Source organism: Bicyclus anynana, chromosome 19, assembly GCF_947172395.1.
Source record: "Bicyclus anynana chromosome 19, ilBicAnyn1.1, whole genome shotgun sequence".
In the NCBI taxonomy this organism is placed as follows: domain Eukaryota; kingdom Metazoa; phylum Arthropoda; class Insecta; order Lepidoptera; family Nymphalidae; genus Bicyclus; species Bicyclus anynana.
This window is the reverse complement of record NC_069101.1, coordinates 5,202,315-5,711,718: the sequence shown is the minus strand read 5'-3', so window position 1 is coordinate 5,711,718 and position 509,404 is coordinate 5,202,315. Positions and strand designations below refer to the sequence as shown.

Below are 509,404 nucleotides of genomic sequence, written 5' to 3'. Positions count from 1 at the left end.
AGTCTTCATGTATTTATCTACATACTAAAAGCATGCATGAGCAATACGCCCTGTCAGGGCATTGCTAGTATTAAAAGAACAAATTTCCCCCTTAAACTAAAGCTTGTTTATCATTATAGTAGTACAGTATCTAAATATGTGTTTTTCAATAATTCTAGTTTTGCTAGGGGAATGATATCTTAAAAAACTAAGATTTATGACAAAATATTACTTGATAATTAATAAAAATAGAAAATTATTATTATAGTCAATGCGTATATATATTATACATAATAAAATATACAAATCAACAAGGAGTAGGGAATAAATAACATCCCAAGGATTAGATATTAGAACTAGAACTCAATCCTCATATTAATCTTGAAGCTATAAATTCTCGTTATAACTACGAACTCCATTTTAGATGGCACGGTGTTTTAATGGAATTCGATATTGATTTTTAATAACAGGAAGCATTTTAATTATTGCTCCTTTTTAGATCATATTTATGGTCCATAATTTAATTTTAATTGAGAACTGTGATCAAATCGTTTGTAGTAAATTATTTTAAATTTGATTGTTCATAGAGCCAGCTAACCTTTTTGGGGACTATAAAAAGGGATCCGTTATCATTGTTATTATTCAGTTTTACTTCACTTCGCTTTTAATTATTATTAATTATTAATTTCTGTTTGAAGGAAACACCTTCATAATTATCTTATATGTGCAGTAAAGACTTTATCTAATCATCAGCATCATCTCCTTTCTTTTCTATGCGCTTCTATCATTTGCCATCCTCATCATAATCATCATCATCATCATCATCATCATCATCATCATCATCTATCATTTATCATTTAGTTATCAGCTACTTCCTTTTACACGTATGTCCTCTTTCACATATACAATCATCTCTTTTTTGTATTTCCTCTCCTCTTCTATCCTTCAATTTTATCTATATATCTAATATTCAGGTTAATGACCAAATCACTAACAATATTAAATACTTAATTATAATTTTCGGTTTATTTACTTGATATCTCAGAAGCTACTTAAATTCTGAACGTGCTACATTTTAGTAGGTCGTTTGATGACCTGCTGTAGATATAAAGGCAGTTCACCATATGGTAAATCCAAGATTATAATTATACGATACCTTTGTACCTCGAAGACGAATTCAAGCAGGGTTTATAATGGTGTAAGAGACACGGCCAGTATTTCAAGTAAAAGATAAACTTTAATCTTGAAGCATGAGCTAATTAACTTTTATTAAATAATGCACCTACCAATACATAATATATACACAAATATAACAAATACGTTTTGTACTTGGATGTTTGAGCGTCTTGCTGGACTCTTGTCTAATATAATACTGTACCTAATACTACCTCTATAAACCACTACACCACTAACTTACATAGTTACCTACCTACTTAGCTATGGTGAAGATGGGTTGACAAACAAAATTTTGGATGGTCTGGCAAGGCTCTAGGTCTGGAATGGATTATAAAATTCCGATTGTAGTGTGGGCCTCAGCCATTATTCTCAAGATTATAATAATTTTTTGAAGTCTGTCTACTAATATATTACTACTAAAATCACATTTTGAACAATACATCATGTTTAAAACAATAGACTGCTCGGTATTCGCATAATAGTTTCAACCATTATATTTTAAATAGGACGTCGAAAACAATTTATAGCCATTTAGCGAATCCAAACGCGTTCGAGATTATACTTATTCAAAATTAGCCAGCCTAACTTTGAATAATGAGCTTAGAGGGAACAAGTATACAAGCTTGCGTCATGCATGGCAAGTAATAAGAATACATTACAAAATTGCCCCTACCATTGTTATGTGTTCACGGAACACCGTTTCTTGGTGCATTCTCGTTCGACGAGTTCTATTGGAGCCGACGTCATTGTGCATCTCAACGTTCCCACACGGCGCAAAAATATAATGAAATCACGTAGGAAGTAGCGTTACTGAAAACGAACTATGCTTAGTGGCACCGTTGCAATACTTAGACGATTTACTGCAAAACCTCTCTTGACACTCTTTGATATCGTGTGCAATTTTGTGTCTTCAGCAACTCATTATCATCATTATAGCCCGCTTCAGGGCTATTCTTAGTTCCATTTTTAAAGGAAAAGACGCTAGGAAACACGCTGTTCTATTGCTGGCTTAGGATAATAATGTTAGACTCTAACGATCACTGTTAGTAGTTGATCATAATGATCGGCATCTTAAACATGATTTCCAAGTCACGTAAGCCCAACGTCGAGTTGTAGGTAAAAGGTAAGCAGAAAGAAAAATTTCATACCCGACCTTTTTTTTCTGATCGTGTAGGTGCCGTAGGCTCCTTAATGGGTACTCAGCGGCGTCACCGGGAGGTTTAGAGGAGCGCAGAAGCATCGCATGATGGGGCCCGAAGGCAAAAGCATAGTAGATGGGCGGAACGGCTCTCTAAGGGTTGACCGAGTTGATGATAATGATCGGCACCGATAGCTTTTAAAACGTTTTCCGAAGCACTACGAAGTACACCAACAAATGCCCAATTCAAGATATAACTAAGAAGAAAGAAATGCCCAATATTTCATAGTTTACCTAGAAATCAAACCCAAAGACCTCATGATCCGTAGCTAAATGGTTAGCTTACCATTGCACCAACGAAGCAGTTACCAATAAACTGCTCCAATAAACTAATATTTATTAAGGCTGCCTACCCCCAAATTGGGAATAATTTACCACGGTAATGCTCGCGTTGCGTACTTTAACTTTAACTAAGTCAATTATTCAGTAATTTTAACCTTGTTTGTCGGTTAAAGTAATTATTATCTGATACCGGTGGACCGTTAAGAACTAATTAAATGCATATTACATTTAGTATTTTAGGTTTGAATTATTTAAATTGCTAAGATGTCGTGCATGACACCTGATACTATCACATAATTTATAAGTACGTCCAAACACACTGCTTTGTTAAAAGCAATTTGTACGGTTAAGGTATTCAATTGAATTCTTTTCTGATGTATGGAATCACGTTCCAGAGTCATTAATTGATGTCCAGCGGTGACTGTAACGTTCTTTCGTTTCCAACTCTATTGATAAATACATTGTTTTGAAAATATTCAATAGATTTGGTTGAGGAAGTTTCTAATGTTTAAATTTAAAAAGGAATTCCGGAAAGAATTCGAAACGTGACCAATCCATATTTCTCATTTCTATTAATCAAGAACAAACGGAAAGCTTTCAATCTATCTCATACGTCACTAAAAGCTATCGAGAATTTTGTTAATAAGGTGAAACCTTTAGTTCTTAATATAAATCTGTATCGATTTATCTACGTTTGTTTAATATTCATGCAAATTATAGAGATCTAGATCATTATTCAAAGGCTTCTGCATTCCAATCCTATACTTAATAGGGAACTTTGTGTATTTGAATACTTATATGGAAAATCGAGATTCATTAGTGTGTTCCTGTGTAATATGCATTCTTATGCTAAAACATTGACTAACAAATGTCAATATTCCATTGAGAAATACGTGACTCCACACAACAACACAGAAAACTATTTATACTTATATATATAGTATACTAGTATTCTTAATTGTGTGCAGGTGTGCTTATGTATTCACTGAGTTCAATTGTCTTCAATAAATGTCGGAGGATCAAATTCAGTGGATCTGCTAGTATCTTCAATTTAATTCATCATTATCAACCCCTATTTGGCTCACTATATGGGCTTAGGCCAATAGTCCACCACGCTGGCTCAATGCGGATTGGCAGACTTCACACACGCAAAGAATTAAGAAAATTCTCTGGTATGCAGGTTTCCTCACGATGTTTTTCCTTCACCGTTTGAGACACGTGATATTTAATTTCTTAACACACAACTGAAAAGTTGGAGGTGCATGCTCCGGACCGGATTCGAACCCACACGCTCTGGAATCGAAGGCAGAGGTCATATCCACTGGGCTATCACGGCTCAATTTAGTTCGGGTAATCAGATTTAGTTGTACTAATACAAGCAATTAGCCGTTTACTGTGTTCATAATTGGAGTGAGCTCTTTCTTGACACGCGTTCAGGTTTATGGTTACCTTCGCTATGTATACAATAGGTGGGTGAAGAGAAAACTTCAAACACCTTTTAAAGCATTTTGCGTACACAGAAAAGTGTGTGTGTCATATTTACCACAGTTTTCACCAAGTTATATTTATTAATTTGTAGACACTATAGCTAATTATGATTAATATTAAAGTAAAGATAACTTTTAATGGATTTTACAATTTTCATTTTCTATTTAGGCTACAAATAAAAGTTTCCATTAACGTGTAAATTCCCAAATGTAACTATCTATAAATCTGTACATTTGCGTGGAAGATATAGGATAAATGAATGAAGATGCGTGTTTCTACGCTGCATTCAGTAATTCAGTGATATACTGCAGCTTTCATGTCGGCCGAATGTGTTATTACAGCTTATTTCCTAGAAGAATTATCACAAAAAATATATTCTATCTATAATTAGCCCCTGTACCTGCCACGCCCATAAGAAACAAAACAAAAAATAACCCCCAGCTCATAACGACGTAATGACATCGTGTCGTCCGCACAAAGCGAGCTAATTTGGTGGATGTCAATCTTCACCATATTCCCGACACATGTGGTCATGTCAACAGAATTCCAAACCTTATGTGTATAGGCATAAGAGCTAAACATTTTATATTTGTGCACGTGTTATAATGTTTAGAACTTGTTCCGGGAACCACGGTCACTGCATCAGCCAGCCTTGGTACAAAATTCCAGATCAGTTATAAAAAGTATGATAAAAGTGTATATTCATATTACAAGATTCATCTTCGGAGGTTCAAGGATTTCACTTTGTTTTTTTTAAATGAAGGATCAAAGTCAAGTGAGAGATACATTACCTAATTATCTAAAACGAATCATATTAGTTTATAATAATTGATGTACCTCCCACTTGAGTTTGATCCATTATTTACCTTAGATATATGACCTCTGCCTCCGATTCCGGAGGGCGTAGGTCCGAATCCGGTCCAGGGCATGCACCTCCAACTTTTCAGTTGTGTGCATTTTAAGAAATTAAAATCACGTGTCTCAAACGGTGACGGATAACATCGTGAGGAAACCTGCACACCAGAGAGTTTTCTTAATTCTCTTAATTCTCTGCGTGTGTGAAGTCTGCCAATCCGCATTGGGCCAGCGTGGTGGACTATTGGCCTAACCCTTCTCATTCTGAGAGGAGACTCGAGCTCAGCAGTGAGCTGAATATATGGTTGATAATGATGATGATGAACCCTTAGATATTCATACTGAGTATTGTAGATGTTCGCGTAAGGAGTGATAAAAGGGTCATTTTGATGTAAGCTGATCATTTTTTGACATTGCATATGATGAATAATCTCTTGAGGAAAATACTTCTACATACTACTACAATACACTACAGATATTAAATAGTATTAAATCTTCAGACAAATTGGCAGTTTGGTTAAAATGGTTGATTATTTTTTCGTACAAAACTAGCACTAACGTTTTCCTGGAAGTTTATTTTAACAATGCATTTAAGTAATCGCAGATTTCGCAAAATCATTGCAACATTAGCCAAGTTTGTCTCTGATACGTTCAGCTTGAATGAAAACAGGTTTGCTTGTTAAATGCGTTGTTATTATCTTGGAGAATTATATTATTGTAGAATATTTTAAGCTCAAGGTGAAGACCTTGTCCTTTTTATTAAAATTGATACAAACGTCCTCTGTGGGTTTGATTTGATAAAACAAACAAGATTAGCATTCACAAATGTAATGGAATAAAAGGATGATTAAGGGTCGGTTTCATCACCTTCGGATAAGTATTAAGTTCGTTGATGATACTCCCACGATATGCGGGAGACGGGGGGAAAGATTGCGGATGTAAAATCGTGCGTGCGGAGAAGTGAGGTGCATCAGTTGTGGGTTTTTCATTCATCGCTACACGCCTCCCAGCCCGCGCGGACCATCGGGAGTGTTATGAACGAAGTTGCCAAGCTATAGATAGTATCCGTAAGTTTTGTCACTTTCATACTTCATGTCAAATGACAAAGACAATACATATCTAAGGTTAAATCTTTATGATACTTATCAGCAGGCTAATTCACTATTTTTGACGTTTTCTAGTTGACATATCATACGAAATTGGGATTCTATGTAATAATGACATCCAGTGCTTACTGGTGGATATGATACAGTAGGTAAATGACATTGAGTCGATTGATTTGATGTTTATTTCATGTAATAGATTGACAATAAAGACCAAAATAGAGAATAGGCCAGCTGCAGAAAGTTGTGAAACAGGCTCCAAATCTTTTCCTGAATTGTAGAATATTTATTAATATTGCAACGTATCAGTAACAACTCATATTCGGCTCACTGCAAAGCTCGAATCTCCTCTCAGAGTGAGAGGAGATATCCACTGGGCTACCACGTAACGTATATCAGAGATATTTATTATAGTGAATAATTATAAAATTAATAAATTAAATCTGATATCTAAAAAAAAAATTAGAATAGCGGGTTTAATATACCATCGATTCTCCAGTGTAGAATCTACTCGATGAAAGAGTGTTCAAGTTCATACATTGTTTAGGGGAATCAGCGAAAATAGCATTTTCAATTTATTGGTAATTACACATTCGTTTTGAGCAGGGACATCACGTGCTTTACATTAAAATGTATTTTCTTGGCGGTTGTCCCAGCAGCCAAGTGCCTAAAATAAATCACTTTATTATTTTCATCAACATCACGTGAATTTTTCGTCTCTTAATATTGGTACCTTTCTAAAATCATACATCACAAAAAGCCAATCTGAAATTAAACAGCTATCTTTACACATTTGATGATTGAGGTTTTGTTAATTGGTCCAGGTCTGGCTGGTGGGAGGCTTCGGCCGTGGCTAGTTACATACCGACAAAGACGTACCGCCAAGCGATTTAGCGCTCCAGTACGATGTCGTGTAGAAACCGAAAGGGGTGTGGATATTCATCCTCCTCCTAACAAGTTAGCCCGCTTCCATCTTAGATTGCATCATGACTTAGCATCAGATGAGATTGTAGTCAAAGGCGAACTTGTAGTGAATAAAAATAAAAATAAATACTTCAATGCATCATATTATAATTACGAGTATTAACGTTTTGAAATGCTGACCACTCGCTCTTCCTACACGCAATTCGTCGACATCTCCATTTATCAACGCGTCTAATGTAAATTTATTTCTGCGATAAAAACTTTACGTAACGATTGAAGTGGCTGGTGGCACAATAGATGTTGCATGCTATATGCAGAATTAATTTCCCTATCAATAATTTTTGACACTTTCTAGTTCCAACACGAACAGAGCGTGGCCTACTTTTTAAACGAGTGTGTTAAAATTAGTATCAAATATCTGTGGCTATTTATGTATATTTCGATAAATAAAACATGTGGATTTAGGGTTCTTTGATACGGAGTTCCTTTTCTTTTTTTTTAAACAGCCTCAAAAGTTTTTACTCTGTCTAAATGCCATTATAATTAAAAACGTTTTTTTAAATATCTTTTAATATATATTGTCGTCATGTTTTTTGATAAAAACAGAACTATCAGATATACATACATAATACATTGTGTATTTCATCATTTCTAATTTTATTATTTACATCAATGTCATCATCATCATCATCATATCAGCCGATGGACGTCCACTGCAGGACATAGGCCTTTTGTAGGGACTTCCAAACATCACGATACTGAGCCACCTGCATCCAGCGAATCCCTGCGACTCGCTTGATGTCGTCAGTCCACCTGGTGGGGGGTCGGCCAACACTGCGCTTACTACATCAATGTACTAGTGCTTATTTTGGGTAAACGTTAAATAATACTGCTTCCTACTAATATTATAAACGCGAAAGTTTGCATGGATCCATACAACTATTTGTTATTCTTTCAAGCAAATAATACTGTATGTATTCGGCTAAAATTTACCATGGAGATAGATTAATACGGATTAATACAAAGACTACTTTTTATCGCGAAAAAATCTATAGTGCCCGCGTGATTAGTATAATTGATGATCAAAGAAGTTAAAAAATTAGTGACAAAATTAGGAAACTTTGACTAATTATAATTCTTAAATTACACGTTCAAATTCAATGAAAATTTAAATATACTGTGTCTATACAATGCCTGCTTGGGTACTAAAAATTCAAGCATCTGGGTTTATCTACACCGAAGCTATAGGGGTTCGAAAATGGAATTGAATTGCTTCGAGAAAAGTAAAAACATCGCTCTTCTCTTTTGCTCGACTTGGCGGGGGCACTACTTTGCCCCCAGAATCTGACGCGGACGAAGTGGCAGCCGTATTCTAGTACCAGTATGTCAATAATATACAGTAAATAAGTTGTTGAAAAACAAAGTTGCGTAAGTAGAAAGCAGGAAGCTTGTGACTTACCGTCAGTTTATATTTCTTGTTAGTGATTATCGAACTTAATCGCTTATTCATTTTCATTAGACTACTTTTAAATTAGCAACACAGTTACATGAATTAGCCGAAATTATTCAGAAATTCTACAATCAAGAAATCTATTTCATACGATTTTCTCTATTTTCGTTGTAACTTATCTATTATCATCAAAAAATAATTTAGACTTGCTATTTTTTTACTTTACTTTCAGATTATATAAATTAGAAACACAATTACATTAGCTTTTTTTATATAATTTCAGACAATAAGTAAAAAAAAAGAATAAGCTAACCTTTAAAAAGCTTGTTTCTAAATCTAGTGTCCCTAAACTTAATTCTAAGTATATATGTATTAATATATTTATATTGCTGTGATCCGAAAAAAACCGACGAACCCATGCGACAACGTCACCCAGGTCCGACGAAATACTCTCCACGTACGTTTCACCCCGAAACCGGAGCATCCTCAGGAGATGTTGACTCTACAACGTGCAATTGCAAATTGCGTTGTCTCATGGGTTCGTCGGCTTTTCGCGGATCATAGCAAAATATATAAATTAATATATACTTAGAATTAAGTTTAGGGACACTAGATTTATAAACAAGCTTTTTAAAGGTTAGCTTATCTTTTTTAAATTATTGTCTGAAATTATATAAAAAAGGCAAAATTATATAATGTAATGTGTTTCTATTCGTATGTTCATTATGTATTTATAATGAACTTCCGCAAAGTAACGCCTGCTTCTATCCAATATTTAATTCTAAGTCGTATTTACAGTTTTTTGATTATAGTGATGCTAATACACAATATAGCATAAATAACAAATATCTTGTCGCCCAATTATCATGTGACTTACCAACTTGTTTTCTTTTACAATATCCAATATAATTCGTTTTAAATTCACACTGACAGACTTATATTTACTGTCGGGGCATCGAGCCAATGTATCACGGGTTGACACAAATCCGCTCAAAATTTTTAACGGTATTGGATTTCAGTCTTAAGAGCTCATTCGGGTTTTGGGAGATAATTTACGCCCATCTTCGTAATAGGATTATTGCATAACTCTTTAAAACCATAAACGGTGACATTTTAAAAATGCATCTTTATGATCACGCTCACGCTTTAAAAAATATTATCACTATTAGTTGATATATTAACAACTAGCTGACAACCGCGTAGACGTGGCGTGCACTTCATAGATGCATAAACTCATTGCATACAGGATTCTTTACGAACCTATAATGGAGGAAGAATTTTCCATTTTGTACAGTTTGTGCGTATAGTGCCTACCCTAGTTAAAAACCTTGTGCACGTCACAGCGCGTAGTTCCCGTGTCCGTGAGAATACTGAGATTAATACCTATGACACTCACAAATAACGTGGCTTTCTAGAGCTAAAAGAATTTTCCAAAATCGGTTATGTAGATCCAGAGATTACCACCATACCACAAACTTTAACACTACGAGTATAATCGATGATGAAAAAAAGATTATGAAACGAAATCAGATTAGCTTTGAAAGCTTACGTTCGTCATACAATCCACCGATCCAATCGGGTATACAGTCACAATGAGGTCCATGTACATAATAATGTGTAAGTACCAATATTGCTGCAACATCAGACAGACCATCGGCCACGGCGGGTGACCCGAGGGCGTAGTCCCGAACCTCAATTAACAGCCCATACATCGATTACTACAAGGCGGTTACACATAACCATACACACTCTCAGACGAATTATACAGGGACCTGCCTCGCTAGACGTTACCCGTCTGACAAAGTATACGAGTAAGATCAACGATCTAACACGTTTGTAAAATTTTTTCTATAGAATTAATGTTTCATTGTTGTAATCATTTTCGACGAGTAGAGAGCTCCCTTTATATGTCGGTTTGTGTAGTTGAATATCATTAACAATTTCTAGTTTACTATAAGATGAAGTTAATGTTTTTTTTGTAAATATTTAATTCTAACTTCTATGTCAAATTTGTAATAAAAACGATATTTTACTTTGAAGAATTATTTATCTTTCAGCTGTAAAACAGCAAAACATCGCTCAAGTAATCTAATATTCTGTGCAACGAGCGTTTGTTAGTCTGTGTAAAAATTACACATGTATGTATTGCGAATCAAATATAAAGTTGTGTGTAGTGCGAGGACACGAAATATATTTATTGGTGTTATATAATTTCGATGTGTTAGCAAAAAAAGACAGACCCAACAAAATTTTGTTGGTGAATTGGGCGCGATGCATCTCCATAGCTAATTACTCTAAGTCAATACTACACACATAACCATCGTACACGTCACGAACCAAAGTCAACGTACTTTCTCCCTTGAACTTATTTAAAATCGTCTCCAACGCATGATTGACGCCCGCACCATTGTTAACCTAAACGTTACATAACTCGATTAGATGCCGTCACTCAAACTGAGCATTTTCAAAACATTTTGTTTTGTTAATGTGTAATGATGCGTATTCTATGCGCTTGCCATTTAATTGTTAAGCAATAGATGTGTCCGTTTAACCTATGTACCAATAGTTGCTAAAGATTGGATTAAAAGCTTTATTGAAAGATTTGATTTACTCTCTAGAATGATCGCAATCGGCATATCCTGGGGGCATTTGCCATTTTGTTTTTTATTATCTGATTTATGCTACAGCTATGATTCGTTTTAATTATTATCTATTGTATTTTATGTGTATGTGAATTGCGTAATTCTTCAATGATAAGACTAAGACTATATGCCTGTGAGAAAACTCAGGTGCAAAAGTTATAAAACTTGGTTTTTTTACACCCAAACCTAACTAGTATTAGCATAGTGTACTTCAACATGCTTCACAGTCTCAATTCTTTTCTTGATATTCTCAAATGGTTTCTTATTATATAAATGTCCTTGATTTACTCTATCATTAGTTTTTGATTTACGTTTCATCATTTTGTAAGAGGTTACATGCAAACAACAAACAATACAAGTACAAATAAGATCTCGTTCATTCATAACACGTACGTAATTCTAACCGGGGTTAAAAGTGGGTTGAATTAACATGTGCTTGCTGATAGCTCACTACGCCGCTGCGCTGTAAAGGTTCCCTTTGTGTGTGTGTGTAAAATTAACACTTAACAAAGCATAGAACATTTCTCTTGGCATCTATTTGAGCACAAGTGATGTTGGAATAAAGCACACCATTACAATAGAGATTACAGTCATTCTGTTATCAATTGTCGTGATTTTGAAACAACAATATTTCATTTAGACCTAATCAGTCACTTATACTTCACATAATGAGTAGAACCTCTTCTGTGTCTATTTTATCAATTACTTCTTTGTTATCTTTTATATTAGTTTTATGTTTTTTACTAAACCAAAATTGAGTGTTGCATCGCGAAAGTACGGCATAATCCTTGTACGTTTAAGTACTTTTTTATTTCATATTAATACGATCGGAAACGTAGGGTTCAGTAAGAGGGTCACTGACCCCGATCTCGACATGATACGGCCCGAATGCATTATTTGGATTCACCGTCCTACATCATTCTCAATCGAAAATTCCACGCTTGATGTCTTCTTCGGTTACAGCGTTGCTTTCTTTATGATTTATGATCGCCTTGCATCGTAATTACTCGAACCTTTTTTTTAATACTTGTTATTTATTTACATCTGCCACTGTTGTTTTATATTATTTTGTAGTAGTAAATTCCTGTGTACATCAACGTTGAACATATTAAAAACGTGTTCTTGAACTAATCACAAATATTATTAATATGTTGTCTTACATCATTGAATTTATAATATTTTTGAGCATTAATAAACTTTTTTAAGATTTACTAATTAGACGGGAATATTTGATTGCTTATTTTGTTACTACATTGTTACGGTTTTTTATATCTTCCAAGTTGTTAAACTCATGTATTAACTTTGTTTATTTATTTTATTCTTTACAAGTTAGCCCTTGACTACAATCATATGTTTTCTGTGCTACAATCTCACCTGATGCTAAGTGATGATGCAATCTAAGATGGAAGCGGGCTAACTTGTTAGGAGTAGGCTGAAAATCTACACCTCTTTGTATTTCGACATGACATCGTACCGCAACTCTAAATCACTTGGCGGCACGTCTTTGCCGGCATTGCGGTAACTAGCCACGGCCGAAGCCTCCCACCAGCCAGACCTGGACCAATTAAGAAAACCTCAATCGGCCCAGGGTCATAATGCAAGAAGGAGGTCCGTCTTTTAAATCCACCGCATACACCACTGCGCCACGGAGGTCACGATAGTTGATTGCAAGTTTTTCTTTAATATCTTCCAAGTTATTTAACTTATTCGAAACTCATGTATTAACTTTGTTCGATACCTTATTAGACAACAACGTTGTGGTATCAAAAATATAATCTTTCAAAGCGTTATGAGATAAATTCTGCATATAAAAAATACTATTATGATAGGGAAATCGTACAATTCTTGTTTTCACCAAAGATGAATTGGCAAGTTTACGGTTCAGTGAGTGAACAACAATAGCACAAATGTGTCGCGGTGACCCGTCGTGCAACCTTTCACAGTGTTGCTGTGATAACCCAAAAATTCCCACCACCCAAAATGTATTCTGCACTTTGACCTTTATTTGACACCATTGAATACAAACCTCTGAATCTGATTGTTGTTATTTTTCATTAACACAGGGATTTATGTGTTTGGTTTTATTGTTAAAGTCTTGTTACATAAATGTTTTGTTTTGTTTTATTTTCGTCAATGCTACAATAACAATCTTATCCCTTGAATCACTTTTTGAAACACAACCAAACGCTGCCCAGTTTCAAGTCTTATTTGTTCTATACTATCTATACTAATATTAAATAACTTTAAATAGTTTATTAAATTAAAAAAAAATCGCTTTTAACACGCATTAAAAATTACAAATATTGGTTTTAAGTCTAATAAAACCAATATTTGTAAAAAATAATTAATATTCTTGACATCAAACCCTTTGATTTCATATCCATGAGGGTGGATTTCAAATAGCCAGTCCTCCATCTTGGGGAGGCCGCCATATTGGATTTGTAATGACGTTTCTTAGCTAGGCATATATTATCATCAGAACTCAGAGCGTATGCAAAATTTAATCCTAATGAAAGACCGAGAAGTAGGTCAAAATTTGATTTTCTTACATAGGTACATAGTTACGAGTGTTAAAAAAAGGTAAAGTTTGTGGTGTTGTAGGGGGTAATCTCTGGATCTACTGAACCTATTTTGAAAATTCTTTTACCAATACAAAACTACGTTATCTGTGACTGTCGTATGCTATATTTTGTCCCCGTATTCTTTCGGAAACGGTAACTACACGGTTGAAACCGCGACGCGTCGACTAGTATTTTCTACTTTGTTTCCCAATCTCATACCAGAGTTATCTAAATTGCTAAATTCCATTGTAAGCTGGTTGTTCATACAGTCGCTAGCAATCTTACATTCCAGATGAATCACGCCCTAATTACCACTTTCTGCGAACCTGTACCACTTACAAAGTCACAACTCTGAATTACTTACCGTTAATAATAACCATCAAACAGTAAATTTACTTTAAGGAATTCGCAGGCAGTAATAATTTTACTATAATTAAGGCGAGTGCACGACCATTTATGGGCTTTTTGAAAAGCTTATCTGTAAGCCGTGGGGTTATCCATGACTTAAATTAACAGAATTGAGAACAGAAACTGGTTCAAAAAGAATTTAGTAAATTCAAATTTTCATTTTGCTCTCCATTTCTCCTGAACGTAGTTTAGTCAAACCGTAATCTATATTTAATACCAAATTTTCTACTATTGTATGTTATTTGAGCAAACCATGGCTATATGTAATAATATTATGTGAAGTCTGCCAATCCACGTTGTGCCAGCGTGGTGGACGATGTTCCGATGTTCCGCGCGGGCCGGGGGCGTGTAGCAATGAATGAAAAATCCACGACTGATGCACCTCACTTCCTCGCATGCACGATTTCATACCCGCGCAGTCTTTCCCCCCGTCACCCGCATATCATAGGAGTGTCATCAACGAACTTGCCAGATTATAACCCCTCTCATTCTGAGAGGAGACTCGAGCTCAGCAGTGAGCCGAATATGGGTTGATAATGATGATGTTACTCCAGCAAACCATGGCTATGTAATAGTATTATGTAAAATCTGCCAATCCGCATTGGGTCAGCGTTTTGGACTATTGGCCTAACCCTTCACATTCTGAGAGGAAACTCGAACTCAGCTGTGAGCCGAATAAGGGTTGCTAACGAATAATATTATCATCAGACACTTCCTTTGGGTTTGTTTTTGGCTGTTCCTACGTCCTTTAAACAGAGTGAATCTAACAAATCCCACAAATGGCAACACTCCTTTCGAATGTCCTTTCCAAACAATAATATCACAAATCGAAGAGTTAAAACCAGAGCAATTTAAAGTACCTCGTAAAATAAACTACAGTATTCTGAGCTCGTTCTCGTTTTTGAGTTATTAACCTTAAAACGATTCACAGTGAGGAGCATTTATGATGAATTGGGTACTTAAAATCTCATTATTGATTCGCATTGGCTATGACAAAGCAGCGTTACATAAAAGTGTAAACAGTGATTTCGCTTGAACACATAGTTACGTGAGGGGCCAGCACGTGTAGACTTTCAACTTCTTTCGGCAATAATTATGTCAACAATACCAAAAAAATCTACTATTACACTGGGAGACCGAGCGGAAAAATTTCTACGTATCTTACACATGAAAATAATACCTACCTAACTCTATTTACTTCGGTTCTAATAACAGTCTGTCATAAAGTTAAACTTTCTGAAATACTGATCAATAGATATTGTTTTGGTTCAAAAGTGTGTAGTCAAACTAGATTAGTTAACAATTTGTTTTAATTATTATTTATCGTGACTGTACGGAAACCGAACCGTACGAATAAATTTATTTTATTCACACGGTTACTGGATATTTTTAGTAGTCCGACAATTAATTCCTCCTAGACCGTTCATCTAGCATAAAGTCCGGTTACCGGACGAGTACCTTCAGCCATTATTTGTAGACTGTAAGCGGTTTGCTTACGTCTCTCTTACTCGTAGCTGATTTGTATACATACAGACAACACAACAACACAACACAAAAACACAACAGAAAAATACATAGTTATAAAAAATACGTTTAAAAAATATTAATAAATAACACTAATCTGAACTAATCGAATCTCGAAAATGACTTGATGATTCATAGTTCAAACAACAGTCAAAACTATTACTTATTCAAAACTCAATTTTTTTTTACAGTCTGCCAGGTTTAGCTATGCTAAGGGCGTGTAATTATGCATGTTACGTGTAAGAAAGTGAAAGGTACAGAGTTAGTCTTAGTAAATTATTATATTACCTACTCGACCGGCAAACCTTCGCAGTTTCCGATCAACAGTATCTCGTCACTCAGTACTTGTTGGTTCCAAGAAACTAAATAGTAGAAACTAATCCAGTTAAATTCTCCAAATTCCTTTTACGAAGAAGGCATTTACAACATTTTGTTATTATTACTAATACTGCATGTGTTTTTCCGTATACGACACGAGTCTAATGAATATTAAAATAAAAATAATGAGGTTGACATCCGATATCTACAGGTCGTTTAAAATAAATTAAATGTTGAATGAAAATTAACGAATGCAAACAACGTCTACATAATGTGCTAATTGAGTAATAAAATCACATTTCAATGTATTTTTATTATAAAACTGCATTTTCTATTATTTAAAATATTCGTCCAATTGACAATATTGTTACGTATTCTCGAACACGCACTACGTATGTGTGACTTCATGTGACCTTATTGTAACACGTAAGTTTACAATAAGGTAAGGTAAGGTAAATAATAAACTAAATTAAAAAACTTAAAATAATACATATTTTTATATAAAAAGGATAAAAATAAACTATCGTTGATACTTCCTAAACGCATAATAATTATTTAAATCTAAATTTAACGTTCAGTCACAACAAATACCAAAAAAAACCGCTTAAACAGATGAAAAATTCAGGAAAATATAACACACATCATAAGTAAATATAACATGAATGAAGTCGATGTACAGCACACCACATAACGAGAAATTCATTACATATTATAATTAAAAAAACCCTACTTCGAAAGTCGTTTAAATAGACTTTTTTCTCAAGTGTTTTATAACTTACTCGCACTAAGTAGGCTTAGGTGTGTCCGGTATAACGAGACACGTGACGGGCACAGATAAAGGTAATTTGTAAAAAGCAGACGGCCATAAAGCACGCGCACGTACAGTCACAACAAAATAATAACAAAAAAATCTGCATAAATCAGGAAAATATAAAACGAATCTTATGTAATGAGGTTGTACTTGCACAAACACCAAACAACGAGAAATACATACATATTAAAGATACATATTTGTTCGCGCTCGCGCTCTGTGTTGGTGTCATTCAAAATTCTCCGTCTAACTGACATTACATGTATTATGGGTCTGTGAAGTTGTGAAGTATTAATCTGTGCCTGCGCGATTCTGTCTTGTCACTTCGGTGCACGCGTCGTAATCCATTGTCAAATTTTTTCACCAAGATAAAGTCTGCCTTTACTTACCAAAAAATGTAATTAAATTATTACAATTGCTGCAAAAATCGAAGTTGCTTTTTAGTAATCAACGCTGCCATTCATCCACAAAGTCATTAACAATATTATAATAATACATACAAATTATAATAATAAATACATACATATTATAAAACACAACCCTACTTCGATAGTCGTTTAAATAGACTTTTTTCTCAAGTGTTTTATAACTTACTCGCACTAAGTAGGCTTAGGTGTGTCCGGTATAACGAGACACGTGACGGGCACAGATAAAACTAATTTGTAAAAAGCAGACGGCCATAAAGCACTGGCAGAGCACGCGCACGCTTTATCTGTATTTCGGGACAGCTGGCTCGTTATCTAAAAACTCAACGTTACCGTGTCCACTTACTCTGAAGTAAACATTTGACTTAGAAAGTGCAGTTTCATGTTGCGTCCACAGATAAAGTTTACGTGGTTATTTGTGCCCCGAAATCATGCCCCGAATATTTGGTAGGCACTTCCAAAGATTCAGATGTCGATTATCAGACAAACAAGTCGATACTAAAAAAAGAAATAGAACAAAGTGGTGTGTATTTCTTATCTAGAAATGTCCTTTTGTTTGCCAACTTAAGTCCTATCTTTAGAACCCTTAAAACAATAGACTTATCTCTTCAGCTTTTAACGTTTTATGAAACAAAAGCATTACGTTACGACTGTGGAATCTTGCTACATTTTCTAACAGTAACAAGAATTTTAATGATAAAAATGGTTGCAGTGCTACTGTTGTTTCTTATGTGAAACAAAACATTATTGTTCATAATATAAATTTACTTGAACCTCAATAGCTCAGAGGTAAATGGGACGGACTCATCACTGAAAGATGGTTGTTCGATCCCCGCCCCGCTGTCCTATTGTCGTACTCACTCCTAACACAGTCCGATTAATTGAAGGAGTTAGATAATATAAGTCATATTTAAAAGACATTCTTAACATGTCGTGTAGAAACTGAAAAGGAGTGTGGATTTTCATCCTCCTCACAAGTTAACCTGCTTCCATCTTAGACTGCATCATCACTTACCATCAGGTGAGATTGTAGTCAAGGACTGACTTGTAAAGAATAAAAAAAAACAATGAAATCAACCGAAACTTGTCACATAAAGTCACGAAACATCATCATATTGAAACAATTTAACTTCTATAAAACACAGAAAATCCTCCTCTTTGGAAGTCGGTTAAAAAGGATTTCATGTTAGCCTAAATCGATGCCGGAATCGATTGATGTTTAAAACCAAATTACTTATGTGTACCGAAAAAGGCGGTTGGCCCTAAATATGAACTAAAATCAACACATTCGGCCCACATCGATAAATAATGATCGTAGTAAAATAGTTATCAAAAAAACCAACATAGTTATCGTGTGTGTTGATAATCGCACCAAATTAGATCATGTAACGGGCTTGTCTGTTCGCATAAGACGAGAAACTTCGTGCTTGCAATGTAAGCGACAAGTTAAAGTGCCTCTAATCAACGTGACTACGAATTTTAACTTAATATCAATTAGTATAAGGTATTAAATAGGTGTAATCATGGCTAACGATAAACGGTAATAGTTAATGGTAATAACTTGCTCGTCATGTGGCGTTTTATCTTAGCAGGCACTAAATTGCGTAGATCCTAGCAGGACTTATTAAACTGTTTGTTTCTAAAGGTTTATTAAATGAGATCAGACGTTATTTTCCAGAACTTAATGACGATAAACAAGCTTTTTGTTATTTGCTGATAAAAAAAGGAGCAGGATCTTAATTATACGTGTATGTCTTTTATGTTTGTTATCTAAAACAACGAAAACCAATTTTGGAAATTCTTTTTTGTTTGAAAATCGAATTAGTAATTTTGTGTTGAGATCGAATTAACTGAAATACGTCTTTGAAGACGGTTCAATTTAAATGTTAAGAAGGATAAGGATGCGATAAATTACCAACTAGATAAGATGATTTTCATTCTTTCTTTCTTTCCACAGTCACAGAAGAAAATTTTCCTTGTTTTTTGTTATTTTGTTGCCCAAAGGAAATATTTATTGTCAAGTAAACATCATATCGGATCAAAATATATGAATACAAAATATATGAAGTTTACAAGTAACCTCTTGTCGGTACAGTAAATCACTATCACTGCTATTGCCTATGCCACTGTAAAACGATATTTCTACTATATATATATTTACTATTTCAGTAATAAAATACCAATCATAAAACTATAAGCTTACTTCTGGATATAATTGACCTTTCATTAGTAAAGACAATTTGCTAGTAGGTATACTTTATTGACCAGCAAATCTCTGTAGTCACTAATGCAAACCTAATTGTCTACGTTTACTTCAAAATTATCATAATAACAACAAATCAAAAGCGCTATTACGACGATGATAAGCGGAATTCTCGTCCGTTCTTAGAACGGTGTTCTGACGTCGGTAAACCCGTTGACTCGTTGATGTCTTTTATTACTCATAGGTCGACATCGGTGAATTCGCGACTGAATGGGCGACGTTTTGGTGAACTTATCTGCCGATAAATCTGTATTTTGTTTGCTTTTGTAAAGTATAAAACGTTTGATTTGTTGTTCTGGCATTCGATTTCAGTATAATAGATGAGTAAAGTTAGTCGAAAAAAAGATATTAGGTACACAAAATAAGGCGATATCTGCTAAGTTATTTGGTAGAAGTCGGAATAAAGATAGGCAACTGATTTATTATTGTAATATTATGACTAAGGCTTAGTTTTAAAGCTTAAGTTTGGCTTAGTTTTCTTAAGTACCTTAAGAAACGTGGTGTGGTTTACGTGGTGGTAGCATTTAGGCAACCTAGCAATTTTTTATTTGCGTCCGTACATTATGTGTGAATAGTACATGGTATGAGTGATCACTTACATGGATATTTCTCACATACTCAAGTATGTTGCATGTGTAAAAGAAATTGTGGGCGTGACTTTAATTAACTGAAATTATACGCTAACGGAGAATTAACTTGTATAGAGACTAAAAAACAGTACTCTTATGTTTACCTACAAACGCAATAAAAATCACTTGATTCTATACAAGATGAGAGTAAACTTCTTCAATGTGTTTCTATTTAAATAAATAAACGCCCTTCCAACTGGATAATTTAAAATTATAGTTGCATACAATGAGTCGTCTCACGGTCCTGAGTTATAAAGGCAAGGTCATACCAATGTGTTTGTTGCTTTGAAGCCTGCGTCTTGCGTGAAACCAATCAGAAAGATTTAAATTAAGTTGCAGCATACTATGATTATTGATTAGTGGTAAAACCAATAACGTAGTTCGGCTCCCTCAAAATTTGCCCATACATCGCTATGACGTCACGGATAGCAGCGACAGTGATTGTACCATTATTTTGTGTTAGAGGAAACACATCGAGCAGGTCCCAGGACTTGTGACTTTGGGAGTAGGCTTAAGGAATCCCTTTAGAATGCATAAACACTTACCTTCCCTGCTTAACATGCTCTCCATTCCCAGAATAAACGATTTATGATCAATACAAAACATTATAAATAATTACAACACAAAACATTATTGCACAAAATCACTAACAAGGCTGGCAGCGTGACGGTGTCCACGCTGCCTAACAAACAACTGAGCTCAAGTCATCAAATACACACACATAATTAATGAATGTTAATACCACCTGCAATCGAGGAACTTGTAACACTACGCTACTTCGTAACTTCGTAATACTAACGTATCAGTGTGGCCATGCCTTTAATACAGTAGTTTTGTAGCGGACACGCTCCGGCGAGCGTAGCATCGTGCACTCGGGAGCCTCCCTCAGGACGCCATTAGAATATAGATTACTATCGCCACCTCACAATACCACTCCCTAATGAACCATAAAGCCTAAACGGAAATTAAATTTCTTATATCCCTTATCAATATATCTGTTAGTTCGAATAGCCGGTATAATTTATTTTTCGATCGTAAGCCTTTATCAGTTTTATTCTCCTAAGGTACTACCACTTTGCGTTAGAAAGAGGCATTTAAAGCGGATAATAATAATTAAAGATTATTTATTATCAAATATAAGTTAGCTTTAGTTATTTCCGATGCACCGAGGATAGTATGAAATGCCTTGCTTTACAACCATGATAAGAGAAGCTGATATACTTATATTTAGGTTTTCTCTAAGTTCGAAATCCCCTTTCAGGAAATAAGCCTGAATCGGAAGTGTACCGTTGAAATAGGCTGCTGGGATTATGACGTAGTTATGATTAAAGTCTATGCCATAAACAACATATTGCAAAGGCATTTTTTACAAATTCAGCACAGCCTATAAACCTCTGTAAATTCTGAGGGCTTTAGATAAACTAAGTAATGCAAGAAATACTTGTAACTAATGATATAAAAGCGTTCCTCGATGGACCACGAGGCTTAACGAGTGCAAGAAAGTATATGTTTATGCTACATTTGCTTTACCTCTCTTGCCTCTTCTGCTCTCTGTTGTCTGCTGTTCTAGCAAAAAGGGTCACTAACCTCGCGTTGTGACGTCATACCGTGATCTAATTGCTATTTATTGGTTGTTGCAGATCGAGCGCCTAGCGCAGTACGAGCGGCTGGTGGGCGGCGGTTGCGGGCGGCGGCGCGCGGCGCGTCTGTCGGACCTGGAGCGCGTGCAGGACCTTTTCCCGCACGACTACCTCGCGCTGCACGACGCCGACGCGCCTTCGGCACTCGCCTCGCACCATGCGCAGGTAAGCACTTCGATGCCTTCAGGGAGATACCACACGGTGCGGTGCGGCGCCGCGCCGGAAACTTTTTGCCGCATCGCTGTACACACGCGGTATGCGGCCCCGCTGCGGCACCGCTCCGGCGCCGTATGACCTCTCCCTTAGGTTTTTTTTAAAAAAGAATATTTGCCATATCTTTTAAATTTGACTGATATTCCTGTTCCCCACCAACTAGTCGGAAAAGATTGTGTTAGAAGTTGGTACGACGATAGGTCAGCGAGCGGTGATCGAACTATCTTTCGGTGATGAGTCCGGCACTTTTGCCGTTGATCTATTGATACTCTTACGCTTATTTATCGATGCTACTGTAGGTTCTCACAAATCTAAATTAAAAAGATCGTGGAACTGATGATTCTGCATTCATTCTCGTGAATAACCTTACACTAATAATTAAAGTTCTGTACTTTTCCAAAATGAAAAGTACTCAATTATCTATCTTTGACACGAATTTCACCAAAATCTCCACGAAACTTCATTTTTATAGCCGGTATGCGGCATTTCTAAGTTTAAGGGATATAATATATCCCGTGGTAACTGTTTAGTTTTTCCGAATAAAACATGGCCTAATACTACTCCAGATGGCAGATTATAATCTACGTCAAATTTTATTAGAACGATTCATAATCAACTTTTATTAGAACGATTCATAATCTACAGTATACTACCGTACTTACGTAATGTTAAGAGCATATAATTATGATAACCTTTATGAAATCAAGAAGGTACACTAACATTTTTTTTAATTAGTTTTTTCTCTGATTTCAGAAATCGAAGAGTCTTCGAAAGCGGCCTAGTTTGGATATCGGGGGTACAGTCAGCGGCAACAGTTCCCTGTCACCGCGCACCTTCATCATGGAAGCGCCAGTCCAGCTGTGCCCTCTGGGGTCAACGTCCCCTCCACTGGACCGCCATTTCTTCCTCTTCAGTGACTTGCTATTGGTCGGCAAGTCTAGAGGCACCAATTGCTTTAAATTGAAAGAGAGCGTACGTCTGGCAGAGTTGTGGCTTTCCTTGCCGGAGGGAGATGATACCGGGTTCCTTGTCGGCTGGCCAGCTGTCACCGGCGTCATGAACTTCCTCGCTACTTACCCCACTCAAGCTGCCAGGGATACCTGGTATCGGTACGTATTCTTTATACATATAGCTTCGCGGTATCACCGGCCGTAGAAATATTCATAGCCAAGTTTACTACGAGATAAAATGTAAACCAATAACACGTTTCAACCCCTGTAGCCAAGTGGCACGTCGATTCTCTTTCTACGATCGCTAACGCTTCGAAAACTAAAAAGTATATGGGAATGACAGATCTTGATCATGTGACCTGTCATTCCCATACATTTTTCTAGTTTTCGAAGAGATAGCGATCGTAGAAAGAGAATCGACATATCACTTGGCTACAGGGGCAGTAATTTCCAAAAAAATAATAGCTTATACTATTCCTCATTTCGCAATGTTGTTCCACCTCCCACTAGGACCGAGGATCGAGGATATTAAGCTAATTCCTGGGAGTCGCTGGAGGCTGGCGGTTTGAGACCGTAATGTCGAGAGGCCGATATCCAATAGTGGCCGTCCATCGGTTGATAATGATGATAATAATGATTCCACATATTTCTGCTTTTCATGTACAAAAAGATTTATTTTAGATTCTAATTTGATCGATAGATTAGCGCAGTTATACAAACAACCTCTTCAACTTTATTATATGTTTGTTTATGTGTTTTCTCCAAAATAATCAAATCTTTTGTTTTGTTACAGAAAAATCCAAAATGCACTAAACGCGCAACTGGCAACGGAACCAAAGTCGACGAACATTCAGATTTTCTACAAGGATCTGACAAGCTCGATAGAATTCGTAAGTACAAAGTAAAAGTTCAACTCATTCCAACTCACGTAGTATTGCAATCGCATCCGTAGATATGTTGGGAATCTAAAATTGGCATTGCTCTCACTTTCACGGATATTCACGTATCCTGAGATAAACAATTGGTAGGCGAAACACGTAAAATGTGAACGTATTTGCGAAAGTGTAGCTTGAGTTTTATGATGTTATAGAAATCAAGTTATAGTCTTATATATAAAAAAATAGTGGTAAACAAAAAAAGTAACCTTGGCTGAGTTTGTTGTGGGCTCTTCTCGGACCAAGGCGCGTTTGGAACCCTCGTAACTTTAGTTTTAAGTTTTCGACTATTATTACCACCATAAAGTTAAATTATGACAACATCGACCTTTTAAAAGTGCTTGTAAACTAAGCCTAATTGAAATAAATGAATTTTGACTTTTGACTTTTGAGTTTTACGTGTATTTATATTTTTTCTATTTTAACAATGTTATCTATTTTCAATAAGTCACTATTAAACATAGTTATCTTAGAAATCCTAACAAACTTAGGGTTCCCTCAATGCGGGATCCTGGATTGCGGAACCTCTAATTCAATTATGATTGTTACTGTAAATTAACGTTTTCAAGATTCATAATTTTAAACCGTAACTTTAAAGTTACATACATTTATAAGGTCAATTATAAGGTCAAGAAAAATTCATTACACTCTTTATTGGTGTAAAACTATTATTAGGTTGAGGTCATGTTTACATCATTTTGTTTTTGTGATATTTTTTTGAAAAAAGTTTTCTACAGTTCGATGTATTCTAATGCTAATGTAGGTCGGCAAAATGGACTGATAAATGATTTATATAATTTCCAATGTAAGGTTATCTAAAAGCACCCATCGCGTTTATACATATAATAGTTTGTTTCATTTATATTTTTTTTTTAATTTCAGTGTAAGACAGTATCGATAAGCCCCGAAATGAGTGCCCGATGCGTAGTCCGCCAAGCGTTGCACGTCCTACAGACCGGGGGGGTGGGGGAGGAGCACGAAGGCGACCACGAGGGGGAGGAGGGGCGGTGGGGGGCCGCGGGGGACTTCACGCTCTGCGTGCGCGCAGGACGAGAGGCGGCCCCCCTCCCGCTGCAAGGCATCGAGCGACCCCACGCTGTTCAGGTGATTGATCGTGTGTTTTACCCATATTTTGGGTTATTGATGAAGTGACAGCAATTTATGAGAGGTTTTTGACTTGACGTGTGTGTGTATTCTTGGAATGTATCTGTATTTTATACATATACCATCTGACCTGATGAACTTCGTACCAGTGCGATTCAGATAAAATGGATTTAATGCCCAGTGGATATGATGACCTCTGCCTCCGATTCCGGAGGGTGTGGGTTGGAATCCGGTCCATGCGCCTCCAACTTTTCAGTTGAGTGCATTTTAAGAAATTAAATATCACGTGTCTCAAATGGTGAAGGAAAAACATCGTGAGGAAACCTTGGAAGAATAGAGAATTTTCTTAATTGTCTACGTGTGTAAAGTCTGCCGATCCGCATCGAGCCAGCGTTAGTGGACTATTGGCCTTACCCCTCTCTGAGAGAGACTCGAGCTCAGCAGTGCGCTGATTATGGGTTGATAATAATAAGTTATACATTAAAGATATATTCCATCGCGGACTGTTTTTAGATTGAACTTAAAAAATATCAACTTTAAAAATGGGGAGCAATTTTTTATGAAAGTATTTTTTTTTTTTGGAGGTCCTTGAAAGAAGAAATATTTACAAGCCTTTTGTAATATTAGAATTTTGGTTGTTAGATACAAAATAAAGTCTGTGACGGATAAAATATTTTTTTTTAATATTCAATATTATTTGTTTTCAGATGTCGCGTATAAGACAAACACTGTCGAACGAGGATGGCTTCGACTTAGAACACGTGAATGCTAAAAACAACCCCTGTGGATTAGTCTTTGAGTTGAGAAAGAAGAATCAAGGATTGAAAAGGTAATTAATAATGTAACAAGACGATTACAATCCTCATCATGAAAATGACAATATTCGGATTTAGGATAAGCTTGTAGTAAATAGCCAATCGATTGAGTTTTGTTTACTACAAGCTCGTTTAAAATAATACGTATTAACACTAACGCAAGAAATGTGTGGTAAGTTTGAGGCGTTTAAGATGTAGGTTTTTAGGCTGTTTTCAAAATATCATAGAGGGATCGCATTAGCAATGCGACTGTACTGCAAAGAATGGATAAGACAACAGAGGTTTTGCAGCGTATTTGAAGGAGGAAGCTCAAATATTTGGGCCATGTAATACGAAACTCTAAATAATATGACCTGCAAGGACAGTTTTAGGGTTAACTAATATAGACGAAACATAGGCCAATGTTAGTTGGGCTTAGAACAGTATGAGCATTGGCCTGGTACTCTAAGGTACTTATTAAGCCATTGGCCTAAGTTTCGGGCAGTAGTGAGCAAACTTAAATTGACCTTAGTGGTTGTTAACCTCCAATAATAGATGGCATTAACAGAAGAAGCAAGTTTTTACATAATCTATGTTTTCACAGTAACAGCACAACCCCAGGGCGCGGTCTGCGTCTGCTCCGGCGAGGCGGGAGGCTTTTCGGCGTCGCGCTAACAAGATTATGCAACGGCACTCCGCCACCTGCCCTCTTACAAGCCCTCCGTCGCCTGCGGGCCACCGCTCCACTTACACACGGAGTGTTCCGTAGAAGTGCCAACGCTAAAGCTCTGCGACTCCTTAGAGATAAGGTAAAATTCCACCTCCTTGTTACTTAATATCTAAAATATTACTATTAGTGGATGCCTGCGCCTGATAAACAATGATCAACTATATAATATGTTTAAATCTTCAACTAATATAACTATCTAATCTTACAAAACCGCATTAAAATCCGTTGCGTACCTAGTTTTAAAGATACTGACCGCATGAAGCGAAGCCCTCATCGCGTTTTTAAAACACGAAGTTTTAACTTTCGTTAAAAAAATCTCGTGCTATTAAGGGCTAAGTTAAAGTTTATAAAATCTTTCATAGTGAAGAATAGCCAGTAATGTAATTGTTAGATGATTGAGGACCTGATTTGTCGTACTATCTCGATAGAATATAAAAAAATGCTTTTTGTGCAAGGCACTCTACCTTTGTTACCAATAACCTCTTAACTTTCATAACTCCTATACTTACCTATGGTATGAGCATCATAATCAGCATAAATTTATAAGAAATAAAATTTATCTTGTATTTGTCAACAGTTGGACACGCTGGGCCCGTGGGCAGAAGGCTGCGCAGAACTGGACCGCGCGCCTGTTCTACTGCTGGCGGCACTCGTCAAAGAGTTCTTCCGAGCATTACCACAGCCCTTGCTCTCATCTGAATTATACCCCTCCTGGCTACAGATTTTAGGTAAGAATCAACTCATCATCATTATCATTACCAGGCGATGGACGTGCACTGCTAGACATGGGCATAGACTCTTGCATGGACTTCCAAACACAACGGTCTCAAGCCGCCAGCATCCGACGCTTTCCGGTGCGGGGTCACCATTCCAGACCACAAAGTCCATCGGCTCTTTGGACTATGGCCTGCCTGTTGCCACTTCAGCTTTGTGACTCAACTGCTTTCACTGGCAGTAGCCCTGTAGTTTCACCCGAATAGTTCCTGGTCCAGTGGGAATACGAGGATACCTTTAACAAATATGTGGTTTTCTATTGATGAAAGAATTTCCAAAATCCGGTGAAGTAGATTATCCACAACCTTATAAACTTGACCTCTATATAATATTTGTATAAATTTAATTTCTTTAAATCTTGGTAACAAGTTTTAATCTTAACTTTATTTTTGTTTTAGGTTTACCTCAAGCGGAGAAAGTTGCCGCCGTACGCTCCCTATTGTTAAAACTACCAAAATCTCACTACAACATGTTAACATACTTCGTTTGCCTCTTGCAAGCTATCGCTAAGAAGTCGAACATCAATCTCATGTGCCCTATGAATTTGGGCGTCTGTGTTGGGCCCAGTCTGCTATGGCCTAGCGTTCCCTGTGACAAAGCTCCCAAAGCAGTGCCAATGGTTGTCGAACTACTAATAGTTAAAGCTGAAGCTCTTTTTGGGCCGCAAATCGCTGGTCTTCTGGGTAATGGTAGTCCTGAATCCACTAACGCACTTCTAGATTCTGGCGCAGAAGAAAGCGATAGCCTCCATTCAGTTGGAATATCGCTCGATTCGATGGAATTATCGACGCCAAGAAAAGAAAAACTATCCCTTAGCAGAGATTCAGGGTTAACACTCTCCGAAGACGATTCAAACAGCAACGGAGGGAACAGCCCAGCTCCTAGAAATATCTTACATAGCCTTTCCGCCCCAACATGCAACCTGCAACAAGAGCAAAAGTTACTATCACGATACAACACTGATAACCATAATGTCAATGGTCTTCCTCAAATTGCACAACGTCAACAAAATATTTACTCCAATAAAGCTGAAATGTATAGTACTGTTAATGAGGAATTGTACACGATGCCATACATGGGAGAAAGATATGTACATAATACTATTAATATTGGTATTGCAAATGGTATAGATGAGAGAAATTACGTTTCGAAAGCCGCAGTCCAACGATCGACAGCGGATATCTATGGGCAGAGTCCAGCGAAGTATATAACAGGTTTAGAACCTCAGAAACCACCCAGGAGCAACGTCTCGAAAGCAGCTAGAACCTCAAAAGTGTATAGTATGTACTCAGAAAGTCAGGAAACAGATAAAGCTGTTCCAATCAAAAATTTCAGTAGAGCAAAAAGTTCCGACAATTTATTAGAATCCAAACAAGAAGCGATCGACAGTAAACGCGATATCGTATCAAGTCAAGAGAATATCGTATACAGCAACATTCACGATCTTGCCATGTTCACAGAAAATATTCAGCGTCAAAACCAATATCAGTCGCACGCGGACATTTTATCAAATAAAAACTATTCTCGCGTTTACACTGGATGGGAGAAAAAAAGTGCAAATTACAACAACCAAGTAAATAATTGTCAGAATGAGAAGATTTACGGCCATATGATTAAAACTCAAGGGGAGTCTTCGCAAAACAAATCAGATGGAAAAACCACACCGGCAGCCACCATTTTTACACGAAATGACTGGACTCGTCAAGCAGCGAGGACGAAAAGCTTAGAAGTAAGTGACGATGGACAAAGCAACGCTACGGACAAAGCTCGCAATGGCAGCTACGAAATTAACGTTGTTAACTGTTGCCGTAAAAGACGCTTCGATCCCGCTCATATGTGCACGAAAAATTGTATTACACTCTCGATGGTGAATAACCGAGACAAAGAGAAACAGGCGACAAACTCACAAGCCTACGCATACATCGATGATATTCACGGGAATTCGGATGACGCGAAAAATTGTAGAGGTCGTATTTACAATAACAACAAACTGAACCAGTCGAAATCGTTAGCCAATATTATTCTACAAAGCGATTCCAGCAGCAATGACACTCTTTACCAACCGCAAAACTCCTTCAACAGTCGCTCAACTGAATCGACGGCGAGCGAGAATTCCTTCGAGAACTGTTACACGACTCAGTACATCGAACCGCTTTACACATCCGTTTACAACAGAAGAAGGGACATTTTCCACGAAGAGAAGAACGCGTACCCATCAGACATTTACAAAGCAACGCCGACGTCAGTGCAACCTGATTATTCTTCTGAAAAGAATAACAACAGCAAAAAGCCGCCTCACATGCCTCCACCCGTACCGCCAAGGAAAATGGTCTACCAGAGAGTGCTGAAGAAATTTCAACCAGTTCATGTGAATAAAGACGAGAAAGCATCGCGATCCAAGTCTGTACCGCCATTATATAGAGACCCACCCAATGGTACAGACAAAAACGGACAAACTGTCGTGGCGTTAGATTGTTCAGAATCGGACACTGAATCGGAATCATACGTGTAAACGAAGGAATACAATATTAATTTTAACATACTTTAAGGTGCAATAGTAGTACTGTATAACAAGGAAGATGCTAGTCCTACGAAAATCGTATGAATTATACATAATAGGCTAGTTGATACTTTTTGAAAAGGGTCTTAAATTGTTCATTATCGTTGTAATAGATTCAAAAAAAATATCACATTTTTTTGAGACATGAATAACTACATAAAAAATTTAATTCAAAATTTTGACAATACGAGCCAAAACGCTATCGGCCATGATGGTCTATATTTTATCTGTTTCGTGACGCCATGTAAAAACTAAACCTTAACCAAACGGTTTAGTGTTTGACTAAATTATTAATTAATTTGACGTTTATTCCTTTAGTGTCATCAAGTAACATAGTGACGTTACAAAATTGACTACAGCGTTTTTGACATTTGGAAAAATAAAAAAAAATTTGATTTAAGTTTTCTATGAATTCCTTAACTTTTGTTAATTTATAACGATGTATTTCGGGCCTTATTTCATTTACTATACGAATTTTGTTTATATGAAATTTGATATGAGTCAAGTACCCTATTATTGAGAATTCTATGAATAAAAATAATTTGTACGGTTTACGTGTAAATAGCTACTTCCGTATAACAAACGAGTAGAGAGAGTATCATTTCATCATTATCATTCTAACAATGATCTAACGTAGAATCTTCAGTAATCATTTAGATATATCCTCTAAAAGTTATTATAGTACTTCTATTTAATTTTAGCGTTATCGTGTGAATCCCGCCTTAAATTTTCTAAATATGTGACCATAACCTGAGATGTTTTGGTGATGTAATTCCAAAGACGTATGAGTAAGAATAGTTTGCGAACTTAATTATTATATTGTGTACAGATGGTTTATTATAGAATTCTATTAGAGTTATTACTTTTATGTAGTTGAGTATTTTTAAACATATAACAGCAGCTACTTTTTAAAATTCAAACAATACTTATTTATAGTATAGTTGTTTTGTATTGGATTATACGTAATGTTAGAATCTATTGTGTCATGTATGTGTTACGAGTTTTGAAATAAATTATAATATAATATTATAAAAGAAATAGATTTGTATATAATGTATGATAGTGTACCTAAATGTACGTAAAACAATTATTGAAATACATATTATGATTTGTAATGATACATAATTTCTTTTATTTATTTTTCTTTTAAGAACAACCTAATTGATTTTTTTAGGGTTGTCAACAAGGAAGCCATAGTTTAGCCATATCTGTCTGTCTGTCCGTGGTTTAGCTACGTTAAAAAATTCAACAAAGTCTTGAAAAATATTTTTTAATATTTTTAGGGGGTATTTACCCTACATGTAGAGAATTTTTTTTTTGCCTCTAAATCTGTTTTTTTTTTAATTATATGTATCGTATCTTCGAACTAGAGCCGGACATAGTTCGAAGAGCCGATGGCCGTTGGTGTCCCAAGGTACTGGCATGGCGTCCCCGCCGCACCAGAAAACGCAGTGTTGGTCGACCTCCCACCAGGTGGACTAACGACATCAAGCGAGTCGCAGATATTCGCTGGATGCAGGCGGCTCAAGATCGTGTTGCTTGGAAATCCCTACAAAAGGCCTATGTCCTGCAGTGGACGTCCATCGGCTGATATGATGATGTATAGTATCATAATACAGGATGTTGCGGAGTGTTTCCCATAACTTCAAGGTGTTGACAAGTCAACTTATACGAGCTGAACTGCATAACTTTTTTTTTTACTAAAAAAATATTTTTATGTTTTCATACAAAGTAATTCAAATGATTCCGCCTATTAATGTAACACGCGTCTATATCTATCCTTGAATTTTAAAATACGTAACCGTAGTAGTAAGACTGTTGATATCGACGAGATATTGCAACTGACACTCCGCACTTCACTAGTAAGCTATTTATCCATTAATAAATTTGGTTAATAAGTTATATGAAGATGTGATAAGGGACCTATTTACAAAAGAAATATTTTGTACTCCGAAAAAAATCATTTTAGAACACAGTGTCATGTGCCTTACACATTTTAAATTAATTTCCGTCAAAGAACACTGGAGTTATGGGAAATACTCCCGATCATTCTGTATATAACCCCCAGAATATGTAGTTTAAGTAGACTCCGAAGTGGATTACAAAAATAAGAAAACCAATGACGAACAAAGGTTATAATTCACCACAGTGGTCAGAACCAGGGCCGGACCGTCCATACGGCGAACGGAGCGGTCGCTCCAGGCGCCAAATCGTAGGGGGCGCCGAAATGGTAAAGACAAGGCTTTAAATATAGACGATCGAAAAGAAATAAATTAAATCGATCGTCTATATTTAAAGCGAAGAGATGAACGCGACGTGCGCGAATTTACTTCTAATAGAGGCGTCTTTCTTTACCAATGGTGCAGGGAGTGCGTTGATTTTAACCCGGGTATATACATGTAATAGAGGGCGCTACGGTGATGATTGCACCCGGGCGCTTCGTGAGCTAGAGTCTTTACCTGTAGTGCATGGGGTGCCTTACACCCGCGTGCCGGAATCTCAGGGGCGCCCAAGCGCCACTCGCCGCGCGGGTTCTATAGGTACTAAGCGGCGCTATGGTGATGATTGCACCCGGGCACTACGTAATCGAGAGATGGTATTGTGCCTGATTTTCAATTGGTCTGAATATGGTCAAAATCTTCGTGTTCCATAAGTTTGTAGCCTAAGTAAACCAGGAAACTACAAAGCTATAATTTTTTAGTTAATTTATTTTTCAACTTTATTTAGAGCTCAATACACTTATTTTGTTGGCCTGGAAACATTTCTATACCAGCTATTTTTTTTCTTTAAACTCTTAGAAAATGCATAGACCACTTTCATAAAAATTTTGAACTCGATAAGTGCTTTTTCTAGCTTCGGAAATAGATAAAAGTCTGATGAAGACGAGACTACATCATATGAATATGGTGGTAAGGTAAGAATTCTAAATTATACTGATGAATTTCTGCTATGCTTTTAACAAACGTTTCACACGTTTGTTAAAAGCATAGCAGAAACTCGAAAATTATCCTGATGAAACAAAACTTTTCTTCTCAATGACCATGGCCATTTTTCTTTAATTTGTCCTCTGAAACATCGCAGCAGATTTCACTATTAAGCAGAGTTTATATTTACGCCTTTTTTTAGTAATCCACCGTAATTACATCCCGAAATTACAAATCTCAAAAAACTAAGACCATTACTTTTCCAACACGCAAAACAGCTTCTGCCTTTTTGGAACATTTTACCCAAGCGCAAAAAACCCTGCCATTTTACCCAAGCGCAAAAAAACCTTATTCTACACCGGCCTTCGGCCGGGGGTTTGTGATAGGGCTTCTGACTGTAACTAGGGCTGGGCATTTTACCCAAGCGCAAAAAACGCGCGAACTTTATTCTACACCGGCCTTTTTGCTAAACCTTTCTTCTTCAAGTTCTTCATTGCAGTGATTATGTTTATTATTAAGATTAAGATACTCGATTTTTTTTTATGTTACAAAATACGAGTACCTAGTCACGATTTGTTTGAAGGGATCGCGTGGGGAACGTAACGAATGCATAAAATTTTATTCTATTAATATAGCTATACATTGAATAATATAGCTTTAACATGAGGGTAATTAAAAAAAATAATAATAAAAAAGAACAACCGACCTTAAAATCATAAAAAAGTTTCCATTAAATTAAAAGCGAAACATAACATCGTATGTGCTACCTTCTGATCAGTTTGAAGGCGGTCAAGTTAGTGCTGTGTAAGCCGTATCTGAAAGAAGTATCTGAAAGTCCAGTTAAAATCTTTATGATTTTATGGGAGCGCGCGTGTGGTGTATGAATTAAACTCCCATAATTAATATAAAAAGGTATATTTAATATTTGTACACGGAATAGAACTAAAAATAGAATGTACAAACTAAATAACAAAGGTGAATCGAATGCGTATGCGACGCATTTATGACGTTGAAATGAGAGCCGCGATTTAGCCGTAAGCGTGGTAGCCGGTTAAGCCGTTTAACGTACTCTGGCCTAGTGGGGCCAAGATTAAGTATTTATAATACTTTACGAACAAAGGATTATTGTATCCCGAAATATAACGGCTCTCATTGGAGAATCGAACTGGCGCCTATACGTCGAAACTCCTGTCGGATTGTTATTGGATAAGTGTGAGCACTTAACAAGGGTTGACATTCCATCGGCGTTACGTAATTCTAACACAAAGGAATGTTGCGTGGTTTTTGTACAATGCAGCTTAAAGAGTTATAAATAACTTACAATTATTATATAACCTAAATATTAATGCATCGCCACATCAGCCCCCCGGGAGACCGTTAGGTCGTAAGCTTCGCTGAAAATTTTACGCGTCTGCCTGAGCGAGTAGTTATTGCCGTTGGCGTTGTGACAGGCGATGTAGGAACTGCGGGCACGAGAGATTCGTTAATGACGTATGCCGGTTTTAAACGATCGATTGAAACCGTAACAATTTTACCAGCGATATCGATTTTAAAAGTTTTCTCTGACCTTTCAACGATTTTATATGGGCCAGAGTATGGATGTTGGAGCGGTTTACGTACTGCATCTTGCCTTAGAAAAACAGCAACGGCGGACGATAGATCCTTACTAACGAATGTTTTCGAAACTCCGTGTCGAACGACCGGTGTAGGTTTTAAAGCGCGTATATGTTTGCGAAGTCGAGATAGAAAATCGTTGTAATCCGTGACTTCCGACGTGGAAGGTAGAAACAGATCACCAGGCAAACGTAAGCTTTCACCATACAATAGCTCAGCGGAGGTTGATGCTATATCTTCCTTCCAGGCGCAACGAATACCGAGTAAAACAAGAGGCAAAACTTCATACCAATTTTCATTGTTTTGGCACATGATAGCGGCCTTCAATTGTCGGTGAAATCGTTCGACTAAACCATTTGCAGCGGGATGATATGCGGTGGTAGTAAGGTGCTGTGCTCCCGTGAGCGTAGCAAGCTCTTTAAACAAATGTGACTCGAATTGACGACCACGATCGGTCGTAATCCGTTGCGGGCATCCAAAACGTGCGATCCATCCACTAATGAAAGCGCGCGCTACTCTTTCGGCGGTGATATCTTCGAGCGGTATCACTTCGGGCCAACGCGAAAAACGGTCCACCGCGGTTAAGCAATAGCGATAACCGTGTGATATCACTAGTGGTCCGATTATATCAACGTGAATATAAGAGAAACGTGCAGATGGAGGAGTAAAACTATGAATTGGAGCTCTAGTGTGTCGTGAAACTTTCGATCTTTGACAAGCGAGACAGGCTTTAGTCCAGGCTCTGCAATTTTTACGTATATTAGGCCAAACGTATCTCTCTGTCATCAGTCGAATGGTGGGCGTAGCACCAGGATGACTCAAACCATGGACTAAATCGAAAGCCTGTTTACGGAATTCAGGTGTGAGATAAATGCGCGGTCTCGGTCCTGAAATATCGCAAAAAACTTTACATTCGCTCGAATCAGAAATTTTAATTTTCTGTAAGTCCAACGAAGTAGGGTTGTGCAATAGATGTCGAAGTTCGGAGTCTGTCTCTTGGGCTATGGCGAGTTGTTGCAAATTAATGTCGTTAGAAATCGTTTCTATTCTTGACAGTGCATCAGCTACGATATTGTCGTCTCCGGATATGTGTCGTACGTCGGTCGTAAATTGCGAAACGAAATCGAAATACCGGAATTGACGTGGAGAACAGTTTTCCGATGCCTTGCGAAAAGCGGTGACAATTGGTTTGTGATCGGTCCAAATCGAAAACGTTTTAATTTCAATCATGAAGCGAAAGTATTTCACAGCTTCGTAAATTGCTAATAGCTCGCGGTCGAAAGGGCTGTACTTGCGTTGGGCAGTATTGAGTTTTTTGGAGAAAAAAGCAAGGGGTTGAATATTACCTTCAACTTTCTGTTGCAAAACGCTGCCTATCGCGACGTCGGAAGCATCACAAACTAACATTAGCTCTGCAGTCGGGTCGGGGTGAGCTAGCATGGTAGCGTCTACAAGACTCTGTTTACTTATATTGAACGCGTGCTTTAATTCATCTGTCCAGATTACGGGTGTGTTTGCCTTAACGTTTTGACCACTAAGAAGTCGATTCAATGGTGTTTGAGTTTTTGCAGCGTTAGGTAGGTACCTTCTGTAGAAGTTAATCATACCTAAAAATCTCCGAAGTTCTTTTAGAGTTTTCGGCTGCGTAAAGTTTTGAATAGCACTGACTTTATTAGGCGTAGGTCTCGTGCCATTCGCTGTAACCTGGTAACCCAAAAATTCTACTTCTGAAGCACCTAATACGCTTTTTGCAGAATTTATAACGGCGCCGTGTTCACGTAAGCGTTCTAATACAAGCGCGAGGTGACGTTCGTGTTCGTCGTGGTTCCGTGACGCGATCAAAATGTCGTCTATGTACGGAAAAGCAAAGTCGAGGTCTCTTAACATTTCGTCCATAAACCTTTGAAACGTTTGTGCGGCGTTTCGGAGGCCAAAAGATAAAAAAGGGAACTCAAATAAGCCAAAAACACTTGTAATCGCTGTTTTAGGTATATCAGCGGGGTTCACAGGAATTAAATGATAAGCACGCACTAAATCGATTTTGCTGAAGACAGTACACCCATGCAGGTTATGCGAGAAGTCCGCGATATGACGCACTGGATAACGGTCCGGTATTGTACGCGCATTCAAACCTCTATAATCTCCGCAAGGACGGTCCGTACCGTCTTTTTTTGGTACGAGATGCAGCGGAGCAGCCCACGGACTGTCAGATCTACGAGCGATTCCGGCTCTAACCATGACTTCGAACTCGCGTTTAGCGCGAAGCAAGCGGTCCGGCGCTAATCTGCGTGGTCGGCTGTATACGGGAGGACCGGGCGTAGTACGAATATAGTGTACCGTTTTATGTTTAACCTCTCGTATCGTAGGCTCGCCAGAAGGTCGCGTGACCTCAGGATACCGTTTTAATAACGTGTGGTAACGCGAGGTACCTGTAACCGTTTTAATTTCGCAAACGGGGTGGTTGACGGGCTGTGCATTTACAATTAAAGATGTATGCTTATCAACTAAACAGCGGTTTCTTACATCTACAAGCAAATTATAAAAACACAAAAAATCGATTCCTATAATAGGTTTGGTTACGTCGGCTATCACAAATCGCCAGTGAAAATCCCGACGCAACCCTAAATTAAGCGTTAAACTAATCGTACCGTACGTATTTATTTCGGTACCATTAGCGGCAAACAGTTTATAATCGCATTTCTTAACTAAAGACTTATTGTTATAACTTATTCTACTTAGCGGATAAACACACAAATCAGCACCAGTGTCTATTAAAAATTGAGCCTTAGTGTTCTTATCTGTAACAATAACGCGACTGGGTGAAACGGGACAGCCATTGTCAGTCGCATTCATTGACTGCCCGTTTCGTTTCCCGTAACACTATTACGCGAGAAGAAACACGGTTCGCGGCACTTAGTAGATTTTTCTCGAAACTTTTTATGGTACCAACAAAGTGTATCAGCTGCAGGGTTGTAGGCGGGGCTTCGGGAACGGTGGCGCCAGCCGTGTCGTTCGTTCGGGCGAGAACGGGCACGCGATAGCTGCGCGTGCGGAGGTGATGACAGGGCAGCCACTTGACGCGTCAACTTGTCGACAGCTCGCTTGAGTTCGCATACCTCGTTGTTTGCGGTAGGTGCGGCCAACTCGTGCACTTGCTGTGTTCCGATGACGTCACTTACGGTGTCCGCTAGCTTTGCGAGTTCCTCTAACGTGCTCTTTTGCTGCGAAGCGAGGATCACTTGAATGTGAGTCGGTAGGCGACTCGACCACAGGGAACGGACAAAGTCGTCGGGAACGTTAGGGCCTGCGAGATTTTGTAAATGTCTCAAAAATTGAGACGGTTTACGATCCCCGATGTCTTCGTGGGTCAGAAGTTGACGGACCCTTTTCTCTTGACTCACAGATAACCGAGCAATTAACTCCGCCTTCACTTTTTCGTACTTGTCAGCGACCGGCGGGTTTTTTATGATGTCCTTTATTTCAGTGATATATTTTATGTCCAAGTTCGCGATAACGTAATTATATTTGGTCGCGTCGACGGTTATGTTCGCGAGCGCAAATTGACCCTCGAGTTGTGCGAACCATAACGCCGGTTCGTCGGGCCAAAAGGGTGGCACTTTAACGCGCACAGCTTGAACCGATTGTTCTTCGCGTTCGGACATTGTCTATTTATTAATTACTGACTATTCGAAACCACTTTATGACTATGTTTGGGGTCACCACTTTATGACTGTTGTCGGGGTCACCACTTTATGACTGTTGTCGGGGTCACCACTTTATGGGAGCGCGCGTGTGGTGTATGAATTAAACTCCCATAATTAATATAAAAAGGTATATTTAATATTTGTACACGGAATAGAACTAAAAATAGAATGTACAAACTAAATAACAAAGGTGAATCGAATGCGTATGCGACGCATTTATGACGTTGAAATGAGAGCCGCGATTTAGCCGTAAGCGTGGTAGCCGGTTAAGCCGTTTAACGTACTCTGGCCTAGTGGGGCCAAGATTAAGTATTTATAATACTTTACGAACAAAGGATTATTGTATCCCGAAATATAACGGCTCTCATTGGAGAATCGAACTGGCGCCTATACGTCGAAACTCCTGTCGGATTGTTATTGGATAAGTGTGAGCACTTAACAAGGGTTGACATTCCATCGGCGTTACGTAATTCTAACACAAAGGAATGTTGCGTGGTTTTTGTACAATGCAGCTTAAAGAGTTATAAATAACTTACAATTATTATATAACCTAAATATTAATGCATCGCCACAATTTAAACGGCTTGAATCGAATCGAAATTGAAAGGTCGAATTGAGAAACCTCCTCCTTTTTTTGAAGTCGGTTAAAAATGTATGACATTCCGATATAAATTAGGCTACGAACTTTTCAAACGTCCCTAGTATATAATGTTAGGAGCAAACAGGAAAGGCGCCATAATTGGATCTCGCTCCATTTTAAAATTTACCTCGGTCCGGCGCTGGTCAGAACAACTTAATTAACAAATCAAACTGTAACCTACCCTACCCTAGAATCGCAGAGAATGACCTTGAGTGGAGTCACGCACTTGTGAACGTTGTGTGTAGGGTTAAAGACGTTTTTGATAGTTAACCAATACTCTCATTTTTTTCTACTCAAGTCAGCCTATCCTAAGTAATCTATAAAGAATTACACAACAAGTGATGTGGACGGCTCGAACGCCACGAGCACACTAAAGCTGACCGGACGTCCGGACGACAAGCGCCTTATATCGCAAGTCGTTCCCGCCAACTAATCGCTACCCCTCTCTAAATGCCTACCTACTCTTTACGAAATAAGTCGCGCCACCTAGCGTCGGCACGAGACAACACGAGATCGAGCGATGTCATATCCACCCCAGACTACTATTTCCAAAAGTAGAATAACTACAACATAGTGTTAGGGAACATAGAGGTAAGTAAGAGAACAGAAAATACATAAAATTCTGAATAATTTAATTAACATTAAATTTTATAATATTATAGTCAATCCATATTTACTCATAATAAATTCATCACAGTCATAATAATAATAATTAATTAGATACGTAGTTATTACCAATTTTCGCCACTAAAAATATAACATTTTTATAATAAAAACAAACGGTTAGAATTGCTATTCGAACACTTGAGGCGATTCTATTGAGTAGGTATTATTAATAGGATTTGGTAAATCCTGTAGATGTTATATTTTTATGTCCCATTACTACGAGTATAATACATACGAGATAGAGACAAATGTTTATTCTCTATTACATTTTTAATGCATTATTTATATAGGTTTAATGCATTTTTAATGCATTATTTATATAGGTAATATCAAAATATTCTTCATGTCTTCTTCATATTAACTACACCGTTTGCGCAAATTTCGTAAAAAATATAGACAATACCTACTGTCAGTTTTCGCTTCACGTTTTAATATATAGAAAATTCCAACATAATTATATTTAAGTGTATACATATTTCGAATTAGGCTAGATTCACACGGCATTGTCCTCCACATTTTTTATACATACATCTTAATAACGAATAAAGGTTCATTTACACGAGCGGCAACTTTACCGACGACCGCAGTCGACTGCAGTCAGCAACGTCTCTGCGGCAGCCAACGGCAGTCAACTTTATTATTCAAATCATTATAGTTAAGCAGTTGGCGATGGCGTCGCCGACTGCAGTCGACGGTAGCAGCTGCTGTAAATGAACATCATATATGCACTGTTCATAGAACCAGTCACACGATGTTAATACTGCAATAAAACGTCCACCGAAAATGATTTTAGACTACCTATAGTGTAAAAAATATGTGCTGGACATTACCGTGTGTATGTAGCCTTAGTTGGCAAATGCAAACCTTGTGACATTAACATAAAGATGTAAAAAATAAATCCTAGCAAGAAATCTAAAAGGCAAGTAGACGAACGCTTCTTCAAATGATGTACGCCAAAGACGGGGTTGTACAAAATTAAAAAAAAGGACCTAGGCCTAAGCTTACTTTACAAGCATCGAGTTTGTTTGTTTGTTTGTTCAGTCATTACTTTAGAACTAAAATGTGTCCGTTTTGGATCGAACTGCATCGAAAGGCACTACTCAAGCTAATGGCGTATATAAACGATCAAACACGTTTGACAAACTTCTTCTTTTAATAAAAAAACTTGCTTGTCAAACTTGACTTTTCATCAAGTAATATTTGACAAATGCTTCAACATTTGACTAAGAAAGACAACAAAGACTAAGAAATTGTTTGACAAACACGTGTGTCGAAAGTCTCGTTAAGTCAGCCATTGACGGTCAATTATTCAATTATTCTCACGTTTTTGCAGCGCAAAAGAAAGCGAAGACGTTTCATAAGTTAAGCGGTCATGCACGCAGTGACCAATACACGATCAGTTATAGTCGTTGGAGCTGCAGAAACGTGAGAATAATTGATCGTCAATGGCGTAAGTTATATTTTTAATTTGAATTGTAAAAAATGGATGTAATTTAATAAAAAGCCTTTTGTAGGTAAATGAAATATTGCTTAATTTGTATCTACTTTCAGCGACCAGATTCACTAACTAACATATAGGAAAGATTAGCTTTTCTTTTCCCATGTTGGCTTCAATATACCCGATAGAAATAACGAAGAAAAAGCAGACATATTGTCGATTATTTTTGAATAATATATTACAGTGTTATTGTAGCATAACAGACACAATAGTGTGATCTTAACTATACTAAAGCCAAACTCGATGTGAAATGTTTATAAACAAAAAAAAAATTAAAATGAGGGTGTAAATCGCTGGTCATTTTACCCCTAATAATAATTTTTATTTGATTGATAAGCTTTATACAAATTATACATGGTAATATCTTTTGAATAACACTTTATGTTAAAACAATATTACATAAATCCAAAGAAATCCATAATTTTAAATAAATTAGGTATAAAAATATGACATGCGTTTTCTACCTTGTTAGTTGATAAATATTCCACGAATTAAATTAAATACATATAGTTACAAACATGTCCAGATTATTTTTATATCAAATATTTTTAAATCGTATTACTACATAATATTCATGGCAACTATAAATCTCTGAGCTAATAATTTTCTGCAAAAAATAAGTACTTAATTTAACATAGACAATAAGTAAGTACCTGGTTATAAAATACAGAATGAGCATAATTTTTCAATCTCAGTTAAGCCTCTTTTCGAGTTACACCGTTTGTATTAGGTAGGTATTTTTTCCGAAATGAAGTCATAATATATTAAAAAAATTAACGCTTAAAGTTATTTTTTGTACAGCAAGAACCATTAATCTTAATAATTCTTTGTACCCATGGACTTCCATAAATAAGTCATTGATTTCATCCGCGCGCAAAAAACTTTACGTCATTACGAAGTACGCATCTACGTCTTGTTGGGAATGTTAATGGTCGTGTCCGTTGTTGTTGTTGTCGTTGTCGCTGTTGTTGTTGTGTTGTTGTCGTTGGCCCTCTTGTCTTCTTCTACTTCGACCGGGGCTATGTAGTTCCACTTCTGAGTCACTCCTGTGCCGAACAGTATGAAATACATCGCTGATGCGATGTACAGAGATGCGCCGGTCATGAAGACTGGCCGCCATTCAGCGAAGCCATTCTGTGAAATAAAGCAAATAATGATGTTATTATAGTAATAATTGACGAAACAAGAATGGCAACTGATGGTAGGTTAATGGAAATCCACCTATCAAGGAGACATCCATGAAGCACATCCTACAAAGTGCTGCCCTGTGTCTATCATATCGCTATAGAGTTATAGGTGCTATATGCCTTTGCCTCATGAGCCTTTATTACACTGTTAAAGTGCACGCAAAATGAGTTTACGCGTGGCTAAAATCCTGTCATCTTGTCGTTTATCTCTAGGCGGACATAAACGAGTAAAGTCAGCCATTGACGGATAATTATTCTCACGCTTCTGCAGCGAAGGCGTTTCATAAGTCGAGCCGTCATGTACACAGTGACCAATACACGATCAGTTATAGTGGGTGCTGCAGAAACGTGAGAATCGTCAATGACGTGCATAAAGCTGGTTACTAAGTTGCGTCGCCAGTCGCGTGCAGATTTATCTTGCCCTAACCATGCCCGGAACACAGCAATACTGTTTTAGCGTTTTGGTATAGAACAATTACTATTGATGATAAAAGCGGATTTATCCGAGCATTGCGGGGACCATAATGACCCACCCGCAGTAAAGATTTCAATGTTATTTACAAAGATATCTAGACAACGTTTATCTATATCATTGTTAATTTTACGTACTTACATATACTGTTAATTATGCACCTTGCTAAAATTTGTTACAGTTCTTGTAAAAAATACTACAACTTACATTGTAAAAAATACTAGAGCCTTTTTTTTAATTTTTACTTACTGACTGCTAGGTTAGTTTATGAAAAGATTGAGGCTTAAAGTTTTTTATTTTATCATACCTAGCTAAATCTGTTATATTGAGGAAAACAACCTTTAGAGTAATTTGTTGTTTGACGTAAATAAGAAATGATTAACTATCATAAATTACCTGATCTGTTAGTCAATAACTTCGATAAGTAGGTATTAGAATTTACATGGATTTTAAATCATAGCTACCAAATCGTAGTATAAAAATATAAGTAGGTACCTACCTACTTATAGTCATATACTCATATTTTGTTTTCCGGATCCTGGATTATTTATTATGTATTACCTTTTTATAATAATTGCTTACTAATTATTTTTAGGGAGACTACTAATTAAAAATTCACTGTTCTATTAATAGCCAAAAGTACGAAGAAAATTATTTATGACATCATGTCGGCAACACTGCAGGCATGTGGGTATATCGGACCGTGAATGGCTAGCTTAAGTAATTAAATACGTATCCAGTAGTACCTAATTAATTATTTTAACGAGACAATAAGTCATTATTAAATTACGTTAATGAGTAATTTAATAGATAAAAGTAGGTTTATGTCAAAACTTGTATTTACATAAACAACACATATTATTAATGAAAATTAATTAAGGAAAATGGATTCATAATATTATTTTTTTAAATACGCGTAACCTGACTAAGCCTTATGTCCACTTGACTTTCGTGATAATATCTTTTTTCAATAGGTAGGCAAAGGTATTATGTTAGATAATATATCACTAAATGTGAGATGTCTTAGTCATGGCGGCCTTCACAGAGTATTGCGAGTGTATATCTGATAAGATCGCAATCAAATTAAGTAGGAAGTTAAGGTAAACAAAATACAAAATATATAATATCTCTCTTACTTAGTGTAGTTACTGACGCAGATTTATAGTAATATCCCTGCGCAAGCATCAGTAGGGTTATTATGAATCTCGAAGTAGGTACCATTCAAATACTCGTAGTCAATACATCGTTTTTTATAATTTTTCGTTTTCGCAATCATCTAACTTTATATTTTCAACGAAATGACATAACTTTCGTCTTTTTACGAAATGTGGCAAAAATATACTCATTTGCCTGTAATAATACCGACCACCACGCTCTTCAGCACACAACACAGCATTGCTGATTAGCAGCAGAGAAAAGCATGGTGGTTGTATGATGACAGAGAATATTCTAGACTATTTTTTATTCTTTACAAGTTAGCCCTTGACTACAATCTCACCTGATGGTAAGTGATGATGCAATCTAAGATGGAAGTGGGCAAACTTGTTAGGAGGAGGATAAAAATCCACACCCCTTTCGGTTTCTACACGGCATCGTACCGGAACACTAAATCGCTTGGCGGTACGTCTTTGCCGGTAAAGTGGTAACTAGCCACGGCCGAAGCCTCCCACCAGCCAGACCTGGACCAATTAAGAAAACCTCAATCTGCCCAGCCGGGGATCGAACCCAGGACCTCCGTTTTGTAAATCCACCGCGCATACCACTGCGCCACGGAGGCCGCCAGAAAACTAAAGCCGTACTCGATGTGCACTGTTTACCAACATACAAATTGAAACACATTTTTATTAGGTGTGAAAAGACTAACTTAATTTCTAATTTGTTTGTTGGTTAACAGTGAACATTACTTATGGCTTTAGGTATTAAAGGTATAGCGTGTTTTATGTTCGTACCTAACTAGAATTTGTATTAATTTACGATGTTATCTTAAAGCTAGCCTTCTACACAGAAAACAATAGCTAATTTATCTCGTCTTTACTCTAGTACGTACAATGGGACGGTGAATTATTTTTCATTTATATTTATAAACGTCCGCGACTCCGTTCGTGTAAATTTCCTTTTTTTACTAATCCCATGTACACGTATTTTTCCGGGATAAAAAATAGTCGTATTATGCTCCAAGGTCTAATTTGTTTCTACTCGTATATCAAATTTCAACCAAATCGGTTAAGTGACTTACAGCTAGTTTCTTCATGTAAAGCTAAAGTAACAGTAAAAGTAGTAAGTAGTAAAGAAGACTTTATTTTTCAGTGAATAAGACCGATTTCACTTTTGATTTATGACGTTACTTTGACTGTTACTTGCGATGAAGAAACTGGACGTTAGACGCGAAAAAGTAACAGTCAGACAACTTAATTTCGTATTTACCTTATAAACCAGCGGACGCCCGCGACTTCGTCCGCGTGGAATTCAGAATTCACAAATCCCGTGGGAACCATGGCTTTTTCCGGGTTGAAAAGTAGCCTTTGTTAACCCAGAGTAAAATCTATATCTATTCCAAATTTCAGCCAAATCACTTCAGTACCCGCAGCGTAAAGCAGGATCAAACACACTTTCACACACACAAACTTTCGCCTTTATAATATTAGTATGATAAATTACGTGTCACGTGGTTTGTGTCACTCCAAAACTTTTTTTTATTTTTATTCTTTACAAGTTAGCCCTTGACTATAATCTCACCTGATGGTAAGTGATGATGTAATCTAAGATGGAAGCGGGCTAACTTATTAGGAGGAGGAATGAAAATCCACACTCCTTTCGGTTTCTACACGACATCGTACCGGAACGCTAAATCGCTTGGCGGTACGTCTTTGTCGGTAGGGTGGTAACTAGCCACGGCCGAAACCTCCCACCAGCTAGTCCTGGACCACTTAAGAAAACCTTAATCGGCCCAGCCGGGGATCGAACCCAGGACCTCCGTTAATAAATCCACCGCGCATACCACTGCGCCACGGAAGCCGTCAAAAATACGAACGTAAAAACTACTTCACTAATTTTAATCAAATTTGCACACAGTGTGCAGTTTAATCCAACTTGAATAAAAAAATGATAGCTTAGGGGTCGCATAAGGGTAGCGAAGGGTTAGGATAGTAGGGTAGGGTAATATTTGTATAGAAATATGAATAGTATGGATAATGGGTATACATAACATACATATAACACCATAATTAGATTAATTTACATTGAAAAAAGGTTCATCAAAATTATCAGTGTGTCTAGCGCGTAAGCCTTGTTATCTGAACGCAGGCTTACTGTACCTAACTGTTTCTAGAACTACAAAGGCATTTAGATATTTGTAACACATAATTTATTGCCACTGTTAAATACCTAACTGAATACACGTTCCGTGAGATATATTTTTTAATTTACGTATTTTTCCAATGAACTAGACTGATTTATAAAGCATAAAGGCATAAGTTTCATTATCTTCATGGAATAGAATTACATTCTTACGTAATGATTACAGTTGTATAATACATTTTCTTTACTAATATTATAAATGTAAGTTAGATAATAAATACGTCCTCTTTCGTACCCATATCATCATCATATCAGCCAATGGACGTCCACTGCAGGACATAGGCCTTTTGTAAGGACTTCCAAACATCACGATACTGAGCCACCTGCATCCAGCGAATCCCTGCGACTCGCTTGATGTCGTCAGTCCACCTGGTGGGGGGTCGGCCAACACTGCGCTTACTAGTGCGGGGTCGCCATTCCAGCACTTTGGGACCCCAACGTCCATCGGCTCTTCGAACTATGTGCCCCGCCCATTGCCACTTCAGCTTCGCAGCTCGTTGAGCTATGTCGGTGACTTTTAACGATTGAACAATAAATAATAAAGAAGAAATAACAGAAAAATTTTGGATACTTTCATTCAGAAAAATAATTCTCTGCCTTATAGTTAAGTATACTTTTGTTTTTCACCGTCAGTCTTTGTTAGTCTATTTCTACCTTCCTTTTAGAAAAGTCTGACCCACCCCACCACTCCAAAGTGGGTTGGTGGGCTCAGGATGATAATGTTTAATTCTGTAACGTTCATTATCAGATGTTGATTAAACAGTAACTCGTGCAAACGAGTTCTTCTTGACGTAAGTGTGTTGATAATTATGACTATCATCGACCTAGTAGTTGAATATTACAATCCTCACCCCATCCTTTGTAAAGTAGGCAGTCACCAACGGGGTCACAAATCCAGCAGTGTTCCCAATTCCATTAGCTATCCCATATAAAGTCCCAGCGTAGTTCGGCGCAAGATCCTGGTGGTTCACCAAATTGGTCAAGGTGGCTGCACCATTGGACCCCATGGAGAACGTGATGAGGGCCACAGAGAGGATGGGTGCACAGCCGGTGAACCCTAGACCAATGAGCAGCAGACCAGGTACGATGTGGGAGAATAGACAGAAGAACTTGCGCATGAATGTCGTGGAGACCACGTTTTGTTTGACGATTCTGAGGATTAAAGAGAAATTGTCTATTAGTTGAAAAAATGAAGATCGAAGATTACTTAGACTTATCATTTTTAGACTATTATTATGGCGCACTGCAGCTCAAAACCTCCCTTGTATAGGAGAGGGGAAATAGAGCTTAAACCACCTCGCTCTTGGTGATGAGAAACTATACATTTGAGCCCGTCACCGGACTTTCAGGACGCGATTAGTCTAAAAATTTCATAGACTTATATAAAGCTCAGTACTTTATAGACTAAACCAAAACTCAATCCCTCATAATCCGAATCCACATAAGCTAACTAAACAAACCTGGACAATTTAACTTGGATATACCTAAGTCAAATTGTTCTGAATAACAAGGGTACCCTTGCATTAACTGATGTTACCCTTTAGAAATTTTCGAATAATCAATTTTTTTTTAAATTTTTTTTTTTACTTGGCTAATTCGTTCGTAACACTCCCGATGGTCCGCGCGGTCCGGGAGGGGGGGTAGCGATGCCCTGCGTGTACAAGTTTCATACCCGCGCAGTCTGTCCCCACCCGTCGCCCGCATATCATGGCAGTGTCTTCAACAACAAGCCAAGCTATAGACAAATTACCTGTCGCCGATAGCGCCGAAAATCAGTGAGAATATCATCCTAGCCAAGTAGGGCAAGGAGGATAAAGTTCCAGTTGATGTTAAGTTGAAGCCGAGTGCACTGGAGACGAACTTCGGGGCAGCAGTCATCACGAAGTACAAGCCCCAGTTGCTGCCGTAATGGAGGATCACCATGGCTAAGAATGGCAGGGAGGTTAAGATGCTCTTGAATGGGGGCACGACCTGAAACGAATTCATTTGAATTTGAATAATGAATACATAATCCTTTTAACATAAAAATCCGTGGCGCAGTGGTATGCGCGGTGGATTTATAAGACGGAGGTCCTGGGTTCGATGGGCAGATTGAGATTTTCTTAATTTGTCCATGTCTGGCTGGTGGGAGGCTTCGGCTGTGGCTAGTTACGACCCTACCCGATTTAGCGTTCCGGTACGATGCCGTGTAGAAACCGAAAGGGGTGTGGATTTTCATCCTCCTCCTAACAAGTTGGCCCGCTTCCATCTTAGACTGCATCATCACTTACCATCAGGTGAGATAGTAGTCAAGGGCTAACTTGTAAAGAATAAAAAAAATGAGACCGACTTCAAAGACTTATTTCAGTTACTTTAATTAACTGATTAACAAAATTTCTGAACCGATTTGAATGAAAATGAAATGGAACCAATCTGTAAAGTATATTCTTTCAAACAAAAAAAGAATTTTCAAAATAGGTTAATAAATGAAGAAGTTATGAGGTAACAAACTGAAAAAAAAATATACCTGTCGAATTAAGAGACTCTTAAGAGCTCTGCCTTTTTGAAGTCGGTTTAAAGGCCATTATTTTAAGTAAGTTCATTATAAACTTATTTATGTATTTTCCTATTATCTGCAAAAAACCGACCAATCCAACCGACAACCTCAACCACATCCTTTACAAGGAAAGACGCAAAATCGTGAAGCGTTCCATATTTTTGAAAATTTTCAATCGGGTCTTGGTGACGTGGTCGTTTGGTTTCATCGGTTTTATGCGGATAAAATAAATAAATTAGTCGAATTAATCTGCTGGTTTGAATTTATTTGTTTAGATATTACATTTATGATAAAAAACGAAGGCTAATGGAATTAAGTAGTATTTTAATTTAAAACTAATTAAATGTGTTCCATTTATCTGTCACATACTGGTTTGAGTACTTCAAATGATGTAGAAGAACGTGGTCAGCATTTTGTGGTTCATGATGAGAAGATATTTTTATACTTCTTTATCAATGACTTTATGTATAGTCAATTTATTCCGGGAAGTCGTTTGGTTTTCTATGTAATGTAGTGTTAAAAGACAGATCAAGCGAGTATCTATACTAATATTATAAATGCGAAAGTAAGCCTGCCTGTCTGTCTGTCTTTCTGTTACCTTTTCACTAAACGGCTGAACCGATCAAGACAAATTTTAAAAGTCCCTACAAAAGACCTATGTCCTGTGGTGATGACGTTTCTTAAAAGAACGGTCTTTCAGTTTTACTCACCAACGCACTGTCTGTCAATTGTTTAGCGTCAAACGCTTGATTGTACAATCAAGCGTCATCATCATCATCATTATCAACCCATATTCGGCTCAATGCTGAGCTCGAGTCTCCTCTCAGAATGAGAGGGGTTAGGCCAATAGTCCACCACGCTGGCCCAATGCGGATTGACAGACTTCAGACACGCAGAGAATTAAGAAAATTCTCTGATATGCAGGTTTCCTCACGATGTTTTTCCTTCATCGTTTGAGATACGGTGATATTTAATTTCTTAAAATTCACACAACTGAAAAGTTTGAGGTGCATGCCCCGGACCGGATTCGGACCCACACTCTCCGGAATCGGAGGCAGAGGCCACTGTACTGTGCAGTAAAAGCTCCATATTCGCGGGTGATTCGCGTTATATAAATGTGCCGCGGATACAGAAGGAATAGTATTTTATATGGGAATTTAATTTGCCAAGCTATAGTGCAACTGCAACATTAATTTTTATTAATTAAAACTAACCTTAGTATCTTTCGAGCCCTGTTGAACTTTGTCACCAATAGCTTCTAGGATATATGCCTTTTCTTCAGCAGAAATTCTTGGATGCTTTACAGGTGAGTCATATACGAGCACCCACCATATTGCACACCAAACTACACCAATCGCTCCTGTAAATCACAAAAAGGTTCATTTACACGAGCAGCATCTCAGAGGCGTAGTTACCGCTGTATCAGTCGTATCAATGATATGAGGCCCCCAGATTACAGGGCGTTACGTGTCAAAGCAAACATTTTTAAAAAGTAATCTACAATATTACAATAGCACCGTGTCATATCAGGGAGACAGAATCAAGACCGGGAGCCGCAGCAGAGAAAGCTGAAACCGGTAAGTGGCTCAAGTATGCCTCTCTGACAGAGAGTTACATATTTGTACCTTTTGCCGTGAAGACCCTTGGGCCATGGAGTCGCAGTGCCAAAAAATTTTACCGTATCATTTCACCGTGGCATGTTGCCTCGACTGGTGACAGAAGGGCTGACTCATTTTTTGCGCAAAGGATCAGCGCGGAAATGCAGCCAGTATTCTTGCCACCATTCTGGGCATGATTTGTATAGTTATTAGGATAAGTTAGCTTAAGTTCCTTATTGTATTAATATTACTTAGTCTATATGGTACTTCTAAAAACTTCAGCTGCCGCTGTCAACGTGCTGCTCGTGTAAATAAACCTTTAAACGTATAGAATAAACCTTTAAACTATACGAAACCGTTAGACTACCTATTACTAGTTCGTGGCCTGGGTCGGGCTATCAAATGCTAATCTTTTTTTTACTTCTATGAATTCTAAGTTCTCTGCCTCAGGATTTGTTTTTTATTCTTTACAAGTTAACCCTTGACTACAATCTCACCTGATGGCAAGTGATTTTACAAGTAAGTATACTACCTTGAAGTGATAGGTACGTAGGTACTATTTTTATGCAGCGCGCGTAATTGTCACATGTTAGAAATCTGATGGTACCTAGATTCCATTCTTAGGTTCAAAAGAAAGTATACCTTCACATTGTTTATTATAGAAATTATAGAAGTTCGATATGATTATGCACAATGTCATGTATATATAGTCCAATCAATTGATATAGTTACCCTGGAATATTTTCGGTAAGTTTTGAAAAAGGGTATATTTATTCGAATTCACTTTTTGCCACCTCCAATTATAGATAAGATTATCTGGCATGTTTCTTATGACCAGTATTCTCTCCCCCATCCCAAAATAGTCGTAAAAACTAGAGTACTGTAAAGACTGGAGTATTGTAAATACTAGAGTATTGTAAATACTGGAGTATTGTAAAGACTGGAGTATTGTAAAGAGCGGGTACCTAAGTAAGACAATAGTCAAATGGAAAGGATCAAACCCAATGGGACTAAAGTTAAGCGCGACTTCCTCCAGTGCATGTCTATTCTTATAACTGTCAGGTATAGGGTTAGCTATCGAAGCATTACTTTTAACCCCTATCGCAAACAGAGGGGTGTTATAAGTTTTAGATTTTGAAGAATAGAAGAATAGAATTTGTTTAAGTTTGTTTTGTATTAAAAGTGCATATGTGCGAATTTTGTTAGACATGTTTGATTAAAATCGAATGGGTCGAATGTCTCAAATGAAAGCGATCGAGAGTGTAGTTATAGCTTGTAGTTATAACTTCGTTCGTAACACACCCGATGTTGCGCGCGGGGGGCGTGAAGCGATGAATGAAAAACCCACGACTGATGCATGCCACTTGCCCGCACGCACGATTTCACACCCACGCAGTCTTTCCCCCTGTCGCCCGCATATCATAGGACTGTTACGAACGAACTTGCCAAGCTATAATAATTTCATGACCTTGGGGGTTTTTCAAAATTTTTTATTATACAATAGCAACACCTGCAAGAAATCCAAATCGTTACCTGGTACATAGAACGCAGCGCCCCACCCAAACGTCTCGATGAGTGGTCCACTGAGGGACCACGTGACCACGGTGCCGATCGCGCCGCCGAGCAAGGCGCTCACGAACTTGCCCTTCTCGGCCGGTGGCGCCCAGTGAGCCACCAGAGCGTGCAGTGCCGGGAACAGAAAACCCTGTGGAAAATATACGTAATTGTAATCTATACTAATACTAGCGGACCCGCTCAAGCTTCGCTTTGACTTATTAATTTATTTGTTTGCACTTCTTTCCTATCCCTACCTTACACTACCCTACTCCTAAACCCTACCTCTACCCTACCTCTACTCTACCCCTACCCTATCCCTATACCATACCACTACCCTAACACTACCCTAGGATTTAGGGGTTTGACCGATACTCAGACCTACTGAATATGCACAAAAAATTTCATCAAAATCGGTCAAGCCGTTTCGGAGGAGTGAGAGAAGAGAGAAAACCGTGACACGAGAATTTTATATATTACATAGATATATAGATAGATAATAGATAGATATATTAGATATAAAGCTGAAGAGTTTGTTTGATTAAACGCGCTAATCTCAGGAACTACTGGTCCGATTGGAAAAATTCTTTCATTGTTAGATAGCCCATTTATCGAGGAAGGCTATAGGCATATATTATCCCCGTATTCCTACAGGAACGGGAACCACGCGGGTGAAACCGCGCGGCGTCAGCTAGTTATCTATATTTATTTTTTACTGAGAACGAATACAATAAGAAACTTTAATAACTATACACATCATGTTCACGTGGAATGGTGGAAGAATACTGGTTGCATTTTCGCGCTAGACAGCCAGGCTGATCCTTTGCGCAAAAAATTAACCAGACTTCTTTTACTTGACGAGATATCTAACCGCGGTGAAATAATTCGCAGAAATTTTTTGCCATTGCGATTCCATTGCCCAAGGGACAGTCCCTTGGGCAACGGAATCGCTCCACAGAAAAAGGAATAAATTAATTAATTTGTAAATAAATTATCATTTATTTTCTTTTTTCAATCTAATTTGGATTACCAATAGCTCATAGATATTTTAGACGTTTAGATGCACACAGAAAGCCTTAATTTTTTTAATGAAATGAACTATTTGAATAGCCCACTACAAGGACATTCCTCCTTATAGTAGAGGAGATTTAGAGCTTAGGCCCACGCCACGAAATGTTTGGACAAACGATCAGAAATGTTAATGATAATGATCAGGATAACATACTTTAAAAGCAGGAAAGTAAGACACTATTAACGGATTGCTATTGACAATATTATCATAAGGAAGAAAAGCTCATTTTTAATTGTTTGTTAACCCAGGACTCAAACCCTGGACGCCATGATACGAAGCCACCTGCTCGGTATTTTGTATTAAAAAACTAATTATGAAAAAAATTCAAGGCTATAAATTAGTTAGGTTTATTTGTGTATTGCGTAATAGCTATTTGCGAAACATAACTTGTTCCAGACTAGACGGCATTTAGTTATCACTTGATGTATACAAAACATTATACACTTAAACATTTTTTCACGTTTAGAAAATAAAATGTTTTCGTTTGTCGTGACATTTTTTCATGTTAGAAATCTATATAAATATTTACGACATCCTAAACTACTAAACGAAATCTATGTCACTTAAATACAGTACGACTGGAACTTAAGATTAAGTATATAACATAATTTTAGATAAGTTTGTAAAATGGTGGTAAAAAAAACTAAACTTTGGCTGAGTTAGTTGTGGGCTCTTCCCGGACCAATCCGCTTTGGAACACTCGTAACTAAATACCACCACTAATTTCAATTAAATTATGACATGACGTTTCAAAATTGCTTGTAAAGTAAGCCTAATTGAAATAAATTAATTTTGATTTTTATTGTTCGAAGAGCCATTGGACGTTGGGGTCCCAGGGTGCTGGAATGGCGACCCAGCACCGGAAAGCGCAGTGTTGGTCCGACCCTCCACTAGATGGACCGAGGAAATCAAGCGGGTTGCAGGGAGCCGCTGGATGCTGGCGGCTCGAGACCGTTTTATTTAGAAGTCCATGCAAGTGGCCCATGTCCAGCAGTGGACGTCCATCGGCTAACGATGATAATGAAAGTAAATATTTCTTTCTTCGTAATTAACTTACTGGAGTTTTTGCCCAGCAGAGCTGTGATAGCCCAGTGGATACGACCTCTGCCTCCGTTTCCGGAGGGTGTGGGTTCGAATCCGGTCCGGGGCATGTACCTCCAACTTTTCAGTTGTGTGCATTTTAAGAAATTAAATATCACGTGTCTCAATCGGTGAAGGAAAATATCGTGAGGAAACCTGCATACCAGAGAATTATCTTAATTCTCTGCGTTTGTGAAGTCTGCCAATCCGCATTGGGCCAGCGTGGTGGACTATTGGCCTAACCCCTCTCATTCTGAGAGGAGACTTGAGCTCAGCAGTGAGCCGAATATGGGTTGAGAATAATGATGACTTAAGCTGATTCACTATAGAATTGGTAAGTACGGGGTCATTGTTTTCCATATTATTCTAATGAAACGAGGATCAAGTATTTGAAGTTCCATCATCATTTTCATCACCAACTTCATCACTAGCCAACATCATCACTTTTAAGATACTTAGAAGTTGGTACTAAGTATTTAATCTTACTATCTTGAAATGGATGAATGGATCTCGTGTAATCTAAATTGACAAGTCTTTAATGCTACCTAACCTGTACCTGAGCCAATTTAGAAAACATAAAATCTTAAATGACCCGAGCTGGGAATGGAACCCAAGACCTCTCAGTTGGAAACAAAGGCCATCAACTAAGTCAGATGGGTTTTCAAAATTGAGTTCCAATGCGCGTTTGAAAGCTCACTATTTGGAAAACGTCAAAGTTAGGAAGGTAGGTCCTATACCTACCTACTCTAAGCAATTTCAAGGTACTTACTGCAGCGAGGCCAATCACCAATCGCACGACAACAAGCATCACATAATGCAGTCTAGCGGCCTGCGGCGTGAGTATCGTCAGCACAGCAGACAGAAGCATGGTGAAGAAGACCACCTTCCTCGGACCCCACAGCTCGGCTGCCGTTCCACTGAAGAGACAGGTGATGGCATAGCCCCAGAAGTAGCTCGATAAGACATAGGCTTGCTCTTGCGCTGTCCAGTTGAATGTAACCGTGCCTTCTGGCTGCAAAACAAAACATTTAGGAGTTACAGTTTCATTAAGTAAACTAAATTAAATTGTGTAATATTAACGAGCCGTGATAGCCCAGTGGATATGACCTCTGCCTCCGATTTCGGGGGTATGGGTTTGAATCCGGTCCGGGGCATGCACCTCCAACTTTTCAGTTGTGTGAATTTTAAGAAATTAAATATCACGTGTCTCAAACGGTGAAAGAAACCAGCATACCTGAGAATTTTCTTAATTCTCTGCGTGTGTGAAGTCTGTCAATTCGCATTGGGCCAGCGTGGTCGACATTGGCCTAACTCTCATTCTGAGAGGAGACTCGAGCTCAACAGTAAGTCGAATATGGGTTGATAATGATGATGATGATGAATATTATCGATATTCCTCTTCATTTTCGAACTAAAACCTGTGTTAAAGAGGGACACGACAATTGGTCTAGCGGACGGGAATAGCACCCACGACCTCTCGGCTATGCGTACGGCCTTTGTTCGTGGAGCTATACTAATCAGGCACCCCGACTTTCGAGTCCTAGGTATCACCCACCCAGGTGGTTAAAGATATAGTAAGTATCTACGAGAGCCGCCTTCTAGCAAACGCATGTCGAAACCTCCCCTTAAATACTGAAATGATTGTAAAGTCTATATACAGAAATATATTGCACTAGCAGCGCCGCGCGGTTTTACTCGCGTGGTTCCCGTTCCCGGAAGAATACGAGGATATATTATTATAGCCTATAGCACTCAGGGATAGTATACCTGTAGCTTCCCAACAGAGAAAAAAATTTTCAAATCGGTCTAGTATAGTTTCGGCTCAAAGCCTTATTCAATGCAAACAAACAAACAAATCTTTCCTAATATATAATATATATACCTAATATTAGTACCTATAGATTAGACTTGCATTAGGTATAATAAAGTCCTCAATGACACCAAATTTTGATGAATTTCAACAATATCAAAGAGTCAGCACAACACGTGTGAAACAGATTTTACAATACGCAATTAAACAAGGAATTTTTGGAATTTTTAGTATTTCATTATTTACGGAACACAATAATATGTATCTCCTGTGAAAAGAATTTGTTTATATCTCGTATTTTGATAGCATCATAAATATTCTAACGATTTGAATTCATTATCCGTGAAGGTTCTTTTTTTACGAATACGTAAGAAGCAGTTTGCGGTTCGTGGAACTATTCGTACGTACAAGGATTAGCGAGTAGCGACCGATCGTGACCTAGCGTCTTATTCTAGCATCATTACTTCATTAGGGTTCCGTAGACAAAGTGTATAACGGGACCCTATTATGGAAGGCATCCTCATATCCAACGCATCGTATCAAACGGATCGTAGTATTCTTTGTATAGAAAGTCATACAAGTGCATAACTTGACTTGAAAGAGGCGAAAGTTTGTATATGTAAGTATGTTTTTTACTTCTTTACTGCGAAGTTACCTATTTGGCTAAAATCTGGAATGGAGATAGAATGTATCCAGGATTAACACATAGGCTAATTTTTGTCCCAAAAAAAATGTTGGTTCAGCGGAATTCGTGGGCTAGTATTTTATTCATTCTAAGTTTTAATTTAATTATTATTGTGTCAGTTTAGATAATATTACTTGCGAATAAAGTTGTAAAGTTATTATCATACAAATATTTAAAATTATCAACCAAAACATGATTTTTTTTTGACGGCCTCCGTGGCGCAGTGGTATGCGCGGTGAATTTACAAAACGGAGGTCCTGGGTTCGATCCCCGGCTGGGCAGATTGAGATTTTCTTAATTAGTCTAGGTCTGGCTGGTGACAGGCTTCGGCCGTGGCAAGTTACCACTCTACCGGCAAAGACGTACCGCCAAGCGATTTAGCGTTCCGGTACGATGCCGTGTAGAAACCAAAAGGGGTGTGGATTTTCATCCTCCTCCTAACAAGTTGGCCCACTTCCATCTTAGACTGCATCATCACTTACCATCAGGTGAGATTGTAGTCAAGGGCTAACTTGTAAAGAATAAAAAAAAGAAAAAAAAAATGAGAACCTCCTCCCTCTTTCTTTGAAGTCACTTCAAAACACATTTAACTTTAACATACAATAAACGTGATTTTTTTGCCATTATAAATACGTAACCCTTTGCGCGCGAGATCGACTCGTACTTGACCGATTATTTCACTAGGTACTTATTAGCAACGTGATCAATATTTTTTTTGTAGTAAGGTACATATTATCAACGTGGCCATTTACTTTTTTATCAAAGATACATCTCCTGCATGATCTCAGCTGAAAATTAGCGCCGGGTATTGTATACAGCTCGTGCCGATTAACTTGACACCTGGCTCAAATGATACAAAATATACTCTATAATATTAATATAGATAAGACGAGAGAGACATGTGAACGTTAAATATCACTAAATGAATTTACTTTCTTTCTGGAGTAACTTAAGTAAAAATATGAGTTTATAGGCGATCTCTTTGCGAAACGGGGACAATTTTACCATAAGTAAGCATTCTTATGGCAAAATTGTTTTGATAATATCATCTCAATCAATAACATCATTGGTAATTCCAGTCAATATCGCAACAGAACAATGCTAGTCAATGTATAGAAGTTAAACTCACTTAATTTTACTGGGTTTTTTGTACTATTAAACAAATATTACCTTTTAACCCTTTATAACCAGGGGTATAAAAGTAAATCTAAGTTGAAGTTCGATTTTAAGGTTAAGTAGGTATGTGTAGTTTATAATGAAATAGATAGATATAAAGCGTCGTTATTGGTTTTAAGGGTTCCGAACATATATATGTAAATACACAGGCACATGCAATACTTTAAAACAACCTTGATTTTATTATTTTCAAATTACTCCGAGGTGTTTTGACAGTTTGACAGTGTTATGACAGTTTATTTTTACATTTTGATCAGACTTCGCAGCTCTGGATTTAAACTAAAGTGATTAAAATGTAATAAGTACGTATTTTAGCGATTCCAAGGTGGAAATAAGATTTTAAAAAAATAAGTAAACAATGTCTGTTAAGAGGAAATAACGTAATGGATTTAATTACTTTTTTGGCAAACTTTATTCCGGAGTTTAACAGTAAAATTGGTTTATTAAAAATTAATTTAAAAAATGGATATTATTAGTTCGTTACATTTTCCGCAAAATTCTGAGGTAGGACTGGGTCAGGATCTAGCATCCTCCTTTAATGATTGGATATTTATGATTTTAAACTTATTTCGTGGTTGTTCATTATGAATGTTATTTAAACGGGTACATACCACGATAAAACGACGAGATTTTTATTGTCGATATTTCGACCCAGTTGCATGGATCGTGGTCACGACGGGACTGAAGTTGCGAGATGAGAAGTGAAGTCAGCTGTTAGGGGCAAAATCGATCTACCCTCTTTCTTGTTCTTTTTCTTTTTTCAACGACCTCGCGTTTTTGGCTGCAACTTCAGTCCCGTCGTGACCACGATCCATGCAACTGGGTCGAAATATCGACAATAAAAATCTCGTCGTTTTATCGTGGTATGTACCCGTTTAAATAACATTCATAATTGGATATTTATTTTGTGAGTAACGCTAAATCTCTTGGCGCTATGTATACTGGCAATCAGCCAGTATATATATTTATCATCCCAGATAAATGAAGTAAATAATAATGTAGTTAGTAAAATATATTATCTAGCAGTGTTTTATTAAAATTTTGACGGCCTCCGTGGCGCAGTGGTATGCGCGGTGGATTTACAAGACGGAGGTCCTGGGTCCCCCGGCTGGGCAGATTGAGATTTTCTTAATTTGTCCAGGTCTGGCTGGTGGGAGGCTTCGGCCGTGGCTAGTTACAAGTTACAACCCTACCGGCAAAGACGTACCGCCAAGTGATTTAGCGTTCCGCTACGATGCCGTGTAGAAACCGAAAGGGGTGTGGATTTTCATCCTCCTCCTAACAAGTTAGCCCGCTTACATCTTAGACTGCATGATCACTTACCATCAGGTGAGATTGTAGTCAAGGGCTAACTTGTAAAGAATAAAAAAAAAAAAAAATCTATATAATATAGGAACATAACTCAATAAAAAATTTAAACACAGTAAAGTAGACGCTATATGGCTGCGATAATAATGCCTGGCACGAAGTATTATCATTATCAATAGTATGACAATTAAAGCAAGTCAATCAGTGTGGTAAATTGTTCAATTACTGCAATCAAGGTTCTCATAGCGTCACAATATCAGATAGGTAATACAGGAGAATAAAGATCTCACCTTGATTCGTAGATAATATAAAATTATATTTTATTTACAAGGAAAAAATAACTACGTTCAAATTACTTACTTAGGTATATAACCTGTATTTCTCTGCGTGATCGAATCAGAATTGAGGAGATCCGCAGACGAACCAAAATCACTGACATAGCTCAGCGAGTCGAGAAGCTAAAGTGGCAATGAGCAGGCCACATAGTTCGAAGAGCCCGTTGGGGTCCCAAAGGTGCTGGAATGGCGACCCCGCACCGGAAAGCGCAGTGTTTGTCGACCCCCTACTAGGTGGACCGAGGACATCAAGCGGATTGCAGGAAACCGCTGGCTCCTGCGGCTCGAGATCGTTATGTTTGGAGGTCCATGCAAGAGGCTTACGTCCATCGGCTGATAATGATGATGATGATGACAAGTCCAATAGAAGATAATTGCTCTGAGACTGATAATGATGAATTATTTTCGCTACGTTAACTGAAATTGGTGTAAATGAGACCAGACTCGTTACATACTACGTTGGTCGACCCCCCACTAGTTGGACCGAGGATATCAAACGGGTTGCAGGGAGCCGCTGGAAGCTGGCGGAGACCATTGTGCTTGGAGATCCATGCAAGAGGCCTATGTCCAGCAGTGGACGTCTATCAGCTGATAAGGTAAGTAAAGTAGCCAGCAGTATAGTACTGGTTCGGTAATATAAAAGGACGATTTAATAGAGAAACAGTGATTACCTGACGTATGTCCCGCCTGGTGACCACGGCTGTGGTATCATTGTACAATAGCCCGTCGTCATTTACTATGGCCTTGCATTCGCTTTTCACCCTGTGAACAAAAGAACAATGTAAATGCAGTGCACATATTAAATGGTTCTCATGCAAAATTATTTGGTCTGCTCATCAGATCTAATAGTTCCTCATGTTAGCTGCGCCCTATAATGCAATATTTTGTATAAATTACTTAATGCGATAGTGATAGCCCAGTGGATATGATTCCGGAGGGTGTGGGTTCAAATCCGGTCCGGGGCATGCTCCTCCAACTATTCAGTTAAGTATGTGCATTTAAGGAATTAAATATCACGTGTCTCAAATGGTGAAGGAAAACAGCGTGAGGAAACCTGCAAACCAGAGAATTTTCATAATTCTCTGCGTGTGTGAAGTCTGCCAATCCGCATTGGGTCAGCGTGGTGAACTATTGACCTAACCCTTCTTATTATGAGAGGTGACTCGAGCTCAGCAGTGAGCCGAATAAGGGTTGATAACTCGCACTAATTTATGTAAATTTAGAAAGTGAAATAAAGTGAGTATGTTCAAGTCAAGACTAAAGTACGTATCTTACGTAATTTACGTAAAGTACTTTTTTATCCTTTACGTAAAATAGGTAGTTAGTAAGTTATAAAAAAGTACTTTAAGTACTTTTTTATAACTCACTAACAACCTCACTAACTACCTGATCTAGCGGACAAGAAGTTTGATTCATACTATACCTAACTATATGAGTATGTTGGAGAAATAAGTTTCATCAACATCAAAACATTGTTGCTAATCCTCGGTTCTTATTTACGGTAAGCGAGGTCAACTGATTATACGTTTACCTTTACGTTGTAAAACCATTGGACGTGATTTCAATAAAATCGTTAATAAAAAATGTCTAATCCTAATAAAGCGGGATTTATATTTGTCTGACGTGACGTGTTGTGACGCATCAGAACAGAATCTGTTTCATACATTTTTCACGTCAGACAAATGTAAATTCGCTTTCAGTAAAGTTTGAAATATCGAATCAATATGACGCTATGAGGCGTCTAAATTTCCTACCACCTTAATTTGACCACCTTCAAAACAATAATAAAAATGCATTTTTAGATCCATTTTAGACCTCAACAGCTTTCCATCATTGATTGTATTCAAACAAAAGCCTAACCTAATAATATCTCAGAATACAAGTACATAAATAAAACTAATAATATAGATCCGAACATTTGGTATTTACTCGTAAGATGTTTCACACAAAAATTATTTAATGGATTTGGCTGAAAGAAGATGGCCCTCTCACCATTTATTGTTTGCCCCAAAAAAAAAAGTCAATGAAAATTAAGGTTTAAATCTTAATCCATGTTTATAAAGTTCATTCATTTAATGGCAGCCCCGATCTTATAAGTAAAATGATTTAAAAAGCCCCGATTTTTAATAAATAATTTTATTTTTACATTTTTCCGTCGATGGATTTCCGAAATTTCATTTTTATCTTATTTTTGAAGTAGTTGAAGAGTTTTGGTGACAGTTGATCTCATCACTTCGTATCAATATTGCGATCTAGATAAAATTATCTTAATGCATTTACCATATCAGTTATTATATCGTTCAAGTTACATTATCGTAACCAGAAACGTAAACATATTATGTAAACTGATAGGAAAATTGCGTAACATAGTGGAGGATTGTAAACAAACAATTTAAATTTCTTAATGCCAGAGTTTAGTTTTGTTTACCATATTCACAAGCGGTAAATGTATAATTTTATCGACGAAAAACCCAGCTTTTCATATCAAAGATAAATGTTAATGTATTACGACACACCTCTGACTAGTTTTTTTTTTTAAATTAAAGATTCTACTTGCTTATGCGCATCGTGTTTTTATTTAGTTTTCTTCTTGCGCAGTTTTTATATTTTTACGTTTATGTATGAATGAGGAATATTTACTTTGCAAAAAATGTGCAAGAATCTGCAAGCGACAACACCCAGATTGGACAGAAAATCTCTGTACGTTTCACTAAGAAACCGGAGCATCCTCTAGGGATGTTTTACCCGCGTGGTTCCCGTTCCTGTCCAGAGTACGGGGATAATATTTAGCCTATAGCCTTCCTGGATTAATTGGCTATCTAACACTGAAAGAATTTTTCAAATTAGATTAGTAGATCCTGAGATTAGCGCGTTCAAACAAACAAACTCTTCAGCTTTATAATATTAGTATAGATCTTAGCATCGATCGATGCGGGCGCCATGTCTCTTTCTCCGTTACTCCGGTTAAGCCCTGGACTTGTGATTGTAACCAATGGGGTTGTTAGTTAACTGCCAAGGGTCTTCTTGACTAACTAACTTAACTTAATTGTCAAGGATAGCCTTGACAGTTAACTAACACTTCCATCTCCGTTCGAGTTGTTTATATTTGTTGTTGTAATATTGTTTTTTATCCGAAGTTTTGTGAAAACGTAAACAAGTAATTTTATTTTTCAATTAAAATAATGTTATGCATATTTTTCGGTGGTTGCAATTGGCAAAATAGCAACTTTACACAGTTGAATATACATGTGACGAAATACGTGTGACGAATGACGGCTGACGAATCCATTCGATGCGAATAGTGTCGCCATCGTACAGTATATTTAGCGTCGACCATTTTCACTTGAGAATAGCTCTATTATGGACTTCGTATAAATAATGGTTTGAACAAATACGAGTAAATAATCATTTCATTCAATACAATAATTAAACAATAATACAAACATAATACAAACATATTTTTTTCCGATTTTGGAGTTTAATTTTCCTCAAGTACCTACTTATTTATTGCACGTTTGATTTGGTGGTAGACCTTCGCCAAAGACAGAATAAAATAAATAAAGAAGGCATCTTGCGATAGTGAACAAGACGTACCTCATTCTATAAAAATATGTAATACGCTAAGTAAGGCGCATTTGGAACCCTCGAAACATTTTATGTTTTCGATTTTACTTACCACCATTAAATCATGACATAACGTTTGAAAAGTGCTTGTAAAGTATTTTATACTTGTGAGGTTAAGGGTCTGGACTCTAGAGACCTGCTTTCTTCCAAAGGCACCACAATCCAAAGTCGACAATTGGTTACAGCCTACCTTAATTGGCTGTGGTAAGAGCATAGACTAACAAACCTTCAGCCTTTACCAGGCTCTTAGGGTGAGGGTCTTAGACTGAGGGTCTTAGTCCAAAAGGGAAGTTTGATATGCCCTTTTTTAACAAGTACGCTGATGTTTATTTAATAAACTATATTTGTTAAATACGTAAATTGTAAGTGCCGACCTCACTTTGATTTTCCTTGTGGTAATTTTACTGTTGAGATTATATATAATGGTTTAACACATAATTAGCTATTTTGATCAGATGAAAAATATCATTTACGCTAAAATTATCGGCTAAATTTCCATTTCAATCGCATGATAGTTGTAATTAAAACAGATACAGTCTGCAGTTCAAATCTAATATTTCATCATAATGCTGGTTATCCTTGACGAAGCTTGTTTATGATTTGATAGATGAAAATGGTATTTATCATAATTCATAATGCAAAGAAGAAAAAACTTAAAAGCGTTATTAAAATAATAAAGTTTAAAAAGTTAATTTTATTTTATTTATACATCATATGCTCACCAGGACATATATCAATACGAGAAAAGTCATTTTAATGCTGTCCGAGGTACATCATATGCTCACCACGACATATATCAATACGAGAAAAGTCATTTTTGACGGCCGCGTGGCGCAGTGGGTAGTGAGCCTGCTTTCTGCATCCACGGTCGTGGGATCGATTCCCACAACTGGAAAATATTTGTGTGATGATCATGGATATTTTCCAGTGTCTGTGTGTATTTATACATTATATAAGTATTTATATGTAGTATATAAATGTATATGAACATTACAATATCAACTATCTTAGTACCCATAACACAAGCTCCTCTGTATGCTTACTTTGGGGCTAGATAGTGATATGTATTGTTTAAGTATATTTATTTAAAAAAAAAAAATGTTGTCCATGGTACATCATATGCTCACCATGACATATATCAATACGAGAAAAGTAATTTTAATGTTGTCTAAGGTACATCATATGCTCACCACGACATATATCAATACGAGAAAAGTCATTTTAATGTTGTCCAAAGTACATCATAGGCACACCACTCACCACGATATATAACAAGACGAGAAAATTTATTGCTGCTCAAAGGCAGTGGAAACGAAAACATCGCTCTTTCGTCCCAGTACAACGTAAGAGAGAGCCAAATTTTCGATTGAATTGGATATATTAGTCAACATATTTTGTCTTTCTATTATCTCGACATATGTCGTGGCGTAGTGCGCATTTTAGACCTACTGTAATCAATTTCAAAAAACCCATCTGTATTCTTAAACCTACTGTTATCAATTAAGGTAAATGCAACTTCGTTTTCACACCTAATTATATTATAAAAAAAAACACGTAGGTACTACAATTTAGTTTTAAAAAAAAGTACATTAAGAAGCGATTAGGTTCGTGTACAGGTAGGTATAAGGACAGGTTTGGGGACTGTTTATGCGTAAGGCAAGATTAATTTAACTTATAATAAATTGAGTATACTGACGATGTGGCTTTGTGGTCGTCAGGAACCATAGCGATGATGTTGACACTCATGTTGACCCGCAGCATGTAGTTGACCCAGCACGCGAAGAACATCATCAGGGCTACGTTGAACCGCGCCGGTATCACATCTGAAATGATATTTATATCCTTTATTTTTCTAATAATGATTCTCGTTATTGAAACCGCACTCAATGCTGCGCTTCACGAATTTACTAGAAGAGCTAGTACGGGAGGAATGGCATTGGATCACAAAGCTTGCCTCCACTTCTAAGTGACGTAAGACCACGACCACTCTCGAGAATGTAGCGACGAAGAGGAAGAATAGATTCTCGAAAGTATACTTTACAGTTATAGTTATTTAAGTGCCTCTTACAAACTTACTTGCCTCCTTAGCCAAGTGGCACGTCGACTCTCTTTCTACGATCGCTGACGTTTCGAAAACTAGAAAGATGTTTGGGAATGACATTTGCTATCGACATTTCACGTGATCAAGATCTGTCATTCCCATACATTTTTCTAGTATTCGAAGCGTTAGCGATGGTAGAAAGAGAATCGACATGCCACTTAAAAATCGACCACGTGTGTTTCGGGTTTGTCTTTTACCCTCGTTTTCTATATTTATGTAAGACAACTTTATAGATTAACTTTGCCTACAATGACATCCCCTAAAAACTGCTGCCTTAGGCTCCAACGTACTTAGCCTGCTGGTAAATCTGGCACCACTTTTAAATTTTCTCAAATGATTTCAATGTATACTCTAAAATTTTGACGGCCTCCGTGGCGCAGTGGTATGCGCGGTGGATTTACAAGACGGAGGTCCTGGGTTCGATCCCCGGCTGGGCAGATTGAGATTTTCTTAATTTGTCCAGGTCTGGCTGGTGGGAGGCTTCGGCCGTGGCTAGTTACCACCCTACCGGCAAAGACGTACCGCCAAGCGATTTAGCGTTCCGGTACGATGCCGTGTAGAAACCGAAAGGGGTGTGGATTTTCATCCTCCTCCTAACAAGTTAGCCCGCTTCCATCTTAGATTGCATCATCACTTACCATCAGGTGAGATTGTAGTCAAGGGCTAACTTGTAAAGGGAAAAAAAAAATAAAAATAAAAATAAAATAAAATACAGCTATTTTTGCACACAACGCCTGGGCAAAACCAATGTGCAAACATATGCAAATCACACGATATACTTATACAGTTATTCTCAATTCAGATCACAAAGGTCACAGGCATATTCTTTGGGGGCCCCATCGCTTGCCAAATAAATATTCAATGTCAAATAGAATCAAGGAGGCATCGAGATGAGGCCGGAAATCTGTTTCAAGTAAAACGAACATAACATTAGCAATCAAATGCGACCTCGTAAGAACCTGAAAGCCAGTTCGCGGAAGATAACTTTCAAATGCAATGTCAATAACAGATGGACAGTGACAACAGCTTGACCACAGAACTGGTACGTTTGATTGTATTGAAACCAGTTTTTTGCCAGTTTCATAGACTACTTTCGTAGTTCGTAATCTAATTTTTTATAATCTCTGTGCTAATCTAAACTGTATCAGTTAGTGAAATTAAAAGTAGGCTTACCAATGCCTCTATGATCCAGTGGTTAGCCGATGTGGCTTCGGATGAAGAGGTCTTAAGTTCAATTTCTGAGTCAATCAATCAAGCTTTTTTCAAACAGGGAAAATTCTCAATTCGACGCGTATGTTTTTTTATGTTTGTTACCTCATAACTTCGCCATTTATTGACCAATTTTGAAATTTCTTTTTGTTTGAAGGAATCTTCCAAACTGGTTACATTTTATTTTCATACAAATTGGTTTAGTAATTTTGTGTTACAATCATAATAATTGAAATACGTCTTTGAAGTCGGTTCCATTTTTATGTTTAAAAGATTTTTGTTCCAAAGAATTCTCTGTAGCTCCCCGAAAAAGTTAAGTTTGGAAAATTATTAGTATTACACCCCGTCCATCCCAAATATCAGTAGGTAACAAGTATTAACTTGCGAGTCCAACATTAGCAGAAAACAAAGAGTGCAAAATTATTTATTGAAACAAGTGTCGATCGCGCCGAGGTTTCCACGAATACCGGAAATTCACGAACACTTATAAATGCCAATAGTAAAAGAAGAAATAAAATACAACAACAAACAAACAACAACAAATACAACGATAGACTTAAAAACCATCTGAACCACCTGGCTATCCAGTTAACAGTTACAGGCGATTCGAGGCTTGAAAAGACGACAAATTCTTGATTGAAAGTCTGATATAACATAATAAGTTTAGGGAACTTCTCCCACTGGGGAAGGAGGTTTCTAATCGTCAAATCTCCCTAAAACTCCTCTGCTCAAAGCTTGTTGACTGATCGCATGAGAACAACTGAACAATAGAACAAAAAAGTGTATTTAACGTCGGACAGCAGCCAAACATTAATAGCCCTAATTAGGTACCTACACCTAGATGACATTTCCTAGTTGACACTGTTATTTTTACTAACAATAGGTTTTTCTGAATACGAAAAATGCAGTTATTATTGATCTGATGTTAATTCTACTCGTATTAGATAGCTAACTTACGACAAGTTGAGTTAATTGATTATGAAACACAGCTAAAACTCACGTGATATTGGGTCGGAGTATGCCCGACTAGTTTTGAACCCATACGGGGCCCTTAGTCATGAGCTGGTTCTTGCAACGCGGCACGATCCAAACTGCGAAGCGGCGGCCGTGTTTCATAATCAATTAATATGAATAACACTCACGATAGTTTAAATTCTAAAAAAGTTGAGTTAAGTTAATGTAAGCTAAGTTACTGACAAGTTAAGTTAAGCTAAGATGAGTTAGTGAATTGACCAGCAGAATTGGCCGTTAAATTAGGTTCATAGAAGTGATTATAAAATGAACCATTGAAAGCTATTCACAATCAGTAGTTTAGTTTTACAAATATCTAAGAATCCTTGTGCAAGATATAAAACCCATGTATGATTAAAAAAACAAGTTACGTCTAACTGACCTTTAAAATATGAGTAGGTTGTTGTTTAGATATTGCAATTAAATTATAATATCGTGACATGTGTAGGAGAAAGTGGATGAATTGATTTAATCTAGTTTGGTTGAATAAACAAATAGGTTTGATAAATTAAATTAGTTTGACGAATAACTTGAATTTGAATTGAAGAAATTAGTATAAGATAATTGGTTACAAATAATCATAAGTGAAATTTCAAAAAGTTCTTGATGACACCAATGACACCAGATACTAGGGTTAAAAAGAAGTAAGTACAAAATCATTAACGAATTTTAAATTTTTGTGGAAAAGTATCTATGTAAAACGGATTATTTCTTAATTTTTCATCTGTAGGGGTTAAATGGAATTTGAAACTTTTATAAACTTAATCTTTTCATCTTATATTCACTGTTAATTGGTAGATATAGGATAAAAAAATAAATGACGCGGGTCTTCGCTAGTAAAATATAACTGCTTGTTGTTGACGTTTGGATTGTGGTCTTTCGTTAACCATGAATGAATATTTGTAGTAGATGCTAATACTGAGTTTTATACATACACTAATAGACGCCGCGCGGTTTCACCCGCGTGATTTCCGTTCTCGCAGGAATACGGGGATAAAATATAGACTTTAGCCTTCCTCGAAAATGGGCTATCTAACACTGAAATAATTTTTAAATCGGACCAGTACTTCCTGAGATTAGCGCGTTTAACCAAACAAACAAATAAGAAGATCTCATCGACAGACAAATTTTATTAAAGTTCCATCTACATTGGAAGATAAATTAGGTCAATGAGCAATATACAGGATACAGGAGGAAATGGAATAGTAGGGATCAAATTGCTTTCGAAAAATAGAGGCTTTTCTCTTTTTTAAGAAATGTGTTTTTAGGTTGGTAACAACCTATTACATAAGTTCGAAATCGGTACATTATTGTCCCATATAACTTAATTCAATTTGATAGCTACTGATTCCTACTATCACTCCTTAAAGGGATCGCTATACGTTTCCCACGACCCTGTGTATGAAATATATCTCGGAAAATCAATGGTTCCCATGGGATTTGCGAAAAACCGAATTTAACGCGAAAAAGGGCATTAGCATCCCCTAGTTATATAAGATTGTGATTAAATTCCACTAAAACTGTATGAAGGTTCAATTATAAAAATGATTTATGATTAGCATTCAAGGTGGACATTGTCTGCAATTCAATTCTTTCGCGTTCGCTTACTGTTGAGCAATGCTCGTTTTATTGTCCACTGTCGTCGCAACAAATACTTGCTAAACACGGTCTATTTTTCCTTGGCTAACTAAAATGTAAACAAAGTTTTTCTAGCCAACTAAAGATACTTTATTTACAAAACACTGTATAATATGTGACAATGACACAACATTTTTACACAACCGAGTGACGCTGAAAATTTTCTAGAATAAACATGCATTCGTTTTTTAAATTTTCGTATTTTGCTTTCTCATTTGAATGCCATATAGGTTATTTTGGTCCGAGCCTAGTTTAGAGTGTCACAGGGAAGTCCTCTAAGAAAGTTATTCCAACCATCTCTTCTTATTCTGATTTTGAGCCCCACCAAATCCCGGTGATTGGTAAAAGAATTGTCAAAATTGGTTTAGTGGATATAGAGATGACCAAATTAGATCCAGTGATAAAAAAATTCTTAGCCTTGAATTACGAAGTTGGTGTCCCTTGCATTAACTCTTAGAAACTACAACAGTGTTTTTACACACAGGTGACTTAGTTTTGTGTCTATAACTTTTTCGTTTTTAACGCAGCACCTTGAGATTTTAAGTCTACAGTAGCCCTAAAACACGCGGGGAAAAAGTTTTAAGCGAGCCTTTAAGGTTTAAACTGTCGGTCCAGGTCATTATTAACATTCGATATTGATACAAAATCAAATTTTATCACCCTTATTAAACCCGCACATCCGCATTATAGCGTAGTGGGCCTAAGCTCCATATATACTCTCCTATACGGCTAGAGACCAGCCCCTGTAGCCAAGTGGCACGTCGATTCTCTTTCTACGATCGCAAACGCTTCGAAAACCAGAAAAATGTATGAGAATGACAGATCTTGATCACGTGACCTGTCGATTGCAAATGTCAATGCCATTGTTCTAGTTTTCGTAGCGTGTAGTTTTGTAGGCCGTTAGAATTCGATGACAGTGATGACAAAATAATCCTACTTCATACTAATATTATAAACGCGAAAGTTTGTTTGGATGTTTGTTACTCTTTATCACCGCTACTACTGAAGCAATTTGGCTGAAATTTATAATGGCAATAGATTTTACTCTGGATTAACACATAGACTACTTTTCATATCTGAAAAATTTATGGTTACCGCGTGATTTGTAAAAAACTGAATTCCACGCGGACAAAATCGCGGGCGTCCGCTAGTGTAAACTAAAACTTAAATAATTGTGGCAGAAATTATTCTAGCCTCTACAAATTGTACACCCGTATGCGCATAAATAATCGCAGACATTTGCGTAATTATGTGTTGGTTAATGGCGTTGCTTAGCCTTGCTTTCTGGAAGAGTCCACGGTGCGGTGAAAGTGTAAGAATGCAGGGCTGGAGCCTGGCGCCGACGGCGAGGCGTCGAAGAGGCGCCTTACTCTAGGGTTGTTACATAAATACATCCTATCCTACAAAATCCTCATGAGAGGAGGCTCGAACTCAGCAGTGAGTCGAATATGGGTTGATAATCATGAATGATCCTACAAAATATATAAACGCGAAAGTTTGTATGGTTGTTTGATACTCTTTCACAAAAACTACATAATTTGGCTGGAAAAGAGATACTCTGAATTAACACAGGTACTTTTATATCGGAAAAATCTCCCGCGGTATTATTGAAAAATTATTTTAAAAATGCGAAAGAAAATTTGTTGTTTGCTTGTTACCCTTTAACCACGAAACCGCTTTCACCAGTTTGAAAGCTACATTATTAGCGAACACATTTTCATTTCCGACTATGAACACATCATAGTCACCAGTATACAGAACAAGTAGGCTAATTCACTGATTTTGACGTAATGTTAGTTCACATATGGAATTGAGATTCTATGTAACAAATGTCATCCGGTGCCTCTTGACAACCCTTCGTGGATATCATAGAGTAGGTAGATGTCCAAAAAAAGACCAAATTAGTGAATATGCCAGCAGGCAAACTAACAAAGAAGAAGCGCTAAAGCATAAAATAGCTTTTAAGTAAAACAAGTATTTTAATTAGAAGAATTAGGATTTAGGTTGCCAACATACAAAAGAAAATAAAAAAAGAAGAAAGGAAGAGACAACCCTACACAGCGCAATAACATTATCAATTTCTTTTACCACCTCGCCATTATTCCAATGGGACTGACATATGTCGAACAGCACTTTCATGGACTAAATTAATACTTACAAGTATTAACGGTGAGGCCTACTTGTTTGACGAAAAATATTTATACAAGTTGGAATTTTTCGCACATCAGTCCCAAATACGGTTTATTTACATAACAGGATGAGTGAACCGAATTGTTTTTTTGTATCGTTTACTTTATTATCAGTTATGCGTCAGATGATGCGAATCTTAATATATAAACGCGAAAGGCCTTCCATCATGAAATCTCGAAAACCGCTTGACGTACAAAGATGAAATTTGGCAGGGAAGTAGTCTATAGTTAAAAGGTGTCCGCTAAGAACGGATTTTGCAATAGGGCCGGATTAAAGAGGTCTAAGGGCGGTCGTCTGCTAGTTCATCATATATTTTAAGTGTTGGTCTACCCACTAGGTGGACCGAAAATATCAAGCGAGTTGAAGGAAGCCGCTGGATGCAGGCGGCTCGAAACTGTGATATTTGGAAGTCTAAGCAAGAGGCCTGTCCACGGCTACTAATTATGATGATGATGACAGATTCAGACTTCTCTCCTTTTATGATAGGGGGATGTGGGGCTTAGCCCAACAACGCTACTCTAATGTCTATTAGGTGTCGTATTATTAAGTATTAGGTGTATTATTGACGGCTATAAGGTGATAATGAGATGAGTTCGAGTGTCCAGTTCAAATTGCAAGTCTGTAGCACGGGCTACAGTAATTTTACTTACAATGTAAAAGTGCGACTCGCTTATACCTACTCGTACTTGTGAAATTTTGCAATGATACTTATAGAACTGGCCAATAAAGTTGAAGCGTTATTGAACCCACAGATCATAAAGTATATACTTAGCCCTCATTCGCACGAGAGTTTTTTTATCGGACGTTTAAAAAGCGTTTCAATATAGTATGGAGATCTATTTCCAACGCCCAATATTGAAAATGCAACACTGCTCGAAAAAAAGCGAAATGTATTATAAACGTGTGAATATATACTTAGGTACTTGAATGAATGCATTTGTTGAATTTAAACGCTTATTTAACGTCCGTTAAATAACTCTCGTGCGAATGAGGACTTATGCTGTGCATAAGCGGATTCACAGATAGTAAACGCTATAGCTATTATACAGTTTTTAACTATTAATTATTGTTATTAATTAGGTACAGCAGGTTAGATTTTCTTTTCAAGTAATATTTTAGAGTACTAGTAATTTTTATTTTAACCTATGTCTGACGTATAATAGAGGGGTGTTATTAGTTTGATGTGTCTGTCTATGTAGTTGTAGCTCCTAAACCAATAGACCGAATATAATGCGATTTTATTTGTTTAATAGCTAACATGATTGAGATGGTTCTTAACTCTACACAATGAAGATCAATATGCTAATAAAAATATATCGAAAGTTTTCAAATATGTGATTATTAAAGTCGATATTCTACTAAAACTTCAAAATTTGAAATTTTATCTTGTAGTATAGGAGTTTGTATTTGTATTTTATATTTAGTGAGACTGACGATTGCTACCTGCTCCACTCCATCAATGTCTAAATGTATTTTGTTTTTAATCTAAAGGATACAATTGGTTCTACTTAATGTTAAATAATACAACGTTGCAAAAACTCACAAAAAGCATCCGGTTTTTGATGCTTCGTATGTTGTTTATCTTTTTTTGTTCGATTGTGGCAGGATCGTTGAATCGTATCGCGTTTCCAGTTTCTGAGACACTGATCAATTATAAAATTACTAGCTGACGCGACGCGATTTTACCCGCATGGTTTCCGTTCCCGTAGGAATACGGAGATAATATATAGCCTATAGACTTCCTCGATAAATGGGCTATCTAACACTGAAAGAATCTTTCAAATCGGCTCAGTAGTTCCTGAGATTAGCGTATTCAATCAAACAAACTCTTCAGCTTTATAATATTAGTATAGATTAATTACACCTTCAACAGTCGATCTTTTAATCATTGAGCGATTTGGGTAGATGATCTGACGGCCTTCGTGGCGCAGTGGTATGCGCGGTGGATTTACAAAACGGAGGTCTTGGGTTCGATCCCCGGCTGGGCAGATTGAGACTTTCTTAATTAGTCCAGGTCTGGCTGGTGGGAGGCTTCGGCCGTGGCTAGTTACCACCCCCTACCGGCAAAGACGTACCGCCAAGCGATTTAGCGTTCCGGTACGATACCGTGTAGAAACCAAAAGGGGTGTGGATTTTCATCCTCCTCCTCCTAGTTAGCGCGCTTCCATCTTAGACTGCATCATCACTTACCATCATGTGAGATTGTAGTCAAGGGCTAACTTGTAAAGAATCAAAAAAAAAAACGTTCGCTAATAGTCAATATTCATATATTTCAATTAGAAATAAATGAAAATTCATTTATTAAATAAATGAAAATTCATTTATTTCAAAGAGAACCTACTATGTCAAAATCAAAGTTTAAATACATTTATTTCAATTAGGCCTAGTTTCCAAGTACTCTTTAAACGTCGGGTAATGTTATTAGATAATGGTGATAATTAGTCGAAAATTTAAAATTCAAGTTACGAGGATTTCAAACGCGACTTGGTCCGAGAAGAGCTCACAACAAACTCAGCTCAGTCCGTAGAAAATATCCAAAAATGAGTTTTATATGTCCAAGACATTGAGTGGACCCATAAAACCTGCTACATACCAAAGACACCACAGTCGAAACTTCATAATTGGCTACCGTATCTATTCACCCATGGTAGGAGAATACGCTGAAAAACTTTGAGCCTTCATAAAATGAGATATACAATACGCAGGTTCTTAAATAATATACCTTGGGTAATGGGTTGCTAGAAATCTATAACTTTGAATTACATGATTATAACTATGACCTATTATCTAATTAATCATTAATTTTTTTTGTACACTGCAACTAGGAAGACGATAGCTTTCCTTTACACCGATCAAAACTAATCGTTGATTTGCCGATGATTTTAATCACAGTTGTTGAAAATTATGAGTCTCGGCAGACCAAGTTCTGTATTATTTAGGACCGTAAAGGCATGACAATGAAATTTTGTAAATCATTAAAGGGTATTTGTATATAAATTTCAAGAACAAAATTTTCCTAATATGGTGAATCAAATTTATATTTTATCGAAAATATCAGATTTTTATAATAATCGTGATATTGCAGCTTTAGCATAAGCAATTAGCAAGTATAAATCAAGCATTATGTTAGGAACACGTGAGTTACAACGTCACTGCCAAAAATCAGGTTTCTCCATCTACGTTTGATACATAATGTGATCGTGAGCTCATCCTCTCGACCGCACATTTTCTTTTATAAACCTGAAGTTCCACTCTCAGTATAGCCGGTTTGAGCACTAACATTTTTGTATTCTCACAACCTTATTACGTACGTATAAATCCGACATTTTAATGCTTAAGCTACGTATTCATTAGCATACTTTTTGCATACAATGTTTAGAGTAGCTCCTAGGGAACTTGGAATGTAGCACGTCCTATCCAGGCTCAGACCAATTATAGAAGGACCTGTATCACATTCATAGTCACGAACAAAATTGTCTGTCATTTTCTGAGGAGGAGGAATTTTCTGATTTTCTGAGATTTGGTATATATCTTATACTAAACTAGAACTTTTTGGCCGTTTTTTAACCGACTTCCAAAAAGGAGGAGGTTCTACGTTTGGCCTTATGTATGTTTTTTTTTACACTATTCAATTACACAAAAAGGTATTTTTACGGAGCTCTTTAACCGACGAACACTATTACAACTATTTAACATCGATTCTATAGATAGGTACAGTTTTTATAATCGCATTAGATCGTTGATCATATACTTTGACAGAAAAGTAACGTCTAGCGAGGCAGATCCAATCGCTGTTTGAAGGGTGTGGTTTATGACAAAATTACAGCTACTTGAGGCATAACACCCTCATTTTGAGGGTAGGATAGCACTTTGTATTCCTAACATGACAGGCAAATGGTTGGTGTGGGCTATTTACCTGTTTCTTTAAATAAATATACAGGGTGCTGGGGAGTATCCATAACTTCAAGGTTTTGACGAGACCGCTTATATTTGATAAATATATTGCAATCTAATATTGTCTGAATTCTGAAGATGAAACAGTTTCGTATTTAAACGAGTAGTGTGGATGTTTTGTTAGATTAACATTTGTCTACTGTTTGCAAAATATATATATTCATTCTGTTTAGATTATGTACCTACTTCTACACAATGATCAATGATGTTACAAGAAAAAAAGAGGTAGATAGGTTACATAAACCACATTCGATGCTTACTGCGACTGAGCTTAGGTTTGCTAATTAGCATAGTTTTAACGTGCCACTTGCGGTTCGTGTATAACCTATCTACCTCTTTTATCTTCTAACATCATTGCTTCTACAGCTTGCCTGCTGTTGTTGTTCAGTTAAACTTAGAAACTTTTAAATCATAAGTTTCAAAACATCAATTTATTGTTTATATGTATGTGCCTTTACCAGAGCGTACCTAGCCATTTTGTCTTTTAATAGTTTTTATTATTTTTGTTACCCTGTCTCAAAGGTAATATAAAAGTAGGTATACCTAAATGTCTTGGAAGCTAAACATGAACCACTTCTAAGCTTGGGACTTTTGAGAAGTTATTATTATTATATTTACCTATTATAAGAAATTAAATGTCACGTGTCTCAAACGGTGAAGGAAAAACATCGTGAGAAAACCTGCATACCACAGAATTTTCTTAATTCTTTGCGTATGTGAAGTCTGCCAATCTGCATTGGGCCAGCGTGGTGGACAATTGGCCTTACCCCTCTCTTTCTGAGAGCTACTCGAGCTTAGCAGTGAGCTGAATATGGGTTGATAACAACAACCTATTATAAAAGAGTGGTAATATGTTTTACTGTCAGAGTGTTACTCATGTAACTAAACAGATAATAGGAATCACAATATTGAAATATTAATTTATGAAACAATACATAATAATATAATATTATTATTATTAGTGAAAACGGTTTTTTTTCCTCTTGCTTTTACACAATTTTCTGTAACGTCATGTAATGATAAACAGTGTTCGTGTTGTACGATGTAATTTATCGAATTTGAGTGTTTTCTTTATAGAGTTTAATTCTATATAAGGTTTTACAAACGATGAATAAAGTAAGTTCCAATTTAATATACCTATAGTAATAATAATAATAATGACACCTGCCATCCGTCGGGAATGACATGTTTTTTTTCACTCAACTAAATAAAATTTTACTAATTTAAAGAAAAACAATAAATAATCCAAATATAATATAAATTATTATCAGAAAACATGCGACATGGTGGTGGCAGAACGAGCGCACAAATCAAGAACAATGAATCGTCGTCATCGTCGCCGTCGTCGTCGGAGGGATTTAAAACCCCGAATTTAAATTTAGGAGGAAAAGTATTTTTCCTCCTCTTCCCTCCTACATCTTCGACCTATTGTTATGCGCAATTTTAGTAGAGTTTAGTATTTTTGTATGCAAGAAACGTTTGCCCGGTCAACTAGTACAATTTTACAATAATAGTACAGGTAGGTTTTAGTAGTAAGGATAAATGGTTATATATACGATTTTCACTTTCAGCGATGGGAAAAAAACTACAGATTTTAAAGACAATTTTTATTACTTCAGCTTACTGAAATCGTCAGAAAATATTAGCGATTATTCAGGAGATTATTTCATTTAAAAATAAAACAGAAGTTTAGGGGTCTGGTTGAGTATTTGTAAAGTTAGTTTATTTTTGGTTGTTCTAAACGTACCCCCCAATATTAAGGACTCATACTTGGTGGAGGTACTGAACAACGTGCAAGGTATACTACTATAAGTCCATCTGCCGCGTTCGAGTAACTGCAAAAATCCCCTCTTCGGCTCCTATAATAGTTTTTTAATAGTTTTAGTAACACTTTGGTTTTGTTTTGACATTAATAAAGTTGATCCCTCCATTGTTATAAAATCTCACTGATCTAACACTAATACGATAATTACCAAAAATTAGCGCTTTTAAATTACAACATTACGTTTATGTAAAATCTACCAACTGTAAATTATATTCAATTGTTTTCATATGCATAACACGATGTCAAAATGTGGTTTGTTATGTTCAACGTTAAGTAACATGGTGAAGTATTTTGTACAAATCGTACGTTTAGATAAAGAAGTAATTAATGGTCACGTAGTCACCTACCTGGAACATATTAGTTTTTGTAGCTTCCTTACTAATGGGTAAGTTCTCAAAACATACTTGTCTATAAATTATACAGGAAGAAATTTTTTTTGGTGCGGATATTTTTATATTTTGTACATAAACAAAATTTAATGATCACGTATTTTTTCTTTTTTTTTTAACTCAAAAATAACAAAATTATCGTTAGCTAAAGTTATTTACTTTTGAACAGAATTTTAGGGTCACCCTATTGTGCGTTTATTTTATTTTCGTTTGATACCTAAAGGACGTCACCAGATCACTTTTAAGCTGAATATATCTTGTTTAGTAATAATATGTACATTATTTTGTTATTTTAGAGACATAAATTAAAAAAAAAAATTACATAAAATGTATCGAACTGTTTGTAGATTTATATTCTATTATTGATACAGAACCACGAAAAAAAATATCCGCACTAAAGACCGAATCACCCTGTATTGTAGAATGTACATGCCTATGAAATTTCCCAATAACTTTTTCTTTTCGTTTATTAAAACAATATTAGCCTAATATTTTTAAATTACCGAGTATGTTTTTAAGATTTTAAGGGTAGGTAAATAATATAAAAAGACAGAAATTGAAGCCATAAATGAGGTTATTCGTCTATGTTATGGTTATGTGTCTGTCTATCTGTTAGTGTGTGTGTGTTTATCTGTCTTTCTCTGTCTCTGTTTGTCTTTATGTGTATTATTATATGTTAGACGGTTCGTCTGTCCGTTCATCATTTGTCTGAAATTCAGTCTGATATATTTGTTTGAATGGCCTGAATCTGCGTGACAGACTGTCTGACATTCCTTCCGCCTCTCCTTAGGTCTGTCTGTTTGTCTGTCGGTCTATCTGACAGTCATTATGTTTATTTATTTGAATGGCTATCCGCCTGACAGGCTATCTGACAGTCCTTCTTCCGTCTATTCCGTATATGTCTATCTGTAAAAACCTTTTTTCTCAACACTTGTCACATGAAGGGATCAAGTTAAATTAACCCTTTCGTAGCGCTGTAAAAATATATAGTTTCAAATTCATAGTGGTCAATAGCATATTTATCTCTTACTAATATAGGTAAAGTGAGTGATTACCCCAACAAGGTAATCTCTGAATTTACTGAACTGTTTTTGAAAATTCTTTTATCACTAGAAAGACGTTATGAGTGTCATGAACCATATTTTGTCTCTGTATTCCTAAGGGAACTGGAACTACGCGGGTGAAACCGCGGGGCGTCGACTATAGTCTGGCAAGTTGATAACACTCCTATGATATGCGGGCGACAGAGGGAAAGACTGGCGGGTATGAAATCTTGCGTGTGGGGAAATGACGTGCACCAGTCGTGGGCTTTTCATTCATCGCTGCACGGAACATCGGGAGTGTTACGAACGAAGTTGCCAAGCTGTACTCACTAGTGTCGCATAATTCAACGCAATCGCAGATAACGTTAGACTCGCCTGTATATGTAAAGTCACGCGTCATTGAGTCTGTGGAATGGCTGTTCATGCTCAGAGCAGTGGAAACACTGGTCTTACTTCTCAGGTATTCCCAGGATTATAGACTTTCTAGCCATAGTATAATAATCGCAAATTATGAAACTTCTCAGTTAGCTTATAATATCATCATCATTATGAACCCATATTCGGCACACTGCTGAGTTCGAGTCTTCCTTAGAATGAGAGGAGTTAGGACAATAGTCCTCCACGCTAGCCCAATGCGGATTGGCAGACATCACACATGCAAAGAATTAAGAAAATTATCTGCTTTGAAGGTTTCCTCGCGATTTTTTGTCCTTCACCGTTTGAGAAACAAGATATTTAATTTCTTAAGATGCACTGAACTGAAAAGTTGGAGGTGCACATGATTGTCCCGGAATCGGAGGCAGAGATCATATCCACCGGGCTATCACGGCTTTTAATAATGTATAGGTATAATATATCATGTATCTACTAAAAGAATGAAATGAACTGCAAACGCAAATGAATTTCTAATTAGGTACAAGGTTATTCATAATAATTCCCCCACTTATTGATAATTTTCCTGTATCATCTTACTGAGGAAAACCGTAAAAACTTTAATCACACTCTTTGATCTTAACAATTTTCATTCCTAACGGTAGTGGTCATGGTAAAGTTCTAGTATGTAACGAGTCTGGTCTCATTCACACCAATTTCAGTAAAGTCCAAGTATGTAATGAGTCTGGTCTCATTTACACCAATTTCAGTAAAGTCCTAGTATTCAACGAGTCTGGTCTCATTTACACCAATTTCAGTAAAGTCCTAGTATGTAAAGAGTCTGGTCTCATTTATATCAGTTTCAGTAAATAGTCTGGTCACCTTTACACTAATTTCAGTAAAGTCCTAGTATGTCTGGTCTCATTTACACCAATTTCAAATAACATAGCGAAAATTATTCATCATTTATCATTTCATCATTATCAGCCTCAGAGCAATTACCTTCTATTGGACTTGTATTGCAATCAAATTCACCAACAAAATTGTCTGTCGTATTTTTAGGCGGATGAGGTAAACTCAGACATCAAAAATATTTAACACTAATATATAAGTTCGGTGTCCTTACTCTATAATAATATATGCTCCCGACCGACTTTTCGGTCACGGCGGCTAATCTTATGGTGAGATTAACCATGTACGCAGGAGATATTATAGTGCACAAGTGTGTGCGCAAGCACAGGTGCACTCTCTCTTCCCTCACTCTCGAAATCCGATGGGACGGCAGACCGACACGACCGGTGAGAGATCAGGCGCAGGCTTTACGTGCTCTCTGAGGCTGAGTTACGTGTACTAACACCGCCAACTTCCAAACTCCAGGCTGCTATTAAGATTTTCCTTGTAAGAAAAATCCCAATAAGCTTTTTTGTTTTTGTTGGCCTGACCCGGGATTCGAACCCTGGACCTCATTGTACGTAGCTGAACCAGTTAACCACGGGACCAATGAGGTAGTTACACTATACACAACATCTCAATCAGTCACTATCTCAAAGAGAGGTCTCTAATACATCCCGGCTGTGCCATCGCCGTATCAATTTCGACTTTATAAATGTAATTGCAAATGCCTAGGCAGTTATTTTAGATTTGTTGTTGCATGTCCGATATTCGGGGCTCATGAATCATGATTATATTGTAACCCTCAAAGGATAAATCTGTATAATCCTAGCTGACATTGGCACGTAAAGCAAATACGAGCTCTGAATTTGGTGACCCCCAATCTATACCTATTTCTGAGAACCTAGACAACTATGTGTGTATCTATGTTTGTGGCTCTGACCTTGAAGTACGACTTGATGTAAACTCATTGAAAGGTCAGAGGAACTACGTATATTTGGAATTTGTTTTGTCAGAGAGAGACGAACATTTTAGCATTCCATGGATTCACCGTGCGGGTGCCGGGTCCATCGCGTGGTAGAGAGAAAAACACCAAGCAAAGTCCAGAACTTGTGACTACTGGATGTAGGGTTAAGGAATTCCTTGACGATCGATCAACACTCCTCCTTCTCTGCTCGTGTTGTTCTCCCTACCTATCAAAATTTGGTAAGATCCTATTAGAGCAGCTTTGGATACTCGTTCTAATATAGAACTAGCTGCACTTCTAGAGAGGCCTTTAAGCAAGTTATAGAAAGATTTTGCTGGTAATTTGCGTACAGACTAACTACACACAGTAATATAATAAATGCAAAAGTTTGTGTGTATGTTTTTTCTTCCTTTACGAATGAAAGTTTGTGTGTATGTTTATCATTAGTAATAATTAAGAGGAATTTTAAGCCCAGCTACTCGCAATTTAATTTTTAACATACTACTAAATACCTACTAGGTTTAAAACAATTTTCATCCAGTAAACTGATGGGTGACGGTCATTTCTAACTCGAATCTTAGAATATTTTATAAGATTAGATTAGAATGATTAATATTTAGACGTTTTTTCAAACTATCATGATTAAAATCATGAGGAAAATGTTGTTTTTACATAAATAACACAAAGATCGTTTTATGTTCGTTTTATGTGTAACAGAAGTCATTACTACTCGAAAAACATGTATTTTTGTCCTTGTCGGTTACGCACAGCTTCCCTATCTCGCTAATAAAAACCTTGCATTACTTTATTTGCCATAACTGTATTTCTAAGTATCGCATACTCGTTACCTTTTATAATAGACCTTCCCGTGGTTCAGGGATAAAAATACTCGTTGAATATGCAACTTTCTTTCAAATCCAAATTCAAAATTCATTTATTTCAATTAGGCTTACTTTACAAGCATTTTTGAGTTAAGTTATGTCATGATTTAATGGTGGTAATTTAAGTAGAATACTTAAAATTAAAGTTATGAGGGTTCCAAATGCGCCTCCGTCCGAGAAACAAACTCATGTAAGCTACTTAAAACATGATATTAAAGTATCTACTAAAAGTCACTATTTTCTAAACGAATGAAATAATTAAGATAAAGACTTTGTCCAATTCTATTCTAACGAATTATTAATGAATACAGTGATTTTTATATCGATGTTTTAATTAAATTCTTCAAAATTATGTTTCTACCGTGCATATTGAAATCATGAGACATAAAATTATTATGACCTGTACCTTCGATTCGGAGGGTGTAGGTTTAAATTCGGCCCGGGGCATGTACCTCCAACTTTTCAGTTGTGTGCATATAAAGAAATTAAATATCACGTGTCTCAAACGGTGAAGGAAAACACCGTGAGGAAACCTGCATTTGTAGAGGGGTTAGGCCAATAGTCCACCACGCTGGCCGAATGCGGATTGGTAGACTTTACACACGTAGATAATTAACAAAATTCTCTGTTATGCAGGTTCCCTCACAATGTTTTTTCTTCACAGTTTGAAACACGTGATATTTAATTTCTTTATATGCACACAACTGAAAAGTTGGAGGTGCATGCCCCAGACTGGATTCGAACCGACACTCTCCGGAATCGGAAGAAGAGCTCATATCCACTGGGCTATCACGGCTTATTTGCGTGTGTTGTCGTCTTATTTGAATACATTAGGTTACTACACCTAGGTTGAGTAACCTTAAAATGAAAAGAAAGCTCTGGTAATGTAACTATCACTTAGATTATAACATACTTAATTTGGTAAGTTACAGTAGTACCTAAATTGTAATAAGTTTTTTATAATGCATATCTGTTTTTAGAAGAAAAACTATTCTAAATACTTAACATTATAACACCTACAATAGGAAACCAATCTATTATAATTTGAAATATCCTCCATTAAAGGATGTAAAGACAATTAACTTGTCATGATATAAATTGGATCTTAATGATACGTATTAATTTAAATACACACAAAATTCAAATCTATAATTTAATAAATCATCTATTAATAAAAAAAAAAATATCTTACCAAACAACTTTATGTGCAACTTCATTTTAATTACAGATCTCACTTCTAGTAATCACAAGATATCACGTAACTGTTTGGAAAAGTCAAAAACACGGGAAAACGTACGCTGCGAGTTGCGCGCGCGCCTGGCTTCGTGCGACTGCGGCTTGCTGTACAAAGTACAAACGAAAGCCTGAAGCACTTCCCCGCGAGCCAACTGACTGATTGTCAATGGACGTTGCTACTTCAAAACAACAGAAAAACGATAACATCACTAGCTAGAGCCACCTAGAGCTGTAAGGATTAGGGCATAGCACACACGGCTATTAAACGCGTGCGGTTTAGTAATCATTGAAAATACGAAAATAACAGTCTATTATTGTATAATAAATAAAAATACATTATACACAGAATAAAGAATGTCCAGAATGAGTCTAGTCTTTACAAGCAGCATGGTGAAACCCATAAAAAAAAACGTCACGCGTCTCCGTGACATCCGCATACACAAACTTTTTTCATTATTTGTATTTCAAAATTCAACACTAACAATAATTACGTAAATTAATATAATAATCAACAATTACCAATAAAAAAAATACACAATGATATTTATTTAGTTTTTGAGAATAGTTTTCAAAATATTTAAAAACATATGATGCCATTTTTCTTGAATAATATTGAAAATTACTGATGCAAACCTTCGACTCGTACAGACTCGAGAATGTTTTCGTTTTTGTATTTGAAACGGCTACGACACTGTCGTGTTCCGTGCGTTATATCTGCCTATTATTCTTTAATCTGTGGCATCACACATTTTCGAGTTGTGGGAATCGAATTGATCGTGGATTCAGAAGACATGGTCGTTATCCACTGCGGCGTGTTGCAGGTGTGCCTGGTTTTGTGCGTCTGTGACTTGACAAATTATAAACGAAATAAAGCACTTTCTGACTTTTTCACGAGTTAATCGGCCAACCGTCAATGGACGTTGCAACTTCAAAATAACAGAAAAACCTAAGCCTCATTAAAACTTACATCTCTAGAGATGTGATTTTTCACAAGTGTGAGTTGTGAAAATCACAGAAAATCCAAAATAGTAAACGCGTCACTAAGTCTTCAAAGAACAGAATAGCTAGTGGGAGTTTTCAATGTTTTCATACTGTGACGAGCACGCAAACGTAAACGCGAATTTATATGGAATTTAAACAGTTGAGCAGTAGTGCCACTAGATGGTGCTGTTTCAATTCCTTAGAAATTCGCGTTTACGTTTACGCGATCGTCACAGTATCAAACTGCACTAGGTACACTAGTTTTACGTAAGGTGAGGAAACCAGGAGAACATTTTTATTTTTGACCACACATCTCTATTGCGGACCGACGGCCGGGTTAAGAAAAATTATGATTTTTACCACTCAGTTAATAATGTTCAGACTATACTGCACTGCGGCTTACTTTTTAATGGAATCGGAACATTTAAAAAAGATAATATGGCATTTTTTTTAAATCCAGACCGACGGTTAAACGCACGAGTTTTATCGCAGTGCGTATTATGCCTTAGTTAGATAAACACTAGGCACGAGAAATACGCACATTCAACTGTGTTTATGGCTTTATTAGAACAGGTGGTTGCTACCTTAAAGTAAATAAGCCCACATGTAGACAAATGTAGTCCATACACACAAATACATTATAATGGTGTCTCACTGATTGCTTGTTCAATGTATAATGCCGGTTCCACTAACTAAGCAGATTATTGCAATTACCATACCTTGCTATTTAGTTGTTAAGCTATTAAGTTGTTTACCGCACAAGCACACGCCTCGTGTTCAGAGCGGACTCGAAGGTTGGGGTAAAGTAGGAATACCTAGATTATTACCCGACTGCGGAAACAAATGTGGGAATCGAACCCACGGCCTTAGATGCAGAGGGCAGGGTCACTACTCGCTGCACCACGTGGCTGTTTAAGTACGAGTATTTATGATAGATGTGTGTAACTGTAGCATCTAAACTACTAAACCGGTTTTAATAAATATCATTTAATTTTAATCGATAGACTGCATTAGTAACTACCAGTTTTTTTTTAATTCGTATAATTATAAAAGCACAAAACTGTCATCTAGCGGTTAGTCCTGTAACAGGTAGCAACCATGGTTTAAGTTTAACACACCACGTGGACTGTCTTTCCATTCATCACGTAGTTTCACGAGGTTTAAATAGATGGCGCTACACAACATAGTTCAACTAATACGCAATAGATGGCATTACAATTATTAAAAATTTTAAATAATTGTCAAACGGTTTCGTATAATCAAAACAAAAACAATTAAATAACTTTAGTTTTACGAAAGCAAATACATTATAAATGCTGAATTAATGGAAGCATGGGGTCACCTGCATGTCCCCTAGAAATACTAGGAATATTTATTGTTAAGACTTACGAGTATGACCGACTTTATTTGGGCCTAGAGTGTTTACGCTGCAAACCATTGAAAAGTTGGAGGTGCATGCCCCGGACCAGATTCGAACCCACACCCATCGGAATGGGAGGCACAAGGCTATCACGGCTCTCGGTGGGTCCCTAATCTCTCTCAAATAGGGAAGTAGACCTGGCCCTGTAGTGGGACCGTTAAAATAAGCTGTTAATAAAAACGCTAATGTATAATAAGTAATTGCTAAACGGCTTTCACTAAAAAAGTTCCTATAGTCATCATTACATCCAAAATAACTATATATCAACAACAAGATGAAAATGACAGCTACAAAGTTTATTTTTTATTCTTTACAAGTTGACCCTTGACCACTATCTCACCTGATGGTAAGTGATGATACAATCTAAGATGGAAGCGGGCTAACTTTTTAGGAGTCGGATGAAAATCCACACCCCTTTCGGTTTCTACACGACATCGTACCGGAACATTAAATCGCTTGGCGGTCCGTCTTTATCGGTAGGGTGATAACTAGCCACGGCCGAAGCCTCCCACGCCAAAAAGTTCACGCAGTAAATTTTGAAATCCAAAATAAGTGGTTATTCTTCTGAGTTCTGCATCTCAGTACCACATAAGTGGCGCGCCTTGACTGGTCTCCTTATTAAAATCCTTTCAAATGACTCTCCCAGACCAGAATAACCTAGTACCATGGAGGAAAGCCACTGAAAAATCTTGTTAAACTTGCGGCGAGACAATAGAAACAGCAAGTCACTCGTAAGTTTGATGTAAGGTGCTCCCTACACTCGCACGGTGAATCCATCCAGCCCCTGTAGCCGAGTCTCTTTCTACAATCTCAAACGCTTCGAAAACTAGAAAAATGTATGGGAATGACATTTGCTATCGATAGATCACGTGTTCAAGATCTGTCATTCGCATGCATTTTTCTAGTTTTCGAAGCGTTTGCGATTGTAGAAAGAGAATTGACCTGTCACTTGGCTACAGGGGCTGGGTAGGTACCGAAAAATAGAAATTGAAAGTGAGTGAAGTCATTAGCAATGATGTTGATTACACTATGAATACTGGAGTCATGACTTTAATCATAGGTAATTAAATATTTTCCTTATAATTATAAGAATCAGAATAATATATTATCTAGCAGGTATCGTGACTAAAAATACTTACAATAGATCGCGAATGAGATCAGATTCACTAAACAACTCCGTGGCGCACTGGTTTGCGCGATTCATTTACAAGTCGGAGGGCCTGGGTTCTATCCCCGGTTGAGATTTTCTTAATTTGTCCATTTCTGGCTAGGTGGTAGGCACGCCTTCGCCGTGGCTACCACCCTACCGGCCAAGAAGTATCGCCAAACGATTTAGCGTTCCGGTGCGATGTCGTGTAGAAACCAAAAGGGGTGTGGACTTTTCTCTTCCAAACAAGTTAGCCCGCTTCCATCTTAGATTGCATCATCACTTACCATCAGGTGAGATTGTAGTCAGGGGCTAACTTGTAAAGAATAAAAAAACAACATAAATTGAAAACGTGTAAAGTGGTACTTGAAGCAAAACAGCTTACTGAAAATATTCATGGTTCTTATGGGATTTGTCATAAAAAGAATTTCCGGAATCGCAGAGTTGCGGGCGTCCGCTTAACAGTGGAATTCAGACGTTGTTGCAGGGGCACCCTTAGAGGGCCATTCACCCGCTGAGTGGCCCTCTAAGGGTGCCTTTTCAACTGTAAATTGGTGTATGAATGCGGTGGTACAAACAACGAGTTAGATACAGAATAAGTCTATACATAGCAGCACAGTGAGGTCGGTGAAACCCATAAAAAACCAAACGTCACACGTCTCCTTGACATCTACAAACATTTTCATAATTTTATTTCAAGAATACACTAACAAAAATTACGGAAATTGATATCATAATACAAATACCTACAAAAGACTCAATCTTATTTTTTTAGTTTTTTTTTAACAGTTTTGAACATATTTTAAAACATAAGACGACAAATATAATATTCATAATTATTAATATTGAAAATAATATGCGACGCCCCGTGTCATACTGACTAGTGAATGTATTCGTTTTTGAATTTGTATTTGGAATGGCTGTACCCTGCCGTGTTCCGTACACTCTATCTGCCTATTATTCTTTAATCTGTGTTTCTACCTATGAAAGTTTGCAAAAACGCTACCGGCGGACACGGGGTCAGCGATCAACTTTGCAGACATAAAATATTTATTATACACACAATATGATAGCATATAAAATACAATAATTAATTGGGTCACATAAAATATACGTACAATGTTATTTATTACCTCTAAAATATTAACGATGTCGTAAATGTTAAAAACATAATAAAAATCAAACTATTAAAAAAAATTTGGATTGCCAGATATAATTTTTGTTTACTTTTCAATTAGGTAATTTCTCTTTAAAATTTCCAGTTAGGTATTTTGTCTAAAACTAGATTTATTAACACAGAACAGATTTTTTTTAAACATATACGAAACGAAAATGCGAAAGAAAGTCTGTAGGCTATCTTTTTTTTTCAAGTTATAATCACGATATACGACGATACGACTATCGTTAGAATGTAAAATGTATAGAAGATTTAAAGAGAGGATGAACGCCACTTTTATCTACAAAAAGAATGACAGAATAGCAGGCATCTACAAATCCGCATCGTACGTGTCAGGCGCATCGCAACACATGGATTTTAGTATTCTTTGTATAGAAAGTCATACAAGTGCGTCCACTGATCCTCATCGTGTGGATCGCATCTAACGGATTTTATGTACAGTAAAATCAAAAATCCGTTTGATGCGATGCATCCGATACGTACGACGCAGATTTGTGGACGCTTGCCTTAAATGACACTATGTTATACCGAGGCTAACGAACATTGAAACTTTTTTTTATTCTATACAAGTTAGCCCTTCACTACAGTCTCACCTGTTGGTAAGTGATGATGCAATCTAAGATGGAAGCGGGCTGACATGATAAGAGGAGGATGAAAATCCACATCCTTTTCGGTTTCTACACGACATCGTACCGGAACGCTAAATCGCTTGGCGGCGTCTTGTAAATCCACCGCGAATGCCACTGCCCACTGCGCTACGGAGGTCGTCAAAAAAGTAAAAGTCCATACCTACCTACGAAAATCGAAAAAAAAATTAAGTTAAAATTGGTATTTCTCTCTGGTCTGGTGGCTTCGGTCGTGGCAATTATTTTAAGTAGGTCAACCATGGCATATTCATTTACGCGTGTATATTTGAATAAAAAAATATATTACATATATACATTATACAGCGTTTTAGACGTTTTTAAATTTTGAAAAAAATACATGATTCTTAAATTAAGTTAAATTACAAATCCTTAACTTTTATTAATTAACGAGCGGACGCCCGCGACTTCGTCCGCGTGAAACTCGATGTAAACATTCAACTTCCCCTAACCTACATCTAACTAACTTTTTATATAGTAAATATCTATATATTTCGGACCCTTATTCCACGAAATTATTATTGTTTATATCAAATTTGATAAGCGTTAACTATCCTATTGTGTTGCGTTATTAGACTTTTTGTTTATCCTTTTCGTAGCCGGTTCACTGTGTTTCAAAATGATTGACATTCACACCATTGTTTCCGATAATAGTCGCAGGTTGTTTTTGTCAAAGGCAACCCGGCGAAGGTCGCGCAAGATGAGGGTTTGCTGCGCGCGCACTCTCGGCGTTCAGTGACGCTCAGTCGATCATCGCAGTCGTGCGTCGTTACCGACTCAACAAATTTTTATAATCTCGCGAGCGGCGCGAGACACGCGTTCCAAATTCAAACCATATTTTTTTTAATTAAAATTTAAAAACCAGTCTTCCGCGCCCGTTCGAACGGACGATTTCGAAGATAAAAACTCTTTAGTGTCTCAGTGACCGTGAACAGCTGATTCTTTTCTGGTGTAAAATAGTGCAAATATTTGGTGAGTTGTCCCCAACGATTTGGTGTTGATTAATTTGTGTTAGGTAAACGTTTTGCGCATAGTTCACAAGAGATTCGAAAGTATTTCAAGGCGATCTTGGTTCTCGGCGTTCTGACTTTGAATGAAATTGATTTTTGTATATTTTTAACTGAACTACGTTTATTTAGGTGTATTATGGTCATCAATATTTTGTGAAGTTCAGAATTGATTGTGGTTACATAAATAATTTATTTATAATACCTATATGTAATCTGCCTAACCAGCTCAATTTTTATCATTAGTTTAATGAAATTTTAGCTACCATCTGTTTATTTCTTGATTTTATTTTGGCAGTTTATTATTCAAATTATTTTTAGAAGCAAGATTAAATTTGTTTTATAATATTTATAAATATTATAAAACAAAGTCGTTCGCCAGGCAGACAGACGTCTGTCTGTTGTTTAAGATATTTAAATTACAAAAAGTACTAAACGGATTTTCATGTGGTTCTCACCGCATATAATATATAAAATAATTCATAAGGTACTGTTATGTCAAGGTTCTGTGTAAAGAGGTTAAAAAAACATGATAATTGTCGGAAAATTCAAGGCGCCTGGGAGCTGTCATCAAAAACGCAGCATTATCCCTCGTAATAAAACAATGCATGGTTCCCACTACACATTATTCTTTTAAGATTACAAAAATTCAAGAAAAAACTTTTTGATCAATAAAAACTTTTACTTTTTTAGAGGTATAAATAACATTGTATGTATATTTTATGTGACCCAATTAATTACTGTATTTTATATGCTTTAATATCATATTTATGTAGGGTTACATTAAATAAACTTTGTGTGTATAATAAATATTTTAAATCTGCAAAGTTGATCGCTGACCCCGCGTCAGCCGGTAGCGTTTTTGCAAACTTTCATAGGTTTCACAGATTAAGGAACAATAAGCAGATAGAGTGTTCGGCACACGGCAATGAGGCAGTCATTCCAAATACAAATTCGAAAACGAATACATTCTCGAGTCAGTATGACATGAAGCGTCGCATATTATTTATTTTTCAATTTCAAAGCCTCAATAGCTTAATGGTAAGAGTGGTCGGACTCATCACCGAGGGGTGGTGGTTCGATCCCCGTCCCGTTGGTCTATTGTCGTACCCACTCCTAGCACAGTCTTTCCCGACTAGTTGGAGGGAAATGGGAATATTGGTCATATTATAAAAGATATGGCATATATTCTTTTTAAAAAAAAAAAAAAAAAATAATATATTTGTCGTCTTTTGTTTTTAAATATGTGAAAAACTATTAAATATGTGTAGTGTTAAATCTTGAAATACCTACAAATTATGAAAAAGTTTGTACATGCGGATGTCAAGGCGTCATCGATGCGTGACATTTGGTTTTTATGGGTTTCATCGGCCTCACCGTGCTGCTAATATGTATAGACTTATTCTGTATCTAACTCGTTATTTGTACCACCGCATTCATAACCCATTTCACAGTTGCATAATTACTTGCCATCATCAGGTGCGATTGTAGTCAAAGGCTAACTTGTAAAAAATAAAAAAGTCATCAGGGTACGCAGTGTTTATTTTCATCTATGGAGTGCACATCACTGCGTAAAACGCCTACCCTAGTCTTCATTGCACTTAACAACTCAGAACCTATCCAATAATAATCTAACCAATCCAATGATAATTAAAAATCTCGATGGTATTAATTGTACCTACTAAGATTTTGAAATAGAAAGCCCACTGTGAAAGTGAAATATAAAACTATTTATTATCACGAATTATATCATCGTTACATAATTGTAATTAATTAGTAGGAAATCAATATATCCACAAGTAGGCAAAAAAAAAAAGTGGAAATCAATTGCACGGTGGATGAGCAAACCGGTTTTACAATCTATGCTTCTATACTAATATTATAAAGAGGTAAAGTTTGTGCTACTGTAGGGGATAATCTCCGGATATACTAAACCGATTTTGAAAAGTCTTTTGCCACTAAAAAGCCATGCTGTTGATGAGTGTCATAGGCTATATTTTTGCCCGTATTTTCATGGAAACGGGAACTACGAAGGTAGGAGAATAGTATTATGACAGATAATAAAATAGGAGCGTAGTCTGACAAAGGGGAATGCTCACCGGCCCATACAACGTCGGACGCGGGAACCCAGGTTATACCCTGGTATATAAAAGTACAAAATGTCGCCGCGCGGTTTTACCCGCGTGGTTCTCGTTCCCGTAAGAATACGGGGATAAAATATAGCCTATAGCCTTGCTCGATAAATGGGCTATCTAACACTGAAATAATTTTTCAATTCGGACCAGTAGTTTCTGCGATTAGCACGTTCAATCAAACAAACAAACTCTTCAGCTTTATAATATTAGTATAGATTTATGGAGATGATAATTATGATGTATCAATTGGCTTAATAAAATTCTGTTTCTTGAAGAATAAAGCGCATTTTTATCACTCTTTTTGCTCAATAAGTTCACCGGTGTACCAATGCAGCAATTAGCATTTGAAGCTGTATTTTTTTTACCAACAGGCTTAACAAACATGAAAACGAATAAACAAACCAATCATAACACATAAGTCTTCAAATAATGTCGTTAAACTCAGGCTGTATGGTCAAAGATGGCCTTAAATGAAGTATGTCTGGCTACGCACGCCAGTCCATGACAAAAGTAAGTATTATGTACTAAAAGTAGTTACTACTACTGAACTAACTATGATTGAACTTAATTTATAACCTTGATGTAACTTTATCAGGTTAGAGGCCCTTTGAGTTGGCTAAAGGTTAACAACTTTTATAAATTCTACTTACGTAACCTACCCCTTATTCTTTTACCCCACTGTCCACACCGTAAAGTAGGTAAACTATGTATTTGTGCCCTCGTATAATTTGTGGTCCCAATGATCATCATTATCTTCATTATTATCACATTTTATATATTAATAATATGTATGTATGTAATCGTACTGCCACTGCCAATATATGTAATCGTCGATAAATATATATATGTATGTAAAATCTCTATAACTACCTACTTGTATATTGCTTATACATATATACTTTTGACGGCCTCCGTGGCGCAGTTGTAAGCGCGGTGGATTTACAAGACGGAGGTCCTGGGTTCGATCCCCAGCTAGGTCCATTGAGATTTTCGTAATTGGTCCAGGTCTGGCTGGTGGGTGGCTTCGGCCGTGGCTAGTTTCCACCCTGCCGACAAAGACGTACCGCCAAGCGATTTAGCGTTTCATTACGATGTCGTGTAGAAAAGGGGTGTGGATTTTTCATCCTCCTCCTAACAAGTTAGCCCGCTTCCATCTTAGACTGCATCATCACTTACCATCAGCTGAGAATGACAACACTGCTAAAAGTTGCTGAATATTGTAAATTTTAGCACATCTTTCTTGTTTGATAATTCTCATCTCATTTGTTAATTATATTAAGAAACCAGTTTTGCGAAAACATGTTGAAGGTAAATATAATACATGCGTAGGTAAAGGAAAAAATTCCATATAATATTTGGATTTACTACATCTCATTTCAACATTGGCTTTAAGTGTTTACTATCACTAGGCTGAGGCTTTTTATAATCAGGAGATCTTAAGTTTAGTTCAATTTTGGAATTGGATGTTTTCTTAAAATTTCAAACTTAAGATTTCAAAGTTTCGAGAAAGTAATGCTTTAGTTTAATTAATTTGATCAACAACAAAACTTATGAAAATAGATGCAGGCCTATATTATAGACAATTCTTTAATTATAAACTAATAGTACATTTTATGTAAGTAATTTAATACTGTAAATACAAATGCACAATTTAGTTATTAAATCTATGCAAAAACTGCATTGTGGAATAACTAATATTGTAAAGGAATAATTACAAAGATAAAATACCTAAAATACAACAATATAAAGAAAAGTTATTTTGATCTGATAAATACGTAATAAGCACATAAAGTAAAAATTATACTTAATAAAATACATTGTAAAGAGAATCTACATTTTGCAAAATTCAGCTAACATACAAGCACTAAATTACTCGAACCTATTTCTTCTTAGCGGCAAATTACATTTCTAATTCATGTCTGGGTCATCGTAAAACAACAGCTAGCATAGAAAGTGCTTTTAATATATTTTTTTAATTCTATTATTTTAGGCATTGAATAGAAACTATACTTTACGAAAGTTCATATTAATAGAGTAAGAGGCTTCCATAACTTAGAGATATTGAATAATTAATGTCCAACTTCTCTTGTATACATTTTTATTCCACCTTCACCATAGGTACAGTAATACTCGATATTGACAATATCATGAAATCTCGTAAACATTAATTGTCGTACATTTTCATTGACATTTCATTTACACTCAATGATTAGTAATTTAGTAATTAAATCGATAATGTAATTTCGTCGTCCACTATTTCATAACTCCCTCCTGCGTCACAATTTCTCCTTCTTTTTTTTGTATGCAAAAAGGCAAAGGCATTACACCGAACAGCCATAGAAAATCCTCAGGTAATGTTCCATCACATCGGATTTTTTGTCACATCTATGTGATATCGCATGGATTTGTTAGTTTTTCCGCTGGTAATAGCAAAAATAAATATAAAACAACTATTTATATTTTATGCTTTGTCGTTGTCGATATCAAAGTTAATAAGCATTATACTTAAGGTACGTGACATAAAAACATTTTTTGGAGATTGGAGGCTCAAAAATTATCAATAATTACCTATACCAGATAATTTAATGAGTGCCGCAAGGCGAGCAAGCTATCAATGAGTTACAAAATATCTGTTCGTTTATTTGCAACCGCAGCCATGGTTTGTGAAATTGTGCAACAAGTTACAATATGAACGGAATCTTCTGTAGGCCATTGCCAAAGTAATATATTTTGAATAACATTTTCTTAAAAGATAACAAAAGGCGTAGAGTGTTGATGCTTCTTTTGTTATAAGTAAAAGAGCGAGCTGAAATACGAAAGGCAGCAACCTGCGTTGAACTGTTGTAATCACACTCACTTCAAGCTTCTGTACCGCTACTATGTATTTCTATGTATCTCTCTATATCTGTAGTATTGCGTTAGACACAGAGAAATAGAGACAAAGGAAATGGTGCAAAATTGTATGGAGCCAAGGATCGGTCATTGTTGTTGTGTTGTAAGTAAAAGAAAATATTCATCTACGAATTTACTTTAATTCTTTCGAAATAATATTCATTATCTTCTAAGAAATGCAACATTAATATGAGTTGGGGAGAGACAATGGGGGATTGATGACGTTTTCAACGCAATAGTCGTTTTGACATTTGCTGTCAAATGTCATGTCATAGTTGCTATAGGGGCGCTATCTCGATATAACTCAAAAACTTGGGTTTTAATTTTGTTTCTTTCTTTTTATTTAGTTACTCACTTATCTATATTTTAACAAATACCCTGTATTTTTTAAATTTTAATGATACGGGGTACGAAAGTGGACCTGAAATGGACCATCTCCTTTGAAGCTCACCCTCAATTACTCCATAGTAAAGGGGCGGATTGAAATTCGAGAAGTCTAGTCTAAGTCTAGGGTTTCGATTCCCGTCCGTTTGATTATTGTCGTAACCTATCCAAATTCAATCGCTTAGTTAGCGAAGTAGAGGAATATTAAAAATACTAAAAACCAAAGCTTTATTTTTAAAAATAATAATAAGATTTTTTATCCTAAATGAAAAAAAATTTTAATAAAAAAAATTCAACCGACTTCCAACTCAAAAATTAACCTAAACTAAAAAGCAAAAAATAACATCTTACCTATGTGCTACCTTCTGATCAATTCGAAGGCGGTGCCAAGCCAGTGATGTTTTAATTCAAGCCGTTTAAATTACACAATTTCTGTGGTTCTTTCAGAAACAGCTTTAATTAAAACATGACACTGGATTGGCACCGCCTTCAAACTGATCAGAAGGTAGCACATAGGTAAGATGTTATTTTTTGCTTTTTAGTTTAGGTTAATTTTTGAGTTGGAAGTCGGTTGAATTTTTTTTATTAAAATTTTTATTTTTTAATTTTTAGTGTTAGCACACCTACTGAGTGTGAACTGACTGTCCTCCGTCTTCATCACCAGACCCCCTATGCAGTCACAATCCATATGGGTGGAAAGTTCTCATCAATATAAAATTTATCAAGTCCAAACACAAGGTAGCTACTGTGAACCGTCGAGGAGTTCCCTTAACTCTCCTTCATCTTCATCACCAGACCTCTAATACAGTCATAACCTATCCAGGTGGAAAGTTCTCATCAATACAAAATTATCAAGTCAAAACACAAGGTAGCTACTGTGAACCGTCGAGGAGTTCTCTTCACTGTCCTTCGTCTTCATCATCAGACCCTTAATACAGTCACAACCCATCTAGGTGGAAAGTTCTCATCAATACAAATTTATCAAGTCCAAACACAAGGTAGCTACTGTGAACCGTCGAGGAGTTCTCTTCACTGTCCTTCGTCTTCATCATCAGACCCTTAATACAGTCACAACCTATCTAGGTGGAAAGTTCTCATCAATACAAATAAATTAAGCCCAAACAAAAGGTACCTGCTGTAAATCGTTGACGAGTTCCATTGTCTGTGTATCGGCTCCATCATCAGACCAACTCCAGACCTTCATAAAATTGTAGTGGTTTAAAATACCTTATGGAAACACTAACAAACGCACTAGCCGTCTCTACGATTTTCAAAAGTTCCCCTCGATTTCTCCAGGATGCCATCATCATATCCTGACATGAAAAAAATGGGACCACCCTGGAATCAAACCCTTCACAACAAAAAAAGAATTTTCAAAATCGGTCCACAAATGACGGAATTATCGCTGGACATACATAAAAAAAAAAAAAAAAAAAAAAAACATACATACAGCCGCACGTAGAACCTCCTCCTTTTTGGAAGTCGGTTAAAAAAATCAAATTTATTAGGTTAAAGGAAGCAAATAATAATATAAATATTAGGTAAAATTTAGTACGTTATTTATTACCAGTGTGTATATTATGCTGAGTAAAAAGCCTCATGGCAAAATGATTTAACTTTAGAACGTACGAGTTAAGTACATATTCTATGTAAAAATTAACCCAATTTTTTTTCGTATTCTGGCATTGTAATGCCGGGAACATGCATGTAGTACTCATTACGGAGAAGCCGTTGTTCGATCCCAGTCCACTGAACTATCTCGTACTTTTTAACCGACTTCCAAAAAGGAGGAGGTTCTGCGTTCGGCTGTATGTATGTTTTTTGGTATATAAGAATTACAAAAAAAATTTAATTCAAGTATGAAGTCAAACAGTTAACTTCTTGGAAAATATAAATGAGGTACTCAATTAAAAACATTATAATTGTGTAAAAAGGATATAATAAATATTTGTAGTGGAGGGCAAATTGTATCACCCTGACATTTATATGGGTTACAAACATTTTCAACCTTGGAAAATCATTACTAAATTACGTAAGTGTTATTAGCGCAAGGGTAAATTATTTAATGGGCGCTGTCTCTTAAAAATGTATATAATATAAAATGTTTGTTTAATAAAGGTAATATTATAAAGGCGATAATGTGTGTGTACACACACACACACACACACATTATCGCCTTTATAAAATAAGTTTTACTCTAAATTAACATTTAACCTTTATAAAATAAATTTTACTCTTAATTAACATAGGCTACTTATCATCCCAGAAATATCCATGGTTTCCGCGGAATATGTGAAAACTGAACTCCTAGCGAAGTCGCGGGCGTCTACTCGTCATTAATATATACTAATATTATAAAGCTGAAGAGTTTTTTTGTTTGAACGCGCTAATCTCAGGAACTGCTGGTTCGATTTGAAAAATTCTTTCAGTGTTAGGTAGCTCATTTATCTAAAAGGGCTGTTATAGGCTGTATATTATCTCCGTATTCCTACGGGAACGGGAACCACGCGGGTGACACCGCGCGGCGTCAGTTAGTAATCTAATATTTAAAATTCTCGTGTGACAGTTTCCGTTGCCATACTCCTCCGAAACGGCTTGACCGATTTTGATGAATTTTTTTGTGCTTATCCGGTATCTATGAGAATAGGCCAACATGTACTTTTTATATGACACTCGCAAATAACGTAGCTTTCTATTGGTAAAACAATAATTTTCCAAGGTAGGATAGGGAAGTGGTAGGGTAGGCGTAGGATACGGGTGAGATAGGGGTACGGGTGAGATAGGGGTAGGGTAGGGGTAGTGTAGGGTTGGGGTAGGGTAGGGGTAGGGCAGGGGTAGGGCTAGGGTAGGGGTAGGGTAGGGTAGGGATTAGGGTAGGATAGGGTATGGTAGGGTAGGGTAGGGATTATGGTAGGATAGGGGTAGTTGAAAGTTTACATCGAGTTTCATCACGAAGTCGCGGGCGTCCTCTAGTTGCAATATAAATTCAACTTATTGCTAGCTTTAGGGGGCTCGCGTACTGTTCGGCCACGACAAAGACTAGTGTTCCTTCCAAGTTACTAACAATTTTTTACTTCAAAGACAAGTTAGTCCTTTACGCAGCCTCATCTGATGGTAAGTGATGATGTAGTTTAAAGTGGAAGCGGGCTTACTTGGCAGAGGTACAGGTTTATTTTACCCATAAGTAACTCTTTTTATCAAGAATAATTTTATATTATAGATTAGTTACGTTCCTACGAAATCACCGCAAAAAGTGATCCGAATTTAGCTACAGGCTCAGTAATCGTGATGTTTGGAAGTCCCTACAAAAGGCCTATGTCCTGCAGTGGACGTTCATCGGCTGATATGATGATGATAATGACGATGAAGCATTGTACAAAATCACTAACTAACATTTATATTTTTACACAATTTTAAAAACCAATTAATGTTCGATAAAATATTAATAAGAAATCATTTCAATACTTTCTTTTTTTATTCAATTTAATTAAGAGTATTTATCTTCAGTATCAAAACAGTTTCTTTCTATCACTTCGCTTTCATTAACGGATTTTAAAAATCACCTAGGTATTTAATTGTTCTACGGTAAACAAAACTTATTATAGCTATATTTTTTAGGCATATTTGTACAAAACGTAATGTTTATGTTTTATTATTACTAGATTGCGTTCGATATAAAATATCTCATTGCAGTGAATACATTGTCCGAGTGATTGTTTACAATATATTTAAGTACAGTTTCATAATAATTAATGGCAAAAAAATGTTTTTAACTTTAAATGAGATTGTATTTATTGATAGTTGTTAATGTCTTGAAAAATTTCCAATGTTATTTAAAATTCTTTCATAAGTAGTTTCGAGTCAAGGTGAATAATCCAGTTTGAAATTTAAAAATTCCGTTGAGCGTGAAAATATAATAACAAAATACCGGTATATCTTGGATATATCTAGAACAATATTTAAATTACATCAATATTTGAATATCCTTTTCATATAAAATTTGATAACTGTGATGCATAAGTGTATCGAGGCGATAAATTTCGTTTTATCGCCAATTTACTTACATCATGCGGGTGAAGACCAGGCCAATGGCGTCGGGTACCGAATATTACTCGAAATGCATCAATTTATTGGTGAAGGTCATGGTCGCAATGTGCCAGTGAACTGTTATGGGCGTTAGATAAAACGCTGCATTATATCTTCGGCTTGTCTTGAAACTTTTAGAGGTTGCTTTGAAATTTGCATTTTATAGGTACGATGACAGATGCCTGTATGACGTTCATAATACGTAGGTAGGTTATCGTGAATCGCGGTTTGCCGCGATTCACGATCAACTTATACTAATACTATCAAGAGTAAAACGGACGGTCACCGTACTCATGCTATTTGAAAAACATTTTAGTCACCTTGTCATTGGCGTAGGTAGGTATGTGACGGGAATTTAGCCAGTTCTTTTACAAATCCAAAATTGTTCAGTAATCTTTATACGACTACGGCAAAGCTCAGACTAAATACATAAGGACTAGTATCGCACCCAAATTCACGAACAAAATTTTCTGCATTTTCTAAGGAAAACGAGCTTAGATTTCATACATATCTTATACTAAACTAGTAGTTTTAGTTTGTTTTTTACAAATTTAAATACACAAAAAGGTATTTTTACGGAGGTTTTTAACCGACGGACACGGTTGTAAACTATGAAACATCGATTCTATAGAGACAGTGTTTATAATCGCATAACATCGTTGATCATATACTTTGACAGAAAAATAATGTCTTGTGAGGCAGGTCTTTATCTAATTAGTCTGAGACGGCAAAGTCAAAAGAAAGAGTTACTATTTTAAGTTTGTCGCCGATAGCGTCCGCTACTTATGTTATAATTTACGCAAGTGTGACAATATTTTTGCAGATTTGCTGGTATGTTCTGCTCAGACTAGGGACCATTGTCCGCTTAAAGGTCAATAAAGCGTAAAAAAAAATATGAGACATAATCGCACCTTGCCTACCACGAGCTCAATAAGAGACTGACCACTTGGTCCGGTTTGTCAATTGCTATCATAATCTATTTTTGCGTAATCTATATTAAGAAGTCAAAGACCTAGGTATTTAAAAATAGTTTGTTAAGTTTATAATCATGATTGCCACAACCTATTCAAATGGTGCCCTACATGGTCAAGTCTCCCATTACTTATAGACAGTATTAATTAAGCAAAAATCGACTCTTATCTATACTTAAATTATATGTTAAGATTTGATTGTTTGTTTTCATTGAATAGTTTCAACTACGAACCGATTCAAAAAATTCTTTCACTGTTCCGAAGCTACACTATCCTCAAGTGCTATAGGCTTTATGTTATCCCCGTATTCCTACGTGAACGGGCACCACGCGGGTGAAATCGCGCGGCGTCTGCTATTAGTTCGTCGTCGTCGTTATCAGCCCATATACGGCTCACTGCTGAGCTCAAGTCTCCTCTCAGAATGAGAGGGGTTAGGCCAATAGTCCACCACGCTGGCCCAACGCGGATTGGCAGACTTCACACACGCAGAGAATTAAGAAATTCTCTGGTATCCAGGTTTCCTCACGATGTTTTCCTTCACCGATTGAGACACGTGATGTTTAATTTCTTAAAATGCACACAACTGAAAAGTTGGAGGTGCATGCCCCGGACCGGATTCGAACCCACACCCTCCGAAATCGGAGGCAGAGGTAATATCCACTGGGCTATCACGGCTCGCTATTAGTTCATATATTTTTTATTAATATTTTTTTGTTCTCAAAGCCCAAGGACCAGTTTTGTTTAAATTAATATATTATAATCTAAAATACGTATAATATAGTAAGTATTACGAGTTGATATACTCGTAAAACTCACGTGCACTGTTATAAATGTTCGCGTCAGTTGAGCTTGCAGTAACGTGAGGCAACGCATCGGAAGGTCGAACGGCTCACGTCCAGATTGTACTCATACGTATTTGTATGAGATGAACAAACTAACGATTAGATTTTATATACATAGTAAATCTATTCCTAGAAGTCCATTTGGTTTTGGATGTGGAGAGATAGACCAAGCATGTTGCTTGAAGGAGATAGTTCCTTCAGTTTTAATTTAAAAGACCAACGCGATGTCATAATGTCTACTGCGAAATGCTTGTCTTACAGCCAGTTTCTTCATGTAAAGCTAAAGTAACAGTAAAAGTAGTAATTAGTAAAGAAGACTTTATTTTTCAGTGAATAAGACCGTCACTTTTGATTTATGACGTTACTTTGTCTGTTACTTGTGATAAAGAAATTGGCTCTTAAGGTAGCATTCGGTTCTTGTCGACCGCTACCTGCGATCGCGACCGGGTCGCACAACCCACTTCTAAGTAGGTATGAATTTATTATGGAGCACTAAACAAATCCCGAGACCGCGGTGCGCGCTAGGTTGGCGTGGAGCAGTGGGTCGTACGACCCGGTCGCAGTCGCAGGTCGCGATCGCCAAGAACCGAATGCTACCTTTACTTTACCAGTACATTCAAAACCAAATGGTCTTTCTTAACCCGGACCCACTGCTTAGTATGAATTTATTATGGAGTACTAAACAAATCCCGAGACCTTGTCGCGCGACCGCCTTTGTTTAGTGTTTTATATAAATTCATACTAAACAGTGGGTCGAACGACCCGGTCGCGGTCGCGGGTCGCGGTCGCCAAGAACCGAATTCTACCTTTAAGTAGACAAACTATATGTACTATGTTATTAGGTCACGTAGTGCTCAGGGAGCCTCAATAGCTCAACGGTAACAGCGGTCGGACTCATCACCGATGGGCGGTGGTTCGATCCGCGCCCCGTTGGTTTATCGTCGTACCCACTCCTACTACAGTCTTTCGCGGCTAGTTGGAGAGGAATGGGATTGGTCATGTTTAAAAGATATGGCAAATATTCTTTAAAAAAAAAGTTCAAGACATCTGCACATATTAGCGGATCCGACAAACGCTGTCACTGCCATAATTTTGACAAATCTTGAAAATGCAATTACGAAGGCATCTATTAGTTTCAGATGTAGGTTCTCATATTTTAAACAACCAGAGGTCAACTCAAGTATCAAGTCCGAATCAAAACGGTCCTTACAGGGACGAGTTAGGTGACAAACATACATACAGACATTGACATAGAAGTATACGTCATTATAGAAGAATTAATACGTCAATACATACACGAGTAGGTATAATAAAGATCTATACTAATATAATAAAGCTGAAGAGTTTGTTTGTTTGTTTGATTGAACGCGCTAATCTCAGGAACTACTGGTCCGATTTGAAAAATTGTTTCAGTGTTAGATAGCTCATTTATCGAGGAAGCTATAGGCTATATATCAGGGGTGGCCAACTTGATTAGACCCAAGATCTCCTGTTTACTATTGAAACCCTGTACGATCTACCAATTACATAATGTGAGTACTTATTGCGTCTTTTGTAGCCAATTCATAGATATCACTTTGATCAATGGAGTCATCAAACCGATGAATTGAACCAACTTCTCAAATCGCTAAAGCGAATTTCGAAGACTTCTACTACTGCTCTAATTTCTGTCGTTTACTTCTCAAAAATTAAGTTGTAGGTAGGTAGACGTTTTTTCATAAATGAACCTTGATATTTACAAGTTGTTGAAATTTTTTCTTCTCTATGTCAACTATCATATATTATAATTTTTATAAAAATTATACAAGATAATGCGTGAAGGAGTTGGTGATTACGTTGTGCAGTCTGGTCTACGTATTTATATTTTTTGCCTTGCAACGATCTACTGGACTAACAGTCGCGATCGACCGATCGATCGCGATCGACCTGTTGGCCATCCCTGCTATATATTATACCCGATTTCCTACGGGAATGGAAACCACGCGAGTGAAACCGCGCGGCGTTAGCTAGCAATATGATAAAATCGTGAAATGATAGTAATTGCAATCTTTTTATGCACTTCCTTGACACGGGTATTAATTAGTATCAAGAAAAGTTTGTGAAAAACAAGAAAAATAAAATCAAAAATAAATTTTCTAAAAAAAAAAAATTTTGATTGTATACCTATAAAACACCATACTTAACCTTGGCTAGCATCGTAGGCGCGGACCTTCGCCTAAATCCATGGTATATCAGTTTATAATTGATATACCATATAGCATAAACGTACCACGTGCATTTCTGTATCAAGCCGAGCGAGGCACCGCGCCGTGCGTAGTGTCGAAACACTTGGGAAGGCCGACTGGTTGCCGGTTCTTGACTCCCATCACTCGGCGACTATCATCTTAAAATCACATTATTTGTTAATTATCCCATACTTATGTTACCGTATGTCTTTGACCGCAAATCTTTTGTGCCTTATATTTAATTTTGTGGAGAATAGCTCGAGTTTATGTCGTTTGAAGCGTTGCGAGAATTTTAGAACTCCGATAGGCTCTCGATAGGCCTGTCGAAATATTGAATATGTACCTCCTTAATTTGTTAGCTTAGCACTAAGTATATTAAAATTAACTTTAATTCTATTTATAACATTTTAACATGCTTTGCTACACAGATGTAGGAGAAAGGAAATAATTTAAATTTTTTAAGCGTTTGTCTACAATAGCCTGACGGTAAGCAAAAATACAACCTACGTTGGTATACCTACATTCGCCCTGAAAATGCTTTTTCAGGGCGAAAAGAAAAACACTTCGCACAAGTCCAAGGCACATAAACTATGTAACTTAATGTTTAAAACAGGGGCGTAGCTAGTAAATATTGAAATAAAAACGTTATTAAAAATAAGGTGTAATTACGAACGAAAAAAAATAATGATATGATGAAAAACGTATATGCCATGTAATCTTTCATTGCTGCGATAATTTCTTATGATTATAATTACAGAAACGTGATGTGAAATTGAATTTGTAGAGGAAAGCCCCATAAAATTATGATTTCCATTCGCTATCTTGTGTAATTTAATTACTATGTTTATTTTACATTGCGTGACTACTTTTATCGTATATTTACTTCAATTTCTCAAGAATTTTTAAAGTACTTTTAATTGATTGATTATGAAACACGGCTAAAACTCACGTGATATTACGTCGGAGTATGCCCGACTAGTTTCGAACCCATACGGGGCCCTTAGTCATGAGCTGGTTCTTGCATCGCGGCACGATCCAAACTGCGAAGCGGCTGCGCGACGCGCTGCTGCACGCATTGCGCGCGCGGAGAGGGGTTGAGTGGTGGGGAGTGAAGGTTTCGTTACACTCTCCGACGGTTCATTAATGTCATCTTCATTAGACTTGTCTTCTTGTAAGCAAACCGAACTAATGCTATCTTGTTCCAAGTTTGTTGTATGTGACAATGAAAGAAATAGCGGTTTCCACGCTGTGGGCAGCAACCATCCATGATCCCGATTAAAATTCGGGTGACGACTAATTTCTATCGCTTCACGTATCTTACGAGGTACTAGAAACTTTTCCCTTGACAATACAGAAGCCTTATCAAAACGGATATAATGAGTCGTACCCGAAGCTAGAACATGCTCGGCTATTGCTGAACCGTCCGTGTCCACATTCTTCATGCTCCGTATGTGTTCTTTTACTCTTGTGGTGATGTTACGGCGAGTCTCACCGATGTATGACTTACCACAGTCACACGGAATCTTGTACACCCCGGGCACGTTCAGCGGATCCCTATCCTTAGGCGATCGCAGTATACTCTTCACCAATGCAGGTGGACGAAACCGCGTCACTATGTCAAATCTCCGTTGGAGATAGTGGCTGATTTTGTCCGTCACGCCCTTCACATATGTTAAGTACACTGGTGACCGGTTCACACAGGACAGTTTCCGCCTAGTTGTTGTTTGTGCCCATCTGGAACTCTGACGCCAACTATAGCCATTATTCTCCAGCGCCTGTCTCACTACTCTTAGTTCGCACTCAATATAGGGCGGGTCACAAAGACTTAGGGCTCGATTTATGAGGCTTCTTGGTACCGACGATATCTGCGATGGATGGTGGTGCGAACTCGCGTGACGCGGTTTCGTCCACCTGCATTGGTGAAGAGTATACTGCGATCGCCTAAGGATAGGGATCCGCTGAACGTGCCCGGGGTGTACAAGATTCCGTGTGACTGTGGTAAGTCATACATCGGTGAGACTCGCCGTAACATCACCACAAGAGTAAAAGAACACATACGGAGCATGAAGAATGTGGACACGGACGGTTCAGCAATAGCCGAGCATGTTCTAGCTTCGGGTACGACTCATTATATCCGTTTTGATAAGGCTTCTGTATTGTCAAGGGAAAAGTTTCTAGTACCTCGTAAGATACGTGAAGCGATAGAAATTAGTCGTCACCCGAATTTTAATCGGGATCATGGATGGTTGCTGCCCACAGCGTGGAAACCGCTATTTCTTTCATTGTCACATACAACAAACTTGGAACAAGATAGCATTAGTTCGGTTTGCTTACAAGAAGACGAGTCTAATGAAGATGACATTAATGAACCGTCGGAGAGTGTAACGAAACCTTCACTCCCCACCACTCAACCCCTCTCCGCGCGCGCAATGCGTGCAGCAGCGCGTCGCGCAGCCGCTTCGCAGTTTGGATCGTGCCGCGATGCAAGAACCAGCTCATGACTAAGGGCCCCGTATGGGTTCGAAACTAGTCGGGCATACTCCGACGTAATATCACGTGAGTTTTAGCCGTGTTTCATAATCAATTAATATGAATAACACTCACGATAGTTTAAATTCTAAAATACTTTTAATTGCCTTATACGAGTAGGTACCTACTCTTAGTTTAACTTTAGGTAATAAGCTAATAGCTTTTTAAATACTATTATGAGTAAGGGTTGGACTTTTAAAAATAAAAGTCTGTTTTTATGGTTAATCAGATTTAGCACTTTAAGTCAGCCATTGATGGTCAATTATTCTCACGTTTCTGCAGCGCAAAACGGCCGCGAAGACGATTCATAAGTCTAGCCGTCATGCACGCAGTGACCAATACACGATCAGTTATAGTCGTGAGTGCTGCAGAAACGTGAGAATAATTGATCGTCAATGGCGTGCATTAGGCGAGGATATCTAATAGTACATCTGCACTGTTCCTGACACTGTACGTTTTTCATAATCACCTTTACAGAATAGCTCTATCACACTAATATTATAAAAGCGAAAGTTTGTGTGTGTGTAAGTGTGAAAGTGTTGTAAATATGTTTGTTCCTCTTTTACGCTGCGGCTACTGAAGCGATTTGGCTGAAATATGGAATGAAAATAGATTTTACTCTGGATTAACAAATAGGCTACTTTCCATCCCGGAAAAATCCATAGTTCCCGTGGGATTTGAGAAAAACTGAATTCCACGCGGACGAAGTCGCGGGCGTTTGCTAGTATTAAATAATTTCGCCCGCGTGGTTCCCGTTCACGTAGGAATACGGAGATAAAATCTAGCATATAGCACTCAAGGATAGTGTAGCTTTCCTACAATGAAAAAAAAAATTTTTTCATTGTTGGGAAAAAAGGTTAAGTAGTTTCAAAGTTGGAAAAAAAGGTTTAGTAGTTTCAGAGCTTATAATTAGAGACAATGTCGTTATTTGCTTTTTAATGTACTTAATTATATATTGTGTTTTATTAAAAGGGACAACTCTCATTAAGTGCTTGTTGACCCAAAATTCATTTTACTACTGAATCCTTCTTTTCAATTAACAGCTTCTTGGTCTTCATCTTTTTTCGTCTCTTTATTTACATTTCTAAACTGCACTCGTATATATAGGAAGGTACCTTAATTTTGTAAAATTTTATAAAATTGAAATAAATATAACAGATTTAGATTATTTATATATATTTAGATTATTTATGTTTAGCTTGCCTGGATGAGATCACTATTAGTGATAAGGTCGCCTTTTGCCTAAAAATTCATGTGTTCTTTTGTTATTTTTTTTTTGTGCAATAAAGTTATTATAAATAAATAAATAAATAACAGTTCATGAAAATTAAAATAATAAGTACTTTATTTATTCAGAAAGCTTTTAACCCTGATTACATCAGCCCTTGTACGATTTTATTTTGTGCAATACAGATTTAAAATAAACAAATGAACTACCAAATCTCTTGATCTCTTAAATCAACGAAATTCATCTCATCTACATAATTTATTCTTTCATTTCAACTTATTTACATTTGTAATGTATAATGAACATCAAAATGTAAAGTATGGGTATATTACTCTTTTGTTGTTTCGTTATTATTGTTTTAATTTCAAGGTGAGAAATATAATCTCTATTGACCCGCGACCGTCGAACAGTTTGATTATAGAATAAAGCATGCGATAGCTAGACATTCCTCATTTCACAAAGGCTGAAAATTTGTTAGCCTTTACCCTTACCATAGCTCTAAGCCTACTTTAGTTATCATATTTTTTTATTTTTACAAGGTAGCTATTGATTACAATCCCACCTGATGTTAAGTGATGATGCAATCTAAGATGGAAGCGGGCTAAATAGTTAGGAAGAGGATGAAAATCCACGCCCCTTTCTGTTTCTACACAACATAGTTTCTACACAACCGGAACGCTAGATCGTTTGGCGGTACTTTTTTAACGGTAGGGTGGTAACTAAACACGGGCGAAGCCTCCTACCAGCAAGACCGGGATCAATTAAGGAACCCAGGGCCTCCGTCTTGTAAATCCACCGCGCATACTATTCCGCCACGTCACGGTTCGCGGCAACCCTCCGAAAAACTCCTATAAAGATCAAATTATAAGGGTCTTAATATTTAGCTAACGTTTTTAATTACAAGTACGTACTTATCGTGATAGCCCAGTGGATATGACCTCTGCCTTCGATTCGGAGGGTGTAGGTTCGATCCTGATCCGGGGCATGCACGCACGCAACTTTTCAACAACGGTGACGGAAAAACATCATAATTTTCTCAATTCTCGACGTGTGTGAAGTCGGCCAAAGCGCATTGGGCCAGCGTAATGGACTATTAGCCAAACCCCTCTCATTCTAAGACGAGACTGGTGCTCAAGAGTGAGCCGAATATGGATTGTTAATGATGATGACATACTTGGTAAGAGCATGGACTGACGAATTATCAACATTCAAAAAATGAGGTAAGTCAGGCAATCGCAAGTTCTTATTTTGCGAGTAATAGTTAGGTACTAATTAATGTTTGCATAACCCTGCCATATTGTTTCATATTTATCTGGTGGAGACCTTAGTAATTGATACTTAGTTCCTGCTAAGTACAAAAACCTAGACGAATGGTACATTGGTTTCCGCAGTTTATTTAGGCAACGAACATGTTTTAATTATTTGTAAATTAATATCTTTATTAAGTACAATTTCCTATTTCCTGTTTGCGATATGTATCTATTTACTTGGGAAATGTTTACACATTCTTTTCTTTATTAAGCAAAAAGTAAAAGTATTTTGTTTCCTAGGTATTATCCGAAAAATACGTTTCGAAGGTCTAAATTAAGTATTTATAATTTTTTTGCAGGATTTAATTTAAGTATGCTTAAATTAACTCTACCAATTGGTAATGCTAAGTTATTATTGACTGGAAATATGACATTTAAGTCATTATACGAGTAGTAAGTAAATAAAAAAATAAGTATTAACAAAAAGTCCCTGGAATTTCCTTATATATTATATATTTAAATGCCTTTCCGAAGGAGTTAGGAAGTTCTGAATTCAATTGCCATTGCCTTATGATATACTATCTAGGACTTACTATTTTGTTCCCGACGTGGGCTGTCCTATGGAACGAGCGGTCGACTATCGCATAGTAATAAATATTCATAGTAGTCATAGTTCGAAGAGCCGATGATGGACGTTGGGGTCTCAAGGTGCTGGAATGGCGACCCCGCACCGGAAAACACAGTGTTTGGTCGACCCCACTAGGTGGACCGAGGACATCAAGCGATTTGCAGGGAGCCGCTGGATGCGGGCACGCGAGACTGTTGGGTTTGGAAATCCATGCAAGAGCCCATGTCCAGCTAAGGACGTCCATAGGCTGATAATGATGATGATGATGATGATGATGATGATGATGATGATGATGATGATGATGATGATGATGATGAACTATGTCGGTGAGTTTGATAATCACGCGAAGATAACTCAAAGCTTATTCGTAGCTCGCTCTATGGCTCGCTATCCAATCAATAGCTATTGAAATCTTGTTTGCAATCATTTGTGATTCTAGCCAAACTGCAAACCACAACCTGTCATCGATACAAAAACGTGCATAAATTATAATGTTGTCACACAACGAGCGTAAGTACATTATACCTATAGGCACAATATTTGTATTAGTGTGTGTTTTGCTTCAATAAACAGTAGATTCTGGGTCATTGTCAACATCTATACGGGTATTAGTGATTCTAAAATAATCAATGTAAGCAAGTAAGTATATACCTACTTATTAGATGCTTATGTTTAGGCCAAGTTAAACATCAACTCTCTTTCTAAAAAACATAACGCTTCGATAACACAGAATAAAGATCAGAATGAGTCTTTACAAGCAGTGTGGTGAGGCCGGTGAAACTCATAAAAAACCCCGAACGTCACGCGTTTATTGACATCCGGATATACCTGCTAACATTTTTTATAATTTTGTATTTCAAAATTTAATTATAATTACCAATAAAAAATACTCCATCTTATTTCTTTAGTTTTTGTAAACAGTTTTAAAATATTGATAAACATAAGACGCCATTTTTCTTGAATACTATTGAAAGTTACTGATGCGATGCTTTGTGTCGTACTGACTCAAGAATGTATTCGTTTTTGAATTTTGTATTTGGAGCGGCTACGACACCGTCGTGTTCCGTACGCTCTATCTGCCTATTATTGATTAATCTTTATTCGAAAAGTAAAAAAATGTATTTGGGATTGACAGGTTAATCATGCGACCTATCGATAACGAATATCATCGATAGGAATAGTGGGAAAGAAGAATAAAAATATTTTTTTTGCGTCAAGTCGAGCCGTCATGCAAGCAGCGACCGACACACTATCAGTTCAAGCTGTTAACGCTGCAAGATGAGAATAATTGATGCTCAATGGCTGACATCATACATTTTCTTGGTTTAGGAAGCGTTAGCTTTTATAGAAAAAGCAACTTGGCTACAGGCGCAGTAAGACGTAAGGGTTATTTTTTATAGAACATGTCACAAGAAAGTACTGCTACACTACATGTGTGCCCAATATGCGGCAGTACCTCTGGCATATTTGGTAATGCTGCGGTTTCAAATAGAGAGGTTCTGGGTTCGATTATCGGGCTGACTCTGCGATTGTTGGTATGTGCTCTCCACACCAGACCATGTCCACCTTATTTGGAAGTGGGTTAAAAAATATTTAACTTTTATTTTGAATACGATTGAACACAAGGACGTATTTTGCAATATATTTTTATTAACTAGCCTCGGGTTAGTTCTCAGGTTCCAATTTCAATTTGCCTCTCTCCCAAATTTCTGTCAAATCAGTCTCAGACAGACCGCCTTGAACAAAGTAATTAAAGTACCTATCTACGTAATGCAACAAGTAATGTTATACGAACTTTTTATAAGTAAACTAGCGGACGCCCGCGACTTCGTCCGCGTGAAATTCGATGTAAACTTTCTACTACCCCTACCCTACCCTACCCTACCCTTACCCTATCCCTACCCTACATTACCCCTACCCTACCCTACCCGTACCCTACCCCTACCCTACCCTAACCCTTCCCCACCCCTATCATGCATAGCATGAGTAAAATAAATGCGTTTAAATGTAGTCGAAAAAAAACAAAAATTCTAAATGAAAAATGGTTCTTGTGCCTCACTCGACATATATAGGTAGTGTCGCGGACTTTTTTGTAGATATTTATAAGATCTACAATTAATTCGAACATTTTATGGTTTTATCTTTTATAGTTTAGGCAGCGTACGCAAAATAAGTAACTTTTCTGGTTGGAACCCTATTTTTTTCCAAAATAAAATTAAGCCTTTGTTACTTGTGGATAATGTAGCTTTCGAATGGTGAAAGAATTTTTAAAATCGGTCCGGTAGTTTTTGAGCCTATTCATTACAAACAAACAAACAAACAAACTTACAAACATACAAACAAAGATTTCCTCTTTATAATATTGGTATAGATATAATTTTAATCGATGCTACGACTTGGTACATTACGTACTTCATTTATTTCACGTACGACTTACCTAACTTAATTTACTTACATTGCAAACTACAATGTAAAACACCATGTAAAAAAAGTTTTACAAGGTGGCATGGCGCATCCCATGGCAAACCCTATGCGCGCCACTGATTATCATCAACATCTGATCCACAAAATTTTATATTATCACCTTAATAAACCTACCAACCGGCATTGGAGCAGCATAGAGCAGAACCTGTATGCTGCTTAAATACCGTCTTATGTAAGGAGGGAAGCCTGGCGTTATGGTAGGCCGGAGGTCCTGGGTTCGATCCAGCACTGGGCCGATTGAGGTTTTCTTTCAGACTGGTGGGAGGTTTCAGCCGTGTCTAGTTACCAGCCTAACGGCTGACGTATCGCCAAGCTTTGTGGTACGATATCGTATAGAAACCGAAAGTGGTGTGGATTTTCATCCTACTCGTAACAAGTTAGCCCGCTTCCATTTTACATTCCATTATAGCTAGCTAGCTAGCTAGCTAGCTAGCTTTGAGTAGTTATTTAGTTATTAACTAGGCATATACATGAAAATTACTAAATAGCTATTAGATGTGATTCTTAGGTCACATGATTCGATGTTAATTACATTTTCGATTTCAATTATATAACAAAGTTAGTGAATAGGCCAGCTGCTGAGAGTGCAGTCAAGGGTTAATTACAATTTGTAATTAAATAAAACTTTTATTACAATATCAGCTATTGCAACTGCAATGTAATGAAAGACTGAAATTAATTTCATTTCATTATATTAATTTGTGTAGGTATTAAGTAAATGCCTAGGTTTTTTAAAAATAGTAGTTATAATGCCGAGTTAGTTAAGAAAAGTATGAATTATTTATAATTATGAAAATATGCCAACCAGAAATAAAAATATGTAAACACAAAATTTCAAAAAGCAAGATTAAATCAGTTAACAAGCGTACTTGTAAGACTTCTAATAGTAGTTTTGTAACATTGGGTTTACAAGGCCAAACTTACGTACATATAAACTCAGCCAGGGTTTATTCCTTTTTGTTTATCACCATTTACAAAGGACATGTCCCAATTTTGTATGGATTAATGAAAAAAAATGTATTTTTTTCATTCGCTGACAACATTATTTTAACATGGCAACATGCTTGTAGCTTACACACTGACAGAATGTTTCTAAAGCAAACTAAGGTTATTTTTTTTGTTTCATGCTTCTCTGTCTACGATTTTGTTTCTTTTTAACTTGTGTCAAATTGACATAATAAAAATCTTTACATGACATTGACAGCTTACACCGGATATGAATTAAATTCCACTTTTTTATTGGCTGTTTTAAACAATTTATATATTGTCTATGTTTGATTTATTAAGACAAGGGAGTGAAACAAAAAAATATTTATTTAGTTTATGCTGGTTACAAAAATTCTGATAAGTGTTTTAAGCAACAATTTGTGTTTTGTATCTGTAAAAAATACTATCAACCCGCTTGTAAATAAAATATAAAAGGCCCCTTTTGGACTATGTCCTTTGTCTAGTGAGTACGTCGTATAGAATATTACAAATGAGGGGGAAATGAAATCACTCATATTCTGTAGAATGTGTGCCGACCGCATATGTTGGCATTAAAATGATAAGCCAAATTTTAAGCCAATGACTGCAGTGAAAGCAGAGAAAGCATAAAAAAGGACGGCACAAGAAATACCCAAATTACCGGTCAACGGCACTGGCTTCTAGATGAAACAGGTTTTAGGCATGCTATGCTTATTCTTTGAGTTTATGATTTTGGCGATTCATTATTTTGTAACATATGGATGATAACTGAATATTGTGAAAAGTATACGCTTGGTGGATATACGTTAACAACCTATTTAAAAAACTTCTAATCAACTGAGAAATATCATCTAGTCTACTGTATGATATCCACGAAGGGTTAGGCCTCGTATGACATTTGTTACAAAGAACCTCAGATTCGTGTAACATACGTCAAAGTTAGTGAATTAGCCTGTAGGTCAAGACCACACTAAACCGACGAATTTGTATGAAAGAATTGATGATTTTTATGATACTTTCGGGTAAATAAGGTCAATATTAACTAATTTATACATAAAAAGACAAAGATTGTCTGGATATTTGCGAAATAAATAAGATTATAAAATTTCAAAATCTATTAAAAATCTTTTATCCTAATTAGATGAAAATTCATACAGTTCTAGCTTGCTTACATTATCATGTGACATTTTTTAATGAATGAACTATAAACACAAACGCACAAATAACAAAGATATTAGTAATTTTGTTTGAACACCCATACAAATCTAACGATCATTATTAATTAGTACCATTTTGTATGGGGCGCTTTACAGGGATCCGTGGCAGTGCCGCAAAACTGACCAAAATTCAAATTCAAAATTCAAAATTCATTTATTTCAAGTAGGCTCAGTTTACAAGCACTTTTGACACGTCAGTTGACTATTTGTAAAGATTCTACCACCGGTTCGGAAGGCAGGTTCTGCTGAGAAGATACCGGCAAGAAACTCAACAGTTGCTCTTTTGAAAAAAGTCATACAGTATTACAATTTACATTTGATAACAATTAAATTACAATTTCTTATAGTTTTATTTCCTGTGTGAAGGTGGAAGCTGATCCAATGGCCTCCAAGCACCTTTGTCGTTAAGGAACTCATCAATAGTGTAGTAACCTCGACTAAGTAAATGTTTTTTAACACATTGCTTAAAGTTGTGCATTGGCAAGTCCATCACAGTCTTGGGGATCTTGTTATAGAAGAGTACACCCAAACCCACAAAAGATTTTTTAACTCTTTGGAGACGATATGCAGAAATAACTAACTTATGCCCGTGTCTAGTAAGACGTGGGTTTAGATCTCCTTTTCGTTTGTACAAATTAATATTTTGTCTTACATAAACTATACTGTTATATATATACTGACAGGCTACTGTTAAAATGCCTATTTCTTTAAACTTTTGACGAAGGGACTCGCGTGATTTTAGTTGATATATTGCTCGAATTGCTCTTTTTTGAAGTACAAATATAGAATGTATATCAGCAGCCTTGCCCCACAACAAAATACCGTAAGACATTACGCTGTGAAAGTACGCAAAATAAACAAGTCTAGCTGTATCAACATCAGTAAACTGTCTTATTTTTCTCACTGCAAAAGCAGCTGAGCTGAGTTTACCTGACAGTTTTTCTATATGAGCACCCCACTGAAGTTTAGAATCCAAGGTCACTCCCAGGAAAACTGTGGAATTCTCTATTTCTAGTGTTTCACCATTGATCATTATAGACTTATCTAATTTTATAACATTTGGTAATGAAAACTCAATACATTTAGTTTTCTTTGCATTTAAAAGTAAGTTGTTAACAGTGAACCAATGCGACACATGCGATATGGCACGGTTTACATCGTCGGAATTATCTTTACTTCTGTCACTCTTAAAAATTAGGGATGTGTCGTCAGCAAACAGTACTATCTCACAGATGCCGCTAACATGGTGTGGTAAATCGTTTATGTACACTAGGAATAGAAAAGGACCCAGAATTGAACCCTGTGGGACGCCCATTGTGTTAGAAAAACCGCGAGACTTTGAATCATTTATGCATACCTTTTGTGTTCTATCACTAAGATAAGAGGCGATGAGATCAAGTGCAACACTTTTTATGCCATAGTGGCTTAACTTAAGTAAAAGAATGTTATGGTCAACACAATCGAATGCTTTGGACAAATCACAAAATACACCAATAGCATTCTTAGCATTTTCCCATGCATCATATATATGTTTTAAAAGTTTAGCACCTGCATCAGTTGTACTGCGACCTTTAGTAAAACCATACTGTTCAGGGTGAAATAAATTATTTAAATTAAAATGACTTAAAAGTTGATTTAAAATGATTTTTTCAAAAACCTTACTAAGTGTTGGCAGTATTGTAATTGGTCTATAATTATTAACATCAGTTTTGTCACCTGATTTAAAAAGTGGTAACAGTTTGCCATGTTTCATTAGGTTCGGAAAGATACCCAAATCCACGCATTCATTAAAAATAATAGCTAAGTGGGGAGCAATTACATCAATTATATTAGATATTACTTTCACTGACATGCCCCACAGATCTCCGGTTCTTTTTAATTTTAACAAACCCTTCTAATCCCTGTAGCTCCGAAAGTAATGATCGCAGATACCCTGTTAATTTTACAAAATTGCTTTACTATTAGCATACTCTTAATTTATATACAATTTTAAAAAAAACTGTCATCATCCCTAGTTAACCTTAGAATAATAAAGCTTTAGATAGATATGTACTTACCTACTCGTACATATTTACAATTTTAATTTATAGCGTTAAATTAAAATGTAATTAAAATGTAAAACAAGTCTTACTACCTATGTTGTATGAATATTTAATTTTGTGTAGGTATATAAATAAAACACATGATAGATAGGCATCATTCTTTTTTATAATAGTGTTTAACTTATAATTTTAAACTTTAGCATTAACTCGATAAGATAACATTAATTTGCCTTCTAAATTAACTATTTTAGTATTTTTTTTCCAAATTACATTGATGAGAAATAGACAAACTTTAAGTTCAACTAATAGCGGTGCAACCGGAAGTACCGCTATCTCTTTCATTACGTTAGGACGAAAGAGATGGGACTGGGACGACTCCGCCGTCACTGTACGATATTTTCACTATTTCTCTACAAGTTGTAGCATGTTAGCGTCACTGTGTGCCCAACTTGCGACCAACGATATATCTCGTGCAAGCAAAATGACATATTGTCAACCAATAGCATCGAACCGCTACGAATTATTCCGGCTCAGCCGCCATTGTACGACTATGTATTTTTCTTTTCTATTATAAGATACAATACGAGTATCTTAGGTAATTATGGTAACGTGGGAGTTAAGTTTAAAATAAATGTATTGAGATTCATCATCATTCATCATTAACAAGCCATATTCGGCTCATTGTTGAGCATGAGTCTTCTCAGAATGCGAGAGCTTGATATTTAATTTTTTAAATTGCACAAAACTGAAAAGTTTGAGGTGCATGCCCTGGATCGGATTCGAATCATAAAAAAGATTTTGAGAATGAATTAAATAAAAAAGAACTTTATACCTACATAGGTAGCAGTGGCGAAGGATGCTCCCAAATAAAAGGAAATTTTTACCGCATGATACTAACTCCGGTTTCTCAGACTCATGACATACTTAAGAAATTAAAATAAATAAATATACTTAAACAATACACATCACTATCTAGCCCCAAAGTAAGCATACAGAGTAGCTTGTGTTATGGGTGCTAAGATAGTTGATATTATAATATTAATATACAATTATATACTACATATAAATACTTATATAATGTATAAATACATTACACACAGATACTGGGAAACACCCATGCTCATCACACAAATATTTTCCAGTTGTGGGACGAACCCACGGCCGTGGATGCAGAAACCAGGGTCACTACCCACTGCGCCACGCGGTCGTCAAATACACATGATATTATGATAATAAACACTAGTATGTGCTCGTATGTATAAGTTTTTAAAAGGTAACCTACGGAAATCCTGTATGGACACTGATAGGCAGGTATACACATACATTTAAAAAAAAATAAAAAAGCGTTTAAAACTGTACGGAAAGTTACATATTACATCATGTTTTAGAGTTCATCTTTGACATGGTTTTCCTGCCAGTTAATTTTTGATTTCCTAATGAATGTAGACCAAGCTATGGTTATGTTAATTCATAATCATAATTTATAGTTATTTTTATGCAATCGTGGCATATGATCGGATACCGACTTATGTAGTACAAGGTTGTTGTTATTATAATTTTTGATAACGATTCTCACATAAAATATAATTATAATTTTTGTAACGCTTAATAACATTGGCTTATTTAATAACAGACAGGTCTGATATAATCGAATGGGTTTCTTTATGGTAAGTTATTAGTTAATTTTTAATTAAGTTATTTTGAGGGTTCAAACTTTTTTGTATGGAAGCTATTTTTGCATAATCGACATACTCGTATTAAAGAGTTAGTTTAGTAGGCCGTGATTTTTAGCTATCATCCTGTATAGTATGTCGTAATATAAACGGGACATCCTGTATGTTCTTGGCCATTCTTTGTTTATCTATATGTCTATTACGCCCCCAACAGACGTTACGATCGCTGCAAAATCGTGGGAAGGAAGAATAAAAATATATTTTTTCCATCAAGTCGAGCCGTCATGCACGCAGCGACCAACACACGAGCAATTCTAACCGTTACCGCTGCAAGATCTTGAGAATAATTGATGGTCAGTGCGGCGAGATTTCGTAAAAATATGATAATGGCGGCGTGTATATGTTAGCTTCCATTCAAACCCTTTAACTAAATAATTTAAATAAAAAAATTGTTAAAAAATTATAACTAACCATATTTGTTCAAGAACAATTGTAACTTATACAATTATTTCTTTTCAGCGTAATGTTTATAGGTTCGCTTTTATAGGTTCCATAATTGTGGTTACATATATATTATTATTTACTATAAAATGAATAAATTATAAGTAGATATTATTATAAATTTTATTTATTTGGTTAACCTTACATTTCTTACAAGCTATATAATATTTTAATAACATAGTTAACAAGGCAAAATGTTTGGCCACTTATAGGTTAACACTACATGCTCTAAATAATAAGATTATCTTTATAATTATAATACTAATTAAAGTTAAACAGTTTTACAGCTAAACATAGGTAAAACAATATAGATACAAATTTAAAAGAAAAAAAACCGCATGCATTGAAATACGAGTACATTTAAATGAACAAAAAATATATTCACATAATAATTAGGAGTACTTATGATTTCTTATCTACAACTGACATTGTAGCCCTTAAAGCCTTGACCTAGTCAAGTGTTTTCCTCTACCGGACGCGGTTTAAGGTCTTGTGTTATCTACAAACTTGATACGGTACAATCAATGTTTTTTTTTATTATTTACAAGTTAGCCCTTGATTACAACCTCACCTGGTAAGTGATGATGCAATCTAAGATGGAAGCGGGCTAACTTGTTAGGAGGAGGATCAAAATCCACAACCTTTGATTGAGAAGTGATCCAGCGATTCGATTTAATGATATTAATGAAAGTACTAAAACGAATGAAACCATAAGAGTTGAGTATGCGTTACTAGCCGATGCCTGCGGTTTCACCCACATAGTTCCCGTTCCCGTAAAATATAGCCAATGACGCTCACAAATAACGTCGCTTTTAGTGGTAAAAGAATTTTCATAATCGGTTCCGTAGATCTAGGGATTAGTCCCTACAATACCACAAACTTTACCTCTTTATAATTAATTTATTTATTTATAATAACTTTATTGCACAAAAAAGAAAATAACAAAAGAAGACATAAATATTATTGGCAAAAGGCGACCTCATCACTATTGGTCTCTTCCAGGCAACCTAAACGTAAATAATAATCTAAATATCCTGTGAGAAGGGATATTGCAATACAATACAGTTTGGCTGGTGGGAGGCTTCGGCTAAGGCTAGTTACCACCGAAAAAGACGTACCGCCAAGCGATTTAGCGTTCCGGTACAATGTCGTGTAGAAACTGAAAGTAGTGTGGATTTCATCCTACTCCTAAGTTAGCCCGCTTCCATCTTAGATTGTATCATCACCTACCATCAAATGAGATTGTAGTCAAGGGCTAACCTGTAGAAAAAACAATAAATAAGTACTATTCACTACAAATAATGATAAATATACAGATATTTATTATTAGTAATTACTAATTACTTTATGTAGATTAGGCAAGATTTTGAGAAAATTGGAGGCTACTGGTTCTGGGAGAAAATAAGTATGACAAATCCTGGACTTTGACTGTTAATGAAAACGTGTTAAGATGTATAGATAAATTAAAATACGATTAGATAATATTTCATTACTGTGTTTTGTAACGGCTAACTGCCAATAGGTTAAAAATAATTTCAAAATTGTTTAGTAACTGAGTATTTATGAGTGGTAGACAAGACGCGAGGGTCCGAAATATGTCGTGTACAAAATGTGGATGTTGCGTACGCGCTGTCGCAAGCTGACCGGTATGCGATCCGTCTCTGTTGAGATATTGGAACGAATGTAGACTAGAACGTGCCAGTAACTTGTAGTTTAGCCCAGAGCATCACGCGGTTAGCGAGCAGTTTTTTGTATTAGATCGCGTAGTTCCCGTAATAATACCTAATGTAAAAAAAATCGGTCTAGTAGTTCTTGAGTTTATTCGTTACATACCAAATTACAAATATTTTCTCTAAATATTAGTAGAGATTTAGTATATATATAGTATAGATAACAATGCACCTAATAGAAAAACTCAATATGATTTTTGATTAAATAAAAATTCGAGATACTAGCTCGCGTTGTTCCCGTAATAATACTTAATGTAAAAAATAAAATAAATCGGTCCAGTAGTTCTTGAGTTTATTCGGTACATACAAAATTACAAATATTTCCTCTTTTTATAATATTAGTACAGATTTAGTTTATATATTTTTTGTTTTTTTTTTTTTATTCTTTACAAGTTAGCCCTTGACTACAATCTCACCTGATGGTAAGTGATCATGCAGTCTAAGATGGAGGCGGGCTAACTTGTTAGGAGGAGGATGAAAATCCACACCCCTTTCGGTTTCTACACGGCATCGTACCGGAACGCTAAATCGCTTGGCGGTACGTCTTAGCCGGTAGGGTGGTAACTAGCCACGGCCGAAGCCTCCCACCAGCCAAAATATATAGTATAGATAACAATGCACATATTAGATAAGCTCATCATTATTTTTAATTAAAAAAAATCGAGTCTATTCTTCCTTTCAGAGCTCTAACTAGGTATAAATCCAGGCCAACATTTAGACAAACAGACACAACGCATTAGATTTATACATTAAAAATTCAAAACACAAAATAGAACTGTATATAAATATTTGAGGACAAACTATATATAAATATATACCTAACAAATATCCTGCTAAGAAAACTATTCATATAGGTACTATGCTGAAGCAAACGTTATTATTTAATTAAAATTTCTTTCATACAAAATATGCGAGGCTCGACGGTGAAAAATACTTTATTATACCTACTGTGCCCCACAATTCCACCTACAGAACGGAAGCCCCACAGTAAGAAACGGGATCTGGTTCTTTTTTAGGAATATCGCCTATATATCATTTTATAATATAAATGTAGAAAAAAAGAGATTAAAAACAATCAATAAACGTGAATTAGAAACAACAAAATATTCCATGCAAATTTTCCATACAAAATTGATTGGATTGATTTCTCCATACAAATAGCTTTGTCCAATTACAATACACGCAATAGGTTTAATTGCAATAGGTTGTCTTACTAATACACATTACAGTAAACAGGAAGGTTGTATAGGTTTAACGTAGGTAAGTGTGTACTGTCGTAGCGTCCTTGAGCCTTCTATAGAACAATCGGTTGAACGCACTCCATACATCATACATCGATGATCGCTTGCCAATCACGGGTTGCGGAATGTTTTATTGTTGACTGGCGGACGCCCACGACTTCGTCCGCGTGGAATTCAGTTTTTCACAAATCCCGCGGGAACCATGGATTTTTCCGGGATGAAAAGTAGCCTATATGTTAATCCAGAGTAAAATCTATTTCCATTCTAAATTCCAGCCAAATCGCTTCAGTAGCCGCAGCGTAAAAGAGGAACAAACATACTTACACACTTACACACAAACTTTCGCCTTTATAATATTAGTCTGATTCATTTTGTGAGTAGTTTTGATGCAATCTTTCAAACCAAAACATCATCATCATCATTGTCAGCCGATGGACGTCCACTGCTGGACATAGGCCTCTTGCATGGACTTCCAAACAAAACGGTTTCGAGCCGCCAACATCCAGCGGCTCCCAGCAATCCGCTTGATATCTTCGGTCCACCTAGTGGGGGGTCGACCAACACTGCGCTTTCCGGTGTCGGGTCGCCATTCCAGTACCTTGGGACCCCAAGGTCCATCTAACTATGTGGTCCAAGGCTCTTCGAACTATGTGGCCTGCCCACTGCCACTTCAGCTTCGCGACTCGCTGAGCTATATCAGTGACTTTAGTTCGTCTGCGGATCTCCTCATTTCTGATTCGATCACGCAGAGAAACCCCAAGCATAGCACGCTCCATCGCCAAAAAACCAAAACAAATTAATGGTAAATACCTGCCATGAAATAAGAAGTCTACCTAGGATTAAAAGTTAGGTATACGTGTATTTTATCTTATTGTCCTTGAGCCTTCTATAAGACAATCGGTTGAACGCACTCCATACATCATCGATGATGGCATGCCAATCACGGGTCGTGGCATGTTTTATTGTTGATTCATTTTGTATATAATTTTGAAATTTTTAACACCTATATTACTTGTAAATTACAATAAACAGGAAATTTACGTACGTTTTAAGGTATGCGTGTAATATTGTCATTGCTTGAGTCACAGGACAATCGGTTGAACGCACTCCGTGCATCATACATCGATGATCGCCAATCATGATTCATTTTGTATTATTTCGATAACAATAATTTGCGTATTTTTTTAAATCTTACCTTCAATGACAATGGTAATAAACCAGTTATTTAACAATTCCAATTGCTTAGTACACAATATATTGATCGTGTGTTCACATACGATCAGTTTTATCGGCTGTAAAGAAGTTAGCGCTGCAGGCATGTGAGATTACTTGATTGTCAGTGGGTGACATAAGATCCTACACGGACTCTTTTACGCGACATATTGCTGCCGACATACCTACCTACCCATCACCCATCTCGGTAACATTGCAGTAATAATTGTTTACGTATCTAGATAGAATGTTGCGCATCTTAGAAATATGGACATAGTTTAGTATGTCTTGATCTACATTACATTGTATATAAAATGAAATGTCTTCCGCTGTATGTTCGCTTAGATCTTTTAAAATACTCAATGGATTTTAATGCAGTTTTTACCAATAGATTGAGTGATTCAAGAGAAAGATTTATATGTATAATAGGTACATACATACTTAGATATTATAGTACAGAAAATGTACAGAAATCGAAGGCCTAGCGTCTGAACGGTAAAGTCACGCAGTCAGTCAACGCGACAGACAGTCAGACTACCTATAGATAGGGTAGTGTTATATTAATTACGACAACCTCCGTGGCGCAGTGGTATGCGCGGTGGATTTACTTGACGGAGGTCCTGGGTTCGATCCCCGGCTGGGCAGATTGAGATTTTCTTAATTGGTCCACGTCTGGCTGGTGGGAGACTTCGGCCGTGACTAGTTACCACCCTACAGACAAAGACGAATCGCCAAGCGATTTAGCGTTCCGGTACAATGTCGTGTAGAAACCGAAAGGGGTGTGGATTTTCATGCCCCTCCTAACAAGTTAGCCCGCTTCCATCTTAGATTGCATCATCACTTACCATTAGGTGAGATTGTAGTCAAGGGCTAACTTGTAAAGAATAAAAAAATAAATACGATATTATTAGTACGAGTATCTACACAGCACCCATGCGAAGCCGGAGCGGGTCGCTAGTTCGTTATAAGTGCCAATCTGACTCCTGATTATTCTCAAAGTGTGTTTATTGGCTATATCATTAGTGAGTATAGTTAGCCAGTATAGTTATACATTAATGTTCTTAATCTAAACTAACATTAGAGTATGACTGTCGATTAGACTAATCGCTTGGTACATTCGTTATTTTGAAATCATAATAAGTAATCACATAATATTTCATACGTCATGGAGATTAAACGTGCCTGTCGCGGCAAATGTAGTAATAAATCATAAATGGACACAGGCGCAGTCTATTGGACTATTCAGATTGAGAGACAAAGACTCAATAGTTCAATGCAAACGTTGACTGATGTCTGAATAATGCACGACGTTGGAGGTGGGACTATTCTGTCAACACGAGCTTATACAGGATGCTCGGGAGTATTTCCCACAACTCTGGGGTTATATTCATTACTGAAAAAAAAATAAAAATGTTTAAGGAACATGTGTTCTGAAATTGATATTTTCGGAGTAAATAATATTTTTTTGTAGTTCTTAAAAATTTGCCTATAAACGCATCCTTATAATTATGACGTGGCCAAGCTTTACGTATTTTAAAATGCAAGGAGAGATAAAGGCGTGTGCTAAATGTTAGTCGGAATTATTTGAAATACTTTGTATGAAAACATAAAAAGTTTTTAGTTTTTTAGTTTAAAAGTGTTTTAGTGGACTCGTCAATACCTTGAAGTTATGGGAAATACTCCCGAGCAGCCTGTATATAACTTTGAAAAGGTAAGAAGATAAAAGGATGATATTATAGAGACGCGTTATGATTATAACGTTTGTATTTACGGATAGTGTATTCATTCGAAGGGCGTAGGTTCGAATCCGGTCCGGGGCATGTACCTTCAAATTTCCAGTTAGCAATCTAAGAAATTAAATATCACGTGTCTCAAACGGTGAAGGAAAATCATCGTGAGGAAACCTGAATACCTTAAGATGTTTCTGAATTATCTATGTGTGTGAAATCGGCCAATCCACATTAGGCCAGCGTGGTGGACTATTAGGCTAAACCCTCTCATTCTGAGAGGAGAGTCGTGCTCATCATTAAGCCGCATTTGGATTGCTTGTAATTGAGATATAAAAATAAAGGAAAGCGGGCTAAATTATTCGGAGAATTAAAATCCACAGCCCTTTCGGTTTCTACACGACATCGTGTCGCAACGCTAAATCACTTGGCGGTACGTCTTTGTCGGTACTACTAGTCCGTCGGGTCGTTACTAGCCACGGCAGAAGCCTCCCACCAGCCAGACCTGGACCAACCAAGGTAACCTCAATCCGCCAAGCCGGGGATCGAACCCACCCTCATGTAAATCCACCGCGCATACCACTGCGCCACGGAGGTCATCAAAACTGTCGCGTAAGACAGTGGTGTGATATTGTGCCGACCCCACATAAGGAAAATAGATAATGATGATGGCAGAAAGAGCCCAAGTTACTACTTTAAATAGTTAAATCCGTTAGATAGCAAAAGGTTAAAGTGGTTTCAAAAAAAAATTGTACAACTACAAATAGATACTTTAATCTTTATATATTTAATTAATCATATAAGACAACCGGTTAGTATATATTTTTTTTATTTTTTGTATCAGTGATTGGCAGCCAGTTCGGCTGTCAATTTAACTTTAACAACAATCAATTTGTTCAGTTGTTGGTACGCATTTATATTACACAATTATGCAAAAATGAGCACATTCTTAAATGGCTGATTTGACATTCAACTTACATGACATTACATTGAATTTAGTTATGCCTACACGTATATATACTTACTTACATTAAAAAAAATCAACTTTTTTGATTGCAAGAAAATCCGCTTAGTAGTTGTACAGAGAGATTTTTGACGACCTCCGTGGCGCAATGGTATGCGCGGTGGATATACATGACGGAGGTCCTGGGTTCGATCCCCAGCTGGAAGGCTTCGGCCGTGGCTAGTTACCAACCTACCGACAAAGATGTACTGCCAAGCGATTTGCTTTCCGGTACGATGTCGTGTAGAAACCGAAACGGGTGGGGGTTTTCATCCTCCTCCTAACAATTTAGCCCGCTTACATCTTCGATCGCATCATCACTTACCATCAGGTGATATTGTAGTCAAGGGTTAACTTGTAAAGAACAAAAAAAACAATAAAAATATTTAAACATTATCTTGTTCAATTATTGTTCAATTATAGCTTTGTTTTGAATTTCGTATCAATTGTTTCCCAATCACTTACCTAGAATGTTTTAATACAAAAGTTTCACAATGGTCACTACCATAAATCGGTCTTTTGAAACAATATGATCTTTATCTAGGGCCTAATTACATAACCTACGTAATTATATTATAAAATCTCTTACTACGACGCGGGATAAATTGAGGTTTTTATCATTGACCAATAGAACCTCCGCCGTATAACCCATGTAGGACGTATTTCTCATTGCCGTAGGAATATGGGAATAAAATAGAGCCTATGTTACTCGCTGATAATGCTTTCCATTAGTGAAAGGATTTTCAAATGCAGTGCTGTAGTTTTGGAGCCTATTCGTAACAAACAAACAAACAAACAAAAAATCTTATCGTTTCATAATATAAGCTTAACTTAATAAACTATACATCGGCTCTTATCTATACTAATATAATAAAGCTGAAGAGTTTGTTTGTTTCTTTGTTTGTTTGATTGAACGCGCTAATCTCAGGAACTACTGGTCCGATTTGAAAAATTCTTTCAGTGTTAGATATCCCATTTATCGAGGAAGGCTATAGGCTATATAATATTATCCCCATACTCCTACGAGAACGGGAACCACGCGGGTGAAACCGCGCGGCGTCAGCTAGTATCTAATAAGAGCCGATGTATAGTTTGTCGAACAAACATTAAAGGACGTTCGCCAGATATCATTAAAAATGGAGGGTTGTATGGACAACTCAACAATGGTGATGACATGCATGGCATGATTACCATCAGTCACCATTGTTCAGCCATGCATGCCATTCTGTGGGCGTTAATTATGGCGTGTTGTATAGAAGAGACATAATGTAAATAAGCGAAACATTGTAATCCTATCATAATAATCAAGTCTTTTGAATACGATTCTAATTATGTAAACACTTGATTTTTTAAACAACTTTTCCGAATAGTAATGTTTATTTTGTTCAACCTTTTATAAAGATTACTGGCCTTATAACAAGATCTTGTAAAAATATTTTAGTTATTATAACTGTTTGATTATAACCAATAATTATTTGTTATTTGTGAATGGCATAGACTATATTTTACCCCGTATTTTCTCGGTGAGCCGTGATAGCCCTGTAGATATGACCTCTGCCTCCCGTTCCGGAGGGTCTGTCTCTAACTTTTCAGTTGTGTGCATTTTAAGAAATTAAATATCACATGTTTCAAACGGTGAAGGAAAAACATTGTGAGGAAACCTGTATACCTGAGTTTTCTTAATTCTCTGCATGTGTGAAGTCTGCCGATCCGCGTTGGGCCAGCGTGGTCGACCATTGGCTTGACCCCTCTCATTCTGAGAGACTCGAGCTCAGCGGTGAGCCGAATATGGGTTCATAATGATGATTCCCACGCGAACGGGAACTATACGGGACATCTTATATAAAATCTACCCAACAATCTGTGACTCTGTTAGTCTCTTCTTAGAGACCAACAGAGTCACAGAGCAGAACTAATGAGAGATCCCGAGTTTATGGAAATGCCCTAATCACTTGAGTATGGACTACACTGTAAACTACAAGACAATGTTTGTTAAATGTAGTAATACCACTTGTAGGTACGACTTCACCTAGATTTAATAAGAAAATTTTCCTCGTAATTGTAAACAGCTCGGTGGATTACGCTCTGATTGTTTTGTGGATTCCGTACGCTGCAGACAAAACCTTTTATTTATATAGAAACAGACTTACTTAGCTAAAATTCAATATTATGGAGCAAACACAGAATAGAGAATTATACAGAATGAGTCTTTACAAGCCGCGCAGTGGAGCCATTTACCATATACAAATTTTTTTCATAATTTGTATTTCACTAACAACAATTACGTAAATTAATATTTTATTAAACTAATAAAATCACCTTTTTGATAAGCTGTAAAACAAACTAATCATCATCATCATCATTATCAGCCAACCACTGCTGGGCATAGGCTTCTTGCATGGACCTCCAAGCACAACGGTCTTGGGTCGCCAGCATCCAGCGGCTCCCTGCAACTCGCTTGATATCCTCGGTCCACCTAGTGGGGTGTCAACCAACACTGCGCTTTTCGGTGTGAGGTCGCCATGAACTATCAAACTAATACCTTCTATTAAAAAAATTTCATAGTACAGAACCCTCTCTAATTCATGCTGAGATGCACTTGGCCGTTTCTTATTAACAATTGAACTTATCAACACTTCAAAGAGTTTTTGGTTACAATAATTCAACAAAAAAGTAACTAAGTTAATTACTTCATTACATATGTACGAGTATGCTGTATAGTTAAGTATCAAAAATCTCAGCTAAGTATAATTCAATAATGTTAATTATTAACCAAGAGCCATGATAGCCCATTGGATATGACCTCTGAATCCGATTTTGGAGGGTCTGTGTTCGAATCCGGTCCGGGGCATGCACCTCCAACTTTTCAATTGTGTGCATTTTAAGAAATTAAATATCACGTGTCTCAATCGGTGAAGGAAAATATCGTGAGGAAACCTGCATACCAGAGAATTTCTTAATTCTCTGCGTGTGTGAAGTCTGCCAATCCACATTGGGCCAGCGTGGTGGACTATTGGCCTAACCCCTCTCATTCTGAGAGGAGACTCGAGCTCAGCAGTGAGCCGTATATGGGTTGATAACGACGAATTATAAACATCTTTTTACCGACTAAGTTTTCTACTTCTATCTTTCTGCAATTTAGTAGTTACTTTTATAAACTTTTTGCTAAATAATGTTTTTAACCCCTTACAAACCAACCAATTACAACCTCACAAACTTTATCTCTTTATAATATTAGTATAGACAGTGGTCGGTGCTAATGTACTGGTCGCTTATGTGCACAAAACCTTACTCCTTCATACATCAGGTTGATGTCGCAACCAGCCATCGGTCGGTGAACGCAACCGTATTGCGACAACTGCTCAGCGCTGGCTGTACCACCTGCCAAGGTCAATGCAATAAAAACAGCCTCTCCTATACAGCTATAATGCGAGCCAGTTATACGATTTATGAATAACTAGCGGACGCCCGCAACTTCGTTCGCGTAAAATCTGTTTTTTAGTCTTAGGATCTTTCTTAGTCCGTGGATTATTCCGGGTGGATTTAACTGCGGAACCCTCCACTGAGCATTGTCCGACACGCACTTAGATGTCTTTAAAACCTTTAAAAGATTATTATAAAAGCAAGAAAGGTAGATAAACTTAAAGATACCTACTATGTAATATAATATGTTCAACTTTATCTACCTATATATTTATAGAAACCGATAGGAAAAAATTGGAAATGATGACCCAGTTTTCGAAAGAACCTGATTTTTTTAATACCTACTAAATATACTAACAAAGATTATTTCTGTATTTTTTAGTTAATTTATCATTTCTAATAGAATATATATACATTTTTTTCATCTATTATATAGCAATTTAAGCGTATATTTTATTTTTCATTTACATGTTGAAGTTCAATTTCCAAATTTTCATTTTATCCAAAGATATTCGTATTTAGAGAGGAAGCAACAATTTTCCCACATTCTAGTTTAACATTTTGGTAATTTTCCTATCCTTTAACGTTATTCGTATAATGATACACAAAGTAATCGTTTATATTGATAATTTTTATGTAAACATTACTAATTATACTGAAGAAACATTAACGAAATATCTTGTGTAATATACCTACTGTATAATTAATGATAATATTATGATACAGTTTTTTACAATTCAGTAATTTTTCTTTCCACAATATACATAGATAATAACAGTTAAAAGCGTAAAGTTTTTCTTAGTTTCATTACTATTTATATTTCCTTTTTTTTATTCTTCACAAGTTATTCCTTTATTTTAACATTCGTAATTATTATTGCTATTATAAGGTAAATAGAAAATGTTACGCTGTTAGCAGAGCATAAATTTAATATAATTTATATAATATTTAATTTGTTAGCACTTCAATAAAGTTTTGTGCTTTTTATGTCTTTATGATCGCGATTTTATCAAACATTTTAGACGGTCAATTTAACCCTGTAATAAATTATATTTACTACTTTTTTAATGGCCGATAAAGCCAAGCGGACTCTAGAATAACGAAGACTCTTATAATCCCTAAAAACCTATCGGTTTTGAACATTTAAAATCTAAATAGATTTTCCGAATACGAATAGCTAGTTAGTTTATAGAGGAGCGCTCAGAAATTATAATATTATGATGTGAATCAATTATTACAACATATTCAAGGCTGTAGTGTTATCTAGATGATTCAAGTTTATATTTATTCTAGTAATATTTACATCCGGATGTTGTATTGAAACCGTTGAAGTCTGTTAGACTGTTGTGCACACGTAGCTCAGACTTAGAGGCAATTTAACATAACGTGTAACATAAACGGCAACGTAACATAACGTGTAACATTAACGGCAACGTAACATAACGTGTAACATAAACGGCTACGTAACATAACGTGTAACATTAACGGCTACGTAATATAACGTGTAACATTAACGGCAACGTAACATAACGTGTAACATTAACGGCAACGTAATATAACGTGTAAAGGACAGTAAATAGAGGGAATAAATATAATAAAAGGGATAAGGGAAAATAGATAAAACATTTTAAGATAAAAATGGAACCGACTTCGAAGACGTATCTCAGTTATTTTGCTTTTAACACAAAATTACTAAACCGATTTTCATGAAAACAAAATGAAACCAATCTGGATGTATACTCTTTCAAAAAAAAAATATTTTTAAAATTGGTTTAGATATGACGAAGTTATGAGGTAACAAACATGAAAATATAAATAAAAAAATACGCATTGAATTGAGAACCTCTTCCTTTTTTGAGGTCGGTTAAAAAAAGTATTCAAAGCAGTTATTTCTGTAGCATAAGATGATGATGAAAGAGAAACAAAAATAATTTTACTTAAGCTCTCTTTCTTATAAGAGCGTAGTTTGAAGAACTGTTTACCCATAATCCTGACGGTGTAATAACAACCATTACAGTCGTGAGTGGGAAAATAACCCTGTTTCTGCGCATGATGACTAACGGGTCTGGGATTGCTCGAGTTGGGTAATATGATATTATTATGCCTGCGGGCTGTTTAAAAGCGACAGGCAGTTGTACACCGGATACTAAGGCCAAAACGGTATGAGAATTTAATTTATGGAATAAATAAGAATTAGATTGCCAATGTAACGTGCCTTAAGATAAATATTGTAAAACATATAGGAAACTATGTGCACGCATTTTCATTCAAATTATTAGAACACCAAGAACGGAAGGACTTCAAGTTGTAAGCACAATAAACAATTTACTTTTTGGATACTTTTTATGAGCCTCGACCAAATCAGTAAATCTCGGCCGGCAAAATAATATCAACGCTCATTACAACGCTCTAAGGACGCCGGAGTATCTTAAGAGTGTGCAATATGTAATTTGGTGGTAACAAATGGTTCTGGATCTCAGATTCTGGAAAAGTTAAGAGCCTGATATTTCAAAGTGTTAGCTTCGTTATGACTATACAAAATACACAATTTGTAAAACTTTTCTCGATAGTTTATTTTTTTGAAAAATACATGTTTTGCTCACATTTTGCTTTCAATCTCAGTAAAGGAAACTTATTTTCTTAAATTTTTGTTTTGTATAGAAAATTAGGTATATATCTTGAGCATGACCATTTTGTTTTTCGTTATGTTGTTTAATTTACTTGCAATTAGGTAAAAATGCTTTTGGCGCTCACGTCATAAAATTTGCGTCGCGCGTCAATCGCTCCGTGCTTTTCACTCACGTGAAAGTCATAATTCGGCGTCTCGTTTGCGCTTCGAATTTTATCCATATCGTACCGACGCGCTGCGCGCTCTTAAGGCTTTGTTAACTTGTCAAATTGGCAATAACCTACTTACGACGTAAAATACAAAATTATTAGTGTCAGTATGAACAATAAATGATGTTTGTACACACTAGGGCTTAAAGTCTCCCTGTTTACAAATAGTACCTACGACTTAACGTCATGCTTTATTAGAGTTGGCAATTGATATTTTCTAGTATGTTTGCGTCAATGCTGCCATGTCTAAAAAAGCACTAGAGATTTCAATGTCGATAACGTCGTGATACTTCCGTGCACTTGATTACGATCAAGATTCAAAATATACGGATATTAGAGTATAATTTATTTTAATAAATTTCAATCTACGAAGCTGACTGCAATAAAATACTTATTTATTGTTTGTCTAGATCTCTGTCTATCTATTTCTCTGTTCTGTAGCGAATTTGCGGTTGGATCATTAGATATTACTAGCGGACCCGGTCAAGCTTCGCTTTGACTTATGCGCACTTCTTCTCTATCCCTACCCCTACCCTACCCCTTTCCTTCCCCTAACCCCCGATTTAATTTGTTGCAAAAAATGTAATAAATGAAGAACCGCTTGACCGATTTTGTGCAAACTTAAATCATCTACTAAATAGTCCGAACAAAGTCTAAACATTTGACTTGGATAGGTGAGCCCGTTCTTCAGTTATAAAATTACAATGAAAAGGGGCATTTTATTTATATACTATTTTTGTAAATCTCTGTCTATCTATTTCTGTGTTGACAATGTTAAACAAATGTCTACTTATCAATAATAAAATACGTGATACTATTGCATTTTAAATATAGATGCCTAATTATTGTTATTCTAATATTGAATTATGATAATGATTAGGAAAAATATTAAGAATTTTAACGGGTTTAGTCTCTATGGTATGTTTAGTAACAAATATAATTTATTACAAGTTAAATGCCAGAACGTTATAAAATTATGAAAATGGACATCTTAACTAATTTGATTACTACACCATTAATAATGACACGCATTATGCATAGCGTTATATGAAAAATATTATGAGATAACTTATTGGCTATATATTAACGTCATTTAGTTTAATGTAGAAATTCATCTTAACCTTTTTTATGTTTTCATATAATCAGGATTATATTCTATTCCCTTTAGAGAATCAGATTTTTAACTTTTAATTGTATCGTTTTCTATTGAAATATGGGTGATAACAGTTTCTTAAATTGTATATAAATTAAAAGTAGCACTATTAGCATTGGTAGCACCAATAAAGCAATTTTGTACAAATAACAGAAAAATGATGTCGTCGCTGAGAGAGATTGTAAAAGTCCTATACAAAAGGGAATGCCCAACCCCAGCCAAACAATATTAAAAATATCTCTTGTCATCTATACTAATATTATAAAGCAGAAGAGTTTGTTTGTTTGTTTTATTGAACGTGCTAATCTCAGAAACTACTAATCCGATTTTCCGATAAAATTCTTTCAGTGTCTAACACTGCTCATTTATCGAAGAAGCCTAATATAATATTATCCCCGTATAATTACGGGAACGGGAACTACTCGAGTGAAATCGCGCGGTGTCAGCTAGTTAATCATAAAATAGTGCGTCTATGTTTATACTTGAAATATTGAAAACTGTTGTAAGGAATGTATTGAATGTAAGGAAGCTAAAAAATTAATGATTTTTCATCATCTTTACGTGAAAACATTTATAAAATTGTTTTTGAAATTTTAATCTTATGTTCTAGTTAGTTAATAATTAAAAAACTGAGATTTACTGAATGATTATAAAACAAATAAGAACACCTGATATTTACCTAATTTCTTAAAAAATGCACATAACTGAAAAGATGGAGGTGCCTGCCCCGGACCGGATTCGAACCTAAAATCGAGGGCAGAGGTCATATCCACTGGGCTGTCACGTCACCCTCTCATTCTGAGAGGAGACTCGTGCTCCGCAGTGAGCCGAATATGGGTTGATAATGATATGAATGACTTTACAAACCTGAATGTTAAACTATTATTTGATTAGTCAAATTGTTGATGAAAAGTTATAATGCATTTCACGATTTATGGCAATTAGCGAATCTGCGGCTGGATAATAATTGATGCCTAAAGTGATATATTCTAATCGGTAGATATTTTGGGTTTTTCCTGTTAATTAAAGAATAATAATTGCAATTATTGTCGATTTATTAATATGAAATCTCAAAACAAACTTATCTGGTAATTACTTTATACTCGTAGTTCATGCGAGTATATTTCATCTCATAGTAGGATTAGATTCGAGAATATTATAGTCTTTAATTATGGAAGTTTACTTTATTGATGTCACTACTATTTGTTGTGATGATAATAAATTGTAACTAACTAGCGACCCGCCCCGGCTTCGCATGGGTAGTAGAGCATACTATGCCTACAATGTTTTGTCTTACGCAGGGTCACATCGGCTTGATGCGTCGAATATGTGAATTAAATATAAAAAGTCCATGTTATTTGAATTTGAACATATTATTATACAAAATAAAATAGGCAGCGCTACCAATGAAAGCACCAAGCGACTTTAACTTTTTCGACACTTCATTTATTAATGGACATTAATTAATAAATGAATATTAATATAATAATGTATTACTAATTTACACAAAATCTTTACAAATTAATCAAATTATATACCTACCTCCCTAAACCTTACGCATGAACCAGTTTTTAACATTTTGATGAAAAGTACATTCATTCGAATAATTACGCAGACAGATAACAAAAAATTGTTTTATAATTTATAGTTTATATTTACCTAAAAAGTAACCATTTTTTTAATTTTTTACAGATAAATGGTATCGTAATCTGAAGCTTTGATGGGCGAAGTAACCAAAGAAGATATACATCGACTAGCAAGTAATGCTCACTAGATAAGCTCACACAAATTATAATAAAAACTAATTAAAATGTCAACCGATGCGCAAGAGTACATGAATGGCATGAGGCCTGGACCATTGACAAGAGAAATACCAGAGTGTATGAGGGATAAATACACAATAGTACAGACTGTATTCGATGTGCTTGCGTTTTTAGTTGTTGCTATTGGGTATGTGATACAAGGGATTTATAGGTCGATAGTTGGACATCCAAAGAAGGATCTCAAAGGGAGCATAGCTCTTGTGACCGGCGGTGGAGGAGGATTAGGAAGTCTTATAGCCTTGAGACTAGCGAGGCTTGGCTGCATCGTCGTGTTATGGGATATAAACAAACAAGGTCAGTATAACCTAGATTTGGCATGCGGTGAATTAGTGGTAATTATTCAATGGCACGCCTGAATACAGTTTGGATTTGAATAATGTCTTCGGCACGATAGATACGGTTGAAAGACAAAGCATAGAGACAAAGTGCTATCGCATAATAATTGTCTTCTTAGAATTTGATCTCAGATCCTGTGTAGGTGTGGTGTGAATTACATTTGTGTGGAACTCCTAAACAACAAAACAGGCATATTAACCTTTATTGATTTTTTTTTTACAGAACATATGTAAGTTCATAAAAAAATATTTATTTTAGTATATAAACTTATTTTCAAATGGATTGTTGATATAGTTTTGGGTACCCCAAAATTTTTGGGGTACCAAGGAAACAATGAATCTGAGTCAAAATTCAAACTCAAATAAATTTTGTTCAATAAAACTCTGAAAGTTAATTTTAAATTGTCAACAAATAATTTTTTACAACACGGTAACGACCATAATACTCGTAAAAGTCGTCGATCACAAATTGTCACCAATAACACAATGATTTCCATCAACTTGCAATAAAATTTTACGGAAAAGAAAAAGCTCTTGTAATAAAAAGATAATTTACTATGTGGTAGGTCTTTTATTGTATCCATTAAGTATAGTAATTTGCAGTAAATGTGTTGATTAGACACGGGCATTCACTGTAAAGTCAGAAGCCTGAACAGTGAAATGAAAATTCATTCCGAATTGTTAGTGTTTGCAGTTTTAAGTGCTTTTCTATTATGCTAAGGCTTTTTCCATACTGAGAAAACTCAGATTTGTAAAACTCGCATCGAATACAAATGACGATTTAATGCATGTCAGACGTTGCAAACTAATGATCAAAATCGGAATTTGTATGCATATTTTTATTGACAACAGCTCAGCTCAATTGGGGGGACCAATGATAATTTTGATTTTAACCACTTTATTTACAATTTCATCTTGGTACAAACGAGAAAGATTGCATTTGCATTGGATTCGGATCAGCAGCATTTCGCACTTCAACCAAACCAATGTTTGAAAGTGACATTGGTTAGCGCCATTTAGTCACAAAAAACACTACATCGCTAAGCTTTCCATTGCTTTCACTAATTAGTATTTTTCCGGGAGTGGAAACTTAAATTTGACTACCCCCATGATTCAGCAAGCCGGCTTTGATGGGCTATCCTACTAATATTATAAACGCGAAAGTTTGTATGGATGTTTGTTACTCTTTAACGACGCAACTGCTGAAACGATTTGGCTGAAATTTAGAAAAGAAATAGATTTTACTTTGGATTAACATATAGGCTACTTACTTTTCATTCCGGATTCACGCCGACGAAGTCGCGGGCGTCCGCTCGCTCTATAAGTATACTTGCACAATACGTTTTAAATAATTTGTTAGTACTTAGTCAACTACCTATTAAAATCATAAAAAAATCACAAGAATTGTTTGCAAGTTTCTCTATATTTATTTTTTTAAATTATTCCATACAAATGTTACTATGGCTTCTTTCATAGGACGTACAATATACCATATTAAGAAACCTTATAGGTGCATGTGTGTTAAGGTACATCAGTCAATTTACCTACTCGCATATAAGTAACTAGCCGACGCCCGCGACTTCGTCCGCGTGAAACTCGATGTTAACTTTCAACTACTATCCCTATCCTACCCCTACCCTACTTTTCTGGTTGATTTTTTACACCTTGTGTCCGAAAAACCCAAATATCTTACGGAACCCTATTTTTTTCCTAAATAAAATTTAGCCTATGTTACTTGTGGATAATGTAGTTTTCGAATGGTGAAAGAATTTTTAAAACCGGTCCAGTAGTTTTTGAGCCTATTCATTACAATCAAACAAACAAACATACAAACAAAGTTTTCCTCTTTATAATAATATAGTATAGATAAAATATATGGTATTACTTACCTAAAGTATTAGTTATGTATTTAAAGTATTAGTTATGTATTGTATTTAATGTAGGAATAATAATCCTTTATTATGTACGCTTATCTATTATACTTCAATAACAAGGAAAACGTAAATGGCTCACTTCTGTTGATTGGAGTCTTTACATGCGGGCCATGTTAGATGTTACATTCGGAACTTCAAAATATAGCGCTAGCATAATATGTATTCTGTGGCGCAACGCAAATAACAATCAATACATGAAAAACCTAAACTTTTTTTATGTTTAGAAGTTCCTCTTTCCTCCTTTTGACACCTTTATAAGTTTACTCTCTGGTAGGTACAAAATTATTGCATCGTCAGTCGTCACTGAAGATTAATTAGCAAGTATACCAAATTGAAATCCAATCGAACGTCATTGATTTAGTTGTAATTTAGCTTCCACGTTTTATCACATCATACCTCAGACCAATTATAGAAGGACCTGTATCGCACTCATAGTCACGAACAAAATTGTCTGTCATTTTCTGATTATACTAAACTGGAAGTTTTTGCCCGTTTTTTACACAACTCAATTACACAAAAAGGTATTTATACGGAGCTCTTTAACCGACGAACACAATTACAACTATTTAACATCGATTCTACAGACACAGTTTTTACAATCGCATTAGATCGTTGATCATATAATTTGACAGAAAAGTAACGTCTAGCGAGGCAGGTCCTATGCAATAATTGGTCTGAGCATCATACTAACAAGGCAATTTAAAGAATAGATTGTATTTGTGTCCTTACAACCGAATATGGGCTATGGAAGTGAATCTCATTTTAAAACAAGAACGTAGTGGACTATTTATTAGGTATAAAATATGCAAAAATATGAATAGAACGGGGGTGAAATAGGGGTTGAAAGTTGCCATCGATTTCCACGCGGACGTAATCGCTAGTTTTTTTTTCTAATAAAGGCTTATTAGGAACGTAAACTGCGTAAACGTAAATATAAACTTGCTGAGTTAGTAATGACTGATCTGCGTCATTCTGCATACTGTCACACTGTGGTACATGTGTTTGGCCCTGTGACTTACTTTACATACGATATTTGTATTTGCTTGCAGTAAATGTAGGTTATCTCCTATTGTAGATTCTAATAAATATAAATAATTAATTACGATAATGGATTTTTTTACCTGTCACTATTAAGTATTCTGTGGTAAGTGAATCTCTTTGTATTTTCCCGTTTCTTATGTGCATATTTTTTTTTGGATTTAAACGACTATTTTAGTTAAATAATATTTAATTACTTAATTGTAATTTAATTACTTGATTCACTTTATTATATCTGAGATAAGACTTTATAATCTACTACCTATTTCAAGCCAAAATTAATAGGTATTTCGTAAAAACATACAATGACTTCCCTGCACTATGTAGTACCCGTGTTAAGCCTCAGCAGATTAAAATGTTTAAGTAAAACCAACCAATAATGTAGCTACTGACAAACGTAGAAGATAATTGATGTAGTATAAAGTTAGTTGCCAATACTAAATACAATTCCTTTCGTTGGCAATTACACTTACTATTACAACAAATATCTAAGTAAATAATGAAGAAGTATATAAGGTATAAGTCCCTTACTCTACAAACTCTACCAGTAGTGTAGCCATTGAAGTATCTCGGATTATTTCCTAGGGGGCGCCTGCCCCCCGGTGAACTGTTGATACTTGACATTTAAAATATTTTTTTTTCGTAAAACTATCAGTATTTTGCAAATTAGTAGCCCACAATCCTAGGGTTGACACAGGACCATTCAAGGGTAGGCACAGCACACCCGGCCCCCCTCTATATACGTCTATGAGTGTAGCACAAACTTATGAACTCTTATCCTAACATTTTTATAAACCCTGGGCCCTGTTATCGTGTTTCAGATATAACAAAGTATTTCTATGTTGTCTGATGAAGTAAATTAACACTGCGTTAATTAAAATCGCAATGTCTAAGACGTAATTGGTCACAGAATACTAATTATTTATTTATGTATACACAAACCTGTTATACAGTTTATACTGTCATGGCCAAAATCCGTCAGATTGCAATCTTCGTCACCAAATACCTATTCTACGAATATAATATTTTGCGAATATTAGGAAGCATGCCTCATATTTAAGTACTAGCAGATGGCGCGCGGTTTCACCCGCGTGGTTCCCGTAGGAATACGGAGATAGAATATAGCCTATAGTACTCGGGGATAGTGTAGCTTCTCAACAGTGAAAGAATTTTTCAAATCGATTCAGTACTTCCAGACCCTGTTCAAGACAAACAAACAATCAAATCCTTCATTCTAAGCAATTTTATCCCAAATAACAAATTGGTAGGTAGTTTATTATAAAATATTATTAAGTCCCTGCTGCCCGTGACTTTGTTTGCCCTTATACCTCTTTAATCCGTCCATTTCGTAAAATCCGTTCTTTGTGGACGTCTACTGACGCAAACTACCTCCCTGCTAACTTTCAGCTTTGTTAGGAATATTGCATACAATTATTAAAGGCACATAACATTAAATAAAGTCAAAGGATGCACTCACCTATAGTCAGATCGGGTAGGTATTTTAAACAATGTAAATAAACTAAAACATATGATTCAGGGGTGCTCAACATTTTACTAAAGCATTATTCACGAATATTGTCATGAAATAAAACTTCCTTTGATAGACAATTTTTTTTATATTTTATGTTCCTATAAACTGTTATTTATCGAACAGATAATGTTTCACTTATATTTAGGGTTCCGTGGTCAATAAAGAACCCTTATAGTTTTGTTTTTTTATTATGTATAAGCAAGCACCGCTTAGCTGTACGCTAGATTGTAAGCTATGAGGCAGCCTTTGGTAGAACGCGCTTGCCTAGAAGATGCCTATTCACTCTTGACTTGAAGATACCCATACCCATGTCCGTCTGTCCTTCTATCTGTAACTCAATTACTAATAGAAAACTGTAGCTTTACTATGAAAATTATGTACGCGATTATAGGCGTAAATTAAAAACAAGTAGTTTTTACTCGTTTTCTCGTAGTGTGGGTTATTGTTAGATATACGTTTTTATGTAGAAGTTGATGAGTTTGTTAAGACACTACTTTTTAATTTAGGCCTCTATTTGTAAAATATTAAGATTTAAAGTGCTAATTTAATTTCGTACTAAACTAAATAAAATTAAAAACAGTAAACGAACAACAAATAACAATAATAAACAATAACAACGAAACGAGAACAAAACGAAATAACAAAAATTATAAGGGAAGAAAATACGCACAACAAACTGGATTTAGTTAACGAATACTGTGAAGTAGGAGTATTAGTCACAGACAAAAAATAAAGTAGTGTGAACTGTGCTGTGAAGTGTGAACTGTCAAATCTCAAATCTTCTTTCACTTAATACAAAATCAAAAAATTAATCATAGTTTAAGGTAATTCTGCAATAAATGAAAATATTTTATTCATATTATAATAAAAGAAAACATCATTTGAATTACAACTTCTTTCTTCTTTTGATATGATAATACGATTTATAAAATTAATTAAAGCTCTTATTTAATTTTATAAATGCATATTAATACCCATAAAACTCAATCTTTGTTTTTCAAAATGGTTTGTGACTCATGTCTGCTTGGGGTATTTAAGGTTCTTTTTATGTCGTTTGTGTTGTATTTCTGCAAACTCTATTTAATTAACATAGAGGAATTAGACATGGAAATGCATCGCACCCAAATGCAAAATTGTCTGTCGTTTTTAGAGGGGGACGAGGTAAACTCACACATCGAAAAAATTTAACAAGAATAAATAATAATTATAATCTGTACACAGAATATTCAATTAATGGATCAATGTTTTGCTGTTCGTTCGTTCGTTAGAAGAATAGAATCGATTTTTCTTTTATATTGTTTTAATTTATTATTAATTATAATTATGTTTTTGACGACATCCGTGGCGCAGTGGTATGCGCGGTGGATTGACAAGACGGAGGTCCTGGGTTGGATTCCCGGCTGGGCCGATTGAGGTTTTCTTAATTGGTTCAGGTCTGGCTGGTAGAAGGCTTCGACCGCGAAGGCGTACCGACAAGCGATTTAACGTTCCGGTACAATGTCGTGTAGAAACTGAAAGGGGTGTGGATTTTCATCCTCCTCCTAACAAGTTAGCCCGCTTCGATCTTAGATTGCATCATCAGTTACTGACTGAACATCAGTTACTGAGTGAGACTGAAATCAAGGGCTACCATGTAAAGAATAACAAAAATAAAATAGAAATATTTTCAAATTAAACGTCACGTCATCTTTTAGTGAATTAGAAGTTGTTGACCGTTTTTCATGCCATTGACTGACTGACTACTTACTACACAAACCGGAATTATTAGGGAGCTTTTTAGACGACGAAAACGATTACAACAATGAAACATCGATACAATCGATAACGCGTTAGATCGTTGGTTGTTTGACAGAGAGGTAACGTCTTGCGGGGCAGGTCTTTCTATAATTGGTCCGTGATAATTAATTTGTTGTATGTGAATCCGGACTCAAAATGGCTAGAACCCAGAGCCGTAAAGCTTATTATTAAAAATAAAATGTATGTGAATCGAAACGAAAAGTGTCGCTTAAAAGAACCTTTTTGAGTAGTATTATTGTTGTGTAAAAAACCTAAAGTTGTGGACTATAGTGGTTTAAATAACAATGGAAGGTTATCTTTCATCTATTACTTGGTTAGATTTTATCTTTAAATTATTCTTGCAAAGATTTTATTTCACAAATGTGTACCTACCTACCTAAATCACATCTGTATTTTGCAAACAATATTTTCAGTCTACTAATATTAAATAATCATTTCCATTAAATTATTACTAATACTAGCCGTCGGCGCGCGGCTTCACCCGCGTGGTTCTCGTTCCCCTAGGAATACGGGGATAATATATAGCCTATAGCCTTCCTCGATAAATGGGATGAAAAACAAACATACAAACTTTTCAGCTTTATAATATTAGTAGGTATAGATTAAAATTTTCCAGACGTCAAAAACGCTGTCGTTAATTTTATGACGTCACAATGTTACTTGATGTCTAAACTACTTGACAAAACGTCAAACTAAGTAATTGTTAACTAATATTTTTGTCAAACGCTTTTTTAAGGGATTTGTTAACGTGACGTCATGAAAAAGTTAAAAATAAAATATAAACAATCATGGCCGACAAGTATTTGGCTCGTATTGTCAAAAACATACTTAAAACTAAAATTTTCATGTTATCACGTCTCGAAAAAAATATGAAAAAAATTTCAATCTAGTAGAACGATAATGAACTATTGAAGACCATTTAAAAAAGTGTCAGCCGTCTGCTAGTTAATTAGGTATATGTTACTCATACAGTGGCGTAGCTTGTCTTGGGGCCCTGTATCAAAGTTAGTTGAGGGGCCCAATACACGAGCGGTAAATCCCGAAAATTCGGGAATTTTTTTTCTTCGGAAATGACAACATTATGTGAGATTGTGGGTTAAATTTTACTATTTTTTACGTTCACACTTAATACACCCCTGTAGCCCGGAGGTCCCTTATCTAGGGTTGCCAAATTTTTTTCAGAAAAATATAGTATTTGTCATTTTTAAGTTGAAAAGGATATCACTTAAAGATAATATAGTATTTTTATGGAATAATTAAAAAATAGACTAGAATAGAAATTAAATTTTTTGCCTATTTATTTTTATGAAATTATTAATTTTTATAAAATAAATAGCATCTCTTTTCTTTCAAGAATTTTTTGTTTAAAATAAGAGTGCTACATGGCTCTTCATCCTTAATTTAAAAATTAATGAAAACCAACTTTAAATTAGACACGTTCGTATACTATAAAAACTATTGCTTCTGTCGAAAATTAATGTTGGAAAAAATATAGTATATTTGCGTCCTATATTTCTTCAACAGTACCTATATAGTACGCAGACCCAAAATATAGTACAATACTATATATTATAGTATGGTTGACAACCCTACCCTTATCATTGATACGGTTATAATAATAATAATTTATTTGCTAAAACATGGGTTATAACAGATACAATAAATACAATTCACAATTAGGTATTAATGTTCCAAACATGTTTGCCACAAATTGGGCGTGCAAATTGGTAAATCAAGTAATACAATATAAATGTTCAAATTATTAATATATGTTACATGTTGATTTGATTGATATACGGCGATAGCTACGCCCCTGTACTCGTATGTAAGTTATTGCGATGTTAATTATTATGTGTTCATGGAGCCTAGTAATACAGTGAGCTTGTAGTTACTTGGCCTAAAGAGATCAAGGATAACTCGTATAAATGTATAAGTACTCTTTAGTAACGTAAAGACCATATTATTAACTTTTAATTACTTTTTGACTTTATTAGGTTAATATTAGTACATTATCCATTGATAAAGAACTAGATTGTGTCCTAATATCCTACATATTTATTATCACTAGCACCCACGTTTAGTGGCTAATAGCCATTTTACTTTCTTAGCCCACCAACCTGCATTAGAGTAGCATGATGTATCTATTCTCCACATTTTCTATATGGAGGCAGGCACTCTTGTGAGCTGTTAAAATTGTTTGGACATTGGTGAACTATTTTACTTGCAATAAAATATACCCTCTATTGTATTATGTACATACCCCGGACTGGGTTCGAACCTACGCCTTCCAACTTTATGGATTGGATTTCCAACTTTTCAGTTATGTGCATTATATGAAATTAAATATCACACGTCTCAAGCAGTGAAGGAGTAACACCTCATTATTTCTTACACCTCATTAAAAATATAAAATAGTTTTAACATTTTCGTATTATCTTTATAATGAATTTCTCACGTCCTAAATTAAAAATGCATCTCGGCCCAAGACGCCTCGTGTTTTTAAATTCCAATACATAATATAACTCAGCCGTAAATCGCTTTATTTCCGGCCTTCACAGTTATACTACTCATAGTAATTAAAAAATGTGTGTATGGCCAAAAATGGCCACAACAGAACAGGTCACAAATGGCACATCACGAACAAAGTTGCCATGCCATAGAATATTCACAAGAATGATCATTTAAACACTATTCATTTTAGTATTTGCAAATTGAGAGAAAGCAAGCTCGTAAATACACAACTCTCTTTCTACACACACTGTTTATATGGAATATGGTGAAGTAGGTAACGTTTTGAATGCTCATAAAATTCGCATATTCTAATCTTGTTAGCCATAATAACGGACGATTTCTTAGTAGCAAAACGGTACTAGGGCAAGCCAACCTGTTACTGTATTTTGAGCATCATAATAATATCTAAAATTAAATTTAAAATTTCAAAACCACAGACTATCGCGGTAAGAGTGCTTAAGCCATACCATGTCCATGTTATGACACCGGGGTAGCAAGATGTAATGTCTATATTCTTGAATAATTATTAACATTATAATTTTATTGCCCATCGCAGGTCTAGGCCAGATTTGGGACAGACCCTCATATGAGAGTTGATCTAGAGGGAGCCATCGTGTGAGCCTCACTGCAGCAACCCCACTGTGTGGACCCCACAATAAGAGCCCCAATACCTACTCTAATACTGTTTAAACGTAAAGAACTACTCTACAGAAGGCATCCCATTGTATAAACTACACTGTAGTACTCCATTGTAGAACTCCACTGTAGGAATCATACTGTAGGAACTCCACCGTGGGAACCCCACTGTAGGAACCCTACATTAGGAATGCGCGAGGGGAACAAATTCGCAAGTTCCATCAAAAGTCGAATATTTCCGCGTTGCGCCGATAGCACTTTTGTGTTTCGATCCTAACATTAACACGTGTAAAAAAATTACATAACAGGTTAACCTTCCTGTTGTGTTATATTTATAAGTGGGTATGTTAATTTTGATTTTTTAGTTCAGGAACTATCAGAAATAAAATTACCTATATCATTATAATAATAGGTGTGTGTGAATTAATTTCGGTATATAATTTGCAACTATAAATCTTTTAGATAAAATTACCTATTATTCGTATAGTGAGTTGAGATTAAGACATTTACGAGTAATTGCGTATAAACTAAGAAATAATTTTAACATTTTAAAATATTAATAGCACCTATATTAACTACCTAAAATGATTATATAAGCCACTAGCGGACGCCCGCGACTCCATCCGCGTAGAATTCAGTTTTTCATAAATCCTGCGGCAACCAAGGATTTTTCCGGGATGAAAAGAAGCCTATGTGTTAATTCAGAGTAAAATCTATTTCTTTTCCTAATTTCAGCCAAATCGCTTCGGTAGTAGCGGCCTTAGAGTTACAAACATCCATACAATCTTTCGCGTTTATAATATTAGTAAGATAATGGGTATGATTATAAATATTTACGCAAACTACTACTCGTATCTACTCGTATCTTTAAAAGGTGGAATCACTGCAAATGTACTGTGTTTTTTACTCGTCTTTTATGTAAAATAAATATACCTATATACAGGAAGAAATGTTGGGTTCAACGCTCTTTGAAAAAAACCTTTTACAAAAAAATTTTGGCGTACCAAAAATGGTCTCGTAAATTAATATTGCCGCACAGAATTTAAATAAAAATTTGAATTTTATAATTTTGATAAATAGATGTAATTCCGTCTACATAATATTAGCTATACGGAAATACGCAAAAAAATATCAAGGTCGTTCACACCGATTCTTCTAAATATTGAATGAATTGCCTCTGGCTTTTTAAACCGAGTGTTTATAGTAAAATGTAGAGTTTTCGAAAGGTGAATAAACTAGGTTATGATTTTTTATACTTATGTACATCATAACGGCGTTTTTACAAAGTTCAACACTTCAAAATCAATGCGTAAAATTGACCATTTCAAACAGTCAATAAATGAAGTCATACAGTTAAACTAATATTAAATATGACCTACAAACTTACCTACATACTGGTATTGATATTATAACTCAAGTGTTAAAATATTCATATTTACCATATTGTCCTCGCTATTTGGCACTGCAAATATTGTCATAATGCACTTAATAATTTATTTTTAAGGCTATGAGTGCAATAATTGCACTGTACACTTTGTAATCTCATTAGCTGCACGCTTCACGGTCGGAATCTAATTCGAGCGGTATTGTATTTGATAGCGTTTATTTTTCCTATTTTTTTATTAACAATGTTAATAAAATCACTACATACTATAATATAAAGTCGTTTTTTCTGTCTACATATCTCTATATCCCTGTGCATGCTTAAATATTTAAAACTACGCAATTGATTTTGATTCGTTTTTTTTAAATAGATAGAGTGATTGAAGAGGAAGGTTTATATGTATAAAGCTAGCGACCCGCCACGGCTTCACACGGGTGCAATGCTGTTACTAACTACTTTACGGCCTCCGTGGCGCAGTGGTATGCGCGGTGGATTTACAAAACGGAGGTCCTGGGTTCGATCCCCGGCTGGGCAGATTGATTTTTATAGATTTTTTAATTTGTCCAGGTCTGGCTGGTGGGAGGCTTCGGCCGTGGCTAGTTACCACCCTACCGGCAAAGACGTACCGCCAAGCGAATTAGCGTTCCGGTACGATGCCGTGTAGAAACCGAAAGGGGTGTGGATTTTCATCCTCCTCCTAACAAGTTAGCCCGCTTCCATCTTAGACTGCATCATCACTTACCATCAGGTGAGATTGTAGTCAAGGGCTAACTTGTAAAGAATAAAAAAAAAAAACTAAATATACTAAAAACTGTAAACGTTATATATAAGACATAGCAGCCCGCTCCGGCTTCGCACAGGTATCACACTAATATTATGAAGGCGAAAGTTTGTGTGTGTGTGTGTGTGTGTATGTTTGTTCCTCCTTTACGCTGCGGCTACTGAAGCAATTTGGCTGAAATTTGGAATGGAAACAGATTTCACTCTGGATTAACCCATGCTTCCCGTGAGATTTTTACTCTGGCCCGGTGATCAGGGCTCTTGAGTGAGGAACCTCCACACAAAAATTATCATTGCCTTCTGTATCCAAGCTTTGATCCAGCTGTTAAGCGAATGCTTCTTAAGGTATTGGTCAAAGCTTTTCGCTATAAGACCATTGACTGAAACGACTATCGGAACAATAATAGTTGACTCAATATTCCACATGGCGGTTATTTCGTGAGCAAGGTCAACGTATTTTGATGCTTTTTCCTTTTCAGCTTTAATCAGATTATCGTCATGTGGAACAATGATATTGACCCATCGGCTAGCAATATATTAGCAGGATTACTGTGTAACTCGATGTATCATTCAAGTAATCAGTCACTACATCGTTTTTCATCTAATTTTCGTTTTTGCAATCATCTGTGTTTTCAACGAAATGACTTAATAACAGTCATTTTACATAAAGTAACATTAGTATCCCAGTCCCAGTAGAGCACTGTACTGCTATTTTCAATTATTATTAAGTTTAAATTTTTTTATTTACATTTGTTTATGATCATAATTTCATTTGAATCATAATAGAGTTTATAGGAATTTTAGCTGAGCTTCAACCAAAGAATTCTTAACTTAAAGTTCAAATTATAGTATTGTTAGCTACTTAATAAATAAAGCAAAAAATGCTTAGAATCGAAAAAAATAACACAAAAAAATACGAGGATTGCCTAGTTGAATGATTACTAACATGTTTTTTATGCCATATTATTCTGATTTTCAACGGACGAAAAACTAAGAAAAAGTTTACAATTCGACGTGTATATTTTCTTATGTATGAACACGTGTAACTTTTTACTGAGTATTAGAATAGCACGGCTAGGCGGTGAAATGCCCCTCAAGCTCTAATCGTTACCAAAAAATCGCGATCAAGCTGAACTTTTGAAAGCAAAAAAGAGCTGATGAATATTTTAACTTCACAAAAACTAACCAATTTAGATGGTATTGGGGCCCATTTTTTTATTTGCACCAGGGCCCTTGGTTACCTAGCTACGCCACTGATCGATTCATACTTTTAGCGTTTATATTATTAGAAGTACGAACGGATTGTAGATATAGTTGTGGATACTATTTATTTTATTTTTACTAACTTGTATAGTTTAATAAAATTAGCACTCCATTAGCACATCATGTTTTTCTAACCATTGTAGTCATACTCATTCCACTCATTATATCTAATTAACACCTTTTAAGTACCATAATAGCACATTTTATATAACTATATGACTATTACGACTTATATGTTGATGTATTATGAAGCAGTCATTTTGTATAACTCTGGCTATATTATATTTAATTATTATGAAGAAATTAAATATCACGTAACTCAAAACGGTGGAGGAAAAACATCGTAAGGAAACCTGCATACCTACCTGAGACTTTTCTTTAATTCTCTACGCGTCTAAATTCTGCCAATCCTTGGGTCAGCGTCGTGGACTATTAGCCTAACCCTCATTCTGAAAGGAGACTCGTGCTCAACAATGCAATGATTATGACATTGTTAACCGTACTCTCTGATGATCAGTTGATCACTAGGTTACTTCCTCTGGGTTGAACACTGTATCTGCTTAGTTACACGCACTAATGTAGCACCCAAGTGTCCCCTCTTGTCCGAGGCTTGTATTTTTATAGACTATCATTAACCCATATTCGGCTCACTGCTGAGTTCGAGTGTCCTCTCAGAATGAGAGGGGTTTACGCCAATAGTCCACCACGCTGGCCCAATGCGGATTGACAGACTTCACACGCACAGAGAATTAAGAAAATTCTCTGGTATGCACCTGCATACCAGAACTGTTTGCTGATGATGCTGTTTCGAGGAAACCTTTCCTCACGATGTTTTTCCTTCACCGTTTAAGACACGTGATATTTAATTTCTTAAAATGCACACAACTGAAAAGTTGGAGGTGCATGCCGGAGGCTGAGGATATATCCACTGGGCTATCACGGCTCACAATGATGGTTAAGAAGTTATTTTCACAACATTCATTAGTTATTGCGTATTGTTAATTACATTTTCACAAATTCTTTAACGATGTGTATTGTTTTTATGTGCTTGTGAAACAGTGCCCCAGAAGCAAATTGTAGTGGTCAGTCAAGGTGAACAGTATTCCGGCAACACGCAATGTGCAATCGGAGCAAGCACTCGCTTTCAAGTGTACTCGGTCAAGAGTAGGCAATTATAATACAGTCCTACAGGTATCATGTACAAGTCCTATTTATTACTTGACTAGCGGACGCCTGCGACTTCGTCCGCGTGAACATCTATATAAACTTTCAACCCCTATTTCATCCCCTCACAGGTCGAATAGAACAAATGTTTAATTATGTCTTATCAAGTGCTTAAATATAAAGTTTCATGGTTTTATCTTTTAAAATTAAGAAATCCCATACAAACTTTCAACCTCTATTTCAACTTCTTCATCCCTTTTTTTCGCAATGTTAGTTAGCCTATGACCTTTCTCAGGGTTTAAAGATTGTCTTTCGGTTGAGAGGTTTAAGCGGGAAAGCGTAACAGACAGACAGACAGACAGAGTTACTTTCGCATTTATAATATTAGTAGAGATAAAGTGGTTTTTAATTAGCTGTATTACTCAACAATATTTTATACTAGAGACTATCTGACGCCGGGCGGTTTCACCCGCGGCGATCTCGTTCCCCTAGGAATATATATAGGGTGTTCCGTGAATACAGAGTGATAGATGACAATCAATCAATTTATTTATTTGCAGATAAATGCATTATATATATATATAGGTACAGGTGGTCGGTAGATGTAGATGGTAATTGTATCTTTACAAACACCAAGGCCTACTAAAATAATGCAATATAATATGTTAGTCGAAATGGATTGGCTCGGGAACGCATGGTATATTTTGGGATAAAAGTAAATTTCGAGATATAGGATGGTTCCTGACATATCAGTATTTATGATTTCAAAATTACTTTTTTCTCAAGTGCTTATACATGATACTAAGACATAAACGAGATTTTTTTAAATTTGTGTCTGTCTCATTGTTTGTCCAGGATTTTAACACGTTCACTGCGTTATGAGGCCGAACAAACCACATGCGAGACTTCCCGTAAGTGCAGCAGCTAATGGGACATTCACTGGAAGTTAGAGGAAGTTATTGAGCAAAATAATAGGCTAAAATTTATCCCGGATAATCTATGGTTCCTACGTGATTAGTGAATATTTCACGCGGACAAAGTCGCGGACGTCCGTAGTATAAATGAATATATTCACAGAGTATTAAAACGCGTCAATAGTCAATCCATGACGTTCACAAGTAGATACTTACGTGAATATTTTAATTATTATCCTTATAAAGGACTTAACGGAGAGTCATTGTAAGTAAAAATAAGGAAGTAAATTGAAGAAGGTATCGAGGATGATTCGTCATAATATTATTGTAGGTTGATGACCTCTCGTCCATTGTGTCTGCTTTGTTTTAAAAGTGGAAGGTCCTGGATTCAATTTGAATTCTAATATAGAAAATTAATCATCGAAATATTTCATAATTAAGTACTTAAATGGCTTAAATGGCTTAAATGGCTCGTCAGTCCAGTGGTGGTCGAACCCAGGGTTTGAATCCTAACTCTAAGACTAAGAGATACAGAATTTTCTTTTTACTTAGAAATTTCAGTAAATTATCAGGCAGGGAAATTGGTGGTGTAATATCCCAGTGCATCGGAGAGCACGTTAAGCCATCCAAAGCATCAGACCATCGGTTCTAAGTTCGAGTCCCTACGTCGGTTTATTAAAAGTTAGATTTTTCTTTCTACCAAGAAATTCTCAATAGAAGCTCGAAGTTGGAACAGTGGTCTTATCACTTACAAAATATTACTTGTACCGTGGCTAAGTACTTAGCAAAGATGGCCAAGAGATTTGGTAAAGGATATGCAAGGCAATTTAGTTATATTTCTCGGAAATAAGAACAAATTAATTTCAAGAAAACCTTGGTCCTTTTGGATTATAACACTTATCATTGACTTGCTGATATAATTAATTAACAAATAAAAATAAACATTTTTATCAGAATTTATCAAGGATAGGTCACGAGGTTGAAATATTTAGGTCAGTAGGAAATCGCAGGGTACATAAATGTCAGTTCAAAATAAAATTATTTTTCTTTTAAAATCTTTTTATTATTTTGAGAAGTTGACTGCGAACTTGATAGTTAATGAATGTGCAAATAAGAATGGAAATCTGATGGTGTTTTCATTCATTTTTGTAAATGTTACTGATAGATACAATTAAATTTAAGTTAAAATTAATAGTTGAGTCTTATACTTACTTGGACTTTTTGTCAGAGTTTTCTTTCATCGTTAGATCGATAAGAAATAAGAATCGCCCTATAATAAGTTTTAAGGATATAAGCTATGATTATAAAAACAATACCTATCAGTGTATAAAGGTAAACTTATAACTAACCTTCGCTTTGGGCACAGTAAAGATACTGTGTTTTGGGGTTAAAACTTCAAAAAATTTAAATTCAGATTTAAAAACTTTATACAACAACCGATATACGGTAAGTCTCTAATGCCTGCAACTCCAGTCACCTAGGGGCTCCCCTGAAATTTATTTGTGAAATACAAAGAAGGTTGATTCAACATTCAACCCCTGTCTGAATGCTGGATTTTGGGGGACTATTTACTTCACGACTATAAATTGCACTGTAAAACTAATATATATGCTTCATCGTTATCAACCCATATTCGGCTCACTGCTGAGCTCGAGTCTCCTCACAGAAAGGGAGAGGTTAGGCCAATAGTCCACCACGCTGGCCCAACGCGGATTGGAAGACTTCACACACGCAGAGAATTAAGAAAATTCTCTGGTATGCAGGTTTCCTCACGATGTTATCCTTCACCGTTTGAGTTACGTGATATTTAATTTCTTAAAATGCACACAACTGGAAAGTTGGAGGTGCATGCCCGGATCGGATTCGAACCTACACCCTCCGGAATCGGAATTAATAGGTAGGCAGAGGTCATATCCGCTGGGCTATCACGCATATATATGCTTACTACTGAAAAATTAAGCTCTAAAAAGTATTAAATAATGAAATATTCTCAACTAAAATTGTTATGTACAAATTATTCAATGTTTATCGTCTGTTAAATGAACATATTGCAAGTAATTTATTTTAATGTATAAATAATAGTAGGTAGTGTATTTTATGGTACAGCTACGAGTATGACACCTATGTAAGAAATCATATTATTAAGCTTTACGCAAAGTGGTATATTACGACGGCTGTCATTTAAACCATAGGTTCTCAAAGTGATGATAACGCACGCCCCATTGTGGGCTTTTAATAATTAACGGCCCATTACTGAGTCAAGTCTTCTTCCTTAAAAGAGAGGGGATATAGAGCTCCCACTACATGTGGATTGGCGGGTGATAACGTTAAATTCATTACCAACTATATTATACTGGTAATAACCGGCACCGATGGCTTAATTTCCTCTTCGAAGCACAGGGGTGTGCACTGTGCACGCCAACAAATTCATCTCCGGGTAGATAAATTCAGCTGTAAATTTCTTAGAATAAACTCATAGTCCGGCCTAGGATTCGCACCCAGGACCTCATGATCCAAAACCATATACCACCACTGAACCAACTAGGTATAGTTACTTCGGGTGAATAAATATTCTCAATTGTGGGCAAAAAAGTTTGAGAAGCTGTGAACTACATTACAATATCTCGTAGTCGTAACCAGCGGACAATGACACTTACGACGCTATATTTGTTAAATTACGAATATGTTGATGAGTTTCAAGATTATATGGGAACAGAAGAACATACATGATTTAGTAGTAGTAAATCTGCTTGTAGAGTTCGACGAGAGAAGTTCCACCACCAAGCTTATTACTGCCGCTAAGCACTGTTGAGTGACTATCTAAAGGTATGACATTTGCTATGGATAGGTCACGTGATCAAGATTTGTCATTCCCATACATTTTTCTAGTTTTCGAAGCGTTTGCGATCGTGGAAAGAGAACCGACACGTCACTTGGCTACAGGGGCAGGTACATGAGGTTGAATTCCTACGCCTCAGGTTGACTTATACCGGGCAGCACTTTCTAGCACGTATTGTTTGCAGTGAAGTGAAGTGAAGTTTTTTATTTATAGGCGATGCTCAATCCCTTATCATTAGATAGACTATCTGCTTGTTCCGTCAATTATTATAAACTAGCGGACGCCCGCGACTTCGTCCGCCCTTAGACCTCTTTAATCCAGTCCTTACAGTAGTATCGCTGTAAAAATGGAGTAACTTCTCCCGTTTTCCCAACATTTCCCTTCACTGCTATGCTCCTATTGATCGTAGCGTGATGAAAAGTATACTATAACCTGCCCAGGAGTAATTGTGTTATCCGCACGAGTATAATAATTAAAAAAAAATAGAAAAGTCGACTGAATAACCTGCTCGCACCTATAATATGTAGGTATAGCGATTAATAAATAACGTACGTTTTCCTAATATGGCCATGATATACCATTTTGAAATCTTACCTACTCCAAAAAACCAACTCATGATGAGCCCTTGAATTTGATACCCATATCGCAATATTCGAAAAGAATTTTTTTTTCACCTCGAGTGTATCACCACCCTCACCTCATCACCTCGTCTCACAGTCGTCGAGTATACTATAGTAGTATATCTACTAAATCTTGTATGTTCATCTGTTCCCTTATAACCTTAAAACTCATTAACATACTTGTAATGTAACAAATATGGTGTCGCAAGTGTCATTGTCCGCTGGTTATGACTACGAGATATTGTAACGCTCATAGCTTTTCAAACTTTTTATGCCCACCATTGAGATCTATCCGAAGTAACTATACCCAGTTGGTTCAGTGGTGGAATATGGTTTTGGATCACGAGGTCCTGGGTGCGAATCCTAGGCTGGACTATAAGATACTGAGTTTTCTTTTTTTTATGAATTTCACCTATCTAAGAACACTTGGGCTATTATGAGAAATCTAACAATATCTTAAATACGTAAATCCGTTCAGCGGTTTGGAAGATATTAGGTAATAAAGAATATTAAATACATACATACTTATATACATGCATACAAGATACGCGCGAAAAACATAACCCTACTTGCAGTCGGGTAAAAAAGGGATAGTACTATCTACGAGTACCATCTATTTTACTATTTTGCTGATCACTCAGTAATGGAGATGCTGCAGTAATAAGCTGCACCGTTGCAGCATAATCATATCACGTGCTGCGAACGCTTTCGAGGAAAACTAAGTTATAATAGACTTTATGATTTATTGACTACGTGGAAAGCGACCTCTTGCTGTGGCCAAGTTCAACTCCCTGTGGACCCAATTCCAGGAATTAATAATTGTCTTTACTATGCTTCGAGAACCGTGACTGATTGTTTGATAAAATTTGTTTGACTCGTTTACATCATCAGCATACATATAGACTGATAGCTATTTTAATGGCCCATTAATGCTCTAAATGCGTAGTAAGCTTTATATTAGGTAACATACAAATACAACAAAGAAGTGGCGGTTCTTCTGGGAAATCTGCGCGCATTCTTGAGAATTTCCTCGGTGCCTCTCTGGAAACCGCAAAAATGGACCGACCGGAATAGTACGTTGTCAAACGTGAATGAATTCCCGCGAATTCACGCGCACAATGAAGCGAAATTCACACTTCCATTCCATTGCATTCCGCGGCGTGTAAATTGACCTTAGTTCACCATGTCTCCCTCCTTATAAGCTGAGGTGATTTGGACTACAGGTATACCTACCTACAACGCTACTTCAATTTAAGGTGGTGGGTTTAGAATGTTACCTAGGATCTTATGATCTCAACAAACACAGGCTAACCAACGGACAAACGAGGCATTTATAGCAGCATAACGTTTTTTTTTAATTCTTTACAATCTGACCTGATGGTAAGTGATGATGCAATCTAAGATGGAAGCGGGCTAACTTGTTAGGAGGATGTGGAAAATCCACTCCGCTTTCGGTTTCTACACGACATCGTACCGGAACGCTAAATCGTTGTCGTCGTCTTTGCCGGTAGGGTGGTAACTAGCCACGGTCTCCCACCAGCCAGAACTGGACCAATTAAAAAACCTCAATTGGGGATCGAACCCGGGACCTTCGTCTTGTAAATCCGCGTCACGGAGACCGTATGCAATAAATAGTAGGTACTTAGTGTATCGTTTTTCTTTGTACTGCCTTGCTAACATCTTTAGTGATTAGAATGCAACCGAGTTTACTAGTGTGATTAAGTGCAAATTAACACGGCAGCTATTTGTATACATAATTATTAACACCGTCATTGTAAATTGTACATTTATTATCTAGATTTTTATTACTACAGCGCGTATCTCATCTCTGTCTAGATAGATGTAGGTAATATCGCAACACAACAATTTTAGATTTTTTCTGAAAACAAAAAACTTGCATTTTTAATAGGATTGTTGTGTTTTTTACTGATATGCTATACTGCATTGTCGGTCCAAACAGGATCGTGAAGCATGGCTAAACTAATTTTCAAACCAATTCGAGCAAAATTTCGTCGTCATCAACCCATATTCGGCTCACTGCTGAGCTCGAGTCTCCTCTCAGAATGAGAGGGTTAAGGAAAATAGTCCACCACGCTGGCCCAATGCGGATTGGTAGACTTCACACACGCAGATAATTAAGATAATTCTCTGGTATGCAGGTTTCCTTACGATGTTTTCCTTCACCGATTGAGACATGTGATATTTAATTTTTTTTAAATGCACACAACTGTAAAATTGGAGGTGCATGCCCCGAACCAGATGCCAGTGAACTGTGATAGCCCAGTGGATATGACCTCTGCCTCCGATTCCGGAGGGTGTGGGTTCGAATCTGGAGCAAAATTTAAAACATCTGTTTTAGAGCGGATATCAAACTTTTCACATTCTAAATGGCTTAAGTTGGCAGGCCACACAGTTCGAAGAGCTGATGGACATTAGGCTCCCAAGGTGCTGGAATGGCGACCTGTTGGATGCTAGCGGCCCGTTGTGTTTAGAAGTCCATGCAAGAGGCCTAAGTCCAGCAGTGGACGTCTATCGGCTGATAATGATAATGATAATGAATGGCGCGATGTCACAAATGTCAAATGACAGCCAAAGAAGAATTACCAAGTCATAGACAAATACCATTTACCTAATACTTCTAAACTACGAACGAACAAAAGTTATTTATACGCCTTCGGAACATATTATATTATTAATTTTAATAAATGCAATTTATATTTTGTTCCAGGGCTAGAAGACACAGTGAAGTTAGTGAAAGGAGTGGGAGGAAAATGTTTTGGCTACGTAGTCGATCTCACTAAGCGAGACGACATCTACCGAGTCGGGAAGCAAGTCAACGAAGAAGTTGGCAGAGTAAGTACCTACAGGGTTATGTTAAGGGCCCTCTACACGACCAGGCTTCCCTTCTAACAGAAGAGGGAACTTAGAGTTTAGACGTATCAGGCTGTTCCAATGTCGGTGGTCGGTTTTGGGATCATCATTTTCATTATCAACCCATATTCGGCTCACTGCTGAGCTAGAGTCTCCTCTCAGAATGAAGGGTTAGTCCACCACGCTGGCCCAATGCAGAGAATTAAGAAAATTCTCTGGAATGCAGGTTTCCTCACGATGTTTTTCCTTCACCGTTTAAGACACCTGATATTTAATTTCTTAAAATGCACACAACTGAAAAGGAGGTGTATGCCCCGGATCAAGTTCGAACCCATACCCTCCGGAATCGGAGGCAGAGGTCAAATCTACAGGGCTAACACAGCTTATATAAATAATAATAATAAATTCTCTACCTGTACCTATCTATATCTATACAAATCTATACAAAGTAACAATTAAAGCAATAGGACACAAAAAATAAAATGGAATAAAAATTGTGTCTTTGTGTAGGTACATAATAATGTATATAAAACAAAATATGTATTGACTCTTTTGACTTTGACTATGTAATTCTTTGTCATATCACTTAACATCTTCTATTATCTACAAAAAAGACAAACAAAAACAAAACTCAAAACGAACATAGTATGCTAATTAAAAAAACATCTTCCTTCAATATGGGCCGTTAATGAAGTAAGTATATATTTTTTATGGTAGGTGTCAATCAATCATAAATACAAAACTATGAAGTTTTTACATACTAGCAAAAACAGCTCACGAGGCTTTGTGACTTTATAAATTGAGGGTCTGTGATAGTCAGATCTTGGTGATTTTATAAAGCTGAAAGTTTGTTAAATATACTTTGTAAATGGTAAACGTATCTTGCCTACTTGGCATGCAAATTATTTACTACTTACTATCTTTTTAAAATAATTCATATAATAATTTAGATACAACACAATATCTTCCACATGATCTTTGGTAGATAAATATCAGTGGCGTGCACAAAGATTTTAACGATGGCGTGCACTACACGTGCAAATCGTAAAGGGTTATAAAGAGTCCTTAGGGCAAGCAATGCATTATTGCATCTATAAAGTGCACGCCACTGGCAAATACGGTAGGCATATGAATACACACTCACTTAGCTTTGTGACAACTCTTCGAAAAACACCTTTATAGATAGCTTGGGTACGGTGACAGTCGCCTGTATGACGCTCATAGTCGTGAATGGCGGCAAACTTTCAAGAGTTAAACGAACTGTCTCCCGCACCATCCTACATGAAACGAACTGTAACGAAGTATTGTCACAGAAGTAATGATGTCTAGAAATAAATGAAATCCTCTAGAAATTATCAAAAAATTACGCTTTTACTTAGATAACTGATTACCTACCGTACAATATTTATAAAATAACGAAGTTCTGGCCATATCAGGCTGTTGGACTAATACACTTCCTAATTGATTCGATTTTATGCTTATAAATAAAAATATTGGAAAACAATAAAGCACAGATAAAAAAAATATATTATATACTAAACATATAAATCATATAAAGTTCGAGAACACGTGAACAAAAATATATTTCTTGCTTTTTTTCGTTTATAACTTTGAAAGGTTATTTTAGGTTTAATTATAGCGCATTTTGCAATTAATAAATACGCTTTAATTGATATAAAAAATACGCAATTATAATTATACAAATGTATAGTCAGCTAAATTACCGCTTGTTTGCACTACGATTTTGTAAGCCCTCATTCGCACGAGAGGTTTTTTAACGGTCGTTACAAATCACACGACAGCATTTAAAAAAAACGCGACGCTTTTTTTAAATTTTGGGCGTTAGAAAATCCTTCATTTAACTTCAGACTATATTGGAACGGTTTTTTAACGTTTAAATGGGGTTTTAGAGTCTGTAAAGATATTTTATGATGTGGGATTTTAGCTTTTGTTACACAGGTGTGTTTTTGTGTGATACTAAAAGAACATCGTTTACCAGAAGTCAAGAATATTCTAAAAGGCTCATAAGGGAACCCGATGTAGATCAAATAACTTCTGGGTTACAATTTGGTGAACTCTTTGGAGAAACCGAGGGTTTTGTCTGGGGTATTATGGACTAAGTAATCAAAAAAAGTAAGACTTCTTACCACTTCTGAAACTATATTGTGTAGGCAGATATTGTGAGACATTTTGAAAAAAAAGTTGGAATGTGCAGACATTAAAATATTTTTCTTGTATTGAAAATTCAGCACCTAATACATTATTGCCACTTTGTAACTACAAAGAGTATACACAAGTTTTATACCAATTTCCAAACCTCGATAAGTGTACAAGTTTTTAAAATGATGGTACACTTCAGCCCCATACATTTTTTCTAATATTATAGAATTATAGAATACTTTCGACTACTAACTAACATAAACATATATTGACCAACTTCAATATGTTATCTACCTACCCTCATTAACAAAGTGTACCCAAATTGGCACAGTGGTCAAGAATGGAACGGAACCATATACTGCGCGTGGCGCGCGCACTTAGCCGGATTTAATATTTACTTGAAAGTCCTGTTAATTGCTTAAATAAAACAAATACAAATTAAAATTCATATTTCTTTATTTTGTTCGTTTTGTTTAAAAAGCTTGGCTCATATATTTATTTCGAAGCAATTAGTTTTTATATACCTAATTTAATTATGTTAATTTAAATAGCCTATTAATTATGTAAAGTCTAACAGTTTGGAAAGATAACAATTTAGTATTCAAAATATTATAATTGTAAATTTCAAAACTAGAATAAATTAAATTAAATTTCAGTTTAGACATCTTAACCACAGTCTTATCTTAACTGTTATATGAATGACTAAATACCTATTAAACTTAATTAAAAAAAAAAAGAGCAACTGTTGAGTTTCTTGCCTTGATCTTCTCAGCAGAACCTGCCTTCCGAACCGGTGGTAGAATCTTTACAAATAGTCAACTGATGTGTCAAAAGTGCCTACTAAAATTGAGCCTAAAAATAAATTGAGCCTACTTGAAATAAATGAATTTTGATTTTGATAATTCTTATATTCCGAAAAACTTTAATAATGTTATCACACAAATCACACTAATATTATAATGTCGAAAGTTTGTGTGTAAGAATGTGTGTGTTCATCCTTTAAGTTGCTTTACGTTGCGGCTACTGAAAAGATTTAGCTGAATTTTGGAATAGAAATACATTTGACTCTGGATTAACACACAGGCTACTTTTCATCCCGCAAAAATCCATGGTTTCCGCGGGATTTGTGAAAAACTGAATGCCACGCGGACGAAGTCAAGGCGTCCGCTAGTTTCTAATAAATAAATATTGGTATTGAATTTATAGGTAGGTATAGGTATCCAAGTAATAACTGTGTTCCAACTATATACTTGCTCACAAAAGTTATTACTTTTATAGCCTGTGTTTATGTGTAGTTTATAGAACATCATTACGTTAGTAATAACATAGAGTTATGGATCTTTAAATAGTCATTGAAATCGCCGTATTTTATATCGAATGCCATTTTTAATACCATACCTATGCCACTACTGTTTTGGTATTTAAATGGGGATGATGACTAGGTTTGAATATATTGATTTTTATGATACATTCGGGTAAATAAGATCAATGTTCACTAATTTATACATAAAAAGCAAAGATTGTCCTGATATTTTCAAAATAAATAAGATTATAAAATTTCAAAATTTATTAAATTTTTTTATCGTAATTAGATAAAAATTCATACAGTTTTAGCTTCCTTACATTAAATGTAACATTTTTCAATAAATGAACTATAAACGTAAACGCACAAATAACAAAGATATTAGTAATTTTGTTTGAACGCCCATACACACCTAACGATCAGCGAGCCAAAGACGTCACTAAATCGTACCATTTTGATAGGAGCGTTTTTCAGGGATCCGCGGCAGCGCCGCAAATCTGGCCCTTTAAATCCCTGTAGCTCTGAAAGTAATGATCGCCGATACCCTGTTACTTTTACAAAATTGCTTTGCTATTAGTATACTCTTAATTTATATTCAATTTAAAAAACTGTCATCATCCCTATTCTATTAAATTATTAAAGTAACTATTTTAGGGAAAATTCTTATTTATGTATTTCGTTGTTCCTGTAAATTATGATTAACTTGGATAAGGACCTGTCCTTATTTAATTATTTTTGGATTCATTTTAGAGCAAATACATTTTTATCTATTCCTGTTGCCCAGTGGTTAATTGGTACATACGGGTCATAAAGTTCAAGGTTCGAGCCCTGGGTCAATGAAAACAATGTTTTCGACTTTAGGCGATAAAATATATTCGTAGCTACCGCCGTCTCAGCTGTATTAATGATACAGGGCCCCCTGGACTACAGGGGCCCCTTACGTATGAAAGCAATAATTGGTAAAATGTAATCAATAATGTCACCTAATCTGGTGCTTAGTTATATAAAAACTGCCTATAGAGTTACAAAATTCAAAAAAGCAATAATTTTTCCCGGGTTAAGCGTGTAGCCCAAAAATGGAAACTTTCTACATAGTCTTTCTTTCTAGTCACTGTCATATGTATTTTATGCATGCACTTATTATGGCGTGCACTTAATACGTGCATCAAAGTACTGCATACCTTAAGAGTTGTTTTTGTATGCTCATTAGATAAAGATTAGCCCAGTTTGGTTATTTTTTCTTACTATCGCATACCCCGATCGATAACCTTATGCACGCGTTTATTATAAAATGATTTTATGCAATCATTTTTGTTTCTTTACTCTGGGGCCCCCAACGAATTTGGATACAGGGCCCCTACAAAGCACGCTACACCACTGCTATGAAACCACTGAACCGATTTGAAAAAATCTTTCACTGTTAGGGTGATATAAAATATAGCCTATATTAATAAATTTAGCTAGTTTTAATAAATTTACCATTTTTCTGTGACAGGTGTCGATTCTAATAAACAACGCCGGCGTGGTATCCGGTCAATACTTGCTGGATACTCCAGACCATCTCATCCAGAGGACATTTGACGTTAACATTTTATCGCATTTTTGGGTAAGTCAGTATTAAAGGTACTTAATGTATATAAACTTGGTCGCTAACTGTGGCCATCATAAAAGGCTCAAAAACACGCAGCGGGCGATGGAGCGAGCTTTGAGTTCCTCTGCGTGATCAAATCAGAAATGAAGAGATCCGCAGAAGACTCAAAGTCACTGACGTAGCTCAGCGAGTCGCGAAGCTGAAGTGGCAACGGGCAGGGCTCATAGTTCAAAGAGCCGATGGACGTTGGAGTCCCATAGTGCTGGAATGGCGACCCCGCACTGCATAGCGCAGTGTTGGTCGACCCCCCCACTAGGTGGACCAAGGACATCAAGCGGGTTGCAGGGAGCCGCTGAATGCTGGCGGCTCAAGATCATTTTGTTTTGAAGACCTTGCAAGTGGCCTACTTGTATGTCCAGCAGTGAATGTCCCTTCTCTGATAATGATGATGATGGGTAATTTTAGGACATATTTTCCAAACATAATATTTTACTAAACTATTTTACACAAGGTTATAAAGATAATAGTCATTATCATATTTAGGCTAATCCGTGGATATTAATTGCAAATAATTTCATTGATTGCTATTACAAGCTTACATTGTTTTAAAAAACAATAGATTTCACGATATACTAGTAAAGTCAAAGAACAACCTTGCTTTATGACCTCTATAGATTTTTGAAAATTCAATCTATTTTTATCGCTTAGCTAAATTTCTTTCATATAAATATACTAAAATCGCAATTTAAAAGTAGGGGTAGGGGTAGGGGGTAAATACTTTGCGATTTATGTATACCTTTAATTATATACTTAAAGTTATTGCACATTCAATAATACGACCACAAATACCATGACACAAGATTCATGTACTCCTAAGTACTAGCGGACTTGGTCAAGCTTCGCTTTGACTTATGTGCACTTCTTTTCTATCCCTGCCTTATACTACTCTACTCCTACCCCTACCTTAACCCTACCCTACCCCTGTCTATCCCCTACCCTGTCCTACCCTACCCTACCCTACCATCGATAAATGGGCTATCTAACACTGAAAGAATTTTTCAAATCAGACCAGTAGTTCCTAAGATTAGGGTGTTCAAGCAAACAAACTTTTTAGGTTTATAATAAATATAGATAAAATATTGATGATGGATTTATTAATTTGTAATAGAGATTATTTGGTGGAATCAATTAAATACGCCATAATCCTTGGGTTTTTGATTGCAAGTAATTTCATTGACTTTTATTACATACCTACTTACCTAAATTGATTTTTAAACAATTTATTTCACAATGCGGTACGGTAAAAAACAATCATTGAGGTTATGACCTTTATGGATTTTTGAAAATTAAATTTGAGTAGGTAAAAACTTATTGATGCAGGAATAAAATGGTTTATATTTTATAATTTATGATGAAACATTATTCAATAGTTACTTACAAGGATGGTATAACATAAATAAACCATAATAATTTATTATACGAATTTACCTCCTCTTTCCTCTTCCTCAATAAAATGCATTTGTATGTATGTACATACAAACAGTAGGTAAGTAATTGTTGTTAGGGGTCAAATCTTTTGAAGAATATGCTATACTCATCATCATCATCATCATCATCATCGTCATCATCATCATCATCATCATCATCATCATCATCATCAGCCTATTTAAACGGCCCGACGAAGCTTGAAACATTGTGGGTCGGAGCTCTATAAATATCCCATTTTCTACATATAAGGACTTATGTGTAGAATAGGGGATATGAAGCTTTGATCACTTTATAATATTAGTATAGATTTTGAAGTCGGTGGAATTTTTCGAATATTTTCTCTTTTAAACAAAAAAAGAACTTTCAAAATTGATTGAGAAATGACGAAGTTATGAGGTAATAATAAACAAAATTAACATATTGAGCTCTCTTTTTTATGTTGTTTAATAAAAATCTCCTCCTTTTTTCAAGTCGTTTAATAAAAATCTCCTCATTTGCAGACAGTGAAAGCTTTCCTACCAGCGATGATAGATCACAACGAAGGCCACATAGTCACCATTGCCTCCATGGCAGGCCACGTGGGTGTAGCCAAGTTGGTGGACTATTGCTCCTCCAAGTCAGCGGCGTGCGGCTTCGACGAGTCCTTGCGGATGGAGTTAGAAGTCAAAGGTGTTAAGGGTGTCCACACATCGCTCATATGCCCGTACTTTATACGAGCTACTGGCATGTTTGAAGAAGTCAATTCAAGGTAAGGATTTTTTTTTTAATTCTTTACAAGTTAGCCCTTGACTAGAATGACCTGATGGTAAGTGATGATGCAATCTAAGATGGAAGCGGGCTAACTTGTTAGGAGTAGGATGAAAATTCACACCCCTTTCGGTTTCTACACGACATCGTACCGGAAAGCTAAATCGCTTGGCGTAAGGTTTTTGCCGGTAGGGTGGTATCTAGCCACAGCCGAAGCCTTCCACCAGCCAGACTTGGACCAATTAACAAAAACCTCAATCAGCCGATCCGGGGATCGAACCCAGGACCTCCGTTTTTTAAATTCACCGTGCATACCACTGCGCCACGGAGGCCGTTATAACCACATTATACCATCCATTATTTTTTTGTAATCTATTTGCAACCTGTACTCGTAAATGTCACTGGGGTTTATTGACCTAAAATACTCGGAAAAAAGAAACATAATTACATTCGCCTTCAGTTTTTTTAGGAGTTCTGCTTGATCAATTAATTATAATATTTAATTAACTAGCGGTCCGGTCAAGCTTCGCTTTGACTTATTCTATTCTACTCCCACTTTACAGCTACTCTACCTTACCCCTACCCACCACTACCCCCCCACCCTACCTTTTTTTATTCTATACAAGTTAGCCCTTGACTACAATCTCACCTGATGGTAAGTAATGATGCATTCGAAGATGAAAACGGGCTAACTTAAAACCTCTACCCTACCCCTACCCTACCCCTATTCAAACCTTACCCTACCCCTACTCTATCCATATCCTACCCCTACCCTAAGTATTACATGTCCGACTCCTGGTTCTAAACTACCAATTTTTCGCCAATTCGGTTCAGCCGTTCTTGAGTTGAGCGGCCACTACGCAAATATTTTCTAATACTTACATTTTAAACTTTTGATATCCTTCGAATGGATTATCCGAATTTAATAATTTTAAAAAATAAATAAAAGCATTGAAGTAGTCTTGAATCTGAAGTAATTTATTTTGATAAGAAATAAAACTAAGATACAAATAAACCCTTTTCTAACGGCGGCATTTCCATTATTCTTTTAAAATAAAAGAACGCTTATTGTGTCATGACTTTAATAATAATCAGGCATATATGCTGTCGCGACACTTTTTGTAAAAAATAATGTGTCAAAATTGTATATTCTAACATCAATAGTTTTAGCAGCACACGCGATGTAACGGTAATGTAAACATTTTAGGTAAAATTTTTATTCCTTGGGTTTACATGGAGTTTTAAGAAGGATCCCTAATTTTTTTGTAATTATAATATAGCCCTCAGAGCTAGTGTAGCTTCCCAACAGTGAAAAATTTATTAAAATCGGTTCTGCTGTTTCGGAGTTTATTATATATACAAACAAACAATCAAATCTTTCCTCTTTTTATTATTGGTATATAAATGGATCAAAACTCCAAAACCCTTTCTAACCCGGCTACTGTCCTGCAGTTTTTAACTGCACAGTTAAAATTAAAAAGTCGAACTGTTGAACATGTGTACAGTGACCGTCAGTTTTGATTGTACAGTTTTTCTAATGATTTTGATTGAAAATTCAATTAGATAAAACTGTACAATTAAAACTGCGCAGTTAAATAAATATTTACTAATAAAGAAGTACTTTTATAGTATTTAGCATCATATCTACAATATTATAGTAGGTATTTAGATTTGTATTAGAAGTTATAAATAGTAATGCTTTATAAGTTTATATGGTCACTGATTAGTACAAATTACTGTAATAAATTAATTTAATATTTAATAATTAACTTAAAAATTTTCAAAAAAAATTTAAATCGTTTACTCGTGGAACATTTTTTGTCATCAAATAGTTAAACTGACAATTATATCTTAATTATATTTAGGCTAGCTACAATAAAGGTCATAAAAATATATAAACTAAATTAAAATAAAATCAATTTCATTAGGACGCCCGCAACTTCTTCCGCGTAAAATGGTGTTTTTCACAAATCTTACGAAAACCATTGATTTTTAAGTTACCCAAATGTTGCTCAATAACCTCCTCTATCTTTTTTTGTTATTCTTTACAAGTTAGCCCTTGACTACAAATCTCACGTTATGGTAATTGAAGATGCAGTCTAAGATCGAAGTGGGCTAACTTGTTAGGAGGAGAAAGAAAATCCACACCCCTTTTCTACACGACATCGTACCGGAACGCTGAATCACTTGGCGGTACGTCTTTACCGGGTGATAACTAGCCACGACCAAAGCCTGGACGAGGACCTGGACCAATTAAGAAAGTCTCAATCGGCCTAGCTGGGATTCGGACCCAGAACTGCCGTTTTGTAAATGGAGGCCATGGAGGCCGACAAAAATGTTAAGGTATTTTCTATATCTCTGCGATAATTATTTTCCAGGTTGGTGCCAACGCTAAGTTCGAACGAGGTGGCGGACCGCGTAGTGCTGGCAATCCGCACCAACGAGCCGCTGGCTGTCATGCCTGCCTACTTCTGCCTCTTGCTGCCGTTCAAATGGTAAACTCATAGATTTAGGTTATTAGTCTAAGGGTGAACTGTCCATTATGTTGTTAGAGCTCTTTGAGATAGTCTTCATCTTCTTTCCATCTCCATATTTTTGTAATAACAAGCATCTGCTATTCATCATTTTCAGCCTAATTTAACGGTCCACAATAGTGACCAGGCCTCCCTCCCAGGAGAGGGGAGGGATCATTATTTTATAACCACTTATTGGTCTACTATCTTGTTTATAGGAGAAGGGAGCTATGAGGATTTGATAGCTGTTGTGATTATAGGCACATGAGGCTTAGGTTATGCCTCACTTATGCCTCAGGTTCATGCACACTGGGGTATTTTTATTGCAAGCTTTGCGAAGTGTTGTTGTATCATAAGGGATGGTTCATTAACATTAGGTGGGCTATCTATTCAGTTAACTATTACTAAAAAAGCTAGAGACTTTCTTATATACTCAATCTGTGGAACGACTTACCGATTTGTAAGTATGGAGTAAATAAGGCTTTGAGATCTGATGAAGAAAACATAGTAATGGATGGGAACGCGAACAGTAAATAATACATAGATTATCAAAATATGACGTAGGTGCTTAACTAATTCTTATAGAATGGAGTTTAAACATGATTGTATTTTAAATGGATCATAAGGAAAATATGCAATTTCTGGTTTTTACCTTTAATAATAATATTGGAATGATGTCTTTTTGGAAGACAAATATTGACAGTATAATATTAAGACTTTTAGAAATACATGAGTATGTATATGTATATAAAAACTAGACTTAACATTTGACCTAAGACTGCGAAGTTATCTAGAAGTCAAGGTCTGTGTATTGTTTGCTTGACCTAAGTAGTTTTTCGTGCGATTTTAAGATTCAAAATAAAATAATTTTATTTTGTAGAGTTTTGTAGTTAATAATTTTGTTGTTCTATTAATAGAGGACGGCAGCGAATACTTGAAAATCTGTCCTTTCAATATAAAATTATCTCAAGTAGCAATTTGAAATTTTTAAATGTTGTTCGGCGACAAACGTTTAGGTTTCTAGGACTATTTGCGAGAGACCATTAATTTTTATCTTTATGATTTTTTTCGAAGAATTAATACGAGGATAAGTGTTTGGCATCTAAAGACAATATGATTTCTTATAATATTATAAAATAACAAAAATTTTTTGACGATAGATGGTCTGGACTGTTGTTTCCTGTTACATCCCAAAACCACCATGGTCAAAACTCTACAATTGGCTACCGTACTTACGTGTGGCAGAAGTATGGAAACTTTTAGCTTTTGTGAAATGATACTATGGCCATCGCAGACATTTTTACATCAAAATCACAAAAAATACAATCAGCTGTAGGTATTATAACAATGTACTTCCTTGAACAGCCGTTTGTCTCGTTTTTGTCATTGTGAGCAGACAGACAGGGTCATCCAGTATTAATAATGATTTTGTATCCAGTATTAATAATGTCGTAGACAATGCATGTAAGCAGTAAAAAATTAAAGTTATGAACAAATCGTCTGAGATTTAACAATAATCATGCTGGTTTCTGAGACAAGTTCGTGAGAACTGAATTTTAAAACGAAACAAAGTTGGCATTGTACTGCTTTATACTTACATATTGTGTACTATACTATATACTAATGCCGGGTACAGACCTACAATTAAAACTGTGCAGTCGAACTGTTTAGTTAAATCGTCCGTGTGTAAGCAAAACTGAGAACTGTGCAGAACCCGAATATAAGACAAACACCAATCTGTTTACTGGATGAAAAGTTTTTTATATATCAAATTAAACATTGCTAAAGGATTGCCTAAAAAATCAACCCAGATTAACTTTTTTTTTACTTTTCACTGGTTTGGTTAATAGACAAATTCCATATAAATCGAACGAGCGAAAGTATGAAGCATATAGAATATGCAAATGTTAGCTTGACCAGCTTGACTATTCTTTTCCCGTCACGAGTATTCGATATGCCGGTGTAAACAGGTAATTCGACACTATTAACTAGCACTGATCTAGTTAGTGGTTAATGAATTAAAGTTAAGTTAAAATTTCATTACGTACATGGTGGTATAAGTATTTTGGCTGCGAAAAATCAGTCCTGCGTTCTGACCATCATCTAAAACAGGTCGGTGAAGATCGCCTTAAACACGGGATCTTAGACCATTTCGATTAGATAACACTGTACAGATAAAACTGCACAGTAAAAACTGAAGGTCTGTAGCTCGCATTACTGTAGTGCGAAATACAATATTTATTTCAACAAACATTGGGCGTGAGAGTCCGCTGTTATAGAAGACCATTGTTAACTGTTTATTGTAAGTACTGGTGAATGGAGTAATTACATCCATGCGTAAATGATGAACACCTGAAAATATTCAAGTCATTATTTTAGTTAATAATATTAATAAATTTATTTTGTAAAATAGGTAACCCATTGCTACGAGTAGACATGTTATCAGCAGAGAAAGCTCTGCTCAAATTATCTACTCTTTCTTTTTTTCGTTTCTGGCAATCGAGCAGAGATTTCTTACACTGCCTTTTATGTAGCAGAGTTTGAGTTCAATCAATGGTTTCCAATTTACACATTTATGCGTTTCTTTTTAGGAATTTATTTACGAGTATTACATACATTAGCTTTATGTTCTTTGGCTATCTTTACGTTAGCCCATTTCGGGCGAACGCAACGACCTAACGTCTATCATGCTAAGCTAATAAAATACTAAACTTTTCTTCCTTCCAAAAACTTCCCAGTAAACACTCTCAGGACGGATTTGGGAAGCTTCTCACAAATCCAGCGGGAACCATATATTTTTTTGAAAAAGTATTATATGTATTATGTTGCTCAATCTCAGAAAAATCGGTTCAGCCCATTCAATGATTATGAAAATGCGCCCGGACAAGGCAGACAGACAAAAGTTTTAAAAAGCTAGCTTGTGTTTTAGTATCATGTAAAGCATTTGAGATAATATTCTTATAGGTAAAGGAGGCTTAGCTGTGTTAAAAATAAGCTAATTGTGATTTGAAATTACATAATAGGGTGGTTAACTCATATCAAATTTAATATAAACAATATTCATTTCGTGTAGTACAGAGAATAAGGGTCCCAATATTACGATATTAATAAATAAAAGTTTTAAGGATTTCTTATATAAATTAATTTAAAAATCATGTTTTTTTAAATTTTCCAAACGTCAGAAACGTTGTCGTTCATTTTGTGACGTCACAATGTTCCTTGATATATTAAACATAAAACTAATAATAAATTGTTAACTAATATTTTTGTCAAACGCTCCATTTGCAAAGGGTTTGTAAACGTGACGTCATGAAACAGTTAAAATATAGACCGTCATGGGCGACAGGTGTTTTGGCTCGTATTGTCAAAAAAATATTAAAAAATTAAATTTTCATGTAATCACGTCTCAAGAAAATATGATATCTTTTTTTCAATCTAGTAGATCGAAAATGAGTAATTTAAGATTATTTAAGAAAAACATACATACAGCTGAACGTAGAACCTCCTCCTTTTTGGAAGTTGGTTAAAAAAGTGGCATTCTAGCCTATTATAATCATTGCTTGTTATTTCGTTGCAGGCTCGTGCCATGGCCGTGTATATCTGACCTGATACGCGGCTTAGTGCCGGACGCCGCGCCCGAATCCATGCGCATCACTCATCACCGGGTCAAACCGGAAGAGATCGGGGACGTGGGCAAGAAAGACTCCCGCCCCATGACCGTTGTACCTCCAGCCAGACACGAGAGAGAAGTTTGACCTGTTTCATACCTCTTTAGTTCGAACGATACGATAGGGCAATTGTGGTGTTTATAATAATGTTATAATTCCGGGTGTGTACGGTTTTTAGTTTCACAATATTATGTTTACTGTTTTTTTTTTTATTTAATAGTAATTTGTGGTTACAGAAGTATTCGATCATAAATGTACTAGTTATTTTGTATTCTGGAAATGATAGGAAAAATAATTTTAAAATGAATTAATACAAAATATTTGGAAGTTATTAGGTTTATATTTTGAGAAAGTGTGAAGGCGTGAAACAATGAATTCTATAGCTTTTTTGTAATATATTTAAGAGTTTAATGTGTAAGGTTAGCCAAGGACCATTGAAGTTGCCTTATTCACAATGCCTTATTAAATATAAATAGGAAGTAATCGAATTTGAATGATATAATATATAATTGTTGTACGATTATTGGTAAACATATATCGATTGCCTGTAAAATATTGTTAAAAAAATGCTGAATGGAATTAATTTTCATATATTTAATATGCCGTGGTAGTGGGGTAAATATTCCATAATGAGAAAAAAACCGTTACATTACAATTAAATAGCTTAATAAATCGTTCAAATGTACTTGGTTTCGTTTCTGCTTCGTAAATCTATAATTAAAATTTTATGTTTTGGAATGCCTTATTTATGAATACCACCGTATTCAAAACCGCGGTTTTCAAAGAGAATTCACGAAAAATTAAGTACTTACCTACTTTCAAAATGAATTTCATCCGTGCTACAGACGCAGTTAAATCGTACGTGCTTACTATCAATCAGTTTCGACTGTACAGTTTTTCTAATGATATTACGATTAGATTAAACTGTACACTTAAAACTGCACAGTAAAAACTTGACACGGGTTACGCTCAGTACTTAGGAGTATACAATTTTAATCTTATTTTAAGTCGTAATGTTGTATGTATTTTTTTATAAATGACAACGTATTACTTAGTCAAAATATCGTGTCACAAACATCTTAGGCGTGTATTTGCTTGAGGGGTGTCTATTAATAGATTGACTCTATTTGATGGGAGATGTTCATGAGAGTAGGAGGTATCGAGTTTAATCGAGTAATATATAATTTTATCTCTTTAAAAACAATGTAGGTAAAGTTGCAATAGTAAAGTTTAAAAAATGAATAAAAAAAATTATAAATCTAACTTACAAAACAACAAATTTTGAAAATCTCACCAAAGACTTTGGACTTTGGAGGAAAAAGTCTAACGATATCTCATGTTATCTCACCAAGTGGGTGAAAGGGTCAATAATGGGTCAAGTTATTAATGGATGACCCCTAATAGAATCACAAATAACAATAATTATTGTCAAGGTTACTTTTTAGATTGTACAAAGTCCATGCGGCTGTATTTTTTTTAATGGGGTATTTTAGTGTATTGTTAGTGTAAGTATAATGTGATAGTTTAAAACAACAATGGTTATATTGTATCATAAAGACGATAATTACGTCGTTCTATAATTTATAATTATGTTCGTTAATTATACCGTAACATGCTTGCAACGGGAACGCGCGGAACAAACGCGATGACAATGTTTAAGTCACAGACAGTAATCATTACCGAGAACCACCAATGTTCATTTTCTATAACAACCGCAAAGCAAATCCTTACATCGGTTTATAATGGTTTGTACATTTTCTTGTTCATTTTCTTGTTCAGTTACAGTTTCTTTTTCGTTTGTAAAATAGAGAAGGTGTTGATATTATTAGGCATTTTGGCGTAATTACAAAATGAGGAATTCTGAATAAAAAAACATGTCATAACCAGTTGCGTGCACTTCATAGATGCATTAACGCAATGCATACCCTTGCAAATTCATCATGACCCTGTATTGGAGGAGAAATTTCTCATTTTGTACCTATATTGCATACCCTAGTTAAAAACTTGTGCACGCCACTGGTCGTGACGCTTCCTTTCACCTCTGCACCAATAAGAATGTACCTTTTCTTCACCAGAATATGGCCATTTTAGTAATTTCCCCAAAACACTATATGTTGTATATGGATACTTTGTCGAATACCGGTCAATATCCTACACTACATATCTTACACTGTAGTGTTTCTACATTCAACTATATAGTTTCAGATATCTAGCGGCAACACTAGTCTCTATATATTTTCGAATGGGATACACCATTTCTATTGCCTTTATATTAGAACTATGGTGACATGTTTGGTATTTTTCTTAGACACGATACATTTTTTGCTCTGGCGTATTTCCCGTGGCCAGCAGGTAAGGTATATGTTGCTCAATTACAAGGTTTTATATTATGTACCTTTTGTTTTGTACATATACAAATAAACATCACGATATCGTCAAGTAGAAAATAGTCTATGGATATTTTAGTCTTCCATTTTATTAAAGTGCCGTCAGCCGTGGAAGGCAATTGTGATATAATTTTATTAATAAAGAATATCGGTACAAGTATCGGCAAATAATTTAATTTCAAATTCAACTGTCGAGTCGAGGTATCGAAGAAAATGAAATCAGATTTTTTTTTGATTTCCTCATTTTCTTCGATACCTTTCGATTTAATATTTTTATTAAGTCGAAAATTTAAACGAATAAATTGTGTAAATGCTTATAAATATAATATTGTTTTATGCAATAATATATTCCATTTTAGACTGTTAAGAGGAAAGAACCCATCTGCAGCAGATAATAATCTGAGTATAAGACGACTGAATGTAAAGTATTTTATATCAAAGTAAATATTTCAATGAATTTTTAGCATTGGCAATAATTATATTTATTGATATATTTAATTTGATATAAATAAAACTATAGTCTTTTCATAGGTCCACCTATGTAGAACAACACGAGCGGAGAAGGGGAGTGTTGGTCGATTGTCAAAGAATTCCTTAACCCTACGCCCATTGGCCACAAGTCCAGGATTCTGCTCGGAATTTTTATCTATTACTACGCGATGAACCCGGCACCCGCACGGTGAATCCATGGAATGCTAAGACATTCGTCGATAAGAATAAATTATTTGCCGATTCATACATTGATATTAATGCAATAAGGGTTATCTTTATGTACTCGTAGTTTTTGTGCTTGAATGGTTTAGACCATTGTTTTGGATTATAACGTACTTGAAGACAATTGGTTTTTAGTGCCTATACCTATTTAGATGATAAGAGAAATTTTTAAACTTACTAATTTCTTTAACCTTGTAATTTGTCATTATTTTTAAAGGTTAAAAAAGTTTTTGGGAAATTGAGATTACAATAATTCAACGAAATAAACATTATGAAAAATCACGTCATGACTTTTATTTAATACAAACATCGATTTAATTGTAAAGCAATAAAATTATTAAAACTTAATTAATTATTAGAACATTTAAAAGATTTAGGTAACAAACAAATGCATTTATAAATACTCAGAACTTACTTACTAACGGTCGATTTTAATAGTTAACAAATAAATAAAATAGACCTACCGATTTAGATAATTTTTATAGTAATTATTGATGGACTAAGCAGCTGGCAATGGAAAACTATCAATTTTTAGTACGAAATCCGGCATACTCGTACGAAATATATAAACTCATATTTTATTTATTTGGGTTAAGTAATAAATGATAGAAAATAATCACATGGTCAAACTATCATTAATGATAGTTAATACTGGCTAATAATCATTTAGCCATGAGATTTATAGACAACATACTCGCAATGTATTTTTCAACATAATAAATTTGATATAAACATTTTTCATCTATTGAAAAGATGGGTGAAGGTCGTTTCGAATAATTCTGATCTTCTACTATATAAGTATTTGTTTGTATAAATTATATCTGCAGTCATAAATTAAGAAGCATAAATAAATATAGCTAAGATAAAGGTAACTAACTGTACTAACTAACCTTAAATATAGAAACGAACTTGGCAACATCTAATAAAATAAAAAAATTGTTCGTTTTAACAAATAAAATAAGTACAAACGCAGAATCTCTCTAAACATTTAGTAGATTTACACAAACAAAAATAAAAACATAATGTAACGAAGAGATATATTAATTAATAATGCCCATGAACAAACTATTACATACCTATTTCTGATTTTCACACGATCTAGAGTAGTTTTATAGGAAAAACCTGACCTACCTATGAGTTGTGGATGGTGATAAACCAAGGATGATTAACTCCATTTTACAAATTACGCACAATAAAGTCAATAAGTACTAAAGAAATGGTCTTTATTATCTGAATATTCAAGACAATATATCTCATCATTAACAACCTATATTCGGCTCACTGTGGAGCACGAGGCTCCTTTCAGAATGAGAGGGGTTAGGCCTTAGTCCACCATGCTGGCCAAATGCGGATTTGCAGAATTCATACACGTAGATAATTAAATAAATTCTCAGACGTAAGCAGGTTTTCTCACGATGTGTTTCCTTCACCGTTTGTGACACGTGATATTTAATTTCTTAAAATGCACATAACCACAGAAAACTCATGTACCTACAAGTACATAACTTCGATCTTACGCCCTACGCAGAGATCATATTCACTGGGCTATTATGTTGCATATCACAATATATCTTGCTTGCAAACAATTCAATTAATTATGTTAAAAAAATATTAATCAATAGGTTACTATAACTTCTTAAGTTCAATCATAAGCTTATCTATAGCAAAGCCACTACATATCGCTATTGCTAAATTGGAAGTTGATAGCACGTTTCTATTATTACCACTAGCTACAACATATGTGATGATTTTATGATGATTATGACTCAAATAATAGCAAGATTACGTCATGATAAAAACACAATTTTTGTACTAAAATACTGACAAATATTAAAGGCACCGTTTGATATTTTATAATTCGTATGAAAATCCGGTATTTCGAAATAATTTCAAGAGGCCTACTCCTATGTCCTGAGCATCCATCGACTGATGTCTTTGAAGAAAATAAACAAACTATAAGTCGTGTCGATCTCTCGGATACGACTCTGGTAATCTGAACTCTGAAATTGGCGACTTGTACAGAGGGTTCAATTCTTGCATGTTCTTCCTGCTCTCTTGGGCTTCTTGCATAAACTTGGCGTACGCCCGTCTGTCTGACACGACTTGGGCTGACTTGACCCCTAAAATAATTATGACGCCGATGGCTATGACGCACATCATAATTATCAAGGCGTTTGTCATAATCATCGCGCTGGTTGGCTGTGTGCACTCTTTGGCTATGATTACCATCTCCATAGCTATCATGGATTTGCCGGCGGCTCTGTAGGTGTATCTATATTCACAATTCAAGCTGTTTTCTTCTTGGCGCAATATACACGTTGTGTCGTTTATATTTGGGGCTGAAAAAAGGAATTATTTTACTACAAACTTTAAAAGCAAACTGTTTTAACTACATTACTTCTTTTACTAATGTGTAGAGTCTAGTCTTTATTTTACTCATTTATGTGATTCAAAGCTATCTTTCAGACCAGTGCGTTACAGCTTTGTGTATATTAATTAGGTACACTTATCATAAGGTGTAACCGTGGTCAAGCAGATTTTATAATTAAAGGAAAAACCAACATTTTAGAAACTGTAAAAATGTGGTCACATTTTAATAAACATAACATGGAAGTGGACTCTACACAAAATTTTTATCCTATACCTATCTATTAAATTCTAACACTGAGAGGTATTTATCGATTGTAACAAGCTGCTTCCATAACAACTATTTCACCACTCGAACAAAAGGTCCTTAAGACCTCATTCGCACGAGAGTTTTTTAACGGACGGAAATTTTCCGGATTATTTGACGGAAAGCGTTCAAATACAACAAAAAGCCTCAAAGTCTTGACTGCGGTGAACTGCTAACTAGATAATTATAGTTTTTTAAATAATTAAAACCACAATCCCTACCTATACATTTAACAAAGACTTTAGAGTTAAACGCGGTTTAATATTTTAACCGCAAAATGTTATCAAAACACTAACCTCCTAATAAATTCATTTTTAAAAGGAAAGTAACGAAAGCAAAGGAGAGAACCCTTCTAAACTAAAGTAAGTATTAACAGCTTTATTATAAGATACTCTTATGAGGTCTGAAGTAGATAATATGTCATTTCTCCGATTTATTAGATTATAGTAGTAGGTACTTCTCCGAAAGAGCTCCGTCAGTAAGAGCTCTACTACGAATAGGTACTACTAATACTAAATACATAATTATTTTTTGTGCATTTCTACACATACGTATTATAATATATAACAGTCAGTGTTGGTTGAATTATGATGATAATTATCAAAAGTGTCGCAATTCTCTAAAATTAAGATTGTCAGGTTTCCAGGCGAAATGTCAGGTGTCTCATATATCTATAATAACAAAAAAGTGTATGTCTCGAAACGCTCGACAGAAGTGATAACTTAAACCTGCTGCCGTATGCGTGAGAGAAAGGGAAGCTAGACAGACTGGCGCCGTAACGCGTTACGTTACAAAGCGGTTTACCCTACCATAAGAAGTTATTACTTCAAATATGTTACAAAATAATACCTTCATTCATCCTTTCGCTAACCGTATAGTTAACGTTTCCAATGGTACAAATATCTGTGCAACTGCTGTTCAAATGGCACAGGATGCACGGCTCTGCGTTAGCGCACAAAGGATTCACACAGTTTGCACAGGTTTCGCAGAACGCGCCCGAGTAGGCTGTGCCTTGGTCTGCTTTGAAACATTTACACTGGCCTAAAAATATATGATAGATAAAGTAGATATTAACAATTAATATTATCATCATCAGCCGATGGACTATCTCTGCTTATAAGGAAATACAAATACACCCGTTCCTCGGTTTGGCTCTTCGAACTATTTGATCCGCCTATAGCCAATCTAGATTTCCCATTTGTAAAGCTATGTTGGTGACTTTGGTTCTTCGGCGGATCTTCTCATTTCTGATACTTCGAGTATAGTTGGGTCATTATAATAGGTAATACGAAGAATTACCTCATAATCTAACAAACTCTGGATCTACTAAACCGAATTTGAAAATTCTTTTACCAATAGAAAGTCATGTTTTGAGTGACACAAGCAAAATTTGGTGAGCGAGAGAGCATGCGAGCAACAAGAGTTAGAACTGAATGTTCTAACTCTTGTTGCTCGCATGTTAGTGAGCGCAGACGAGTGGGACAAATGCGCGAATATGTTCCGAAAATAAAAAGTTTAGAGTGAAATAAGACAAAGGTAGGAAATACGATAACGGATCTGGGGAGTTGGGGGAGGTTATTTTGGTCCGTGCGAATCGGACATGGGCCTGTCTGAAAAAAATGGCTTAATTTTTCCCTATATTCACTGTATTGTCATGGAAATCGGAATAGGCGTCGGCTAGTGTTCAATAACTTACCACAAACACATTCGCCATGTCCAGAGCACACATCGTCAGAGCCAGGCGCGACGCACGTGTCGGTACTCTCCGTACAATCGCAGGAGTCTCCGCTCCAGCCGTTGACGCACGCGCACTCGCCGCAAACGCACACGCCTCGCTCTATGCCACCGCACTCTACGTTGTTCACTCTAAAATATTACAACAAATAACTATTTGTGTCTCGTTCACTTCAAGATAACCGTGGACGCCATCATAAAAACCTCACTATTAAGTGGAAAAGGTAAGCAAGAAAAACACACACACAGACCGACCGACACACACCGACTCATAAACACACACTCACGTTCATTCACTTACATTCAACTTGCGAATTTTTAAATTAATTTTATACTTGTTTTCTTACTTGTGATTTACTTATTAATATTTATTTATTCATTATCATTTCTTTTATAAATTATTTTTCATTTTCACTTATTATACCTACTTTATATTGTAACTTTCTTTGTAAATATGTTTGTACATAATTTTTTAAACGCTGTTAGTTACAAGTAAATAAATAAAAATTCGCAAGACACGCTATTGCTTAGCAAGTTCGTTGATGACACTCCCATGATATGCGGGCGACGGGGAGGGAAGGGTGTGAAGACTAGAAGTGGGGTGCATCAGTTGTGGGTTTATCTTTCATTAATTTTTTGACAGCTGAGCGGCGTTGTGAACCCTGCCTTCTGCCAAGGCTGTGTGTTCAATGCTCACAACAAGAAACTGATAAGTATATATTTACCAGTGTCTGAGTGGTTTATATACCTATGTAATATTTGTTTGTAAATAATCGTTAGATTTGTTTTCTTTGGATCTAGATAGCGATGTGTGTATTGTCCGTGACACCCATCTCTAATAATATTTCTTCATCTTAATTAACAGCCCATATTCGGGTTAGGCACCACGCTGACCCAATGCGGATTAGCAGACTTCACACACGTAGATAATTAAGAAAATTCTCAGTTAAGCAGGTTTCCTCATGATGACACGTGATTTTTAATTTCTTAACAAGCAACACTTACTACCAACGATGTAAGAAGAAAAAACTGGTAGATAGGTTACATAAACCTCATTCGATGTTTACAACTGGCACACGAAAATTATTTCAGCAGCGGTTTGGCATGGTGGCATAGTTTTATCATGCCAATTGCGGCCCACGTATAACCTATCTACCTCTTTCTAACATCATTGCTTTATACCCATATATGTCTCTCATTTATTTATTACTTCTTTTTTTTAAATTTTTAACAATATAAGTAAAAAATACAAAACATTATTAAAAATTTATAAAAAAAATTCACTCTCCCGCTGCGGGACATTTGAGTGCCCAAGCAACCGGTGGTCAAGGCTCCAGAGTGAGGAACCTCCTCACAATACGCGCCGTCTCAAGAATCACTGCCTTTTGTATCCGACTCTTGATCCAACAGTTAAGCGAAAGCTTCTTAAGGTGTTGGTCGAAGCTTTTCGCTATAAGACTGAAACAACTATCGGGACAATAATAGTTGACTCAACATTCCACATGGCGCTTACTACCCATTATCCTTACTCACCTACTTTTCGGACAAGCCTTACACTGGCAGTAGCGACCGTTAGAGCCAGCGTCGCACTCGCACTGGCCACACACACACTCCCCAAAGCCTGAGCACAGAATGGCGCGAGTCACATTGGGCTCACGACATTGAGATGATAAAGCAGCCGAGGCGGCTTCGTCTTCGATAGAGCAATCACATTTCGGACCTGACCTGAAAATGTAACGTAAATAAATGTAACCTTAGTAAGTACATTTATTACAAGTAGATTCAGTTTACTTTGTAGCGTATCCATACTGATATTTAGTTTGTAGCTAATCCATAAGTTGATAATGTCCCCGTAAGTCCCATGCACATGTCGACACTAACAACTTGAGAACATATTTTTAGCTTTACTACTAACCCAATGCATTTTGTAAAATATAAAATCAGTTGAACATTAAACGCGAATTGATAAGCACGCTTTTCTTTGCCAATCACCTTTGTCCACACACGGCAAAACTTTTTGAATTTGGCTTTGCCTCATTGCACAAAATTCACTCGTACTACAATGGCCTTCAGTACATCACAGTGGCATAAATAACTATTAATTGCGATTGCTCCAATATCATTGCTATTGTTTGACATTCTTCTATCTCTTCTCGGTTCGTAGTGAGGTTAGGCTTTCTGGTCTCATTGCATGGTTTTATGAAGCTTCGTTAGAGAATGAAATGCTCTCACCATCCTTTATTACACCGGCACACGCCGCAAACTAAGTGTGAGTTGGGAGAGCACCTGAGCAGGATGCCCTGCTGCGAGTCGCCCTCACAGTCGCATCCGCACTGGATCTCCACCTCCAAGGTCAGGGAGTCCTGACCCAACTGACTCTCTGATATTGTGATCGTTTGTTTTGACTGAAAATAAAAATTTTATTTTTGATCATAGTGCTTCTAAGGTCGCCGTAAAGTAGATACCTCAACATCGCATTCGCTCCAAAAAGCGCTGGCTTTCTCGATGTTAACATCGATAACGCCGATATGGGGCAAAGTAGGCCAGTTTTTACAGGAAAGTGGACCCACCTGGTGGGACAAAGCTAAGAAAAAAAGGAGGACATCTTCCTTGAAGGCTCAGCCCCCAAGCAACTGGTGATCAGGGCTCCTGATTAAGGAACCTCCTCACATTACTCACCGTAACAAGAATTCAGCCTTGTGCATCAGACCTTTGATTCAAGTGAAAGCATCTGAAGATATTGGTTATCATATAATATTAACATATTTACTAGCTACCTTAATCAATAATTGTATTCGCCTATATTTTGACAGGAATGATGATGAGTTTATCCAATGATAACAGTATTTAATATAATCTATGTTTTCTGTTTTCTTTCATATCTTGTGCGTTTGTATATTGTATTCAAAATTAAAAATAACGTCAAGGTTCTACGTAACTATTATCCTATATGCGTTATTACGCATTTAAGGTAACAGTTAATTCTTCTTATGGTTAAAAAGAAAGGTTGAGGCATTGCTAATACGTAGGTATTTATATAGCTGCAGATACTTTCCTACAACTTGATAACCCAAAAAACTTGAAATGTGACACCTTCGTATTGTTGGTAGGTAGGTCGTAGATACACGTAACAAATAAATTCCTCAGTCGTAACACTTTTATCAATGGAATCAGTAATTCTTGACCATCCAAATTCCAGTTACCACCGGTTCGGTAGGCGATTTCTCGATATGTCAGAGTAAGCTTATCTAAAAAGTCGATTACCTTTTTGTATTCCGGACAAGATTCCAAACTGACATGGGCCTCGTAATTAAGAGTCATGCCATACTTGACGCCGGTGCAACGTGTTGCTTCATCAATGGAACCTCCTTTCACTCCGCAATCGGTTAAGTATTTAACCTTTACAGGGCCCGCGACTGAGTCGTCTTCAAAGTTGACAACGCTCACGATGTCTTCATATCCCAACTTGACTAGCTTCAGTATATTCGAACTGTCTCTCTCAAGTTTCGCGACGTAGGTATAGTCTCTTAGCAGTTCGTGCAAGCTGTCGTAATGGCTTTTCACGTCTTCTGTGACCGCGAAAATTACGTTTACCTGAAAACGGATTTAATAACTTTAATTACCTATGTTATACTTAAGTATCTACAACTCATTGTATTCAATCTTAGTTATCAGAATCTGTGTTTGTCTTTCTTCTAATTATAGTCGTGTATCTATTACTGTGAATTTCAAAATCAAAATTCATTAATTTCAAGTAGGCTTATTTTACAAGCATTTTAAGAACGTGAAGTGTGACTATATGTAAAGAATTTTTAAACCACCGGTTCGGAAGGCAGGTATAAATTTAAAGAAAATACGAACTTCTAGACGGCCGCCGTGGCGCATTGGTATGCGCAGTGGATTTATAGGAAGGAGGTCCTGGGTTCGATAACCGGCTATCCAAATGAGGTTATCTTAATTGGTCTGGGTCTGGCTAGTGGGAGGCTTTGGCCATGGCTAGTTACCACCCTACCTGCAAAGACGTTCCCAAACAATGTCGTGTATAAACCGAAAGGGGTGTGAATTTTCTTCTTCCTCCTAACAAGTTAGCCCACTTCCATCTTAGATCGCATTATCACTTACCATCAGATGAGATTGTAGTCAAGGGCTACCTTGTAGTGAATAAAAAAAATATAAATCGATTGATGTATGAGGTTTGATTACTAGCTAATTGATTTTCATCAACGATCGGAAGTCAGAACAACTTGAAATATTTTTACCAACCTGCGAAAATTACTTATTACAAACAACATTCTTATTTTCAAAGGAATTTATTAAACAACATAAACATTAAAGTGTGCGTTGTTTGCTTTCTCCTACAAACAAGGCAATGTTATGAACAGATTACGTTTTAGATATGTATTCACAAGAAGGGCCCGTATTCCGTATTCGCTTGTAGACACGAAACAAGTACAAACAAAGCCAGTTTACTTTCCCGATATCAGATGAATCTGCGTAACCGAACCAACATAATCTGTACCCTCAAACAATGTTATATTTTAGAATGAGGGCCTGCGACAGTCAGATATACCTCATTTTAGGAAGGATCAAAGTCATTTATGGAGTTTGGACTTTGGTAGCTTTGGAAGGTAGCAGGAAGCAGGTTTTAAGGGTCTAGAATCTAGATTTTCGAAGTATTAATCTTTTGATATTTTCTAAGGTATATCCAGGTTTTAAGGGACCAGGATCAATCGTCCAAGTATAAAAGGTAATTTTTGGATATTTTCTACTGTATATCACGAGGAATCATGTCTTCAATCACCAGACCTTTAGTTTCGAAGCAACCTTTCGTAGAGATCCTTGAAGTTTTCTTAAACGAAATCTTTAACGGTGTTTTTCGAAGCGTTGCCACGACTGACGACTGGGGGCATGATATTTCATGTTATGCCGAGGAAAATATTTAAAAATACGCTTTATACTTGAATTTCTCAGGGTCGTAAACTCCTTTCAATCTTTCGCGAGTCAAAGTAGTTGTGCGGAAATAGCGGTCCCGGTCCAGTCTTTGATGGAGTCAAGACTTTCTGCGACCAATGCCTCTTCTACCGACAACCTTACCGATCAAGAAACATGTTGATGATGTGCCCTTGAAACCTGCTACATTCCAAAACCATCCGGTTCAAACCACCATTGGCCACCATACTTATCTATGGTAAGAGCTTAAGCTTCTTGACGGCCTCCGTGGCGCAGTGATTTGCGCATTGAATTTACAAGACGGAGGTCTTGGGTTCGATCCCCGGCTGCCCCGAATAAAGTTTTCTTAATTGGTCCAGGTCTGGCTGGTGGGAGGTTCGGCCGTGGGTAATATCACCTTACCGTACCTCCAAGAGTGTGGATTTTCATTCTACTCAAGTTAGCCCGCTTCCATCCAAGATTGCATCATCATTTCCTATTGGTAAGTTTGTGGTCAATAGCTAACTTGTAAAGAATAAAAAAAATAAACTAACAAACTTTAAACATTCATAAATTAAGGTATATCTGGCTCTCGCAGTCTTCTACAATGTTATTTACCTTGTACTTATCTAACAGTCGGTACACTTGCGCTATGGACGGATAATCGTATATACCGGCAACGGAATAGTAACCGTTTTTATCTAGATGGCATTCTTCGTCGTTTTTCATTGAAGCACCACCTGTGAAACAATAACAAATGATTAATGAAACCGGCGATGCGTCGCGAAGTTTATGGGCATTCGTTTAGATGGATCGTTTTTGAATCGCCATGTGACATAAATTGATGGTCTCCGTGGAATGTTTTGTGCATCAAATTAATTAATGTGTTCTAAAATTGGATAAACCATGTAGGGAGTTTCAATGGACACTTTGAATATAACCCTAGTTGATTAAGTAGACTCTAGACAATATCAGCAGTATATTGTTACTAGCGGACGCCTGCGACTTCGTCCGCTCTTAGACCTCCATAATCCAGCCCTCTCGAAAATCCGTTCTTAGTGTATTTCTACTACCTATGAACTACCTCTTTGCCAAATTTCAAGTTTGTACGTCAAGCGGTTATCGAGATATCGTGATGAATGATTAACATTTATATATTAGGATTATAATAAAAGTTTAAAATCTTGATAAGAAGACAACTACGGAAGATGTCTCTATTTGATAGAATTTTGTAACATTACACTTGTACTTTTCGTAATAATTTTGCGAAGATTGGCTAGAGACATTTTCTAAACTTTTATAAACTCGATCTTTCGTTACATGAACATTTTTCTATAGCAATAATCAGCGTTCACCATCATCAACAGCCAATTTTAAAGGTTCTCGTTATTGTAGAGGACTTGGAGAATAGTACCTACCACACTGCAGTAATGTAAATTGGTACGTTTAGCATTAGCATGGTTTAAATTTAACTGTACTAACTGCCCAAGCCTGGATACCTACTGAGAATTTCTTGTAAGACAGGAAAAATCTATAATTAACTCGTCCCAGGAATCTAGTCCAATACCCCATGATCCGCATCTGCATAGACTAATCACTGGATCAATGAGGCAGTCACTAGACCAACGAGACGTTTACTCACCTAACTTCCCGTCTCCCGCAGTATGCATCAACCCATCCGACAACAGTATGACAATTTTCCTGCTATGCGGCGACCAGCCAACTTGCTCGTCGCAGGTGATAGCTTGCACTAATGCATCTAACTGCGCCTCCGCGTTGTCCAGGTTGGCTGTCACTGAGCTTCTGTTTACTTTCTCTATAAACTCATTTACCTTAGAAAGATCAGATAAATTAAGTGTATGTGTGCCTATTTATATGAATAAAATAATGATAATGGCTAAGGTTATGTAACGAATAAACTCAAAAACGAATTAACCGATTTCAAAAATTCTTTCCCCTCAAGAAAGTTACATTATCAGGAAGTAACATAGGTTATATATTATCGCTGTATAAAGGGAACCTCATATGCCACCTGCCAATAATTCACAAATTACACCCGAAGTAAAAAAAATGCTATGTAGCAAGCAAAGCAATCATTGATGTAGAATATAATAGCGAGAAGAAGACCCCCTATGCCCTTTATAACGAGGGAGGCCTAGGCCTCTAAATAGGCTGATAATAATGAGTGAATATATAAGAGAATGATAATAATAGCGAGACCTAATAACGATGAAAACAAAACATGAAATAAACACAAAATCACTTAAAATAAACTCAATGACGTATTGTATTACGTCAGCTGGTAGGTTTTTATATAATTAAATGTACATTTACTTCACAGCAGGACATTTATTTGTAGGGTGTGACTGAACACGACTTGGATGGATTTATGTTACACTCGCATCACAATATAGGCTTTACTTTAACATGAACTTATTGCAAGATATGGACCATATTCTAGTACGAGTAACTACCAAAAGTTTACAACTTTACAAGTTGAAATTTTAATAATGTATCAGGCTTTAAACGGCTTCTGCAGTACCAGGCCTCCCTTATAGCAGAGGAGATAAGGCTTAACGTGCTCTCTCTTTTAACAACTCCCAATTCCGAGCTCTAAGGGGTGAGAACTTTTACTAAAAATTTCTTAGAAGGAAGAAAAGCTCAGTATTAGGTAAATAGCCCGGACCTCGTGATTCTAACCACAAAGACTAAGTAAACCGACACGGCAGTTTAAAAAATTAACAAATTATGTAAAGTTTTACAAATTCCCCGATAATGAAATTGTTCGTCATACAACTATCTCGATCAAATCAGCTTTCTAAAATCGGCATAAAAAGTCGCATTATAATCGGCACATTTAATTATCTATATTTAAAAAGTCGCATTTAAAACGAAAGCTAGGATACCCACAGACATACACGTTAAAACATAGGACACTCGTCTTTTTCCTCAGTTTCGTCACTTTTTTTAAAAGGGTCATAAATTGTTCATTAGCGTTTGAAAAAAAGTATATTATTATTTTTTAACATTAAAAAAATATTTTTTTTTTTGACAATACTAGCCACAACGGTGTTGGCTATGAAGGTCTATATTTTAAATGTTTCATGACGTTACGTTAACACTTAACACTAAACCAAACGGAGTGTTTAACAAAATTAATTAATTAATAATTATTATCTTGACGTTTATTCCTTTTTGTGATATCAAGTAACATCGTTTGGGTACATAATTTTCAAATTCTATGAAGTTCTTAACTTTTATTCATTTATTTCGATATATTACGGACCTTTATTCCATATACTACACGAAATTAATATTGTTTATATTAAAGATATAAATCAACTAGCCTATTATTGCATTAACATATTCACCTGATTAGTCAGAGATAAATGGTGCTTATAACTGTAAGTGGCTTCGCAAGCCTCTTCTTCCACGGCGCAAGGGTTTTCCAATCGACGTGGATCCACGCTAATGAATGGCATAATCGGCTTTTCCGCGAAACTGCCAAAACCTAATCTGGAATATTTTTTTTAGCTTAATCGTGGCCTTGACAGACAACTTTTTGACAAGAATGAACAAAATTTTCTTTTAGATGAAAGAAAAACATTACCGGACGGTCTTGGGACGCTCGAAGGAAGTGGTACTTAATATAAACCTGCTGCCGTTAAACAGAAGGGAATCCAGACAGAGTTACTAACGTAACGCGTTACGAAGCGGTTTACCCTCCTATAAGAAGTTATCACTTCAAAAATATTTTAGATCAATAAAAGATATCAAAAACTTTACCTAAAATTATCTGTAAGGTTCTTCAGCAAAATTGGGAGATCGTCCCTCAGAGACACTAGAGTCTCTTTGTCGTCCTTCATAGACCAAGTGAGATCCATCAAGTAATACAAGTCTAACGGGTAATTCTTTGCTGGTCTATAAGAAAACTTGATTATTTTCGTTTCACCTGTAAAATAAAAAAATATAAATAAAAAGAGAGCCCTGACAGCCCAGTGGATATGACCTCCAATTCCGGAGGGTGTGGGTTCGAATCCGGTCCAGGACATGCACCTCCAACTTATCAGTTATGTACACTGTACATTTTAAGAAATTAAATATCACGTGTCTCAAACGGTGAAGGAAAAACATCGTGAGGAAACCTGCATACCAGAGAATTTTCTCAATTCTCTGCGTGTGTGAAGTCTGCCAATCCACATTGGGTCAGCGTGGTGAACTATTGACCTAACCCCTCTTATTCTGAAAGGAGACTCGAGCTCAGCAGTGGGCCGAATATGGGTTGATAATGATGATGATAGATGAAGTAGGTCATGTTTAAAAGATATAAGATAGACTCGTATAAGGGAAGAAAAAGTAAATTATAGTATTACTAACGGACGCCCGCGACTTCGTCCGCGTGGAATTTAGTTTTTCACAAATCCCTCAGGAACGATGGATTTTTCCGGGATAAAAAGTAGTTCATATGTTAATCCAAGCTATAATATATCTCAATACCAAATTTCAGCTAATTCGGTTCAGTAGTCGAGGCGTGAAAGAGTAACAAACATTTGATATCATCAAAATTATCAGATTTTACAAATCTCGGGAAACCATCTATCTATTTCCATTCCAAATTTCAGCCAAATCGCTTCAGCAGTAGCGGCGATAAAGAGTAACAAACATACAAACAAACATCCAAGCATCCATACAAACTTTCGCGTTTATAATACTAGTAGGATTACGAGTATTTAATGAAGTGCACTTACGTGGTTTTAACGAGAAACTAATTTTTTGCGGCTGTATTTGCACAACTGCTTCGGGGCTGTCCGGCGATATGTCTTGTAGTGTGTGATTCTGAACGACATCCCATATCGACATGTATGGACGCTGAATCATATTCTGAGCGCAACCATCTGCGACCAACCTGCGGAAACGAAATTTATATATATTTTTTTTATTCTTTACAAGTCAGCCCTTGACTAAAATCTCACCTGATGGTAAGTGATGATGCAATCTAAGATGCGGGCTAACTTGTTAGGAGGAGGATGAAAATCCACACCCCTTTCGGTTTCTACACGACATCGTACCGGAACGCTAAATCGCTTGGCGGTACGTCTTTTTCGGTAGGGTGGTAACTAGCCACGGCCAAAGCCTCCCAGCCAGACCTGGACCAATTAAGAAAACCTCAACCGACCCAGCTGGGGATCGAACCCAGGACCTCCGTCTTGTAAATCCACTGCGTATACCACTGCGCCACGGAGGTCGTCAAAATATATATTGTATGTATAATAGGGATGATGAAAATTAATAAAAACTTTACTTAAAGCTTTTTTAAGTTATCGATCAATCATAATATTAACATGCATGTGCGTTATATAGTGTTAGATTGAAAAAACAAGTCAAATTGAAGACTATTCATACTTCCTGTCATGTTCAGTTCATAATCAATCACATACATAGACGTCTTGATCGTTCAAACAGGCATGAATCAGGTATGAATGCTAGTCGTGAACAATACCACCACCATGACTACGGTGATTTAAAGTAAATTGTATGCTATTAGAATTTATTGATGACCCATTGTTTTATGGTCATTGGTCATTTTTGAGAACAGATGAAATTCAAACAATGGAAAATGGACAGTAGTTTAGAATTGATTGATTATTATTAACTATATTTTATACATCTAATCAACCAAATAAAAAACGTTGTTATATAAACAATTATTAATGTTTAAAATTGTGACAAAACTGTTTAAATCGGGAGGTGTGGGTCTATAAAAAAATCTTTTATAGTTTTACAGATCATTAATAGATGGCGTCCTATAACTTTTTTTTATTATCTATAAGTATCGACAGGCTCGGCCCCCATGCCTCGTATTCGATGCGTGCCAGTTTGATTAGTGCATGGACGATAAATCACACTTACGTCTCATCATCGTTGCACCGCGGCACACTGGAGCTGTAGTAGGGGTCGGCGCACCAGCGGCAGACAGGCACGGCCCGCATGCGTCGTGCTCGATGCGTGCCAGTTTGGTTAGTGCATGGACGAGAAGTCACACTCACGTCTCATCATCGTTGCACCGCGGCACACTGGAGCTGTAGTAGGGGGTCGGCGCACCAGCGGCAGTGTGCAGCTGCCGATAGGCACGGCCCGCATTCCTCGTGCTCGATGCGTGCCAGTTTGTTTAGTGTTTGGAAGAGCAAGCCACACTTACGTCTCATCATCGTTGCACCGCGGCACACTGGAGCTGTAGTAGGGGTCGGCGCACCAGCGGCAGTTCGCGGCGGTCGAGAGGCACTGCCCGCATTCCTCGTGCTCGATGCGTGCCAGTTTGATTAGTGCATGGAGGAGTAAGTCATACTTACGTCTCATCATCGTTGCACCGCGGCACACTGGAGCTGTAGTAGGGGTCGGTGCACTAGCGGCAGTTCGTGGCGGCCGAGACGCACGGCCCGCATGCGTCGTGCTCGATGCGTGCCAGTTTGGTTAGTGCATGCAAGAGTAAGTCACACTTACGTCTCATCATCGTTGCACCGCGGCACACTGGAGCTGTAGTAGGGGTCGGCGCATCAGCGGCAGTTCGCGGCGGTCGAGAGGCACTGCCCGCATTCCTCGTGCTCGATGCGTGCCAGTTTGATTAGTGCATGGAGGAGTAAGTCATACTTACGTCTCATCATCGTTGCACCGCGGCACACTGGAGCTGTAGTAGGGGTCGGTGCACTAGCGGCAGTTCGTGGCGGTCGAGAGGCACTGCCCGCATTCCTTGTGCTCCATGCGTGCCAGTTTGATTGTGCATGGAGGAGTAAGTCATACTTACGTCTCATCATCGTTGCACCGCGGCACACTGGAGCTGTAGTAGGGGTCGGTGCACTAGCGGCAGTTCGTGGCGGTCGAGAGGCACTGCCCGCATTCCTCGTGCTCGATGCGTGCCAGTTTGTTTAGTGTTTGGAAGAGCAAGTCACACTTACGTCTCATCATCGTTGCACCGCGGCACACTGGAGCTGTAGTAGGGGTCGGCGCACCAGCGGCAGTGTGCGGCGGCCAACATACACGGCCCGCATGCATCGTGCTCGATGCGTGCCAGATTGATTAGTGCATGGAAGAGTAAGTCACACTTACGTCTCATCATCGTTGCACCGCGGCACACTGGAGCTGTAGTAGGGGTCGGCGCACCAGCGGCAGTGTGCAGCTGCCGATAGGCACGGTCCGCATTCCTCGTGCTCGATGCATGCCAGTTTGTTCAAAATTTGCTGTTGAACTGTAACATAAACAGTCAATGATTAAGTAGCTATTTTGAAGGCAGGTAAAACTGCGGGGAGTAGATAGTTATACCTAATATACTAATAATAAAACTACAATGTAAGAAGGTTCGAGGATGTCAACATAATCATCCTATTTTGATCGCCTCACTAAAGTTTAAGGTACCTACAGATTTTCCATTTTCCAATAGGAGAGCTGGTTTTAGATTTTGACCCACCACGCTTCTTCGTTGTGGCTTGGCTGACTTATGGTGATAATGGTCACTAATAACGACTGACAACGGCTTATAGGTACATTACATTTACATTTTTTTATTAGGAATAAAATTCATATGAACTTCTTTCTATAATGGGATAGTGACAGACTCCTACCGCCTAAAACCCTTTTATCTTCAAATTGCTGGTTTACCGTGTTTCTACCATGAACAAGGAATTTTACTTTAAGCTCTTCTATCCGGAAATCAGAAAGGAAACCCCGATATATCAAAGCCTCGCCTCAAGCCAGGACTCGAACTTCGGATGCCGATAAACGTAACCAACCATGTTAAGCATCGGGCCAAAGAGATAGTTAACTAATTTTATTATCACCCGAGACAAATACAACAATAGGAAAACAGCCGGCATTTAAATAATGCACAGATGTTATGGCATAGAAAGTGATGTTTTGTACCGTCACTTGGTATGAGAGAAACACATATTTGATAACGCTTTCATTTTTACTACTTGGTACAATCCAATGTCGTAAACTATTTTTAAGGCCGAAGCTTTTGGTTTTAGTGTCAATTAATTTAACATTCTAATAAAAAGCCCATCAATTCATCTACATTTCCGTATGTGGTTGCAGTAAGTATTGCAATTACCAATTAACAAAATGGTGCTAGATGCTAAACATATTACGAATTACATTTCATTTTTGAAGTGATAACTTCTTATGGGAGGGTAGAAGCTTTGTAACGTAACGCGTTACGGTGCCACGCTGTCTGGCTTCTCTTTCTTTCACGCATGCGGCAGCAGGTTTAAGTTATCACTTCTATCAAGGGTGCCGAAAAGAAAACAGATTCACACAACTTTAACATTCTCTTTCATATTTAAACTATATTTTCTATCTATACTTAATATTATAAATGCGGAAGTAAGTTTGTCTGTCTGTCTGTCTCGCGGCTAAACCGCTGAACCGATTTGAACGTAATTTGGTATAGAGATAAAGTGGACCTTGGGGCAGAATATATATAGGCTACTTTTTTCCCGGAATAATCCATGGACTAAAAAAAAACAGATTTTACGGGAACGAAGTTGCGGGCATCCGCTGGTTAGAAAATAAATAATTTATAATTGTTCCGTACTGGAACACAATAAAAATAAAGTATCATCTATAACCAACCTTGAGGAAGTTTCAAATGTCATTATTTTTTATAATTCTTATATGACTAATTGCTGTGGGCACGACCTATAGTAAAGGAATCGTTCCATTTGAACAATATATTCAGTTACCCGCAACCAGTCGAGCGGCTATCAACGCATTCCCGTTAAAATAACCGTATCGCGATAAAAGGACATACTATTACTAATCTTCGTTGTGCTATCAACTTATCTATTGTGAGGTGACATATTGTGAAGAAAACCAACATATCAGCGACCTACTTCTGCCGAGAAGACGACGGACCAGGCCTGGCTCCACGGGACACTCCACTCGATTCAGGTTAGTGTCTGCAGCAAAGTCTTTTACGGAACATAATTTGATCCAATCGAGCCGGATTTCATTTCCTCCAGGTTGTGTTACCTCAATACATTAAAAATTAAAAACTAAATTTCTCATAAACATTAAAATTTCCAAGCGTTTTTTGTCGGTTCCACTTGTCATGCAACATGGCCGACAACGCTGCGTTTGATGTTTACGAAAGAGAAATAATCATTTCAGAATTAAGAAGAACATTAGATTTAATATCCGATGAAGATCAGTTTCGTGCGCGTTTACCAGATTTAACCATACAACATCGCAAATTTAGTAAAATTCAAACAAAAATTGAAAAATCATTCATAAAAGCAAAGTGTTTTGACAAAGATGAACAATTAAGTATTCGTAATGAATTTAACGATTTATATTTTGAAATATTAAAACATTCAAACAAGTTAAAGAAACAGGATGACGAGCATAGACGTTCGAGTACATACCAACGTCACTCAGTTTGTTTTCAAAACACATCACACATGAATAAATTACCCAGTCTCCCTTTGCCAACGTTCTCAGGTGAAGTTACTGACTGGCAATCATACTATGATCTGTTTTGTTCTTTGATTCATGACAATCTTGCCTACACGGATGTGGAGAAATTTCGTTATTTATTGCTTACCTTAAAAGACGAACCCTATAACTTGATTAAATCGATACCCATTACCGAGGATAACTATAACATCGCCATTGACACTTTAGTATCTCGTTACGATAATAAAAGAATCATTGCATCGAAACATTTAGATAAAATATTAGATTTAAAACCATGTTCAGAAAAAATATCGGGTCTTCGGGAACTACTTAATATTTACCAAGAAAATATAAAAGCATTAGAGACAATGCAATTTCCCGTACGTCATTGGAGTTTCATTCTACTTAATATTTTACTACGAAAAATTCCACTGATCATACGAAAACGTTTTGAACTATCCTTGGAAAATAAGTCGGATATTCCAAGCGTTTCCATTCTCATTAGTTTTCTTGAACGAGAACTTGCTGCTTGCGAAATAACTGGCCAGTCAAAATTAATTGATATTGGAACTAATTCGTCAACTTATGAAAACCGCACAAAACATACCCTCGTTGGAGACCGAGTGCCTACCGTTCGCGGCACGCGTTTATATACTAGCAACTTTGCGAACGAAAGCCAACCTTATGTTCATACAAATAAGGCTTGTGTTTGTTGTGGTGAATCACATCACTTAATTAAATGTGCAAAATATTTGAATCTTTCACTTAAAGATCGTCATAACTTAGTATTAAGCAAAAATATCTGTATAAACTGTTTAGGTTTTCACGACTTAAAAAATTGCAAAAGTAATTTTGTTTGTAAACATTGTTTTTCTCGTCATAGCAGCACCATATGTTTATCTCCCAGATCTATTTCTAGCGCTGTAGGTATTGCAGAAAACGATTGCCGCGGTCCTGAAGAAGATTCTGGGAATAACTCATTACGTTCGCATACTATGTACGAAGACTGTACCCGTGAGCCAACTACATGTTCCATTGCATCGGCCGGTCGAGCGAAGACCGTGCTATTGTCTACTGCACTCGTCAATGTACGTGTTAATGAAACTGAACGGGGCATCGCACGTTGCATGGTCGATACTGGCAGTCAAGGTACATTCATTACAGGAGCTTGCGCTCAACGTTTAGGTCTATTACAACGCAAGATCCATGTACCAGTTTCCGGGATAGGTGATGACGCACCAGTCTATTCTAGGGGGATAGTTTCATTCAACATCACCCCGCGTAATCACAGTAGTCCGGTAATACCAATCGAAGCAATGATATTACCGAAACTTATATCTCAGATGCCTAATATGGTTTTACCTTGTACTGATTGGACGCATATTAAAAATATAACCTTAGCAGATCCTAATTTTCATATACCCAACCCGGTAGACATAATATTTGGTGCAGATGTACTTTCAGAAATTTTATTAAATAACACAATAACAGGCCCACCTGGCGCGCCCATTGCTATGAATAGTAAACTTGGATATTTACTGTTAGGTAAACTTTCATTTGATATAAATTCCGCGCGTAATAATTACCCTCTGAACATTAATTCTAAAACTATTCATGCTTGTTTTAGCTCGTTAAATAATGATAATAATCATTTACGACGTTCTAGGGAGCTTGAATTATTTCCTGGTCAAAATTCCATACAGTCCACTCAGCCCTTTACCCGAGATAAGACGATTCGTGAAGATTTGATTAAAGTTCCTTTTACTAATTCGACGGGGCCGAACGCCAATATCCTACCGTTTAAGCCCGATGCAACTGTTTTCGATGAATCTCACAATTTCACTGTTAATCAATTTCATAAATTGGAATATCACTTAGAACGCAATTCTCTGTTAAAACTTTCCTATCACGCTTGTTTACAACAATATTTCGATAAAGGTCTTATGATCATGAACGACTATTATCCCGTCTCTTCTCTTGTATCACCAATTGAACTCAAGCGAATTCGTAAAACCGCATACTTGCAGATACAAAAATGGTACAACTATTTATTGACCATAATTGCAACCCTTTCCCGCACAGTTTCTCATGGCGAGCGGCACGAGATGATTTCTAATCCTAACAGGAATAATTATACAATTACTAAAGCGTCAGAAATCAAATACAAGTCTAATGCATTCATCTTCACTTTTAATGGTAAAACTTCGTCAAAATTTTATACAAAAAAAGTATATACATTTTATAAAATAGAAATAATTTATTCCTCCCTGGGGTTGTTATCACCCACGACACAATATACAAATCATTTAACACAGATACTTGGGTTCGCATGGGAAAGATGGGATGATAACGATAATTATTATTATTCGAAGTTAAATTGTCATAGTCAATTGTTAACCCTTTTTAACGTGTTTTACGTGCACATTATGTATGTGGCGTATTTAACGTGTGCTTATTTTCATTTCTATAACTTCAGTTTAATATTCACCTTCACATCACTCAATAAAACACGGGTAGATGTTCTCACAATGAAACAGATAGTTTTAGGTCTTAACTCGACATCAGCTTTACGTTTTTCAAGGTTTATCGATAAAATCATTTATTTTCATAACAATCGGGAGATTTTTGATTATGTTTGTGGATTATCACAGTTATATATTATCATGTTAACACACTTACGCGCTCCGCTTCACGAGTGGATCTGTAACCCTCCACAAACTAGCGAAACGTTATGTCGCGATCCAAACAGTGGTAGACGTCCCGTTTCAACTAACCTCCCGGCGGATCGTATGTCACGTAATGTGTTATACAAAATCTTCATACAACATATTCGGAAATTTCAAAAACCGTATTACCTATCTATCAATAAATCTCTTTGGCTTTTAACATTGAATGTTACAATTTCGCACAATCAAAACGACAACGAATTAAATTCGATAATCCTTTTCCTTTTGGGTGTTCGACTTGATAAGTTTATTCGATGGTGGTGGATCCAACAAACCGTCCCACTTTTTCGGAAACGTTGGAATCTTGTATACCTGCACGAAATTCAACTTCACAAATGGTTTTGTAATCGCGGCGCACCCATTCATGAAGGTAGCATTGTCTTGATATCTGAGAATTATTTACCACCCTGGCGTTTAGTTCACTTAGATGCTGTTCATCCTGATTCTGGTGGCATAACACAAGTTGTAATATTTAACTGCTACATTAAACTCTTTAAACGCTCGGTAGAAAAAGTTTCATCTACCTTACCTAATCAGTAAGAAAATGGAAACACCCTAATCATTTAAAAATAGTAATTATAGGATTTAGATTACATGCATTTTTTCGTTAATAATCCGTTAATAATTAATTTTTCGTTAATAATCCGTTTCGTTTATAATAATGTTATATTTCCTTTCGTTTTAAGTACCTACATAATTTCATTTTGTTAAAAGATCTACGCTCTTTTAAGGCGAGCGGCATGTTCCGTACTGGAACACAATAAAAATAAAGTATCATCTATAACCAACCTTGAGGAAGTTTCAAATGTCATTATTTTTTATAATTCTTATATGACTAATTGCTGTGGGCACGACCTATAGTAAAGGAATCGTTCCATTTGAACAATATATTCAGTTACCCGCAACCAGTCGAGCGGCTATCAACGCATTCCCGTTAAAATAACCGTATCGCGATAAAAGGACATACTATTACTAATCTTCGTTGTGCTATCAACTTATCTATTGTGAGGTGACATATTGTGAAGAAAACCAACATATCAGCGACCTACTTCTGCCGAGAAGACGACGGACCAGGCCTGGCTCCACGGGACACTCCACTCGATTCAGGTTAGTGTCTGCAGCAAAGTCTTTTACGGAACACTTTTTACTTCTTTGCAGTTAAAATTTCAACTCTAAGTTTGTCCCTAAAGCTTTAGCCTTTAGCCTAACACCAGCGAAGTTCGATGCTTTCGTTTATCGTAATTTATGAAAATACTCGTATCTATGTTCGTAAAACTCGACGCGTTAATCCGACGAAAATAGATAATTTAATTCTAACAACATCTACAATACAAGTCTTTTTTTTAATCACCTAATCAGTTATTAGTTAAAATCTACATACTCAAGTAAAAATATTCACATTTATCATTGAGTTCTAATGCAATCAAAACATCTGTTTGTTTATAATGTTTTATTATGACAAAGTAGGTGGACGACAACGTTGGTCAATCAAAAGCCGCCATGAAACAATGAGCTATTAATCAAGAGAGAAAGTCGCCGAAACTACTCAATTGTATAAACATTATGGACATGGCAATACGGCAGTACGTCGAGTCGTCTGGAATTTTTAACGTCTCGGCTAGTTGCGACGACGTCCGAAATTGTAGAGCTTAAAAATTTAAAAGCTTCAACAAAAAGTCCAAGTACATAGGTACTTTCGTACCCGCATATTAAGGAATAGCTGGGAAATTTTAATGATTTATGAATTTCATTAAAGTTAGAAAGAAAGTCTTCGAAATTATGGACGTTATTAATCACTTGGACGCGTACTTAAACGTTTTGGTTCGCAATTCCATAAACGTACTGCAAAGAGGGAAGCTTCCGTTTTACGCCTACAATGTTGGTATCTTCAAGTCAAGAGTGAATAAGCATCTTCTAGACGATTTTCACCATAAGCCACAATATCAGGCGCGATTGCAGTTAAGCGAGCTTAATTGTTGTATCTCCAGTATCTCTAATACTATAATCTATACTAATATTATAAATGCGAAAGTAAGTCGGTCTGTCTGTCTGTCTGTCTGGTACCTCTTTCATGGCTAAACGGCTAAACCGATCAAGATTAATTTTAGTATATTTGTAAATGGGACCTTGGAACAAAATATACGGTACTTTTTGACCCTAAAATAAAAATAAAAGGGGGTGAAATAGGGGTTGAAAGTTTGTATGGAAAGTCCTTATTTTTTTAGAGTTACAGTTTTAAAAAAAAATACGAAATATATTGTAATTCAAGAGCTTTAAAAATTCAACCCCTAGAGTGGTGAAATAGGGGTTATATCTACTAGTGCATCTAAAACGTAATCGACGCAACAAACGCATCTTGTATATTTGTAATCTATATCTACTGGAGGCAAAGGTTCGAATCCGGTCCGGGGCATGCACCTCCAATTTTTCAGTTGTGTCAATTTTAAGAAATTAAATATACGTGTCTCAAATACCTCCATACCTGAGAATTTTCTTAATTCTCTACATGTCTGAAGTCCAGCATTGGACCAGCGTGGTGGACTAAGGCCTAACCCCTCTCATTCTAAGAGGAGACTCGTGCTCAGCAGTGAGCCGAAAATGGGTTAATAATGATGTAAGATGTAAGATACTAAGTTACTAAATACTATAACTGTAAAAGGTCTTTATCTATAAAAGGTGTTGGTGAATAGTTATTAACTAATAAAAACTTTTAAGGTTTATTACATCCGTTATTACTTTTGCAATTTAAATAACTGAATCTATCGATCTGCGCTGACCCTAAAGATCCATTACGATGAAACTGCAATAGAAAAAAAAGAAAGTTCGATGTTTATTACAGATAACGTTAACTAATAATAACAACAGTACACGTAATTACTATTGACTGTAAAGTGACACAGATTAAGTACTATGTACTATAGATAGTGACACAGATTAAGTACCATGTACTATAGTGACCCAAATTCAGCTCCAGACTGATAAAGAATAAAGAACCTCAATAGGTCCACGGTAAAGGAGCGGACTCAAAACTGAGAGTTCATTGGTTCGAACCCCGCCAGCTAAATTATTTACTGACGTAGTTAACTTAACCTTAGCATTGCTAGATTTTTAAATCAAAATAAAATGTCCCGCTTTTTGGAAGTCACTCGATCGTATGATTTCCGTTTTTTTTTACTTTTTTTACTGACGCTGATCCCGCGTGGTTCCCGTTCCAGTTTATAACCTTCCTCGATAAATGGGCTATGTAACACCGAAAGATTTTTTCAAATCGGACCAGTAGTTCCTGAGATTAGCGGGTTCAACCAAACTAACAAAGAAACAAACAAAGTCTTTAGCTTTATAATAGTATAGATTTAGGGCTCAAGTTTTTTTTTTTTTTTTTATTCTTTACAAGTTAGCCCTTGACTACAATCTTACCTGATGGTAAGTGATGATGCAGTCTAAGATGGAAGCGGGCTAACTTGTTAGGAGGAGGATGAAAATCCACACCCCTTTCGGTTTCTACAGGGCATCGTACCGGAACGCTAAATCGCTTGGCGGTACGTCTTTACCGGTAGGGTGGTAACTAGCCACGGCCGAAGCCTCCCACCAGCCAGACCTGGACAAATTAAGAAAATCTCAATCTGCCCAGCCGGGGATCGAACCCAGGACCTCCGTTTTGTGAATCCACCGCGCAAACCACAGCGCCACGGAACGAATTTTTGCTCAAAAAATATCTGGCAACACTGCTTATCACAGTCTTTTCGACGGGTAGGATAAGGGAATATTAATCAAATTATAAAAAAAAATACTGTCTTTGTGACACATATTTTGTACCATCTACGTGACCTGAATTCACCTGCAGTTGAGTAGTGCGTACGACCATTGATAGCTTATTTGTATTCTACGCATTGCTTTGTGTAGAATGTAGATAGAATACAACAACCCGAAATTATATTTACATACCGATTGAACGGTAAATCTTGCGTTTGATGTAGACGTAGTTAGAGAATTATTTTATAGTCATCGTTGGTGAAACAAGCAGGTGGCATAACTGATGTTTTGTGAAAATAACGAAAAGTGACATATCGCATGTAGGAAGACTGGCTAGTAAAACGTACTTACTAATACGCTGTTTTTTTTTTAGATTTTCTGCCATAAATATCGTTTATACATGACTATATTGCACTAAGCAACCAGGCTTTACAGCTTATGGCTGCGGCCGTCAAACAACAGTGGCCGGAAGATATTATAAAGCTAAATAAATCATTTATATCTCTTGAATATTTACATTAGTGTAGAATGTAAATAGTACACACGACACGCGGAGTCAATTACCCAAGAAGGAGAAGAAATAACAAAAATCATCAATGTAAGATTTTAATTCCAATAATTTATTAAAGAACAATACATTTTAATTAAAGCAGCCCACCAATATGTGTGCTAAATCAAGTATCATTAAAAGCAGTGAGGTGATAAAATGTGTGTGGGCGTACATCACAGATTATGTTCAAACATTAAACAGACTTATCCGCTCGGATATAGACATATCGGGCCGCACGTGTAACCAGGTTTAATTATATATACGTTGATTACACCGGACCTATACTCCGCTTCACGAATGACAGATCTTGATCACGTGACCTGTCAATAGCAAATGTCAATCCCATACATTTTTTTCCATTTCGAAGCGTTTGCGATTGTAGAAAGAGAATCGACGTGCCACTTGGCTACAAGGGCTGGCTATTCACTCCATTCACAAGTCATGATTGTAAGGACGTTTTTCTTTGATCTCGCGTATGAAGTTCTTATTCATTACATGTAATTCTACCCATATCAGTCATCTTACGCCATTCAGTAGTTAGAACACGTAACCTAATGAAGTCACAACAAATATATTCACTTTGAAACTGTAGTTACATTTTATTTCATTGAAACAGCGTTAGGTAGCAAAGTGCATTAGAAAAGGTTTCGAGTATGCACGTTTTCCGTATGTAGAATAAAATTCTGCGATTGCCAGACAAACCTCTTTTTATGAAGGGTAAAAGTTCCAATTAAATCGAAATTCATTTATTTCAAATAGGCTTAGTTTACAAGCACTTTTGAAACGTAAAGGTTGACTATTTGTAAAGAGTTAAGAGTCTAGCATCCAATTCGGAAGGCAGGTTCTACTGAAAAGAACCGGCAAGAAACTCAACAGTTTATCTTTTAAAAAAATTATACAGTATTATAATTTTACTTTCTGTGTGAAAGTGGAAGCTGATCCAATGGCCTTCAAGCGCTTTCATCATTAAGGAACTCATCAATTGTGTAGTAAACTCGACTAAGTAAATAACTATTAACACATTGCTTTTTTATTTTACGAAATTAGCCAATTCCATTAAACTAGCCAACGCTTCTTTCACCCGCATAGATTCTGTTCCCGTGAGAATAATACTCACAAATAACGTAGTTTTCTAGTGGTTATAGAGTTTTCAAAACCGGTTCAGTAGATCCAAAGAATGCCCCCTACAATACCACAAACTTTACCTCTTTATAAAATTAAGTATATGTATACTCGTAAATCTATAGGTAATTGTTTTTGGAAGGGTTTCCACGAAGTCATGTGACTGAAGAGCGGGGACATGATTTCTCATATTATTCCGTCGAAAATATAAAACAAATACGCTTTATAGTATGGTAAAAGATCAGGACCCTTGAAACCTGCTACCTTCCAACGCCTCCACAGTCCAAACCTCCACAATTGGCTACTATACCCAGAACTGACCAGGCCAAAACACCCTTCCAGGACGGCCCTCGAAGCCGTGTTCCGAATCTCAGTGGAGACGCCCTTAGTCGTTCCGCCTATCTATACTGTTTCTACCTTCGGGCCCCATCAGGTGATGCTTCTGCGCTCGCCCAAACCTTGGTGACACCGCTGAGGCCCCATTAAGAAACCTACAGCACTTCGTCGTTATCAACCCATGTTCGGCTCACTGCTGAGCTCGAGTCTCAGACTTCACTCACGCGTAGAATTAAGAAAATTCTCTGGTATACAGGTTTCCTCACGATTTTTTCTTTCACCATTTGAGAAACGTGATATTTAATTTCTTAAAATGCACACAATTGAAAAGTTGGAGGTGAATGCCCCGGACCGGATTCGAACCCACACCCATCGAAATCGGAGACAGTGGTCATATCCCCTGGGCTATCACTGGTCTAGTCTGTACGGCACAATCAGAAAAATAAAATTGGTACTTATCAATAGTAAGAGCATAACTTTCAGCCTTCATAGAATGAGGAATGTCTGGCAATCGCTGGCTCGCGTTCTATATGCGCTTTCGCCTTCTGCGCACAAATCCATTTGCATCATTTCCTGCAGTCTTGTCGTAAACGGTAATATTACGTGTTCTAGTTACGACAAAGTATAAACAAACCATATTACTTACATTTCGTTAGGCGGCTGATATAATCTTCCTTACAACCAAAAAGTGACGAGTATAAACTACCTCCCTGTCCAATTTCATCTTTATACTTCAAGCGGTTTTCAATATTTCACGATCAGTCCTTTCATTTTTATATAAATAGATGTAGGCTTACCTAAATCTAAATGATAATTTTATACATTGTCGTGTTCGAATACCATTAAGTAGCTAGTTCTACAATAAACAGAGATAGGAAATCTATATACTTAGTTTGTATAATATTATTTAGATTTCCCATATTCGTCTCACCGTTGAGCACGAGTCTCCTCTTAGAATGAGAGGGGTTAGGCTAATAGCAGAGTAAATAATGGTCCACCACTCTGGCTCAATGCGGATTGGCATTCCGCAGACTTCACATTCTCAGGTAAACAGGTTTTATCAAGTTTTGTGATGCACACAGCGCATAACTGAAAAGTTAGAGGTACTTGCCCCGGACCGGATTGAAACCTGCGCCCTCCGAATCGAAGGAAGAGGTCATATCCACTGGGATATCACGGCTCCATTCTTTAATATGCTTAATTTGAGATTAAGTTACTTTCTACGAGTAGTAGAAACTTACTTATTTAAAACTAGGAAACGCCTTCGTCGTACGGTACGGTAAGAACGGTCGGACTCACCGAGGGGTGGGGGTTCGATCCCCGCCCCGTTGGTCTATTGTCGTACCCACTCCTATCTTCCCAATGAACGGGAATATTGGTCATATTTAAAAGTATGGCAAATTTTCTTTTAAAAAAAACTTCAAATAACAGACTAAAGACATTAATACAAAGACCAGATCCACATCCTTTCCAACAATCTACAAAGCACAAAACCTTAACTTTACTAATTTTCGAGTTTATCACGATCTAACAAACAGACAGACTGGCAAACTTTATCTAATATGTTTAGAAGAGTTTAAAGCTCGACTTTGGAATGGAACTTTATTATTTTAAGTAGAAGCATACTTAATCCCTTTTCCATAACTATTTTCTTAGAAGGATGACAAAGTTAGAGTATATAAATAGTTTTACGAAAATATAACAGTCAAGAAACATAATAAACAACATTTCTCTTGTTGTATTTTCTCCGAAGACTTATGAATGTTGTAGAATGCTGTGAAATAGTATATTTTGGTAATGAGGAAGTATACCTTGCGTTAAGATAAAAATATCTTTTGACTACGAAAAAATGGGTAGGTCAGGTATGCCATGAAAGAGAAATCGAAATTTTGACGGCCTCCGTGGCGCAGTGGTATGCGCAGTGGATTTATAAGACGGAGGTCCTGGGTTCGATCCTCGGCTGGGCTGATTGAGGTTTTCTTAATTGGTCCAGGTCTGGTTGGTGGGATGCTTCGGCCGTGGCTAGTTACCACCGACAAAGACGTACCGCCAAGCGATTCAGCGTTCCGGTACGATGTCGTGTAGAAACCGAAAAGGGTGTGAATAGTAGTTTTACCTACGTCCTATCGGATCGTGTGAATAAATCTGTCACTCGTATTTATTCCATTTTCTATTTTGTAATGATAATGAGAATGGTATTTTTCTTGACGTCCTCGTCCATAAAACAAAGCCTAAATACTCAATATTCACAAAACAGTCGTCTCATATACCGTACTAGCTGACGCCGCGCGGTTTCACCCGCGTGGTTCCCGTTCATGTACGAATACAGGGATAATATATAGCCTATAGCCTTTCTCGATAAATGGGCTATCCAACACTGAAAGAATTTTTCAAATCGGACCAGTAGTTCCAGAGATTAGCGCGTTCAATCAAACAAACAAACAAACTCTTCAGCTTTATTATATTAGTATAGATAAGGCACTTTAGATTTTTGACGCACGATAAAAGAAGGGACTTATTAGATCTCACATTCTTATACAAATTACTGAGAAACCAGAAAGACGCACCAAATCTTCTAAGCAAAATTAACTTTAGGGCACCTAGTACCTAGATACCCTAGCAAAGCTATTACTTTACTCCTACCGCAACGCACTAGAACTGCTTTTGGCGCCTATTCTACTATGCCTAGGCTATGTAAATTATATAACGCACTTAGTCGATCTATAGATATCCACATAGACTCACTAAGGACATATCGCAAGTTAGTTTTATTAGATTTGCTAAACTAATTTTCCTTTTTGTTTTTACCAATTCCATTTTATTTTTTGTATTCAAATAGTAGTTGTAAAATGTTTCCTTTTCTTGTTACTGTAAAATGTATTTTTTTTCTTATGTAAACTGATTTTATGTAATCGTTAATTTATTTTAATATCACGGAAATGTGCATGCCGTGTCTACCTTCATTTGATTGTGCAGAGCCTTGTGTCTGTGTTTTTTTTTTAGATTGTATTTGCGTAAATGCTGCAACAGTCACTGGTGTACCAAATAAATAAATAAGTAAACCTTAAAATGCACTGTAGACTAAATGGGAACACAAACGCATTTGTCCCTATCGGTTCGTGTAAATAAAGCTGTCACTCGTATTTATTCCATTTTCTATTTCAGAGCTAATGTGCAGAGCAGGTGGGTTCAGGGGCCTCCAATACTATTTCCGTATACATTTTATTTTACGCCGTGCATTAAATAAATCTTCCCTTTTAAAGCGAGATGCGTTTTATGGTCTGATAAGAGTTTAACTTTAATTATCACGATTGATGATGCAGCACTGACTTTGATCAATTCGATTTGGGTTACATTTGATAATTTAACACGTGTTCTTGTGGGCTCGTTTGGTAACGTTATGTGGGGATTATGTTTCAAAGGGCGTGCATTTTATCTGTTTTGTTTTTACCTTTCCTACCATTAGGTAGGATTCATTCAATGGTATTAACCATTATAATACCGAAGATGGACAGACAACCATTGCCACAATGAATAAAACATACTTATAGCCGAACATGCTGGTTTAACCTCCTCCATTTGGAAGTTGGTTATTTTTTTTGCATTATGTTAAAGATTTTTAGTGCTTAATGTATGAACGTAATAAATAACATAGAGCTAGGGAAAGCCGATTTCAAGTTCAGTTCTATGATTCTGCGATTTAATGTAGCTTATTTTTCTAATGTATATATTTCTGTTCAACTTTTCGTAAGGGACCTAATTATCGCTGATAAATTTGAAGAAAATCGCAGATAAGTAATCAAAACAAAGCTTTACAAATAAGTTAGCTTATTAGGAGGAGGATGAAAATCCACACCCCTTTCGGTTTCTACACGACATCGTACCGGAACGCTAAATCGCTTGGCAGTACGGCATTGCCGGTAGGATGGTAACTACCCACGGCCGAAGCCTCCCACCAGCCAGACCTGAATCTGTAAGAAAATCTGAATCGGCCCAGAACCTAGGATCTCCGTTTTGGAAATTCACCGCACATACCACTGCGCCACGGAAGCCGTCACATTTTTATATTGTGATGTTTTGTTTTTATAAGTATCCTACCTAATACCATTTAAACGTACATGCTCGTAGAACCTCCTCCGCTTGGAAGTTGGTTAATTTTTTGGTTTTTTTTTTGCATTCTGTTAAATATATTTAGTGCCAAATGTATGAAAGTAATAAATAACATAGAGTCAAGGAAATCTGATTACAAGTTCAGTTCTATGACTCTGCGATTCTAATGTAGCTTATTTTTCCATTTATATTTATAAATGTTTAACGTTTGGTAAGAAATCACAAATCGCATAGCAATAAAAAAAAAGCTTTACAAATAAATTCTTTGAAATTATTAACTTCAAGTTAGATGTCCTTAACGCCTATTTAAGTTCGTTCTCGAATAAACAAGCCCATTTTAATGGAGGATTAAGTACTTACCTAAAAGTCGTAGTTTTCAGTAGTCGGTATTTTATATTAGATTATACACACAATCCTGATGATTTAAAATAAAACTTTCAGCGTCGTCTATTGCATTAAGGTGTGACTAAGCTCTGTGTAAACATACTCGTAACTCATTAGGTACTCAATACATATTAACCTATCTGACCTATATTGTAGCCGCTTACAACAATATCTTATCAGAAAATCGGTTAAACACATGGAAAACTCACCTTGACCGCTTACATATCCAACAATGGAAATTATGCACAATTCACGGATCACGGAAAATCTAAAAAACATGATCGTCTAATCGAACCCCAATCACTATTTGCACGTTGACTCAACTGGCGTAACGCGATCGGTTTCGCGATGTACTGATAAGGGCTGATAAGATACGAAGAGCGATGGGCGCGCGGCCCTCGCCGTTGGCTTCACGACTCTCCCGCCCGACATCTGCCGAACCTCTAATCTACAAGTACCAATGTTACGTTGCCAACTAGTCGTACGAAGGAATACGTGACGTAAACTTTCCTACGCTGCTTATCGATAAATTAACCGTGTCTCTCATCCATTGCTGTTGTTACTAAGAAATAGTTCCACTGTTTATATAATAAGTTTGTAATGGATGTGGTGTATGAGAAAATTTTCATTATTTTCTTTATGAATGAACATGGGTACACAATATGTTTACGGTGCGTTGCGTGAATTAATTGCGGCGTGATAACACAGTTTTTCAGCGTTATCTATCAGGAAATTACTTTTTTAAATGCGCTTGCTCATAATTATTCTTCTTCTTAGTTAATAGATGTAATCGCACGTCTTTTTTAATTATATCCATTATTTTCCCGGGCGTTGCTTTTATTTAATGTTGATTAATGTTTTTTCTTGAAATGCTTGTTGGTATTAATACAGTTTTAGGATTATCATTCAGAGTCTCGGTAACATTTAGGTAGTTTTTAACCGACTTCATATAATTTACAAATTAGGTAGGGATCATTTTTTTCAAAAGTATAAAAGAAAAGCTTTCGGTATCGGCCTTATTTTATGGATAAATTACTACAAAAATATTAGTAAATTAATTATCAAGAGTAATTTTATAAACAAAATGGACTCGTACCAAGTAATTACTGAATCAAAACTATAAATTCTAATTTTATTGTATTTCTAAATTCTAATATTATATGTAGGCACCTACTGAAATGGTCTTTTAAGGAAAGCTATGCAAAAATCGTATGTTAAGAAACAACAAAAAATAAAAAAAGGCTTGAAAATAACTGTGTTATAAATTGGTATATCTACTGGTACCTACATTATCTTTAATTATGGATCAACGTTAAGCCATCCCGAATTAGTTATTTCACCGAAAAGTCACGCCTCGATGGATTCATTTATAGAGGAATGGGTCAATGACACTGACATAAATGAGATCGATAATGATTTAGAGGATATCTAATTCTCTTAATAGCTTACGAGCACGCTTTAAGTAGATTATTTATGGTGAACTGATCGTAGTCAACTTAGGTAAACCTATACCATACCAACAGAAATATTCTCGTAGTTATATTGACCCCCTTAACCGTTAACCTCGTTGGTTCATGTGGCGTCAGATTACGGGGTGTTCGGTTCGAGTCCTGAGTTGGCCAATTAAATGCTGAACATTTATTTCTTCTAAGCTTGCCTACAGTTAATTGAAGCTGTGTGCTGGGTCTAGCCTCATATCCCCTCTGCTATTCAGATGCCTGGCCCGGAAAAGTCGAGCCAAACTGTAGTTATTAATTTATTATGAGACACGGCCCAAACTCACGTAATACAACGTCGAAGTATGTCCGACTAGTTCCGAACCAATACAGGGCCTTTAGTCATGAGCTGGTTCTGTAACGCGGCAAGAACAAAGTACTGCGTTAGTTTAAATCTATACTAATATTATAAAGCTGAAGAGTTTGTTTGTTTGTTTGTTTGTTTGTTTGATTGAACGCGCTAATCTCAGGAACTATTTTATCCCCATATTCCTACGGGAACGTAAACCACGCGGGTGAAACCGCGCGGCGTCAGCTAGTTCTAAAATAAAAGAGACGTAGGTACATCATACTATTAATAGATACAGACAGACAGGTGGGTATACTCGCTAGTCGCTAATATATCACAGGATTTGTTCACACCAAAAAGGTATTTTATAAAGTGTACTTAAATGATGCTAGTAGGCGTACAGTCGAGGCCAAAACAGTCACATTTAGGTTTTTGTTAGTGGGCGAAATGCTATTTGTTACTCCTTTTAAGAGAACGAGATTTGCTACTTTAGATACACTATAGATAAGCCTTGAATATACTTTGATGTAACCTTTTATTATATAACTAGTTCTGCCCCGCGGTTTCACATGCGTACATTTGGTTGGAACCAAATAGAAATTATATGTCACGTGTCTTAAACGGTGAAGGAAAAACATCGTGAGAAATCCTGCATACCTGAGAAATTTCTTAATTCTCTACGTGCGTGAAATCTGCCAATTCGCATTGGGCTAGCGTGGTGGACTATTGGCCTAATTTCTCATTCTGAGAGGAGACTCGACCTCAGCAATGAGCCGAATATGAGTTGATAACTATGATGATGAATAATTTACCGGAACTGATGAGTTAACGTGCTCGGAGGCACGTGGATATGGCCACTAACTTCTCAACACTATGCTGAAAATTTTCTAGGAAGCTGGGTGTATATTATACAGCGCGACGCAGGATACGAACCCAGGACCTAGTGATAACCGTATCACATAGGCCTCTACGCCAACGAAGCTGTGAACGATTAAATCTATAAATCGAATAAAAGTAGCCCGTGTGCTAAATCAGTCTCTCTTGCTCTAAGTTATGAACATATAATCTATATCGTTATAGGTATTTCTCGTTAATTCTATAAAGATATTTTACCTTAAATACCCAAGTATATCCAAGTCGTAGTCTCAGGAAAAACATATAAGAGATATTCCAGAGCCTAGATTCGTATAAGAAAATATTAAAATTAAATAATTATTAAATAATCGAGCACGATTATACACTTGTAGGGCGAGTGCTGGGCGCTGCGTTTGATGCGCTAAAGCAGCGTACACATCGAGCGTTTATATAAACGTTATAAACGTCAATGTCAAACATCGACATTCGACAAGCAAGTTCTATAGTTAGCCAAACAACAATATACCCCACTATAGATTAGTAGAGAATTCGCCTATGACGTCACGCAAAGAATTAACTTATGCTACAATTATTAGTACGATAAAAATCCAAGACATTGTGATGTTAAGCTTCACCTACCTGTAATTTCAGTGACAAACATACCCTTCAGAATATAATACAGCAATTTGTGTTGTGTTGCAGCAAGTTATAATTCCTCGTCTACTACCACCACTACCACCTTTTTTATTTAACTTAAATATATTTTTTAAAACTCGTCTGAGCTATGTCTTTGTGTTTTATATACTAGCGGACGCCCGCGAAATCATCGGCTTGGACACCCAGAACCATGACATTTTGAATAAGCGAAGAACTTTTTATGGATTGGTACACAGCCTCGTAACGTAACGCGCCACTCTGCAGGTTTAAGTTATCACTTCTGTAGAGCGTCCAAAAACGCACACGTTTTTTTATTAAATTACCATTATAAATAAACCTTTAATTTGTTGAAATCCGCATTAAAATCTATTCAGTAGTTTAAGTTTCAATGATAGAAACGAGGAAAGCTTCTTTGTTTTATACTAAGGAACGATTTAAACGCCTCATGTGTACCACTCTTAATTACAAAATAGCTAAGTGGATTCAAACGGTGAAGTGTCATCTAAGTTGTACAATATCTCCAACTGGTTAAGTTACTCGGTACTTAACACCTCTAACTCAACCTATTTCACAACTGTGCACTTTCTTTGTTTACCTATAAGTACACAACACTTGATATTCAATACAAACAAGGTATGCTACTTTGTTTTATACTATGGAACGATTTAAACGCCTCATGTGTGCCGCTCCTAATTACAAAATAGCTAAGTGGATCCAAACGGTGAAGTGTCATCTAAGTTGTACAATATCTCCAACTGGTTAAGTTACTCGATACTTAACACCTCCAACCCAACCTATTTCACAACTGTGCACTTCCTTTGTTTACCTATAAGTACACAACACTTGATACTCAATACAAACAAGGGATGCTACTTTGTTTTATACTATGGAACGATTTAAACGCCTCATGTGTGCCGCTCCTAATTACAAAATGGCTAAGTGGATTCAAACGGTGAAGTGTCATCTAAGTTGTACAATATCTCCAACTGGTTAAGTTACTCGATACTTAACACCTCCAACCCAACCTATTTCACAACTGTGCACTTCCTTTGTTTACCTATAAGTACACAACACTTGATACTCAATTGATTTTTGTGTACTCGAATTGTTAAAACGTGGTTCGTTGTTAATTTGTCGGCATCTGTTGACGGAAGTCACTTATAGATGGTGAACATTCAAATATGCATTTTCGACGTACATTTCCCGTCACGTATTGGTCGGCCATAGAACTTTTATACCGTTACTATTCGAATGGATGCTTTTAGTTTTATGGTCTATGACTCTGCTGATACGTACTAGTATGGTTCAGGGTCAGGGTCAATAAAAAAATGCTTGCACTGTTGTACTTACCTGCTATAGAGTACAGTCAACAGTAATGCTTTAATTATTATTATTGTTCCGTTTTTAAGTAGGTAAGAAAGTTTATATGGAAATATGTTTTTCTTACCATGCGCATATTGAACATACGTAAGTATTATGAGTAGATATTATTTTTTTATTATCTTTTATGCGTGAACCTAAATGAAAAATAGGACGAACTCAGTCTTATGTAAAAATTTTCGAACTCTACCATGCCATGTCTGATTTACCGTTATAATGTTAATATTAATTTATTAAACCAACTAATTATAAACGTAATATAACCAAACAGCAAGTTTATAGTTTTACCAGATTTAAAAAAAAAAATTTGGTAGGTACCTACTAATTATCATGTACCTACTTTATGAGTAAGATACGACACTATCAAATAAACAAATCAAGTGATGTAAACTTATATACTATCCAGATATACCTACTCGTAGGTAGATGTAAGTTTTCAGTCAATAAAAACTATAAAATCTTTTCAGAAAGAACATGGGTATAGGTAATTCTACGAGTCTATGCCCTTAGGATTTAAACCTCAATTTTTTTCAAAGTAAAGTGGAATTTAAGCAGTAGTAATAAGATCCACTTTGCTTTGAAGAAAATTGAGGTTTAAATCCTAATCCATTAGTGTTAGGGAGTTAAATAACGATGCGAAATCAAAAAAAAAACAATAAAAAAATAATTAACATTTATTAAATTAACATTATGTAATCTGAAAGTTTTAAGTTGCACCCTCCGTGGTATTAACTTGGTCGGTATTACCTATATTTGTTGTTTCAACATGCTCTTCATTAATAACAGATTGTACCATTTTAAGTTTGGACACCGTGGAGCGCGCGCTCAAATCGGACTTCACGTATTTCTTCAAGTCTCTAGACCTTTCTAACATTTCATAAAAGTGATTGACAGGGTCAAGCCAAGCGAAACCGTTGTCCGCTTTTCCCACCCATTCGTGGCCGTTCGGATCGACCAGAGTCAAGTCACCCACTGGAATGTTCCCAATAAAGTTGCCCATTAATACACTGTCGTCCGGATATATGTATTTGCCTTGACCGTTGTAGGACCAGTCATCAAAATGGCCCACATATTTGGAACCATCTTTGAAGGTGATGGAGACTTCTTCGTTGGCGCCGAGACGGTCGGCTTCCCAGGTTCCGCTGTATATGTCGCCTTCTGCTGTGGTGTAAGTGCCTGTACCTATTGCAAGAATTTAAATTATTTATATTGTTACGGAGAACCTTATTACTAGAGACATAAGGTTCATAATCAATTCTACAATCTTTTGTTATTGTTAGGCTGGTTTTACAGTCACGCGTTTCGGCAGCGCCGTCGGAGCGCGCGCGCTCGGATATGTATTGGGGTATTAGTAGCGTTTCAAATTCGCGCGCTTGAGCAGCGCCGTTCGTTGAACGCGTCCTATTCGCGCGACGCGGTCGAAGCGCGCGCCGCTCGTGCGCTTCTACGGCCATTGTGCGTTTTAGTCTCACGCCGTTGAGACGTGCCGTTAGGTACTGTTGTGTACAAAATGAATCACATCGATACGGGTCGAGTAATTGACGAAGTGCGAATTAGAAGATGTTTATGGGACCCGGCCGATGATTTTTATAAGAATAAGGACGCAAAAAATAAAGCCTGGGAAGAAATTGGAAAGGAATTGTGTTGTGAAAATTTCAATACAGACTTAGGTAAGAAACATTTATTAATAAAATCTTTTTTGTTACATACATGTTTACCGCTAGTTGCACAAACGAAATCCTCCATCCTCCATTAAAACATAAACGTCTGCCGGGTCACCTAGTGAAAAATATTAATTGGGTAGGTAAATCAAATAAGCCATTGCCGTTCATTTTGTATCTGTTTGTACACGACTGTCTCACAGCAGCGAAACGCGCCGTACTAATTGAGGAGCGCCGTACTAGTTGGTGCACCGCTGTTCAAACGCGCGCTGTCCAACAGCGCGCTGTCCAACGGCGCGTCTAGCGGCGTGACTGTAAAACCAGCCTTATTTGTCGAATTTCGTGGAATAAACAAAACGCGTGTAGGACTTTAGGCGTGCCCAGAATGGTCTAGAATCATTCCCACAGGTATAAATACGCAAAGGACGCGAAGTTCGGGGCAGTTTAACTTCGGAATGAAATAGAGTAATACCAGCCAGATACCAACCAATCAGAGTGATACCAGCGATACAAGTGAACAATAGTATAAATAGGCTACGATTTTGGACAACGAATTGCCCACTTTTGGAAATGTATATTGATACTCTGATAGTTAGACAGTTAACATTTTCACATGTGATGTTGCAAAAACAAAACATAGGTACTAAAAACAGAATAAGAAGGAGTGGACGAAGTATACTTTCTTGAGTCAGTTATTTCTTTAAGCGAACTAAGCTAAGTACTAACATAAACTCGGCATGTCTAGTCTATTACGCGATCTATAAGTGGTTGAATCTGAGCTTAATAATGCACTTGAAGTTTACCTATTAAATTACTTAATATGGCGAAAATGACGATGAGTAGACGTAGATCAAATTCATGGTCAAATTTTTGAACAAAAGGTAGGTATTCTAAATAAAGGTATCTCCTCATTATTTTAAATTTTCCTTAAATCAGCTTTAATGTCCAATGCTCGAAACAGCAGTATTGTCAAATCTATACTAATATTATAAAGCTGAAGAGTTTGTTTGCTTGAGCATTTAATCTCAGGCACTGCTGGTTCGATTTGAAAAATTCCTTCAATATTAGATAGCCCATTTATCGAGGAAGGCTATAGGCTATATATTATCCCCGTCTTCCTACGAGAACGGGAACCACGCGAGTGAAACCGCGCGGCGTCAGCCAGTGGGATATAAAAGTTCATTTGTATTAATCAGGGCGTAACGCCTAACGCGCTGGGCCCGAGTTCGGAATGACGGTACACTCCATTAAGCTCCGCGTTGAAAGACAAAAACGTTTTGTGACGCTCGAGTGGTTTTAGAGTCGTTGGACTCTTGAAATTAACATGGTTTAAGTAAACAAGGGGTTGGGTGACTCATCATTGTACCCGCAGTCCTGGGTTCGAATCCAGTAGGCCTAGGATGCGACAATGACACTTTTTTATGCTCTTTTAAAGAGCTTAGTCACTAAAGTAACTATGTAGCTCTCGTAATGCTACTTAAGTTTTTTAATGAGTAGATTACGAAATGGGAGTAGAATAAAATATTTTCTTTAATCATGGTCGTAGAAAAAGTATTGTATGCCACTACACTTAATTAGCCATTGTAGCACTCGTTCTATCTATTATGCAATTCGATTCGCCAAAAATCACTCGTGCTACAAACTTGACATCTTTGATATACATACAACTTATTTGCCGGTGATTCGGTTTCGTGCTCCTCTACCACTAAGTACTGGTCCTCGTGAGGCTTGACTTACCAGCCCATATTAAATTAATTTGGAAAATCAAACTAAAATGTCTTTTTAGTCAGGTAAATCCTTTAAGACGTTAATTTAGCACCTTACCATGCATTTTCACAATTCTGTCCTTTTTCTTAGCTTCGAAAAAACCCTCGTACTTGTCACCAGTGTCGTGTTGGAAAAAGCCTTCATCCTGTATGACGGGACTGTCCTTTATAGGTTTTGGTTCTGATTCTCCACCCGCTGCTGTTTCGGCCATTTTAGGTTACCCTTGCGATGAAAAATTCAATTTTGTCAAAGAAAACAATTATTGGTTATGTAGCTAGAACTACCTACTATTATCCACTACTGTCAAGTCAAAATTACTTTACTCAGGGAGAAATTTAGTTATCAACTAGGGTTAAGTATATTCAATTGATAGATGGCCCGATGACTCGGTTCATAACTCTCCGATTTCGCTTTCTATAGAGAAAAGTTTTAAACCCCACTTTTTTGGTGGAACATAAGTCATTGAGAAAGATAATTCAACATTTTACTGATCATGAAGTGAAATTCGTCTGCTTTTATTTTAATTCAATGATGCACATTAACAAATTATTGGTAAAACACATACAAAGAAACACCAGTGACCTAATCACATTATCACACTAATATTATAAAGGCGAAAGTTTGTATGTCTGAGATTTCAAAAATTATCTGTTTTTTTCAAGTGCTAATACCTATTTACACGATACAAAAATAAAATCGAGCTATTTTTAAAATTATTGTCTGTCTGTCTGTTTTTCTGTTTGTCAATGTTAATCTCTGGAACGGCTGAACCGTTTTAATGGACTTTCACTGAAAGATAAACAATTTTATGGAGCATATAGGCTGAAAAATACATGATTCCCGCGGGATTCGTGAAAACAGAATTTAACTTGTACGAAGTCGCGGGCGGCCGCTAGTCTTCCGTAAAATCAAAATACCTGTAGATATACATATAATAATTCCATACACTCATAGTTCAAAAGAACTGTAATCGGACACAATGGGAAAAAGATATGAAATCCGACCGGCATTTTTAAGCACTCCCGAATCTCAACAAAGTTCCGCAGTGTATGAGATTCCAATTACTCAAGGAAAAGCTCCGAAGGTTACCAAATAACCTAAATTTAACTACATTACGTTACAAAAATGAACTCAAATTATACAATGATTTATTATTACTTAAGTAAAATGGCTAAATTACCTATTTATTCAAATTAATTAAACAATTACTGGGGTGTGACAGCTTGTCCGTGACACAGGTGACGCATCTGTCATTTCGTTCCGCACGAAACTGTAACAAATGTTAGTGACCATGACCCAAAAAGATCTTAATTAACTTAATTCCAACTTGGGCTCTTTACGTACCAAATCCGATCAATACAAGACGATTCAGACCAAAAGCGGAATTATATTTGTCTGACGTGTCGTGTCGTGACGCATCAGAATCGGAATCATTGTATGGCAACATATACACTTGCGTGTTGTGACATGTTGTGCTGGCTTCTGATGAGTCGTATGAAAAACGTATGAAACCGATTTTGTTCTAATACGTCACGACACGACACGTCAGACAAATTTATATCCAGCTAAGCGGAATTTGTATGGCAACGTTCACACTTATGTGTTGTGACACTGACATGTCGTGATGGCTTCTGTTTCTGATGTGTCGCATACAAAATGTATGATACCGATTCTGTTCTGATGCGTCACGATACAACACGTCAGACAAATATAAACCAGCTAAGCGGAATTTGTATGGCAACGTTCACACTTATGTGTTGTGACACTGACATGTCGTGATGGCTTCTGTTTCTGATGTGTTGCATACAAAATGTATGATACCGATCCTGTTCTGATGTGTCACGACACGACACGTCAAACAAATATAATTCCGCCTTTAGAAAACTCTTTATTTATTAAAAATTACAATTTTGTACTGAACGATATTTTCGACAAGACTATCTTAGTTAACAGTTCATAACCCCTATTGGTCCGAACTTCACTTTAACCCGAAGTCAGCTAGCCTATTTACTATTTTGGTCTTTAACCTATTAAAATAAACATCAAATCAGTTGACAAAATGTCATCTACATACTGTATGTTATCCACCAGTAAGCACCGGGTCGCATTTGTTACATAGAATCTCAATTTCGTATATGTCAAAGATAGTGAATTAGCCTGCTGGTCTGTCTCACAAGAAACGTATTGAGGGACGTTCCCTTCTATGTTCTTCAACCGCTCGCGCTTTTGTACCTCTCAGTATGATTAAGCTTTGGCATTCGCCAAACCTACAGATGACATTGCTGCTGTGACTTCTTTTAAGAATATTTGTCATATTATCTTTTTATAAACATGACCAATATCCCCGTTCCTCCCCAATTTGCCGGGAAATACTTTGATAGTAATGAATACAAGACTTGGTCGCTGACTATGGGCCTCATAAGAAGGCTAAGTCACTCAGCGGGCGATGGAGCGAGCTATGCTTGGAGTTTCTCTGCGTGATCGAATCAGGAATGAGGAGATACGCAGACGAACCAAAGTCACTGACATAGCTCAGCGAGTCGTGAAAAGTGGCAATGGGCAGGACACATAGTTCGAAGAGCCGATGGACGTTGGGGTCCCAAGGTGACGACCTGGAAGCAGGTTGCAGGGAGCCGCTGAATTCTGGCGAATCGAGACCGTTGTGCTTGGAGGTCTATGCATGAGGCCTAATATCAGGCTGACAAGGTAAGGTAAATGTACGACAATAGTCCAGCGAGAAGGGATCGAACCACCACCTCTCGGCCCTTTACCTTTAGCTATTAAGGCTTAAATTAAGAAGCCTACAGCAAATACACAATCAAAGAGGAAATGCTTCCGTTTTGTATAACAGGCCGCCACCATCCGCTCGACGTTCAGCTCGGATTAGGATCGAATGCATTACTAAAGCGTATTGTTTGCGATTCGGTCCGTGAGCAATACTCCGAATTGTTTGAATTTAGTGTGCATAGGTACATAGAATTATCTCCTCTGAATCAAGAATTATTCAATTCAATTTAAAATTCATTTATTTCAAGTAGGCTCAGTTTACAAGCACTTTTGAAAAGTCAGTTGACTACTCGAAAGGCAGGTTCTGCTAAGAACCTTTTGCCGCACTGCATCAGATTGCATGTGAACGAAATGCGTATGTTGAGATAGATGTGTGGTTTTTGAAGGTTAGCGCTTGGTATGGACATGTAATGCGTAGGGAGGAAAGTCATATTACTAGAAAAATGTTGAATGTGCAAGTGGAAGGACATAAGAGGAGATGGTTGGATTGTGTGAAAGAGGACATGTGTGTAAAAGGAGTGGATGATGAGTTGACGAGTAATAGAGACGAATGGAAAAGATTGACATATTTTTCCTACCCCACGTAAGTGGAATTAGATTATTATTGGATACATAATTTAAAATCCTTGCAATTTAATTAAATACTAAGACAGTAAAATTACCAATAACAATACAGGTTCAAAAAAAAACAAGTGTTATTTATAAATAATATATATTCACTAACGTTCATAGAATGTCTATCACCATTTTAATCAAACAATAAAGGTGGTAACAACTCGATTATTTACATCACTATAATATATAGCCAGCGATTCTCAAAGTTTTACACTATCAATCAATAATATAAGCAATAAAATAATAATGAATACAAATAGATCTCTACTCCAAAATATAAATAATAAACAAAACTACAAAAAAAATGCAATAAGTTATGATGATTTTTACATACGTAGAAATTACCTTTCTAATGGGCATAAGGGAAAGTTAAATGTCGTTTTTAAATCCGTTAAATCCAGATGTGTTGTAAGTTCTATAGGTAATTAAGTTCTGACTAAATCAATTTAAACAGTTAGTATCTATGATCAGTAAATTATACATTTTTATTTCAATCAGTTTTTTCCGTTCTAAATCAGACTTTGTACAAAAACATTTCTCAGCGAGGCAGTTACCTGCATAACTTAATATTGCAACTTCAGACCGGACTACATATTTGACGCGTACTATATTAGGGATAGTTTCAAGTTGTAATACAGTTTTCACGTTCCCCATGATGATAACAACAAAACTTTCCCTTAAACATAATATCAAACTTTGAGGGTTACTTACTTGGCAGTACGATTAGTTATACATTTAGGGCGTTTACGCACTGCATAAGATCCGAATCAGTAAAAATACGTTACAAATTTACATAGAAAAATAGACTATACTCAATTTTGAACTTGAGTTTCTAGAAATCTTTGATAGTTTTTTTATTAATATTGGTATATTTCGGACCCTTATTCCAAGTACTTATAGTATTAATATTGTTTATATTAAATTTTATATGAGTCTACGAAACTTTCACCCTTTATAAAATGTGGTAAGTCTAACTGTAGCAGGCTTTTGCTACAAATATCCTAATTCGATCCAAGCTTTTTGTAACCGTATTTTCAAGGATTCACGTATAATGCAGTGTGTAAACCGCCCTTAATCTTAAAAAAAAAATAACCACGTTCTTCACAATTTTGTATCTCCTATACAAATATCAAGAACATCAAACACAATTACCTAATATTTAGGTTTCGAGGTATTTTTTTTGATGATATTAATTGATATTTATGAATATATAATGATGGTATTAGAACTCTTTGATTGAATTGCTTAAATATAATAAAAAATCCCTTAGTTTTACCGCATATCCTTCGATATAACGTCTATATAAAAAAATGTGAACAATATCCTTATGTAAGTATCTATGTAAGTAGTGTAAAAAATCTATAATATTTATATGCAGGTTTATGCTATTTTCTGAAAAAAAAATAATAATGGAATCAAAGGATATGGCAAGTATTGTGTTTCGTTTTAATTGATTTTGCGTAATTTTAGTACCAAAGCGCTGTAAAATATCATTTTAATTGTTATTAACTGTAAAAAAAAATATTAAAAAGGTTTTATAGGCTCTATCCACAGCCTACTAAATCCCGGTTTAACTTGCGCTATGGTTTAACAATTTATATTACAGTGTACGATTACCCTTAGCAAACAGTTCATTTAGCTAATTAGAATGTAATGTGACTACGAAATAGGAAATATAAAGGACTCATAATAATAATTTATGTGTCACTTTTGTGAGTGAGTTTTTTTTCTTTGTTTCTTTCTTTCCTACCCCTGTTTTCTGGCCCCTGTCTAATCTAGTACCCTCTAAAGTACGAGTAAGTTTACATTTTTCAAATTGGTCCAGTACTTTCCGAGCCTATTCAATGTTAAGATTCTATATAATATTATTTAGAATCTTACCATTTTGATCTGGAATTTACCGATTAAAAGGTATTACAAAAAAAGTATTACGAGTATTAAAAATATTACAAAAATAAAGAGTATTTTTTTTTAATTGGACTTTATGGGTATCTCTCTGTATTATATGTATAATCCGAGAAATTCTGTAAAACGTTTGTTCAATGTCTTAAAAGTAAACCAGTTTTCTCTTTCCCCTTTAAAAAAGCAAAAAACTTATTCTAGGGTCGGTCAGCCATTCCCATAGCTTAGCCTTAACTATTCTAGGGTCGGTCAACTAGTCCCATAGCTTGTCTAACTATTCTAGGGTCGGTCAACCATTCCCATAGCTTAGTCTAACTATTCTAGGGTCGGTCAACCATTCCCATGGCCTAGTCTAACTATTCTAGGGTCGGTCAACCATTCCAATAGCTTAGTCTAACTATTCTAGGGTCGGTCAACCATTCCCATGGCCTAGTCTAACTATTCTAGGGTCGGTCAACCATTCCCATAGCTTAGTCTAACTATTCTAGGGTCGGTCAACCATTCCCATAGCTTAGTCTAACTATTCTAGAGTCGGTCAACCATTTCCATAGCTTAATCTAAACTATAAAGGGTGAGTTGTCCTTAGTCGGTAACAGACTAGGAGTTCGATATAATCCGCTTACTTTCACCGAGACAGAAGATACCACTTTCCCCACTTTAAAAAGGATAGATACGACATTAGGTAAGGGATAAATGGCTATAGTGCGACACAAAAGAGTAGAAAATAAATGAGGACGTATTTATTGATTATGAAACACGGCTAAAACTCGCATTGCAAGAACCAGCTCATGATTAAGAGCACCGTATGTGTTCGAAACTAGTCGGGATTGATTATTCCATGATTTTAGTAATCTGATAAAACTATCAATAATGATTGGTTGCTCTATAATGACAGATCTTTCTGATAATGACAGTAAATGGAGTGTTGCCACACAGTTCCATTTTTATTAACATCTACTATTTTGTGTCGCACTATACCTACTTAATACAAGTGATTTCATACTTATTTCCTCTTTCGTAGTATGTAAATAGTATAAATAAATAAGTTGTAGAAGGAGTTTACAGTATGATGTTGGCGGGGTTCTCGAGGTTCTCCTTCAGCACCTTCATCCACTGCGCGCCGACCGCGCCGTCGATGACGCGGTGGTCCGCTGATGCCGTGAACGTTACGAACTTCGCCAATCGGAATCTGGACACGGAAACCACATTTTTTATGGAAAAACTAACGTCTTTCATCTATATGTTCCTACTAGCGGACTCCCGCGACTACGACCTCTTTAATCCGGCCCTATCGCAAAATCCGTTCTTAGTAGCTTTAAACTTAACTACTAACTATAAACTATCAAATTTCAGCTTAGTACACCAAGCGGTTTTGGAGATTTCGTGATGAATGACCTTTCGCATTTATATATTAAGTTAATAAAACTGTAACAGGTCCAATTCTGTACATCTAGATATTAATTTCAAAAATTTCACCCCTATGATGTTAAATAGGCGTTGAGTTTTTTTATAACAGTCTGTCATATTTCAAGTTATGATCATGGTACATTAACTATAGTTAAAATATAAAATGTAATGATAAATAAATGGGGATGCTAGCTTACGATAATATTACGCAGAAGTCGCGGGCGTCCGCCAGTTGAAAATATTTTAAATTTTTTTGTTGGCGTCGAAAAGTATTATCATTACGGATACATACGAAAAGTATTAGCCAGTCATATTGACACCTTACACTGAAACTACTGAATAAATTCAAATGAAATTTGGGACGATTTGAGACCATAACAACGAAAAAGGTTACAGAATCCTTTTTGTAAAATCAGAAGGGGGTGAAATAGGAGTTGAAAGTTTACATTGATATTCATACGGATAAAGTCGCTGGCGTCCGCTAGTATTACATACAGGGTGTTGCGAAGTATTTCTCATAACTTCAAGGTGTTGACAAGTCCACTAATAGGAGACGAACTGCATAACTATTTTTTTTGCTAAAAATAAAAAATCTTTTTGTTTTCATACAAAGTAATTGAAAATTCCGACTATCCATGTAACACACCCCTTTATCTATCCTTGCATATAATAATACGTAATCGTAATGGTAAGATATATTTTTTAGACACATGTTCCTTAGACATTTTTTAATTTTCTTTAAAGAATATAACCCTAGAGTTATGGGAAATACTCCCGAGCACCCTGTATAGTGTTTGTGTGTAGTTCGTGAGCGTTTTGTATGGCAGTTATGGCAGTTGCATGTGTCATAACGTACCTACATACATAGACTAACGCAATGTTTGTCTGTCCTGTCCTTGTATCCTTTTGTGTGAACTCTTGTGTGTTGGGTAATATTATCTTTGCAACATCTTAATGAGTAAATAACACATACCCTTGTGGTTCATTTTTGTCTGGTATGACGATGTCTTGTAGGCCTCCGCACGCCAGGATCAGAGACTGTGGCGGGTTTATGATCGCGTTGAACATCGTGATGCCTGCAACACCAAACATTTTAAAAGATAAAAAAAAAGTTCATGTACCTTTTAAGTTTAGTACTTCATGACAACATTCTACATTTGTTTGATCTGAAACTATTAAACCGATTAGAAAAAAATATTTCATCGTTCAACTTTCAAGTCCAAACGTACATTATATCTGATGATTCAAAGTACAAACGTATATCTGATGAACATATATTTTCATTTATTAAATAAGTTTGTGGTGAGGTGCATCATCTACCGTTAAGGTTGTTGTCAATAGAGTATATCGTCGCGAGATTTATAACGTAAGTGTTCCCGCCCTGTGACGTGGTGAAATGGAGAGATCTCTTACGTGAGATACGTTGAGTAACACGCCTGAGAAATGCTTTCGTTTTATTAACAAAAACAAAACATATATAGTTATGTACCCCCCACCAGTGTTGCCCATAGCGAATCTTCTTTTGATCTTCCCAGGAAACAGGCTCAGCGTCAAATATGCCAGGAACTCACCGAACATTCCCAAGTTAGACACAGTGACGGTACCGCCCTGGTACTCGTGCGGCTGCAGGTGGCCCTCCTTGGCCTTGCTGGCGAGCTCCTTCATGTTGGCGGAGATGTCGAGGATGATGACGATGACTCACCGAACATGCCCAAGTTGGACACAGTGACGGTGCCGCCCTGGTACTCTTGCGGCTGCAGGCGGCCCTCCTTGGCCTTGTTGGCGAGCTCCTTCATGTTGGCGGAGATGTCGAGGATGCCGCGCGAGTCCGCGTTGAATATGATCGGCGTGATGAGCCCCGCCGGCGTCGCCACCGCCACGCTCACGTCCACGTTCGAGTACCTGTTTCATGACAAAAGGAGTGTTCGCGCAAAGCTAACGCTTTCCATCTCACCCTACTCCAACGCATCCTATAAGTTCCTCTCTTTCCCGCACTTCCGCCACTGAACACATAACTAAATTAATTAGTCGCACGTAATCCATCAATATCTATATACGTTTTGCGCGAGCGCACCGCGACAATGCATCATAGTTTTTGGTAACATAAAAGTTGTCAGCTTTTATGTTACCAAAAACGATGTGATATCTCCTAAACTGTGAAAAGAAATGAAAAGTGAAAAGAAGATTTTACAGTAAGTCCATATCTATTTCCTTTTCCTAGCAAAGCCGAATGCGAACAAGGAGATCATTCATTTTGGGCCCTTTTTGAAAGTGCCGGCCAACAAAAAAAAAATGGCACGAATCGTTAGAACCTGCCATTTGGAGTAATAGCTAATATGGCATAAAAGTTGTAGGAGGACTCTGAACCAAGTTATACAGATCCGACGATTCGTTATTTCCATACATTTTGTTGGTTTTCAAAAGTTCCCGCTAATAAAAAAAAAACTAGTACGTATCGAACTGAACCTCGAATCATCGAACCTGTATAACTTGGTTCAGAGCCACCCGACAACTTTTATGCCATAGTAGCTATTGCTCCAAATTGCTAATTCTAACGAGTCATGCCATTTTTATTTTGTTGGCCGGCACTTTCAAAAAGAGCCCAAAAATGTATGGAGCGTGAATGATCTCCTTTTCTTTTTAACCCCCGACGCAAAAAGAGGGTTGTTATAAGTTTGGCGTGTCTGTCTGTCTGTCAGTCTATATGTGGCAGCATAGCTCACGAACCGATGAATCGATTTCAATTTAGTTTTTTGTATGAAAGGTGACTTACAGGAGAGTGTTCTTAGACATATTTGATGAAAATTGGTTAAGCCGTTTGAAAGTTGTGGGGGTGAAAGTGGGGAAGAACAACCGAATGTCTGCAAATATATTCGAGTGGGGTCTCAAATGAAAGCACACTGAAAGAGAATATTGATGACTCGATCGAGAGTTTAATTAATAATTTCATGACATTCTGGGGTTTTTCAAAATTTTTAATTTTATTGAAGTAAAACTTCTTTCTTTCTTTTTCTCACTGGACTTGAGGAGTAAGTTGATGAATGCGTTACAAAAATTGTAATCTTTAAATAATGTAAAAATGAATACACTTACTGTCTAATAAACGTATCCATCCAATGCGAATTGACCGTCGGCACTCGTTTGCATGCCGCCGCCACTGCCTTCAGGATGAAGTCGTTCACAGATACCTGGATGAATACCAATGATATTTGTATGGAATTTTTAATTTATTTCATCAAATCTGCGCGCGACTTAAGTTCAGACAAACCACGCAGCATGCGCCATAGGTTATTGAATTTTGATGTCACACACTTTGGATTATGTTTTGGTTATTTTGTTGTTTTCTTAAGGCCTTTTTTGTCAATAACTAAGTAGCTTTTCACTGCAATCTCACTTGATGTTAAGTGACGATGCAGTCTAAGATGGAAGCGAGCATACTTGAAAGAGATACAAGTACATATATCCTATCTAAATTTCCGGCAGTGTCTACGCGGGATTGTACACGAACGTTAAATCACTTTTTTACCAGTAGGATGGTAACTAGACACCGTCGATGCCTACCATCATACCAGACGATGCCGTGTAGAAACCGAAAGGGGTGTGGATTCCTACCTAACAGGTTAGCCCGCTTCCATCTTAGATTGCATCATCACTTACCATCAGGTGAGATAACTTGTAAAGAAAAAAAGATTCCGTAAGATACGATATTACCGATACGTACGAAGCGGATCTGTGTAGTTAAGTAAAACTTAATATACTCACCTTAACATTAGACTTCTCTGCGGTAAGCCGGTCATTGACCTCCTTCCTCATAGCCAACATCTTCTCTATGTTAACCGTCGCACACAGCTGGTAATGAGGGATGGTCTGCTTGGCAGCCGACAGTCGTTTGGCGATGGTCTCCCTCATACCACTGAGCGGTATGTCCGTGAAAGTGGCGCCGGGGGCGGGCGCGGGCGGCGGGGGGAGCGGACTGGGTGCTGCCGCGGCCGCTGCGAGATCACCACTCTTTAGTGACCCATACAGTCCTGAACCCTGCCCTGTTGATTGGTATAGTTAGAGGGCTCTTTGTCTATATTGTCTTAAAAATTATCTAGCTAAAATAAATTGTCTTTCCTGGAAAAACTTTATAATAATCCGCTAGGGGTAGCACTTGTGGGAAAAAAAATCATTGGAATTGATGGTGATTTCAACATAAAAATCAATTTGTACGTACATATATTGTAATTCATTGTGCTTGATTTTTTAAATATTGCCAGGATATATAGAGGCTAATTTAATCAGAATCAAAATCATTTATTTGCAAATATTTAATGGGGATGATGACTAGGTTTGAATATATTGATTTTTATGATACATTCGGGTAAATAAGGTCAATGTTAACTAATTTATACATAAAAAGCAAAGATTGTCCGGATATTTGCAAAATAAATAAGATTATAAAATTTCAAAATCTATTAAATTTTTTTTATCGTAATTAGATGAAAATTCATAACAGTTTTAGCTTCCTTACACTAAATGCAACATTTTTCAATAAATGAACTATAAACATAAACGCACAAATAACAAAAATATTAGTAATTTTGTTTGAACGTCCATACAAACCTAACGATCAGCGAGCCAACGACGTCACTAAATCGTATGCCATTTTGTATGGAGCGTTTTTCAGGGATCCGCGGCAGCGCCGCAAATCAAACCCTTTAAATCCCTGTAGCTCCGAAAGTAATGATCGCAGATACCCTGTTACTTTTACAAAATTGCTTTGCTATTAGTATACTCTTAAATTATATACAATTTAAAAAACTGTCATCATCCCTATTACATTGTAATCGCAGGTATACAAATATTTAATTACAATAAAATTAAATTACTTATATAAATTGATGTCCATGACAACTCACCACCAAGTCTAATATTCTTGAGTTCGGCCAGCCGTTTAGCCATCGGGCTGGCGTATATCCTGCCGTGCTGCTCAGCGGCAGCAGCGGGTGCCGTAGCCACTGCTGCCACTGCGGGCCTTGCTGCCGCTGGTGCCGCTGCCGCTGGAGCCGGCGCTGCTGGTGCGGGCGCTGCAGCGGCTACATCATCAAGTCTAGTCAGTTCGGTTTATGGCAGGCGTTCAGACCCGTATGTATCAAACGAATTTTAGTATTCTTTGTATAGAAAGTCATACAAGAGCGTCCACTGATCCGCATCGTGCGGATCGCATTGTACGAATTTTATCTCGTCATCAACCCATATTCGGCTCACTGCTGAGCTCGAGTCTCCTCCATGAGAGGGGTTAGGCCAATAGTCCACCACGCTGGCCCAATGCGGATTGGCAGACTTCACACACGCAGAGAATGAAGATAATTCTCTGGTATGCAGGTTTCCTCACGATGTTTTCCTACACCGATTGAGACACGTGATATTTAATTTCTTAAAATGCACACAACTGAAAAGTTGGAGGTGCATGCCCCGGACCGGATTCGAACCCACATCCTCCGGAATCGGAGGCAGAGGTCATATCCACTGGGCTATCACTGCTCTGCTGCTGAATTTTATCTACCGTAACATTAAAAATCCGTTTGATGCGATGCGTATATGAGGACGCCTGCCATCACAGTGCGTTGCGTTATCAAATTATGACTAAACCCCTATATCTAAAACCCCTATAACTATCTAAGTTGAATAATCTGAGTTGAATAGTCTCTAGTTAGGACGTCATGCGTTCCAATAAGACTATAAGCCCCATATGGGTTTTAAACTATATGAGCATATTCAGTGATGTTTTATAAAAAGGCGTTCTATCTCAATATTAAGTAATAAGGTACTAAAAAACTTAAAAGAGATTTTTAAGCGGTTTCTAGGGGTCGAATCAGCTAAGCACGAACCAGGCATTAATCAAATTCAGCTCTGTAGTTAAAATACTACAGTGGAACAAACTTAGACTTAATTTTGCCGTAGTCAGCTTAAAATACCAAATGGATAAGCGAAGCCTTAATACATGTAATATAAGGTATAGTGCTTTAATGTTAGTTTCCACATCATCTACACTACTGCCTCTCTTGATGAATACGGTTTACCAACAAGTTAATGAGAAATAACGGTAGAAAACGCATGTAATTTCATAACTTATTTATTTTAAATTATGTATAGTTTGTATATAAAATGTTATATAAAATACATTTACCAGATCTAATTGTTCTAACCTTATTAATCAAATTTATTTTCATTAATTTAAGAAGAAGTTAATTATAATTATTAATAGGTGTGAAATGACTAGTGACCCTCATTTTTAATTTGTTTCTTGGTAAACAGTACTCATCAAGAAAGGCTGTAGTATAGATAATGATTCTTGCAACAATAAATATATAACATGATAATGACAATGACCAATGACAGGGGACCGTCAACATGCTCGTAAAAGAGCACAATTTTTTCTTTACAAAAAAGTCGATCTTGACTTTTTATTTCTTTTAGCATATCTTAGTTTCATACAGTAAACATGAAAACAGACCTTAGACCGACAACACAAACACAAACAAATACCAGAATACACAAGAGATAAGCGAAATGCACGATAAGCCTTTTTGTTAAAAGCTACAAGTAGATATTTCTCACCTTTATGCATCAGATTTATATATATATCTCCAAATGAATATAAGTTTAAACTATTGTGTTACTTTTAAAGTTCAAGTGGCGTAGATTTTCATAAAAGTAAATCGGAGGACCTGTCGAATGTGGCAGGTCGATTCTCTTTCTACAAACGCTAACCCTAATGAAAACTAAAAAATGTATGGGAATGACAGATCTGATCGATAGCTTGATCACGTGACCTGTCGATAATCCGATCCCTGCGACTCGCTTGATGTCGTCAGTCCACCTGGTGGGGGGTCGGCCAACACTGCGGAGATTCTTAACACCCCTTGCCCCGCCGTTACCATAACCGCTGCCAGAGCCAGGAATAGCGGGGCTGCCGGGGACTAGGGGCTGTGTTTTGTTTTTGCCGTCCATACAAAGTTTTGCCCAGTACTGACCACGCTGGGCATGCGGGTTGGTCAGCGCAGTGCTAGATTACTCGCGCCGATGTCGCTGCTGCCCGACACCGGCCTGAGGCATTTCGTAATCTAGCCTGTGGGAATGAATATACCGCCATTCGTCGGTCATTTTCATATATGTACTTAATTTTCGAAGCGTTTGTGATTGTAGAAATGGAATCGACGTGCCACATGGCTACAGACCCTGGTTTTACTATACATTTGCATATACAGAAAAAAGTTAAACAGTTAGAAGAGAAGAACAATGCAATATTTATAAGCTAATAAAAGACACACAAAGAGCCTCACTGGAATTTCTCGAAAATTTTTAAATTAGTGTCATTATTGTTAAAAGTTATTTTTGAATTATTATTGCTCATTGTTTTATAAAAATAATCTGTAATTTTGTTGTAGAGGTGCATATTTTCCAGCAATTGATATTTAGGATTTAGAAAGTTATCAAAAAAGTATTCATAGCTGACAACATATTAATGACACCAAATTATTAAAAAACAACACCTGTGAATATTTTATATGGGAACACAGTGAGACCCTTTCAACATACATAATATGTTTTACAGTGTTGTTTTTGCGTTTAACAATTAATTAAGTCAATAGGAAATAACCTGATGGTTTCTCTTTTTTCTCAGCTGGTCGTACTGGAACTCCTGTGGCTGTGGGTTGAAGAGAGGTTAACAAAAAAAAGGGAAATGTTAAATTTATTGGAAACACACAATGAAATTAATAAATGACTCTTCAGGAACTTATTAATTAATATTAATGATAAAAACTTATAAATTATTTGTGGTTAAAATATTCCATGGAAAAAAAACTAATACTAAAATATTTTTTTAGTATTAGTTTTTTTTAATTAACAATTTGGTTACTAATATTTTATTATTATGGTAACCAACCCAAACATCAACAAAATGGGTAGCATGCAGTAAAATTCAGAGAACTTTAGCATTCAGTACTGATGTACTTCAGAAATTTTCCCATGCATATGTTTTGTCCAAAAAATCATAATAATTAAACCACTGAAAATCATAGGGAATTTTGAACCGACTTGAAAAAAGGAGGTTCTCAATTTGACGGGTACTCATGTCATTTTTTCCAATGTTTTGTCACCTCATACTTTCGTCATTTATATACCAATTTTGAAAATTCCTTTTTTGTTTGAAAGAGTATACTTTCAGATTGGTCCCATTTCATTTTCATGAAAATCGGTTTAATAATTTTGCGTTTAATTCAAAATAACTGAAATATGTCTTTGAAGTTGGTTCCATTTTTATACACAGTGAGCTGAACATGGATTGCTAATGATAGTGATAATCATTTATATTATTTTTAACCGATTTCAAAAAAGGAGGAGCTTCTCAATTCAACCGTATATATTTTTTTTTCAAGATAACTTCTTATGCTATATCTATCTGTACAAATAGAGCATAGATGGATGGATTTTTGTGTTAAACTATGATCATGTTTTTTAAACCCCCATTATTCAACCAAACCTACTACATATATAGTCATATTAAAGTGGGCGGATAATTGTGCCTCTGAGTATATTTATCTACCTCACCTCCATGCTATGTTACATTCATATCAATGTCAAATACTCACAGTCATCCTTGAAATCTTTGAATGCGGCGACATCAGCCTGATTCTCAACAATGATGCAAAGAAGTTTCCCAACTGGCACTCCCTTTGTGCCAGCAGGAATGAGGATTTTTGCTAAATAACCCTCTTCAGGAGTTTCAAATCCCATTGTAGCTTTATCAGTTTCAATTTCACATAGTAGATCACCTGAAAACAGAAAATTGAAAATGTGAGTCTGTTTATATTTTATATTTAAACTAGCGGACGCCCGCGACTTTCAACTACCCCTATCCTACCCTAATCCCTACCCTACCCTACCCCTACCCTAGCCCTACCCCTACCCTACCCCAACCCTACACTACCCCTACCCAACCCAACTCTACCCTACCCCTATCCCACCCATACCCGTATCTCCCTATCCGACCCCTACCCTACCACTTCCTTTATTTAATTACCAAGAAAATTGGAAAAGAAAATCATATGAAAAAAAAATATATATACAAGTTATGACTTGTGCAACTTTGAATGCAAGAAAACAATTAATTATGTAATTATGTAATTGAATGATAATAATAACAATACAACATATCTATTAAGAAATACAAGAAGGCTTATATAGAAAAACTTAAATAGTTTAACAATAATACAATAATAGGATTGCTTTGATTTTGTAATTATATAGATAATTACTTGTTTATAATATTATCTACTTTAATAATATAGATACAGATTAATTATTTAATTCAGCAATAAGAATGATGACTAGGTTTGGATATATTGATTTTCATGATACATTCGGGTAAATAAGGTCAATGTTTACTAATTTATACATAAAAAGCAAAGATTTACTGGATATTTGCATAATAAATAAGATTTCAAAATCTATTAAAAATCTTTTATCGTAATTAAATTCATACAGTATTAGCTTCCTTACATTAAATGTGACATTTTCAATACACAAACAAACGCACAAATAACAAAGATATTAGTAATTTTGTTTTACCGCCCATACAAATATATCAGGCAGGACCTCAAATCTGACCCTTTAAATCCCTGTAGCTCCGAAAGTAATGATTGGAGATACCCTGTTACTCATACAAAATTGCTTTACTATTAGCATACTCCGAATTTATTAACAATTTAAAAAACTGTCACCATCCCTATTCCTTATGATAGATACATTACAGTAAATTTCTCACCTTCACTTAATTTATCACCCTCCTTTTTCTCCCAGCTGACTATAGAACCACTTTCCATAGTGGGAGACAGTGCAGGGAGATTGACTTTTGAGTGTGACGGGAGACTTGAGTAGTGTCTTATCTGGATGATCCATTGCGGTGCAGCTATGTTTGTTTGGGTTGAGGTGTGTAATCTAAAACATTTGATTGAATTATGTAGTTATTATACCTCAAACCAACACACCAGAAGTGTGATGGGTTTAAGCTACATATCCCCTTTTCTATAAGGAGGGATAGAGGCCTGGCCCTGTAGTGGGCTATTAACATGGGCTGATAATGTGTGAGTAATAAGGGCCCAATAGATCAACTCCTATCCTATTCTATTCCTATTCCAATCCTAAATTACATGTACATACTTTACTTAACATTACGCTAGTGTCCCTAAATAACAGTTGGGTAGAGTGTGTTAAAAGTGTTTTTTTAAAAGAATATTTGCCATATCTTAATAATAAATATGACTCATATTCCCATTCCACTCAACTAGTCAGGAAATATTAGAAGTGGGTTGGGTGGACCATAAACCAACTGGGTAGGGATCTAACCACCACCCTTCAGGGAATGCTATGACCGCTTTATCACTGAACTATTGAGATTTAAAAGAAGTAGATCGAATTAAAGTATAATATAAAGTTAACAGAAGAAGATGAGATGTTGTATCTAACTCAAGTATTATTATGCACTGATATGTCAGTAAGCGTATAATGTAAGTCCTTTTATATAAGATCTTGGTGCATGCAACGGAGCAGTACGCCGAGTACTTTAAATAATCATATTGCCGCTCCATTAATTAGGTACACTACATGAAAGTAAATAGATACAGCCTTATCATGTTTCAACTTTCAGCTTATAGGTAGCCTCTTTAGGAAGAGACCGGCACTTTACATATGTTTTCGCCCGTGATAATTGTCAAGGTAAAGGCTTGACGTTTTGGTTATGCAATTCGCGCCGCTAGAATCGAGCAATTATTTTTCGTTAATTTGCAATATCACCACTAAATATTACAAATCAAATGCGACACCAAAAATCTTGGTAACATGAAGATCGCAAAGTAATTTAGGATTAATAAATAAATCTCATTATACATACTTATTTGGCTGTTTTCTTCGAGCTAACTCTGTACTTATACATCTCGTTATATTACTCCGTATAGCTTTCTTTAAGCTATCGTTCAAAACTTGGTTTCGTACTAAAATCGTTCGCAGCATTTTCTGATTATAAAAAAGCCGTCCAAATAATAGGGACGGTTTATAAATTATTAAATTTTAAATCAAAAGGATCGACCTTTACAAACTTGTAGGTCGTCGAAAGGGAAATTAATGACACTGACAGTGACAGTTGACAATGACACCGTTGACACTTGACGTTGAAGTTTAACAGATTGTAACGGATATTAAAAATGAAAACAGTGTATACAGCCGGCCCGTGACTTCGTCTGCGTAAAATGATATGATGTCAAATCATCTTTGTTAAACAATTAGACTCTCTGCGGGTCTCTTGTAATATTGAATTCGTTTCCCGAGTGTGGAATGCTCGTCTGGCCTCCAGCGTCTGTTTGGTTGGTTATTAACGTTTTTTTAAATGATCCTTGGGGAATGCTGAGAGGCACTGAGGTCCGAAAATATGCAGTTTCTAAGACTGCCTTAAAATTATGTCGCAAAAAATTAATAAACTCTATTTTGTAAACTATTTACCGTTAGCTTTAAAATAAAATTCCTCTAAACTTGCCCTTAATTAACGTTTAGAAATGTATTTATTTATTATCTCTTTGACAGCATATCTGTGTAATGTTTGTTTGTCAAATTGACATCTGACAGAATTTCCTCTTTTCTGTCAACTGTTGTGTTAGGCAGGTTATTTCACAATGGTGAGAATTTAATTTAAAAATATCATAGTAATCTTTAACTCTACAGTGTTTTATTTAAGTTATTTTGTTTGCTATTGAAGTGATTGAAAATTAGTGAAAGTTATTTTCCGTACGGAATTGATAGTTCGCCGGTGTCGAAGGAAAGAAGTATTGTTATGGTTATTTCAAAGGTATCTTCAATGTTTGCAGGCAAAACGTACGAAAAAGGTTGGAATTACTGGAAAATATGGCACACGTTACGGTGCCTCCCTCCGTAAAATGGTTAAGAAGATGGAAGTCACCCAACACGCAAAATATACTTGCTCTTTCTGTGGAAAGGTTAGTTCTGAAATGATAATTTTTTAGTGATATTAAACTGGAAGTAAATTAATGTAATTTTGTTAAAACATTTGATCACAATACAGATTATTTATAGAGGTGAAATGTGTAAAGGTTGTATGGGTAATCTCTGGTTATGCTGAACCTATTCTGATAATTCTTTTGCTAATCATATACATACTCATGAGTGTCATAGGCTGTATTTTATTCCCCCATTCTTCTAAAACAGGAACTAGGTGAAATCACAGATCTCTGCTTGTTTTTAATAAAGACACAAAGTTTAAAATCACAGCTGAAACTTTGCATGTCAAAGATACTATTGTGTGGTCTAATTGAATGAAGTAAATTCCAAGTTAGTGTTTCAGAAGTTGGTCACATTGTTTTTAATATTGTCTCTATTCAAGTTGAAAGACTAATCAAACAGGTCATTGCTGCTTTTGAACTATTTTCAAACTCACTTTTGGAATAAATAGGCTTTTATACTTTATGTACTCATAGAGGGGAAAAAACAGTAATGATTGAATTGTAGTAGTAGTAGAGTTGTTTATGAATGACAATGGTTGTCTATGGAAATACTGCAGCTATGCCACTTCCACCATTTTTGTTTTTAGACTGGTGTAATTATAGGTATGTGAGCAAATTGTATTGAAGTTTTCTTGCATTCCCTGAGAAGTGTAAAAGGGCATTGGAAACAATTAATCAAGTTTGACAATTTTGCTTGTCAAGCAATTAATTTATTATTAAACTTGGCTAAAAAGTGATACAATGTCAAAGTATGCCTAGTTCCAAACCCATACGGGGCCCTTAGTCATGAGTTGATTCTTGCAACATGGAACAAACCAAACAAACAAAAACCAGCTCATGATTAAGGGCCCATATGGGTATGAAACTAGTTGGACATACTCTGACATTGTATCACATGAGTTATTGCATTGATTCATAATGAATTAATACTTATGATAGATTAAATTATAAAATTGATCAAGCAATGTTTGACAAACCCTTTGAACAACAAACATTATTTAACACACATTTATTTGACAAAAAGTTTGATCATATCCAAAGGTACTTTACTTTGGCAGGCAATGGTTTTCAACTTGCAACATCAATGTGTCTCTACTATAAAAACAATTGTTTAGTAGGATGACCACAACTTCCCTATTTATTTTTTAAAATGACACGTTTTAAAACAGTGTAAACTCTATAAACGGTCACTGTGCATGGCTTTAACTAATTTTGGCAACTTAAAAAGTACTTTTCATTATATAATTGTTGTTATAGGGAGTAACATTGTATGGAGATCAAGCTAAACCAATCAAAGCCATGTGATTTTGACACTTTATTTAGTGAGTTCGACATTAAATCAAGTTGCGTTACATGGAGTTTACACTACTACTATTTCTAACCATACATAAATGTTAATAGGATGCCATGAAGCGCAGCTGTGTTGGCATCTGGTCTTGCAAGCGCTGTAAAAGGACAGTAGCGGGCGGTGCCTGGGTTTTCTCCACCACCGCAGCTTCATCCTGCAGGTCAGCTGTCAGAAGGTTGCGTGAAGTCAAGTAAACATTTAGATTAAGGCAATAAACAAAAAAACTCATCATATATTTGTTTTATTTTTATAATCTTAATTTGAAAATTGAATTTTCAATTTTAAATACATTTTATATTAAAACTATTGCAAGTACTTATTATAAGTACTTAGTTACAATTAATTTCAATTGCTTAACTTTGGAAGTTTGTTTGAAGTTTTTGTACCAATACCAAAAAATTTTATATAGATTACACTGCATTAAAATATATAATTAACACTTCGAAAACTCATTGAGATAGTAAGATTTTATATTATATCAAGTTGAAACATAATTATAAAAAAATAAATTTGTTTGAATATTAAATACAAGCTATCTCAATTCAATAAACAATCTGCATATTTTGAAGGCAATAAGGACTAATACCAATTGATTAGTTAATATAATTTTAAATAACAAATGTGCCACACCAGGACATGACAAAAAAAATGTTTCACTTGAAACTGAAGCATAGCAGGCAATATGTATAACATCAAATACAATATTAATAATTAAATTAAAACTAAGAATTAACAGTATATTATAATAAATAAAATAATTATACCACCATCTAATTGTATATCATAGAAAAGTAAAATAGATCAATTGTATTATTATCTATTCCTCAAGAGTGTAATACATTCGTCCACTGCATTAATAAGAAAATAAGACTTGAATTAATGAAGTTGATTAATTTAACATTGAAAAAATTTAAATTTGTTTATAAAATGGATATACAATGTAATGTACAAAAACAGATCTGTTAAAATCACAGTTATTAATAATAATTTTGTGATAAACAGGAAAAACCTTTTAAATGACATGAACCACAGTGAAGTGAACTTAAATGATAATAGCAATTAAGATTCAATAACAAATGCTATTATAATATTGGCAGTAAATAACTTTATTACCTAGAAGAGATTATTCACATTACTTATCATTTTAAATTTTGTCTTTTTACATTTAAATCTCAGTCTTTGATAAACCACAATAAACTTTTATTATGTTGTTTTTACTATAGATAAAACAATATTTTATCAATATTTACAGTTTACACAATTTTTAATCAATATTAAGTGGGATTTTTAATTAACAAACTTTTCATGTTAAAACTGATAAAAATGGTTAAAACAATTTGTTTTAATTATTACAACAATGATGGCGTTAGATGACACCTTTGTTATCTTATCAAATGAATATTATTTCATATTTTAATGAAATCTTACAGATATGCACATATTTTATTAGCACCAATGTACTTAACTTATAAAATTTTTGTATAAGTACTTAATTACTTTAAGAAAGACAATAAAATATTAAGCTTAACAGGAATAGAAAATATAAATATAAACTTTTTACAATAAAAGTTTTAAGTACTATTAACAACAAAACAATTAAAATTAAATGAAAATAATAATATTCAGTCACCTACATCTTTATCCTTATCTCCTATAGCATAAAGTAAGTGGAAAGCAATACCCAATAATGCTGTTCCGAGTAAGTCACCTAAAGCAGTCAAATATGGAATAGCAGAATTATCAGGATCCAAACCCAATTTCCACATCCATATAACCATGTAATGACTAATTGTAAGTAGTAGAAACACCTGCAATATGGCAGCAGTCATATAAACTAAGGTAAAAATTGGAGTCAAGGATGTATGACCAGCTTTTATATACCCTATTGTATAAATAAATATCAACTGTCCAGGGATCACCATTAACAATAACAGTTTACTAGTGTTCCCCATTACAGCACCTTCCTTTTGGCCTGTATGCAACAAAGTTGACAATCTTGAAGCATGAAGTGCAACCATGTTCCCACCTATTCCATTTATAACTAATTGGAATACAGCTATACCTTCATAATTGACCACTGTATAGTCTAAAATTAATCCCCCAGCACTACTTATTACCATGGCTGAAACAACTGGCACCCATCCCTCGTCCAAAGCTTGTTGTGTGAAGGGATTCTTCCATGCAATATAACCACACAATGGCACTAGTATGGCACCTACAGTAATAATAATACTTGGCAATATAGTACTTGTATCAATTGAACGGAACAACAATGAAGCTATCCAAGATAATAGTGCCAATGTTGTCAAGTCTCCAAGACTAGCTGCTATAGGTGTGGCTACATTATCAGGATTTATATTTATCTTTTTGGACACAACAATCACAGCTATCATAATTAAACCAAGGACGAAACTGGCAAATGATGCAGTAAGTACACTTGATGCACAGAGCAACATTGCATGATTAACATTAAAAATTCCTTTAGGTATCCATCCCATAGTCACAGCTGCCATTGCAGCTAAAAAACCAACTAAGACAGCTTGGCATTGCACAAGACAGAGGTTGCCAACAATAAGAGAGCTTAAGTTCGTATCAAGATGTCCTAAATGTGCGTGAGTGGAGAGTCGTGATGCTAATGTCATTTCCAAATTTCCCTTCAAGCCTAGTAGAGCAGGTACTAAAATTACCACTTCTTGGACTCGTTCAAATACTGGCCAATGTTGTACAACGTCCAGCAATAAACTGGCCCCAACCATACCGAATCCAGCAAGTAAGAGCGACACAAACATTTGCACTCCAGTGATCCACGAATTTTCTTTGTCATATTTAATATCAGGTGGTTTTTCCTCATTTGTTATAAGCCGTAACGCATCTGAAGTCATAACTGGTTCTGCGATAGACTTAGAATGTTTCACCATTTTAGAATTATTGCTCTTAGCTCTATTCATCACAAATGAACTCATCAATTTATAACAATATTTTAATCACGAAACTTAGCTATATAATCAATTACACAAATTGTTCAGGCAATAATATACGTTACAACTTTGCCGCGGCCACTTTAGAAACTAGGTACATAGCTAGTAAAAATAGAAACATTTGTGTATTTTTAATTGAACTACTAAATTAAATAATACAGAACCACCTTTTATCCCTTTCGACAAATGACAGACAACCCTGTCCACAGACCACACCACAAATGATGAGACCCTGTCCCCACATGACAAGTGACAACTAATTCTCGTTTGTCAATTTCAATTTGCAATGAAATGAAATAAAACATTGACAGATTATCATGACTATTGACATAGAGCTGTCATGTTATGTTATAGGTCAAAATCTTAGAATTCCCCTAAAAGTGCAACTGATTATTTACAAGAGTAGAGAAAAATTAAATCGTAGGTAGACAAGTATGAAACAAAACAATTCCTTAAAATGCCTTAAAAACGCCTAAACGTACGCGGCTACGCGAAGATCATTGAAAATCTGTTTGTTCCATAGATACCATAGAGAAAAGGTTTGTTCAGACTACTTTAGCCGTTTAGTCGAGTAGCGTAAAATTTAGATGCTACACGTGTCTGAACACCAAAAATTTAGCCGAGTAGGTTAATCCAATCTAATCAATCAAAGGACATGTCCCTATTTTGTATGGAGGCTGGGCTTTATTCCGAGTGTCAACTAAGAAGAACAAATTATTTTTATCCTATAAGAACATAAAATATAGGGCTTCGAACCCAAAATAAAAAAAAATTTGGAACCCGGCATTTTTTTCATTAGCTGACAACATTAATTAAGAATTTTATTCAATGTTTTCATGGCAACGTGCTTGTAACTCACACCCTGACATATTGTCAGTGATCTTCGCGGAGTAGCGTTCGTTTTTGACGTTTATAAAGCAATTTTTTAGTCTAATGCTTCTCTGTTTAGGATTTAATGTTTCTTACCTTGTGTCTTAGTGACATTTGACAATATTACATGACATTGACAGCCTATACAGGATATTAATTCCATTCCAGGTGTTTTTGTTGGCTGTTTTGAACACTTTTAATGTATTGTCTATGTTTAATTTGTAGACAAGGGAGCAAAACAAATAAAAATATTTATCTAATTATAAAAAAGGTTCCAAAAATTCTGAAAATTATTTTCTCAACAGATTTCTTTACCTGCTTATAAATTATAAATAGTAAAGGTCCATTTTGGGACATGTCCTTTACTCTGTTTTAACGGGCGAGTAGCGCCTCCCAGCATACGTTCACGCTCATTGGCTTAAGTCCAAATTAGTTGCTACTTGCTCTAAAATCATAAACTAATCAGAAACAATTCGTCGTCCATTTTCGTACCCATAGCATATTTTTATTATTCACCCAAACCTCATCCACTTCTTCTATTATAGCCATTGCGGTTAGCTTAATCAGTTTATTTACTTTATTGCGTTAGTTATTCATCTTGCAAACCACCACTCACTTGTGTACTGTACTCGACCACTTTATCAAAGTGCAAACGATTTTTGGGCAGTAAGTAGCAAGTAGATTATTACGCTACTCGACTAAAATGTTACAGTATGAGTAGTCCGAACTTGGAGCGATTAAGCTTCTCTATGGTTTGATTGATTGATTGAGATTAACTTTGTGTCACTCGGCAGTTGTCGAGTGACACAAAGACAATCTAGAAATCTAGAGTAGAACAAAGTGATTTTATACTCTTTGGAGTAGAAAGTTTGATTTGATTGACGTTTCTGACGTATACGTTCGCGTTTACATTGTCGTCGACCGCTACCGCTAGCCATAGCAAATACCTAATTACAATCTAATTAGTCATTAGAATTTAGCATTTTAATTAGTGATCATAAGAAACAAGTAAATTTAGTAGGTATTTTAAGGTAATGGTTCATTAACTAATTTTAAAGTGTACGTGTAACTTAGTTTGCTACAAGGTGGAATCCGGGAGCCTACTTTTAAATCGTGATAAAACCTATGATTTGATTCAGTTTGAATGCAAATGTTAATCTCAGTGATACGAGGTTAAGATATTTTTTAAATGTCAGAGCTCTCAGATCTATGTAAAGGCGCTTACATATTTTTTATGAATAACTTTCGTATCTTTGTTTTAGAACAGGTCAGTTCCGATTAATTGACATGTGGCAGTGAAAAGAAGTTTGTGAAGCAGTGTATTGTTTAACGAAAATGTTTAGAAGCAAAATAAGGATCCACACCTGCCGTATTATACTCCTTACATCTTTAGTGTGGTTATTGGTAGATGTTGCACTCTTGACCTTTTATTCAGATTGTTTTGGCGAAGGATGGGACTGCAGTAAAAGTAAAAACGTTAATAATGACTACTCTCCAGTAAAGGTAAGTACTGTTATTCAAAACTAAACATCTTATAAAGTTATTGAGTATTGAGAAAGTACAGAAAAATTTAAAAATGAAAGTCTATTATATATATATTTGATATTTAATATTTATTAAATTTAATAACTAAAGTCAATGATTTTATTTATTCAAATTGAGGTAGAATTTTTTCTGTTGAATAGGTACTAACATTATTAATTGAATTTGCTTATGATCAAATTGATTCTAAAATATATTTAACTCAAAATAGTTAGCCTAAGTAATGACAATTTATAAAAAAATCAAAACTGTTTACTAAAGAGATTTCTTTATTATTTTGTAAATAATAATTGGTAACAATCATCAATAGTGACTCTAAATTAAAACTTGCAATGTAAGTTACATTAATTGAGCATATTAAAATAATTTATTTTTTTGTGTCCAATAATATTACTTGTTTAAGGGAAGTATTATACTTAAAATTTAATAAATTGGATAGTACATCTAAAGTGTTTTTCTGATATGGGTATGGCCACAGTTGCCTGTATGGTTTACTACATAATACATACTAGAGTGAAATGAACTGTCACCATACCCATGCTATGATATGCTTAGCTATGATCTGATCTGATTCATATTCGTGTCATGTCTATGGAGATGCAACCTTAATGCTTTTTTTTTGTAGAATATTGAAGAATTAGGTGGTAAGAAAGCAGCAATCGCTGCAGCATTAAAGAGAGATGTAGATGATGAGGACACAAATATAGAGGAGAATGAAGTGGAACATGATGTTGGAGAGGAGGGTGTGATCCTGCCTCCGTATCCAAGGTCACGGTTGAAGAGGTGGTCACCGGCCCCACATGTGAGGCCTCAGGATGATTTACCCGGAGAGATGGGTATGATTTTGATTTCTTCATCTTTATATAGTATAAAACAAAGTTTTTTCCTATATTTGTGAGCTTAGATATTTTAAACTATGCAATTTTAATACAGTTTCAAGTGTGGATAGAGATGATTGGTTATTGATTTATTAGGTATATATGACAGTGTACCTGCCTGGTGTCTGATAAACAATGGAAGAGTTACTTTGCAGAATACTTATTTGCACTGATAAATACTATTGTGTATGAAAAAATTATACAATACCATGTGATATGTTCATACCCTTAATCTCCCCTTGTGTGATTCAAATTCAGCTTGATGACATTACCACATCAAGACTGCATATTATAATGAATGGACACCAGTTAGCTGTTGAAAAAAACCTCACAGAAACTTTATTTCCACATTTCTTACATGCAGTTCTGCTCTTTGAGATAATTTATTGTCTACATTTTATACATTTGCCTTACATTTGCAACTATCTTCTCTCATTGTCTTTTGTTACAATAGGATTAAAGAGAGATCAATTTTGCTGCTATTGCTTGACAATATATCTGTCCCTTGTCACTGGATATGTCTTTGAGGCATGCTTGACATGCAGAAGTGTTTAAGGGTGTAAGTGCCTTCAATAATTTCTGTTAAACTTTCAGGCAAGGCTGTAAACATTCCAATAGAACAAGAGAAGCTGATGTTGGATAAGTTTCAAGAGAATCAGTTCAATTTATTGGCTAGTGATATGATTTCATTCAACAGATCTCTCACGGATGTCAGATTTGAGAAGTGAGTTGTTTTCTACTTATTGATATGTTTAAGATTTACTGAGTCTGTGATAGCCCAGTAGATATGACCTCTGCTTTTGATTTGGAAAGCATAGGTTCGAATCTGGTATGTCAAACTTTTCAGTTATGTGCATTTTAAGAAATTAAATGTCATATGTCTCAAACAGTGAAAGAAAAACATCATGCGGAAACCTTCTTAACCCACTATGTGTTTGAAGTCCCTCTTCCTTGTAGCTTAACCCCGCTCATTCTGTTAGGAAACTCGTGCTCATCAGTGAGCCGAATATGAATTGTTAATGATGATGACAAAAGACTTAAGTACTTGTACATACACAATAGGGATGATGACAGTTTTTTAAATTGTATATAAATTAATAGTATACCAATAGTAAAGCAATTTTGTAAAATGAACAGGGTATCTGAGATCATTACTTTCGGAGCTACAGGGATTTAAAGGGTCAGATTTGCGGCGCTGCCGTGGATCCCTGAAAAACGCCCCATACAAAATGGTACGCACTTATGACGTCGTAGGCAATTAGTGATCGTTAGATTTGTATGGGCGTTTAAACAAAATTACTAATATCTTTGTTATTTCTGCGTTTATGTTTATAGTTCATTTATTAAAAAATGTCACATTTAATGTAAGGAAGCTAAAACTGTATGAATTTTTATCTAATTACGATAAAATATTTTAATAGATTCTGAAATTTTATAATTTCATTTATTTTGCAAATATCCAGACAATCTTTGCTTTTTAAGTATAAATTAGTTAACATTGACCTTATTTACCCGAATGTATTATAAAAATTAATATATTCAGACCTAGTCATCATCCCCATTCATATTTTAAAATATGAATTGGAAAAAAAAAATATTCTCAAGTGTAATGATATATTTTGTAAAATATTATTTTAATTGTGATTATTATACATTTTATGCATTAAATTTAATATTACTGGACTTTTATATGTATATCTATAGAGATAGAAATCGCAAAATTACCTACACATAAATACATGTATGAATCTGGCATTACATATCAGTTATCTATTAATTCATGCTATCAAAATTCCTAATCAGTGTAATAAATGTACCAAATACAAGTTTTACCTGTTCGGTCAATTTATACTAATTAAATGCATAAAAGGTACACTTTTTCTCAAAGGGTCTTAAATAGATTGTAAAAGTAAATATTACATATATTTTTTTAGACATGAAAATACATAAAAGTAATATACAAAAATTATAATTTTTAAAATTATAATTTTTGGATATTTATTTGACAATATCATCCATACAATATAACCATTATGGCCATGTTGGCCATATTGGTTTACATCTCATTCTTAGAGGAGACTCGAGGTCAGCAGGTTGATGAGGTTGACGTTCATTCTTGTAGGTAACATTGTGACGTCACAAAGTGCACGACAGTGTTTTGAAGTTTGGAAAATTAAATAATTACATCATAATTTTAAATTAAGTTGATTGATATCAATTGATAAAAGTTAAGTATTTATCATTTACTTTTATTAATTGATATCAATATATTTTAGACGGACGTAAATTATTAGTAATGGCGACCCTAAACGAAATTAATATTGTTGATAGTAAATTTGAAATAAGGATATTTTTTCATTTAAAATATCTGATCATTCAAAAATTGACCTTGATTCAAAAAGTTCTTACAATATTTTAATGTTGATATTCAAATGATGGAACACTTGAAATGTATTACTAATATATAGAAATACCTAGTATTTGTAGAATATACAAAATTATAGTTATACAAATACTAAAAACATGATATGATCTCAAACAATCAATGCTTCAGTATTCATACTGTGTGGAAAAACCTATAGTGATATGAATAGAGTTCTGCGAAGCGAGTAAAGTAGACAACAGCTGTATAGGTATATTTTTCTTACTGCTTTATCTTTGCCGTCAAGCATTATAATAAGTGGATGCAAGGAAAATTTAAGGCTGATACATTTTGTCGCAAGAAATCGCGGTGCAAATGAACTACAAGTCGTGGTTCGAAACAGGACGAAATCGCCATTTGTTTCACGCTCGCGAAATGTGTTTCGCGTATATACAGGATGTCCCGTAATTAAAGGATGAAACTCAAATAGGAGATACATTACCTAATAATCTAAATCTAATTTGAATAGTTTTCCAAAAATCCTTAGGTTAAATTTTCGTTTTTGGAATTTCAAATTGAGTGTGCGGCCGTCCCCATTGAATTATAAGACGTATCCACATCAAAAAATTTCAAAGTGTGCACATTTAAACTTTTTTCTTCAAAATGTTTTACAATTTGAAATTACTTAAATTAATACTACTTGCTTAAATTAATTGTGGGACACCCTGTAGATTGTGAACTGATTCGCATTTCCTGTGCGCGCGAAACAATGCAGGCACTAATGCCAATGTGGAAGAAAGACGCGAATAATTCATGAATCATGAAACTATTCCACACTCTTGTTTCCAAAATGTGAACTCTTGATTCACGTGCAATTTTCACGAGAATGTTTGGCTCTCCTTGCATTTAAGACGTGTTCTTAACAAGTGTGCCTTGCAATACTAGAGGATAATTTTCCACTTCAGACTTGTATATGTCATCATTATCCTCATTAACGACCCATATATCTCACTGTTGAGCACGAGTATTAACAACACATATTCTGCTCACTGTTGTACATGAATCTCCTCTCAGAATGAGAGGGGTTAGATCTTGGTCCACCACGCTGGACAAATGCAGATTGGCAGACTTCACACACGCAGAGAATTAAGAAAATTCTCAGGTATGCAGGATTTCTCACGATGTTTTTACTTCACCATTTAATATTTAATTTCTTAAAATGTATAGTGCATGTCTCGGACCGAATTCGAACCTACGCGCTCCGAATCGAATAATATCCACAGGCATGTGGCACATGCACAGGCAAAAATGTGTATGAAAATTGGGGCTTAACCAGCTCAATATGCCAAAAATGTCTCGAACTAGGTGGATTGCCATAAACATGTTTGAAAAATTCAGGCTTGACTATCTCAATGTACCAAAACGTGTCTTGTCTATAGATGCAAAGACAAGCCATACCCGCAACTCTTGCCAACGACGAGCGTGGTCATAGTGTTCCACAACGAGGCGTGGACCACCCTCATCCGCACCATATGGAGCACAATCAACAGGTCGCCGCGACCTCTGCTCAAGGAGATCATACTTGTAGACGACGCTAGTGAAAAAGGTAAGGTATGACGTGAAAGGTAGCTTGTGACAGAGGAAACACCTCGAGCTGTTCCCAGGACTTGTGACCTTGGATGTAGGGCTTAGGGATCACTTTAGAATATAAATAAATAGTCCTCTATGCCCACACTATACAACTTATGACCAATAATTATAACATCAAACATTATCAATAATTACAACACAAAACACTGCAAATAATTAACCCGACTAGCAGCGTGACGGTGATCATGCTGCCTAACAAACAACTGAGCTCAGGTCATCAAATACCCTAATATTTATACCAACACTGATAATTTCCTTTCACAATAAGATAAATAATGAATAGTAATACCACCCTTAATCGAGGAACTAACAAACGGTAACTTGTAAAAGGACTATTATCACCAATTTCAAAATCAAAATAAAAATTATTTACAAGCACTACTTAAAAGTTAGGCTATGTAATTCATATAAAATTTGATTAGAAATATACTCGTAAATCCTCTGCTGTCTGTTATATTGTCTGTCTCTTCGAGATAAACTCGAAAAACTACTGAATGTTGTTTTCACCAACCTGATTAATTTCTGCACCAGTCATGATTTAAAACAAGGATTTCTGTGAGTCAGTTAAAAGAATGTGTAAGGTCACATCAAATATCAAAGCCGGCTTGACGTACAAAGTTGAAATGTCCTGGCCTGATTAACGAAATCTTAACTGCGGACAAAGTCGCGAGCGACCGCTAGTGGTTATACTTAAGCAATCAAAGTTTACGCCGGTTTTTCTCTTGCTGACTAGCAGCCCTAAGATGAGCGCCAACTTGTCTTGTTATCTTTAATTTACAATTTTTTTCGATCTGCTTGGAAGCTCATTTACTTCGGAAGATCACTTATACAGTTTTACCTCGCTCTTGAACAGAGCACTTAGGAAAGAAGTTAGAAGAATACATCAAGACGTTGCCGGTCCCCACTCACCTGTTCCGGACGGAGAACCGCTCCGGGTTGATCAGAGCGAGGCTGTTGGGCGCTAAGCACGTCAAAGGAGACGTCATCACGTTTTTGGACGCACATTGTGAATGTACTGGTAAGTCTGTGTATTTTAACTTTACAAAGGTGAAGCTCACCCATACATCGTCGGCCCAGGGAACCCCATAAGTATTAAAGATGAATTAAAAATGTCGTAAAATGTTGTAGCCAACTATTTGTGATAAAGTAATGATTTCAATATAAAAGTAGAAATATCAAGATTTTTATAGATATAAGTAAATTGCCAGATGGTTAGGGTAGATCTGGGACAGTTATACTAAAATATACAGGATGTCCCGTAATTAATGGATCTGAATGTATGGGACTGAAGTGTAGTGTAGTAGTATTATAGTACATTTATCCATTAATTACGGGACACCCTGTATACTTATATTTTATAGAGGTAAAGTTTGTGGTATTTTAGGGGATAATGTGTACTGAAACGATTTTAAAAATTCTTTTACCACTAGAAAGCCACGTTATTCGTGAGTATCGTAGACTATCTTATTCCCGCATTCTCACAGAAACGGGAACTACGCTGGTGAAACCGCAGGCCGACGTCGCTAGTTGTAAATAAATGGATTTTCCAGATACGACTATTTAAGATGGGAATTACTTCTTTATTCTTATCTTTCACAAAAAACTGTTTATCTTTAACTTCGTTTTTCCATATTACAAATGCGAAAGGCAAGGCTAAAACACAACCGATTTTATAGAATTTTGGTACAGAGATACATAGTAATTTGAAACTGGATACTAATATAATAAACAAATATTCCATGGTTCCCGCGGGATTTTTTTTGTTAATCCGAATTTTACGCGAACGAAGTTTCTGTAAATAAACATTAGATATCAGCAGGCTAATTCACTATCTTTGACGTATGTTGGTTGACATATACGAAATTGAGATTCTATGTAACAAATGTCAACCGGTGCTTACTGATAGATATCTTATAGTAGGTAGATGACATTTTGCTAAATGATTTGATGTTTATTTTAATAGGTATTTTAATAAAGACCAAAATTGTGCCAGGGCACAGCAGATTCCACTTTCTTGCGTATATTGCATTTTACAGATACGGCTATCTAAGATGGAAAATATTTCAATAATATCCTATCTTATCTCTCACAAAGAACTGTTTGTCAATGTATGTCGCTGTACGATTACTTTATATTTGCAATTAAATATCTATAGTTTATATTATAAAACGTTTTACGCCGAATCTGTCTGTTTGTTCGCTTTAAATTCAAGACTACTTGAATAGATTGATTTTAAAACTATTTTCAGTAATTTATGAGATTTTGGCTTATAAATTTTCAAATTTTTGTGTAAGTTATACGAAAAATATACCACCAGGGAGCTTTCATCCAAAACGTTGCTCTTGAAGATATTCCTCTTTTAAAGATCTAAAAAAGTCTATACAAACTTTAAATAGAAAGTAATCCAATATGCAAACCAAAATGTTTCTAAAAGGTCTTTTGAAACTAAACTAATCGTATTTTCAAGCCACGATATGACCTCTGCCTCTGATTTCCGAAGGTTTAGGAATCCGGTCCAGGACATGCACTTCCAACTTTTCAGTTATGTGCATTTTAAGAAATTAAATATCACGTGCCTCAAACATTGTGAGTAAAACTGCATACCTGAGAATTTTCTCAATTCTCTGCATGTGTCTAGTCTGCTAATCCGCATTGGGCCAGCGTGGTGGACTATTGGCCTAACCCCCTCATTCTGAGAGGAGACTCGCTCAGCAGTGAGCCAAATATGGGTTGTTAATGATGAATCTTATTTTTAGAGGGCTGGCTCGAACCGCTCCTGGCAAGAATAGTGGAAGACAGGAGCACCGTGGTATGCCCGATCATCGACGTCATCTCTGACACCACGTTCGAGTACATCCAAGCCTCGGACATGACATGGGGTGGATTCAACTGGAAGTTGAACTTTAGATGGTGAGTGAATTCTTTTTATTGGATAGAAGCAGGCGTTACTTTGCGGAAGTTCTTCATGATTATATAATGATTTATTTATCTTGCTATCATCCGCGAAAAGTCGACGAACCCATGCGACAACATCACCCAGGTCCGACAAAATAATCTCTACGTACGTTTCACCCCGAAACCGGAGCATCCTCAGGATATGTTGACTCTACAACGAGCAATTGCACAGTTGCAGAGTCAAAATAAATAAATCATTATATAATCATGAATTATTTTTAGTTGATGTGTTGCAGGCAAATATTTTACCCCGCCAAAAATTGTTTTGACTAATGATAGTGGTAAAAACTACTTTTGACCAGAGACTTTGACGTTAAAGAGTCCTGGGTGCAAAAGACTCGCTTAATTTTACAAAGGCGAATGCCCACCAGCCCATATAACTTCGGCCCAGGGAATTGAGGTATACTCCCGTAGAAAATAGGATGTATTAATAAGGATCTGGTTAAATAATTGGCTTAATGTATGCTCTGTATGTTCTTTGAAGAAAAATAATTTTTTTTTATCACCAAAGTATACGTAAGTGTAGGTGTACTAAAGTGGCGAAGTTACATTTGAAGCTGTATTTTTTTTGTATTATTTTTTTTCTGATACCAACAAGCTTAACAAACAAGAAAACGAACCAACAAATCAAATATCGTGAAACTCAGGCTGTATGGTCAACGATCTTAGCTTGTCTCCGTTGTGGACAAATTATAGATGGATTAAAAATGTCGTTAAAGCTTTCTTTGATGAAGTAATGATTTCATTATTAAAGTAGAATTATTAAGATTTTGTTAGAAATAAGTAAACTGACGGGTGGTTAGGGTAGGTCTGGGCCGGGGATGGATGCCCTTTCAGTTTATTTTTTTTCGGAGATAAGGCAAAGGTAAATTTTCAACCATTTTCTTGAAAACTTTAAGACTATTTATTTTATAATAACAAAAAAGATTCAGAGAAAATTAACTACGACAGACGGACACCTTTTTTTTCAAACTAAAAGGGCCCCCTGTTTAATCTGGCACTGGACTTCAGTGAGTGCATCCAATAGCAAATATGCCTTCTATAAATGTGGTCCAATTATCCCGCGGACGAACTCGCCGATGTCCGCTAGTAGCTGTTTAAATCAATACCATTATCTACCGATAAGAGAATCCTAGTAGATGTAAAATGAGATGACGTAAAGCGTTTCACGCGAGCGTGCAAAAAAGACGTTTTTCTTCGGAAACTCATTACGTAATGAATAGCATTGGCGTCGCGTTTCTCGCTGTACTTGAACTACATGCAGTTACGAACGTACGAACAATGGGACGCGGGGGTTATACAAGCAAAACAATCGCGCCCTAACCTTGCCTCTGTATACATACGATTTTATTCTAGTAGTAAAAGAGCCCGGGATGCTAAATTTTGCAGTTACTGCAGCGTCATTGGAATCGAGATTAGATCAGCGGTTCCCAAAAGGTGTTCCGCGGAACCCTGAGGTTCCGTGAAAGACCCTCAGGGGTCCCGCGAAGATTCGAGATTTCCATATTGTAAATCGTTTCAATCGTGATAATATTAATAGAAGTAATATATTATTAATTTTCAATTACCTTGTTTTAAATATTGCATTCCAAAATTGCTTCCATATGCTTCTGGCGCGCTACCACACGCCACGAGACGTAAGAGTATTTCCGTCTTTCTTGAGAAAGGTTCCGCTAAAAATGGTGAAACAAAAGGGGTTCCGAAGGCAAAAGAATTCGGGAACCGTTGGATTAGATGATAAAAAGGTTATGTACTTTTATTGCTTTCAGCGGTGGGAACAGCAGTGGGAACTACAGACTTTAAAGACAATTTTTACTACTTTATCTCACTGAAATCATCAGAAAACATGTGCGATTATTCAGGATTTTATTTCTTTAAAAATAAGTAAAAAATTAAACGCGCTCGTACCTTGATAATAGAAATATAAGGGTTTTATTTTGTAACTTTGGAACAGTAATTCCATTATGTACGCTCAAATTGTCAGATTTTCGAAATGCACACATTTTAGCTATCAACTCACCTACCTTATCTTAATCTGACGTGCTGCTTGAGTATTTCTGAAGTTGGTTTCTTTTGGTTGCCTTAAACCCACCAATATTAAGGGCTCATACTTGGTGGAGGTACTGAACAACGTGCAAGGTATATTCCCCTATGTTCATCTGACACGCTCGAGTAACTGCAAAAATCCCCTCTTCGGCTCCCCTACTATAGGGACCTATTTAACACTGGAAGCGCGGCTGCGTCAGCGTTGCCAGATTTTTCTTTTGCCAAATCGGAATTTAGGAGCTATTTGAGCGAAAAAAGCGGGATGCTTTTGTCGAAAGTGGGACATCGTAAAAAAAACGTACATAATAAAAGTTTTGTAATATTTTATATTGTAATATTGTAATTAGTTTTTTTATTTGAGTTATGTTTAAGTGTCAATAGATAGTAAAAATATCCATAGAATATGTATTTCAATAAAGATTTGATATTTTAAATCAGATGTACTTACCCTAGCGTTAAATATTTGAGTCTTATTCGTCTTCTAAATAAAAAACAGAAATGAAAATCAATAAAGCTTTATTCATTACAAAAATTATGGCGTTTTAAACAATAATCTATCTAATTTAAATATTGTATTACCTCCGTCGTCTATGTCTGTGGTACACAATTTACAAAACAAAATAACAAGAAAGAGAAACATAAAAGTTCAAATGGCATGCAAAGACGGCCTTATTGCCAAAGCCATCATTTAGATTTCGTGCTAATTTAGATTCCCATGTTTACTTGTATCTGATAATAATCCATTAATCCGCATAATCCGCGATAAAGTAATTATATATACATCAATACATATAAGTGTCTTTTTGTGATTTCAAAATACCTGTGTTTTCAAATAGTTATTTACACAATACTCAAATACAATCAAATTTTAAAATTATTGTCTGTCTGTCTGGGCTTATCTCTGGAACCATTTGTAAGATAGACGAAGTTATTGAGCAACACTCCATAACTTCCTTTTTATATCAATAAAAGTCTTATTAAAATCGGTCGAGCCGGACCAAAGATTTAGTCTGGACAAACAGGCATACTTTACAGGCTACTTTTTATCCCGGAGAAATCTCGCAGTATTTGTGAAAATACTCAATTTCAGGCAGACAAAGTCACGGGCGTTCGTCGGTTTACAATAATTTTCCTTTTATTAAAAAAAATGACAAATTAGTGTTATCATTAATTAATCACAAACAGAATGACGATTTCTCCCAAACTTATCGGCTTATACTCAATTACGGAGTGATCTAAACTGATTTGTTGCGAAGATATTTAATGGATCAATTAAACTAAGTGTTGCTTACATCTAGATAATTGTGATAAAGTTGTATCTGATACGAGTAAATGAATATTATAACACTGATTTTGTTTTACTATGATAAGCAACTTCATATAAGTATCATCATCATTATTAACTCATATTGGGCTCACTGCTGAGCTCGGGTCTCCTCTCAGAATGAGAGGGGTTAGGCCAGACTTCACACACGCAGAGAATTAAGAAAATTCGCTGGTGTACAGGTTTCCTCACGATGTTTTCCTTCACCATTAGAGAGACATGATATTTAAATTCTTAAAATGCACACAATTGAAAAGTTGGAGATGCATGCCCCGGACCGGATTCGATCCTACGCCCTCCGAAATCGAAAGCAGATGTCATATCCACTGGGTTATCACGGCTCATAAGTATCGTATCAACATCATAATATCAACTGATAGACGTTCACTGCAGGACATAGGACTTTTGTAGGGACTTCCATCACGACCCTGAGCCGCTAGTAACTATAATTTTTGGTTGTTGTTGTTTCAAAATTGCTTGTAAACTAAGCATAATTAAAATAAATGAACATTGACTTAACCAGTCCAGTTAGTCTAGTAACGTAAACACGTCAGACATATACTCGTTATTTCAATTATTAGTATATAGTTCAATTATTTAGTATGTTACAATGGGAGGGGCGACATAGAAACCCGTTTACTAAAAAGCCTTTATTTCTCACAGACAAGTGATAATTTCTAAACAAGTTTATACTTTAGTGGCACATAAACGCCCTTTTCAACTGTCAATTTCTTACCATTATAGCCAAATTTTGTACTTACAGCCTTTTACTTTTATGATACCTAAAACTCAGCTGCTAGGCTATTCTTTAACTAGATTTTTCCGAGATGAGAAGTAGCCTATGTTAATACAGAGAAAAATCTATGTCGGTTCCAAAGAAAGTCTGCCACTTTCATACTGGCTAATGTTAATCAATTTATTTTTGTTGAAAGATTAGTATTTTTGCATTTATCGAACTAAAACTATTGGACCGATTTGAAAGTCTTTCACCATTAGAAAGCTACATTATCAGGGAGTAACTTGGGCTATATTTTAACCCTTTATTCCCACGGGAATATGGACTAGGCTATAGCCTATAGCATCCGCGTAGTTTGTATTGTATAGTATTGCTTGCCAATAAGAATTTTTCGAATGGGTTCAGTATTTCTAGAGCCTATTCAAAACGTACAAACAAACAATCAAATCTTTCCTCTTTATGATATTAGTATTGATTACGGGTCTTCACACAATAGAACATGGATTGATGTGCATATACCTATGTGTGTCGGTGGGGGTTACGTCTAAAATAAGACGAAGGTCACCACAAGTTAGCGACTACCGGTGAGAGGTGAGCGGGATTGAGAAATCATTGAAATGATTCATGTTCTTATCAATATCGCCTGGCATAGTTGTTAGTATTTGTCTTTGCTTACAAATCGAAGTAAATATGGAGGAAAACATCGCGAGGAAACCGGCATACCTGAGAATTTTCTTAATTCTCTACGTGTGTGAAGTCTTTCAATCCGCATTGGGTCATTGTGGTTAAAGCCTAACTCCTCTCATTTTGAGAGGAGACTTGTGATCGTCGATTCTCTTTCTACGATCGCAAACGCTTGAAAACTATAAAATGAATGGGAATGATAGATCTTGATCACGTGCCCTGTCCATAGCAAATGTCATTCCAATACATTTTTCTAGTTTCCGAAGCGTTTGCGATCGTAGAAAGAGAATCGACGTGCGACTTGGCTATAGGGCCTGGACCAATTAAGAAAACCCAGGGATTAAGGGATCGAACCCAGGACCTCCATCTTGTAAACCGCGCATACCACTGCGCCACAGAGGCTGTCAAAATATATCATGCTCAACAGTGAGCCGAATATGGGTTGTTAACGATGGTGATGATGAGATAAGTCTATGACTATATATATTTTTAGTCCTTCCAAATTTTAGGGTAAAGCGTCGATAATCAACGAATCAGCTAATGGAATCTCTTGTCGAAGAATGTTTCATAATATAGATACAACATCAATTAGACGATCAAAATCGGCTTAATTTGTCAATGTTGTACGAACTGATTGATTACTATTTATAACCGCAAATTCTACGAACACAAGTTAATTATCACGTTAAATAATATATTAATTTCAAAAACATTAATTTCTAATTATATGTATTTTTAGGTATATTGCGTAATTTAATGGAAATTACGTTTTGTGACAGAAATAACCTTAGGGATTTCATCAAGCTCCAAAAACATGACCCACTATATAAAATCAAGTAGCAATTATGATAAGTTTTTGCGATCATCATGTTTTGAATCATACACCGAATAATTTATTCTACAGGATGATGGTGAATTGATTATCATCTTCATCATCATCCCAACCCATATTCGGCTCACTGTTGAGCATGATATATTTTGACGGCCTCTGTGGCGCAGTGGTATGCGCGGTTTACAAGATGGAGGTCCTGGGTTCGATCCCCAGCTGGGCCGATTGACGTATTCTAGACCTGGATCAATTTGTCCAGGTCTGGCTGGTGAAAGGCTTCGGCCGCTAAGAACCACCTTACCGGCAAAGATGTACCGCCAAGTGATTTAGCATTACGGTACGATGTCGTGTAGAAATTAAAGGGGTGTGGATTTTCATCCTACTTCTAACAAGTTAGCCCGTTTACATCTTAGATTGGATCATCACTCACCATCAGGTGAGATTGTAGTCGATTGCTAACTTGTAAATAATAAAAAAATAGTAATTGTATGATTTTTTTTTAAAGAGCAGCTGTTCTGTTTTTTGCCGGTTTCTTCTGAGTCTGCCTTCCGAACCGGTGGTAGAATCTTTTACAAATAGTCAACTGACGTATCAAAAGTGCTTGTTAACTGAGCCTACTTGAAATAAATGAATTTTGTAATTTTTTTTTTAAACATACCCATTTTGTGAAGGTACCGGGTCCCAGAACGCGAAATGTCTCGACGGGGCGGCGATCGCACTGCCCCGCTGCGTACTCCCACCATGGCCGGCGGACTGTTCGCCATAGACAAGGATTACTTCTACAAGATCGGCTCGTACGACGAGGGCATGGACATATGGGGCGGAGAGAACCTCGAGATGAGCTTCCGGGTATCGTATTTGCTTTATTTGAAGTTGAATTATCAATATTTTATAGTATGTATGCTAAGTTAAAGAAGCAAGAATTAATTGAAGCTCTTTTGAGGACTTGTTTCACATTCGTCGTGTTTCTATTATTCTCTAGCGTAATGCGGTCTGCAGAGCTTCAGTTTTAAGGTTGCCTGACCACCAAATCGGAGCGAGCGAGTGTAGCGGAGAAACGGCGCGGTGTTGCGTACTGTGTCTGTCCGCAATGTTAAATTTAATTTATTTAACCTCGCTCATTTTCCCCGCTCCGCTTACCGGTTTTATATGAATTTTTAAACTATTTCGCAAGTCCCTGTACACTTAAGAGGGGCGAAGATTTTGAGCAATCCTATTGGTTAATATTTCTCCGTTTCTCGGCTCCGCTGCCTCGCTCCGCTTCGGTGGACCGGCAACCGAGCTGCACAGTTTTATCGAATCAAAATTCCAAACAGTATCATTAGAAAAATCTGTACATTTCTCAGTTTTGACTACTGACTTTTTAATTTAACAGTTCGTGTGTACAGTTCTAACTGCAGGTCTGTAGACCGCATTAGTCAGAAATAGATAGCGAATTAAAAACTTACACAATCAAGGGACAGAGAGTGCTACATAATTGACAGTTAAAAAAAACAATAGTTTTGTGTATAGGTTTGTACTTTTTTCAAAGTATTTTCAGCGAGTCGAAATGGCTCTAATAAAATAATTTCTATATCAACAAAAGAAAATAAGTTTTAGACATTGTATTATGGTATAATCTAAAGGTAGTCTTCCGTTTTAGACGACCGCGACCTGCGACCGCTACCGGGTCGCACGACCCACTGCTTAGTATGAATTTATATGGAGTACTAAACACTAAAGAAATTAAATATCACATGTCTCAAACGGTGAAGGAAAACATCGTGAGGAAACCTACATATCAGAGAATTTTCTTAATTTTCTGCATGTGTGAAGTCTGCCAATCCGCATTGGGCCAGCGTGGTGGACTATTGGCCTAACTCCTCTCATTCTGAGAGAAGACTCGAGTTCAGCAGTGAGCCGAATATGGGTTGATAATGACTAAACAAAGGCGGTCACGTGACACGGTCTCGGGCTTTATTTAGTGCTCCATATAAATTCATAATAAGCAGTGAGTCGTGCGACCCGGTCGCGGACGCAAGTCGCGGTCGCCAAGATCGATATGCTACCTTAAGCCACTAATTACAATCGGTGACGAACGTTGTGAAAAGTCCCTACAAGCGACCTATATGGATGTCCATTGGCTGATATAGTGATGATGGTAGGGTCTAAAATGGGCGCTAAATATGGATATTGGGGTAAAGGTGTGGCAGTGCGGCGGTCGGCTAGAGATCATTCCGTGCTCGCACGTGGGCCACGTCTTCCGGGACAAGTCGCCGTATTCCTTCCCCGGCGGCGTACAAAACGTGGTGCTACACAACGCGGCGCGTGTCGCCGAAGTGTGGATGGACGAGTGGGGAGAATTCTATTACGCCATGAACCCAGGTTCGATGTTGGACTGCGGTGCTGGATTTGCTAACGTTTTGCATTTTTACTAAAACACTAATATAAATTTAAAAAAAAAATTTGGACGCTCGATGCCTAAAAATTATTAAAAAAAAAAATTGACCACAAAACCAACACGGTTTTGTCGGGACGATCAATGATAATTTAGTTTGCACAGTGCAAAACAAAGGAGTTGGCCCAGGTCCACTCTTGTACACCATATCATTAAAATTGAAAAAATACAAGGATTTTATTTAAATTTATTAAAGTGAATAAATCTAACTAAATAAAAAGAAATAAATAAAATAAAAACCCAAGTTTTTGAGTTATATCAAGATGGCGCCCATAGAGCAACTATGACGTGACAATTGACAGCAAACGTCAAATTGATTACTGCATTGAAAACGTCGTCTATCCGCCATTATTACCCTTTATAATGTTGCATTTCTTAGGAGACAATGAATATATTTTCGAAAGAATTAGAGTAAATTCGTAGATTTGTATAATCAAAAATATTTAAAAAAAATATATTACTTTATTTCCGATAAGGTACAATGACTGATCCTGGGCTCCATACAATTTTGGACCATCTCCTTTGCAATAACTAAATATAGATGAGTGCAACCATTATCGACGTTTCAGTATTTAGCTACTGACGTCGCATCGCGCAGGTTATACATAAAGTCCTGACGCGTGTGTTGACTACATGTGAAAGGGAGCCGCAGTCGTGTCTCTACGTTATCGATGATACCTAAAATCTTGTATTTAACAGCTTAACGCACAACATTCCGAAACGTCATACAGTTTGCGTGCTATTATATCTGCACTAGTGCATTAATGATATAAATTTTTGTAAACGTCTTTGTGCAAAAATCTGTGTTGCCGGCGTTATCTTAACTTATCATCAAGATAACGGCTGCAACGCTGAGACTATAAATAAATAAACTTTGTCACTAAATAAATTACATACATAAAATGTATTTGATAGATAATATTTTCCACAAGTCTTTTAGTCCACCGAACGTTCAAAGATAAAAAAAAATCTATATGCAAGAATATTTTGCAAAATTTTAGCAATCGTGGCATTATTAATTAAGTTTTGTTGTGGCTTGGGATAACCAATTAACCTTAACTAATGTTTTGTGAGTTTGTCATTAACTGTCGTCGGCTTCCTAACAATCATTAATCATTGCGGCTGCATTCGTACTTCCTTTGGACTCCAAATTCGGTACGACTATCCGAACGACTATACGACAGCCAAACTCGATGTGTACTGTTTACTAACAAACAAATTGGAAATGTAGGTAGAAAACGCATTTTCATAACTTATTTCATAACCTATAAACTTAATAATGTATTGTTCGTTTATAAATGTTATTCAAAATATATTAACCATATTTAATTGTTCTAAGGCTTATTAGTCGAATTTATTTTCAGTAATTATAATTATTATTAGATGTGAAATGACTAGTGATTTATACCCTCATTTTTTATTTGTGTGTTGGTAAACAGTACACATCGAGTAAGGCTATAGTATAGTTGTCTTTTTCAAAGTTATCATTGACGAGAGAGATGGAACTAGGAAATTGGAAAAGCATAACGTATTTGGAACTCGCTTACGCATGCCCTTTTATACTAACTTTGTTTTTATTCTATGTTACTCTTTATGTTTTTTTTTATCTATGTGTTTGTATGTAGAGCCTTCACACTAGTGTTTTTCATTTTTCATCATCTTTTTACACTATGGTGTCCTTATGGTATTAGATATTCTTAAACACAAAAAAGTATGTATATATACTATACCAAAAATGGAATGAGAACGTACCTTGACAGACACTATATTGTGATTGGACTCTTTATTTCTTGTTTATTTTGCATGGTCCTGATTATTTTAATCCTTGGCTTCTTCATAATGCAGAAGCAATGAAAACTTTTTTTAAAGAGAAGAAAACAATTTTATTGAAAAGGAAATTTACCTTGAGCGATCATCCACAGCAATTCTTTTTTATTTGAGTTGGCAGATGTATTTACAAATATCTAAAGTCTGTGCTAGACTTGAGAGTAGACTACAATGTTGTGGAATATAATGTATTTTGTAGCATCATACCTATGTTCAAAGCTCGCGCTGTTTTTCGAACGAACACAAAGAAATATACATGATCTTTGTTCATTTATTGTACATTTATTTGTGCTATCTCACATGATATTATTATTTCACAAGTCTAGATCTGCCAGTGTAAGTTAGGCTGTATTTTGTGTTTTAATTTTCATCAGACTATTTTTCGAAATACATTTTATTTTGAAAATGATAAAGAAACTAATAATTTAATCTTCAATCTCGCTAGTCAAAAAATCCGATTAGCTAGCATAAAATGAGCGCCAAAAGCTTTAGTCTCTCTTTCGTCGCATTGCAAAGAAGAGTGAGCTATAACTTCCGTTGCAATGGGACGGAAGAACTATATCAAAATCATCTCAACTGCTACTAAAAATATATAATATATTACACGTTTAGATATTATATTGTAAGAATGATATTTATTTGTAAATATGTCTGTCACGACTCTTCATGGCTTAATAGAATACATATGGGTTATATACACATAATATATGACATATATATTATTGCAATTTTATCGTATTTATATGCCACTAATAAATAAATAATAATATAATCGTGTTTCGAGTGTACGTAGATTGTGTGAAACTAATCCGAGATTGTGAAAGTTATTATACTTATTCAATAATATATTTACGGCGATATCTATGTATACAGTATCGCCAATTATATATTATAATATATAATTCTACGTATATTAATATATACGGTATTTGTTTTACCTAGTGAAGAAAATTAATGTGATGGTCGCGATATTATTTATATATATTAATCTGTAGTTATATCGAGAGGCAATTCAGTGGTATTTTCAGATGTTTATTATAGGATATAACTCCTGATTAAAATAATATATTACATTAACCATCAATATATCAAGATCTAAGAAAATGTGTAAATTCATTTATTCTTAGAACTTGATAGCTCATCGCTTTACTTACTAGTCACGGATATCTATTTTTGTGATTACATATTAATGTATTTTATGTTGTAACAGCTTTTATGAATTTATCATACTTCTAGTTGTTATATTAACTCATTCAAATCGCTTGCAATGGTAATATCTTCAAGTCCATATTGCATATTAATTAATATTAATTACATAAATTACGCCATTTAATTTAATAGGTTATATAACTTATTACTCATGAAATTATATATTGGCACCTACTCGTATATTTAGATAATTAAATAGACGTCTGTAAACTGATTAGAAACAAACTTTATCTTAAAAGTCAAGGTCTTTAGGGATCGAGTTACTAAGCAATGTGTCCAGTAAAGACGAACGTTTTTGTAACTTTTATATTATTTTAGTGATTTGTCTGTAATGTCTCATATCTGTAGTTTGATTGAATGTCGAACATAATAATTATAATGTCATACTTTGTTTATGATGGTATGTTTACATAAATGACGGCTGGTAGTTACTAACTCTAACTTCTACTTCCAAAGGTATCCATGGGTTCAATACTGGCAAATATTTGTGCGAAGAACATTTAATTTTCTAAATATATTTATTTATCTAATACCTTAAACAAGTAATTCTGATATGTGTAATTTGAATATTGGAATAGGTTTCAACGATTTTCATGAAATTTAGTGTGCAGGAGTTTCGTGGGCGATAAATCAAAACCCTATTTTTAGAAAATTGGTTAAAAAATACAGTGATCCAGATAATTTATTTATTAAATTATGGTCGAATATTTAACAACTGGGCGATCAGTAATACTAAATAAATATATCCGAACAGTACACATATAAGCCCCAAAGTAAGCGTAGCTTGTGTTATGGGTAATAAGATAGCTGCGAAATGGACTGTAGGTGTTGCCATTGCAAACGTAACACGTGCTCGGGGGGGCACAGGTGTGGATGTGCGGGGGCACGCTGGAGATCGCGCCGTGCTCGCACGTGGGGCACGTATTCCGCAAGACGACCCCGTACTCGTTTCCTGGGGGCACGGGCCGCGTCGTCAACCACAACAACGCGCGCCTCGCCGAAGTCTGGCTTGACGACTGGAAGCATTTCTACTACAATATTAACCCAGGTCCTTAACGCTTTGCTTGTGTGGCAGGGCTGGAGCATTTTTAGACGGGCCTTTTAAAGATTACAATTGAATCCCAAAAAATAACAAATAAATTGTTTAAAAAAAAAATATTTTCCACATCAGAGTTTATCAATCTTTCATTTTAGAGGCTCTCCGAATCACAATATTTCATATTATATTACAAACGTTATTATTACTATTCCACTATAAAAAAATAGATATGCTAGCACACGTTATTATTTCGAATATATTTAAGCAATTTATGCAAATTTTAAATTGATTTCTAATAGACATCTAGTTGATTTTCTCAACGATTTTAATTTTCTAACATATTTTTTAAATCATAGCATAGTATATTCCGAAAATACTTAATGACGATTATTTTTTTCATGTTTTGGGGAATATTTATTTTGTACGGTATAAAAAATAAATTCAGTTACTAAATGCCCAGAATTCGGTTGACGAGCAAACTGTCTTAGTAGTAGAAGTAGATTGCCCATTAAGTATACATCTGTTAATACTAAAATAACAAAACTTCTGTTATTATTATAAAAATTGCAAATGTGTGCCCGTCTAAATTTGCAACAGCCCAAATATGTGTAATGTCAATTGACCCTGTGCATTTGTAACTCTGACCTTCTAACGCCAACTGGAACTTTGATGTGCTGATGAACATTATGGCTGACACCTCAATTTCAAAAAAATATCTTTTTAAATAGATCTTTATAAATATGTTTTGTTTGATTTTGTCATGTTTTTTTTTACTTTTAAGTTTGACATTATGTCTTTCGCTTCATAGACTTTACACAGGTACAGTTTATGAGGTGCGAGTGCAAAAACAATTCCATAACATATACATTTTCCATATTTTTTATTTTGGCAGAATGATAATTTTCACTTACAACAGATCTTGACATTACGCATCGCAATTATTACTAATCTTATTAAAAACGAATAAGTACTCATAATGTATATTTATAATAGTTATATCAATTATTCGATATTTATTTATTGTGTATGTAATGATAAAGTTTTCAAACCTATACATATATACGATATAATTGTTTTATGAATATATATTATTTGTATTTTGTTATTTTATTTTTACCATTATTAAAACTATACATATTTATATATGGATAGTACAATACTGAACCACTATGTAAAAATATTAAAAGTTTTGAAGTTAAAAAAAATCAAAATCATCAAAAATATAAATATACGTTTTAGAATGAATTCTGTTTCCAAATATGATTGATTTCCAAACATGATTTTTATAGGGGACATTGACATCTACCAACCTCGAGTTCTCGAGTTCAAGTGTATCACGCGCTAGAGGGGGGGTATAAGGGGTGCTAGTACACTTAAAGAATATACCCAAAGTGCAACTGTGGGGTTGCCAGATAAAAACAGTCGAGTAATGTTATTTATATACCCTCATCAGTTTTTTAGTTCTCTAATATGTCAGATATTATACCAATATGTGGTTTGCCTTTTAAAGTAGTCAGTGTTTTAATATCCAAGTATAAATATGATATTAAGAAACTAGTTACGACTAAACTTATCAAGGGTCGGTTTCACCACTGTCTGATAAATGTCGGATAGTCTAAACCTAATGTCAATTTCTTACGATATATGTCAAATGACAAAGATAAAGGACAATGCCAGACAATGTATAGAAGTTTGACCCACTAAAAAAAAATAATTTGCAACAATATATTATATATCATTTTAAGGTAATATTTGTTTAATAGTACAAAAAATCAATTTTTTGTACTATTAAACAAATATTACCTTTTAACCCTTTATAACTAGGGGTATAAAAATAAATCCAAGTTGAAGTTTGATTTTAAGGTTAAGTATATGTGCAGTTTATTATGAAATAAATAACGATAAAGCGTCATGATTAGTATTTTTTGTAAATACAGGAGCACTTAGCACATGCAATACATTACAAAAAAACGTGATTTTATTATTTTCAAATTACTCCGAGGTGTGAGTTTTGATAGTTTGACAGTGTTATGACAGTTTACTTTTACATTTTGATCTGACTTCGCAGCTCTGGATTCTAGCCATTTGAACATAAAATAATTAGAATGCACTAAAACGCTCTAAAGGGCTCGAACCTAAGGTCGAAATAAGGTTTTTAAAAAATAAGTAAACAATGTCAGCTATGAGGAAATAACGTAATGGATATAAATACTTTTTTTGGCAGATTTTTATTCCGGAGTTTAACAGTAAAAATGGTTTATTAAAAAACAATTATTTAAAAATTTAATATATTTAGTATATCTACATTTTCCGCAAAATTCCGAGTTAGGACTGGGTCAGGATCTGGCATTCTCCTTTGTTAATAATCTATCCGCAAATACAAGAAAGTGTTGAAACCGGCCCTTACTGTAGTGCCATTTTTTTATACTATTTTGGAAAAACAGGGCACTATTAGGGAATTTAAATTTTAACCGACTGATTAATTTTTTAAACGGTGAGTTAATATTTCTTGTTAGGATGTAAACGTGTTTGCTATCGGGACCGGCTTTATGTTATGGGAATTGTGGCCGCAATAACATAATCATTATACCATTGAATAACGCTTCTCATTAAACCCATTGTTGAATAACCAATTCATTATTCTTAGACCAGTTCCTTATCTTGTTGTTATTGTTTCGTTCTGTATAATTTGCTAAACATAACATGCTGATATGCAATTAACGAAATATTCTGCTGTTTATTCACGGTTCATTAATTTAGATTTTGTATCTCATATACTTGCATTCCTTCAAAGAAAATTTTAAAAGTATTGGTACAATTTTTTTTCACAAATACCCAAAGTACATAAAATATTATTATACTTTATGTACTTTGAATAGGGAAACAATTCTTCCAAATACATCAGATAACGCTCATGTGTTGTTTCCTTAAAAATAATATATCCACATGTTTAATATATAGGTAATTAGTTCTAATCCAAAAATATTGATTGCCAAAATACTTGGTACGTGTACTGAATCCGTTGGGTTGTACAGGCGCGTTGAACGTGCCCGTGGGTGACGTCACAGAGCGAAAAGCGTTGCGAGACAAACTCAAGTGCAAGAGCTTCAGATGGTACCTGGAGAACATTTATCCTGAAAGTCAAATGCCATTGGAGTACTATTATCTTGGAGAGGTAATTATATATTTTATTCATTGATGCGATGCGTCCAATACGTACGATGCGAATATGTGGACATCTACGTTTAACCAACTTCCCAACTGTGGGCTGAGAATGTTAACTGGAAATTTCTTAGAAGAATGAAAAGTTCAATACGAGTATGTCATAGCTCGATCCAGGACTTTGTAATCCATATAGTCTACAACTGGAGCAACTAGACAGTCGGATAGTGATCGGTTAAGAATCATCGTAACCGCGGGCGTTTGCCTTGCGGACTTGCGGACGAATGTCAAAGTCTGTATAAATAAGGCGCAAACGCAGTCAGAGATTACTTGAAACAAACGCATGTTAAATTTTAATTTTCTTCACTATTTTAGATACGCAATGCGGAAACGTCCAACTGTCTGGACACGCTCGGCGGCAAGGCGGGCCAGCCGCTCGGCATGGGCTACTGCCACGGCATGGGCGGCAACCAGGTGTTCGCCTACACCAAGCGCAAGCAGATCATGTCTGATGACAACTGCCTGGATGCGGCGCATCCGCGAGGGCCCATCAAGCTCATCCGCTGCCACGGCATGCGCGGCAACCAGGAGTGGACCTATGATTCTAAGGTAAGGGCTTGACGCACATTTACCAGTGCAGAACTAGTTCGAATTTTACTCAAATCCTCAAATAATCTCAGAGTTGGACCTTATTGTCTTTACATTGTACCAGAGTTAAAGATGTTAAGGGTATCTTTTATTTAAAACTAGGGTCAGTTTTAAAAGATACCCTTTATTTAGATTTAAGGCATACTTGACAGTATGCCTTAAATCTAAATAAACATTTTACACATGCAGCATGTGGGTGACATATACGCAAAGGGCCTATAGCGACCTGCGAGTCCAATATAATACTGATGAGGCTGCCGCGTTACTGCAGTGCGTCACTGATGTTTGCTGAAGCGCATACCGATGACTTTTATGCTATAATGCGAAAAAGAGCAGCATCAGTTCTGCAGAGAATGCGCGTGAGCTCCAACAGCATAATAAAAACGCTGGTAGAAAATAGTGTAAATCCATTTATGAAGCACTGGGTGCACTTGCATATGCACTCACGGTGCTTCATAAATGGTAGATACTGTCATTACTAACACACTAACATATTTTAATTTAGTTTTAAGTACCTTTATTTACTAATATTACTAACAATATGATATTAAAATTTAATCGATTGCATGTAATTTAATAATTTTATGGATTTTATTATCTGAAATAAAGATTATTACTATTAAAACTTATTAATTTTCCTGTTCTGTCTCCAGACGCGGACAATAAAGCACACGAACACGGGCATGTGTCTCGACAAGCCCGAATCTTCGGACGTGTGGAAGCCGGTGCTGCGGCCGTGCACGCGCGCGCGCGGCCAGCAGTGGCTCATGCAGCTCGACTTCAAGTGGCAGGCGCGCCGCCAGCAGCCGCGCCCCAGCTAGTGCGCGCTCGCCCTCTGAGGTGAGTCGGCAAGTGCTATGACCTAGACTGCATCCGAAAGGTAGTCGATAATAGAGCAACAGTCCGCTGGGTGCTGTGAAATTGGTTTTAGTCGTCAATAGTTATTTATGTCGTGTCATGTGATGAGGGCCATTGTAGCAATGAGTGCTATATTATACCATTATGCGCAATGGCATACAATAATTTTTCTACGACCATGATAAAAAAATTATAGAATTGACATTACTTTATTGGCGTTGGGCATGGCCTCATCGACAATATTTAATTTCAATTGCAAAAAAAATGGCTAAAAATCATGACCTGCAGCCATGTGCCACGTTTATTCTCTGTCTACAACGCTTCGAAAACTAAACCAAAATATGGGAATGACAGATCCGATAGATAACTTGACCACGTGCCCAGTCGATAACGAATATCGTTCCCATACATTTTTTTAATTTTCGTAACGTTTGCGATCGAAGAAAGAGAAACGACGTGCCACATGGCTACAGGCCCTATCATTTTAGGTTTGTGGAGATAGTTTTATATTGTTTTTCATTTTGTTTGCAGGTTCGACAACGATAGACCATTACAGTCTTCCCCCTGTTGTTAGATAAACGAAAAAGATTTACTTCCCTATTCCTATATCTGAAATTTAATATTCTATTAGATTGTATTGACACAAAAGGTCCTGTGAACTGTTGACAATACATGCGCTGTATGTAATAACCTCAGACTAATATAGACATAAGGACCTGCATCGTTAGAAGTTACTTTTCTGTCAAAGTGTATGATCAATGATCTAATGCGATTACAAAAGCTGTCTCTATAAAATCGATGTTTCATAGTTGTAATCGTGTTCGGTTAAAGAGCTCCGTAGAAATACTTTTTTTGTAAAGTTGAATGGTGTATAAAGAGTCAACAATTTCTAGTGTATACCTAATCTATGCTCGTTTTTCTCAAACAGGCAATTTTGTTCGTGAATATAGGTGCGATACTGGTCCTAGTATAATTGGTCTGAGGTAATAAATGATAAGTTTACATTAAACGTTGCTCAAACTTAGACTTTGTGTACGACGAAAGTGTTGTTTAGTGGGATTTGTTTTTGCTAAACGAAGTTTAATTAGGGCGTAAGTTGACGACCATTTTATTGAAATTGTATGTGTGATAAGTTGAAACCATAATGTTCGGATAACTGATTGTTCCATGTCCTGAAATCTTTGATCAATAATTTAATAATAGATTATACAACAGTAACAAAATACATCACTGTCTAGATGTTATTAAGAATGGAGACACGACCAGTCAATCATAAAGAACATTCACTTAAAAACTGTCTAAATTCGTGTTTTGAACACTTGAGTTTACAGTGAATTAAAGCGGTTTCCAATAAAACCCTAAATTTAGAGCAAAATCACTCAATAAATTTTAGGGAATAATGCCAATCTTAGACGGTTCAAAATGTTTCGTTTTACTTTGAATTTTCAATGGGTATACTTAAAAATTCCACCCAATTTTGGCACTCATTCAGTGAGGACGTTTTCGCTGGTCGCTGATTATGAGCCTATTTTTTTTTATAAGACGTCAATACACGTCCAAAATTCCAGATTAATATTTATAAACGACTTTTAAATTGTTGTTTTAAAAGAAAGTATGTCTCGAAATTTAGTCCTCGTCCACGCAAATGAATGGCGCTATTCTGTAACGTTTTACATATGAACATACATAGTTATGTTTACTTAGTTGCATCATTTTTATCGACCTATTTCAACTGCTTATTACAGGACCTGACCTCCTTGTGAAGTGGATATTATTTAGTTTACGCCCCAAAAATTAGATCACAATAGTATTTTTTTCCTATTTCTATCATCTTATATTAAATTATTGATCAAAGTATGAAACGCTACATTGGAAAGAGGTAATCCAAACATAACTCAACAAATTGTCTCAAATCTTATGTAATCTTATGTTTTCACAAAAAATCTTATTATTTTTATACATACGCTACCGTCCGTTACCTTAAGAGCGATTAACAACTATTTCAAACCTATCTATTCTTGAACTGCTAGTACTTACATTGTTATTATTCAAAAAGACCTTAACATAATAAAGACATAAATACCAATAATATAAAAAAAAACTAAATAAAATAATGTAAGTTGACTAACTAAAAAATAATATAGAAAGACCATATTATAATTTATTAAAAAAAAAGACAAAAAATTAATTAAAGGTAAAAATAACCAAAAATAAATAACAATGTAACGGAAATAAATAATAGATAGGTTTTTGAAAATAATACTTAATTTTATTATGAGAAATAAGAATTCTCAAGTATAAATTCAAACAGTGTTTTCAAATACTCAATATAAAAGACAAATTAGAGATATACTCGAAAAAAAATAAGTCATAGAACATATAATATAGTGCTACAAAATTGACTAACTTACCCGGTGAGGATGTCGCTGTTGTCGCATTTTTAGTAGAATCCTTTTCATGAAAGATATCCCGCGGCTAAAATCTGAATTAAAATTGACACCGCCTTACAGAAATTACAAAAAACCACTATTACCAAATGCCGATACCAAATGATCGCCATTAAGACATTAGCGCCGCGTCTGGGGGACTTTTTTTTTATTTAGTACCCATATTAGTCGCACACAAAAGTAAAAAGAAATAAGAACAAACACAAACACACAAAAGTAAAAAACAGTGGCAAAGACACACTTATCTGTATAAGAGATCTCTGGTACTTCTTTCATGAAAAGAACTTTAAAATGTTTTCAAAATGGCGACCGCTGCGACGTTAGTTCCAGCTTTCACCACCGGGTCAAATAAATTTGTGGCACTTTAAGTATTTCTTTAGTCAACGGATGGCAGCGTTCAAATTAATTGGTTGTGTTTTTTTTTTTAAAGAAGGAGGTTCTATGTTCGGCTGTATGTATATGTAATACTCTCTGACCATGACTCAAGGATATTAATATGTTGAGATTAATGTAACTTTTGCACTGAACTACTGTCATATTTTTTACTATAAATATATACTCTGTTGATCCACATTATATACTTACCCTAGATACTATAGTAGATCCTATCGTAAAAATTATGATTTGTTACAATAGATGGAATATAGAACGTGACCAACTTATTGGCCGCTCTTTTTATAATACGACGTCACAATTAACACGCGAATTTTAGATTAATGGATGAATATTATTTAATTTTTGTGTTAAATAACATCTATTTGTAAAAAATATGATAATGTAAGATGTAAATTTTGCCGAAAACTGTAAAGTATATAAAACTCAAGTATCACATATGTTCCTCCGTTAGATACATACTTGGGGTTGGCCAAAAAGTTGCACACGGACTATAATAATACGAATTCGTTATTAGACGGTGCTCCTTTTAGTCATATATAGTACTATACTTTGTCTCTGTCTTGCCTATAACGTTTCGCCGTACGTGCGACAGAGATGACGTTGTGCAAAATAAAAGAACATTGTGTATTTCTAAATTAGTGTATTTTCTGCAGTTTATTTTTACTGTCCTTTGTAGTAACTCTGTTTATTGTGCAAATATTGAAGTTTAGGTCAATAAACTAGGAGGGAACGATGTTCAGATGACAAACATAATTTATTAGGCAAATAAGATAGATACGAAATTGAAGTTTCATCGCAGTCTGATAAGACTAACTGCCTGTGTTGCCACACTATATCCTCATTTCTTCTGAATTGTCTATTATACTTTTTTTGTAAGATTTTAAGCGTAATAAGACATTGTATTAACTCTTCTTTATTTATTCTTTATATATTCCATGCCAGGTATTTTGACCCCAAGCATTTTATGATGTAAAATATTATTTAAATTTTGAGGAAATTGCAAGGTTTTTAGTTAAAGTGAATTTAGGGGTTTTACTCAATATGTTATATTGTGTGAATGGCCAAACGCGTAAATTCACAACTCACAACTTTTAACTTAAATGTTGCAAACCTACGCTAAAGGCAATGGCTGTAGATGTATATTTTGCTCACACTGCGATAATATTAACTTTGAATATTGATATCTGGTTGAATTTAGGGAATAATATCAAGTATTTTTGTTGGAACTGCAGCAGCATACAAAATTGATAATATATAGAATCTTTTTTGTTTGTAAACTTTTGTATTGATGTAAAGAGGGATCTATAGGCAAACCGCAATGAATGAAAAACGATGTTAGGGAAGCAAGAGCATAAGGCTTGCCAATCAACAAAGTCAAAATTCATTTAATTCAATTAAGCTGAGTTTACAAGAACTTTAGGAACGCGAGGTAGATTATGTGATAATGGTGATAATTAGTCGAACACTTAAAATTAAAGTTAAGAGAGATCCAAACGCGCCTACAACTAACTCAACACATCTTCTACGCAAGCGCTTCAACTCTGATATCATCACTGCTTTCCATTAGGTGTGATTATAGTGAAGAGACTCTTTGACGAAAAAAACAAAGGCGCCTTCTTACTGCCTTTGGCGTTATACCCCTGTAGAATATACGCCGATGAGTAGATAAGAACTAAACCTCTTTATTTCTTCGATTTACTACAGAGATTAGTTCTTTTGCTACTGCACTTTTACTGTATTCAAAAGTAGTAAAAAATTGACAAACTTATGCAGAATACTCGAATGCACGGCCACGGCTTACTGAACAATTCTTATAAATCCATACGAAAATCGCGAGTAAATCATGCAATACCTATACCAGTTCAACCCGTTGAGGATAATTTGTTTTTAAAATTTACGATGTGCTTTATTTCTTTTGTTATATTTCACAAGTGTTCCTTATAAGCTCCGACTGTGGACAATAATTAACTTTGAAATAAAGGACAATGCCAGACAATGTATAGAAGTTTGACCCACTAAAAAAAAATAATTTGCAACAATATATTATATATCATTTTATTGGATTTTTTGTACTATTAAAGAAATATTACCTTTTAACCCTTTATAACTAGGGGTATAAAAATAAATCCAAGTTGAAGTTTGATTTTAAGGTTAAGTATATGTGCAGTTTATTATGAAATAAATAACGATAAAGCGTCATGATTGGTTTTTTGTAAATACAGAAGCACTTAGCACATGCAATACATTACAAAAAAACGTGATTTTATTATTTTCAAATTACTCCGAGGTGTCTATTACGAGTTTTGATAGTTTGACAGTGTTATGACAGTTTATTTTTACATTTTGATCTGACTTCGCAGCTATGGATTCTAGCCATTTTGAACATAAAATAATTAGAATGCACTAAAAACGCTCTAAAGGGCTCGAACCTATGGTTGAAATAAGGTTTTAAAAAAATAAGTAAACAATGTCAGCTATGAGGAAATAACGTAATGGATATAATTACTTTTTTTGGCAGATTTTTATTCCGGAGTTTAACAGTAAAAATGGTTTATTAAAAAACAATTATTTAAAAATTTAATATATTTAGTATATCTACATTTTCCGCAAAGTTCCGAGTTAGGACTGGGTCAGGATCTGGCATTCTCCTTTTATGTTCAGTTTAATGTTGTATTATGAAACTCAACATCTACTACTTACTGGGTGTGTGCAATTTTATACTATTGATGGGCAGGTTCTCAATTGTATCGATTGCTGCAGTTTTGAACAATTTAACATCGTCTGTTGCCTTATTTTTTATCTCTGTGTAATATTAAGAAACTTGCGTCATTTTAAATGTTATCGATTATATTATAGGAAACAATTTTAATAATGATATTTTAGTGCATATCGTCTCTAGTATTTGTAGGGCTTGAATTGGTATTATATTTTTTATCTGCAACAATTTCCGTGGAATCACAAATATATATTTTTAAGCCCTTCACAACGAATATTATTACGTAGCTTAAATGCGTTTTTATAATATAGCAATATATTTAATATAATTATATAAATTTAAGTATTAATGTAGCGCTGAGGTAGGTCAATAATCTTTTATAATGTCCTAAATGTACATAGAAATAGTACCTATTTCCCCAGACTGTCTTCCTTTCTTATGTTTATTCAGATCTCTTTCACTTCGTTAATAACTTTTTTCTTACATGTTTTTTTGTTTTATTTAGGTAATAATTCGAACATATAACCATACACTCTAAACAGGATCTCCACAAAAAGGAGAATGTAAGAAAAGATGGCAATACGGCCTCCGTGGCGCAGTGGTATGCGCGGTGGATATACAAGACGGAGGTCCTGGGTTCGATCCCCGGCTGGGCAGATTGAGATTTTCTTAATTTGTCCAGGTCTGGCTGGTGGGAGGCTTCGGCCGTGGCTAGTTACCACCCTACCGGCAAAGACGTACCGCCAAGCGATTTAGCGTTCCGGTACGATGCCGTGTAGAAACCGAAAGGGGTGTGGATTTTCATCCTCCTCCTAACAAGTTAGCCCGCTTCCATCTTGGACTGCATCATCACTTACCATCAGGTGAGATTGTAGTCAAGGGCTAACTTGTAAAGAATAGAAAAAAAAAATACTTATTGATATGTCACTGTCACTTTAGTATTTGTGTTTTGCTGATGATATCACATGTCTTAACTTTCTTCAGTCTCACTGCTTATATGAAGTGAAAGGGATCTTATGATTTTAATTGCATTTTCTCAACCTCAGTGATACAGGGATTCTTATTAATATTTTAAACAAAAATCATTATATTTTTAGTTTTGCGGTGGCTTGGACATAGTCAAGCATTTTATTCTATTAGCGACGAATTATTGTTTATGTTGATGATTTATCATTCAAGTTAGCAATTTTATTTAATTGTAAATTCGGAATAATTTTATTTATTAATAAAAAATTCAATATCATATCAATAACTAAATAGGAGATTATTAATAATATAATTATTTGTAGGTTAGGAGAATTGGCATGTTTATTTTATCACAAACGATTTTAAGTATTGATATTGATTGATTGAATATTCTTTACACACACAACTCTTGTGTCCGAAGCGTGTTGTCATATGCAAAGAGGTTTGAATGTAAATAATTGTTTTATATAAAATATTCGTCCAATCGATGTTTTGCATCGAAAAAGCATTTATTTTTAAGAACAGAATCTCGAGTGCATTGTTTTGTTCGAAGTTTGTGAGTGCCAAATTCTGGGATCTTAATTTTGTATTATGTGACTCATTCACCATTCCAATACACAGGTACGATGAAAAACAAAGCTAAAAATAAAATATTAATGACTGATTGAATTTGTTTCATTTTATATCAGATACATCTGCTCCATTACTAGCTGGGGACACGAAGAGGGGATTTTGACGGCCTCCGTGGTGCTGTGGATTTACAAGACGGAGGTCCTGGGTTTTTTGGATTTACTAAACTGCGTCAGATAACCGTAACCAACTCTACCAAATATTAGGTTCCCGCGACACTCGAGTATTGTACTTTTATCATCATTGGTTCCCTTTCCTTATCATCTTCATTAACCCATATTCGGCTCACTGGTGAGCTCGAGTCTCCTCTCAGAATAAGAGGGGTTAGGCGAATAGTCCACCACGCTGGCCCAATGCGGATTGGTAGACTTCACACACGCAGAGAATAAAGAAAATTCTCAGGTTGCATGCAGGTTTCCTCACGATGTTTCCTTCACAGTTCAATATTCACCTATTTAATTTCTGAAAATGCACACTACTGAAAAGTTGGAGGTGCATGCCCCGGGCCAGATTTGAACCTACGCCCTCCGGAATCGGAGGCAGAGGTCATGTCCACTGGGCTATCACTTCTCAATACCTACCATATGCCTCCTTTCAAAAGGAGTTTACTCCTGAATCGATTTTTAATATATAGCCCAAGGTATGAAAAAAATATGTACAGTAAAATTAGATGAACGAATGACAGCGGTACGTTTTTAGTGCGCAACCTATTCTGCGCACATTTCACCGTGCGCTGCCGCCAACAGCGTGCACATGCGTACGGGCGCACCCTATTTGCACGCCGTTGTCGGGCGCACACGCCGCGGCCTGCTGCTCCTCGGTTGCGCACCTTTTACTTTCAGGCGTTAGTATTAAGATTTACATAGTGTATGCTGCGGGGCAACATACACCTATTTAGACAGTCGATCTGAAAGTGCGTTTTGTGCGTTGGAGCTGACACACTTATTTTGTTTTGTACTGGTATCTTTTGCAATAATTAAGATTTACAGTGTATTTTAAATTAAATAAAACCGCAAAATATTTGATAATCATTTATTAAACTTAACAATATCTTAATACTACTAATACTATCTTACATAAAACCAAATATGCATACACACAAGAATTTCGTTTAATCAGATATTTGTATGAAAAAAAATACACAAATTACCAAATTTTAATAATATCCCTTTAATAATAATTGCATTTAACAATCGCAGCACTAAAACGTGCTTTTCATTTTTATGGTTAAAAATTTCTACAATAATTAGTAAAAAATAAAACAAAAGTAAATGAAATTTTAATTTGTACAAATTATGAACTAGGCAGTGATTTGTCTATCAAATCATTTATAAGTAAAATAATTCGGAAATAAGAATAATTATAATAATGTACACACAAAAATATGGTACAAACTAAATAATTGGCGCGAACCAATATTTCCTGAAAATTTCATCAGGGCCCATTGAGTTCCTATGTACTACATACTAGAGAAGACTTCACTCCTAACTACTGCGTTCCGTTCATTTGCGGCGATATCGCTGCACTTGAACGGAACGCATATCTTGCTAGCTTACTATGTTGAGCAAAACACTTACGCTTTTGTTTGCAAGAAAATTAATCAAAATCTAACGTAGCATATTATTTTAAAATTTTTAGAGACAATTTTACTAATAGTTGCGCTTCAGTAAATACTTCGATCAGCAAGTCCCCTGCTGTTTTTATGTAGTGACATGATTTTCGTTTGCAAGAACTTCTCTAGTACATAGTAACTGTCTGGGCCATAGAAAGTCTTATTTCAAAGCCAATTATTGTGTATACTAAAACATATCTTTGTTGTTAATATAGTTTTGAAATAATCACAAAAATGTGAAAAATATTTTTTGGTGGGAACTGCCATTGATGGCTGGTAATTGACAATGTACAATGGCAACAAGTCAGACAATAACGTATCCAACAACATGGAATATGCATTTTATTGGAATTAAGGCCAGATAATTTTCCATGTATGTATTCTTTATTGGTATGTATTAACATTTCCAGCAATATTTTTTTATTCACTGTCTAAATGATTCATTCAATTCGCCATTGGTCCATTCGAAAATTGGTTTTTGACATGTGACGTCATGGTACTTACACGACAGCCTAGCGCCTTTATGCATATTCCATATTTTATTTTAACAAAAGTCATTAACGTAGAGCATACGTTAATAAAAAATGTTTGGGTCAAAGGGAAAGGTTAAACATATCGTTATATTTTTTTTCGTAAATACACGAAGGTTTGTTTGGCGACATGAGATCAATGTGTAAATAGATCCTAAAGATGCCACTAAGCGCTATATTACAGGAGAGTTTCTCGAAAGCGAACGACAATCATTCGTATGCGACAACTGTCCAAAACTGCTATCAATCAAGCGATGCTCGCATCTGTTCAAAATGACACCGATCAGACAAAAACTTATATGACTATGTCGGCGGAACGGACTAAATACTATATCTGATAACGGTGAAGCCGTAGCCTCAGGGCAGGTTCTAAGCTTTACGTGTCAAGGATGGCAGATACACAAAGTAAAACTATCAATTGTAACTGGAACGACTTAACTCACTACTACCGTTCTACCCTCTAACTACAATATCGATCAAGTACAGCTACTATCAGAAGTAAACCAGGATTAACTATTGTGGAGCAGAGAGTCGAGCGTATCAGACGCCCGCCATATTGGTAGCGATTCTATTGGACGAGAGTCACGTGATCAATCTTTGACAGTCTTATTTATTTAAACAGTAATTAACTAAAGCCCAATTACATAAAAATCTGATTCTAATATTATCACAATAATTAACGTAGATTTTGCGAACCGTTCAAATAACTCACTCGCCGACAACTATAAATTTTGCATAGCCATTTCAATTACTCAGAAGTATAAAAAAATACGTTTTAATCTAGAACTATTTAAATCCTTGAAACTTTTTAGTCCTTAGTCCATTAATATGATATCAAATCAAAAATCATTTATTTCAAGTAGGCTCAATTTACAAGCACTTTTGACACTATTGATATATCGATAATATTATCAGGATTAGGAAGAAATTTTCGCATTCGAGAAACTCATCTTGTGAGAACCTCGCGTATGTAGTGCTATACTACGAGTACATATAAGTACAAAGCCTCTCAAGGAAACAAAGATAGTGTTTAAAATTAATAATAATAATTACATTACAGTTAAATTAAAAAAAAACAGAAATTATGAAAATGAACTTATCTATGAAATTATCTGTAAACGCGTCACAGTGTTCTGTCTCGTAATGTTATTTGTATTTAGAGAGAGAGATACAATATATTTTTACGTTTGTAAAGAACTATTTCATTTCGTAACAGTAACGACGTTTCGTTACGTTAATTATTATGACTAGAAGGAATTGGTTAACTCATAAAAAGATTAGTTACATAAACACAAAACAAATTGGACGAGCATTTACACTTTCTTGCTTTACATGAATAATGTTACAAAATTTCGAGTCACAATTAGGGCGTTTATACACTCAATTGTATTTAATTCTGGTAATTAAAAAAAAAACGGATGATGGAAAAAAAATTGCTTCAACAAATCAGTAATGCTGCGATTTCAAATTCGGCATGCCCAGGCGAGGTTGTCACAATAATCAAATACGATGTAAGAAATGTATGAATAAACAAAACTTACACAAATAATAATCGCTCATTGAAGAACACACATTTATTATTATAAGTTGGTCAAACATGCATTGATTAAACTCTTTTTTTTAATATTTGCCAAATCTTATAAGTATGACCAATATTCCCTTTCACTTCCAATTAGTCTGAAAAGACCGTGTTAGGATGGGTACCACAATACGAGCGGGGATTGAACCACCACCTCTCGGTGATGAGTTCGGCCCATTAACCTCTGAGCTATTGGGGCTTTTTCAATTTTATACTCTTATTATCAAACGCCATAAGCTCTGTAGTTTACATCAGGATGATAATGAATTAAATACGACAGTGTAAAAACGCCCTTAACCAATTAGTAAAATACTTAATAATGATTTAGATTAAATATTTTTTAATATCAATAAATCGGGAGTGAAAAATCCAAAACCTCCATTATCAATAATGGCAACACAAACATAATATGCACGCGGTGCGGAATGTGTGCGCGGACGTGCGAGCGTGACGTCACAGCACGGTCGTGACGTCACAGCACGGTCGTGACGTCACTGTACGCTCGTGACGTCACCGTGCGGTCGCGTAGAGTTGGGCCCTGGGGAGGTTTGGGCGTTGAACTATCGTCGGATAATATCTTATTACTTTTTATTAAACTCATCGGTGTCCACCTCAGACTAATTATAGTATATGACCTGCCTCGCTAGGCGTTATTTTTCTGTCAAAGTATGTGATCAACGATCTAATGCGATTGTAAAAACTGTCTCTATAGTATCGATATTTTAGGCTGCCTGTCCACCAGACCGGAGCGAGGGAGCGTAGCGGAGAAACCGGACTAATGCGGAGCCGAGTTGCAGACGTGATTTTCCGCTCCGATTACCGTTTTTATATGAATGTTTAAAACTAGCTCGCAAGTCCCTGTCTACTGAAGGAGCGGAGATTTTGTGCTATTAGTAACTATTGGTTAATATTTCTTCGTTTCTCGGCTCCGCTGCCGCTTCGTTTCGGTGGACTGGCAGTCTTATAGTTTCCTCATAAAATTACAGATAATTTTATTCGTGAATTTGGGTGCTATACTAGTCCTTCTATAATTGGTCTGTGTCCACATTCTGAAAAGTCATAGAACCACAAGGGATAGTCAGTACCGATGCTACTTGTAGACCTAAGATGCGCGTTAAGAGTTTTCTCTATATCTCTCATACAGTTGTTTCTCTACTTCTCTCTCGTCTTATTAAAACAAAAGATATAGCAAATATCGTGCTTCCTCTTTCGTTATCGTAACCACAAATAACATAAATATCTTTTGTCCTAACAAAAGAGATAGCTCAAATATTGCTCTGTTTTCGTGTTATCGTAACCAAAAATAGCATAAATATCGTTCTTTCTTTTGATGCTAATATTACAAAAGCATAAATATTTGTTTTTCGTGTTGTCGTAACTAAAAAGAGGATAAATCTCTTTCTTTCTTGCTTTAAGAGTTATATGTAGACAAAATCATCTAGTTATCTTTTGGTCCGCAACTTAGGGCTACTGTTAGGCAGTTAAAGATTTAAGGAAGTTTCAATGTAGCCAGTAAAGTAAGTACATGTTATAATATTGACTCATCTGGAAATTTAGAAAAACGTTGTGATTTTTTTCACAACACTTTCCTTTTTGATGAAGTAAACTGTATTGATAATAAAATGGTCAAGTTATTTTGTACAACATTGAAGCAGTAGATACCCTGAAACCTGAAAAATCAAGCTGTCTTTTAACTGCCTCATAATATTTTAAGAATGAAATCGTGGAAGATTACGCTCAAAACAAAACAACACGCAAAAAAATTAATGTTCTTGTAAATCTCAAGACTCAAGATTTTATGATAGTTTTATGACCACTTTTAGAACCCTAAAATTAACGTTTATACGAGTTTCCAGATAAATGTCTCTCAATTCTGAGATCGACCGTCATTTTTGGCTAAATTGACTGGAGAAGAAGGATTTACTGTGGGTTGCCATGGTTACCGAGGGTAGTCCATCGCCCGCGTGGCGCGTCACTCGTGCGGCCTCTCCTCTTGCAGGAGCCAGCCGTCGTTGTCTGCTCGAGACAACTGTTTCTTTAACGTGCAGTACAGTTTGATTAGGGAGTCCTGAAAAAGAAACATTGGATAGTATAAAATTTGCCTAAAATTCTAACTAATTGAATAATAGATGTGGATTAAGTGAGTACATTTTTTAATGAGCAAAATAATCTACAAGGAGTACATATTTCGTATAATCGTATCTTCTGAGGCTACACAACTATTATTAGTAATGTTTGACGTCTAAATCTTGGGCTTTCATTTTAAATATCGGCACTAAGCTCAATTGAGTTCATCCGAATATCATTGTTTCCAGACTGTTGTTAAGAATTTCCTGTAAAAACATCCCGAGAGTGTTGGTATGTTCCGAACTAGAATCCAGATATCTCCCCAAATGATACTCTACAGACCAATCAATGAACCCTAGATCCGTAGTCGAAAAAACTCATCAACAACGAGGTAACTATATATGCATTATATACCCAATACAAATTGTACTTCTATATCGCCAATTAATGAATGCAAGTTGTACTTGTCAGTTATCGTACTGTGTCTTTCCACTTGCAAACCTGCCTGTCACGTCTTTCACTTTATACACACGAGACAAGTGGTAGAAGAATGCATGGGAACGAAATATGTATGTGGAGATGGATGTGTGGTGTGACAAGAATGGATATAAGGAATGAGTTGTTGATATAAGAGGAAGTCTGAATGTGGCGTCCGTGATAGAAAAATTGAGGAGTAAAAGGTTAGCTTGGTATGGAAATATATAGGGAGGGATGAAAGTCATATTACTAGAAAAATGTTGAGTTTGCAAGTGGAAGGACACAAGGAGGAAGGTCAAAGAAGAGATGAATGGAGTGTGTGAAATTGAGATGTGTGTAAAGGAAGTGAACGATAAGTTGACGAGTAACAGAGACTAATGGAGAAGATTGACATATTTTTCCGACTCCACTAGACTAGTAGGCCTAGAATGAGTGCGATGGGATGGGGTAATTGTTTATGATTCTCTTACATATTATATCTATTTCGTCTCATCGCAAAGAAAAAGAGCACAAAACATTATTAGTCATAATCAAATAAGTCATTTTGCTATTGAAAATTTTGGGGGCTATTGAAATCAAGGAACATTAAATTAATTAATATGTATTTACCTTCTCATTTTCTAATTGTATAATCTCCCGTTTTTGTCGGAGCTCCTCGTCGTCCATTTGTTCTTCTAGCTCCGACTTGTGTTTGCTCAGGTATGCTAGTTCAGTCTGTATCTGAAATACAAGGAAATCATGTTTACATTACAAATAGTACAATTTGGGACAAGATTGAGAACACTTTTAAAAGTCTAAGACGATACAAGAAACGCATTTTTAAAAAGATTTGATTTTTTCAAAGCGCTTGTAAACCAAGTTGAAATAAACGAAATTGAACTGAGGTTCATAATCATTAATACCATATAAGTTCACAGAGTACCTATGCCAAAGACGAAGTCAAGGCATGTTATCTATGTCGAATTTCGCCTACAGCGTTTCTTACAGTTTGACTCGCGCAAATGCGAGTGAAAATCACATAGCATTATATTATTACTATTATCGTGAATCCAGGCAAACTTTCAAGAGCGAAACGAACTGTCACCCGTCCCATCCTACATGAAACGATCAGGTCATTTTAACGGCCCATTTCAGGGTCAGGCCTTCCTCGTTATAGGAGAATTGGTAGGCTTAGGGCCTATTGTCACCGCTTCTGATAAGTGTCGAATTATTCACAAATTTTGTCTTTGCCACTTAACATAAAGTAGACGTCAAGAAAGTGAGAAAAATTATGTTTAGACTATCCAAAAAAAAGAAGGTGGCGAAATAAGTCCTTACGGTGACAATTTAACTCTGTAACGACAACGGCACTATTATTATATGTTTTAGACTGTGTGACCAATGGCATAACGTGCACTCATATTTATACCACCAACTTCCTGGGAAATTTTGGAAGACTGCAAAACTCAGTATTTCGACCTGACTTGTGATAATCAAACAACTCACTGGACCAATGAAACAACATTTTAGACTAGCATCATCTATAGATCCGTTCAACCGATTTGGATTTATAAATGGTATAGGTAAGGCGGCTATTGAATTATTTTATAAAAAAGCGTTCGCATTTTCGCAGAAATGGGAAACCTGATAGACGCGGGTTTGTTGTTTTGTCCGTTGCGTAGAGAACCGTTTGAAAGACATACGTTTTTCAGTTTACGAGCGCGAAAATTTAGATCTTCAAACACGTGGCCAAACGTTCTCGAAAGTGTTCCATGGCAACGCAACACCGATATGTGGAGAGAGACTTCGTACATTCCTCATGGCAGTAGGTATACAATTTGGGTACAAAGTTGTGAGTTACAAGTTGGAATGCACATGGCATGAGCATTACATTGGCGTACGATAATAAATATAATGCAGTGATGGCACTATTCAATATGTTGTGGTAATATTTCGAACGTTTAGTATAGTTGTATTTTTGTGGTCGTCGTATTTTATTTAAGAATATTTATATACGAAAAGTCTGGTCTTAGATTGGGTCATTGTTAACGGGCTGAAAATATGACTTAAGCGAAGGTAACATCAATGGGGATGATGACTAGGTTTGAATATATTGATTTTTATAAATTCGGGTAAATAAGGTCAATATTAACTAATGAATACATAAAAAACAAAGATTTGTAAGAATGTAAAAATAAATAAGATTATAAAATTTCTAAAGCAATCTAAAATCTTTTAAAGCACTCTAATTAGATGGATGTAATTAAAAAAATATATGACATTTTTATTATATAAATGCACAAATAACAATGACATTAGTAATTATGTTTGAACGCCCATACAAATCTAACATTCTAACGAATCGACGACGTAATTCTTTCGTGCTATTTAGTATGGAACGTTTTTAGTTATTTGTGGCAGCGCCGCAATTATGACCCTTTAAATCCCTACAGCTCCGAAAGTAATGATCGCAGATACCCCTGTTACTTCTACAAAAACGCTTTACTATCAGCATACTCTTTATTATTTACATATATACAATTTAAAAAACTGTCCTTATCCCTATCTTCGACACTTTAAAACCTATGCATTTACATTTAAATGGGTCTAAATTAGAGCCCCATTTATCGTGTGATTGATTTATTCTAATCAATAATTAAGTACTCACTTTAAGGTACTCTTGCGCCAACTGCTTGTGCTCGTCGAAGATTCGCTTGGACTCCTCGTTGCTGAGGTCCGGCGAGATGGGCCTGAGGTGCGGGTCCAGCATCATGTGCATGGAGTCCAGGTCGGGGTCGGGCTCCGCCGGCGGCGGCGCGGCGCCCTCTGCGGGCGGAGACCCGCTGCTGTTACCTGGAAAGCAAAGCAAAAGATAACCTCGAGGTTTTGATCTTTTTGTAGTATGTACTGTATTTCTTAACATAGAGGTCTTGGGTGCGATTCTCAGTTCTAGTCAGAAAAGGGTTTTATGATTAATAAATTGGCTTAGGTCAGGTCTGGAGGTATTGGCATAGTTACAGGCAAAGCCATACCGCCAAGCGATGCCACAATGGGTTTACCTCTTCCAAATTAACGAACAAACTAAGTTTTGGGTGAAACTTTTAGACTTACTTAACATGTGATTTTAATTTAAACAAAAAATTAAAAACATGTTCCTTCATAAGAATTTGCGATTTTGGAGATGTTCCTTAGTTAATGTTGCTCATAGCTTCCCGAAAACTGGCTGAAAAATTTAGTCTTTAATTTTTCTTTAACTATGCAAGATTATATCGGAAAATTCCATTTATTAGCCTTTTAGTCTTGAAGGGCTAGAAAATGTCTTTACAGATATTTTTTCCACGTTTAAAAGAAATTTATAGGTATTTATACCATAACAATACCTAAGTACACAGTAAATTATGTCTTGCTTATATTTTCAATAGCTTGAACTTACTTAGGGCGATTTAAAAACATACGTTGTTTATTTAATCCTTTTTCGTTCTACTTTGAGTATTTATTATTGAACTGAAATTTATTAGTGACGATTTAAAACTTAAAAAAAAAACATTCGCAGTACCACGTTAGGGTTAAACACGTCACAAGTTAAATTTACTTCGAGTTGCTGATGTCAGAAGTTTCACCTAGATTTCAGCTTTCAGTATGATTCCATTTCCCGCAAATAGATGGCAGCGGCGAACTAAACAAAGCAGTCAATTACGACGAACGATTCATCTGTTAACACTTTCTGCACAATGGGCTATTAAAGATACATGCGTTTATCGTTGGTTGAGCGATTGTCACTTAAATAGAGTTGACGTTGTTTACTACGAGTTATATAGAAATTATTTATTACGAACACCGCGATCGTCGCACCGGACTACGGACTACGGAGGTTCGTAGGGAGCGGCTACGCGAGGCGAGGGCCAGGGCGTACTCGTAGGGACGCGAATGCTACGAACTACGGAGTACGGACACTTCCGCGTAGTGGACGCGCAAGAGACGTCGACGGCGGGCGGCGGGCGGCGAGCGACACTCACTGTAAAATATCCAACTACAGCTGACTGTGTCCCTGATGGTGGTGACGATGCCAGAGGCGTCGCGCACGTCGCGGCGGCGCAGGCGCGGGGGCGCGGGCAGCGGGGGCATGGCGCGTCCGGTCGGGGCGCGCGCGCGGCCAGCACTGCCCGCCGCCCGCGCACGCCGCGCGCCCGAAATAATCGGCGGGAGAGCCGGGAGCGGGCGGTGCAACAAACAAATCGCCGCTATTCGCGGTGCGGTGACTCAGCCGCGTCAGCCCGAGCTAAATGCGGATACCGTGTGCTGCCGCCCTTCGTGAGGTTTTCTGCCGTTTTCGACGGCAGGGCGCGCGCAGCGGCGGTCGACGACCTCCGCCTCTGTCGTCGCCCAATGCACTCGTAGACGTCGTGAGAGGGTGACCCCCTGCCGAGTCTCTCCGATCACGAATTAGTCCTTTACCGAGTTATCCCGTTCAATGATTATTTTATCAGAGACAAATATCTTAGCATTTTATGGGTACAGCGCGTGTCAGAGAGAAAAACTCCGAGCAGAGCCCTGGTCTGTGACCAACGGGTATAGGGTTTAGGATATCTTTATAAGACATAAAAATTTTAATAAAAAAATACAACCGACTTCAAAACCTAAAAACGTACCCACTAAACTAAAAAGTGAAAAATAACATCATAATATGTTCTACCTGCTGATCAGAATGAAGGCGGTGCTTAGCCGGTGTTGTCTCAATTTAAGCCATTTCTGACAGGACCACATGAAACAACACTGTCTGCAAAATCTAAATCTATAAGATATTCTCACATGACTTGAATTAATACATCACCGGCTTAGCACCGCCTTCATACTGATCAGCAGGTAGAACATATTATGATGTTATTTTTCACTTTTTAGTTTAGTGGGTACGTTTTTAGGTTTTGAAGTCGGTTGTATTTTTTTATTAAAATTTTTATTATTCGCTTTTTAGTTTAGTGGGTACGTTTTTAGGTTTTGAAGTCCGTTGTATTTTTTTAATAAAATTTTTATTATTTTTCAATTTTTAGTGTAAAATGACAGTCACAACCCATCTTGGTACAAAATTCTCAGCAATACAAATTAATCAAGCCCAAGCACAAGGTAGCTACCGTAATCCGTCAAGGGGTTCCCTTCATTGACCTTGGTCTTCATCATCAGACCCCTAATAACAGACACAACTCATCTAGGTAGAAAGTTCTCAGCAATACGAATTAATCAAGGCCAAACACAAGGTAGTTACTGTAAACTGTTAAGGAGTTCCCCTAATTGTCCTTGGTCTTTATCACCAAACCCCTAAATGACAGTCACAACCTATCTATGTGGAAAGTTCTCATTAATACAAATTAATCAAGCCCAAACACAAGGTAACTGCTGTAAATCGCCAAGGAGTTCCCTCGTCTGTTTTATGACTCCATCATCAGATCGATTTTAAACCTTCATAATTTTGTATTTCTCAAAGGTACTAAATGGAAAAGTTTACAAACACACTAGACACCCATATAATTTTCGAAAGTTCCCCTCAATTTCTCCAGGATTCCATCATCAGATCTTGTCATGATGGCAATGGGACCAAATGGGGACTATACCGTTTCAAACAAAAAAAGAATTTTTGAAATCGGTCCAGGCGTCTTTGAGTAATCGGTGTACATACATAAAAAAAAAAAAAAAAAATACCGACCGAATTGAGAACCTCCTCCTTTTTGAAGTCGGTTAAAAACAATAACATTTAACCTATAAGAATTTGACGTTTCAGCGATGGTATTTGTAACGTTCTGCCATAATATTTTATACTGTTGGTTGGACCGGCCCATTGCATATTGCTAATAATTCACGGTCGAGACGATTGCATCGTCATAAGCGGCCCTAACTCACAGATCGCTCGTGGCACGCTCTGACAAAAAGTGCAGTGCGCAAAACCAATGTTGCTTCCGAACCAAACGAATCTCTGTTCTTATATTGACATAATAGGTAATGTTTTGTTGTCTATTGAAGTAACAGGAGAAAAAGTTCAAGGTCTCTTGTAAATTTTATGTAAGGAAACTTTAAAATAGCTAATTGGGATATCCTAATCTACACACAACACAACACAAAACACGTCAAGGTTTCGGACTCAGATCAGGGTCAGATGACATCTGAATGTACTTGAAAGCCCGCAAAGTCACATGGGAGCTTGGTAAGTCCAAGCTGCAAATCCCCTGATGATGTTAGGCCATTTAAATAGGCTAACGAAGATGACAAAACTAATATTTTAAATGTGGAAATCCGTCGGTCAATTACCTATTCACGACTAAACTGCTGAACCAATTTAGATAAAATAAAATGGAACTTTTAGCAGAGCTTCGGTTACTTTTACCCTGGAATAATCCATGGTTTTCCTTTATCATCATCCATTATTTCTGAAATAAAAAACACGTCACACGGATGGCAGTAGCTAGCTTAGTTGAAGATATTTTAAACAAAATTTTGCTTTTATTTTAGCTAACTAGAGGTCTCGTGGACGCCCGCGACATAGTCCGCCCTTAAACCTCCTTAATCCGGCCCTCTCGCAAAATCGTGTTAGCGGATCTCTACTATCTCTAAACTACCTTTATCTTTGTACGTTAGCGGTTTTTGAGATTTCGTGATGAATGACCTTTCGCATTTATATATCAAGATGATGGCACCATAACGTCGAAAGCCTCACTTCCGTATCGCAGCATGATATAACGATATCAAACTATACTCACGTGCCCTTAGAATATAATGGAGCGGCCGCCGTGCCAAGTTCTCCGTTTTAATAGCTCATTACTCGCGGAGTATAACTTACCGAGTCTTTATTAAAGAGTGCCCAGAATAATCCGATGCATAAATTTTATATACAGCGGAAGTGGAGTAGTTGTTTGTTACGAAACCGTATTTAACCACGTAACAACTAAGTATTGTTAAGAGTATGTACAATGTTAATTTTTTTGGCTAGTACAACAGTTACTCAAGCAACCAATAAATTATTGGCGACCAACAAGAAAAAGTATATAAATTTACAAGTGAAATCTTATGATTTCTACCAATATCTATTGAAAGCCTAATCCGAAGGCCGATCAGCCGAATTGAAATTTTATGAAAGTTTATTATTATTATTTTTTTTTATTACTGCCATCTAGCGGGTGTGTATTCATAACCAAGCCCAATTACACCGGCAGATAAGTAAAACAGAGGCTTTCTTTTTGGTTTTACTGAGGAATCCCAAAAACGCATTTGCTGTTGTCATTGCAATTTCCTGTAGTGACCATTCAGCCAAATTTCTCGTCAATCTTCACCAAGTATTAAGCTGTTTTCAGGTGTGACAAAATACAACTTACGTAATGGAACACCTCTAAACATTTTCTTTAAGAATTTAACAGTTCTCTTTTTCTTAAAAATTGGGTGCAATTCTTGCGCGGCGTACCTATATGTCGTTTACAGAACTTTTTTCTGATTGTGTGTTGATTCTCTTTAACAGGACCGCAGTAGAAGATCACTATTACCAGAGAGACAGCACTAAAGCTGTCAGAGCCGAGTTCTGAGACAGTAGAAGGTGGGGAACAGACCAACTCCTAAGAACAGCTCTTGTGAGACTTAACTTCGGCTTCAAGCGACGTTCTGACCTTCGTATGCGTATTGTTCTGATATTGTTGTGCACAGGCGTCAAACTCGATACAAAAGCTTCTTAGACATCTTAAAATGTCCTTTACGATTCCTGCGATACCATAACAACCAGATCACATCAGTCATCAAGAGTTCACCGATAAATGAGGTTCCTGATTTCCAACAGCTAAAGATGAAAGAAAGCAATGATAACGTCTAGATTGGAGTGCGCTTGCCTAGAAGATATCATTCACTTTTGCTTTAAAGGTGCACAAATCATACGTGTCAGGAAACGTTTAATGAAACCTCTTCGTAGTAATAGTACATGGGTCTTCTTCATTTATTCATTTAGCATTCAATCAGCTCACAGAGCTTCCTCACTAGCAAAAGTATATATCTAAAAATATATATATAGCAAAAGTATGTATATAAAAGTATATCCTGTATGTAATTTGTACCATTTATTGTTACCGGATTCAGTAGATATCGGTCTTTAGTAAAATATCATTGATGTGGATGTGTAAATACGTGCATACGTGCATAATAGCGACGCTCGTGCGCTAATTAACGCGCACTCGCTAAGTGCTGACAGGGTTGAGGCGTAGTCGCGCGTGGTGATAGATCGCCTCCAAACGATACTTGGGTCACCGGGGATGCGTCACGCAGATTCACGACAACTACGCAGAATTGATATCATCTCACATCGACGTAGATGATGTGAGATTACATTAGAAGCTTTTATTAAACTTGTCTTGTCAACTGTGCGTCAAATCTTGGAAGTTAAAAAGCTATGGGAAAACATAATTTTTTGAACTGCAATAACTCCTGAGGCAAATACAGCTTGGCTGTTAAAAATATCCTTAGGATAATACGACCTATCGTGATTACTTTACTTTTTCTATCCGGCACTTTCAAGTTATAGTACTGTATGGGACGTGAATGATCTTAGGATCATCCTTACTCAAACTGAAAATGAAATAGTACGTATAGGTCGCTTTGGAACCCCCTTTTTTAACCGCAGTTACTATTAGTGGCAACACTTGAAAGTCATTCATGATGGGACGACTCAGGTGTCAAATACGCAACGATTTAGATAGGCTCGAAAATGACAATGAAATTTATTTTGGCAACACTGTGTTCAAACAATCGCATCGTGCACTTTGGCGGGATTATTTATAACAATCGAATAAATCATTGCACTCTTGTTCATATTATCTTTGACTAGTCCAATACCTTGAGAACGGACAGGTTGCATCGAAATAATCACGTGAGCGAAATTATTATGAGCGTTTATAATATGCGGTGGGTTTAGAAGAGTAACACATAATCATCATCATCATCACCATTATCAGCTGATAGATCGATCCACAGCTGGACATACGACTCTTGCATGGAGTTCCAAGCACAACGGTCCCTCCAAACGGCTCCCTGCAAACCAGCTCGATATTTTTGGTCCACCTAGTGGGGGGCTACATTTAATAAATAGGTTCATTTAGTACCATCAACATTATGAATTTTAACTTTATAGGTTAGACTTATTTAGTTTAAAAGTCACATAAAGTCTCGACTTTTAGTTTTTTTAATGCAAATAGGCTTGCGTTTGACTATGATCTAACCTGATGTAGATACAGTCTAAGATGGGTCACGTTTGCCTAGAAGGTGCCTATTCACTCTTGTTCTTAAGATACCCAAGTGAAAGTTTCGGGAAACGGATTCGGCAGGATCAGAAAAACCCAGAGTCTTTTTAAAATAGTGTTCAAAAAGACACGACTAATATTGTTTTTTTTTTTAATTCAAGCCGGAACCACCGGTGTTCTAATTGCAAGGAGAGCCGTCTGCGCCGTATCGATTGAGTCATACCATAAATCTAATAAAGTAGATCCCTCTTTGATCGGCGGCATTAATATGTTTTCGATTTGGCGCACGATCAGACTACTCCGATTGCGTCATCAGTTGACATCTCGCGGAAACTGGCCATGAAGTGACAGTCTTTTTCTCTTAGACAGTATTTAATGGATAGCCTGTAAGAGCCAGATATATTTAAGGAATTCTGAAAGTTTGTCAGTCTATGCTCCTACCATAGGTAAGTACGGTGATGGCTTTGAAAGATAGCAACCCTGAACCGTCCATGTATATAGCGTATTTTTAGGGTTCCAAGTTCCGTCTGTCTACGGTTCAGCACAGAGACCATTACTACGAGAAAAGTGTAAATTAGCATGACCATTTACATTAAAAAAGTGAACAAAAACGTAAAATAAAATGTTGAAAAATATATATTTTTAGTGAACCTCCCCTACATGTAAAGTGGGGATAAATTTTTATTATATTTTCCTCAGAATAATATGAGAAATAATGTACCCAGTGGCCAGTCTATTTAAAAAAACACTGTTTAAGTTTAAATAGTGATAACTTCTTTGGGAGGGTAAACCGCTTCTTAACGTAACGCGTTACGGCGCTATTCTGTCTGGCTTCCCTTTCTCTCACGCAAGTTTAAGTAATTTTATCGAGCATCCCGAGATGAACAAGGTTTTTTTAAAGCGAACATTAAATATCTCTCTCTCTCTCATAGCCACAAAACTAACGGTCTGTCGATTGGGGACATGATATTCTTCACAAAATAATAAATTACGTTGGATCATTAAGGATCTGAAGCCTTGAAACCTGCTACGTTTTAAAGGCACGACTGACCAAACTCTCTAATCTATGGCGGGCATGGGCTGACCAAACTGCCTTCCTAAAATGAGGTACGTCAAGCTCTCGCATGCTCTCGGTCTATAAAAACCCGACGGCGGAGGCAAGGGAAACGTCAGACAAACTAATCTTGACGTTGACACATCTTATTGATAGTGGAAATGTACGTACACTGCACTAATAATAGACGCGAAAGAAGTCGGGACATTTTATCGTGACAGGCATAATTAGGGTGCAGAGATTGAAGTGCCGTCTTGCTTACTTTAAAGTCGAGTGCCAAAAAATCCACTGAATGTCCAAACTTTTAATGTTTGAATCACGTTCAAACGTGTGACAGGGAATTACGTCGTACATACAAGCCTTTAAAAAAGTCTGATTCACCCGAGACACTTTCATTTGATCCGGAAATATCTGCCGTACGGATTTAGGCGTCCTTGTGTACAATTATAAAATTTAAAAAAATAAGGGACAATACGTGAGTTTCCAAATTAGCGGTGAGGCAATATCGATGATTTGTACTATTCTAAATGTTAACAAGATTTTCTTGATGCTTATAAGATGGAATCTTCATTCGTTTAGTTTATCAGCAATAATGTATAAGGTATGTATAGGTTTCACTGCCTCATGGATTCCATGGCTATGTGGTTTGGTTACGTGCTCCTATTATGATCCAGGGTGAGTCTTTTTATGAGGTCAGGATAACAAAAAGTCATTGAGTTCTTTTTTATAAAGTTAGAGTTGGCCATACAATAAGCGATCATGCGTGATGTCTAACCGATCAAGTGGATGTGAGGAGAACGGAGAGTGAGGTGAGTTCATCTTTAATTACTCACGCACTTGTGCATTATATTATAAAGGTATGTTTATTAGTCAGGGATCCCTAGAACATTTTGTACACCTGATTTAGAGATCCCTGACTATATATTATATTTATATTATAATTTTCTAAAAATATACGTAAAAGTACCGAATTCAAACCCTCCCATTTATAAATGAAAAAAAAAAGTGAACAAATTAAACGAAAGCTAACATCATAGACATTTGTGAAAAACATGGGATTTTATTGTTAACCGGAAAATGATATATAGTCGTTGAAGAAAACTTTGCGGTCTCGAATGCCTTCCTCGGAAGATACAAACCATTAAAGAGGTCTGCACGCTGTCAGCGAAACACTACATGGTATTTAGAGCCTATTGTAAAGAGGGCAGTTTACAATTTCGTGCCAACTTCTACGGTAAAATCAGATCTGGGCCAGTCTCTGTTAATGTGCTATATTCCTTCATGATCGTATCCAGATCACATCAAAGAATTGCTCCACTGCGATTGTAGCGAGATGTTACAGATATACGATCGAGCGTGCTTAGAACGTAAAGTACTTTGATTCAATTGAAACTGTTCTCTGCGTCATGAAAATTAAAAAATATATATGCGAAGAATTTATTTATCTCGTTCTATTAGTATGTATATTGTATAGGTTAAATCTTGGAAACTAAACTAGAAACCATTCCTGACGTTTGATTGTTCTCTTCTTCTTCGATGATAAAGACAATGCAATGATATGGTACATGGAGTTTTTCTGATTACAGAGTCGAACAGTGTCCATAGAAACCTCTATATTAATAATGATATGCTGACCATTGTGTTTGAGCTCTTTTGTCTTGGCAACGAATATTTCTTTATTTATATTATACAGATTTTGAGGGGTAAAAATGTTAGTTTGCGACTGATTTTAAGCTAAACTAAATTCAATAAATTGTTACATAAAATAAAATGTTAAAATGATTGAATACAGTTGAAGATTTTGAATGAAATATAAAATAATATTATTTTAAATAGGACAAGGAAGTACAAGCAAATGACTCAATAAAACCATGAGAACATTCGGATATGTGCTGTATAATTTCAATTAATTAAGAATGAGAGGAAGGGACTTTTGCCAAATGCAAAACAATAGCAGCTTGTCTACAACTCAACATCATAATAATTAACGTTAATTTTAAAATGATATTCAGTCATGTACCGTGGTGTACAGACAGACTGTACAATTGTACATTCTACGCGCTGTTGCAAAAGGATTACTTACGATTCTTGCGTTTTAACCACTCATCTCCTACAGCGGACGCCCGAGACTTCGTCCGCATAAAAATCGATGTAAACTTTAAACCACTTCTGTTTATATTTTTGCAAGTTTTATAAAAGTATTAAATACTGGTGATGAATAAGGTTTTATAAACATGGTATTTATTTGGATAAGGATTAATTCGTTATCCAAATAAATACCACGTTTATAAAACACCTTCGCAAATAACGCATTAATAAATAACAAATTTGGTTAGCATAAAAAAGGTTATATGAGCTAACCTTAAAAGATAGACATTAAGATAGATTAAGTATTGTCGCGGACTTTTTTAGAACTTGTAGGGGAGGGGAACAATTTCGTCATAGATGATTTTTGCGAAACTTCAACCGTTTACGCAGCGCACGCAGCGTAAGCTCTCAATAGGAAAAATCCCCGATTTTGAAACATTCTTCGTTAGTGCTCCGCTTCTATTGGTCTTAGCGTGATAATATATAGCCTTCCTAGCCGTGATAATATATAGACCTTCCTCGATAAACGCTATCTAACACTTAAAGAATTTTTCAAATCAGACAAGTAGTTTCAGAGAGTGGCGCATTCAAGCAACCAAACAAACTCTTCAGCTTTATAATATTAGTATAGATTTGAGTGTGAGAGAGAAAAACTCACTAATAGTAAAGCAACAGGAAGCTATACAAAACCGATTGGCAGAAGTATCGTTGTGAAACATATATGAGTCAGCGGAGTATTTGCAGAGGTTCGCTCCCGAACTGTTACAAGGCACGTTACCTCTCAACTTAGCTAAATTAAAACTCTATTGTTCCAAATTAGTGTTTTATCTCGGCACTGACTCACCGTTGTTTTTATGTAGGTAACATCTTATTCGCAGACGTTCCTATGACTAATGTTGGAGCAATTTGCTGTTGTTGCATTCTAGTGGATATTGCTGATACATACTAAGAAACGGTTGAAAAATTACATGCAAAAGATTTTAAGAAGTTATTTGTCTAGTGCTGTTAACTGCTATCATCACGAATCAGAAAGTTACTACAAAATTAAGTAATTATTGGACAGATTAAAATATTGAAAAATATTGAATTTTGAATAAACAACTACAACTCGAATAAAATATTTAAGCCTAATGTATCATTTAAGAATGAAGCATAAAATTGTAATTGTATTTAAAACTGTGGTAAATATTTCGTAGATATAAGAGTAAAAAAAAAAGTTTCAATAATTGTTTTTGAGGCTTTTAACTATATTGATATTGTTTCGGATTTTTAAATTGTACCCTAAGATTTTATTTCAAACAGATTGAAACTCGTCGTAAACTTTTACTATCAATGTAAACAAATTATGAGTCCTCAGTCCTACGAGTATATAAATTCCAGATGTCCGATGATCATATATGTCTAACTTTAGCCGATTAATAAAAATCATCCACGATGTCGATATAAAACAATGAATCACATTCCTTGCCATATGACCGTTAGTAAAGTATTAGTTTAAAACATTTCAGATTATAGGTGCAAGTACTAGCCAACGCCTAGCGGTTTCACCCGCGTAGTGTTATATTTTAACCCCGAATTCTCATGCAAACGGGGATAAAATATAGCCTATGACACTCACAAACAACGAGGCTATCTAGTGGTAAAATAATTATTCAAATCGGCTTAGATCCAAAGATTACCCCCTACAATACCATAAACTTTACCTCTTTATATTATTAGTATAAATAATACAGAAATATAGATTACTATTAGGTATAGCAAAGTTAGATCTAGGGTTGCCAGTCATACTATAACACATAGTATTGTACTATATTTCGGGTCTGCGTACTATATACTGTTTAAGAAATATATAATACTAGCGGACGCCCGCGACTTCGTCCGCGTAAATTTCGATGTCAACTTTACTACTACCCCTACCCTACCCTACTCCTACCCTACCACTACCCCAACCCTACCGAACCCCTACCCTACCCTACCCTACCCCTACCCCCACCCTACCCCAAACCTACTCCTACCCTACCCCTACCCTACCCCTACCTTACCTACACCCTACCCCCATCCTACCCCTACCCTCCCCGTACCCTATCCCTTTCCTACCCCTATACCACCCGTACCCCTATCTCACGCCTATCCTACCCCTACCCTATCACTTCCCTATCCTACCCGTACCTCTACCCTACCACTACCTTACCTCTACCCCTACCCTACCACTACCCTAAACCCGGCCCTAAACCTACCCTACCCCTACGCTTCCCTACCCGTACCCTACCCTACCCTGTAACTTTTCTATCTTACTCCTACCCTTAGCAAAATCGGTCCAGTCCTTCGAGAGTGGTGGTATGACCAAGAGAAATAGAGACTTCTATGCTAATAATATAAAGAGGTATAAAGTTCGTGTGGTTGTAGGAGGTAATCTCTGGATCTACTGGACCGATTTAGAAAATTAATTTACCAATAGAAATCTACGTTATTTGCGAGTGTCATAGGCTATGTTTGATCCCCATATTCACACGGGAACGGGAACTACGTAAATGAAAGCGCCGGGCGTCATATAGCGGAATTTCTGCGTCTTTTAGAAAGTTTGTATTATCTCCGAAACTATTTAAGTAATTAACATACTGTAAAGGACAAATCTTATCTCCATAATATTCTTGTGATTATTAAATAATTTATTTTAATAAGAATTAAAGTTTAGTTGTATAAATAATGACGTAAACCTATTTATATAAAATTAATAATTTTTAAAACACAAAAGGTACTATATCTGCTAATATATAGAAGATAGATATATGGTGTCGCGGACTTTTTTGTAGAACTTTTAAAGATACATAAAGTCTCCATACATTAATTTCAATTTTACTCAATAGTTAAGGCAGCGCATGCGAATAAGTCTAGTTATGAGGATTTTCAGTCCGACCTGTATGACAAAAACTGTACTAACTCGGCTAATATATATGATACCAATATAAAATATAGCCTATAGCACTCCCCGATAATGTAGCATTCTACTGGTGAAAGAATTTTTAAAATCGGACCAGTAGTTTCGAAGATTACCCCATTTAAAAAATGTGACAAACTTACAAACTTACAAACTTTACCTCTTTATAATATTAGTATAGATGTAAAAATTACTAAATTTTCAACAATGAAATTTTACAAACACATCTTTTTTATGGATATTATCATCGAATCTGAACTGTCTATAATATTATCGAATTCCGAACTTGAAATTAACGATAAAGGAGCTTTTGGTTTTCGATATTATTAACGTGACAAACGTGAGAAAGCATATACCTAATGTCTCATACTTCTTCTTAAAAAATGTGTGTTTTTCCGCTTATTCCGTAAAATACTATATTTTTTATGGCTAAATTTAAAAAATAATTAATAATATTTTTTTTAAATGTTGGCAACCCTAGTTATATCGCAGTAATGAGTATAACAGCATCCTCGATAGAGTTTTTCAATGCCATTTTACGTATGCGTGTATCACGTGCTTTCCGAAGCTTTCCGCGAAAAACGGATCGGGTGATGTTTACTATTATAAACTAAAAACTATATAAAGATACTGGCGATCAGTTTAATTAAACATAAAAAACTCTTATTTAAAAACTTTCGTTTCATGTGTTATTTGTCAATGTTGGTTTTATCGTATCTTGGAAAGACCTCTTCCATGTTTCGATTGAACTAAAAATTATTGTTATTGAATAATACATTATTGAGTTTGAATTTAGACTATTTTCGGTGATAATGCTATTCTGTACCAAGTTACCGTAGAGTGGTCAAATTATAGAGTCGATAGGTATGGCCGTACTAAATTAAGACTACTGAACACATTTTCATGCGGTGTCCAACAAAAGCTAGAATGATTTATTAGGAAAGTTTCGGTATAGGATTTATCGAGGTTTTGTGTAAATTGACTGAAATATGACGATAATTCTTGGAAGCGTCTGAAAAAGTCAATCTGCCTGCGAGTTTGCATCGAAAAAATGTCTTATCCCCTGGAGAAAGCATGCATGGTGAAATAATAACGTACCACAAAAAACGTGTGAGTGTCACAACTCTAGACAAGTAATGACAAGTGACATAACCTGCTGCCGTATGCGTGAGATAAAGGGAAGCCAGACAGAGAGCATCGTAACTCGTTACGTTACGAAGCGGTTTACCCTCCCATAAGATATTTTTATTTCAAAAATCCGTCATCGCATATAACTACAATATTAGCCCTGCTCTATTCTGGTGCAACGTCTCGTGCAAAATATCGTTTTACAAAATATAGGTATTAATTAACTAAAAATTCAAATCCAGTCAGGGGCATGCAATTCCAAATTTTAAGTTGGGTGCATTTTAAGAAATAAAATATCAATGTGTCTCAAACGGCGAAGGAAAACATCGTGAAGAAACCTGTATACCAGAGAATTTTCTAAATTTGTATCTGCGTGTGAGCCTAACCCTTCTCTTTCTGAGAGGAGACTTGAGCTTAGCAGCGAGCCGAATATGGGTTGATAACGACGAATTAACTAAAAAAAATTAACACAAGTAAATCAAACCGCGATCAAGTCTTACAAACGACCACTGTTCTGGGTGGGCGATATTACACGAGCACGGAATAACAAGACGCCGTCGAGGTCAGAGGAGTAACGTTTTTGCGTAAACGTAAGCTCTGGTAAGCAACGGCCGAGTGACGCAGGCGCGAGCCCCGACCTAGTTATGTCGTCAAAAAAATCAGCAGATGTTCATCACAGCGAGATATATCGAGAACTAGAGAATGCTCGCGACGTCGTTAGAGTATTAAAATATAGTTAAGTAGAAATAATACAAATCATCATCGTCATAATAGGCAGATTTTAACGGCTCATTCTACAGGCTTCCTTGTAGGAGAGGGGATGAACCGATTAAGCTTTGACAGTTACGCAAGAAACCAATCACATTAAAGCAAGGCGACAAACAAATTGTTTAGCTTATATGAGACTAACGATCACTGGGACATGTTACCGACGACTTGACTTTTTTTTCAAGTTATGTGGTACAGAGATGCGTTGGTGATAATTTCCCAAATCTGAGCTGAGAATTGTTACTGAAGATTTCTCTAAAGAAACAAAAGCTGAATTTTTTACACCCCGATCCAGGTTTAGAACCTGGGATATCGTGTCTCGAAGACATATAGGCTTACTACTGCACTAAAGAGATAGTTACGTTTACGCGATAAAAAATACCTTTACTCATCATATTTATAATTGTGATAGGTATTGTGAAGTAATTTCTGGATCTACTGAAGCGATTTTAAAAATTATTTTCCCACTGGAAATCTAGGTTATTTGTCAGTGTCATTTATCCCCATATTCCCACGGGGACAGGAACTACGCGGTTAAAACCGCGGGGCGTCGGGTTGTCGTATATATAAAGATATATAATGCAGTCATTGATTTTTTTTCATTGTTCACTGAGTTACTTGTATGTTATTAGATATCACTATTTAGAGATAAATCAATCAAGCTTATAGAACTTTTCTATACTTATAATCTAGCATTACGAATGGATGCTATAATTAAATTTTTGTTATAAAATCTCTATAAATAACCTAGAAGAAACAAATGTAGTCCAATTATATTACGTATCATCTAGTTGAAAATACATTCGATTGTATAAAAATATGTTGTTTTACAGTTTTATTCCGAGTGGACTGAGCCTGCGATACCGAGACATGCCTTTTATAAAAAAAAATAAAAAGAATTTTCGCGATATCTTTTTTTTAAATATGACCAATACTCCAATTCCCCTATAATTTATCAGAAAAGACCGTGTTATTATGGAAAATAAATCTGATTGATAAGTTTTAGGTATAGTTAATATATTTTGAGTAACATTTTATATAAAAAAAAAACAATACAATGACATGCGTTTTTTACCTTTATTTCTAACTTGTTTGTTGGTAAACAGTGCAAATCGAGTATAGCTTTAGTGTAGTCTAAAACTCATATTTATTATTTAATAAATGACTCTGATTTGAACATTATTACGGTCCATTCATCAAATCCAGCAATATATGAAAAAAGGTCGGATAAGGACTGGAGACATGGTTCTTCACGATATTCCGTAGACAATATAAAAATTTACATTTTACCGCTTGCTACAAAGGTTGCTTTTATTTGATTTTTGCTAGTGGGAGGCTTCGACCGTGGCTATTTAAAGACGCCGGCAAAGACGTACCGCTAATCGATTTAGCGTTCCAGTACGATGTCGAATGGGGTGTAGATTTTCATTCTCCTCCTAGCAATTAATCCTGCTTTCATCTTAGATTGCATCATCACTTACCATCAGGTGAGGTTGTAGTGAAGGGCCAACTTGTAAAGAATACAATAAAAAAGCATTTATTATTTAATTATCCACGTAAACCTATCACTCCTTTCCTAGATTCCTAGATTAAGTACCTATAATAATATCAGTTCTAAAGTTAACATTTACTCTGAATTATTATACAGTTTTCGGAAAAAAAACATCTCTACTTGGTACTCTTATGACTAAAATGTGCTCACCTTATTTCATATTCTTTTTTTCTCTAATTTTTTCTTCTTTTTCAGTTAATAATAATTAATACTAGTGTGTATGTTCTTTATTTGTGATATTTAAGTTATCTTTTATTTACTGTTCTTCTTTATTTCATGCATGGTAGTGATTAATAATTAAGTTACATTTTATTATTTTAGTTAGTGTAACTGATTGTAAATAAAAATAATAAATAAATAAATGTATATAAGGTGAACTTTCAGCCTATATAAAATGTGGCACGTCTAGCTACCACATGCTCTCTTTCTACAGTGAAAGATAGAATATAGATGTGTTGTTCCGAATAGAAATAAACTTGTCACATATTTTGATTGTATCTAGAGCGGGCACCGGTTAGTCACTTCTCTCCGCGATGCCAACGTCCCGGTTGCGTATCACCATCAGAAGCTATAAAGGCAATCGTATTCCAGACTGAATCACGCTAAGCGCCGTCTGCAAAATGTCTCACCGCTCCCCATTTATTCTCCGATACCTACGTACATTAATTGTTTTGATATTATTACGGGAAACATGTTCACATATGACCGAAGTACTAAGTATAGGTCGCGGCCTCTAAGTTGTAACTATACACAGTAACTTGTTTTTGAGTCTTGACGCGTAACCATAGCAACACGTTGACGCAATTACAATTTCCCTCCGGTGACACCGCTGAGGTCCCATTAAGGGTTACATTAAGAGTTGACATTTTATTTAATTTTAATTAAAAACTATTTATAAACGACCACAACCAACTTTAAAGAGAGCAACATGATTTGCTCTTTTTAAGTTTTTCATGTTTACAATTATTTTTGAAAATTGATATGTTTTAAATAAACATAGGAAGCTACAATATGTCTATCAACAGTTAACATACTCGTAACTGTAAAAGAAAGTAAACGCATTGAAGACCTGATTATTATTAGAGAAACTAAAGACCTAAAGACTACTTGGAGTCTTTAGGTGATATACATAAATACCAAACCCTTAACAACATATATAAGTAGGTAATAGGTACATATATTAACCTTTTGTTGTATTTAATTTTTAATACTATAATATAGTAAGCCACTATTAGGTATTTTAAAAATTTAAACTCAACAACCACGGAGCATGCGTTTCACACTTTTCTTTATAAATGAACATGCGCAGATGGCCGCCATTTTGGTTCAATTTATTTGCCGTGACCTATACCTACGAGTACGTACGAGAATCACCGTTACAAAGGAAACTGTAGTAGTAAATCTGACGAGAACAACAAACATGTTTTAAGTGCAAAAGGGTCTATCTGATAAACGGGACGTTATAAACAGTATTATTTCGGGAGCTTCAAAGGCCGGTGTTACGACGTTTGAGATCTTGTACAAGTACAACAATAGAGTAAACATTGCAACATCTATTTGTACGTGGAGAGGATGTCATAATGTCTGTGTATTGTTTAAATTGTATACGCATGATCAAGATATACTCTTTATAGGGATAATCTACACTGCAAGTGTCAAAAGCAAAAGCTTACAATGATAATTTGGATAGAAAAGTCTGAGATATGGTTCAATCTTATGTTTTAAAATAAAATATCAAAATAAATCTTCTGTAAAAGGGAAATCAAAATGTCGATGAACAGTTAATATAACCTAGTACCCAGTAATACAGGAATCTCTTGCAACTTGTATGTAATACTTTACTTAATGAATAAACGTTTTTTTTTTTTTTTAATTTTTACTACTTCGTTGTAATTAAAAGTAATTTTTAGTACTAAAATCTAGTAAAAAAAAAGCCCGATACAAATTACAAAATTGTAATCTATATTGTATACTAATATTATAAAGCTAAAGAGTTTGTTTGATTGAACGCGCTAATCTCAAGAACTATCGGTCCGATTTGAAAAATTCTTTCAGTGTTTATAGGTTATATATTATCCCCGTATTCCTACGGGAACGGAAACCACGCGGGAAAAACCGCGCGGCGTCAGCTAGTGAATAATAAAATTATAGTTCGCCACGTGTCCGTCAATTTGACGCATAATAATTCTAAACCTCACGAGCATGTAAATTCACAACCATAACCTTTAGGCCGAAATGCGATGATGTTTGGGCATAGGTAAAAATATTAAATTAAAAAACATCATGACAGATGGCAGGCTCCAATAAATTGCATCTTTCGCTTGAATTTCCACTTATCATCTGCTTCAGCAAGTATATACATAAAAATTAGTTCTCATTTCAATCAAATTCATGACGTTATTTGGAAAAGAGTAGAGAAAAGATACTAATATTATAAAGAGGTAAAGTTTGAGAGGTTGAGGTTTTAAGAGGCAATCTCCGGATTTAGTGAACCGATTTTGAAAATTCTTTTACCAATAGATAGCCACGTTATTTGAGTGTCGTAGACCATTTGAATTTCATTCCCGTATTTCCAGGGGAACGGGAACTAAGCGGTTGAAACCACGGGGCGTCTGCTAGTAACTAATGTTCCTTTCTCATGCTAGGAACAGGTACGTCAATAGAGGTAGAAACTTTTGAATTTCAGTCAACTTGATTGTAGGCTATCTACACCAATATACCTAATAAAGAAAAAAGATTTATCTGTCTGTTTGTTTATGCTAAATTGGTTCTGAAAATGCTGAACAGATAATAAAAATCTTTTCACCAATGGAAAGATACATAATCACCAAGCTACTTGTGAGCCGTGATAGCCCAGTGAATATGACCTCTGCCACCGATTCCGGAGGGTGTGGGTTCGAATCTGGTACGGGATATGCACCTCCAACTTTTCAGTTGTGTGCATTTTAAGAAATTAAATATAACGTGTCTCAAACGGTGAAGGAAAAACATCGTGAGGAAACCTACATACCAGACAATTTTCTTAATTCTCTGCAATTCATTCTGCCAAGCATTGAGCCAAACATGAGCCGTTCCCATGGGAATCATCATTATCACTACTACGCAGGTGAATCTACGGTTAACGAAGTCTATAGGTGAATCCCCTTAACTTTACTACCGTCAACTGTCTCCAATCGAATAAGTCGTCCAGCTAATTGTCCACTACAAAGTACTCAGCTACCACATCATAAAATAATTAGAAATGACTCACTAGACCGTCGAAAGCGTCACTCGACGCTAGATAGCGACTAGCCGAAAATTTGGCAATGCCTTTTGACAGCCTATTATTTCAGTGTCGCCTATCGTTTGTTGGGATTATAAATGTGCCGCGTGATTCTCGTTTGAGGATATTGCTTTTCTGTAATGTGTCTTAACGTAACTTAATATTGTTTACATGCAGTAAATCATTATGAATGATTTAGGTACAAGTATCTGCCTTATTTCATACAGTATTATATATTCAATAGTCGAAGTTTCCGGCAGTATCATATCAAAATAGATACAGAAAAAGATCTTACAAAAACACTTATGGTGAAACTAAAAACAGTATATTATAAATTTACCATTTTAGATCTAGAAGTTATTATACTCATGATGGTATAAGACTAATTAATAATTTTGGTTATGGGAAAAGTATATGTTTTTTTCAAGTAAGTATCTGCAAACTCTTAACTAAAGTCTATATTGGATAGCCTGATTTTTAATGAGACTAAACTTACTAAAGGCAAATTTTATCTATACCTACACCCGACAACCGATAAACGCACAAACGTATACTTTTACGTTTTAAAATTAAGCACTCCTATCTAACTACCTCGACACACATCTTTCTTACTTGCAGTTTCAATTATTAATTTTGAATGTTTACTATTTTTTTTTTGTGTGCAATAAATTATTTATTCTTCTTTTTCTTTTTTTACTTTAGACCTACACGACTTGGAAATAAGGTTATTCAAAGCAAAAGATCATGACGCCTTTAAAAATGGTTAAACACAAAATACGAGTACGCACAAAAGTCCAAAACTGGACAGCACAATTTTAATTTAATTAATTTCGAAAATATTATGAAGTAACATTTTTAGGGAATTGGGATTTAATGGTGATAATTGCACTTCAACTGCGGATGTACTCAACATAATTAAGAAACGTGGCTTAAAGGACGAATTTATTGACGAATAGAAGACCCGCGTAGTTCACGTTCCCGTGGGAATTCGGGGAAAAATATAACTATATACACTCATAAATAACGTATCTTTCAATTAGTAAAATAATTTTCAATTTTTTTCGGGTTAGTAGATCCAGAGATCATCCACCACAAACTTTACCTCTTTTTTTTCTTTATTTAAAGAGACTTTTCGCTGAGCGAGCTCTCTGTTTTATCTTATTATAATTTAAACTTAATTATAACTTTACCTCTTCATAACATTACTATACAATATAGATATACGCTAACTGACATGTAATTTGTACCATAAACCTCTGAAAAAAAAAAATAGCCAACACTCACTCATGAAAACGTCAACGAACACTTGTAACTTGTTGCGATTCGGTTGCACTGTTATTGAAACTTGAACAGAACAGTCCGACTGCGGCATCTCACTAAACTATAACATGGATCGTCCTTGATAGCGTACGCATCGGATAACGTGGATACGCCTAAACTTTGCACGCTTACGGTTACATACGCCTAAACTTTGCACGCTTACGGTTACGTACGCCTAAAATTTGCACGCTTACGGTTACATGCGCCTAAACTTTGCACGCTTACGACAGCGCATGCATCGGAGTGCAAGCGATGCGACGGGCGCGGCGGCGGCGCGAGACTGTGCGACGCGAGCCCGTCCCATTGCCTCCCCGATAACCTTAAATTAGATTAATTGTATCGAGCTGATTCACGCGTGCACGCACGATGCGTTTCTGTTGACATCGGACAAATGTGTCGGCTCGATTTAACAATACGGGATACGTCGTGACTAATCGTTTGGGACGTTTCGGCGCAAACAATCACACGTCTTCGACTGTTGCGTCTTACAACACGTAAATAGACGCAGAAATGAGTCATTTTAGCAAAAAAAAAAAATAAAAAGCATTAATTTCGTTTAAAACCCATAGATCGCACGATGATTAAATTGCAAACATTTTTGTGATTTTCGATATTAAATGTGTTGTAAATTTTTATAAACGTTAGCGGGAATCGATAAAGCCGGGGTGGAGCGGCTCTCAAAAGCGAGTTTTACTGTATAAAAATCAACACATCTGTTTATTTGAGCTGCGCATAACGGGCGAGATGCCCGCCGCGGCGGCACCATGAAAATATTACGACTTATTTACTTTACGGCGGTGCTGTTCTTACCGCATTGACGTACGCGCCTGACTCAGCAGGGCACGCGCCGGCATGCCTGACGCCGCGCACCGCTTGAGAGAGACGAATATCATAGCACTAGCTGACGCCGCACGATTTCCCCCGCGTGGTTCCCGTTCCCGTAGGACAGGTTCCTTCCTCGATAAATGGGCTATCTAACACTGAAAGAATTTTTCAAATCGGACCAGTAGTTCCAGAGATTAGCGCATTCAATCAAACAAACAAACAAACTCTTCAGCTGTATTATATTAGTATAGATTCCATGGATTCACCGTGCGGGTGTCGGGTCCATCGCGTGGTAGAGAGAAAAACTCCGTGCAGAGTCCTGAACTTGTGACTACAGGATGTAGGGTTAAGGAATTCCTTGACGATCGATCAACACTGCCCGTTCTCTGCTCGTGTTGTTCTCCCTGCCTAGCCAAATTTGATAAGATCCCATTAGAGCAGCTTTGGATACTCGTTCTAATATAGAACTAGCTGCACTTCTAGAGAGGCCAAGGTCTTTAAGCAAGTTATAGAGATTTTGCTGGTAATCCTCTCGCATCTACTTCTATTCTACCTATAAATATTAAAAAATCACCGTAAACTTCCTATCGAGAGAGTTATCAACACGTCAAATTGAAGCACACTTTAATTTCTTTAATTTAGTTGTTCAATTATTTTTATTGGTACATAGACTTGTGTGTGACCATTTCCTACATAAGTGATGTGGACGCACTTATGTAGGAAATGGTTATTCTTTCTTCGGTAAATTTAATTACTTACTATAAAATACCAAAAAGCCGCACAAAAGCTATTAAAAAAACACCAATAAAGAAGGAAAGAATTAATTATGTTGAAGTCTTTTACGTCTTATGATCACTTAAATATTATATTATGTACAGTGATTACACTATTACCTACCCGTGAAATTATTTTTCTATGTATCTACTATTTATGACCAGAATAAGCTAAAACCACGAAGCATCAGCGAACATTTTCTTTGAATCATACGAAAAAAATTTTAGGAAAAAAAGGCCTGCGTTCGCAGAAACGCACTAGATCTCGGAACGGCAAGTTTATGAGGAAGTTTAAAGTTTCCTGGAGGCGAACAGAAATGGCGTAGCGAGAATACAACAAGGAACTGCTACAAGGAACCTCGTTCGAGATCTAACAATACTTCAGTGTTGCGATCGGTCGTTGGTCCCATGGCACCCGGTTCCTAGAAGGTAAGCGGACACAGTCTAAAATAGTCGCGGCCTCTTCCGAGAACCGTGACTCATACGGGACCGTCCCGCAGCCGCATCTGGACAGAACACCGTTCTATATAAACGATGAAATTATAAATGCACCCAAAATGAAACGCCACGTTCGGTCTATTATGGTCATACTGCATGAATAGCCTAGCTAAGAATAGCTCTTCCATTCGGCCGAATCTTTGTGGGAATGAATTTTCGTTCATTCATTTTTTCTATACGAAAAATCGCGTGGGCAGATGAAATAGGTCGCGAGTAGTTTATGCGCACATATTATGAACTAGCCGACGCCCCGCGGTTTCATCCTCATTTGGTTCCCGTTTCTATGAGATTATGGGGATAAAATATAGCCTATGACACTCACAAATAACGTGGCTTTCAACATGGCTATTGGTAAAGGAGTTTTCATAAGCAGTTTAGAAGATCCAGCGATTTCCCCGTACAACACCACAGACTTTACTTTTTGGAGTTTACTCCTTAAGAATCGATTTTTTATATATAAGGCGCCCGGTATGAGAAAAATCCGAGGGGTAAAACCAACTGAACTAACGAAAAAGTGTCACGTTTTTGGTGCGCACCTTTAGTGCGCAACTTTCTAATTTAGCTGTGAGTGTATTGAGACGTACATAGGGTATGCTGTATAGGCGACTATACCTATATACTATATGTTATTGGGCTTGTTTGTTTAATGATTATATCATTGTAAGAGTAAAATATATAATGTGAAGTATATTATAAAGTCTATTAGTTATTTTACAATTCTATACATTTAGTCTTCTTTAACATAAGTATTACTAAAGCCCTACTCGATGTGCACTGTTTACCAACAAAAAAAAGTGTGTATGTTAAAAAAAAAACAAAAAGTTAGCTCGAAGCACGTCTCAATACTCGCGCCTTATAAGTGAAAGGTGCGCAACCGAGGTGCAGCAGGCCGCGGCGTGCGCACCCGCCTACAGCGTGCACATGGGTGCGATGTGCAAGTTGTTGGCGGCACAGCGCACGGTGAAAGGTGCGCAGAATAGGTTGCGCACAAAAAACGTAACGCATGTCATTTCATAACTTATTGGAGTTTACTCCTTAACAATCGATTTTTCATTTATACCCCTCGGTACGTTTTTTGTGCGCAACCTATTCTGCACACCTTTCACCGTACGTAGCCGCCATAGCGTGCACATGCCTAGCGCGTCCGCACGCACGTGCACGCTGTTGGTTCACTTTTCAGGCGTTGCTATTGAAAAGAGTAAACTCCATTCGTGCGTCGGAGCTGACACACTTTTTTTTATCATATTAGTATAGAATATAAATTAATAGCGCAAAAAAGACATATGTTTGGTATCTACCAACAAAAAGCTTTGAAATACAAATTCATCATTATTTAGAAAAGTTCAAATAATGCATCAATATCTATGTTTGCTTCCTCTTTTGCATTAAAACCCGGTTTTAAATTATATTTTCACGCACCCTTAACTACAGCAGTAATTATCCATTTCAATAATAGCTTACTTTTGTGTTAATGTGAATATTTTCTATAATTTTTTTTCTTATCCCTAATAAAGGTAAAATGAGGGTATATATTTCTTATGTTGATTTCTGTAACATATAACCTCGCTAAGTCTATGTCAAGAAACATGTTTAAAAATAAATCTACATGGTATACCATTATCTATATTATATATATCATTTTATCTCATGCCTAATAAATAACAGATGAGGGTATATATTTCCTATGCTGATTTCTGTAATATGTAATCTCGCTATGTCTATGTCAAGAAACTTGTTTAAAAACAAATCTATTATTACATGGAACAATTTTGAATTGAAACTCTATTTAAACTCGTAATAATTACGTGTTGATACGTATGAATGCACGTTACGTGCGCATATTTGCTAATTTTACGTACGCAAGGTCTAAACAATAATATACCAAGGTGATAAATGGAAGAGCTGAAATTGAAAGTGACGGGCAAATGCCGTGAAAAAAATTAAACAGTTCCTTCGCCCACCAATAATAATCAAATAAACGGGATTGGAAAACTTTACACGATTGCAAAACGCTTTTTGTGTCATAAATAAATGATTTTGATTTTAAAAAGCTAACAATCTGAATATTTGTGGACTTGAGACGAACGAAAAGAAATATTACAATAATGATAATGTTCAGAAAATATAACGAACGTGCTATTAGTTTGTATAGTTTTACATATTTAACTGATTCATGTTATAAGGAATTCCTTAACCCTACATCCAGCACACAAGTCCTGGTCTTTGCTCGGAGTTTTACTCTCTACCACGCGATGGACCCGGCACCCGCACTGTGAATTGCTAAGATATTCGTCTCTCTATTTTGTATAATATTCATAGTGTTCATAATTCTATAATAACTATGTAAATTATGCATTCAGCAATCTTAGTTTATCTTTTTATACATAAACTCCTCTCGAAATGGAGAAATTACAACATAATTTACAGAGTTTTTGAAAAAGACAGAGTTTGTTTTAATAAAACTATAATTTAGGGATTAATTTATATGACTATGCTACTTAATATTATAAATGCGAAAGTTTGTATGGATGTTTGTTACTCTTTAACGCCGCAACTACTGAACCGATTTGGCTGAAATTTGAAATGGAAATAGATTTAACTCTGGATTAACAAACACATAAGCTACTTTTCATCCCGGAAAAGTTCTCGAGGGATTTGTGAAAAACTAAATTTCACGCGAACGAAGCCGCGGGCGTCCGCTAGTAATTTATAAAACATCTAATATTAATCATAAAATGCTATGATTATTATTAGATGTTCATAATGATGTAAGCATTTTTCTAACGGCGAACCACAGCTAGTTTCCAAATAATAAAGGCCATCAGCAGAATTTTGTTATTAAATATTGTATTATGTAATAAAAACCAGTGCACAGTAAAACCAACTGTGGTTTGTGTTGCACTATGGTTAGGCTTAATTGAAATGTGTTTTTTCTATAATAATAAATAAATAAAGTATTAACAGAATCTCTACTAACATTAATTTAGAGGGAACTAAATGCCAAATAGATTTTGAAATGTACATCCCGTTCCCTTGTGATGAACAAATTAAATTGAGCATTTTGGCACAGATTGATCAAGGAAGCAGCAGAGTATCAAGTTAAATAGGACAAAACACGGATGACTAACGTTTGATATTTTGCACTGTTATTCGTTATCAAATTGCAGGCAATCACTCCTGAAGTGCTTCTGGGAACTACCGTTTTATACCCTACTAATATTATAAACGCGAAAGTTTGTATGGATGTTTGGATGTTTGTTACTCTTTAACGCCGCTACTACTGAAGCGATTTGGCTAAAATTTGGAATGGAAATGGATTTTACTCTGAATTATTACTTTTTATCCCGAAAAAATCCATGATTTCCCGAGATTTGCGAAAACTGATGATTTTAATTATATGAATGTTTGTTACTCTTTCACGCCTCGACTACTTTAACCGATTTGTGAAAAACTAAATTCCACGCTGACGAAGTTGCGGGCGTCCGCTAGTATCTTAATAATGCATGGAATAAAACGAAGCATTAAGTTTAATGGACATCATTAAACTGGCATTGACATAACCTAATTGTACAGGTATTAAATGAGTAAATTAGGTAGGTACTACATAAAGTAGAGGGATGTTTTTTGAAGGGTCTAGTTTTGTGCGGAGAATAAAAATTTAAATAGAAATTAGATTTATTGTTAAAATAAGTCATTTTTAGATTTGTGCTCAATTTTAAAAGAATTGCACCTTCTTTTAGATCCACCTAAACTTTTAACAATTGCATATAAATAAATAACTAGCTAGACTAAACTAGACTAAACTAGAGACTAATACAATTTAGTGGAAATTCTCTAACAGTAATAGATAACAATTTCAATAAACTTGTTATTTGTTATCTAATCCCTATTCGTTTTGTATTTATAGGTTTAAAAAATATATATCAAAATTCATAAAATTTCGTAAATACTACATAGATCTACATAGCATACAGAATCGTTATGTAAATAAGCACCTGGCCAAACAAAAGGAAATGCAATGCAACATGCAATGATGAACGCGCGTAATGCCAAAGCTGTTCAAATTATGTCACATACTAATTCGTGCCAAAAGTGGAGATACTATCTAATTAGTAAATCTTATTTTAATGCACGCTTTTCTATATTTGAATGGTCGCTATGTTTTACATCGCTTAAAATATAATCAAAATTATGGACTTTTCAACTAGTTTTTGTTGGATTAGCGGAAATTAATGGAATCTTTAAGCATATTGTTCAACCAATTTAAAACAATTGAATAATTAAAAGCTTTGGATATAGAACGAGAAGCTATGATCATAATATCAACCCATACTATCCTCTTTCTGTAAAAGCTTGGGGTGGTTTTGGGAGGTAACATGTTCCAAGGGTAGACGCTCAACCAGCGAATTTTTAATTTTTTGGCACAATTTTAAATCTTTTACCAGTTACTTAACTTTGTGACAACCCTTCTAAAAACACTATTAAAGATCAAAGTTTAATGGTCTCGCCTTGTAAGCGGTGCGTTGCCATGAAGCTAATAATGTTGCATAATGAAGCAAAAAGTTTAAAAGGCGTTAAGTTACCACCCTACCAACCGATTTAGCGTTTCGGTACGATGTCGTGTAAAAAACGAAAGTTTCTAGCCCGTTCCTATCTTAGATTGCATCATCAATTACCTTACCATCAGGTGAGATTGTAGTCAAGGGCTAACTTGTAAAGAATAAATAAATAAAAAATGTCTGGTGACTGGCGATATACTTTGTGCCTTGGGACCACCATAGATTCAAACCAGATAGTAGTCAAGTACCTTTTGTTTTTATTAATTAACTAGCTGACGCCACGCGGTTTCACCCGCGTGGTTCCCGTTCCCAGGAATACGGGGATAATATATAGCCTATAGCCTTCCTCGATAAATTGTCTATCTAACACTGAAAAAAATTTTCAAATCGGACCAGTAGTTCCTGAGATTAGCGCGTTCAATCAAACAAACAAACAAACAAACTCTTCAGCTTTATTATATTAGTATAGATAATTAATACAGAAAAAACTTGAAACCACGTCATTTGTGATTGTCACAGGCTATATTTTGTTCCCGTAATGCCAAGGAAACAGAAACTACACGGATGTAATTGTAGGGTGTTGCTCGTATATTATAAGACATACAAAATCGCCTACATTATATAGTGCTAGCGGACCCAGTCAAGCTTCGCATTGACCTAAGTGCACTTCTTCCCTTTCCCTACCCTATCCCTCCCTACCCGTACCCTAAAATAGTCACAAATAGTCTGCATACCAATTTTTAGCTTAATTCATTTGAAAATTGCGGAATGCTCCATACAAACTTCCACACCCCATTTTACGGAAGTGGGAGATTAGAAAGAGACAACAAAAAGTAGCCTACGTCACTCTCCATCCTTTCAACTATCTCCACTTCAAAAAATCACGTCAATTCGTCGCTTCGTTTTGCCTGCCATTTATATTAGTATGGATATATGTCAATAAAGCAACACAAAATACGATGTAAACAAATTCACTAGCGTATATCATACCGTTACAAAGACGCGGTCTAAAGTTAAACCGATGCATCATACGCGTGAGCAACGACATCGCAACGTAGTCCTGTGCCAGGACACGCGCGTGACTCACGCGCAACTATTTATACTAATTGTGTTTTTATTTGTTATGCAGTTGGAGCGTTTTGATTGCCAAGCGCTTGTCACTTTGTTGTCCAATACTTAGCTCAGTGGTGTTAACATGCAACCAACGATTATTATCTCGTGAAGAGAAATAGACAAAGGAGAAAACCAATCTCCATATCAACTCAGGTTTAAATTATATTAAATAATACAGAGCTGTAAATTGGCCATAATCTTGGACAACTCGTGAGGTCTAGGTGTCAAAGTCTCGTCGTCGTTATCGTCATCAACCCATATTCGGCTCACTATTGAGCTCGAGTCTCCCCTCAGAATGAGAGGGGTAAGGCCAATAGTCCACCACGCTGGCCCAATGCGGATTGGCAGACTTCACACACGCAGAGAATTAAGATAATTCTCTGGTATGCAGGTTTCCTCACGATGTTTTCCTTCACCGATTGAGACACGTGATATTTAATTTCTTAAAATGCACACAACTGAAAAGTGCATGCCCCGGACCGGATTCGAATTAACACCCTCCGGAATCGGAGGCAGAGGTCATATCCACTGGGCTATCACGGCTTCAAAGTCTATATTTGCCTAATCAGTTAAATTACTTGTTACTTCTTACAGGTGGACAATAATTAAAAAAAATAATATCCGTTTGACACACAATTCATTGCATTATCTGAGACGGGTGACAGTTTTAATATGGATTTGACACTAACTTGACACATCTAATCAAATTATGATACTAATATTAACTATATTTGACAATGACATATCATTCATTGATTGACTTTGATATTGACAGCCCGCGTTTGCAAAGACAATATTTATCTCTTTTATTGCGTTGATACAAGAGATTTGAATGGGACAATTATGACGTCATTGGGCGAGAGTTCGTTTATTTCTTTTCACTTGGTCGCATGTTAGGCTTATCATGCGTCAAAGACATACTCGTATATCGAGATGAGAGAGACATATTGTAGCGGTCAGATACCAAAAATCTCTTCCGTTGCGATGGGCATGGGGCGAAAAGAGAGCATCGATGACGTATGCAAGGCTAGCTTTCCACTGCATATTTTCTGCTAAAAACCGAGCATAAATGAAAAAAAATCCCTTACTACGAAACCCGAGCATTCAGGAATTCTTGACGCTACAATGTTAAATTGTAAAGTTACATTGAAACATTATAATATTGAAATAATCACTAGGTATAAATGGTCTTAATACTGACAAAAATATTATTTGTTATCACATGCCTCTGACTTATTTAGTACCTATCTATATATTTAAGATTTTAGAGGTTTTGTTTTTGTATTACTTTTATTGTGTATTTATGTTGGATAAGTTAAAACAAGCATTATTATTCATTTAACTAAATAGGTATTTAGCTAAGCAGCATACAATATGCAATTCAATGTAAGATTACTTGAACAATGATTAAAGATACAAAAAAAAAAAAAAAACGGTACTGTTTATCCTATCATAAAAATATATATATATATATATATTTTTTTTTATTTTTTATTTTAATCTTAAATAGACAACTCCCATACTTGTATACTAGAGGTAGACTGTCAGTTAACGGATGGCACGTTGAAAATATGTGCGGTTTATAATTATATTATACCACATCTAACTGTAAATATAAATACTTACTCGTATTTTATCCTACACGCCTTACCTGGTTACAACAGGTTTTATTGTTTATGTTTTTCATCAAATTGTTTTTATTGTTATTTTTCTTCATGAATTGTAGAACGACTAGTATCCTTGTTTACACTTAAGATAAAACATTAAGATTTTTTTACAAAATTACTCTGTTTTTGTAAACTTCTTAAACTTTATTGTATTTAATTATAAGACTATTATAATTAACACACATACCTCATGTACACATCAACTCACACCACTAATTGTTACTCATTCATATCCTACATATCTACTCTCATTTACATATACACCTTTAAGGGTCCTAATCTTTCTACACCATAATATTATAACAAAAAAAATCCGGATACAGAATACCTTGCCTCACGGTACAATACACATTATAATTTTGAAAATCTATATATTTTATTGCCTTGACTCCATTTTGCCAACCATGACAATTTCATGCTTCCAAAGCTGTCCAACCAAAAGACTCCAATATTATTTCATTAACTCTGACGATGGATAGTTGGCTTAAGATTAACAATGATCTCCAATTATTAGGCAATACAAATTCCTATCAGTGCGAAACCGAAAAAAGTCAGGATCTCATTTTTAAACGCAAAAATAATATTAATATGCTTCATATGAATATTCGCAGTATTAATTGCAATTTTGACGGATTTATGGTTTTGTTAAAGCGCCTTAATATCGACTTAGATATTATAGCACTAACGGAGTGTTGGCTCCAATATATTGATCAAATCCCTATAATATCTGGCTACATATCTTACTGCTCTAAAAACATCATAAATCGAAATGACGGTGTAATATTATACATTAAAAAAGAGTTGCAGCACACCATTCTATATCCTGATCTTCTCGACGCTAGCTCCATTATTTGTTCTTTGGAAAATAATAAACTGTGCTTAATAGCAATATATCGGTCTCCGTCTTTTAAACAAATTGATAGATTCTGTGACAGCCTAGACACCATTTTAAACTCGCTGAATCAATATAAATCCACTGTAATACTGGGCGATATCAATTTAAATATTTCGCCAGAAAATTTAGACAGTCGCTCACAAGACTATCTAAATTTCTTATATTCACATGGTCTTTTATCTACTCATTTCTTTCCTACACATGATAAAAACTGCATTGACCATGTATTTGTAAAAAGTGTGCACAAATCTGTAACATTGGTTTTAAATCCATCGGTTACTGATCACTCTCCTGTAATATTTTCAACCGATATGACTACTCAAAAACAATCTCTATTAAACTTTAGCACTAACACAGACTACGCAGCCGTTGATAAAGACATAGCAGCGACTGATTTTTCTGAGGTCCTTGCTGCTACGAATGCAAATACTGCTACACTACTACTAGTGAATTCTTTGATCACAATCATTAAGGCTAATACAAAGTCAATTAAAGTTTCACGTAAAAGAATAATACTAAAACCCTGGATCACCCCGGGACTTTTACGATGCATTAGAAATCGTGACCGCCTACATAAAAAACTCAAATCTGCACCACATAATGCAATACTTAAAATAACATATAATCGATATAGGAATTTTTGCAATAATATATTAAAAAAAGTAAAGATTAACTATGAAAAAATGGAATTTGATAAAGCGAAGAATAACATGAAAGCTACTTGGGAAGTCATAAAAAAGGTCGCCAACATCAGTTTGAAAACTCCTACTGCAACGGAACTACTTACTTTGGATCAAGACCCCAATAAATCACTAAACCTTGTTAACGAGCATTTTGCAGGAGTTGGTAGCCACCTTGCCTCATATATTTACCAAAAAACAAATTATACTAAATATCACCGGCCTTCACAAGCTGGACCTTTAAATTCCTTTGGACTAATTCCTGTTGATGAAAAGGAAATAGAAAATATTATAAACAGTCTTAAGAATAATGTTTCGGTTGGTTGGGATGGTATGCCTGTTAGAGTAATCAAAGCAAATGTATCAATAATAGCTCCTCTAATGACTCATATTTGCTTTACTTTCTCCTCTGGTACCTTCCCTAAGGTTTTCAAAAAAGCTTTAATAATTCCGATCCACAAGGGCGGAGATAGAGACTGTGTCAATAATTATAGACCTATATCAATACTACCAGCAAACAGAAGAATTACTCCAAATTCTAAGATAATCTGAATCGCTTTATCAAACCGTCTACATAATATATAGGACTATAGATATAGCTTTATCTAAAATTATGGAAAGTGCTCTAAATAGAAGATTAGTAATGTATTTGGAATCCAAAAACCTCTTGGCTCCCAATCAATTTGGCTTCAGGAAAGGAACGTCTACAGAAGACGCCGTCCTTCAACTAACTGAAACTATCACAAAAGCTATAGATAACAAACTAAAATGCATAGGGGTATTTTTAGACTTATCCAAAGCATTTGACACGGTCTCGATCCCTATTCTTGTGGATAAATTGGACTCTCTCGGTATCAGGGGCATTGCATTACAAATTTTTACCGATTACTTGACTAACCGCACTCAACAAGTTAAGATAAGTAACCACCTCAGTGATGAAATTAACCTGACCTTTGGTGTACCACAGGGCAGCATCCTAGGCCCTACCCTGTTTCTTATCTACATGAACAATCTATGTCTTTTACCCATTTCGAAAGGTAAAATTGTGTCATATGCTGACGACACAGTCCTATTGTTAACGGGTGATACCTGGGAGGATGCCTTGACGAACACAGAAAAGACCCTACGACAGGTGTCTAATTGGCTGTCGACAAATGTCTTAAGTTTAAATACTGGGAAAACTAAATTTCTAGCGTTCCATACTTCTTCTCGTACACTACCTCAATCTCAAAATTTAAATATCAAAATTCATAGCTGTAAGAATCCAATTGAAAATCCCAGTTCTTGTTCCTGCCCAGCTGTCGAATATGTTCATGACATAAAATACCTAGGTGTACAGATTGATAGTACTTTATCTTGGAACTTACACATTTGTAACATTACTGCAAAAGCTAGAAAACTGATCCATATTTTCCGTAAGCTGAGAACATCTGCTGACAAATCTACACTTTTAACCGTTTACTATGCTCTTGCGCAATCCATACTTGGTTACTGTATCACTGTTTGGGGGGGTAGCTCTAAGACATCTATGTTGCGTATCGAGAGATCCCAAAGGGCCATCTTAAAAGTCATGACTCACAAGCCCTACAGATATTCTACTCAAGAGTTATACAAGGATTGTAATGTGCTTACAGTTCGTCAACTTTATATTCTTCAGACTGTTTTACGAAAACACTCAACACTAGCTTTTCATAATAATCTAAACAAAAGAAGATCTGACATAGTATGTCACGCTACCAAACACAGAACACAAGTTGCTCGGAGGCATTTCTATATTTCTAGTTCCAGAATTTATAACAAGTTAAACAGAATCATTAACATCTATCCTCTTACCATCAAACAGTGTAAAATTTGTTTAACAAAATGGTTGCAGACCCGCTCTTATGAGCAAACAGAAGAATTACTCCAAATTCTAAGATAATCTGAATCGCTTTATCAAACCGTCTACATAATATATAGGACTATAGATATATCAAGAGGCTGACTGCTAGCATCATCATTGTAGTGTATAGTTATGTAAATGTAAAATCATAAATCACATACACACACCCGCAAACACACATACACACACACACACAAACACACACACATAATTACACACACACACACAAATACTAACGTACAAGGGCATAATTTTATGATAATATTTATAGGATTGGATTGTATATATAGTAGGGAAGTTCCAGCTTTCTGAGATACAGTTTCTAACTAGTTCAGATAGCTGGGGCACTCACAAAAATTTGGTAGTAATATTTAATATTTTTCTATTTGTATTTATGTGTCATGATTTCCTTTTTTGTGTTTTGCCAAAATAAATCTTTCATTCTTTCATTCTTTCATTCTTTCTTTCTTTCATTTGCTTAAGATATTTTTGCAGGACCTATGCAACTTTATACCTTTCATTATGAAATGGTTAAAAATAATAATTTGTTTTACAATAATAAGTACTTGGATTTGGAGATTAAAGTGAAAATTATGTTAGATGGTCGTAAAATGAAAATACGATAACAGATCATAGATGGCATATAATATTATATTTATGCGTTTCAGTATAGTGAGACAATATTTATTTACTTTACTTGGCTGTAATCATGCTTTATAATATGTGTGACTTTATTAATGACTGGCAGTTTTTTTTTAATACAACTAAAGCTCTGAAAAAACAATATGTCATATGGTTATACATTTTACTTATTTAACTGCAACAAAAATATTAAAAAACAAATTTTCACAATAAAAAACAGAATATACTCACCCACTGGTATGAACTTATCGAAGCCGCCGTGGTTTTTGAGTTCTATATATCCGTCATAGTTATTGAGCGAGTCGCGGAAGTCCTTCAGCTCCCACGTGTTCTGAAAATTACGTATTCTCATAAATCATTGCTACTAGCGGACGCCCGCGACTTCGTCCGCGTGGAATTTAGTTTTTCACAAATCCCTCGGCAACCATGGATTTTTCCGGGATAAAAAGTAGCCTATGTGTTAATCCATGCTATAATATATCTCAATACCAAATTTCAGCTAATTCGGTTTAGTAGCCGGAGTAGAGAGAAAGAGTAACAAACATTCATATCATTAAAATCATCAGTTTTCGCAAATCTCGGGAAACCATGGATTTTTTCGGGATGTGTTAATCCAGAGTAAAATCCATTTCCATTCCAAATTTTAGCCAAATCGCTTCAGTAGTAGCGGCGTTAAAGAGTAACAAACATCCAAAGATCCATACATACTTTCGCGTTTATAATATTAGTAGGATAGGATTATCATTATAAGCCAATGGACGTTACTGTTGGACATAGATCTCTTTCATCGAGTTCTAACAATCTTGAGTCACCAACGACTAGCGGCTCCCTGCAACCCGCTTGACGTCTTCGGTCCATCAAGTAGGGAATCTACCAACACTGCACTTTCCAGTGGTGACGCCACCCCGCGTGAACGACGCCACCCCGCGTGAACAAGGCCACCCCGCATGTACGACGCCACCCCGCGTGAACGACGCCACCCCGCGTGAACGACGCCGCTACGCGTGATCGACGCCACCCCACATGGAAATTGCAGAATCGCCATTGCCGTATGCATTGCTTTTTGCTACTTATGCGATGTACTACTACACTATATCAAAATAATAGTAAAGGAGTGTTTGTTAACACTAATTTTCCACTTTTTATGCGAATTTCAGTAGTAAATATAGGTGGGACTGCAGAAAATACACTTGTATTGTTGAAATCAGACAGGAGAAATTTATCTATTTAACAAAGTAGGCAAGATTGTTAGTGAAGAATTAAAAGGAATGAAAATACATAACCAATGAAGTCGCAATTTGAATTTAAATTGACCTAGACCCTCAAATGGTGTTGGTTAATACCATATTTGCTACTAAATTATTCTAAAACATTCTCACCACGGGGTTTAAGCAAACACAGAATATCAGCCCGAAATGTAGTACATCTTTTTGGTAGGAAAAATATAATTACATCCTTATGGTAGGAAAAATAAATTTGTATGCTCTTAAAAGATATACTTACAGGATCAACTTCAATTTGTAAAGGAGTTTGATATCTAGGATCCACTGGCAGCCTTTGAGATGTATTCCCATTGTACTGCAACGTCATAGGACTGTTGACCGCGCTGACTCTATCACAGTAGTTCTGATTGTAGTCCTCTTTCCTCGTCGAATTGGTACTCAATGCTGACGGCGTCCTACTAGCTGGTGACTTGTCTTCTCTATTCCAATACTGATCAATGTCTATATGCCGGGGATTCATATTGCCGATGTTGTAATTCACTATTGGCGATATCCCTCTGGGGGACGAACTCTCACTGAACACTACAGGACTCCTAAAAACTCTCAAAGATTCTAGGGGCGTGCTCCCTTCGCTAGCTCCATGTACCCTATCCGAAGGGACAGGAGGTCCTGAACTGCCGGGTTCTAAATGCGTATTCCTGAACTGTTGGGGTATTTTCACTGATGGCCTTTGAAGGTCCTGAGCGTCATTTCTCGGTTGGTTTTCATTGGCTATCAAGTTCTGGAGACGGCTGACTTGGGACTCGACGAAGCTTCGCGGCCTTGGGGAGATGTTTGGTGAATGCGGTTTCCCCGTGTGTCGGTAGTGTACGGGGTTGGTTGTGTCTGTGTCTGTGAAGTGTATGGGGTTGTGTGTCTGCGAGATGTTCTCTGTGTCGAAGCTGTCGCGAGTGCTGTAGAGCAGGTAGTCGTCGTCCACGCTCTCCTCGTCCTCGTCCTCGAGGTCGTCGTAGTTTATGGGGGTGTCAGCGCCGGGGAAGTACTCGCAGAGCGCCCTCATTATATCCACTACCTGAACAAAGGTGTTTTATTTGTTTCGTGTATAAACATTTATACAGGGTTACTGGAAATTTATTGGGATACTTCTAAGGGATGTTTAGTGGGGATCAGCTATCAAATTGTCGTATATAACGAAATTTACGTTCATTTTTTATTATTATTTTTATTACGTAACAGGTTAATATAAACAAAAAAAGAAACACAAAAAACAATCATTATATACGCAAGTTTTTTTTTAAATGTAAAATTTTCATTTATTTACTTACTTAAATAACTTTATTGCAACAAACATCTATAAACATACAAAATCTTAGAACTAAGGATAAAATACAATGCAAGAGGCGACCTTATCACTTATAGTGATCTCTCCCAGGTTACCTAACTTTTTTTAAGAATGAAAATTATTTTTTATCGATATCTGAACATTTTTGTCCCATATACCTGAGGGCAATTTGATAAATGATTCCTACTATTGCCGCATGAAGGAATTATTTTTACAAAATTTACTAATAATATTTTGCTATGCTTTAAGTATGCACTCAACAAATCGTCATTAATTGGTGCATTTTTTTTGGTTTTTTTTATTCTTAACAAGTTAGCCCTTGACTACAGTCTCATCTGATGGTAAGTGATGATGCAATCTAAGATAGAAGCGGGCTAACTTGTTAGGAGGAAAATGATAATCCACACCCCTTTCGATATCTACACCACATCGTACCGGAATGCTAAATGGCTTGGCGGTAGCCTATTCAGAAAAATATTGCACCCAAGGACATACCTTTCCATCCTAAGTAACACTTTTACACATGGGCAAAAGTCAATATTTGAATAAAATAAGTTTAATTAATTTGACACTCACCTCAGCCATACTAGGTCTCTCCGCCGGTACCTTGTGCCAACACTGAGTCATCAACTGCTCTATCGGTTCTGGGCAGCCTTCTATTAAGTTTGGCCGCTGACCTGAAAATATAACAAAATATATCAAACTCTAACAATGTAATAACAGTAACACAATCAGATATCTGTACTAATAATTATATTTTTTTTTCTTATGTAAACTGATTTAATGTAATCGTCAATTTATTTTAATATTACGGAAATGTGCATGCCGTGTCTACCTTCATTTGATTGTGCAGAGCCTTGTGTTTGTGGTGGACCAAATAAATAAATAAATAAATATTATAAAGCTGAAGAGTTTGGTTTGTTTTTTGCTTGAACGCACTAATCTCAGGAACTACTGGTCCAATTTGAATAATTCTTTCAGTGTTAGATAGCCCATTTATCGAGGAAGGCTATAGGCTATATATTATCCCCATATTCCTTCGGGGACGGGGACTACCACGCGGGTGAAATCGCGCGGTGTCAGCTAATAAGAGGCGCGTCTAAGTTTTAAGGCTCCCTCTCCTATACATGAAAGGTGGATATTATCTAACATAAAAAAAAAAAATTCTTATTTCTAATATAAACTAGAAAATTATTCAGAAAATGATCTGTAAGTCTCATAAATAAAATATCAAATAAATTACATAAAAAAAGATCCAAACGTCAGAGTTTTAGGAACAAGCAATTTTCCTACAAACTAGACAACTAGCGATACCATATCCAAAAGAAAACTTCACTTTTTTACTACAAAATACCTCACACACACACTAATTTCATACAAAAAAATCATACACAAATAACCTTGCCACACGACTATTCACAGCAAAATCTACACTATCAATGATATAATTGAGGATCTTTGCATTTAATTATACAAAAAGTTGACTTGACTCATAGCAATGACTCATAATTAATTTGCAGAAAAACTGATTCCCACAAAACTTAACGCGTAACGGTTGCACATAGGTTTAGCCATCTAAGGCGCATCACACACAACTCTGCCTGGCGTCAGTTATTTTTTGACCGACTTCGCGACGCAAAGGAGGGTTAAGTGTTTATTAGTCTATGTATCTTTGTACATTTTTGACGGTCTAGACACCAAACGCGTGGGCAGATTTTGTTGATTCTTACGTTAATCGATCGATATTACAAATATTCATATTAGAGAGTGTCACTAGACTCAAGTCTCTACTTACACCAGTAATCACAATTAAATAAAGCGGCAACCAGACTACAATTTGTAAAAAAAAAAACAAAGTCGACGAACCATGTCAAGTGGAGTATCGTTGAATAGTTATTTGAAAATCACTATTAGGTTTCTTCGACCATTTTTCATTTGAAATGACTATTTAGTATCTATATCGATTTAAAGTTATCCTACATTTTTTAAGATATCTATCGATATGAAAACGCGTACAAAGTAGGCAAGATTGTTAGTGAAGAACTAAAATGAATGATACAAAATCAATGAAGTCGTAATTTGAGTTAAAAGTAACTAGTCCTTCGAATATAAGATACTATACCTTCTATTATAACCTCTATACTTTCAGTTCCTTTTTTACTTTGAAATTTCAGGGTACCTAACAATTCACGCAATCGGGGGTTTTTTTTATTTTTATTCTTTACAAGTTAGCCCTTGACTACAATCTCACGTGGTAGTAAGTGATGATGCAGTCTAAGATGGAAGCAACCTAACATGCTAGGAGGAGGATGAAAATCAACCGGATATCGGACGTTATTTGCTGAAGACTGATAAGATATGGGACTGCAAAAACATCACCGAGGGATTTTGGAGAGCGCAGTTCTACCACAGTTGAGACTGAAGGCAAGAAGGAAAGACGGGAACTCCTTGTAAGGGCGTCGCCGCTGAGCAGGACATCGGGTTAGAAGAACTTAAGATGCAATACTGTTTGTAGGCTGAGTAATCAGTCCTTACATACACATGTCCGTGGTTACAATACAAGAGTTGGTATCATATGACATTGAGCACCTTGCTGACGAAAACGAGATATAAATACAGCATAAATATAATATAAATACAATGAATTCCAAAGCCTACATCCAGATCACAAATTCTGGACTTTGCTTGGAGTTTTTCTCTCTACCAAGCGATGGACCTGGCATCTACACAGTGAATCTATCCATTTGCTAAGATATTTATCTCTTAGTTCTTTCATTCACCACATTTAAATAAAAGTGGAGACTAATGTTTGTTTTTAGTCATAGAGAAGAATTTTATTATTTAATAGAGAAATGGAGTACTAACGTTACCTGTATGCACTGCCCACATTATCCTAAATGCTGAGCCCCCTTCTTCAAAAGGTTTTCTTCTCGAAAGGACCTCCCATAGAATTATCCCCCATGAGAACACATCACACTTTTCAGTGTATGATGAACCTTCAAAAACCTGTAAAGAGAAATTTATATATAAAAAAAATGTTCTGTAGAGGTTAAAATAAATAATGTTCTACATATTAGCAAAGCTGTAGGCTATAGCTAGAAGTTGCACATATGAAATGCAATGTAACGAAATCTAAATAATCTCCTAGGTACCACTAAGTTTTTAACAGACTTCCAAAAAGGAGGTTCTATGTTCGGCTGTATGTATGTTTTTTTTTAAATATAAACGAAAAAGCCTTTATTCAGAGTTGTCCCCTAGGACAAAGGCCTCCTCCAAGCATTTCCACAATTCTCGATCCCTTGCAGATTTTGCCCAGTTGCCCCCTGTTTTCAATGGTAATTATATACCTACTGTTGACACTATGACATTACTTGCTAATATAAATTACATTACTGAACCGTTTTGGTTAAAATTTGGCATTCTGATAGATAGATTATATTTTGGATAGATAATAAGTCAATCAATCTCAGACTACTTTTGTAAGTTTTTGTAAAATATATGGTTCCTGGAGGAATTTTTATTACTATATTTGACAATTAAAAATACATGCAATACATGCAGATTGATAGCCTGGAATGGCACTAAGACTTTATTTTATCCTGATTCTCTTTACAGAAGCAGTATCTACAAAGTGAACCTTGGAAAACAGAAAGATTAATATCTTAGCAATCCATGGATTCACCATGCAGGTGCCAGATCCATCGCATGACAGAGAGAATACCACCGAGCAGAGTCCTTATTAACAATGTCTTAACCCTACATGGGTTAATGACAGGGGCGTAGCTACCACCGTATCAGCCATATTAATGAAAAGGGGCCCCCAGACTACAGGAGCCCCGTACATGTGAAAGCAAAAATTAGTAAAATTTAATCCTGGATTAAGCAGCAAGTGAGCACCTAAAAGTGGGAAACATTCTATATATTATGATAGAAAGTCATCATCATATTTATTTTAAGCAAGCATTTTTGTTTTACGTTTTTGAGAAAATTTATTAATTTCCTTCATTTTGGCACAGAGCCCCTTCAAGGCACACTACGCCACTGGTTAAGGAATTCCTTGACAATCAATTAACTCCAAATTTGGTAAGATCCTATTACAGCTTTGGATACTTGTTCTATTAAAGAACATGCTGCAGTTCTAGAGAGGCCAACGTCTTTAAACAAGTTATAGAGAAATTTTGCTGGTAATCCTCTCGCACTTACTCCTATGGCATATAGACTAACCACATAGCCATTTTTAGTTAGTTAAAAAAAATCAGATAGGAATATCAAAATATTTGTTAAAATATCAATACCTCAGGCGCCATCCAAGCAGCACTGCCTTTGTTGTTAGTCATGTATGTTGCTTTATCAGCTGCAGTACCAAAGTCACATATTTTGAGCTTCTGGCCGCCGGAAACTAGCAACAGATTTGGTGGTTTCAAGTCCCTGTGTATTAATGGCTTTGGTTTCATTGAATGGAGATATGCAACACCCTGAAATAATTTTAAAATTCAACAAATATTATACAGGCCCTGTTAAATAAAAGAGTGAGTACACTAACAATTCATTTTAGTTTATTTCTAATACTGTAACTATTTTTATATTATTATCAATCCATATATACGGCTCACTGCAGAGCACGAGTCTCTTCTCAGTATGAGAGGAGTTAGGCCAATAGTCCACCACGCTGGTGTAATGCGGACTGGCAGACTTCACACACATAGAATTAAGAAAATTCAGAGGTGTGCAGGTTTTCTCATGTTATTTTTTCACCGTTTGAGACACGTGATACATAATTCATCATGCACATATCTGAAAAGTGCATGCCCAGCCCAGATTTGAACCTATACTCTCCAGAATCAGAAACAGAGGTCATATCTACTGGGCTATCACAACTAACTATTGAAATCATAAAAATATTTTTAAAAAAATTGAGTAATTTCTTGTATGGGTGGATACAATAAGTCAAACAGAAGGTGGCTTGACTACTCAGATTTAAGACTGAACTTAATAGTTGAGCTATATAATATGGCAGGCCATCAGAAGTGTTACAAACAAAGTTGCCAAGCTATAGACAAAATGTCAACCAATGGCAGCTGAGTAGTTCCAGTCCCATCTTTTTTTTTCCAATGTAATAAAGGGATATTTTCGGTTTTGGTTCACATGATATGGTAATGGCAGCTGAGTAGTTCCAGTCCCATCTTTTTTTTTCCAATGTAATGAAGGGATATTTTCGGTTTTGGTCCAATGAAATGAGGAAGTAGTGACTGTCTGAACGAAAAAGGCGGACATTGTGTGGTCTCTGAAAGGACTGAGTTCAGCAGGCTCATAATAATATAGTTTTACAACTATTAGAGTAAAAAGAAATATAAAAACAACCAATCAACAGAACTGGGTTTTTTGGGCAAAATTCCAATTATCATTTACATGCTTATCTCAAGCTACGAACCACTAACACAATCAGTAAGTATGAAATGTTTTTATTAACTGAGATCATAAACAATTCGACTGTTGTAATACATGAATTTGAAACTGTTGAACTGGACACATTTCCTTTATGCAGATAAGGGAAAGTTAGATTATTATCGTTTCTAAGTTGAATGTTAAAGACTTACCTCTGCACACTGTCTGGCCCAGCTCATGGCGTGAGCGGCTGTGTATTTTGGCTTCGGACGAATGTGTAACACATTGTATAGCGAACCGCCTTCAGCGTATTCCATGACAAGGCAGACTTGCGCTCCCTGGGTGCACGCTCCATACAGCCTCACGATATTGTCATGGCACACTCGGGATAGCTGGCGGACTTCGATAGCAAACTCACGCCTCTCTGCCTCGGAGTTTATATGTTTTACAGCTACAAATTTGTTCCGCCATAGGCCTTTCCACACAACGCCAAACGCGCCCTTGCCTACTACCTGTTTCATAGATTTGTGATTAGTACAAAGCTTAATAAATGTCATACTCTATTGTAAACATTGAAATACCTGTAATTCCTGAATTTCATTGTAATCAATCTCTTCAACGAACGTCTGCTGAACGACAGGCGAATCTTGCACATTGGAAGCCATGGGTTCACTTAATATCACATTATCATAATAACTAGCCTAATATGAATATATTATTAATATTCCTTTTTAAACAAATACCTAAGTGACAAAAATAGTTTGTTAAATCAATTTTCTCTTTATTGTTTAGCAAAGAATAGCAACTGCGACAAGGCCGCCATCTTTGAAACTGAAGAACCACAGATTAAGAATTTAGTTGAAGATACGTCACAGCTGTTAATAATACAGATGCAATAGTAATGTGACCAAAAACACCAAACACAACACACTTTTTGGTCTAAATCTAAAAATAAATAAAAAACTTTAGCAGTAATTTTGGAGACTGCATAATTAAACATATGCAAAATGTATCATAATAATATGCTTGATAAATGATACAGTTAAAAATATTCTAGTTGAAAAAATTAAAAATTTTAAGATTATTTATGGTGACGTCTAATTAACGACGAAGTGATGAATTAATGAGTTATTTTAAAAAGTAACGGTTACGTTCATGATACAAAATGTATTCATTGTGTGGTCCTTTTGTTAAAAGCAGCGGCCTCAATCATGTATGTGCAGGGTAAGCACTGAGAATTTAGGTACGTTTATTATACTATATTAATTACTAGCGGACCCGGTCAAGCTTCGTTCTACCTTAAGTGCACTTCTTCCCTAACGTAGGGTAGGGAAGAAGTGTGGTGGTGTGGAGTAGGGTGGTGTAGACCACCCTACTCCTACCCCTACCCTACCCCTACTCGACCTCCACCCTACCCCTACCCTACTCCTACCCTAACCCCACCATACTCCTACCCTACCCTACCCCTACCCTACTCCTACCCTAACCCCACCATACTCCTACCCTACCCTACCCCTACCTTACCTATACCTTACCCCTACCCTACCCTACCCCTACCTTACCTATACCTTACCCCTACCATACCCCCTATCCTACCCCTACCCTAACCGTACCCTATCCCTGAGTTCATTTGTTACAAAAAATGTGATAAATGAAAAACCGCTCGACCGATTTTGTGCAAACTTCACATAAATCATGTACTAAATAGTCCAAACAAAACCTAAACATTTGGTTTGGATAGGTGAGCCCGTTCTTAAGTTATAAAATTACAACGAAAAGTGACATTGACTTTTATATAATAAATGCACTTCGTTAAGAGGTAAATAAAATGCTATACCTATTGAAGTTAATAAAAAAGGTTGCGAATAACTTGAAATGGATTTAATTATTGTTTGTTTCATATTCTGGATTAAAAATATATCTAACCTAATTTGTAAGAACTACAATATATCTTGAATAGGTTCGTTAGTTAAAGATCTTGTTGATCTAGACGATTCATTGTCAATCAAATCACATAGAAGTTCGTATGCTTCTGTACACCGAAAAGTGTCAGCCACATCAATAGGCTCTTCGTCCCTGTGGTTTCTCATATGTAAATCAGCTCCCAATTCCACCAGTATACGAATCAAAGTGGTATTGTTACTCATAGCTGCAAAATGTAAGGCTTGTCGACCACCAGGTGCATTAGGATCATTTATAATAGCTCCTTTTTCTATTAAAAGTTTAAGTATACCTTGTTCTACTTCCGTTGGTGTACACATCATTACAAATTCTAAAAACATATTACAATAGCTATTAAAAAAATGAATGATTTTCACTTTAGGATCACTCGCGTGTCCGTCTGCAACAGTTATTTTTTTTAAATAATTATATGGTACAAGTTGTTAGGAACTAACGTATGAAAAGTCCTGTGTCCATTGGATCAGATCGTGGCACAAGTACCGCTCCATGATCAAAGAGAAGTTGTGCAACAGTCAATGATGGCCTATAGAACATAATAATATAACTTAATTGTCTTAACATTTTGATGCCATTACAACTTACTGCAGACGATGGAACATGCTATGCTCGGAGTGTCTCTGCGTGATCGAATCAGAAATGTGGAGATCCGCAGAAGAACCAATGTCAGTGACGTAGCTCAACGAGTCGCGAAGAAAGTGCCAATGGCACATGGTTCGAATAGAAATAGACGATAGTTGTTGGGATGTCGCAAGACGCTGAAATGGCGACCCAGCACTAGAAAGCGCAGTGTTGGTCGACCCCCCAAATGGACCGACGACATCTGCGACTCGCTTGATGTCGTCGGTCGTCGGATTCGTTGGATGTAGGCCGCTCAGGATTGTGATGTTTGGAAGTCCGTAAAAAATGCATATGTCCTGCAGTGGACGTCCATCGACTGATATGATGATGATGATGATGACACAACTACAAATAAATAATCGTAAAATTACGTTTACATCCTCAATATTTTTGAAGACATCGTGTGAATTGTGGTAGAGTAGAAATAAAACCAACAAACCTTCTCATTAAACAAAGAGAGAGTGGTGTCATCCCAACATTATCTTTGATATTTGGATTTACTCCAGCATCCAAAAGAATTTGAACAGGTCGAAGATTATTCGAACAAACGGCAAAGTGAAGAGCATTTCGACCAATGTGATCGATTTGTTGAACATCTGTGCCTTTTCTATGACAAAAGAAAATATTTTATTAAATCACCCAAAGTACACAATATCACACCAATGTAAAGTTATACAAACAATCTATACAAGAAGAATAATTGAAAATTAGTACAACCTAATACAACAAAAAAAAAAAATTTGAAAATTTTCAGAACCTACGTGCATTTTTTCTTTAATTGCGTTATTTGAAATTCGCACATAAATTTTGCATTATTATCTAAGTACCTACAGATTTATATTTACCTACCTTATGTAAATTTCTAGTAGTCTATGATTTCCGGTTTCAGCTGCTAGAAGAAAATCTCTGTCTTGATGCAAGAACTCAATAGCTTTCAGAACAACTGGATCTTCCTCAATTATAGAGCCTGTTGAACTACTAGGCCTAATGCTGAGAGATCGTGGCGAGCCAGGATAGGATGGGATGTATACGTCCAACGAACTTTCAGATAGTTCTGCGTAAATAAATGATTTTTATGTAAATAACATTGTCATAGGTACTCGTATCTATTGCTATTATCTACTTTTAATTTGCTAAATATCTGTTCATAGATACAAATAGTTAATTTTGATAAAATCATTTTTTTGGCAATGTTTGATGAAAAAAATTGGTTTTAGTTAAAACTATTCCCCATAAAAACTAAAAACACAAAGTGCATTTTGAAGTCCTTTGAAATGTTTATTTAAAAATTGTAATACAATTTTACTTTTATCACATATGCAGTAAGTAAATCTAAATATCTATCTAAATAGTATCTTAAATAAGCACAATTTAGTTGTAATTTTTGTTTACTCGGTCTTCTTTTCTGTTCCAAATGTCACGTGTGATTCTATCGAACCATAAATTTCGAGTTGGCCCGAAAATGAAGAAAACTGTTTATCTTCATGTATTGTTTCCATTTTAGGCACATTTTCTAATATCGAAGATTTCTTCCTGGTTGTAGACAATCCGTCATGATCTAAGATAGAATCTTTATTTCGCAAATAAGCCAAAACTATAGATTCTGGTTCAGTTTCAATATTGTCTTCACCAATAAGGATATCATTTTCACTTTGTAGATTAATGTCAACCATTTCCAATTCTAGCGTGGACTCGCCATCCTGATCTCGAGAGATGATGAAGCTAGTTTGATCACTTGTACATGGGGTACCAATAGGTATTACATTACGCTTATGTTTTGTTTTCGAAGATTTTCCTATAGTTACATTTTTCTTGTTAATGAGAATTTCTTTGGAACTAGGATTGCTTTCGCAAGAACCCACAATAACAAACAATGGTTCTCTATCATTGCTGTTTGAATCGTAGTGTAAACTAGCGGATGTACATTGTACGTTGATGTCGTCTTCACTGGAAAGAACATATGACTTATATTGTTGGTGGATTTTGTTCAGTTAGGTTTGTTTGTTCCGAAGTCAATGGTCTTTTCTGCAACTTATAGAAGTTATTGAGTTGATTGTGTGATTCAGAAGTATGATTCGCGCACATAAGGACATTGTACCTGCTGTATGCTGCAGTTTGAAATTCATGTTCTAATTGTATTCTTTTTTGGGCATTAATTAAATCCACAATGTGGCTTGGAAGTATGCTTGCCGAAAAAAAATAAACCATTATAGATTGAAATAGATCTCGGCCTAAACGAAATATAAACATTTTAAAGTAACCTAACAAACAAAAAAATAATTCGTACGTCGATTGCGTCGGGGTTTGGCCATCTTCACTGTTAGCGTCCTGAGAGTTACTTGGGGATATAACTGAATTAAGTGATATTTTTTCGGAAGTTCTACTTAATCTAGAATTGCTTTCTTCATTCATAATATCTTATTATTATCCAGTTAAACTTATAATTGGCATTTGCTGTTATGACAATTATTCCGTAATATTCCAGAGTGTCACTTTTAAAGTTTATTTTTATGTGAATTTTCGTATTTAGTGTAAAGAAGGTAAGACGTTATTTTATAAACTCGTTTTGTGCCTAGTTTTTAACATCCTCTAGATTTTTAATGAAACTAATATTTTTAAAATCATAAAACAAAACATAAAGTCATAAAGTTGCATTTTTGGTTTAATTTTTGTTTCCATATTTATTTTTAGCAATCAAACTCAAATAATACCAATCAAGAATCAAGACATAGACCTTAAGCCTAGTATTTTCAGACAATCCAAAGAAATAGTGTAACAAAGATAGGGTTTAAAGAAAACAGCATCTTTAATGTAATGCTAATTTAATTCAGCAAGTTTATATATCATTTACACATAAGATCTAAGTCTAGACGTTTTGCACGAAAATGTGAAGTTTTACTTCACTATACAATATATTAATAGTATTATATTTGAAATACTTGAAATGTTGATTAAACTATATTTAAATAAACAATCCAATAGATATGCGGAAACAGAGGTAGTAAAGTCCAAGTTTTGTAGTGATCAAGACAAGAGTAGAAAAGTTAAAAAATGTATACAGGTATCTATTATCGAATCCGTATTTTTAATCATAGGCCTTATACTTTTAATTCAGAACAAATTATAAATACGAACAATTAATGCTATTTCCTAAATAGTTAGACTATAATATCCTAACACTGCGAAATAAATGCTAGACAATCTCTTGCTCCATTTGTTTTATTCGATTCGCGTACTCACGGACAAGGGGTGTGCGTATAAATATTTGAAACAAATAATTGAGACTGATACTTTCCGTCTGAAATTGATCTGTCTTACAGATTGTGGTTTATGGGTACTAAGAAATGTTTGAGATACTGCTTTACATTATCAGTCGGCGATAGACAGGGATGTCTTGCTCTTGCACCCGAGGTGCCGAACGTAGAAGTTCGGCTAAAGTGTACAGATCATCGCGAGGTCGGTAATTATTTTGGTGCATGTCTGAACGTTTTCGGGCAACCATAAAACGTTTCACCTTGTTCATGTACATTCTTTTACGGCGGGCTTCTTGGGCTAATTCGTTGGGGTCCACTGGGTAGATGTCAGGCAATCCTCTACCTAAGGCCATTCGATTTTGTTCTGAGAAATATGAATGTCGTGGATATTCTCTCTCACGAGCACCCAAAACGACCGGCTCATTGTACCACACGTCTCCATTCTCATCAACTTCGGGCTGATCTTCGTCCAGTGAGTTGACGCGGCCATAATAACGGTCTGCCCATTGGTTGGCGTTCCATTCCTGTTTCCTGCGTTCTTGTGCTTCCCACAAATTCAGAAGAGCTCGCACGTCAGCTGCGCTCAAACCGGAGTCTCGCTTGCGACGTTCTGAGATAGGTCTGAATGAACAAAATATATATGATTAAAATATCGCGAGACTATCAAAAAGAAACTTCAGTCAGACTTAGAAAGTGACTCTGTACCTGAAGTTCTTTTTGTTGCCCCCGGAATTTTTTGTTGCAGATTTGGCAGACGCAGCTGCGCCACCAACTTTAGTGCCACTGCCACGTTTGCGCCGGTTAGTGTCATGTTCATGTATCGCCGAATCCACCGGTAACGGAGCATCATTTGCCCTGTGAATATTAACATTAAATATAATATTAAAATTAAACACGAGAAAAAACAAAAGATTGTCTGACTTTAAGAAACTTACTTAAGGTTTTTCTTTCCCGATCCAGATTTTGTTGCAACCTTTGTAGCGGCACCAGCTCCGCCGACTTTGGTACCGCTGCCACGCTTTCGCCGTCGGGAATCATAACCCACAGACAAACCTTCCATAGCTGGTGGTTCAGCGTATAATTCTGGTCTCATAATCAAATTGTCAAGCTCTCCAGTCGCTTGGGGGGAGTCATAGCGTTGTTCTACCGTTTGATCATACCCTTCTGAATTGCCTGTAATAAATTCTTTATTAATTCACGAGTGGCAATAAAGTCAGATAGCAAACATTTGTTTTTTAATAAATATTATTAAATATAAAGATATTTTGTTTTAATGTGATTTAAGCTCAATGAATGTATTTTAAACCTGAGTTATCATTATTACCTTCTTCACTGAGCGCTAGGGGATAGGGTTCCAGATCATTTTTGTCACTTTTATTCAGAAATAGGGACTGTGTATCATCTTTTGTTTGGTCCCAGTTTTCCGGCAGTTCAGCCATTGGGCCACCATCTAAAATTTCAGTATGGGTACTTATTTATAATATAAAATATCAACATCATCGTTCTATTTTTAATTAATTTAACAAATGAGGATGGTTTCCAATAAATCGAAGCGTTCGTTGTTCAAGGTTATGTGAATCATTTATTAATCGATTTTGAATATACATTTTCTTTTAATTTAAAACATCTGTTTAGAAGTTTCGTTTTACGATCACTAGAACCAATGAAAATTAAAAAGTAACGATAATGAAACCGAAATCCGGGAGAAAACTTAACTAAAAACGGAAAAAAAATTTTTTTATTTAACTGAATTCATAAAATAAAAGGAGCACTATTAATACAATAAACAGCAAAAATATGATCGTAATATCGTTTTACCATCTATTCTACTGATCGGTTTGAAGGCGGTGCTAAAAACAAAATAAAAGTTAAAGAAATATGCCAGAAATCGAACTCAGCATGAGCCGAAACCGAAACCGCGTAAGCTAACCACTGACCAACGAAGCAGTTAAAAAAGTGTAAAGTTCAAAAAAAATTGAAAAAGTTTTAAAGAATGCAACAGCTCATTTAGGTATTTCTAAATCTACTCCATTGAATTGAAGACCATCTTAAAAGCTCACATAGGTCATAGTTGAAAATAAAAAAAGAACTACGCATATGGATTCGCGCACCGGAGCCACCTGTTGTTAAATATAGAACGACCCTACCCTCCGCCCAATCGATACGACGTCGACGCGACGAATCAAAACAATACAAGCGAGCCTTATTTGCTACTAATGTGAATTACCTTTTGTGTCCGTTGAAGATTCAGCGCTGGTTGCGACTAAGACCGCGATGAACGCGGTTAGCGAAGTTGTTAACATTATTAATGTTCTAAGCTTGTTAAGTATAAGGTGTACAACAAAGACGTCCTAAAAGCGACGGTGGGGCGCCGCTCTCAGAGGACAAGTGCCGTGGACCGGGCGGAGTGGAGAGGAAAGCAGAGTTCCTGTCAATATATTCGCGACATGCGCAGTGGAACGATCAGGGGCGGATTCGGCGAATCATTTTAGCAATTTATGTCCATTAACTGGAATATTCCATAGATAGCAGACACCCGTGACATCGTCCACGTAAACAAATACCTACCCTTCGAATTTTAAAGAACAGACTTTCATACAAAGTTTCCACTTTCCACACCTATTTATTTTAGCATTTATACCTACTCATAGTAGTACATACCTCTCACTTCTCATGAATGTAATTGTTTTAGAACATTTCCGAGGTAAAATCGAACGGAGTATACTCTTTCAAATCGACTGTCTAAATAGGTGTATGTTGCCCCGCAGCATACACTATAAGCACGTCTCAATACTCACGCCTGGAAAGTGAAAGGTAAAGGCGAAACCAAGGAGCAGCAGGCCTCAGGCACGGTGAAGGTTATTAAGTTAAGTATTAGAAGGTAATTAAGTTAAGTTGCAGAATAGGCTGCGCATAGAAAACGTAACGCTGTCATTCGTTCATCGAATTTTATTTTTTAGGCTATATGTGAAAAATCGATTCTTAAGGAGTAAACTCCAAAAAATAAAATTTAGCTTTAATATTTTTAATTTTTACTTATCGTATCGTTTAAAATATCTGAAAATGTACAGAAACCTAGTACCTACTTAGTTATAATGGTAAGTCATCATATCAGCCGATGGACGTCCACTGCAGGACATAGGCCTTTTGTAAGGACTTCCAAACATCACGATACTGAGCCACCTGCATCCAGCGAATCCCTGCGACTCGCTTGATGTCGTCAGTCCACCTGGTGGGGGGTCGGCCAACACTGCGCTTACTAGTGCGGGGTCGCCATTCCAGCACTTTGGGACCCCAACGTCCATCGGCTCTTCGAACTATGTGCCCCGCCCATTGCCACTTCAGCTTCGCAACTCGTTGAGCTATGTCGGTGACTTTGGTTCTTCTGCGGATCTCCTCATTTCTGATTCGATCACGCAAAGATACTCCTAACATAGCTCGTTCCATCGTGTGTGACTCTGAGCCTTCTTAGGAGGCCCATAGTTAGCGACCAAGTCTCGGAACCCTAGGTCATCATCACTGGCAACACGCACTGTTCGAAGACTTTTGTCTACAGGCCATGAGGAATTTCGGACGAAAAGATAATCTGATTAGATTGCCTGGCTCTGGCAATGGTAAGTATAAGATTTAAAATGTTTGCGACTAAATCCAGCCCTGTCTTAGTGATGTCTGTCTATGTCTACCAGATTAGACACTATGTAGGTAGGCGTCCTTTGAATTATCTATTACTCACATAAAAATGAGATGGATATTGGATATGCTTAAGTTTGCGCATTTCGTATTATTAACTACGCACCTAATAACCTACCTACTTAGTACCTATACCTACTACATGTTGTTATGTATTCTTGACGGGGGTATACGCAGAATTTAACGCATATTGTTAATATTGAGCCCTCTTAAACCGTCGTTCGACCTGTAGGTAGCGGCTTACGTAGGTATTTCTTATTATCTATTACTTACTAGCTGACGCCGCGCGGTTTCACTCGCGTGGTTCCCGTTCCCGTAGGAATACGGGAATAATATATAGACTTCCTCGATAAACGGACTATCTAACACAGAAAGACTTTTTCAAATCGGACCAGTACTTCCTGAGATTAGCGCGTTCAATAAAACAAATAAACTCTTCAGCTTTATAATAATAGTATAGATTATTATCAATCCTAGTTTTACAAAGGTTATCATCAAAAGAGAATACCTATGTTCAAGAGTGTGCGCAGAAGTTTGAGTGGATGATAAGAACTGATGAAGGATGATAAGAACTAATGAAGGATGATCTGATTAGGTACCTACAAGAAAACAAAATCATTTCATTACGTGGCACTATTGGCATTGGCAAAATAATTAAACTTTATTTACTTATTGAGAGTCAGTGATAGGCCAGTAGATATGAACTCTGCCTCCGATTCCGGAGGGCGTAGGTTCGAATCCGGTCCGGGGCATGCACCTCCAACTTTTCAGTTATGTACATTTTAAGAAATTAAATGTGCATGTGCAAATTATTAAAATACGCCGTTCTAAAATTTTCAAAATCACGAGGTCCTAAGTTACGAACCCTGTAACTGTAGTTAAGAACCCTGGGTAGGGTAATGAGAGTCGCGGGCGTCTTATACTTATAATAAAACTAGCGGACGCCCGCGACTTCGTCCGCGTAAAAATTGATGTAAACTTCTCTACCTCTACCTTACCCTGTTCGTAAACCTACCCAACCCTAACCTACCCTACCCCTACCTTACTCCTACTCTACCGCTAACGCTAACCCTACCCTCCCCCCACCTTACCCCTACCCTAACCCTACCCGTAACCTATCCATACCCTATCCCACCCTAGCCTTAATCTACCCCTACCCTACCCCTACCCTACCCCTACCCTACCCCTACCCCTACCCTACCCCTACCTTACTCCTACCCTACCGCTAACCCTAACTCTTCTCTACCCCTACCTTACCCTTACCCTACCCGTACCCTACCCCTACCCTACCTTACCCTACCTTACCCCTATCCTACCCTATACCTTCCATATACTTTCCCTACCTTACACTACCCCTACCTTATCCGTACCCTACCCTACCCTACACTTTCCCTAAATTACCCCTACCCTACCTCTATCCTACCCCGTCCCTACCCCTATCCTATCCCTACCCTCAGCAAAATTGGTCCAGCCATTTGTGCGTGGTGCAATGACCAAAAGACTATAATTTCCCAAGCGACTTCTATCCTAATACTATAAAGAGGTAATGTTTGTGTGGTTGTCGGGGGTAATCTCTGGATCTACTGGACCGATTTGGAAAATTCTTTTACCAATAGAAAGCTACATTATTTGCGAGTGTCATAGGCTATGTTTGGTCCTCATATTTACACGGGAACGGGAACCACGTAATTGAAACCGCGGGGCGTCATATAGCGGCATTTTTGCGACTTTCAGAAATTTTGTATTATCTCCGAAACTATATAACTAATTAACATACTGTAAAGGGCAAATCTTATCTCTATAATATCCTTGTGATTATTAAATAATTTATTTTGATAAGGATTTAAGTTTAGTTGTGTAAATAATGACGTAGACCTTAGTTTAAAATTTAAATAATTTATTAAAGTACTAAAGGTACTATATCTGCTAAAATATAAAAGATAGATATATGGTGTCGCGGACTTTTTTGTAGTACTTTTAAAGGTTCAAAAAGCCTCCATACATTTATTTCAGTTATACGCAATGGTTGAGGCAGCGCATGCGAATAAGTAAGTTTTTCTGTGCGACTTGTAAGAGAAAACCCGCGATAACTCAGTAGTTATATATGATAGAAATATGAAATATAGCCTATAGCACTCCCCGATAACGTAGCATTCTACTGGTGAAAGAATTTTTAAAATCGGACCAGTAGTTCCGAAGATTACCCCATTTCAAAAAATTGTTACAAACTTACAAACTTACAAACTTACAAACTTTACCTCTTTATAATATTAGTATAGATTGTTAGAAATCATCAGTTTTCGCAAATCCCGGGAAACCATGGATTTTTTCGGGATAAAAACAGCCTATGTGTTAATTCAGAGTAAAATCTATTTCCATTAAAAATTTCAGCCAAATCGCTTCAGTAGTAGCGGCGGTAAAGAGTAACAAACATCCATACAAACCTAATAACAATCTTATATTATCCTTATGTGATTGTTATTAGGTTTGTATGGATGTTTGTTATCCTAACAATCTTATATTATCCTTATGTGATTGTTATTAGGTTTGTATGGATGTTTGTTATCCTAACAATCTTATATTATCTTTCGCGTTTATAATAATTATTAGTAGGATACACTTGCGAAAATGTCGCATCTGTATAAAAAAATAAATAGAAGGGGGTGAAAAAGTAAGGGTTGAAAATTTACATCGATTTTCACGCGGACACAGTCGCGGGCTTCCGCTAGTAACAAAATAGGCATTTTAATGTAAGTAGCTAATTTATTGCTAAAAATATTAGCGTTTATTACGATCGTCTATATTCAAAGGTACACAACAAAGTGTACTGAGTGCCATCTCGTCGCCACTTTAATTCTTACACAAAGCTAACTGGCCCAATAGAATATTCTCGCCGGGCGTCGAGTCCACATCCTGTTATCAGGTGATGACCATTTGAAACTTTGACATGTTTTATAGTTTCCTTTCACTTTGTGTATTAAATAGATTTGAAATGGTACAAAACTTCACTAATATTAAGTAGGTAAACTATGTATTTTAATAAAACTTTGAATTAGTAATTAATTAGTGCCCAATTTGGAAAAAACAAATATAATTTTAAGGATACACTATGCTGAATATTTTGCACTTCCAGATGGTAAACATGTTTTAATCTTCAGATGTATATTTTATGATCGCTGTTTGGTTAACTAAATAAAAATTAGGTATTAAAAAAAAATTAGGTACATACTTACTTAACTAAATTAAGTTCAAGCCTAATTATGTGCTTAAACATATTTTAGGTAAGTAATGTACACTCCTAAGTACATTTTTACTTCTAATATGTAAATATAATATAAGTAGGTATGTATCTGTCGAGCGGGAGTTAGTGCTGGCCAGATGTTTTTAATTTTTATAAGAGAAGAGAGAAAAAACCATGAACAGCGAAAAAAGCGTAAGTATGTACCTACCTACACTATCCTATATTATTTACTTAAATCGATAATTTTTTGAATAAAATATTCCTCAAATTCCTTAGAATTCCTTAAGTGTAAGAAAAAAGGAAAAAAAAACACTAAAACAAATTGTATTAAATATAAATTTAATGGCCTGATATTAATAAAAATACACGCCTAAATAAGTCCTAAATTCTAAGTCTTAAATTAATTATTAAGGTTTGAAAACGATTTAAGATTTATTGCAATTCATCAAAATATACTCAGAAGCACAATTATCCGCCCACTTTAATATACTCGCGTCATATAAAATGGGCGGATAGTTGTGCTTTGAGTATATATGAAAAACTTATTCTACTACATTTTGTACTACAATGCCCGGAATCTTAAATTATTATAAGAATATTACAATTCTTATCTAAAGAATGATACATTGATACAATCACTGACTTGTTTTGGTTTTCATACACATACATTTTTATCAGAAGTCTATTGAAAATTTCTGTTTGTTTTTAATATTAATTAAAAAATCTTTAAATAGTAAATATAAATTAGTCATATTAAAGAAATTAATATCATGTCTCGAAGGTGAAGGAAAAACATCATAAGGAAACCTGTATGCCTTAGAATATTCTCAATTCTCCATGTGTGTGAAGTCTGCCAATCTGCATTTGGCCAGCGTGGGGACTATTGGCCTACACCCTCTCATTCTGAGGGAAGACTCGAGGTCAACAGTGAGCTGAATATGAGTTGATAACGATTATGAGACATCAATTTATATTATAAGAATCCAATATAAAGGATAATATAAAATAGCATGGGACTGTTTTCAGTAAAATACATTGCTTAAAATAAATTATGATAATCAAAATTTGCATTATATACTCACTTTTATTCAATTTTATAGGTATTGTATGTAAATCAATATGTCATATTTCATTACATAAAAAAATAATAAAAATTTTAATAAAAAAATACTACCGACTTCAAAACCTAAAAACATACCCACTAAACTAAAAAGCGAAAAATAACATCATAATATGTTCTACCTGCTGATCAGTATGAAGGCGGTGCTAAGCCGGTGATGTATTAATTTAAGCCATGTGTGAGCCATGTGATGTGGTCCTGTCAGAAATGGCTTAAATTAAGACAGCACCAGCTAAGCACCGCCTTCATACTGATCAGCAGGTAGAACATATTATGATGTTATTTTTCGCTTTTTAGTTTAGTGGGTATGTTTTTAGGTTTTGAAGTCGGTAGTATTTTTTTATTAAAATTTTTATTATTTTTCCATTTTTAGTGTAAATTTTCATCTCAAACGAATACATCAGACCGCTAATGACATTCACAACCCTTCTTGGTGTAAAATTCTCAGCAATACAAATTAATCAAGCCCAAGCACAAGGTAGTTACTGTAAACTGTTAAGGAGTTCCCTTAACTGTCCTTGGTCTTCATCACCAAACCCCTAAATGACAGTCGCAACCTATCTATGTGGAAAGTTCTCATTAATACAAATTAATCAAGCCCAAACACAAGGTAACTGCTCTAAATCGCCGAGGAGTTTCCTCGTCTGTTTTATGGCTCCATCATCAGATCGATTTTAAACCTTCATGAAATTGTAGTGCTTAAAAGTACTAAATGGAAAAGTTTACGAACACACTAGATACTCATATAATTTTTGAAAGTTCCCCTCAATTTCTCCAGGAATCCATCATCAGATCTTGACATGATGGCAATGGGACCAAATGGGGACTATACCGTTTCAAACAAAAAAAGAATTTTTGAAATCGGTCCAGGTGTCTTTGAGTAATCGGTGTACATACATAAAAAAAAAAAAAAAAAAAAAAAATACCGACCGAATTGAGAACCTCCTCCTTTTTGAAGTCGGTTAAAAAAAAACTTCTCATCAAATAAATAAAACAGCCTGCAAGTACTGTTCAGGCAGACTGTTTTAATTTTTTTTGATGATAAGTTTATTATGTACAAACATTTTAAATTCAAATTCATTGTTTTGTTCCTACTTTGGTTTTTAATATTTCATTGACACAAGTTCATTTGAAGCTTAAAAAGCCATCTACTCTATAAGACTTACAACCTAATACAATTATTTGTTAGTCCAATCAACTGTACAGAACAGCCCCATAGTATTGTATTGTTTCAATAAAAACTTAAAGAACCTGGAGTTAACACATCACTGTTCCCGGAGAATAAAATAGTAACTCCTATTACACGTGTTTTACTATTAATACATTAATATTATTAATACATCAGCTCAATTTTTTTCTTAATTTTTATGCAGTTATTAATGAAGTTACAAAAATATTACAATAGCATTCCAAGATATACTTACTGGCATAAAGGTAGGAGAATAAAATGGTAATATAATATTATCATAATGTATTTCTACTTCTTATGGTACACAGCCATACAATTGTCTTCCGGTAATCAAAATTTAAGATTTGATTATGATAAAATCAGTTACCATTTTATTCTTGTTCAAAATCTTCCGGTCAGTGTGTGTAATTCATCATCACTTGCACTTACTATTTTATTAGGGTTATTTTATTTTATTAGGTTTATTAGGTATTTAGGTTAAAAATCTACAGATAAAAATGGTAAGTGCACAGTACAATATTAGAGCCCGGTTAGACAGTACGGCAAATAAAATGGTAATGAACATTACAATATGAAATTGTATGGTGATTTATTTTCGGGAACATTTATTTTTTTATTTTTGGCTTTATTATTATATCTAGGCTTTTGTTAATTAAGCTTAACAAAAGCTTTAAAACTAAGCTTTCATTCGAGCTTTCTCACTTTTATCTAAGTCTATTACATTGTCATCAATCAATTCAAAATTCAGTTTTTTATTATTCCTGAAAAATTAGCTTTTTTCAATTACAATTTTATTCTCTAGGGATGGCAACATGAAAGTTAATAATATGAGTATTTCAGTTTGTAGTACACAATATAGTAAGTAATTTTACAGCTGTAATAACTGATAATAATCATATCAGCAGACAGTATCACTTTACAGTTTTACCACTGTACCCTTGATACCATCTACTCAAATAAAAACTGTAATGCTTAGTTGGACTAGCTTAGTTTAAGTTTCAAATTAACTAAATCAATGTCAAATATTTAAGTTATCCTAGAGAAAACCTGATACTAATAATAGTACACAATTTATGTACACAACAAAACAAAATTAAAAACAACAAATCCTATAAATTTCTTTTAGGTTTTTTGTTTGTCTGTTTAGAAGTTTTCTTAACACGTTTTCTCTTACTATTATCAGAGTCTGAACTTGAGCTAGATTCACTACTACTGTCTGAGCTACTGGAACTGCTTGAAGAGCTAGAGCTGCTGCTTGATGTAGAATGTTTCCTCTTTCTTCTTTTCAATTGCTTTTTTCTACTGTCATTTTCACTAGACGAGCTAGAGCTACTCGATGAACTTGATTCAGATGAATCATCAGAAGACGTTGATGGTTTTCTCTTCTTTTTAGACTTTGCATTGTCTTTTTTGTTCTGTTTCTTATCAGAGATTATTTTATTACTTATTTGTTTTGAATTCTTATTTTTTTTGTCTACAGTTACCGGGGATGGTGTCTTTGGTTCAAACTCTTGCCTATGTTTGTCAGTTCTGTTTTCTCTGTTCTTTTCTTTATGTCTGTCATTATTCTCCCTACTATTTCTCTGTGTTATACTTTCCTTTCTACGGTCATCACTATGGTCTTTGTATTCAGATTTATTCTTATTTCTTAGAGAAGGGGATTCTGATTTATGATAACTTGAATGATTATTATCAATATTATGACTTCTATGTCTGTGTGATTTATTCAAGCCATCTTCCATACCTTTTTTGATTTTTCCATCATTATTGCTACTTGTAGCATAAGAGTGATTTGCTTTAGATCTGCTTCTGCTTCTACTTTTATCTCTGGAGTCAGTTTTCTCTTTTTTGTCTCTATGCCGCTTATCTTTTATTTGTTCCTCTTTATGTTGTCTCTCTCTTGCTTTGCCATCTCTATGTTGTCTATCCTCTGCATTATGATCAATATCATCTTTACGCTGTTTATGCCTATCAGTTTCATAGTACTTATCCCTTACTCTATCTTCTTTATGTTCTCCATCTTTATACCTCCTGTCTTTTTCAATATCATTTTTATGTGGTCTCCTTTTTTCGCTATCTTTAGGTTGCCTGTCAGTTCCTCGGTCACTCTTATGTTGCCTGTCCCTTTCTGTATCATTTTTATACTGTCTATCTTTTTCTATTTCATCTCTATATTGCCTGTCTTTTTCTTTATTATCTCTGCCATGCTTTTCCCTTTCTTTTCTATCATCATGATGTTTATCTCTATCACTCCTATATTGTTTTTCTTTATCATGTCTACTGCTATGATATCTTTTACCATTGCTTTGGCTATCCCTGCTATCTTTTTCTTCTCTGTATTTTTCTTCAATATTTTTAGAGTCTTCATTAAAATACTGTACTCCTCTACCTTTTCCCAGCCACCTCATTTTGGAAACAGACTGTGAAAAGTCTACATGAATACGCCTATCGTCAATCAACACATTATCCATTTTAAAATAAGCATCTTCACATGATTTCTTGTTTTCAAATTCTATGAAAGCATACTGAAGAGAGTTGCCCGACTTTTTGTCTCTTATTACTTCACAACTGACTATCTTACCAAAGCGACTAAATATAATTTCCAAGTCCTCATCAGTTGTAACAGGGTTAAGTTTACAAACAAATAAAACATTTTCCGGAGGAGCAATATCAGCATCAGGTAAGTCACCAACAATCTCCAATATTGTGGCTCGAGCCTTGGCTTCTTTCTCTTCAATCATTTCTTGTATTTCTGCTGCACTTTTACCTTGAGTTTCATCAATATCTTCGTCCGGGGCGATCCTACCACCTTTTAGGCGTTCAGGATTTGGTGAAGGTGATCTTGATGGAGCTCTCAAGCCTGGCGGATCGTTAAATGGATCCTCAAGTACAACAGTGTGAGTTATTCTCACATCTCGGTAAGGACGATGAGATTCGTCACAAATCACTTCATTAAGTTTGGTTAATACTTCATGTCCTTCCGTTACTTCGCCTATTACACAGTGTGTCCCGTCTAAAGAGTCCAAATCCGACGCAAGAGTCAGGAAGAACTGAGAACCAACCATCATATCATCTGTACAAACCATTGATAATAAACCAGCATCGGTGTGGCGTATTTTGGGCATTTTCTCTCCGGAGAAAAATCGCTTATCTGGTCCTTCTAGAATGCCCCATATGGACTGTCCACCGGATCCTTCACCACTAGGATCACCAGTTTGAGCGATGAACCCACTGCGTATTGTGTGAAACAAGTTAAAATTGTAATATTTCATTTTGCATAACTTCAAAAAGTTCAAGCAAGTTACGGGACGCTGATCTAAGTATAAGTCTACTGTAATATCACCGAGTGTTGTTTCTATTACAACTGCCATTATATCGTGGTAAAGTATCACCTTATTATTATAAAAAAACGCAAATCAGATGGATAAATCGTTTTAAAAATTCTAATTCTAAATTCTACGCTATTGACACATCATTCATAACCACAGATCACTATAGACTAGAAATTCATAACCTTTTTTTATAACTGTCAAACTCAAGTGTCATTTCATTGTTACGGCTCTGGGTTCTAGCCGTTCTAGCGTCATCCTAATTCTGAATCTATATGAAAAACAAACCCAGATTATTAAACACGAAAAACTGGTTCATCGACTCTCAGACCAATTACAAAAGGACCTAACTTGCTATTAGAGGGGTAACCCCTCTATAAAACCAATGATCTAATGCGTGTATAAAATCTGTTTCTATAGAATCGATGTTTCATTGCTGTAATCGTTTTCGTCATGTAAAGAGCTCCCTAAAAATACCGGTTTGTAGTTGAATGGCATAAAAAACGTGCAACAACTAGTAGTTCACTAAAACGTAATGTTACGTTTCATTTCAAGTATTTCTAACTTAATTTTATAAAATTTGTAATGAAAACAGTATTTAAAAAGAATCAATTATTTTGACGGAACAGTAAAACATCGAATTGATCGAATATTCTGTGTAACGAGTGTAAGCGATGTGATTCTTAGTTGTTGCTGTGTAAAAAATACATATGTATCTTTATAGCTGTGTGTAATGTAGGAACAGAACATATATTTTATTGGTGTTAAATATTTTCCATGGAGGATATAGCTAAGGAGTATCATCTGTATAGTTGGATGTATATTAAATTAAGGTGGCGCCACGTTAGCATCATGGTAAATAAAAAAAATATCGCCATTATGATTTTTTAAATAAAATCTCTCGAGCTACAATATTCTCATAATAATTCTTTAAGGTTAAATTAACACTATTTTGTACTACGCAAGTAGTTAAAATTTTAAATTTTTAACTACTACGGTTGACAAAAATATATTTTTTTTTAACTCAGCATATTTGCTTTTTGCTACATTCATACAATACTCTGTGACCATACCAGCGCCAATCTGGAAGTTTTTGGAACTATTATTTACAGAATTTATGTGGACGTGGACCTTAAGAGACGACTCTCCTCACCTTTATCCTCGATGTCGGGGACGAGGTAATCTGACAGTTTGGTGGTAAACAAAAAAAAAATAAACCTTGTCTGAGTTTGTTGTGGGCTCTTCTCGGACCGAGGCGTCTTTGGCACCTTCGTAAATTTATTTTAAGTTTTCGACTTTAATTACCACCATTAAATCATTATATAACTTGACTTTTCAAAAGTGCTTGTAAACAAAGCCCAATTGAAATAAATGAAATTCGAATTTGAATTTGTTTACCTTGTCCCCCTCAAGAAACGATAGACTGTTTTGTTACAGAATGTAGGTGCAAGGCATCTCCATATCTAATTCCTCTATGATACTACTATAAACCAAGAGCAATGAATAACTCGTATGTATGGTCTGAATACTTAGATACATAGGTCAAAGTCTGAATAACATTTGTATTACTTCAAGTTTCAATCAACTATAATAATGTTTATTTCAAATATATTTCAAAGAAATTTAGACTGAATAAAAAATAAAAACATTTAAATATTTTAGTGCCGCCATCTAGAAAAATTATAGAAAACTATTAAGTCAGTGTTACACTTTGTCGAGATAGAGTAGATACTGTTGCCGAGTATCTTTAGCAGTTTCATGTAGTTTGAATGTAGTTACATAGATGGCGCTTTTAGAAAATATTTTTTCAAATTTTCATTCTGTTTTTCAAGTAGCATAAATACCGAAGTAATAAAGGCGCAATGCCTAGTTTGGTGAAAAATAGCCCACAAAAGCGAATTACAAAAGAGTGTATAGGTATTAGGCACATACTTAGGTACTTAATAAGTTCATTGAGGAAATTTTATTAACATAAAATCAAGTTGTTTATCTTTTTATTCAATTAACTAACTAGGTATACCTAACTAGTGGACGACCGCGACTTTGAATAGGAGTAAACTTCCATTTCTTTTTGAACACTTCTTGTTTATTTTTAACATGATTATTTATTTATTTCACATTAAGTATTTTTATTTATTTAGGTTTAATTTTTTTCTCACCCATCCCATTTCCGTGCAAAGGCCGGAGGTCGCCGGAGACCGGTGTAATGTAGGTAATGAAAGTTCTTGAAAGTCGATTAAAACAAAATGTAAGAAAATGTTTTATCTTCTTTTTCTCAAAATTTTCCATTATTTAAATAGTAATTATTTGAACTTAATTAGACTTTGATTTATAAAAAATAAACTTAATTTATTTCAAGTAGGTACTTATTTGTATTGTAAGCATTACATTTTACAAGCACTTTGAAACGTCAAGACCTTTGACACCTATTCTATGTATCTAAGGTCAAGACAAACGGTCTAGTCTTTACAAATAGATAGGTACATTGGCGTATATAGGATTATTGGTGGGGCTATTATAAATAGTATGGCCCGCCCGGCCATACTATTTGTAAATACTCTACCACCTGCTCAGAAGAGCCGGCAATAAACTCTTCTAAAAAATATTTTATATTTAGATATATCTATAGATTTATACGTTTAGAAATTTCCAATATCAAGGTGTCGGTGGCAGCCTATGCAATTGGTTGTATACTCACGTTTCTAGAAAATCTAATAAAGACCGTTTCCACCCTCCTTCCGCTCTCACCCCTAATAAAGTGAGTATTGAAAATTTACCAACCATTCTGCGAGAATATAAGGTTAGCCTAGCATAAATGACGATCTCACCTTATAGTCTGAGAGCTGATGGACATTTTTGGGCGGGTATTTGAGGCAAGATAAAAACTTGTCCTTTACCTCCACTGACACAAAACTGCCCCTAGCCAAGTGGCACGTCCATTCTCTTTCTACGATTGCATACGCTTCGAAAACTAGAAAAATGTATGAATGACATTTGCTATCGATAGGACACGTGATCAAGATCTGTCATTCTCACACATTTTTCTAGTTTTCGAAGCGTTAGCGATCGTAGAAAGAGAATCGGCGTGCCACTTGGTTACAGGGGCTGGAGCAGTGCTGCTTTGTGTTTTGTGAAAAATATCCCTGAGGATATTTTTCAATTTCCCTTCTCATTGAACATTTAAAGAGTAAAATAAAATAATCGCCAAGACAATTTAAAATATATATATATAATAATTCGATTCTTCTTATTCTTTATAACTTCTTTCTTCTTCGATTCTTGCATAACTATCAATTATTTATTTAAAACATCATCATTTTTTAATTGTTACTCTCTAAGTAAATATTTAATTTAAGGGTTTTAAAGTTTACAGACTGCCTTAAGGATATGTTTTGCAAAGAAAATGAAAACAATAAAAATCATCACTACTCCCCAACCAAGTCTCCTGATATTGTTAGAGTTCCTAGTATAGCTGAAGTGAATGGTAGGTACATTACAATGTTTACATCTTGCTTCAAATACCCACCAAAAATTGTCGACTTGCTCTTCAACTATTAGCCTCGGCACGTTTCAAAGTAACGTGCACCTTTGTTCTCCTAATTTTAAGGTCGAAATACTTTTTTGAAACAAGTTCTTCTTGTGTGGTGGTTTAACTTTTTTTTTCCGGAACAGTTATGTTACGTAGCAACGTTACGATCTTTAGGAAATAATAAAATATGCTTCACCCGGCAAAAAATATTAAAAATCCCGTTTCAAAATTTTGTAAGGAAGGTAGGTTCCTATTTAAGGCACCATAACAAATGTTCTGTATTCTGTGAGAGTCACGGAATACGACATATTATAGTCACAAAGATAATGTGACTATAAGTCGCATTTGATATGATATGTTTCTTGATTAAGCAAACAATAATTTTGCGGTAACTTAACATATAAACATGGACCGACTAGTATTACTCGTGTTAGAAAAAAAGATTTAAGAATGGGGTATAATTTTTCCTTTGCCGATTAAAATATAAAAAATACACTTTATACGTGCCGATGGACGTTGGGGTCCAAAGGTGCTGGAATGGTGACGCCACACTAGAAAGTGCAGTGTTGGTCGACTCCCCACAAGTGGACTGACGACGTCAAGCGAGTCGCAGGGATTCGCTAGATGCAGGCGACTCAGTATCATTTGGAAGCCGCTACAAAAGGCCTATGTCCTGCAGTGGACATCCATCGGCTGATATGATGATGATGATGACACATATACTTAGACGGTTGAGGGTCTAGATCCTTGAAACCTGCTACCTACCAAAGTACAAACGCCATAGTTGGCTGCCAGAGGGAAACTTATGGTATAGGAGCACGTATTGACAAGCTTTTATAAAATGACCGACTCGCAGTTACTCGCCTTAGATAGAGATTTTTTAACGGCCCTCGTGGCGCAGTGGTATGCGCGGTGGATTTACAAGACGCAGGTCCTGGATTCGACCCCGGCTGGGAATTCTTAATTGGTCCAGGTCTGGCTGGTAGGAGGTTTCGGCTGTGGCTAGTTACCGCCCTAACAACAAAAGATTACCGCCAAGCGATTTAGCGTTCCGGTACGATGTCGATGGAAAGGGTGTGTGGATTTCCACCATCACTTACCATCAGGTGAGGTTGTAGTCAAGGGATAACTTATATAGAATAAAAAAAAGAACAGATGAATGCGACAATTGCAACAATTTACATCAGAACGAAATCCATAAAGACTAATTCGAAACTTCCACTGTATGAGTTGTGAACGCATTGTTACAGCATTTCAGGATTCAGGTAGTTATTAAAAAGGTCCACGCTTATAATATGTGACTTTACCTCCGACTAGATCAGTCCATCATACGCCACATACTTTATCGTAGATTACAAGAATGTTAAAATTGTATAACAAACCGTCTAATAAACGTAGATCACTTTAAAAATAAGCTACGTATGCAGCATATTATTACGGGTGCAGCATACGTAAAATAGATGCCGTATACTTAGTAACGCTATAATTTCCTGTGCCGTTAAAAAAACAACAATTTAAGGACTTTGTATACATCATAGCGCCGGCTACACGCGTAATTGTGTCTGGTTAGCTACATATTGCAAGTATGTCGCTCCAGCATTTTATTCACACTGAGGGTTTTAAAATTTTCTAGCGGGTTCCGTAGTATGTATTACGATCTACATGAAAAAGCAATCAAATCGCAAGAGCGCGTCAAACCAACGCAACAAATAACACGGGATGTATTTTTAAGGAGAAGGGGCGACGGCGGTATTTCCATACAAATGTTGCATAATTTAAAGAAAGAACGGTTTTGATGTGCCTCTTGCGTCATAGAGCTGTTGTTTTATGTGATTCTATTTTCAAATAGACTGGTTTGTCTCTTGGGTGTTATCTATATAATAAGTTCTGATACGTAATCAATTTTAGAAAAAGATTTATTTTTAATTTATTTCTCTCTCCAGTCGGTCCCTCATGAAAGGATCGTGACCAACTTGGCGAGTCATCTTTCGGCACAGATTAATTAATAATATACAGATGGAGCGTACGGAACACTATGGTGTCGTAGTCGCTCCAAATACGATATTCAAAAACTAATACATTGACGGCCACCGTGGCGCAATGTATGCGCGGTAGATTTACAAGACGGAGGTCCTGGGTTCGATCCTCGGCTGGGCTGATGGAAGCGGGCTAATTTGTTAGGAGGAGGATGAAAATCCACACCCTTTTCGGTTTCTACACGACATTGCCGGTAAGGTTGTAGCTAGCCACGCAAGCCTCCCACCAGCCAGACCTGAACCAATTAAGAATATCAATCGGCCCAGCCGGGGATCGAACCCAGGACCTCCGTCTTGTAACTCCATCGCGCATACCTGAGGCCGTCAAAAAATCTTCTAGACAATCAGGTGTCAACGATATCCAAACATCAAGTCAAACCAAATACTAATTTGCCGTACAATAAAAAAAAAAAATCAAACAAACTCTAAGAAAGGAAACAAAATACTGTCATTATATCAGGAGCGTGCATAAAACTCGTCTGGGGAGGGCAATTTCCCCGAGCATTTCCCCTCAATTTTTTCAATACGCGTTCGAGATCATTTAACATTTTTATGTGTAATCTTGCTTGGTGGCGATAAGACAAGGATTTTTCGCGCAACTGTTTATTTTATCGGCGACGCTTTATAGTCTGAAGAGATTAAATGTAAAGAGGGGCTTGTGATATCAGGAGCTAAGTAAACATTTATGTAGTGAACTTGAAAATTTAAAGACTTCGCTAGACATATTGGTTTTACCAATAGATACCATTACATATATTAGCAAGGGTATGGCTGCTGTCTATCTTATCTATAGATATTTGCCATATTATTTTTTTTTAATATGATCAATATTCCCATTCCTCTTCAAATACTCGGGAAAGACTTCATTAGGAGCGGGTAGGACAATAGACCAACGGGGCGGGGATCGAACCACCACCATAAAGGAAAATTTAAAAAAAATGGTCCAAAATTGTATGGAGCCCAGGATCAGTCATTGTACCCTAGCGAAAACAAAAGGAGATATTTTTTTAAACTATTTTTGACTATACAAATCTACGAATTTACGTTAATTCTTTCGAAATAATATTTATTATCTCCCAAGAAATGCAATTATTAAGGGTAATAATAGCGGATAGATGACGTTTTCAATGCAGTAATCGATTTGACGTTTGCTGTCCATTGTCATGTCATAGTTGCTCTATGGGCGCCATCTTGATATAACTCAAAAACTTGGGTTTGTATTTTATTTATTTCTTATTATTTAGTTAGATTTATTCACTTTAATAAATTTTAATAAAATCCTGTGGAGTGGACCTGAAATGGACCATCTCCTTTCATATAATGTTTACAATAATTACAAATTCGGTTTCTACACGACATCGTACTGGAACGATAAAATAGCTTGGCGATACGTCTTTGCCGGTATGGTGGTAACTAGCCACGGCCGATACCTCCCAGCAGCCAGCCTTGGACCAATTAAGAAAACCTCATTCAGTCCAGTCGGGATCGAACCCAGGACCTCCGTGTTGTAAATTCACCGCGCATACCACTGCGTCACGGAGGCCGTCAGTTAACTGATTCACATTTTTTTAAGAATATTCGCCATATCTTGATACGTCTTTGCCGGTCTAGTGGTAACTAGCCACGGCCGAAGCTTCACCAGCCAGACCTGGACCAATTAAGAAAACCTCAATCGGTTCAGCCTTGGATCGAACCTAGAACCTCTGTCTTGTAAATTCACCGCGCATACCACTGCGCCACGAAGACCGTCAGAACACATCAAATCCTTTATGAGTATCTAATGCCATAAGTTTCAGGATTCAAACATGTTCTCGTATGTATCATCATCATCATTATCAACCCATATTCGGCTCACTGCTGAGCTCGAGTCTCCTCTCAGAATGAGAGGGGCTAGGCTAATAGTCCACCCTCAGACCAATTATTGTATAGGACTTGCCTGGCTAGACGTTACTTTTCTGTAAAAGTATATGATCAACGATCTAATGCGATTATAAAAACTGTGTCTGTAGAATCGATGTTAAATAGTTGTAATCGTGTTCGCCGGTTAAAGAGCTCCGTAAAAATCCCTTTTTGTGTAATTGAGTTGTGTAAAAAACGGCCAAAAACTTCTAGTTTAGTATAAGATATATACAAAATCTAAGCTCGTTTTCCTCAGAAAATGAATGAGTAACTATGAGTGCGATACAGGTCCTTCTATAATTGGTCTGAGAGTCCACCACACTGGCCCAATGCGGATTGGCAGACGTCACACACGCAGAGAATTAAGAAAATTCTCTGTTAAGCAGGTTTCCTCACGATGTTTTCCTTCACCGTTTGAGACACACTCGTATGTATAAGTATCTCTTATTCCCGGGTACTCTCGTCTTATTCCCGGGTACATTTCTGGGTATGACGTAGGTACGGTATCGAGAAGGGGAAGTGTTTGTGACACCGCTCACTTGTCGCCCGTCGAAATCTAATCTGACGCTTTATCCCGTATTTTGTTGCGAACATTGTAACGTTGCTAGTTGCTACCCATTTATAATTGCTTGAAAACGAATGGTCGGATAAGATTGTTTGGTTGCTAATGAATGATTGAACTGGTAACTTTTTATGGGACTTTTTATTTTTATTTTATCAGACGGTGGGCTGATGATATCATTCAGATAGCCGGAAACGAATGGATGAAATCTGGCAAAGACAGGGAGCTGTGGAAGAAGATGGAGGAGGCCTTTACCCTTTCAGGGGTCCGTATTTAATAAGAACTTACTAACTAATATTACTAACATAATTTAAGAAAACTTGCTAACAAACTACTAACAACTTTTGAAATGTAATTTAGAAATGTAAATGTAAATATGGAATAAACGGCTTATTTATTTATTTTTTATTATTTAACTTTTTATGGGAGGGTAAATGGTTTCGTAACGTAACGCGTTACGGCGCCATTTTTATGGCTTCCCATTCTCTCACGCATGCAGCAGCAGGTTTAAGATATCACTTCTGTCGAGCATTCCGAGACGTTTTTGTTTTTTTTGTTTGTTACCTCATAGCATTTCTTAGTCAATTTTGAAATTTTTTTTTCTGTTTAAAGAGCATACTTCTAGATTGGTTCCATTTAATTTTCATTAAAATCGGTTCAGTTGTGTTAAAATTAAAATAACGAAATTGCCCGTACTGGCAGACTTCAAGAAAATTCACTGGTATGCAGGTTTCCTCACGATGTTTTTCCTTCATCGGTTGAGTGATATTTAATTTCTTAAAATGCATACAACTGAAAAGTTGGAGGTGCATGCCCCAAACCGGATGCGAACCTACACTCTCCGGAATCGGAGGCAGAGGTCATATTATCCACTGGGCTACCACGGCTCTTTTATTATTATTTTCCTTAAAGAATATAAACCTACAGTTATGGGAAATACTCCCGAGCAACCTGTATAATTAATAGATATAGCAATTTTTTTTTAAAACGATAAACTAAATCAGTAGATGTAACATCACTTTACCAGCGCGAACATAAAAGGAATAGGGCTGTATAAATAAAAAAAAGTGTCATGTCGGAACGTTCGGTGAGCCGATTGGCTTCGATTATTGCCCCGCGGAGACTAATATACCTTTCTTTCGCAAATGTTTTCGGGAGATGTTATTTTTTGGATGTCGCAGATGGCGTTTGGCCCACGTGAAATTGCCGGCCATTCCAGTTCCTTAGACTGCCCAGTTGGGACCCAGTAAGTGGGGTCACTTACGTTAAGTAGATTCTTAGTGGGGCACGTGTAGTCAGCAGGTGCACTCCGGGATATCGTCGGGGATTGTGATTGAAATTGCGCCTTTGCCGGGTCAACTTTTAGGGGACAATGATATGTATTGTCCGTTTTATGTGGAGGGTTCTTTTTTTTGTAATTGGAGTTATATCAGAGGCTATAATGCAGGTTAACCGGAGGTTTGTTTTTTAAGCATAAGTATGTGTAAGTTAGTTTCGCAATTTGTATGCGCGTTAGAAAAAATATCTGAGATATTTAGTGGGTGCTTAATACTGGACATCTAGACACTTATTGCAATTAATATATTTATATTATTATGCCGTGATAGCCCAGTGGATATGACCTCTGCTTCAAATGCTGGAGGGTGTGGGTTCGAATCCGGTCCGGGGCATGCACCTCCAACTTTTCTGTTGTGTGCATTTTTGGAAATTAAATATCACGTGTCTCAAACGATGAAGGAAAACATCGTGAAGAAACCTGAATACCAGAGAACTTTCTTAATTCTCTGCGTGTGTGAAGTTGCCAATCCGCATTGGGCCAGCGTGGTGGACTATCGGCCAAAACCGTCTCATTCTGAGAAGAGACTCGAGCTCAGCAGTGAGCCGAATATGGGTGGTTTTGGAGGTGTACATTGTACATGTCACCAATCTGCCTCCTGGTTCAAGCCTTAAGTTCAATATTTCATAACTGGGCTATGAAATTTTGAACTTTTCTTACAAGATATTCGCAGTAGCGGCCTGGAGTTGGGAAGCTGAGAATACGCCCATACCACAGAAATTACTTTAGAAAGTTGTTCCCGTACATTATCATTAACGTCCTCTGATAATGATTTTACATCCTAAATCCGCCGATTCACATTAAAGCGTGATGGATCTAAGCTTGTCATCCTCTCCTATAGGAGGGAGTCCTGGCTCTCATATAAATACCCTAGTTCAGCCGTATACGCCGTTTCTATTGCCTTTTAATAAGATATCTATGCCGGAACAACTTTGCCGGAATAGCGCGCTATGTAAATATAAAGCTCAATTTAGATACAGATCATAAACACAACCGGGCTAATTAACCTCAGAGATGAATGTGGACGCGTGCTAATAACCATTTCTCAAGATAAAGTACTGTAACACAATTTCTAATATAAGAACCGGCGCAAAAAGTAAACAGCGAGCAGTTTCAGCCAGATATTAAAGGCATATCTCTCTATTATGAGCGGGAAGTTCTGTAATTTAAGGGCGCGCTCAATGCCCGCATATGGCGCAGCGGAAGGGTTCCGACTAGGGTTGTGACTTGTTAGTTATCGATGTTAGTTTCTTTGTAAAAGTCGGTAATCAAATCTGATTCTATCGATACGGTTATATCAAAGGATACAACTCGTTAGTTACCGATATTAGATATATTGAAAATTCTGTATATTTGCTGCACTATTCTGTAACTGTTTATAACTCGACAATGTTTCGAATTCACCTCTATCTCTCTGTCTAATACGAATTGACAGAGAGAGATGAGCTCGAGTTCGAAGCTAACTTTAGCTAGCTAATCTTAAGTTAAAAAGACACCATTATAGAATAGCACTGCTGATGTGTCAATAAGGTTTTTAAACTTAGGTCTACTAGGGATGTATACGAGTATAATTTGATTTGATGTTGATGTTACTTAGAAATACTGAAAATCTGATCTGATCTTTTTGTTGTTATGTAAGGGAGATAATTTTGTTATTAAATTTAAAGTCCTTTAAGCATGACCAATATTTTTTTCCTACAACTAAGCTAAAAGCCTGCACAGGAGTGGGCACAATATTAGAGCTAGAATTGAACCTAGAACCTTCAAGAAGCACTAGTTTGAGGCACAGTTGTCAACTTGTCGTTTGTTACAGTAAATTGTAAACAAAATTATTCTAGCTGTGATTATTACTGTTAGTTTGATAAGCGGTTATTCAAGGGATAAACGAAACTATCAAAAGCCGACAACGCATTTGTAAATGCTTTTTGTGTATTATAAGGATACATGGCACACTCATATCGTTTATCGATATCAAATACACAGAGGCGTGCACAAATTTTAGTACAAATTGTAGAAAATGGAAAATTCCTTCTCCAATATAGATTCATAATCAATCCTCGGAATTCCTCCAGTGCATTATTGCATCTGCGAAATAAATGTCTCTGCATATACATAGTTATTAGTTAAATATTATATAATTACTAGTTGACGCCGCGCGGTTTCACCTGCGTAGTTCCCGTTCCCGTAGGAATATGGGAATAATATATAGCCTATAGCCTTCCTCGATAAATGGGCTATCTAACACTGAAAGATTTTTTTCAAATCGGACCAGTAGTTCCTGAGATTAGAGCGTTCAATCAAACAAACAAACTCTTCAGCTTTATAATATTAGTATAGATAATAGAGTTTTATATTAATTAATAATTATCGTGCATGTCACATCACTATTGGTCCATTCCTCAGGCACAGCTGCAGCGCGGCACAACACTCGATTATAACTAGCTCGGTGAACTTGCCGTAACACGCACTTATTGAACGTTACATACCATTTGTATTACTTTTTCCTATCATTGTATGGTGTTTCAATGGAGGTTTGATTTTGGCTGGTGGGAGGCTTCGGCCGTGGCTAGTTACAACCTTAGCGGCAAAGACGTGCCGCCAAGCGATTTAGCGTTCCGGTACGATGTCGGTGTAGAAACCAAAAAGGGGTGTGGATTTTCATCCTCCTCCTAACAAGTTAGCCTGCTTCCATCTTAGACTGCATCATCACTTACCATCAGGTGAGATTGTAGTTAAGGGTTAACTTGTAAAGAATAAAATAAAAAAAAAATAGAGCTAATTTGTTTTCTCAAAACATTTGGATGATTGAAATTTCGATTAGTTCAATGTACAAAGCTCGGAACCTAGAGGAACCGCAAAAAGAAAATTACTTAAGGTTCCGCAGTTAAGTACAAATGTTAGAACAATTAATATTACAAAGCGGAGTTTGTTTGTTTGTGTGTTGATCGCGCGTTTTTGTGTTGGATAGGTCATTTATTGAGGACTAGCTGACGTCGCGCGGTTTCAGCCGCGTGGTTCCCGTTCCCGTGGGAATATGGGGATAATAGGATAATAGGCCTATAGCCTTCCTCGATAAATGGGCTCCTCCTCAAATCGGACCTGTAGTTCCTGAGATTATCGCGTTTAATTAAACAAACAAACTCTTTAGCTTTATAATATTAGTATAGATATAGGCTACATACTTAATATCAAACTATGAAGCGGAGTATCTAAGAAAAATCGGGAACAAATATTCCTTTTAAGAGTTTCCGTTGCATGCGCTACGTAAACTATTGAAGTTACGCAATAATCATGTGTGACATTATTGTTAATCTTTAAAAAGTCTACAAAAAGCAACAAAGGTTCAAGGTTGACTTTTATCAAGGTTTCTACCCAGAAGTTATAATCCAGTGATTTTACGCATTTTAAACCTCGATCTGAGGAAAAATTCCTAGTAAGCTGAATTTTTGTATACGCCTTTAGTACGGTGTTATTATGAAACAATGAAAATGTGAAAAAGTGACAAAGGTCACGTAAATCAGTTTTTTGCAAATATTTATTTTTAACTTTTTAATCGGCACGATATCGATGTCGACTTTTCTTTTGACATCTATAAAATAACACCATAATAAAGGTGTATACAAAAATTCAGCTCAGTAGGATTTTTTCCCCAGATAAAACCTAAAATTACTGGACTATTGGGCCTTTTGACATACGAGTAATTTCCAAACGACCAAAAAGTTCCGCGTTAAAAGTTGTAATATTAAAGGGTTATAATGTAACATAAAATTGTTTTCCGTTTGTACATTAAACCCCACACGCGCGAGCGTAGTACCGACATCACTGAATAAATAACTTGACACTTGTTTGCAAATAAACAATTTAAAATGTCAAGAAAAGGGAAAGGGCAGAGAACGCGCCAACCCTTCTTCTTCACCTTCCTGACATTATGTTCTCTGACAACCAATTTTAAAGCCGTTTGCTCGTTGCCTGTTGAGTTTGTAGTCATTTAATATATTTTTGGAGTATAATTTTTGATGCAAAATAAGAATTTTTATAAGTTTGACGTTATTAAACCATCTGAATTTAGAGGTGAAGAGCAGTGATAGCCCAGTGGATATTACCTTTGCCTCCGATTCCGGAGGGCGTGGGTTCGAATCCGGTCCGGGGCATGCACCTCCAACTTTTCAGTTGTGTGCATTTTAAGAAATTAAATATCAATTGATTGTATGTCTCAATCGGTGAAGGAAAACATCGTGAGGAAATCTGCATACTAGAGAATTATCTTCATTCTCTGCGTGTGTGAAGTCTGCCAATCCGCATTGGGCCAGCGTGGTGGACTATTGGCCTAACCCCTCTCATTCTGAGAGGAGACTCGAGCTCAGCAGTGAGCCGAATATGGGTTGATGACGAGGTATGTTAAAAAAGAATATATAGCAAGCCATACATTCTTCACGATTGAAAATTAACAATTATTGCAATTATGATGAATAAAGATTGGGATAAGTGCGAAACAAACTCGCGTGAAGAGTTCCGTAAAAAGTATACGTTGGTCTGTAATATTACAGACCAACGTACAACGTTGATATTATCCTGTCAATAAGTCCTTTAATTTAATATGTTACTCGACACAGTTTGTAGATTTTTGTTTTATTTTTGCATCTTGACCCTGATGTATTCACATTTCGTCTATGCACGTCATACCTTTGCATTTGGAATACGAAAAATTATGTGTGTACTATTATATTATCGGTGTAGTAGATTTAGAGAAAATTTAATTAAATTAAATTAAGTAATTACATACATACGGACACATTTCATAATATAAGGATTTATTTTTTATTCGGACGCACACAACCCTAAAAAGCATTAAAAAGGGTTAGTTGACAAAATGATGCAATGATATTATAATGAATAATAGGCATACACTATATTATAATAAATATTATTGGATTAAATATATTTACAATAGAGTAAAATAGTTTTGAATTTCTTATTTTTTTTTCTTTCAAGTTAGGAAATTTTACACTCTCGTGCCATGCCGTACGTATACACCGAGTTGAGAAAGAAGAAGAAGAAAGAAAAGCTCTGTATTACCTAGCCTGACCCGGTACTCGAACCCAGGGTCTTGTGGTCTGAAGCCACAGAGACTAATCACTGGACAATAAATGTATTGGGAACGAATTCACAAGTATTCGTTAATACTTGAAATGCGGTTTTGTTAATAACTTAATTACAACCGCAGAAACTGACTTTTAACCAATTAACTATAAAGTAACCATAATGAGTGTAACGTAATACAACACTGGGTTAAAGTGCCGCAAATCCGCCTACAGTTTATAATTCATACAATATTAAGCAACAAAGGCAACACGTCTCGAGACTTGATAGTGACCTCAAAATGGTCGTTATAGTGACCCGCAACTTGAGAGGGTGTGGGTGAGGTGGTATATCAAAATAGTATTACCATAATGCTACGAGGACAATTCCTAAACTCTATTTTTTATTTTTTTTACAAGTTAGCCCTTGACCACGATCTCACGTGATGGTAAGTGATGATGCAATCTAAGCGGGCTAACTTGTTAGGAGTGCGATGAAAATCCACACCCTTTTCTACACAACATCGTGCCGGAACGCTTGACGGTGCGTCTTTGTCGATAGGGTGGTAACTAGCCACGGCCGGTGTCTCTCACCAGACAGACCTGGAACCATTAAGAAAACCTTAGTCTGCCCAGCCGGGGATCGAACCCAGAACCTCCGTCTTGTAAATCTACCACTGCGATATTTTGACACATCGAGTATTGTTATTAATATCGTCACACTAACATCTTAAACAAATGGAAATATTTTTTATCCAGTAACTACTTACCTTAATCTGACGCGTTAGTATTTCTGACACATACTCTCTTATGAGGTTTTATATTTGGTGAAGATACCTTACAAGATAGCCGTTGGTTACAGATGGATCAAAACCGTGTTGTCGAAATCCTTAAGAGCAATACCCAACAATGGACGTCCATCGGGTGATAATTATGGCGAATGATAACTCAACAATTTGCAAGGTATCTCTTACATTCAACATACACGCTAGTGTTATACCCAAAATACCCTCTTGGAGCTCCCCTGTTATTCTACGATGTATAATTATGATGAGCCGTGATAGCCCAGTGGATATGACCTCTGGTCCGGGGCATGTACCTCCAACTTTTCAGGTGTGTGCATTTAAAAAAATTAAATATCACGTATCTCAAACGGTAAAGGAAAAACATCGTGAGGAAACCTGCATGCCAGAGAAGTCTCTTAATTCTCTACGTGTGTGAAGTCTGCCAATCCGCATTGGGCCAGCGTGGCGGACTATTGGCCTAACCCCTCTCATTCTGTGAGGAGACTCGTTGTCGTTGTCGTTGTCGTTGAAGCGTTAAATCAGGATTATCCTTCGAAGTTTATTGGATGTGGTCACATCAGTCTAATCAAAACAAAATGGGTGAACGATACGGGCGAGACTGGGTGAGTCTGGCGAGCTAATCGCGTGGTCGCGCTTCACAATTTGCAGGTTACCCGCGCGACCGCCGCTGCGGCCCTGCCACGGGATCTTTGGTACACCACTATTATGTTGTGTTTTCATACGCATATTCCTTCAATTTGCGTGTGCTAATAGTGATGTGAAACAAGCTTAAAAAGCAAAAGTTATTTTATTTTTAATTTTTTAATTAAGTTAAAATTAACCAAAAAGAATATCGGTAAACAATCCTATAATACATAGATTATAAAATGCATCGAAAAACTATCTCATATAAAAATGTTTTAAGGGGATCTTTGGTACATGTCACTATTATGTTGTGTTTTCATATGCATATTCCTTCAATTTGCGTGTGCTAATTAATAGTGATGTGAAACAGCCTTAAAGAGCAAAACTAATTTTATTTTTAATTTTTTAATTAAGTTAAAATTAACCAAAAAGAATATCGGTAAACAATTCTATAATACATTGACGTAGATTATAAATGCATCAAAAACTATCACATATATAAATGTTTTAACGGGATCTTTGGTACACAACTATTATGTTGTGTTTTCATACGCATATGCCTTCAACTTGCGTATACTAATAGTGATGTGAAACAGGCTTAAAGAGCAAAACTAATTTTATTTTTCGTTTTTTAATTAAGTTTAAGTTAACATAAAAGAATATCATTGACATAGATTATAAAATGCATCGAAAAACTATCTCATATAAAAATGTTTTAAGGGGATCTTTGGTACACGTCACTATTATGTTGCGTTTTCATACGCATATTCCTTCGACTTGCGTATGCTAATAGTGATGTGAAATAGGTTTGAAGGCAAAAAAATAATCTTACTAATATTATTAACGAGAAAGTTTGTATGGATGTATGTTTGTTTGGATGTTTGTTACTCTTTAACGCCGCTACTACTGAAGCGATTTGGCTGAAATTTGGAACAGAAATTAATTTTACTCTGGATTAACTACTACTTTTCATCCCGGAATCTATCGTTCCCGTGGGATTTGTAAAAACTTAATTCCACGCACACGAAGTCGCAAGCGTCCGCTAGTTAAGTTATAATATAGACCAACAGGACACACGAATATTGGTAATATGTATAAGTTAAAGTAGGAAATATACATAGTAATACAGGCTTTTATACTTGGTGATAATTTATGACACTGACTATGATATTATCCTAATCTAGGAATCGAACCCAAGACCTAATATGATCCAAAGTCGAAGGCTATCCGCTGAACCAACGAGATATTTCGAATATTATGAAAATGTCCAAGTAATGTATTATGTTATTGAAATTGTACCAGGTATTCATAAACCATTAGGGATACCTGATACACTTTAATATAATATTATGATCTTTCGTCAGTCATTTCAATGCGTACAAAAATGCTATCTCCAAATTACATTGTCTTTGCAAAGTCTATCTACGAATACGTTTTCACTCCGCCGTGTCGGCAACATCTTTATCGGCAAGGAGAATCCAGCTGTCAAAATTGGCGCTTAAAGATCGCGCAGGCGCGAAAGCAATAAGATGCTATCTCTGTCTGCCCCAACGAGGTCTGCGGGTCGCGGCTAACCTTCAGCGCGAGGTTTGCGGCGGGAAAAATGTGTGTTTCGGTGTGCCGATAGCGGAGAGCCGCGTCTCCGCAGACCCCGCCCAGCCCCGCGCCTTGAGCCACTTAGTCGCTAAGACGACGCGCACACTGTTCTATTTTTGAAATTTAAACGATAGCAACGCGTCTAAACTATTTTGCGTTCTGAAATTTAATTGACTATTCATGTTCCACATGGTTCTGTTTTCGAAATTCAATTATCAACAACACACTATTTTACTGTTCTGTTCTGAAATTCAATTTAAACGCATACGACTGAACTTTTATCCACGCTGACTATTATCAAAATTTTAACGATTAACAACATTTCTTAGCTATTTATTATTACGTTCAGAAATGTAATTAATATTAGAACGTTATAAATACGTTAACACAATAGATAGTATGATGTCTTAACATTTTTTATTACTTAATAATTTCAGTATTTTTTTCAAGTTTTTGAATTTGCTTCTGCTTTCGTTAAGAATATGAATAATATAAAATATTACCGGATTTCACTTTTTGATGTTTGTAAAAAGCTGCAATTTGTTAAATAAATACTCCTTAGGGATCTTTACTTGCGATTCTTTGATGATGATTTTGAGGAATATTAAACGCGTTAAGCTTAAATTCAGTTCTGAAATTTTCAGTGCTGTGAACACTGTTTTAGTTCCCAGCCAGATATGGAGCCACGAGCTGTCAAAATGGAGTGGGAAAAAAGGCGGGAATGTGGCGCCGCTTTATGTGAACCTCGTCATTGCGTTGGAGCGAGAGGTAGAGAATAGTGCATTGGGTGAGAACGGGACGCCGAACACAACGTGGTTTATAAGAAAACCCAAGACGTTGGGCGTGTTTGGCGGGTGGGCGTGTGGGTTTTGGGTTAGTAGTGGTGTGTTGTGCGTGTGTGCGTCAATGTACGTACTCGTGGCTATGCGGTCACAGGTGTGTGGGTGTAAGACGGCTGGCGCGAGCCAAGAGGTTTCCTTTTGTCCGCGATACGACGCTTGAGGCTTGGTTATTAAAGTGCGCACTTAAATTTTACGATGATATAAATTTCCATTGTCGGCTTTGTGAAAGGCGCTAAAGGGTTTTGGGGTTGCCAACGATACATGTACAAATTACTATGATTGGAATATTCAATATGCAATATTTTGTTACACTTCTCGTTTCATTAATGAGCTTCATTGAATTTTATTTTTAATTTTATGATTAAATTTGACACCAAGTATTAACTTGTATAAGGTTCTTTTTTCACAAAAATTGACATGTCCCTATTAGTAATAACTTCAATTTTCACGATAGAGTTCCTATTTATCTATTTTTATGACAAGAACAAAATAATACAGTCAGTCAAGCAGCTAGTATAGAGTAGTTTTGAGATAAAACTATTTATAATAATAATGGTTTTTATCTAGGAGATTGGTTAATTATCATCATTAAACTATAAAACAGGCGTTTAACAAACAAATATGAAACTAGTTTTAAACCTTGGATTAGTAGGCATTAAATATTTTGAAAATATTTCTTATTTTAATAATGAAAATATCAGTATTTTTAATAGATTTCCTCTTACTTACTTTAGCACTGACCAATCATCATTGTCAATCTATTCGGCGGTGTACCAGGTGTTTCTCCTTTTTGGAGAGGGTGTATAGAACTTAGACCCACCACGCAGGTCTATTGAGGATTGGTGGGCGGGTGAATAAGACTTTTAGTGAAAGATCTTTCACAAAAAAATCTTTACAAAAATCTATTATTTTCGGCGAGACGGTTCGGTAAATAAGCAGTAGGTTAGATTTCTTACGTTAATATTTTTTTATTGGTTTAAAAACTACTTGACTTATTTAAAAGTAATATAATTTAATATTTTAGACGTGTTAAAAAATCAAAACTTTAGAATGTAAGTATTGGTAAGATAGGCCAAGTACATACCTTTATTTTCAAATTTGTAATACACAAGTTTTAGTTAGACAAAAATACTAAAACTCAATGGTTCTCTTGTTTAGTTCAAGTATTCTCACTCCAAATAGTTCTCTCACTCCATCATCAGACCAGCTACAATACAATAAGGTACTATTATACTAAGTATTATTGTGTTATACAGGATGCTCGGGAGTATTTCCCATAACCTCAAGGCGTGACGTATCCACTTATAGGAGCCGAACTGCATAACTAATATTTTTTTAACTAAAAAAATTAAAACTTTTTATGTGTTCATGCAAAGTAATTCAAATAATTCCGTCTATCCATGTAACACACGCCTTTATCTATCCTAATATTTTAAAATCTGGCTACGTCATAATTAGGATGCGTATAAGGGACACATTTACAATAGAAATATTATTAACTCCGAAAATATTAATTTTAGAACTCATGTTCCTTGAACATTTTTAATAAATTTTCGATAAAGAATAAAATCCCAGAGTTATGGGAAATACTCCCCAGCACCCTGTATATACGCAAGTATACCAATTTTGATACCAATCAAACGAAAAGAATAAGTCCTAACTTCTAAGATTTGAAACACTCGTATATGGAAGTGAAAGAAAAGCTTTTAAAAAGGCTTTCATACAGGCACTCACTGAGAGGTAACCCGTGGATAGCTAATTAATTATAGTCCTTATTAACTTCAAATAGAGTTGTAAATGGTACGAGTTTATTTTGTTTCGTGTTTCAATTGTTTTAACCTTGCATAATAACCGTAATTAGTATTGGCTGTGGAAGATATTTTGTAAAGCGTACTCTAATTACTCTAGGTCTTGATTGTAGTTTGTTGCTTGGTGTTTTGTTCTTAGTAATGTTCTATCGGTTAAAAAGAAAAGTTAAATTAAGTACTTTTCTTTTTATTAAACTGGGCGCGTTTGTAACTCTCATAGTTTTAATTATAAGTTCACTGCTAACTACTTACTACTGTTTTATTTTAATGTGAAAATTACTTATTGATAAAATTTATCTTTTACCGATTTCATTGAATTTTTATTTTTAAATTTGAATGTGTATAATTCATTCATATTCATTCATTCATTCTTAGCTGTAAAAGTATGAGGTAAACAAAAGTCACCTATATCTACAGATTGTTCTTTTGTTGTAGGTTGTTTTCAATTACAGAATAACTTCCAAAGTGATAAACGAAGCGGTTCGTTTGAAATTGTTTAACTTTACCTTATTATCGCGTTCTATCTTGGAAGGTAAAATTTACGGTTTAATTAAACCGGTTAAACCGGGTTTGATTTCTCGTTCGTTGACTATCTATGTATTTTTGAAGTGCCTAGCGATTGTAACGTTATCGTAAAGATTTAAAAAAGTTTTTTCGATGTTAACCCGGTTAGTTCAAAAGACAATTGTTTTTTTACAAAATTTTTATCTTTAACTTACCTATCTTTATAGCTTGTCTTGGAAATAATGTCCACATTCAAGGACTTGGTCATATGTATAGTAATATTTAGGCGTAAATATACATATGAGCTCGTGTCTATGTTCGTACGTATCTACATAAATAGTGCTGCTTTGTGTGCCTTCCTAATGCAAGAAAATTTCGTCTAGAATTTTCCGAGGCGACCCCCATTACGTTGGCACGTAGAATGTACACACTTGGTACTTGTCCCGCACCTAACTATCTCTTTTAATACTTATTTGTACCCACGCACACATAGACACGGTCCCCCCGTGTCGTTGCAGCCTACGCCTGTGTGAGTGGACTTCTTTCCGTGCCCCTGTGTGCGAGCGAATTTCTTTCGAGACGTAATAAGGGGACCGTTTCTTTCCCGCTAAGGTTTTAATGTCGACCACGTTTCGGTGGCGAGCGCGCGCCTCCCGCGGTTTTCGCAAACTTTTTTTTTTGTAATGCGCTCCGGGTTCCAGTGTTTTCGTGATAGTGTTAATTAAAAAAACTAAAGACTTGGTAGTTTTCTGTTTCGTTTTAAGTAAGTATACGTTCGCTTGTAAATTATTATAGTTTATATAGAGTTGGCAAGGAGTTGTGGATTTAATTAATGGAAAGTTTGCGTAAGTCCGCAAAGTTGGGCGGGCGTGGAGATGCGTGTTGTTTTCACGTAACCGCAGCCTCATTAGCCTGCGTGCACACTGAGCGTGAACGGGATAGGCGTAAATTGTGATAACATCGAGCTAAGCTTCGCTACTTGAACCAGATTAATTAAAGTTTTGTTTACGTAGCCAGGTTAGATAGTTTGTTTGTATGATTATAATTTCAATAGGTATATATGCAAATGTTATTTGATTAGTTGAAGAGAAATGAAGGAGTTTGAAAAAAGGTTAATGTTTTATTAAATGAGCGAAGAGGATTTTTTCATGTCATGAAATAAGTCGACTTAATTTAAGAATAAATTCAAAGATTCTAACCAATAAAAATATTGCCCTATTATGTTATTAATTATTAAAGTTTGCATTTTATAATTTAAATTACACTGCTATTGACAGTATTATATTTATTTGCTACATAATATGATCAAAGGAAATATAATTGTTGAAATGATACCATTTTGTATTATATTTATCTTTAACGTTATTAACAAATTTAAAAAAATATATATTTTATAAACTATTAAAAAATAACCTCCGCTTTTGAGGCATAATAATAACTAAGTATATACGGAAGTCAGGGCTACAAAGTGCAGAACCTTTTTCACCGCCTTCTGTATACGACCCTTACTTGCTAACGAGCTTGTTGAGATTATTATTATTAAGCAATAGATAAATTGAATAAACTTAAAAAAAATCTATACTAAGACAGTACATAATTGTCATATTAAGGATTAAATAAAATACTTTATAATTTTCCGTTTTTTTAACGAGGGGATATCCTCATGGAAGCTTCTCACTACGAGGAGGCAAGAATAATTTTCCGTTCCAAACCAACTCATTTGCTGTTAAATTTAAACAACTATTTTTTTCATGCAAAATTTCCTATTAAAAAGATGTATTTAACTTACATAAATATACCTAACTAACCGACGCCCGCGACTTCGTACGCGTGGAATTCGATTTTTCACAAATCTCGCAGGAACCATGGATTTTTCTGGAATAAAAAGTAGCTTATGTGTTAATCCAGAGTAAAATCTATTTCCGTTCCAAATTTCAGCCAAATCGCTTCAGTAGCCGCGGCGTTAAAGAGGAACAAACATACTTACACACAAACTTTCACCTTTATATTATTAGTGTGATAAATAATTTGAATAAACTGTTAAATTCTCTTAAAATATCCTAATCGAAGACAATACTTATAATCAATAAATAAAATAAAAATAAAAAAGTCTTTTATTTCGCACATAAGTAAATTATAAATAGTGAACTTATGGTAGATAATATGTAGAACTAGGTTAATAAAATTATAATTTTGTTACAAAACCGAAAAAATTTTTGTAAGTACATTCTCAAATAAGTTACTTTAATATATATAGTTTTTAAAAAAATAGTGCGAACCCCTGTATTTGAGGGTGAAGGCCACCTCCAGAGATGACCAGTAGTGTAGTAGTCTAAATGTAGTAGTCTGTGGCTTTTTATAATCGATACAACTTTATAATACGAGTAGTAATACTTAAAAAAAAAATGATCAGTTTATACCGTAAATTATAAAGACTTCCACATAACGGAGCCGTAATTCGTCGGTAAATTTGATGAGACTTGTTAAAAAGTAAGTGCGAACTCCCATTAGACGCGACTCCCCCAACTTCCACCTGCGCCTAATTGTCGTTCACGCACTTATGTCCAATCTGTTACACTCTCAGACTAAATACATAAGGACTAGTATCGCACCCAAATTCACGAACAAAATTTTCTGCCATTTTCTAAGAAAAACGAGCTTAGATTTCATACATATCTTATACTAAACTAGCAGTTTTTGTTCGTTTTTTACACCATTTAACTACACAAAAAGGTATTTTTACGGAGGTTTTGAACCGACGGACAAGATTGTAAACTATGAAACATTGATAATATAGAGACAGTGTTTATAATCGCATAAGATCGTTGATCATATCATATATACTTTGACAGAAAATTTTTTTTTATATCCATACATAAATGCGAAAGTAAGTTTGTTTGTTAGTTGGTTAAATGATTGAACAGTTTTTTTTTACAAAATGGAATGTTACGTTGTTGGTTAGTATCTAAGTTATATTTTATCTATATATTTCTACGCATTGGAACTACCTTCTACAAGATTAACTTGTAGAGTGTGTTAAGGTGTGATGACACTAATGTCAATTGATTATGAAACACGGCTAAAACTCACGTGATATTAGGTCGGGGTATGCCCGACTAGTTTCGAACCCATACGGGGCCCTTAGTCATGAGCTGGTTCTTGCATCGCGGCACGATCCAAACTGCGCTGACGCGCTACTGCACGCATTGTATGACTAAGGGCCCCGTATGGGTTCGAAACTAGTAAAAAGACACTAATCTCGTCGGATTCAAACCACGTTTATTATACCGGACTATTGTTAAAGCCAGTATGTACAAATATAGCAGTGGAAATAAAAATATTCAGTCAGTTAGTCATGGGTAATATTATTTTATTACATTATTTTTTTTATACGTTTTTTTTATATTTTCAAAAATACGAGTATTTACTGTATTTAATATGCAACGTAGCATTCAGCTACGATTTCATCTACGACGTAGCTACGTAGAAGTTGTAGCGTAGTCGGTAAGGTAGACAAGGTAGTGTTGTATAGGCAATGTGAGGCGCCGTTGTATTGCTTGTAAATAAAGAATATATTAACATACAAACAATAAAAATAATAAAAAGAATTTAAATTTTAGATAAATAATATTATTCTATTGTTGGCAATTTTACGATGGTTAAACTTGAATGTACATGTGCTGAGAGTTCGAAGTTAGAATTTTAAATCAGTGTTAAATTCAGTTGGTGTAATGATTCGGCCTTCCGTAAATAGTTTTAATGTAGTTATGATTAATTTATATTTTAAGTTGTAACTGGTAAGACTTGTAGTTCACTTACAATGATATCACGGATCGCCGTGTCGTACCGTGACAAAATACGATTTCTAAAAAAAATTCAACAAAAACAACCATGATTTTTAAAAATCGTGTATCATGTATTGTTAATCCTTCTTGGATATTATTCCCCTTACTATTACTATTCTAGAAACATTTTAATGAGTTTGTCATTGCCAGTTAATTTAGTTAAATATTTAGTTAGTTTTAGATAGTGTAAATAGTTATATTTGTCAGGGTTATAAATAGTGTTAAAAAACAGTTAAATGCGGTTCTTATGCTCAGCCCTGCATTCTGTAAAGTAACAGCGATGTGACATCAATCATTTCCATGGCATCTTCGTTGTTAGTGACATTTTATTTTTGGTATCCCATAGAAATATAGTTAAAATTCCAATAAAACTTGTTGTAGGCGAGTATTACATCGACGAGTATAAAATAGCGGAATCACACCCCTTATGAGTTAATACAAAATACTGTACCCGAAAATACAATGTAATGCTATGGTACGGCGGCAGCGGTGATTTTGCTGATGAATAACAACTTTAAATAGTTTAAAAAACTAAAAAACACCTTTTAAACCTAAAAATTATAAATATTGGATTTAAGCGTGTAATAATAAAAAAAAATCAATCACTTTTTACACGCTTTATATTAGCTTCACTTGTAACTATGTAAGAAAATCTTGGAATCTTAATTTTACCCACTTTCCGACCTTCAATTAAGATGAAATTTTGCACACGCTCTGAGTTTTGATGACAATACATGCTAATCATGTAAGAAACATCATTACAAATCCAATATGGCGGCCTCCCGAAAATGGAGGACTGGCTGTCCAGAAATCCATCCCCATAATATGGATATCAAATGAAGAGATTTGCTGTGAGAAATACGAAAAAATAATCACGTGACTTAAATCTTGTATTTGTAATTTTAGCGTGTTTGTTAGTTTTTTAAACTAGTTAAAGTTATTTCATAATGAACTTACGCAAATAACACTTGTTTCTATTCATTATTCAAAATATAGAACATCGAGAAGGAATGTAGGACGGCACGCAACCCCTTGACTCAAGGGTTGTAGCACAAAGAGTGTCGATCAAAGAAGGGTGAGTTATTAACGCAATCACCTTAATGAAATACTCGTAGCACTTCCAAAATATTTTTCAAGAGGTAGAGATTATCCATATTATAAACATTATTAAATATATAACAGTATTTGCTATAGTATAAGTTAATATTTTTCAATTCAGTAAGAAGTTTTGTTCATTTTTAATTGTCATGATCTATGACTTTGACAAGATATTTGATAAGAATATAAATAAGACTAGACACTATTTTCGTTTCCCTGCAATTAGTCGAAAATACCATATTACGGTTACTAAAATAGTCCAGCGGACAGATATCGAACCTACGACTCTCGGAGTGATTCCTGCACTTTTACAATGCTACTTCGGTTTCAAATTGTTTTCATTATTTAACTCTGAATATGATGTGAGCTTTTTGTTTGAAAGCTCTTCGCAACTAGGCCATGAAATCCGATAAGCCAAGCAGAATTTATTATTGCTATTTATTGAAGACTAGCGGACGCCCGTGACTTCGTCCGTGTGGAATTCAGTATTTCACAAAACACGCGGAAAAGTAGCCTACGTGATAATCCAGAGTGAAATCTATTTCCATTCCAAATTTCAGCCAAATCGCTTTAGTAGCCGTTGAACAAAGGAGGAACAAACATACACACTTACACACAAATTTTCGCATTTATATAGTGAGAAGTGTGATGTGATGTGATGTAATGTGATATAAGATTTCTGTCATAAAAAAAGTAAATTGTTACTAGGAGTATATTTATATCTGTCAGCTATAAATAACCGTCGGCGATTCTACATTTTTTTTAATTTTTTAGTTCTATTATTGTTTACTTGTAAAATAAGTGTTATTCAAGTCTTTAGAATTAATTTTGTAAGCTAGAAGAAATACACGTCAAATAACTTAGCGAGTACTCCGAAGTAAGAACTCGTTAATTCCTTTGAAAGTTGAGAGAGGGTCCCAATGTTTGTAGACTTCTTGGTGTTTGTGCGATATTCGAATTTGTATCATTTTATCACCTGTAAGTACATCACACTAATGTTATAAAGGCGACAGTTTGTGTAAGTGTATATATGTGTGTAAGTTTGTTTCTCCTGCTGCGGCTACTAAAGCGATTTGGCAGAAATTTGAAATGGAAGTAGATTTTACTCTGGAATAACACACAGGCTACTTTTCATCTCTGAAAATTCCATTGTTCCTGCGGGATTTGTGAAAAACTGAATTCCACGCAGACAAAGTTGCGGGCGTCCGCTAGCTATATTCTGTAACAAAGTCATCCACCGCGTCCGTCTGTTCGCGATAAACTCAAAGACTATTCAACAGTGTAATTTTCTAGCTTCAAGAACTTTTTTTTTCTAATTTAGTCCTCTTTAAATAAATATACTTAAACAATACACATCACTATCTAGCCCCAAAACAAGCATACAGAGTAGCTTGTGTTATGGGTACTAATGTAGTTGATATTATAATATTAATATACATTTATATACTACATATAAATACTTATAGAATGTATAAATACACACAATAGAATGTTTAAATACACACAGACACTGGAAAACACCCATGCTCATCTCACAAATATTGTCCAGTTGTGGGAATCGAACCCACGGCCATCGATGCAGAAAGCAGGGTCACTAGTCACTGCGCCACGCGACCAGCAACATTAACTTTCATCCAACTATCAGCTGATAATTGTGTTGATAATAATGATTAAGTTTTCGTGTCATAGACAATCGTCTGCTATAATTCCATGTGGGAGACTAACGTTAAAAATATTTAAAAAAAAAGAATACAATAACAAAATTAAGCTAACCTATCCTAATAACTATATAAATCATGCCCACGTAAAATATTTTGTTAATATAGTTAAATAAAAAAACATATAACTAATAACATTTTATTTAAGGTTCTTTGATTTAATTCGTAATACTTGGGTAGGTTTTTTAATATTCCCGTAAATGACGTCACCCGCCGCGTTCCGCGTATCCTGCTTAAGAGCTTGATTGTGCCTGCTGTTGTTTATTGTCACCAATATTGCAGGGGTCGCCCCACTGACGCATGGAGTTGTGGAAATTCTGGAATTCTCGTCTGGAATTTGTATATATGGAATAGAATTTTTTTTTTCTTAAATTGTCCAATAGTAAATTTATTTACATTCAATTTCAATTTCCGGAAGAGAATTCCAGAATTTCAATATATTTATAATATATCTCATTTATTTATTTATCTTTTTTTTTAATTTTTAACCTCCCGGTGCGGGACATTTGAGTGCCCAAGCAACCGGTGGTCAGGGCTCCAGAGTGAGGAACCTCCTCACAACACGCGCCGTCTCAAGAATCACTGCCTTCTGTATCCGACTCTTTATTGTTAATGTATAATATTAGTATGTATTAATTTTTTTAATAAAAATAAACAATTAGATCATAAGTAGTCACAAACAAGTTCCATTTTATAATAAACTAAATCTTTAAATACAAAACATACAGTCCTTCGACTATCGTACTATTAACACCTAAATATTACTTTGGGTCTTTTATTCCGACTCCATGATGAGACTATTTAGATGTATATATTTTAAGTTTTCTCGAAAAATTAGAGGTGAGTGCCGGAGATCGATCTCGGTTTTCCCGAAAGGATAGCCGATGTCTCACTTACTGAGCTATACTAGCAAATGCTGACTTCAGGCGCGAGAAATTCTGTTTCTCATGAATCTAACGGAAACTATGTATTTATCGGTATAAAAAGTACCCTATATGTTGCTTCATAACCTCCTCTATCTTTTAAGTCCTATTAAAATCGATTCAGCCGTTCCAGAGATTATCCCGGACAAAGAGAAAGATAGATAGACAGACCAAAATTCATAAAAAAAGCTTGATAATGTTTTATTAGAAAGTAGTACAAGTATCGTGTAGCTGTAAGGGTCTAGACTTGAAAAAATACATACAATTCTATCAATCACAGACCTATTTTATTTATATGTATTGATGATATTGATGATGATTGATGATATCTATGTATGGTGATGGACAATACTTACATTTAAATTCGATAAGACCAGAACGACCATATAGACCAGAACGACCGAGTAACTGAATAAATATTAGATTGGTGGAAGACATCTTTAATATAAAAAATGTATCATATTAAGAAAATTGCTTCAAAACATAATATGAAAATAGTTTCATATTAATGAAAATTGCATGTAAGTATCAAACTTGCAAACGTTTTTAAATTCAGCAAGTAATGTAAATTCCTCAAGCTCAAGTGATCAAAGAGGCAAAACTACTTTGAAATCAGGATGTCCGAGAGATCTCCATTTGAATCTCGCACGTAGGGTCCGGATATTACATTTGCTAACCTATTTGTAACCGTCGCCAGGCGATCATTATCCATGTCCGAAAGGTCTGGGCTCCCTCAGGAATTTGTACCCCATTATTGATTCCCTACATTTACACTTCTAGGACATGAATTGTAATGACGTCGCGATCGGTAGTTATGTCTCCGGACTGGAAACAAAGGAGATGGTCCATTTCAGTATTGTACCCCGTATCATTAAAATTTAAAAAATACAAGGGTTTTAAAGTCTAAATAAGTGAATAAATCTAACTAAATAAAAAGAAATAAATAAAATTAAAACCCAAGTTTTTGAGTTGTATCAAGATGGCGCCCATAACTATGGGCTAATTGATAGCAAACGTCAAATCGACTACTGCATTGAAAACGTCATCAATCCGCCATTATTACATAGTAATGTTTCATTTCTTGGGAGAGAATTAATATTATTTCGAAAGAATTAAAGTAAATTCGTAGATTTGTATAATCAAAAATAGTTAGAAAAAATATTGTCTTTACTGTACTTACCAGGGTACAATGACTGATCTTGGGCTCCATACAATTTTGGAAAATCTCCTTTCTTATTCGAAACTCGAAAATTTTATGCCTAATAGTTTTAGCAGCTGTCGTAGAACCATCCCGCTAATCAACATTGGAGCAGCGTGGTGGATCCAAGCTCTATATCCCTACTCTCCTATAAGGAGGAAAGCTTAGCCCTGTAGTGGGCCGTTAAAATAGGCTGGTAAAGATGATACATGAACTAAATCTTATCGTTAAGTTAAAGTCCATGGTGTACTTGCGTATGTTAGGTACCTAAAGTATTAAAATTTAATGATATAATCATTGAATTTTAATACATTACTTAGCATACGCAACATACTTAACATATGCAAGTAGTGAGCAGCTGGCGTATTCACTATATTGGTCTTTATCCTCCAGTAAGCACCGGATGACATTTGTTACATAGGAACACAATTTCGTATAGGTCAACAAGCATAATACGTCAAAGATAGTTAGCCTGCTGGTCTAATAATAGAATTACAAGGTGACTATAATTATCTGAATAAGTTCCTATGACTTGTTATTTAATTTACTTAGCAAGTTTTATCTCTATGTCAGCCTGTCTGTTTTTTTCATGGTTAAACCACTGAATAGGTTGTGATTAATTTTGGTACAAAGCTAAGTAAATGTGACCTTGGAGAAAAATAGGTTAATTTTTGTCGCGAACATTTCACCCTGTGATGGTAAAAAGAAATTTCTTTTGGAAGGAATCCCAGGGCTACACTAGTTTAAAAAACATTTTAGGTAATTTAATCAAACATACTTTTAAATATTAATTTATTTATTTCACTGTCGACAAAACGAGGAAATTGTAGAATCACTAAAAAATAATTTCGGACAACAGGGCGCATTGAAACAGAAACGGTTGGTGTAATGTATCTTTACCCCATTCCGGTCCTTTGTGGAAGGGTGCGGGGTAACGAGCATTACCCACTTGGCCCCTACATGCTTTATTATTTACGACCTCCGCCCTATTTGTATGTTTTAAAGCTAAGATTTTATTGCCGCCCTATTCATGAGATAAATCCGCGTACAACTCTGTGCAGTGATTCTGTTTTTCTGTATTTGAATTTAAATGTTGTAAAGATTACATAAGAGCCGTGATAACCTCTGCCTCCGATTCCGGAGGGTGTGGGTTCAAATCCTGTCCCGGGGCATGCACCTCCAACTTTTCAGTTGTGTGCATTTTAAGAAATTAAATATCACGTGCCTCAAACGGTGAAGGAAAACATCGTGAGGAAACCTGCATGCCAGAGACTTTTCTTAATTCTCGTGGTAGACTATTGGCCTAACCCTTCTCATTCTGAGAGGAGACTCGAGCTTACCGAATATGGGTTGATAATGATGAAAGATTACATGATTTTTTTTTTCTGTTGTAAAATACCAATTTGATATTTCTTAAGATTACCATTCTACTTATGTGACTAATTAGTAATTTTACTTTAACTTATAATATATTATACTATATTTTATCTTCGTATTATCATGGAAACGAGTATTCGTATGTTTATTTCAAAAACATCAGTTTCCTGTATCTCTATACGCCAACATTATCTCGATACGTAATAAATATTCCGAGCGTTATTGTCGAAAACATCACCAGAAGGCAGAAGGCTTTATCGAGTCGAAATCAAAGCAAACAAGGAACGGCAGTAAAAGGCGTGTAGGGCGAACCCCTTGTAGAAATTAAGTTTAACATCCATCGACATATCGCGTTCCGCAAACATCTAACAGCCTATTCGTGTATGGGAAAGGGGAACATACTTTATAGTAATTGGTAAAGGTTAAACAGTATCTCCCTGGATATCCGGACTTATAAAGTTTCAACTCCCAACGGATGTAGACAATATGTAATCTTAACTATATTAGAGTTAAGTTGTAATTTTTGTTTGTTACGAATTAATTCTAAACTACTTAACCGATTTTACAAATTCTTTCTTTTATAATCGGAAAATTACATCTTTACCAAGTAACATGAGTTGTGTTTTATGCATAGATTTTATACATCTTAGGTACAATTCCCAAAGTAAAGGAAAGGCTATATAGTCAAAGGGATAAAAAGGGATAATAGTCTAGCCTTTGTGGTAGATGATACTAATAGTTATTTATTAGTCATATCAAAAAAAAACATGACCAATATTTTCTTTTTTAACTAAGTGAAACGCCTATCCTATATAGGCAAAAAATACCTCAACGGATAGAAATCGAACTCCAAACCACTCGTATAAATGAAAGCTTAGCCAAGAAGCCATTGCGACTTGAAACTTACTATATTCTAAATTGTTATACAAGTCAAGTCTGCGGTGCGGATAGTAAAAAATTGGCATACTTTATCTTGTCCGCGTGATTTGGCACCCTGTATGCTCGCACCCTTGCTTGATTGTGCGAAGCCTTTGTGCCATTGCTTTGATGCTCCAGCCTTGTCAATAATGGCGTAGTGACTTCTGACGTCATGCGATGCCACATTTGCCCCTCTGACTTTAGTTTGAGTAGAAATTCGTCCAAAAGAAATTTTATAAGATCTAGTTTGAGTATAAATTGGTCCAAACAAAATTTTATAAAATTTTTTCTTTGAATTTGTATAATATCTATCCTTAAGAATGACGAATGGAGGGAATGACCCATGCCTGAAGGCACCGATATAAATCGTTAGATTTCTTATTAAATAAATTAATTCTTGACTTCAATCTCACCTGATGGTAAGTGATGATGCAATCTAAGATGGAAGCGGGCTAACTTGTTAGGAGTAGGATGAAATCCACACTTCTTTCGGTTTCTACACGATATCGTACGGAACGCTAAATCTCTTGGCGGTACGTCTTTGTCAGTAGGGTGGTAACTAGCCACAGCCGAAGGCTACCCAGACCTGGATCAAAAAAGTTTTAGTAGTATCCAATTGGTTATTGATATAATCTAATATCCAGAAATTTTACCGAATAATTTCACCGCGGCTAGTTGCCTCGTCTGGTGACAGAAGGGCTGGCTCCTTTTTTGCGCAAAGGATCAGCCTGGCTGTCCAGCGCGGAAATGCAGCCAGTATTCTTGCCACCATTCCACGTGGGCATGATGTGTATAGTTACTAGGATAAGTTAGCTTAAGTTCCATATTGTATTCTTTCTCAAAGAAAAAAAATTGTATTTTTACTTTTCACTTGTAATAGCATGCTTTCCTTCTTTTCAGGTATCGAAAAGACGATGGCGGTATTAAGAAAAATCAACGCTCACTTACAAAAATGTGTTTATACCCACAACATGCGATGTTTAACCAAAATTATGTGACAGACACAGTGAATAAGTAAGACTATTAGTTACCCGTTACATGTATACGATATCTGTGGACGATGCATCTATCGAGTGAAGTTAGTTCGACTACGAACGGTCTGGGACACGAGGCTCCGTCCTCTAGTTATGGTAGCTTGCCGAGCCAGCCTTTGACTGCTGAGCTATTGGCTGAGAGGACGCTGGAAGGCTTGTTGGCTGACCACCCGGGAGAGCTTGTGAAGACTGGCAGTCCACATGTTGTAAGTTATCTTTATATACTTTTATACAATGTCATTAAACAAAAAAAAATACTTCTCTATGACATAAGTATTATACTCAATTATGATTAAAAAATACTATAATCGATACTTATGTCATAGAGAAGTAAATTTTGTAAGGTTGTAGGTGTAGGTATCTGCAATCATTACTTTCGGGGCTACAGGAATTTAAAGGTTCAGATTTGCGGCGCTGCCGCGCTGCCCTGTAAAAACGCCCCATACAAAATGGTACGAATTAATGACGTCGTAGGTACATAATGATCGTTAGATTTGTATGGGCGTTCAAACAAAATTACTAATATCTTTGTTAATGTTACATTTAATGTAAGGAAGCTAAAACTGTAAGAATTTTTATCTAATTACGATAAAAGATTTTTAATAATTATATAATGATTTATTTATTTTGCTATCATCCGCGAAAAGTCGACGAACCCATGCGACAACGTCACCCAGGTCCGACAAAATACTCTCTACGTTTGTTTCACCCCGAAACCGGAGCATCCTCAGGAGATGCTGACTCTGCAACGTGCAATTGCACGTTGTAGAATCAACATCGCATCGTCGCATGGGTTCGTCGACTTTTCGCGGATGATAGCAAAATAAATAAATCATTATATAATCATGATGAATTTCCGCAAAGTAACGCCTGCTTCTATCCAAGATTTTTAATAGATTTTGAAATTTTATAATCTTGTTTATTTTGCAAATATCCAGACAATCTTTGCTTTTTATGTATAAAATATTTGACATTGACCTTATTTACCCGAAAGTTTCATAAAAATCAGTACATTCAAAACTAGTCATCATCCCCATTGCATAAGTTGATAAAAAATACTGTGAAATAGCTTTACCACAATCCCCGAGTGCCACACGTATTTTTTTTAAATTGTTTTTAATACCATTTTCATCTACTCAGGTCTGCACAGTACTCCCCCCTCACTGGCGGTCCAACAAAACGTTGCCAGTGGCGTTCAAGGTGGTCGCCCTGGGTGACGTAGGAGATGGCACCCTCGTCACAGTTAGAGCTGGCAACGACGAGAACTGTTCCGCCGAGCTGAGGAACTGTACTGCTGTTATGAAAAACCAAGTTGCAAAGTTCAATGACCTTAGGTTCGTCGGGAGGAGTGGCAGAGGTGAGTGAATCCTTATTTTTCTTGACTACAGCAAAGTTAGAAGGAAGTTTGACGGCCTCCGTGGCGCAGTGGTATGCGTGGTGGATTTATAAAACGGAGGTCCTGGGTTCAATCCCCGGCTAGGCAGATTGAGATTTTCTTAACTGGTCCAGGCTGGTGGGAGGCTTCGGCCGTAGCTAGTTACCACCCTACCGACAAAGACGTACCGCCAAGCGATTTAGAGTTCCGGTACGATGTCGTGTAGAAACCGAAAATGGGTGTGGATTTTCATCCTCCTCCTAACAAGTTAGCCCGCTTCCATCTTAGACTGCATCATCACTTACCATCAGGTGACAATGTAGTTAAGGGCTAACTTGTAAAGAATAAAAAAAAAGTGTTATTAGCATTCTAGTTGGGTTTGTGTTTAAATGTCCCACATTACCTATAGTTCCGTAACGCTGTTAAAGATTTTTTAAAACTCGACAGTGTGTCACCAATTAGTGAACTCTCTTTCTGTCTAACACGATACTATAGATAGGGAGAGATGGAGACGAATTTACAACTCACACTATTGACCTATAAAAACATTATTAAAGAATTATTACTGAGTACCTATCCTATAAAAACATTTGCAGTCCAGTTTCGATTGTGAGTGTTGTGCCGTTTATTATTTACTAGCGGACGCTCGCGACTTCATCCGCGTGGAAATCAATGTGAACTTTCAACCCTTATTTCACCCATTTAGGGGTTCAATTTAAAAAAATCTTGAATCACATTATATTTCAGAGTGACAGAGTGGTTGTACCCATCACTTGGTGACAAGCTTTGATCCGACGGCATTCCTTTCTTAATGTAGTTCTTTTAGTACATTCGTGTAGCGAACCATTGAGTGCGATTTTGATTTGGTCAGTCCAGCGCATTGGTGACCAGTCACGCGGACCTGTGCCTTCGACGTTTCTTTGCACCACAAGTCGTTCTATTAACGTGTTGTCTCGCCTTGTGATGTGTCCTAAGCGAGAATACGACTTTGGACGATTGAAGATAGACGCTGCTTGATACCCTGTAACCGTAACTCACTACTATATTCTATTCATCATCATCATCATGATTATCAAACCATATTACTGTTGAGCTCGAGTCTCCTCTCAGAATGAAACGGGTTAGGTCAAATAGTCCACCACGCTGGCCAAATGCGGATTGGCAGACTTCACTAACGCAGAGAATTAAGAAAATTCTCAGGTATGCAGGTTTCCTAACGATGTTTTTCCTTCTCCATTTGAGACACGTAATATTTAATTTCTTAAATGCACACAACTGAAAAGTTGGAGGTGCATGCCCCGGACCGAATGAACCCACACCCTCCGGAATCGGAGGCAGAGGTCATATCCACTGGGCTATAACGGCTCTCAAATGAAAAACGGCGAAGTGTAAGCAAATATTAATTTCCCATGTCATGAACATCGGTCTTTTTGATACCCGTGTACATGCCATATACATTTTATCGGTCTTTATGATCGACTGTAGAATAAAGTGTTCGGACCTAATCGTCCGTATGCCGAAACACCTCAAGTGTAGACGTCGCCATATCGACTTAGGCACTACTATGTTGAAGGCAATTGACCGGGTTATATTTATCTTTGGATTACTTGCAGTTTTGTTTACATTGTTGTATTGTTTGGACAATAAATTAAGAAATTAAAATATCACGTGTCTCAAACGGTGAAGGAAAACATCGTGAGGAAACCTGCACACCAGAGAGTTTTCTTAATTCTCTGGGTGTTTGAAGTCTGCCAATTCGCATTGGGCCAGCTTGATGGACTTTGGCCTAACCCCCCTCATTCTGAGAGGAAACTAGTCTTTTCTCAGAATGAGAAAAGAGTCTGAACTCTAGCTTAGCAGTGAGCCGAATATGGGTTGATAATGATGATCATGATTGTTTGGAAGCTGTGTTTCAACTTTTAAACTGCCTCTGAATTGCGGTTTTACCAGTGTATTTTGTACTTGAGGGAATGTCACAATGTTTGTTCCCATCCTCTTCCGAAACGGCTAGACCGATTCTTATGAAATTTTATATGCATAATTAGTAGGTCTGAGAATCGGTCAACATCTATTTTTCGGTAGAGTTAGGGTAGAGGTAGGTAGGGCTAGGTTAGGGTAGGTGTAGAGTGGGAGCAGGATAGGTGTAGGGTGGAAGTAGAATAGGGGTAGGGAAAGAGTCAAAGCGAAGCTTGACCGGGTCACTGTAAAAAAATTCACCTAAATCTGTTACAACATTTTGGAGTCTTAAATGGTGTAATTAGCGATATGTCATATATTCTTAACCTTATTTTACTTTAAGAATATTTTTATGTTCTTAAAAAAATTGGATTTATGAGTAAGAATTTGGTGTAAGGGGGAGGCTAGTACCAGTCAGCCTCCCCAACTGCCAACCTCACCTGCTCGTGGTGCACCCTGCAGATGGACCGACGAGGCTCTGGCGACCGATAAATGGCGGTATAATCATTTCAATTCAGCTAGACTTAACAAGTATCACAGACCGGTGTCGGGCAGCAGCGACACCGGTGCGAGAAGTCTAGGACTGCGAATGACCAACCCGCATGCCCAGCGTGGTCATTCTGTGGGCATCAACCTTGTATGGATACAGCCAAAAATAAACAGCCCCTAGTCCCCGGTGGCCCCGCTATTCCCGGCTCTGGCAGCGGTTGTGGTAACGGCGGGGCAAGGGGTGTCAAGAATCTCCGGGGGAGATTCCGCTGCCAACCCCGACGACTGGACCTGGCAACATTTAACGCACGCACCTTAAGGACCGACGAAAAGATGATCGAGCTGGAAGAAGTAGTAAGCAAGTTGCGCTGGGATGTAATAGGTTTGTCTGAAGTCCGAAGAAAGGGGGAGGACTCGATAACCTTGGAATCCGGCAACTTGTTCTACTACCGGGAGAGCGACCATCTGTCCCAGGGTGGTGTTGGGTTTATCGTCCGCAAGTCCCTCGTGAACAATGTTGTTCGAGTCGAGAGTGTGTCGAGTAGGGTAGCGTACCTCATTCTCCGAATTACCAAACGGTATTCGTTGAAGATTATACAGGTTTACGCGCCGACCTCGACACAAACCGACGAGGAGGTAGAGGAATTGTATGAGGATATATCAAAAGCCATACATACCTCCCACTCCTACTACAATATTGTGATGGGGGATTTTAAATGCAAAGCTAGGTATGAGGAGCGGTTCAGAGTTGAGAGTGGGGCAATTTGGTTATGGGCAACGGAACCAGAGGGGTCAAATGTTGGCTGACTTCATGGAGAAGGAGGGTCTTTTTATGATGAACTCCTTCTTCAAGAAGCCACCACATAGGAAATGGACTTGGATGAGCCCTGATGGTTCCACGAAAAACGAGATAGATTTCATCTTGTCTACCAGACGGCATATATTCAACGATGTCTCTGTGATCAACAGGGTCAAAACCGGTAGTGATCACCGAATGGTAAGAGGCACGTTGAATATCAACTTACAGCTGGAACGGTACAAACTGGTGAAATCTACGCTCCGACCTACTCGTGCCCAAATCCAAAACCCCGAGAGCTTTCAACTGGAGTTACAGAATCGCTTCGATTGCCTAGCAGATTGCCTTGAAGTGGACGATCTAAACAACAGGCTTGTAGAAACTGTCCATACGGTTGGGTCTAAGTTTTTCAAACCCCACCGTACAAAAAGAACCAACAAGTTCTCGGACCACACACTCAAGCTCATGGAGGAGAGGCAAGAAATGAGATTGCAGTCTTCAACAGACGCGTCAAAGTTCCGTCGGATTAATAGACAGATCTCTAAATCGCAGACATGCGACTTGCGACGCTTCAATACCGAGCGTATCAAGGATATAATCGAAAATAATCGAAGCTCGAAAGTGTTCGCGAGAGATCTGTCTATTGGACGAAGACAGTTGACGCGTTTGAAGACCGATCAGGGCAATATCATTTCTTCTAAGCCCGAGATCTTGAGTGAGGTCGAGGAGTTCTACGGACAGTTATACACCTCTACCCAAAAGCCTGTTGACAATTTGGCCAAAGATCCTAGAGCCAAATTGACTCGACACTATACCGAAGATATCCCGGACGTCAGCTTATACGAGATTAGTATGGCTCTCAAACAACTTAAGAACAACAAAGCACCAGGTGATGACGGAATCACAGCAGAACTCCTGAAAGCGGGTGGAAAACCGATACTTAAGGTCCTTCAGCGGTTGTTCAATTCCGTCATTCACGAGGGCACAACACCTAAGGCATGGCACAGGAGCGTGGTGGTTCTGTTCTTCAAAAAAGGTGATAATACCTTACTGAAGAATTACAGACCCATCTCGTTGTTGAGTCATGTCTACAAGTTGTTCTCGAGAGTCATCACGAATCGTCTCGCCCGTAGGTTTGACGACTTCCAGCCCCCCGAACAAGCCGGTTTCCGAGCAGGCTTTAGCACCATAGACCACATACATACGCTGCGGCAGGTTATACAGAAGACCGAAGAGTATAACAAGCCACTTTGCTTAGCGTTTGTGGACTATGAGAAAGCCTTCGATTCGGTGGAAACTTGGGCTGTGCTGAGGTCTTTGCAGAGATGCCGGATCGACTACAGGTACATCCAAGTGTTGAAGTGTTTGTATGAAAGCGCCACTATGTCAGTCCGTATACAGGATCAGACTACGAGACCAATCCAATTGCAGCGAGGAGTGCGGCAGGGAGATGTAATCTCCCCGAAGCTATTTACCGCCGCATTGGAAGACGTCTTTAAGCTTCTGGACTGGAACGGATTTGGCATCAACATCAATGGTGAGTACATCACTCAACTACGGTTTGCCGACGATGTGGTCATTATGGCAGAGACTCTGGATGACCTTAGTACCATGCTCAACGACCTCAGCAGAGTTTCTCAGCGAGTGGGTCTTAAAATGAACATGAGTAAGACGAAGATCATGTCTAATGATCATGTACCGCTTCACCCAGTTATTGTTGAGGACTCTGCGCTCGAAATTGTAGACGAATATATATACCTAGGACACACAGTCCAGTTAGGTAGGTCCAATTTCGAGAAAGAGGTGAATCGCCGCATCCAGCTCGGCTGGGCAGCGTTTGGGAAACTCCGCGACATCTTTTCGTCCGAAATTCCTCAGTGCCTGAAGACGAAAGTCTTCGAACAGTGCGTGTTGCCAGTGATGACTTACGGATCCGAGACTTGGTCGCTAACTATGGGCCTTATAAGAAGGCTCAAAGTCACTCAGCGGGCGATGGAGCGTGTTATGCTTGGGGTTTCTCTGCGTGATCGAATCAGAAATGAGGAGATCCGCAGACAAACTAAAGTCACTGACATAGCTCGGCGAGTCGCGAAGCTGAAGTGGCAGTGGGCAGGCCACATAGTTCGAAGAGCCGATGGACGTTGGGGTCCCAAGGTGCTGGAATGGCGACCCCGCACCGGAAAGCGCAGTGTTGGTCGACCCCCCACTAGGTGGACCGAAGACATCAAGCGGGTTGCAGGGAGCCGCTGGATGCTGGCGGCTCGAGACCGTTTTGTTTGGAAGTCCATGCAAGAGGCCTATGTCCAGCAGTGGACGTCCATCGGCTGACAATGATGATGATGAATGATGAGTAAGAATTATAATTTAATGTCTTCATCATTAACAACCAATATTCGGCTCACTGTTGAGCACGAGTCTCCTCTAAGAATGAGAGGGGTTAGTCCACCACGCTGGCCAAAAGCAGATTGGCAGACTTCACACACGTAGAGAATTAAAAAAAATAATTCTAAAATCATATTTAATATAGAGCTAAATGAAACTATAGTGGGAGTCTTCTTTTTAAACTACAGTATTTAAATCCGGTTACTCCCTTTATATGCCCTCTAGATATCTTACAACTCTCTCTCGGTACTATCCCCTCTAAAATTAAATCAAACGCCCACAAGGGGGCATAAATAGTCAACGTTGAGAACCTATGACATATGAATTAAGATTGAATTCGGCTACATTTTATAACCCCCCAAAAAAGAGCAATATATTCACCCCACATTTCCACTCTCGCAAAAATCAATGCCGAAACATATTAAATATTTCATACACCGTATATATCTGAATGTTTACGATAATGCAGACATCTACTCATAAAAAGCCCTCCCAGAGAGCGCGCACTCAAAACAAAGCTCCGCATTTGCTACTGAATATTTCAACAGGTCTTCTCCTCGTCGGAATATTAAGTCAATGGGGGTAATTGATCTGTGAAGATCTACTGCGTTAGAACGAGACGAGGTCGTTGCTTTAATAGGCCAATGGTTTATAACTGTGATGACGCAGTATTTTTTTAAATTTAATAATTGACGCATTCACTTGTAATAGAACATCGAGCATTCGCCGTTTTGATATTTGTCAAACTAAACAACGAGCTATTGCTACGAACATATTGAGAATAGAGTAGGTGACTCATCAAATTTCATCATATCGCATAGTACATTGAATTAGGGTATGAAATATATCGATATTAATTGATAAAAGTTAAGGATTTCTTATAAAACTTAATTTAAAAATCACGTATTTTACAAATTTTCCAAACGTCAAAAACGCTGTCGTCCATTTCGTGATGTCACAACGTTGCTTGATGTACTAAAGTTCAAACTAATTGTCAACTAATATTTTTGTCAAACGCTCCGTTTGTAAGAGATTTGTTATAGTGACGTCATGAAACAGTTGAAATACAGGTTCGTATTGTTAAAAACATAATCAAAAACTAAAATTTTCATGTAATCTCAAAAACATATGAAAAAAAAATTCAATCTAGTAGAAAAATTAATTGATGAAATGACTTAAGACCATTAAAAAAGTATCAACTAGCCTATTCTAGCTAACGCTCTATTCGATGTTTCTATTCCAAGCAAATCTATTAGCTAGAATGCTTTCCAGAACGCTCGATAGAATGCTCGCTAAAATGTTCTCGTATTTTTCTGTGATGTAACATTTGCACGAATGCTCATTACAAGTGAATGCTAAAGTCTATCAGCAACTTTACCTGCCCCTGCATTCTGTAATATTATAAGGCTGAGAATATTGTCCGTTTCCATGGCAACTTCGTTGTTATATTATCATCTTACAGACATAAGGTTCAATTTCGTATTAAAGACATCTTCATTGTAATAGACGAAAAGTTCGTCGACGAGTAATAGAATAGCGGAATCGCACTCGTGCTGAATGGAAAACCATCGCCTTTAAACAGAGTAATTTTTCGCAGCATACAAAGAACACGTCCTACAAATCGTGTCCGCAGTTTAGTATCTACTAACACACGTACAGGAGAATTATAAGATCATATCCTGAATATAGTATAAAAAAAAACAATTTTCAAGTTAGCATAAGTATATTTTTTTTACTACACTACAAAGTATAGTTTGATTGCGATGTTATCTAAAACCGGACTGTGTTAAAGAATAAACTGGTTATTAAGTATAATTAGTACATATTAATGCTAGAACAGTGCACCACATCACTGTAAACACTGCATAATAGATCAGGGTTATCTAACCGTTTAACTTAATACTCACAAAGGTTTATCCAACTCAAGTCTAGTACTTTAGCTTGACACCGCACTTATAGAACTTCGTAATTAAGTGTCGTCTTACCATTGGAAGCGATACTTATAGCGTAACCCTTCAATGGTTAAAGGCACGCAATCTATGTGGCTAATATCATTCATTTATATCCGTTTGGATAAAAATGTCGGTGAGGTGTGGAATATACTTTCACTGTCCGTGTCCTTTTGCCTATTGACTCTATCTTAGAGGCTTATAAGCAAGCACTGGCGCCAATCTAGAGTTTACTAACTTTGCTCTGCTTTTTAGCCGCGTAGATTCTATCGATATTATCTGGAAAGTAACCGCAGTTATATTTCAGGCGCTAAATTAGAAAAAATCAAAATTCGTTTATTTAAAGGAGGCCAATTTTTTAAACATAAAGTTTGTTCGTCTGCAGTGACTCTACCACCTTAAACTATCTCTGTATTAAAATGATATACTATAAGTCATTATTTTTTCTAAAATATATCAGGTAATTAGCTGATGTTTGTCAACAATAAAATATCTCAATATACAAGCCAGCGACTTAAACTGTAGATATAGACTTTTTACGTTTCATACAAATGGCGCTCAAAAGTTGTTCCTTTAGAAACTTTGGGAATCAACTATTTGGCAAGTTTCATAAATAATCATCTGTCAGTGAGCCAAGCTAATGACAGTAATCATCGACTTTAAATACCATAGGTAAAATGTATGTATGTATTGTAGCCACAATAGCTGAACAGTAAGAGCGGTCGGACTCGGACCCGAGGGGTGGTGGTTCGATCCCCGCCCAGTTGGTCTATTGTCGTACCCACTCTTAACACAGTCTTTCCCGACTAAGTGGAGGGGAATGGGAATATTGGTCACATTTAAAAAGATATGGCAAATATTCTTTTTTTTTAAAATGTAGTAGAGGCAAGCTTATCCGGCATAAAAATATCTCAACTTAGGTACCTAGTATAGTTAAAACTATTATTTGAAATATTTTGTATTTTTTTTTTGTAATACTGTTTGGCTTTAGTTGTGCATCTAATAATGTTTAAATTTTTGTAAACAGGCCTAGCCGGAACACGTAGTAAGCAATTTTTTTACTATTACACAACACATCCATACATGCTAGTTAGTGTAGGATCGTTCGATGAATGCTTGACCGAAATGGCAACGCAGTGAAGCTTCCACTTAGCCTAAAGCTAAGCTAAGCTTTTTCATTATGGGCAATAGAGTACCTTACCTACCCTACCCTATAACTACTTTTTTTAATTACATATTTATTTTTTGGGTCTATTAAAGTACCCACTTGCCATAAAGTTTCCTTAAATTTTATTCAATCAATAACAAGACATTTTTTTATACTTTTGTGTTAGGGTGCTTAATATTTTTTTTTTTGCTATAGCAATTCCGCATGCATTAATTTAGAATTGTAGTATTAGCAACAACGGTGTTATTTATTACTACAATAAAAAAGTAATTCCATGATAATTATATTATATTTGAGCCTCAATAGCTCAATGGTAAGAGCGGTCGGACTCGTTGGTTCGATCCCCGCTCCGTTGGTCTACCCACTCCTGATACCGTCTTTCCCGATTAGTTTGAGAGGAATGGGAAAATTTGTCATATTTAAAAGATATGGCAAATATTTTTTATAAAAAAAAATATTCTTACAATATTTAAATCTAATAAGTAAAAATAATTTTACAGCATTTTTAATTTTTTAATTACAGCAGGTTAATGTCCAAATTTTTAATTCAGAAGTTTATAAATAGTTACGATTAACTTTCTTAAAACATCTTTCTGATCAACGATATTTTATACTATAGATATGTACGTGCGTAGAAAATCACTGCAAAAAAGAGATGCGGATTTAGCTACTTCACTGAGCGCACATGTACATTCGTGTTTATTCCTAAATATTTTTGTATAAATAGTTTTTACACTTCGACCACACATTGTAGGCAATATTTACGTATTATTGGTTTAAATAACTTGCGTTGTTTACTATGCAACCAAATGAAATTAAGACAATTAGCCACCTTAATTCGCCTCGTTTCGACGTGTTAGTAACATATCTAATAGTATGATTTTTTTGGTTCTGGTATATACAGATACGACTTCGTTGTTTTTTTTTTTTTTTTTATTCTTAAGCCCTTGACTACAATCTCAAATCTCACCTGATGTTAAGTGATGATGCAGTCTAAGATGGAAGCGGGCTTACTTGTTAGGAGGAGGATGAAAATCCACACCCCTTTCGGTCTCTACACAGCATCGTACCGGAACGCTAAATCGCTTGGCGGCACGTCTTTGCCGGTAGGGTGGTAACTAGCCACGGCCGAAGCCTCCCACCAGCCAGACCTGGACAAATTAAGAAAATCTCAATCTGCCCAGCCGGGGATCGAACCCAGGACCTCCATCTTGTAAATCCACCGCGCATACCACTGCGCCACGGAACCCGTCGTTGTACGTTTTTAATACAAGTTATAGAAATCTCTAGGTACCTGTAGCTAATATTAACCTGGAATACGCAGTAATATTTACTTTTCGCCCTGTCAACATGTAAGTTATTACGCGAAAGGGGGTTTACGCGAAACTATTTCCATTCAATACTCAAACAAACAGAGCGCATGTAAAACTTAAATGTTTAGGGGTAAAATGGGGTAAAACGGAACACGAACTGTAAACTCACATATTCAAATAGTAGGGGGGAACTAACGAAGCGGGCAGGAAGAAACATCAACAGTCGGGGGAGGCATGTCATGTCACTTAGTTCTTATTTGTAACTTTGTGTGAAATTGGAATAGATATGAAAGTGTATACCTCACAGTTTTTAACTTCTCTGGAGTATAATATTACTGTGACAGTATTGACAGTGTAGGTGAATTTCGTTTGTATTAATAAAGATAAAACTATGTTAAAAACAATTACGCTTAGCAGTTTTAAAACACTAAAACGTTGTATGTTGTAACTGCAGAAGATCGTAAATACGAGTAGATGTTTGAAAAGCTGCTCATGTATTGTCTCTCTAATATTATTCCAACCCTGATCCTAGTATTAAAGATTCTAAAGTACACAAATTATTATCGGTGCCCTTTTTACTTACGTTCCTTGGACCGAGATCGATTCCATTGTAAAACCAGAATACATTCCCTGAAACTCTGGGCAGCACAGATAACTCATTAACATTTCCTTAAACAAACAAAAGCTTTGGCCGGCGTCTGTACAAAAAACCAATATAGCCCTAAACGGGAAAGTGGAAAAGAAGTTAAGAGGTGTCTATTTGTCACGTTCCTTCGTGAATAACGTTCTGCTTTCCAATTAAGGGTAAGCGCTCTCTTTGTTTATCTTAAATTGCGAGAAAATCTCACTCAAATTATCGGGCAAGAGGAGGAAGGGGAATCGGGAACACAACTTTCGTTGCTCCGGATAAAAAAGTTGCCTGATGCTGACGGACAGGGCGCGGGGAATTTTTAATAAGCGAAAAATTTAATGAGGGACCCCGAACAATTTTTGCTCGGTTTTACCGTGTCAGCTCTATTTAAGTGTAAGGGAAGTTTTCTTGAGTAGGGTGGAAGGAAGTGCGGTATTCTATCTTAGTATAGAATTCTAAATTAACAGACAAAGTAAAGTGTACAGTTATATATGATATCATTAGCTTATTAGCTTATAATGATATAATTCCCAAACTTTTATGTGATTTAGTGATAGTATATATATTAAGTTAACTTTATTTTAGGAGTAAAATAAGAAAGAAGAAACTTACATTACATTTTTATGTATTTTAGCATTAAAGAAGTTTTATTATCTGCGTACCTAATTACTTTTTAATTTTAGAAAATTTCGTAATAATGTTGAACCGACGGGATCCTTTTCATATAGTTAGATAATGTAAAATAAACGTTATAGTTATTTACATAAATATGTGATCAAACTATATAAAATTGATTGTAATGGAAAAAGTAATTTTTATACTTTGATAATAATTAATGTATATTTGTAGTATATAATTTATGGGCTGCTGAGCTCAAGTCTCCTCTCAGAATGAGAGGGGTTTGGCCAATAGTCAACCCAACGCTGGCCCAATGCGGATTGGCAGACTTCAAACACGCAAAAAAATTAAGAAAATCTCTGGTGTGCAGGTTTCCTCACGATGTTTTCCTTCACCGTTTGAGACACGTGATATTTAATTTCTTAAAATGCACACAACTGAAAAGTTGGAGGTGGACCTCCAACACCACTCCACCACCAACCTTTTTTTCGAACCCACACCTTCCGAAATCGGGGGCAGAGGTCATATCCACTGGGCTATCACGGCTCAACAACATTGCTAGCATGGGCTAGCAATGTTTTAATAATTATATAAATAAATAAATTAAATATGTTAACTTTAATATTAATATTTTGCTCAAAGTTAGTATTAAAGTTGTATGGAAAAACAAAGTATTTTTATACAAGTACTATAATACCTTCCAAATATATACCTAATATGAATGTTATTTAAACGGGTACATACTACGATAAAAAGACGAGATTTTTAATGTCGATATTTCGACCGATTAAATAACATTCATAATGAACATCCACGAAATAAGTTTAAAATCATTAATATACCTAATACCTTCCAAATAAATCCCTTATTAGTGCTCCGCAATAAGAGACCAATTTACTGCACCAGTAGTCAAGAGGCGACATCTGCTAATCGATTGATTGACCCCACTTTAGAGCGATCGTGGATAACAAAAATGCCCTAGGGCCATGTGTCCCCACACTCCCCACGCTTAGCTTATTTTAAAAGCAGTAAAGAATTTTGCTCTGAAATAAAATGTCTGTAATAAGTCTTTTTTCAACCCGAGGGTCCAGGAGTTAAACTTCAGCTACGGTTCATTAGGTCCTGGGTTAGAGCCCACGGGTTTTGAATATAATGTATGTTTTTTCTTTCGAGAAATTCTCACTATTAGTCTGAACTTGGGAAGTTGCACCCACGTGTTTCGAAGAGCATGTTAAACACACGGGTCTAATTACATACTTCCATCTGGTTCTTATCGATTTGCCTACTGAAACCTACTGAAGGAATTTCAAAACTCATTAGCATTTTTAGCTTTGCGTTGGTGAAACAGTAAATAAATGAGTTTGTACGTCTTTTATGCATGCCCATCACGATTACGAGTAATAGAGATTTTTATTTTAAAAATTCTACTAATATTATAAACGAGAAAGTTTGTATGAATGTTTGTTTGGATAATTGTTACTTTTTGACGCCGCTACCATTAAAGCGATTTGGCTGAAATGTGGAACGGAAATAGATATTACTCTGAATTAACATATAGGCTACTTTTTATCCCAAAAAAATCCACGATTTCCCGAGATTTTCGAAAACTGATGATTTTGATATCATATTTGTTAGTCTTTCACGCCTCGACTATTGAACTGAATTAGCTAAAATTTGGTATTGAGATATATTATAGCATAGATTAACACATAGACTATTTTTTATCCCGGAAAAATCCATGGTTCCCGAGGGATTTGTGAAAAACTAAATTCCACGCGGACGAAGTGGCGGGCGTCCGTTAGTTAGTCCATAATTGTTTTTAAACTATAGGCATAAAAATAACATTCAGGCGTTTTTGAAATCGAAAAAAAGGAAACGTCTGTTAAAATAACCACTAAACAAAAAACCCTTCAGCAAAAAACTGTTAGGCAGGCGTAGTGTTACAAAAAGGGTCACACAGCATTCTCGTCACATCCGTACGTCATACATAGATAACTTGTGTTCACTATTGTTCTGTTGGCACCTGAGAGAGGCTTGTTAGTCAAACATCGCACACAATACACCCTCCAATTCCTTCCCCACTATAGTTACCATGAAATTTGTTTTGCGAAAAATACTTTGTTAAGAAATATTTTTGAATATATTCTTTATCATAGAAGGTAATTCAAGACCTATTTAATTAGTTGATTACCTGTCTCTATATGTTTTAACCAAGTTAACTTTTTAGGCTCCAAATCCCCCCTTTCTTATAATATAAAGAGTCCAGTGCATTTTAATAATAATTTCGATAGCCTGATAATGTTGTTAGCTAGCAATATTTATTAATAGCAGCTTATTTTTATACAAAACTGTCTAAATATTAAATGTTCTAAAAGACATTTGCTATAGATAGTAAAAACCATTTGGTTTAAAAACCAAATGATTTTTCCTATCTATAGCAAATATAGTTTTTTAAACTGAGAAACCATTACCACTTGCCATAACAAAAAAAATTATTTGTCATGAGTCACAGTCCTACAAATCCAGATTTCATGGTCACCCTAACCTCCCTCAGAGGTGGAAAATTATTTTTGTATAAGAGCTGCGGAAAAAGATCTCGGCCTCACCTTTCCTTATTAACTGGAGAGCTTCCCCTTTGATGCACTGCATGGTTGCCCTTAACGGCTAATGGTTTTAAATTTGCCTTGTTATTTAGAATGGAATGGGAATATTATAAATTAGGGAACGAGTTTTAGATTGCGCGCATCTTGTAGGGTGTAATAATAATTAATGTTATGAGAATTGGAGATATTTCAGCATAGTTTGAGATGTTACATTTTAATGTGTAGTTTTGGGTGGTTCAGGCAATTGAATACAGAATGGAAATGTGTTGGGTGCGTTCAATGACTACAATCTGAAATTAGTTTTGGTTGATGATTTATTTCGACATATACCTCTTTGGTTCAGTGGTTAACTGTTTGGCTATACATACTCGTATTATTATTGAATATTTTTTATTTTCTTTCAATAATAATTTCCAAATGGCAGTTTGGAGGAGTAGGAGGAGGAGCAGAAGAATATGGTGTATAAAAACTTCGTCTCCTTATTTTCATCATCTGATAGCGATTATTACGGAGTCAAGGACTTACGAGTAGCTTATGATCCACTAATTTGCATTGAAGCAGCGTGATGCGTTGAAGCTTTAAAACCAATCTTCTTTAGGGTTAAAACACCTGTGACTTGTTTTAGGACATCAAAATAGACTGAAGATTTTAGTGAAATTTGCGATCTAAAAAACAAACATCACATATTCCGACTATTGGATTAAAAAAAAGGTAAGTATCTGGCTTTGATAAATTAAGATGTGCATTAATTTCTTTTGCTATGTCAGCAAACCCGTATTGAAACAGCATGGTGATTTGAAGTATTAAAACGTTTCTCCTTTAGGGGAAAATATGCCCGCTCCTTGTATAAGCTATCAAGATAGGCTAAAGATGATTATTTTAGTGAAAAGTGCGATCTGAAAAACAAACACTACATTTTCCGACTATTGAAATAAAAAATGCATCTGACTTTAAATAATTAAGGTGTACATTACTTTGTTTTGCTATGTCCACCAACCCATATTAAAGCAGCATGGTGATTTTAAAACCTCTCTACTTTAGAGGAAAATATACCTGTGCCTTGTATTAGGCCATCAAAATAGGCTAAAGATGATTATTTTTGTGAAATTTGCTACTTGAAAAACAAACACCACATTTTCCGACTATTGAAATAAAAAAATGCTAAGTATCTGGCTTCAAATAATTAAGGTGTGCATTAATTTGAATTTTTATTAATTTAAACGAGACGAAGTAATGGAAGGTATAACAGTGATGAGGAGGGAATGCGATCTTCTCGCGGGGCGGCGGTAAGGGAGATCGGATTTCCTTTGGCCTTCCGTCTTTTGCAAGTTCTCTTTTCCGTTTTTAATTATTGAACCACTCATTCCTAATTATTATTATTAGCGCAGGGGAGTGGTGAAAATTGAGGGTCTCTCCGAGTAATATTGACCGCTCGGGCTTGAGGTGTGTCCCAGGGGGAGGTTTTTAATTGTACACGCTTTTGACTTTTCTCTTGTTCTTTTGAGACGCTTCAATAAACCTAAATTTTACGGTGTCTCGCCGGTGCGCCGCCCTTTTATTGCTCGGCTTTTTCTTCACTTTGTTTATTTGTGTGCGAATATTTTAGTGCTTGACGTTTTTTAGTGTTTTGTTTTTGCGATGTTTTTTGTTTTAGGTTGGTATACTTAAATAAATTATATTTTGAAGTAGGTATACTTAGAAGGCGTGATAGCCCAGTGGATATGACCTCTGCCTCCGATTCGGAGGGTGTAGGTTCAAATCCGGTCCGGGGTATGCACCTCCAACTTTTCATTGTGTGCAGTTTAAGAAATTAAATATCACGTGTCTCAATCGGTGAAGGAAAACATCGTGAGGAAACCTGCATACCAGATAATTTTCCTAATTCTCTGCGTGTTTGAAGTCTGCCAATCCGTATTGGGCCAGTGTGGTGGACTATTGGCCTAACCCCTCTCATTCTGACAGGAGACTTGAGCTCAGCAGTGAGCCGAATATGAGTTGAAAAAAAAACCAGTATTAGGACGGAGTAGAGACGGACTCCGTGGCGCAGTGTTGTGCGCGGTGATTTTACAAGACATAGGTCCTGGGTTGGATCCCCGGCTGGGCCGATTCTTTCTTAATTGGTCCGTTATGACCGGCAAAGGCGTACCGCCATGCAATTTAGCGTTCCGGTACAACGTTGTGTAGAAACCGATAGGGGTGTGGACTTTCATCCTACTCCTAACAAGGCCCGCTTCCATCTTAGATTGCATCATCACTTACCATCAGGTGAAATTGTAGTCAAGGGTAAAGTTTAGAGAATAAAATAAAAGTACCATACTAACTGTTCAGTTTATTTCCGAATTATCGGTATAAAATATTAATTCATACATCCTGCTAAACTTCGCATTAATCAATACACGCTGATATTTTAATAGGTCGGCGGTCGCGCTTTCATAAAGGCCCACACACACGCACGCAGCCAATCCGCTAATGTCCCTAAAGCGTATCGGCCCGCATTACGTATTTTATATCCAAATTGCTCCTCTCTAAGCTGAAAATCCCCAGTAAGCCGTGAAACCGAGATCAAAGGCGCTCGCAGCTATTACGATTGTGGCTCATTTTTTATTTAGCCGTCGGAACTCTTATCTTAACGCTCCCGCCTACTTTATGACGTTATAAAGCTGATTTTTAATCTAACGGGCCCCGGGAATTGCATATTGAGTTTGAATCAGATTTCGCAGTTTTTTCTTTATGTAATTTGATTTTTTGGCTGACTTGTCTTTTCCATTTTACTATAGCGTTGTTTTTCTATAGGTTTGGTTAAGTTTAAATTGTAAGAATATACAACTGATGTTTTATCAATATTGAATGAACACTTTGAGAATGCATAAAGTAGAAACATTTACAGTGGAATTCATAGACGTTGTAGGGGCAAATTCTCAAACAAATAGAGTTTGAATTCGACACTCAGCGGCTGAATGATCCCCTGAAGGTACCCCTACAACGTCTATGAATTCTACCCATAATGACTGAAGCGTTTAACGATTAAAACATCATCCGCATGGAATTCAATAATTTTTTTGAAAAAATTGTAAGATCTATATTTAAATATTATTAAATCTACTCGTATGATAAATATGTTGCACCAGATTTTAATTTGCTAACTAACTGAAATTTCGCGTACCTACAGATAAAAGCGTAAAAAGTACTGAAACATTTAAAATCATAACTAATCTACACAAAACAGAGCCTCAATATATATTGTAGAGTCTTAACAACTCTACAGTTAAAGATCCGGACTTAAAACTACAAAGGTTCTACAAAAGGTTCTAAAGGTACTAAGGTTAGATGCTTGCTCTTACTCTACTTACTCACTATTTTGGTACTCCTAAGACAGTCTTTACCATGAGTAACATAACATGGCAAATATTCAATTTTTAAACACAAAATACTACCACAAACATCTTGACCTTTCACATATTTCCCACCGTCTCCCCGTTTCCCCGTTTCCGTCAGTATCCAAGGGCGAGGCGCAGTGAAAGCGCACACTTCATAAATCATTTAAGTTATTCATAAAAAGACTTTCGTCTCCCCGCCGTGAACATATTGCAGCGTGCACGTGTTGCGAGCTTCATAAACTGCGGATATTGATCCCGAGGGGGCGCCACTCTTCGTACAAATATTGTTTGCAGAATAACACGAGATCGAATGTTTTTAGGCAAACACAACTTATTTTATTGACTTCGTATTATCAAACTAATATGAGCCGTCATAGCCAAGATATAACCTCTACCTCCGATTCCGGAGGGTGTGGGTTCGATTCCGGTCCGGGGCATGCACCTCCAACTTTTGAGTTATGTGCATTTTAAGAAATTAAATATCACGTATCTCAAACGGTGAAGGAAAGACATCGTGAGGAAACCTGCATACCAGAGAATTTGTTAATTATCTGCAAGTGTGAAGTCTACCAATCCGCATTGGGCCAGCTTGATGGACTATTGGCCTAACCCCTCTTATTCTGAGAGGAAACTCGAGCTCAGCAGTGAGCTGAATATGGGCTGAGAATGATGATTATCTTACTTCGTCACAGTTAGACAAGACAGTTTAATTCACATTTAGTCTAAAATCCGGCATTAGAAATATATACCCTCATTTGTTATTTTTAGTGATAAGAAATAAATATTTACAATGACAAATTGCAATTAGGTTGCCTAGTTAAATTGTCAGACACATATTTCACACAAAATCTAGGAAACTATAAACTAGATCAAAGACAACCTAAATACAGTTAAATTAAGCATAAAATAAGCTTTCATTTCACCTATTGGATCACTAAATAACTGATCGGGGTATATGACTAACATTACTTTACTGTTTATATCTGGCAAATTGACGTTATAACTTGACGTTTCAAAAGAGCTTATAAACTAAGGCAAATCAAAATAAATGAATTTTGAATTTTGGTTCCAATCATTATCATTAACGTCTGATAATGGCATTGTATTGGGCCTTTAAAATAAGCTATTTTAAGGGCCCAATGACTATCAGAATTAAATTAATTTATTTCAATTAGGCGTAGTGAAATATTTGGTCTAACCCCTCTCATTCAACTAAGTGCACATTTTAATGAGCGAATGGATGAATTCCAAAAACAATTGCAGCATTCTATACCAGCTACCAGTCCTACTTCTAATATTGCAGCTCAATTTCAGTCTTTTAGAAGTTTTGTATTGACAGCGCTCGAAGGCCTCCAACTGCAAATGCAGCTCCTTCATAGATCCTTGGATGATTTGGAAATGAGAAGCCGGCGCAAAATTCTGTTGGTCCATGGCATATCCGAGGCGAAAGACGAGAAGTTGGACTCTGTCACTGTTAAGACGCTTTCTGATCATTTAAAGATGCCAATCAATCAAGAGTGTGTAAGTCGCTGCCATCGTTTGGGCCGTCCTAAGGATGGCAAACCCAGAGCCATTCTAATCAAGTTTCATGATCTGTCACTCAGGAACAATCTGTGGTATGCCAAAACCGCTTTAAGGAACTCAGGCATTACGTTGTCTGAGTTCCTCACTAAGGAGCGACACGATCTTTTCATGGCAGCTCGTCAGCGGCTCGGAGTCAACAAATGCTGGACAAGGGATGGGAATGTCTTCGCAATACACCAAGATGGGTCCCGGCGCCATCTGCGTTCGATTGCTGATCTGGATGTTATTGCAGCTCCAATGGTGACAGTCCCAGCGCCAATAACTTCTGCTGCTGTTCCCTCTGTTGCTTCAGGAAGTTCTAAATTTCCACTGGCCCCGCGAGCCAAGAGGGCACATAAGAAATAGAACTCTTTTTGCCTATGATAAAGGCTATGTTGCTGTTTTGTTTATTGCAAACTTGTATTAACTTTTCTTTTCTGTTACTTTTGTTGTGAGGCATTAATATTATGTTTGTTCTTTATTAAGTAGTTAGTCTATGCAAATATCACTCTTTTAAAAAGGGTAATGATATAATTTTTAATTTTGAAGGTTCTTTAAATAATGTTTACAAATTACAGGATGTAACTGACGTCTGACAATGACAACCGAAATCGTACGTCAGTATTGTCTATGTCAACCACAGAGTAGTATACATGATGTCAACTTGTCATTTGTCAACGTAGTGTCAAAGCACCACAGGCTAACTAAAAATGTTTACTAAAAATGTTTAAATTGATACAAGCATCTTGTGTTTCTGAGGAATTTCAAGATTCGTTTATAATAATATAAAAATTAATATTTGGAATATCTTTACCATTCGTGCTCAAATTTCTGTTATTAATATTGCTATTTATTTTTGACTTAATTCTCTTTTTTTTTTATTATTGTTGCTGATTCTGTGTGTTAGCATTATTAATTAGTTTTCCTTATGTTTATCTGGAAGGTAAGGGTTCGATTGGCGATCAAACGTCACAAGGCTTATTTACTTTTATATTTTATATTATTTTATTATTATTATTATAATTTTTTTTTATTATCTAAAATATATATTTATTTTAATTATTATTAATATTATAATTTTTTTTTTATTATCTAAAATATATATTTATTTTAATTAGTATTATTATTATTATTATTTTTTTCTGCTTTAACTATTTTTAATTTATTTATATAGTATATTATAGTACTATACTTTACATGTCTAGTCAAAATGAAAACCTTGACGATTCATTTTTTTCACTTTCATCCCTCGAGGGAATCAATAGTGATTCCAGTTTTCACAGCCTTCCTTCTTTATCTGATGATCTTACTTCTCACTTCTCTGATGTTCCTAAAAATTTTAATGTTGTTCATATCAACGCCCAGAGTATTCCTGCACATTATCCAGATTTGCTCTCATCTTTTGATAATAAGTTCATACACGCCATTCTGATTTCAGAATCATGGTTAAAACCGTGTCTGTCCTCTACAACCTATGCAATCCCGGGATTTCAACTAATACGTAATGATCGCATTCACCGGACTGGGGGTGGTGTTGCCATATATTTACGCTCTCACATACCCTTTAATATCATAAATTTATCTGACGCCCAGGCCGCGCCGGGAGCGGAACATTTATTTATCGAAGTATTATTTTCTAATACTAAAGTTTTACTTGGCGTGTATTATAATCCCAATCTCACTATTGACTACTTCCCTGCTTTTGAAACTCTTTTAGACAGATTTATTCCATTGTATTCGCATAATATTATTATGGGGGATTTCAATACCTGCCTGCTAAAAGCAGATTTCCGCTCTCTGCGTCTAAAAACAATAGTGAGAGCAGCCAACTTACAAATACTTCCTCTTCTAGCTACACATTCTTTTCCTAATTCGTGCCCATCTCTTCTGGATATCATCTTAGTTTCTTCCCCTGATCATGTCGCCAAACATGGCCAATGTCCCGCTGATGCCTTTTCGTATCATGACTTGATTTTTCTCTCATACAAAATTCGTCCACCTAAAACTAAATCGAGAATCCTTCTGCTGCGTAATTTTGGTAGTATGGACATAAATCGCTTGAGGGAAGACGCTGCTGGGATTGACTGGACCTATGTTCTTACTGGAGCTAACATTGACAGTAGGGTTGAGAGCTTTAATTCTCTCCTTACTCAACTATATGAAGTACATGCTCCAATACGTCCTGTTCGGCTTAAGCACCTCCCTGCTCCCTGGCTTACTGAGGAAATTAAAATTTTACAGGGTAAAAAAAACTCGGCTAAAGCCAAGTATAGATCCAACAATTGTGATGCCAATAAGGAAAAATATCATATTATTCGGAATCGCTGCAACAGGTTGTGTAGAGACATGCAACGACGCCATATCCACAAATCCATACTCGAAGAAGAAGATTCAGGTCGAGTGTGGACATTTCTTAAGTCTCTAGGAGTTGGGAAAGCGCGTCAAAATAATAGCTCCTTCAACATATATTTAAATCTGCTTAATAGCCACTTTTCCTCTACTTGCGTCATTGATGACGCCACTAAACTTACTACTAAAAATAATTTACTAGCTTTACCCACTTCTGATGATCCTGCTTTTATTTTCTGTCAAGTCACTGATAGTGATGTTGAGAGAAGTATTCGTGAGGTCAACTCTGATGCTATTGGTACTGACTGCATTAGTCGGAAGATGATTATTCCTCTCATTAACCTACTAGCTCCAATAATTAAATCCTTATTCAATTTCTCCATGTCTTCCGGGAGTTTTCCTTCCTCTTGGAAGGATGCTCAAGTCATTCCACTACCCAAAAAATTAAATCCTTCCTGCTTTTCTGACTATAGGCCTATTTCTATCCTCCCATTCCTTTCGAAAGTTTTTGAGCGTTTAGTCCATCGTCAATTAAGCCTTTTCCTAACCCGACAGAATCTTTTAAATCCTTTTCAATCTGGTTTCCGCACTGGTCATAGTACGACTACTGCATTAGTAAAAATTACCGAAGATATTCGTTTTAATATGGACAATCAGTGTGTCACAGTGTTGGCCTTACTAGATTTCAGCAATGCATTTAATAATGTCGATTTCGAACTTCTACTAGCCAAACTAGCTTCTCTCAACATATCTCCTAATGTGATTGACTGGTTTCATAGTTACTTGTTCGGACGTCGGCAGCGTGTGCGAGTCAATGACTCTGTGTCTGATTGGTGCACAATTTCTGCCGGCGTACCGCAAGGTGGCGTGTTGTCTCCTCTTCTTTTTTCTCTTTTTATAAGTTCTATTACTCTTCAACTTACCTCGCTCTATCACCTGTATGCAGATGATCTCCAAATATATGCTCAGTCCAAACTGGCTGATTTACCCAATGCAATAGATGCCATAAATAAAGATTTAGATTGTATAGTGCAATGGAGTAAGGCTTATGGCCTTAAAGTCAATCCGTCTAAAACCCAAGTTATTATTATAGGCAGTCACAGTTTGGTTGCACGTATTGACTGGGATAATATTCCATACGTAATCTTTGATGGAACGCGTGTGCCATTTAGTGACACGGTTAAAAATCTCGGAGTTACTTTTGACAAGTATTTCACTTGGGCCCCTCAGGTAAGCAGAGTAAGTGGGAAGGTGTTTGCATCCGTGGGGTCACTTCGTAGGTTACGAAACTTCCTTCCTTTATCTACTAAAATTGCGCTTGCACAATCTCTCCTGTTACCAATTCTCGATTACGCGGACACTTGTTATCTAAATTTGAGTGAAGAATTACTGGATAAACTTGAGCGCATTCAGAATGTTTGTATAAGATTCATATTTGGACTTCGCAAATATGACCATGTTTCCGAATTTCGCGAAAAACTCAAGTGGCCCTCGATCCGCCTTCGCAGGAATACTCACATTCTGTCTTTTTTGTATAATGTCCTGTTTAATCCTACGACTCCGATTTATTTAAAAGAGCGTTTTAGCTTTCTAAGTGATACTCACTGTCGCTCCCTTCGCTCTGAAGACAACCTAATCTTAAAAATTCCTTCCCATAATACTTCCTTTTATTCTAAATCCTTTTCTGTTAAAGCTGCTCGGCTCTGGAATTCATTGCCCTTAGACATTCGGCGTGCCCAATCTCTAACCTCTTTCAAACGGCTGGTAAACATGCACTTTTTTCCTCCCTGATCTTTTAATTTAACTTATTAATCCAAATTACGCTTGTATGTGTATTATGTTTATTTATTATTATTTTTGAATTATTTTGTTTATTTATTTTTCTTTTGTCTTCCCTTAGATGCCGTCTTGTTTTTATGTTTTGCAGGTTTTCATGTATGTATGTATGTATGTATGTATGTGTGTATGTATGTATGTATGTATGTATGTGTGTATGTATGTATTTCTTTGTATATATGTATGATGTAGTTAAGTATAGTCTATGTATTATTATTATGTATTATTGCTTAATATTTATGTATTTAAATTACTTAACTTTTCTTATTTTTTGTGTGCGTATACCCGAATCGGTGCTTACGTTTTTTTTTTTTCTCTTCCACAGTGGTTGTCTGGAAGAGATCGCTCTTTAGCGATAAGACCGCCATTTGTACATTAGTTTCTAAGTGTTATTATAAGTTATTGTTTATTTTTGTTTTTAATGTACAATAAAGTATATTTCTTCTTCTTCTTCTTCTTCTTCTTCATTCTGATAGGAGACTCGAGCTCTGCACTGAGCCGAATAAAGGTTGATACTGATGATGATGAGTCTAAATAAATAATCTAAGACTAAGTATATTCAATGCCTACTATTTCATACATATAACTTTTAAGATAATATGGGTATTCTTTAACGAAATATATAGCCTTGTTTTGCGTTACACATAAGGAAATTCTTTCTCATCTCGAGTTGGCGAATTTATATCCGTTTTATGAAAATAAGCGGGTGGCCGCTCATTTCGGGTCGGGGGTTGGGGGTGTTTATGTCGCTTTATTCCTTGGGAGGGATGAAAACTGCTTGAGACAAAACATTGCGTCATATTAAGAGTGATGTGCCCGATTAAACATATATATCCGCCGATACGGATATTTGGTGTCAAGACGACGTCTCTAATGCGGTTGGTAGTGCTGTGTTCTCAACTGAAAGCTCCTGGGTTCGATTCTCAGTATGTCAGTTTAAGATTTAACATTTGCTAAATTGGCTCAGTCTGGACTGGTGGTATGTTTCGGACGTGGCTAGTTACCCTATGGGCAAAGACATACTGCCAAGTGATTTAGCATTCCGGTACGATGTAGCGTGGAAACTGTCAAAAGTATGGGTAAAGTAAACTCTTCCAAGTAAGCAGGATTTTATATTAAACTGCATTGTCACATAACATCAGATGGTTTCGTAGTCAAGAGCTAACTTGTCATAGAAAAATAAAAATCCGGTAATACAGATACGGAACCTAAATTTTTTACTCAATCGTCCACCGCCGCGACAGGCAGCATATGTTTCAACATGTACTTACAGCTTGGGCTTTTTTATTTTGATTAAATGTTAACACTGGGCAGCATAGATAATAATGTACGAATACGTGTTGGGTTATGACACATGAGTCAAAAAAATAACTACTAAGAAGAAACATAATAAGCTAAAATATCCGCCAAAACGTCACTGGTTTGACGGATCTTTCTTCTCCCTCGGATATCCGCGTATACGGATATTCGGCACATCACTAGGTATTATACAGAAAATATTATTAAATACTGGTTGATGTCTACGACCTAGCGTATATTTCCCACTTATGCTTGTTTTCTGTGATAAAGAAAAGAATTCTATGTGATATTCCATATTAAGTACCTTCTACCCATATTAACTACCTTAGGTACCTTCTGTATCGAATTTCACCAAAACCATCTGGTAGTTTTAAGGTGGAAGAGTAACAAACACTAGCGGAAACAACGATATATTTCCACAAACGCGTTTATAATATTAGTAGAATTACCGAACCCTTAACAAACCATCTGACTCAGTTTCTTTACAAATCGGAACTCTTAGTACTTTACACTAAAATTGTAGAATTTGCACAGGATTGGTTTTTTACAATAATAATTGGATAAACATTAGACTTTATTTTCAAAATTAATCATTCAGGTATTTTAAGAAGATATTATTTATTCACAGAAGATATTTATTCACAGTCTATTTTAAAGATAAGATTATCCAAAAGGATCATCTGAAAAATACTTGTAACAATAAAAAGCAATAATGTTGTCTGTTTCAATCAATGTAATTCCATGTATCAGCGGTATTAACAAGCCAGACAGCCAAGCTGTAAACACGACCATAGTAATCTAACGCGTCAATACCACAAATTTTACGTACTAAATGTCATAGTATCAGTACACCGCTTATGAAGCCTGGATTGCGACCATGAATTTCACCAGAATTACCATTAGGTATGTGTCGATATGGCAGCGATTGTTCAAACGCTTGCCACCGTGTTTGCGGCCGCTCTGTGGTGGATGTGTTACGATGGCAATTCCACTGCGTCATTGCTCCTACACCCGATACTCATTACCTTAATTTTGCGTCAATAATTCCCCAACAATGCATACATTACTCGCTGTGTTCCATTGAATGTGCACTGTTATTTCTCAATGCCGCAATGGATGCGTTCGTCGTTCGGCCAGTTGACTCTATTGTTGGTGCGATACATTTTCTAAACACTTGTTAAGTGATAGGCCGAACCGCGGTATCGGTTGAGTATCATTTAGATTGTGATGAAACGCAATGGTAAATGGGAGAGTAATTTTGAATGCACGCTTTCTGGTATGTTATGAATGAAATATTGTTGAAACAAAATTTTACGCAAAAAGTATCGGTTTACATTTTAACGTTCAATATATTTTATAGGGACACTTATTTACTCGTTGCATTAACATAAGCCAAGCTTACATTTTCATGAAAAGATGCTTGGAGGCAATAGGATCAAACTTAGTCATTTAATTTTAGAAGTAGAATTAATAATGTCATGCAATAGTGATTAATGTTGTATAGATCAGAGTCCTTTAAAATATCAACAGTCGAGTTTCTTGTTAGTTTTTATCAGGAAACTGGCTTTCGAACCGGTGATAGAGTCTTCAGTCTCTACTAATAGTCAACCTTGATGTTACAAAAGTGCTTGTAAACTAAAAACTCCTTGAAATTAAATCTTTAAATAAAAATACTTCTACCATAGTTAAGTATATATATAGTAATATAGGCAACTTTGTAAGTAGTTTGTACGCCTACATGGCTTTGGAAGGTAGATTAAATCCAAAAAAACTTTCCCACCCCCTAACTTTTTCTCATTTACGGGCGCCATTTTGAAAATTGCCGAATGGCGTGCCAAAGAAATGGACATACATACACACATACATACGCTCGAAAAACATTACCCTCCTTCTGACGCAGTCGGGTAAAAATAAAGCGATTTTTTATATTTTTTCGGGATTGTAGTTAGATTTAGAAATCCTCCTCACAACTTCAGTCGCCAGGCACAGTATTGTGGGACCGTTCACCACCCTTAGGAAAAGGAAAAAGGAAACAACATGAAAATGCAAAGTCTGTTTAATATGGTTAACGTTTTTCTTGGAGATTTTCTCCGCCAAGGCCCGCAGTTCGGTGGGGTCGGTCGTGCCGGCACGCGGCAGCTGACAGCCACAAATCAACGGCTGGTGACGATTTCTTGCGTACTGCCCCGCGTGCTTTGGATGTCTGAGGAGAATGACCATTTGTTTTAAATTCCGTGCATTTCTTTACATTGGATTTTCGCTTACGAAATCTTTTTACTGCTTGGGTAAATCCACCTGAATATTTTTTCAGTGTAATATTATTAACTCTAACTTATAGAAAGGTGTATAGCGTGCAAGACTGTTCTCATGATAAAAGGTATTTCCGTTTGTATAGGTAGTATAAATTGAACCAATAATTTAAAGGCGAGAGTTTGGGTGTGCGTGTATGTGTAAGTGTGTATGTTTCTTCCTGCTTTGTGCTGCGACTACTGAACCCATTTAGCTGAAATTTGGAATGGAAATAGATTTTACTCTGGATTACCACAGACTACTTTTGAGGAAAAATCCATGGTTTCCACGGGCTTTGTAAAGAACTGAATTCCATGCGGACGAAGTTGCGAGCGTTCGCTAGTAAAGGATAAGAAAAACTTGAAATACTGTAACTAACGAGTATATTTCATATCGCTTAAAACATGACAGGTTCCGAACTTTCAACCCTATTTATTCTTCCTTATTTTTAATTCTTCGTTGAAAAACGGCCTTTTTCTTGAAATTGGTTAATTTTACAATGAACTGATTGCTGGCCTTCGGCCTTTCTAACTTTAGCAGATGATGACTCTAAAAAGGCAAATTGAATCAAAGTGATCTAATCCAAACCTGACAAAAAATCATCTTCGTATCATCACTTTGAAACCAGAGTATCGTCATTCATCAGCAAATGTTATCTCTACAAAGTATAATTGCAAAGGCTGACTAACTCCAAACCTTCTGATAACAAATTATAATTTGTTTTTAAAAAGCCTAAGATTTTATACTATTTAGGCAGTGTATCATTCTGAAATGTAAGAAAATCTGTACATTACCCCATTCTAGCAATAAATGAATTTTGAATTTTAAAGTATTATAATATGTTAATCGAAGTATATTTTGTCTCCAGGTAAATCCTTCTCGCTCACAATAATGCTGGCCACGTCCCCCCCTCAAGTGGCCACGTACCAGAAGGCGATCAAGGTCACGGTGGACGGCCCCAGGGAACCCCGCTCCAAGACGCGCCACCATGGCTTCCATCCGTTCCACTTTGGGCCCAGATTTGCCCCTGACCCTCTTATGGGGTCACTACCTTTTAAATTATCAGGTAAGTTGAGACATGTAGTCCTCGCGCGTATCTATAGGTAAATAAAAGCGAAAGGTATACCTATAGATACACTCATCACGAAATATCGAAAACCACTGACGTACAAAGATAAAATTTGGCAGGGAGGTAGTTTATAGTCAGTAGAGATCTGCTAAGAATGGATATCGCTAGAGGGCTGGATTAGAGAGATCAAAGGGTGGACAAAGTCGCGGGTGTCTGCTAGTCTATAATTCTTTACTAATATTATAAAGAGGAAAGATTTGATTGTATGTTTGTTTTCATTTAATAGGCTCTTTTAATAGGCTCTAAAGGAAACTACTGAACCGATTTAAAAAAATATGTCACTGTTGAGAAGCTAAACTATTCCCGAGTGCTATAAGCAATATTTTATCCAGGTATTCCTACGGGAACGGGAACCACGCGGGTGAAACCGCGGCGTCTGCTATTATTATATGAAGTAAGCAGGAATTTTTCAAGTTTCTTTGTTTGTGTCGAATCATTTCTTAAAGCAGCTGGAACAGTCGTTAGATGAGATGATAAGAGACTTTGAATTGCCTCTTCAGACCTATGTATATCGGTTAGCCTATGTGGCCTTGAATCACGAGGTTTTTGGTTCAAGTCCTGGGTACTTACAACTTCTTAGTGCTAAGAAATTTTCAAAAAATTGTCAGCCCGGAGTGGAGAGTTTGGTGGTCGTGGAAGTAGGCTGAGAGTATAAAAATATCACGTCACGTGGTCCCTCAGGGAAGAAAATGGCAGAACTAAGTTTGCCAGTCAGCTATTAGAATAAGTTTTCCATCTAAAGACGGCTCAGAATTCTGCCAACGTACGAGAAATATACAAAAATACGAAGCAGGTGACTCCCAAGTCAAGGTGAGCAGTTAATAACAAGGGTCCCGCCGTGCAGTCGATCTCTAGGATATTAAATTGTCACCGGACCGCCGTCACCGACGCGGCCGGCGCCATCGGGGGGATTCCATTTGGCCCAAAACTTTTGCGCAACAATTAATTATCTATTTCCCTAACCCTCTTTTGACACCTGTAAGAAACACGCCGTTTATTATTTATCCGCAGGTTATATTTTACGTGTGAAACATAACAGAAAATGAAGAAATGATGCAATATATACGAGTATAACCAATATTAGTATTTATAGGAAATATAGCTTTAGCGTTTTGTGTTCTGTGATTATGACAAATAAGTGATATGTTTTTATAGTTTTTAACAATGATAACGTGTTTACGTTTTTAGAAATTCTTTTTATAAGTAAACAATATCAATACAATAGGATAATAATGCTAGGAAATTATCTCATACTATATAGAGTATTTATTTAAGTAAGTAAGTAATCATAATCAAATACAATATTTGGTCAAAAATTCAATATTTTTTATCTACATTTCGAAAGTACATTTAAAATAATTCTATGAAATTTAGTTGACTTTTTTCCTTATAACCTATCTCATTGCACTAGGTAGGTAACATTTACTACCCTTACTTATATTTTAAATGAGTTCGTTTATTGAAGTCTTGACCAGAAAACCGATTTAAAAAATTATTTGCCCAATAGAAAGCTACATTATCATCGAGTAACTTAGGCAATATTTTATCCCCGTTCTCCCACGGGAACGGAAACTACGCATCAAATCGCGCGGGTTGCAATAGTAAGCTATTATCACAATAATATTATAAAGGCGAAAGTTTGTGTGTGTGCGTAAGTGTGTATGTTTGTTCCTCCTTTGCGACTACTAAAACGATTTGGCTGAAATTTGGAATGGAAGTAGATTTCATCTCGGAAAAATCCATAGTTCCCGCAGTATTTGTGAAAAACTGAATTCCACGCGGACGAAGTCGCAGGCGTCTGCTAGTAAAATTTATAAGTAAGTATTAACAAAAAGGTCGTCTTCAAAACAAGAAGCTGGTAAGACGGAGGTAAAGTTCAACACAATACAGATACCTCTCTGTTGTGAAACTCCATCGTTGCTTAGCATCGCCCTCACCCATTTGAGATTACGTGTTTATTACATCTCAAAATTCTTAGACGAAAATAGGATTTTTGATCTTTAAAACGTGAAATTTTATTAGAAATTTTACTCAGGAAACCCTCTTGTAATTCGTATTAATACTACCTTTAAACTACCTCATTATTCTAGTGTGACTATGTGGCTTTTGCTTACGATATCCTTTATTGTGTGTTTCTTTTAGTTAAACTGAAGGTCTGTAGACCGCAGAGAGTAGTAATTGTCTAAGATCCGTATTAGAAACGACCTTCACCCATCGGTTTTACGAATGAAAAGTGTATATTAAATTTAGTACGTTAAAAAATATATTGCGAGTAGATTACAATTAAATACAAATACATATTATAATATAAAAAAATAAAATAATAGAAGTATTATTGTAAATCTACGAGGTAGTCACAACATGCTTATCCCAACCATTGGTTTGGTCCAAATGGTCTTTCATTTGATACCCATATTGTTAGAATAAGGTAAAAAAAAACATAGCCACCCCCCTCCTTTTATTCACTTACGGACGCCATTTTGAAAATTTGTATAGCCTATGTCACTATCACAGTTCTGACGAAATCAATGACACCTCATATGTCATAATCCGTCCAGCTATTTAGGCTGTAGAGCGTGTCAAAGAAATGGACATACATGCACGCATAATCACATACACACATACATACGCTCGAAAAACATTACCCTCCTTCTGACGCAGTCGGATAAAAAGTAGTATGTTTTTTCCGTAGTTAGGATTAATTTATAAACGTACACACAGAGGCAAACAAATTGCACACCTCACGAACTATATTGTAATTCGTAACAATCGTCACTCGTATAGCCATCTCCACTGTATCGGAGAATCCAGCACTACGCAAGTGGCACAAACCTCGTTAGGGCGGGCGTCAAAGGCCCCGTAACTCAATTACACACCTCGCGCTTACTACACTGTGCCAAGATACTCGATTATATTTTACGTGTCTAGTAGGGGGTGTCTACTAGACACTTTAGAGGAAAATTCTAGAAGAAGAGGAAAACAGAAGAACTGTCAAACTAACATAACTTTTTAAATTGCTATCTATGGATAGCAATCCTTTCGATTTGGAAGTCAAATCCTACTAAATTACCAACTTTCTTCGCCTACCCGCAGTTTAATTCATTAACTTTGACGTATGTTTTGGGTTCGATCCCCGGCTGGGCTGATTGAGGTTTTATTAATTTGTCTAGGTCTTGCTAGTGACAAAGACGTACCGCCTTTAGCGTTCCGGTACGATGTTGCGTAGAAACCGGGAGGGGTCTGGATTTTCATCCTTCTCCTAACAAGTTAGCTCGCTTCCATCTTAGATTACATTATCACTTACCATCAGGTGAGATTGTAGTCAAGTAACTTGTAAAGAATAAAAAAATGTTGGTTGATTTATACGAAATGTCTCCCGGTGCCTACTGAGAACCCTTCGTGGATATTATACAGTAGGTAGACATTTAAGTTGATTCGATGGTAATTTTATCAAGTTGTTAATAAAGATCAAATTAGTGAATAAGCCAACTGGGTTTACTCTAGCTTATTTTTATTGTTTTAGCTTAGTACAGCTTCAACAAATTATTTATTCTTTATATTGTTTTCATACCAAGTAATTCAAATAATTCCGACTATCCATGTAATTTCCGCCTTTATCCAACCTTTCATTTTAAAATACGTAAATTTGGCTACGTCATAATTATAAGGATGCGTATATGGGACACATTTTAAGTTCTATTTACAAAAGAAATATTATTTACTCTGAATATATTATTTTAGAACACATATTTATTGAACTTTTTTTAATTAATTTTCGGTAAAGAATATAACCCTAGAGTTATAGGAAATACCCCAGCATCCTGTATATTGCTATAACTATACCCTATAGTATAGAAAGTAGCACAAACCTCGTTAGGACGGGTGTCAAAAGGTCTTAAATTCAATTAATACGCCTTTCGCTTTCTAAGTTGATAGGTTTAGATATCTAGAGATACATGTTAAGTGAGTTACTTGGCTTAGTTTCGCTTTACCAATCTTAGATAATCTTTTTAGAGCAATTTTTTAGTACTAAAGCTCAGTACAGAGTTTTATTAGTTTTATTACAATTATTATAAAAATCTAAGCTCTAAACATTCTTATTCCGCTTTTACAATAGATATGGCTGGTGGGAGGCTTCTACCGTGGCTAGTTATCACCCTATCGCAAAGACGTACCGTCAAGCGATTTAGCGTTCCAGTACGATGTCGTGTAGAAACCGAAAGGGGTGTGGATTTTCATCTTCCTCCTACCAAGTTAGTCCGCTTCCATCTTAGATTGCATCATCACTAGTCATCGAGTGAGATTGTAGTCAAGGGCTAAGTTAAAAATATTAAAAGAAAAATTGATTTATTTACTACCATATACCCACTACGCAGATCTTTGCTACTCTACCTACTACAGACTACTCAGACAAATAACAGACATACATAGAAATAAAGTGCTTGTAATAATTCATAATTCTAATGCTTTTACAATTAGGTATTCATTGTTCATCATGAACTTCTGCAAAGATGTCTGGTTCTATTCAATATTTCATTATTGCCAATTCCATAAGAGCCGCGGCCAAAAATGTTACTCACACGAGATCATGATTAATGATGTACACTCCCGTATGACAACCGCACGGTAACTTTGGAAAGTTACCAGCTTAGAGCTTGGAAACCGCGGACACTTACTTTATGAGGTTTTATTTAAATTGTTTAACTCTTTGGGTCACATTTTATAAAAAAAAACATGTACCATCCTTTCAAAAAGATTGGGCACTTTAGAGAGCCTGTGATGACCTTCGGACAGTTTAAAAAAATCATGTCGTCACCCTCTCAGAAAACACGATAAATAGGAAAAAGGTATTTTTTTTTAAATCTTACTGTCATTTTGTGGCCATAGTGTAAGACAGAAATTAAACTTAAAATAAGATCGAGGAAAGATGCTGTAATGATATTATTGAAACATGAAATTTAACGAGAAAAGACAAGATTCTATGAAATACCCATACAAAAAAAAACACTGAATGTAGTATCGCATCTTGTAAATACATCACGAATGATGGGCAAAAATGTTTATTTTGATTTTAAATGTACGCGCAAAAGCTAAAATTGTTTGTTCATACATTTAGCAGATCCGCGCTTCGCGTGTGAGCGCCACTTAAAGTCGCAGCCTCCGCATTATTAATGAGGGAGCCTTAGAGAAAATTAAATATAGCATTAGGCCCGGAAGCCCCGGATCGAGGGGGGGTGGAGGGGTCTCGAAGAAAGAGTAGGGGCATAACCCTTCCGCGCGACAATGCGGGTGCATAATTACGCATTTGTAAATTTTAAATGTCCCACCCACCTCATACAGCCTTTTGTATGGCGTGATTCGCGCTTTTACTGTGCCTTTAAACGCTTTGAAATGAATTCGTATGATGATGACGCGAGCTCGATTAACTCTAAATGCGACGATTTTCACGGCGCCATGTAATGTAGGTGCGCGTCATTATAGATAGGATGTGATGGTTAATATTTAATCGCTGGAATTTTATCGGATGCGCGATTATGGGCAATGTCCGTATCGCTGCTACAGAGTATAAGTGCTGTGCTGTAGTCACTGTATATTCAGCTCATTTAAAATGTATTAAGTTAAGTATATGTTTACACGTAACGTAAGCCATGATAGCCCTGCGGAAATGACTTCTGCCTCTCCGGAGGTTGTGGGTTCGAATCCGGTCTGGTGCATGCTTCTCCAACTTTTCAGTTGTGTGCATTTTAAGAAATGTTTCCCTCACCGTTTGAGGCACGTGATGCTTTCACGTGCCTCAAACGGCGAAGGATAAACGCCGTGAGGAAACCTGCATACCTAAGAATGTTTTTAATTCTGTGGTGAAGTCTGCCAATCCGCATTGGGCCAGCATGGTGGACTATTGGCCTAACCCCTCTCATTCTGAGAGGAGACTCGAGTTGACTACGGGTTGATAATGACACGTGACGTATCAAAGGTTAACGCACTGACATAATTATTGTCAATGTTCAGCCGACTGAAGATAGAAAGCTGAAAATTAGTCAGTATACTTTTAGGATACAGAGAATCAATGACAAAAGGTTTTTTTGGAAATTTTAACTTAAAGAGGAGAAATTGACGGAGAATCTTTGTTTGAAATCTGTTTTTTGAAGCCTGGGCGAAGTCTTTAAATTCACGAGCCAGTTTAGTGATAAATAGCATAGGTATATTGCATAGACACCTACGTACAAGTATGTTTAAGTTACCCAAAGTCAGTATAATAAGATGATAGATAAATTATGCTGTAATGCCGAACACCTTCCCTACCTATCGATGAAATCTACCTGGCACCTTCTAAATCGACGTTAGTCTCTTCTGACTGGCTAAATTGTAAATTTAAGTTCTACGAAAGAAACAAACAAACTTACAAATTAATAACAAAACTTATATGATAACAAAACAACCAAAATATCGCGACCTCAAAAACAATCTCGTCCTTCGCGCTGACTTAACATCGAAAGGTTAATTAAGATAAACAAAAAGGGGTTAAACAAAATCAATAGAGGCAAATTCATTAAGTGCTAAGTAGATTGAAATCCAACATGGCGCACAAGATGGCGCCGGGCTAAGGCGCGTTGACAAAGCGCTCTCGTTAGTTCGCGAGCCCTCTTATTAACCTTATGATGTACGGAGGGCATCCGTCTTGCCTTGCGTCAGGCTACCGACGTGGTTACGCTTAAACTAAAATATAAGTTGGGATATATTGCAGACGTGAAAGTAAATCTTTAAAGCGTTCGTATTCGTTCGTTGCCTCTAAGCTAGACTTAGCTTTCCAAATAAACGTAAAATAAATCCCATTTAATTAGGTGTGTGCACTTTAGGATCTGTTTTAATTGGAATCGATGTTTACAGACAAATGCAATGATTCTTATTAACATTGTTGTTTGTGGCTAATAAAGGCGTCACTGATTCCTAATTTCGTTTTTCAAGACAAGGCAATATTTTAATCAAAAACTCAATAGGATTATTTTATTCTTCGGCACAATATTAAATTACTACTAAAACATTGTAGAAATAAAATGTAAATGAAAAAAAAAACTGAAATATCCCATAAGATATGTAGGTTCATACACATAATAACACATAACATTTCGTTAGTTCATCCTCTAAGCTATATACCTACTTATCTATCTAATTAAACTAATAATATTTAATTGGGTGTGTGCACTTTAGAATCTGTTTAAATTGAAATCAATGTATATAGACTATTGTGAACTATTATTATAAAGAGGAAAGATTTTTTGTTTCTTTGTTTGCTTTGAATAGGCTCTGAAACTACTGGACCAATTTGAAAATTACTTTCACCATTACAATCGTAGATTATATTTGATGAACACAGACTATGTTTTATCCCCATATTCCCACGGGAACGACGAATAGACAGAGGTTCTGGGTTCTGGGGTCGATTGAGGTTTTCTTAATTAGACCAAGTGTGGCTGGTGGGAGGCTTTGGCCGTGGCTAGTTACCACCATACCGGGAAAGTACCGCCAAGCGATTTAGCGTTCCGGTACGATATCGTGAAGAAACCGAAAGGGGTGTGGATTTTCATCCTAACATGTTAGCCCGCTTCCATCTTAGATTGCATCATCACTTACCATCAGGTGAAATTGTAGTCAAGGGGTACTCGTAACTTGTAAAGAATAAAAAAAAAATTAAGAATTCTATTGAAAAAATATCACAAGCACATTTCTTAAGACCTCTCTTTAAAATTCCCGAAGATTTGAAGTGATGTACAACAATTATGCGAAAGTGTTCGAACCCTTTCAAAGGCTTTTCTTAATCATAGTAACTGTTAAAAATGCCACCCTAATCCTAAGGCAATCGGAATCACAAAACGATAACACTTTTATCCACGTAATCCGAATCGTCTTCGCGGATTAGCAAGAAAGAAAAGCAAGGGAAAAATGCAAGACGCAATCTAGCAAATGGCATTAAAATGTTTGCCTCAACCCTCTCGTCGCGGTGCTATTTTTCAAACTGAAAAAAAATCCCTTCGAACGGAGTAATGTAGCGGACTGGCACGTCTTGGGAGGCGCTCGGTCCGAAGAAATGTGCGACGGAGACGTTTTGATACTTTCTCTGATGGATTGCTGTTTATTTTATTTTCATAATTTGAATATTATTTGGTTACATATTCGCACACTGTACCTATTCTTGTTATTTGTGAAGATCACGAGATGTAATTTTGAGTTACTTCTTTTTTTTAAAGACTATTTGCCATATTATGTTGTAAATATGTCGAGTCCCCTCTAACTAGTCAGGAAAGACTGTGCTAGGAGTGGGTACGACAATAGACCAACAGGGCAGGGATCGAACCATTACCTCTCGGTGATGAGTCCGACCGCTCTTACCGTTGAGCTATTAAGGCTTTAACGTGACGTCATGTATTTCGCTTTATAGACACTTAAAGCGTAATTATGTTTGTCTGACGTGTCGTGACGAAAGAAATAACATTTTAGTAAATATTCATGTTTTTTGTTGCATAACAAAATTAGAGGTTTTAAACACTTGGGAGCAAAGAAATCGAGCCAAGCCATTTTCTATTTTTCAGTTATAACATAATCTAAACAACCAAATAATCTTTCTTTTTATTAATGCTACGAGCTTTTGATTCTAAGCTATTCATTTTTAAAGAGTACGGGGAGCGGAAACCCTGAGAGTTCACTAACGTAGTTCCCGTTCTCGTGGGATGGTAATAAAATAAAGCGCTTAACACTTACAAATAACGTGGTTTTCTATTAATAAAAGAAACAAAAATATTATCAAGCAGATCCAGAGATTGCCCCTACAACCTCACCAGTGGCATGCATAAGGTTTTTAACTTGGATATACACTTTATGTAACAATTGGAAAATTGTTGTTTTCTACTGTTCAACTATGTATTTTGCGAGTCTTCAGGGCAGGCAGTTCATTTTTGTATCTATTGAGTGCATGCCATTGTACCTCACAAACACGCAAAATTAAAAAAACACGTTACTTCTTCACAAAATTATAATTGATTAAATAACCTTGTTTTTGTTTCAATTTCTTTGCTCCCAAGTGTTTAATTTTAAACTTTGTGTATTATGTTAATAAACTATGTTTAGTTTGTTTAGATCTTGCGTGTTCAACCGCTCTATACGCCGATTACATACTGTGAACACAAAGCAAAGAATTCCGGCATTTTTAACGAATGCAAATGGTCTGGCGCTACCCTTTCTTCTGCAACTTTGAACAGCGAATACGAAACGAAACAATGCCCTTTAGTTTTAGGGTTGAATACACGTATATTGTTGTGTTTTCTGGTCGTTTTATATGAATACGTTAACATACGTAACGTTTATTAATGTGTAAGGTTGTTAAGTAAGGGCATTTTATATAGGTTTTTTTTATTATTTACAAGTTATCCCGTAACTATGGAAGATGGAAGCGGGCTAACTTGTTAGGAGGAGGATGAACATCCACACCCCTTTCGATTTCTACGCGACATAGTACTGAAACGCTAAATCGCTTGGCGGTACGTTTTTGCCAGCCAGACCTGGACCAATTAAGAAAGTCTCAATCGGCCCAGCCAGGGTTCGAACCCAGGTCCTCCGACTTGTAAATCCACCGCGCATACCACTGCGCCACGGAGGTATAACGCAATGATACGTGCGTTTTTAATGTAAATTTGAAACTTTACTGATTACAATGTACCTACCACTATGTGATTTAGATTAAACTGTGTGACCAGCAATCATGGGGTCATCAAAAAGGTGAAAATAAAAGACATTTGAAGATATCATACCTAAAGATCTGATATAGCTATTATGACAAATATTGAACAGTTAGAGTTTGGCTAATGAAAGTAGAGACTGATATCGCCCGCGAAATTAAAAAAAATCAGTTTAACTTTAGTGCATAAAATTTCAGATGAGAATAATTTTTCTCATTTAATTCTATACAGAGTATGTAAGATTTTTTATCCGACTTCAAAAAAGGAGAAGGTTCTCAATTTGATGCATATGTTATTTTTAATGTTTTTTATCTTATAACTTCGTCATTTATTAATCAATTCTAAGGATACAGAGTAGTCCAATTTAATTTTAATGAACATCGGTTTAATAGTTGTGTTAAAATCAAAATAACGAAATACGTCTTTGAAGTAGGTTTACATGATTAGTAGACAGATTTTAGTTTTTAAACTTTTTTTTACTACAAATGAAACGTTAGATTGCTTCTTGTACTGTACTTGTTCCGTTATGCCTCCACTAATTCAAACTTCGCGCCATCGATAACAAACGTTGCACAGGATTTAAGGCAATGACAACGCAGCTTACGTACACTGCTGTCATGCACATCGTATTCATAACCAATTGGAGCTACTGTTTATAAGTGGTTCATCTCGGAATGACAGCTGTTGTCACCAAACCGGCAGTTCGTTGAAATCGTTAAAAATCCAACGCGTCGCGCGAAGCAAAACAAGAAACAAATCTTCAACAAAGAAAAATTCCCTGTACGTGGAGTCAACGAGAGCAGTAGCAGTCCAAGGTACGTCGTGCATTGTTTTGTTATTGTCTGATCTTGTGTAACACGTTATCGACAAACACCCAACGCGGAGTTTGAAATCCCAGTGTAGCCGGGCCACCAAAGTGCGGGTTGCTACATTTAATGGTGCCGAAACCCGGGATCTCCACTATCGAGTCCAGTGTATGGTATTTTCTGCTTATAGTATCGTTGGAACTTACATCTTTTGTTCTCTCTTTGTTCCATTCATTTTCTCTTTATGTCGATGGTACCTACATAAATTAACGGATATCGAACAGGGAATCAACTGACTTAAAGCTAAAACATAGAATAGTTACAAGAACAAAAGAATAATCGATCTTTTCTATATTTTGTTTCATAAGCGGCTTGTAATTATTCGATGCAAATAGTTACCAATCATTTATCAAAAAAGTTTCGGGTAGGTCGAACGAATTGAACCGCTTGCCTACCGTTCGACGTTACATGCCACAGTAAAAGCGACCTTCAGTTATTAATCATAACGGTGACTTTTGCTTAACAGTGGTGAGTACGGTTCACCACAAAGTTTGTACACGAGTCGTACAGTTACATATAAATTGAAGCAAACTTGTGTGATGCACTGTTTATTCAAATAATTTGTTATCGTAAATTTCATAACGTAATTTAATATTATTTTCTTTAACAACGTAACTAAATACGAACTCAATACTTGTGATACATTCTGCCTTAAAATAATGTCTCTTCTAAGAAAACATTCAGCTCGGAAGGGAAGCGGTTTTGGGAAATCGCGTTCTAAATCTGTGGATATAGGATATACGTCCCAGGACTTACCGTCTTTACGCAGAAAACGAACGATCGCTTATAAGCGGATGTGTAAAGCATTGGAAGTTGGCATTTTAGCTACTGATGATATTTCTCAAAGAGAGATTTTTTATTCGTACCACCAGGATATAAAAAAAATTTCGTCTGATTTCGAAAGCGCACATTTTACAATTTTTGAAATTCTGGACGATTCAAACAGCGATGATAGCGAACTCCAAGAACGTTTTGATGAAATTTATTATAAAGTTATATCGATATATCGTAGCTTAACCAATAGCGCATCATCTGCTTCTCATTCGCAGTGTAGTGGATTCTCAAACGTTCGCTTACCAAAAATACAACTTCCTAACTTTGCTGGTGATGTTAAACGTTTTCGTGAATATTTAGATACCTTCAACGCATTGATTCACAACTCCACATCTCTAAACGTTATTGAGAAGTTTCATTACTTAGTCTCCTCACTTAGCGGCGATGCTCTGACAGTAGTAAAAACCTTTCCTTTAACGAGTGATTATTACCGCGATGCGTACGATGCTCTTGTTTCACGATATAAATCCAAACGCGAATTAGTCTTTACTTGTTGGAAGGATATTTTAAATATACACTTTAATTTTAAGAATTCTAAAGAACTTCGAAAGTCGCTTGACCTGTTCGACGAGAATTTGTGCATTTTAAAATCTGTAAACTTGCCGGTAGACCAATGGGATTTTGTGTTAGTCTATCACATTTTATCTAAATTAGATTCGAATGTACGACTCGACTTCGAGGAAAAGTATTCAAAAACTGAATTACCTACGTATGCGCAATTACAAGACTTTTTGCACTCTAGATGTGAAGCGCTGTTACGTGATACACATTTTTCGGAACAACCTAAACAAAACAAGACGGTAGACAAGGTTTCTTTTGCATCGGTTCCATCTAAACACGTAACTACGTCCCACACGCTGATAGCAGCAATGGAAAAGCAACCAGTGACTAGCGTTACTGTATCACCCGCGACTACCTGCTCTTTTTGCAACGGTCCTCATACTATTTCATCGTGTCAAGAATTTTCAAAAAAATCTATCGACGAACGTGTGAAAATTGCTACCGATAGGAACTGGTGCTTTAACTGCTTAAAAAGGTCCCATCAACTTAAAAATTGCAACAGCATCTTCTCATGCCGTACTTGTAAGCGCAAACACCACTCTTTACTACACAAAGACGTTCATGTTGAGTCCAGTTTATCGGTGTCATATTTAGATTCAAAATCACAAACCGACACAACTGTATTATTACCAACGGCCATCGTACAAGTTCAAGACTCTTCAGGAAAAAGACATTCTTTTCGAGCGTTGTTCGATACTGGTAGCCAGAGCAATTTTATAACACAATCGGCATTAAAACGTTTAAATTTAAAATACACTCAAACCACTGCGTCGGTAATCGGGCTTGGAAAGGAAACGGCATCCATTCTAGGAGACGTCACGTGTAACATCGGTTCTACTATCAATAATTCTGAATTTGTGATAGACTTACACGTTTTGTCAAGTATATGTGGAGAGCATCCTAGCGCAAAATTGAATACATCTGGATGGGCACACGTCAACTCATTATCCTTGGCCGATCCTGGCTTTCACAATCCAGGAGCTATTGATTTATTACTAGGCGCGGACATATTTGCGGAAAGTTTGTTAACTCAATGCATTAAGGGAGGTTCAAATCAACCTATCGCTATAAATTCTATTTTCGGTTGGCTTCTTTTAGGAAAAACGCATCTGGCACCTGTTTCAATAAGGCAATCGTCAGAAACAACCTTAACTCCGCAACCGGCAAGCAATTCCAAAACTAAAATGAATTCAAAAACTTCTACTTTTAGAAGATTAAATTAAACAGCGTCCAAATCGAATTCATATCATATCATAGTTCTAAGTAATTGTTATATCATTAGTTTTAGCTTTAAGTATTCGCATATCGTTATTCTATGTTACCATCGTATCCATTATCCATTTTCCTTTTTTTTTTTTAATTAGAAAATATCATGGTTATTTTGGTGGGGAGTATGTTCCGTTATGCCTCCACTAATTCAAACTTCGCGCCATCGATAACAAACGTTGCACAGGATTTAAGGCAATGACAACGCAGCTTACGTACACTGCTGTCATGCACATCGTATTCATAACCAATTGGAGCTACTGTTTATAAGTGGTTCATCTCGGAATGACAGCTGTTGTCACCAAACCGGCAGTTCGTTGAAATCGTTAAAAATCCAACGCGTCGCGCGAAGCAAAACAAGAAACAAATCTTCAACAAAGAAAAATTCCCTGTACGTGGAGTCAACGAGAGCAGTAGCAGTCCAAGGTACGTCGTGCATTGTTTTGTTATTGTCTGATCTTGTGTAACACGTTATCGACAAACACCCAACGCGGAGTTTGAAATCCCAGTGTAGCCGGGCCACCAAAGTGCGGGTTGCTACAACTATATAACTGTAGATAGTTTCTTGTCGTTTTTTATTTAAATAATTAAATAAAAAACGACAAGAAACTATCTACAGTGACTTTGAATAGAGTTTCTTGATTACATTATCGGCCATAATCCAAGTGCCAATTCAGCTAACGAGCTGCACGAAAACGCCGTCCAAACAAAGATTCAATATCTCGCATCATTATCGTAAAAGCTTCGAGCCATGATTAAGCTGATCCTCAAAAAGCGGCTTCCATCTAATTGCATCCATGAACTACCTATAAACGCTAAGCGGTCGGATTCAAAATAATGTTTAACATTTTCGCAGCGACAGTATCAGGCATAAAACGCCCTGTAATTTATTCTATTGCTGAAAGGGTTGGGTTGTGCGGGGTGGGAATTACCCAAGGTGGGTGCTAAAGGGTTAAGCCGAATATACGGGGTCGCGCGGGCGAACTTTGTTAATTTATGCGCTTAAAAATGTCAACTGGAAATTATGACGCCGAAACACATTTCCTATTTCATTAATGTGTTTACGATGATACGGTTGGCTTTTATTTATTTATTTTTTTAATTTTATTATTGCATTACGGTAATGTTGCCATGTTTTCAAGTTTTTTTGTAGGATTAAACTTGTACATTTGTTTTCTGTGATTTTCTCGGCTACGTGGAGCATCCATCTTGAGTTTTAGCGTTCGACCGTTTATTTTCATTGACTTTCCTAAACATCTTATCACACAAAAAATAGTAGACAAACATAAAAATGAATGTCTCGATTTGCTTTTTTTTGTGTGATAAGATGTTTAGGAAAACCTAAAATACAGATGAAAAATCCAATAATTCGTATATTTTAAACAAATAGAACATCTAATTTAAATATTAATTATCAAAGTAATCTAATTTAAATATTAATTAGCAAAGTAATCTGAAAAAATTTAAAATCAATTTCAGAACTTTCTAAACAAACTTACAAAAATCAAATCAAAATTTAACATGATTTTAGAATTCGTATTTCACGATATTCACCAAATGAAACCCGATTTAATTTAAAGCTCAAGATTGTAGCAAGAGGCATCTTTCAAACATTGGAAAACCGAAATCATTGTCGGCAGGTAACAATTAAGGAGTGTTGCGAAGGAGATAAGGCGCGAATTGAAACACGTTTGGGGAGGAGGGAGCTTGCTCACTTATTATTTAAATATTCCTCGAATAATAACGCACCGCACCATTCAATAGTTAACTTTAGTAGAGCGTGAAACTCCTCGGTTCATTGTTTTGTAATGACATACCTACCTACATCACTATGATAGACTTATTTGCATTTATTCTGGAGACACTGTAATTAATGTAAAGCTAATGTACAAATAATCATATCAGCCGATGGACGTCCACTGCATGACATAGGCCTTTTGTAGGGACTTCTAAACATCACCGGAGCCACCTGCATCCAGCGAATCCCTGCGACTCGCTTGATGTCGGGACTTTGGGACCCCAACGTTCATCGGCTCTTCGAACTATGTGCCCCGCCCATTGCCACTTCAGCTTCGCAACTCGTTGAGCTATGTCAGTGACTTTGGTTCTACTGCGGATCTCCTCATTTTTGATTCGATCACGCAGAGATACTCCTAACATAGTTCGTTCTATCGTCCGCTGTGTGAACCAATAGGTATGTGATTTAAAAACTGCCTTATCCAATAGTTAGCCTATACTATGCCATTTTGAATATATAAGGTCGTATGTTCGAGTTCTCTTTTGAGGTATAAAACTGAGAGTGTTAGCACGTAGTTAGCTGAGAAGTTAGTGATGTGTTTCGGAGAGTTGTTTGAGGTATGAAATATTGAAACTGAGAGTGTCAGCACATAGTTAGTTGAGAAGTTAGTGATGTGTCTTGGGGCGCATGGTAAACAGTCAGTGTCGGTCATTATCATTGATATCTAATAGTGATCTTTACAAAGTCTAACATTGACACCCTGAGCACGCTAAGCCGCCATGATGCTCCAATCATCATAGTGGATAAAAGTTCCAAACCCTCTAAATAAAGAGAGAGGCTCAGCCGTCAGCTGGAGTTGAAGTATAGGTACAGTTGTTTTACCGTAAGATATTTAAGGAATTTTAATTTCACTCTACTCAAAATGCACACACAATTTTTCACTTTACTTACGAAACTCCTTAAAATGTATAGAAGTGACGAAACATCGAACCTTAATAACTTGGTTCAGACCAATCCTACAACATTTGTGCTTTACTAGTTATTGCTCCAAATGGGTAGTTCTAACCATACGTACCAGATTTTTTTCTTAGCGGGCACTTTTGAAAATCGACAAAATGTACGGAAAAAACCAATCGTCGATCCTGTATAACTTAGGTCAGAGCCCTCCTACAACTTTTATGTCATATCAGCTATTACTCCAAATGGCAAGTTCTAACGATTCATCCCATTTATTTTTGTTGGCCGGCACTTTCAAAAAGGGCCCAAAATGATCTCCTTTCCACATTTGTCCGCCTCAGTTTTGATGCGCTAATCCCCATCTCTTTCATCTATCATTCTTTCAGTCATCAGTAACCTTTGTAATGATACATACTCGTTGTTACAGGTATAGCACACCAGCTGGCCGGACTCCCGGGTGGGGAGTGGGGTGCGCTCGCTAGACACTACCCCCCACCACTACTGCCGACGCACGCACACTTCACGCCGCACGTGCTGCCGCCGGCGCACGCGCAGCACCACGTCCCACCACCGCCGCATGAGACAGGTGAGACGATACACTTTGACGAACTCTGACCTCATTGGTGGTGGATCTCATAACAGCTTGGGTCAGTCTAGGATTTTATGTTTTCTAAATTGACTCAGGTCTAGTCTGGTGGTAGGCTTCGTTTGTGGCTAATTACCACGTAACGCGCAAAGACGTATTGCCAAGCGATTTAGCGATCTTGTATGGTGCCGCGTCCGAGGTATGGGTAGAATAAACGTACCTTTTGGGCGTCCACTGATCCGCATCGTACGTATTGGACGCATCATATCAAACGGCTTTTTAATTTTTCTATACAAAGAATCCTTTTGAAGCGATTCGACCGATGTGGATCAGTGGACGCACTTGTATAAGACATCATCATCACTTAACGTCAGGTGATGTCGCAATAAAGGTTTAACATGTCATTGAATAATAAGAAAAATACGGTATCCTCCACCAGAGAACAGTACAGAAGTAAAAAGTACAGAACAAGAAGTAGTACCTACCGAAAATAAATCTTTTACTTAATGTCAACATTTCTAATCTATACTAATATTATAAAGCTGAAGAGTTTGTTTGTTTGTTTAAACGCGCTAATCTCAGGAACAACTGGTCCGATTTGAAAAATTCTTTCAGTTTTAGATAGCCCATTTATCGATATCTATATATTATCCCCGTACTCCAACGGGAACGGGAACTGCGCGGGTGAAACCGCATGGCGTCATCTAGTCAAATTATAAAATTAAGAAATCCAAAATTGTTTGCAAAGAAATATATATTATTAGCAAGCTAAATAAAATATTTTTTTGTCATCACAGATGTGACTTCAGACAACCCAGCAGCTATGCATCCGCATAGCACCACGAGTCCAGCCACGTCTCGTCCGAGCTCTCCACACGACGACGAAGACGATATATCTGTGACTGCATCAAGCAGCCCGCCGCCTGACGAGCGCCCCGGAGCCTTCACATCAGTCACCAGGACCAGGAAACCTCTCCAACCCCTTCCAGCACCATCAAGTCTTTTCCACAGCGCTTTAGCTGCGCAACTCTTCTTAAACTCCCCGCTCCTTCCGACTCCACCAGCATGGTTGTACTCCCAATTATATAGCGGATACGATTGGTGGCTCAGACCTCCTGCACCCCAAGAAGACTCCAGTTCAAGTCCTGACAGAGAAGAGGAGGCTGGATCAACCGCGTCTAGTTCAAAGAAGAGACCAGCGTCACCCGAGTGGTCGGACCAGGGTGTTAGGACTCGAAGCAAGTCTTTAATAACATCCGAAAGACGACCCGTTGATGTGTGGCGTCCTTACTAGTCAAACATTCAGTTCTTGATACAAGAAGTAATGGATAAACAAGTATGCAAAAGTCGAATACGCAGTCAAAGTTACGCCTTATTTGTAATAGTTCCCAAAGAACACAAGATCAGTTATATCTGGTTAACTACAATACGTACAAGAAAAATTCTGTATGCATTATTGTTCTTATGCTTCTCCGACAATTTTTACATTTTTTGAGGACTATTGCAACTTAGGGCCAGCGCCAATGGACGGAGTGGCGGCAACGTGACTAATAGCACCAATATGAATTCAACGTTAAATGATTCTCCATACAATTACAAAGAAAAAAGCAATGACAAGGAAACTCGAGCAGAAGGGATTAGAACGTAATCGACGTCTCTTATTTTTAAGTCCGACAAACCAATATCCCAGCGAGCAGTGCGGTCGCAACCTCTAAGGCTGGTTTCACAGTCCTACTGACTGATCAAGTACCGACTGCTCAAGCACCTACTGACTGGCAAGCGCGTCACTTAAGCGTGATGATTACTATTACTATGGGATTATCGTAGGTATGAAAGGATTAAAGGGACTAGAATCTCGTTACCCACGACGCAGAAACGCAATGGCGGCCACAGGACTATGAAATTAGCCTTTAATTGACAGCTCCGTCAGTCGGCACTGACCCTTAAGCTTAAAATTCGACAGAAAGTGTTATACAATGGTCGGCACCTACCGTCCGATGTGATGGTGAACCTTAAGAACGCTCAGAACTTACGCTCGCGTAGAACAAAGTTGGATACGAATTCGATATAGTGATAATTGTCGATAGGTGTTTTTACGTTAGTTAAATGAATGTGAATTCCAAATTGTATTTAAATAATTGTTGATTGTATTATAATGCAAGGTCTGTAAATAAAGTTATTCCAAATTTTTAAACAGTTTATTTATTCCTATTCTGCATGATTCAGTGGTATTCGAGTCCTCGTTTCGGCTATGAAGTACTGAGTTTTCTTTTAGGAAATTCTGATAAAACCTGGAGTTGAGAAAAATGTGGTGTAACACTCCCGTTACTTGGAGAGCACGTACAGTCGTTGGTCATATCATTAACATCTGATACTGATCGTTAACAATTTGAAACATTATCACTGCAAGTGTTGCCAACCCACATTATAGAAGTGTGGTGGATCTAAGTTCTATATCCAGGAGGGAGGTGCTGCTCCTGCAGTGAGATTTTAATAGGCTGATAAGAATTTTTCAGGCCGGAGTGGAGAAGTTGGTGATGTTACCTCAGCGTACTTTGGAGAGTAGAATAAGCCGTTGGTCCCGATCATCATCACTAATATCTGATAATGATACTTATCATATATTATCACTCTTAGGACAGAGCACATGGTTCGAAGAGCAATGGTCGTTGAAAAGAAAAAATAATGGCTGTTTCAAAATTATGCCACACATCGCAACATCTCCGATATGTTTCAAGGATAAATACAATAAATACGATGTGTATATATATAAACCAAAAAAAGCCCAGCATTATGCTACACGATCTTTTAAAATATATCACGCAGCGCTGATTTTCAGCAGGAACAGAACAAATATTTGCCGATGCCGTTCCGAGCCCTTGGTGTTTCATGGTGAAATCACGACCCCACGTAGGAAAGCACAGTGTTGGTCGACCCAACTACGTGACCAACGACATAGACCGGGATATAGGGAGCTGCTGGATGCTCGTGGCTTGAGAGCGCAGCGTAGAGTTTGAAAAACATTGGCGTTTTATCCATTTACTAGGTGGTTTCACCCCAATTGGTTCCCATTCCTGTATGAATACGGGGATAATAAATGGGCTATTTAACACTGAAAGAATTTTTCAAATCGGACCAGTAATTCCTGAGATTAGCGCGTTCAAACAAACAAACTCTATAGCTTAATAATATTAGTATAGATTACGGAACATACTGTAAAATAACAAATGTCTGGTCAACACAGGCGTTGTCCACGACTCGTATGCCTTGTTTCAAGCCATATGCAACTGAGATTACTAGTACACCGCGAAAATTCATCAAAAAGCGTCAGTAAACACTGCGTCGCTCACTGCCACCATATCACAACGCACGTCCTCTAAACGCCATCGCTATTAAATGGGTCACACATAAATAAAACGGGTATCGAAAATTTGTAAAATAAATATTATCGAAATTAAACTTTTGGCAAGCAGTGATGTGAAACAATAAACCTCTCGTATTGGAGCTCGTTTGATGTCGTGGTGTGAGGATACATTTTTGGATTGCATCCATATTATTCGCGACCGCAGTGAAACGTATGGCCTTTACGTTCGTAATGAACAAAATAAACGCTGCATACTTTTATTACTGTTTGAGTGTTTGCATTAATTTATTACGGATGTGATTGTTTAATTATAATTTTGTTAATAATCATTTTTAAGCCCAAAAAAGCAGTGTTGTAAGTTTGCGTTTTTCTTGATTTGTCCAGGTCTGGCTGGTGGGAGGCTTCGGCCGAGGCTAGTTATAACCCTACCGACAAAGACGTACTGCCAAGCGATTAAGCATTCCGGTACGATGTCCTGTAGAAATCAAAAAGGGTATGGATTTGGTTCTACTCTTAACAAGTTAGTTCACTTCCATCTTAGATTTCATCATCACTTACCACCAGGTGAGAATGTAGTCAAGGGCTAACTTGTAAAGAATTAAAAACAAAAGACCGCTCTCCGTTTGTGGTCGTAGCAAAAGGTGAACCAATTTGAATGAGGTTGTTTTAAATTGTGAACTTGTTTTCCAACAATGGTTATGTGACATCAAAATCGGTTTAGCCGTTGATATTAAGGGTGTAAAAATTGTCAAAAAGTTATGGCAAAAGCTGAAAGGTGTACCTACTGTTTAGCATATTATTTTATTTGTAGCTATTTATATCAGGTATTATTTTATTAAAATCATGGATTATTCTGGGATAAAAGTAACCTATATGTTGCTCAATAACTATACCTCTTCTGGTCCAGCCATTTCTAGCTTGGACAAACATATACATACAAAGACATTTTAAACCTTAATATTTAACAAATGGATCGCTAAATCGAAAAATACTGTTTGACAGATTATATTTTGAGACTATCTTCCCATACTACGAGATAAACGAGTAAAATAGTCGAACACGGCGAAATTATAAGGACTCTTGTGGACTACGGAACGGAAATAATAAAATTATTTATTTATTACGATAGAATTTATTGTAAAAAATACATTATTTTATTTTATTAACTCTTGTGTTTTTTGTTATAGTTCAGTGACTAGAATAACTTTTTACACACACAAAGGTTTTGAAATTTTGAAGTACCATTTTATGCTTTGTTTTTTGTTTGTGTGCTTGCTTGTTTAAATACATTATCGTCCCATTTTTGATATACACATTTTTATCAAAATATATTGTGTATTTAAGGATATCCACATTCAAGGATTTTAATTTGTACTCGACCCTTAAAATACTGATTCAGCCTAGATTCATTTAGTTCTGTCTTCTTCTGACCTTAATAACTAGTTTCTAGTGGTGGTACTGGTTTCATAATATCATTTCGGACAGACACAAGATTGAGTTTCCGGATGTTTTCCATCCACATAGTCCATAAGTCTCAAAACGCCAGTCACAACTTCAGTTGCAGTAGACACGATATCCTCTTTGGGCAGGAGGAACCTGTGCTCCTTTCCTCTGAGCTCGATCATATAGGAGTAAGGTATGCTGGCGACGGCGTAGCTCCAGTCCGTACTGGTCCCGGCCGCGTAGTACATGAGGTCTTTGGTGCTGCCCACTTTGTAGGTGCGTTTACTCGTGTCATAGATGGCCTGAGAATTTTTTTAACATATTAGTGCTACTAAGTATGGGCCTCATAAGAAGGCTCTGAGTCTCACAGCGGGTAACGGAACGAGCTAATCTAGGAGTATCTTTGCGTGATCGAATCAAAAATGAGCGGATCCGAGAACAACAAGAACCAAAGTCACTGACGTAGCTCAGTGTCGGTGGTCGAAGCTAAAGCGGCAATAGGCGGAGCACATAGTTCAAAGAGCCGATGGACGAAAGCGCAGTGTTGGTCGACCCCCCACCAGGTGGACTGACGACATCAAGCGAGTCGCAGGGATTCGCTGGATGCAGGTGGCTCAGTATCGTGATTCTTGGAAGTCCCTACAAAAGGCCTATGTCCTGCAGTGGACGTCCATCGGCTGATATGATGATAATGAGGAGTGTTTGTGCTATTTAAAATTGAGTGATTCATAAAATCGGAATTGTTAACAACTTCCGGAGGGTGTGTATTCGAATCCGGTCCGGGGCATGCACCTCCAACTTTTCAGTTGTGTGCATTTTAAGAAATTAAATATCACGTGATTCAAACAGTGAAGTGAAGAAGTGAAGAAAAAAAACCGCTTGATACAAACTCCGGTTTCTGATATACCTTAACATATATATTCACTACATTAATGAATGGGTTTTAGTAAAAAGTATTAAAAGGTAACCCGGAAGAAATCGTTCTGTATGGAGTCTTCACCACTTTTATATATTTATTTTCAAGGCGCCTGAAATAGCAGTGCCATCAGAAGTTCTTATAGAAGCTATGTGATGATAAACTCAATTTTTTAGATTTTAATAAATAAAAAAAGAATGCTTACCTTAGCTATACAAGTGCCCCCTTCGAGTAGTCTCACATAATCGGGACACGGGTCGCCCGTATAGCCCCATGGGAATATAATCACTTCTCCGTAACTATGCAGCGATAGGAACACTTTGAAATTAGTCCCCGATTCAAGGATAACACGCTGAAAACATACAAGCATAATCAAATTAAATATTTATTAAATACTAGCGGACGCCCGCGACTTCGTCCGCGTGGAATTTAGTTTTTCACAAATCCCTCGGGAACCATGGATTTTTCCGAGATAAAAAGTAGCCTATGTGTTAATCCATGCTATTATATATCTCAATACCAAATTTCAGCTACTTCGGTTAAGTAGTCGAGGCGTTGAAGAGTAACAAACATTCATATCATCAAAATCATCTGTATTCGCAAATCTCGGGAAACCATGGATTTTTACGGGTTAAAAAGTAGCCTATGTTGTGTTAATCCAGAGAAAAATCCATTTCCATTCCAAATTTTAGCCAAATCGCTTCAGTAATAGCGGCGTTAAAGAGTAACAAACATCCAAACACACATCCAAACATCCATACAAACTTTCGCGTTTATAATATTAGTAGGATAGAATAATATACGCGGCCGCTTGCGACTTTATTCGCGTGATATTCTGTTATCTTTCAAATCCCGCGGGAACCGTGGATTATTCTGGGATAAAAATAGCGTATGTTCTGTTCCACGGTCATATTTATGTCTATACTAAATTGCATTCAAATCGGCTCAGTAGGTTAGCTGTGAAAAGGTAACAGACAGACTTGCTTAGATACTTACGCAAGGAACTGGGGGAGGCCTATACCCTACGAGGGATCCTTGTAATTAAAAAAATAACTTTGTTTAACATACCTAATGTAAATATTAAATGTGTGTATATGTATGTTAATATTAAATAAGTGTTTAATTTTATTATTATTATTATTATTAAGTATTAGTATATTAAGGATAATTTCAACTGTTTCGGATAATGTCAACTGCTTCGTTGATCCATCCAGTGGTTATGTATTTTTTTATTTATTTAGACAGGACAACAAGATTTATTATAATTTATTTTTAATTATTTATTTATTTTTACTTATCTATTTATTTTTATTTATTTATTTATGATTAATATGCAATATAGTGAACACAATTATTGTAGATATAAGGATGTCTAGATATTGAAAATTTTCGAAAGCGCCCTTACTTTGACAGCCGCTGTTTCCGGTTCCGAAAACGGCTCGGGCCCCCTAAAAAATATATTGCCGGGGTCCTCCGATGAGCCTTCCTCGCCCTTTTCACCCCAGCCGTAACTGAAAATTTCAATAAGTTATTATTAAAGTTACTATATTTCAATATAGAAATTGAATTTAAAAGTTTTATTATATTTACACCAAAGAGCACAAAATATATGATACTCGTAGTAGGTGCCTTAACTCAGCTAACATACGACGGTAAGTTTCTTCTATAGAATAAGAACGTATAAACAACTAGCGGACGCCCGCGACTTCGTCCGCGTGGTATTCAGTTTTTCACAATTCCCATCCCATCCCCGGGACCATGGATTTTCCGGGATGAAAAGTAGCCTATGTGTACATCCAGAGTAAAATCTATTTACATTCCAAATTTCAGCCAAATCGCTTCTGTAGCCACAGCACAAAGGAGGAACAAACACTTACACAAACATAAACTTACACACAAACTTTTGCCTGTATAATATTAGTGGGATAATGTTACAAAATTTCGGAGACCGAGCGAAAATCGTCGAATTTTATTTTTACCTTGAAATAAAATAGTACATTATGATAAAAGTGCGGTAAAAAATTACAGCCGAGGCGTTATTGCAGCTCGAGCCAAAGGCGAGAGCTATAGTAAGGAAGCAAGAGGCTGTATCAAAGCGCACGTATGTCGTACGACGTATACACAAGTGCGAGGAAAACACACTTTCTGAAAATTAATTTGCATCTTTGTTTTCCATATGATGACATTTTGATACGCTTGTCATTTTAGTGAAGTGTGTGCGTTTTTTTAGGCAAATGCCGAGGATTGCCGAGGAGGATGAAAATCACAACCCTACGGTTTCTACACGACATCGTACCGGAACGCCAACTCGCTTGGCGGTACGTCTTTGCTGGTAGAGTGGTAACTAGCTACTGCCAAAACGTATATGTTGTATATGCGAAACGTACTTACCTGAAATTTCTATTTAAGTCAACACCCACACACTCTCCGTAGCGCGCTCTGTTTTTACGCCACATGCGGTCGTGTGTGTGCGTGTACTCGTAACCGTCGGGGTTCAGCACCGGGAGTATGTACCTTAAACAATTTACCGACAATCACAACAACTGAGTGTGTGACTTTATAGCCAGTGGTGTGCATAAGGTTCTTAATAAGAGCAAGCACATTTTTATATCTTTTCCTACTTCATACTAATATTATAAACGCGAAAGTTTGTATGGATTTTTGGATGTTTCTTACTTTTTAACGCCACTACTACTGAACCGAATTAGCTGAAATTGGGTATTATGGTCTGGATTAACACATAGGCTACTTTTTTATCCCGGAAAAATCCATGTGATTTGTGAAAAACTAAATTTCATGCGGACGAAGTCGCGGGCGTCCGCTAGTAATATTATAAAGAGATAAAGTATGTGTTTGTAGGTGTAATAGGCTATGTTTTATGCCCGTACTCCCACGGGAACGGGCGCTACCGGGAAACCGCAGGGCGTCTTTTATTATGAGCTTGTAATGCGTTCTTGGGGTAGGTAGTTATTTTTAACATCAACGTAACATCAATAACCCATATTCCGCTCACTTTTGAGCACGAGTCTCCTCTCATAATGAGAGGGGTTATAGGCCTTAGTCTACCACGCTGGTTAAATGTGAATTGGCAGACTTCACACACGTAGAGAATCAAGAAAATTCTCAGATATGTAGGTTTTCTCACGATGTTTTCCTTCACCGTTTGAGACGCGCGATATCTAATTTCTTAAAGTGCACATAACTAAAAAGGTGGAGATGCATGCCCCGGACTGGATTCGAACTTACGCCTTGCTAATCGAAGGCAGAGGGTATATACACTGGGCTATCACGCCTCAGACACTTACCAATCTTTATTAGTCACAGACTCTGGTAGCTGGTGGTAGTTCCTGACGAGATGGTCCGCGAGGTACGTCACCACGGCTGTACTGATCCACTCGCGGGGGTGAATTGATCCATCGATCCAAACGCCTTCGTTGTCACTGCCACCGTTTGATATCTTCAACATCTAGTGCAGAATAATATACAGAGGAGCCCAGAATACTAAATTTGCAGTTACTAATAATTAGATTTAGTAGATTAGATAACTAGGTTTATTTATAAATATAAATGGGTCCGGGATCCATAGAACATTTTTTACAACTGATTGCTTTTAAATTAATTTTTCGTGAGTAGCTTCACCTCGATGATACGATCAACTCTTTTATTTACGAAAATTCTTGATTCTGGTAGCTAAATGAGTTACCAGGAAATAAAAATTTCTGAGCGTCGGAACGATATAATATACTGTTAAGTTGTATAACTATTAATAATTAAGCAACAGAAAAAAAAAAATATTTTGTTTAAATTCGCTAAATTCGGATAACTTTTTGCGGTGAATTTGTATTGTTCATATTAGTAAGATAAGATATTTTCATATTTTAGAAATTCTTGAAATAAAAAACATGTCCTCTAAAAATTAATATAAAACTTTTAAATTCAAATGCTGTGTGCAGTGATCATAATCGATTGTCTTATTTTTCAAAATGTGGTCAGCAGCATGAGCTAAGGTGCAAGATATGTAATAAAAACTTACATAGACCAAAACTATAACACGTACTTTTGGTTTCGCGGAAGTTGGGTAAAACTCACCTTTATTTCTCTACCTTCAGCGGAGTGGCCGATGACACACACAGTGCACAAGTATGGGTACGAAGCGGCGAGGTCATCCATAAATGAATATATCACATCCAATCGGTAGTAGCCCTTCCAATCCATCTTACAATCTGTAGGTACACATACTTACTTATATCTACATCATACAACTAGCGAACAAACCGAAAAAAACTTTTGACTTACATTATATTTCGTATTTTTTCATGATTTATGAACAAATTTTTAAAACTGTAACTCTAAAAATGAAGGACTTTCCACACAAACTATCAACCCCTATTTCACCCTCTTCTCATTTTATTTTCGCAATAAAAAGTATCCTATAACCTCCGTATTATGTTCTTAAATCGTGCCAATTTATTTGAATTCATTCAGTAGTGTCAGCGTGATGCCCGAATAACATAAAACACGGACAGACAGACAGAAAAAAAATCGAAAAAAAAAATGTTTAGCTTGAGTATCGATTATATGGCCCCCAGCAAAAATTTTCAAAATATCTTCCATGCACAAAATGAATTCGTATTATAAGTATACATTCTAGATGGCGCTGGACCGCGACCGGGTCGTGCGACCCACTGCTTAGTTTTTATGGAGCACTAAACAAAGGCGGTCGCACGACACGGTCTCGGGATTTGTTTAGTACTCCATATAAACTCATACTGAGCAGTAGGTCATACGACCCGGTCGCGGTCGTAGGTCGCGGTCGCGGGACCCGGTCGCAGGTCGCGGTCGCCAAGAACGGAATGCTACCTTAACGCTATTATGTAACGATGTTTTTATAACTTGACAGTGTAAGCTTGAAATTCATTTCTATCTTCAATCATTTCTATCTCTCCCTATCTTTAGTTTTATGTTAGTCAAAGAGAGAATGAGAGGAGTTCGAAACTCACATTGTCCAGTTTTAATAACATCGATATAGAATAGCGCTGCTGGACTTACCCGAACTTTGCAATCAGTTTAACTGCGCATTTAATAAATAAATTAAAAACCATTAGACAAAACTGTACAGTTAAAACTGACGGACACTACAAACGGAAGATTTAACTGAACAGTTTGTACAGGTACAACTGCACAGTCAAAACTGCAAGTCTGTAACTCTTTGTGGGGGTCACGCTACATCATATCATCATGACTTATGGGTGAATCTTATAGTCTCGTGAAAGCTTACAATAGATCTAAGATAAGATATGATGAGATCAGTATGACGTAAGACAATGGTAGATATCGATAAGTATACCTACAAACCTTATATTAACTGAGTAATATACGTTAAAAACATATACATTATCTATCAGTAAGGACTTAGCCCAGTGGATATGACCTCTGCCTTCGATTCCGGAGGGTGTGGGTTCTAATCCGGCCCAGAGCATGCACCTCATAAGAAATTAAATATCACGTGTCTCAAACGGTGAAGGAAAACATCGTGAGGAAACCTGCATACCAGATAATTTTCTTAATTCTCTGAGTGTATGAAGTCTGCCAATCGCATTGGGCCAGCATGGTGGACTATTGGCTTAACCCTTCTCATTCTGAGAGGAGACTGGAGCTCAGCAGTGAGCCGAATATTAAAAATAAAAAAAAAAATTGTTCGTCAGAATGTACTCGAATTTTTCTATGATGTAACATTCGCACGAATGCTCATTACAAGTGAATAATCAAGTCCATCAGCACCTTTAATAAAAATACTAACTCAAGTTACTTTTTTGCTTTTTGAAGCTGTTGCCCTGTTCCCTCGCGATCATGGGATCTACATCGCCGATGGCTATGGAGTATGGTATGTCTCGCTCGTGCAGCATCCCTGCCACTTGAGCGGAGCGTGGACCTTCCACCATGACGTCCATTGTGCTGGCTTCCTCTTTCCAAATGTTGATTGCTGGAATCAAAATTTCTGTACCATTAAATTGACAGCGTTATGACCGGTCGTATCCTTAGCTGCTTTTGTGCGTGACTATCGTGTTCCTAGACCAGTTGACGCCGCGCGGATTCACCCGCGTAGGTCTCGTTCCCGTATGAATACGGGTATAATATATAGTCTATAGCCTTCCTCGATAAATGGGCTACCTAACACTGAAAGAATTTTTCAAATCGGACTATTAGATTCTGAGATTAGCGCGTTCAATCAAACAAACATACTCTCTAATAGCTTTATATATTGAATGAAATGAAATCGACTGGGAGACGTAAGGTCTCCCACTTATTAATTGTAAGGGTTGCGTATTTTTCCGTTTCGGGGTACGAAACCGGATAAAACAAGGGCCAAAGTTAAATATAAACAGAAAACATACCTCTTGAGGTACCTTTATCCAACGTTTTAACAAAACATTTCTGCGAGTCATTAGTAATCATCTATGTTGTCGACATGGTGATGAAGACAAGCTTTAAGAAATTTAATATCACGTGTCTCAAACGGTAAAGAAAAAACATCGTGAGGAAACCTGCACACCGGAGAATTTTCTTAATTCTCTGCGTGTGTGAAGTCTGCCAATCCGCATTTGGCCAGCGTGGTGGACTAATGGCCTAACCTCTCTGATTCCCTGATAACCCCTCCATTCTGAGAGGAGATTCGAGCTCAGCAGTGAGCCGAATATGGGTTGATAATGAATGAAGACAAGCTGCAAGAGCGCACGACACATTCCGAGAAGAGATAAAGACAAATATGTACCAATAACAGGATATATCGTTCTCTATCGTCTGCGAGAGTTACCGAGACTCTGAATAGACAGACAGACGGACAACAAAGTGATTTTAATTATAAGGGTTCCGTATTTTTCCTTTTGAGTTACAAAACCGGATAAAAAAAGGGCGAAAGTAACATATACCTCCCAAGGTATCCAACGTTTTAACAAAATATCTCTGCGACTCATCAGTAAATCTTATTTCCCAAACTTGTTTGATTTTACGGGTCGGTGCCACTTTGACCGTTTACAGAATTTTATTTATATTTTATTAATAAAAATAATTTATTTTAACATTTTTATGTAAAGAAAAAATCACTTGAAATTTAGATATGACAGATTGCCAAAATTATTTCATTAACTTAGACATTGGCACTTTTATAGAACAAAAATAAATAATAATATACAATCTATTTCATAATTTTACTACAAAGGTTCTATCTATGCCTTCAAACGATACTTTTAGATAATACGAGATCTGGCATAAGAAATATGCACCTACCCTCATCTGTTATTTAATTTTTAGGAATAAAATAACTGATGAAAATTATTTACATTGAAAATAGGTTGCCTAGTTAAATTGCAACCGGCTAATATTAATTGATTAAATTTTTGATTAAATTTATATAAACCATTTCCCTCGTTGGTTACTTAAAAAAAATCGTACACTTATCAAAAGAAAATACCCAACAGATTGGAATCTACAATTTACTAATTACGTAAATAATATCGATGACTTAGAACAGCATCTTCGCTGGCGTAAGAGAAGTCCACCAGATTTCATTAGATATTCATTGTTTTTCTACCACAATCACTTACCAACTAACCAGTTAAATTTTATTATTAAAGGTAACTTGTGAAATTATTAAAGCTAACGCCGTGCGGTTTCACCCGCGTGGTTCCCGTTCCCGTACAAAACTGGGATATTATAGGCTTATAGCCTTCCTCGATAAATAGGCTATCAAACACTGAAAGAATTTTTCAAATCGGACCAGTAGTTCCTGAGATTAGCGCGTTCAAGCAAACAAACTCTTCAGCTTTATAATATTAGTATAGATAACATACAGCATTAAAACAATAATCAAAATAACTTTCAAGTCCAGTCAAAATTACAGAATTTCGGCATAATTCATAGAGCGCTAAACCGCGCATTAGCATCAGTAAAGCATCGCATCGCTAAATCCAAAGCAAACAGCGTCCCGCGCTGTAACGAATGTGATCGCTTTCAAGCATGCCATATTATTATGACGGACTATCGTATATTAGCATTAGAATAAACCGGTGCAACAACACATTGTGGTGCTCGTATTTTATCTCAGAATTTACACATAATATGCTACATTTGAGATACGTGATAGCCCAGTGGATATGACCTCTGCCTCCGATTCCGGAGGGTGTGGGTTCGAATCCGGTCCGGGGCATGCACCTCCAACTTTTCAGTTGTGTGCATTTTAAGAAATTAAATATCACGTGTCTCAATCGGTGAAGGAAAACATCGTGTGTGAAGTCTGCCAATCCGCATTGGGCCAGCGTGGTGGACTATCGGCCTAACCCCTCTCATTCTGAGAGGAGACTCGAGCTCAGCAGTGAGCCGAATATGGGTTGATGACATGCTACATTTGTACAGTTAGATAAAACACTAAAGCTAGCACTATTTATATATATTATTTGTTACAGTGCAAAGAAAATTAAAAACGATAGCTCATTCACAAATCAAATTCAGTAAAAGACGTATTACGTAGGCGTATTTTGAATTTTCACTGCAGTGAACCATTAAAATAATCTGGGCCTATTACATGTTTTAATGTTTTAACGAACTCCGCCTATGCCGGTCCCAAGCCCGGATGCAAAAGGAGGAGGGTTTGCAGGAGTGACCATACCTGCTGTAAAAGGGTCAACGCCGAACCCCAGGCGGCGGTTAATAACCTGACAACACCAAGGCAACCAGTGGCCAAGAGGTCTAAATCACCTCTAAAAGACTGATCCAGAACGGTCAGGCCAGAGGACACACCCAACTCTGGCAGGGTGCCCAAAACCTTATCCCTTGATCCCTTAGTTAGGAACCTAAACCCTTACCCAGCCACTTCCTACCCTTTATACGTCCCCAACTATACATTCACTGCTCACACTACACTCTACAAACTACACATACGACTAAACCATGAAGACGGATTCAAAGAGACAATTACTACCCCAGGGGGGTACCGGAAACGGACAATCCTCCGCTGTAGCGACACCGCCGGTCACTGGATTACCGGACGGGGGTGTGGCTACAGTCCGCCCTGCGTATTCTGGGGGGGGCGAGAACCCGCCTTGCGCATTGCGCAACCAACGACTCGGCTATGTAAAAAGGACAGATGACCAAGCAAAAAACGAACCCACCACTAACCCAACTACCCTGACAGCACCCGACTTGCAACCATGCCCGACCACAGCTAACAAGGACTCCGATATAACTATGACTTCAGTCGCGATGGCCGTCCCTCCACCAGATATAAAATCCGCTTGGGCCAACGTAGAATCCAAGCACAAGCGGAAAAAACCTAAAAGGAAGAGAAACAAGACGGACTTACAGACTGCATCCCCTTCAGGCACACGCCTAAGCGGGCAGACGTCGAAGACAGAAAGGACTACAACAGTGACAGGCAAGGCCCAGACGGGGGGCTTGTACGGACAAAGCGGCGGGCAGTCTGCACAACAGCGGCTGCCCCCCGCGGAGACTGTCGTCCCACGCCCAGGCACAAGCCGCAGCACTGCTGTAGTCCAGAAAATCTCCGGCGAAAACCTTCCGGCGGAGCCTGCCAAACCAACATTGGACGCTACATGCGCAAACACCTCTGGCCAACGTCAGCAACACCCCGTCGCACCCCGGTGCAACAAACACTGGAGAGGGCGGAGCGGTGGTGGGGCTGACGAGGACAGAAACCCCAACCCGTCAAATAGCCAGCCCAGTCTTAAACGGGGCAGGCTAGATGACTCCATTTCACCAAGGGGCCAGACAAAAAGAACCAAGACAATCGGACAGACCAGAACGAGGGAGAGTTACGCAGGCGCGACCCAACAACATCTGAGTGTCGCAATCACCCTCGTTCCTAGGGCTGACATGACGCAGACAGAGGCGATGACTCTGCAAGAGCAAATCCAGGAGGAGGTTTTCGAGGCTTGCCTTAGAGATCCAATTCCTGGAGTTCCTCTAACCCATGCACCCACCTTCTCAGGAAAAGCCTTCCTCAGTGAAGGCGTCCTGAAAATGTGGTGTGAAGACGACCAAGCCCTTCAATGGTTGAACGCGGTCTTACCAAGGCTGAATTCGCGAAGGGAGGGCTTCGAAATTAAAATAATAAACCAGCGCGAAATCACGAAGAGGGTGAAAGGAGCACTATACGTGCCCAACTACCGGGGAGAGATCGGCAAACTTCACAGGATCCTCCTACGGCAGAACCCGAAGTATGATATCGGCAGCTGGACCCTACATAATTTCAAAAGGTCGACAGGGAGACTTCCAGGTGTGTTCCTAATACTAGGAATACCCCAGGAAAAGATCGACACCATTTTGGACAACGACAGGAGGGTAGCCTATTCCACTGGGACGATATATCTCAAGTTCTTTGTTGGCGAAGAACTTAGTGATATGCCGCCCAGTCAAGCTACCTCCACAAAACAGGACAATACTGAGACAGACGCAGCCGCGAAGACAATCACACAGACAGTTTGTGAAAAACTACCGGACTCTGTACAGGACGGACATGACAGCGATACGACGTGCCCTGGACCAAGTACCGCTCCCTCAACAAGTGGGATGAATTGGGAAGGAACGCGTCCCGAACCAAGCATCACACCATCAACAAGTGGGATGCAATGGGAAGAGACGCGCCCCGGACCAAGTATCACACCCACTCTAGAGGGGTTGAAATGGGAAAGGGCATCAGGCACAGACGCAACTGATTCAGACGACGACGACATGGCGGACTCAGCTCCGCTGTATACATTACTGGAGAAATGTGTCCCCCGGGACGCATAAACTCCATCAATATCCATCTTCAGTAATGTAGACATAGTACAGGCCAACCTCCAGCATAAGATCCTTGCAACGGCTACTCTACGCAAACAACTGGAGGAGGGGGCCCAAACCATAGTGCTGATCCAAGAGCCGTGGGTCAGAGGAAACCGCATATGTGGTTTTGGCAACTGCAACGGTAAGTTTCTTTATGACAGTAAACAAACTCCACCGAGAACTTGTATTTATATACCTCGCTGTATCACAGCGACAATGCTAACACAATTCTGTTTCAGAGACATAACAACAATAAGAATACAAAGTGGCATAGGACAACAAACCGGTGCTAGGACAAGACCACTAGTCTTGGCATCGTTATATCTACCCATAGAAGAACATATACCACCAAAAGAGATGACGGACCTCATAAAATACTGTGAGGACGAAAACACTGACCTCATAATTGGAGTAGACAGCAACGCACATCACACCCTATGGGGATGCAACGAAAACAACAAAAGAGGTGAGCAACTTGTAACATATCTATTAACAACTAATCTTGTAGTTTTAAATAAAGGCTCGAAACCAACGTTTATCACGAGCCGTTCCCAAACAATAGTAGACATAACTCTGGCGTCTAACGGTGTAATGGATCAAATAAGAAACTGGCATGTATCTGATGATCTCACCTTATGTGATCATCAACGCATCCATTTCGAATTGAACTTGACCACGGCACAGGACACACCACGGAGAAATCCAAGGAAAACAAACAGGAAACTATATAAAACACTACTCCATAGCAACTATGGGAATGAGAGCGAACTCCATAACACTACAATCGAGACAACAAATCAAATAGACAACAACGTGACAAGCATAACTAATGTCATCACGTCATGCTACATAAAAGCCTGTCCCATAAAGACCTGCACAACAAAACAGAAACCAATGCATGCATGGTGGAGCCCCGACCTTGAAAGGAAGCGACATAATCTTAGACGACTGTTTAACAAAGCTAAGAACACCAGGAAGGATGAAGACTGGGATACTTTCAAAGATCACCAGTACAGTTACAATAAAACAATAAGGCAGAAGGACACAAAAATGTGGCGCCGGTTCTGCTCAAACATAGAATCATGTGAGAAAGCTAACAGAGTAAGGAAAATCCTTGCAAAAGACAACGCCCTCATAATAGGCTCCCTAAAGAAAGCCGATGGTAGTTACACAAAAAACGACAAAGAAGTAAGTGAGACTCTTCTAGAAACACACTTCCCAGGATGCAAAATACTAGACTCTGCAGACTGGACAAACATAAATGAAACCTACAACCCAGTAGAATCAGACAGGGAACTCGCCAACAAGATAGTCACACATAACAGAATACAGTGGGCAATAAACACGTTCCACCCCTTCAAATCACCAGGCACGGATGACATCTTTCCGGCCCTTTTACAATGGGGTTTGGAATGGCTAACACCATGGCTAGCAGAAATATACAGAGCCTGCATAGCTTACAGATATATACCAAAACTATGGAGAGATGTGAAAGTAATCCTCCTACCAAAACCAGGTAAATCAGATTACACTGATCCGAAAGCTTTCAGACCAATCAGCCTAACATCCTTCTTGCTAAAAACCCTGGAAAGGTTAGTAGACAGATTTTTACGGGATGGGGTACTGAGTAACACCCCCCTACACCCGAACCAACATGCTTACAGTACCAGCAAATCCACAGAAACAGCCCTACACTCAGTGGTAAACAAAATAGAACACAACATGGAAAATAAATTATCAACACTAGGAGCCTTCATAGACATAGAAGGTGCTTTCGACAAAACCACGTTCAACAGTATAGAAAAGTCCCTTGAACGGCATAATGTACCTCTAACAATAAGAAAATGGATAAATTCCCTTTTATCACTCAGGGCGATACAAATAAACATAAATGGTAAAACTCAAGCCATTGCTGCCAGAGGATGCCCTCAAGGAGGAGTACTATCCCCACTCCTATGGAACCTGGTGGTAAATGAACTAATCAGCAAACTGAACAACAATGGCTTCCTCACAATAGGGTACGCTGACGACCTAACAATACTTATAGGAGGAAAACATGAAAACACCCTAAGTGGAATAATGCAAGATGCACTCAAACAGATAGAAAAATGGTGTACACTTAACGAACTATCTGTTAACCCCAGAAAAACAGAACTTATTCTGTTCACACATAAAAGAAAACCAAACTTTCCAAAAACACCGACTTTATTCAAAGTAACCCTAAAGCTAACCACAGAGGTAAAATACTTAGGGGTAACACTAGATCAACAGTTGAACTGGAAAAAACATATTGAAACGAAAATTCAGAAATCTACAATCATCCTATGTCAGTGCAAACGCATGATAGGCAAAACATGGGGACTAAAACCGCACATAATGAAGTGGCTATACCTTACAGTTGTAAGAAGCTCAATGACATATGCATCTATAGTCTGGTGGCCAAAAGTGATCCAAACGACAACTCAACAGGAACTTCAAAAATTCCAAAGACAAGCACTGCTATCCATAACGGGCAGTATGTGCACAACACCGACAGCTGCAATGGAGGTAATACTAGGAATTCCTCCATTACATCTCCATATAAAAGAGGAAGCAACGCTTACAGCTCTCAGACTAAAAACATGCGGACTGTGGAAACACACAAACACAGCCCACACCAACATCTTAAAAGAGGGAATACAAATAAACCCATGTATGGAGTGGATATGTGATAAAACACAAAAACAATTCGTGATGGACAAAACATACAAAATCAATACAGAAGAAGCTAGTAACTGCTACACAAACCCTGACACCCTAGATGTGTACACGGATGGGTCAAAGACAGTCACAGGTACTGGAGCAGGAGTCTACTGCCAAGACCTCAATATACGGATTGCACAAGCGCTTGGTAAGCACAACTCAGTCTTCCAGGCAGAATGCGTCGGCATCACAACTGCGGCTGTTGCCGTGACCAACAGACAGGTAACAAATTTTAACATTAATATACTTAGCGATAGTCAGGCAGTACTAAAAGCACTGGCAAAACATTCGACCACGTCAAAACTACTGCTGGACTGTCACAAGGCCCTAACAAAACTTGCAACAAATAACACAGTCATCTTAAGATGGATAAAGGGACACAGCGGAATTTTAGGTAATGAAGCGGCTGACGAACTGGCGCGTCGCGCCACGACACTGAAGGTAGTAGGACCCGAACCAATAGTACCCATACCATTCAGTGAATACAAAACATGGTTGCACAAACAAACCATCAGAACCCACGCTGAACTATGGGGCAGTATAACCACATGTAGACATACAAAGGAGGCACTTCCAAGCCCCGACCCAAGGTTAACAAAGAAACTTATAAACCTTCCACGAGATAAGTTGAGAACAGTAGTTGGCCTCATAACAGGTCATTGCCCACTAAACAAACACCTTTCAATTCTAGGTATGACAGACAGTCCTCTGTGCAGAGCCTGCATGGAGGAGGACGAGACACCGCTACACGTTATGCTCAGTTGCAGAGGCGTAACGGAACAACGAGCAACCTACATTGGCTCCTCAGCGACACTCCATGAGGCTATCGGCGACCTGGGCGGCCTGCTAAGCTTCTGGAGCGAGCTCGGCTGGATGGAATAAATCCAGCGGGAACCTACACCGGAGGGACCCACGCACAACGGCCAATCAAATGGCTAAGTGCGGAAACGGCCCAGAATAAAGAAGAAGAGAAGAAGATGTTTTAATGTGTTAAGGGTTAGCTATTCTAGAAAGAGTATCTTACAAAATTTTGTTCCGCGTTAAATGGGCTATCGTTTTTAATTTTCCTTGCTTTCTAACGAATATTCGCAGGTTGAAGACTTCTTGACTATACTATATACATATAAATAGCGCTAGCTTTAGTGTTTTATCTATTTTCTATGGGTACGTACTTTTTTTTTGACCAGGTTTGAAAGATTAAAGTTTAATTCAAAATGGACCTCTTCTTTATCATCCTAACATTGTAAGGACCTACTCGTATTATAAATTAAACAGACTATAAAGATGGATTTATATTTGGCTGATGTGACGTCACGTGACGTGTCATAATTTTTAAAGACCTATCGAACGATATCCCACACTATGAAATTAACGAGTAAAAAAAAATCATGTACCGTAAAAAAATATTTTTCAAGATTTTATTGTACGACTTTGTTCACATTTTTAATGTACATACTTATGCTAATTTACAGCTTTCTAGTAGTAATTAATAGTCTCTGCGCTAAACCGCGGAAGGACGGACGGACATAGCGAAACTATAAGCCTTATATTACCCTACAAAAAGTAGTAAAATTAAATAGTAATATCGACCACTTGTAATAACTAGTCGTTTATGTCATACTAGCGGACGCCCGCGTGGAATTCAGTTTTTTACAAATCCCGCGGGAACCATGGATTTTTACGGTATGAAAAGTAGCCTATGTGTTAATCCAGAGCAAAATCTATTTTCATTCCAAATTTCAGCCAAATCGCTTCAGTAGCCGCAGCGTAAAAGAGGAACAAACATACTTACACACTTGCACACAAACTTTCGCCTTTATAATATTAGTGTAATTATTACCAATTTTCCCAGTTCTCAATTCGTCGAATCATCCTTACAATTGTCTGCTATTGACACACGCTCCTTCCCATCTATAAACTCCATCAAAGCCTTAACACAGTTCAATATTTCATTGCCAGTTTCTTCTATTTCGTCTTTAGGTAACATGAATTTGTGTTTTTTGCTCCTAAGCTCTATAAGGTAGCAGTAAGGTATGCCAGCTACGCCGTAACTCCAGTCGTTGCTTGTACCAGCCGCCCCGTACATTACATCCCTTGATACTCCCACTTTATATGTGTTTCCATTAGTATCGTGGATAGCCTGTAACAAAGAATGACCAGGAGTATGCACAAGGTTTTAAATCTTTTTTTTTTTTATTCTTTACAAGTTAGCCCTTGACTACAATCTCACCTGATGGTAAGTGATGATGCAGTCTAAGATGGAAGCGGGTTAACTTGTTAGGAGGAGGATGAAAATCCACACCCCTTTCGGTTTCTACACGGCATCGTACCGGAACGCTAAATCGCTTGACGGTACGTCTTAGCCGGTAGGGTGGTAACTAGCCTCGGCCGAAGCCTCCCACCAGCCAGACCTGGACAAATTAAGAAAATCTCAATCTGCCCAGCCGGGGATCGAACCCAGGACCTCCGTCTTGTATATCCACGGCGCATACCACTGCGCCACGGAGGCCGTCGTAATCAGGGTAAGACAAGGTTTTCTTGACGGCCTCCGTGGCGCAATGATATGCGTGGTGGAGTTACCAGACGGAGGTTTTTGGTTTGATCCTCGGCTGTGCCAATTGAGGTGGTGGGAGGCTTCGACCTGTAGCTAGTTACCATCCTACCGGCATCGAAGGGTTTAAATTTTCATCCCCCAACACTGAAACGTTCTCTACAAGCCCAGAAGTTTGTATTTAAAAATGGGTTTTTACATGTTTTCCTTATATTATAGTACCTTACCTTAGACATGACAGTCGCCCCTTCAAGTAATCTTACGTAGTCAGGACACGGCTCGTCCTTAGAGGCGTAAGGAAAAAGAATCACTTGACCGTAACTGTGCAGCGTGATGTAAACTTTGAATGGAATTTCGGAGTTTAGAATAAAGTCCTGAAAAAATCAAACACATTTCTGCTAGGCTATTCTGTAAAGATATTTTTATAACTCGCAAGTCGTCATCAACCTATATTCGGCTCACTGCTGAGCTCGAGTCTCCTCTCAGAATGAGAGGGGTTAGGCCAATAGTCCATCACGCATCCATGCCAATGCGGATTGGCAGACTTCACACACGCAGAGAATTAAGATAATTCTCTGGTATGCAGGTTTCCTCACGATGTTTTCCTTCACCGATTGAGACACGTGATATTTAATTTCTTAAAATGCACACAACTGAAAAGTTGGAGGTGCATGCCCCGGATCGAATTCGAACCCACACCCTCCGGAATCGGAGGCAGAGGTCATATCCACTGGGCTATCACGGCTCGCAAGTGCTAGTTTCAAATTCACCTCTATCTCTCTCTGTTTAACATGATACTATAGAATGAAATGAAAGATAGCGGTGAATTCGAAACTCGCACTTTCGAGTTATACAAAACATCGTTAGAGAATAGCCGTGCTGGTCTGGGAATCAACTAATCTTAAGTATACTAGCCGACGCCGCAGTTTCACTCGCGTAGTGTCTATTCCCGTGAGAATATGGGGACATATACAAGGGGGGAATTATTATATGCACTCAAAAAAAATGTGGCTTTCTAGTGGTAAAATAATTTTCAAAATCGATTCACTAGATCCCGAGATTATCTATAATACCACAATCTTTACCTCTACTGAAATTCGACTACCCATTTAAACCAAAAGGCAGCTAAAAGGTAAGTCCAAACCACCAGTGTGCCTAGTGGGAGTTTTCAACATTTTCATACTGTTACTATCGCGTTAACGTAAACACGATTTTATATGGAATTGAAACAGTTGTGCAGTAGTGCCACTAGGTGGCGCTGTTTCAATTCCTTAGAAATTCGCGTTTATGTTAACGCGATAGTAACAGTCTCAAACTCCCACTAGGTGCTCAGATACCTATTCCTAGTGGAAACTCCACAGAGTTGGCAATGCTTACAAATTAGTGTTCACGAGTATCTAAACGGGTCTTTCGTGGTCCTAGCTACTGTACCCACAACGCGCCTTAGTAAGGTAATGAGGGCTTATTTCATCAACATCATCATTAAAAACCCATATGCAGCTCACTGTTGAGCACGAGTCGTGAGAAGAATTAGGCTAAATAGTCCACCACACTAGCCTAGACAATGCGGATTGGCAGACTGAATTCAGAAAATTCTCAGGTATGCATGTTTCCTAAATATTTTTTACCTTCACCGTTAACACGTGATATATATTTTTCTTAAAATGCACATCACACTTCACACTAATATTATAAAAACGAAAGTTTGTGTGTAAGTGTGTAAGTATGTTTGTTCCTCTTTTACGCTGCGACCACTGAAGCCATTTGGTTAAAATTTGGAATGGAAATAGATTTTACTCTGGATTAACACAAATGCTGCTTTTCATCCCGGAAAAATCAATGGTTACCGCGCGATTTGTGAAATACTGAATTCCACGCGGACGAAGTCGAGCGTCTGCAAGTAACAGAATAATTTTAGGTGCATGCCCCGGACCGGATTCAAACCTACGCCCTTCGAATCAGGTTGAAGCCATATTCACTGGGCTGCCACGGCTCACCATGAGGACTTAGTTATTCATATTCAATCATATTTGGTTATAACATGGGCAATAAACAAAAAATGGACGCACAATTACACGATAAAACAATTAAACTGAACATAGCGGTATAAAATCGCTGCAGTGAAATTGATTTACTACTAAAACCTGTTTGCAGTTTAATCTCCTCGTGCAGTGCCGATGTCACGATCCCGGTATCTACAGTACATTACAGCTTTACATTAAACTGTGTAATGGTATTATTTGCTGCATGCCTTTATTTGTTTTGTAGCCATGGAAAATGATCGAGGAAAACACCAATAAATTTCTGTTCGAATGTCTGTATCATCATCATTGATACCATATTCGGCTCACTATTGAGCACGAGTCTCTTCTCATAATGACGGCCTCCGTGGCGCAGTGGTATGCGCGGTGGATTTACAAGACGGAGGTCCTGGGTTTGAACCCCGGCTGGGCCGATTGAGGTTTTCTTAATTGGTGAAAGTATGGCTGGTGGGAGGCTTCGGCCGTGGCTAGTTACCCTACCGATAAAGACGTACCGCCAAGCGATTTAGCGTTCCGGTACGATGTCGTGTAGAAACCGAAAGGGGTGTGGATTTCATTCTACTCCTAAGTTAGCCCGCTTTCATCTTAGATTAGATTGTAGGCAAGGGCTAACTTGTAGAGAATAAAAAAAAGAGGGAGGAGAGGGGAGAGGCCTTAGTCCTCCACGCTGGCCAAATGCGGATTGGCAGACTTCACACACATAGAGAATTAAGAGAATTCTCAGGTATGCAGAAGAAATTACAAGTGCATTTTTAGAAATTAAATATCACGTGTCTCAAACGGTGAAGGAAAAATATCGTGAGGAAACCTCCACACCTGAGAATCCTACTTCTTACTAATGTTATAAACGCGAAAGTTTGTATGTTTGTAATGATGTTTGTTACTTTTTGATGCCGCAACCACTGAACCGATTTGGCTGAAATTTAGAATTAAGAATTGTATGATCGAATCAGAACTAAAGAGATCCGTAGAAGAACCAAAGTCACCAACAGATCAACCACCCCTGGTGACGCCGCTGAGGTCCCTTTTAGGAGCCTACGGCACTTACACAATCAGAAAAATAAAGAACAGCAGGTCGTGATGGGTCCTCATTTTTTTATAGAAGTAAATATTTTCTTATTCTTCTTAATCGTCCACTCTTAGCAGAGTAGGCGAGGTTGCCGCGACGAGTGACGCTTTCTGTACGATGGTCCTTCACTTTACTAGTAATATATTTTACTTAAAAGCGAAACAGATAGGCCTATTTTTCATCATATATGAATAAGCAGTTACCATACCCTTATAGCTCTTGATTCAGGTTCTGAAAATGGTTCAGGTCCTCTATAGAATGTATTTGAGGGGTTTCCAGACGACTCTTTACCTCCCCAACAATAACTAAAAAATATTTTCATTTATAAATAGCTAACTAGAATAGTACTCGTTTATTTTACAGTTAATTAAAAAAAATACCTATAAAATGTCTCGGGTAATCGAACCCAGAAACTTTTCACTTGGGGACAATTAGTGAACTACATAATATTAATTAATATTTAAAAATATATTTTGAACAACAATCTTCCTTTAAAAAACTGCTACTTCCTAATCCTATTAATCTAATAATTACTTTAATCCAATAAAAATAATGTCTAAATTCGATGAGTTCTTTAAGAGTCCCTATAGTTACTTTTTGACTTCATCATCAACTTTATTGTAGCATGTATAAATTATTGCATTTTCACCAAAAATATGCAAGTGTGCCAAAGAATGGAAGTCGTTCTCACTTCCCAGATTTCACCCACACATCAGTGGCGTAGCTAGGTAACCAAGGGCCCTAGTGCAAATAAAAAAATGGGGCCCCTCTACTATCTTAACTGGTTAGGTTGTTTTGAAAAATATTGAATATACAGAAGATATTTTTAAAATGTTAAGTCATCAGGTATTTTTCATTAGGCAGATAATAATAATAATATTAAACAGTAACGACATAAATTACAATTAATACTTGATGTAGGCATTGGACAACAAAACAAAAAGACAATAAAAGGAAATAGAAATGATTAAAGGGTTTATTTTAGCTGCCATGATTAAAGTCGTATTGCAACTTGTTATATTTATTTTGAAAACGGGAGAAATTTTTCAGCTTGAGAGCCCTGGGGCCCACAAGCTCGGGGGGCCTAACCCCTGGATAGCTACGCCACTGCCACACATCTAACAGAGGCAATTAAACAAAAGCTTGTTATAAGAAAAGTGGCTATACCTGAAGTTCCTATTAAGGTCAACGCCCACACACACACCCTTGTGTCGTGCTCTATTTTTCCTCCACATCCGGTCGCCTGTATGCGAGTGTTCATACCCGTCGGGGTTCACGACTGGGTGAAAATACCTATAAATTGGATACAGGACAGCTTAACAGGCGATGCGTTAATACAGTGAGCGTAATTATCTGAATAATTAAAATGCTTATTTATAATTTGTGAATTGTAATTATGTTTTGGTGAATTACTATTTTAGACTTTATTAGTAGTGCTTGTTCGGTATGTAATGCTTATTACAAGCAAGCAATATTGAACCTGGTTCTAAAAGCATGGTTAAACACATAAAAAACACCATATAGAATAAAAATAATTAAGTAGAAAACCATCAGCTACGAGTTAACTGAGCAACACGTTATAATGCTAGACCCAAGACGTGCATATACGCATATATTTCGTGAAAATCAAAATACATATTGTCGACCAATACGAGCGGCATCGAAAATAGCGCATTCTCTTTCGTCCCATCACAAGAAAAAGGGAGAGCGATATTTTCGGTTCTACCGCTATTGGTCCACAATATGTCACGTTCTCTTCACGAGATATGTCTTTCACATATCTACAGATCATGTTAGAGACATGTACAATTCGCTGGTCTTGTTGGCGCTGGTCATAAATCATAATTCAATGTGTTTATAATAACGTCAGCACAGCATGGTGACCTTGACTTCTACACAATGCTACACAAGCTATGCTTATACTTTTGGGCTAGACAGCGATGAGTGTATTGTCCAAATACATGCATACTAAGCATGCGTTTGTACTTTCTCAGACAAACTCTACCTGGTTTCCTACTAGTATAGATCATAAAATTACCAATCCTTATTGGTGATGCTCGATGGCAAGTTTGTGAAGTTGCGTACAATATGGTTCGCGACGTAGGTTGCTACTGCTGGTGCTATCCACTCGCGAGCATGTATCCCGGCGTCCATCCACACTGCTGGGTTACTGGCGTTACTGTTTGACACCTTCAGAATCTGTTAGAATTAACTACACTCAATATCTGCCTATTTTAATAGTCCACTTTACAGAGACCTCTAACTTATACGAGAGTGGATATATAGCTTAGTCCTAGCTCGCTACTGTATATAAAGCACCTGCCGTAGCCACCTACGGCAGGTGCTATCCACTCATGAGCATGTATCCCAGCGTCCTTCCACACTGCTGGGTCACTCGCGTTACTGTTTGACACCTTTAGAATCTGTCAAATATTTTGACAAATCACGAGAAATGTATTACTCTAGTACTCAACATTATTGACCTATTTTAATGGACCACTACAGAGACCGCATTGTGCTTAATATCTGATAGTGATTGTCAGTGAATTTAACAGTGTCACCCTAAGTTCGGCAACCTGCATTGGAGCAGCGTGGTGGGTCAAAACTTCATTTATTTTCTCTTCTATAAGGCCCTGTAGTAGGTTTTTTTTAATAGGCTGACAATAATGACAAAGGTTTCTATCATATAGGGAAGTGGATATAGCTTATCTAGCTTGCTTCTATAATTGAGATTTGCGGATTTAGGGTGTAATTCTTTAGGGTGTGTATGGTGTATTCTGTCACCATACACACCCTACAGGCATATACATAGGCAGTCTATCAGATATTAATGATCAGCAGGCCTATTCAGTTATTTGGTCTTTACCTAACCTATTAAATTAAATAACATATCAACTGAGAAATTTTAACTACCTCCTGCATTATGTCCACAAAGGGTTCACATATAATCCTAATTTCTTATAATGTCAACTAACATATGTCAAAGTTAGTGAATTAGCCTGTTTGATTGACTGCTTAACGGTGTCTCCGCACTGTTTTTGAATATATTAATTAGAACAATAGGAATGCATAGAGTACCTTCAACTCTCTGTCCTCCAGAGAAGTACCGATAACACCAACAGTGCATATAGAGGGGTAGTCTGAATCAAGCTCTTCTAAGAAGTCATGGATTACATTTAAACGGTGATATTCATTCCAGTCCATTCGAGGCTCACCTTCTTTTTTAGATCCTGTAATTAGATCCAAAAAGATATAGCGATATTTAGATAAATAGATATATATTCTTTATTTGCACACCACAAAGACAAATACAAGTGAAATAAAAACATATTAAGAAGAGATCAGCATACAAAAGTCGGCCTTATCGCTAAGTAGCGATTTCTTCGATTTAGGCAACCTTCGGTTTAGGAAAACTTGAGGACATCAGCAGGTCAGCATATGCGTCTTGGTCATAACGATATCATCATCAGCATTAACAATCCACATTTGACTCACTAATGAGCACGAGTCTCCTGTCAGAGTAATCCACCATGTTGGCCCCATTCGGATTGGCAGACTTCACATATGCAGGTTTCCTCACGCTGTTTTTCCTTCACCGTTTGAGACACTTGATATTTAATTTCTTAAAATGCACACAACTGAAAAGTTGGAAGTTTATGCCCCGGACCGGATTCGAACCCACATCGTTCGGAATCAGAGGCAGAGGTTATATCATACTCTGGCTCTTACTAACCATATTTTAAGTTTTCCTGGTTGTCTTTTGGTATGATAGTTTTAAAGGATTCTTTTAATTGAATATCTTCGGAATATGGTTTGACTAGTAGATTGTCCAAACATTTAGGTCTGTTGACTTGCACGTGTTTAATTTCGGGGGTAGTTTCATGATATTGTATGCCAACATCATATAGTAACCGTTCGTAACTTTCATCGATGATGAGGCACGCATTCGATTCAATCGATTCATCATCTTTGAGGATGTGATAGATAGATAAACTTTGGGATTCATCGTTTGTTTTCATTATGTTTGCTGTTTGCTGTTAGTAAATTGGTTATTTATAGATTATTTCTTTAGATTAAGCATTCTGAAGTCGTTTTTAGTTACTGGTGTGAATGAAGAAACAAATAAAATATTTTATAAAACATGTTGAGACGAAGGTTTATAATGCATTTAAATCATGTTGTTACCAAAAATTTGTCAGAACTTGCTGTAAAATTGTGTGTTCTTTTTTGACATTGAAATTCCTTGACAGAATATGAAAAAATTCATAGAGATCTTGTTGATGTTTTTGCAAGGTTTAGTGACCAAAGAGTACATAATATAATTCGATGGAGCCGGCTGCAAACTCGAAAAAAGATGACGTCATGAGTCGTTCCCTCGCTCTAGGGTTGCCAACTTTTTTTACAAGAAATAAAATATATTCTGGTCTATGAAGATTACTAAACAGTATTTTAGGAAAACGAACATTTTCTTTTGAAAAATGCAACCATTCCATCAGTATTTTCTTATGGCGTTGTCACGTTCAACTATCGTCAGTAAATCGACTTTACAGACAAACAAGAAGACAACAAGACTTTTTTTGAGATTTTTAGCTAGCCGATAGCCGATAGCTGACTTGCGTAACTGTCAAAGCAAAGCTTGACCGGTTCCACTAATTCTTGTATAATTAGTTAAACATTCAATAACTCGAAGGCAAATTGCTTTAATACATAAAAGTTACAAATCAAAACTGCTACTATTCATAATACTATTAATTGCTAATTGTTACAAGCATTATATTTAGTAGTTTAAAGGCTATATTTCATGAAGCACTTCTAAGAATGGAATATATGAATATAAATCTATTCCAGCAATATAGATTTTGGTGTCCGTATAATAAGAGCTGCACTTTAAAACTCAAGAGCTGGTGTTCTTACATCAAAGCCAATTTTCGAGACAATTATTCCGTCTCGGGATCGTTTGTAATGAGACAAAATTTATTGATAAAAATTTAATAAATACCAATCAAATTAACTATAAAATCATAAAAAAAATTAAAAAGAATCGAAACAAGACTGTGGTCGGTCGATTTGATCATTTATTGATCTCCATTTAAAGGTTGAAGTCCGTAGGTTAAAAATAAAATAGCTATAAAGGGATCCCGATAAATCTAACAAGCGAGTAACAAGAAGGGGGCGCAATTAAAAAGATAAACGCGTGTAAGACGAAGTCGAGGCGACATTTGGGTGGGGTGTCGGGGACCGCCGTCTGGTTAGCGGGTTACCATGAGACCGCCTCTACTATGAAAACTCGACTTTACTTTTATTTATTTTTAAACAAAAAACTTTCATCATCATCATCATTCTTAATCCATATTCGATTCACTCTCGTCCACCACGGCCCAATGAGGATTGGCAGACTTCACACACGCAAATAATTAAGAAAATTCCCTGGTATGCAGGTTTCCTCACGATGTTTTTCCTTTACCGTTTGAGACACATGATATTTAATTTCCTTAAAATGCACACAACTGAAAAGTTGAAGATGAATGGCCCCAGACCGGATTCGAACCCACACCCTCCGGAATCGGAGGCAGAGGTCATATCCACTATCTATCACGGCATTAAACATTACCTTTAATAAAGGTCAAGATAAACAAACTAAATACATTTGCACAAATGAATAAATACAGTGAGAAATATTAAAAATAAAAAAACTACCAACTTTTTATGAACTCACAATTTAGCATGAGAATATTCTTGGTATTAATTCTACATTAAAGTGATTTAAGAGAGAAGGCAGTTATTAGTAATGATGATGATGATGTATCTTTATAAAACTTAACTAAAAGTTCAATTCGTTTATAAATAAAAAATCATGCGCTCGCCAAATTGTACCTGTAATTTATTATTATTAACCATAATGCAGCAATATATACTACTTAAAACAGTATGTAACTCAAACTAGTAAAAGATTTTACTAAAATATGTGAAGTCAAGATTATAAAAAAATTCTATAGAGGTACGATTTGATTTTTTATTTGTCAGATTTAACTCAAAAACTACTCAACCGCTTTCAAAATTCTTGACCATTAAAAAGCTTTAACGAGCAACATAGCTTTTAACCTCATACTTCAATGGGAACAGGAACTACGCAGGCATCTGCTGCGAGCTAGCTGTTACAAAATATAATTATAAAAAAAAATAAGTGATCCTTTAGAACGTCGTATTAATTTATCTTAACGTAATTTCGCTTCGCTAAGTTTAAATTAAACTCCAAGCGAGAACTAAATGAGAAATAAGTGAGAAACAAGGAGAAATATAAAGTCAGAAACACCTGAGTACAGTGGTAGGGTATTTTCATTAAAAGGGAGTGCATAGGGGAGGGGAAGGCGTTTACTGAAAATATCTGATTACATCTAATTATCGAGCGAGTGGCGCGCCTCTTAGCGCCTTAGCTCTTTGAGCTTCTCTTGATTACGCGCCCATTGTTTGCGCAAATGTTTGAGAATGCCAAGAGAGTACCATATTGAGATTCGGGAGGCTTTGAATTAATGTCTTAGATATTTAATATCCGGTCTTGCTATGTATCGTAATTAAAGATAGAAACATCCTTTAAGCCTCATCATTATCATCATCACGCTCACAGACTGTCATAATATTTAAAAATAATTTATGTGTCATATTTTAGTTAATTAAAACCAAGATTTTCTTTGGTGTTTCTTTATTACAATTTAATTAACTTAAAATTGTAGACATTAGTGACACGAAAATATGACACATAAATTATTTTTAAATATTATGACATTCACACCCCCCTTATTGTTTTTCTTTCTTTGTCATTACTCATCACACAACTATAATCATGAAGGTAAATTGGTCGCCGTCTTCACCTTTCCGATCTTCTAATAAAGTTTTGTGTAGAACTTTTTTTTTTTACCCCACACTTATTTTGACCATTAAAGTATCTATGAAAATAAAAGATTGCTTTAAACAAATGTGCTCATAACTATAGAATCATTAATGTCATTAACAATAATGTCAATAATTGATTAATATATTTTATAAAACCATTATGTCAGCAAAATTCAAAGTTTCAGACGAAGTTTTTTTCCAAATAAATGTTTATTATTAAAATTTCTGAAATTAATAATCAATCAAAGTGGAACGGAAAGGCTTTAAGTACCAGATATGGGACGTAAAGTGTATGAAGGAAGGGCAGCGGTGGTTTTTGAAGAATTTAGACAATAAGGGTTGTGAGTTGACCTTCTGAAAGTACTAACTTGTACTATCGTCATCGTCATCAACCCATATTCGGCTCACTGCTGAGCTCGAGTCTCCTCTCAGAATGAGAGGGGTTAGGCCAATAGTCCACCACGCTGGCCCAATGCGGATTGGCAGACTTCACACACGCAGAGAATGAAGATAATTCTCTGGTATGCAGGTTTCCTCACGATGTTTTCCTTCACCGATTGAGACACGTGATATTTAATTTCTTAAAATGCACACAACTGAAAAGTTGGAGGTGCATGCCCCGAACCGGATTCGAACCCACACCCTCCGGAATCGGAGGCAGAGGTCATATCCACTGGGCTATCACTGCTCTAACTTGTACTATAGTATTTTTTATTAGAAACAGATGTATAGACCTACACTACACTACACCACACTAATTATTGTGTTTTTTTAACCGAGGCATTGGCGGCTTTAGGCTTTAATAACTTGGTTCAGACCAATCCTACAATATTTGTGTCATACTAAATATGGCCCCAAATGGGCAGTTCTAACGATACACATCTTATTTTTGTTGAACGGTACTTTAAAAAATCATTAGATTAAATGGATTTGATGAACCATCGAAATATAACTTGACTCAGAGCTATATTACAATGTTTATGCCATAATAACTACTGCTGCATGGCTAGTTATAACGATATGTATAATTGAAATGAATAAACAATCTCCTTTCGATTAGAAAAAACTGGAGTTTGAGTTTGAGTTTGATGATGAATTAATGTTTATTTCAGCTGTTAATATTTTGAAAGAAGAAAAAAATACGATGAACGTGATGATAGATGGAAGTCGCTCATTGCAGATACAGAAATTACTCTGCGATAGAGACATTCAGTATGAAGTCGCAGAAGGTCAAGTGTCACGTAACAGAAGCCCTACCGGCACCAAACTCACTAGGCGAAGATCTCCTAGTAAGGATTTTCTAGTAATAATTTGATTGAGGATTTAATAATTAATACTCGTAATAACGGATAACTGCTGTTTCCCGCATAGTTTCCATTCCCGTGGGAATGCGGGGATAAAATATAACCTATGTTCATCATTATCAACCCATATTCGGCTCACCCAATGCGGTTTAGCAGACTTCACACACGTAGAGAATTAAGAAAATCTCAGGTATGCCGGTTTCTTCACGATGTTTTCCTTCACCGTTTGGGTTACGTGATATATAATTTCTTAAAATTATATCCAACTTTTCAGTTGTGTGCATCTTAAGAAATTAAATATCACGTGTTTCAAACGGTGAAGGAGAACATCGTGATGAAACTTGCATACCAGAGAATTTTCTTAATTCTCTCTGTGTGTGTAGTCTGCCAATCCGCATTGGGCCAGCGTGGTGGACTATTGCTCAGCAGTGAGACGAATATGGGTTGATGATGATGATTAACAAGTAGCATTCGACTGGTGAAAGAATTTTTAAATCGTGACTGAGGATAAACAGATATGTACCTTCAAGGTACGGGACCCTTGGTGGGTGAGTCGCACTCCCACTTATCCGTTTTTTTATTCTCTACCTAAATTATATGTATACTAATATTATAAAGAGGTAAAGTTTGTTGTTATCGTTGGTGGGCTATAATCTCTGGATCTATTGAATCGATTTTGAAAATTCTTTTACCACTATAAAGCCACGTCATTGGTGATTGTCATACGCTATATTTTTTCCTCGTATTCTTTCGGAAACTGGCACTATGCGTGAAACCGTGAGGCGTCGGCTAGTTATGTATAACTATGGTCATTCATTGCTTTAATATATAAAGTAGATTTCGTTGTGTTGTCGTGCTATCCACTTTCTCAATCTTATCTGACAAAAGTGTTGCGTTTTTAAATTACAGTCACAGTAATGGATTGGAATGATTTTTACCCACTTAGGAATATTTATCATTTCATGGAAAATCTAGAAGTGTGTTATCCATCAGTATGCACTGTTTCTACTATTGGTCGGACGACAGAAGGACGGGAGATAAAGGTTTGTAAAAATATTTTTTTATATAAGTACAGTCACTAAAGTTGTAATTTTTCAAGAGATGTTTTTTATATTTAATATTAATACATTTTTAACAACGTAGACTACATTCTTTTAAACTTTTGTAAATCAAATGTTTGGCAGATAATAATGTTTGGATTCCCCAATCTTAATTGCGGAAAATTGCGTATGTCTAGCGTGCGTAAACGACAATTTTAAAATAAGACATGACTTATAGTCATGTGGCAGGGCGATTCTCTTTCTACAATCGCTAACGCTTCGATGAATCATAAGATGTATGGAAAGGCATATCTGATCGATAACTAGATGGGATGTCATTCCCATACATAATGACAAGCTATTTCATTTGAATTTATTAATATTTTATGTTAGCTGTGACGTCACACGGGTCTCAGCGCCGTGATTTATGCTTGTAAGTAGTGCACGGCATATGCTTAGCTGTACACCCTTTCTTCTTTTCTTTTTTTCTTTTTTAAGGGTGACAGACACACATACTGTCGTTAGGGTAGGACTGTCTGTAACTTTTAGATTTTTTTTTTATAAAAGTCCCTTAAACTTATAGATTAAAAAAAAATTTTTAGATTTTAATAAATTTATATCTAATTGTTGCAGATATTAAAAATTTCGAATAGCAACTCTGGCAACACCGGCGTGTGGATCGACGGAGGCATACACGCCAGGGAATGGATAGCTCCGTCAGTTGTGACATACATAGCTGATCAAGTTGCCAGGAACATGGATACGTCACCTGAATACATTACTAATAAGGACTGGTAAGGTATATTGTTGTATTTTAATATTTTTTTAAATAATGTGTAATGGAAAAAATTACATGTGTTCGCTTCCGTTGTCTCCTGTCTGTAGTCGAAGACTATAGACAGGATATAATGACTAGTGTTGTTAATTTACTGATTGGAATTAATAATCGTACTATAGTCTTAGCGGGAGCATGATATACGAAATTTTATAGTAGCTAACTCACCTACCTAGCCCAACGAAAACACTTATTAAATAAAAAATATGATGTTTATATTTATAAATCAAAGTGACGGTTTTTAATGCGGTTTTTATAATTTCATTATGTCAATTAAATAGGTTTATATTATGAATATTCGAACAGGACCAAGTTGCGGCCTGCTGTTATTATAACAAAACAAATTATTGTCCAGGTATTTCTTACCTGTCGTGAATCCGGATGGCTACGTTTATTCGCACACCACTGATCGCATGTGGAGGAAAAGCAGAGCTCGCATCGGCAGTTCAGTGTATGGTGTCGATCTTAACAGGAATTTCGGGTACCTCCTATTAATCACTATTGTAATGGGGATGATGACTAGGTTTGAATATATAGATTTTTATGATACATTCGGGTAAATAAGGTCAATGTTAACTAATTTGTACATAAACATCAAAGATTGTATTTATATTTGCAAAATAAATAAGATTATAAAATCTATTAAAAATCTTTTATCGTAATTCGATGAAAATTCATACAGTTTTAGCTTCCTTACATTAAATGTGACATCTATAATAACGATTTATAAACATAAACGCACAAATAACAAAGATATTAGTAATCTTGTTTGAACGCCCATACAAATCTAACGATCATTATGTACCTACGACGTACCATTTTGTATGGGGCGTTTTTCAGGGATCCGCGACAGCGCTGCAAATCTGACCCTTTAAATCGCTGTAGCACCGAAAGTAATGATCGCAGATACACTGCTACTATTACAAAATTGCTTTACTATTAGCATACTCTTAATTTATGTACAATTTAAAAACTGTCATCATCCCTATTAATTTTTTATATAATAACAAGCTCAACAACAGTCTAAAATGGAAGCGGCCTTATATAACGCGATCATCATTTTGTGGTAGTTTAAAAAACACCTGGAGAAGGTTCAAGGACTTGTGATCTTGGGAGTAGGTAGTAGATTTAAGGGGGGGATCCCTTTTAGAATGCATCAACATTCATCTCCACTGCCCAACATGTTCTCCATGCCTACACTAGACAATACAAAACATTATTAATAATTACAACACAAATTTTTTTTTGCACAAAATCACTAACGCGACTAGTTCCAGAGTTCAGTTCTTTGTTTGGCAGCGTGACGGTACTCACGCTGCCAAACAAAGAACTGAACTCAAGTAAATAAAATACTCGCTTGGGGGTATTTTATTTACTTGAGTTCTCACTTGGGGGTACGTTTTTGCCGGTAGGGTGGTAACTAGCCACAGCCAATGTTATCACCAGACCAGTTTTGAGTCAATTTAGTACTTTTTTTTTATTCTTTACTGGTTAGCCCTGGACTACAATCTCACTTGATTGTAAGTGATGTAACCTAAGATGGAAGCGGGTTAACTTGTTAGGAGGACGATGAAAATCCACACCCCTTTCGTTTTCTACACGGCATCGTACCGGAACGCTAAATCGCTTGGCGGTAGCCGGTGCCGTCAACTAGCCACGGTCAAAACATCCCACCAGCCAGACCTGGACCAATTAAGAAAATCTCAATCTGCCCAGCCGGAGTTCGAACCCAGGACCTTCGTTTTGTAAATTCAACGCGCATACCACTGCGCCACGTAGGCCGTTAGCCTCTGTGCTGAGAACCACCTACTAATTGCGTCAAAGAGGTCGTCAAAATGTTGATTCTGTTGCCGCATATCAATGCCGATGCCAGCAAGTTGGTAAGGAACTACTGGATGCTGCCAATCGGCTGATCTCATCGCTTTTCTCTTCAGATATCGCTGGTTTTCGAGGGACGATTGTCCTGGAGATGATCCCTGTCATCTGAATTATCGTGGCACACAACCATTTTCGGAACCAGAAACTACAGCAGTAAAGGTACTAATAGAACTTCCAAAGCCACACGACAATGTTTTAGATTATAATAAAGTAACAAGAAAGCTAGATAGTATAAAAAATTAACAAACACACAAGTCACCCTTATATTTTTTTAAAGTTACCCTCGATTTCTCCTAAATTCTTTCATCCGACCCTGACATGATGCCTTTGTCATACCCTTTAAAACAAATAAAGAATTTTCCAAATCGGTTCAGGCGCTTCTAGTAATCGCTGTACATAGGTGCATAAAAAAACATACATACAAAAAAACATACCGATCAACTTGAGAATCTCCTCCTTTTTACCCGACTGCAAGAAGGGTTATGTTTTTCGCGCGTATCTTGTATGTATGTATGTATGTATGTAATATTCTTTATTACCTCATATCTTCCAAACCACTGAACGGATTTACGTAATTAGGATATCGTTAAATTTGTCTCAATAACCCAAGTGTTCTTAGATAGGTGAAAATAACAAGACCACTGTGAGACGCTAAGACTCGAGGTGAAAATTTTTTTTTTCTAATATTACAATATGGGTATCAAATTCAAGAACTTTTTGTGAGGATTCTAAAATAGTATATCATGTCCATGTTAAAAAAAAACTACAATTAGAAAAACAAGTACAAGAAAATCATTCTATCCAATATCTAAGGTCCCGACTGTTTTCTAATTGCTTTCTACACTTCTGGACTGAGCTTGTTTTTTTCTTTTCAGTTTTTTTATACTTTATGCAGTCGGGTTTTTTTATTTGTTAAATTATTGAAGTCAGTCAATAAAATAAGAAGCCTCAATAGCTCAACGGTAAGAGCGGTCGGACTCATCACCGTTGGTCTATTGTCGTACCCACTCCTAATACAGTCTTTCCCGACTAGTTGGAGGGAAACGGGTACTAGTTGGAGAGAAACGGGAATACTGGTCATATTAAAAAAAAGATATGCAAATATTCTTTTTTTTTTTAAGTACCTTTACAGGTTCTTAGTAACTTTTAAATTATTTCTTTTTATTTTTATTTGTGCAACTTTTCCTTTAAATTTAGTTGACAAAACAAACATAACGATGTTTACATTTACAGGATCTGATCTTATACGCTGGTGTCCCGTTTAAAATATTTCTGACATTGCACGCGTACAGTGAAGTTATTTCCTTTCCCTGGTGTTTCACTGCCGAGCCTTGCGCCGACTACGTCAACTTGTTAGAGGGCGCCACTGCTATGACTAAAGTGAGTTATTATCCTAACTAATATAAATGACACTGTGCGTTTGTTTGTAATGAATTAACGCCTAAAACACTGAATCTATTTTAAAAAATCTTTCACCAAGGGATAGTTACGTTATTAGCGAGTAACGAGTAAATATTTTATTTTCGTATTGTTATTGGAACGGTAACTACGCGGGTGAAACCATGGGACGTCCGTTTGTAATACATTGTAATACATTTGTAATACATATCTTATTTGTGTCTGATTAAAAGCCAGGAAATAATTTTAAATTATCTTCCAATACTCACACGTACTAAATAGTAATAGGGCAAAGTAATTACTAGCGGACTGTATTTTTTGGCTGGTGGGAGGCTACCACCTACCTACCTACGTTAAGCGGCTTTCGATATTTCGCACTTGACTACAATCTCACCTGATGGTAAGTGATGATGCAATCTAAGATGAAAGCGGGCTAACTTGTTAGGAGGAGGATGAAAATCCACACACCTTTCGGTTTCTACACGACCAGCCAGACCTGGATCAATTAAAAATACCTCAATCAGCGACTAATAAAAAATATATATTTTCTAATATTAGTTTAGAGGTGGTAATTAGAAGTTTAGTTATTACGTGGGTACTAATAAAATGTGTCAGGAAGTTATTTTATTTATTTTTTGTTTATTATATTTCCGGTTCAAGCGCTAAATTATTGTTACTCACCAGCCGAGGATTGAACCCAGGTCCTCCGTCTTGTAAATCCACTGCGCACACCACTGCGCCAAGGAAGACGTCAAAACCAACAAGATAAATGCCATCGTTCATTATTATAAATCTATATCCGGCTCACTGCTGAGCTCGTGTCTCCTATCAGAATGAGAGGCGTTAGGCCAAAAATGTATGTTGTTATATTGAACCAGTCTGTTTTTATTTTAGGCCATCTTCGACGTAAACGGTCGTATGTACAAAGTGGGTAATTTCAAGGACATAATGTACCCAGCATCCGGTACAAGTATCGATTGGAGCTATGGCACGGCTCGCATACCTTTCTCCTACCTCATCGAACTGAGGAGTAAACAACACAAGTTTCTTTTACCCAAGGAAGAGATATTGGACTGCTGCAAGGAGGTATACGCTGGTGTAAAGGCGTTAGCATTATTTGTTGATAGGAAGAAATGTTTAAATTGTTCGATGTTCTTTAATAAACAAAATGCATAAAAATTAAAGTTTCAATAATTTTACGATTAAAGGCACACATCATCATCATCTCCTTACCCTTATCTCATTTAAGTGGGGTCGGAAAAATATGTCAATCTTTTCCATTCGTCTCTATTACTCGTCAACTCATCATCCACTCCTTTTACACACATGTCCTCTTTCACATTTTTCTAGTAATATGACTTTCCTCTCTACGCATTACATGTCCATACCAAGCTAACCTTCTACTCCTCAATTTTTCTGTCACTGGCGCCACCTTCAGACTTCCTCTTATATACTCATTCCTTATTTTATCTATTCTTGTCACATCACACATCCATCTCAACATACGCATTTCGTTCACATGCATTCGTTTACTATCCGTCCCTTTCACCGCCCGACATTCTGATCCATACAGCACGACAGGTCTTACAACCGTTTTGTATATTTTACCCTTAAGTCTAAGAGGCATTCGCGGGTCACATAGTACACCTGAGACCTGTCGCCATTTCATGAAAAACATGATTAAAGGCACACATATTAATTTGGAAATCGATCGTCAATGCATCCACTCGAGTCATTTAGTATTGTTATTATACAAAGCAGTGTTATTCTATATTGATGTTCTATGGCTCGACAATGTGAGCCTCGAAGTCAACTCTATCTGTTTTTGTCAAACACTATTGCATACATGAGGCAAAGGAGATGGACCATTTCAGGTTCACTCTTGTACCTCGTATCATTAAACTCTAAAAAATACAAGGATTATATTAAATTCTAATTATGTGAATAAATCTATATAATAACTAAATAAAAAGAAATAAATAAAATTAAAACCCAAGTTTTTGAGTTAAATCAAGATGGCGCCCTTGACGTTTGCTGTCAATTGTCATGTCATAGACAATTGACAGCAAACGTCAAATCGACTACTTCAATGAAAACGGCAATTACTTGGAAGAGAATGAATATTGTTTTGTAAGAATTAAAGTAAATTCGTAGATTTGTATAATCAAAAATAGTTAAAAAAAACATTTTCTTCAATTTGCGCCAGGGTACAATGACTGATTCTGGGCTCCATACAATTTTAGATCATCTCCTTTGAGACTCAATCTGTCAAGTTGTAGAGCCATTGTTACAGAATAGCGCTACTGTTCGGAATCGTAACGATTCGGAATGTAAGTAGTGCTTGGAGCCATGTGGCACGTCGATTCTCTTTCTATGTTTTTTGGATACTTTTGATAAGGTTCTATTGAATTTTGTTATTTATGGCTATGTGACTTCTTTAAATATCTTTAATATGTCTAAATTAATCATGTTTTCTGTTTGTAAATTAATATTTTTTTATATAATACCTATAGGTATTATATGAAAAAAATATATTAAAATTTCTAAACGTGTAGGTAGGTATGTAAATTGTAAAGTTACAATAAAAAAAAACAAAAACCATTATCTTTCATTTTTATTTTTCTTTTCAAGATAATCACTACTATTGCATATTTTTATCAGATTTTCACAAGGGAAAGCTTCGCTTTTAACATGCACACACTTATTGAGATAGTTGTATAAAACGTTATTATAATATTATTCGCACAAAACAGTGTTTCTATGGTTCTTCAATAAATTAATTTTATCACTGTTTATTAAGTTTTCAAATGCGTGCCACATTTTATAGAAAGTTTCTGAAGTTCATTTATCAACGTAGTCCATTAGAATTTTTACAACGTGCTTAATTTCCTAGAAACTTTCTAAAATTAGGTCTATGGTTTATCAACAATGTTCATCAAATACAGCAGCGTGCCAAATTTTACGCTAAAGTTTCTAAAATTTGGTCAATTGTTTTGTCAACGAACTCAAATTTCTTGTTAAGTTTCTAAAATTTTGTTTCTGGTTTATCAACGAGCGAAAACACACTGTCCATTGCGTACCATTTGCCAAGTTTTTCGACGATATTCAATAAGAATATTATTACAGCGTGTCAAATTTATTATCAAGTTTCTATGATCTATGGTTCAGCAATGAACTACGAGTACATGCCTTGCTAAGAGTGCAACTTGAGAAGTTTCTAAAATTTGGTCTGTGGTTTATCAACGAACTCCATCAAGCTTTCGACTGCGTGCCAAATTTCATGGCACGTTTCTAAAATTTGGTCGTTTGGCACTTTGAATCTATGTTTCTTACTGCGCAGTTCTATCATATACGAGTATGGGATTTTCGCAATACCATAACTCCAGTCTGAGCTAGTTCCACATGCGAAATATGTAAGGTCTTTTGTGCACCCCACTTTATATATCATTCCGCTGTTATCATAAATTGCCTGAAAATAAAACATTTTTTTTTTAAATTTCTTACTGAGAGTATATAGAATTCTTGTATCTACTCGTAGATTTATATTCGACCTTTTTGGCTCAGTTGTGTGTATTGTATTAGATTTACAGTTTAGTTCAGATTAAGAACTCTTCTAGGTTTCGAAATTAGTTTAAGTCGGAATTGGTTAGTGATGTTTTATACAATACTACGTTAAATCAAAAATCGTGGTGATCATCAAATCAACATAGATTGATTCTTAATTATGTCTTCTTAATTGCTGGCGGCTCAGGATCATATTGCTGGGGGATAGTGTTTGGAAATCTCTCTAAGTATTTCAAGTTCATCTATGAATTACCAAATTCTGCCAATAAAGTTTGAATTCTGAATTCTTGAATTGAATTAAATGAACAAATTTCATCCTTGAAGGCTGGGAAGTGGGTCAATTTAAGATTAAAAGATTTTCTTACATACATAGTTACAAGTGAAGCTAATTTAAAGCGTGTAATAAAAGGCCTATGTCCTCCATTGGACGTCAATCGGCTGATGTAATTACAAATTTATGCACTACCATCTTCAATTGTGTGGTTAGACTGCGAGGAAATCTCACATTAGCTAAATTAATCGAGTCACAGATTAAACAAAGCCTTTATCAAGAAATTTTTGTTTCGACTTTGAACCCGTTTTTAACGTTTTGTACTTTCTAAGTTTTCCCTGTGATCTCAAAGAAATAAATTGGAAAAAATATCGTAACTTATCTAATAGGTTCATGTTACCCTTGCCATGACAGTGCCGCCTTCCAGCAGTCGCAGATAGTCGGGGCACGGCTCTGCCTTGTGTCCCCATGGGAATAGAATCAGTTCGTAGTAGCTATGGAACGAGAGGTAGACCTTAAACATCGTCTGCGAGCTTAGTATTGTGTCCTGAAAAATATATAACTTTCTAAAATTTAGTCTATGGTTTATCAACAAGGTTCATCGAATACAGATGCGTGCAAAATTTCTTGTTAAGTTTCTAAAATTTCATTTCTAGTTTATCAACGAACACGCTGTCAACTGAGTGCCATTTGCTAAGTTTTCAACTTTTTTTTTGTCAACATAATTCAATAAGAATATTACAGCGTGTCAAACATTATTACAAGTTTCTATGATCTATGGCTTAGCAATGAACAACATCAAGCCTTGCTTCATAGTTAGGCATTCTTGTACCACTTGAGAAGTTTCTAAAATATTCGTTTCACTTAGTCAAACTTGATTTTTGCAAAACGCTTCAAATTTTGCTGCAAATTATTAAATTGAAAACACGAAAGTGTTGACAAAATGCGCTACTAAGGCGCTTTAAGTTTCGCTCAAATTGTACTCAACATTATACAAGGTATCGTTCCTTACATTTCTCCTGCTCGAGTGAATCCCAAAATCCTCTATTGGGCTTCTTTATATTCTCTATAGATATTAAATGAAAACTAAAACCTACCCTCACAGCACAACTTTCCGGCTCCGAAAACGGTGCAGGTCCTTTATAAAATACATGATTGGGTAAATCTGATGACCCTTCATCTCCGTTGTTACCCCAACCATAGCTAAAAGCAAAACATATAGATAGATAGATATATATTATTTGCACACCAAAAAGACAAATTGTGAAAAAGTGAAAGTGAAAAAGACAAAAGTGAGCATTTACCTAAAATTTCTGTTGAGGTCAACGCCAACTCGCTCGCCGTCTTGCTTGGCGCGGTTCTTCCTCCACATACGATCCTTCGTGTGAGTGTACACATAGCCGTCGGGGTTCAGCACTGGAACTATGAACCTGCCAGAACAATTATTAATCATCATCATCATCATCATCATCATCATCATCATTAATAACCCATATTTGAGGGTCACTGCTGAGCTTGAATCTTCTCTCAGAATGAGACAGGTTAGGCCTTAGTCCACCACGTTGGCCAAATGCGGATTGGCAGACTTCACACACAGAGAGAATTAAGAAAATTGTCAGGTATATAGGTTTCCTCATAATATTTTTTCGTCACCGTTTGAGACACGTGATATTTAATTTCATGCATGGTGCATGCCCCGAAGATTATCACATCACATATCTCAATATTAATGTAACAAAGATTTCTGTTCTCTCTAATATTTTATAGTTTTTAGTTTATCACAAAAAAGGAACAAACAGAATAATTCTTTAATTTTGAAATTGTATTAACTATTATAATAAAAGAAAAAAACAAAAAAAATATACAATGGTCTTTCATAGATTACAAAAAATACTTTGCCTGTCAAACGATTTTCTCGCTGATTCGTGTAAGCAAAACTATTTGACTGTCTGCATAGGGTAGAAATAAATATTATTGACTACCAATCCTTATCAGTGATGGATTTGGAAAGTTTGTGGAAGTTCCTGACGATGAAGTCGGCAAGGTAAGTGACTACCGCTGTAGTGATCCACTCGCGAGAATGTATCGCCGCATCCAACCATATTGCGGGATTGCTGGCGTCGCTATTGGATATCTTCAACATCTGTTAATTAATATGAGTCATCATCATCATCATCATCATCATCATCATCATCATCATCATCATCATCATCATCATCATCATCATCATCATCATCATCATCATCGTCATCATCATCATCATCATCATCATCATCATCATCATCATCATTATCGTTATCATCATGGGCATAGGTAATTTGTTAGGACTTCCAAACAAAGGGTTTTGAGCCCCTGTGTCTAGCGCCTCACCGCTACCCGCTTCATGTAATCGTTTACACTTTGCTTTCGGTCCGAGGCCGCCACTCCATCACATGAAGCTACCATTCTTCTCTCTTTGAACTATGTGTCCCAACTATTGTTACTTCAGATTTGCGACATTTCAAATAAGTTGGGACTTTGGTTCTTCTGAGAATCTCCTCATTCTGATTCGATCGCTCAGTTACTTGTTGTATAATGTGAAAACTTTTATACTCTTTTAAAGTACATACCTTAATATCTCTTCCTTCCACAGATTTGCCAATAACTGAAACTGTGCATATGGCTGGGAAATCCTTTTCTAAGTCATCCATAAATGAATATATTACGTTTAGCTTGTGAAACTTCGTCCAGTTCATAAATTTTACTGTAAGTGTAAACAAATCTTATGTTAATATTGTACTGGATAAGAATCTGGCTCACCAGATGTTGGGAATACCGTCGCTTTGGACAGAAATCTACGTAATCCTTAAAGCCATAGTTACTTCTTCACATATGAAGTGTCAGGCAATGCAGTAAACTGTATCATTCCCTAGTTGATGGTCCTTGGACTTGTACGAAGTGGAAGGCTCCTCAAACTTCCGTTTTCCCTACTACCTACAACGTGAACATCTTCTAGGCAACCATCGGTATAGCGCTCTCATCATTTCTCGCTTGTCCTTAGACATTATTGTAGACAGGCGCTGCCCTATTTATAGACAATGTAAAATAATTATATTTCTTTAGCAACCTAAATCTTCACACCCAAACACAGTATTGCTGCATGGCGGCAGAGTATGCATGGTGGTCAGTGGCATGCAATCCATAGATGCAAAAACTGCTTTAAAGCTTCTATCTCTCATATGTTGTATCTCCGAAAATACTTAATGGATAAGCAATTTTCCATACCTCTTCTTTTTGCAGGCTTTTCCGATAGAGTCATTTGTTTTAAGGACCTTTGGAACATTAAACTTGGTATGACTTCAGCTGTAAACAGATTTACTCTTCTATTCTAAACAATTAAATAGATTAACTATTTGATAACATTGATATAGATTTAGAACACAATAGTTTAGCTTAGCGCATAAGTCGGAAATAGTTAACAAACGAACAAATAAATAAAATAACTTACTGACGCATTTAAGTAGTACCCACGTAATATTTAAGATATAATTAAAATGCCCTAACATTTATATTAGAAAATAGAAATTAATATTTTTCATTTGTTACGCTTTCATGCCTAGACAATTGAACCAATTTTAAAACTTCTTTCACCAATGATGATTGTCAGTGAGGAATATAGAATATATTATCCCTGTATTTCATACGAGGACGAGTACTACGCGGAAAAAACACGGGGAATTAATATATTAGAAATTGGTACTGTACCTTTGCCTTTCTGGCGTGAAATGCGTTTTGTTTGTGTACCATTATCGGTTTTGTCGGGGTCGTCATCCTCGAAACATTCGTCATCAAACAATAGATTAATTGACCGACGGTCAACGGCCACAAGTTGGGAGCGAGAATCTTCCATTCTTCCATTGAAAATGAAAACGTTGAAAATTTAAAGGTTGCACAAAATCAATATGAATCTAAAATAAAAATGATAACACATACATAATTTACTTTAATACCAAATGGAAAGTTAAGTTTCAGAAATCATCGCCATAGAGCTTAAGACGAACCAGTTTTAGAAAGAATATCTAAATCACATTTCAAAAGACTTGGTCGCCTTGTGGCCTTCATAAAAAGACTCTAAGACTATGCTTGGAGTTTCTCGGCGTGATCGCATCAGAAATGAGGAGAAACGCAAAAGAACCAATGTCACTGATATAGCTCATTAAGTCAAGAAGCTGAAGTGGCAATGTGGAGGGAGGGTACATAGTCCGAAGATCCGATGGACATTGAGTTCCCAAGGTGCTAGAATGGCAACCCTGCATCGGAAAGAGTAGTGTTGGTCGACCCCCCACCAGGTGGACAGAGGACATCAAGCGGGTTGCAGGGAGCTGCTGGATGCTGGCGGCCTGAGACCGTTTTGTTTGGAAGTCCATGCAAGAGGCCTATGCCTAGCAGAGGACTGTTAATAATGATAGTGGTTGGAAAATTTACGGTATTAACTTCAGACAGGTAATGATTATTACGTGGTATCTTTTCGAGGCACCGGGTAGCGCCGTACTAATTAAGCCCAGATGTAAATGTTATGATTTATGAAAATTAATCACAAAAATTTAATCGTTCAAAACCAAAAACCGTGTTATTTTGAAATTTTGATATTGAGATGTTTTATATTTGACGTAATTTCATTTGAGATTTCTTTCTTTTTAGTCTATGCTCTTATACAAAAAGTCACAAAGTTTTATAATTTATATTTCCATAGATAATACACTAAACACATACGGTATATTCCATACAAGCGGACGCCCGTAACTCAGTTTATGTGAAATAATGTATTTTATAAGACCTTAGAAAGACGAAATTTTGTTACTAATGCGATTAGTAACAAAATTTCGTCTTTCTAATGTCACCAATTTTGCGGGCCCATATATTGTGTAATTTTAAAGTTTACAAAGATCATAGAAATATTTTGAATTGAATTTATTTGAATTATCACACTAATATTATAAATACGAAAGTTTGTGTGTGAGTGCGTAAGTGTGAAAGTGTGTAAGTATGTTTGTTCCTCTTTTACGCTGCGGCTACTGAAGCGATTTGGCTGAAATTTGGAATGGAAATAGATTTTACTCTGGATTAACACAAAGGCTACTTTTTATCCCGGAAAAATCCATGGTTCCCGCGGGATTTGTGAAAAACTGAATCGTCCACGCGGACGAAGTCGCGGGCGTCCGCTAGTACAAAATAACTCCAGGAACTTGCTGGATATAAAGGCGGATCAGAGTCATGGTGTTTGAAAGTCCTTAAATAAAGACATGTTTGCAGTGAATGTCCTTTGGTTGAAGTAATGATGATTATGTTATTTGGTATAGATTATTCTATCATTTATTTATCATTGGCGATATTTGATGTCGATTTTGCATTCGGAGTAAATTGCAGATTCTAATTAGAATAAAGTCAGTCAATAATGTTGCATAAGTCAACTAAAAGTGCAGTTGGCATGGAAGTAGTAAATAAAATAAGCCCCGGCAACTGAGTGCAGTACATGAACAAATTTCGGTCTCGGATTAGAAAACCGCGGGCAGAAAACTGCGCGTCAACTGCGCGTCGCTGTCAGACTGCAATCGCAATCACGATAGTCAACGCAGCCTTATTCTGGACACTTGCTTTTATATAAAAAAAATAACTTGAAAGCTATTTAAAAAGAATTTTTTTTTTTTGAAATCCACTTATCATTTAAGACCTTTCATTTGATGTATAACACGATGAAGTTTGTAAAAGTATTTTTTTTTTCAATTTTCTATACCTACCTATTCACGATACAGCCCTGTATTTGGGTCCCAAGAATTGATATGTGTACCAAATTTCATCTGGATTTGTCCAGTACATTCGGAGAGAACAGACAGACATTAAAATGTGCGCGAGTGATATAAGAGTTCCGTTTTTGTACTACGTACGTTCGGAACCCTAAAAAGTAATAGTCTTTTAATAGTAATCTCTTTTTTATCATATTTATGGTAAATTTTTGATAATAACAGTTACTTCCCAATTTACAAGTATATGTATAATTATTTCTCAGCCAATTTTCATGTTTGTTACCTCATAACTTCGTCACTTATTAACCAATTTCGGTATTTATTTTATTGTTTGAAAGACCACACTTCCAGAGTAATTTTGTGTTAAAATCAAAATAACTGAGATACGAAATCGGTTCCGTTTTTATGTTAAAAATGTATAAATAATGTATTTGTTTTGTAGAAGATGCTTTGAGTTCAATAATTATTTGTATTTAATTAGGATGACCCGATAAAAAAAATGTCCAATAAAAAAAATTATGGAACTGAAGTGTACCATCATTTTAAAAACGTGTACATTTATCTAAGTTTGTAAATAGGTACAAAACTCGTTTGAAGTTATGTTTTGTCAGTTTGTTTGTTACTTTGATATTTATTGAATAACATGAAATCAAACTGACAATAATATTAAAGTAATGAATAAATGTTCATGTGGATTTATAGGTATACAAAACTTAGGATAAATCAACATAATTAGATTTACCGTTTTTAACCGACTTCCAAAAAGGAGGAGGTTCTACGTTCGACTGTATGTATGTTATTCTGTTCTGTGAACGTAATAAGCCTAAACAACATACAAATTTATAAATTTTGAAAACGGATTTTGAGAAAAAACTTTCTATGCGGATGAAGTCAGGAGTATCATTAATTAATATACGTGAGCATACTTTCATTAATTTATGAGCTTTCAACTAAACCCAAAATATTAGGTGTATGAGTGTAGTAAAACAGCACCTTTTGTGTGTTAGGGCCTAGGTTACCACCAATTATTAAGATTGAGGTATTTTTTTTGGCGCAATCTATGAGATGACGATACATTTTTTTACAAAAAAAAACCACAGTAGTGAAATACAATTTTACGAAAAAAAAAAAACTTTTAGCGATTGAACAATTCAGATATTTTTAGTATCGATATCGCTTCTCATTACAGAATAAGGCTTTTAACTTTTACAGTACAACTTCGGCTGGTCGGCGACCGTAGCGGGCGAACGTAGCGCTGTTAATTGTAGACAAACGAGATTGATTGAAATGGACATGGAGTTACTGTTCAGTTGCTGGCATTTTAGTGTTCTAATCAGCTTTACGTCTCAGGTAAATATAGTTTTTAGGGCTGCTACTACGAATTGTTATGTTTATGTGTGTATAGGAGCCGAGATAGCCCAGTGGAAATGACCTCTGCCTCTGATTCCGGAGGGTGTGGGTTCGAATCCGATCCGGGGCATGCACCTTCAACTTTTCAGTTATGTGTATTTTAAGAAATTAAATATCACGTGTCTCTAACGGTGAAGGAAAACATCGTGAGGAAAGCTGCATACCAGAGAATTTTCTTAATTCTCTGCGTGTGTGAAGTCTACCATTCAGCGTGGAGGGACTAACCCCCCTCATTTTGAGAGGAGACTCGAGCTTAGTAGTGAGTTGACTATGGGTTGATAATGATGATGTGTGTATAAGTAGGTTGTATATATAGGATGTCTGACCGTAGTTTGCAGACGTTTTGATCTTGCACTATTTAATTTGTATACTTCAATGAGGTTTTGTCTGAGCCTATTGTACGGTTTAGTAGTAGTTTTCGTGATGGAATTGGTCTAGGGAAGTACTACTATGCTTATTTGTGTTGTTAATCAGCATTACTGTCTTCCGGTGTGAAGGGCGTGGCTATCGGTGTTATTTAAAAAAAAATCAAAAACCTAAACTTCAGGTTCATGCACACAGGGTGGCACGTTTACAAATTGTTGTTTAGTTGGGCGACAGTTTCCCAACGAAGATCGAACCCAAGACCTCCGTCTTGTAAATCCACTGCACATACCACAGCGCCACGGAGGCCGTCAAAATGTACCGACAAAAATCGAATCTAAGACCTCATGAACCGAAGCGACTAGCTACTAGATCAACGTAAGCGGTTATAACTCTCAATTTACGAAACTACGAACTAACGTTAACGCTCCAAAGGCCGTTAAAAGTGCATCGAATGTTAATTATCACTTAAACAACACGAGGGAGAGATCCGCGTTCGATTCCCGAGCGGTAATTAACAAGATTACGTGAAGATAGTGGCGTGAAATGTCGACATCCCGACTAATTGAAATGTACGGCGCCTTGTCGCTACATTGTTTGGCCTGAGATTAATATGTTTGACTGAAGATTGCCGAGGGACGTATATACCTAAGTTAAGTACAGATATATGTATGTGTAATGTAGGTATGTTACACCATATATACTAAATGTTACAGGATTACATTTACATTCACCCAAATTTTAAAGTTAAAATTGTTGGATTTTAGTACTAACATCTAAATGTATATTGGGTACTTAATATATTATATAATTATAGGTCTGGAATGGAAACTTCCCATCACCATACGTTCATATTTAGTTCGACTCGCCATGAATCCTACTAATATTATAAACGCGAATGTTTGTATGGATGTTTGTTACTCTTTAACGTCGCAACTGCTTAACCGATTTGGCTAAAATTTAAAATGAAGATAGATTAACACACTGGCGATTCTTTGTCACAATTTTGACAACAAAGATTTGCGAAAATCTGATGGTTATGATGGTGTGAAACGCCGCGATTACTGAACTAAATTGGCTGAAGTTTAGAATGTAGATAGATTATAACCTGGATTAATATACGTGCTACTTTTCATCCCGGAAAAAAATTACTATTGGAATATGTGGCCTAAAATAGTTTTGCGTTGAAGACCAACATATTACATTGGTTCAGAGGGCCTAGTGGCAGTACGATACAGTGACGACCGCGTTAACGTAAACGCGAATTTCTAAGGAATTGAAACAACGCCATCTAGTAGCACTACTGCACAACTGTTTCAATTCCATATAAATTCGCGTTTACGTCAACGCGATAGTAACAGTATGAAAACATTGAAAACTCTCACTAGGCACACGGTAGACAAGTTACATAATCTTTATATTTGCAGTTGACTTATAAACTCTTTATTGTAATCTTTTGAATAACCCGTTTCAGCGGCTTCTGTTTGAATAAAAGAGATTTGTTTTGTTGTACACAGTTGTAGTATTATTTACGACAAAAGCGGGCAATGCCTTGAAGCAACTGGGGTTCGTTTTAATGTGAGCCTGCCTCGTGTAAACAACGTTGTCTCTGGCTTCCTTCGCCCGAGGCGGTGGCAAAGAGTATAAATTGATGCAGACATTCACAGTAGGTAAATAGTTAAATACCTAATTAAATAAAATATAATTTACTTGTACATTCATGTTGTAGATCAAGGATTGACTGAAGTTTAAGGTTCTATAGTTTTAGTTAGTAGGATAGTTTGCGTATAAATGGTTAATCTATACTAATATTATAACCTTTACTAATATTATAAAGCTGATGAGATTGTTTGTTTGATTGAACGCGCTAATCTCAGGAAATACTGGTCCGATTTGAAAAATTCTTTCAGTGTTAGATAGCCCATTTATCGAGGAAGGTTATAAGCTATATATTATCCCCGTATTCTTACGGAAACGGGAACCACGCGAGTGAAACCGCGCGGCGTCAGCTAGTCAATTATAAGTCAAAATTATTATGAAGCTTTTCCAAGTTGCGCCTTTGAAGTAAGCCTACTCTACGACAAAGACACAGAGGGAGATGGGTAGAATCAAAAAAATTGTGCTTCCAATAAGGGACATCATTAATTCTCGCCGGTCGCTTGTCGGGGGATTGCCTGCATTACTCTAATAGCTTCTGAGAAAAATAACGGATCAATATCCGGAGATCGGCGGCGGCGGACCGGGCCGTTTGTTGTGGTCGTTTATCTGCTTCTATTGAAAGAAGAAAGAAAAGAAAGAAGAAAAGAAAATATTTTTATTTGGTAGTAATTTATGTGGTACTTTACTAAAACTTAAAACTAAGCTTTTATATTATACAAAGAACAAGAAAAGTGAATGTAAAAGCACACTGACCAAATAAAGGTCTCCCACTCAGCTCAGCTGCAGCTAGCTGAAGCGCTGGTTTTCAGTGGAAGCCTTAAAAAAGGTGACATCAGGGGCGCAAACAACAGTTATTAAAAAATAATAAAATAAGTAAAAACAAAAATGACATAAAACAATGGATGTAACTAACTAACTATTGCTTTTGTGTGCGTACTACTGGCAGTGGTGTGCACAAGGTATTTAACTGCGGTATGTACTACATGTGTCGTCGGTCTAGTGGTTAGCCTATGTGGTTCCGGATGACGAGGTTCTGGATACGAATTCTGCGTCGAGCTATAAGATACTGAGTTTTTTTTGTTCTTTCTCATGAGATTCTCAGCCCGGAGTTGGGAAGTTCGTAGTGATATACCTCGTGCCGTAAACCCGCCAACCCACATAGAAGGAGAGGAATGAAGAGGAAATGGAATAGGTACAAGTTCGTTGTACCCATACCACAAACAATTCCTATGCAGCATTATAACAGACGTGATATCCCAGTGGATATGACCTCTGCTTCTAATTCCGGAGGGCGTAGGTTCGAATCGGGGACATGCACCTCTGACTTTTCAATTATGTGCAATATAAGGAATTGGATTTCATATGTCTCAAACGGTGAATGGAAATACATTGTGAGGAAACCTGCATACCAGAGAATTTGTTTAATTGTCTACGTGTGTGAAGTCTGCCAATCCACATTAGTCTAGCGTGGTGGACAAAGACATAACCTTTCTCATACTGAGAGGAGACTCGTGCTCAACGGTGAACCTAATATAGGTTTTATACTCTACTCTAGACTCTACTTACTAGACTCTACAACTTCATCATCTTCTGAGGATGCTCCGGTTTCGGGGTGAAACGTACGTAGAGAGTATTTTGTCGGACCTGGGTGACGTTGTTGCATGGGTTCGTCGGCTTTTCGCGGATGATAGCAAAATAAATAAATCATTATATAGTCATGATAAACTTCCGCAAAGTAACGCCTGCTTCTATCCAATATCTAATATGGGTTGTTAATGAATGATGAGTATATTGGGAATAAAATAGCAACAGTCCTAATCCCTAGCAATGTCTTTTATCAGTAAAAAAGTATGTTCAATAAAACCCTGTTTAATTAGTAAAAGCTGATTTGTACCCAGTTAAACAGGTGCTTACGAAGCCTACTAAAGCCTTAATAGTCTTGTAAGAATCCCCCGGGCATCTAAGTATTTCTTTCAAATAATTATCCGAGAAAAACATCCGGGGATTCTTCGGGTTCGTTAGGATCTTGCCCTCCCTAAGTAGAATTAATGATTCCCTTTATTGAAAGTTCAATTTTTTGATTAGGGGCCGTGGGCTCTCTTCAAAACACCGTTCAAACACCGGATAACAGGGTTTTTTATTTGCATTCGGTCAATACAGATTTTGATTTGATTTAGTGTGTATCTACACTCTATTGTTATATTTTAAATTTAATTTTACACTATATTGTAAAGATTAATTTAACAATTTTATCTAGTCTGTTTTAGCTATATCTAAGGCTAGCTGACGGCGTGCGGTTTATAGCCTATATAGCCTAATAGCCTTCCTCAATAAATGGGCTATTTAACACTGAAAGAATTTTTCAAATCGGACCAGTAGTTCCTGTAATTAGCGCGTTCAATCAATCAAACAAACTCTTCAGCTTTATATATTACTTGCAACTATTAACATATGAAACTACAGCCTAATCAAGCTTTTTTAAGTTTTTGTCGGTCTATCTTTCAGTTTGTCTGGGCTAATCTCTGGAACGGCTGAACCAATTTTAATGGGACTTTCACTAAAAGATAACGGAGGCTTTGGAGCAAAGAATATAGGCTTCTTTTTATCCCGAATAAGTATATGGTTCCCGCGTGATTTGTGAAAAACAGAATTTTACGTGTACGAAGCTCGGGCATCCGCTAATAGGTCATCATCATTAACAACCCATATTCGGCTCACTGTTGAGCACAAGTCTGCTCTCAGAATGTGAGGGGTTCGGCCTTAGTCCACCACACTGGCCAAATGCGAATTGGCAGACTTTATACACGCAAAGAATTACGAAAATTCTCAGGTATGCGGGTTTCCTCACGATGTTTTTCTTTCACCGTTTGTGACACGTGATATTTAATTAAAATGCACAAAACTGAAAAGTTGGAGGTGGTTGCCCCGGACCGGATTCGAACCTACGCCCTCTGCACTATCACGATGGTAGGTACATAATATAAATACCTTTGTTAAGGTATATTTATATGTCGGAGAGTTAGATAATAATAGCGCCATCTTACATTAATTACAGTAACTAATTTGATAGCGATATCTGTTGGAAACGTATCTGTCAGTTGTTTGTCTGTGGACACATCTGTCAGTTGACGATATCCGAGAAAGCGAGACGCAGTAGTTCTCAGGTTTATTCAGTTGAACATTTGAGTTAGTTCGACACGGTTCTGTAGTGAGTCAGTGGTAAGTTACTAGTAGTTGTGAGATTTAGTCTACCTTCGATAATCAGAAGTGGAATTTAGTCTATTCCTCGCTCAGACCAATTATTGTATAGGACCTGCCTCGCTAAATGTTACTTTTCTGTCAAAGTATATGATCAACGATCTAATGCGATTATATTATGTATCGATGTTTTATAGTTGTAATCGCGTTCGTCGGTTAAAGAGCTCCGTAAAAATACCTTTCTGTTTATTTGAATGGTGTAAAAATGGGCAAAACTTCTAATTTAGTATAAGATATATACCAAATCTAAGCTCATTTTCCTCAGAAAATGACAGACAGTTTTGTTCGTGACTACGGGTGCGATACAGGTCCTTCTATAATTGGTCTGAGATTCCACGTTATATTATAACATGGTGGCGTCGCGTGGGCCAGGTCCAGCGGTAATCAGTTGGCGGGCGGTGGCGGTCCGGTCGGGAATCTAATTTGCCCCGGCATCGTCGCTCATTTGTTCAAATTACGCCCGCCCGCCGCCGGCTGAGGCGGTAGGGCTCCATGCAATTTGAGATTTTTGAGTATCTATCCTATACTATAGATAGATTTCTATCTATCTATACCAATATTATAAAGCTAATGAGTTTATTTGTTTGAACGCGATAATCTCAGGAACTACTGGTCCGATTTGGAAAATTCTTTCAATGTTAGATAGCCCGTTTATCGAGGGAGGCTATAGGCTATATATTATCCTCGTATTCTTACGGGTACGGGAACCACGCGGGTTAAACCGCGCGACGTCAACAGAAGTAAAGTTTGTGAGGTTGTAAAAGGTAATCTTTGGATCTACTAAATCGATTTATAAAATTGTCTTACCAATTGAAAGCCACGTTATTTGTAAGTATCAGAGTATTCCACGGGAACGGGAACTCTCATTCTCAGAGGAGACTCAAGCAGAATATGGGTTGATAACGACGAAAAAGATTTAAACTGACTTGACCTATTTTTTATTTTTGAGAATACAGTTACAATGTTTCTATGATCCCTCTAACCCTCGCGTCTCGCTAACTAAACCTCCCTCGGGCGAAGTCTTTGTAAAATGATCTTTCCGGCCCCATTGTTTTCCGCGCATAGTTCAGGGTTAGCTGAGACGTACGATATGTTTGTTAACCGCTCACAAATAAGCTTGAAATAGAATACTTTTTTTTTGTTTTCACCTATAGACTCAGCTTCAGAATGGGTATGATGACTAGGTTTGAATATATTGATTTTTATGATACATTCGGGTAACTAAGGTCAATGTTAACTAATTTATACATAAAAAGCAAAGATTGTCTAGATATTTGCAAATTAAATGAGATTATAAAATTTCAAAAACTATTAAAAATCTTTTGTCGTAATTAGATGAAAATTCATACAGTTTTAGCTTCCTTACATTAAATGTGACATTTTTTGATATATGAACTATAAACATAAACGCACAAATAACAAAGATATTAGTAATTTTGTTTGAAGAACGCCCATACAAATCTAACGATCATTGCATTGCCTACGACGTCATTAGTTCGTGCCATTTTGTATGGGGAGTTTTGCAGGGATCCGCGGCAGCGCCGCAAATCTGACCATTTAAATCCCTGTAGCTCCGAAAGTAATGATCGCAGATACCCCGTTACTTTTACGAAATTGCTTTACTATTAGCATACTCTTAATTTATATACAATTTAAAAAACTGTCATCATCCCTATTGTATATTTTAAAAGCACTCGTATAATGTTTATCGGTGTAGCAAAGGTTTAGACCTATAGTTCTGCATAGTTATGTAGTTATGTGCTAATTTGGATAGGTCTACCAGAAGTTCAAGTGTTAAGCCTTATTATATTAACCTGTAATTTCATCAGCGAACGTTTTCAAGTGGAATATTCCATTGCTATGTTTTTAGAGACGATAGTGACTACATACCTACTAATAATTGCCTCAATAGCCCAACGGTAAGAGCGGTCGGACTCGTCACCGAGGGGTGGTGGTTCGATCCCCGCCCCGTTGGTCTATTTTGGTACCCATTCATAATACAGTCTTTCCCGACTAGTTGGAAATGGGAATATTGGTCATATTTAAAAGATTTAAGTAGGTAATATTCTTTACAAAAAAATACTGAATTTAATTTTTTATTGATCATCATCGTCGTTATTTCAACCCATATTCGACTCACTGCTGAGCTCGAGTCTCCTCTCAGAATGAGAGGGGTTAGGCCAATAGTCCACCACGCTGGCACAATGCGGATTGGCAGACTTCACACACGCAGAGAATTAAGAAAATTCTCTGGTATGCAGGTTTCCTCACGATGTTTTTCCTTTACCGTTTGAGACACGTTAAATTCTTAAAATGCATACAACTGAACGTTGGACGTGAATGCTCCGGACCGGATTCGAACCGACACTCTCCGGAATCGGAGGCAGATGTCATATCCACTGGGCTATCACGACTATATATTTTATTGATAATATAACCGACAATGCGCCAATTAATGGTTAGGTCATGACCAACATAACCTAACTCTGGGATGCTACTGCGAATAAGAAAATTTAATTATTTTATGAAATACTGAAAGTTTCTTATTCAGGTTTCGAACCTGGGGCTTCATCATCCGAAGCCATATAGCCCTGCTGCTGGACCAAGGCGATCTGCCTAACCAAAGCATCTATTAATTACACAATATAATTTACACCTGCCGTAAATTCATCAGTATTAACCCCTCACGTGCAGTTATGTTTCAATAGACAGGGATCAACGGCGGAGGCGATATGCGTTCTCACGGTGATTGACTTACCTAATGAGAACGGTCCGACACTCCGGGACGCGTTTACAACACGACTATGAGAAGCTAAATTTTGGAAATTATTCATCCAAAACTGACACAAATATGACTTATTCAACAAAATTTATAGTGAATTTGAAAATGATTTTACTTATTCTATTGGATATTTCCCTGTCCCAGGGATTCCCTGGATGCAGGTGGCTCAGTATCGTGATGTTTGGAAAGCCCTACAAAAGGCCAGTGGACGTCCATCGGCTGATATGATGATGATGATGATGATTGCATATTTGGTATAATTTAATAGGTCTGTAAAAAAATTAATATTTCTTCTGTAAATGCTCGTATGTTTTGCATTTTTATCACTAGCTAACCTTGAAAACGTACACTGTATGATACGGCACGCAATATTTTATACCATTTTTGCCCTGCCAAATTTTATTTTTTCATTTTTAAGGGTCCAAAATTACGTACAAATCGAAATCCAAAACGTACAAAAATGTTTATTATTTACGTAATCTTTTCCTCGACAAGTATAACATTTATAAAATATCACGTAATGTATTAATCTGCTCCCACTCCCGTTGCCAGGCATGCTAAGGTCAAAAAATCGTCGATCAGAGCTTGATTAAGAGTGAGGAACCATTCCACAAAACGTATCGTCTCGAGGATTACCACTCCTACCTATCAAATCCTTGATCACATAGGTAGTCTAATTAAGGCTTATGCTAGTAATAAATACGACAATAGTACAACAGTTTAGGATTGAATCTAGATTCTCTAAGTTTTATTAAATTTTATTGTATGCGACATTAAAGTCGGAATGTAAACGTAGTTTCACATCTGCATATAGCGGCTAATATATGCAGCTTTAGCTCGTTAAACCGTAATGTAGAGCTGTGCTAGTATGTAGATATGAGCTCAGACGCGTAGCGACACTTGTATACACGGTGATTGGTTCCTGTAATGAAGACAGCTCAACGCCTTTTGGGAATGTCAATTGTCAAGGAATTTATGCATGTCTGTGATGTTGATAGCTTCTATGAATAGATTATTATCGTTTTTTATTTATTTATTTATTTACGTACACTTACAATATACATATAGAGACATACACAAATAATATATAACTAGCTCACATTGACTTATACGTACATCTATGACAAGTGCACACAACATTCACTAAAAACTAAAAAACATGTAAACAGTCAAATACCACACAAGGAACAAAATAACAGATATAACTTAACTTAATTATTATGGGGAAGAACTCACCGACAGATGATCGGTGAGTTTTTTTTTAAAGACATTATAAGAATTGGAAAATATGTCGATGCCACGTATAGAACGTGATAGTTCATTATATTTTGCGCATATACGAGCAACGGGGGCTTGGTTTCCGAGATGTGTTCTAGCGAAAGGGATATGAAATGTTTTACGCTTCTTGCAATGACGGGGATATCTAATCGGAACCGAAAGACAGACCCGGTCAAGTAGGTTGCTGCACTTCACCTCATAATGTACTATGTTATATAAAAAACATCGTTGATTTATTACATCACTAACTGGCCACTGATGGGCTGTGGTTGAGTGGAAGGACGCTCCGCGATAGCCAGAGGGTTAGATTCCCGTTGGTACCGCGTTTTTTATGCATCATCATCATGTCAGCTGATGGACGTCCACTGCAGGACATAGGCCTTTTGTAGGGACTTCCAAACATCACGATCTTGAGCCGCCTGCATCCAGCGAATCCTTGCGGATCGCTTGATATCAACTGTCCATCTGGTGGGAGGTCTACCTACACTGCGCTTAGTGCGGGGTCACATAATGCATAATATATATCATTATCATGACGATTATAACCACTGCTGAATGTAGTCCTCTTTTAAGGATTTTCAAACGACACGGTCTTGAACTGCCTGCATCCAGCGATCCGTTTGATGCCGTGGGTCCACTTAATGGGGGTTCGACCAATACTGCGCTTTCTGGCATGGGGTCGCTATTCTAGCATCTTGTTTATAATCCAAAAAAACATGTATTATATATACTATATATATTTTTGACAATGAAGGACTGCTAAGTATGCTCGCCGAGTGCCAGTTTTCCAACTTCGAGCTGAGAATTTCATGAAAATAAGAAAAGCTCACAATTTCACTGCTTACTTAGGACTTGAAATCCTTGTATTTTTTTTAACTAACTAACCACGGGACTACAGTTCACTAATTAACTAAGGTCCATCCATTTGAAAGCTACGATCCCAAACATACAGACAGATTAGATTTCGTCGTTAAACTTATAACACCCATTTGCGTCGGGAGTTAAAAACACAAAAAACCTTTTGGAAATCGGTGGAAAACGTCAATATTGCTGGCTAACCTTAATCAATCTTGCTAAAAACCGATTATCGACATCTCTTGCTCACTCCCACCTAGTTAGCTCAACAAAACAGTTTAATTCCGTCGACAAAGCGCGCCCTGCGACAGGGGGCGCTGATCGAAGTGTCTCCGGGGTATACGTCGATTTAAAATTATACGGAAAACTGCTGTGTAACAGCTTGAATGACAGGTTGATAAGAGTTGACTAGAAGAAATAGTTTCAATATTACAATCGTGACTGAGTTTTTTTTTAATTTATCGAATTAGTAATTTAGAGCGAGAGCCTGTTAAAGATTATTAATTAAAGAAGAAAGCCGGATTATCGTAATTTTTAGCCCCCGACGTAAAAAGAGGGTGTTATAAGTATGGCGTGTCTGTCTATCAGTCTGTCTGTGGGACCATAGCTACCCAACGGATAAAGCGATTTCAATTTTGTTTTTAGGGTTCCGAAACTATTAAAGCTATACTGTTGAAACTTGGTAAGTAAATGTATTCCGTGAACCACGTGATTCACCCACTCACGTGATTTTTATACAAAAATAGAAAAAAAAATATGGGGGTTCTATACTTAAAACTGAAACTCGACAGTTTTTTTTTATCAAACCCATACGTGTGATGTATCTATGGATAGGTCTTTAAAAAATCTATTAAAGTTTCCAGTATATTTTTTTTGTAAACTGAATAGTTTGAGCGAGAGACGCTTCCAAAGTGGTATAATGTGTACCTTACCCCTGTAACTTCTAAAATAAGAGAATAATAAAATAAAAAAAATATATGATGTACATCACCATGCAAACTTCCACCGAAAAATTGGTTTGAACGAGATGAAGATGAGCAAGAAGTTTATGTTACTTGCTGCTACGGAACCCTTCATGGGCGAGTCCGACTCGAAAGTGCGAGTGATAACATCTTATACATGTTTGATGAAAATCGGTTGAGCCGTTTAAAAGTAGTTGTGGGTAAAAGTAGTGGGCAAAAGTAACCGAATATTTGCAATTAATTACTTACTCGAGTGGGGTCTGAAATGAAAGTGCACTGAAAAAGAATATTGATGATTTGATCGAGATGAGAGATCAACTTCATGACCTTTGGTTGTGTTTCAAAATTTTCAATGTTATTTATACGTGCGGTACCTATATTTACGGTAAACCTTGAAAATCGGTAAGAGTTTCAATTGTGATTGAGTTTTTTTTTAATTAATTGTCAAGTCATTTAGAGATAATGCCTAAAGTGGCCTGATTTTTTGCAGTTTAGAAAAGTAGGGTACGGTAAACCACAACTTACAGCAGGCGACTATAGAATTTGGACCATGATGTTATTATGAGAGCTAGTCCCGAACCTCAATCGTTCAAGTAAATCACACTAATATTATAAAGGCGAAAGTTTGTGTGTAAGTGTGTAAGTATGTTTGTTCCTCTTTTACGCTGGACTACTGAAGCGCTTTGGCTGAAATTTGGAATGGAAATAGAATTTATTTTCGATTAACATATAGGCTACTTTTCATCCCGGAAAAATCCATGGTTCCCGCGGGATTTGTAAAAAACTTAATTCCACGCGGACGAAGTCGCGGGCATTCGCTAGTCGTTCAATAAGTGGATATTTTTACATTTTCGTCTACGAGGAATTATGTCCCTAGTCACATCATCCATCCAGGAAAACAAAAACGGGGTTCTTCCAAAAACAGGAGCATTTTATAAAACCATAGCTCGGACGCTGTATTACGGTATTACTGTGTTTGACCACTCGCCGCTCCCTGTTTACTCAGTAAGGCACCCGTTTAACAAGTTACAGGAAGCCTGCGGGTTGACAAAACCCCGTCTCATTTGGGTAATGCTATGCAAACATTCAGAGTTTATAAGATATCTACCTATCACCTGTGGTAAATTGTTAAACTGTGCGTTATAAACGAGTAAATTGTTAGAGGTACACTTTTAGCCTATCTTAATTTTTTTAGAGAGCCGTGATAGCCCAGTGGATATGACTTCTACCTCCGATGCCGGAGGGTGTGGGTTTCAATCCGGTCCGGGGCATGCACCTTCAACTTTTCAGTTGTGTGCATTTTAAGAAATTAAATATCAAGTGTCTCAAACGGCGAAGGAAAACATCGTGAGGAGACCTGCATATCAGAGAATTTTCTTAATTCTCTGCGTGTGTCAAGTCTGCCAATCCGCATTAGGCCAGCGTCGTGGACTATTGGCCTAACCCCTCTCATTCTGAGAGGAGACTCGAGCTCAGCAGTGAGCCGAATATGGGTTGATAACGACAGGGCATAAAAGGACCTAGGTCTTCCTTTTATGCCCTTCGGCTGAACTTCGGCCTGAGATTTTTTACTGAAAATTTCTTAGACGAAAGAAAGCTCCGTATATCATTTATACTAGATTTCCGTCTAAGGACACGAACCCGAGACTTTTTGATCTGAAGCCGGGATATCTTCATGCTTGGGATATATTCAGGTACATAATCGAATCTACCATACCGCCTACACAATAGCTCGATGAGCCGCAATACTGAAATGGCAATGGATGGGGCACATAATCGGAAGAACCAAAATTCGAAAAATTCTAAATTCATTTATTCAAAGTACTAAGTAATTTTAAAACATCAGATTTGTCAGATTACAGATATGTTTGCCTACAAACGCTGGACGATGAGCTACCTACTAACTCCCAAGGTATTGGAATGGTGACATCACGAACCGGATAGGTACCTCAGTGTTGGTCGACCCGATGCTGAACAGTTATGGCAAAAGCTATACCTAATATAGATAGGTATACTATTTCTATGTTTCCAACAGTTTGCTCTATTCTATCTATAGATGGCGCGACGCGACGGCAGCGTCCGCGACAATAAAATTTCACGCAACATAAAGCAAAAACACACCCCATGGTTATATCCCGACCACACACGCAAGACCTATCATTTCCATCCGGATCCTCCCAAATGACGTCATAACCAGGAAGTGAGAGGTGTCTCCCTGTCTGGATGCATAAAACACATTTCGTTAGTCCGGATATCGTCAAAGTTGCGGATAACAATGTGAACTACAACTATCAAAAGTGTCGTTTTAGGTTTGATGTTCAAATCTTTGGAATGAGACTTGCTTAAATGATGGATATTATTCCACTTTAAAGTAGTTAGCGGTATGAAATTATATATCAGGTAACATAATAGTATATCAGGTAACATAATAGTATGTATTATAGACTATATCTATCTTATATATAGTATTCACGTGTTTGTCCCCATACTCCTCCGAAACGGCTTGACCGATTCTTAAGATTTCTTAAGAACTTTATATGCATATTTAGTAGGTCTGAGAATCGGCCAACATCTACTTTTCAAACCCCAAAGCCCTAGGGGTAGTGTAGGGGTAGGTTAGGCGTAGGGTTAGGGTAGGGGTAGGGGTCAGGTAGAGGTAGTATGTATATAACTTGTAATGAGAATATACGCAAATACCAAATTAAAACTCAATCTGGTATCAGAAAGTGGTTCTAATTTAGATTCGAAGATTTAACCCATACCTAATTCTAACAGGACAATCTAAATTAAAGTTGTAAAATCCATACTACTTGTAATATTAAAAATGCAAAAGACGGTTTGTCTGTCTGTGTATTACTTTTCGAACAAATTTTGCTGATCTTTAAAATAGAGACATATAAAAATCTGGAAAATAATGTACTCGTAGGCTTTTCAGTCTAGAAAACTCCACAGCATCCTTAATCTATACTAATATTATAAAGCTAAAGAGTTTGTTTGTTTGTTTGTTTGTTTGATTGAACGCGCTTATCTCAGGATCTACTAGTCCGATTTGAAAAATTATTGCAGTGTTAAATAGCCTATTTATCGAGGAAGGCTTTAGGCTATATATTATCCCTATATTCTTACGGGAACGGGAACCACGCGTGTGAAACCGCACGGAGTCAGCTAGTCGTACCATAAAATTTTTCACAATTTCCGTGGTTGAACCCAAAGAAAACAATGCTTTTTAGCTGAAAGTGTCGGTTAGTACCAATAATATAAAAATGAACGTCTAACTCATCCGTCACTAAAGGCAAACTTTAAAGTATCCCAACAGAATCGATAAAGGTTCAAAATATCACGTATCGCATCACCCCTTCGGCTAACAAGTTCCAACTTGTCGACAAGTTCTGCCTCTCGGATATATTGGGAATATAAATATCCTCCAGCCAGCCCTTTCTCAGCCACTTAAGACGTTCGACGCAGACCCTTATGCCCTTTACATGTACTTAAGGAAACATCTATTTTGAGTTACAACTCTAGATGTCCCCATGGGAAAATGCGCATTTGAAAACTTAATTTCGTTGGCAAATTCTTTGACGGAAGGGTCCGGTTTTTAAAGGGCAGCAGAAAAGATCTGTAACATATTATATTATAATAGTAGTGGAGATTTTTTATCCAAGTTTGGTATGCAATAGCGTAATTATGGAGTTTATGGTATAACATGATGGTTTTAGAGGAATTCAAGGGACATACAATCGTCCAAGTGTAAAGCGATTTTTTCAATATTTTTCTCGGTTTAGTGTGTGAAATCATGCCCCATTCGCGTGTCACTTACCTTCGCGGCAACCCTTCGAAAACCACCGTTAAAGATCCAACTTTAAGGGTCGCTAGCGAAGGGTTTCCAGGGAGCCAAGTGTGTGGCGTGTGGAGACATAGCTATCGTAAAAAATATAATAAAAATTACGTTTCATACTAAAAACCTTGAAACCTGTTATCTTTCAAAACCACCATAGCCCAAATGATCCAGTCATATTAGTAGGTTCACCTCGGAATTTGATAAACCAAGCTAAATATTTGTATAAACTCATTTTTTTGAATGCTAAAAGTTATCTCAAATCTACAATTCACATTATAAATTCATATATAAATCACACTATATATATTTACATCTGTAGTTTAATTGATACTTAATTATTATTTTTAAACATATTTGAATTTAATTCACTTGAATTTGTTCTCATTTTTATTTTCTTTCTTTCTTTCTTTCTTTCTTTCAATTGGCAGGGTATCCGAATCTATAGAAAATTCAGGACAAAGGTTCCTATGGGGAATTTGCTATTTATTTTATCAATATCGTGGAGAGGAAGGTCAAAAAAGAGATGATTGGAATGTGTGAAAGGAGTGGATGATAAGTTTTCAGTTTTAAGTTGACCATAGTCGTAGACACCTCCTTGAACACACAAAGTTTCATCTGAAAACCAGCGCCACAGCTCTCTGTGGCATCGTGCTGAGGTGGATAAGTACCTTTTTTGTCCACGACCAGATTTTTGTGTATTCTGTTTGTTTATTTTATTTCTTGTGTGTGGACAAATAAAAATATAATATATTCTATTCTATAAGTAGACGAATGATAGTAGAGGATGAAATACTTTGCCCCCAATTAAGTGGGATAAGGAAAAGGAGATGTTGAGCAATATAAAAACAATACATACGTACTTACATCAATAAATCCGTGCGAGCCATCCAAAGGTCAAACCCCCGTGCGCCCTCATTTTGCGTCATTGCAGATTCTATTGATGGATATTAATTCTTGTATCCTTTTATCTCCTCTGTGTGTGCAGACGGGCGTTTAATTCAATAACAACCACGAGCTAATAAGATAGTAATAAGTGTTGGCGTAAATACGCACATGTTAGTAGTCTTTCGTTTTTCAGAAAACGGTTAGGCTTAAGATGCTGGAGTCAGTGGTGTGCACAAGGTTTTAAACTAGGGTAGGCTCTGTTCGCACAAAAATAGCAAATGGAAAATTTCTCTAATAATGAGTCCTAGGGTAAGCTATGTATTTTTGAAGTGTTAGTTAATCGAGGTGTAAGTAAGGACCAGCCTCCCTCTTAAAAACGTAATATATGGAGTTTAGACCCACCACGCTTCTCGAATGAATGGCTTAGGATGACAATGAAAACTCTTTTAAGATCACCATCAGATGATAACAATAATGATCGTGACCTAGATGTAACATTCACATCCGGGCTAAAAGCTGTGACTTTTTTAAAGAAAGTAAAGTCAGTATTTCCACTGACCCAGGACTCGAACCCGCGACCTGATGATCCCAAGCCACATAGGCTAACCACTGGACCAACATCGACGAGGTAGTTTTAAATTTACGTATACAAAAAAAGTAAAATAAAAGTCAATTACTCAGCGAAAATGCAGCTAGTAATTTCCGAGATGCCGCATTTATAACTCTTCGTTTTGTAGCTCCCAGTCTCAAACGCCACTTAGGCTAAAGTGTGCAAGTTTTTCTATAACCGAGGGGCAGAGCCATGCTCGCTCTAGTGTTAAATTAGCGAGCACTGGCGACTGAACACGAAATATGTAACTGTGTACGAATATTTTTTCATCTGTGAAAGCTGGAATTAGGATACAGATTTGTAGGTATGTAAAATGTAGATACATTTTTAGCGTTCAAATAATTGTGGCTAGCGGACGCCCGCGACTTCGTTCGCCCTTAGACCTCTGTAATCCGGCCCTAACGAAAATCCGTTCTTAGTGGATGCCTGACTATAAATTTCAGTGTTGTACATCAAGCGGATTCGAGATTTTTGTGATGAATGACCTTTCGCATTATTTAATATATTATTTATACAGGAATATGTGAGAAACGAGAACTGTGTGTGTGTAGGGTGGTAACTAGCCACGGCCGAAGCCTCCCACCAGCCAGACCTGGACCAATAAAGAAAACCTCAATCGGCCCAGCTAGGGATCGAACCCAGGACCTCCGTCGAGTAAATCCACCGCGCATACCACTGCGCCACGGAGGCCGCCGTGATTACCTTTGAAAGTATTGAAATGTAAGTTTTTGAATAGCATAAACGGCCGTATTCTATTTTTACGTTATCTTAAAAGAATAGGTAACCTCATACCCCCTAAAATAAACCCTGATTGAGTTTGTTGTGGGCTCTTCTCGGACCAAGGCGCATTTGGAACCCTCGTAACTTTAACTTTAAGTTTTCGAAGAATGATTATCACCATTATCTAATAATATAAACTAAACCTAATTGAAATAAATGAACTTTGACCTTATCCCAAAGCGAGGTTGGCCAACAAGACAGTTGACAAACTCCGCAGTTTACTTACACACATACTGATTGATTATAATTACGCACAATTACGTACAACAATACGTAATAAACATATCACGGTTATTGCAACGCATTCCTAGAGCCGCATAGCTGGGATAGCTCGCCGCGGGTCGCGGGCACGCCAAACACGCGGCGCCGCGCGAATTCTGCCGCGTACCGGCGACATTGACTTCGCAGGTATATACTCGTAGCCAGGGGCGTAGCTACCACCGTATGCCGTATCAATGATACGGGGCCTCCCGAATACAGGGGCCCCTTACGTGTGAAAGCAAAAACTAGTAAAATGTAATCCACAGTCTCACTTAATCTGGTGCTTCCCGAAAAAACATATTATAAATAAACTGCCTATAGAGTTTTCACTTCAGAAAAGTAAAAAAGAAAACGATTGTTTTTTTCCCGAGACATGCGTGCTCCCAAAGTTGAAAATGTCCTACATAGGGTAATTCACTATCATATTTATTTTAAGCCCGTTTCCATCTTAGATTGCATCATCACTTACCATCAGGTGAGATTGCAGTCAAGGGCTAACTTGTAAAGAATAAAAAAAAAAATTTAAAAAAGCACTTTTGTTTTTTTTTTTTTGTGAAGAAATATTTACCCTTCTTTTAGGCCCCACCAACAAATTTTGACACTGGGCCGCTCCAATGCACGCTACGCCACTGACTGCTCGTAGCATACCGGCCTGTAGCCATGTGGCACGTCGATTCTCTTTCTACGATCGGAAAATTTTATCCAAATCGGTTCAGTGGTTTAGTTTAGTAAAGGTAACAGACAGAAAAACAAACATACTTACTTTAGTATTTATAACATCACTATAGATGGATTATGCTAAGTTACCGACAGCATTCGTCTTGGAACTGATGTGGCGTTAATCTGCCAACTGACAGACTGACGTCTCTCGTTGTTGAGGTAAGCTTAGTGAACTGAACTATTATCGTAATGCAGTGTAATTAGGACAATTTCACTATCAGTACTATGTAGGTATCTGTATTCAATTGTCACAAACTATACTAATATTATAAAGCTGAAGAGTTTGTTTGGATGTACGCGCTAATCTCAGGAACTACTGGCCTGATTTGAAAAATTCTATCAGTGTTAGATAGCCCATTTATCGAGGAAACCTATAGACTATATATTATCACGCTAAGACTAATAGGAGCGGAGGACTAATGAAGAATGTTTCAAAATCAGGGATTTTTTCCTATTGAGAGATTTCCTGTGTGCACTGCGTTAATAGGTAATGTTTTGCAAAGACAATGTACGACAGAACTGTTCGCCTTTAAAAGTTCTAAATAATTCGTGACAGTTCCCGCGGGATTTGTGAAAAACAGAAAACAACGGGGACGATGTCTGATATCTAGATATACAGCGTATTGCGGAGAATTTCCCATAACTTCAAGGTGTTGACAGCTCCACTTATAGCCGAACTGTATAACTATTTTTTTTTATATAAAAAAAAAAACTTTTTATGTTTTCATACCAAGTAATTTAAATAATTCCGACTATCCATCCAAAACACACCTTTAAATATCCTTGCATTTAAAATACGTAATTATAGTGGTAAAACTGTCGATATCGACGAGATATTGCAACTGGCACTTCGCACTTCACTAGTAAGCTACTTCATGATATCTATCAATGAATCAATCGTATCGTATCAATTTTTTGAAAGATTTTCAACTGGTTTATTTATTGATATCTCGAAAACAGATTTACTGAATTCGACTTTTCTTTTCTTTAATAACTTATAATGTTTTTAGCTACACACCAATTAAATTCTTACACAATGCCACTTCAATACATAACACAAACAAAGCACAACCCAAAATGAATGTGCTGCTTTCTTTTTAGTCTTTTTAGTATTAATAAAACTAAAATGAACATTTTTAAAATCATTAACTTGGTAAAATAAACAAACGACTTTGACTTCATGTAGACTGTGAAATGCCCGTTCAAAAACTCTATGCATTATTAATTCAATACAAAATGTATTTCGAGATATAACTACAAAAGTAGGAGGCTTGCGGAAGTTTGCTACAGAAATATCTTGACTCGGCAGCATAGATGTCGACGAAGTTTATACGTGCCCCCACGTGTCAACCCTGTGATCAGACCAATAACGTCTGCAAATGTTATTTGTACCCACATATCAGATTTTAGACCTTAAGTTTATGGTGTTAATGAAGATAAATGTGAAAGTATAAAGTTGTGAGTTATAAAGCGTGTCGCATTTCATTTAGCGGCTGGTCAGTTGGTTGTGTATTATATTAAGGTAATACTTTTTGATCCAGTGATGGGTCATGCATGGAGAGGGTGGTAAGACACCATTCATGCAATTATTAAATGTCGAAGGCGTTAATTTTCCTGACTAGGTTAGTCATTAGAATAATTATGTTCTAATTATAATCTTCATAGATGTATAGTTTACATAAGTTAACAATAAGTTTCTATATACGTGTAATTCAAAAATTTTGAGGAGTTAGTTGTGAAAATCATAAAACTTTCCATTTAAATGAGGTTGCGTTAAGTTTAACTTTATGTTTTACTAGCAGATGCTGCGCGGTTTCACACGCGTAGTTCCTATTCCCGTAGGAATACAGGGATAATAAATAACCTATAACACTATAGTGTAGCTTCCCAACAGTGAAAGAATTTTTCAAATCGGTTCAGTAGTTTCAGGGCCTATTCAGTGCAAACAAAACATCAAATGTTTCCTCTTTAAAATATATCCTCTTTAAAGTATACTCGTAGATAATTGTAGACATTAAAAAATAAAACAATTACTTGTGATAAGCTGTCACACAAGTAATTGTTTTCTTATTGCATCGTGAGCCATAGTTAGTTTGTTAGTGAAGAAGGTTACCTACATATTATCTTAATAAATTGTGTATTCACTAAACTTTCTATTACCCTCCCTAGAAAGCCAGCACAGCCTACAGCATATCTTAAATAGTTTAACGATCTGATTGTAAAAGACAAAGGTCCGAGTGGTTCCGCAAGGCTACTATTAGCGCGCACCGCCCGATTGCTATTAAAGGATTAACGTCGGGCACAAAGCGATGGCATTTTGTTCTTGCCCCTTGTCCAGTCTCCCCCCTCTCCCCTCTGTCCCCCTGGCCCCCTGGCCCCTGGCCCCTTTCAGCCGTAAGCGTCTCGACCCTTAAGACCTTTGTACATTTGCATAGCTTTAGATCGAGCTTAGATTTTTCGCGTTCTTAAAGGATAAAGCATCTGAGATTCCCTCCTAAATATTTAAATATATTCTTTAGGTTTCCTGTGCTACTGGTAACAGTATCTTTTGTGTTTTATCTTTTCCTCATTTGTCCTTTGTCCTTTTACGTATTTGTGCTTCAATTTATTTATACTAGTGTTCGGTTCGGCTCAACTTCGAGAGAAGCGAACAAAAGCTTATCCATTTTTTTTAATTTCTTTTCTAATAACAATAAAGTTTCTCATAATATATTGTTTACTAAACAAATAATGGTATTAAAAACACTGTTTAGTTTTGTGTTGTAATAGTTAGCTTGAAGCCTTGCACTTATCTCGCATAATCTCGGAAGGTCAATCATCATTTTATAGCCTCAATAGCTCAACGGTAAGAGCGGTCGGACTCATCACCGAAGGGTGGTGGTTCGATCCTCACCCCGTTGATCTATTGTCGTACCCACTCCTAGCACAGTCTTCCCCGACTAGTTGGAGGGCAATGGGAATATTGGTCATATTATAAAAGATATGGCAAATATTCTTTTAAAAAAAAAAAAAATCAGGAAATATCGAAAACCGCTTGACGTACGAAGATGAAATTTGGCAGAGAGGTAGTTAGTAGAGGTCTGCTAAGAACAGGTTTTGCGACTGGGCCGGTTTAAGGAAGTCGCGGACGCCGGCTTTACTTTCGTCATTCATTGCAAATGTTTCACCTTTTTAAAAATTCTATCACCAATAGAAAACCTACAGTAAGTATCATAGACTATAGTTTCCGCTAGTACATATACTAAATATAGTATAGTAAATGTAAAATACTATAGTATAGTATTATTTACCTATCTATATTAACTATTATATATCTTCCCTCGTAGCCAGGGGTCCACCGCGTAGTACATCATCCCGGGGTCATATCTCACACGCACTTCTCTATTTATCATTTCTTTGTCCACCCTAGAGATTTATGGAGTCGACACGGCCCTTCGAGATGCCATAACTCAACAAGAGTTTTATTTATTGCCCGTGTGATTTTGTTATCTGGTTACGTGAAAATTGGTATCAAATCTTCGTAGGTACGAATTCGTAGGTTGTTTAGTTTGTCTTTAATGGGTTTTAGGGCTTCACGGTAGAAGGACCGGACCAACACCGAGAGGTCATTGGTTCGATCCTCACCCGTTGTACCTATTATTGAAGTACCCACTGCATACAGATCCAAAAAAAAATATTGTTATAAAAAAAAAAAAACCCGACTGCTTAATGAACTGAAGAGAGAAAAACAAGTAGGTATCACAATATCTGTTTAAAGTATACCGCCGTAGTAGCCGCATGCGGAACCATAAAGAATTTAGTCAGAACTTTATACAGTTTTTTCTTTTTATAATAATATTTTTTTTTCGAACATTCTAATTTCTTCAAGACATACCTTATATTTTAAATATAAGTCAGTACAGACATTGCCATCCCTTACTTGAATACTTTCTAGTTAGTAAATTTTACTTCGATGGTCCCAACATAATTGGTACGCTTTTTTTGATAATTTGTGTTAAAATAGTTATATAAACATAATATATTATATATATTTTTGAATTTGTCATTTACGACCTTTCATCTCATCTGCCAGCATCCAGCGACTCCCTGCAACGCGTTTGATGTCCTCGGTCCACCTGGAGGGAGGTCGACCATCACAGCGCTTTCCGATGACAAAAATGATCAATAAAAATTGAGCTGACTCTTTTTTTCAAAATCAAAATGTAATTCAAAACTCCTCAAGTAAATCAACCCATGGTGATTTTCTGGAATATCTCTTATTAAGGTATATCTGTCTCATCATGATCCTAGATGATAAGTATGTGAATGTCTACAGCAATTGGCATCTTAAATTTATGCTGCATTGCTTATGCAAGCTTAAAAAAGACAATCGTATTTTATTGACACGTTAATGTAAAGTATTATGAACCTGAAATAATAAATTGATTATGATTAAAAACTCCAGATAGGTTTAAAACTTGTCGTAATTTAACAAATTCACGTGAATTAAGCCGTTTCCATTTAGCATTGAAATTTTTTTTATATTTGAAATTACAGGTAGGTAAAACTAAATATTTGAAAAAAAAAATGCTTTCAGTTGAATTAATGTTATTGTTTGCTAACTTAGATAAACTTTAACAGTATTAAGTAATAGAATTAGATCGGCAAAGTATTAGTAAACTGTATTAATTAACAGAATTAAACAGTTCGGTTGTATTTTGATACTTTGTTTGACTCTGATTAATTAGGAGGGATAATGTGGAAGAGCTTTCCAAAGTTTGTTGTCTAATAAAGAAAGTTCGCCTTTTTGAAGCTCGGGGGCTTCTTTGAAAAGTCGGGATTAGAAAATTCGCCTTTAGTAAATATGTTCTCTTGATATTCAGACATTACTTTGACTGGTCTTAGCAAGGTTTTGCAAGGGCTTTGAGAAAGCTACATTTTCATATTACTTTGAACAATTATATGAAAGTAGGTAGATACGTGATAGAAAAATAATAAATATACTAATATAGTAAGTAGGATTTATTTTCATTGGGAATAATTGTGGCATAATTTAGTTAGGCAATAAAATTATCCTCGTCCATTATTATTTAAAAGGATTTAACCTAAATTTTGATATGGCCTAAGTTAGACTTCGCGAAGCTGAAGTGGCGATGGGCGGGGCACATAGTTCGAAGAGCCGATGGCCGTTGGGGTCCCAAGGTGCTGGAATGGCGGCTTCGTACCAGTACCTCCATACTGTAGCGCAGTGTTGGTCGACCCCCCACCAGGTGGACTGACGACATCAAGCGAGTCGCAGGGATTCGCGGGATGCAGGCGGCTTAGTATCATGATGTTTGGAAGTCCCTACAAAAGGCCTATGTCCTGAAGTGGACGTCCATCGACTGACATGATGATGATGATGATGAAGTTAGACACAACACGCTTAGGTTGGTGGGCTTAGGCGGCGGGTTATTATATAATTATCTTAATTAATGGCGTCATATACTTTTTTTTTTTATTCTTTACGAGTTATCCCTTGACTACAATCTCACCTGATGGTAAGTGATGATGCAGTCTAAGATGGAAGCGGGCTAACTTGTTAGGAGGAGGATGAAAATCCACACTCCTTTCGGTTTCTACACGGCATCGTACCGGAACGCTGAATCGCTTGGCGGTACTTCTTTGCCGGTAGGGTGGTAACTAGCCACGGCCGAAGCCTCCCACCAGCCAGACCTGGACAAATTAAGAAAATCTCAATCTGCCCAGCCGGGAATCGAACCCAGGACCTCCGTCTTGTAAATCCACCGCGCATACCACTGCGCCACGGAGGCCGTCAAAATACACCGAGGTACGAGGGTGTACCTAACACCATCTCTCTAACTCTAGGTTCCTTCTTAAAAGCCTACCGGCCAATACAACGTCGGCCCCGGGGAACTCGGGTATAGCCCCGTATATAAAGAGGAGATAATAATATAATGTATATATAAGGATCTGGTTATAAAATTTTTATTTTTATAATAAAAGTATGTTTCTTGAAGAAAATAAACATTATTTTTATCATTTCTTCTTGCCCAAAAAGTTCTTTGGCGTACCAAAGCGGCGAACTTTTTGGGCAAGCAGAAGCGAGCGGACGAAGATAATGTTTGAAGATTTGTTTGTATTATTTTTTCTGTTACCAACATGCTTAACTAACATGAAAATTAACAAACAAACCAATCGTAAGTCTTCAAAAACTGTCGTCAAACTCAAGCTGAGTGGGCAACAATTTTCCTTGTCCTCATTGACCTCCTTGTTTTCTTGGAAGAACGAAAGTACAAAAGGAGATGGCCCAAAATTGTATGGAGCCCAGGTCCAGTCATTGTACCTTAGCGGAAATAATGAAAACATTTTTTTAAACTATTTTTGATTATACAAATCTACGAATTTACTTTAATTCTTTTGAAATAATATTCATTATCTCTCAAGAAATGCAACACTATTAAAGGTAATAATGGCGGATTGATAACGTTTTTTTAATGCAGTAATCGATTTGACGTTTGCTCTCAATTGTCATGTCATTGTTGCTTTAAGGGTCGCCATCTTGATATAACTCAAAAACTTGGGTTTTCATTTTATTTATTTCTTTTAGTTACATTTATTCACTTTAATAAATTTTAATAAGATCCTTGTATTTTTTAAATTTTATACGGGGTACAAGTATGGATCTGTAATGGACCATCTCCTTTATTAGCTTGACCTAGGATTCGAATACAGGACCTCATACTGCATAGCCACTAGACCACCGTGTAACATCCCCGAGTCCAGAATAAGTAGTCCCGATACACTTACATATAAATCATACACACCCCTATCCCTCTTTGGTCGCAAGGGATGAACTTATCCCGTCTTAATACACTGCGTGAAAAAGTAACCTGATCCCGACGGACAGGGAAATTCACTTACTGGCCAGACTGCGAGGTGTTGTGTGTACCAAAGAAACCTTTTTCCAAAGGCTGTATAGATTTAGTAATTATGTTATTTCTTATCTATACTAATATTATAAAGCTGAGAGTTTATTTGGTTGAACGCGCTAATCTCAGGGACTATTGTCCGATTTGAAATCTTTTAGTGTTAGGTAGCCCATTTATCGAGGAAGGCTATAGGCAATATTTTATGCCCGTAATCCTGCGGGAACGGGAACCACGCAGCTGAAATCGCGCGGCGTCTACTAGTATGAAATACTTCTACTATATGAGATGGATACTGCGGGATAAATATATTTCAATATTTTTTTAAATACCTTCAAATGAACCATGTGAAATATACATTTGGGATTTGCTTTTAGAAGAAATATAAATACAAAAATTTAAACTGAAATTAGTTTGTTTGAAGTAAGCTTAGTCTACAAACACTTTTGAAACGACAAGTTGTAAACATTCTGTAGAGTCAACTGTTTGTAAAGACTCTACCACTGGTTTGGTCCTACCACCGCTTAAGCAGACAGGCTTATATAACCAACAAAAGGGAATTACAGAACAATTTTTTTTTATTGGGTCATCCTAATGAAAGAAAATTAATTATTGCATTCAAAGCTTTTTGTACAAAACAAATAAAACATTATTTACAATAATAGTAATAAACATTGATAATTTAAACCGTAATGTTAAACAAAAATTAGATCTTCAAAATCTTAATTCCAGCAGCTACAGCATTAAAAAAAAACTGATTAAAAATCCGAAAAAAAAGTATAACATAGTCACTCTAGGGATTTTTTGAAAACTATTCAAATTAGTTTAACCAATTAGGTGGTGTATCTGCCATTTGCGTCTTATCCATTAATTACGGGACACCCTGTATATAAAAGAGTAATGCTAGTAGGCCAAAGATTTAGTGTTCCAAAGTTATAGTAAACGAAGGCGTCCAAGTTCCCAGAAGTCGTGAATAATTCGCAAGATTTGTGGCCGACGTGCAAGAAAAACTGCCCGCAATCCTTTACGACGTCGGAGATCGCAGGCGGCATATCGCGGCCAGACTTGTAATAAATCAAGCCTCGAGGAAATTGCCGACGACGGGAGGGGGGAGGGGGGGGGGAGAGGAAGGGGGGGGTGATTTAATTAAATCTTGCATCGAACTCCTGAGGCCTGGCTAACGAACGACCATTGTATTTAAATAATGCGTGTGTCGACTTTTTGTGTCTGTTAGAAATTGGTTGATTTGATTTAGAAAGGTTCTTCCTTTGTGCCTTTTTATTTTTTTTTTAATTCAAAAGGCTTAGTTTAGAAGCACTTTTGACACGTCAGTTGTTATTTGTAAAGATTCTACAACCGGTTCGGAAGGCAGGTTCTGCTGAGAAAGACCGGCAAGAAACTCAACAGTTGCTCTTTAAAAAAAAATCATGCAGTATTATAATAGGGATGATGACAGTTTTTAAAATTGTATACAAATTAAGAGTATACTAATAGTAAAGCAATTTTGTAAAAGAAGCAGAGTATCTGAGATTATTACTTTTGGAGCTACAGGGATTTACAGAGTCAGATTTGCGACGCTGACGCGGATCCCTGATAAACGCTCTATACAAAATGGCACGAACTAATGACGTCGTAGGCAATGTAATGATCGTTAGATTTGTATGTGCGTTCAAACAAAATTACTAATATCTTTGTTATTTGTGCGTTTATGTTTATAGTTCATTTATTAAAAAATGTCACATTTAATGTAAGCAAGCTAAAACTGTATGAATTTTCATCTAATTACGATAAAATATTTTTAATAGATTTTGAAATTTTATAATCTCATTTATTTTGCAAATATCCAGACAATCTTTGCTTTATATGTATAAATTAGTTAACATTGACCCTATTTACCCGAATGTATCATAAAAAATTAAAAATCTATATATTTAAACCTAGTCATCATCCCCATTTACAATTGATAACAACATTACAATTTCTTAAAGTTTTACTTCCTGTGTGAAGATGGAAGCTGATCCAATGGCCTCCAAGCAAGTTCTTTTGTTATTGGTAAATACCATATCAAATCACATTATTGTAGAACGATACAAATTCTAACAAATCAACGTCATATGTAGGCAAGCCTTTTGGCTAGAGGGATAAAAACTGAAATCATTCAAAGTGTTACAATGTCACAATACTAATGCACTGTAGGGTACTAGCCGACGCCTCGCGATTTCACCCGCGTAGTTCCTATTCCTGTGTGAATACTGGGATAAAATATAGCCTATGACACTCCCAAATAACGTGGATTTCTAATGGAAACATTTTTTTTTCAAAATCGGTTCAGTAGATCCCGATATTACCCCCTACAATTCCTTAAACATTACCTCTTTATAATATTATTTCCCTAAATACAACAACAGTTACAGTATAAATCCAATTACTTTTGTAGTGCATGTTTGGGTGACGTTATTGCTTGTTTTCACAGAAAAGAAATAATTTACTCAATTAAGATACTCAATCAGTTACAGTTATAATTTCTTCCCCCATTCCCATTTCCCTCCTACTAACTAGTACGAAAAAGACAATAAACGACAATAAACCAACGGAAGGGGATCGAACCATTACCCCTCAGTGATGAGTCTGACCGCTTCACCATTGAGCTATTGAGTGTACACAAATTTAACGGCCTCTATGGCGCAGTGGTATGCGCAGTGGACTTACAAGACTGAAGTCCTGGGTTCGATCTGGGCCGATTGAGGTTTTCTTAATCTGTCCAGGCCTGGCTGGTGGGCTTCGGCCGTGGCTAGTGACTGAGGCAAAGACGTACCGCCAAGCGGTTTAGCGTTCCGGTACGATGTCGTGTAAAAACCGAAAAGGGTATGGTTTTTCATACAACTCCTAACAAGTTAGCCCGCTTCCATCTTAGATTGTATCATCACTTACCATCAGGTGAGATGTAGTCAAGGGCTAACTTGTAAAGAATAAAAAAAAGAGTTTTTTGAAAAAGATCGAACTTTTAAAAAGAGTCTCTTCGTCTCAGTAGATTGTGCTTTCCGAACCGAATATCACGTCAAACTTTAAAAAGCCTCAATAGCTCAATGGTAAAATCGGTCGGACTCATCACCGAGGAGTGTTGGTTCGATCCCCTCTCCGTTGGTCTATTATCGTACTCACATATAATACAGTCTTTCCTGACTAGTTGGAGGGGGATAGGAATATTGGTCATATTTAAAAGCTATGGCAAATATTAAAAAAAAAGGTTAAGAAACTTGCCTTTTCAAAAGTAAACCTTGCCTTGCCTTTTAAACTAAGCCTTTTAAACGAATTTTGAATTTGAAAGTCATTAAATTCAAATGATAAGAAAAGCGAAGCGAAGAACGACCATACTAAGCTTTTACTTTTCGATAGCTTATATTTCATTTGGGGGATTTTAAATGAGGCTTTATGGCAATAATACCAAAATATCTCCCCTAATTAATATAAGGGTGAACGGGGTCGCGAATTTACGGCTTGTTAACGGTTATTTACCCGCCGCGTGGCACAGTGGGTAGTGTGCTGCTTTCTGCGTCCACGATCGTGGGTTCGATTCCCACAACAATATTTGTGTCATGAGCATGGGTGTTTTTGAGTGCCTGGATAAATTTATAAATTTTATAAATATTTTTAAGTAGTTTAATATTATAAAGCTGAAGAGTTTGTTTTTTTTAGTTTCTTCAACACATACCTTTTATTTTAAATATAAGTAAGTACAGACAATGCCATTCCTAACTTGAAAACATTCTAGTCAGTAAATTTTACTTCGATGTTTCCAATATAATTGGTAGGTAAGCTTTTTTGATAACTTGTGTTAAAACAATAATACGTACATAATATAATATAGGTATGTATTTTTGAAATGGTCTTCTTACGAGCTTTCATATGATATATTATTAGGATAAGATTAAAAAATGCTTACCCACCGCCCACCTTTTTTACATTTACGGACGCCATTTGAAAATTTATAGTCTATATCACTTACCACAGTGCTGACGAAATCAATGACACCTCACATGTTAAAATCCGCCCAGCCGTTTGGGCTGTAGAGTGTGCCAAAGAAATGGACATACCTACATACACACATACATACGCTCGAAAAACACTACCCTCCTTCTGACGTAGTCGGGTAACAAATAGCACCCATATTGTCGACCATTGTCGATCACTAGTAGTCGATAAACACTCTTTGAGTAAGTACTACCGGACTAAAGAGGTAGTTAACCAAATAATAACGCAAGTACTCTGTTCCTTACATAATGCATGGTAAGATCGTCCGGTGCATTTGTTAGAAGGGGAGATTTACATATGTTTGAAGAGTCCCGGAGGTGACCGGGGCATTCATTATTCAGGAGGAGAACGTTAGTACATTCGAGTAGGTGGCTTCTAATGCTTTCATGGAATATATATAACATTATAATATTAATATAATTATTTATCTTGTATCTACACCTTTTGAACTCTATATAATCTTTAAAAACACTTATTCATCATTAGCAACCCATTTTCACATTATCTAATGTACTATTATTACTATTATATTATATGTACGTTTCAAATATACTTTTTCTTAAAATGTATACTTTTAATAGTTATTCTGCTATTCGAGCTGGAGACGAATCATCTACCCTAAAATGGGGGTTGGAAGTTTGTATAGAGCATTCCGCAACTTTCAAGGTAGAAAGCTGAAAATTGGTATAATTAAATAGATAGATAGATAGATATACTTTATTTGCACACCACAAAGACAAGTACAAGTGAAATAAAAACATATTAAGAAGAGATCAGCATACAAAAGGCGGTCTTATCGCTAAGTAGCGATTTATTCTAGGCAACCTTCGGTTTAGAAAAACTTAAGGACATCAGCAGGTGGCGTATGCAGACTGTTTGTGACTATTTTAGAGTAGGGGTAGGTACGGGTAGGATACGGTAGGAGTAGGGTAGTAGTAGGGTAGGGTACGGATAGGGAAGAAGTGCACATAAGTCAAAGCAAACCGGGTTCGCTGGATCATAAAAGTCAATCCAGCCGTTTATAAGTTAGAAATGGTATAACTGTAATACGAGTGTATTATTTTAGCTTTATCCTTCCCCTTTCTACCACAGAACAGCAAGATGTCGCAAACGGTGGCATCCATATATTGTGGATGTCCAGGCAACTCGTACGAAAAGATTTGCATCTACATTTCTAATTCGTACAGCAAAAATTTGGAATGCCCTTCCGGCGTTTGTGTTTCCTGACAAATACAATTTGGACACCTTCAAAGCTAGAGTGAATAGGCATCTTCTAGGTAAGCGCGCTCCAACTTAGACCGCATTAATGCTTACCATCAGGCTTAATTGTAGTCAAGCGCTGGCCTATATTGCATAAAAAAAAAAAAAAAAGTTACTTTAGTTATACTCGTAGGTATATGTATATTACGGTAGAATAATATGCACATAGTTGTTATTTACTATTTAGTTCCTCGAATCATGTAGGTAAAGTAGCATAGTCTGGTACATTGAGGGGCAGATTTACATATGTTTGAAGATTCCCCATGTGACCGGGACATTTATTATTCAGGACAGTCTAAGCATTGGTGCATTCACCGTAAAATACCGTTTTTTTAACGATTACCTACTTCTTTCGACTAAATCGAAGACAAGGGAAATTTAAAATAAAATTCTGCCTGCCTATCAAATCGACTTATTCTTATCATAAGTTCATCAACATCATCATATCAGCCAATGGATGTCCACTGCAGGACATAGGCCTTTTGTAGGGACTTCCAAACATCATGATCCTGCGAATCGCTGCGCCTCGCTTGATATCGTTAGTCCACTACCTGGTGGGGGTCGACCCGCTTTCTAGTGCGGGGTCGCACCATGGGACCCCAACGTCCATCGGCTTTCGAACTATGTTCCCCGCCCAGTGCCACTTCAACTTCGTGACTTATTTCTTCTGTGGATATGGACTATTCCTATACCCACTTCTATTTCCGATTAATTAAATCCTAATTGAATCCTATAGCTACTGAATCGTAAAAAAAGGACTGCGAACTAAAAAAAAGTTAATGAATCTGGGATCCGAATGACCCGATAGTAGATAAAAATAGGAACGTGAAAAAGTGTCTTTGAAAAAGACTTCCCATGAATGTTTAATGCGTATCTACATAAATCACAATAAGAATATACAAGGCGCCGATTCCGGCGTAATGTGTATACAGGGTGTTTGTATGACTGTGTTAATAATTTAACACTTGAGGAAAATATTTAGGTTTAGGGCGGAAAATGAGTTTTTGCGGACAAATAATCATCATCAGCCAATGTTATGGCTGATTCAGTAGCGTGCACTGCATAAATGCATAACTGCTCTGGGGACAATTACAAACCAGTATTGCAAAAGCAGTTTTCCACTCAGTATAATATGTAGGTACGTATAGTGCATACCATAGTTAAAACCTGGGCTGAACAGCCCAGGTTTTAGGTACAAGCCTCTTTTTTGCCTATAGGAAAGGTTAATTTGGAGCTTAAACAACGTCATTTGATATAACATATAATGATAGTTGAGCATACAACGATTCCTATATAATCAAAACATTGAATTCTTAAAGTAAAAAGTAGAGTGTAACACGCGCGGGGCTAAACCCATTATAACACGGTTTCTATATTTTAGCGGCCTCGCCCTACGGCTCGTGCCCTAAAATACCTCGTAATAATAAGTCTGTTTAGCTCCTTGTATAACAATCTATAAGTTAAACAAACATACATTTTACGACTTTTTTATGGATAAAGACTACATACAATAAGCTATCTCATCCTAATAATTATACAAATTATGAAGAATACTGGCTGTATTTCCGCATTGGACAGCCAGGCTAATCCTTTGCGCAAAAAATGAGCCAACCCTTCTGTCCAGTCGAGGCAACTAATAAATTAATTGACTTTCAACTGAATTGTTGCAGTTTTTTACAAAGTCCAGTCCGAGACTTTTTTCAGGTGGCCATCTGCCATCGATCCGCTGCGGTCGCAGCCACGCCACTTAATGAAATAGAAATTGGCTGCCGAAGACAAACTCCTACCCCCACCCACCCGAGGGCCGCTCAAGTGCCGCGGGAAAGGGACACAACATATTTATACAAAGTCAAAGACGACCGACGAGTGGGATAGCTGTATTCATTATGAATATAATGTGGTCGCGGCTGTGTCCGTGCGTACGTACGCGGTGTCTATGTGTGCGGCGCCTTCGCGACGGTGAATCAATATTTCATCTTTGTGAAGTAGGATGACCAGTTTAGGGTCGACTTGTTATCTTTAATGCCTTAATCTTGATTGTAATCGGTGTTATGGCATTCCTCTCTGTAAATAAGTTATTCTGTTTCATGAAATGTGGCACGGAACTGAGGTTCTAGAAGTTTATTATCTGAAAGATTTTAAAAACATTTTGTTTTCGAACACAATTAGGACCAAATTGTATGTAACCATAGAATAGAGACATACAGAATGAGTCTTTATAAGAAGCGCAAGTTTGACGTTTTCCGTGCGCTCTGTCTGCCTATTATTTTTTAATCTGTGTATGTAACATATTCAACATGGGCACTTAACTATTTAAGAAATAATTTGGTTAATATTGTACCTAACACTTTGAACTTCAGAGAATGGAAAGCAGTTAGATAAAAAAATATAAATCTACAAAACTAGATTGTGTTTTATAGGAACTTGAAACTGGTACAAGATATCTCAAGGCATTAAGTTTCGCCTTTGTAAGATTTTCTTTTGTGCAAATACAAACAAACTAAGGTTAATTTAGCTACGTAGAAAAAGGAATACCTATTGCACTGCACCTAAAACAGAACTACTAATAGGTATTTCATATTTTATACCTACTTAACCGATCAAAAACCACCATAGATACCTAGTTCATTTTACTACTAGACTATGTATTTCAATTTAAAATTGGAACAACAAGGATTTTCTTATTTTAATATTTGGAACCACTTTGTGAGAAAACGCTCAGAGGAGTCGCTAAATTTCGATTTAATTTTCACTTTTTGTGGTGATTTTGTAGGCCTGTAACATGTCTAAAATGTCTTTGGAGATACTAAATTTAGATTACTAAATTATGGCTATAATATTGTCCCGTGAAGCGATCTCATGGCTGTAAAACAACCAGCAAAGGCGAGAGTGGAAATTCTAAAAAAAGAACGCGTCGCGCATTATAATCGATTGCGAGATGTTAACGTCTCGCGTTGTGGTTGGTTTGCGGTTAAATGGGCGTGGCTTGTGGTTATATTTACGATCCCCATTGGCCGATCACCTGACCTTTGCGGTTAGCTGTGTGGTTTCTAAGATTTTCACCCCGCGGAAAAATAGATAGAGGAAAGTATAGCCACTGGGCTGTGATTGGTTGATTGCGATGATTTTGCGGTTAACCGCGTAATGCTATTCGCTAAGAAGATAATAGGTGGTGAGCGCAATTGGTAGGATTTTGTACGTTTTGTCATTCGGTTTATTTGGCGAGTGCCGAAGTAGCGCGGTTCGGCTGCGGTTGGCGGTGGCAAATCTAATTTGTTCCTCCTATAGCTATGTACTTTAGCTTTAGACGGAATACGTTTTACTATTGGTCTTGTATTCAATGGGGTAGGTCACTTATTTTACATATTTTATCATACCCCAATAATATTAGTAGTAGGTATAGGTAAAAGGTAATTTATTTAACCCATATATATAAACAAGTAAATTCGAAATTAAGAAAAAAATTTAAAACAAAAAAAAAAATATTTAGTCTACTATCTACATAAACTAAACAAGAATTATTTAACAAATTAAAAAAAAAATCATAATTTTTAATCACGCCCTCTAACGGATATGCCTAGAACTTTGACGCGGGCATTTTTGTACAAAACTCCTTCAAGTGCGAACCTTTTCGCTTTCTTCGCCTTCTTAAGAAAGTAAACGCCTTAAGAAAGTTCTCGTAAAGTCACCCTCCTCACGCACACATTCGTATAACATTCACACAGAGAAACTCCGTAGCACAGAGCTATAAAGTCTTAACACGCTTTGGAAGTCTTTATACTGCTTCCTAATGTCACAAACAAGAGCTAACCCCAACAAAGAACTTACGTCATTACAGTTCTAATTCTAAAATTTTATGAAACTCAAGCGTTTATTCTAAAACATTGTAACAACCACAGACAACCATTTGAAATTCAACTTTAAAATCTACACCATAAAGTAGAGTTTGCAATAAAACTAAAGATGATATTATACAGAAGACGTCGGGCAATATTTTTGGCATCTTTTCAGTAAGTTTATGTTAGTGTGTATAAATATATTGCTAGTCGTAGTATGGGTGTCCGTGGCGCTAATGTGCTCGAGTTGTAAGAAAATCCCGGGAGATGGCATTACTTGAATTTTAAGTTTGAAAATAGAATACTGTAGTAGTCTTTGGAGGCAAACGGCCAAGTTTGAATTGGAATTGCGCACCGAAAGTTTCATACAAATTAAAAAATAATTAGAAAATAAATAAACTAAAATATTTATCTTAATACATGGATTTAGGGACGGACAAACTTAATTTTGCCGCTGGACATAGGCTGCCATCGGTTTATCAATTGCTTACGAAGTTTTATTTATGTGAGTCTAGAATTTGAGTCCGGCCACTTAACCGAGACTATAAACTAGAGACCGAAATTTGAAGGTCGAGACTAAACAATCCAAGCTCAGAAGCTGAATTTGGAATGATTTGATTTTGAAATCTACCTTGTTATAGACGTGTTATAAAGTAGTGCATTAGCAACGTAATTATTTTTTTTTTAAAGTCGGTATTGGAACCTACACCACCACCACCTACAGTGGAACTTAAAAAATATTTTTAAATAATATAACAAATTTATTGAAAATCGATTTTGATAAAAAAAAAGCTTTAGAACGCTTTTTTAAATGTCAGAAGCTTTTAACGCATTATAATTGCAAAGTGAAAATGTGGCACTTTGTAGTTGCTACGTGTAAAAGTGTGGCACGAAGGGTTGAACCAAGGCGGGCGGTAATCAGCTGGCGACCGCGTAATGGCCGCTTGGGGACGCGTGACGTCTTGAAACATTGCTTCGTCAGGGTTGAGAAATATTTAATAAATAGTAATTTTTAAAGTATTCAAGCATTTTATGACGGAGTTCTGCCGGGGAAGTACAACCATACCTACCTACTAATTTCTGCCGTCAAGTAATTAGGTATTTCTATTTTATAGCATTTCTTAAATTGTTATACAAGTCTGTTTCAAATATCAGAAGCGTTCGGTTCGGTGTGGATAATTATAATAGTTATCAAAATGGGAAGTTGTGGCACCTTGTACTTGCTACGTGTAAAAGTGTGGCACGAAGGGTTGAACCAAGGCGGGCGGTAATCAGCTGGCGACCGTGTAATGGTCGCTTGGGGACGCGTGACGTCTTAAAGCATTGCTTCGTCAGGGCTAGCAAAAAAGCGATAAATAGTAACTTCTGAAATAACCGAGCATTTAATGAACAAGTACAACAACCGTACCCACTAATTTCTGCATTTTTGTAACATTTTTTTAAATTGTTTACATTATTTTAAATACAAGACCATTTCAAATATCAGAAGCGTGCAGTGTAGATAGATTATAATGGTTATCAAAATGTGAAAATGTGGCACTTACGCATTATTTACGCATTGTTCTATAACTCTTTTGGTCATTTAAAACAAGTAGGTACTAGTACCTAATAGTATTTTAACTTTTATATTGAGCTAGGTAAAAAAATCAACAGCGGCATCAACAGCACACCTTACCTTAATCTTATGACTGTATAAGTCAGAAGACGATTAGCTAGACGTCATTTGTGGCTTGTTATATTTGATAAATAGACTATAGTTTTTATGTACCTAGTATGGCATAGTTGTACGAAATGTAACTTTGTATGTAATCGTTTAAGTATCCAGTTAAAGAACAAACTAACATGCGAATATAATATTAATTATGATTATTTAATTTTTACGTTGCTTTGAAAGGTATGAAACGGTATAGGGTGGTGACGCAGAAGGGTTGAAATCAAGGCGGGCGGTAATCAGGCGGCGACCGCGTAATGGCCCCTTGGGGACGCGTGGCGTCTTGAAACATTGCACGTTCAGGGCTGTCAGTAATAATGCTACTATTATAAAACTCTGTATTTAGAAAAGATCCTCCTTCTTCTGTAAATTAATTATTTCCATGAATGAAGGTCGGCGGTCAGCTTTCTAAATTTCTCCCTGTCCCTGTTTAGTAGGCCATTAAAATGGGCTGATAAAGATGAGGATATGTAACTACGTTCGAGGATCTCATACAAGAGAGTTACCACAAAACACTGTATCTTCATACATTGTAATGTATGCACTGCAGAATGAACTAAGTTAGATCAATTTCATCGATTGAATGTCATCATCATCATCATCATTATCAGCCGATGGATGTCCACTGCTGGACATAGGCCTCTTGCATGGACTTCCAAGCACAACGGTCTCGAGCCGCCAGCATCCAGCGGCTACCTGCAACCCGCTTGATGTCTTCGGTCTACCTAGTGGGGGGTCGACCAACACTGCGATTGCGGGTGCGGGGTCACCATTCCAGCACCTTGGGGTCCTTGGGTCCATTAGCTCTTCGAACTATGCGGCCTGCTTAACTGCGGTTGAATGTAACTTACTGTAAATAATTTAAACTCATACCTATTATAAAGACGTAAGATTTGATTTTTTTTTTGTTACGAATTGCCTCCGAAACTACTCGACCGATTTTAAAATCAGCGAGTAATAAAGGCTAAATTTTATCCCCTCATGTGAAACTGTTAGTGGTTGCACTTTAGATTGATTTTATGGTATACATACCTATCCATTCATAATGTGCAGTTTAAAAAATACTTTGAGTTGAATTTGTCGACCTGTGGTTAAATATAAAAGATAAAACTCAAAGAATTGAAGTGTATCGAGCGAACTGCGACCACATTGAGCATATCGTGTCACTGGACATCAAGATCTTGATACCGGATCTGTATACAACATATCGATGGTGTAAAGCGAGGGGAAAATTCTAGGACTTATTGAAAGTTTCTGTTGCTTTCAAATTTGGAGTTTACAAAACCGAGTGTGTTTAAAAAAAACTAATATTCAGATTGTCAAATAAATAAGAGAAAATTATAAACACATAAATTTTAAAATATTCTTTATTAACCGACTTCAAAAAAGGAGGAGGTTTTCAATTCGAAGCGTTTATTTTTTTTGTGTTACCTCTTCTTTGTCATAATTAACAAATTTCGAAAAATATTTTCTGTTTGAAAGAGATTTAATTATACTTCCAGATTGGTCCCATTTAATTTTCATGAAAATCGGTTTTGTAATTTTGTGTTTAAATCAAAATATATAAAATGCGTCTTTGAAGCCTTTTCTATTTGTATGTTATAAAAATTATAATTTTTAATTATATAATTTTTTTCACTGAAATATTTTGATATGTTACGAGTAAATTGAATTACGACCGCTATCAGTCATTATAATTACCGGGATCGACGGCTTTACATGCTTTCCGAGGCATTCGAACTCAGGACCTATGTTCCAACTGTTCTAACTGACCAGACTGAGCAGCATACTGAATGGCAGTTCATACTCATAATATAGGTAAGCAGTAACTATGACGGCCTCCGGGGCGCAGTGGTATGCGCAGTGGATTTACAAGACGGAGGTCCTGGGTTCGATCCCCGGCTGGGCAGATTGAGATTAACTTAATTTGTCTAGGTGGTGGGAGGCTACGGCCGTGGCTAGTTACCACCCTACCGGCAAAAGACGTACCGCCATGCGATTTAGCGTTCCGGTACGATGCCGTGTAGAAACCGAAAGGGGTGTGGATTTTCATCCTCCTCCTAACAAGTTAGCCCGCTTCCATCTTAGACTGCATCATCACTTACCATCAGGTGAGATTGTAGTCAAGAGCTAACTTGTAAAGAATAAAAATAAAAAAAAACTAGGAAAGGTTATTTAATTTCTAAATCCAGTGTCAACCCTAGAAGCTGTAACTCTAAGGAGGGTTAAAGACAATGCCGATGTTTATTCTTTATCGCAGCCGTGGGAAATTTACGCGCAGTGCGATAATTAAATATTTCCATTCACGCTGCAACTGCGCTCACCGCGCCTTAATTAAACGGCAACCCTAATCAGTGTTGCTGCCTGCTTACAAAAAATTTATAGGCGCTGCATCTTGTGGGTACTAAGCAATGCTGTTAATTTTAAGCCTCAATAGCTCAACGGTAAGAGCGAACACTCATCACCGAAATGCGTGCCACATAACGCTTTTTGCTTGATGATAAATCTACCAGTTTAATCCACGTGAGGCACTTAAAGTACGAGTAACTTCGTTAAAAAACCAAGATAGACTCTTACGGAAAAAGAAGAGAATCAAACATAAAAAACACGGTGTCGCCAATGAATTTTCATCTACCGCATTATCAAAGCTATTTCGGCAGCATATACCTATTACCAGCGATTCATAAGAATTAGGTACTACTATAATATAAGCAGTAAGTCGTAGCTAGCTTTTCGTTTATTTACATAAATATTATCAGAATAAAAAAAAACAAAATAACGCATTTTAAAAAGGCATGTTCAAGCATAATCCCACTCTCGTTATCACCAATTTTTTTACTTTCTCGCACTGACTACATTAAAACTATTTGGCGTAAATTACCGGCGATTCATTTCTATTACTTACCTACCTAAAATAAGCCCCAGCTAAAGTTTTTCGCTTGTATACAAATAATAGGTAAAAACGACTTAAAAAAGAATGTTCAAACATAATCTCACTCCCGTTACCACCAATTAAAACGAAAACACCGTGCCGCCATTGAAATTTCACCTCCCGCACCGACTACATTATTAAAGCTATTTAGACGGCGTATATTACCGGCGACTCATAAATCTGGCCGGGCACGCCAAAATGTCCGCGTATTTAATGCTAAAAATCAATAATTAAGCGATATATGTAATTAATACTGCGTCCCGGCGCGTGTATGCATTATAGACGAGCTTCTGCATTATGAAAATGACGATGATAAGCGCCGTGTGTTGTGCTATGTATGCATGCACCTTTATGTTGCTCATAATATTGATGTATTCTTCAATGTTTTATAATGATATACAATCATCTGTCTCGTTGGTCGAGTTTTTAGTTTAAAACGCTTTGGAACGAGATAAGGCTAGAAAGGCTACGAGATATTAAGCTTTTCTTTCATCGAGTTGTAGCCATCGTTCGCGTATTTTTTTTTATTCTCTACAAGTTAGCCCTTGACTACAATCTCACCTGATGGTATGTGATGTTGCAATCTAAGATGGAAGCGGGAAGCGGAAGCGTTGGCGGGGTGGGTCTAAGCTCTAAGAGGCCGTACAGACGCACTTTAGTATTTTAGTCGAGTACGAACATTTTTTGGGTGGTAAATTCAAAAATTGTTCGTACTCGACTTAAATACTAAAGTAGTTCGAACTAGGCCTATGCCTTCTAAGGTGGGAGTTCTGTAGGCCTAGCATGCAGCATTAACGACATAATTAAGTATATCTTGAAAAGAAAGGGACCCCTAAAATTGTCGGTCTATAGAAGCATAGTTGAAATATCGTTCTCTTTTTACTTTACAATAATGACATCTCCTTCTCTTCTTGAGATCAGTTCGATTTACTTTATAATGGCAGTGTCACATGTCGATAAAGAAAATATGAGACATCACGAATTGGTTCTAATTTATCTTCCAAAATTTAATTTATTCATAACGCTTGTAAAGCTTAAATTTGGTATAATGAAAAAGCATCGGACTTTTGGATACCAATTAGGAACAGAAGCGACATCGACAGCGATCGGTCTCGCCTTATTTATCGACGCGCATTACTTAAAGTACGGCCTAAACCGCGGGCTACACCAGTGCACGCACCGTCCTAGGCCGGAGACACGGTACAAACTACAAATGAAGCTTCACAATTAAGGCGGGCACACACGGTAGGCGCGCCGCATTTGCCGGTGTCACGTACCGACCGACTAGCACTTAATTTCGCTAGGGGGCGCGTGGGGTCAGCGGTTTTAAATTACGCCCGACCCCCTGCGATTGCAGTTCGACAGCTATAGATAGGTGGTTTAGTTTTGGAGCTTTGGTGCTGACTGTTTTCCTTGGGGATTTGCTTGCTTACGATTTTTTTTAACTTCTGAATCCAGTCCTAGCTTAAATGAAAAAAAAAAGTTTTAATCAAACAACGTTTCTTAGGATAATACAACATCCTATTAACGTCAGTTTATTGATCTAGAGAAAGGTTATTTGGAAAAACGGCCACTGTCACTTCTGGTAAATTTTATACTAGAAGCAAAAATCCATATTGACCTTGGTTGTTTATCCAAAGACAGCTTAGCCTATTTTAGCGACCTACTTTAAAAAATACTGTAACCAACACTGTAATACAGCCAACGACACTCGACTTGATTCGACTCGACAACCCGCTTGATGTCCTCGGTCCACCTAGGGGTATCAACCTACACTGCGCTTTCCGGTGCGGGGTCACCATTCCAGCACATTAGGATCTCAACGTCCATCGGTTCTTCGAACTATGTGGCCTGCCCATTGTCACTTCAGCTTCGCGACTCACTGAGCTATGTCAGTGACTTTGGTTCGTCTGCGAATCTCCTCATTTCTGTCTTATTTTACTCTTTACCAGTTAGCCCTTGACTACAATCTCACCTGATTGTAAGTGATGATACAATCTAAGATGGAAGTGGGCTAACTTGTTAGGAGTAGGATGAAAATCTACACCCCTTTCGGTTTCTACACGACATCATACCGGAACGCTAAATCGCTTAGCGGTACGTTTTCGCCGTTAGGGTGGTAACTAGCCACTGTTGAAGTCTCCCACCAACTAAAACTTCTCAAAATTTCTGATTCGATCACGCAGAACAAATTTCTTAGGTAAAAGAAAAGTTCAGTTTTTCATAGCTCGATCCAGGATTGAACCGACCGATCGAAACCAAGACCTTAAGATCCGAAAACACATAGATTAACCGCTGGACCTATGAGACAGAGGCTCGTTCTTATACCTATCGTATATCAGTACAAAACAAGAACATCACATTAGACTTTTGTATTGACTAGACTTATTCGTATTTCACCTTTCATATTCCCACCCCCTTAATTACGGCCTTTGTGCTTTTGTTTATGTGAAAACGCCAATTATTGCAATAACCGAGTACGCTTCGTTTGTCTTGACGTCTAAGGGGAACAAATGAGTTTAATGAATATAATTATTCCGCTTTGGCACATGTTCACAAAGTGTAAATATCTCTACATAACATCTGTTTCATCTATGTAAATATCTACATCATTTATGTATGTTCATCCTACTATCCTTTTGGCTAAAATTTGGAATGAAAATGGATTTTACTCTGGATTAACACATAGGCTACTTTTTATCCCGAAAAAATCCATGGTTTCCAGAGATTTGCGAAAACTGATGATTTTAATGATATCAATGTTACTCTTTCACGCCTCGACTGCTTAACTGAATTAGCTAAAATTTGGAATGAAAATGGATTTTACTCTGGATTAACACATAGGCTACTTTTTATCCCGGAAAAATCCATAGTTTAGCGATATTTGCGAATACTGATGATTTTAATGATATGAATGTTTGTTACTCTTTCACGCCTCGACTACTTAACCGAAACAGCTGAAATTTGGTATTAAGATATATTATAGCACGAATTAACACTTCCCGAGGGATTTGTGACAAACTAAATTCCACGCGGACGAAGTCGCGGGCGTCCGCTAGTAAGCTATGTTTCTTTCAATGACGGTCTCCGCGGCGCAGTGGTATGCGCGGTGGATTTACAAGACGGATGTCCTGGGTTCGATCCCCGGCTGGGCCGATTGAGTTTTTCTTAATTGGTCTATATCTGGCTGGTGGAAGGCTTTGGCCGGTTCTAGTAACCACCCTACTAAAGACGATTTAGCCAAGCGATTTAGCGTTCCGGTACGATGTCGTGTAGAAACCGAAACGAGTGTGGATTTTCATCCTCCTCCTAACAAGTTAGCCCACTTCCATCTTAGATTGCAGATTGTTCCAGACAGAGAGACTGAAGTATGGATATATGGATTCATGTGAATCATGTTATAGTAGGATGTAGGATTACAGACGTCAGACACACTTATCCTATTTCGTTATAATATATTACCTATAGTCCACTACCACATCACCATCATCATTATCAACCCATATTAGACTCACTGCTGAGCTCGAGTCTCCTCTCAGAATGAGAGGGGTTAGGCCAATAGTCCATCACGCTGGCCCAATGTGGATTTGCAGACTTCACACACGCAGAGAATTAAGAAAATTCTCTGGTATGCAGGTTTCCTCACGATGTTATTCCTTCACTTTTTAGTTTTGTCACCGTTTGAGACACGGTTGACATTTAATTTCTTAAAATGCTCACAACTGAAAAGTTGGAGGTGCATGCCCCGGACAGGATTTGAAACCACACCCTCTGGAATCGGAGGCAGAGGTCATATCCACTGTGCTATCACAGCTCAAGTAACAAAAATAACATTTTTAGCCAAACTCTTCGGCCATTTTTAATATTTTGCACGTACAGTGGTTAACATTTTAATTTATAATACATAATGAGCATATATTTCAGCAAGATAGCTTTGTTGGCCGTTATCCGCCGGTACAGTGTTGTAGTTTTCGCTCGGCCGAGCGCGAAATTATTGATTGTTGTAATTAATTGCAAACACTGCGATAAAATTAATATCAATTTTAAATTATCAACAACTTATACGGTACAATATTATTTTTACACGTTGGCCAGATAAACTATGTAACACCCATGACTTCGCATGCTACTGACGACTGCAGTCGACTGCCATTGACTGCAGTCGACTGCAGTTGCTGCTCGTGTAAAAGAACCCTTACCTGCCAGGCCAGGCCTCACTTCTAATAGATATTAAGCTTAGATATACCACGGTGTTCTGATGCGGGTAGACGGGCTTAGATCGGGGACACGACTTTGATGCATTTGAATTTCGATCAAAACAAATCTACGATATTTGTGATCAGACGCACCGAAGTCTGAAAGGGTTCTTGATAAGAAAGCGTCCTACCACCATAGTTCGGTACGTTCATAATTTTCCGACTTGCCATGAATATCACATACCTACACAAAGTTTGTAAGTTCAGGAGTAAATCGTTAATATCTGAGCTCAAGGACTGTAATTTCCCTGCACCCTAACTGTCAAATACCAATAAAATATTTTCAAAACAAGTTGATATCGGTAGTGGATTTAAAGGGCAAAACATAATTATTGAATGAAAGCGTATCGGGTCTAACAATTCTCACCAAGAATGTTACCAATAATCCCTCAAGTGGTAGAGCCTTGAGCGAAGACCCGGACTTGTGACGGATGGATGTAGGGTTAAGGACGTCTTAGTTCACTAATTAACCCTCTCCTCCGCTGAAGTCAAACTCCCCGCCCAGCTAAACCTGGCAAGATCAGGTTTGTCAACCTGAGGCACATGAGTAGGTAGGTAAGCATCAAGTGCCCATAAACTATTATTTTACCGGCGACCATACAATTCAATCCAAATCAATTTATTTCAATTCAATCTAGTAGGTCGGTACTTCTAATCGAAAAGAATAACGAAAGACGGGATTTTTGTCACAAATAGAATTCAGTTGCTATGTAAAATGTTTTAAAAGCTAAAGAGTAGCTTAGTAGTAAAGTTTTATG

At 36.5% G+C, this 509,404-nt stretch overlaps 21 protein-coding genes across 33 annotated transcripts in view; 8 read left to right on the top strand and 13 right to left on the bottom strand.

Moving 5' to 3' along the window:
• Window positions 1-30,861, top strand: part of LOC112045256 (uncharacterized) — a 221,298-nt gene extending 190,437 nt beyond the window's left edge. For both annotated transcript variants that reach the window (XM_052887262.1, XM_052887263.1), the window contains 8 exons: window positions 21,677-21,841; window positions 22,643-22,998; window positions 23,633-23,729; window positions 24,657-24,878; window positions 25,586-25,707; window positions 26,277-26,481; window positions 26,980-27,130; window positions 27,575-30,861. In XM_052887262.1, coding sequence (XP_052743222.1) covers window positions 21,677-21,841; window positions 22,643-22,998; window positions 23,633-23,729; window positions 24,657-24,878; window positions 25,586-25,707; window positions 26,277-26,481; window positions 26,980-27,130; window positions 27,575-29,688 — 3,432 coding nt within the window. In that variant the 3' untranslated portion in view covers window positions 29,689-30,861. The remainder of the gene's footprint in view (window positions 1-21,676; window positions 21,842-22,642; window positions 22,999-23,632; window positions 23,730-24,656; window positions 24,879-25,585; window positions 25,708-26,276; window positions 26,482-26,979; window positions 27,131-27,574) is intronic.
• Window positions 30,862-37,123: 6,262 nt separating this feature from the next.
• Window positions 37,124-37,936, bottom strand: LOC128199187 (uncharacterized). Its single transcript, XM_052887590.1, has one exon. It carries the CDS (start codon window positions 37,934-37,936, stop codon window positions 37,124-37,126), a length of 813 nt encoding a protein of 270 aa, XP_052743550.1.
• A 1,293-nt stretch (window positions 37,937-39,229) lies between these two features.
• Window positions 39,230-82,415, bottom strand: LOC112045261 (uncharacterized transporter slc-17.2). Its single transcript, XM_052887270.1, has 9 exons — window positions 82,240-82,415; window positions 64,273-64,399; window positions 59,624-59,714; window positions 54,408-54,650; window positions 51,466-51,637; window positions 49,549-49,694; window positions 47,549-47,769; window positions 46,650-46,950; window positions 39,230-41,916 (listed from the first exon to the last, which is right to left on the bottom strand). The coding sequence occupies exons 1-9, from the start codon at window positions 82,262-82,264 to the stop codon at window positions 41,689-41,691; spliced, it is 1,554 nt and encodes a 517-aa protein (XP_052743230.1). The 5' UTR covers window positions 82,265-82,415; the 3' UTR covers window positions 39,230-41,688.
• A 5,954-nt stretch (window positions 82,416-88,369) lies between these two features.
• LOC112045232 (short-chain dehydrogenase/reductase family 16C member 6) lies at window positions 88,370-171,332 on the top strand. Its single transcript, XM_024081338.2, has 7 exons — window positions 88,370-88,624; window positions 132,732-133,156; window positions 154,337-154,461; window positions 159,438-159,548; window positions 161,522-161,769; window positions 164,147-164,263; window positions 167,859-171,332. Exons 2-7 carry the CDS (start codon window positions 132,850-132,852, stop codon window positions 168,034-168,036), a joined length of 1,086 nt encoding a protein of 361 aa, XP_023937106.2. The 5' UTR covers window positions 88,370-88,624; window positions 132,732-132,849; the 3' UTR covers window positions 168,037-171,332.
• Window positions 171,333-171,367: 35 nt separating this feature from the next.
• Window positions 171,368-203,256, bottom strand: LOC112045271 (integrin beta-nu). 4 transcript variants are annotated; one of them, XM_024081384.2, is made up of 13 exons: window positions 203,025-203,256; window positions 187,492-187,630; window positions 185,136-185,293; window positions 184,174-184,339; window positions 183,759-183,903; window positions 182,030-182,219; window positions 181,006-181,127; window positions 178,723-179,052; window positions 177,691-177,863; window positions 176,992-177,183; window positions 175,421-175,590; window positions 174,574-174,765; window positions 171,368-173,389 (listed from the first exon to the last, which is right to left on the bottom strand). In XM_024081384.2, exons 1-13 carry the CDS (start codon window positions 203,092-203,094, stop codon window positions 173,004-173,006), a joined length of 2,433 nt encoding a protein of 810 aa, XP_023937152.2. In that variant the 5' UTR covers window positions 203,095-203,256; the 3' UTR covers window positions 171,368-173,003. The 4 variants fall into 4 exon arrangements, with proteins under 4 accessions (XP_023937152.2, XP_023937153.2, XP_052743220.1 ...); XM_024081385.2 differs by lacking the exons at window positions 187,492-187,630; window positions 203,025-203,256 and adding an exon at window positions 186,587-186,629 and having other exon boundaries at window positions 171,373-173,389; XM_052887260.1 differs by lacking the exons at window positions 187,492-187,630; window positions 203,025-203,256 and adding an exon at window positions 186,435-186,566 and having other exon boundaries at window positions 171,373-173,389.
• A 4,941-nt stretch (window positions 203,257-208,197) lies between these two features.
• Window positions 208,198-212,698, bottom strand: LOC112045266 (uncharacterized). The gene is made up of 3 exons (XM_024081380.2): window positions 212,101-212,698; window positions 210,978-211,142; window positions 208,198-208,674 (listed from the first exon to the last, which is right to left on the bottom strand). The coding sequence occupies exons 2-3, from the start codon at window positions 211,129-211,131 to the stop codon at window positions 208,199-208,201; spliced, it is 630 nt and encodes a 209-aa protein (XP_023937148.2). The 5' UTR covers window positions 211,132-211,142; window positions 212,101-212,698; the 3' UTR covers window position 208,198.
• Window positions 212,699-214,402: 1,704 nt separating this feature from the next.
• LOC112045257 (dihydrolipoyllysine-residue acetyltransferase component of pyruvate dehydrogenase complex, mitochondrial) lies at window positions 214,403-228,809 on the bottom strand. 3 transcript variants are annotated; one of them, XM_024081369.2, is made up of 10 exons: window positions 228,571-228,809; window positions 227,446-227,618; window positions 226,271-226,453; window positions 225,277-225,324; window positions 222,533-222,709; window positions 221,394-221,671; window positions 220,725-220,819; window positions 219,334-219,533; window positions 218,605-218,707; window positions 214,403-217,413 (listed from the first exon to the last, which is right to left on the bottom strand). In XM_024081369.2, the coding sequence occupies exons 1-10, from the start codon at window positions 228,687-228,689 to the stop codon at window positions 217,284-217,286; spliced, it is 1,506 nt and encodes a 501-aa protein (XP_023937137.1). In that variant the 5' UTR covers window positions 228,690-228,809; the 3' UTR covers window positions 214,403-217,283. The 3 variants fall into 3 exon arrangements, with proteins under 3 accessions (XP_023937137.1, XP_023937139.1, XP_023937138.1); XM_024081371.2 differs by having other exon boundaries at window positions 221,394-221,623; XM_024081370.2 differs by lacking the exon at window positions 225,277-225,324.
• Window positions 228,810-229,195: 386 nt separating this feature from the next.
• LOC112045260 (60S ribosomal protein L37a) lies at window positions 229,196-231,269 on the top strand. Its single transcript, XM_024081373.2, has 3 exons — window positions 229,196-229,348; window positions 229,538-229,666; window positions 231,092-231,269. Exons 1-3 carry the CDS (start codon window positions 229,346-229,348, stop codon window positions 231,230-231,232), a joined length of 273 nt encoding a protein of 90 aa, XP_023937141.1. The 5' UTR covers window positions 229,196-229,345; the 3' UTR covers window positions 231,233-231,269.
• On the bottom strand, window positions 231,264-234,235 carry LOC112045259 (solute carrier family 41 member 1). Its single transcript, XM_024081372.2, has one exon. The coding sequence runs from the start codon at window positions 233,999-234,001 to the stop codon at window positions 232,661-232,663; it is 1,341 nt and encodes a 446-aa protein (XP_023937140.1). The 5' UTR covers window positions 234,002-234,235; the 3' UTR covers window positions 231,264-232,660.
• A 1,524-nt stretch (window positions 234,236-235,759) lies between these two features.
• Window positions 235,760-268,261, top strand: LOC112045272 (polypeptide N-acetylgalactosaminyltransferase 5). Of its 6 annotated transcripts, none has more exons than XM_052887333.1 (13): window positions 235,760-235,917; window positions 236,149-236,389; window positions 237,054-237,264; window positions 237,901-238,030; window positions 241,108-241,274; window positions 242,172-242,336; window positions 244,075-244,228; window positions 250,564-250,741; window positions 256,233-256,413; window positions 259,440-259,579; window positions 259,942-260,175; window positions 260,868-261,054; window positions 261,604-268,261. In XM_052887333.1, exons 2-12 carry the CDS (start codon window positions 236,222-236,224, stop codon window positions 261,033-261,035), a joined length of 1,896 nt encoding a protein of 631 aa, XP_052743293.1. In that variant the 5' UTR covers window positions 235,760-235,917; window positions 236,149-236,221; the 3' UTR covers window positions 261,036-261,054; window positions 261,604-268,261. The 6 variants fall into 6 exon arrangements, with proteins under 6 accessions (XP_052743293.1, XP_052743292.1, XP_052743294.1 ...); XM_052887332.1 differs by lacking the exon at window positions 256,233-256,413 and adding an exon at window positions 252,076-252,256 and having other exon boundaries at window positions 235,761-235,917; XM_052887334.1 differs by lacking the exon at window positions 256,233-256,413 and adding an exon at window positions 252,076-252,256 and having other exon boundaries at window positions 235,765-235,917; window positions 236,154-236,389.
• A 984-nt stretch (window positions 268,262-269,245) lies between these two features.
• On the bottom strand, window positions 269,246-320,155 carry LOC112045234 (mitogen-activated protein kinase kinase kinase 7). Its single transcript, XM_024081339.2, has 10 exons — window positions 319,907-320,155; window positions 319,538-319,837; window positions 318,236-318,415; window positions 316,811-316,946; window positions 314,517-314,617; window positions 312,879-313,670; window positions 311,607-311,706; window positions 277,140-277,324; window positions 275,102-275,212; window positions 269,246-274,016 (listed from the first exon to the last, which is right to left on the bottom strand). The coding sequence occupies exons 1-10, from the start codon at window positions 319,988-319,990 to the stop codon at window positions 273,921-273,923; spliced, it is 2,085 nt and encodes a 694-aa protein (XP_023937107.2). The 5' UTR covers window positions 319,991-320,155; the 3' UTR covers window positions 269,246-273,920.
• An 846-nt stretch (window positions 320,156-321,001) lies between these two features.
• On the bottom strand, window positions 321,002-323,578 carry LOC112045267 (putative ankyrin repeat protein RF_0381). The gene is made up of 5 exons (XM_024081381.2): window positions 323,344-323,578; window positions 322,755-322,959; window positions 322,345-322,512; window positions 321,722-321,810; window positions 321,002-321,597 (listed from the first exon to the last, which is right to left on the bottom strand). The coding sequence occupies exons 1-5, from the start codon at window positions 323,576-323,578 to the stop codon at window positions 321,266-321,268; spliced, it is 1,029 nt and encodes a 342-aa protein (XP_023937149.2). The 3' UTR covers window positions 321,002-321,265.
• A 1,132-nt stretch (window positions 323,579-324,710) lies between these two features.
• LOC112045262 (putative neuropeptide precursor protein) lies at window positions 324,711-327,566 on the bottom strand. The gene is made up of 5 exons (XM_024081376.2): window positions 327,387-327,566; window positions 326,484-326,609; window positions 326,095-326,332; window positions 325,865-326,014; window positions 324,711-325,780 (listed from the first exon to the last, which is right to left on the bottom strand). Exons 1-5 carry the CDS (start codon window positions 327,460-327,462, stop codon window positions 325,267-325,269), a joined length of 1,104 nt encoding a protein of 367 aa, XP_023937144.1. The 5' UTR covers window positions 327,463-327,566; the 3' UTR covers window positions 324,711-325,266.
• Window positions 327,567-332,412: 4,846 nt separating this feature from the next.
• LOC112045255 (peptidyl-prolyl cis-trans isomerase sig-7) lies at window positions 332,413-337,881 on the bottom strand. Its single transcript, XM_024081367.2, has one exon. The coding sequence runs from the start codon at window positions 337,768-337,770 to the stop codon at window positions 335,509-335,511; it is 2,262 nt and encodes a 753-aa protein (XP_023937135.2). The 5' UTR covers window positions 337,771-337,881; the 3' UTR covers window positions 332,413-335,508.
• A 21,102-nt stretch (window positions 337,882-358,983) lies between these two features.
• Window positions 358,984-418,301, top strand: LOC112045246 (runt-related transcription factor 1-like). Its single transcript, XM_024081358.2, has 6 exons — window positions 358,984-359,111; window positions 370,326-370,665; window positions 371,600-371,816; window positions 399,321-399,518; window positions 415,962-416,120; window positions 416,918-418,301. The coding sequence occupies exons 2-6, from the start codon at window positions 370,486-370,488 to the stop codon at window positions 417,412-417,414; spliced, it is 1,251 nt and encodes a 416-aa protein (XP_023937126.1). The 5' UTR covers window positions 358,984-359,111; window positions 370,326-370,485; the 3' UTR covers window positions 417,415-418,301.
• Window positions 418,302-420,733: 2,432 nt separating this feature from the next.
• Window positions 420,734-427,821, bottom strand: LOC128199161 (carboxypeptidase B-like). The gene is made up of 7 exons (XM_052887401.1): window positions 427,644-427,821; window positions 425,933-426,066; window positions 425,149-425,309; window positions 424,235-424,357; window positions 423,249-423,354; window positions 422,049-422,195; window positions 420,734-421,229 (listed from the first exon to the last, which is right to left on the bottom strand). Exons 1-7 carry the CDS (start codon window positions 427,792-427,794, stop codon window positions 420,957-420,959), a joined length of 1,095 nt encoding a protein of 364 aa, XP_052743361.1. The 5' UTR covers window positions 427,795-427,821; the 3' UTR covers window positions 420,734-420,956.
• A 2,968-nt stretch (window positions 427,822-430,789) lies between these two features.
• Window positions 430,790-433,060, top strand: LOC128199186 (uncharacterized). Its single transcript, XM_052887589.1, has 2 exons — window positions 430,790-432,824; window positions 432,922-433,060. Exon 1 carries the CDS (start codon window positions 430,790-430,792, stop codon window positions 432,647-432,649), a length of 1,860 nt encoding a protein of 619 aa, XP_052743549.1. The 3' UTR covers window positions 432,650-432,824; window positions 432,922-433,060.
• Window positions 433,061-434,977: 1,917 nt separating this feature from the next.
• LOC128199163 (uncharacterized) lies at window positions 434,978-436,413 on the top strand. Of its 2 annotated transcripts, none has more exons than XM_052887407.1 (2): window positions 434,978-435,572; window positions 436,116-436,413. In XM_052887407.1, exons 1-2 carry the CDS (start codon window positions 435,023-435,025, stop codon window positions 436,304-436,306), a joined length of 741 nt encoding a protein of 246 aa, XP_052743367.1. In that variant the 5' UTR covers window positions 434,978-435,022; the 3' UTR covers window positions 436,307-436,413. The 2 variants fall into 2 exon arrangements, with proteins under 2 accessions (XP_052743367.1, XP_052743368.1); XM_052887408.1 differs by having other exon boundaries at window positions 434,978-435,646.
• An 866-nt stretch (window positions 436,414-437,279) lies between these two features.
• On the bottom strand, window positions 437,280-445,105 carry LOC112045268 (carboxypeptidase B-like). The gene is made up of 7 exons (XM_024081382.2): window positions 444,820-445,105; window positions 444,165-444,316; window positions 443,125-443,285; window positions 442,254-442,379; window positions 441,295-441,391; window positions 438,203-438,349; window positions 437,280-437,564 (listed from the first exon to the last, which is right to left on the bottom strand). The coding sequence occupies exons 1-7, from the start codon at window positions 445,103-445,105 to the stop codon at window positions 437,280-437,282; spliced, it is 1,254 nt and encodes a 417-aa protein (XP_023937150.2).
• Window positions 445,106-447,927: 2,822 nt separating this feature from the next.
• LOC112045248 (carboxypeptidase B-like) lies at window positions 447,928-455,608 on the top strand. The gene is made up of 9 exons (XM_052887588.1): window positions 447,928-447,933; window positions 448,246-448,318; window positions 449,090-449,266; window positions 450,191-450,324; window positions 450,955-451,115; window positions 451,512-451,637; window positions 453,091-453,193; window positions 454,268-454,414; window positions 455,327-455,608. The coding sequence occupies exons 1-9, from the start codon at window positions 447,928-447,930 to the stop codon at window positions 455,606-455,608; spliced, it is 1,209 nt and encodes a 402-aa protein (XP_052743548.1).
• A 2,041-nt stretch (window positions 455,609-457,649) lies between these two features.
• LOC112045270 (carboxypeptidase B-like) lies at window positions 457,650-462,156 on the bottom strand. Its single transcript, XM_052887587.1, has 8 exons — window positions 462,012-462,156; window positions 461,532-461,609; window positions 460,877-461,010; window positions 460,250-460,410; window positions 459,572-459,697; window positions 459,365-459,470; window positions 458,668-458,814; window positions 457,650-457,901 (listed from the first exon to the last, which is right to left on the bottom strand). The coding sequence occupies exons 1-8, from the start codon at window positions 462,154-462,156 to the stop codon at window positions 457,650-457,652; spliced, it is 1,149 nt and encodes a 382-aa protein (XP_052743547.1).
• Between the last annotated feature and the right edge of the window lie 47,248 nt (window positions 462,157-509,404).

Coding starts and splice junctions, on each gene's coding strand:
- LOC112045272 (XM_052887333.1), top strand. CDS start 236,222: ATGTTTAGAAGCAAAATAAGGATCCACACCTGCCGTATTATACTCCTT. Junction 238,031..241,107: donor ACGGATGTCAGATTTGAGAA/GTGAGTTGTTTT, acceptor TCTTGTCTATAG/ATGCAAAGACAAGCCATACC. Junction 242,337..244,074: donor CGCACATTGTGAATGTACTG/GTAAGTCTGTGT, acceptor TCTTATTTTTAG/AGGGCTGGCTCGAACCGCTC.
- LOC112045268 (XM_024081382.2), bottom strand. CDS start 445,105: ATGAAAACAAACGATGAATCCCAAAGTTTATCTATCTATCACATCCTC. Junction 443,286..444,164: donor TGGAGGACAGAGAGTTGAAG/GTACTCTATGCA, acceptor TAATTCTAACAG/ATTCTGAAGGTGTCAAACAG. Junction 437,565..438,202: donor GGGCGACTGTCATGTCTAAG/GTAAGGTACTAT, acceptor TCTTTGTTACAG/GCTATCCACGATACTAATGG.
- LOC112045246 (XM_024081358.2), top strand. CDS start 370,486: ATGCATCTATCGAGTGAAGTTAGTTCGACTACGAACGGTCTGGGACAC. Junction 371,817..399,320: donor CGTCGGGAGGAGTGGCAGAG/GTGAGTGAATCC, acceptor TTTTGTCTCCAG/GTAAATCCTTCTCGCTCACA. Junction 399,519..415,961: donor ACTACCTTTTAAATTATCAG/GTAAGTTGAGAC, acceptor TCGTTGTTACAG/GTATAGCACACCAGCTGGCC.
- LOC128199186 (XM_052887589.1), top strand. CDS start 430,790: ATGAAGACGGATTCAAAGAGACAATTACTACCCCAGGGGGGTACCGGA.
- LOC112045260 (XM_024081373.2), top strand. Junction 229,667..231,091: donor CTTGCTCTTTCTGTGGAAAG/GTTAGTTCTGAA, acceptor AAATGTTAATAG/GATGCCATGAAGCGCAGCTG.
- LOC112045257 (XM_024081369.2), bottom strand. CDS start 228,689: ATGCTGCGAACGATTTTAGTACGAAACCAAGTTTTGAACGATAGCTTA. Junction 219,534..220,724: donor ATGGATACGTTTATTAGACA/GTAAGTGTATTC, acceptor GTCATGAAACAG/GTACTCGAACGTGGACGTGA. Junction 217,414..218,604: donor GACAAAAATGAACCACAAGG/GTATGTGTTATT, acceptor TTCCGTGTCCAG/ATTCCGATTGGCGAAGTTCG.
- LOC112045262 (XM_024081376.2), bottom strand. CDS start 327,462: ATGTTAACAACTTCGCTAACCGCGTTCATCGCGGTCTTAGTCGCAACC. Junction 326,610..327,386: donor ATCTTCAACGGACACAAAAG/GTAATTCACATT, acceptor CTGAAATTTTAG/ATGGTGGCCCAATGGCTGAA. Junction 326,015..326,094: donor TCGGGAAAGAAAAACCTTAA/GTAAGTTTCTTA, acceptor TAATATTCACAG/GGCAAATGATGCTCCGTTAC.
- LOC112045266 (XM_024081380.2), bottom strand. CDS start 211,131: ATGGCCGAAACAGCAGCGGGTGGAGAATCAGAACCAAAACCTATAAAG. Junction 208,675..210,977: donor CAGAATTGTGAAAATGCATG/GTAAGGTGCTAA, acceptor TTCTTGCAATAG/GTACAGGCACTTACACCACA.
- LOC112045267 (XM_024081381.2), bottom strand. CDS start 323,578: ATGGTTGACATTAATCTACAAAGTGAAAATGATATCCTTATTGGTGAA. Junction 321,811..322,344: donor TCTCTTTGTTTAATGAGAAG/GTTTGTTGGTTT, acceptor TATGTTCTATAG/GCCATCATTGACTGTTGCAC. Junction 321,598..321,721: donor GGACACAGGACTTTTCATAC/GTTAGTTCCTAA, acceptor ATATGTTTTTAG/AATTTGTAATGATGTGTACA.
- LOC112045270 (XM_052887587.1), bottom strand. CDS start 462,156: ATGGAAGATTCTCGCTCCCAACTTGTGGCCGTTGACCGTCGGTCAATT. Junction 459,698..460,249: donor TCCATCACTGATAAGGATTG/GTAGTCAATAAT, acceptor TTGTTCTGGCAG/GTTCATAGTTCCAGTGCTGA. Junction 458,815..459,364: donor CGGAAAGTTGTGCTGTGAGG/GTAGGTTTTAGT, acceptor TATATTTTTCAG/GACACAATACTAAGCTCGCA.
- LOC112045232 (XM_024081338.2), top strand. CDS start 132,850: ATGTCAACCGATGCGCAAGAGTACATGAATGGCATGAGGCCTGGACCA. Junction 159,549..161,521: donor ACATTTTATCGCATTTTTGG/GTAAGTCAGTAT, acceptor CCTCATTTGCAG/ACAGTGAAAGCTTTCCTACC. Junction 161,770..164,146: donor TTTGAAGAAGTCAATTCAAG/GTAAGGATTTTT, acceptor ATTATTTTCCAG/GTTGGTGCCAACGCTAAGTT.
- LOC112045234 (XM_024081339.2), bottom strand. CDS start 319,990: ATGGCTTCCAATGTGCAAGATTCGCCTGTCGTTCAGCAGACGTTCGTT. Junction 319,838..319,906: donor ATGAAATTCAGGAATTACAG/GTATTTCAATGT, acceptor TCTATGAAACAG/GTAGTAGGCAAGGGCGCGTT. Junction 314,618..316,810: donor AATGTGGGCAGTGCATACAG/GTAACGTTAGTA, acceptor TTATATTTTCAG/GTCAGCGGCCAAACTTAATA.
- LOC128199163 (XM_052887407.1), top strand. CDS start 435,023: ATGATAGGCAAAACATGGGGACTAAAACCGCACATAATGAAGTGGCTA. Junction 435,573..436,115: donor ACGGATTGCACAAGCGCTTG/GTAAGCACAACT, acceptor TTTCAATTCTAG/GTATGACAGACAGTCCTCTG.
- LOC112045259 (XM_024081372.2), bottom strand. CDS start 234,001: ATGAGTTCATTTGTGATGAATAGAGCTAAGAGCAATAATTCTAAAATG.
- LOC112045261 (XM_052887270.1), bottom strand. CDS start 82,264: ATGAAGTTGCACATAAAGTTGTTTG. Junction 64,400..82,239: donor GTTGCACATAAAGTTGTTTG/GTAAGATATTTT, acceptor ATATCATTTCAG/ATGTGATACCGGCGCGGTTC. Junction 59,715..64,272: donor GACGACCACAAAGCCACATC/GTCAGTATACTC, acceptor TTTTGTTCACAG/GGTGAAAAGCGAATGCAAGG.
- LOC112045248 (XM_052887588.1), top strand. Junction 453,194..454,267: donor CAGAAACTACAGCAGTAAAG/GTACTAATAGAA, acceptor TTACATTTACAG/GATCTGATCTTATACGCTGG. Junction 454,415..455,326: donor GCGCCACTGCTATGACTAAA/GTGAGTTATTAT, acceptor TTTTTATTTTAG/GCCATCTTCGACGTAAACGG.
- LOC128199161 (XM_052887401.1), bottom strand. CDS start 427,794: ATGGACGTCATGGTGGAAGGTCCACGCTCCGCTCAAGTGGCAGGGATG. Junction 426,067..427,643: donor AAAGCAAAAAAGTAACTTGA/GTTAGTATTTTT, acceptor GTGTACCTACAG/ATTGTAAGATGGATTGGAAG. Junction 423,355..424,234: donor GACTTAAATAGAAATTTCAG/GTAAGTACGTTT, acceptor TGAAATTTTCAG/TTACGGCTGGGGTGAAAAGG.
- LOC128199187 (XM_052887590.1), bottom strand. CDS start 37,936: ATGTCCGAACGCGAAGAACAATCGGTTCAAGCTGTGCGCGTTAAAGTG.
- LOC112045271 (XM_024081384.2), bottom strand. CDS start 203,094: ATGTTTTTTAGATTTTCCGTGATCCGTGAATTGTGCATAATTTCCATT. Junction 182,220..183,758: donor ATTTATCTCTGACTAATCAG/GTGAATATGTTA, acceptor GATCTTTCTAAG/GTAAATGAGTTTATAGAGAA. Junction 174,766..175,420: donor ACATGGCGAATGTGTTTGTG/GTAAGTTATTGA, acceptor ATATATTTTTAG/GCCAGTGTAAATGTTTCAAA.
- LOC112045255 (XM_024081367.2), bottom strand. CDS start 337,770: ATGGCAGTTGTAATAGAAACAACACTCGGTGATATTACAGTAGACTTA.